Raw genomic sequence first — 576,716 nt, 5'->3', positions numbered from 1 at the left:
CTTGTCAAAGGCTTTTTCTGCATCTATTGAAATGATCAAGTGGTTTTTGTCTTTGCTTCTATTAATGTCCTGTGTTATATTTAATGATTTTCATATGTTGAACCAACCTTGCATTCTGGGATGAAGCCTATTTAGTCACAGTGAATGATCTTTCTGATATGTTGTTGGATTCTGTTTGCCATAAATTCATGGAGGATTTTTGCATCAATATTCATTAAGGAGATTGACCTATAGTTCTCTTTTTTGGATGTGCCCTTGTCCAGTTTTGGGATGAGTGTAATACTGGCTTCATAGAATGCATTTGGCAGTGGTTCTTCCCTTTCTAATTCATAGAAACATTTAAGGAGTGTTGGTATTAGATCCTCTTTAAAGGTTTGGTAGAATTCAGTGGAGAATATATCAGGTCCTGAACTTTTCTTTTTAAGGAGACTTTTTATTTCTGCTTCAGTTTCATTAAGTTTTATAAATCTGTTTTGTTGGTTAATATCCTCTTGGTTCAGTTTTGGATGGTCATAAGTATCTAAAAATTTGTCAATCTCTTCAAGATTTTCCAATTTATTTGAATATAGATTCTCAAAGTAGTCCCTGATGATCTCCTGGATTTCCTTGTTGTTTGTTTTTTTTCTCCCCTTTTTTGTTTCTGAATTTACTAATCTGGATCTTTTCCCTCCTCATTTTAGTCAGATTTACCAGGGAGTTGTCAATTTTGTTTATTTTCACAAAGAACCAGCTTTTTATTTCATAGATTCTTTGTTTTCTTTGTTGTTGTTGTTTTTTTTGGTCTCTATTTCATTAACTTCAGTCCTTATTCTTATTATTTATCTATTTCTGCTTGTTTGGGGTTTTGCTTTTTCTTGTTTTTCTAGGAGTTTGAGTTGTAGCATTGGGTCATTTATTTGAGTTCTTTCTGTCTTTTTAACATACACACTAATGGCTATAAACTTTCCTCTTAGGACTGCTTTGCTGTGTCTCGTATATTCTGATAGGTTGTGTTTTCATTTTCATTAAATTCAAGGAAATTTTTTATTTCCTCTCTTATTATTTCTATGACCCACTTTTCATTGAGCAATGTGTTGTTCAGCCTCCATTGTTTGCATATTTTCTGCTACTGCTTTTGTTTTTGAGTTCTAGTTTTATTGAATTGCAATCAGAGAGTATGCAGGGGGTTATTTCATTTTCTTATATTTGTTGAGGCTTGCTTTGTGCACCAAGATGTGGTCTATTTTAGAGAAAGTTTCATGGGCTTCTGAGAAGAACTTCTATTGTGCTGTTGCAGGATGAAATATTTTCAGACATTAGTTTAGGTCCATTTGATCTATGTGGTCTTTTCATTCTAAAATTTCTTTGTTGAGTTTTTGTCTGAATGACCTATCTGTTGGTAATAGAGGAGTATTGAGTCTCCCACTACCACTGTGTTGGAGTTCATATGTGCTTTTAAGTCATTTGGTATATGTTTGATGAAGTCTAGTCCACTGACTTTGGGTGCATATAGGTAGATAATTGTTATTTCCTTTTGATATATTTCCCCTTTTGTTTGTATTAAGTGACCTTCTTTGTCTCATTTGACTGATGTAAGTTTGAAGTCTACTTTGTCTGATATCTGTATTGCTACTCCTGCCTGTTTTAGGGGGCCATTAGCTTTGTAAATCTTCTTTCAGCCTTTCACATTAAGCCAGTGTTTATTTCAGTCAGTAAGGTTGGTCTCTTCTAAACAGCAGATTGTCAGATCTTCATTTTTAATCCACTTTCCCAAATGGTGTCTTTTGAAAGGGAGTTGAGTCCACTGACATTCATTGTTAATATTAACAGGTATGTGGTGATTCCTGCCACTTAGTTGTTTTTGTTGTTTAAGGATTTGATTGTGGGCAGCCAAATCAATGCTACTCTCTGATTACTTGTCTTTTCTTCACTTTCACTTTAATACTTCCCATCCTTTCATAGTTTTTTTTGCTTTTATCTTCTGTGTTCAGAATTCCTTGTAAAATCTTCTGTAATGGTGGCTTGGTGGTCATATATTGTTCTTGTTTCTGTTTATCATGGAAAATTTTTATTCCTCCATCAATTTTGAATGAAAGTTTTGCTGGGTAGAGTATCCTAGGGCTGAAATTATTTACTTTAGTGTGTGAAATACCTCACTTTATGCCCTTCTTACTTTTAAGATTTCCATTGAGAAGTCTGCTGTTACTTTGATGGGTTCACCTTTATACTTTTTTTTCTCTCTTACTGCCTTCAATATTCTTTCTCTGTTCTCTGTGCTTGTTGTTTTAATGATAATATGCTGTGGGGAGGTTCTATTTTGGTCAAGTCTGGTTAGTGTCCTGGAGGCTTCCTGTACCTGAATTGGCAAATCTTTCTTGAGATTCAGGAAATTTTCTGTTATAATTTTATTGAATATATTGCATATCCCTTTGGCTTATACCTTTTCTCCTTCTTCAGTGCCCATGATTCTCAGGTTTGGTCTTTTGATAGGGTCACTGAGTTCTTGCACATATTCCTTTTACAGCTCTTGAGTTAGTTGACTATGAGTTCTTCTGTTTTTATTTTAATTTCTATTTTATCTTCAAGCTCTGAGATTCTGTCTTCAACTTGTTCTAGTCTGCTGGAGTAGCCTTCCACCATGTCTTTTGTTTGACTACGGGGGCTTTTTATTTCCAGGATTTCTGTTTGATTATTTTTTCTGAGGTTTTCTCTATCTTTGTTCTACTCCTCTTTCATATCTTGTGTTATCCTCTTTATTTCATATATCTCTTTTTGTTTAGTCTCCTTCATTTCATTTCAGTATTTATTGAAGTCCTCTCTGAGTTCATTCAATTGTTTCCATGTGTTCTCGAGTTTTTTATTTGTAGCGTATTAAAATTTTTTGAGTGCATCTTATACTTTCTTGTCAACTGTGTCTTGCAACTATTCTGTGAGTTTCTCAGTGATCTCTTCCACTATTTCTGCTTTGAGAGATTTTTTTGTGGGCATCACTGGTCTCATTAGTGATATTTATTGGTGTTTTGTTAAGGTCAGGATCTGGTTACCCATTTTTTCATTTCCCACTAAATTCTGTACTGAATATTTTTTAAGGAGTGTAATTTCCTTCCCTTCTTCTCCAATTGGTGCTATGCAACTAATTGGTTGGCTAGTTGGTTGTTTTTATTGCCTATTTTCTTTCCTTTGATTTCATTTTTGTATTGTGACTTAGTTGTTAGCTAGGTTGATGTGCTGTTTCTGTCCCTTGTATGGAGGTGCAAATTAGCAATAACAATTTCACAGGTTCATTCCAGACCAGGTGTTTATATATCATATAGAAACCCTTTGGTGATAATATCTATAAACAGTGGGAGTTGAGGGGGGGGCATAATTGTTGTTTGGCTAGAGATAGAAACTCAGATTATTGGTAAAGGTGGTGCTAAAGGGGGGAAAGTGGGAGTGGGGGAAGAACTGTGGAAGCTGCTGTGTTTTGTGGCCCTTGTGTGTTTTTGGTGTATTTCTGATGTTATAGTGGAGGGTGCTTGTGTCAAGGATTGCAAGGGGCTGGGTGTGTGTATAGTTGGTACAGTAAACTAGTCAGCAGGTGTTCAGTGTGTAGAAGGGAGGGATAGTGTGTTGACAGGTTGGGGAAGGATAGGAGGAGGAGGCAAAGACAAGGGTTGAGAGTGGATGAAAAGGGGCAAAAAGAGTAGTTGGGAGGGAGAACAATGGATTATAGTGCAAGAAAAGGAGGGAAAGTGAAGGCGGTAAGAATAGGGATAAGAAAATAGTGATGGTCAATTTAATACAAAAAAAAAAAACAAGTACAACAACAACAAAAAGTTCACTCTGCTCAGTAAATATTCTAGATTTATTCCTTTCACATCCAATCCCAGTATTGGTGCTTGGTATTCTGGGCTTTGTGGGGAAGGGTGCTGCTCCTCTTATAGGACAGCTTGCCAGGGAGAGGTGGAGGGGATTTTTTTCTGCTTTAATTGGTCTTATGGGCTGTCTGTTACAAGCAGGAGCTCGGAAGTTGTATCACCAAGTGACTGGCTTTTGAGCAATATTTGGTTCCTTCTGTCCACAAGGCAGGTTGCAATTAGGATCTGAGGTAACTCACTGCCAGTTCGTGCAAGGTGGTCAGATCTGATGTTTTGCCAGATGGCAACTGCATTGCTCTACTACTGAAATTCTGTCTGGTCAGCTCCACCCCAGGAAGGTGGAGCAATTCAGTTTTGAGTACCTCCTTCAGTCCCTCCCAACTAGACCTACTTTGGGACATTGGCTTGTCTCTCCATCCCTGCTCTCAGTCTTTGTGCCTCACTCCACCTCTTCTTGTTGCTAGTTTGACTCCTCTGGAAGTTGGCTTCTCACCCACCCCGCTGTCAGTCTTTGTTACTTGTCCCACCTTAATTCAGTCAGAGTTTGGCTTGTTGCACCACCCCCACTGTAAGTGTTAGATTACAATTCACTGTTCAGGCATTTCAGTTTTGTTGTGGGGAGGCAATCTGCCCAGGAACTGCACTGGATTATGTTCCATGTGGGTGGGTACAAGAGTCACGTGTGGTTAGTGTTGCTCACATGTTATGGTTGTAGGTTTATGCAGGCAGCTTTGTAACCAGCCAATGGGGAGAAATGGCCTGCCACTTTTCTTAAGGCAGACACTTACTGGAACTGGGTTCAGCATAGCAGGACATTGATAGGCTTTCCTTGAGTTAGGGGTCCAGTATGGCAGAGAGTTCAGTTCTGATTGGTGCTCTATCTTCTGCTTATTGAGGAAAAAAGAAAGAAAGAAGAAAAGGGAGAAACAGCAAGGGGACTTTTTTTTTTCCGGTGGCAGACAAGCCCTTATGGACTGTGCCACCCAGGGTTTTTCCCAGCTGTTAGGTGCAATTAAAAGCTGTTTTAAGGGTCAGTCCTTGCATTTTATGTGCAACTAATGTGTTGGCAGTTATTATTTTGGCTGGAAAGAATCAGAATTACCAAAGTGTAGCTCCCACATCTTGAGTTGATTTCTGGAGTCACAAAGCTCAGGAATCCTTATTCCTTACCCTAATTGCCATCTTGGATCTCCGGTGATCTGGTGATGCACTTTCTATTCTCTTTTTTCTTTTTTTGACGGTACTAGGGTTTAAACTCAGGACCTCACACTTGCTAGCAGGTGGTGTTACCACTTGAGCTGCTGCACCAGCACAGGTCCCATATTACTAATTGTAAAGTACTATTTCAATGTGGTTTTTATTTGAAATTTCAAGTGATGAATGATGCTGAACATCTTTTCATATGCTTATCAGCCATTTGTTTATATTCTTTAGAGAAACGTCTACTCAAGAGCTTTACCCATTTTTAAGTTTGATTGTGTGTCTTTTTATTGTTTCTTTGTGGAATTTCTTTACATATTCTTTATATTAAACCCTTAACAGAGATAAGATTTGTAGATATTTTTCCTTATTCTGTAGGCTATCTTTGAAATTATTATATCATTCATTAACAAATGTTTCATTTTTGATGATGCCCAAGTCACCGATTTTTTTTTCCTTTTTACTCTTTTATGTTGCATTCAAGAAATCAATGATAAATCTAGGGTCAAGAACATCTTACCCATGTGTCCTCTTGTAACATTTTTATGGTTTAAATTCATATATTTCAGTCACTGACATATGCTACTTGATCTTGTACCTTAGTGTCAGACCGGAGGCCAACTTCATATTTTTTGCACATGAATTTCCACTTGTTCCAGTACTATTTATTGAAGTAAGTATGCTTTCCCCCATTGAATAAACTTCTCAACATTGTCAAAAATCAATGCCCATACATGTACTTTTATCTGGACTCTTAAGTCTGTATCATTTGTCTATATCTCTATACTTCAGCCAGTAACACACTAAAATGATTACTTTGGCTTAGTAATAAAATTTGAATTTTCAAAAGTGTGAGTCCTCCTCCATTCTTCTTTTTCAATACTATTTTAGTTACTAAGTACCCTTGCAATTCAATAGGAATTTTTATTGACTGTTATATTTCTGAAAACAGGTCATTAGGATTTTGGTAGCAATCGCATTACATCTATAGATTTCTTTGAAAAGTATTAAATTTAACAATGGTAACTCTTACAATCCATGAAAATGTAAACCCTACCCACTTCTATATATCTTTCTGAGTTCAGCAATTCAGTCATTTCAAGGAATAAGTCTATACTTTTGGTTAAATTTATTTCTGGATACTTTATTTAGTTAGATGGACTTTTTAAAGATTATTTTCTATCACTGTGTATTATTGCAATTGACTTCTGTTTGATTATCTTAAATCCTCCCACCTCACTATGTTTCTTAGCTAATAGCTTCATTATTTTTTTAAGATTTTTTATAATTTCATATCATAAGAGAATATAGGTTGTTTTCTTCCTTTCTGATTTTGAATCCTTTTATGTGTCTTGCTCCACTGTTCTGGGAAAAACTTCTTGTACAATTTGAACAGAGATGGTGAAAGAAGAATATCTGCCTCATATATGATATTTTTGGGAATGTTTTCAGCCTTTCATTTTGGAGCATGATATTAGTTGTAAGTTTATATTTGTAAATGTTCTTTATAACTTAAGGATGTTCACTTCTATTCCTAGGCTTCTGAGTAGTCTTATCATGAAAAAATGTAAAATCTTAGCAAATGCTTATTCTGAATTATAGAATGTATCATGCTTTTCCCTTCATTACAGTTTATTGTGCTGATTGATTTTCATATGCTGAAGTACTTCAACACTATGGGAATTCATCTAAACTATGATTCAAAGTTATTTTTATATGTTTCTGGATTTGGCATCTTAGCATTTTTGTGTATTGTTTCATGTATGATCAAGATGGATATTGGTCTATAGTTTTATATCTTTGATTTTTTTCTAACTTTGTGTTGTGTAATGCAAGCTTCACAGAAAGAATTAGGAAGTGTTTCCTAGATATTTACCCAAACAAAATTAAAACCTAAGTTCAAATATAAAAACTCCAGGGAAATGTACAAGATCAGTTTTATTCATAATCATCAAAAGTGGAACACAGCATAAATTTACAACTAAGAAATGGAAAAAAATATGTATAGGGGTTAATACTTTTGAACAAAAAAGATACCATACAACTGACATGGAAAACAATGCTGATGGACTTCAAATACATTCTCCTAAATGAAAGGTGCCAGAACCAAAGACTACATATTCTAAGATTTTAGGTAAGGACATTCTTGTGAAAATAAAAATATATGAAAGAACAGATAACTTCTGCTAGAGCAGTGAGAAAGGATACAGTTGGTCATAGGATAGAGAAAATGTATTCTGAGTAATTACAGTAGTGTTTAGATTAATATACACTCACCAAATTTTTACCTATGCACTAAGAAGTAGTAGTTTTTTAAACTGTAGATTAAAAAACAAGAGATACAAATACAATTGTGTACACTAAAATATCAAACTCATTCCCACAGGAAATTTAATTGCTTCATCCATTGGAAAGTGGAATGAGGTTCTGTAGATTCCCTCATGGTCGGATATCTCAAGAGAGCTCTGAGTATTCATAATTCCACACTGGTTTTCATTACATGAATTAGTTTCTGAAGTCCAACAAAGTTCTAGGTGACTTTATTTTAGAGGAAGTGGATGGTATGCTGAACCTCTATGGTCCTCATACATTTGTCTGAATGTTGATATTTGTTAGAATATTCTGGTCTTCTTCCAAACTAAAGATGTACTATGAGTCTGCAGCCATCATCAAGAAAAATACCCCACAGTTAAAATTATGTTAAGTAATTTTATAATAATAACCACTTACCACACTGTTTTGCAGACTTTCCTTTATTTGCTTTTTACAAACATAATTCTGTGGATTGTGCTGGAGAGGTAATTTTAAAATCTTTATTTTACAAGTAGGAGAAAATGAGTGCTCCAAAGACATAGAAAGAATGCATAATAGATTTAGTGACTAAATGGATATTACAGACATTTCTTCCATGCTTTCCTGACTCAGAGAACTAAAAATCTTTTGACAAATACCTGTAAGAGAGCTGCTCCAATAATGCATTATTCCATGGGAGAATTTCTGGTTCCAAACTTGCTATACAGGATTATCTATCATTTGTTCTCAAGGAGCAAGGTAAGCTTCTATTCAATATAAAAGTTTTAATGGAAAGTATAATTCATGCAAATGAATGGAATTGCTAGACCTTCTTTGAGTTATATTTCAGGATAGAAATTGAAGTTTTGAACATTTTTCAAAATACTAAAGTGAACCTGGAGTATAAATATTGAAATTCCAACAGGAAACAGCTTTGTGATATTTATAAAACATCTTCTTGATGCTTTTTAAAATATTAACCAAAAAAATATAGGTGATGCTCTGATTCAGTAGACTATGATTTCTGTTTGTCCACAATCTTTTGCTTCTCATTGGAAATTAAAAAACAGTAAAGTAACAGAAAGTGAAATGACCCTTCTTTTTGTTTTTGGTTTTTGTTTTCTTTTGTTTAGTTTTTGAAGCAGTGTCTCACTGTGTCACCCAGATTGGCCTCAAGCTCATAATCCTCCTGCCTCTGCCTTCTGAGTGCTGGAATTACATCTAAACACCCAACTCATAGCACTTCTTTAAACTACAGAAACCTAATGAATTTACAAGATATTACCTGTATTTTAACATTTCCCCTGAATCTCATGGTCTTAAGCTTATTGGAACATCTACAAATATTGACAATGGTGTGGCTAAAAGTACAGGCTTTTGGTTAGAATTAAACTGGGTTTAAGTATTGAATCTTTAATCTTCCTCAATCTCCCTTTGGAATTGTAGCATATCACTTAATTTCAAAAATTGTAAGTTTCCTTAATGGTAGACAAGAAAAAATAATAGTGCCTTCCTTTAAACACACAGGCAACAAACATACACACACTCACACACACAGTGACACATGTACTTACTTATATGTAAAGCTCCTATCATATGTTGTAAAGCATATATGCTAAACGTGCTATTATGTGAAGGTGGACAAGAGTAAATCCCTCATGGGCTAGATTTGTAAAGTGAAGTTGCAAAAATAAAAGGAATACAATAAGAGTGAATATTAATTACCAAAGGACTGATATGCAAACAATTTAAAATTGGATGCCTTGATTTAAAATGCACCAAATTAAAATAAAGATATTTAAAATACTGGTCCTACATTTCCACAGATTCAAGTAAAAGAATTTTAAAGATGGAGTTGTCCACCAAAGCAGAGCTGCAAGCTAAAGGTCACCCACAACAGTGAAATTTCTACCTTCAAAATCTGTTATTCAACTGTGGAGTGATAGCAATGAGAAAAAGAACACTCCTTCAACTCAAACTAAAATGTAGACTTCCAGAAAGAAATCAAACAAAAAAAAATAATTCATATGGAATGACCAGAGACGTCAACCTGGCAGACATACCATGAACAGAAAGTATGAATTATTGGGGAGGGGGAGGCATGAAATCTCAATGGCATTAGTGTCAGGTAATGAAAAAAAGTAAAAAGGGGATGAGTAGTCAAGACTTCAAACCTTATCCACACCTGAAGCACCATGTGTTGCCACCCACACTTCTCAAACCACACAAAGCCATAATTCCATCCTCATAATTATATTCACAATAACATAGCTAACAATCATCCAGGTGTGCTAAATATATAGCATTTTACACTTTTTAAGGTAGTGTCTCATGTACTACTCACATTGATACATTGTGGTAGGATCACCAATATTTTGATTCCACAGATAAAGAACATATGGTTCAGAAAAGTTAAGTCAGGACCATTATTCTTTAGCTATAAATGGAGGACTGACATGCATCTCTTCCCAGAGCCCAAGCTCTGATCTTCATGCTGTGCCTTCCCTGATTAGAACTCCTTCTGCAGGTCATGTAAGACTGTCCTGCCCCAATCATCTCATCACATCCCTTCCCAGATATTTCTCACTTAATTCACTGTGAAACTGAAGACACTGAGTTTAGAATGATGGAGAAAATGAATAATTGTAAATTGACTTACATTCAATTTGATTTACATTTCATTTAAACTATTGAACTCAATTGGTAACCATTGTATCTAGGACCAAATCTTGACTTTCCAATTAATACATCTGTAAATATGACTAAATTACTCAACCTCCAGTGCCTCACAATCCAAATAAAAGTTATAGCTACTCAGTTTCATGAATTTGCTGAGAAATTAAGCAATGTAGATTTAAAAGTCTCTTTGAGCAATTCTGACACATTAGCAATAAGAAAGTCTATGAATTTACTAGCCTAAGAAAAGATGAACAGTTTGATTTATTAATTCCAGAACTGTCATGCAAGATAATTTATTAACTTTTCAAAATATTGGTTTACAACTATATAAAAACTTTTAAATGTGGTAATCATCCATTAAGATCCCTCATCTAACACTTTGAGTTCTGTAGTTAATACAACAAATTCTGTTTTAGTTCATAATTTATTTAAGATAATTTTGAAAAATGTATTATTATTGTAATAACACAGCGCACATAATACATAAACATTTCAGTTTTACCACAATCTCTGCAATGAGCCCTTTCTTTTACTTCTCTTTGCTACAGGGCATCTCCTGATTCTCAAGTAACATTGATGGAGAACAGGACAGAAGTGACAGAGTTCATCCTGCTGGGACTAACCAATGTCCCAGAACTACAAATCCCCCTCCTTATCATAATCACTCTTATCTACTTCATCAATGTGGTTGGGAACCTGGGGATGATCTTGCTGATTCTCTTGGACTCTCATCTCCACACTCCCATGTACTTTTTCCTTGGTAACCTGTCTCTGGTAGATTTTTGTTACTCTTCAGCTGTCACTCCCACAGTCATGGCTGGGCTCCTTACAGGAAATAAGGTCATTTCCTATAATGCATGTGCTGCTCAAGCATTCTTTTTTGGAGGCTTTGCCAGTGTGGAAAATTTGCTGTTGGCCTCAATGGCCTATGACCGCTATGCAGCAGTGTGCAAGCCCCTGCATTACACCACCACCATGACCACAAGAGTGTGTGTATGGCTGACTGTAGGTTGCTATGTTGGAGGCTTCCTGAATGCCTCATTTCACACTGGAGAAACATTTAGTCTCTCTTTCTGTTTGTTCAATGTGATCCATCACTTTTTCTGTGATGTCCCAGCAGTCATGGCTCTCTCTTGCTCTGACAGACATGTTAATGAGCTGATTCTTGTTTATGTAGCCAGTTTCAATATCTTTTTCGCCCTCCTGGTTATCTTGACATCCTATCTATTCATATTTTTCACTCTCCTAAAGAGGCGCTCAGCTACAGGATACCAGAAAGCTTTGTCCACCTGTGCTTCTCACTTCACTGCAGTCTCCATTTTTATGGGACAATCATCTTCATGTACATACAACCCAGCTCCAGTCATTCCATGGACACAGACAAAATTGCAGCTGTGTTCTACACTATGGTCATCCCCATGTTCAACCCTGTAGTTTACAGCCTGAGAAATAAGGAGGTCAAGAGTGCATTCAAAAAGGTTGTTGTTTGCAGCACCATTTATTAAGAGACCAATATAGGTTCTTAGCCCTTCTCTCAAAAATCCTTTGTCCATATGCATGTGGATTGATTTATGGGTCCTTTACTCTGTTCCATTGGTCTCTATGTTGTTTGTTGTATGTTTGTATGTTTGTTGGTCGATTGCTTGGTTTCTTGCAATACTATAACCATTACTACTTTGGTTACTAACACTTTGTTATAGGTTTCTAAATCAAGTATTATGTCTTCAGCTTTAGTCTTCTCTTCCTGACCCCACCCTTAGATTCCTATCTTGTGTTAGCTATAACTTTTTTGTGTTACTTTTTTCTTTAGTCGAATAACTGTTTTAAGAAAAATTCACATTTTAAATGAAAGATTGTGCTCACATTGTTGCTTTATTTTGTTAAGACATAGAATTAAAGCATCTTAAATAAATCAATATTTGTCTTGACTGAATTTTTTGTAGAGTCTACATTTTCATGTTACACTTTTCAAAATGATAAGATAGAGTACAATCAAAAATAAAGGAAAACAAGGGAGTTTCAAATGTATTTTTATATAATTTCCAATTTTCACATTATTTTAAAGAAAAACCTAAAATACCAATAACATTCTACATTTTTTTCTCTCTGCAAATGCTCTGGAATGGTTAAAGTTGCTTGTTCATTCTTAATTCAGTTGAATCACATCATCACTTGTCACTTGCGTAGGCTTTTGCCTCACTCCATTCACAGTGGTCTCACTGTTTCTCCATGACTCTATGCATGCTTCCACTGCAGAGCACTTGTGTTGAGGATTCTGCATGGAAGTTCCCCTCGCTCCACTCAGGTCTCTGCTTAAACAAATACTAATCCACCATGGAAGCCTTCCCATAACACCTCTGTAAAGTGACCACCTTCTCTTCCCCATTCACACTGCCCCTTCCCTTCATAATTCTTGTCAACACTCCCTACTGTACCTCTATTTTACACTCATTTATCTGTTATCCCAACTAGAATTTAAACTGCATGACAGCAGTGATTATTTCTGTTTTGTTCGCGTGCTTCTGCTCTGCACCTAAATTGAAATCTGTTTCTTTGGAGGTTCTCTGTAATTATTTGTTAAGTGAATAAATAAAATTAAGATTTAAGTCCAATTGTACTGATATACTGAATCTTTGATTAATTGCCATTTATAATGAATTGGTGGTTATAATGTCTTCTAGACAGACATGTAGTACTTTTCAAGGTGTACAGCTCACATTCTGCTTTGCTAAATTATTTTTATCTATATTCTCAGTCAGTGCTTACACTTCCTGCTTTTAGACACAGTGATTTCCTGGAGATCACATTATCAAATGAATCATCTAATAATATCTACTTTGAAATGATGTCTCATTAAGTGACAAAAAAGCATTTTAAAAAGTGCTGTTTAGTAAATCAAGTAAAGAAATTAAACATGAAATTATGCAAGTATTAATATGTGATCCTGCTTAGAAAATTACTTCCTGTGTATGAATCACATAATTAAATGAAATTATTCTTAATGCCCACCTAAAATATAAACATCTGTCAGTAATAAATACATATTCAATGAGCTCATTTTTTTAAATTTCTTTTATTCATATGTGCATACAATATTTGGGTCATTAACACAAAATTTTATGCTTTTAATTTTTTGTGTGTATCTCTGGGGCTTGAACTCAGGGCCTGCACCTTGAGAAATTCCACCAGCCTTTTTTTGGTGATAGGTGTTTTGAGAGGGGGTCTCACTGACTATTTGCCAGGGCTGACTTCAAACCACAGTCCTCCTGATCTCTGCCTCCTGAGTAGCTAGGATTACAAGCATGAGCTACTGATGCCAAGGTAGTTTTTATCTACATGCTGTATATGCAAAAATAACCCACAAGGTGCTTTGCTCAAAATGTCTTTTTCTGTCTTTATGCAATTAGATGCTTCCATATCTCAGTGTTTGTACAATTGGGGTTAAATGCACTGAGATGTTCCTTCTAGTGTTTGTGGACAATGTAGCATAACACAGATATTCACATCCATCTTTGTGGTGATATTTCCCCTGTTAGAGTCATTTCTAATTATTTTCATTATACTTGTTTTAGATTTGTAGAAAAATTTCAAAGATAGTACAAAATGTTCCCACATAACTCTGTGACAGTCAGAATAACTACCCACAGAAAGACTCGTCCTAATCCCAGGAATCTGTAGATGTTACCTTGTATGGAATACAAAAGAAAATATCAATGTGATTAAGATAAATATTAAAGACTGGAGAATTATCACTAGCTATCTGTACAGTCCTTGTTATTGTAATATCAACATCTGAGAGAAATATAGAGATGAATCTCTTTATTTGGAAATACAACAAAAAAAACCAGAATTGCAATTCAGGACACATGCATATACTAGAATGGCCTGGAGTGTGTCAAGAGAACAAAGGAAATATTTGTGTTTCACTAGGAAAGAGAAAAGCTATATACAGTGTTGTGAAAGAAAACGTGTTGATGCCAGCAATTACTAGGTAAAACCTGTACTCAACAGCCAGCTGTTTTATTGAATTTGACTTGTGATACAGTGTGTCAGGCAAGTGTTCTGTAAGTGACTAGCTATGCTTGTACTGATGGCTGTCCTTGCAATCATTCCTGTTGATTGCCTTCCCTGGTTCCATGTGGCCAGAGTTTGACACGGGTGACTCTATTTTGAATCTGAAATTTCCATATTTCCTTTTTTTTGGTCAAGAACTTTCTCTGAAAGTCTTGCTGATCAACTATCCTGTGGTTATTCTAGAATTTCTCCTAGGTGCTGAGACAGGCCTGACCTGGTGTGTGTGGTACCTCATTGGAGAGAAACGATTCATGTTGAGATCAGCATCAAAACCCTTTTAGCCACATTTGAACATTGAACAAGGTTTGCAGTGACTGCCTCTTAGGCAAAAACTTACTAGAAGTCCATTGTTAAGTTCAATTTTGCCAGTTCCATGGGTGCTAGTTATCATTGAAGTGCTGGACAGGCATTATTTTATTAAGAATATTGTTCCTGCAGAAGTTGGACAAGTATTTAATGGAAAAAGTGCAACTTTTATTGAGGGAAGAGTGGAAGGCAATATTAGAGTTTGAACTCAGAGCCTCATGCTTTTTAGGCAGGCACTACTACTTGAGTCATACCCTCACACCTATTTTGCTCTGGTTATTTTTCAGATAGAGTACCATATTTTTGCCCAGGCTGGCTGCAGATCATGATCCTTCTACCTATACCCCCCATTTAGCTGGGAATACAGGTGTGTACCACCATGCTCAGGTTATTTGTTCAGATGGGGTCTTGCTAACTTTTTTTCCTAGACTACTTTAAACCACAATCCTTCAATCTCCACCACCTGACTGGCTGAGATTATAGGCAAGACAATCACTCATGGCAAGCAGAACATTTAAAGGAATCAATACAATGGAAAACCAACAGGAACATAAATCTAGTTTACACAATAGTTGTGTAAACTAAAGCTAAGGGATCAAAAGTGAAGAAATGAGTGACAAAACATGAAAATATACATTGACAACTACTTTATAGAGTCTTTTGATTGATGGGATAAATATTAGACTAGACAAAACTAAATTTAGAATTCACTTATAGAAGTTAGAGCAAAGAGATAGAAAACACAAAAGATAATTTGAGAGGGGCAGGATAGAGTGATATTAGAAAAATGGTGTAGTAGGAAGGCTCAGTCAGTGTGGTCCCTCATGGAAACACCAATTTAACAATGATATAATATACACCAACGAAAGTTGATAAAATTCTGAATCTAGTTCAGTAATTACAGAAACCCAGACCAGCACAAAGCTAAGAACAGCCATATTGAGGTAAGCAAAAATAGCAGCCAATTCACATTAGTCACACCAGCCCTTCTCCCCTCTGTCAAAGCTCAGTATCAAATAAAAATGCATCAGAGGACAAATTCCCTCTCAGAGGCAGCGGTCTGTGGAAGGTGCATTGAACCTCCTGGTTTTTCAGCATGCTGAAATTTCAGTCTAACCTCATTCAGGGTACTTATGAAACTAGCACATGGAACCCTGGAATGCAACAGATGCAAATAAATTATTTGATATCCCACATCAACAGAAAGAAAAATAAAAATCATATGATCATTTCAATAGATGTAAAAAAGGCATTTGATAAAATTATGCATCGTTTCATGACTATAAAAAATAGCACTCAACGAATTAGATTTGGAAGGAATGTGTTTCAACAATATATAGGCCAAATATAAAAAACCAACAAATAACATCTTATCCACCATAACATCACACTTATTTGTGGTTGTCATTCTAGTTATAATTTGGAGCTATCATCATTGTGACATTAAATTGTGTTGCATAAATTCATCAGTTTTTCCCTTTCTGAAGCCCTCCACAGTCACCAACAGCATCTAGAATATCTTATGGGAGCTTATCTATATAAATTAGTGAAAATAAGACTAGGTACTAAATGAGAAAATTCTGAAATCACAGTGTTATGAGCATAAAAGTTTTCTTACCCACATATCATTCAATAATTTGTTTAATGGAACTTGTGCAATGATTTAGTGACCCAGTTTCTTTCTATTTAGGTGTTTTATCATTCCTCATTGCCTGCATCTCTCTCTGTAAAGGATGACAAAGAAAGGGAGCAAAAAAAAAAAAAAAGGAACAACCATATGGCGATTTGATGTGGTAGATTTGGAAGTGGCACATATGACTCCTCATATTTCATTGATAAAAAGATAATCACCTGGCCATAATGAAGTACATGAAGAGTAAGAAATTGAGACTAAGTTTATTCCTAGGAATAAAAAGAAAATAGTTTCGAAAACAACTAACCAGTCTTCACCGCTGTATTGCTTAAGATTGTCAAATGCCCATTTTATACAAACTCACACAGGGAGAACATAGTACCCACCTCCACTAGGGAGACAACCTATTTCCCAACTAAATAATCTAGAAGGTCGATGTCCAGGCTATCAAAGAGTTAGATCACTCTCTCCATTCAGTCCAGATAAGGCTCACTATGGTCTAGTAACTTATGAATGAAAAAGAACACTTAGCTCACTATTTATCCACATCTATTACATAGTGTTAGACAAGAATAAAAATAATTAGAAAACAACTCCCTTTCACAAAAGACAGTAATGGAAAACACCTAATCCAGTTTTGAAATCTTGCTTAACTGACATTTAGAAGGCCCTCCTCAAATGAAATATATTTCTTTATGAGACTTTGTTTGCCATTGCTTTTCTTGGATCATGGTATAATTTCCTAAATGTTTTTTGTCCATTATTCTCTTTTATGAATTTTTATTAGCATATAATTATATTTACAATGTATCTTAATTAGATTCAACCTCTCTATCATTGTCTCTCATTCCCCCTCCCCCAATTTTAGAATGCAAAATACATCCACCATATTCACCCTCTCATTATATTTTACCCCCACAATGGTACCCACCTCTGAACAGGGCCTGTTTTATCTTCCTGTCCATTATTTATTAAATGTATATTAATAGTTCAAGGGGGGTTCATCTTGGTATTTTCATGCATGTATATATTCTACTTTAATCAGATTAACCCCCTCTGTTACTTACTTTTTCCCTATTCCCTTGCTCCCTTATTTTTCAAAAGCTTTCAGTGCATTACATTATATTATCTTCATACACAAAGGCTATGTTTCAATATTTTTCACCCTCTAACATTCTCCTTCCCTCTCATGCCTCCCCATATTCCCACTAATACAATTGTGTACCTTCTTTCTCATATATGAGATATAATCTATATTATATAATATATGTACACATATGTATACTAGATTATATGTGCATTAATGTGTACAATTATCTTATAGGTCTAGTTTCCATATATGAGGGAAAATGTGAACTTTAATCCTTCGAACCTGGCTTACTTCACTTAGCATAATGTTCTCCAGTTCCATTCCATGTACCTGCAAACAACATAATTTCATTTTTCTTTGTGGCTGAATATTCCATTATGTATATATACCACATTTCTTAATCCATTGAACTGGACTGTTTCCAAAGCTTATTTTGGGCTGTTTTAAAGGCATTATTCTTGATTGTCATTTCTGCAGTATATCAAAGACAAAACTATGCCCAATGCAAAATTAACAAAGGCAATATATTCACAAACTTTCAGCAAGGGAGACCATCTCCCATCACTTCCCATCATTAGTTCACAGACCTTAGAAAAGAGAGTAAGTTTATTTTGTAAAATGAATAATTACTAAATCAGTGACTCATTGGTAAGTGTTTTATTAAGATGAGATTTTGGAGCCAGGTGTCAGTGGCTCACACCTGTAATCCTAGCTGGTCAGGAGGCAGAGATCAGGAGGACTGCGGTTCAAGGCCAGCCTGGGCAAATAATTCACCAGATCCTATCTTGATAAACCTAACAAAAAGCACTGGTGGAGTGGTTCAAGGTGTAGGTCCTGAGTTCAAGCCCCAGTACTGCAAAAAAAAAAAATGTGATTTTGGAAAGTGAAAAGATTATCTCATCAGTCTTCAGTTTCACTGTCAGTCCTTGACCAACTCTACAGTGACAAACAAACTCTGAAGAACTTCAGAAAGAATTTTTCAGTGTTCAGGGCACAGAGTTTTTTGATTCAGTCAATTTCCTGGAACAAACTGGAGTCTCTTTCAAGAGAATATGGAAGTTATCCTCTCCTGGTGTGTGCAGTTTTACAGCTTACTTTCACCCATGTAATATGAAATTTCTGAAATTATTTTATCAGTAAAAGGATTTTTAAATCAAGGCTCATAATTTTTTGAGAGGAACAACCTATAAAAACCTGGAGGTTTCTCAGATTCCTAAGATGAGTCCCATATGTTAATCGCTTCACCTAAAATTCTTCCTATTTATGTCTTTCTAGCAATGATTTATGCATTCAATTTATAACCTCTAATGGTATTTAAGGCAATACTGGCAGAATTAGATACAGGTTGCTGGTAACACACCACTCAAAATGACAACATAAAGTAATAGCTGATTATTTATTATATGTGGATACTAGAACAGAAACTGGACATTGTTGATAAACTGGTGAAATCTGAATAAAAATTATTTAGTAGTCATGCACTAATGTTGTAATTATTGAAAAATGTACACTATATCAATGTGATAGTGTTATGAGAAGTAGAATATACAGAACATGTTTTCAAAAGGCAACTGTTAGATGAGACTAAGGGAAGAGGAAAAGAATGATAGAGAATGAATAATATTAGATATGTTCCTACATCTATGTAGGAACAAGACACAATGAAATGCACTGAAGACTGTTGAGCAATACAGGGTAGGCGGAAAAGGGTGAGGAAGAATAATAGAGGGGTTAGACTGGTTAAAGTATAATATAATTACAGAAAAAATACCAAGACAAAACCCCACTGAACAATGAACAGGCACTTAAATGATGAAAGACAGGAATGTAAAACAGATCATGCTAAGAAGAGGGCAATAGCAGGAGCGGGAGAGTAAATAAAGAGGGTAAAGGAGGGTGAGTATGATTAATGTACTTTCTATATGTGTATGAATATGGAACATTGAAGTCTGTCAAAGTCATTTTAAGAAGGGGAGTGGGAGAAAAGAGAGAATAATGGAGGGGCTGAACCAAACCTGGGTATAATATATGTAGGTATGGACATGTAACAATGAAACCCCTATTATATACTAATAAAAACATTTTTTAAAATAATACTGTCTTTTCAGAGTTGGTCAATGCAACTAATCCTTCAAATGAAAACAAACATTATAAATACTGAAAAAAAAATGGGAGAGGCATACAAACTTTTATAGTACCAACTAACATTTCTGAAAATTTAGCCTTGTTCCAAAATGCAAAAATTTAAATAATTTGAAAGAAAAATTATTCCATTAAGGAAACACATCACTTTTCCCATAGATTGGGAGCAAAATGAAATATTTGTATTACACCCACTCCTCCATAACCCTCTTAGGATATTCAAGCACAATTTTACACATCTTGAGACACTGAGTGCTTATAATTTTATAGTTCTTGAGTAAGTCACTTGCTAATGTAGTTAATATTTATAGAAAATTCCTATGAGAAAGACACTCTTGAGTACTGGGGGCAGAGCAAGAACAAATCAGGTTAAGCTACTGCTCTCAGGGGGTTTCCGTTCAATGTGAGGAATATAGAGGAACAAATGAACAAAAAAATCCAAAAGATCTTAATATTGATAAGTACCATGAAGAATAAAGGAAGCTGAGGAAAGAAAGTCCATGTGTGGTATTTCACAAAGGAGCTCATGGATGCTTCAAAGATCTACTTCCTCAGGAGGTATCATTTTAGCAGCAAACTAAGGGGAATGAGAACGTTATTTCAGACAGAGGCAACAGCAAGTAGATTCTGAGATAAGGGCATGCTTGGAATCATCCAGCAATAGCGAAAAGTTAGTGTGACTTCAATGGGGTGAATGGGTAGGAAAGTAACAAGAGATTATATGCTTCACCTAAAATATTATTTAATGAGTGACATTAATCATTTCAAAGCATTCACTGGCAAAAATGAACAGAGCTGTTATTTTCAGTGAGGTGTTTTTTGTTTTGTTTTGTTTTTATCAAATGTGAAGGGGTGAAAGTCATAAGCTTAAGATTAAAAATGACTTAATTATCTTTCCTCTTCTGTCTAATATGAACAGTTACTTTTTTAAAATTGTCATGCAAACATACTTTTCTTACCAAATAACTTAGTGATAAGTGAAACATTTCCTATTTAGATACTAATCATCTATACTGATAAAATGTATAAATAATAAGCATATACTTTATTCAGACTTCATTTAAAATGATGATGATTTTCTGATTTTGATGCTTATGTCTATTCCTCAACTAAAAATGTAAGTAATATCTCATGCAATTTTGTTTTAAATGTCTCACATGGTCACTAACATTTGAGTTATGGAAGAGATTTCACAGAAATGAAATAACATTTTATGGATGTACTCATTAAAGTACTAAACTCACAGACAGTTTTGCCTTTTGAACAACTTTCTTAAATGCACTCTTAACCTCCTTGTTCCTCAGGCCATAGACCACAGGGTTCAGCATGGGGATAGCCACAGTGTAGAACACAGACATGAATTTGTCTGTGTCCATGGAGTGACTGGAACTTAGCTTTAAGTACATGATGATGACAGTCCCATAGAACATGGAAACTGCAATGAGGTGAGAAGCACAGGTAGATAAAGCCTTCTGGTATCCCTCACCTGAGTGCATCTTCAAAAGAGTGATAAATATGAACAGGTAGGAAATTAAGATAATGAGAAGTGCAAAAACAATGTGAAAGCTTGACATAAGAATAAGAATGAGTTCATTTGTGTGTTTATCAGAGGATGCCAGAATCCTGACTGCTGGAATATCACAGAAGAAGTGATGGACCACATTGGACATACAGAAAGAGAGGGAGAATATGTCTCCAGTTTGCACAGAAGCATTAAAAAATCCAAAGACATAGGAGCCTATGGCCAGATGAGTGCATGTACTTTTTGTCATTATGGTAGAGTAGTGTAAAGGTTTACACACTGCTGTGTATCGATCATATGCCATTGAAGCCAAGAGGTAACTGTCCACAGTGGCAAACAACACAAAAAAGAACATCTGAGTAGCGCATGCATTGTAGGAAATTACATCGTTTCCTATAACAAACCCAGCTATAACCTTGGGAGTGACTGTTGAGGAGGAACAAAAGTCTACCAAAGATAAGTTACTAAGGAAAAAGTACATGGGAGTGTGGAGACGAGAGTCCAACAGAATCAGCATGATCATTCCTAGGTTCCCAGTCACCGTGATGAAGTAGATAAATGTGAACACTATAAAGAGAGGAACCTGTAATACTCGAACATTGGTTAGTCCTAGTAGAATGAATTCACTTACTTCTGTATTGTTCTTCATGGATGTTAGTTTAGATTCACAAGATGTTCTATGGCAAAGAAACAAAAATATATAAACATTATTTTACTATGGCAATAATTTGTTCCATATTATCTAGATCTAAAGCATTGGAATGACAACACAATTTAGTGAATGACTTATCCAAGCACTGTTCAGCAAGGAAAGTCTTCATTGATTATCTTTTTAACTTTTTAATTTTATATATGAGTAAACTGAATTGCATGAAGTAATAATGAGCTGTCCAAGGTCACATGCCTGCAATGAATTCTTCTCCCAAATAAGATACTTGGGTCTACTGATAACTTTCCCTTCTATAATGTGCGCATGCTAGACACATTATACACATATATGCATTTAGTCCTTTGACCCCATAAAATTACTCACTATATCCATCTATCTATAAAGTAACAGTTACACAGATTTTGAGTAATTTCTTCTTATTTATATAGGTATTATTGATAGAACAAAGTCTTAGCTAAGTTAACAATGGTTTCAACCCCTTGACATTGATGAATTTGAATTGATTTAAAGTTCATTAAATTTGCATTTAATCATTGTATCCAGTGTACAAAACTTGAAAACTGCACAGTAGAGTAACTCACAAATATATGCATAGTAGACCATATCAGATACTATTAGAAGCAGGTACAGCCAACAAAGGCAATTCTGAAGAGAAGAAATAATGTTGGATATAAAATTTGGTTTCTGGAAAGAGATGTGTTAACATTCATGTATCATCTCTACCATTTACTACTTGAAAGATATTAGTCTCAATCTAACTTCCTTCAATCTTACTTTATCCATCAGTAAAGCAAAGATGGAGCTGGACCTATCTCAAGGGGTTCTTGTAAGAGTTAAAAGACATAATGAATTAAAGCACAGCTCACTGTTGTGTTAATCCAAAACCTGATAAGTGATAGTTGTAGTATTATTATTAGAATGGAATGAAATCCCTATGTTGGATTAGGAGAGGCAGTAGACAGTACACAAGGCTCCAAGGTATGAGAGAGTTTTGAAAACAGGTAACCTTACCCTTTGGTTTACCTTTCCTATACATTATGTCCTTTAGGATATTTTGTTTCTCTAATATTTTTCAATCAGTTTTTCCTCTCTCATATGTGTGGCTATGTCAGCCATTCTGGATGAGCAAGTCAGGATTTTGAGTCCTATTGAGTTAATTTCTTCCTTGAAATCCACATTTTAGTTTGTGTTTGAAGGTTTCTATTCTTTGATTCGTCCTTATTGTCATTGCTATCATTATCTAGCTGCATCACAGCTAGGTAATGATATTCATGTTTCCCAGGTAAGTATGAAAATAATATATAGTAGGTAAATTATGTATAGAGTTAGAGATTATTGAAGCTGAGAAATCTTCATGGATAATTCCAAGACCTGTTTGATATGAGTAAGAGTGGTGCATAAAGAGGTAATAACTTGCCAAGATAACATATTTGGAATTAACTTGCCTCCCAAATCAGATTTCCTAGGTTCAAACCCAGCCTTATGATTAGCACTTTCTTGCCAATTTGTCCCAGAAAGGGAGAGAAAGAAAGGGAAGGAAATGAAAAAAAAGAAATGAAGGAAGTCACATGCATATATATGCTACTTCATTTATAGTTAACAAAATGGAGAATTCAAGTAGCTATGTGACTTCCTCACATTCCACATTTAGTATGACATCCAGTCAAGATTTAAATACATGTCCAATCAATCCTAATAACTGTGCTTTTTGTCATTGCATTATCAGAATTTCTAAATGAACAAGTAATAGAAGGGTGAGACTGTGAGGAAATGAAAGTGAAAATGGATTTCAGTTTCATGATGACCCTTCTGCAGTCTGAAGAATTGCCATTTCACTGTTTTGGTGAACTGCCCCCTCAGTGACAGGTTAAAACATGTAAACAATATGAATTTACCACCTACTCAACCCAAGTGTCATCTTATACTAAGTTTTTGTTCATCCTTGTAAGAAAAGCAACATACCATTTCATGAATGTCCCTCCACATTTGGATAATTTAATGAATTTTTGTATTTGAATTCTAGAGCCCTTTTGATGTTTTAGAAAAAAGTTTGAACAGCCACATCCAAGCTTAAAAACTCATAGAAGATGCAGCTGATCCACTGTTTCTGCACCAATTATATTTTTCACTGATTTTTTTGACTATGGTAACTTACCTTACTCCTTAAAAAGAAGGAAAAGACAATCTTGAGTTGTAAGTCTGGTACCAGAAATTCATCATTTGGAGAATATGTGAATAATTTTAGATAAACTCTTCCTCAGGTATTCATCAAAATGATCCAAGTTCCTGAAGCATCAAGAAATGGAGATACGGTCAGTAACATGGAGCCAGAATGCCTTACATTGATTTGTGCATTTACCATGTTTGGCCAGGCTCAGTTTCCATATTTATGGAATAGAAATAATAAAATTCTTTCCCGCAAAAAGATATTTCATGGAATTGTATCTAGCAAATGACAGGGATGGTGTATTTTAAACACTAAAATGTGTTAGCATTCATTTAAATAAATTTGTGGCCAAAGGGCCCAGCTCACACTCTGGTCCCTTAGAAATAATGTCATATAAGTCTATGTCCCACCTACCACAACCAACACACCTAGTCTCACCTGTAGTACTATCATATGAAGTCATACTGGTATTATAGATCTTAATATCTAGGAATCTGGTGAAAATTGTACAGACAGCAGTCTCAGGGGAAAAGATTCCCTTTGAGGGCAATCATTTCTCTTCATCCCACATATGTACTGAAGAAGCAATTAAATTGTGCCCAGGAAAATAGTTTGATATGGTTAGTATCACATAGATGCTTTTTGGTACTTGCTGAACTTTTTCCTTCCTCTATTTTTAAATTAAACTGTCATTTACATACATGACTAATTGATTTAATCAATTTATGTTTGTTGTGATTATTTATATTTGTAAAATATTTCTAAAAACTCATTTTTCTGTCTGCCACAATTTTTTCTGCTTTCCATTTTTACTCTTTAGTTTATATAACTAAATGATCGAAATTTTAGCTGACTAATAAACAATATCCCTGTTTTCCCATCTTGAAATGGATAGAAGACACGGACCAACAAATATTCCACATTTCTCATGTTTTAGGAAGTGTCACTGTGAAGCATGTCCCCTATACTTTTCTTGTGGTAGCAAGGTTCCTGGTAAGACTGAGTCCCATGTGGCCTACATATATAGTCTACTCACTAGTGGAAAACTGAATTTTTGTCTTTCTCTCCCCTGATTCCCTTTCCAATTACTTTATCAATTTCTTTCTGCTATCATCTCCCAAATAAAATATGTGAATTTAAATCACTAACTTGGGGACTGCTTCTGGGAAACCTATCCTAATATACATTCAGTAATTATAGGTCTCTATTTTAAACAAGTAGATCCTAAACCATTAACCTTACCAAGTAAACAGAGCATCACAGGACACAAAACACCCTTGCTGTATATAAGACACACCAAACCAGAAGAAGAAAAACTGAGACCCAAAATTCACTCTATCCCTATTCTTCTTCCAAATTCTCAAACCAGATAAATTACATCTCCTCCCTCTGCTGAAACACTTCCACTGTACTTCTGCACCTGTGTTATAAACTAACTTTTGTTTTTTGTATATCTTGTAATGTTGGATTTTGCAAATTCACTCAAATGATATCTTCTTTTGAAGATATCATTTCACTATCTGTGTAGACTTCCATCTTACTCTGATGAGAAGACTGTTGTTATTACTTTCTATTTTTCCTTCCCCAGTATGTAAAATATTTGTCCTTGCTTTTCCACTTCCAAAGCAACAGAATCCAATACAATTTTTAACTGTATTCTCTTAGAAATTTGTGTGGCTCTTCAAACAGAGGACATTATAAACTTCTGTGTTTGGTAAATTCTTACATGTTACCCATATGAACACTTATTTCCTCATGTTCTCTCTCTTTATTATTGTGCTTGTACAACAGTATAGGGGGGTTCTTAATGTATTCTCCTGTCTTCTAAAACATTTGGTCAGAAAGTATTCATTGTTTTAACTTCTGTAAGAACACTTCAGATGAGATTAATCCCCTTAATAAGTTCTAAAGTGTATGGTACACTATCATTAACTAGATAAAATGTTATTCAGCAAATCTGTAGGAGTTATTCATCTTGAATAACTGAAACTTTCTACCCATTAAACAGCTACTTATTTTCCTCTTTCCCTATATCTGGCAATAACCATTCTACTCTGTTTCTATGATTTTGACTATTTTCTATTGGGGGAGGGGCATAGTGGGGTTTTGAGCTTAGAACCTTGTACTTGCTAGGCAGGTGCTCTACCACTTGAGCCATGTTCCCAGTCCTTTTTTGCTTTAGTTATTTTTCAAGTATAGTCTAACCTCTATCCCCTTGATCTCCACTTACCATGTAGGTCCATGTAGGTGGGGTACAGGTGTAAGCCACTGTATTCAGCCTGATTTTGACTTTTAAAAGTCACAGAATTAACTAAGGTCTGAGTTTTCTTGTTTTTATTTGTTTGCTATCTCAGCATAGGGATTTGAATTCAGGGCCTGACATTTGTGAAAGAAGCACTCTTCCACTTGAGTACACCCAAAGCCTTTTTTTGCTTTAGTTAGTTTTCATGTAGGGTCTCACATTTGTATTGCAATCCTACTTAAGCCTCCCACATAGCTCAGATCACAGGCATGCACCACCACACCTAGATTGTTTGTTAAGGTGGAGTCTTGCTAATGTTTATTTCCCCTTAGCTACCCTCAAATTGCAGTCCTCCCAATGTCCACTTTCTGAGTAGCTGGGATTATAGATTATTTTGGTTTGGAATTTTTTGTATTTTGCTTCCACCCTTCTATGATATAAGGATATCTACATGGTGCCAACTTAAGGAATGGGATCTCACCAGAGACCAAACCCACTGGCATCCTAATTGCCAGCCCTGTAAGAAATAAACTTCTACAATTTATAAATTACCCACTCTCAGGTATTTTGTTATATCACAGATGGCCTAGGATATTAGGTCTTCTTGAATTTCAATAATATTTTGTAATTCTAGTGTACAAGTCTCACATCAACTTGTCTAAATTTATTCTTGAGTGTCCTATCCATCTGTATGTTACTGTTAACTTTTATTTGCTGCTATTATACCCTATAACTTTTCTGGCTTTGTTTATTATCTCTAGAATTTTTGTATGTGTATCATGTCATATATGTGTAAGTACAGTTGTACTTCCTTTCCATTTTGAATACCTTTCATTTCTTTTTTACTGCCTAACCTCTCTGGATCAAATTCTCAGTAAAATTTTCAATAGAAGTACAGAAAGTGCCATCCTCTTCTAGTTCCTGGAACAAGGACCTGTTCAAACCCAGGGAGGTTCCCAAAAGCATAACTTCAACCTGGGGTGCTAAATTTGTATCACAGGGTACCATATTAGTGTCACCCATGTCTGGCAAATTTGTAACATCATCACAGAAAAGAATTTAAGGATGGGTTTCTAATTAGAGAAAAAGTTTATAGAAGTTTTATTTAGCAAAGCAAGAAAGCAAAGTGCATCCCCATTGGCTGGAGATGTGGGCATGCCAGAAGCAAGCCAAATCCTTTGTGTAAGGCATGTTTGTAAGACTCAAGTCAGTCTAGGGGTCTAGAGGTCCCTATCTCTGTGCATGCTTCTTCATTGCAACCATATGGCATGTTAATCATTTGCTGTGACTATCTCCTTTAATTGTGTTTTAGCTTCTTGTAACAGATAAGTTTGGATTTCCCAGAAACCAAGTCTCCTTAATTGATATAGATGATACATGTTTGAGAATCTACCAGGTGCTTTCTTTTAGAAGATATTTATTTAGGACATAAAAGCACATTATTAGTAGGTTTTTTTTTCCTTTAACAAGGTCTCCTTTTAGTTCAAGGATGTGTTTTGCCAGATGTTTTCCTTGAGGTACTCACCCAGGGCATGCTTATCCAGAACTCTGGGCAAATCATTAGCGCAAAGTTAAGAACATAGCTGGCTGCTATAGCCTAAAAGGGAATGAGATTCCTCAAGTTACCTATTAATATAGGATTTATTCTTAGCTCCTGGTGTGTGGTTCCTATGCTTTAACGTCCTTAATTCAGCCTGCCTCATTTTTATAAACCTAAGAATAAATATTTCAAATTGTACCTCAATAAAAATATTATGAAGAAAAAAGTTGAAGTTGAATCATTTCTTCATACCACATAAAAATATTAACCCAAAATATAGTTCTGATTGTGACATCTACACCTGTAATACTCTGGGGAGTCTTTGGCACAAACACATGATGGTGCACATCTAAATGGCTGATAAGCACTTGAAGAGATGCTTCAATATCATTAGCCATTAGGGAAATGCAAATGAAAACCATAATTACCTATCATTTCAGACACTTCAGGATTGCTAAAATAAAAAGGAAAGATAATAGCAATAACAAGAGATAAGGACCCTAATACATTGCCACTGAGAATTTAAAATGGTGCAGCTGCTTTGGAAAACAGTATGGCAGCTCAACAAAAATTTAAATATACCTCAACACAAGGGTTTGAAAAAAAAATTTTTTTTTAAATTTAAGTATAGAGTTACCATCTTAGTCCATTTAAGCTTCTATAACAAAACACCACAAATTAGGTAATTCATAAAGAACAGAAATTTATTTCTCAAGTTCTAGAGGCTTTCTGCTTGTACCCTCCAGAGTGGCAGCCTGAACTGCACTTGCGCCCACCTGAACCACTGCAGAGGAAGAGTGCTCTGCTGGATTCAGGAAGCAGAGATCCAGAGTTGCACTGGGCTCCTCTCTTTCAACAGTTCTTCCCTTAGGATCCCAGTACATTGGGCCTCTAATGGGAGGAGCATCCTGAAGATCTCTGAAATGTCTTTGGGCTCATTCTCCCATTTTCTTGATGAATAGCACCGTCTGACGTCCTTCTGTCCATACTGATTTTACCAAAAGTTTTCTTGGCCATATTCTTGGTTTTCTGTTCTACATACTCTTTCTTGTTTTTTACATGGACAGATGGAATTTTCCAAAACTTTGCATTCTGCTATTATAAATTATGACTTTATATAATTTTCCTCTTTTCAAATTTTACCGTAAGATGTTAAAAGAAATCACACAGCACCCAGAATGTTTTGCTGCTTAACGATTTCTTCCATAAAGTATGCTAGCTCATCATTCTTAAGTTCTGTGTTTATAAAGAATTAGGACACAGACACAATTCAGCTAAATTCTTTGCCACTTAATAAGAATGGCCTTTTCTCTGGTTTTCATTACCTTGTTCCTGTTTCCATTAGAGACCTCACCAGAATAGTGTTTACTGCCCATATTACTACCAACATTCTAGTCATGACCACTGTAGTCATACCTGAGGAGACAGAGATTTTTCCAATAGATATTTTTCTTCTTCCAAACCTCATCAAAATTGCCTTTAATGATCCATCTATGTCAATAAGAGCTTTTTCCACCATTCACTTCAAAATGGTTCCACCTTTACCACTACCCAGATCAGAACTGCCTCTACATTTTTAGGTATTTGTTATAGCAACACCCCACTACTCTGGTTCCAATTTCTTTCATAGTATATTTATGCTACTACAACAGTATACTTAGACTGGATAATTTATAAAGAACAAAAATGTATTTCTCACAGTTCTGAAGGCTACAAGTTCATAGCACAGTCATTCAGTGTCTGATGATGTTCTTCTTGCTTCATCTTCATGTGGCAGAAGACAGAAACAAAAAGGGATGAACCCTGTGTACTCACATGGCAGAAAAAGCCGACCCAGTCCTGCAAATCTGTTTTATAGCAATATTATTATTTCTGAGGGCAGAGTTACCATCACCTTGACAGCTCCCATTAGGCCCCATTTCCCAGCACTCCAGCTTTTGTGTTTAAGTTTTCAACATGTGGATTTTAGAGGACACACTCAGACCATGGCATTTTGTGTATAACTCAACAATTCAATTCAGAAGTATGTACCCAACATAAATAAAAACATGCCCACACATGCATTAATCCACAAATGGTATAATGTAAAGTGGTCAAAAGTAGAAAAAACCCAAATGTTTTGCAACTGATGGATGGATAAATAGAATATGGTATAGTCTCATTATCCAATATTCTTCATCAATAAAAAGGATAAAGATCTGAAAGCATGGCTCAAGTGGTAGAGCACCCCCTCAGCAACTGTAAAGCCCTAAATTAAACCCCAATATCACCAAAACAAAAATGGAATAAAGTGCTGATACATGTTCTGAATGAATGGACTTTAAAAATGTTATTCAAACTGAACAAACCCAGTCACAAATTACCACATATTGCATAATTCTATTCATACAAGGTATCCAAACTAAGAATATATAGAGAAACAGAAGGCAAATGAATGCTCCTAGGGTTGAGGTGGGAGGAGAAGGAAATGGAAATCACTGGGTTTCTTTTTCTGGTGTGTTCTTAAGCTGTGTAATAGTTGCATAGCTCTGAATATATATACCTTAAGATGGTGAATTTTATGATCTAATTACATTACAATAAGAGTTTTATTTAAGAAAAGGAAGAAATGAATGATAAGAGGACCAATAATTTTTACCATGTTAAAAAGATACACAGACAACAAAACATACACAGTTTATAAGTAGGATACGTTAGGTCTCACTGCAAAAATTAATAAACACAAAAGCTCAATGGTTTAATGTATCAATGATTTATTTCTTATTTCTGTTACTATGTGTACATCAAAAGTTGCCTAGGAAAGTGGAAGTCCCTTTCCACATGTTCATTCAAATGAAGTGTTCAAGGAAGATTTCATCATCTGAGCTCCTCCCTCTGAAATGTGAATTTTCACCTACCCTTGCAGGAGGACAGACAAAAGATTTTTTGTGCACAACAACATACTTCAACTCTGAAATAACACATAATTCTTCTCCAGTTCATTTTGTAGAACTCCATACCTCTACTAATTTCAAGGTTTCAGAGAAATACAGTAACTAGGTGTGATATTTGAACACTACTAATATTGTCTACAGGCTGTATCAAATTTAGTTGATGAAAAAGTAGTAATACTTAAATTTATTTATCTTTTAGTATGTACTAAGTCATCTCACTTCATACTTATGATTCTTCTCTGAGAGACATACACTATGAATGTACTTTTCTTTACAAATAATGTACTGAAGTTTGGACAGACTAATTAGCAGCAAAGGTCACAGGTGATAGAAGTTGAAGGTAGTCACGTGACCATATGGCTCAAACTTAAAATAACTATACCTGACTTTATTGATAAAAGACAGAAAATTCATCCCTGGGGTTTAAAATCAGAGTGTAGTATGCAGAGGGGAAAAAAAGAAATGGATCTATTCCCTTAAATAAATAAAAAAGAATGAACTTATTCCTCCTACCTAACTGTAACATTATTGCACAGTCAGATGATTATAGCTAAAAAAAAACCATTGCATATTTTAAGTAATTAGAAGAGAGGATTTTGAATGTTATCACAACAAAAATGATAAATGTTTGAGAGGAGAAATATGTTAATTATCCAGATTTGCACAATGATCATTACACAACATAAGCATGTAGCAAAATATCACATCATACCCCATAAGTATGTATAATTATTATGTATTAAAAGATTTTTTTACAAAAATGAGAAAAATATCCCAAGACCAGCTCTATAGTGATAAGAAAAATGGGTATTTTCTCAAAAGAAATAGAAGGAAAACAAAACAAAAAAAAATACCAGGAAAAACCTCTAGACCTTTGAGACAAAACTACATTTGACAAAGCTCGTGCGAGGTCTGAAACACCTCAGACAGAGATTTAGGAGAGGATTGTCTTTTTGTCACCTTCCCTGGCTATGGCGCAGCTGATGGGATAACGGTAGATTCTTTCTCAAAGCTTCTACTCCCTCATGTCTTCTTTAGTACTCTGAGCCCAAACATAAACACTATCCTCTGTTCTTTCCCTGGAGGTCAAGCTGGAGGAGCCAATGTGGAATCAGGAGCCTCCAGAGACAGCTGATCACACGGCCCTGCTTCCCCAGGGACTTGTGTGCAAAGGCTGCTGTCTCTGCCTTGATATTTGAAAGAACACAGCCTGGATTCTGTTCCACAACCTACAGCTCCACCAGTTAGGGAGGAGATTCTCCAGCAAGATATTTTCCAGGATGTGGATTTTGAACCAATGGTCTGGACGGGAAGGTTTTCCATATACCCTCTTCGTACCCTCATTTGTCTGTTCCTAGAACAACAGTAAGTATTGCAAAAATGGGCAACCATAACCAGAATTATAAAGTGCAATAGTATGTGCAGTCATTTTTATTTTATAAATGAAAAATAAAGCCCAGCAAGGTTACCAGTCACATTACAGACACTCTGTTATTAGTCATCTCCTCACTCTTGGTCCACTGCTCTATCCACTCCACCATGCTGCTCTGTGGCATCTAGATATCCATGTTCTTTAGCATCAGATCCACTGCATAAATCACTGGAGTGGTGGTTAAGCTCAAAAGGGAAGGCACTCTCCTAATTTTGTGTATTTAGACTATACTAGAGGATTGGCAGTGCAAAGACAGCAGCTCCCTATTTGAATTTCAGAGCTTAAAGTACTTTCCACATTCACATGGCCATATCAAATGATGCACCATTTTTTTTAGAAACATGAAAATTTGGACACTGAATATTGTTAACTGAAATTTCCACAGTAGCCAAGAAGAAATAAGAAAGGCTATGGGTACTAATGGCTCTGATCGCTTGATTTTAAAATGTTATTATTTTAGTTTTCATAGAGCATTCACATTCATCACCACATAAGAGCAGGATACTTTGTGAAGAAGGTAGAAAATGATTTTCATCTTGGTTATCCTTAAAGATAACTCTAACCACAGCAGCACATTCAGCTGTCACCAAGCCACCACTGGAGGTAAGTCCAACCAGATGCACTATGAAATATGACTTCATTGAGGGCACAGAGTCGATAGGGGAGAACAAAAGTAAACCTTCTTCCCCTACTCTCCCTCCCCACAAGTAAAGTAAATACATGGGTCATGGAATACATCAGCCTATATGAAAGACTAAACGTGTAACATGAGGAGAAAGCAACTAAAGGTTTGCTTTAACATTTTGAACAACTGTTCCTTTAGTTTTTCAGGTACTAAAAGATATGATGATGTCATCAAGAATGTTCATAGATCATGCAGTTTTGTATAGGGTCCAGTGTTTAAAGGGAAGCATCCAATTAAGGACTATCACAAATTCAAGGGAAGAGCATAACTGTACCTATAGCAGGAACCCAAGTCATTTCATATCTTTGGCCATAAAAAAGGTAGCAAGGGTCCATCAAAGGTAGGAGATGCATGTGACAAGTTTTGTCATCATCATACACTAAAGCATGGCCACATGTTCCTGAACTATGTGTTCTGCTGATGGAGCTTTCTGTATATATTTTAGACAAGGGTGATTTTACAATACTGCAAGCTGTGCAAAAGAGTCCTATGTGGTTTAGTGTAATAAAGGATGTCATAAACCAGCCAAAGTGAATTGAGCCTCAGAGTCACAATATGCACATCTTACGGCAATGGTGGTCAGCAGAGAAGTTCCAGTGTCCATCTGTACCACTTACAGATGAATGACCTCACTCATCCCATGTCCCCCACCAGAATCCAGTCCAGCCTCTTTCACAAACTCCTGCACTGGACAGGAAGATGATATATGAGCAAAGGCGCTGGTTACACTTTGAATCTCATGGTGATGTTCAACTAGCATCAATATTTTTCTTCTTGTCATAGGTACCTGCCATGGTAATTCCCAAATGACTTTGATGGAGAATATTTCAGAGGTGACTGAATTTTTTCTTGTGGGGTTAACAGATGCCCTAGAGCTACAGGTCCCTTTATTTATAATCTTCACTGTCATTTACTTCATCACTCTTGTTGGGAACCTTGGGATAATTGTGTTGATTCTGTTGGACTCCCATCTCCACACTCCCATGTACTTTTTCCTCAGTAACCTCTCCCTGGTGGACTGTGTTTATGCCTCGGCTGTCACTCCTAATGTAATGGTGGGGTTTCTCATGGGAGATAAGACCATATCTTACAATGCATGTGCCACCCAGATGTTCTTCTTTGCAGCCTTTGCCACTATTGAAGGTTTCCTCCTGGCCTCAATGGCCTTTGACCGCCATGCAGCTGTGTGCAAGCCCCTGCATTACACCACCACCATGACAAGTACTGTGTGTGTCCTACTAGGTGCAGGTTCCTACGTCACTGGACTTGTGCAATCTTCCATCCATGTTGCCTTAACTTTCCAACTCTCTTTCTGTCATTCCAATGTGATTAATCACTTTTTCTGTGACATTCCCCCACTGCTAGCTATTTCTTGCTCTGATATCTACACTAATGAGATTGCGCTCTTCCTGTTGGCAGCATTCAATGTTTTTTCCACACTGTTAGTTATCTTGAACTCTTATGTGTTTATTTTTGTTGCTATCCTGAGGATGCGTTCAGCTGAAGGACAGAAGAAGGCCTTCTCCACCTGCACATCCCACCTCACCACTGTTTCCATATTCTATGGAGCAATCATTTTCATGTATTTACAGCCAGGTTCTAGTCATTCCATGGACACAGACAAAATGGCATCTGTGTTTTATAGTATGATCATCCCCATGCTAAATCCCCTGGTCTACAGCTTGAGGAATAAAGAGGTCAAGAGTTCATTCAAGAAGGTCATTGGAAAAATGAATTCTTCATTGCCTTGAACTTGTGATACTCCTACTTTAGCCTCCCTGGTGTTGGAATTATATTCATGCACGTCCATGACTTTTAATAAAAATGACAATGAATTTATAAATTTGTCCATGAATTACAAATTGCTGGCAAACCATGTGAAATTTTCATTGTAGCTTTAATGTCTAGGAATATTTAAAATTAAAATTATTCCTTGTCTTCAGTTTCTGTAAGCAGTTCCATCATACATGAGACCTCTTCTAGTTATACTTTGGGAATATGACAAGTAATAGGAAATTTTGACTGTTTTATCAGAAATAAGATGCCCTGCCACTTTAAGATCATGATTAGAATCCTAGATATCATAGGACCTCACATTACACAGCAATATTGGTGTAAAGTACATCTAAGGTAAACCTCATGTGTATAATGATGCCAGAGTTAAATTTTCAACTCTTAAAATTCAATATGATGCAATGATTCTTGTATACAGTGTACAGCTATAATCATCAAACATTAGTGCTCCTAGGAATCACCTTGAGAGATTAACAAAATGCAAAATCTCAGCATGACATTGAAGATAATCTTCTTTCATATATTTGTGGTGAAACATAGAAATCTATTGTATGATTCCTCATTATTCACAGCTTTCTCAGATCTTAAGCTTAAAAAGTTCCTGTGACAAGTTTGAGTAATGAGGGAGAGAATATAATTAAAACCAATTTAGTCCCTGAATTTCAGAGGCTAAAGACAGATTCACTAGCCAGGTGAATCCCAGCACTTAGGACGCAAAGGAAGAAGGATCAAGGATCCAAGGCCACCCTTGACTACATTGTTAGAACTTCTCTTAAAAAAAAAACAGTTCAGAGAATAAGAACTCATACAAATATATATATTTTTTCATACTTTACTTAAGCTCTAGATAGCAGTTTGGCCAAGTCTAACATGACTGTTGGATAGCAGCATCTCATGATAAATATGCTTCTACAGTGTTTTTGTTTGTTTATTTGTTTCTTTGTTTCTTTGTTTTTCTGAGTCAGTTCTAGCCCAACCTTGCCTTGAACTTGTGATACTCCTACTTTAGCCTCCCTGGTGTTGGAATTATATTTGTGCACTTCCATGACTTTTAATAAAAATGATAATGAATTTATAAAACTGTAAATTTTCATCTGGATTATTTCTGGAAGCTCTAAGGGGAGTAAAATAAGCTCAATCTCTTCCAAACTACTAACTGTAGCTGACTTCTAACTAGACACTGAACTCAAGATCAACAGTGAGGGGAAATCCTTTCAGGTGGACTTCAGAGGAATGAACTAATACTGTTGGTCACTGAGATGGGTTCATTCAAGCACAATCAAAACCCTAGCTAATATGGAGTTTTCTAAAAGTTAAAAAAATGATATCTGGAACTGGCATCTAATGGGAATTGTACACTTGTGAGGGTGAGCATCAACTTAGATATCAGCCCTCTCTTCCTCTACCAGGACTGGACTTTTAGAGGAATCATTAAATGGTTATTCAATTAAATAAATTTAAATTATTAAATAATTAAATGTATTAGCAAGAAAGTGTGTGGCCAGATAATTTAATGAACGAGTGATTTGAGTGAGACAAAGCAGAACTGACATCAAACAATGAATCAGCACCAAACCAGATCCCTAAAGGCTGATCACAGGATTCAAGAGCTATTTTTTCTAAGTCTGTAGAGTTAGGACATCTCTTGGGTCACCCCACAATAATCATTCTTTCCTTATCCCATTGAAGTACAAACCATGTACCTTTTCAATAACTAAGCCCAAAACATGTGTCTCGGGTCATAGTCCTCCAGAATCCTGCAGGTTTCTGGACCATGATGGAACTCAGAAAATGAAAACTAATCAGTTTGAATCAAAACAATCATGATAATAAAGATCAGGATGCCCAATCCTTGCAGGAAAACTTCTGCTGGTGAAAATGGAGTAGAATTAAATGGCCACACTCTTCTATCTGTATTAGCTTGATAGCCAGAAAGGTAAGTTGAAGGATGGAACATGGCATGCATGTAAGGCACTTGCTGTGAGCCAGATGTGCCCGATGCTGGCAATGGAAGCTGTTATTCTTCAGAGAGACCTCACAAATGGGTTATCGCTCCTTTCAAAGCCAGATCACAGAACAAGGTACTATGCACTGAGGAAATTTCCCTAGACAAATATTTAGAAAAGATATATCTAGCTGCCATAAGAAAATTGTTTCATCCCCTGTACAACTAATATATGGTAATAAAAAGATACGAAAAAAGAAAATTATTTCATTTTCCACTCTAAGAACATCACTTTTAATTGTACTAACACAATAATTAGGCCTAGAAGTTCCCAATATGAGACAATCCAGGTTAAACTTATTCGAGTTCCACTGTGCCTCAGGTACCCTGTTTCCACAATGTGCACGTTATTGTTAGTGTGGCCCCAATGTGATAGCACATTTTAAGTATTTTATCCCCTGCACTGAAGTAAGTGTAAAGTATGTTTATAACACCTTCAACAAAAGTAATAGAAAATAGGTCTGCCCTTCTCTTACTGCAGACCTGCCACACCTTTTTTTCTCCATTTCTTCATGTTATTGAATTTTTCAAGATGGGCCCCAGACAGGTCCACACCTATTCAGTTATGGACACCTTTCTGGAGGTCAAGGACTTTATGAAGAAAATTGAGTAAGGACATATTTCCATGTCTGACTTCATTACACTAATCAGTTGAGTTCTGTTTAACATTGTGAGCTCAGCCACAAAATTATCTTGCTCTTCCTTACTTGGAATATCCAGGAAGACTGTCATTATCTTCTCATCAACAGTGCTAAAGTACAAATAAAAAATGAACTTCAGGAGATTCCAAAATGGTGACTAAAGGGAGGAAGCAGAAAGTGTGCTTCCCAAAGTAAAATCTTGGAGAGATGCTGGAGATACACCTTGCAGGAAAACCACCAAGAAGAGGCAAAACTCCAACACCTCCACACCCCCAGCCCACTCATAGCTTCCCCACTCCATGTTAAATGCAGAAACCAAGAGGGCTCCTGCACCACCAGACACCAGCTCCTACCCTGCCTGGGAGACCACCAGGTGAGCAAATAAGTGGCACAAGGTACTCCCTGGGACAAATCAGCATAGCCCCCTGGACAGACTGACCCCTGCCCAGGGGAAAAAAAAAACAAATAATAAAAACCGAATAATAAACAAGCAGCTGAAAAAAAAGACACATAACAAAGAGGGCGGGGAACCCAGAGTTCTGGAGAGTGGGGTAGGGGTTCTCCCTCATTGAACTGTAAATAAACAAGCTGGCCAGAGAAAGCAGGAGTGGTGGCAACTACCCAGAAACCTTGCAGTGGGAAAGCTTCTAACAGTGGCTGTGTGAGGAAAGCTCCACCAGAGAGCAGGGAAGGGGCTCTTCTCCATGTGAACTGTAAATAAACAAGCAGGCCAGAGAAGGTGGGTGTGGCACCACCTCCCCCCCCGTGTGCTTGGAGAGGAGAAAGCTGTAACAGCGGCTAAAGTCTGGCACCCTCCACTGGAGAGTGGAGGAGGGGCACATCCCCACGCGAACTCTAAATGAAAAGGACGGCAATTGCAACAGGTTGGGACGGCTGTATACTGAACTCGCCTGTGGGGCTAGGTGAGTGTAAAGTTCATTCCTGACATTTGCAATAAATAAACCCTGCAGCAGCAGCTGGCTGAGAGTAGGTGGCAGGTGAGCAGCAGCCTCACATGGACATTCACAAAGCTGTGTTCAGACTTCATTTTTCTCCCTTTGATGAGACTGAAACTGTATTGCATTTGAACTTGAGATTTTTTTTCTGTTTCCCCTTTGATGAGACAACAACAGAACTACTACTCAGACACCAAAACCAAAACTGGATACTGAAGTACAAGCATCAAACTATTAAGACTGAAACTTTATTGATTCAAACTTGGGAAACTATTTATTTATTTATTCTTTCGTTTTTCCTTTCATTTTTATTATTATTACTATTTTTTAATCCTGTTTCTGTGTTTCTAAGGCCTGTTTAGCTCACTGTTGATCAGTACACTATCTCTCCCTGTTTATTTCTTCAGCTCTGTTTTTTGTTTTGGTTTTTCCCTTTTTCTTTACCTTCTTTGCTTTCCCTCTCCTCTCATCCTTCCAATCTAGATATCACCATTGTTACTATTATAAGCTAGACAACACAGAATTACACACAGTACAGGGACAGTAACAATAGCAAGAACAATGATGGGAAGACAGAAAAAAGAGGGAAACCAATTTCCCCCTAACAATAAATTAGTACAGGAGCCAGAGGGAAATGAAGAAAACAGATGCCCAGATCCAGACTCCAACAAAATGAAGATAAATTATGCCAAAGAACCCAATGAAGACACAAGAACACTCTGAAAGAAGAAATCCTGCAAGTAATCAATAAGAATTTTATAGAGATGATACTGGATATGGTTAAACAAATTGTACAGGAGACACTCAAGAAATTCCAAGACAATAAAAATAGAGAATTTAAGAAAGCACAAGAACAAATAAAAGAAACTATAGAAGCAGTGTATAAACACCAAAGTGAAACAAAGAACAAGATAAATCAACTCAGGATGAAAATAGACAATACTAAAGATGAAGTGACTCAGGATATGGAAAACCTCAGAAAACAGAAATGCAAAACAAAATGGAAGGCCAATCCAGCAGAACAGAACAAGCAGAAGACAGAATCTCAGAACTCGAAGATGAAATGGTAATTAAAGGAAAAACTGAAGAACTATCAGTTAAACAACACAAGACCAGTGAAAAGAAAATGCAAGAATTTACTGACTCCATCAAAAGACCAAACCTGAGAATCATGGGCACTGAAGAAGGAGAAGAGGTGCAAGCAAAAGGAATGTGTAATATATTCAACAAAATAATAACAGAAAATTTCCCAATCTAAAGAAAACCATGCCAATACAGGTACAGGATGCCTCCAGAACACCAAACAGACCTGACCAAAATAGAACTACCCCATGACATATTATCATAAAAACAACAAGTACAGAGAATAGAGAAAGAATATTGATGGCTGTAAGAGAGAAAAAACGAATAACATACAAAGTTAAACCCATCAAAATCACAGCAGACTTCTCAACAGAAACATTAAAAGCAAGAGCTTGGGCTGAGGTCTTCTGGGCACTGAATGAAAATAACTTCAACTCTAGGATACTCTACCCAGCAAAACTACCATTCAAAATAGATGGAGCCATAAAAGTCTTCCATGATAAGCAGAAACTAAAACAATATGTGATCACAAAGCCACCACTGCAAAAATTTTCAAGGGATTCTGCACACAGAAAGTGAAACCCAACATAACCATGAAAAGGCAGGGACTACCAAACTTCAGGAAAAGAAAAAGCAAGAAAGTAGAAAGTAACATTGATTTAGCTACACACAATCAAACCCTCAAACAACTAAGACAACTAAATGACAGGAATCACCACATACCTATCGTACTAACACTTAACGGACTTAACTCCCTCATCAAAAGGCACTGCTTGACAAACTGGATTAAAAAGATTAAAAAAGATCCAACAATTTGTTGATTACAGGAGACCAAATTCATCGATAGAAATAAGCATAGGCTTAGGATGAAAGGCTGGAAAAAAATTTACCAAGCCAATGACACCCAAAAACAGGCAGGAGTAGCAATACTTATCTCTGACAAAGTAGACTTCAAACCTACATTGATCAAATGAGATAAAGGAGGACATTACATACTAATAAAAGGGGAAATAGACCAAAAGGAAATAACAATTATCAACTATATGCACCCAATGTCAATGCATCCAATTTCATCAAACATACCCTGAAGGACCTAAAAGCATATATTAACTCCAACACAGTGGTCGTGGGAGACTTTAACACCCTATTATCATCAATAGATAGGTCATCCAAATAAAAAATCAATAAAGAAATCCTAGATCTAATGGACCTACTTGATGTCTACAGAACATTTCATCCAACTTCTACACAATATACATTCTTCTCAGCAGCCCATGGAACCATCTCCAAAAAGATCATATTAGGGCACAAAGCAAGCCTCAGCAAATATAAGAAAGTAGAAATTATACCATGCATTCTATCTGATCACAATGCAATAAAACTAGAACTCAACAACAAAAGTAAAGACAAAAAACATTCAAAAACCTGGAAACTGAATAACTCATTGCTTAATGAACAATGGGTCATTGATGAAATAAAAGAGGAAATTTAAAAGTTCCTGGAAGTCAATGACAATGAAAACACAACCTACTGGAACCTATGGGACACAGCAAAGGCAGTCCTGAGAGGAAAGTTTATAGCCATGAGTGCATATATTAAAAGGAAAGAAAGATCTCAAATCAATGACTTAATGATACATTTCAAACACCTAGAAAAACAAGAACAAGCAAATCCCAAAAACAAATAGCAGAGAAATGATAAAAGTAAGAGCTGAAATCAATGAAATAGAAACCAAAAAAAATCAAAAAGAATTAATGGTCTATACCTTAAAGACCCAAAAAACTCTACTGAAAACTTCTAGACATCATCAACAGCTATAGCAAGGTAGCAGAATATAAAATCAACATAGAAAAATCATTATCACTTATATACACTAAACTAAGAAAGAATATATGAAAGCAATTCCATTTACAATAGCCTCAAAAAAATCAAATACCTAGGAATAAACTTAACAAAGGATGTGAATGACCTCTACAAGGAAAACTATAAACTCCTGAAGAAAGAGATTGAGGAAGACTATAGAAAGTAGAGAGGTCTCCCATGGTCATGAATTGGTATAACAACATAGTAAAAATGGCTATACTCCCAAAAGCAATCTACATGTTTAATGCAATTCCCATAAAAATGACATTCATCAAAGACATTGAAAAATCTACCATTAAATTTATTTGTAAACACAAGAGACTGCAAATAGCCAAAGCAATACTCAGTCAAAAGAACAACGCTGGAGGTATCACAATACCTGACTTCAAACTATATTGCAAAACAATAGCAATAAAAACAGCATGGTACTTGCACAAAAACAGACATGAAGACCAGTAGAACAGAATAGAGGACCCAGATATGAAGCCACACAACTATAACCAACTTGTCTTTGACAAAGGCACTAAAAATATACAATGGAGAAAAGACAGCCTCTTCAACAAAAACTGCTGGGAAAACTGGTTAGCAGTCTGCAGAAAACTGAAACTAGATCCATGTTTATCACCCTATACCATTATTATCTCAAAATGGACCAGACCCCAAACTCTAAAGTCGGTACAGGAAAGAGTAGGAAATACTTTGGAACTAATAGGTATAGGCAAGGACTTTCTCAGTGGAACCCCAGCAGCTCAGAAACTAAGAGATAGCATAGATAAATGGGACTTCATAAAACTAAAGAGCTTCTGCTCAACAAAAGAAATGGTCTCTAAACTGAAGAGACCACCCACAGAGTGGGAGAAAATATTTGCCAGCTACACATCAGACAAAGGACTAATAACCAGAATATATAGGGAACTTAAAAAACTAAACTCTCCCAAAATTAATGAACCAATAAAGAAATGGGCAAGTGAACTAAACAGAACTTTCTCAAAGAAGAAATTCAAGTGGTCAAAAAACACATGAAAAAATGCTCACCATCTCTAGCAATAAAGGAAATGCAAATTAAAACCACACTAAGATTCCACCTCACCCCTGTTAAAATAGCCATCATTACAAACATCAAACAACAGGTGTTGGTGAGGATGTGGGGGAAAAGGAACCCTTATACACTGCTGGTGGGAATGCAAGCTAGTGCAACTACTCTGGAAAAAAAATTTGGAGACTTCTTAAAAATCTAAACATAGACCTGCCATATGATCCAGCAATACCATTCTTGGGGATATACCCAAAGAATGCGACACAGGTTACTCCAGAGGCATCTGCACACCCATGTTTATTGCAGCACTATTCACAATAGCCAAGTTATGGAAACAGCCAAGATGCCCCACTATTGATGAATAAAGAAAATGTGGTATTTATGCACATTGGAATACTACTCAGCCGTGAAGAAGAATGAAATCTTATCACTTGCAGGTAAATGAATGGAACTGGAGAACATAACCCTGAGGGAATTTAGCCAGGTCCAGAAGACCAAAAATCATATGTTCTCCTTCATATGCGACCTTTGATCCAGAGCAAACACAACAAGGGGATTGGTCTTTTATCACATGATGAGGTGAGAGCACACAAGGGAGGTATGAGGATAGGCAAGAAACCCAAAAAAAAAAAAAGATAGCCTTTGATGTCCTCAATGCAAAGGAACTAATACAGAAATTTTAAAGCAACAGAAGCCAATAGGAGAAGGGGACCAGGAACTAGAGTAAAGGTTAGTTCGAGAAGAATTAATTTATGTACAGGAAAGCAATGCAAGTAAACTCCCTATACAGCTATCCTTATCTTAACTAGCAAAAACCCTTGGTCTTTCCTATTATTGCATATACTCTCTCTTCAACAAAATTAGAGATAAGGGCAAAATAGTTTCTGCCTGGTAATGACAGGGTGGGGGAGAGAGGGATTTTAAAAAAGAAAGTTCGTAAAACTTCAGGGCAAATAATTTTAAAATAAGGTACACAAAAATTTATGCCATGCAGTAATCTCTTCATTGTCTGTGATACTTGATGATTGCAATATTATCTTTTTAGGTGCCTACTTGCCATATGTATGTAAAAAATAATGCATACATGACAGAAGTACAACAGAATCATCCATACACTTAACTTCTCCTAAATGTATTACTTTATCAACAGGTCTATGACAGTTCTGTAAGTACTGACATGTACAATCAGTGTTAAAAGTATTGAGAGACATTAAGACAAAAATAACCATTGTTAAAAATAAATAATATGCAATAGTTCTTCCTAACTACAAAATAAGGCAGGTTGATGATCCTAACAAAAATTTTAAATTAACAATCTAGTTGGCTGTTAGTCACACAGTTTACAGATAGAATAAATAAACCTGGTTTTTAGTGGCAAAAAAAAACCCAACTTCAAATAATAATGAGATTGGTGATGTTCTCTGATATCATCATTCTGTTGAATATTTAGAACTGATCCAAGGCAATCTTCTGTTTGGTATTTCAGTCTTTTCCATAAGGGTTTAATTAAATTCCATCAGTAAGTTATCCATTAAGCATCTGAAAATAGGGGCTTGTGGAGTAACTCAAGTGGTAGAGTGCCTACCTAACAAGTGTGAAGCCCTGAGTTCAAATCACAGTAGCACCAAAAAAAGCATCTGAAAATAGAGGTGAAAAATCTGCTTTCACTACTCTAAACATATAGAAATTATATACCATGTATTTTTTTAAAACACATACCTTGGCTCAAAAATACATTTACAAATATCTGTGATCCAGAAAGTACAAGAAACCACACAGTGAATGAAATATGAGCTGTGATCTACTGAGTTCTGGCAATAGACTAAACTGTTGAGCCCTTGATAGCCACAACCATGGGGAAGCAGGGAGCACCAGAGATACCCTATGTTTGATTCCTTTCCAAGACTAAATTAAGTCTGAATAAGATTAAAGGTAAATTAAATTTCTGAATATCCACTTGATTTATCTCCATAATCAGTCCTCATGCTGGTAGTAAAAGAGAGAAATTTAGTCATTCATTTGACAACAAAACAGGACCAAACCCCTGCTAAAACTCTAATTCACTAATATAGTACCTGTGAGTATCAGAAATTTCAGCCATCAAAACTGCAAAAACCAATTGACAGAGAAGACTTACCCAATAAAGATAAAATGAAGAATACAATGAGATGAGCACTCAAATATATAACAATAGCTCACATATAGGGGAATCTTATCCATAAACTATAACCAAGAGATGCAATAAACAGAATAATTCATGCCTGAGAGAAGATAGATATCGTATGCAAAGGGAAAAGAAATCATGGTGCAATATGCAACTTTCAAACAAATATTCTTAAACATTCAGATGTTATGGATAAATAAAATAAGATTAAAACAGAGCAAGAAACAAATGGAAGAAAAATAAATGGTTATTAATCAACACAGGAAATACAAAAAGGACATAAAGTAGAAGTGCTGAAATGAAGTATATAGTATTAAAATTATTATATGGGTGGAATAAATATTAACCTATGTAGAACTGAATTCAGAATTAATGTATAGATGTAAGAACTTTTTAAAAATATTGCCTAACAATGAAAGAAATGAAACTGTGGAAGACAATTTAAGAAACAGGCAAGATAGATTACAAAACTCCAACAAAGACCTAATAGGAATTTCAGAAACAAGTACCAGAAAATAGTAGAAAATAAATGTTAAAATTAAAAATGAAAAGGAGTTGGTAAATTGAAGAAATATGTAATATCTCTGTTTGAAAGTTCACATCAATTTCAGAGATACAGTTTTAAATCAGTATTTGACTATATCATTATGAACCCAGGAAAAATTTTTAAATGCCAACAGAGAAATATACAAAGTAACTATAATCAGACTGACCGCATACTTAGGAAAAATTATAGAAGTTAGCAGACATTGGATTCATGTCTTTCAAAGGCTAAGGAAAATCAAATGCAAATCCAGATTTCTATACCCAGATAAACTAGCATTCCAATGTATTGATAAAATGAAGGCATCTTCAGATATGCAAAGGTTGAGTGGTAATTTATTACATAATAGAGGCTGAAGTACAGAGAATGCATTTCAGCAAGGGTGAAGATAGGGCAGTTTATCTGATTGAGAAGTTGAGAAGAGGGATTGAAACATTTTTGGTTCATGTATTTCTGTCTTTCTGTCTTTCTCTTCCTCCTTTCCTCCCTCCCTTCCTCTCTCTCTCTCTCTCTCTCTCTCTCTCTCTCTCTCTCTCTCTCTCTCTCTCTCTCTCCCCCCCCCCGCCGCCCCCATCCCTGTCTTCATCACAGATGCATTTTGCTATCTTTTTTATGTGGGAGGGATAATGAAGGAGTAGCAGCTTCTGTAAAATGGCTGACAGCCATTTAAGAACAGAAATTAAAACAACTTCAGCAAACTTCAAATAATACCTTAAAAAGCATTTATCCAAAATTAGGGCCAGTACAGCCTTTGAACATGCCTCAAGTTGCAAGGAATAATACTTTGCTGGTATTAGTTGGCCTTGCATGTTACTAGATAGTTCCTGCATACATAAAGGTATAGCAATATTGAAAAGTGGTACTTAATAATTACTTCCATTCACTTCCAAACAGTATCTCTAATGCAGTCATTAGCTAGTGTATCAACAACTGCATATATTATTTTTAATCTTGACAAAATGAAAACCATATGAAGCATGAATGTTTATAAGCTAAACATTAAATTTCTGCTTCTGTCAGCTTTTTAATTGGGCTGGGGGTAGGATGCTGTTGATATTTGATTGGTTTTAAAATTATTTCTTTATATTTTATATGTAAAAGTTGCTTGAGTTTTGATGGTTTTCTTGCTACCTTAGCCAGTCTATCTCTGCAAATAATTCAATACAGTTTTTAGCACCTCACCATCAATTGTGGCCACAAAGTTGAACGCTGCATATGAGGAATCATATTTCTGTTCAAAACTACCATAAACTAACTCTTAGTCATGATTCCGTAGGGTCACACACATTGCTATTTGCTTACTACTTGTGTTTGTCAGCTTTCTGTCCCTATAAAAAGTCTGAATAACAAACTTACAAAGAGAAAAGGTTAAGACAGCATAATAAAACCCACAAAATACTGTTTGAAAGGGTTAATAGGGAAAAGGGAATATAATAGAGAGAATGAACTTGGCCATGCAACAATGAAATTTTCTCAGTGAATGTCCCCTGGAGGTATCAGAGTATTATTGGTTGGCCCTGTTTCTTTTGGCCTGTGATACAGCAGCACATCATGGTGGGAGTGCATGGTGAAGGAAATCCACTCACCACAGGGCTGGGAAGTGAAAGAGAAAAAAGAAGAGACAGTGATCCATTATCCCTCTCAAGACCACACCCCCAGTGTCTCCAGGACTTCCCACTAGGCCTCACCTTTTGAAGTTCCACCACCACCCAGCACCTTGCCAAGGACCAATCTTTTTATTTATTTTTATTATCATATCATGTTGTACTGGGAGTACATTGTGACATTTGCAAAAGTGCTTACATTATATTTTAATTAAACTCATCCCCTCCATTGTTCTTCTTTATCCCCCCTTATCCCCTCTTAGAATAGTTTCAATAGGTCTCATTTTTCCATTTTCATACATGAATACATACTATTTCTACAATATTCACCTTCTACCCTTTCCTTATATCCCCCCTTGTCCCACTGGTACCAACCCCCAGACAGGACCTGTTTTACCTTCTTTTCAATTTTTTTAAAAGACAATTTTATTTGTTTAAAGTAGCTATAAAGAAAGTTTCATTATGACCTTTCCATGTATATATGCACTGTACCCTGAATTCATTCATTCCCTCCATTTTTCTCCCTTCTACAAGGCCAAGTTTTTGCCACATAAACCTTTAAGGGACACATAAGATACAAATAAAAGCAGTACTATGAAGCATTCAGAAAATACATATTTTTCCAGCAAAAATATTCAGTGATTTATTCTTGCCACTGGCAAATTATACTTAAAAAATAAACTTATGCTCCTTTCCAGAAAATTTAGAGTTTTAACTTTTACTTGAATTTTTATGCATGGTGTGTGGTAGGTTCAAGGTCTAATTTCTCTTAAGTGAATATTCCACTGCTCTCACACTGCTATGGTTTGCTCATGGTGGAATGTATTTCCTAGTGTGAAATTATTATATCTGTGGAAATGTAATCTGAATTAGTGTTTAGAAACCAGTCCTTTTAGAATTGATAAGAAGGTCATTAGGATGTAGTCCCCATGATTGAATACTGGTGGTTTTATAGGAAGAGGGAAAGAAGCCAGATGGACACACAGACACATGCATGCTCCCTAAATTTTACCCTATAATTCTCTATGCCATTAGGACACTGCCAGCAAGGCCTTCATCACCAAATGTTAACTCTTGAACCTCCAGAACGGTGGGATAAATAAACCCCATTTTTATAATTCACACAGTCTACATACAGTATTATGTTATGGCAACAGAAAATAGACTCATATGCACACTATATGTGATGACTTGTGTTTCCTCATTGCATGGATTTGTCCTTTTGGTTATGAATTAACTGGTCATATACGTGTTACTCCATTATCTGGACTCCTTCTTCTGTTCCTTTGATCTATTTATCTTAATAATACCTCCCCTCTTGATTACAGAAGCTTCATGGTAAGTCTTGAAATCAGGTTGGATAAATCCTCCAATGTTGTTCTTCTCAAGTCTGTGTGGCTAGCATAAGCTTTTTGTATTTCCATATATATTTTAGAATCAGATAGCAAATTTCCAAAGAAACAAACAAACAAAAACCATGATGGAGGAGTATAGGGGAGCAAGAAGAGATGAGATCCTATTAAAAGCTAGGCATAGCACAAGGCACATTACCTACATTTTTAATAATTTCATACTAATTCTACAAGTTCATAGCTGGGATAACTGAAGTATGTCAGTTTACTTATTGAGCAAGTAAGATCAGAGAGGTGGCTTATGGGAGAGCCAGAATTCAAATGCAGGAAGAAGGAAATGCAAGGGGAAAAAAAGTCTGGGCTTTTTTTTCATAGGAGGAATTAACTCAAGAATCTTTCCCAGCAGTCAATGTCCTTAGGGGTACAATGTAAAGCAAGAGACAACTTCTGAAGCTTCTCAAATCACTCTTCATCAAAAATTGCCTCGTTTTCCTCTAAGTAAACATGCATAGATTGGGTATTCATTTCATTTCAGAAGCTACAGCAGAATGTTTCCAACTCATCTGACTTTTTGTGTGCAGATCTTTGTAGCATCTTGACTAAGTTGCAAAGCAATTGATCATTTTTTTGAAAGCAAAATCCAGGGACTTAGGTGCATAATAATTAATCTTGCTGAGTTGAGCTTTTAATTTTTCCCTGAACTGTATAGCCTTCTGTTTCCTTTATTGTTTCACTTTTTAAAAATGTAAAAGTATTTGCATGAAAAGATCACAGTAAAACCCCTTGTACAATTAGTGTACACTAGTAAAAGAGTGAAAAAGCAAATTGTAAAAAACAAAAAAAAGAATATAATGCTTTAAAGGGTAGGTGGTGGATAAGAAAGAAAATAGAAGAGGTGACTTTCATAAAAGTAAATTATTTGCACATATGGAAATATCACAATGAAACATCTTTGTACAACTAATGTAAGCTAAAAATTTAAAGCATAACTAAAGCAAAAAAGGGGATAGGGGTCTGGCTCAGGTGGTAGCGTGTCTGCCTAGCAGGCCTAAGGTCCTAAGTTCAAACCCCAATACCTCTAAAAGAAGAAGAAATATCACATTATGAAGTATACCTGTGATAGCTACCACCATTGAAAATATATTGGTGATTTTATTATTTTTGTACCAAATTTATGCAATATTTTAGAGCCATTTGTTCATTTTAAATGCTTTTATTAGTATATGATAGCTATACAGTGGGTATCGTTGTGACATTTCTATATGTACATATATTGTACCCTGGTTTGTTTCATCCCTTCTATTATTCTCCCTCTTCCCCCCCTTCTCTTCTTAAAATGACTTCAGCAGGTTTCAATGTTGCATATTCATACATGTGTAAAAAGTGCATCAGTCATATTCATCCTCCTTTACCTTCTTTATTCAGCTCCCTTCAACTTTTATCCTCTGTTTAACATGACGTATTTTATATTTCTGTCCTTCATTGTTTAAGTGTCTGGTCATTGTTCAGTGTGTTTTTGTTTTGATATTTTTACCTGTAAATATATTGTCCTTTAATCAGTCTAACCTCCTCTGTTACTCTTCCTTACCCTTTTCCCCTACCCAGTATTTGTATTGTTCAACCATTTTTGGTGTGTTTCAGCGTATCTTGTTTCTACACAGATGTGATATATTTCACAATATTATTAACTTTCTATCATTCTTTTCTTCTTTTCCTCCTCCTTTAGTCTAACAGTCCAACTTTTGGAAACATGATACAGGTATATGGATGTACATATATTTGTATTTGGGTCTGTCTTCCACATATGAGAGAAAACGTACAACCTTTGTCTTTCTAAACCTGGCTTACTTCATGGAACATGATGTTTTCCAGTTTCATCCACTTACCTGCAAATGACAAAATGTCATTGTTTTTTATTGCTGAATCCATTTATCAGTTGTAGGACATCTTGGCTGTTACGAATGATGCTGCAGTAAACATGGGTGTGCAAGTGTCTTTATTATATCCTGATTTATATTCTTTTGGATATATGCCTATGAGTAGTATCCTGAATCATAAGGTAATTTTATTTCTATTTTTTTTAATATCAGAAGAACTTTATTGGAAGTAGATGATGCAGCACAAGAAGGTGGTATAATGGAGGGACGTCTTCTGGACTGACCCACAGGGCTGATGCCACACCAGTCAGCAACGGGTGGGGTCATCTAGAACAGAGGCAGGTGGGCTGGTCTGAACGTCATCTGAAGAAACAGTTGCAGCTGAAGTGACATCTCGAGGCTACACAGGGTGTTTAGAGTGACTGGGACTACTTCAGAGTCTCCTAGAGCAAATCCAGTAAGTATGACACACCATGACAGCTGTGGCAGTCCTGTGGCTGGGCATCCATGAGGAAAAGTCATGGATATCATGATGACATCTAAAGGTAGTAGTGATGATAAGATTGTTTGACACCTGAGCTATGAAAATGATGGATCAAAGCTGTAAATACCACAGGACCTTCAGAAGGTGCAACAATCTTATTGTTCACCGTCCTGTAAGACTTGGGAACTAAGTCAAAAGTTCAGCCATTCTAAATCCAGGAATAGTAGTGGTTCTCTGCCTTACCTGAGGCAATTATTGGGACCTTGCATCCTTCCAGCTGGTACCAGGCACAAGGGAGGGGTCTGAGAGTTGTCAGTCATGACTGCCAAAACTTCCTATATTTATTTAGGCACTGCCCACAGTACCAAAACTCCAAAGCTTCCTTTTCTTGCAGTTTGTCTCTATTTGCAGATGCAAAGTCCAATAATTGTGATTACCAACACTGTTAGAACTACTGACAAAACTATGAGTAATATGTAGAACAAGAGATAGCAGGGCTCAGCAATTTGCCTCTTGTAGCAGCATGTCCTGGGTGGTATAATAAATCTCCTTTCTCTGTCCTTCACCATTACTTTCTCTTTATTTGGTGTATAAGAGTCAGTGGCTAGATCTGACATGTGTAATCCTGCTATGGACAGTTGCTCTTCCTTTTTCTGATTCAGGACTGGGTTCCAGACAGAAAAGGTCACATTCTTCTCAGAAGGATCCTGAGTAGCAGCAGTGCAGTTACCTGGAGCAGGCCACTTTTGTTTTGGGTCTGAGACTCGGACACAGATGGAATTTCCTCCCATCCTAGAGTTGATCCACTGGACTTTCAGCTAAGGGAACCAGTCCTCTGATTTGCACTCCAGTAGGATTTCACTGGGCTTGGTGTCCTCAACATGGAAGTGAGGATTTGAGTCTAAAACTACCACTTTCATCTCAATCAGTGTATCATTGTGGAAGAAGCCATATTGGAACCCACAGCGATACAATCCATTGTCAGAGGATCAGACATTGAGGATCTACCAGTCTACAATCACTTTATAAATAGCATCTCTTACAAGCTTTCTCCTCCATACTTTCTGCCAGAATGGTCTCCCCTGTCCTTGTACAGGTGTACCACCAGGGAAGACATGGAGTAGGACCAGCTTATCTGCACACACTTAGCACTGTGACTAGGTGATAAGAAGCAGTGTGACTGCTTAGCCTCCCAACATAGCCACCACAGGTTCATTGAACCCCTGGATTTGGAATGCTCCTGCAACTAACAAGGGCAGCTGGAGACAGAAGTAGAGTGCAAGGAAGCTGCCATGATAAGGTGCAGAGACTTGATGCTTCTTTGGTGACCAGGCAGGGTGACTCCAGAAATATGTGCTGGTGACACAGGAGAAAAGGCTTGCCAGCTCTCAACCACACTTTGAGTGATGTTCTTATTTTTATTTTTTTTGAGGCACATCCATATTGCTTTCCATAGTGGTTATATTAATTTGCATTCTCACCAACGGTGCATACCAAACTCTAGTTATCTTCCTAGGCAGTACCTAAATAGAGAATTTTCCTTGGGAATGGAGTGCTTCCTGTCCATTCTCTAATGTGAATGATGATGTTGCCTTTTTCTGTATCACAGAAGAGTAGTGAAATGGGGAAGCAGAACATATTGAGCTGCTAACAAGTGATGTCTTCTCAATGTCATTGATTTTTTTGCTTGAATGATTTATGAAGTTCCGAACTATTGATTTTTTCCATACTCACCCATAATACAAACATCAATAAAATCTGATTCTAGCATTAAACATTTGGACTTTTGGATATTCTTATAAGGCTCAAAAAATTTCAGTTTGTAGCCTGAGTCTGATTCACTGATAGGTTTTGTTTGGCCAATACAGTGTTTTATTTTTGTTATTGTTGCTTTTTGTTTTCTTGTTTTTCAAAGAATATAAATGTTTTCAAAAAATTACATGAATATCAAGTCTTCACGCCCCTTCATAACCCATTTAATGCTAGCCTTCCTAGTGCATCACCCTGCTTACACATTGAAGCAATTTGGGTTAGAACTCTTAAACTGGACATAGTGCTTCAGGCCTATAATCCCAGCACTAGAGAGGCAGTAGCAGGAGGATCATGAATTCAAAACCATCCTGGACAATATTGCAATTCTTCTTTTAAAAAAGTTAGAACTCCTGACAGTACTCTCACATTGACTTTGATAATTAATAACAGGCAGTTTCATATTTTATGAGCCTGACCTAAGGAGAGTCCCAGTGACAGGCCCTCAATCCAGAAAATGACAAAGCATCCAATATACTCTTAATTCTCAATAGTGTTATGTTGTTAGCAAAGGCTAAGGAAAGGTTTTTAACAATATAGATCTTTACTTGAAACTCACCATACAAAGCATTGCTTCAAAATATGCAGATATCCTCTGAGTACTAGAAATAGATTTAGCATCCAAAATTCTTGTTAATTAAGAATTCTCACACTAATTAGTAATGTTACACTAGTTTTACTAGTTAGTTTTATCCTTTAGAAAAAATTAAATCCTCTTTTTAAGGAGTTATTGAAATCAATGTGACTTTCTTCTAAAAAAGTAGACAGTCTCTACTCTATCACTTTTCCCCTCTCTTTGAACTGATTTTTCCCCACATGGGAAATTTCATGATTGGTTTCTTGTCACCTTTCAACTCAACTGTCATCTCTTCAAAGATGTTTTTGAAGACCCTTGTCCTCTATTCATTCTGTACCTTGTTACTTTATCATATTTTCTTCAGGGAACTTGCCACTATTTGAAAACATCTCATTTACTTATTTCACATATTCACAGTCTGCTTCATCATCTTCAAGGTAAGATTCACAAAGGCAGGAATTTTGTCTTTCTTACTCATTTTTTGTTGCCTGAAGTTAGATAGAAGTTAGAATTGTGATGGGTACATCATATTGCATATGTATTTTTAAATCAGTTGATAACTGCATAATTATCACCAAAGATTATTATCACATCTCAAAGAGGACAGATCAATAAGGAGAAGAAAATTGTAATGGGGTAAAGAACTTTTAATTTACAAATTTTTAATATGACAAGATAATATCTAAGTAGAAATGTGATCCCTACAAAATAAAGACCATAATAAGGGAGTTACTTTAAAAGTAATGGAGGGAGTAGGCTGGGCATGGTGTTGCATACTTGTAATCTCCCAAGCATAAGAAATGCAGAAGATGGGAGGATATTGTGATATGAGGCCATCCCTGGAGCACTAAAACAAGAAACCCTATCCAAAAATAACTGAAGCAAAACAGGGCTAAGGGCATGACTTAAGTGGTAGATTGCCTGCCTAGCAAGCATGAGGCCCTGAATTCAAACCACTATACAGCCAAAAAAACAAAAAGTAACAGGGGAAAGTTAAATTTAAAAGCCTGACAAATACTCCCATCAAATTGATCTTTGCTCCCCACCTCCCATATTCAGATTCAGCATTTCACTACTTCCAGTATTGCCACTACCTCCTACTACTCAAAACCACATATACAAGTTCTGTCAATGACATTCTACAAACAGTTGCCCCTTAGCCACCCTTGAGGTATCATGTGTATACTTGAGATACACTGCCTTAGGGAAGACATCCATCCCAACAATTTAAGTTCAAGGCCCCAGAGCTCTGGCATGTAGTAGTGAAGTAAAAACTAAGAAATGCCATGTTCCCTTGACCTTATGAGCTCCTTCACCTGTGAGAAGAAGCTTACCAGAGTACAGGCTTTTTGCACAGGCTCTACTGCATCACTACGTGATAACGCACTCAGCCTCTCTTGTACTTTCTCACCATTCCTTCCAGATTTCAAATATTTTCTCAGCACCAGCACAGTTACACCGGCCTCCTTTCCGAAAGCCATCTTGATATTAGCTGCCTGCCCACGCGGATTCTAATTACCCTGCATTTTCTCTCAATCATCTGTGCTTGTCAAATGCTTTATAATTGGCTCTTGCTTCAGATTACTTCCCTAACCATAAATTTTACTGAAAATATAACCCTCCCTTTTATCATTGAGTTTGCCCAATGAAGCTAAACCACCTACAAATTACTTGACATTCTTCTGATCTCTGAAAGAGAGAACTGAAATCTGGTCATGGACTCTCCTACTCTGACAGGAATTTCAGATAAAATATTGGTTAGCCAAAGCACATGATTAATTATCTTTTGCTGGTGCAAGAGAATAGTTAGACCATCTCCATCTCAACTGTCCTAATCTAGTCCACCATTGGTTTTCGTCTGAATTATTGCAGTTACCTCTAATCATTCGCCGTCTCCAAATTTGATGCCTTATGATCCATTAACCCATTAAAATCTGACATCCCATGACTAGAAGAGAATTTATGATTTCCCAAGATATGTTACTTCCACAAGTTTCCTTCTGCTCACCATGTATCTCTCCACTTCTATTGTCTACATAATATATGTAATGAAATTATTAAAGAAGAAAATTACCTATCATTTCCAAACATTGAGTTAGGAAGTAATGCCCACGGAGCGTCATGGTGGTCCTGTTTGTCTACAGATGGTTATTCTTTCCCTTTTAAGTTCTTTTATTACACATTGTAAAAATAAACATAGCACAAAATACTCACAGGCATTGCCATTAGCATCATCAACATCTTTCCCAGATTAATAAGAAGTAAACTCCTCCACTTAGGTGCAATGCTATTAAACTTTGGAATGTCATTTCTGTACATTCAGAGATCAAGGTCCACTTTAACATCATTCTGACAATGGGCAGTTACTAATGCCCTAAAGTACAATAATGGGTATAAAGAACACAAAACAAGGACAAGAAAAACTAATAAGCCAGAATAGGAATTTTCTATTAGTAACCCTTCATTAATAAGATAGCCATGAAAATGTTCCACTCAGATCCAATCTGCAGGAGTCATAATTGATGCATTTCCCCAGCTGCTGAGCTGAATCTACCATTGTTTGTGCCACAGTCCCTCTAGCCACACACTCTCAGCCAATGATTGATTGCAAGTGTTAGAAATATGTAGACAAACTCATTCCTGAAAGATGCATCTTTGGAGACTTTATCTGAGGACACACCACCAGCCCTGTAGCAACCCTCTTTGAACTATGGTGTACTCTAAGATTCTGCCTATCCAACCCTCTCTCCTAACCCACCTCTTCTATAACACACAGAACCTCACTGCAGTCCAACAGCTGCCTCCTCTTATTTCCTCCCCTTCTCTGTCACAGATTTTTGCCCTAATGTCTTTTACATGATATCTGTTTCTTAAAGTGTCCTCCAATTCAATTCACTTAATGATAAGGAACTGGGAGCTCTTATCAGATCTTGTATTGTTTCATATTTTATTATCTGTAATAAAATAAAGTAATTCCATCAAAATATGCAAAGCCTCTATTAGGATATAAATTCAATAATATCTAGTTAGACCTTTTACTCAACAAAATTATTCAATAAGTTACCTTTTCAGCCATGCATACACACACACACATACACGTGCATACATACATATACAAAACCTGTTCCATATATGTAAAAATAGATTTAGATATAGCTATGGATGGTCTATATATAAGTGAATAGATATATAGATGATACACATGAAATTACAGATCTATACACAAAGAGAAGTGAAATAGCTATACAGCACAAAAAGTATCAACAGAAAATTTATATGGAAAGCCTACATAATAAGCATAATTTATGTAGGTACACTGGAGGGTTCATTTGAATAATTTAATTCTTTTTATTAATTCACCTGATGCTTTTTTTATAAATGTTCCTTTGTGCCATGTAGATATGGGATACATACATGGATACAGACATGAATATGTCCAGGCTGTCCTTGTAAAGTATTTAATTGAATTATTTGACTTGGGTATGCAATTCCTGCAGTAGGGATAGGGATTTGGGCCATGGAGAACCTTTTTTTTTTTTCTAATTTTATTATTCATATGTGCATACAAGGCTTGGGTCATTTCTCCACCCTGCCCCCACCCCCTCCCTTACCACCCACTCCGCCCCCTCCCTCTTCCCCCTACCCCCTCAATACCCAGCAGAAACTATTTTGCCCTTATTTCTAATTTTGTTGTAGAGAGAGTATAAGCAATAATAGGAAGGAACAAGGGTTTTTGCTGGTTGAGATAAGGATAGCTATACAGGGCATTGACACACATTGATTTCCTGTGCATGTGTGTTACCTTCTAGGTTAATTCTTTTTGATCTAACCTTTTCTCTAGTTCCTGGTCCCCTTTTCCTATTGGACTCAGTTGCTTTTAAGGTATCTGCTTTAGTTTCTCTGTGTTAAGGGCAGCAAATGCTAGCTAGTTTTTTAGGTGTCTTACCTATCCTCACCCCTCCCTTGTGTGCTCTCGCTTTTATCATATGCTCAAAGTCCAATCCCCTTGTTGTGTTTGCCCTTGATCTAATGTCCACATATGAGGGAGAACATATGATTTTTGGTCTTTTGGGCCAGGCTAACCTCACTCAGAATGATGTTCTCCAATTCCATCCATTTACCAGCGAATGATAACATTTCGTTCTTCTTCGTGGCTGCATAAAATTCCATTGTGTATAGATACCACATTTTCTTAATCCATTCGTCAGTGCTGGGGCATCTTGGCTGTTTCCATAACTTGGCTATCTGTGTCACAGTCTTTTGGGTATATCCCCAAGAGTGGTATTGCTGGATCAAATGGTAGATCAATGTCTAGCTTTTTAAGTAGCCTCCAAATTTTTTTCCAGAGTGGTTGTACTAGTTTACATTCCCACCAACAGTGTAAGAGGGTTCCTTTTTCCCCGCATCCTCGCATGGAGAACCTTTATGAAGTACCTAAAATAAATTAACATAATGAATGAGCACAAGTCTTAGTGCAAACCTGACTTCCTGTAAAGCAGGACAACTGGAAAAGCTGTTGGCTGACTTCTTGCAGCAAAATCACTGGCAGTATATGGGAAAACTGCTCCCCCAAGGTCCCATAGTTAATAATACCCTATCTGAACCTCTGCAAAGAGGTAAAAAACAAACATCCTTTGACTCTTAACTCTATGTAAATCAAAGTTTGCACATCAAGCACTTGTAAATCAAATCTTTTTATATTGACCTGCATCAAGATACCAAAGGTTGTTTATCTCCATTTTTACTGATCTTCCTGGAAAGTTGTGGGTAATCCTTAGGTTTCAGCTGCTTAGGTCACATCCCCACTGGCCTTCTGTAAAACCTTTCTCTGTGAAATCCCTGTTTTTGCTTTGTATGTCAGTAAACTAGGGCACAAACATTCCTGAGATGATAGCATTTTCAGGAATTCCATAAGACTGTCTGCACTGATAATTATTAACCCCACGCACATTGTGCAACTTATTCAATCTTTTTGTTTTTAAGTTTGATCTTTAAAAAGTACAGCTGTCTTAAAGAAAATTAACCCAGTAGAATCAAATTTTTTCACCCAAATTCCCTTTGGGATTAATTAAATCCAGTCCCTGTAAATCAGGAGAAAAAGTAGAACTATTGCCACAACAAATTATATATTACATTAAATATTCATTCCATCACTACAAGATTTCTGAATAGTTGCTTCATAAAATGTGGGACATGAGGAAGACTCACATCATAATATGTGAGCAGCATTTTGTGTATGTGTGTGTGTTAGGTTGGATATGTCACTTTCCTTCATCTATTTCTCTACATGTTTCTCCCCCTGAAAGATGACTGAAGAATGTGAAAATTTGTGAGATTGGAGGCAACAGTTCTAATTGCACACATGTAACCATACATGTAGCAATATGTGAAACGTAGGCAAACCTAGACCAAGGTTACCCCAAAGCATTTTCACTTTTTATTACATTGTGACCTAATTTTTTGCATGCACATGTATGCATGAGTGCAAGTGGTAATTTGTGCATCTCTGTGTGATGTGTAGCATGAAAGAACCAATGGATGACTTGATGGTAAAAAGCTGAAGAAGAGTCTCCCTGGTATAACATAATTTCCCATTTTAATACATACATATTGTTATGAGCTACATTGTGTCCCCTAAAAATTTCACATGTGTAAGTACACACACCCCCGCAGTATCCTAAAATGTGACTGTTTGAAGACAGAGTCATTGAAAAGATTTATTAGCTAAAATAAGATCATTAGGGTGACTTTAACCCAATATGACTGATTTCCTTCTAAGAAAATGTGATTAGGATCCAGGCATGCACAGAAGACTAACCATGGAAGACATAGGGAGAAGACAGTTGTCCCTATGCCAAAGATAGAGGCCTCAGAACAATCAACCCTGCCAATACTTTGATTTCAGATTTCTATCCTCCTGAGTTGTGATGAAATAAATTTCTATTATTGTCACCCAGTCTGTGATACTTTTATGAGAGCCCTGGCAAAATAATACATACATACATATGTACATACATACACACAGATAATAATATGTATACATATACATATGTATATATAATATATATTATATATAAGTCATATATAATAATATATATGTACACATATATATATGCATATATATGTGTATGTATATATGACTTGTATATAGGCATATGTAGTACCTATATATTTTCATAGTCATCAATCCTCTGCCCTAACCACCCACACCCAGTGTCATCTTCTTTCATAGCATAAATTCTATGATCATTCACCTGCCCCCTTTTTCTCCCAAGCAAGGATCCACACAGACAACTTGCTCCTGAAGAAAATTTCCATACAAATCAAAGTTAATCTTTGTTATTAAGATTGGAGGGTGGGATGAAAAATTGTTCATATCTCTTTAGAATTTGTCAGGAAAATGGATGCTCTGATTCAAGATTACCATTCCTAAATCAATGGGTCTGACTACCATAGATGGATGGTAAAACATGAAAACATACAGACAAGTCAACCACAATTCTGTGTTCACCTACAACTTCCTCATGCTTATCTTGAGTTGAAAGATTCATTCCTATAGACTTCCAGACCTAATTCTTATGTAATTCACTCAGTCGTTCAACAGTTTTGAGAATCTTCTATGTCTATACCAATGTTCTCAGGTTGGGACAACTTTGACTCCAGAAGAACACTTAGCAATATCTAGTAATATTCTTTTTTTTTTGTTTGTTATTTGACTTAAATACTTATAGTCCTATATTTACATATAGGGTTAGTCCGGTGGCTGTGGTTTGAATGTCCCCTCCAAACTCATGTGGAAATTTAGTTGTTATAGTCTTTTTTTTTTTCATTTTTCTTTTATTATTCATATGTGCATACAAGGCTTGGTTCATTTCTCCCCCCTGCCCCCACCCCCTCCCTTACCACCCACTCCACCCCCTCCCGCTCCCCCCCCTCAATACCCAGCGGAAACTATTTTGCCCTAGTAATATTCTTGATTATCACAACCACAGAGAAGAGATTGATGTAATCCAGTGAGCAGAAGCCCAGATGCTGTAACACATCCCACAGCAAACAGAACAACATTCCCCTGAAACAAATACTATCTTACCCAAAACGTCAGTGGTGTCCAGGTCTGAAAATCCTACCCAAGATTTTTGTCACACATACAATATTCATGAAAGTGAAGAAAAACTAGACTTGGCCATTGCCGTCATTAAACTTACACACCACCAGGGAAAATAAAGATAAACAAATATCACATAAATACATGTAAAACTGCAGATGTGATGGTTGCAATAAGTGAAATAGTGTGTGAGATTTCAAGAGGAACATTCCAAAAAGTACATCTGACCTGGACAAGCCCAAGATCAGGGAAATCTTCCCTGAGGACGTTGTAATGAAATTGGGACAAAGGATAAGTAGGAGCTTCTTACATAAAGAAAAAGGTAAAAGGTATTCCAAGCACAGTGAATAGCAGAAGCTAATGGTGGGAGAAAGCATGGTGGGGACTTAAAGAAAGACAGGATCCTTGGATAAGAGACAGAGGAGAAGCTAGAAGTTAGGAGGGGTTAAACTTTTTTCAGCTTTGTAAATCATATTGTGACTTATCTTTGTAATCCATGCTAGATTTTACTTTTACTAAAAAGTAACTAAAGGCAATGTGGCTACATGAAGCTTGATACAGAGGAAGGAGAATATGCTGTAGAACAAGGCAAACTTCATGTTGTTTACTTGCTGCATCTATTCTTAGGTAAATTACTCAAAATCTCTTCATCTTTTACTTTTAAATTTTACCTGTAAAGAAAAAATAACTCTCACTTTGCAGAGTTCATGTGAGGATTAAATGATTATAAGTGGGATACCAATGATGCATTCTTCCTTAACATTGGCAGTGGGTAGAATATAGTGGGGCAGTGAAAGAATCTGTCATTGTAATTATTATAAAGCTTGGAATGTAGTAGACAATGCATTTTACTTCCTACCTCTCTCACCCTTTCTCTCCTCCTTTGTTGGTACTTAAGATAATTTCAAAAGCCTCTGAACATCTCAGATATCACAATCATGTCTGCTACACATACACACATACCCCACCACCCACCACTACCACCACCACCGCCACCAACAACCACCACCCACCACCACCAAAGAACTACACTGATCACACTAAGTCTATTCAGAGGAACTGCCTTTGAATAAATGGGATACACATAATCCAGGATAGCCTTGAACTCTCAATCTTCTTGTCTCTGCTTTCCAAGTGATGAAATTACAAGTACTACCATGTCAGCTCATATAAACATTTATATATACATGACCAGCAACATTTTTCAAAGGAATTAAGCTAATTTGCTAAGACCTGTAAGAGTGTCTCATCTCAGAGAGAATTAAACAAAGAAAGATGCCATGGAAAAGGGTGAAATGTGAGATCTGTACTAACTGGAGCACTATTAACAATATAGTGCTCTGATAAGCCCCCTTGGAAGAGAGACAAAATATAACACATGGTCTTGTTTCTCCAGGGCAACAATAATTTGGGACTAGAGATGAACCCACCATGACTATATGCTATGCATAAACTCTCTGAAAGAGGAGGCTCAAATGACCTTGATTGGGGAACTTCATATTGCTCTGGAAATTATATGAGTCACTGAGAATGTTGCTACAGAATTTCATGTTGGTCTTTACATTGGCAAGCTCACTGCAGAATATCCATGCATCAGGGGGTCCCAAGAGGAAGGACGGTATTTAGTTTGGACTAATTATCTGGTAATGGGAGGAGATTGGCAATCACTAAGTCACCTTCTTCTGGGAGATGGAACTTATGAGGCAAGACCCTAGGTGACAAAGCAAATCATTCCTTCCATAGCTTTTGTTGAGGAGGGTGCACAAAGGCTCAGTCCCAAAGTCCCCAAGATCATTGTCCTCCCTTCTTGATTCAACATTGTAGTCAGACATCACTTTTGTGGTCCTGTCTTTTTCATATCACTGAGGAGTCTGATTAATTATATCCACATTGAAGGTAGGAGAAAATCTTTTTCTACATTGAGGATTTGCAATGTTCCTGATTTTCATCCTGTTAATGCTGTTTAAAAAAGTGACTGGTAGCTTTATGAGTAAAGGATTTCAGAACTAGTTCAGCCCATGATTCATACTGTCTACCTGAATTCATTTGGAAATCTGATAATTCTGACTAAAATGTTAGCAAATAAAATAAGTCATATAAATGTTAAGGATTGATTAATGTAAATTTGGATAAGTTTAAGGGTTAATAAAACCCTATCCTCATATGGTACTTCATATACTCTTCATAATATGAAGCAGATATATTGATGTTTACATACAGATACAAAGAAATAAAGGTAGAAAGCATTTATTACACTACTTAATAGGTTTATACATCAAACCATCAGAGCCCCATTAGGTAATTATTATTTTTTACATCTTTTTAACATGAAGAAACAGAAGTTTATGTAAGGTGATCTGCCCAGAGGATTATGCTACTAATAGTAGACAGAGAATCTAGCTCCGGTCTGCTTAATGATAAACCCACTATCTTTTTTTTTTTTTTTACATAATACTTTACAGACACTTAGTGGTTCTAGCCTAAACTGTCTGGGTTTTCAGAATAATAGAGAAAATCCTTTTTATGGTCTTCTTGCCCACTGAGGCTGGGCTGTCTGGAGAGGTGAGAGGGAGGATGAGAGTGTGATATGGGATGCAACCCGAATGCATTGAGATCTGGGAGTCTTCTGGGGGTGATGCTGAAGTTCTCTTATCTTACTTCTGTCCTATACATCATATTCAGTAACAACTTAGAGAAGCAAGTGGATGATATGTTACTGGAATTTTCACTCTCTTAGAACCATGAACTCTACCATGTCATCTGTCTAAAAATTGTAATGTAACCATTCTTGTAACCTATCCCAAGAGCACACTTTTTAGGAAGATACTTAAAATGAAAGCATTTCTAGAGCTCAAATTATGACTCAAAATGAAATCATGTCATGTGAGAAATAGCATAAGGAGACTGGAAAGAAAACTGTGAACTATAGGATAAGAGCCTTTAATATCTGAAGTGTTTCAAGTAGAAATGGCCACATTTTTGACAACAGAATGAATATGTAGAAGTCTCCAGAAGTAGGTTTCAGCTGATTACTGGAGAAAACGTTCAAAGAATTACATCTTTCAACACTGAAGCAATAGAGCCAGGAGTATTGGGAATCTCTGATTGAATGTGTCCTGATGTCTAGATACTGCCTTGAAGATTCAATTATGTGATAGGGGACTGAGCCAGCCAACTTCTGAGGTCCCTTCTAGAATTAAGGATGCACCCACGATACCTCCATGTAAATATTTTATTATAGACATCAGAGAGCACCATTATGATGATATGATTTTGATAGCTATCAATAGAATTCTCAGAAGTTATCATTATGATGTGGACTCTAAAGCCCTTCATCACCAGGCAGGTGGTAGACTAGCTGGATTTTTTTCCACAGTGCAACTCCCCCAAATGTTAATTGGAAGTTGTTTTCCATAAAACCTTCTAAATAAGTAATTTGATTTTGAGATAATCTTAAAAGTAAAAAATGGCTTGTAATTATTGAGTGTCTGAAATTTACACATTTGGCTTAATGATACAGAAAGATAAAAATATAAATAAAGCAGGATGATTGCCTTTGAACTTACAAATAATAATGATAGTTGTATTTTCCTGGGTTGCTATTACTGTGGATTAGTAATTGCAACAGATATATTATGTTACCATCACACTTAAATTCACAATAAGTTTTTGAAATGAGTGTAATTATTATCCCCATTTTTCACATAAAAAAACCCAAGACTCAGAAATTATGTGTTGCCTAACCTCACAGTCAGGAGATGGAATTATTCACTCCACATCATTTAATATCAAAGTTTATTTCATATTGATATGCTACCCTTCCTCTAGATCTAATAGTAAATGTGCGCTGTGCTAAGTACCATTATAAATAATTTAAAAGATTATTGAAGTTCAGAAGAGGAAAAGAAATAAATGAAACAGAGACCACATGTTAGCTATCAGAAAAACATCAAACAGTCACGTATGTCCTAGGTGTCCTTAACATTTGTGACATCTTATAATCAAATTTGTTCCTGTATTTTGACACGGAGGTAGGTTTATGTAAGTGATTTTTACTGGATATGGTGTTTCTAGATTGAGATTTCTCTTCAAACTTCATAGTGAAAAACAGGAAATACTAAAATTTGGCAAATTATGTTAATATATTACCTTTTTTTCCTGCTTCCTAAAATATGAGTTGGTCTGCTAAAACAAGTGAAATGGATGTCTTTTTTGTGTTTTATCTGTTCATTAAAAGGTTTTCATAGAATTAAGTGGCTCCCCTCAGATTTCACATTAGCTCCTTGCCAGGGAAGAGAAATACAAAGAGAGGCAGTGAATGATCTTTCACATCGATACCCAAACTCACAGAAAGAGTTCTTGGATCTCCAACAGTTTTTCAATCATGTTTTCTCATCTGTCTAAGAACCAGGAGGAAATCTGTGATAAAACAATTCTTCTTTCTCTTGCTATACCTATCCTGATTGGATATGGTTAGAGAAACCAAGAATATGAAGGACTTTGGTTTCTATGGTTTATTCCAGGCACTGTAAAGCTTAGATTTATGTTATATAGCTCTTTGTCCCATGGGCATCCACATTTCACACTTAACACCTCAGGAGGAATTGCAATACATAAATGAACAGATGAAATATGTAAATACATTAATAAATGAATGAGTGTCTTCCCCCAAACCTAAATGACTCCTGGCCCCCCCAAACTCCTTGATGCTTTCTTGTGAATTTACCATAAGAATATAATTTTCATTCTACTACTCATGAACATAGCTCCTGAATTCCACCCACTTTCTCTGCCACTTTTGCTTAAGTCTCTCATGTTAATTGGCTCAACTTTGGCAGTTAGAAATTGAAGTGTAGCAATGTATGTAGAAAGACTTCATAAAAGTTGAATAAAAAGGGGAAAAAACACTAGTTTTTTTCTTATTGTTTCTGACCCCAGTTTTTATTAGACAGATGAGTGTATATATAACCAGGACAGTAATGTATCAACAGTCTGATTGTTCCTATTGTGCTTGTCACTCTCAAAAGAGAACAGCTGGTAGCTCAATGACCTGGGAGAATAACTCAGTGTTGATGGAGTTTGTGTTCCTGGCCTATCCCTCATGCTTAGAACTGCGTATCTTGTCCTTTGTTGGAATCAGCCTGATTTATTCATTTATCACCACTGGGAATTTCCTCATTGTGAAGTCCATCCAGACAGACGCTCGTCTACACACGCCCATGTACTATTTCTTGGGCAGCCTCTCAGGAGTAGAGATATGCTACACGGCTGTGGTGGTGCCCCATATGCTGGCCAACACCTTACAGTCAGAGAAGACAATCACCCTCCTGGGCTGTGCTGCTCAGATGGTTTTCCTCATTGGGCTTGGCAGTGCTGATTGCTTCCTCTTGGCTGCCATGGCCTATGACCGATACGTTGCCATTTGTCAGCCCTTGCAGTACCCTCTTATCATGACTCTGACTCTTTGTGTCTGCCTGGTTGTGGCATCTATGGCCGTTGGCTTGTTCCTATCTTCACAACTGGTAGCCTTCATCTTCTCTCTGCCATTCTGCCGTGCTCAGGGTATTGAGCACTTTTTTTGTGATGTGCCACCTGTCCTGCCTCTGGTGTGTGCCAACAGCCACATCCATGAGCAGTCAGTACTGGTGGCAGCCACCCTAGCCATTGCTGTGCCTTTCTTCCTCATTGCCACCTCCTATGCCTTCATAGTGTTTGCAGTGCTCAAGGTCCCCTCAGCAGCTGGCCGCCGCAGGGCCTTCTCCACCTGCACCTCTCACCTCACTGTGGTGCTGCTTCAGTATGGCTGCTGTGCCTTCATGTACCTGCGTCCCAGTTCCAGCTACCGCCCCAAGCAAGATCAGCTCATCTCACTGGTGTACACACTGGGAACCCCACTGCTAAACCCCCTCATCTACTCACTGAGAAACAGTGAGATGAAAGCAGTCATAGGGAAAGTTTTAACCAAGAATTGCCTGTACCAGAAAAGCTAGAATGAAGGCCAATTAACAGGATTTGGCTCCAACCAATGCAAATTCCTTATGCAACTTGGAATTAAATCTATACAAGGATGAATATAGAATTTTTAAATCTGTTGAAATCACCATAAGTAAGAGACTAAGACAGAAAGGAAATAGAGGGCATGAACCAATTTGAGTTATTCATACATACAGACATGGAAATGTCACAAGGAAACTCCCTACAGAGCTACCTTAAACAAACAAAAGTAACTTTTTTTCAAAAACAGAGAACAAGAGGGTAAAACAGGTCTTGTCTAGAAGTTAGTATCAGTGGAGGGGATATAAGGAAAGGGTATAGGAGGTAACATGGTGGGAATATTATGTACACGTGTACACAGATGCAATAATGAGAAGTGTTGAAACTAGTCCTGGAATTGGGGGGAGAAGGGGAATAATGGAGGGATTGAATTTAACTAAAATATATTCTGAGCACTTTTGTACCCCCAATACAACAATAATATAATAAAAAAGAAAAAGAAATAAAATAAATAAAAGGGAAAAGAAGGCAAGGTGTTGTCAGAAACCAGTGAGCGCTACATATTTTGGGGAAAAACCACTGGGACAGAAGGCAGCTTTAGGAAAACAAGCAGCTATGAACAGGACTATAGCCACAGAAGGAAAGAGTAAAGATGTAAATACCACAACCTCTTTCTGCTTAAAACCGTCATCTCTTGCCCTTTCTCCTATTGGCAAAGGAACCAGGGATATTGGTGATTCTGTCCACCAAAGTCACATTCTTAGGCCACAGGGCATGGCAGAGAAGAACCCTGAGAGTTACTGACAAACAAAACAATCAGACAAAATTGTTGATTATAGTATTATATGTAAAAATAAAAATATGCTAAAAATCCATTTTCCCCATAATAAAGTGTTGGTTAAACAATTTCTGTATGAAAGAATATGATTCAGGCTTAAATTTATGTTTTTAATGTTAGTTATTAGTAATAACTATATATATATAAACTATATATATAAGATAATACATATGAATGAAATATATATGTATATAAATGTACATATTTTCTACAAATCTTTTTAAAATATATGTTCTTATAGAAGTAGAAGAGCTTCTCAGCAGAAGGATCCAGAAAGTGCAACCAATATCTGCAGATAACTATGGATTAGGATATAAGTCCCAGAAAGCACATTGAGATGTAATAAACACATATTCTCTGCTTCCAGATAAGAGGATGCTGACAATATGCCCAGATTGATTACAATGTGACTCTATTTCACTTGCTTTCTTAATGAAATTATTGTGATCTAAAAACAGGGCTGATTGTAATTACACCATCATGGATTTTGAGCCTGGATTATGACTTTCATCATGCTCATTTAGTTCATGATACCACATATGTTTTATTATAATGTTCCATGTGCTTTTAAAAGAATGTGTATCCTGTACATGATGAGGGAAATCAATAAAGTTGAGCTAACTAATAGTATGGCTTTAATTATTCAGTATCTTTGCATATTTTTGTCTACTTGTGCTATCAATGGACTAATGGAAGTGGGTTAAAACCCAGAGCTGTGATGATGGATTTGTCCATCTCTTGCAACAATTTTCCTAATTTTTGTGTATTTTGAAGAATTTTTACTTCTTATTAGAAGTAAAAGTGCTTGGCAATGAACTAGTTGTCTTGTCATTAAGCAACACTCTTTTGTTATTGCTTGCCTTATCCCTAATTCTTTTCTATGATTAGTATTCTCATGACATATTATTTTTTCTTTGATTTCTACCTTATATCTCCATATATAAGATGTACTTCTTATAAAGAGAATAGAGTTTATCCTTTCCCTAATCCAGAATGGAGTATATAAATACCATTTTTCCATGTTGTTTATTGATTCCTCTTCTTTGTTGTTTGGTTCCTCTCTTTCAACCTCATTCTGGATTTTTAGAGCATTGTTAACTCCCCTATTGTCTTGTATATGTGTCTTCTGAACTGTACTTTGTGGTTACATTCTTGTCATAGCCCATTATAAATCATGGCAATGCCACTACAGTAAACGTATACAAAGCTTTCAAAAGTGTGATTCTATTTAAATTTCTTCCATATTTTTTTCTTATTGTATCATATTTTGTTTATACATTTCACCATAGATGGTCACTTTGTTTTAAACAGCTAATAGTTTTTAAATTTTTTGTCATTTTTGTGGTTTGAACGCAGGGCCTTGCACTTGTGCAACAGGTGGTCTACCACTTGAACCACGCCACCAGCTCAGTGTTTTAAATTTTTTAAATAGTTTCCTATATTTTTTTAACTTTATGAATTTTTCCACTGGTTATACAAGTCTAGGAATGCTCTTTGTCCCTTACTCTTTTGAAAGATGTTGTTCCACTGTCTTTAGGTTCCCATTATTTCTGATGAGAACTCACTTATTTTCTTGGTTTTTCCCTAGACAAATTTGAAACATTTTTCTATCTTTACTTTCCAGCCATATCACTCTGATGAACCTAAGTAAATTAGGAGGCTCTTTGTATTTAATAACACATCTAAAATGCAAAACAAATTCACCCTATTCTAACATCCTCAAAAGTCTCACCCCATTTCAAATCTGAAATCCCATTTATGTATGATCAGCGTAAATATTTCAATCTCATTACCTAAATCATGTACATCAAAGTCTAGGACTGACTCTGGGCAAGAACTACCCTGGGGCAAGTTCTTTTCTAAGAACCTGCAAAACTATAAAATAAGGTATCTTTTCCCAAAATACAATGGTGGACAGGCTTAGGATAGTGGTTATAGATATTCCTGCTCCAAAAAATAAAGAAAGAAAAAGTGGAAGGGGAAAAAATGGTCCTAAGACATTTAGAAATCAAACAAGGTAAGCCCCATTAGTTTTCAAGACCTGAGAATATTCTCCTGTTGGGAATATCTCCATACTCTGGACCTGTGGAGCTTTGCTTTCTGGGCCCAGCATTATACCCTTGGGCCAGGTATGATGGCCCACACCTGGATTTACACCCCCTGGATTTGGAGGTAGAAGCAGGAAGCTCATGATTTTGAGGCCAGCCTAGGCAAAGGTAATAAGATGCTACCCCAAAACTAAAATACAAGCAAAGGGGCTGGGGGTGTGGTTCAAGCTGGAGAGCCCTTACCTGGCATAAGTGAAACTCTAGCTTAAACACCCGATACCACCAAAGCAACCAAACAACAACAAAAAAATTCCACCCTCAGCACCCTCAGTAGTCCAAGGAGCCATTGTGCAGCCCCCTGACTATGCCTCCAGAGTCATTCTCCCTCTTTTCATAAAGGACACCATATGTTTTCATTGGAGTAGTTTTACAAGACTGCACATCACCTGCTTGCAGAATTTGTGGTAGTCTAACAGCCTTCATTCATTTCCTTTTTCCTCTGTCCCTTTCAGTACACACTATCAAACCTTCTGCTGATTTTACTTTCTCAAAAATCTTATGGAGCCAGGCACCAGTGGCTCACACCTGTAATCCTAGCTAATCAGGAAACTCACAATTCAAACCCAGCTCGGGCAAATAGTTTGTGAGAGCCTTTCTATTTTTTTTTTTGGGGGGGGGTAGGGATTTATTTTTTTATTCATATGTGCATACAAGGCTTGGGTCATTTCTCCCCCGCCCCCACCCCCTCCCTTACCACCCACTCCGCCCCCTCCCTTTCCCCCCCACCCCCCCAATACCCAGCAGATACTATTTTGCCCTTATTTCTAATTTTGTTGTAGAGAGAGTATAAGCAATAATAGGAAGAAACAAGGGTTACTGCTGGTTGAGATAAGGATAGCTATACAGGGCATTGACTCACATTGATTTCCTGTGCATGGGTGTTACCTTCTAGGTTAATTCTTTTTGATCTAACCTTTTCTCTAGTTCCTGTTCCCCTTTTCCTATTGGCCTCAGTTGCTTTTAAGGTATCTGCTTTAGTTTCTCTGCGTTAAGGGCAACAAATGCTAGCTAATTTTTTAGGTGTCTTACTTATCCTCACCCCTCCCTTGTGTGCTTGTGAGAGCCTTTCTAGAAAACCCTTCAGAAAAAAAGGCTGGTAGAGTGGCTCAAGGTGTAGGCCCTGAGTTCAAACCCTAGTACCACAAAAAACAAAACAACAAGAATAAAAAAAACCCTTATGATGGGTTTCTCATGTATTTCTTAGGGATTTACTCCTTTGACAGGAAAATCCTACACTTGTCTTTCCTGGATAATCCCATCTCTATTTCTAGCTTCCATTGAGATGGTGAAGGGTCTCCATGAGTCACACAACTTAATGTCTTTAAGGAACACTCTATGTGAATGGATGTTCTGATAATTTGATTTTTTCCAAAACACTAGCAAAATATTGTCAAGCCACATTGCTGACTTTCTCTCCAGTATGCTAATTTCCTGACTGTATGTCCCAATTTTAGTTCCTTTTAGAACCTGAATAGGCTGAGAATTTCCCAAATTATGAAATCCTGGCTCCTTTTGACTTAACATTTCTTCCAAGATTTTAAAACAGCAGTCTTGGGCAAACTACCTCACCCTACCTGACGTCATAATATGGCCCTTTGATATACCAGGTTAATGTTGGAGAGTCACATGTTAGACTCCTACTTTGGTCAGCTCTGGGTTTTATTTTATACTCTCTTTATCTCACTTTCTGTGAGTACCCATTTTCTAGAAAGTAACAGTAATTTTCATGCCTATTTGCCTCACTGTATACCTGTTTTCCCTTCAATAATATCCTGGTAATAGTTTGATATCTAGTCAATTCCTGGGGCTTCTAAGAAGATAATTCTTACATCTTTTTAAATATTCTTTTTCACCTAGCATTTTAAATTATACTTAACCTTCAAGTTGCATACATCCTCTTATTAATGGCATTCTAGTGACAATCATCCCTTGTTATGCATATAATTAAATAAACAGTTTCATGGAGGTTTACAGTTAGCCAATAAACATGCTTTATGGAATAGCATGGTCTTTGACCAGCTTATTCATCCTGACTCTAGCTCTTTATGTCTGTGTGATTAAGGAAAATCACATAAACTCTCTGTGCTTTAGTTTCATTTGTAATCAAATGGTGATTGCAAGCCACCTGTCTGATAGGGTCATTTAAAGATTAAATAATGCATGTGTAATTGCCAGTATCATTGTTGTATAGGGTGTGAACAGGGAAGATGGAAAAAAGATGTTGTGCCGGTAGGGTTGTGGATGATTTCTTCAGGCATTTTCTCAGCATTTATAAATCTACCTCTAAGAAATTTTTTTCTGAGCTCATTACATGGCTTTCAGTTCTACACCAAATTAAGTCTTGAAGATTTTAAGGGCAACAATGAAAATGTAAACTTACCTGAGAAAATTAATACTCTCTCAGATTTTACAAAATTGGAAGTCATTTAAGAGAGGGAAGGGAATATGATCAAAGTACATTGCATGAATGTATGAAAAGGTTATAAAGAGGAACTGATACAGAAACCTTAAAGCAACAGTGGTCAACATGAGAAGGGGCTCAGGAACCACTGTAAAGATCAGTTATAGATGAATCAACTTGGGTTGTAACACATTTGTACATGAAAGCAATGCTAGGAATCTCTCTGTATAGCTACCCTTAATAAAACATTTGTACATGAAAGCAATGCTAGGAATCTCTCTGTATAGCTACCCTTAACTCAACTAACAAAAATGCTTTGTCTTTCTTATTATGCTTATGTCTTCTCTTCAACAAAATTAGAGATAAGGGCAGAACAGGTTCTGCCTGGAAGCAAGGGATGCTGGGGAGGGACAGGGTGGAGGGGAGAGAGTGGGGACAAGGTGCAGGGGGAGAAATGACCCAAACAATGTATGCACATGTGAATAAATGAATAGAAAAAAGAAAAAAAATTGTAAGAAAGTTAAAAAGTGGGAATCGGAAAGGGGAGAAAAAAGAATAATAAAGGGAGTGAATATGACAAACACATTATGTGCGTGTATGGAGACATCACAATGAAAAAGCCCCTCACTTCATATAACTAATATATACTAATAAAAAGAGAAAAGGATGGTTTTTTTATTCCCATTTTATCTTTAATAGTATGCTTTGAGATAGGAGATATTATTTTGTTTGCTGATATTTTTAGTACGAATGTATAAAATAACTTTGAAAGAAATATTCCACTATTTTACCCCAAAACACATCAAAATGGTTTATAAAATATGTACACTAAAGATAACATAGATGTAGTTTAAAATATTTTTAAAACTATGCTAAGATATTCATAGTCATGAAGTAGTGAAAATTCCTGACTGTTAGTGGAAGCTCTGAGATCTGCAGGCAAGCAGGGATTTCCATGCCAGTGACCTATAGTGACTCATATATCAGTTAGTTGTTAATGAAGAGCAAATTGTTCCAGAAGGTGGTGGTTTAAACTACAGGCACTCATTATTTCCCATAGCTCTGTGGTTTGGCTCAGCTCAATACGTGATTCCTCCATATTTTCCAAGGTCACGGACACACTTCTTTCAGCTGGGAACTTGACTGAAGCTCAAGTATCTACCACGGATTCATTCATCCGACTTGGGTGCTGCCTGGGTCTCTTTCTTGCCCCATTGTATTATGGCAATATTACTGTGGACCCCAGTAATACTGGTTAAGACAATAATAAAACAAGTTCAAAAGGCAAAATCCTCATATTATATGGGCAAAAAGATTATAATTGCAAAGTATTTTTTGAAATCCATTGCCACAGGCTAGGTACGTCTGCCTCTTAGAGAGGCAGAATTCAGGAGGATCATGGTTTGAGGCCAGCCATGACAAAAATTTAGCAAGATCCCCTCTCAACAAATAAGCTGGGTGTGGTGGCACATGACTGTCATCCCAGCTAGTTGAGAGGCATAGGTAGGAGGATTTCAGTCTGAGGCAAGCCTATGCAGAAGAGTGAAACTCTATCTGAAAAAAATAACTAAAGAAAAAAAGGGCTAGAAGCATGGTTCAAGTGGTAGAGCACCTGCCTAGTAAGTGCAAGGCTGAGTTCAAGCCCCAGTACTGCCAAAAAAAAAAAAATCCATTGCAACAGAAGACTCTCAATATTTCACACACACAAAAAAAATAGAAGCAATGAAAGATAACAATGTAAAAGTGTGAAAAGAAGCTTAAGAAAGTAAGATTACAAAATACAATAAATTTTACTAACATAAAGGACAAAATAACATCTGTATAACAAGAATAGGAGTTTGTGAAACAAAAACTGCAATTATTAATTTGAAGTATGGAAAAAGACAAATGAAAAAACAATGCAACAAAAAGTATCCAATTGCATTTTTAACATTCTTAATATAAACATTTAACAAAGCAACTTGAAATGAGAATCAGCAAATTGAAACTGAGCTTCAAGAATCACACAGAATACAACCAAAGACATAGGGAAATGGAACTACAAGAGATCTTAAGAAAAAAAGAAAGTTAACAAACTGTTCAAATAACCATTTACTACAAATGCTGTGCACATCTAAAGTATAGGCATTGTTCTAGACCCTAAAGATACTGTGGCAAAAAATGAACAAGTCCAACAAAAAGAAAACAAAATGAATAACATTTAATAATAAAATGTCAGTTGCTAGTATAAGATGCAAAAAAAAAGAGACAAAGTAATAGGGACGGAAGACAAAAGCAGTGTTATTTTACATAGAGTTACATGGGAAGCCTTCTTGAATAAGGCGACACTGAGCAGAAACTTGGAAATAGTGCAAAAGCAAAGCATCATCAGAAGAAATCTCAGCAGAGCAAAAAGCAAGTGCAATTCTCTTAAGGTCAAAGTGTCCTTGATGTGATCAATGCTGTCTGACCTTGACTTTGTGGAAGAGGAAGAAGATGAGAAAGAGGAGAACGATGATGGTTCCATGTCAGATAGTGATGGCGATTGAGATTATTAATGATGTGGATAATGTGGATGGTGATGATGTGGAAGAAGATGATGGTGATGACATAATGTTGGTCTCATGGAAACCGATGATGATAATGTTGATGTGAAGATGGGTGATCATGGTAGTGATGACGATGATGAACGATGATACTAGCTGACACCTGTTGATAGCTTACATGGTTTGATTAATTTTTACCCTTACCAAACCGTTAAGAGGGGGCTACCACTATAATCCCCAATTTATAGACAAGGAAACAGATGCACATAGAGGTTAGAGAAGTATCCAAGGTAACAAAACTAGCCAGAGGCATAGCCAGAGATTGAACCCAGGCAATGTAGCACTGGAGCTTATGTACTTAGTCACATCACTGCTCTGCTGCCTTTCATGGAAAGCAATAAGGCTGTGTTGTTTGAGGCTCCAAGTGAAAGGGAGAGCAGCAGGTGGTGTGTAGGGGACTGAGTCAGAAGTTTCAGAAAGTTAAGAACATGGAGGGATTTATAGACCATATTAATGTCTTTGATTTTATTCAAAGTAAATTGCAAAGCCACTGAAAGGATTTGAGCAGATGAGTAGCATTATCAGGCTTGAATTTTTTATGAATCACTCTCTGCAGAATAGAAAGTGTACATTTTTAGAGGAAATGATTCAAAGTTCTTTTAGGTATCTGTTGTAGAGGTCTACTTAAGTAATCATATTTTGGGTATATTTTAAAGATAAATTCAGTGTAGTTTTATACTGATTGAAAGTGGTGTAAAAATTCAAGGGAGTCATCAAGGATGACTGCAAATTTTTTGGTCTAAGTAAGTGGATTAATGAGATGTAATTTACAAAAATGAGAAATCCTATGAGAAGATGAAATGTAGTAGAGAAAAACAATGATTATATTTTTCATACATTGAATTTGAAATATCATTTTGGCTATCTAGATCAGGATTTCAAAAATATTGTGCTTACAGACAAATTTAGAAATCGTCAGTGTATACATGCTACTTAAACCTTCCTCTATAGTTAGCAACATTGTACTGTATTTGGAATTCCTATTATATCAGTAGATTGTAGCAACTCTTGCCACAATTGAGGGGAGGAAAATTATGTGAAATAATGTATTATGTTAATTTACCACATATATATATGTATATATATCCCATAGCATTGTGTTGTATATCTCCCTCTTTCATTTCTCCTTGGCTGGATCTTCATTTTCATCCTGACAGCCACAGTCACAGCACAGGAGTTCAGTCTTCTACAAGCTGATAGCCAGTTGTTGAAGAGGCCATCTTTTCTCCAGTGCATATTTTTGTATCCTTTGTTAAATATCAGATGTGTGGTTTTATTTCTGGGTCTTCTATTCTGTTCCATTGGTCTTCATATTTGCTTTTGTGCCAGTATCATGCTGCTTTATGAGTGATAAAGAGTATTGAAGTATGCTAGTGCAATATATGTGTGTATCTACACACACACACACACATATATATATGCGTATATATATATATATATATATATATATATATGAGATTCACCAAACAGTATTTCAAAAGTGGGAAGAGATGAGAATGGGGAATGGGAATATATTGGAAGGTATGAACTTGTTCAAAGTGCACTGCATGCATGTTTGAAATTATTACAATGAAATACCCTCATATTAGTAATTTATACTGATTCAAAAATATAATAAAATTTTAAATAATTTTAAAAGTAAATTTATAAAATTATTTTAAAAGAGGAACTGAAAAGATAAAAAGTAATACATATATACATGGAAACAGCACAAGGAGACTCCCTTGTAGCTATCTTTATCTCAAACCAGCAAAAACACCATGTTTCTTTTTTAATCTTTTGTGGTTTTTATTCTACAAAATCAGAGAGGGTAGAGAGAGGGAGGTGGCTGGGAAAGGGGCACAAGGATGAATATGGTACAAATAATGTATACACATGTATATAAATGCAAAACTGATACCTGTTGAAACTGTTTCAACAGTGGAGGATGTGAATTCATATATGATATATTTGATACATTGTAAGAGCTTTTGTAAATGCTATGATGTACCCCACCCAGCACAACAATAATAAACAAATTAGTAATAATACAAGGGTGAATTTGAACAAAGTACATCATTATATGCATGTTTGTAATGTCATAATGAAATTCACTTTTACCATTAATATAGTCTAATGAAAAAGAATCACATAGTAAAAAAAGAATTTTAAAAGCCTGAAATAGCCTTCCAAAGCACTTCAGTTCTTCTTGTACTCACAACCAGCATGGACTCTGAATTGGCCATTGCCGTGAATATAAAGGGTAAACTGTGTTCATTCACAGCAGTTTTAGATTTGGGTGGGGGACCTCGTCCCTGGCTGCCTTGTCCTCTCCCAGATTATAGACTACCTATTGCTTCAGAGAGGCCTTTCCTGAACACCTTGCTCTAGAAGTCACCTCTACCTGTCCTGGATATCATACCACTCTCTCATTCTTGCCCTCCCAGTGTTATCACTTTGTCCTACCTTTGCTTTCTTCTAACACACTCTTGAATGTGCTTACTCTTGTTTATTGCATATTATCTGTCTTCCTTCTTCCAAGAATATGAAGTCTAGGGGAAAAGAATCTCATTTTCTACACAGTTATTTTCCAGGCCTTGACAGCATGACCTGGCTTGTAGTAAGAATTCAATAAAACTTTGCTACATATTGGATAAAGATGTATTATCAATAATGGATTTGGATTGTACCATAATATTGCTTTTCCTAAGGGTGTTCTTTTCACTCTATTTTACCTCAATCACAAATTTCTAAGAAGTATCTTTTCTCCTGAGTATCTGCATACAAAGGACACTTCCCCATTGTAGCTGAATGTGGCTGAAAATTAATGGCAACAGTGAAAAGATACATGATTTTATAAGATTTCTATAAGAGAACTGGAGGGAGTAGAAATTAGAAAGAAAAGGTATAAGTACTAGAAAAATATCAGCAAAGAAAAAGTTGATCAAGAAACACAAATAAGTAGGAAATGAAAACATGAAACCAAAGGTCAGAAAGAATAATTATGGAAAAATCCTTTATAAATTTTCTTCTCAAGAAAAAGTCATAATTCAGGGCTGGCAGAGTAACACAAGTGGTAGAGCACCTGCCTAGCAAGTGTGAGACCCTGAATTCAAACCTCAGTATTAAAAAGAAAAGAAGAAAAAGTCATAATTCGTGGCATTTTGGAGGTGAAGAAACCTATGGAGTCTATATATAGACTTCAAAAATGAAGAAGACCATGTAAGATTTCTACCAGCCTGAGGTCAACAGTTACCACAGGGCAAAGCCATGACTTCATCCCCATCTCCAGATGCCTGGGCTAGTGCTGGGTTAGTGGGTTACTCTGTGCTTCATGAGCTCAAGCTGATATGAATAACTGCCTTAGGTAACTGTCACCAGGGATCCTTTCTGAAGCATAAAATCGGTGAGTCCCTGTTAGGTGTAAGAAAGGAGTGAGGACACCTGCCTAGAATCTCCAGGTAGCAATTATCTACAGTGACCAAACAGGTTTGCCGCATAAAGCTTACCTTAGTTGATGAAATTTTCTTCAAATATTTTTTGTAGTTGGATTCAACTTAAGAGGGACCACTGGGGACCTATTAATTTTTAAGATATTTCATAAAGGATACTAGGCAATGTGATTATATCAGGCAAAACTGGACTCTCAGTTTGCTGAGGAGAACATAGGTCTTCTCAGTCAGGATTTAGATTTGTATTTTTCCATAATATTGCTTTTCCTAAGGGCATCCTTCTCACTCTACTTCACCCCAATCACAGATTTCTAAGAAGTATTTAAGACACTTCATTTCTTTGATTTAATTTTTATTTTCATTCTAAGAATAATAATAATACTCTCATTTCTATAATGCTTTATATTTGGAAGAGACCTAAATTTCAATATTGAACTGTGGCCAGCAAACAAATTATTAAGGTAGGTGTGCCTATCCACTTTATAGAAACAGAGAATTGTCCAACATCTCATATCTAGCAAGTATAAGGCCAGATGAAATTCAGGTCTTCTGACTTTCTTTCAATGTTCTTTCTACAAGACTATCTTAAAGAGTATGGCATGAAACACTTTTTCAAGCAAATTTAAAAAATAAGGCATTCAGTGGTTCTATGTAAAATTATATGCTCCATGGTGAAAATGTTTTACACAAAATGAAGATGATTGCCTTATATTATGACATGACAAAACTTTAATATGATAATAAGCATTGTGAATCTCTGAGGGAAAAAAGTGTGAATGTTTTCAAATTGATGCAAAAATTTTCATTTCTGAGGCATGATGTGGAATTTCTGCCCTAAGGAACACAGTTTAGGAATTAGTTTCTCAAAGAATGTTTAAATTATTTACTTGCCATTTGTGCTGTCCTTTAAGGCTAATGTTGCCAATCATGCCTTTTAATGCTCCTAAATCCACAAACATAGTTTAGCCCAAGACTTGAGATAATAGCAGGTACTTGATTAATGTTTGATGGCTTGGTTTACTTATTGATATAATGCAATAGTTGAGGGGAAGGGAGGAGGTTTTCTGAAAGTTTTACTGTGTGTGAATAGCCATTTTAGTTTATTCCATGCTTTTTAGGAAAAGCATATTGGTATAGAATGATTGTCAAAATTGGGTATTCAGCATGCTAATTGATGTTTAAAATCCTTTGAAGATTGCTAGGTTGTCAAAATAGCCAAAAAGGATAGATTTTTGGGCTCCAGTAAACTATGAAAACTATACATTTTATTTAAAATTTTGCCACATTAATTGTCACATTCTCTAAGATACAGTTTAATCTTGTTATTAATGAAAATATAATGTAAAGAAATTGAATAACTTGTTTAGTATAAGGTATATGGATACTGAGTTAATAGAAGGAACACTTGTCACTAGAGTTGAGAGGGATGATGACCAAGGAAAGGTGACACTTGAACTGAACTCTGAAGAACTAGGCTGTAACTAGAAATTAGAGGAGCAGACTGTCCAAAGCAGAAACCATAGATGATGTAAACTCCCCACAGCAAGAGAGATCGTGGCAAAGAATTGAATGCAGTGCAGCAGAACTAGAACAGAGACTGCAATAAACAGAATGAGAAAAGAAGGCCTCATTAACGCAGCTTTCTGATAATCCTCGCAATACAGGATAATCCCAGTAATATCCTTTCCAAATAAAAATCTAAGATTGTGGAGATTTGTAACTTTGTTCATGGTTCTGAAACCAGTGAATGGAAGATCCAGAACTCACATTCCTGTTAAGAGATCAAATGTATCCTAAAAGTATAATGAACTTGAGCATGGCTAGTGGTCATTGCCATTAAAAGACATAATCTGTGACAAAGATGTTTTGAAGAGTCCTCAGTTTATTCAATAAAGGATGGTGCTTCCCTCATCTGTGTGCACAGCATGCTTCTGACCTTTGGCTCAGGCTTGTTTCAGAATCATACAAATGTATCCTTCCCGACTGGCTGCTGGCACTCTTATACCTACATTGCGTAACTTTCGATGTAAATGGAAGTTATTTATTGAAGGCATGCATGTGGGCCCCACTCTCTGATAACTAATCCAGTAAATTGTGAACTTTGGCCTTAGTAAAGCCATTAGCAGTAAATGCTTTTGGATAAAATTTAACCTCTGGAGACCTCCGTTCTTAACATGTACAATATGAAAAGATAGGACCAGATGTCTCTTACATTCATTTGTACTTTCTAGATATAGAGACTCAATTATAAGTATACTGGTTTTTCTTTTTTTTAAACACACATTTAATCTATGACTGGGCTTTTCCATGGTTTGAGGGCTTCCTTATATCTTCCCAAGAGTTTTGTTTTTATGTGGTGTTTACACATTGGCAGTTCTGCATATATCACATATTGCAGTGCTGCCATCAGCCTCTGAGGGAAAACCACTACTTAGATGAGTTCATTTCCCAGCATCACGAAACTCATTGGTTCAGAAAGTACACCAACAGTTTAAATGCTGTGCTTCCCATTATCCGTTGCTAATCTGCATCCATCTAATCCAAGTTCTCATTTATTTGCACGTAGCAAAAAATATAAGCAAATAACCATTGGACAGAGAAAAGTTCCAGTCTATGTAGTGGTAAGGTAATTACAGTGTAATTGGGCTGCAGTAGACATTGAATATTGGCTTTGAAAGCGAGATTAAAGGACATGAGATTGAACTACAAATTCAACTTAGTTCAAATAAAATCAATTATGGTAGAGATAGAGAAGTGAAGCAGATAGACATTCTTGGCCTTGAGGTTCTTAAATAGCACGTTAATTGAAATGCTTAGCAAACTGGCATTTCCAGGAGTTCAGTGTTTTAAACATCAGCTCCTCAAAGCAGCAATGCACCAGAAATCAAGTGCATTCTTTGCATAGTGAATGGCAAGTTTGGAAGACTCTCAGAAAGCAGCTTTGGGGAGAGTGATAGAATATTGAGAATAATAAATGCAGCCTATGGAACTTTATGGGCAATTAGGTAAAAAAGCAATAAATTATCAATGTTTCACACCTTATAATAAGATGCTGCCAATAAGAATTTTAAAACTTTTTTATAACAAGTTCTTATGGACATGAAATACAGAGTTGGCCTGGAGCTCATTTACCTTAAGAACTTTTAGAGAAAATAAGCCTCTCATACACTGGCCAGATAAACATGTTGAAATGATTAGATATTCTGCTTGTGCTGATGCACAGAGCACTGCAATATGAGTAGACAAAGGAGTTGAATTTGAATGACAAAACCAATTGCTGAAGTTGAGAATCTCAACAAAAGGGAGTTTCAAAGAGATTATACCAGACAATCAGGTACATCTTAACTGATGAACCTATACCAATGATGGTATTTATTCCTACATTTCCATAAAGCTGGGGAAAACTATATTGCTACTGCACAATAATGTTAGCCTCATCAACTTCTATTTTGATCAAATCACATACTGCGAAGTGTAATCCCTTAGCTTGATCATTGTGTTTCATCTCACTATATTTCAAATGTTTTGCTATTCAGAAAAAAAGGCTAATGCATTATCCAAGTGTCAATATGTTGCACAACTGATACACTAAGAAAAGAATTCCCAAAGAGCTCCAGAAATGGTTTAAATGGAGCAAAATCATTTTTAAAAGACTTTGAAAGTGGCCACTGCAAAGGAAAACACTAATTTGTAAATACCAATTCTGATTCATGTGGACTTTTTAAGGCTATAGCTGTATTCTGAATATATGTGCTATATTTCCTTGCCAGTTTCTCTCAATGACTTGTTTGGCAGACATCAAGCTCACAATACCATGTCTTTCTTGATCTACTGATCACATATGTTTTGCACAAGATTTTGACTTTTCCCACTAGGTGCCATGTTGCTTCTTGGGTATTCATCTCTTAATAAGGAAGAAGTCTTTTTTTTAAGTTTTTCTGAGTCAAGTTCTACCATATCATAATTACAATTATTTTACTTGACTCTGTCTTCTGCTTTGTTTTATTCTTCTTCCTTTTTCTCTTTTATTCTTTTTCTCACTACTCAAGGTTTAGCAGAGCAACTACATGGCCAGAGAGGATGCAACTCATGAGAAACCTCACTCTCCATCCAGCCAAGAGAAGAACTAACAAGTAAGTATCCAAGAGAGTGCACCACATAAGAAAAGAAGCAGAAGGGCAGATGCATTTATTCGGCAGACTCCTATTAGCCTCAGTAACGTTATACATTTCAAACATTTAATGTTTCCTTAAATGTTTTCATTATAAATCTCCATATTCACATCACCAATCATACAATAGGGAACCAATTATGTCACATAACAGCGTCATTGTGAAAACTTAATGAGCAAGTAAGAACACGGACTGGGCTTCACACTCAGATCTAAGTGACTACAAAATCCACACAATGTATATGTGTGTGTATGTATATCCAACACTATATTATTCTTGGCTTCTAATATTTTGTTGAAATACCAAACAATTTAAGTCATTTTGTAACTGCAACATGTGTATGTTCATTGTAAAAAGTATAAATGCAGATAAGCATAAGCCATAAATAAAGATTAAAATCCTGCTAATCTAACAATACCCATTGTCAATATATTGAGGTATGTTCTTTTATTTTCATTAATCGATACAATTTTTTGGTGGTTCTTGGTGGGTTGAACACAGAGCCTCATACTTCCTAGGTAAGTGTTCTTCCCCTTGAGTCATTCTGCCAGCCCTTTTTGCATTGGCTATTTTTGAAATAGGATCTCATTTTATGCCCTAGCTGGACTGGACCAGAATCCTACTATCTGTGCCTATGGTATAACTGGGAAGACAGATTTGTGCCACCACACTCAGCCATTTGTTGTAATAGGTTTGGTGAACTTTTCTGCCCAAGCTGGCCTCAAATCATGATTCTCTTTATCTATGCTTCCTGAGTAGCTAGAATTACAGGCTTGAGCCACAGCACCTAGATAAATACTGTTTAAATGGAGTCATAATACAATTCTGTCTTACAATCTGCTTTTTCATGTGTCTTCTCAATCTTGCTAAATATTTTCTATGATGCCATTTTTTAAAGCTTTCACAGTGTTACATTATATGAGTAGGCCACAATTAATAAGCATTTTCCTATTGTTGATACTTAGGTTGATAAAATTATGCACCATTACAAAGCAAACTGACCAATATTCCTATCAACAATTTTATGCACATAGTTTATAAGAATAAATTCTTGAAAGCAATATTGCTGAATTGAACTGTATGCATTTCTTCAAGTCTTTCATTACACATTGTACTAAATTGCACTACACAAATTTTTATAGCAATTTATACTTCCACTAGGATGTTTGGGTAGTTACCTGTCCTTAAAACAGTAATAATACCAAGAATTATCTTTTTTCCACTACTGTCAGTTTTTAAACAGAAAGTGCTATCCCCTTTGTTTAAATATTTATTTTAATACTAATTAAATTGAGTTTTTATATATCTGTTTGCTTTTAAATGTTTCTTTTTTTTGAATTTTCATTATTTGTTTTCCTAATGATGAGGGTTTTTTGCTGCTTTTTGAAAGTTCATTTCTTATTCAACTTGCTTGATATGTTTTTCAACCACAGAATTTTTAGATTTTTATTCTGCCAAACTATCAATATTTTTATACACTTTGCTCTTTGATCACTTGATGATAAATGTTTACCTGCAGATCTGAAAAATCATCATGTTTACTCTTTTAGTTTTCTTTCACTTTTCAAAATATTTGAATATTAGGTCCCTGAGAAGTAAATTTTGATACCAATCATTAGTGAGATAACTACAAAAATGATGATCTTAGAGTCATAATGCCAAGTTAGAAAATTGATCGCTTATAATTGACTTGAGGTAGTAATTCTAGTTAATGTACATTGAATGTATGCTCTGTGCCAGGATGGTTCTAACTGTTCACAGAATAACTTGTTCAAGTCTCACAATGACCTGAAGAGGGAAGTACTTGTATTTTAAGTCCCATTTTACAGACAGCGAAACTGATAAACATAGTAGATGCAGACAATATAATAATTAAATTAGTGCCTGACTACTACATTTAAATTCCCATTGCAACACATGATAGTGTGAACTTAACTGCTTAGCCTCAATTTCTTCATTTGTAAAGCAAATATAAGAGCCCCTTAGTGAGGGCCATTGTGAAGTGAGTTGATGATTATACAGGGCATAGAATAATGTCTGACACAAAAAGTAAAACAGAGCAATGAGCTCTGTCATTCACTATTACAGAGTCAATAAGCAATGAAATTTTGAGTTTTTCCACCCAGGCACAGCTTTGCAAAGCTTAGTAGTTTTATTTAAATCTCCCTATGTGTTATTTTTTAGTTTTATTTCATTTTTAATTTACATACAATAATTTCACATGTTATGTGGCACAGAGTGATGTTTCACTATATATATGTTTGTTATTAAGTTTATTTGCTGGTGTTTTATATATTATTTATTCAGTCATTCATTTTGAATATCTAGGGGATAAGGATATTTTTGAAATGGCATTACTGATTTTAAAAAGAAAAAAGCCAGGTATGGTGGCACACACCTATAATTGCAGTATACTTGTGTACTTGGGTGGCTAAGGCAGAAAGACCATGAGTTCAAGGCCAGCATGGGCTACATAGGAAGACTAAGAGAGAGAAAGAAAGCACTGATGGCTCATACCTGTAATCCCATATACTCAGGAGGCGGTGATCAGGAGGATCCCTTGAAGCCAGCCAGAGAAAATAGTTAGCAAGATCCTATCTCAAAAAAAGAAAATCACAAAAAAGGGTGGATGGCTCAGGGTGTAGGCCCTAAGTTCAAACCTCAGTCTGGAGAAAGGGAGAGAGACAAAGAGAGAGACAGAGAGAGAGAGAGAGAGAGAGAGAGAAGGAGAAGAAGAAGGAAGGAGGGAAGGGAGGGAGGAAGGAAGAAAGGAAGGAAGGAAGGAAGTCCTGTTTTCCAAAGCATAAATTACATACTTACCATTTTAACTTAAATTTACAAATGGACATTTATTCAACCTTTAATTAATTTAATGCCAAGGGATTTACTTTGATTTTTTTTTATTTTACCTGCAGTCAATGCCTTTCTTGCATGCATAATGTATCAATTTAACATGGAGTGAAAAAATCTCACTCATATCAAATATAAAATTATACAAACTTTACTCATATTTCCCTCCTAGCCTTTTGTAGGGATCTGGTCACACTGTAATCCATAGTGAATTTTAGCAATTTATAACTATCAAGTATTCTCAAGCATTCAAGTTGTTAGTTTTATACTTTTGTACTCACAACATCTTAATAGATTTTGTAATGTTTAATAAAATTACATTATCACAAAAAAGGGATGCAGATTGTATAAACAGGGAAATCCAGCTGAATTGTGGGCATACAACCCAGGAATGTTTAGGTAAGGGAATGCTTAGCCACTCTGGAGAGCAAGCTGCAGGTCTCTGTGTTCAGTGTGTCCTGGGCAACGTGCAGTGTGCAGTGCAGAGCAGATGAGGAATGCTGGTTTATCTGGCACATTGGTTAAATGAGGATTAATTAAGTGACTCTCCACCACATTTCACTTGAGACTGATCACCCCAGTGAATATTTTATTGATCTTAATTTTTCATTTGATACTGCTGTATTTTAGTTAGACAAGAGTCTCTTTTTTCTGTATCTTTGCATTGGTTAGGTCATAAAACACAAAAAAGCTGTGCTATGCTGGCCATTCCATTTCACTAAATTTTCTGTTGATTAGATTTTTTTTCTTATTTGAATGTGATTTATTGTCTCTAACAGAACATAAGCCCCATTTAAACTTTATTTTGATTAGTAAAACGGTTGCTTTTCTGAGCTTATTTAAACTGTTTTATGTTGCATAATTACATTTTCTGCCTTTTGCTTGTGTATTCTATTTGTTTCTTAAAACCATCTGATTATTTAGAGAGAATATGCTGGTATAACTAAATAAATAGTATAACTATTTATGATTATTCATAATGTATTCCTTAGTCACTCTAAATGAAATATCTCTTGAATCTTACTTTACATTGATTGAGGACATTATTATAATTTTATTTCTCCTATTCCTCCATGTCAGTTTCCCAATTATATTAATTGTGGTTTTAAATATTCATGGTTATGTTACTCATGATTATTTTGCTTTTGCAGTTTATATTAGGTACACTTTCAAGAATTATTCTTTTTCACTTTCACATTATTTGCATTATCCATTTAATTCTAAATATACATCTTATTACATGATTACTCAAAGTCTATTATTTTACATTCTAACTTCCCAATCGAGAAGTTATATGTTCTGATTAATCACCCAGCAACTCAGTATCTTTCTTGTGGAGTTGTTTTTTTAATTGTACTTAGTTTATTTTCCCAGGTCCTTGTCAATCTGAGAAATTCTTTCTGTTGCTTTAGACACAAATCACTAGGGCCAGGTGTAGAATTCTTTAACAACTTTTTTCTTTAAACTCTTAGATATTGTTCTATTGTCTCTTAGATCTCTTTATTTAAAAAATAAAGTTAAAATTCAACCTAAAAGTTTGTAACTTATAGATAATTTATAGATATTTTTCTACCTCCAGATCCTTACAAAACTCTGCTCATTCTCCAGATGGTTCTAATGCATAATTTGATCTCGCTATTGCACTTTTAGGTTTGGTTTTTATTACTGTCACTTCTTATCTCGGGGAATTCCACTTTCATTTTAACCTGATTCTGTTCTGTTCCTTTTCATGAAAATCTGTCAGCATTCAGAAGTTTAGATTCTCAGTTGGAAATTTAGAGAAAAGTTTCAAATAAGGGAAAATATACGAAGAGTGTATGTCAGAAAGGATTGGAATAAAGATGTTTATTTATTTTTATATGGAGTCAAAACAATTGGATGCAAAGTAACAACTTGTAGTCTATCTATGACGTGGGGATTACTCCAAAGCAATAGAAAAAACAGAGCAGCAAGAAAAACCTTTGCAGACATAAAGGTGAAGCCAGGTACAATAAAGTACATACTTCTCATTACATATAGAAATTGAAACATTGTTAAATTAACTTGCAATGATAAAAGTCAAAAGAGTGTTAACATTTCAGATGCACAAAGACTAAGTCCTATATATGCTTCCCACAAGAACACTCTTAGGTTATTGGAATTGCTTTTTTTCCTTTCATTTATTTGAATTCGGGGTCTTCTGCATGCTAAGCAAGTCTGCACCACTTTAGCCATACCCTCAGCTCTTTTTGCTTGGTTATTTTGAAATAGGGTCTCACATTTATGCTGGCTGGCCTGGACAGCTGTTCTTTGACTTATGCTTCCCATGTGGCTGGGATAACAGGCTTGCCCCCACACCCAGCTGTTTTTAGTTAAAATGGAATCTCACAAGCTTTTTGTTGGAAGTGGTCTCCAATTGTGATCTTCAATCTTCACCTCCTGAGTAACTAGGATTGCAGGCATTAGTTTGTTATATTTCTTAATCTTGGTAGAGTTTCTTCCGATATATTTACTTTGGAAAATTTAATCAAGCTATATACTTCAGTTTGTTAGCTTCTCAATATGCATGTTATATTTTTTATAAGATCGTATACCAAAAAATGTAAACAATTAATCCATTTTTCTAATTATAAAAATATGACTACTATATCTATGTAGGTTTTTTCACATATAAGCCAAATGTTAACTCTTGTCAATTGGATTTAAAATACCAATTAAAAAAAAAAGTTTCACCAAGAGCATCTACATGTTTTGTCACAAGAACCTTGTCTTCAGGTGAGTATCTACCTGATTCATGTAGCTTTTCAGGGAAGAATATGCCAGATATTTAATTGTGAATTTAGGCCCAAGCACTACAGTTGGAAAATGAATACCAAATAGGTCATTCCAATCAAAACTTAACTTTGACAACCCTGCTCTTACACAGGCCATGAAGGATCTCAGTCAATGAGGGCTCACCCTTCCTGTTTCTTTTCACAGGAGACATGTTGGATTGGAACCCTATGCTCAACCAATCCCACCCCACTGTGTTTGTGTTCCGCATATTCACAGCTGTCCCTGAGTTCCAGGTGCTCCTCTTCCTCCTCTTCTTCCTCCTCTACTTGATGATCCTTTGTGGCAACACTGCCATCATCTGGGTGGTGTGCACACACCGCTCCCTCCGCACACCAATGTATTTCTTTCTGTCCCATCTGTCTTTCCTGGAAATCTGCTACACCTCTGTTGTGGTGCCCTTGATGCTTTCCAACATTTTGGGGACCCAGAAGCCCATTCCACTGGCAGGTTGTGGGGCTCAAATGTTCTTCTTTGTCACCCTTGGCAGCACTGACTGTTTTCTCTTGGCAGTCATGGCCTATGATCGATACGTGGCCATCTGCCACCCGCTGCACTACAGCCTCATCATGACCCAGAAGCTGTGTGTCCAGATGGTCGTGGGCTCCGTGGGGCTGGCCGTCTTCCTCTCCCTGCAGCTCACAGCCTTGATCTTCATGCTGCCCTTCTGTGGGCACCGCCAGGAAATCAACCACTTTCTGTGCGACGTGCCCCCAGTCCTGCGCCTGGCCTGTGCGGACATCCGTGTGCACCAGGCCATCCTCTATGTTGTGGGCATCCTGGTGCTGACCGTCCCCTTCCTGCTTATCTGTGTCTCCTACGTGTTCATTGCCTCCGCCATCCTGCGCATCAGTTCTGCAGAGGGTCGTCAAAGAGCCTTCTCCACCTGTTCTTCTCACCTCATCGTGGTCTTGCTCCAGTATGGCTGTTGCAGCCTGGTCTACTTGAGGCCCCGGTCTAGCACCTCGGAGGACGAGGACCGCCAAATCGCCCTGGTCTACACCTTTGTCACTCCCTTACTCAACCCTTTGATTTACACTCTTAGGAACAAGGATGTCAAAGGTGCTCTGAGGAATGCTATCATCAATAAAGCAGCCTCTGACACCCATTGAAGGCTTAACGGTGGGGAGCAAGGCCTTGGATGGTTGTTTGTCCATTAAGTCAATGAAGTGTGGGCAAAGAGGGTTTAAAAACATAATTTCCCAAACTTCCCATTTGATGTTTCTTTTTTCCCACATGTGCTTCATGCTCACCATCTACCTTCACCTTCTTGAAATGCTTTGAGTAAGTTTTAAAATTTGATCCAAACTTCCAATACAGGAACCACTTAGCTCTACCTTGAAGATTTTCAGCTCTCATGTGGCAGTTGCTCTGTTAGGCACCTCTCACACCTTTGTGAATAAAGGTTGGCACCTGTAGACCTTGAGCAGCCTCCTGAGGAGGCAGTGATACTAATTTATCCTGTGAATAAGGAAAATTTTAAAAGGTATATATTTACTCAATGAAATCCGTTTTCTTGTGCCCAGTACGAACATATGGTAAACAATAGCTTTTTAATACATTGATATCCGTCATTACATACATTCCAACCGATTGCCTTCATTTTCTTTCATTCTGCCATTCAGAGGAGGGAGTAGGAATTTGCTTCCATTGACTGAGCACCTGCCATGTGCCAGCGAGGCCGGTGCATCCAGAACTACCTGTGGTCGCTGCCCTCATCACCAGCATGAACCATCAGTGCTGCTGATTCTTACAAAGCGTTTACTCTCACTTTCCTCTCCGCCTCCCATGCTTTCGGGGTGACTGCTGCTGTGAGACTCAGCCAGCAGGTGGAGCTACTGTTCCTCCTCCCTTAGGACGTTCTGCTGCAAGACACATCTTCAGGTATCTGAGCCTCAGTTCCAGACAAACCATCAAGCAGAATCTCCTTCTTTCTGGTGTTCACACAGACGCTATGCTGCTGAGCCTTCTCATGTTCACAGCCAGGGGACACTTCCTACCAGGAATCACCTCCCCCAGCACAGCTAGGGAAAGTGCTGTGTCCAGCCCAAAAATCTAACTTTAGTTAACCACAAAGGGAACAGGTGGCAATATCTGCCCTGGGTATTAAAACTGGCCTTTAAAAATGACATAACCTTTCTGAACGCTGTATGAATCAGTACACCAAAGGTCTTGAAAAGTTTCTGTTCTTTGATTCCATAATTTACTGCTGTATTCTAAAAATAGCACCTCAGAAAATTAACAAAACAAAATGGAAAATACAAGGCTGTATCTTAAATGCATGAGGTGAAAACGGATTAAGAACTAATTTCCAACAATTTTGGATACATAAATACAGCAGGCTTAAAGCATATTTTAAATAGTATTTAATAATTACTGACAACTAGCCAGGCACCGGTGGCTCACGCCTGTTACCCTAGCTACTCAGGAGGCAGAGATCACGAGGATCACATTCAAAGCAGCCCAGGGAAATAGTTTGCAAGACCCTATCTTGAAAATACCAAACACAAAAAAGGGCTGGTGGAGTGGATCAAGGTGAAAGCCCTGAGTTCAAGTCCCAGGACCGCAAAATAATAATAATAATAATAATTAATAATTACCAGCAACTTTTGTCATTATACTTGTAAGTGACAAAATCAGGATTCAAATTTGTATTTCCAATAGAGCCCAATTTTGTTTGCTTTTTGGTATATTGAGGATGGAACCCAGGGCCTCAAACATGCTAGGCAAGTGCTCTACCACTGAGCACTTGAGCCTCAGCACTAGGAGCCCTATTTAAATACATATATATATATATTCACATGTAATGAAATTTTGTCACTTGCAGGTAAGTGTGGATGGAAATGGAGAACATCATCTTAGGTAAAATTAGCCAGGATCAGAAAGTCAAAGGCTGCATGTTTTCTCTCATATGTGGAATGTAGACCCAATACTTTCTTATTTTATTTTTTTTATTGTTGTGCTGGGTGGGGGTACATTGTGGCATTTATAAAAGTTCCTATAATATATCAACTATATCATACTTGAATTCATCCCTCCATCATTCTCCTTTATCTTTCTCTCTCCTCATTCCTGGAATAGTTTCAACAGGTCTCATTTTTCATTTACATATGTATGTATACAGTATTTGCACTATATTCACTCTCCCACACCCTTTCCCTACCTCCTCCCCCTCCCACTGGTACCACCCCCCCAACAGCACTTGTTCTGCCCTCCTGTTTACCAATTTGTAAATGAAAATAAATGATATTTTTATTTGTTTATGATAGCTATACAGGGAGTTTCCTTGTGACATTTTCATGTATATATGTATCATAACCTTAACTGGCTCATCTCCTCTATTTTTCTTCTTTGTACCTTAGTCCCCTTCTTATGGTGATAAAAGTTCTTTATTTGTTCTTGTATAGGAACTAGATCAACCATATTCACCTTCTTAACTTCCCTTTTTTATCCTCTCTCCCATTAGTGACCGCCCCTTAGCATGACCTGTTTTTCATACTATTGCTGTATTTGTATTGGGTCTATATTCCACATAGAAAGAAAACATGTGGCCTTTGGCCTTCTGAACTTGGCTAACTTCATTTAAGATGATGTTCTCCAGTTCCATACATTTACCTGCAAATGACAAAATTTCAGTCTTCTTTGTGGCTGAATAAAATTACATTGTGTATAAATACCACATTTTCTTAATCTATTCATCAGTAGTGGGGCATCTTGTCTATTTCCAAAGCTTAGCTTTGTGAATAATGCTGCAATAAACATGGGTGTGCACATGCCTTTATTGTAATCTGACTTGCATATCTTCAGGTATAACCCTAGGAGTGGTAATATTGGAATTATACAAGAATAAGCACAGAATTTTTAAACCTGTTGAAATCACCATAAGAAGGGGACTAAGGTAGAAAAGAGAAAAATAGATGGAATTAACCAATTAGGGTTATAATACATTTATACATGGAAATGTCACATTGAAACTCCCTGTATACTATCTGTAACAAACAAAAATGTCTTCTTTCAAATACAGAGAACAGGAAGGTAACACAGGTCCTATCTGAGGATTGGTACTAGTGGGAATGGGGAACACATTTGGAAAGGGTGTAAGAGAATGAATATGGTGGAAATATGTACTCATGTATGAAAATGGAAAAATGAGACCTGTTGAAACTGTTCCAGGAAAGGGGAAAGAGGTATAAAGGAGAATGGCAGAAGGGGTGAATTCAACTATGATATATTATAAGAACTCTAGTAATGTCACAATGTACCCCAGCACAACAATTAAAAAAAGAAACTTGAAAAAAGTAAAAAATAAATAAATAAAAATATTCACATATAATGACATAAAAATATAGCAAAAAGTTAACAGTTTTTTTTCTGTGATATGTATGACTATGGATTCTTAAATTTTTTCTTTATTTATTAGTACATTTTTCAAGTTTTCTTAAGATTGTGTTCTTATAATCAGATAAGTGAAAATTTCTAAAAAAAATAAAGTCGGAGGTTCATGTAGATTTATGTGGCTCATAAACTTCCCACCGTCACAGCTCCAACTCACTTTTTGTATTTTCTTCTAGTTTAGAACTTTGTCTTTTGGTTCCTTCTTTTTTCCCTTAGAACTTCTTTTCATGAAATTTAATTTTTTAAGATGATTTCACATGGGGCTAAAGAGAAGAACTAGAAGTGTTACTTACTCAGGGGACATTCACAGATTAAACAGCATATTAAAAATGCTTGCCTCCAAGTAAATGATGGAGGAGAATAAAACCCCCTGGGTGACAGGCCGAGTCACAGCAGAATGTAAGGAATCAATGATTTGTAGACCTTGTGTCAGGCATTGTCCTCAGTGCCAGCAAAAGAGAAGTTTGCAACTGTATTTCTGTGCCTCTTTCCATTCCTGATTGAATGTTCCAAGTCATACAAAAAAATTAACTTGGAAGAGGGTAAAACATTACTACACTGAAAAGAAGACCCTGAGGGCTTGTTGATCCTTTCAACTTGAATTAGGGTCCTCCATCTATCTTCCTGTACAAATTGAAGGGAAACACAGTGAATTCATCCTTTTCTTTTTCTATTTTTTCCTTTTTTCTTTAATTTACTTTTTAATTAATGTTAAAATTCATATATATTAATGTTGCACAACATGGTGTTTTGAAATAGCTATTCATTGTTCAATGGCCAAATCAACTACTTAACATATGAATTACTTCAGGTACTAGTTTTTGTTGAAAACACTTAAGATCTATTTTCTTTGCAATTTTTGAATATACAATATAGTGTTATTAACTGTAGTCACCATGATTTACAGAACACCTATAGAACTTATTGCTCCTGTCTAACTGAAATGTTGCATCCTTTGACCAACCTCTTCCCAATCCTGCTACATGACAGTCTCTGTAATCATTTTACTCACTATGAGTAAAGCGTTTATATGAATTTAATGGTTTTACACTCACATATGTGAGAGCCTGTGGTATTTTTCCTTCTGTGTCTTGCTTATTTCTTATAACATAATATTATCCAATTTCATTAATATGATTCCAAAAGGTAGTATTTACTTGTTTTTAAGGCTGAGTAGCATCCCACTGTGTATGTACGGCACATTTTATTTATTAGTTCATCTCTTTGTGGATGCTTAGGTTAATTTTGCATCTTGGCTATTGTGAATAATGGTCCAATGAACATGGGAAAGCTTCTCCTTAATGAAAAATTATTCTCTTCTTGTGAGAGTTCCATGGAAATTATTATTTTCTGCAATTGGGGCATTGGAATATCACCATATCATGAATCACATCATGGGGCAGAAATATATTGCCTGTGAGCAAACAATGGTCCCTTCATAACGAAGTAGCCTCTAGATAGCACAAATAGAAGACAGAATATGCAAAGCCACTTTAGCTTTCCTCCACTGCTTTCGAAATTCTATTTCTTTTCATTCACTCCCTTCATGCAACCTTTTGTGCATGTGAGCCTGTATTTAGTATAGCTTGCCTTACACAAAAATACTCACCCAGTATGTAATCTTACTCTACTTATGTCATCTCTCCTTGGTATTTTATTAAAATGTTTTTTATCAGACAATATAATTGATTCATTATATGTCCCTACTAGTAAACAATAACCACTGTGAAGACAGAGTACATGACATAAATGTCATTGGTTTGTGTGACAGTGAATGTACACATCTCTTCTGGCAGTTTAATGGGTGGATACCACCACAGGCCAGTCACAGTGGTGGGAATAGTGTTCCTATGTGAGAATTCCCTCTCAGCTTTTCTCAAAAAACATTGTTGTTCCAAAATCCAAATTCTGAGAAAAAGTGATTTAAAAATCAGGAAAATCAAAAATGTTTTAGAAGTTCCCTTCAAGAATTAAAGTGTAATAATCAATACAGAGGCATTTCTGACTCAGAGCAATCTGCTCACATTAAGGGCAAAGCAACAACAAGAAGTTAACTCATAAGTACAATGAGTAGTGGTCTAGCTGACCTTTGTGGAGCTGGTCAGCTCTGGGTTCTTCAACTGTATTCATGGAGTTACCTTAAGCTATATAACTTATGGGTGACTAGGAAGATTCACATATAGAACTGGTAAATGAAAATCCAAACATGGTCTCTCCACCTGGCCCTTGCTCACAACGTCCACCTGCTCTGTATCTCCCCACCTTTATTGACCATATCCACTCTGCTGGCCCCATCTGCCATTGGCACCTGTAAACTTGCACTTCTTGCTCACATCTTATATCTGCAAGTCAACTGTGAATTTCTGGAGGATAGAACCAGAATGCCAGCCCTCCTCATACTGCCGAGGCCAGAATAGGATACACACAGAAATCTCACTGATGTTTCATTATTAATCATTTGGCAAATCAAATGCAATCTGAAGCTGGCTTGGGAGATTTTTCAAAGTCCTCTTTAGATAGTCTTGTTAGAGCAGATAAAATAAATATTGTAATGTGGTTTATAGTTTAATGCAGTTGACAAGAGGATATTTCTAAAGAGCAAGTCATACACTCAAGAGTATTTCAACTTGGATTTTTTAATTCCAGTTGATTTCAATTATACCTGAGTGATACAGGCTGAGATAAGAAACAAGATAATTACTCTGGCAGTTCTTCTTGTTTGAAATAATGGAAGTTTACAAATTGGTAAACTTTATTGAAAATTATTGGTTCATATATGTTTCTTTAAAATATGTATGTTTCACTGGGCATGGTGGTACACATCTGCAATCCCAGCTACTGGAGAAGTAGAGATAGGGAGGATCATAGTTCTAGGTAGACCAGGCAAGAAGTTAGTGAGACCCCATCTCAATCAAAAAGTTGGGTGCAATGTATCATGTCTATAACCCCAGCTATATGGAAGCCATAAGTACAAAGATCACAATCTACGGCAAGCCCTGGGCAAAAACACTAGCCCCTACCTGAAAAATAACTAAAAAATAAAAGTACCGGGGACATGGCTTAAGCTTTAGTTTGGTACCACGAAAGAAAGAGAGAGAGAGAGGAGAGAGAGACACACACACATGGAGGGAGGAAGGGAGGGAGAAAGAAAGACAGAGAGAAAGAGAGGGAGTGGAGAGAGAGAAAGAAAGGAAGGAGAGAGAGGGAGATAGAAAGGAAAGAAGAAAGAAAGAAAGAAAGAAAGAAGGAAGGAAGGAAGGAAAGAAAGAAAGACAAGAGAGGAGGGGAAGAATGAAAGAAAGGAAAGAGGGAGAGAGAGAAAAGGGGAGGGAAGGAGGGAGGGAAGAAGGGAAAGAAAAGAAAAAACATTAATGTATCATTCAAGTGTGAATGTATCGCAACTGATATATTTAGAAAATAACTCCAAAGTAGCTCCAGAAATGGTTTGAATGAGGCAAAATCACTACAGTCAATCAAAAGCCTTGGAAAGTGACCATTGTAAAGAAAACCACTCCAGAGTACATTGTAAGTATATATGGGAATGTCACAATGAAATCCCCTGTACAGCTATTATATATTAGCAAAAACATTTCTAAAAAGATTGCCACACTTACATTTTTCCATCTTGAGTAATAAAGATAAAAGAACAGTAATAAACACTGTTCAATTTTTTTTCATTTTAATACATGCAAAAAAAGAAAAGCACAATTTGTAACTATATTCTGATTTATGTGGGATTTTTCTATCTTAAATATATGTACTATTTCTCCCTGCTAGTCAACCTCAATGACTTGTCTCATCAGACATCAGGCTCCCAATACCACAGAATCAATTTTTTGTCAAGGGATATTGTTATGTGGCCAGGCTGGCCTCAAACTAATGATTTTCCTACTTCAGCTTCCCAAATGCAGGGATTATAAGTACATGCCACCTAGCCAGGCTAAGTACACAGAACCACTTTAAAAAGCTTTCCCAAGTCAAGTTCTATCTTGTTTGGTTTTGATGCTATATAACTACAATTATTTTACTGGAATCACCCTTCTATTTTGTGTTATTCTTTTTCCCTTTCTTTTATACTTTTTTTCTTATTATTCAATATTTAGGGAGGAAACTGCATGGTATGGGAAGATGCAGCCCTGGAGAAACCTCATTCTCCACTCCAGAAAAATAATAACTAAAGTTCAAATATCCAAGAGGTACATAATGGTGAGAGAGAAGCAGAAGGGTCAGTGCATTCACTCGACAGACCCCTGTTAGCTTCAGTAACATTACATATTTCAAACATTTAATCTTTATAAATTTTTACAAACCTCTACATTCACCTCACCAATCACACACTGGAACCAAGCAATATCATATAACATGAATAGTGTGAAAAGTGAAGTCACAAGTGAGGAACCTGAGGTTCAGAACGTATCTAACTGACTTAACAATCCTTGTCTTCAAAACTCAACTGTCCCCCCTTTCTAATCCTTTGCTGTTTGGTATAAAGAATAAAGGAAGATTTTTAAGTCATTCTATGGCACAGGCCATAAACAGAAAGATCTGCAACCCCATCTACCCAGCAATGTCAACTGTTAATACCTTCAGGTAAATTCCTTATTTTTATGGATATAATTGTTTTAATGAGGTTCTAATATAATGCTGTCTTGCAATCTACTTTTTCAAGGGTCTCTCAATCTTGTTAAATATTTTCTTACAATGTAAATTTTTAATTATTCACAGCATTGCATCCCATGAATAGGCCACAGTGAATAAGCATTATTCTACTGCAGGTATGTAGGTGACAATTTTGCATCATCATGATGCAAACTGTGACAAACACCCCTGTGAACAATTTAATTCACATAGTGAGTTTATAAAAATAAACTCCTGAAAGCAATATTGCTGAAATGAACTGTATGCATTTCTTCAAGTCTTTCATTACTCATTACGAAATTGCACTACACAAGTATTTTCTGCAATTTATACTTCCACTAGGATATTTGGGAATGTACCCATCCTTGCAACAGTAACAACACCAAGAATTAGGTTTTTTCCATTACCATCAGTTTGTAAAGAGTAAGTACTATCCCACTTTGTGTAGTTTTATATTCACTTGATTACTAATAAAATTTGTAAATATTTGTTTGCTTTTGCATATTTCTTTTTTGAATTTTCATTATTTTTTTTCCAATGGAAGACTTATTTTCTGCTAAATTTTAGAAGTTTATTTGCTATTCAATTTGCTTATCATATTTTTCACCCATAGAATTTTTAGATTTCTATCATTTCAAAATATAAATGTTTTTATGGACTCTACCCTTTGATAACTTGGTGACAAGTGTTTCTACATCCTGAGGTCTAAAAATTTTTTTCGTCTGTATTACCTTTTAATTTTCTTTCACTTTTCAAAATGTTTAATATTAAGTCCCTGAGAAATAAATTCAAGTGTAAGCATTAGAGAATTGTCATAAATGATCACTCCATCATCCTAATGCCATGTTAGGAAATTGATCCTTTGGAATTGACTTGAAATTAGTAATGGTAGTTGAGGTCCATTGAATGTGTTCTCTGTGCCAGGACTGTTCTGAGTACTTTCACAGAATAACTCATTCAAATCTCACAACAAACTGAAGAAGAAAGTGCTTGTACTTCCTGTTCCATTTTACAGATAATATAACTGATGCACATAATAGAAACCACATAGTAAATTTAGGACAGAAGTCTCTAGCACTAGTCCTATCTACATTTAAATTCCCATTGCAACACATGCTAGTGTGATCTTGCACATATTACTTAACTTCTCTGAGCCTCAATTTTCTCGTCTGTAAAATATATATAAGAGCCCCTTACAGAGGGCCATTATGAAGTTAGTTAATAAATGTGCAGTGCATAGGATAATGTCTGGCACCAAACATGGACTAGAAATGAGCTATTATTAGTGATCCTCTTTGTTCTATTGTGCCTGGTATCTGATGCTCTATGAATCCCATCTTGATTGATGATACAATATATTTTAAGCATTTAATTATTTGTGATATTTCTCAGATATCTCTTGTAATATCAGCTTTGCTCCCTGCAGCTCCCATTTTTCTTAATATTCTTTCATCTTTTCACTGACAGCTCTTCTAGGAATTTTGATAGCAATTGCATAGAATTCATACATTATTCAGTTAACAATAAAGTACTGATTTTTTTCCTTCCAGGAACACAAGTACAAAGCTTAGTAATTTTATTCAAAGAGCCTTACTTATTTTTTAAATTTTAGTTTAAACTGACATGTACCAATTGTCCATGTTTATGCAATACAGGGTGATGTTTCCAATACATTTATATTTTATTTAAGTTTATCCACTGACATGTTATTATTCATTCTTCTTTTCATTTTGTCTGCTTTTAGGCAAAGGACTTATTCTAACTGTATCCCTGATTTAATAAGAAAAAGTTAAAAAAAAAAAGAAAATCCCTTGATCCAAAGCCTAACAATTTTACCTTAACTTAAATCATACAAACGGCATTTATTCATCAACCTTAGACTGGGATTTACTTTGATTTTATGTTATCTGAAATCTAAGCCTTTTGTGCATGCATCCTGTATCAATTTGATATGGAGTGAAAAATCATATTCTTGGCAGATATGATTATAAAGCTACAAAAACTTTTCCCACTTTCTCTCCTGGCCTTGTGTAGCAGTCTGGTCACACTGTAATCCACAACAATTTTTAACAACTTTCAATTATCAAGTATTTCTCAAGCATTCAGTTGTTAATTTTCATTAAATACATTTGTATCACAACATCTTACTAGATTTTGTAATAATAAGATTACATTATTACAAAAAAAGAATGCAGATGATATAACGAGACCTGAGAGAAATCCAGCAGAGTTACGGGCATATAACACAAGAGTGTGTATGATGCAGGAACACCCAGTCATGCTGGAGAGAACGCTACAGGTCTCTGTGCTCAGTGTGTCCTGGGCAAGATGCTGGCAGTGTGCTGTCCATGCATGGCAGATGAGGAAGGCTGGTTGACCTGACACATTGGTTAAGTGAAGATCAGCAAAGAGGCTCTCTACCACATTTCATTTGGACTGATCACCCCAATAAGATTCTTACTGATTCTAGTTTTTTCAATTGATTCTACTATGTTTTCAGTTAGACAAGTATTCTGTATCTTTTATCCAGCTCATTGCATTGGTTAGAACATAAAACATATGCTAAACAAAAGCTATGCTAACCAGTGCATGTCACTACATTTGTCTTCAGTAGGAATGTTTTTTTCTGACGTGAATGTTTTATCTTTAGCAGAACATAAGCTGCATTTAAATTTGTTTTTATCAGTGAAGTAGCTATTTTTCTCAGCTTATTTTAACCTATTTTGTTCTTGCATGCTTGCTCACATTTTCTTTTATTTTCAGTCTTTTGGTCTCGGTATTCTATTTTTTGGGGGGACATAGTTGGGACTAGGGTTTGAACTCAGGGCTTTGTGCTTGCACAACAGGAGCTCTACCACTTGGGCCTCACCTCCTGTCCATTTTGTTCTCTTTACTTTGGAGATGGGGTCTCATGAACTATTTTCATGGTCTGGCTTCAAACTGAGATCCTCACAATCTCAGTGTCCCAAGTACCTAGGTCTGTGGGCATGAGCCACCAGCACTAACAATTTTGGAAAAGTCATCTGACTATTTAGAATGAAGATGCTCGGTTTTACAGTATTTAAAGTTACTCTGAAATATGTTTGGGTAGATATTTCTTTACTTGGCCATTCTAAAGAAAATATCTCTTGAATCTTTTTATAGAGATTGAGGACATTGGCATACTTTTCATTTCTCCTATCCCCCACTGTCAGTTTCCCAATTATACAAATTGTGATTTTAAATATGCATAATTATTTTATTTTTTTTTTTGAAATTTACATTATTACAAGAATTATTCTTGGTGATTCTTTTTTATTAGGAAAAGTTTTAATTAAGATATATTAATTATGGGGGGAGCGGAGATTCATAGTGACAGTTCCAATTAGGCTTATGTTGTACTTTGGTCAGATCACCCATCCTTTCTCCCCAACAACCCTTTCCCCACCCCACTTTAAAGCAATCACCAGAGATTTCTTTGTTCTATTTCATATAAGTACATGAAGTCCATCTACCATACACCCTCACCTTCATCTCTTTCATTCACCCTTCTCCCTCCCACTAGTGCCCCTCCACACACACTATACCTATTTTTCTGATCAAGCACCCAACAACCCAGGGTCTTGTGAAGGGATTGTTTTATTTATATTTATGATATTATATATTTCCTAAGCCCTCATCAATCACAGAAAACCTTTCTGCTGCTTTAGAACACAAATCACTAAGGCCAGGTATAGAATTTTTTAACAACAATTTCTTTTTCTTTAAGCTATCCAATATTGTTCTATTGTTTCTGTTAGGTTTTTCCTATTAAAAATAAACCTGTAATCCAACCTGAAAGTGCTTAATTTATATATTTCCATTCTCAGATCCTTATAAAACTCTTGGTAGTTCTAATGTATAATTTAATCCTGCTACTGAATTTTTAGTATCCTTACTGCCACTTCTTTTTTTTCTTTTATTATTCATATGTGCATACAAGGCTTGGGTCATTTCTCCCCCCTGCCCCCACCCCCTCCCTTACCACCCACTCCGCCCCCTCCCTCTCCCGCCTACCCCCTCAATACCCAGCAGAAACTATTTTGCCCTTATTTCTAATTTTGTTGTAGAGAGAGTATAAGCAATAATAGGAAGGAACAAGGGTTTTTGTTGGTTGAGATAAGGACAGCTATACAGGGCATTGACTCACATTGATTTCCTGTGCGTGGGTGTTACCTTCTAGGTTAATTCTTTTTGATCTAACCTTTTCTCTAGTTCCTGGTCCCCTTTTCCTATTGGCCTCAGTTGTTTTTAAGGTATCTGCTTTAGTTTCTCTGTGTTAAGGGCAGCAAATGCTAGCTAGTTTTTTAGGTGTCTTACCTATCCTCACCCCTCCCTTGTGTGCTCTCGCTTTTATCATGTGCTCAAAGTCCAATCCCCTTGTTGTGTTTGCCCTTGATCTAATGTCCACATATGAGGGAGAACATACGATTTTTGGTCTTTTGGGCCAGGCTAACCTCACTCAGAATGATGTTCTCCAATTCCATCCATTTACCAGCGAATGATAACATTTCGTTCTTCTTCATGGCTGCATAAAATTCCATTGTGTATAGATACCACATTTTCTTAATCCATTCATCAGTGCTGGGGCATTTTGGCTGTTTCCATAACTTGGCTATTGTGAATAGTGCTGTAATAAACGGGTGTGCAGGTGCCTCTGGAGTAACCTGTGTCACAGTCTTTTGGGTATATCCCCAAGAGTGGTATTGCTGGATCAAATGGTAGATCAATGTCTAGCTTCTTATTTTGGGGAGCTACACTTTAATTCTAACCTGACTGTTCAATTCTCTTTCATGCTAATCTGACCAAGTACAAAAGTCTGGGTTCCTACTTGGAAATTTAGATAAAATTTTCAAATAAGAAGAAATACATTAAGAATACATATCAGTGGTGGTGGAGTGGCTCAAGTGCTAGAAACTTGCCTAGCAAGCATGAAGCCTTGAGTTCAAACCCCAGTACCACCAAAAAAAAGAAAAACCCTAGTTCCACCAAAAAAAAAGAAAAAGAAAAGAATACATACCCAAAAGGATTAGAATAAAAAAATGTTACATCAGTTTTATATAGAGTCAAAACAATTGGATATAAAGTGAATACCTCATGAATAAATTATAGTATAGCGATAAAGTGGGGTATTACAGAACAAAGGAAACAAAGTATTTCTTTCCACACAAAGCAGCAAGAATAACCTTTGTAGACATGATGTTGAAGCAAGGGACGATACAATACATACCTTAATATTTCATATGCACATTGCAATATTGTTAAACTAACTTTCAGTGATAAAAGTCAAATGTATGGCTAGTTTCATGAGGGATAAAGACTGAGAAGAGATACGAAGTACAATTTTACATTATTGTGATTACTCTATTTCTTAGCCTTGATAGTGGTAATACTTGTGTATTTATTGCACAATAATATAAACAAATCAAGGTGAATACTTAGGATCTGTGAACTCTTCTGCATGTATGCTACATTTCAATAAAAACACTTAACAAAAAACATAAACAATTCACCAATTTATTTAATGTAGGAATAGGTACCATTATTTGTAAGTTTTCTTTACATGAAAGCAAAGTGCTACCTCTTGTCCATTGGATTTAAGACACCAAAATGAAAAAAAGACATTTCACCAACAGCATCTACATGTTTTGTCACAAGAACCTTGTCTTCAGGTGAGTATCCACCCCATTCATGAACTTTTCAGGGAAGAATATGCCAGATATTTAATTGTGAATTTAGGCCCAAGCACTACAGTTGGAAAATGAATACCAAATAGGTCATTCCAATCAAAACTTAACTTTGACAACCCTGCTCTTACACAGGCCATGAAGGATCTCAGTCAATGAGGGCTCACCCTTCCTGTTTCTTTTCACAGGAGACATGTTGGATTGGAACCCTATGCTCAACCAATCCCACCCCACTGTGTTTGTGTTCTGTGTGTTCACAGCTGTCCCTGAGTTCCAGGTGCTCCTCTTCCTCCTCTTCTTCCTCCTCTACCTGATGATCCTTTGTGGCAACACTGCCATCATCTGGGTGGTGTGCACACACCGCTCCCTCCGCACACCAATGTATTTCTTTCTGTCCCATCTGTCTTTCCTGGAAATCTGCTACACCTCTGTTGTGGTGCCCTTGATGCTTTCCAACATTTTGGGGACCCAGAAGCCCATTCCACTGGCAGGTTGTGGGGCTCAAATGTTCTTCTTTGTCACCCTTGGCAGCACTGACTGTTTTCTCTTGGCAGTCATGGCCTATGATCGATACGTGGCCATCTGCCACCCGCTGCACTACAGCCTCATCATGACCCAGAAGCTGTGTGTCCAGATGGTCGTGGGCTCCGTGGGGCTGGCCGTCTTCCTCTCCCTGCAGCTCACAGCCTTGATCTTCATGCTGCCCTTCTGTGGGCACCGCCAGGAAATCAACCACTTTCTGTGCGACGTGCCCCCAGTCCTGCGCCTGGCCTGTGCGGACATCCGTGTGCACCAGGCCATCCTCTATGTTGTGGGCATCCTGGTGCTGACCGTCCCCTTCCTGCTTATCTGTGTCTCCTACGTGTTCATTGCCTCCGCCATCCTGCGCATCAGTTCTGCAGAGGGTCGTCAAAGAGCCTTCTCCACCTGTTCTTCTCACCTCATCGTGGTCTTGCTCCAGTATGGCTGTTGCAGCCTGGTCTACTTGAGGCCCCGGTCTAGCACCTCGGAGGACGAGGACCGCCAAATCGCCCTGGTCTACACCTTTGTCACTCCCTTACTCAACCCTTTGATTTACACTCTTAGGAACAAGGATGTCAAAGGTGCTCTGAGGAATGCTATCATCAATAAAGCAGCCTCTGACACCCATTGAAGGCTTAACGGTGGGGAGCAAGGCCTTGGATGGTTGGTTGACAGCAAAATTACTGTTTATTGAAAAAAAGAAAGAAGAAGAAGAAGCTGAAGGGATTTCTCTATTAAACCTTAAAGAAATAATATGAACAAGTGAAAACTTAAAGTAACAGAAGAAAGAAAATTAATGAAACAAACTATAGAAAAGGGATAAAGGATAGAGAAACTCAACAAAAATCCAAAGACAATTGTGTACTTTCCTGTACCTGGCGTCAACTTCATGTCTGAAAAGGTTATTTTTGCTGCTTTGTGTGACACTACTCTGTCATTCCATTGCTTTATAGTACCTTACTTTATAATGATACTAAAAATTGTTCATGAAGTGGTCACTTTACATTCAGTTGTTTTGACTCCATATAAAGCTAGGCAAACATTTTTATTCAGTCCTTTGTGACACTCTTCATCTTCTTCTTTGAAATTTTTCTCCAAATTTCCAATCAGAAACCTAAACTTTTGAACTCATAAATTATTAAAAGATTTGAAATAATCTCTTTGATGATGGGATTTCCAGGAAATCATTTTTTCTAAAGGTGAGAATGTAGAAAAAAGCTAGCACTGTCTCTTGAAATGCACTGAATACTGATCTAGTGGTCATTATTATGCATGATTCACTCTTCTAACAGTGAGTCAAAGGTTCAATATATTGGTGCAAGTAAACCCAAAGCTCAATTATTTCATTTATTCATTTAACAGATAGTGATTGTGAATCAATTTCTGTGAAACAGACGTCTATTTAGGTACCCACAACTATGTTTGAACAAAGTGGGTAAGGTCACTTCTCTTGTGGAGTTTACATTCCATTTGGGAAAGATAAATCAGAAACAAGAGACAAATAAATAGTAGGTAAAGGTTAGTAAGAACTATGAAGAATATAGGTTGAAAAGACAGTTTAGGTTATGAATGAAGATGACTACTTTATAAATGTGAACAAGGAAAGACTTCATGAAAGGGTAACATTTGAGCAAATACCTGAATGGAGTAAGAACATTTCTCAAACGGAACAAGAGTATAATTGGAGTTGTAAGGAAATCAGTAAAAAAGAAGAGGAGTAAACAACTGTGAAAGTGACAAGAATGTAACTCAGGTAAAGAAAAATAGTGAAAGATCAACATTAACAATACCAAAACATTTGCTGAAAAGAAGGTGTTCATTATTGCTTTCTCAGTATAATTTATAAGCAGTTTGCATGTTTGTAGTAATATGTAACTATAAAAATTATTTATTTTGTACTATACTTTATCATTTAAAAAATTAAAATAAGAACATTCTCATTGCATGAAATTTTTAATCAGATATTATAAATTAATATAAGATCCCAGACTTATAATAGGAGGGGGAAGAGCAAAGGGAGATGGTTATGGGGTGTGAATATGATTGAAGTACTCTATATATGTGTATGAAAATAGAATAATAAAATCCCATCAAGGAGCTTGTCACGTCAAGCACACAATTTTTGCCTAGAATTGATGTCTCACAAAATGGCAAGTGACACATCAAATGGGAACTATTTAATAAAGCACAAAAGAAATTAAATATTAAACCAATTGTTTCATATTTATATTTTAATTACTTCATACATACGAATTAAACAAAAATTTCCGTGTAGTATATACACAAGACATTATTTGTTAGCAGTAAGCATGAGTTGCAGTTGATATGCTAGTGTAATGCAGCGTATCCATGCTTTTAATTTTGATCCTCAGCCAGCTCAATAATACACAAACCTAAGCATTGAATGTGGCTCCATGTGTAATTTCTCAGCAGTCTACAAAGGAGGATTTAACATCCTTGACTGTGCATGTGTAAGGTGCTCATTATGGTACTTGCGAAGTAGTGTAACATAACATTAATATTTGCTTCCAAATTTATGATGAAATTTCTCCTGTTGGAAGTTTTCACAATTGTTTTTCTGGTTATTTAGTTTCAAAATTGTTCTCAATTGATAGAAAATTTTCAAAATAGTTCACAGAGAGATTGACATATCACATCTTGCAGTATCACTAGTGTCCCTCAAAAGAGTCATGTGTTGACTTCTGAAATCTTTTAATATCTCTCCATCTTGCACAGAAGGACTATACAGATATGGCTGGCAAGGTGAAGGATTTTAAGAATGAAATGTAGTGAAGATTATCCATACATGCCCTAAAGGCAATCCCATGTGTCCTTATAAAAGGGAAATAGGAAGATATAACCAGACACAAAAGAGCAGTAACTTCACAAATATAACCAGATACGAAACCTTTAATTAATAGCATATTTAATTTATTTTATGATTCACTAAGTGGTACCCATCTGATTAGAGTAATCCTCTCAGGATAGCAAGTAAAAGGCAATGAGCATAGTTGGAGTTGTGAAGAAATTGCTAGAAGACCAGTGACTATGGAGTGAAGTAAAAGGCAATAGGGAGTATAAATCATCTAATGTCTAATGGTCAGCATTTGCAGAAAGAAAAGGTATACCACTATGGGATGCTCAGGGAACTTTTATATAGTAGTAATATATGAATGTAGTAGAAATTCTTTTCCTCCACTTATCTGGTAGTTTGGCTATTTTAACTCTTTGAAAATTAAATCATGAACATGTCAGCAGTTTAAATATCTCAGGGAAACAGAAATATTAATTCATATTAATATGAGACAAAAGAGGAGTAATTTCACTAATAGGTGACAGATTTATATATCTCTTATTAAAATGTACAAAGAAGAATCACGTATTTTCATTTAATAGCATATCATGTTTTTCCTCAGATTAGGACTGTTAGAATAGCAGGAAATGAAATATTAAATAGTACAAAAAAAGTACACTCAAAAACCAAAGGTAAATGTCGAATTATGATTCTTAAAAATTCTTCTATTAGTCTGGGTTATCTAGCGAAACGGAATCAATAGGACGTGTATAGCTTTATTGTGGGGATCAATTCATGATTGCAGTAGCCAAGAAGACCCACGATGTGCTTTCTGCAAGATGAAGAACCTACAAGGCAGGTAATGTAGTTCATTCTGTGTCCAAAGACCTGAGAATTAAGGAGTCAAGTGTGATTAGTGAACATCTTGGAGACCAAGGACCTGAGAGCTAGCAACTCTGACATCAAGAGAAAGAGAGAGATAGATATTTCAGTCACAGAAGAGGAAGGAAGATCGACCCTTTCCATGCCTTTGCTCTATTCAAGTGAGCCTTCAAGTGAGGGAAGACCTTCTTTAGTAAGACTACAGGTTCAAATTGAAAACTCTTTTGGAAACAACTTCACAGACACACACATAAAAATGTTCTGCTACCTACAGGGTATCCCTTAATCCAGTCAAATTAATACATAAAAATAACTACCACAAGCAGCTAAAATGCATTTCCTTCCAGCAAGTCTACCACATTCATTTGTATATCCGCCCTTGTGTGCACTTCTGTGCATGAACTTTTTATATACTTGCTTACATACATTGCACTGAATATGATGGAAAATGATTGAATAGTTAAACAGACTCAAACATAGCATAGATATTCTTAGTCATATATTATGTCTGGACAGAATGTTACTTTTTTACCCATCAAGAAATATTACTGCAGAAAAAGTATCATTACAGAATGTAGAATTCAGTGTGGGCTTTAAAATATGACTCAGTACAGGGAACACATTGGAAAAAGTATTACTGTGCATCCAAAAAGTTAAAAAAGAACATGAAGATTATTTTGCTTTAAATCAGAGAACAGGAGAGCAAAACGGGTCTAGGGGGTTGATAACAGTGGGAGGGGAGGATGTGGGGAAAATGTATAGGAGTGTGAATATAGTGCAAATATGGTATACGCATATATGTAAATGGAAAGTGAAACCTGTTGAAACTATTCCACAAACGGAGGTGGGGGGATAAAGGAAAATGATGAAGGGGGTGAATTCAACTATGATATATTTGATATATTTGAAGAACTTTTGTAAATATTGCAGTGCACCCCCAGCACAACAATAAAAAAAAGTTTAAGATTATTTTGCCTTGAAAACAATCTTTGTGAAAGCATTCTTGACCTTCTTGTTCCTGAGGCTGTAGACCACAGGGTTCAGCATGGGGATGACCATAGTATAAAACACAGATGACATTTTGTCAGTGTCCATGGAATGACTGGAGCTGGGCTGTAAGTACATGAAGATAACAGTTCCATAGAAATGGAGACTGCAGTGAAGTGGGAGGCACAGGTTGATACAGCCTTCCTATGTCCTGCACCTGAGTACATCTTTAGGACATTTATAAAAATAATCATATAAGATATTAAGATTACTAACAGAGCAAAAAAGATAGTGAAGCTGGCTAAATAAATAAGAACCAAATCATTAACATATCTATCTGAGTAAGAAACAAACATGACTGCTGGAATATCACAGAAAAAATGATGGACCACATTGGACTTACAGAAGGAGAGACTGAATGCATTCCCCGTGTAGATGGAGGCACTCAGGAAACCACAGACATAGCAGCCCACGATCAGACGCTCACACACACTTGTTGTCATGGTGATGGTGTAATGTAGGGGTTTACACACTGCTGCATAGCGGTCATAGGCCATTGAAGCCAAGAGGTAATTTTCTACTGTAGCAAAAGCTGAGAAAAAGAACATCTGAGCAACACAAGAATTGTATGTCATGACTTTGTCTCCTATAAGGAGTCCAGCTATGACCTTTGGAGTGATAGCTGAAGAGTAACAAAAATCCACAGAGACAAGTTACTAAGGAAAAAATACATGGAAGTGTGGAGACGAGAGTCCAGGACAGTCAATAGGATCAACCCCAGGTTCCCAATCAGAGTGATGATGTAAATGAGGAGGAAGGTAACAAAGAGGGGAATCTGTAGGTCTAGGTCACTGGTTAGTCCCAGCAAGATGAACTGTGTCACTTCCGTCCTGTTCTTCATCAGTGCTACCTGAGAATCTGTAGGTGTTCTACAGACCTTAGAAAAAAGGAACATGGTCATAAATAAATTGGATAAAAATTAGAAAGTAAAAGCACAATTTGTGTTTTTTCTTTTTAGTAACAACTTTTCCTTTGAGATTCTCCAGAAAAATTTTAAGCTTGATAACCAAATTTGGTGCATTAGCTATAAACAGTGTTGAATCTTCAGACCCTTAATGGATCATTTAACTGATTTAAAAATTTTATATATTTGAAGTGAGATGTAGGAAACATAGTAACTTCATGAAAATGACTTGTGTAGTTGAATCTGTCTGCCAGTTCATTTCTCCTGAGCTCAGTAAACTCTGACACTTTCAAGTTGCTCACCTGCCAAGAGCAGCTGTAGACAAGTCTGATGTGAATTCACTGCCTCTTCTCAATAATATTATGAGTTTGGTTAGTTGTTTTATTCATTTTACCATGAAGTACAAGACATTGAGTAATTTATTCACATTCACATGACATTAATTCCATTCTCTGTCCTGGATTCACACCACCCTTTAATCCATGCTGAGTTGTGCCTAAGACTAATGGTCTCAAATGGATTTAAATGAAATTGATTTTAATGCAATTTATGATGAATAATTACCTGGTTTTGTTTAATCTCAGTATTTGGGGTATCATAGTGAACTGAGTGATGGATTAGGCGGTAATTTCATCTTGTTTGCCATATGCTTGCCTCTCATTAAAGCTAAAACAAACAAGCAAACAGAAACTTCAAACCACGAAATTATCCTTCTTTCAAACACTCCAGAGTCCTAAATGAACTAACAAACTCTGAATTGCATTTCAACCTTTCAACTCCCACTCCCATTTTTATTAATACCAGCATATCTATACCTTCTGGCAATTATGTGGCCAAAAATATAAATGTTTGATTAGGTTATAAAAGGGTTTTATTCTTGAATCACCATATCACACTCTATGCATAGTAGATGTGGTACAGTAGCAGGTGTGTAGGGAGTATTTTCAGCCTGCAGAGGCAATTCCAAATTCAGGCATATCATCAGATACAGCTGACATAGAGCTTTGGTTTCTGGTAGAAAAGTGCACCAGACATCCCATTTATCACATAACATAACCACTGTTCACTAACCTACAGCCTGAACATCATCTTTGCAGCTGCAAAATAAAAGTAGTAATGAGACCTGCTTGGAGCTTCATTGTGAGAAATAAACAAGATAAAACATAACAGATAATAAAGCGCTGGTGGTAAGCAGAGCCTGATGAGTGTTAGTTATGTTTTGTTAGGATAGGATGATGATCTTCATGCTGGCTGATGAACATAAAGTATGGATGCTGGCAGCAGGGCTTCAGTCTTCAATATTCTCTTCTCCCCGAGATTGTCTCTGCTCTCCCACATCTCTTATTTTGTTCTGACTCCAAGCATATGATTTCTGTTCCTGTAATTCTAATGTGGACCATTCTTCTGAAAAATTTCTTCCTTAAAATCTATAAACTAGTTTGCATTAAATAGTCCGTTGTTCTTAAATCTCATTCTTTCTCCCATTACTGTCATGCCATAGCTAAACCACAAAAACCAAAAGTTTAAACTTCCCAATTTGTGTGCCAGCTTTAGTTCTCAAATCTGTTATGGTAGTAAGTTCCATGTTGTAAAATACTTTATGTGAAATATGTTCGTGTATACTACCCTTATTTAAATTTTCTTTCTTTTGCTCTTCCTTTGTCCCTTTCTTCCTTTCTTTTCCTTACTTCCTTCTTTTTTCTTTCCTTCTTTCTTCCTTTCTCTGTTTCCTTCTTCATTCTTTCCTTTCTTCCTTCCTTCTCTCTTTCTTTCCTGAAATCTTTGGAAGGCTATCCACCCTAAACTAACTACTATTCCCTACAATGGTTCTCCTGTTCCTTTGGCAACTTCTATTTATAAGTTTGCGACTTGAAAATATTACAGTTGCCAAATTAAACACACAAGGTCACTTTTAGCATATATTATGTTCTATTGACAATGGTAAAGAAAACATACAGAAATGAGTGCTTGTTTATGGTAGGTAGAATTATTATTCTTACTTTATCAGCAAAGAAACTGAGGATTTGAGAAATTATTTGATCCTGTAAATTGATACAGCTAGCTTAAAAAAGACAAGATTCAAGAGTTAAAGCCACCTTCGAAGAATAAGCAAGAGATAATGGTGACAGGGTTGAAATGCAATTCAGAGAATGTTAATTCATTGAGGACCCTTTTTCAATTTGAAGAAGGATCATTTTGTTGTTTGGGTTTTTGTTTGCTTGTGCTTGGCTTTTTAACATCCAATATACAGTGAACACAATAAAATCACTTAACCAGTCAAAGCCTCACATATATAATTTTACTAACATTTTTTGGAAAGAAGTGCGATTTATTATATGAATCACTAAAGTCCTTGTGATTGACTTTTTCACATCTATACCTCAGACTCAGCTCAGCACTTTAGAAATATTTTTAAATATTTCTTTCTATTTTCAAATAACTCATAGTAGATATCTGTAGCCCATTTCTTTTGCATGAATTACTTCTTACTAAAATGTTTACCATTTTTCTAGTAGAGAAAGAATGTTCAATTCAGAATAGTCAGTCTGAAACACTAAAATAAGTAATGGTCAAAAGGTCCTATTTCTGGCCAGATGCATTATCTCATGCCTGCAATCCCAGCTACATGGGGAGGTGGAGATCAGGAGGATTGCAACTTGAGGCCAGTATGGGATAAAAAAGTTAGCAAGGCCATATCTCAATCAATATGCTGGTCATGGTGGTATAAAACTGTATCCCAGCTACCCAGAAAGTCATAGGTAGGAGGGTCACAGTCTGACACTGCACCTGAATAATAACTAAAAAGCCAAAAACGGGTTGACATGTGGTTCAAGTAGTAGAATGCTTGCCTAGTGAATGCAAGTCCATGAGTTCAAACCTCAATACAGCTAAAAATTCAAACAAAATAAAAAACATTTTAAAAGTTCCCAATTTCTACAAGGCAGAGAACATGAAAGAAAGGACATCAGTGTGGATCAGATTCTGAATCTACCATGAATTCCTCCTTTGCCCTGAAGAATCACTTACCTCCTTGCTATAAGAAAAAAAATAACATTATTTCTCTATCATAATTCACAGATTGTGTCTGTAAATGACAAATGAGAAAGGTCTATAAAGTATCTTGTGTAGTGGTTATTATTTAAAAGTCCATGAATGTGATTTTTATCTTTGAGTGTTTTGAAATTGAAGGCACATAGCTAACCTCAGGTCAGAAGAGGTCTGTATGTACTAACAAAGATTATCACTCAGATAATAAAGGATGTTCAATGGTGCAAGGCATACAGTGTATTCCTTCTAAAACAGCTTCATTTAAGTTGTATTAGTATTTCAGAGGCTAGCATGTGGAGATCTGGAGAGAATTAAAGAGACTTGCAGAGGTCTAGAGAGTTCCCCATGAGAATACCTAACACTCCTCTTCCTGCTTTCCTAGGGAAGAAACAATTAAGCTGCCTGTAGGGATCACGCTGGTGACTAGGTTTTAAAAATTAAATGTATTTTTATTGATAAATTGAAAGTATGAAAATTGTCATTATTAATGAGGTACCATGGATGCTTCTATACAGGTATGTATTATATAATGTTCAAGTCTGGTTAAACATGTTTATCTCCTAACACTTTTACTATTTTAATGGTAAGCCACTCAAAACCCATGGTTCAAGTAACCCTCACTGTGCAACAGCACAACACAGTTTCTTGCTTCTACCTAACTTTAACTTTGTACCCATTCATCATCCTTTCCCCATCTGTCCATCCTCCTACTCTCAACCAACTTCTGGTAACCACCATTCTCCTTTCAACTTGCATGATTCAAAATGTTAAGATTCCACGAGTGAAATCATTTACTAATTGTCTTTACATCCTTTATATTTCACTTAACATGAAATCTGTACTTCCATTCAGATTTAATTGGTATCTATTAGTGAATAGTATGCCATGTTGTAGATATACCATGTTTTCTTTATCTAGTATCAGTTGGTGGTCACTTGGGTTCTTTTCATTTCTTAGCTCTAATGAATAGTGCCACAAGAGTTATGAAGTACAGATGTCTCTTTCACTCACTGACATCATTTCCTGTGGATTTATACTCAACAGTGGAATTGATGGACCTTGAGGCAGTTCTATTTTTAATTTTTTGAGGCACCTCCATACCATTTTTCATAGCAGCTATATTAATCTATAATCCCACCAACAGTTTGTAAATGTTACCTTTGCTCCACACTTTTGTCAGCAGTAGTTATTTTTCATCATTTTAAGAAAGCCATTCGTTGTGGTTTTGATTTGCGTTTCCCTGATGAGTAGTGATACCATACATTTTTTTCCTATACACCTGGGCTATTTTTAGACTTCTTTTGAGGAAAGTCTATTCAGGTCTATTGGTCATTGTTTAATTAGATTTGGGTTTTTTGTTTTGTTTTGTTTTTCTATTTAGTTTTTGGAGTTGCTTTTATATTCTGGATATCACTACCATTTCAGGTATAAGAGTTTTCAGTGTTTTCTCTTTTTCTGAAGATTTCTATTAATTCTGTGGATTGTTTGCCATGTAGAAGCTTTCTAGTTTGATTATACTCCCATTTGTCTGTTTTTTTTTAATTTGTTTCCTGTGATTTGGTGATCATCTCTAAAAAAAAAAAAAATCTTTGCCCATGGCACTGTTCTGAACCAGTTCCCCTGTGTTTTCTTTAGTAGTTTCAAAGTTTCCAACTTACATTGAAGTCTTTTAGATGATTTTAGATGATTTTGAACTGTTGAGATGTGGGGATCTACTTCCAATCTTCTGTTTGTGAATATCTCACTGTCCCAACGCTATTTATTGACATGACTGTCCTTTCTCCAGTGTGTATCCTCAGCAACTTTGTCAAAACTTAATTGGCTGTACACATGTGGATTTACCCCTAGGCTCTCTATTTTGTTGCCCTCCTGCACGTGTCTGAATTTGTGCCAATACCATGCTGTTCTGATTACTGTACTTTTAAAGTATAGTTTGAAGTCAGGTAGTGTAATACCTCCTGCTTTATTCTTTTGTTCAGGGTGGCTTTGAATATTTAGATTTTTTTTAGTTCCATAAAGATTTTAGGTTTCTTGGGACCCAGGCAAGATGGTGGTATCCACCCTTTTGACTCCATGAGTGAGAAGAGTTTGGTAACACAGGAGAAAGATTCTGAAGAGAGAAAGAGAAGAAAAGCATCAGGACCCACAAAGAAGGTAGCAGGAAGGCAGAAAACCACTGAGAAACTGAGCCAGCAGTAAAAAAGCTTGAGTTCCAAGCCCATTCTTAGCTTCCTGGGAGGAGTAAGGAAAACTGAAGACACCCATTTAAAGATAAAATAAATGGCCCAGATGACAGATCAACAATTCCAGTGGCAAGATAAATCCATATTGCATGCCCCAATCCCAGTGCAGAGATTTGTACGACAGGGACTTCTCTGTCATGGAAGACCAGCCTTGGCACAAAAAGACATTCAGTAACCCCACCTTCCCTTGGAGAACAAGTGTCATCTTGAAAGAGGATCTGTTTTTTGAAACTGAGATACTCTGAAGGCCTGAAAACAAGAAACACTCACTGCTCAGGGAGTCTCGGTATACCCTGCCACAGAGTCTGTGCAACAGCAGTTTAGCAATCTGGTGATTGTACTCAACACAGCCATGGCTCAGGAAGTCAGTAGGTAGCAGCTCAAGTCCAAGCTTTTCTTGTTGGAGGTCCCACCTTCCCTAGTCAGGAGTGATTCCCATCCCCTGAGGCTAGGGAGGCAAGAAAGTTTCAAGCTTATGGCTAGCAAAATTTTTATCCTTCTTAGTCTGCATTCTGACTGTGATTATAGACTGATGGGCGGACCTGAATCTTGCTCTCCAGACCTAAGGCAAACAGTTGGACAGGCCCTGAAAGCATGGAGGCATGCCCCTAGAAACTGCTTTCTGGTGGGTATGTTGATAGGACTAAGGACCCAAAACCATATTCTCTAAATCAGAAAACTACAGCCTCCTTGTTGTAGGCCAATGTTGAGAGTTCTTGCCTTCATGGCCAAAGAATTGGCTCGTGAGGCAGCAGACTGACTTGTGAGACAACAAGATCAGCACAAAAAGTAGGATTTATTAGATAAAGAAAGAGCTGCAGCTAGAGAAGTGCAGTGGAGCCCAGAAACCTGTGGCTCCCTGCTCAGGTGAACACTGGGGCTTTTTATGGACACTTTAACTCTGTGTTAGGGTAAGGGTTAGGTGGGTTTTTTCCACTGGCCATGAGCTCTCTTCAATGAGCTGGTCTGTTTGACCCTTACTAGGGGGAAACAACCCTGAGAACATCTTATCTATCAGCCCCATGACAGATTTATGAGGCCATGTAACTCTTCCTCAGGGTTCAGAGATCATCATGCTCTCCATGGGGGATGGGATACTGACTCACTCATCTGTCCATTAGGTTCCCAGACACAGAATCCTCCTCCTCAAAGAGATAGGGTCTGTCAGTACTGAGACCAGCAGACGGGTGATTAGGTTCCTCAGTCTTCCCCCAACCAAGGCAGAATTAGTGCTCTGCTGTTCACTACTCTCTGTTGCTCTCAGTAGTCACTCTGAGTCTTGGATATTTGATGTCCCTGGGGAAAACTCAAAATTATGAACAATCTTATCAAATGTATTTTATAAATCCAAATTCTAAATATCAAGGAAATTTCATTTAAATTTTGTGATGGTGATTCTAAAGTTTATTTAGATGATAAACTTGCATAGCAAGAACCAAATTAATTTTTGGAAGTGATACTGGGGTTTGAACTCAGGGCCTTATGCTTGCTATGCAGGAACTCTACCCTTGAACTACACCTCCAACACCTTTTACTTTATTTATTTGCTGAATAGGGTCTCACATTTTTGCCAGGATGGCCTCAACCATGATCTTGCTAAATAGCAAGATCCTACCTAGCTAAAATGACAGGTGATAACACCACACCCAGCTTATTGGTTGAGATGGAATCTCACTAACTTTTTGACCTGGCTTTCCTCAAAGTATGATCCTCCCATTCTCTACCTCCCAAGTAGCTGAGTTTACAAGTGTGAGCCACAACCTAGTCAAATTAATCTTTAAATGGGTTAAAAGTATGTTTGCTAGGCTGACTCACAGTAAGGTTTATTGCAAGCTGAATGGTATTGGGAAAGAACTGAAAATTGTAAAAAGGAACAAAGATATAGTCTAATTAAAACTACATATGGAAATTTAGTATTTGATCAAAATTACAGTTTCTATCAATCAAAGAAAAAAGAATCAATTATTCACTAAATGACATTGAGTTCAAAGTGAATTTAGTATCTCAATAAATACATTGTTATAAAACTACTGTAAGAAATCAGAAAAGGAAACTATCATTACCTCAGGATGGTGATGATGGTATCCATCTCCATCATTCCATGCATGAGACATACCTAATAACCACAATGAGTGACAGGGAGGGGCCATTTCTCAATCTACATTCAATGACCAATTTGTGCAGTTGGGGCTTCCTATTCCTGAAACCCTGAACCAGAGTGAGTCTAAACTGTGATATAAGACATTCATAAGCAATTAACACAACCATAATCCAGCAAGATCAGGGCTATAAGAAGTCACATACTTCATGGGAAAAGTCTGAGTCCCAAAGACAAGCAACTCAGGTCAGCAAAGCATACTCTTGTGTGCTTGTTGTGAACAGTGACCTTGAAGTAATGTGTTGTATTCCATTGCTTTGCTAAGTATGAAGAAACATGAAATGATTGATGGAAAAGGAGGTGAAGAATATCAATCAGAACCTCAGGGACTGCTACAAAAGTGAAGACTGTCTATAGCCTGTATGGCTAATATTCTTGTCTTATCATTCCAGATTAAGACTGACTTTGAAGGAACCTCTAGACCAAGCACCCTCAATGTAGGATGGTATTATCCCAAAATTAATTCCAGGGGTGGGGAAATCTTAGATAATATAATAATGTGTGACTCTCCAAAGATCAGCCATATTTGACAAAATCATATTTCAAAGTATTTAATTTCTTGGGGTAGAAAGAATGAATAAAATTTCTCTAAAGACTCCCTAAGGGAGTGTCTGGTCAATAATTAATAAAAGATTAAAAAACACTTCTCCAGACTAACTGGGTATGCATTTCCCTACTCAGAGTGTTTTCATTCTCATGGGAAAATACAGTTGCCATAGTGTTGTATAGAATCTAGAAGCAAGGAGAGTACATGATCAGATCTGAGTAGCAAAGAGGTGGACAAATAGGCTGGGCAAAGTGGCTCATGCTTGTCATCTCCCTACTTGGGAGACAGAGATAGGCGGATCAAAGTTCAAGGCCAGCTGAGGGGAAAAAATGTTAGCAAGCTCTGTGTGTGATGGCTCACATCTATAATTCCAAGTTTGTGGGAGGCATAAGTAGAAGTATCACAGTTTGAGACAAGCTCAGGAAAAAGTGTGAGACACTGTCTGGAAAATAACTAAAGGTAAAAAGGCTAGAGGCATGCTCAGGTGGTAGGGCACTTGCCCAGTAAATACAAAGTCTTGAGTATAAAACCCCAGTACCACCAAAAAACAAACAAAAAAACCCAAGTAGGTTACAATTGCACACAACCTTATACCACCTCTTTCTTTTGAATGACATCATCCACCTCTCAAATTCTGCTACCTTTTCCCAAATTCTCTGAGTTATCTGACATTGAGCCTATGTGCCAACCCATACAAAAGTTCTGGACTCAGAGTAATAGCAATATTATGGAGCATGTATCTAAACTTCTTTTGTGGCCATCAAGGAGACAGATGCAACTTGGAAATTCAAGAAAGTTCCCAGGGTAAAACATGGGTGATGGAAAAGAAGAGATGAAAGGACAGAGAAAATAAATATAACTTCCTTTCTTCCTTCAGAGGCTTGCTCCCAGGTGTGACTTATCCTTCCATGGTAAACACATGCTAAGTGAGCATCTCTGATGAGCAAACTTCTCTGACTCTTGTATGCTTGTTATGAACAATGACATTGAAGGAATGTGTGGTATTGCATTGCTTTGCTTTTTATGTAATACTCAGTTTTGTATATTCCTTGTCCTAACTGCCTTAAAGTTTCCCCTTACAAACAAAATATCAACTCTTAAATTCTTGCTACAGACTTATAAGAAGTGACTCAAAAGATGATAATGATGATGATGATGATAGATGATAGATAGATAGATGATAGATAGATAGATAGATAGATAGATAGATAGATAGATAGATAGGATACCTTGTCTTTTCTTCTACATTTTCTCATTATTTTAAATGCTAGTCATGAATACATGTTGTTGAACACGTGTCATGCATGCAGTAAAACCATGCTTTGGATTTCTTCTTGTGAGGAGGGGAATAAATGTTGTTGGTTTTGTTGAGAAATAGAACTGCACCAAGTTATAAGGCATGTGCAAACATTAGAAGTAGGAAAATACTAATTTTGGCTTTGTCTTTGCCTATGTAATCTTCCTTATTTTTGTCCATTTCAGAGTCTATTTTTCTAAGCTTCCCAGAATATTTGAACCCACTTCATATCATTCTAGTGTTTTATTTTTTAATATTATATAGATATATAATTATATTTCTTTCCTTTTCTTTTAAGAAGTGAATCATTGGGATCCAGTCTCCTTCTAATACTAACGTCTATTCATTGGTGCAGAAACCATTGTCTGTCTCCTCACACTAGACATGGCATCTCTTTGGAGTCATAATCACTGGCAGAGGAATTCAACTCAATTCTCTAAGTATTTGCCAAGTGTTCTCTCCTAAGCATTAGCAGGAAACAGTAAGACTTTCAAAATGTTTCTGTCTCACTGAAAACATAAGACACACACAGCAGACAATTCACTCGCTCTGAACAGCAATACCAATTAAGTTATAAGTAGGAAATGATGAGTGGAATGAGAACATAAAGACAAAACAAAGAAGCAGAAATGTCTGTCTATTCCCCATTTACCTCAAGACTGAGATGTGAAAATTACTGTTTGTCTTGAGAAAAACACTTCAGGGATATCACCCCTAAGGACTTGGGAAGAGATAAATGTCCCACATGAGCCTAACACCACAACTCCATTAACTCTGGTGCTAAGAAGAAGAGTACAGTTCTGAGAAGCACAGGAGAGCAGTTCTCAGTCCCTACCTACTACCCTGGTAAGTAGCAACTCCAATAACTTCCTGAATTTTTGCTGTCATTCAGACCCTTTTAGAATTTAACACTGGTCCTAACTAGCTAGGCAGCCACATAAGGACTCAGAACAATTTGAGCAAAACTGTTGGTAATGGGGAGAGGTAGAAGAGGAAAGTAAGATTAGAGACTGACACTCAATCAGTGTCAGTAACCACAGATTAGTAACCACAGAACCCCTTCAGACTGGTCTGTACCTTAGGTGCAGATTCCTGCCAGTTCTTTATCTCACTTCCATATTGTCTTGGAGTCTTCCTTCTATATATGTTTCTCTCTCTCTCTCTCTCTCTCTCTCTCTCTCTCTCTCTCATTCATAAACCAAGTTTCCCAAAAGCAAAAAAACCTTAGAGCTTCTGCTCAATCCCTCTTGCCCTTCAAGTTTCCAGAATTCCAGATATGGAAGTTTACTCTTGAATAAAATAAACTTTGAGAGACAGTGACTTGGGAAACAGGAGAATAGAGAGACAAGAAAAAGAGAGAGCTGCTATCAGAAGAGCAGAAAGACAAGAATCAATATCTCTTGGTTCTCAAGTTGATAGTCCTGCCAGTAAGCCACAAGGAATGAGATGTTACTCTCATCTCCTTTCCCTGTTCCTAGGTGACACCTTGTGTTCCTATAGCTTTCCGATCACTTAGGATTTTATAGAACAGTTTTACATTGGTACTGAAGACCCATTTCTAGGTATTAAAAAATCAAGCTCAGGCTGATTTAAAACTTTGATTTCACACCCAATCCAAAGCATTTGTCCTCTCTCTGTGTAGCTCAGATCTCATTGCAGCTTGGGGCTGTACAGGTAAAGACAGGGGGTTCTGTTCCTCCCTGTTCATTAACCTTGAATCCCCCAACTCACCGTTGTCATCATCATTGTTTCTTTTGTTCTTGTCTTGGTCTTCCTTTGTACAAGAGAGAGATCAGAGTGGGAAAAAAGTCTTCAAGTCTGTAGCCATAAAGCGCTAACAGTTAGTGACTTATATGTGTCAGGCATACTTTCCCATGAGGCCACATTTGGGTTCTTCAGAGGCCCCATTTCAGAGACTGCCTAATTGTGTTGTTCCCTGACAAAGACATTGGATTTTCTCCTTAGCTCTCAAAGATACCTCTTACATTAGAGAGTTACCCCCATGGTTTCTTACTGCCACAGTCTTCTCCACCCAGGGAGGCTGTTTCTTGGTTGGAGTTGCAAAAAGGTGGTTTGAGATGAACAACCTCCTGAAGCATTTACTTGTTCTCTAGAAAATTCATATATTCCTTCTCTGCCATGGGTGAGAATGAAGGGTTTCCATAGCTGTCATCTTTTCCTTTACCCCTGCTGTGATTTACTGACCCAATGATCCTCCCAACTTTAGAAGGGAAAGGCAAATACAAATCTTTGTATGTGTCCTCTGAATTTTCTTGGATAACCTAACAAAGTAATATTCAATCTGTAAGAGAAGTTCTTTTGCAAAGGATCATCCATACAATAGTATTATCCCTAATCCTCTGTTGTTTCTACTTCCCCAAACCCTTCAAATCTCTATCTTCTTACATTTAAATAATGAAGATGGAGACAGTCTTGGGACCAGTTTGTTCATTTTTAAGTAATTCCTGCACGGATATCCAGCATCCTTAGAGTCTGGGGTCCATGTCATCTGTGGTCCTCATTTTGGGGGATCTAAACAACAATTAAAGCCAATTATGAAAACCACATTCTGAACTCTTAGAGTTTAATACATGTTCATAAAGAAGTATCTATCCTGTCCTTTGTTTTGCTCTTAAGGCATTTCCTGAGTCTCTGCACTGCTGAGAAAATTCATTATTAAGTAGTCCTTCTACTTAGTAAGTGAAAGGAACTTCATTTTCCCTTAGTGTAGAGGAAGTGCCTCTCTGAAATGGCTGCAGCTGAGTGATATTGTTTTGACTTTTCTTCTGGGGATATAAAGACTTTGTCTTTCTTAAGATTAACAGAAATATGCATCAAGGAAACCAAACCATCTCTGAATTCATCCTCCTGGGACTCTCCAACCAGGCTGAGAAGCAAGAATTCATCTTCGTGCTTTTTCTGTGTATGTACCTGGTCACTGTGGTTGGGAATGGTCTCATCATTCTAGCCATTGGCTTGGATTCGAATCTTCACACTCCCATGTATTTCTTCCTTGCTAACCTATCCTTTGCTGATATTACCTCCACTTCAACCTCAGTCCCCAAAATGCTGACGAATATTCAGTTCAAGAGTCAATCCATCTCCTATGATAGCTGTATCACACAAATGTACTTTTCCATTGTGTTTGTTGTCCTTGACAATTTCCTCTTGGGGGTCATGGCCTATGACCGCTTTGTGGCTATCTGCCACCCTCTGAGCTATGCAACTGTCATGTACCCCAAACTCTGTGTTTTTTTCACAGTCATCCCATGGTTCCTCAGTAATACTGTTGCCCTGACACACACCCTTCTACTTATTCAACTGGTCTTCTGTGACAGAAACACTCTCCCACACTTCTTCTGTGACTTGGCCTCTCTCATCAAACTGTCCTGTTCAGATGCAATGATCAATGAGTTGGTATTATTTATTGTGGGCATATCAGTTATCATCTTGCCCTTTGCCCTCATACTCTTCTCCTACATCTGCATCATCAGGGCTGTCCTGAGAATCTCATCTACAGAGGGGAAGTGGAAAGCCTTCTCCACCTGTGGCAGTCACCTGACAGTTGTATTGCTCTTCTATAGCACCATTGTAGGGGTTTACTTTTTCCCCTCCTCAACTCACCCTGAGGACACAGATAAGATTGGTGCAGTACTATTCACTGTGGTGACACCCATGTTGAACCCCTTCATCTATAGTCTGAGGAACAAGGATATGAAAGGTGCTCTGAGAAAGCTCATCGAAAAACAAAGGCTCTTCCTTTTGATGCCATGAGCATCTGAATTCCTTTGATCTGCATAACCAGATGGACAATTTGGCCCTGAGTTTGTGGCATTGCTACAAATGTTCACATTTTGATGAAATTTCAGATATCAGAAGTTGCTCTGAGGGGTTGGTGCTTTTCCATGTATTTCTGTTCTTAGAAATAAAACTCTTAACTCCTATGGTAAGTCACAATGGTAAAACACATCTTCATTAGGATCAAGGTTAATACAAACTTTCTTGTAGATTGTTTATGACATAAACAATAACAGCTGCCAGTGCCTACAAAGTAGCTTTCACAGCTTTGAAGACAGTTATTATTAATCCTTTATTCCATTTATATTTATCTAGGTCAGCTTTTCCCAAAGTTTGTTTTGCCAAGGTTCTTTTCAGTGAAATGTTTAATAGTTGCAAAAATGAATACTCCTACTTTCAAATAATTTTGGGCAATTCTGAGCTAAATAAAGCAAAATTCTATTAACTACATGACTTCTTAAATCATTTAGTAAAATGTAAATCTCTAAAAAGGTAATACGGTATGCAGCATTTGTCAAAGCTAAACTTAATCACACAGAACCTAATTTTTCTCAGAGTGGTTCATGGAATGAGTGCTATACAGATACTTTTTGGTAAACATGATTCCAGGTGACTTCAATTACTTCAAAGGAAAGTCACAGAAGTGTGTCTATAGAAGATAAAGTCCTGACTCTGTCCCTAAACAGCCTTGAAAACCTTAAGCATGTTATCACACTTCTGGAGCTTATTTTCACACTTACAAAATGAGGTCATTGGCCTAGATTACTTGTTTCCAACTAAGAGTAGCATCAGAATTCTCTGGGAAGATTTTTTTCAAAATTCACATCCTCTGACTTTACAGTGTCTTTTCTGCTTTCCCAGCAACAGTGATCAAGGGTCCAGGTAGTAATAAAATTCATAAAATAGACCCAAGTCAATCTTACTAAACTTTGAGAAAGGGTACAAGACAGCTACACAGCACACACAGTGAAAATACAGTGGAGTGTTCTTGACTCCTGGGCATGTCTCAATCATTTTCTTTTTTGGTGGGACTGGAGTGTGATTCCAGAGCTTTGTGCTTGCAAAGTAGGCACTTACCACTTGAGCCATTTCTCTAGTCCAATTTTCTCTGGTTATTTTGGAGATGGGGTCTCACCAACTATTGGCCTGGCCTGGCATTAAACCGTGATCCTCCCAATCTCACCCTCCCAAGTAACGAAGATTACAGGCATGAGCCACTGGTGCCAGACCTAGGCATGCCTTTTAAATATTCCTTTCATTGTGCACTTGGGTGTATATGGTCGAGAGAGAACACTGAGTAGCCGCCCTGGGCCACATCAAGTCAGAGGCATTTCAGCTCTGGCTTTCTTTAATCATTATGCTTCATTGCCATCTCAGGTGTGTGACTAGCACCGAGTTGCTGGTGCCAGTGCATCTTGGCAAACATAGGTCACTCATAGATTGTGGAGATTAGTTGCAAGGAGGCTTGGACCAAAGTTCAAACCCTTAGCTTTCTGTGAGGCTGAAAAATGCTATAAACCAGATTTTACTTCTATCCTCCCAAGCCCCACCCAAGATCTAATGACTCAACGTCTCAAATGAAAGAATCAGGCACTTGTGTTTTGAAAATATGTAGAGTTTCACCCAGAAGATTTTGATTAAATTGGTCTGTAGCTCTGTTGACCAGTGCTGGTCCTCCATTACCTCTAGTTTATAGGTTCCACAAGAGGCTGGAAGATTCAGCTCCATCTAGAGTGAGCTATTTCTGGCTGATTTGGCCAGAAATAGACTGTGTAGGAATGGGAATTTAAGCTGAGGAAGTGAATTAGAATTAAGATTAAGATATAGAAGACCACTGATTAAGAAACAGAGTTAGAAAATTTTATGGAGACCTTGACAAATCTTCACAAGAAGAAAGACATTAATCTGTCTGCCTAGGTGTTTACATTTCCCTGACCCATTCTCAAAGTTGTGATTTTCAACAAGTTTTTATTGAGAACCTTCTATTTCCCAGTCTCTGAGACTGGCCCTGGGAATAAAAGAATGGAGAGGGAGTGAATATGATCAAAGATCTTAGTCTGCATGTATGAAAATATAATATGAAACCCACTAAAATTGCAAAGAAAAAAAAGGGGCTGGAATAGGGGAGATAAAAAAAAGAGTAGTGGGAGTGGGAAGATGACTTTGATCAAGGTACATTGTATTCATGTATGGAAACATCCTAATGAACCTCTTTGGACAATTAACATGCTAATATTCAAAGAAAAGAATTAATGATCACAATAATTGAAAAAAGAGTATTATATAACTCATAGTTCATGACCTCAAAGCACATCCAATCAAAAAAGAGAAAATAAAAATAATACAACATAGTTTTTAAGAATCAATAAGTAAAGGCAATGTTTGGCCAGTTACTATTGCCATTAATTAAGGAAATAGAGATTTTGTGTAAAGTGCAGTCCAACTGGATTTTATGCTATTCTTTGTCTTTTGTGTTAGCCATGCCTGAGAAAACCCAATTTGTGGTTTTATCAATAAATCAAGATAATTCTGCCATCTAGTTATAATTAACACAAATGTAAGAGGAGTGTCTAGAAAGACAAAAACATCTGTATATTTGGTAGCAATGACTTATAAAAACTAATATATAAAATGCCAACAAGTATTCATGTATTTGTCCACTAAGCAAAAAAATTCTTGAGTATATAATGAGACTCAGAAGGAAAAAAAGCAGTGCATTTCTTTCTTGTCTCTTACTTCATGGTACATAAGACACACAGTGACCATATAAGTAAACAATGAGTACAACAGAAGTCTTAGGAAGGCCTGTGATGGAAGGTAAAGCAGGGTTAGGATGCAGATAATAACACTGGATGGGATGACTATTTTAGGTAAGGAGGTTCAGAAGCTGGGCCTGTGCGTCTCTTAGGTATTGAAACAGAGAACTGAATAAAACAAAGTAGAGAACCAGGAAAAGATCTAGAGGTACATTTCAAGAAAATAGAAGAGTGGGTTCAGGTTTGGCATGCCCAAGGAATAGGAAGTAGGTAGGACTAGAACACAGTGAGTAAGGAGAAGGCAGTAGAAAAGCCATGCAGGTAGTTAGGAACCCACCCAGGTTGAGTCTTTTAGACCATGGCAAAGGATATTGTTTTATTTAAGTAGATAAAATACTTAAAGTCATGAGACTTAATGAAATTACCTGAGGAGTGACTACAGAGACAGAGCAAGACAAAGTCCTGGGAGACCCTAATATTTAACAACAGAATAAAGTGGCACCCAGGAACACAAAGGAAGAAAATGAAAATTTTTTCTGTGAGAAAGGAAAGATCAACAGCTTCAAATACTGCAGGACTCAAACTATGACTCCTGATCTACTAACATCCCTAGCCATCTCACAAGCAGTCCTGCATTGAACTCAAAATGAACTGACTCCTTCAAAATAGGTTTATTTCTAAGAAAATACAGACATCTCAAATTTCTTCTTTGCTTTTTTCCTCCTTCCACATGCTCATGTTTCTGTGCCTCTCTATTCTCCTTTACATGGAGGATTTTAAATGATGCAGAAGATCAACTTCAGTCAGGAGGAATTGGGACATGCCTATAATCCCAGCATGCTAAAGACTGAAGCAAGAGGGCATGAGTTTGTGGACTGCATAGTGAGACCCTGGGTCAGAAATAAAAAACAAACTTAAAGTTCACAATTACGTGTTATATATTTTAATGAGTCACTAAAGAGAGAAGCTGAAAGTTTCCAAACACAGTTATGATAAGGAGAGACAAGTATTAGTTACCTTGAGTTTATCAGTATGTACTGTACATGTTTATTGAAATACCTGCTGTACTCCATAAATATGTACAATTATTATACGTTAATCCAAAATTTTTAATAAATAAAATAAAATCACAATTAAGCTTTAGGTAATACCATATATGACTTTTCTAACCACCCAAGAATGATGAGAAATATCTTCTGCACAAAAATAAAACTATATAATTATCTCAGTAGGACAGAAAACCTTGTGTTAAACTCAAAAATCCATTCCTAATTAAAAAAAAATTAAAACAAGCTGAGCGTTCAAAAGGACCTCTTAACCTGATAAAGGGCATCCATGAAAAATATTCACACTGAATAGTGAAAAACAGAATGGTTTCCCCTAAGATCAAGACTAAGACAGGAATTTACACACTCCCCACATCTTTTCAACATTTTAATTTCAATGAAAATTCCAATAGACATATGTTTATAAAAATTGACAAACTTAAAATTCATGGAAGTTGAAAGGGCCTAGATTAACTGAAATGATTGTAATAATGGATGGAATCAAAGGACCAATAGTAACTGATGCCTAGACATTAGAATTCAAAACAGTGTGATATTGTTCCAAAAATAGTCAAGCAGATCATCAGCAGTGACTAGAAGCCAGGTGTGGTAGCACACATCTGTAATCCTAGCTACTTGGCATGCTGAGATAGGAAGATCTAAAGTTTGAGGCCAGTCTGAGCAACATGAGACCCTGTCTAAAAAAGATGCAGAAAAACAAGTACCATATTTTTTCTCTCAGATGTGGAAGCTGAAAATATTGACCTTAAAATAGAAGAGGGGCTATTAGGGAAGGAAAAAAATAGGGATAGTAAGGAAGAGGAAGAGATGAGAGGGCAAGAGAGAGCAAAAAGGAAGAATGGACATGATGAAAACAAGATGTACTCATGTATGGAAATGTCACAGTAAACCCATTAAATTATACAATTAATATGCCTTATTAATTACAATAAAAAGCAAAGGAACCACAAACATAAACATGTTATATAGTTTGATGTCTATACACACTTAAATTATTTTATAATAAAAATTGGTACTGGTGATAGTTTATTCTCTAAAAGAACTGAAAAGAGAGTTCAGAAATAAGTCCACACATACATGGACAATTGATTTTTGAAAAATGTGCAAATGTAACTCGTGGAAGTCATCACACTATGCATCCTTAATATATACAGCTTTATTTGTCAATTAAATATATTTACATCAAAAATGTTTTTTTTTCTTTCTGAGTCTGGTTTATTTCACTTAACATGATGATCTCCAGTTCCATCCATTTTCCTGCAAACAACATAATTTCATTCTTCTTTGTGACCAAATAATACTCCATTGCATATATAGACACTGCATTTTCTTTATTCATTCATCAGTTGGTGGGCACTTAGGGTAATTCCCCAGCTTGGCTGTTGTGAATAGTGCTGTAGTAAACATAGTTGTGTAGATATATCTGTTGTATTCTGACTTACATTCCTGCAGATATCTGCCCAGAAGTGGTATAGTGGGATCATACGTAGTTCCATTTTTAGGTTTTTTTTTTTCAAAAATGTTTTAAATGAGCAAAATAAACATTTCTACAAAGAAGATTCACAAATGGTTAATAGGCTCTTGAAAAGATGCTTAACATCACTAATAATCAGGGAGATACAAATCAAAACCACCAACAGATATCATTTTACACCTGTTAGGATGGTCAGTTAAGAAAAAAAAGGGAAAGATAATGCATGTTTATGACAATGTGGAGAAATTAGAAGTCTTGTACATTTTTCGTAATGTAGGATGACATACTTTGCAGATGTAGTATGACAGTTCCTCAAAAAATTGAAATTAGAATTACTCATCTGACCCAAAAATTCAACTCTTGGGTATATATTCAAAGGAATTAAGTCAAGATCTTAAAGAGATATCTGCACTGTGTATGTATTGCAACATTCTCCACAATACCCAAGATGCAAAAATAACCTAAATGCCCACAAACATATAAACGGATAAAGAAAATAAAGTATTGTGCATACCATAGAATACTAGTCAACCTTAAATTTAAAAAAAGAAGAACATTTTGTCATATGCAACAATATGAATGAACCTTGAGACCATTATGCAAAGTGAAACACACCAGTCATAGAAAAATGAATACTACATGATTTCATTTATATAAAGTATCTAAATTGTCAAATTCATAGAAGCAAAAAAAGTAGAATGATGGCTGCTGGGAGATTGAGGTCAGGAAAAATAGAACTGTTGCCCACTATGTATAGTTTTACTTATGCAACACAAATAAATTCTAGAGACCTGTTGCGATACATTCTGCTTATCGTTAACAACACTGTAACATGTTCCTAAAAAATTTGCTAAGAGGTACAGCTTACATTATCTGTTCTTACTACTGTTTAAAAAGCAAAGTCTATCAAGAAGAATTAATTTAGAATGTAACACATATGTACAGGAAAGCAGTAAGAGCAAACTCCCTGTATAGCTATCCTTACCTCAACTAGCAAAAACCCTTGGTCCTTCCTATTATTGCTTATACTCTCTCTTCAACAAAATTAGAGATAAGGGCAAAATAGTTTCTGCCTGGTAGTGAGGGGGTAGGAGGGGAGAGGGAGAGGGTGGGGAGAAAGGGAGTTGCCAGGGGGAAGGGGAGAGAGATGACCCAAACATTGTATGCACATATGAATAAAAGAAATTAAAAAAAAACTTCATCCTTTCTCTGTCCTCCCTCATCTCTCCTTCAGGAAAACCAACTGTCAGCAGGATCAATTTATGTTTCCTCTCTCCCTCCCTTTTTCCTTCTTTCTTTTCTTTCTTCTTTCTCTCCCCTTTCTCCTTCTTTCTTTTAATTATGAATATATTCCATTTACATAATCATAAATAAAATTAAACAAAAAATAAAAATAAAAAAAAAAGTCTAGCCAAGCCAAGTGTTAGAGAGAAGTTGGAATAACTGGAATTCTCATGCACTGCTACCATGTTTGGTGGGAATGCTAAGTAATGCAACTACTTTGGAAAACAGTTCTGCAGTTTGCTAAAATGTTGAACATTAACAACATTAAATATATTAAATACATCTGTATATATACACTGAATATACATATATATAAATTAAATTGTGTGTGTGTGTGTGTGTGTGTGTGTGTGTGTGTGTGTGTAGCAGGAGGGCAGGGAAGGAGAAGAGAGATTTCATGAGTACTGCATTAAAACAAAGGAAAACTGGAGTTGGGGAATGTAACCTAGAAACCAGAGAAAGGTCACCTTACCCCAGAGATTAAAACAGCCAATGAAATAACATGTGATTGTGTATAGAACAAGCTTTACCCCCCCATTTCTGTAACCTCCAAGTGGAATGTAAGGAAAGCTTCCTTTGTTCTCAGGACTCAACCTTTGGACTCAAGTCCACTGAGTTGCTGCCAGCTTGCTTAATAAACTTGTTTCCCAAATCTTTGGTGTCTTCTCAGTCTCTGTCTGAGCCTTCCTGCAACACTTCTGGGGGCCCACCCAGGATTAGAAGAGTGGTGTTTTCATCTCTTTGCTAACAGCTCAGTGTCCCCAGACCACTATGTGGGCTGCCACTGCCAGGCACCACTGGACCATGTTGATCCAGGGGAGGGAGCCTCTCTCCCAGTGAGCTAAGGAGGTGAGTTCCAGTTGCACAAAGGAATCTAGAAAGGCTCAGGAACCAACCTGGAAACCCTGCTCATCAAACTGGTAAGAACACATGTTCAAATTCAGACCTGCCTCAAGAGGCAGCAGGGGGGTCTGATCAATTCTCAAAGGTAGTCTAGTAACCACATTTTGGGGGTGTCTTTCAGGTTCAGGGAGCAGAGTGGAAGTACTGTGCTGTGTGAGAGTGTGTGAAAGTGCAAGCCTGAGATATAGCCTGGTTATGAAGTGAGTGTGGAGTCCCTATCCATGTGTCCATAGTGAGATCATATGGTCAAGGGTAAGCCCTAACAGGGCCTCTGGTCTGGGCTTATACTGACTCACAATGGCCAAGAGATGCCTAAATCCCTGCAAGGGGAGTGGCTGGAGATGGACAAAGTGAATGGTATTATTTGTTTTCCCCTGTGTGCTGGAGAAGAGGACCCCTTACCTCCTCTCCATGCCCTCATCCCTTCCATCTTTGTCTCTGTCTAGATGTCTGGCAAACAGTAGGAACAGGAGGAGGTCAGAGTAAGAACACCCCCCCCCCAGAACTTTAAGATGGAATTTAATGGAGATTACAGGGTCAAGTTGACTCCTGGCAAGCTTAGGACTTTCTGTGAAATAGACCAGCCTACTTTTGGTGTAGGATGGCCCTCAGAGGAGTCATTAGATAAGATCTTGGTCTGAAATATCCAGATGAGTCCTTATATTGACTGCTGGCAAGATCCAGTCCCCTGTCAACCCACATGGTTAAAGACCCACCTAGAGAAAGCATGCAGGGTTATGGTAGCCAGGGCAACAGCAGCTTCCAAGAATAGGAAAAAAATGTAAAAAGCCAGAAAAACCCATATTAGTGGGAGTGGGAGACCCTGAGGAGTCCCCATCCCCTTATGTGTCACTGTACAGACTAAAAAATTTCTTTTAGCAAAACCCTTTTATGAAGCCACAAATCAGGGAGAATCATGGTAGGGGGAGAGGAGCAAGAAAAGTCCTTTAAAAAATTTAAAGAGGAGGATCCAAAATGGTGACTGTGATGCAGACACAGGCAGTGTGAGCTCCATGAATCAGAGATCTTGCTGAGACACTGGAGCCATGCTTGGCAGAGGTGAAGCACCAGGGAAAGTTGAAAGGTTGTTGCCCTGAACCCCTAGCCCATGGAAGGCTTCTCCATACCATGAAACACTGAGAGAACAGGTGGGCTGCCACCCCCACACCACCCCTGCCACCAGCCACCAGCTACCAGCTGGCACACCCTGGACAAACTGATCACCCCTGCAAAAAAAAAAAACTGAATAAACAACAGAACTGAAAACCAGTGCACAGTGGAGGGGGTGGGGGTTGCTGAAAGCACAATGGAGAAGTGGGGAGGAGCAAGGAGCTGAACTCACTCAAACCATCAGTAAACAAAAGGCAGGAGGGCCACCAGCAGGTGGGTGACAGGCCACTGCCTGAAGTAGGGAAGGAGTGAAGGCAGCAGACTACAGGGCTCAGACCCTGAGCACACACTGTCAGATGACTCTGCAACTTTGAGGAACAAACAGTGAACATAACAACATGCTGATAGTGGCAGCCGGCTGATGGAACACTGATGCTGCCCTTGCCCCAGGGAAAGAGGGTGAGGCAAAGAAACAAGCCCCTAGTAAACAAGTACAGAGATAAGCCAACTCCAAAGCAGGACAACTAGTAGACTGCAGAGCTGCCACACCTCACTGGGAGAAACTGACCAAGGAGCAGCTGCTGAAAGACAGAAGTAAAAAAAAAAAAAAAAACACTACCCACAGGTCAACCCTTGGCAAGATTAAGACAGAGCTGCTGCTTAAATACCAACACCAGGACTGGATACTGAAGGAGTAACACCAGAACTTAAACTAAGACTGAAATTCAATTGATCCTGAACCTGGAGTATTTGTTTGTTTGTTTCTTTTTTATTTGCTCATCTCTCCCTGTTGATTTCATTGGATTTTTTTATTTATTTGTTTTTGGGAGTTTTTTATTGTTTTTGTTTTTGGTTTGGTTTGGTTTGGGTTTTTTTTGCATTTTTGTTTTATTACTGTGAATTAGTTAATACTAAATTACACCCAAATCAGGCACAGAAACAGTAAACACACAATTAGCTAAAAATCCAATACAGCCACAAAACAAAGTTAAACCAAGGGAAAGAAAACAGGTGACTGAAAACACCAACTAGCCTGTCAAGAACAGTTACACAATACCATCAGGAATGATAGGAAGAAGAAAAAAGGATGGAAACCATTCTCCCCCCAAAAATAATTTAATACAGGATTCAGAAGGAAATGAAGAAAAGGGATACCCAGGACCTCACTCTAACAAAACAAAGATAAATGATGCGAAGACACCCAATGATGTCCACAAGACTTCCTTACAGAAGATATCCTGCAAATAATAAAGAATTTCATGGAGATGTTACTACACATGGTCAACCAAAACGTACAGGAGACACTCAAGAAATTCCAAGACAACAAAAATAAAGACTATGAGGAAACACAAAAACAAATAAATGAAATCATAGGAAACCTAAATGAACACTAGAGTGAAACCGAAAACACCATAAATAGAGAGATAAATGAATTAAGGAAGAAAATTGACAATATTAAAGAGGAAGTGACCCATGATATGGAAATCCTCAGAAAAAAGAATGAGACAGAAATACAAAACACAATAGAACGCCACTCCAGCAGACTAGAAGAGCAGAAGACAGAATCTCGGAACTTGAAGATGAAATGGTAACTAAAGGAAAAAATTAAGAACTATTAGTCAGACAACTCAAGACCTGTGAAAGGAATATGCAAGAACTCACTGACTCCATAGACCAAATCTGAGAATCATGGGCATTGAAGAACAAGAAAAGGTGCAAGCAAAAGGAATTAGTAATATATTCAACAAAACAATAACAGAAATTTTCCCAAATCTAGAGAAAACTATGCCCATTCAAGTACAGGAAGCCTCCAGGACACCAAACAGACTTGACCAAAATAGAACTTCCCCATGACATATTATCATTAAAACAACAAACACAGAGTATAGAGAAAGAATATTGAAGGCTGTAAGAGAGAAAAAACAAATAACATACAAAGGTAAACTCATCAAAATTGCAGCAGATTTCTCAACAGAAATATTAAAAGCAAGAAGAGCATGGAATGAGGTATTCAAGGCACTGAATGAAAATAACATCAACCCTAGGATACTCTACCCAGCAAAACTATCATTCAAATAGACAGAGCAATAAAAGTCTTCCATGATAAGCAGAAACTAAGACAATATATGACCACCAAGACACCACTACAAAAGATTCTTCAAGGAATTCTGCACACAGAAAATTAAAGCAAACAAAACCATGAAAGGACAGGTATTACAAAACCACAGAAGAGAAGGCAAGAAAGGTGAGAGTAACATTGATCCACCTGCAAACAAACCCTTAAACAACAAAAACAACTAATTGACAGGAATCACCACATACCTCTCAATACTAACACTGAATGCTCACAGACTTAACTCTCCCATCAAAAGACAGTGTTGGGAAAACTGGATTAAAAAGAAAGATCCAACAATCTGTTGCTTACAGAAGACCTATCTCATTGACAGAAACAAGCACTGGCTTAGGGTAAAAGGCTGGAAAAAGATTTACCAAACCAATGACTCCCTAAAACAGGCAGGAGTAGCAATACTTATCTCAGACAAAGCAGACATCAAACTTACATTGATCAAACAAGATAAAGAAGGACACTTAATACTAACAAAAGGGGAAATACACCAAAAGGAAATAACAACTATCAACCTATATGCACCCAACATCAATGCACCCAGTTTCATCAATCATACTCTGAAGGACCTAAAAACATATATAAACTCCAACACAGTGATAGTGGGAGACTTTAATACCCACTTGTCACCAATAGATAGGTCATCCACACAAAAAATCAACAAAGAAATTCTAGAACTAAATCACACCATAGATCAAATGGACATTGCCGATGTCTACGGAATATTTCATCCAACTTTTGCACAGTATACATTCTTCTCAGCAGCCCATGGAACCTTGTCCAAAATCAATCATATCTTAGGGCACAAAACAAGCCTCAGGAAATATATGAAAATAGAAATAATCCCATGCACTCTATCTGATCATAATGTATGAAAACTAGAATTCAACAACAAAAACAATGGTAAAAAACATGCAAACAATTGGAAGCTGAAGAACACATTCCTCAATGATCAATGAGTCATTAAAAAAAAAATACACAACCTACCAGAACCTATGTGACCCAGCAAAGGGAGTCCTGAGAGGAAAGTTTATAGCCATGAGTGCATATATTAAAAGGACAGAAAGATCTTAAATCTATGACCTAATGCTACATCTCAAATTCCTAGAAAAACAAGAACAAGCAAAACTCAAAATAAGGGATTCCAAGATGGTGGCTAGAAGGAGGAAGCAGAAAGCGAGCCTCCTATGGTGAAATCTTGGAGAGACGCTGGAGACACACTTTGCAGGCATAATCATTGAAAAGAGGCATAACTTTGACCCCTCCACACCTCCAGCCGGTGCAGAGAATCTCCACTTCATGTTAAACGGAGAAACGAGGAGGGCCCCCGGGCCGCCAGTCGCCAGCGCCCAGATGGCTTGAGAAGAGGCGGACCAGCTTACTGTCAATTAGTACACTAACGCTCCCTGTTTATACCTTTGAAACTTACTTGTCTGAAATCTTGTTCTGCTTTCGCCCTCTTGTCTGTGTATTTGTTTTCCCCTTTTCTTTAACTTCTTGCTTTCCATCCCAGCTCACCCTTCCATTCTAAATATTACCATTGTTATTATTACAAGCTAGAAAATACTTAATTGCACACAGTACAGGGATAGTAGCAACACCAAAGACAATGACGGGAAGACAGAAAAAAACAGGGAAACCAGTTTCCCCACAGCAAAAAATTAGTACAGGAACCAGAGGGGAATGAAGACAACAGAAACTCAGATCCAGACTCCAACAAAATGAAGATAAACTATGCCAAAGGACCCAATGAAGCCCACAAGAATAATTTAAAAGAAGACATACTACAAGTACTCAATGAGAATTTTATAGAGATGATACTAGATAGGGTCAACCAAAATGTACAGGAGACACTCAAGAAATTCCAAGACAACAAAAATAGAGAATTTGAAGAAGCAAAAGAAGAAATAAAGGAAACCATAGAAGCACTGTATAAACACCAAAGTGAAAGAAAGAACACAATGAATAAATGGATAAATGAACTCAGGACAAAAATAGACAACATTAAAGAGGAAAACAGCCAGGATACGGAAAACCTCAGAAAAAAGAACAAAACAGAACTGCAAAACAAAACAGAAGGCCAATCCAGCAGAATAACACAAACAGAAAACAGAATCTCAGAACTTGAAGATGAAATGGTAATTTAAGGAAAAACTGAAAACTATTAATTAAATAATGCAAGACCTGTGAAAAGAAAATGCAAGAACTCACTGACTCCATCAAAAGACCAAACTTGAGAATCATGGGCATCAAAGAAGGAGAAGAGGTACAAGCAAAGGGAATGCATAATATATTTAACAAAATAATAATGGAAAATTTCCCAAACCTAGAGAAAGATATTCCCATACAGATGTAAGAGGCCTCCAGGACACCAAACAGACCAGATCAAAATAGAAATACTCCACAACATATCATCACTAAAACAACAAGTTCAGAAACTAAGGAAAGAATATTGAAGGCTGTAAGAGAGAAAAAACAAGTAACATACAAAGGTAAACCCATCAAAATCACAGCAGAATTCTCAACAGAAACATTAAAAGCAAGAAGAGCATGGGGTGAGATCTTCCAGGCACTGAATGAAAATAACTTCAACCCCAGGATACTCTACCCAGAAAAACTATCATTCAAAATAGATGGAGCAATAAAAGTCTTCCATGATAAGCAGAAACTAAAACAATATGTGACCACAAAGCCACCACTACAAAAGATTCTGCAAGGGATTCTGCACACAGAAAGTGACACCCAACTTAAACATGAAAAAGCAGGCAGCACCAAACCACAGGAAAAGAAAAAGCAGGACAGTAGAGAGTAATCAAACTTAGGTACACACAATCAAACCTTCAAACAACTAAGACAACTAAATGACAGGAATCGCCACATACCTATCAGTACTAACACTTAATGTTAATGGACTTAATTCACCCATCAAAAGGCACCGCTTGATGAAATGGATTAAAAAGGAAGATCCAACAATTTGTTGCTTACAGGAGACCCATTTCACCGATAGAAATAAGCATAGGCTTAGGATGAAAGGCTGGAAGATTTACCAAGCCAATGGCCTCCGAAAACAGGCAGGAGTAGCAATACTTATCTCTGACAAAGTAGACTTCAAACCTACATTGATCAAACGAGATAAAGAAGGACATTCCATACTAATAAAATGGGAAATAGACCAAAAGGAAATAATAATCATCAATCTGTATGCACCCAATGTCAACGCACCCAATTTCATCAAACATACCCTGAAAGACATAAAAGCATATATAAATGCCAACACAGTGGTTGTGGGAGACTTTAACACCCCATTATCATCAACAGGTAGGTCATCCAAACAAAAAATCAATAAAGATAACCAAGATCTAAAATATACAATAGATCAAATGGACCTAGTTGATGTCTACAGAACATTTCATCCAACCTCTACACAATATACATACTTCTCAGCAGCCCATGGAACCTTCTCCAAAATAGATCATATCCTAGGGCACAAAGCAAGTGTCAGCAAATATAAGAAAATAGAAATTATACTGTGCATATTATCTGATCACAATGCAGTAAAAGTAGAACTCAACAACAAAAGTAAAGACAAAAAACATGCAAACAGCTGGAAACTAAATAACTCATTACTTAAAGAACAATGGATCATCGATAAAATAAAAGAGGAAATTAAAAAGTTCCCGGAAGTCAATGAAAATGAAAACACAACCTACCGGAAATTATGGGACACAGCTAAGGCAGTCCTGAGAGGAAAGTTTATAGCCATGAGTGCATATATTAAAAAGACTGAAAGATCCCAAATCAATGACCTAATGATACATCTCAAACTCCTAGAAAAACAAGAACAAGCAAATCCCAAAACAAATAGAAGGAGAGAAATAATAAAAATAAGAGCTGAAATCAATGAAATAGAAACCAAAAAAACCATCCAAAGAATTAATGAAACAAAAAGTTGGTTCTTTGAAAAAATAAACAAGATCAATAGACCCCTGGCACACCTGACTAAAATGAGGAGAGAAAAAACCCAAATTAGTAGAATCAGGAAGGCAAAAGGGGAGATAACAAAAAACACCATGGAAGTCCAGGAAATCATCAGAGACTACTTTGAGAACCTATATTCAAATAAATTTGAAAATCTAAAAGAAATGGACAGATTTCTAAATACATGTGATCATCCAAAACTGAACCAAGAGGAAATTAATCACCTGAATAGACCTCTAACACAAAATGAAATTGAAGCAGCAACCAAGAGTCTCCCCAAAAAGAAAAATCCAGGACCTGATGGATTCTCTGCTGAATTCTATCAGACCTTTAAAGAAGAACTTATACCAACCCTCCTTAAACTGTTCTATGAAAAAGAAAGGGAAGGAAAACTGCCTAACACATTTTATGAAGCCAGTATTATACTAATTCCAAAACCAGGCAAAGACACCTCCAAAAAGGAGAACTATAGTCCAATCTCCTTAATGAACATTGATGCAAAAATCCTCAACAAAATAATGGCAACCCGAATTAAACAACACATCAAAAAGATTATTCACCACGACCAAGTAGGCTTCATCCCAGGGATGCAGGGGTGGTTCAACATATGAAAATCAATAAATGTAATAAACCACATTAACAGAAGCAAAGACAAAAACCACTTGATCATCTCAATAGATGCAGAAAAAGCCTTTGCTAAGATCCAACATCATTTCATGATAAAAGCTCTAAGAAAACTAGGAATAGAAGGAAAGTTCCTCAACATTATAAAAGCTATATATGACAAACCTACAGCCAGCATTATACTTAATGGAGAAAAACTGAAACCATTCCCTCTAAAATCAGGAACCAGACAAGGATGCCCACTATCTCCACTCCTACTCAACATAGTACTGGAATTCCTAGCCAGAGCAATTAGGCAAGAAGAAGGAATAAAAAGAATACAAATAGGTAAAGAAACTGTCAAAATATCCCTTTTTGCAGTTGATATGATCCTATACCTTAAAGACCAAAAAAACTCTACTCAGAAGCTTCTAGACATCATCAATAGCTACAGCAAGGTAGCAGGATATAAAATCAACATAGAAAAATCATTAGCATTTCTATACACTAACAATGAGCAAACTGAAAAAGAATGTATGAAAACAATCCCATTTACAATAGCCTCAAAAAAAATCAAATACCTAGGTGTAAACCTAACAAAAGATGTGAAAGACCTCTACAAGGAAAACTATACACTTCTGAAGAAAGAGATTGAGGAAGACTATAGAAAGTGGAGAGATCTCCCATGCTCATGGATTGGTAGAATCAACATAGCAAAAATGTCGATATTCCCAAAAGTAATCTACATGTTTAATGCAATTCCCATCAAAATTCCAATGACATTCATTAAAGAGATTGAAAAATCTTTTGTTAAATTTATATGGAAACACAAGAGGCCATGAATAGCCAAGGCAATACTCAGTCAAAAGAACAATGCAGGAGGTATCACAATACCTGACTTCAAACTATATTACAAAGCAATAACAATAAAAACAGCATGGTACTGGCACAAAAACAGACATGAAGACCAGTGGAACAGAATAGAGGACCCAGATATGAAGCCACTCAACTATAACCAACTTATCTTTGACAAAGGAGCTAAAAATATACGATTAGCAGCCTCTTCAACAAAAACTGCTGGGAAAACTGGTTAGCAGTCTGCAAAAAACTGAAACTAGATCCACGTATATCACCCTATACCAAGATTAACTCAAAATGGAGCAAGGATCTTAATATCAGACCCCAAACTCTTAAGTTGATACAGGAAAGAGTAGTAAATACTCTGGAGTTAGTAGGTATAGGTAAGAACTTTCTCAATGAAACCCCAGCAGCACAGCAACTAAGAGATAGCATAGATAAATGGGACCTCATAAAGCTAAAAAGCTTCTGTGCATCAAAAGAAATGGTCTCTAAACTGAAGAGAACACCCACAGAGTGGGAGAAAATATTTGCCAACTATAAATCAGACAAAGGCCTGATAACCAGAATATATAGGGAACTTAAAAAACTAAATTCTCCCAAAACTAATGAACCAATAAAGAAATGGGCAAGTGAACTAAACAGAACTTTCTCAAAAGAAGAAATTCAAATGGCCAGAAAACAACATGAAAAAATGCTCACCATCTCTAGCAATAAAGGAAATGCAAATCAAAACCATGCTAAGATTCCACCTCACCCCTGTTAGAATAGCCATCATTAGCAACACCAGCAACAACAGGTATTGGCAAGGATGCGGGGAAAAAGGAACCCTCTTACACTGTTGGTGGGAATGTAGACTAGTACAACCACTCTGGAAAAAAATTTGGAGGCTACTTAAAAAGCTAGACATCGATCTACCATTTGATCCAGTAATACCACTCTTGGGGATATACCCAAAAGACTGTGACACAGGTTACTCCAGAGGCACCTGCACACCCATGTTTATTGAGGCACTATTCACAATAGCCAAGTTATGGAAACAGCCAAGATGCCCCACCACTGACGGATTAAGAAAATGTGCATTGAATTTTATGCATCCATGAAGAAGAATGAAATGTTATCATTCGCTGGTAAATGAATGTAATTGGAGAACATCATTCTGAGTGAGGTTAGCCTGGCCCAAAAGACCAAAAATCATATGTTCTCCCTCATATGTGGACATTAGATCAAGCGCAAACACAACAATGGGATTGGACTATGAGCACATGATAAAAGCAAAAGCACACAAGGGAGGGGTGAGGATAGGTAAGACACCTAAAAAATTAGCTAGCATTTGTTGCCCTTAAGGCAGAGAAACTAAAGCAGATACCTTAAAAGCAACTGAGGCCAATAGGAAAAGGGGACCAGGAACTAGAGAAAAGGTTAGATCAAAAAGAATTAACCTAGAAGGAAATCAATGTGAGCCAATGCCCTGTATAGCTATCCTTATCTCAACCAGCAAAAACCCTTGTTCCTTCCTATTATTGCTTATACTCTCTCTACAACAAAATTAGAAATAAGGGCAAAATAGTTTCTGCTGGGTATTGAGGGGGTGGGGGGGAGAGGGAGAGGGCAGAGTGGATGGTAAGGGAGGCAGTGGGGGCAGGGGGGAGAAATTACCCAAGCCTTGTATGCACATATGAATAATAAAATTTAAAAAAAATAAATAAATAAGGGCTAAAATCAATAAAATAGAAACAAATAAACAAAAAAAAATACAAAGAAACAATGAAACAAAAAGCTGATTCTTTGAAAAAATAAATAAGATTGACAGACCCCTGGCAAACTTAACTAAAATAAGGAGAGAAAAAAGCCCAAATCAGTAAAATCAGAAATGCAAAAGGGAAGATAGCAACAAATACACAGAAATCCAGGAAATCATCAGAGACTACTTTCAGAACCTATATTCTAATAAATTAAAAAATCTTAAAGAAATGGACAGATTTCTAGATATTTATGACTATCAAAAATTGAACCAACAGGATATTAATCACCTGAATAGATCTAAAACACAAAATGAAATTGAAGCAGCAATAAATAGTCTCTCAAAAAAGAAAAGTCCCTGATGGATTCTCTGTTGAATTCCATCAGATGTTTAAAAAAGAACTAATACCAGCCCTCCTTAAACTGTTCCACAAAATAGAAGGGAAGAAACACTGCCTAACTTATTTTATGAAGCCAGTATTACACTCATCCCAAAACTAGACAAAGACACTTCCAAAAAAGAAAACTATAGGCCAATCTCCTTAATGACCATCAATGCAAAAGTCCTCAATAAAATAATGGAAAACCAAATCCAACAACATATCAGAAAGATCATTCACCACAACCAAGTCAGCTTCATCCAAGGGATGCAGGGGTGGTTCAACATACACAACTCTGTGAATGTAATACAGCACATTAATAGAAGCAAAGACAAAAAACACTTGATTATCTCAATAGATGCAGAAAAAGCCTTTGATAAGATCCAACACCATTTCATGATGAAAGCCCTATGAAAACTAGGAATAGAAGGAATGTACCTCAACATTATAAAAGCTATATATGATAAACCTACAGCCAGCATTATACTTAATGGTGAAAAACTGAAACCATTCCCTGTAAAATCAGGAATGAGATAAGGATGACCACTATCCCCACTCCTATTCAACATAGTACTGGAATTCCTAGCCAGAGCAATTAGGCAAGAAGAGGGAATAAAAGGAACACAAATAGGTAAAGAAACTGTCAAAATATCCCTATTTGCAGATGATATGATCCTATACCTTAAAGACCAAAAAAAACTGTTCTCAAAAGCTTCTAGACACCATCAACAAATATAGCAAGGTAGCAGAATATAAAATCAACATAGAAAAATCATTAGCATTCTTATACACTAATAATGAACAAACAAGAAAGAATATATGAAAACAATTCCATTTACAATAGCCTCAAAAAAATCAAATACCTAAGAGTAAACTTAACAAAGGATGTGAATGACCTCTACAAGGAAAACTATAAACTCCTGAACGAAGAGATTGAGGAAGACTACAGAAGGTGGGGAGATCTTCCACGCTCATGGATTGGTAGACTCAACATAGTACAAATGGCTCTACTACCAAAAGCAATCTACATGTTTAATGCAATTCCCATCAAAATCCAAATGACATTCAGCACAGAGATTAAAAAATCTACACTAAAGTTCATGTGGAAACACAAGAGTTATGGCAATACTCAGCAAAAACAGCAATGCTGGTGGTATCACAATAACCGACTTCAAACTATATTACAAAGCAATAGCAATAAAAACAGCATGGTACTGGCACAAAAACAGACATGAAGACCAGTGGAACAGAATAGAGGACCCGGTTATGAATCCACATAGCTTTACCCACCTGTTTTTGACAAAGGTGCCAAAAATATATAATGGAGAAAAGACAGCCTATTCAACAAATGTTACTGGGAAAAGTCGTTATCCATCGGCAACAAACTGAAACTAGATCCATGTTTATCACTCTGTACCAGTATCAACTCAAAATGGATCAAGGACCCTAATATCAGGCCCAAAACTGTAAAGTTAGTACAAGAAAAAGCAGGGAATACTCTGGAAGTAATAGGTATAGGCAAAGACTTCCTCAGTAAAACCCCAGCAGCCCAGCAACTAAGAAAAAGGATGGTCAAATGGGACTTCATAAAATTAAAAAGCTTCTGCACAACAACTGAAATGGTCTCTAAACTGAAGAGACCACACACAAAGTGGGAGAAAATATTTGCCAGCTACACATCAGACAAAGGACTGATAACCAGAATATATAGGGAACTTATAAAACTAAATTCTCCCAAAATTAATGAACCAATAAAGAAATGGGCAACTGAACTAAACAGAACCTTCTCAAAAGAAGAAATTCAAATAGCCAAAAAACACATGAAAAAATGCTTACCATCTCTAGCCATAAAGGAAATGCAAATTAAAACCACACTAAGATTCCACCTCACCCCTGTTAAAATAGCTATCACCAAAAACACCACTAACAACAGGTGTTGGCAAGGATGTGGAGAAAAAGGAACTCTTGTACACTGCTGGTGGGAATGCATGCTGGTGCAACCACTCTGGAAAAAAATATGGAGGCTTCTTAAAAATCTAAACATAGATCTGCCATATGATCCAGCAATCCCACTCTTGGGGATATACCCAAAGGAATGTGACTCAGGTTACTTCAGAGACAACTGCACACCCTTGCAACACTATTCACAATAGCCAAGTTATGGAAACAACCAAGATGCCCCACTACTGATGAGTGGATTAAGAAAATGTGGTATTTATACACAATGGAATTTTATTCAGCTGTGAAGAAGAATGAAATCTTATCATTTGCAGGTAAATGGATGGAACTGGTGAATATCATTCTGAGTGAGGTTAGCCAGGCTCAGAAAACCAAAAATCATATGTCCTCCCTCATATGCGGACTTCAGATCTAGGGCAAATACAGCAATGTTGTTGGACTTGGGTCACACACTAAGGGGAGAGCACAGACAGGAGGTATGGGGGATAGGTAGGAAACCCAAAATATGAAAGCATTTGATGCCCCCACTGCAGAGGAACTAATACAGAAACCTTAAACGACAGAGGTCAATATGAGAAGGGGATCAGGAACTAGTGAAAAGGTCAGGTAGAGATGAATCAACTTGGGTTGTAACACATTTGTACATGAAAGCAACACTAGGAATCTCTCTATATAGCTATCCTTATCTCAACTAGCAAAAATGCTTTGTCTTCCTTATTATGCTTATGTCTTAGAGATAAGGGCAGAACAGGTTCTACCTGGAAGCAAGGGGGGTGAGAGGGACAGTGGGGGGCAGGGGACAGGGGGAAGGAATAGCCCAAACAATGTATGCACATGTGAATATATGAATATAAAAAAAATTAAAAGGACATTCACAAATGTCCCTGCTCTGGGCCTGCCAGATGTGTTCAAGCCCTTCTTCCTATATATACATGATTGACTTGGGACAGCTGTAGGAGTCTTGACCCAGCTGCTAGGTTCTTTGCACTGTCTGGTGGCCTATTTATCAAAGTAACTTGATGCAGATTTCTGAGCCAGGCCACCCTGCCTGGGTGCCTTGGAAGCTAATGCCATCTTGGTTGCTGAAGCTGACCAACATACTTTGGGACAGAAACTCACAGTCTGAGTTCTCCACTCTGTTTTGACTCTCATGAAATATAAAGAAAATTATTGGCTAACAAACTCCCGAATGGTCAAATATCAAAGCATGTTATGTGAAAACCTGTATGTCCAGTTAGAGGTTGTTAAGACTCTAAACCCAACCACCCTCTTTTGGGTTGATCCAGGCCCACCAGACAATGATTGTTTGGAGATTATGGATGAAGTTTTCTCCAGCCAGCCAGGCTTGACCCACCAGCCCATTAGTCATCCAGATGTTGAGTATTTTACATATGGCAAAAACTTTGTCCAGGAGAGCACAGATTTTGCTGGATATACAGACACTAGATATGCCTTCACTACCTTTCATTTCCATGGATCCCTATATAAGAGCGGGGGGCTCATTAACTTGGAAGGAAAAAGTGTTAGATATGGACAAAAAATTCTAAAATTACTAAAAACTGTATGGGCCTCTGAATGAGTAGTGGTCATGCACTGCTGAGGGCACCAGAAGGGGAGGCAACAGCTGTTCCAGGAAATTGAAAGGCTGATAGGGAAGCCAAGCAAACAGCCCTCACAGGAGGACAAACCTTGGTCTCACTGGCAGCTGCCTTGTTCCTATGTCCCTTATCTAAATGGGACCCATGGTATACTTCACAAGAACAGGCTTGGTTTGAGACTGAAGGAGGAAATTTTCTACTGGACAGATGGTGGAAGTTTGCTGATGGTCATATTGCCATACCTGAGTCACTGGCTCCCACATTTGTCAAGCAGTTCCATGAAGGAGCTCACTCAAGGCAGACAGCACTTGAGACTACCTTGGCCCAGCATTTTTATGTCCCCAAGCTCTCCAGCATCAGTAAAACAGTATGTGAAAGGTGCAATCTGTGTGCCAGAAACAATCCCTGACAAGGGCCAGGATGTACATATTTGCTGGTATTTGTCTACACCGTCTCAGGATGGATGGAATCCTTCCCCACACAGACTGAGAAAGCCCTAGAAGTGGCCAAGTGCCTGTTAAAGGAAATCATTCCTCAATTCGAAATACCTGTGTCTCTTGGGTCAAACAATGGGCCAGCCTTTGTGGCTGAGGTGATACAGTTAAAGAGATTAAAAAACTTAAAAGCTACACACAGCCTACTGCCCCCAGAGTTTAGAAAAGAAATAAAACATATAAACAGGACTGTAAAATTACAGTTGAAAACACTATGCCAGGAGACCCATCTAAAATGGGATCAATTACCACCTGTAGCCTTGGTCAGAATTAGGTCTAGCCCCACTAAATGGACTGGTCTCTATGTTTTGAAATTCTTTTGGGGCATCCACCCCCTTTAGTCAAGGACCTGCAAGAGGACCTTAAGGAAATAGGTGACCTTACCCTGAAACAATAGATACAGGCCCTTGCATTGACTCTCAAAAATCAATGACTGGGTAAGAGAGAGACTCCCCATTAGCCTAACAACTCCCACACACCCTTATAAATCAGGAGATGCTGTTTGAGTAAAGGAATAAAATGTTCAACTACTAAATCCCCACTGGAGAGACCCTTTTGTTGTTGTTTTGTCCACCCACACCGCAGTTAAAATAACAAAGATAGTTCCCTGGAATCACCACACCCAAGTGAAGCCAGCTTCCCTTGAATGAGAGTGCATTCCTTACCCATCCTCACCATACACCTATGCCCTTCCCTGATAGGACTCTGTTTTACAGGAGACAACAGGAGATCATGGATGATAAGATGTGAGCCTACTCTAGTCAGTCTGGAAGCTGACTAGTCTATGCATGGCAGAAGCTTGAGAAGTTGCCCATCTCAACTTTGAGGTGGAGTCCATATTCTTCTTGCTGCTTTCTACCTGGGGACTCCTGAGCAGGGAGTGCTGTTACCAAAACTCTGGTTTTCCACACTCATTACTCCTGTGTAGGCACCATTGTTGGGTCATGCACCCACAGCCATACCACCTACTCAGTGTGCTTTCATGATGGTCAGTATATCTGTTTTAACCCATCCATCACCCTTGGGAGCAATGGCTAGAGGTCCAAAGCTTCACCAGCACTTGAAAGCTTGTTAACCACACCCAGGTTAATGACCCCAACAGACTGGTGTCCATATACTTTGATGTGTGAGCCACAATAGCTAAAAACACAGGGCCTTCGGGCAACTGTGGGGGGCTAGCCCGGGAAATGACCTACAGGTAAATGACAAGCATATATGCCCAAAAGATGACAGTGGAACATTTGGTTGTGCGTCCTATGAACAACTCTACTGGCCTTATTGGGGTTATAAAAGGTCGGCAACTTGCTTAAAGGAGAGGTCCATACCTCACATGGAATTGCTGCTCTTTTACAAAAAGAGGAAGCAACTTCCAACTATATTCTTGGTGCCTGTAACCCTGTAAATTTCACTATTTTCAATCTCAATGAAATAAGCTAAATGTTGGGGAAAAGTTTAACATTTTAATCTATGAAAAGGAAACAGACCATGGTACTTTGCTGCATTTTCAACTCATCATGATTACTCATGAGAGCTCCTCATGCCAGGTCTTTCACTCCTTTTACAAGGAGATACAAAGTGAGTTTCCCATCTCAGTTACAACCAAAAACCTGTTCCTCTCACTAGCTGAGTCCATAACACAAACTCTAAATATAACTTTGTGTTATGTTTATGGAGGAACAAATATGAGAAACCATTGGCCATGGGAGACAAAAAATCTAATCCCACAAGAGTCCTTTAATGAAACCACTCTCCCTAACATTGAGGAGAGCATTTGGCTCCTAAAAACCTCTATTATTGGGAATTACTGTATATCCCATCCTAAAGGCCAATTTTGATCTGCTTGGAACAAAAGTTTTACAATGACGCTACTCAGGAGACTCAATGATGGGGAGCTCCCAATCACATGGAGCCCCAACCTCACCTGCTGGCTAACTTCGCTGAGTTAACAATAGCCTGAAATAATCTCAGTCTGAGTAGCTGCTGTTTACAGATTAATGACAAGATAAAAAAGCTTGCCCATGTCCCTGTGCAGACCTGAAAGGGATGGAGCCCCAATGATCCATTCTAGGACTAGTTCTCAACCCTAGGTGGGTTCAAGACCTTAATAGGGATAATGTCTCTTGTCTTAGAAACATGCTTACTATTACCCTGCCTAATCTCTTGGTACTGCATTCTTGATCAAGATGATGCTCTTTGACCCAGAAGTGGGTCTGAGCATCAAAGAGGGGAATGTGGCTGGAAGAGGAGTAAGGGGGGGAAGGAGGAAGAGATCAATGAGTGCTATAGTGAAACAAAGGAAAACTAAAATTAGGGAATGCTACCTGGAGGCCAGAGAAGGGTCACCTCATCCCAGAGGTTGAAACAGCCAATGCAATAACATGTGATTTTGTATGGAACAAGCAGTAACGCCCCCATTTCTGTAACCTGCTCTAAATGGTATATAAGGAAGCCCCCTTTGTTCTCGTGGCTCGGCCTTTGGACTCAAGTCCGCTGAGTCACTGCCAGTTGCTTAATAAACTTGCTTCCCGAAGCCCTCTCAGTCTCTGTCTGAGCCGTCCTGCAACATACACATTAACTATACCTATATATACACTAATGTGCAATAAATATATTTATATATCTTTTGAGTTCATATTTATGCAAGAGAACTGAAAGTATATATCCACAAATGTTCATACAGCATTATAATAGCTCAAAACTAGAAACAACCCAAATGCTCATAAACAGATATAGGAATAAAAACCTAATATACACATGCATATAATAATATTCAGCAATAAGGAGTGAATTATTCATATGTTCAATCATGTTAATGATACTTAAAATAATTACGCTATGAAAAGAGCACATTATTTCATTTATATAAAATTTATATGAAATTCAAGTTAATGTATCAGGATAGAAATTTCATGGGGTATGGAGGGGGAGTGGTGGGAAAGGACACATGGAGAAAGAAGAGTGGAGTATAGGGAAGTTTTGGGAGTGATATATGTGTTTATTATTGACTATGGTAATAGCATCATGAGTGTATTCATATGTCAGAACTTAAACTGTGTGCTTTAAATATGTATAGTTTATTAGATCCAAATTAAATCTCAATAAAGCCATTTTTAAAGTCTTAGCAAATCAGAAAGAGTTTCAGACACATCCTTTGTGTAATATGATGATGAGGTAGATAGAACAAAAGTAATGAATTATATGTGTGATATACAATTTAACATTTTAAATGCAATTAAATAGTAAGAAATAGCAATGATCATTATTTGGAAAGTAATACTGAATTCCTTAAGTGGTTACTTAAGATTGAAAAAGAAGACTTGAAGGACAGGCTGATGTCCACCTAGTGGCACTGTTGAAATCACTGATGATTCTAATCAGAAGATTTTGGTCCTTGCACTCTGACAAAGAAGAATCCAAGCAGGACACATGGGTGCAGTGAGGGAAATAATGAAGTTTTATTATAGGAAAGGGGAGAGGGGATTACAGGTGACATCTCTGCCAAGTGGAGTGGAGGCGCTGTGTGAAGGAAAAAAGGGGAATTTTTTAGGTCAGTTTTATAGCATCCTTAACTTGGAGGTGGGAAGAAGACACACATCATTCCCAGTCTCCAATGGCCTTTGGGAGAGGGGAGGATCTGGGCAGACTCATGCATATACCTATACTAATTCTCAGGTACCCTAAGTCCTTGTGGGAGGAAATCTCCACTCTAATTTAACCTAACAAAGGATTTCCAATTGGAATGGAGCTCTGTGGGCTCAGAGGGGATGGGTAAAAGAGGGCTGAACAAGGTGCTCTAAACTAGGCCGTATGTTTTTTTTTAAGTCCAGTCTAGTCTGCTTCGGCACTGAACTGATTAGCTATTTATTAGAGGAAACTTTACCCAAGAGGGATTCTGGAAGGGCTTTGGAAGGCAATAGTTCATCTGTGCAAATCCTGCTTTTTCAAGGGAGCTAAAAATTTCCCTAGATCATCCTAACTGACTTACACAAGAACCAAGGTAATTTCCATGAAGTCTGCATTTATGTCAGTCCCTAACATCCATCTACCTCAGTCCATGTCAACCAAACATTGAGAACAAGAATGCAACTGAAACCCAATGCCTCTGAAGACAACTGAAAAAAATATGAGGCCTCAGAGAAAGGAAGGGAACAGAGTGCAGAAAGGCAGATAGCTGTTAAGAGTAGGCACTCTGGATTAAGAGAAACCTGAACTCAGAAACTTCCTCATCTGCCACTTTCTTGCTACACAACTTGAGCAAGTCACGTAACTTCTCTGGGTCTTAATCTATTAGGGTTTGGGGGAATTCTTTTGCTAAGTAAAGTCTGAACAATTTTTTTTGTTATAGTTGTTAAGATGAATAAAATAAATGATTCATTTAAAGCTCTTAGCACAATGCCTTGAATATGGTTAAGAGTGCATTCACTTAAGAATTAAGTTTTTAAAATTATTAATGAATTCTCCACTTCTGGAAGTGTCTGCACCTAATGCTGATCTGGACGTAAGAGGGACAAAGGAGAGACCGTCCCAGACAGGTCTGAACTAAAGAATTTACCAGTCAACTATGGGTCCCTCTGCCCATGACTACTCATTGATTTCGGAAGCCTGGATGGTCATTACAATAACACGTATTGATGGTGATAGAAGTTTCTAAGCATCTTCCCATTCTCTATGTGTCCCAACTTGTTGGTGACTAAAGGATACATATAAAGCCTTGCCCAGAGTAAGTGTTCAGTAGGTATTGGTTCGCAAATGAGAAGCAGTTTGAAGGTAGTGGCTAATCTGAAGCCATACAACTAAGAAGTAACAAACTGGATACATTGGTGCCCAATTCTGAGAATTTTCTACAACACCAAGACATCTAATACCCACTACAGAAGCTGATGTGTTCAGGTAACATTTGTATAGCAGATAATATTTGAAAAATGGTCACCAGGATGCACTCTGTGAAGGTGCTTCATCCCACCTAGCTCTTTTTAGGTGAGTTATGCAAATATATAAGCAAAAGTTGATGTACAGGGCTTAGGATGTAGATCAAGTGGTACAGTGCCTGCCTAAGAAGTGAAAGGCCCTGAGTTCAAGCCCCAGTACTGCTGAAAAAAAAGATTAGTTCACTTTTAGCAAAAAAAAATAAAAAAAATTTCACAAATTAAGCTTATATGTAACTCTAAACTCTGGGCCACCAATGCAATTATTTTCCCTATTTCTTTTCCTACACCTGCCCACCTTACTCTTTTCTAAAACACTTGGTATGTGTCCTTTATGTGAAAGTTCTTAGAGTTTGAAAGCTACTGTTTAATCCGCAAAACTCACTTTCTCAGGCACAACTACACACACACACAGAGTCACATTATAAAACAGTAGCATTTATAGGCTATAAAACGAATGTGTTGACTGCCTTCTACCTCACATATTGGACTTTGGCTTTTTCTCCACCAAATAAAAGGAAGAACGAGAAGTACCATAACAATAAATTCCAGTTAGTGATTTAGAGTAGGCAGTAGATCACAGCTAGAGACAGTAGGGATGGCAATTAAGAGGTCAAGCTGGAAATGGGTTGAAACCCACTCTTCTACTTGCCTCCTGACCTTGGAAAAATTAATCAGCTTCTCTAAGCCTCAAGTGTCTCATCCTCTTATAAAACAGGAATACTAATAGAATATGCTTCATAGGGATATTCTGCAAATTAAATAAGATAATTCCTGTAGCAAACTTATTGTAATTCCTGAAAAGTAATAATGCCTAACAAATTTTAGTTGCTGTTTATTAATATTACTGCTACAATTTTCACTATTATCATTCAAAAACAACAGAATAAGAAGACAAAAATAATAAATGATGAGAATAAAAAAATAACGATGAGACTTTGAAAAACCACTTTGAATCAAAACAGGAGTTGCATTTGTAGACAGCGTCATGATTTTTGCAAATATCCGTACTTTACTCATCAAGGTGTTGTGCCAGAGAAGGTACTGGATCCAGCAGACACCAGTCAATGAGGCAGACATGGTCCCTAACCATTCATGCATTAGATCCTCAAAAATATAGTCCTGTAAAGTAGGTAAATCCACCTGGCAATTAAGAAATTAAGGACTGAGGAAGTTGAAAATTAAAGGTAAAACTTGGAACCTAGGAATAATTCATCCATTCAACAAATAGCTGTTGAGTGCTTTTTATGTGCTAGCTGCTTTGCCAGGCACTGGATATGAAACAGTGTTTTAACTCAAGTCATCTACTTTCCAGATGGTGAGACAATATCAAACACATAAAGCATCTATCATGTCAGCAGAAAACAAATATACAGAGTTAAGTCACAAAGTGGAGGTGGAAACTTTGGGTCCAAATTTAAGTAAGTCTAGGAAAGCCTTCTCACAAAGGTTATATTTGAGAAATACACAAAGAATGGAGAAGCTAAGGATTGATATCTTTTACAAGGGTCCATCTATGGCTTTCTAGAAACCTTTGATGTGCTCAGGGATTTCATAACCGCTTCCTTCACCTCCTTATTCCTCAGGCTATAGATGAGTGGGTTGAGCATTGGAGTCACCACTGTGTAGAGCACAGACGCCACTTGGTCCCCCTCTGATGACTGGCCTGAATTATTCCTCAGGTACATGAAGATGAGGGTGCCGAAGAAGAGAGCAACAGCAGTAAGGTGAGAGGCACAAGTAGAGAAGGTCTTGGTCCGGCCTCCAGCAGAATGAATCTGCATGATGGCCACAATGATAAACAGGTAGGACACCAAGATCACCAAGATGCAAACAGGCATGACAAAAATGGCAAAGACAATAATCACCACTTCCTGAGTGTAGCTGTCCCCACAAGTGAGTTTTAACAGAGGAGGGAGGTCACAGAAAATGAAGTCGATCTCATTGTTTCCACAGAAAGACAGAGTGAAGGCTGTTACTGTTCGAACAAAGGCACTGAAGAAACCAGCAAAATAAGCCCCAGCTACTAAGCCCAATTGGGTCTTCTCTGTCATGATGGAGACATAAAGCAAAGGATTGCACACGGCCACATAGCGGTCATAGGCCATGATTGCCAAGAGGTAGCAGTCAATGGAAGCAAATAAGGTGAAGAGGAAGAACTGAGCTGCACAGCGAACTTGGGAGATAACTGTGCCATGTTCCCACAGTACAGCCAGCATCTGAGGGATGATGACAGAGGAGTAGCAGACATCCACGAAGGAAAGGTGGCTGAGGAAGAAATACATCGGGGTGTGGAGGCAGTGATTTTTGCAGATCAGAATGATGATTCCTGCATTCCCCAGAAGAGTGGTAAAATAGAAACTCAGAAATAGTAGGAATAGAGGAAGCCCCCATTCAGGATGTTCAGTGAATGTAGTAAGGAAGAACTCAGTAACTAAAGTGTAATTCCTCATAGCCATCCATCTAACAGTTCACCTGGGAGGAATAAGATAAGAGCCAGCACACAAAATCCCTTAAGAAAAGTTCATTTCAAGTAAAAAAAAAAGCATAAATTGAGTTTCTGACATACAGTCACTCAACTTGAACAAACATTGCACTCTAAGAAACATCTAGGCAATTATAGAACCCACTACAGCATAAGATAAAAAAGTAATGAGTGCTCCCATCAAGCTAAGAATAGAAAGCAAGTGATTCTCTGGCTTACAAATCAGACTTGTATTTACAACTGTGTTCCCAATCAGCTGGTTGATATTACAAAAGGTACTTAACCTCTCTGAACCTCAATTTCTTCCTCTGCCAAAAGGAGACTATAATATCTTCCCTGCTTATAAGATAATGCATACATTAAAACAGATGCAAAAGTACATTGGAAAGCCAAAAACACTCCACATATATTTGGTGACTATTTAAATTTTTAAGTGAATGCTTTAAGGAAGAAAATTTTATATTCTATAAACAAAAGAGCATGAACCAAAAAAAATCCATTATCAATCACAAATGGAATCTGCTTGTAGAAATATTGCTATTCTCAGTCTAACAACATGAATGTTTAACAAACAGCTGTTATCCTAATTAAAACTGGCTTCCTTATTAAGGCTCCATGTAAATGTGTGCATATATAAACACACTAACATTGACTTTGGAACCAAAGGAGCAAGCATAACCTCCTTTAGGCAGCGGGCAAAACTCTATAAACATTATTTGGTTATTCTCAAAGCCCTTTGTAAAGGCAGTAGTTTGGTAATAAACAAAATCCAAAATGAAAAATAGAAGGAAGCAGAAATATTTCTGTAGTCTGGTGGTCGAGTACTGTTGGAGGACTCTGGAGTAATAGATTTGGTGGTCCTCAAGAGAGTTCTAGAACAAGGCTGTAAAGAAGTGCTTTGATCATGTTTGAGTACTTAGTGCCACAGCAGCCAGGCCAATGCTGAGCTTACTTATTACAGATAATAAGCAAGGAAAACAGATTAGAACTGCAAGCAGAGCCGAGCTGTCCTTACCCGAATTACACTTTGCTACTGCCTTCCTCTTTAGTTTGGTATTTCTTCTGACTATGACCTGCCAATCCAGAGGACACCTGGGTTCTAGTTCACTTACACCACATGTATGACCAGGGGTGAGTCACCTCTCCTCTCCAGGCTTAATTACCTTGCCTTTATTCTATATCTATAAAGAACAATGCAGCATGTGACCATAATAATGTCAGCCTGGTTAAGATGGAGTCATTTCCAGTTCCTTTATGGTTTATACTTCTTTCTCTCTTTCCTCTTACCCTTAATAAAGCAAAATATCCCTGACACTAGACATCTGGGATGTGTCTCAGATTCATCCCAGGATAGCAGGGTTGGGGGATTTGCCTCTCTCCCTAAGCTTCTGATCCAGCCCTAGACACTGTTGATGGTTCCTCTTATATTCACCATTCCAGCACTGCACTATAATTTGTTCCTGAGGTGACTCTCCAGGGGAAGGTGATTATGTGATTTCCTAACAAGTGCCTAATGTATTTGAAAATTTCTCTTTAATTTCAAATTCCCCATCTTCACCCCGTTCTTCATTACCCCTCAGAAGAGTGTGACGGAGCTGGCTGCTAGTCTTGCCTTCCTGCAGCATTGTACAAAACATAATATATTTCTGTGAAGTTTTCTTATACCTCACTTGGGAATTTTATCAGGGGGTTTCCACAATGCCACCCTAGCCATCTATGACCTGATCCTGCAAAAGAAGCTGTTTTGTAAGTACATACTTTTGCTCCCCTGCACCAAAACGTACTGAAATAGGCAGAAGCAGAGAATGGTGCAGGTGTACAGTTGTTAGACGAAATACTGGAGAGACAGATGTGAGCAAGTTGTGAACAAACTTCTACAAGGAAAACCGAAAAATTAGTGGTGGTGACCAGAATCAGTGCATGAGAATTCCCTGGAGTACTTGTGTGAAATGTGGATAAGAACACACTATCTCCATGGATTTTGATGCAATACATCTGTCACCAAGAGTGCCATTCTAGGAATTCCTAACACATTTAATCCCCAAAACTTGTATCTAGACACAGTGCCTGGAGAAGCATTCACAAGAAATCTAGCTCTGCTTGAATCTCTGTGTATGGTGCCATGAGCTAAAGAAGAATAATAAATATATGTTCTTGAAGAGCATGATTGCTCCAAGAGTCACAAATACGTTCCTTCCTCACAGGAGAAGTAAGACAGTCAGGGTAAGTTTAATGTTTCCCTGACTTATAAATAATTTTTAAAACCTAGATATGGAGAGGACCACAAAGCTTCCTTGTGGCAAAACAATGACTTGAAACAGATCAGTGCTCTAAGCCTATCCAGAAGATACACAAGATGAGAGAACTCCAGGGAAGTGGTTCTCAAACTTCATTGCAAATAAAAATACCCTGGGGAACTGTAAGATCCCAAGGCCCAGATTAACAAATAAATTACAATGTCTGAATTAGGAGCCAAACAGCAGTATTTTTTATACCCCAGATGATCATGAGGTACAGCAAGATTTGCGAACTACTGACAGGAAACTCCTGCTCATCCCCAGATGTCTTAGGTAGATGTTTTGGGGAGAAAATAGTTCTCAGAATGTTTGGGGACCACTTCATGCTGTATTCCTTATATAGAAATATAACAGCATATTAAAAGATTTATAAATTAAAAATATGTATAAAGTCCTATAATTAAGAAACATCAACTTTAATCTCCACTTCCTAAAAAGTATTTAACAACAAACCCTCTTTTACATTAGCATCCTATGAACTACAGTGATTCAAGAAGGAGGTTCCTTAGGCAGTATAACTCTAAAGAAGCCCAGTAATTGTCCAAATTATAAATGGGAAAACAGTAATTATCCCAAGAAAAACATCTTCTGATGACAACTCAGGATCTGACTACTTTATGCCTCTGTGATGTCCCCAAGAGCAATCATCCCTATTGGGAAATGAATTGGGATGGAGTCTAAGGTGAAAACATCTTCTGGAAGGATTTCTCAGAAAGTATAGAAAGATACCACCTGCCCTTAAAGAAAGACTTTCCCTTCACGGGTCCCTGGAGATCTTCCTCATAAACAATACTGATTACCCACTACCTCACCAGGTGAAATCAGCTACAGAGATCATTGAAACTCTGCATTCAGGGAGTATTTAATTAGGTTAAATGAATTTAACCTATTTAACTATGTTGTTAAATTTTTCTATAATATATATGTAAAACAAATCATACTCCATAAATATATATAATAATTATCTGTCAGTTAAATTTGTAATGGTTTTAAGTGCTTAAAAGAGTGTAGGAATTATTATAAGGATGATTCAGGTCATCCTGAGGCCAGCTCCAGTAAAGAACCAAAAGGAACCTCAAAGACTACTGATTATATTTTCATATGTTATTTGTAATAAGGACCTACAAAACTAAAATAAAAGTTTAGGTATTTTTCCCTAAGAGCTTTTTCCCTGATACCCAGCTTTGGAAGGGACATCCAATAGAATAATAATATCAAAGACTATTTCAGCTGCTTACTGTATACATGCCAGTTCACTTTGGAGGACTTATCCAGCTGCAAAAGTTCTCTCTCAATTCATCATCGGTAATCATGCCTTACATTACCTATTCTAGAATTGCAAGTTTTATAAGTTGTCAAAAGATGCTAGAACTAAAGGAGATATTGGAGGTCAAATGACCCAGGCTTTCCAATTCATAGGCAAGTAGGTTGAGCCTTCCAAATAGGAATATGATTAATGGTTGAATGAGTTAATTTGATTATCAGTCCACGATTTTTTAAGGCCAAACTGGTTAACTTGCAATGTACCCAGTGAGCCCTTATTGATCATAAATACAGAAGAAGTCCCAAATAAAAAGACAACCAGATAATCAAGATCACTTTAACCTGATTCTACAACGATCTGCTTTCCCTATTCTCCAAACCCTTTCAGAGGTGTTTAGTCCTGAGATATGTTACTTCCTTGGCTTTCCTTGTAAGGTTCTTCAAAGTACTCTAAGAGTCTTCATATCTGAATTTTACAGAATTATGGAGTCAGAAGAAACTTAGATCTCCAGTTCAACTGTTCACTTTTCAGATATGGAGAAGAAGATCCTGAAGATGGAGTGACTTTCAGTCCTTGGGTTTCTTAATGAGAACTTTAGAGCAAATGACAGAAACCCAGTACACAGCATGGCTTGAACAGAGAGACAAATTCAATAGAAGATTCTCAACACCACAGGATGATGACAAGAAATACAGCTAAGCTTCAGGGACAACTGAGATCAGCAACTCCCATGAGGCTATTAATTTCTCTATTGTCCATTGTCTCTCAATTTTAAATTTACTCTCTTCTTATACCCAATTCTTCGACAAAGTAGGAAAAAATCCCACTAGGTAGTTCCACATTTCATCTGTCTATACTTTTCTACCACCAAGGAGATAAAACTCAGTTATTCTGGTTAAAACAAAAAGTCTAAAGATCTCAAGAGTCTGATGATCAAGAGATAAGGAAGTCAGTTGCCAATCAGTACAGACAGGAAATAGTATGCACAGGGAGATGGGATTCTTCATGTGAGCTAGAGCTAAAAGAAAGGAACATTTCCCAAATAAGGAGATGATGTGGGCTGCAGGAGTGGCTCAAATAGTAAGAGTGCCTGCCTAGCAAAAATGCAGCCCTGAGTTCAGACCCTAGTGCTGCCAAAAAAAGAAGAAGAAGAAGAAGAAAGGGAAAAAGTGATGATGTTCTGGGAACATAAAAGAATAGATCTTCTCCACAAGAAAGTAAAGAGAATCACAGAAATTTTCCCTGTTGACATGTCTCTGAGCATCGCCTAGAGGTAAAAGCTAAGCGATAATTGCGGGAGGCAACAGAGGGTACAGTTGAATGGTCACCCACTGGTGCTTGAACAAGTCATGTTTACATCATGACTGCCATCAGCAAAGCATTGGAAAGAACATTGAATTTGATGATTTCCTTAATCTTTATCCTTGACCTCCCAGGGAGAATATAAACTATGGGAACTTTGTCTCTGACCACTCCTTCTCCGCGCTCTCCATTTCCGTAGTTAATTGCCTGATTCTCAAGGGCTTGCTCTCAGCTGGTGCAACCACTCTGGAAAAAATTTTGGAGACTTCTTAAAATTCTAAACATAGACCTGTCATATGATCCAGCAATCCCACTCCTGGGGATATACCCAAAGGAATGTGACACAGGTTACTCCAGAGGCACCTGCACACCCATGTTTATTGCAGCGCTACTCACAATAGCCAAGTTATGGAAACAACCAAAATGCCCCACTACTGATGAATGGATCAAGAAAATGTGGTATTTATACACAATGGAATTTTACTCAGCCATGAAGAAAAATGAAATCTTATCATTCACAAATAAATGGATGGAACTAGAGAACATCATTCTGAGCGGGGTTAGCTCGTATGTTTTCCCTCATATGTGGTCTTTAGATCTAAGGCAAATACAGCCTTAGGACTTGTGTTATATGACAAGTTGAGAACATATACCAGAGGTACGGGGTTAGATAGAAAACCCAAAACATAAAAGCATTTGATGTCCCCACTCCAGAGGAATTAATACCGAAACCTTAAAGTGACAGAGGTCAACACAAGAAGGGGATCAGGAACCAGTGTAAAGATCAGTTAGAGATAAATCAACCTGGATTGTAACACATGTGTACATGAAAGCAATGCTAGGAGTCTCTCTATATAGCTGTCCTTATCTCAACTAGCATAAACGCTTTGTCTTTCTTATTATTGCTTATTTCTACTCTTTAAGGGAACTGGAGAAAAGCACTGAACAGGTTCTGCCTGGAAGGGAGGGGGGGGAGGAAAAGAGGGTGGGGGTGGGGGCAGAGGGAGAAATGACCCCAACAATGTATGCACATGTGAATAAATGAAAAAATTTAAAAAATCAAGTGCTTGCTCTCTATAATGACCTGTGCTTGGAGAATGTTCTGAGACAGTGTCCTTTTGAAGTAAGTGGCTGGAAGTGCTTAATGTGAGGTCCCTAATGAAAAAATTAAATATCAACATTGTTAAATGCCAAATAGTGGTCTAGGGTTATAGCTCAGTAATAGGGCACTTGCTGAGTATGAACAAGGTGCCGGATTCTATCCCTAGCACTAGGGGAAAACAGTCCAAATAGATAGATGGAATAGCAACACAGAGAAATCCTGAATTTCTCTCATTCAACACTGTGCTTTATTTTGCAGATGGAAAAGTCAAAATATAGAAATATGCCACTGGTTGGTAGCAGTTATCACGTGGCATTCTTTCTATCATATCCTACATTCTCCAGGAAAGATCAAGCAGACCAACTTCATGAAAAGAAATTAGGAAAAAAGAAAGAATGGGGGTAGGGGGAAAGAAAGAAAGGAGACTTAAAGAACCAAGCTTCATGTTGGCAGCTAGGAAATCATTCCCTGTTGCTTAAATCTTCTGCAACATGAAGTAATATCTGCTAAACATATGAATAGGCTTGGAATACCATCACCACAATTGGAGTATATCAAATATCTAAATTTTCTTGTGTTCTTTTGGGTGCTTTCTTTTTGTTGACTTTTTTTAGGCTTTTTTTCTTTTTTTGCTTGTTATCAGGTATTTGGTTGTTGAGTTTTTTGGTGACATGAATACTTAACATGAGATCTTTCTTCTTAATATATTTGAAAATATAAACTTCCAAGTGATTAACTATTGGTTCTATGTTGTATAGCAGGTCTCTTGACTTTACCTTGTCGAGCTATAACTTTATAAACACTGAACAATTACCCCAGCTCTTTCTCACCTAAGCCCAGGGAACCACAATTCTATGTTCTGCTTCTATAGTTTGTCTATTTTAGATACTTCATATAAGTGGAATTATGCAGTATGTGTCTTATTGTAACTGGTTTATTTCACTTAGCATAATATCCTCAAGGTTTATCTATGGTTTCACAAATGGCAGGATCTCATTCTTTAGTAAGGTAGAACAAAAGTCTCTTGTAATACGTATGTCACTTTTTATTTATTTATTTATTTATTTTATGCAGGTCAATGGACCTGGGTTCTTTCCACCTATGGATATTTTGAGTAATGCTGCAATGAATGTGGGGTGCACATAATCTCTTTGAGATGCTAATTTCAAGTTTTTTAATATATACCTCAGAGGTGGCATTGCTGGATCATCTTGTGAACCTATTTTTAATTCAAAAGCAAGATTTGAATGATTTCTCAGGAACCATGTATTTTGTATTAAAGCAAGACTTTTGGAATTAAAATACCAACAAAAACAAATACACGTTCTTTATTTGGATAAGTTCAATACAATTTACAACCAGAAGAAAGAAAATGTTAATACCCATTTGCAACCAGGTAACCCCCCATCACCAACTACTCTTAAGTTTTTCTAACTGAACTTTTTCTTCTCTTTCATACATAAATGGAATGCACTGTTTATAGAGTAAAACCTATTACAACTTGAGTTTTCATGGCCAAGTCTTTTAAATCTTTTCATGTAGCCCTTTCTCCTTTTTTTTTTCTTTTGGTCTAAATCTGGCAGTTTTTTATTAGCATATATTGTGACATTTACATATATGCTTACAATGTATCTTACTTAATTAGACTCACCCCCTCCATCATTCTCCTTTATCCTCTTCCCCCTTTTTAGAATAATTTTAAAGAGGTTTCATTGTTTCCTTTTCATACATGCATACAAAGTACAGACCTTCCTTCTTGAATAAGTCTTTACATTCCTGCTTAGAATTTAATCAGAGGAGACATTAAATTGTGTTGGTTTATTTTGGACCTAAATTCATTCTCTTGGTGTTCCCTTTCCATTCACCATGTGCTCCCTGCTTTGTGATGATTCTAAGCCAGTGAATAACTCCTCAGTGCACAGCTTTTATTCACATACATCCAATATTATCTTTTACAATTGGAAGAGAATTTCATACAACTAAGTCAATATATCCAACTCCACCACCTGTAACACAGTTGACACATGAACTATATATCAATCATTTCCTTTAGTGCAGCTATCCATTTTCAGCCTGAGTTTTAATACTCAGACAAAACACTATTAAAAGGATAAAATATTTCTTATTAACATTATAACACAAACCTTAAAATATCTTGTCTTCTAGAATAAATATATCGTCTTTGAAGATTTAGATCTGTTTTGTTTTACTACGTCATCTCAAATTGAATATACTTTGGCACTGTGCACTCTGACTCATCCATGGTTCATAAATTTACTTCATCAAATTTGAGATATTGTTACTAGAATTCCATGTGTGACACAGCAATTTTGCCTGACTGACTTTGGTATCATTCTGTTTGTTAGAGATTATCATCCCCTACTTCCCAGAATTGTGTGCATTGTTCATATACCTGGGATCTTTTTTATTTGTTATTCCAAGGGATAGGGAAAGAAGGAGTTTGAGTTTTAGAAGAAGGATTTTAGAAAATGAAGAGATAAGACCTTTTCCCTTTGCATGCCATGGGCTTAACTGCAGCTTGGCACCTGTAGTTACATAAATAAAGATTAAGATCCAATTTTCTTCAGGAGGCTTTGGATGCAGGCTAATGTGTTGCAGGGCACAGGGACTCGGGATAGGTTGGGATAGTCGCCTATCACCCGTGCATACAATGCAGCCATGATCTTCCTCCACACACACTAAAGATTAAGAACACAGAGTCAACACCCATGATACAAAGACTAGAAATGCCATTTGGATCACAACTTCACCAAGAGAATTCTCAGGCATGCAATTGGACAAGTGGGAGCTGAAACAGGTGGGATAAAAGAAAAAACGGCATATTTCCAACAGGAAAAACAATAGACAAAATGTTATGGTAGGTGCTGTTTAGAGTTTTGTGTAAGGCAGTCCTGGGAACCACTGCCAGAATCTGAGGAATCCTGTCACCAGGGTCAGTTTCATTAATTAGGCCATCAAACTATCATAATTTTATCATTAAAAATAAATGAAATCTAGTTATTGAATCTGCATTGATGACATAATTCTAACATGCATAATGATGACAGGTACTTGTGGAGCGCAGACTACATAAACACAGATGTATCAAACTGTGGGTTTGAGTTTGGCAAACTCAGAAACCCCAAACCTCAGAATGGAGCAACCATAGTTATGAATTGCACACCTGAATTGGCACAGCCTCAGTTGCAGAAGTGGGCAAGATGCAGTACAACTGTTTTTCCCTAAGATGTTTATGTTCAGGGAGAAGCGGTCACAGGCTCCTCTTGTTCCGAGAATTACAAGGTCACACCCCCTCCCCCAAGAACTTCCTTTCCACTGGAGGTGGAGGGGGCTGGTGTGTCTCCATCGGAGCGCCCAGTCTACCTGACCCCAGCTTCATGCATGTTTGGTCTTTTTTTTTTTAATTTTTATTGTTTTATTATTCATATGTGCATACAATGCTTGGGTCATTTCTCGCCCCTGCCCCCACCCCCTCCCTTACCACCCACTCCGCCCCCTCCCTCTCCCCCGCTTTTATCTGTTGTCTTTTTCTGTATCTCCTGTTACCCTCAGTTAGGTTTACAGGACAAGCTTGTGCAGGACATGAGAGTAATAATGCTAATGACTGCAACTCACTTAAAAATGAATCAAAATATAAAATGTGTTAATGTATGAATTGATAGATTGATTAATTAACAGATACATTATACCTGGGTTAAGTAAAATTGCAAAATATTAACAATTTTCATTTTCAACTAAATACTGAGTATATGGTGATGAAAATTTTCATAGATAATTTTGCAAAAAATACAATTGTTTCCTTTAATCACAGACCAATAAGGCACTTCCTATATGGATTTCACAAGGTATAATTTCAGATCTTTTTGTTATATATCCCAGTATTCATGGTTCTGACTGAAATCATTTCTCCTGCTGCCTCTTCCTTTATTCCTTCTTCCACAAAAGTTCTAGGCATTTTTTATACCATGTATTACAATGTATTCAATTAGACATTGGACATAATATAAACAATAAGGACCCATATTGCTGGCACTACAGAGCCAGGGGTAAATGGTTAGGAAAGCTTGACTCTATTGAGAATTTTCCTCAGAGCTTCCTTCACTTCCTTGTTCCTCAAACTATAGATGAGGGGATTCAACATGGGGATCACTGTTGTGTAGAACACAGATACCACACGATCTCTTTCTGAGGACTGGCCAGAGTTATCTCTCAGGTACATGAAGATCAGGGTACCAAAGAAGAGTGACACTGTGGTGATGTGGGAGGCACAGGTAGAGAAGGTCTTAGCTCTGCCTCCAGCTGAAGGGATCCTCATTATGGCCACAATGATAAACAGGTAGGACACCAAGATCACCACCATGCAAGCAGGGATGACAAAAACGGCAAACACGATAATCACCACTTCCTGAGTGAAGCTGTCCCCACACACTATCTTTAAAAGAGGAGGGAGGTCACAGAAAATGAAGTCAACCACATTGTTCCCACAAAAAGAGAGTGTGAATGCTGTGACAGTCCTCACCAAGGCACTGAAGAGACCAGCAACATAAGCCCCAGCCACAAAACCTTGACGGGCCTTCTGTGTCATCATGGTGACATAAAGCAGTGGTTGGCACACAGCCACATATCGGTCATAAGCCATAATGGCCAGGAGGTAGCAGTCAATGGCACCAAAGAAGGTGAACAGGAAGAACTGAGCAGCACAGCGTGTGTAGGATAAAGTTGCCCCGTGCTCCAACAGCACGGCCATTGTCTGAGGAACAGTGACAGAGGAGTAGCAGATGTCCATGAAAGACAGGTGCCTCAGAAGAAAGTACATCGGGCTGTGGAGCTGGTGATCCATGTGGATCAGAATGATCATTCCCAAGTTCCCCAATAAAGTGATGAGATAGGTAAGTAAAAACAAGAGGAAAAGAGGGAGTGCCAGTTCAGAATAGTCAGTGAATGCAATAAGGAGGAATTCTGTCACTAAGGTGAGGTTTGTCTCTGCCATGAAGCCAGTGGTACGTATGAGGACTAGGATGAGAAGCAAGTTAGGAAGTTGGAAATGGTATTTACATGTATTTATAGTTTACAATTATTGGTCATATACTATAGACAAAATAAACCAAGTACTATGTGGGACTTCAAAGATGACTAAACTTTACCCCTGACATCAAGGGGGTCATCTTAATGTTAAGAAAAATATACCGGTTATCTATTCCAGAATAAGAGTATGCATTCTCCCATCTCTATTGCTAAGTTGCTGTGTGAGTCCTGTGGGTCAGATAACCACTGTGAGAAAAAAACTTCACTTTGACTTCAATAGGGGCTCGTACCTGGCCTCAGCTAACCATGTGACTATACACATTTAGACACCATCCCTAATTTTCCATAACCATAACCCTTTCTTTATATCCAGTCCTTTTTGCCTCAATCTGGATTAAAGCAACTGCCATGAAATTATTTTTCCCATCCTCAGATTTGTTTCTTGCCAATTTTTGCTCTTTTAATTGACATATCCACTAACATCTGCATATTTCTAAGACCTCAATTTGATTACATCTCATCCCCCTATTAAAAACACTGCCAGGGTAACCCATCATGGACAGGATATTGCTGAGATTCCTAGCTATGTTGGGAATGCCCTCCATAAGATCTTTTCTGCTGACTTCTTCATGCCCTTTTCTTATTTCCCAAACTTCGCAGCCATGGTCACACCTAACCCTCCCACAATCTCTCCAGCCAAACTGAATTATTGGCAGATTCTCTAATACTCCACATTCCCTCACATCTCTGTGCTTTGGCAAGAAAACCCTTTCTGTGCATTCCAAGTTTCCCTCTTATTCTTGTACTACCCTCAAAACTCAGCACAGATTGTAATTTTTACAAGAAGCCTTTCTTGACTCTTCCTTCTTCAGTCAATATATGGGCCCTCAGAGCTCAGCTTACAGTAATCAATAATGTTATCAGATATGAAGCACCTTGCAAAGAGCACACTACTGTACACATATTCAAGTGACTATTTTTATTTTGTAAATGCTTAAAAAGAAAGTATTAAAAACTCACTAAAATTGAAAAAATCATGAAGGCTATATGTCATTCTTTTGTGTTTATATTTCTCTCCTTAACTTAACAATGTACTTACTTAAGTGCTATTGGAATTATACCCTCTTAGTTTATTTTAAGCAAAAATGGGTTATATTGTCAATAATAGAAAACAAATAGATAACCACTTTTAAATATGATATGTATTCATTCATCTAATCCTCAAACCATTTTAGGAGGAAGGAACTTTTCTTATTTTTGCTCTACAAATAAGGACTGAGACAGAAAGAGTTTAAGTAACATACCAAAGATTGCACAACTAGCAAATGATGGAACCGTCATTAGGAACAAAGCTTCACACAAAAGCATTGCTTACCTTGTAACAGGATTTCACATGTTTCCCACAGGTGTTCCAACAGCCCCTACTCAGGCAGTGCCCAAAAGTAAGTCAGCAAAACAAATGAGAACACTGCAGTCAATTAACATTTGAAGGCTAATGGAGGATTTTGAGCTAAAGGCTAAAATGTTCTTTGGCAGAGTCTCAGTGCAAAGGATAGAGAAGACATTGATCATTTTTAAAATATAAGAATAAGCCAGCATTGGTTGCACTGTCCTATTGGGGAAATTAAGTCTGATGATATAAATTGGGTATGAACCAAGAGAACTATATCAGTTTTGTCACCTGAATTCCATTTCAGCTTTACCTGGCTGGTCCTCTTCTCTCTTTGTCCAATGTTTCCTTAGTCTCTTCTTCTGCTTGTAGAAGCATTTTAAGGTTGTAAAGGGACAGGACTACACTGGGCAGCACTCTGAACTGTTCCTGTTTTCCTCCCACATCTGCTCAACTATGATGTTGGGCCAGTCTTTTGGAGACCCAGTGTTCTTCTCCCTTCACATAGTGTACATACACACACACACACACACACACACACACACCGTGGGGATCAATGTGGATGCAACAATGCTTTAACTGCCTGTCACTTCCTATACAGTGACCCTCAAGATCCTTTAAGCCAATTCTGTTCTGTCAAGGACTCTTCTCTTCCTCTTTGTTTCCATGATCTGCTAAATCTGGTTAGGATACATCCTAACCCCTTGTTTTTGTTCAATTCCAGGCTAAGACAACAGAGATTGGAGAACAGCCTCTTCTTGTTGACTTGCAACTCCAATACAAATCCCTTGAAAAGAAGACACTAATAGTTGCTACAAAAGGTCTGAGGTCCCCAGGCAATAACTAAAGTAGTCTCTAAGGAGAGACAACTATTGCTTTTGTGAATTTCTAGCAAAGCACTTGGTATGTCTCACACAGGAAGAGAGAAGACTTTCCTCCCAGTCTCAGCTCCCAAAGCCCTAACACACACCCACTAACTGGAGTCAAAAGAATTGAATCCAAATTTTATATGGTCCTTTGAGGAATTAGACATGTCCAGATTAATTTCTCCAATCAAAACAATGTCATAAATTATGCCAGCTGTCACCCTCATCATTGCACTTATATTCTGATGTAACAGTCTTTGATCCACATTATCTGGGAGGGCACATTGAGTATCTTGCCAGAGACCTCAAGGAGAGGTTTTGTACCTTCTCTTTGCCCTCACTGGGAGTCAGATATTTCATTCAGTCTCTCCCTTCTTTATTTCCTTAGATACAAATGAAATCATAGAGAAAACAAAAGCCTGAGATGATGCCCAATGAAGAATTTGGCAAGTCCTTCTTGTTGCTATTGTCTTTGCCAGCTCTCTGCATCTCTAACACTATATGATATTTTTAACCCAAATTCATAGGCATTTTGTTAAATTGAACTTCAACAAGTCTCAATTCAAAAAGGTAGATGAAAAAGAACAGATAATAATTCTCTTTGACAATTATGAGAACCAAGAGAAAATGGGACCATTCATTCATCACTGTGCTATGAATTTGAAATAAAAAGCAAGAAATACAAAATTAAACAAAAAAAACACACAAGCTAATAGATGAGCTAATGATCATCCTACATAGTGACAAGTACCAAAGTCTTAAGCAAAATATGAGTAATGTCCCAAAGGCATTCAGTGTGGAGCAAGATTATTTACAGGTATTAAAGATCAGGATCAGAAGTCTTCCCAAAGCAGAGCTTTGAATCAGTTTGGACAAAACTCTCTTCAGAGAAAGGCATCACCATGACCAAACACATATGGACAGGATAGCCCAGAAACTATTCTTGAGATAAAGAGTCACACTTTGGTGGTAGCACAGGCTGGTGCAGTTTGAGCATCCCTTTTCCAAAATGGTTGAGGTCAGAAGTATTTAATATTTTAGGTGTTTTCAGATTTTGAAATTTTTACATATACGTAATGAGATACCTTGGGGATTGGAACGAAGACTAAGCATGAAATTCATGTATGTTTTATGTACACCTCAGCCACTCAGCCTAATGGTAATTTTATACAATATGTTTGATGAAATTAGGCTTTGACTGTGATCTGCCACATGAGGTCAGTGTGGAATTTTCCACTTGTTGCTCATGTAAGTGCTCAAACTTTTTTCATATTTTGGATTTCAAATTTTCAGATGATGGTTGTTCATCCTGTATGAGTTGAGTGTTGTCTATGAGTCACTGACTTAAGAGAATAAGACAAGGTAGCACCCAAAACCTCAATAAACAAGATAAATAACATTTAACGGAATATTTTGAAAAATCAAAACTATGCAAAAATCTGTCATGAAGAAAACATGAAAACTTTAAATAAATATATCACAGTGTTGCTGATTTTACTTTTGCCTCTGTCCTCAATATGGCTCCACAATACATGGTACTGGGAGTTTTGCTAGAAATGGAAAAGTAACACTAAGGCACTTACAGCAGACAGGCTGAACAAGTACCTTTCAATCATCTTGGGATTCCCCATTATTCAATTATTCTCTATGTAAAAATAGAAAGAAAGAAAATGCAAGAAGTTCAACTTAGAAAGATCTAATCCTTGCAGACTATCTATCATTAGCCTTTTCTAAGGACTCTCTTTGTCCTCATGAAAGCCCTGTAGGATTGAGAGAAAGAATGTACTGAGTAAACAAAGGCACAGAGAGAGGCCCAAGACCTCAGGAAAACTAAAAGAGATTCCAGAAAATACACAGTCCATGAACATTTGTGTGAACTAATGTTTGAACTAACATCTCATCTCTGCTCCTTTCTTTCCTTTGGGCAAAGTCTAGAACCCACCCCAAAATTTCTGAGGACACCCAAGGGCTCCCTATTATATTTGCTTGGCTCTTCTTGATCCTGCTTCCACTAACACATTGTTTATACTCATACCCACTTTCCTTGTTTACACACCCTTCATTTTACCACATCATACCAAGTGAGAAGCATGACCTGTTTTCTTTATCCTTCATTCTCTAATGCAAAATAAATACAGTGTTTCTATGGACAACAGAATTTTAATGAACATATTATAAGAAATTCCAGATATTTATAGTAATGCACAGAATGGAGTGAGGACTAGAATTGAATAACTGATATACTACAATTCCATCCAGACATTTCCATCCCAAGCAATTTGTCAGTGGCTCCTCACCACCTTCAGCCTGGCTACTGACAGGAAGCATCTGCTCATCCTCAGATGTCTTAGGTATATGTTTGGGGGAGAAAAAAAAATAGGTTTACTATTCTCAGAAAGTTTGATAACCACTTTATGCTACATTCATCACATGGAAATCATATTGAATAGCATCATATTAAGATATATATAAAATCTTATAATTAAAAGCCTCATCAACTTTATCTAACCCACTATTTCCCTAAAGTATTTAACCACAAACCCTCTTTTGCATTAGTATCCTACAGAACTAGAGGGCTAACTGAAAGATGTTCCTTAGGCGGTATAACTTTAAAAAGGCTCAGAAATTGTTCAAATGGCAAACAGAAAAAGCAGTAATTATTCTAAGAAACAACATTGCCTGGTGATTCATCTCAGGATCTAAGATCCTCTAAGTCTCTGTGAGATTGTTGCCCCCTAAGAGCAATCACTCCTACTGGGAAATAAATTGGGAAGGAGCCTGGGGAAACAACATCCTTCCAGAAAAATCTCTCAGGAGTTATAGAAGATACCACCTTGCCCTTAAAGAAAGACTTTCCCTTCAGTCATGAAATCAGTCCCATCACTGAGACCCTGAAGTTCTACCTCATAAAGAACACGGACTATCCACTACTCCACCAGGTTAAATCAGTTATGAAAGCCATTAGAACCCTACTTTCTGGAAGTATTTAATTGAGTTAAATGAATTTAACCTACTTAACTAGGTTGATTGAACCATTCTGCAATGTATATGCAGATCAAATCATAACCTATAAATATATACAATTATTTGTCAATTAAATTTTAATGTTTTTAAATGTTTAAAGCACTGTAACAACAATTATTAGGACAATTCAGTAACCCGGTGACCAATTCCAGAAAAATACCAAAAGGAACCTCGAAGACTACTAGTCATATTTTCATATATTGTAGTATTAAGGCCTTCAAAACAAAAATAAAAGAAGTGTAGATATTTTTCCCTAAGACCTTTTTTTCTCTGAGACCAAACTTTGGAAGGGAAATCCAACAGAATAGTAATAGCAAAGACTACTTTAGCTGTTTACTATATACATGCCAGTTCATTCCTCTAAAACAGCACATAGGTCAATATTGATTGTGGATGGACTGATTGAATGTAATCAATGCAATGATCTTATCTATAACTTAGGTACTATCTTAAGGAGATTAAAAACTTCAAGCACTGAGTTAGTTGGAACCTCAATATTCCCACAATAAGAGACAGACCTATAGTTTAAACTCAGTAGTGGCTCCAATATATACACTTCCAAGATCTATGGCGCACCACAAGCAAGAAAATCTCTGAACTCTACATTTGAACATAGTTGAGAGGTTCTTCTTTCTATGTTTTTATTTTCCTTCTATCCTTTTAGAAATAGAAAATTGGATTAGCGATGACACCTAAATTGTAGGGTGAGCAGATCATAGCAGGAAATTCTTGGGACATGTGGCCAGGCTCCTGCTCTTTCTAAAAAGTATCACCCATAGGGTTGAGGTAATTCCTACATGTGAATGAATGTGGACTATTGATAGATGTTGAAGTCATTTAAGAAAAAGAGTGTGGGAAGAAGAAAAATGGAAGGAACAAACCAAACTAGAGTGTGATATATGTATATATCAAAATAGTGCCCTGTATAACTATCACATACTGATAAAAAATTTCCTTAAATAAGAAGTATCAACCAAGCCACTGACAACGAGGTAGACTCAGGTTCACCTTACTCACATGTGGTCTCCTTAGCTGACTGGACAAGGACAAGACTCTATTTGAGTTGGTTGCAAGAAATAACCCTCTGTTCTTTCAAAATGTCTTTTCTCGAACTACTAGAAGTAAGTTCCTTGGAGCCAAGAAGTTGTGGCTTATGACACACAGGAGAGACCTGTAGTGTTGTAGTCTCTGACCTGAAGATTCCTAAATTCTATTTGTTCCACATGAAAGAATCCAGGCAAAACATGTGGATATAGTTAGGGAGGTAATAGAGTTTCATACAGGTAAGAAGAAGGCATCACAAAAAAGCAATGGTGGTCCCACCTGGCCCGTCTGGCCATATGGGCCAGGTGGGATGGAGAACCAGGAAAAAGAGAATGGGCTCTGTGTTGCAAGGCATTACAAACTACTGATAACCTGTGAGTAGGGAAAGATTTGGGTGATTCAGGCAGGTTAGGCTAGGTTGATTTACAGTTACTCTGTGCATGTACTTAAGTTAGCGCTTAGGTATTTTTAATTACATGCGTCGGGTATGATCAATCATACTTTCAGCAAAGGGGGTTTACCTGAGAGAAAATGTAGGGTGGAAAACATACATGTTATCTATTCCAGGATAAGAGTGTGCATTCTCCCATTTCTATTGCTAAATTGCTGTGTGAGTCCTGTGGGTCAGATAACCACTGTAAACCAAAACTTCCCTTTAGCTCCAATAGGAACTGGTGCCTGGCTCCAGCTGACCATGTGGTTATCCACCTCAGAACTCCATCCTTTTTTCTCCATGACCACAGTCTTGCCCTCACTTCTAGCCTTCTTTGTCTCCATCTGGATTAAAGCAGCAGCCATGAAACTGTTTTACCTGCCCTCAGATTTGTTTCTTTCCAATTTTTCCTCTTTAATTGAAATACCAATTAAAGTCTTGATATTTCTAAGACTTCAATTTGATTACATCTCATTTGCCTTTTAAAAACCCTGCCATGGCTGGGTGCTGGTGGTTCACACCTATAATTCCAGCTGCTTTGAAAGCTAACATCTGGAGTATCACAGTTCAAGGCTTGCCCAGGCATATGATTTGTAAAACCTCATCTCCAAAACAACCAGAATAAAATGGACTGCAAGAGTGGCTCAAGCAGTAGAGTGCCTGCTTTGCAGGAAGAGTTTCTTGACTCTACCTTCTCCAGTCAGTGTATGTGTACAGAGCCCAGCATATAAGAAGGAATGACGTTATCAAATGGAAGATGATGTCCCTTCAAAGGGAACACTTCTGAACATGTGCTCAATGACTATTTTTATTTTTTAAGTGTGTAAAAGAAAAAAATGCACCAAGTATTAAAAACTCACTAAAATTGATGAAAAGAATCATAAAAGACATACATCATACTTGAGTTTATATTTCACTCCTTAACTGTTGTTTTAAGTACACTCTATTTGTTTACCAAAAGTGGATTTTATAAGAAATATATTGTCAATAATAGAAAACAAACAGGTAACCATTTTTCTGCATGACATATATCACCTCATTTATTCATATAACAGTTTCAGGAGAAAGATACTTTTCTTATCCTTGTTTACAAGTAAGGACTGAGACAGAAAGAGTTTAAGTAACAGGCACAAGATTGCATAGCTAGTAAATGGTGGAACCGTCATTAGGAACAAAGCTTCACACAAAAGCACTGCTTACCTTGTAACAGGATTTCACATGTTTCCCACAGGTCTTCCAACAGCCCCTACTCAGGCAGTGCCCAAAAGTAAGCCAACACCACAAATGAGAACACCACAGTCAACTAACATCTAAAGGCTTATGGAGGATTTTGAGCTAAAGGACAGAATGTCCTTGGTAGTGTCTCAGTCGTTTTCCTTCCCTACCTGCTTGGTTATGATTTTAGGCCAGTCTCTTGGAGCCTCTGTGTTCTTCCTCCCACACAGTATGCACACACATAAGTGCATGCACGCACACAGTATGGATCAATGTGGACTCAATAATGCCTTAGCCTGTCATTTCCTGTGTAGTGATCCTCAAGATATTTCTAGCCAGTTCTGCTCTGTCAAGGACTCTCTTTTCTTCCTCATTGTTTCCATGATCTGCTAAGTCTGGTTAGGATACATTCTTCAGCCTGGGTTTTGTTCAATTCTAGGCTAAGACAGCAGAGATTGGGGAACAGCCTCTTCCTGTTCATTCCCAGCTCCATTACAAATTCCTTGAAGAGAAGGCACTCATAGTTGCTGCCAAAGCTCTGAGTTCTCCAGGCAATAGCTAAAGTAATCTCTAAGGAGAGGCAACTATTGCTCATGTGAAATATCCTAACTAGGCACCTGGTGTCTCTCATGCGGGAAAAAGGAAGACTTCCCTCTCTGTATAAGCTCCCAAAGCCCTAACACACAAAAACTGAGTAGAATCAAAAGAATTAAATCCATATTTTGCATGGTAGTTGTTTCTGGCTTGATTTCTCTAATCAAAACATCATAAATTATGTCAGCAGCCACCCACATCAGTATAGCTATATTCTGACATAACACTCTTTGATCCACATTATCTGGGAGCACCCACTGAGTACCAAGCCAGAGACCTCAAGGAGAGTCTTTGCCCCTTCTCTTTGCCCTCTCTGGGTCAGATATTTCATTCAGTCTCTTATTTATTTCCTCAGCTGTAAATGAAACCATAGAAAAAACAAAAGCCTGAGATGATGCCCAGAGGAAAATTCGGCTGTGGTCTTTGCCAGCTCTCTGCGTCTCTGACACTACAGGATATTTTTAACCCAAATTCATAGGCATTTTATTAAATTGAATTTCAACAAGTCAATTCAGTAAGGAAATAATGTAGATGAAAAAGAACAGAACAATTATTCTCTTTTACAATTATGAGAACCAAGAGAAAATGGGACCATGTAGCTCATTCATTCCTCACTGAGCTAAGAATTCTAAATAAAGAGGAAGAGATACAAAATGAAACAAAAAATAGCACACAATGCCTGTCAATAAGAAATGTACAAACTAATAGATAGGATAATTATCACCCTATATGGTGACAAGTACCAAACTTTTTAGCAAAATGTGAGTAATGTCTCAAGGGCATTCAGTGTAGGGTAAGATTACTTACAGAAGGTATAGATTAGGATCAGAGAGTCTTCCCAGAGCAGAGAACTTTGAGTCAATTTGGGTAGAGGAGAGGATGGGAGAGTGATGGAAAAAACCCTCAGGAAAAGGGATTAGCATGACAAAATGCATACGGACAAGATAACCCAGGAACCATTCTTAGGACAAAGAATCACACTTTGGTGACAGCACAGAGTGGTGCAGTTTGGGTATCCCTCTTCCAAAATGCTTGGGACCAGAAGTGTTTCAGATTTTAGATGTTTTCAGATTTTGGAATATTTACATATACATAATGAGCTATCTTTGGGGTAGGACCCAAAGCTAAGCATGAAATTCATGTATGTTTTACATACACCGTAACCACATAACCCAATGGTAATTCTATACAATATGTTTAGTGCACTTTGGTATTGACTGTGGTCTCCCACATGAGGTCAGTGTGGAATTTTCCACTTGTTGCTCGTGCAGGTGTTCAAAATGTTTCATACTTTGGATTTCAAATTTTCAGATTACGGCTGCTCACCTGAATCAGGTGAGTCAAGTCCAGGACTAGTGTGATGTCTGTGAAGCACTGACTCAAGAGAGCAAGATAAGGCAGCACCAAAAACCTCAATAAACAAGATAAATAATATTTAGTGGAATATTTTTTAAAAAATCAAATCAATGCAAGAAACTCTATCCTGAAGAAAACATGAAACCTTTGTTATAGCACAGTATTGCTGATTTTCCTTTTGCTTCGGTCCTCAATATGGCTTCACAATGCACTGGTGCTAGTGAGATAGGTTAGGAAATAGGCAAAGAAGCCTTGGGACATTCACACTCTGTGAGGCTTTTCCTAGGGCATTTCAGGCCAAACTCCTCTCTCAACACAATGCTATCCTTAACATTTGAAAATTTCTTTTCAGTTATAAACCCTTTGCAGTTGTAGCATATGAATCCTTGGGGAAATTCTGCCCCCCTTACCTTCAGTAAAATCACACCTCGTACATGTAATTAAAATACCTGAGCATGCTGAGTGCTCTGTTGTATGACAAGAACTTGTCAATCAGACTTGTCAATCACCCGCGCCCATCTTCCAAAGACTGCCCAGATTTTCCCACCGTTTGCCCTTTCAGTTTCCTGAGGAGGACCCACCACTACTTTTTCTTGCAATGATTTCCTTTCTGCTTCAATAAGCTTTACTGTCACTTTCATTGCATTTTCATGTCTTCCCTGAATCTTCTCTTGTGGGACACAAGTGCCTAGGAGTGTTCTGACCACAGTCTTCAGAGTCCCCACATCTGGTAACACTAGGGGATATGCTTGAGATGGGAGGATACCAAGGAGTTTCCAGCTGACAGATTTAACAAGTGCCTTTCAATTATCTTGAGATTACCCATTCCTTTCCTATTCTCTATGTAAAAAAAAAAAAAAGAGAGAGAGAGAAAATGCAAGAAGATCAACTTAATAAGAGCTAATCCTTACAGAGTGCCTTTAGCCATTTCTAAGAATTCTCTCTGTCCATCCTCACAAAAGCTCTGTGGAATTGAGAGAAAGAATGTACTGAGTAAACAGAAGCACAGAGAGGGGCCCAAAACCTCAGGAAAATGCAAGAGATTCCAGAGAATACACAGACCATGGATATTTGTACAAATATCTCTGCTTCCTTTGTACCTTTGGGCAGTATAAAGTCTAGAACCCTCCTGAAAAATTCTGAGGACATTCAAGTGCTCACTATTTTATTCACTTGATTTTTATTTTTCTTCCTTTCACTAACATATTATTTATACCTGTGCCCACTTCCCATGGCTACTCACCTTTCCTTTTACCATATCACACCAAATTTGGAGCGTGACCTCTTTTCTTTAACCTTCATTCTCCAAAGCCAAATTAACACAGTGCTTGTATGGTCAACAGAATTTTAAAGAACATGGTATAAAAAATTTTGGAGATTTACAGTAATACACAGAATGGAGTGTGGACTAAAATTGAATAGTTGATATGCTGCAATTTCCCCCCAGACATTTCCATCACAAGGAGTTTGTCGATGGATGCGCCTTACCACCTTCAGCCTGAATAATACCATATAACCCCATCTCTTTCACTACTTCACTACTGAAATACTCTTTTCCTTATATTTCTGTTCACTAGGTTATAAAATCTTCCAAATCTCTATCCTGTTACATCATTCTTTATATATTGTTATGCATGATAATCTAAATCTTTAAAGTCTAAATAGTTCCCATTTAGAGCACACGCAAAAAGAAAAAAAAACGGAGTGAGAAGATGCCCTGAATTATGATAGCCTTTGCATTTCAAAGGTATTTTCTTCAACAAAAGGAAATTCTCTGTTTAATAGTGGAAAATCAGGGCAAATAGACTAGCATTTTTTAATATACCAAATAATGGTTCAATGCTCAAAGAAGTCTGGTAAACTATATTAAATGAAGTTATAAAACTATCGTTATAGAGACTTTATTTTTTAATAGTTTTGTTTACTAGTATATATTTGTTGTACAGAGGGGATTAATTGTCACATTTATATTCATACTTACAATATATCTTAATTAGATGCAACTCCTTTATCTTTCTCCCACATCCCCTTCCCCCTTCTTTGAACAGTTTCATCAGGTTTCATTATTTTATTTTCATACTTATATTCACCCTCTATTACTTCCTCTATCGTCCTGCTCCCTTATTATTCAACAGCTTTCAGTGCATTTTGTTATACTGTCTTCATACACAGATACAATGCATTTCAATATTACTCTCTATCATTCTCTTTTCCTATCCTGACTCCCCACAGTCCATTCAGACAGACACACTATTACAAATGTGTTCTAGATAGATGATTGGTACATAGATGGATAGATAGATAGATTGATAGCCAGATAATCTGTGTGTATAAGATCACATATGTATTTAGTATGACAATATGCCTTATAACTCACAGAATATTTGAGCATCAGTCCTTCTTTGGTTACTGTAGTGTAACAAACACCCACAAATTCTGTTGTACATAATGATGAGCATGTATTCTCACACTCACAGATCTCATGGTAAACTAGGATTTAGCTAATTTAGGCTGAATTTGACTACTCTTACAAGTGGCAGCATAGTTCCTCACCTAATTCTTGTGTCTCTTATTGTCTTTACATCAGCAAACTATTCAAGCATGTTTTTCTAACAATAGCAGAAGTGACAATAGGCAAAGCCCATAACAAGACACATTTCAAGTCTTCATTTACATCAGATCTACTAATATTCCATCAGCCAAATAAGTCATATGGTCCAGCTCAGCATCCTTGAGTAGGGGATTTTATTCTACTCAAAGTGGTAAAAGAGTGGAATGAATATTTTCTGAACAATAATCCAGTACTCCCTATTGTTCATAAATGCCCATATCCTGCCCTTTCACAAACAAATCATATGCAAAATGCATCACCAACTTAAACATCCTAAGCACCCCACCATATGCTTCAACAAATTACATCATAAAGATAAAGGTCAAGGATCTTGTGATCTCTGTCAGGTCCAGGTGTAGATCCCCTTGAGGTAAAGAATTATGAACTAAAAAGATAAGTTATATGTCTTCTGACAAACCCCCCAAATGTATTGGTGAAACATTCTCATTAGAAAGGGGAAAGAAGAGCAAACACAATGGTACTCATTGGTCCATGGCAATTCTGAAATACTGGTAAAGGATTTTTATGCCTTCCTTACCTGGGGTGGAAAATATGCCTTGTTAAGTTATGAATCCACTACCTTAGGAAGGAGGCAAGAAGGATTTACCAGATCAGTATCCCTGTGGCTCTTAGAAAATAGCATGACCATGATATTATGACCCGAAAGTATGCAAACAGCTTCCATGTTTGACTTCTGTCTTCCAATTGGCAATGTTTAGTCACTTAGGATTTACCAGAAAGAAAGCATTGTGTGTGTTGGGTAAGGCTAGGATTTGAATCTGGCCTTCATCATTCTAGCTGTGCTGGAATGTTGATCTTTGGGACTCCAGCTATGCAATCTGGAGAAATATCAAAATCTCTCAATACTTAACTACTTTATCTAAAAATTGTGAAATATAATGCCAATCTTAAAAAGTTATGGAGAAAATAAAGTAAATCCACTCTTCACAAAGGTATCCTGATCCTCACTAATCAGAGAGGGCACTTCCCACACTACTTTCCAAATTCAACCTTTCTGCCTAGTTCCTGGTCTGAATCTGTGTATATCCAACAACATTGTTGAGTTCACACCAACTTGGTATTTTAAGACAGCAACAAAACCTTCTAACTGAGCTTGAATGTAGAATCCACTAATAATAATTTATGTGATAACCACAGAAATAGCCAGCATCCCTGAGTGTCTGTTATGTTTCAGGCACTATGCTAAGCATTTCACATATAACTTCTTGTTTAACAATAAAATTATTAGTCATTCACACTAAATGTGACATGCTAATCATCTAAGGAAAGTCCTCATAGATAATAAAACATTCTTTGTTTGCACAACACCATTATGCAATTGTCTCCTCATCTTCTTCCTATCCCATTTTGCTCATCTCTAGGTCAACATTAATGTTACTACTGATGTCAGCCTCCCCTGTTATTGGCATTACATAATTTAATTGCAAATCTTTGTACCATCTTTCTCTCTATTAAATTAGGGGAATTTCTTTGCTGATATTATGCCTTTGTCTTTCACTGCCTTCCCTGGTGCTGGGCCTGATGGGGAACTCTTTGTTGAAAAATTCCCTACCTCTGGGGGCCTTGCTGCATGCCTAGTATGCTCTGAACACTTTCAAATGATAATGAGAGCCCAGATGGTTAGTACAACAGAGGAGGTTGTTGATGAGCATTTTGTAGAGCTGTGAAGATAATTAGAACAACTTGGCTTTATTAAAAGCTTTCCTCAGGGCCTCATTCACTTCCTTGCTGCTCTGGTTATAAAACTGGAAAGTTCAACCTGGGGCTCACCAACATGTAGAACCTGGTCACAACCTTTTCCCTTAGCAGGGTCTTGCCTAAATCATTGCATACATGAATTAAAGCTGGAGTCTCAAAGATCAACACAACTGCTGTTCTGAATAAGTAAGATCAAGAACTCTTACCCCACAGGCTTAACTTGCAGAGGTATAGATGGCCTTGCTAATGAACAGGATCACAGCAAGTTAGGTCAAGATCATACAGAGAACAAAGACAAGAATCAGCATCTGCCAGAAGAAGCTATCTCCCAGCTCAGTGTCAGCAGCAATGGAGGTCACAGAACATAAAATCAATTTATGAGGACCAAAAAGAGAATGAGATTCTTAGCATTGATTCCACGCACATGTTTATTACAACCCAAATTGGTTCATCTCTACCAGACCTCTTCACTACTTCTTGGTCACCTTCCCATAGTGACCTCAGTTAGTTTAAGATTGCTATATTAGCTCTTCTACAGTGGGCACATCAAACTTTCAAGTTTTGGGTTTCCTACCTTTCCCTATTCCTCCTATATGTGTCCTCCCCTTAACATGTGATCCATGTCCAATAACATTACTGCAATTGTTTTAGGTCTATAATCTGCATATGAGGGAGAACATATGATTTTTGGCTTTCTGAGCCTGGCTAACTTCACTTAAGATGATGTTCTCCAGTTCCATTCATTTACTTGCAAATGATAAGATTTCATTCTTCTTCATGGCTAAGTAAAATTCCATTGTGTCTAAATACCACATTTTCTTAATCCATTCAGTAGTGGGGCATCTTGGCTGTTTCCATAACTTGGCTATTGTGAATAGCACTGCAATAAACATAGTTGTGCAGGCTGCCTTTGGAATAACCTGAGTCACATTCCTTTGGGTATATCCCTAGGAGTGGCATTGCAGGATCATATGGCAGATCTGTGTTTAGTTTTTTTGAGGAGCCTCCATATTGTTTTCCAAAGTGATTATACCAGCTTACATTCCCACCAGGAGTGTATGAGGATTCCTTTTTCCCAACATCCTCATCAGCATATGTTGTTGGTGTTGTTCTTGATGCTACCCATTCTCTTGTATAGCTATCTTTATCTCAAGCAAGCAAAGATGCTATGTCTTTCTTATTATCTCTTATGTTTCCCTTCAACAAAATTAAAGGAGGTGAGGGAGCAAGGGGAAGAGATGGCCCAAACAATGTATAAACATATGAATAAATGAATAAACAATGAAAAGAAAATGAGAAGGTATACTATACTAAAAGACGTAGTTATCCAACTCTCTGATATATCATGGACTAAAGGAATCAATCACAACTCTAAATAAAATTTTAATACATTAAAGAAGCAATTGTCTTGATATAAAAATTTATAATTACAAGACAGACTATGCTGAAATGTAAAAGGTTTTCTTTGGAATTCCCCAAAATGAATCTATTAATGTAAAGAGCATTCCTGGAAGACAGAAAGAAGAGACTTTGTATCATGAGCATAAAATTTTTACTATGATAGAGACATTTTCTGACTTAAATAAAATGTAATTAATATAGACAAGAGGAGATAATCAGTGGGAATTCTGAATAGATTCTAGCTGTTGTCTAAATCCTTAAGAAGGGGCCAATGCCCCAATACCCCCCAACCCTGGATGATTTCCACATGGGGTCAGGAAATGACATGAGTCCCCATCCCATTTTTCAAAGCATCTGAAAGAGAAGATACTTATGCTTCACTCCCTAGGTCAATGACAAACCTTCCAGCAATGGTTGATTGTTGATCGAGGTGTCCAGACAAACAGACCAAGACAAGTTACAGAATCCTGACATCTCTGTATAGAAATTCACTGAGTTGGACAGTCAAAAGAGCATTAGGGCCATACAAAGAGAATATAAAGTACTTATCCCTTAAGAGAGAAGCCATGGCTTAACCACACACAGCAGCAGCATAACACATGGCTATAAGCACAGAGACAGTGCAAACAGAGGGAATCAATTGTGTTAAATAGTCTACCTCCAATGCCAAGGTGTACATAAAACTTATGGGAATTTATATCATTTCCAGGGGAAAGAAGGGAATAAAAGGAGAAAGAATTTGAAACTGAGTTTAAATCCTGAACAGGCTATATTTAAAGCTAAAAGTAACTGGGTTGCCTTGAATTGGAAAGGATTTCCTTTTATTCCTTCAATGGGAAAAAAAGATTGAGTTCACTTAAAATTTTGAGACATTTTAAGAAGTTATTTTTGTTGCACACCTTTATTGAGACTAAATAATAAACCTGTTACACTCTCCAGAAGGTAAAACAGAATTGCCACGAAGAGGGGAATGAGAATTATGAAAACAGCTAAGAAACACAAAAGACAGAGGTTGCTAAAATTAAAGACAAAACAGAAAGAAATTTCCTTGAGCTTAAAAAATAAATTTTAAGCCTTCAGACCCAAAGAACTCACCAAGACCCTGACACCAGTATTGAAAAAAAGACACACTTCCAGATGCAAGAATAGAATATATTACAAATTTCTATGACTATATTATAAATTTCCAAAGGGAGAAAATAAGATAAGTGATCTATAAGAAGAGAAAAAGACAGACATCAACTGTACTGCATCTACTGTACTGAATGCTGAAAGCTAAAAGAAAGAAAAGTATCTATAAAGATAGGAGAAAATGATTTTATGTCTAGAATTCAATACCCAACCAATTTATTCAAATATGAGTTAATCATATAAGATACATTCTCTGATTATAATATAGAAAGCAGTGCACCTACTGAAATTGTAAACGTTTTTAGAAATAACTGACCTTAATAAGTATATATTAAAGCCTGTGAATTGCAATAACAACAGCAAAAGAGAAAAACTACATTTGTAAATATATCTTTATTTTATACCAATGTTTTTTGGGTATGGGTACCAGTGGGAGGTGAGAGGACACAAGGAAAGGGAGAATGAGGGTGAATATGGTGGATGTATTTGTATTCATATATGAAAACAGAAGAACGAAACCTGTAGAAATTGTTCTAAGAAGGGGGGAAGGGAGGGAGAGGGAGAGCAATAGATGGGGTAAATCTAACTAAGATATATTATAAGGATATAAGTATCACAATGTATCCCCCATATAACTATTATATGCTAAGTTTTGAAAAACTCACATTTAAAAAATTAGTGAAATATATTACAAGCCAATAACAATATTCACACATATCAAAAAGAAGCTAGAAGAAGTTTTTAAAAGTCTTAAGTAGAATGCAATAATGCATGAGAAAAAAATCAAATGGCAGTGATAAACCAAAGAGCTGGCTCTTTGAAATTATCACTATAATAAGCAAACATTGTCAGCCCAAGGAGAAAAGGAGACATAAAGCAAAACAAGTAACTGGCACTAGGACTAAAAAATGAGAAAAAGAGTTTGTAGAGGTAATTTTATACTCTGAGAAAGAATGCTTCAAATATAGCAGATCAACAAAAAATTAAATATGACCCAAGTCTATGTATAATATAGGTGAAACCCAAATGATCATGTTGGACAAAAGGCTAGAAATTTGAACCTTATGAATGTCCAGGCACCACCAGGTGAGAATTTTTAAAATAATCACAAATAAATTATATGCTACTACAAAGGCATAGATGTGTACTAAAAATATGAAAATATACATGGGAATATTAACACCTAAATCAGGATAGTGATTTTTTTCTGGAGGAAGAGAAGGGAATGGGGTCAGATATGGGTGCACCTGCTCAAGTGTTCATCACGTAGGTCTCTGTATTTCTTGTGGGATTAAAATATTTTGTAGCAAAAATTATAACAGAATATTCTACATAATCATGCAATAATTGAAAATCTAAATGTCATACTTCACTAATTAGGAAAATAGTATAATTATGAAACTAAAACAAAATAAATACAACATTAAATACATTATCTGAGTTGAAAAGTAGTTAAAGCCCTATCAACGACATCAGAATATTATGTTTTTTACTGGTAGTCTTTGGAACCTGTAAGGAATAGATAACTCTTGTGATATAAGAACATTTCTTTTTTTTAACCTTTTTTTAATTCAATTATTCATATGTGCATACATTGGGCCATTTCTCCCTCTTGCCCCCCATCCCTACCCCTTCACTTCCTGTTCTGTCCTTTTCTCCAATTGTGCTGAAGAGTAGACATAAGCAATAATAAGAAAGACATAGTGTTTTTGCTAGTTGAGATAAGGATAGCTATACAGACAGATTCCTAGCATTGCTTCCATACACATGTGTATTTCAACCAGAATTGATTCATCTCTACCTGACCTCGTCACTACTTCCTAGTTACCTTCCCATATTGACTTCTGCCATTTTTTTTCATTTTTCTTTTATTATTCATATGTGCATACAAGGCTTGGGTCATTTCTCCCCCCTGCCCCCACCCCCTCCCTTACCACCCACTCCCCCCCTCCCTCTCCCCCCCCAATACCCAGCAGAAACTATTTTGCCCTTATCTCTAATTTTGTTGTAGAGAGAGTATAAGCAATAATAGGAAGGAACAAGGGTTTTTGCTGGTTGAGATAAGGATAGCTATACAGAGCATTGACTCACATTGATTTCCTGTGCGTGGGTGTTACCTTCTAGGTTAATTCTTTTTGATCTCACCTTTTCCCTAGTACCTGTTCCCCTTTTCCTATTGGCCTCAGTTGCTTTAATGTATCTGCTTTAGTTTCTCTGCATTAAGGGCAACAAATGCTAGCTAGTTTTTTAGGTGTCTTACCTATCCTCACCCCTCCTTTGTGTGCTCTCGCTTTTATCATGTGCTCATAGTCCAATCCCCTTGTTGTGTTTGCCCTTAAGCTAATGTCCACATATGAGGGAGAACATACGATTTTTGGTCTTTTGGGCCAGGCTAACCTCACTCAGAATGATGTTCTCCAATTCCATCCATTTACCAGCGAATGATAACATTTCGTTCTTCTTCATGGCTGCATAAAATTCCATTGTGTATACATACCACATTTTCTTGATCCATTCGTCAGTAGTGGGGCATCTTGGCTGTTTCCATAACTTGGGTATTATGAATAGTGCTGCAATAGACATGGATGTGCAGGTGCCTCTGGAGTAACCTGTGTCACAGTCTTTTGGGTATATCCCCAAGAGTGGTATTGCTAGATCAAATGGTAGATCGATGTCTAGCTTTTTAAGTAGCCTCCAAATTTTTTTCCAGAGTGGTTGTACTAGTCTACATTCCCACCAACAGTGTAAGAGGGTTTCTTTTTCCCCGCATCCTCACCAACACCTGTTGTTGGTGGTGTTTTTGATGATGGCTATTCTAACAGGGGTGAGGAGCCATCTTAGTGTTGTTTTGATTTGCATTTCCTTTATGGCTAGAGATGGTAAACATTTTTTCATGTGTTCTTTATATTTCTTCTTTTGAGAAAGTTCTGTTTAGTTCAGTTGCCCATTTCTTTATTGGTTCATTGATTTTAGGAGAGTTTAGTTTTTTGAGTTCCCTGAATATTCTGGTGATCAGTCCTTTGTCTGATGTATAGCTGGCAAATATTTTCTCCCACCCTGCGGCTGGTCTCTTCCATTTAGAGACCATTCCTTTTGTTGTACAGAAGCTTTTTAATTTTATGAATTCCCATTTGTCTATTCTTTCTCTTAGTTGTTGGGCTGCTGGGGTTCTATTGAGGAAGTCTTTGCCTATACCTATTGCTTCCAGAGTATTCCCTGCTCTTTCCTGTACTAACTTCAGAGTTTCAGGTCTGATATTAAGATTCTTGATCCATTTTGAGTTGATACTAGTACAGGGTGATAAACATGGATCTAGGTTCAGTGTTTTGCAGGCAGATAGCCACTTTTCCCAGAAACATTTGTTGAAGACACTGTCTTTTCAAAAATAAGGTGGGTATAACTGTGTGGATTCATATCCAGGTCCTCTATTCACTTCCATTGGTCTTCATGTCTGTTTTTGTGCCAGTACCATGCAGTTTTTATTGCTATTGCTTTGTAATATAGTTTGAAGTCAGGAATTGAGATACCATCAGCATTGCTCTTTTTGCTCAGTATTGCCTTGGCTATTCATGGTCTATTGTGTTTTCAAATAAACTTAAGGGTAGATTTTTCAATCTCTGTGATGAATGTCATTGGGATTTTGATGGCAATTGCACTGAACATGTAGATTGCTTTTGGTAGTATAGCCATTTTTACTATGTTGAGTCTACCAATCCATGATCACAGGAGATCTTCTACCTTCTGTAGTCTTCCTTGATCTCTTTCTTTGTAGTTCTTCTTGTAGAGGTCATTCACATCCTTTGTTAAGTTTACTCCTAGGTATTTGATTATTCTATTTTTTTAGGCTATTATAAATGGAATTGTTTACATATATTCTTTCTCAATTTGTTCATTGTTGTTGTATAAAAAAGCTAATGATTTTTGTAAATTGATTTTGTATCCTGGCACCTTGCTGTAGCTGTTTATGGTGTCTAGGAAGTTCTGGGTAGAGTTTTTAGGGTCTTTAAAATATAGGATCATGTAATCTGCAAATAAGGATACTTTGAGTTTCTTTACCTATTTGTATTCCTTTTATTTCTCCTTCTTGCCTAATTGGTCTGGCTAGGAATTCCAGGACTATGTTGAATAAGAGTGGAGATAGTGGGCACCCTTGTCTCATTCCTGATTTTAGGGGAAATGGTTTCAGTTTTTCTCCTAAGTATGATGTTGGCTATAGGTTTGTAATATATAACTTTTACAATGTTGAAGTACATTCCTTTTATTCCTAGCTTTCTTAGAGCTTTTATCGTGAAGTGGTGTTGAATCTTGTCGAAGGCTTTTTCTGCATCTATTGAGATGATCAAGTGGTTTTTGTCTTTCCTTCTATTAATGTGCTGTATTACATTTATAGATTTGCATATGTTAAACCACCCCTGCATCCCTGGGATGAAGCTGACTTGGTCGTGGTGAATGATCTTTCTGATGTGCTGTTGGATTTGGTTTGCCATTATTTTATTGAAGACTTTTGCACTGATGTTCATTAAGGAGACTGGCCTATACTTCTCCTTTTTGTAGGTATCTTTGGTTTTGGAATGAGTGTAATACTGGATTCATAAAATGAGTTATACAGTTTTCCTTCCCTTTCTATTTCATGGAACAGTTTGAGGAGGGTTTGTATTAGTTCTTCTTTAAAGGTCTGATAGAATTCAGCACAGAATCCATCAGGTCCTGCACTTTTCTTTTTTGGGAGACTCTTTATTGCTGCTTCAACTTCATTTAATGTTATAGATCTATTCAGGTGATTAATATCCTATTGGTTCAATTTTTGATGGTCATAAGTATCTAGAAATCTGTCCATTTCTTCAAGATTTTCAAATTTATTAGAATATAGGTTCTCAAAGTAGTGACTGATGATTTCCTGGATTTCCATGGTGTTTATTTTTATCTTCTCTTTTGCATTTCTGATTCTACTGATTTGGATTTTTTCTCTCCTCATTTTAGTCTTGTTTTCCAGGGGTCTTTCAATCTTGTTTATTTTTTCAAAGAACCAGCTCTTTGTTTCATTGATTCCTGGTATGGTTTTTTTGTTGTTGTTGTTTCTTTCTTTGTTTCTATTTCATTAATTTTGACCTTTATTTTTATTATTTCTCTCATTCTGCTTGTTTTGGGTTTTGCTTATTCTTGTTTTTCTCGGAGTTTGAGATGTAGCATTAGGTCATTGATTTGAGATCTTCCTGTCCTTTTAATATACTCACTCATGGCTATAAACTTTCCTCTTAAGACTGCCTTTGCTGTGTCCCATAGGTTCTGGTAAGTTGTGTTTTCATTTTCATGAACTTCCAGGAACCTTTATTTATTTTTTTTTCATTTTTCTTTTATTATTCATATGTGCATACAAGGCTTGGTTCATTTCTCCCCCCTGCCCCCACCCCCTCCCTTACCACCCACTCCACCCCCTCCCGCTCCCCCCCCTCAATACCCAGCAGAAACTATTTTGCCCTTATCTCTAATTTTGTTGTAGAGAGAGTATAAGCAATAATAGGAAGGAACAAGGGGTTTTGCTGGTTGAGATAAGGATAGCTATACAGAGCATTGACTCACATTGATTTCCTGTGCGTGGGTGTTACCTTCTAGGTTAATTCTTTTTGATCTAACCTTTTCTCTAGTTCCTGGTCCCCTTTTCCTATTGGCCTCAGTTGCTTTAAGGTATCTGCTTTAGTTTCTCTGCGTTAAGGGCAACAAATGCTAGCTAGTTTTTTAGGTGTCTTACCTATCCTCACCCCTTACTTGTGTGCTCTCACTTTTATCATGTGCTCATAGTCCAATCCCCTTGTTGTGTTTGCCCTTGATCTAATGTCCACATATGAGGGAGAACATATGATTTTTGGTCTTTTGAGCCAGGCTAACCTCACTCAGAATGATGTTCTCCAATTCCATCCATTTACCAGCGAATGATAACATTTCGTTCTTCTTCATGGCTGCATAAAATTCCATTGTGTATAGATACCACATTTTCTTAATCCATTCATCAGTGGTGGGGCATCTTGGCTGTTTCCATAACTTGGCTATTGTGAATAGTGCCGCAATAAACATGGATGTGCAGGTGCCTCTGGAGTAACAGTCTTTTGGGTATATCCCCAAGAGTGGTATTGCTGGATCAAATGGTAGATCGATGTCTAGCTTTTTAAGTAGCCTCCAAATTTTTTTCCAGAGTGGTTGTACTAGTCTACATTCCCACCAACAGTGTAAGAGGGTTCCTTTTTCCCCGCATCCTCGCCAACACCTGTTGTTGGTGGTGTTGCTGATGATGGCTATTCTAACAGGGGTGAGGTGGAATCTTAGTGTGGTTTTAATTTGCATTTCCTTTATTGCTAGAGATGGTGAGCATTTTTTCATGTGTTTTCTGGCCATTTGAATTTCTTCTTTTGAGAAAGTTCTGTTTAGTTCACATGCCCATTTCTTTATTGGTTCATTAGTTTTGGGAGAATTTAGTTTTTTAAGTTCCCTGCATATTCTGGTTATCAGTCCTTTGTCTGATGTATAATTGGCAAATATTTTCTCCCACTCTGTGGGTGTTCTCTTCAGTTTAGAGACCATTTCTTTTGATGAACAGAAGCTTTTTAGTTTTATGAGGTCCCATTTATCTATGCTATCTCTTAGTTGCTGTGCTGCTGGGGTTTCATTGAGAAAGTTCTTACCTATACCTACTAACTCCAGAGTATTTCCTATTCTTTCTTGTATCAACTTAAGAGTTTGGGGTCTGATATTAAGATCCTTGATCCATTTTGAGTTAATCTTGGTATAGGGTGATATACGTGGATCTAGTTTCAGTTTTTTGCAGACTGCTAACCAGTTTTCCCAGCAGTTTTTGTTGAAGAGGCTGCTATTTCTCCGTCGTATATTTTTAGCTCCTTTGTCAAAGATAAGTTGCTCATAGTTGTGTGGCTTCATATCTGGATTCTCTATTCTGTTCCACTGGTCTTCATGTCTGTTTTTGCCAGGAACCTTTAAATTTCTTCTATTATTTCATCAATGACCCATTGATCACTGAGCAATGTGTTGTTCTGCTTCCAATTGTCTGCATGGTTTCTACTGTTGTTTTTGTTGTTGAGTTCTAGTTTTAATGCATTGTGATCAGATAGAATGCATGGGATTATTTCTATTTTCTTATATTTGCTGAGGCTTGCTTTGTGCCCTAAGATATGATCAGTTTTGGAGAAGGTTCCATGAGCTGCTGAGAAGAATGTATATTGAGTAGAAGTTGGTTGAAATATTCTATAGACATCAGCTATGTCCATTTGATATATGGTGTGCTTTACTGCTAGAATTTCTTTATATTCATTTTTTGTTTGGATTACCAATCAATTGGTGATAGGGGAGTATTAAGTGCTCCCTCTATTAATGTGTTGGAGTCTATATATGCTTTTAGGTCCTTCAGAGTATCTTTGGTGAAATTGGGTACACTGACATTGGTGCTTATAGGTTGATAATTGTTATTTCCTTTTGGTGTATTTCTCCTTTTATTAGTATGGCGTGTCCTTCTTTATCTCATTTGATCAATGTAAGTTTGAAGTCTACTTTGTCCAAGATAAGTATTTCTACTCCTGCCTGTTTTGGGGGGCAATGGGTTTGGTAAATCTTCTTCCAGCCTTTCACCCTTAGCCAGTGCTTGCTTCTGTCAATGAGATGGGTCTCCTGTAAATGACAGATTGCTGGATCTTCCTTTTTAATCCAATTTGCCAAATGGAGTCTTTTGATGGGGGATTTAAGTCCATTAACATTCAGTATAAATATTATAGGTATGTGGTGATTCCTGTCATTTAGTTTTTTTTGTTGTTTGAGAGTTTGATTGTGTATAGCTGAATTAATGTAATCTCTGATTCCTTGTCTTTTCTTCTCCTATGGTTTGGTGTTGCCTGTCCTTTCACGGTTTCATATTCTTTCATTTTCTGTGTGCAGAATTCTTTGAAGAATCTTATGTAGTGGTGGCTTGGTGATCATATTTTGTTTTAGTTTCTGTTTATCATGGAAGATTTTTATTGCTCCATCTAATTTGAATGATAGTTTTGCTGGGTAGAGTGTCCTAGGGTTGAAGTTATTTTCATTCCATGCCCAGAATACCTCACTGCATGCCCTTCTTGCTTTTAAGGTTTCTGTTGAGAAATCTGCTGTGATTTTGATGGGTCTACCTTTGTATGGTATTTGTTTTTTCTCTCTTCAAGTTTTCAATATTCTTTCTCCATTCTCTGTGCTTGTTGTTTTAATGATAATATGTCATGGGGTAGTTCTATTTTGGTCAAGTCTGTTTGGTGTCTTGGAGGCTTCCTGTACTTGAGTGGGCATAGCATTGTCTAGATTTGGGAACTTTTCTGTCATTATTTTGTTTGAATATATTATGAATCCCTTTTGCTTGCACCTCTTCTCCTTCATCAATGCCCATGATTCTCAGATTTGATCTTTTGATGGAGTCAATGAGTTCTTGCATATTCCTTTCTCAGGTCTTGAGTTGTCTGACTAATAGTTCTTCAGCTTTTCCTTTATTTTCCATTTTATCTTCAAGTTCTGAGATTCTGTCTTCTGCTTGTTCTAGTCTGCTGGAGTGGCCTTCTCTTGTGCTCTGTATAGTAGCATTAAAAAGAAATAGGTGAAAATTATTTTCCTTAATATTTTATTTAGCACTATAAACATATAAGACATATAATAAAAATTAAAATATTTTACATTCTTTTCTTCCTTGTGTTAAATCATTAAAATTCAGTTTTTATGTTAGGAATGAATTCTGACTAGTCACATATCACTGTCAGAATAGATGGCATGGCTTCAGTCTATGTGGGTTTTAATTTTAAAGGTTTTTCTTACATAAAAAGACTTAGTGATAGCCCTGATTAGATTGTGTTGACTTTTTTAGTCACTTCTCTGGTTTTTGACACTGAAATGTTTAATTTTCTAATTCATCCAAATCTTTAACATTTCATTTTATTTTTCTAACCTATTGCATTAGTTAGGACCTCCAAGGCAATGTGAAATTATCACTGTGAGGACTAGCTGTTTTGCTCCATACATGCTGTTAATGGAAATGTCTTCTTTATTTTGTCATTCATTGTGGTATTGTTTTCTGAGTCTGGAATCCATCATTTCTTATCAACATAAGGAAGTCTACTTTTACTCTTAATTTTTGGGGCTTGTTATTATTTCATCTTTTATAAAGTAAGATATAAGTGTTCAATTTTATCAAGTGCTTTTTTGGCATATACCACAAAGGGCATATTACTTTCTCTTTTAATATGTGAAAATATTCACATTAATAGACATCCTAATGTTGTATTCTTTGAATGAGTTGCAGATTTATGCCTTCACCCCAATAGATTCAATTTGTTAATTTTTGTTCCAACAATCCTTGTAACTGAATATAAAAGTGAGATTGAAAAAAGTTTTATTTTTATATTAGCATAGATTTATAATATAAAGAGGTTTCATTGTGGCAATTCAGTACATCGATATAGTTGTACTTTAAGTAAATTTACCCCCTCCATTGTATTCCCATTTACTCTTCCCTCATTCCCTCCATTTTCAAACAGTTTGGTGGATTATATTATGTTGTCTTCAAATATCTATCTCTATATATATATAGATGTATATATAATGCATAAAAGTGAGATTTTTGTATGATTTTATTTTGGTATGTATGCTATCTATGTCTGGTTTTGATATTAACATTGTTCAATCACATTGTGTTCTCAGAAATGTTCACATATCATGAGGAGAGGATCCAAGATGGTGACTAGGGTGCAGAAGCAGACAGTGTGAGCTCCATAAATCAAAAATTCTGCTGAGATGCTGGAGCCACACTTGGAGGAAATAAAGCACTAAGAAGAATAAAAACTTCGACAACCTGAACCCTTAGCCCGTACAAAGCTTCTCCATGCCACATTACACTAAGAAAACAGGAGGGCTCCCATGCTGCCAGACACCAGCTCCAAACTTCCTTAGGAGACATTTGGCATACCAGGCACCCCTGGGATAAACCAGCATAGCCCCTTGGCAGACTGACACCCCTGCAAAAAAAGAAAAAAACTGAATAAACAAGGAACTGAAAATTAACACACAGCAGAGGGGGCGGGGTGCTGTAAGTGCACCTGAGATGTGGGGAGTGGCAAGGAGCTGATCTCTGCATGAATTTTCAGTAAACAAAGGCTGGAAAGGCAGAAGGGCCAACAGCAGGCCTGTGATAATCCGCTGCCTGAAATAGGGAAGGTAGTGGTCCACAAAATCATCTCCTGAGCCAGTGGAGACATCCAAAGTCAAATGACACTGCAAAATTGAAAAACAATCAGCAAACCATCACAACACCCTGAAAGCAAGGGGCTGGCTGACAGATCACTGACCTTGCCCCAGAAAAAGGAAGCGAGGCAAAGAAACAAGCCCCCAGTAAACCAACATAGCAAAAACCCACTCCAAAACAGGATGGCTGGTGGGCTACAGAGCAGATCTCCAGAACCTGAGGCCAAGCCACACCTCACTGAGGGAGGAGCTGACTAAGGAGCTGCTGCTGAAGGACAGAAGAAAAGCTGGCAAGACTCCCAACCACCTGGCGAGACTAAGACAGAGCTTCTGCTTAAATACCAACACCAGGGCTGGATGCTGAAGGAGTAACACCAGAACTACTAAGACTGAAATTGAACCTGGGATTTTTTCATTTGTTTGTTTTGTCTCTTGCTTGTTTTTTTGTGTTGGTTTGTTCATCTCTCCCTGTTGATTTCTTTGTTTTGTTTTGTTAGTTTTACTATTGTGAGTTAGTTAACAGTAAATTACAACCAGACCAGGGACAGAAATAGCATACATACACTAAGCTAAAAACCCCATACACCCACAAAACAAAATTAAAGCAAGGGAAAGAAAACAGGTGACTGAAACCACAAATAGCCTATCAAGAACATAGTTACACAGTATCAAGTGGAGCTATAGGAAGACAAAAAGGGATGGAAACCATTCTCCCCACCCCCCAAATACTTCAGAGGGTACTCAGTTCCAGACTCCAACAAAATGAAGATAAATGATGTCAAGGCACCCAATGATGACCACAAGAACAGACTCAAGGAAGAAATCCTGCAAGTAATCACTGAGAATTTCATGGAGATGTTACTAGACATGGTCAACCAAAATGTACAAGAGGCACTCAAGAAATTCCAAGACACCAAAAATAAAGAATATGAGAAGACACAGAAACAAATAAATGAACTCACAGAAGCCCTAAATAAACACCAAGGTGAAACAGAGAACACTATAGAGAGAGAAATGAATTGAACACAAAAAAAATAATTTTCATCTATTTCTTTTTAATGCTACTATAAGAAAATTTTATTTTTAACTTTTAATTATCATATTATTGTTGTACTGGAGTGTATATCATGATATTTACAAAAGTGTTTACAATATATCTTAGTTAAATTCACCCCCTCCATCATTCTCTCTTATCTCCCCCTTTCCCCATTCCTAGAATAGTTCCAAAAGATCTCATTTTTCCATTTTTACACATGAATACATAACAAGAAACTTGTATTTTGGTTCACATTACATTTAGAAGTGTAATGGACAGTACTGGATAGATAACAGAGTGGAAAAAAATTAATTCATAACAATAGCAAAAGCTATGATTACTACTTAAGAATCATAATAAATAATGCCCTACCTTATGTAAAGAAAATATAAACACTGATTGAATGACCAAATATAAATAGGGGCAAATACAATGTTGTTGGATATGAAGAATAAATTTTGTAAAAATAAATATTATAGCTTTCTCTCTCTCCCTCTCTCTCTCTCCTCTCCTCTCCTCTCCTCTCCCTGCTTATTGACTGTCATGGTCTGAGCTGCCTTGATCTGCCATGTTTTCCCTGTCATGATGGACTGGAACCTCCGAAACCTAAGATAAAATAAATCTTTCTTCCATTAAAAATATATTATAAAAATATTAGTTATCATAGAATAAAATCTATTTTAATCCAAATACCTATTAGTTTATTTTTGGTGGTTCTGGGGTTTGAAATCAGGGCTCTGCATTTTCAAGGCAGGCACTTTACCTTTTGAGCCACACTCCCAGCCCTTTTTGCTGTGTTATCTTAGAGATAGTGTATCACTTTTTTCCCAGACCAGCCAGGACTATAATCCTTCTATTTAAGCTTCTCACTGTCACTGGGTTGACAGGTGCACACCACCACACCCACTACTGATTGAGATGAGGTCTTGCAAACTCAATTTTATGCCTGGGCTGCCATAGAAACAGGATCCTCCCAATCTCAGTCTCTCAAGTAGCTAGGATTACAGGCATGAGCCACTAGCACCCAGTTCCAGTTAACTTCTTGTTCATGTTGTTTATTTGTGTTATGATGTTGGTATTGATGACCCCAATCAAGTGCCATCCTTTAGTGAACACTTTGTAATGTGACTCCAACTCTACCTTTGAAGAGATCACCCAAGGAGTTACTGTTTTGTCTTGTTTTTGTTTTACCTCTCCCAGTGGGACACAAGTAAAGGAATGGTGTGCCATATCTGAGGCTAGGCATCAGGAGACCTTGCACACATCTATTTTGATTCTTGGATCCTTGCCACTGGTAAGTGAATGGTATGGGCTATGTTATTGGAGAAGGGGATATCACATGGAGAAAAGTCTGGTTGCCCTAACCAAGGGGTACAAATTACAAGGACATCCATCATTGTAAAATGAAATAACAAGTTGCAAAAAATGATGTAAATTATGATGCAATTTTTGTTTAGGAAAAAAAAAGGTAAACAGGGTTTAATGAGGACTCAGAACATGGCTCAGTAGTAGAGCTAACTGTGCCAAGTTCCAGGTTTGGTCCCTAACCTTGCAAAAAAATATTTTTTAAATAAGTTTTGATGAGCATAAAAAAATTCATACAGAGCTAACAGTGTTCCTGAGTGACAAGATTAAAAGTTAGGGCAAAAAAGGAGTCAAGTTCCCTTTTTTATTTATATATTTATGTATCACTTATGTTTATTACTACAAAAAATACATTATTTTGGTAATGAGAAATCCAATTAAAACTTTAAAGAGACTAAGTACTTCATAGGAATTCATAAAATGCTGACAAAAATATTTGAGAATCCTGGACTGGGCAGGAAATGCATTTAACCATATCTCATCTATTAGGATAAATAATGATAATCTTTTTATTGTTGTCATTATTATCATGCTAATCCAAGGAGGAATGTTGTTGATTCACCATCTCTGCCAGTATGTTGAAAGACTTTACACAAGCAAATTTTAAATACAGAGAAATCTGGGTAGTGTTTCATAATTTTCTTGTGCTGAACAAACAACAGAATCTCTGTCTTCAAACTTGTCCCTCCAGAGGTGCATAATTTTATAAATGTCAAATCTTCAGATGAAGAAATTTCCTACAAGATGTACTCACTGAGGGAATTTCCTTAAAGTATTACTTACTCTGGTATTGGAGGTCAAGGAACACATTTTAATCTCTTCTTGGCACTGCTGAAGATACCTGCTCCCTCAATCAACAAATACTCATTTGCTGTCCATCAGGTGCCAGTAGGGAATGGGAAATGCAGGAAGAAGCAGTATTCAAGACTTATGTGGTCCTTTCCCTATCAAAGTGTTTAAAGTCAACTGGGAAAACAGACATCAAACAAGTCACAATAAGTGGTTTGTTTATTTCAAAAGGAGCAGAGAAGGAGGTACAGGAGCAAACATCAACAGTCTTTTTTGGGGGAATCAAAGAAAAGCTCAATAATATCTGCAAAATCTATTGGAAGTCCTGACAAGGGAAGAGACTGTTACCTATGCATCCCCTTCATGATATGAAGAGCTGAAGGAGTCATGAAGCCACAGGAGGGAATATATTAAGAGCAAGGATAATTTTCAACAAAACTGTGGGTTTAAAAAAAGCACCATTTGTCCTCCATTGCAAGGCCCTTAAACATATGTTAGGGGCCAGGAACTTTGATAAGTGTGACTAACAAGCCAGAGTGCCTTCCCTCTTTTCTCACTTATTCCACACTATTTCCTGGATACTTACTATCTAGTAAGGACTGTTTTAGACCCTAAGGACACAGCAGTGAGTGCTGCCCTCATGAACTTACATTTTTGTGGTAACAAAAACTAAAACACAAAAGGAAAACATGTATCAGATAGTGATAAGGGCCATACAAAAAATGATGTTGGGGAGGTTGTCTGTAATTGTAAATAGGGTAATCAGAGAAGACCTCATTAGAAGGTGATGTGTGAGCAAATATTCGGAGGAATCAAGAGAGCAAGTTATACAGCTATCTGGGGGAAATGACAATTCTAGTCCAGGAAATAGCAAGTGAGGTCCTGGCATGAGATCACAACTGGTATGTTCAAGGAACAGCAAGTTCAGAATAGCAGAAAAAACTATCTTATAATACAATGTTACAAGTGGTGACTCTTGAAGGTTTTACTAATCAATTAAGGGAAGCTGTGACAGGATTCTAGTGCTGGGCTTCAAAGGGAATATTTTTAATTTTATAGAACTAAATGTTTAAGGAAATGTTTACTATCCAGATTGATCATTACACATATGCATGCATGTATCAAATTATCACAAAGTATCCTATAAATAACATTTTTAAGAGAATCTGGCAACAAGGTCAATTTTAAATAGAGCCATTGTCCACATGACATATAAGAAAATTTGACTTAGCCGCAATGGGATGGTTTAGTCAAAGTGAACTTGATCAGTTTCCTCACCTAAAATCAACTTTGCCTTTCCCTGAATAGTGTCTTTCTTTCCTTGTTCCTTGTTCTTCTCTGCTCAAGACCTCCTGGTCGTCCACTAGTGGTAATCTCAGGGTAGATATTGAACACCTAGGTCTTCATTCTTACCCCTGCACCATCCCCAACACCATCCTTGACTGGCTGTGAGGTTACAGGAAATGTCTTCGTCTCTGACCTTCCACTCTCACATCTGTTTTTTTTTTTTAATTAAACACCCCCTTAAAAATATGTAGATTATTTAGCACTTAAAGACAGGAGACTGGACAGATTTAATGTTATGATTCTATTTTCTTCACTTTTCTTCTCTTTTCCCTTTCCATAAAGTCCCACATGTCCTCTCACATGCAAGCAAAGGCAGGGGTGACCATGGGCTTATGACTCCAGCAGAAGACTCCTAGAATGTGATGCCCAAGCCTCATGATATTCAGTCAGTGGCTGACCTGCGTCTCCAAGGAGAGGCTAATGCTGGTATTGGGGTCCCTTACATGCAAGTGTTATAATGTGGAGTAGAGAAAATTTATCTTCTGTGTCCATTTCTTAAAGCCATACACCCTGTTGGGCCATCACTAAGATAGTTTAGGGAGCCTGAATTCCTTAATTTCTTGTTCCGTGAGGACCCTTTATCTTCCAGGGTCTGGTTTCCTCACTCATAATGTCATGAATCATGGACTGTTACCCTCACCACCTGCAACCTGGGAGAATAACGCTTTGTAAACACAGGGCTCCCCCCACCCTTCACCCAGAGATTGCATAATAGGCACCTATTCATCTAGGGAAAGATAAGGCCACTGTAGCAGCCAGTGTGCCCTCCCTGGAGTCAGGTGCTTCATCAAGTTATTCCCCTTATACTTGAACACAAGAGAAACCCTAGGGAAAAAATAAGTAGGACAAGTGAATTGCCCAGAAAAGCAATTGGCATACTCTGCAGGTTAGTGTGACCTTTGCCAGCTCTCTGCAGCAGAAACATTGTGGCAATTATTCTTAGCATCAGATGTACAAGCATTTTTTATGAGTCTCAAAATGTCTAGGCAAAAAAAAAGAACAAGGTCAGGAAGAAATGCCTTTGAGAAATGAAGGACCAGGAAAGGGACTGGTGGGATCCATCTGCACATTTGGTCACATTGTCATTTTTCATTATGGAAGGTGCTTTAGAAGTCAGGGATGAAATTTACAGAAAGAGAGAGAGAGAGAGAGGGAGGGAGAGGGAGAGGGAGAGAGGGAGATGCACATAGATATGTCCTGCCTTCAAGAATTTTATAGACTACCATGAGAAGTAAGCCAAGTATACAGTCATTTCCATGGGAGGATAGACACATGAGAGATAATGTCTAAGGAAGAAGCATTTGGCCTGAGCCTTGACACCTGTCAAACTTCTTATTCTCCTTGCTCTGTCTTATTTCTTTGCCTAGAAATTATGACCTTCTAAATGGATGGAACTGAGAACACCATTCTGAGTGAGGTTAGCCAGGCTCAGAAGACCAAAACTCTTATGTTCTCCCTGATATGTGGACTTTAGATCTAGGACAAATACAGCAATGCTGTAGGACTTGGGTCACATGACAAGGGGAGAGTACATACAGGAGGTGTGGGAATAGGTAGGAAACCCAAAACAGGAAAGTATTTGATGTCCCCACTGCAGAGGAGCTAATACAGACACCTTAAAGCGACAGAGGTCAATATGAGAAGGGAATCAGGAACTAGTGAAGAGATCAGTTAGAAATGAATGAACTTGGGATGTAACACATTTGTACATGAAAGCAATGCTAGGAATCTCTCTGTATAGCTATCCTTATCTCAACTAGCAAAAATGCTTTCTCTTCCTTATTATGCTTATGTCTTCTCTTCAACAAAATTAGAGATAAGGGCAGAACAGGTTCTGCTTGGAAGCAAGGGGGAGAAGAAGGGAGCAAGGTACAGGGGTGGGGCAGGGGGGAGGAATGGCCCAAACAATGAATGCAAATGTGAATAAATGAATAAAAAATTTTTAAAGAAATTCTCATCTCCTAAAATAACACATAATTTACTTGTATATCTATTGTCCACCCCCCTCACTATCACACAGCTCTGACCAAGGCAGCACTCTCACTTGTCTACTCCATTCCTCTTCCTAGAGAAAACACACAGAAAAAGAAAAAGTGATACACTTTTATATTTGCAGAGTATCTTTGACCTTTCAGGAAAAAAATTGGCACTCATTTTATCATCAGATAAAGAACAAAGATTATAAAACACTCCCTATTCTGCAGAAGCAGGAACACAGACATTGGGGACAGAAGGTAGAAGGTCACCCAAGGTCATTCTCCTACCTCCCACCAAACTTACAGAGATGCTATTAGAAATTTCCCTTCCATATAAAAAGTGCCCAATATACAGAAATTATTATTTCAATTTTCTTATATTTCTTATGAAACAGATATAAGTTTCATTCTTAGTACCACCGGCTGGCACTGTGAACAGTGTTCTGCTTGCTTTGCCTTTTCTGCTCCTTACAGCACCAGAAAATAAAATCAGCCTTCACTTAGTGCCTTAGCTTTCCCAAAGATCTAAGAAAGTCTTTTCCAACTACCATAGTGTATCACAGAGAAGTTCATTAATGCAAGACTCTCTCTCATACCTTGTTCTGAAACAATTTTAATCACAAGTATTTACTAACAACATCCTTAGTACAGTTGCAGGTTATACAGCCTGAATTTCAACACCATGACAATCCATTATTAGAGTAATACTCTTTCTTTGTTTCATTACATAAAATACATTCAAACAAAACACAGCATTTCTAAAAGATGAAAGGTGGTTTTCTCAGAAAACTTTAGAACATTTTTACTTATTATGTCTTCTTATTACTAGTAACTGTTAAAAATAGTGGCATGTCAGCACATTACACAGCTACAAAGAGGGTTAGAACAATTTTTAGGAGCCATTCTCAAGGACTCCTTTATTTTCTCGCTTCTCCAGGTATGAAAGGTCCCACGTAGATATGGCAAGAGTAAACCATTTAATCACTTTAACCATCAGTATGATCAAGTTGTTGATTAGCACCATGAGGTAGAGCTATGCATATACCCTGAGCAACTGAGATAGAACTCTGGGTGTTTAAAAAGCTCCCAGCAGCACATTGGTGCTGCTACTGAGAGAAATTATGAAGAATGTGGATATGCTGAGCTCAAGGTTAGACACTTATTGAACACTGTCTCTAGGAACTAAGGCAAGAAAGATAGGATCCCTGCTATCACAGAGTTTATAAAACAGGCAATTATAACAGTATGGTAAAGTAATGATGGAGAAGTATAGGGTGCCATGGGAATCGATGAGCTTGCTAGGAAAAAGCATGTTAAATAAGAAAAAAATAGATGTATAACATGGAATCATTTCAAAATTGAAACTGATCTCAAATCTCTTCTTTTGTTGTTGCTTGTGCCTATATTTTCTTTCCTCCAATTTAAAGTTCATGTAGGTTTATTTGCTGAGTTCAGATGATGAATGTAAATTTCTGTGAAAAATGTAGACTACCTAGTTTGGTTGATTTAGTATATTGTTCACAATTAAAGTTTTAATAGGATGAAAAAAAAAGAAAAAGCTCCCAGCAACACTATTCAAGGAGCTATGAGGTTGTTGTTGCCTTTCAGAGAAATAAGAAGGTTCTGATTAACTGTGTACATTGGTTGGGATTCTTCACTTACAAGTACAAAAGGCAGCTCAAACAAGTTTACATGAAACAAAATTAAATTTATTATAAGGATATGTGTATCTAGAACAAAAGTCGGGATTATAATTACAATTAGGGTTAGGAAGGTCTGAATATTGTGGGAACCTGACAGTACAACTCTCTCTCTCCTCTCTCTCTCTGCCTTCCATTCACTCTGCCTTGAGGAATAAATAAGTCCTCAATATCTAAGTTCAGGTGTTTTTGGCTAAGTCACAATATAATTTTTTTGTAGCTACCTTTATTTCTTTTTTATTTTATTCATATGTGCATAAAATATTTGGGTCATTTCTCCCCCTCTTCCCTCCAACCCCCTCCCTCTCCCCCCCACCCCCTTGACACCCTCGATACCCAGCAGAAACTATTTTGCCCTTATCTCTAATTTTGTTGAAGAGAGAATATAAGCAATAATAGGAAGGAACAAGGGTTTTTGCTAGTTGAGATAAGGATAGCTATACAGGGAGTTGACTCACATTAATTTCCTGTGCATGTGTGTTACCTTCTAGGTTAATTCTTCTCGAACTAACCTTTTCTCTAGTTCCTGGTCCCCTTCTCCTATTGGTCTCACTTGCTTTAAAGTATCTGGTTTAGTTTCTCTGCATTGAGGGCAACAAATGCTATCCAGTTTTTTAGGTGTCTTACCCATCCTCATACCTCCCTTGTGTGCTCTCGCTTTATCATGTGATCAAGTCCAATCCCCTTGTTGTGTTTACCCTTGATCTAATGTCCGCATATGAGGGAGAACATATGATTTTTGGTCTTTTGGACCAGGCTAACCTCACTCAGAATGATGTTCTCCAATTCCATTCATTTCCTAGCGAATGATAACATTTTGTTCTTCTTCATGGCTGCATAAAATTCCATTGTGTATAGATACCACATTTTCTTGATCCATTTGCCAGTAGTGGGGCATCTTGGCTGTTTCCATAATTTGGATATTGTGAATAGTGCTGCAATAAACATGGGTATGCAGGTGCCTCTGGAGTAACTTGTGTCACAGTCTTTTGGGTATATCCCCAAGAGTGGTATTGCTGGATCAAATGGTAGATCGATGTCCAGCTTTTTAAGTAGCCTCCAAATTTTTTTCCAGAGTGGTTGTACTAGTCTACATTCCCACCAACAGTGTAAGAGGGTTCCTTTTTCCCCATATCCTCGCCAACACCTGTTGTTAGTGGTGTTGCTAATGATGGCTATTCTAACAGGGGTGAGGTGGAATCTTAGTGTGGTTTTAATTTGCATTTCCTTTGTTGCTAGAGATGGTGAGCATTTCTTCATGTGTTTTTTGACCATTTGAATTTCTTCTTTTGAGAAAGTTCTGTTTAGTTCACTTGCCCATTTCTTTATTTGCTCATTAGCTTTGGGAGAATTTAGTTTTTTAAGTTCCCTATATATTCTGGTTATCAGTCCTTTGTCTGATGTGTAGCTGGCAAATATTTTCTCCCACTCTGTGGGTGTTCTCTTCGGTTTAGAGACCATTTCTTTTGTTGAGCAGAAGCTTTTTAGTTTTATGAAGTCCCATTTATCGATGCTATCTCTTAGTTGCTGTGCTGCTGGGTTCCATTGAGAAAGTTCTTCCCTATACCTACTAACTCCAGAGTATTTCCTACTCTTTCCTGTATCAACTTTAGAGTTTGGGGTCTGATATTAAGATCCTTGATCCATTTTGAGTTAATCTTGGCATAGGGTGATATACATGGATTAGTTTCAGTTTTTTGCAGACTGCTAACCAGTTTTCCCAGCAGGTTTTGTTGAAGAGGCTGCTATTTCTCCGTCGTATATTTTTAGCTCCTTTGTCAAAGACAAGCTGGTTATAGCTGTGTAGCTTCATATCTGGGTCCTCTATTCTGTTCCACTGGTCCTCATGTCTGTTTTTGTGCCAGTACCATGCTGTTTTTATTGTTATTGCTTTGTAATATAGTTGGAAGTCAGGTATTGTGATACCTCCAGCCTCCAGCATTGTTCTTTTGACTGAGTATTGCCTTGGCTATTCGTGGCCTCTTGTGTTTCCATATAAATTTAACAGTAGATTTTTCAATCTCTTTAATGAATGTCATTGGAATTTTGATGGGAATTGCATTAAACATGGAGATTAGTTTTGGGAGTATAGACATTTTTACTGTGGTGATTTTACCAATCCATGAGTATGGGAGATCTCTCCACTTTCTATAGTCTTCCTCAATCTCTTTCTTCAGAAGTGTATAGTTTTCCTTGTAGAGGTCATTCACATCCTTTGTTAGGTTTACATGTAGGTATTTGATTTTTTTGAGGCTATTGTAAATGGATTGTTTTCATATATTCTTTCTCAGTTTGTTCATTGTTAGTGTATAGAAATGCTAATGATTTTTTATGTTGATTTTATATCCTGCTACCTTGCTATAGCTATTGATGGTGTCTAGGTGCTTTTGAGTAGAGTTTTTTGGATCTTTAAGGTATAGGATCATGTCATCTGCAAATAGGGATATTTTGACAGTTTCTTTACCTATTTGTATTCCTTTTATTCCTTCTTCTTGCCTAATTGCTCTGGCTAGGAATTCCAGTACTATGTTGAATAGGAGTGGAGATAGTGGGCATCCTTGTCTAGTTCCTGATTTTAGAGGGAATGGTTTCAGTTTTTCTCCATTAAGTATAATGCTGGCTGTAGGTTTGTCATATATAGCTTTTATAATGTTGAGGTACTTTCCTTCTATTCCTAGTTTTTGTAGAGCTTTTATCATGAAATGGTGTTGGGTCTTGTCAAAGGCTTTTTCTGCATCTATTGAGATGATCAAGTGGTTTTTGTCTTTGCTTCTGTTAATGTGGTTTATTACCTTTATTGATTTTCCTATGTTGAACCACCCCTGCATTCCTGGGATGAAGCATACTTGGTCGTGGTGAATAATCTTTTTGGTGTGTTTTTGAATTCTGTTTGCCATTATTTTATTGAGGATTTTTGCATCAATATGTGTTCATTAAGGAGATTGGTCTATAGTTCTCCTTTTTGGAGGTGTCTTTGCCTGGTTTTGGGATAAGTGTAATACTGGCTTCATAAAATGTGTTAGGCAGTTTTCCTTCCCTTTCTATTTTGTGGAACAGTTTAAGGAGGGTTGGTATCAGTTCTTCTTTAAAGGTCTGATAGAATTCAGCAGAGAATCCATCAGGTCCTGGACTTTTCTTTTTGGAGAGACTCTTGATTGCTGCTTCAATTTCATTTTGTGTTATAGATCTATTCAGGTGATTAATTTCCTCTTGGTTCAGTTTTAGATGATCATATGTATCTAGAAATTTGTCCATTTCTTTAAGATTTTTTAATTTATTTGAATATAGGTTCTCGAAGTAGTCTCTGATGATTTTCTGGACTTCCATGGTGTTTGTTGTTATCTCCCTTTTGCATTCCTGATTCTACTAATTTGGGTTTTTTCTCTCCTCATTTTTAGTCAGGTTTGCCAGAGGTCTGTCGAACATTTTTATTTTTTCATAGAACCAACTTTTTGTTTCATTAATTCTTTGTATGGTTTTTTTCGTTTCCAGTTCATTGATTTCAGCTCTTATTTTTATTATTTCTCTCCTATTTGTTTTAGGAGGTGCTTGTTTTTGTTTTTCTAGGAGTTTGAGATGTAGCATTAGGTCATTGATTTGAGATCTTTCAGTCCTTTTAATATATGCACTCATGGCTATAAACTTTCCTCTCAGGACTGCCTTTGCTGTGTCCCATAGGTTCCGGTAGGTTGTGTTTTCATTTTCATTGACTTCAGGAAGTTTTTAATTTCCTCTTTTATTTCATCATGACCCACTGTTCATTAAGCAATGATTTATTCAGTTTCCAGCTGTTTGCATGTTTTTTGTCTTTACTTTTGTTGAGTTCTAGTTTTATTGGATTGTGATCAGATAGAATGCATGGTATAATTTCTATTTTCTTATATTTGCTGAGGCTTGCTTTGTGCCCTAGGATATGATCTATTTTGGAGAAGGTTCCATGGGCTGCTGAGAAGAATGTATATTTTGTAGAAGTTGGATGAAATGTTCTGTAGATATAAAGTAGGTCCATTTGATCTATTGTATATTTTAGATCTAGGATTTCTTTATTGATTTTTTGTTTGGATGACCTATCTATTGATGATAATGGGGTGTTATAGTCTCCCACAACCACAGTGTTGAAGTTAATATATGCTTTTAGGTCCTTCAGGGTATGTTTGATGAAATTGGGTGCATTGACATTGGGTGCATATAGGTTGATAATATTATTTCCTTTTGGTCTATTTCCCCTTTTATTAGTATGGAATGTCCTTCTTTATCTCGTTTGATCAATGTAGGTTTGAAGTCTACTTTGTCAGAGATAAGTATTGCTACTCCTGCCTGTTTTTGGAGGCCATTGGCTTGGTAAATCTTCTTCCAGCCTTTCATCCTAAGCCAATGCTTATTTCTGTCAGTGAGATGGGTCTCCTGTAAGCAACAAATTGTTGGATCTTCCTTTTTAATCCATTTCATCAAACTGTGCCTTTCAATGGGGGAATTAAGTCCATTAACTTTAAGTGTTAGTACTGATTTGTATGTGGTGATTCCTGTCATTTAGTTGTCTTAGTTGTTTGAAGGTTTGATTGTGTGTACCTAAGTTGAGGTTACTCTCTACTTTCTTGCTTTTTCTTTTCCTGTAGTTTGGTGCTGCCTGCCCTTTCATGGTTATGTTGGGTTTCACTTTCTGTGTGCAGAATCCCTTGAAGAATCTTTTGTAGTGGTGGCTTTGTGGTCACATGTTGTTTTAGCTTCTGCTTATCACGGAAGACTTTTATTGCTCCATATATTTTGAATGATAGTTTTTCTGGGTAGAGTATCCTGGGCTTGAAGTTATTTTCATTCAGTGCCCAGAAGATCTCACCCCAATCTCTTCTTGCTTTTAATGTTTCTGTTGAGAAGTCTTCTGTGATTTTGATGGGTTTACCTTTGCATGTTATTTGGTTTTTCTCTCTTACAGCCTTCAATATTCTTTCCTTAGTTTCTGTACTTGTTGTTCTAATGATGATATGCCCTGAGGTAGTTCTATTTTGATCTGATCTGTTTGGTGTTCTGGAGGCCTCTTGCATCTGAATAGGAATATCTTTCTCTAGATTTGGGAAATTTCTGTTATTATTTTGTTGAATATATTACGCATTCCCTTCGCTTGCACTTCTTCTCCTTCTTCGATGCCCATGATTCTCAAGTTTGGTCTTTTGATGGAGTTGGTGAGTTCTTGCATTTCCTTTTCACAGGTCTTGAGTTGTTTAATTAATAGTTCTTTGGTTTTTCCTTTAATTACCATTTCATCTTCGAGTTCTGAGATTCTGTCTTCTGTTTGTTCTATTCTGCTGGATTGTACTTACCATTTTGTTTTGCAATTCTGTTTTGTTCTTTTTTCTGAGGTTTTTCATGTCCTGAGTCATTTCCTCTTTAATGTTGTCTATTTTTGTCCTGAGTTCATTTATCTGTTTATTAATCATGTTCTCTGTTTCACTTTGGTGTTTATATAGTGCTTCTATGGTTTCCTTTATTTCTTCTTTTGCTTTTTCAAATTCTCTGTTTTTGTTGTCTTGGAATTTCTTAAGTGTCTCCTGTACATTTTGGTTGACCCTATCCAGTATCATCGCTATAAAATTCTCATTGAGTACCTGTAGTATGTCTTCTTTTAGATTGTTCTTGTGGGCTTCATTAGGTTCTTTGGCATAGTTTATCTTCATTTTGTTGGAGTCTGGATCTGAGTATCTGTTTTTTTCATTTCCCTCTGATTCCTGTACTAATTTTTTGCTGTCAGGAAACTGGTTTCCCTGTTTTTTCTGTCTTCCCATCATTGCCCTTGGTGTTATTATTGTCCCTGTACTGTGTGCCATTAAGTATTTTCTAGCTAGTAATAATAACAATGGTGATATTTAGAATGGAAGGGTGAGAGGAGATGGAAAGCAAAGAAGTTAAAGAAAAAGGGAAAAACAAATAAACAAACAAGTAGAAAAAACAAAGAAAAACAAACAAGCAAAAGTTTCAAAGATATAACCAGGGAGAAATAGTGTACTAATCAACAGTAAGCTGAACAGGCATTAGAGAGACAGAGAGAGTGTTGAAAATAAATATAAAAATAAAAAAATAAATAATAAATAAATGAAATTTAAAAAATCTCCAAGTTCAAATGCAATAAAGTTTCAGTCTTAATAATTTTGGTGTTAGTTCCTCAGCCTCCAATCCTGGAGATGCTGTCTCAGAAGTAGTTTCTGTCATTGTCTCATCAAAGGGGAAAAAAACAAAAACAAAAACAAAAAAAACCCACAAAGTGTCCCAAGTTCAAATGCCATACAGTTTCAGTAAGTTCTTCAGCATGCAGGTGTAGTTCGTTTGTTGTCTCATCAAAGGTAGAGAGAGAGAGAAAAAAAAAAAGTCTGGAGACAGTTCTGTTAATGGCTTTCTGAGGCTGTGGCTCACCAGCCCACTGCTGTCAGCCTGCTGTTGCTGGAGGCTTTATTTATGCAGATCTCAGGAGTGAGCTTAACACTCACCTGGCCCCTCAGGCTTTGTTTACTTAGAATTCTCCTAGGCGAGACCACCACTGCTACAATCTTTCCCCTTTCCAAGCACACTGGGGGAGGTGACACTGCACCCGCGTTCTCGGGCCTGCGTGTTTATTTATAGTTCACATAGGACGTGGGCCTACCCCCCCCCCTCCTGTGGAGTTTTCCTCCTACTGCCACTTTTACAAGCTTTCCCACTCCTGGTTGCTGGGTGTGTGCCACTGCTCCTGCCTTCTCCAGCCGGCTTGTTATGAGGGATTTCTCCTCTTCCCCTCTTCAGAGCTCAGGGCACCCCGCCCTCTTTGCTACATGTCTTTTTGTTGTTATTGCTTGTTATTCAGGTTTTTTTCTTTTTTCCCTGGGTGGGGGTCGGTCTGTCCAGGGGGCTATGCTGATCTGGCCCAGGGTTGTCTGTGGGAGTACAGTGTGCCACTTAGCTCACCTTGTGGTCCATGTCTTCCCAAGCCGTCTGGGCTCTTGAGTCTGGCGGTGACATGGGAGCCCTCCTGGTTTCTCCGTTTAACATGAAGTGGAGATGCTATGCGTGGGCTGGAGGTGTGGAGAAGTCAAAGTTTTTCCTCTTCTTGGTGGTTTTTCCTGTAAGGTATATTTGCAGCATCTCTCCAAGATTTTACTTTAGGAGGCATGCTTTCTGCTTCCTCCCTCTAGCTGCCATCTTGGAACCCCCACATATATAATTCTTAACTCAATCTGCTTCTAAATTCCAAGGAAATGACTAATTGGCTTAACCTGAGTTAAGTGAAACTTGTGGTTCAATACACTTGTGACCATGAGGTCATCATCACATATTACAAAATGACTACAAGAGAGTCTATTGATTCCATCATTATTGCACAATGTTCAAGAAATAAGAAAAAAGCCAGTTTGGATGAAGTAGAGGGTGTCAAGTAAAGCTATCTCAAACAATATATTCAAAGGATATCTCCTGATTTCATTTTTTAAAAAATGTTTTGCTCACTCTGATCAAAATCCTTGGAGTCACTCTCCTCTTCTCTTTCTCCTCTTATATACTATTCAATCTAAAGCTATTCATTGCTATACAATAAATTATTCCCAAATTTTGTTGCTTAACATAGCAATAATCATTTGCTATTGTTCACGGGTTCTTTGATTCAGGAATTCAGATAGGACAATAGTGAAACCTTACCTATCATATCCAAGGGCTGGGGGCTGAATTAACTGGGGGATGATTCATTCACATGTCTAGAACTTGATGCTGGCTGCAGCTGAGGAACTAGTGGGGCCATTGACAATAACGCTCTACACATGGCCTCTTCATGTAGTCTAGGCTTCCTCACAAAATGTCAGACAAAAGCCATGTTTTATGGACAACTATCCCAAGCAAAAGTGAGAGCCAGGCAGAAGCCATTTTGCCTTTCATGACCTAAGAGCATCACTTCTGCCACATTTTGCATTTTTTATTTTGTTTTCTTGTTGACAGTGCCCCACTCAGGCTGGCCTTGAGCTTGCTATTTAACCACCTCCAAATGTTCCACATTCTATTGGTTGATGTAGTTACTAAGATGGGCTTGGTTTTAAGAGGAAGGTTCATGCACTCCTCACCACTTGATGGAGGCATATATCAATATCATATTGCAAGAAGAGACTGTAGGAGTATATAACTTGGAATGGCTACCTTTAAAATTTAAAGTTAGCTACACTATCCATCTGTAAATCCTACTAAAACTGCATCCAGAAAAATCTCTAACCTGAGATTTTAGGTTAGAGCTCAGTTGCTACCAGCTAGACCAGGTGATTAACAATTTATTTTAAAGTATAGAAATTATCTGAAAATACTTTTTGTCTCTCTCTCACTTTAATTTGCCTTTTTTCAATTCTTTATATCAAAGTCAAAAAAAATCTTTCCCCATTTCACTCCCTTCATCACTATCAGAATAAAATCCAAGGTCCATGAAGTCCTTCTTAAATTGGCTTATGGCTGGCTGCCTACAATAAGAAGATCTATTACAGCACACTGTGGGGGAGTTGGACCTGTTAAAGATTTCTCAGTTCTTCTAAATTATCACCAGTCTAGTGATGGATCTTTTAATATGAGTCTCTATAATATCAGCCTGGTGGTTTCTGTATTTTTCCATGTAGGAAGTCCTAGATAAGAATCTGCTTCTATGTTGTTGCCCTCCACCAAAGGTTTTAAGTAGCAACTGACACTATAATACTCAGATATTTAGCCAAGATCCACGATGTCTCCATCCTGAAAGCAGACAATCTGAGTCCCAGGTAATAATAGGAGATAGTATACCAATACCTTTGCCATCACATCTCAGGAATAGTTTCTCATCTTACGATGGAAGAGTCTCCTTTGTCCCCATCATTGTCTCAGATGACAACACATTTGTTCTCTGAATTTCTGATTTTGCAGCTATTACATCTGATACTTCTGGGTTTTATAGTAGTTATGCTATTTGGAACAAGTATCAAAAACCAACTACAGTGAATTTAAGATATTTTAAAAGGACTTGTTATAGGGACTGGGGATCATCACACAGAACCTATTGACTCAAGAAACACTACTCCTAAAGAGCTATGAGGAACCCAAGGATGTTCCTTCTCCATCTCTCATCTCTTCTCTCAGATTTATTTTTCATATGCCTAAAGAATTATTTCTCTGAAACTTAGCCCACACAGCAGAACACAGCCAGTCATGACCCTCAATCATACACAGCACAATCTATCTTCTTAGAAAGACCAGTTTTTCATAGTTCTGATTCCAAATTCCTACACAAAGGTTCCATGTAAGCCCAACATGAGTCAGGTATCCTTCTCTGTTCCAGGAATCTATCACCAAGAATATGGGGCAATCTTGGTTATTAACTGTACATTTCTGTCCCTTTATCTGTGGTGTATGCATTGCTACCAATAAGTGGTATTCAAGAGAAATGTGGTGGGCCTTGGCAGCCTCTGCAAAGATGTGTGGACCAGCGAAGACTTGGACTGTTAATGCAACAGACATGACTTGGAGCTGATACCCCTCCAAGCATGGTCTACCTCTCTTAAAAATTCTCCTGTAAAATATATAAAGTGTAGTAAAACTAGTCAACCATGTTAATGTTGTTTGACTCAGAACTCATATGATTATAGAGTGGACAGTCTAAACAACAGTGTGACTGGTTAGAGGACTCATTCTTTCTCTGAAGAATTTCAACCAAGAAACACAGATACTATGGTCATTTTTGTGGCAAGAATATCAGTTGATTACCTAATATATTTGAAAAATGGTAGTCATATTTAGATCCCACATAAACAGAGGACATTAGTCCAAAGAAGTATAGAAAAAGAATCATCCCTGGGGATGGTTGGGAGAGAAAAGGAAAACTTGTTCCAGAAAAAACTGACTGAGGGATAATCAGAATTTCTGCAAATGGGAAAAGGAAAAGCTATCATTTATTGAAATGTGGTTATTGTTTTATCCAGGTCTGAAGAAACAAGGTACATATAAATGAAGTGTCTTGGAAGATGGATAACATCAAAAGGGAACTTTCAGAACTTACACAACCTAGCTGTTCAAGTTAGCATACTTTCATTTTAAATCTTCTAATAAAACTGCTTTTTCTTAAAACAGAAAAAGAAAGAAATAAAAAGAATCAGAGTGAAGGAGAGATGAGTCAGAATACAACACCTTTGAGAAATGAGTAGCCTGAGTCCAGTTCCCATGATAACTAGCTGCATTTCAGCTCCTTTCGTCTATTTTATCTTGACAATAAAGTCCCCCACTTTTATTGTGGTAACTTCAGTAGATTTATATTTTCCACAACCAACAATCCCTGACTAAGAGAACCTGAGAGGGTATCAGATGGAGAGTGAAGCCTGCAGAATGGGAGAACATCTTGTTAGCCATTTAGCTGATGCGCTTAGTAGAGTATCAACTCATGCATCTACTTGCTCTTACCTGCTTCTTGGGTTTTCAGAAAATGAAGTTCCCTGAGTTCTTTAAAAACCTACAACCTGTTTTTGTAAGTCTCATTGGGAAAGGACCTGCCAGTGAAAAGCCACTAGACATTAAAACAGAAATACACAGTAAATTTTGGAAAGGATGGGCTTTCTCACCTGGGTGGCAGATCCCAAGTGGAACTCCATGCCTGACAATTGGATTAAGCAAATGCAACTCCATGATTTCCCTACCTTCCTCCTTCTCTTCCTTCCTGTCTTTATTTTTTATGTCTTTTCCTTCCTTTCTTCCTTTCTCTCAACCATTATTTTTGTTACTAAAGGATAAGGGCTCGATCATGGCCAAAAGAGATAAATCAACTACCCATGTAGAGTTTACATCCAGTTGGTGAAATATACAGAAATTAAATATTAAAAAGTCACTTTAAAAAGTAAAATTATAATTCTGTTAAGAGCCACAAAGGAGAGAAAAGAAGAGGTTCATATAACACCATCACAGAATTCCTGGGAAGTTTGCTGAAGCAAGCTGAGAATCAATGCTGGAAAAGTAACTCTTGATAAGAAAGCAAATAAAGCAGAATGCAGAATGGCTAGCCTGAGCAGGCCCTGGACTAGAATTAGCCAAGGCCATGTACTTAAGTAGCTAGAAAGAGCCATTAGGGCCGGTGCTTAGCTAAGGAGAGTATGATACAAGACAAGCACAGCTGTTGGTTAGGGATGGCTTATATAGTTCCTTGCAGGTTCAGAGTTTTGGTCTTCACCTTAAGAACAACTGAAACCGCATATCCTCAATGCATAAGGTTGACACAAAGTTTTAGGGAATATGTCTTATCCTACAAGGAAGCTCAAACTTTCTTCTTCTCCAGAATCCATACTTCTTATTTCTCATGAGCTGATGGTTTACTAAGCTATTCAGAAATGGAAGCTGCAAAGTGCTGGCTGTAAGTCTATTAAAGGGCTTTACTATCTAAGAAATATATATGCATATTTTGAGAGAGAAAGAGATGGGGGAAGAGAGAGAAAGAGAAATACACACACACAGAGGAAATTTTGGATAATTTTCCTTGCTTCTAAAATATCTTCTATTATAAGTTGTTCCATTTGTCAAGTAATGTATTTATTACATGAAATATATTTTTAATCCATATTTCCATAGGTAAAGTATCTATAATACAGCAGAGGTGCTGGGTTTTTTTAAATATCAAAAAATATCACTTACCAAGAGGACCAATCTGAATTAAGGGAAAGACTGAATTACAGAATTCCTATTTTATTAACTATATATGAGTTCATGATTTGAACTAACTGCTAACAAAGTAATTTTGAAGAGATTTCCTGTCCTTTGTTAATGGACGAACATAAAATGTCTACCATTCAATGTTGAGTCATCATAGACTTTTTCATGGTACTACTTCATGTGCATCAGTCTTTTCCCTCTGTACTGAGCTTGAAGACAGGATTATGTCTTTTATTTGTTTTCATTTCTGAGCTCTACAAATAAAGAGTAGGTATCAATCTATCCAAGGAAGAAAGGCAAAACTTTTCTGTAAGCTACAGTTATAAATGCTAAAAAAAAAATTCCTCTGCTGTGAGTAAAAAATAATAATTTGCCACAACGAATCATAGTCTTGTGTTTCCTTGCGTCTGAGTTGATGTTCTGTCACCTTACAACATCCCTGGAAAGCAAGTGATGATATTCCCCCCATCCCACAGTTGAGGAAATGGGCTCAGAATGCTGTGCGGCTTGTCCAAGATCTCACAGAATGATGGGGGCAGGATTCAAACCCTCATCTATCTGACTTCTCGTCAATACCACTATCATGAGGCCCAGAGTGATGACACAATCTTGAATCTTTCATAGGCAGCAGGGCGAGTACCAGCATGAGATAAGTGAGGCACAAAACTTAAGAAAGCATTCACTCTCAGGTGCTGACCTGATACTTACCCACCCTGATAGTGAGTAACTGCTGTGGCACACAATCTTCATGGGATCTGGGATGGTTCATTTTACCTGTGAATTTGGCTAGGCGATGGTTCCATTATTTGGTCAAAATCCAGTTGCTATGGAGGGTTTTTTTTGAGTTGTGATCAACATTCAAATCAGATGAATTTGAGTAAAGCAGAGTGCCCATATGTAAATGGGCACATTCAATCAGTTGAAAGCCCTAAAAGACAGGCTTCTAAAAAAATAAATATCTGCCTCCAGATTAACTTCAGACTGAAGACTACATCTTTTCTCCCTATATCTGCAGCCTGTTCAATAGATTTCAGAAGGTCAACCTTCACAATTAGGTGAACCAGTTTCTTAAAAGAATTCTCTCCAGATAAATAACTTATGGAAATGCATTTAGATGTGTATCTATGATGTATATGGGGAGAGATAAATGTATAGCAATAAACACAGTTCCTATCTTTTTTTTTTTTGAGAACCTTGACTAATACAGGACCTTAAAACCACTATCTTCTAAGTAACTTAAATCAGGCAATTAAAAAGCCTTCCTGATAGAAGAGTCCAGCATAGTGGGAGGTAAATCTCTTAATGGCTAAGATTGAAGCTCTGGAAACAGACTTCCAACATTCAATCCTTGCTCTGCTGATGGCTGTGTGTGCAACTTTCTTAACTTCCCTGTGCCTCTGCTTCCTCATTCATAAATGGGGGCCAATATTTACCCCAAAGGACAGTTGTGAAAACTACTTGGAAGCGTGTGTATAAAAAGCCCAGGATAATGCCTGGGCCAATGTATATTAGCATGCTAGGGCTCCAATAACAGACAACAACCAACCTAGTGGCTTAACTGAAGTCTGAAACCAAAGTGGATTAGTTCCCTCTGTCTCTCTGTCCAAATTTTCCCTTTTTGCAAGGACACTAGTCATACTGGATTAGGAATAACACTAATGACCTTATTTTTAAATTGATTGTTCTTTAAAGATCCTGTCTCTAAATAAAGTCACTGAGATACTAGAAGTTAGATTTCAGCAATAAGGTTTTTGTTGTTGTTGTTGTTGTTGTTGTACTATTTTGTTTTGGTTTTTTCAGGGAAGACCACAATTTGGCCAATAACATAGGAATTGTAATTATCCTGGATTCGCCTGCACAGCAATTTCCTTGTTGCCTGTGGTAGGTTGAGCTTTTCCAGGATCAAACCCCATGACAGTTTTGGAAGCAAATAGTTTACTTAGGAACTTATTACTGGGGACTGCAAACAAGAGGCTTAAATCTTAGAGTCCCAACCAGGTTCAATCACTTGCCCACATCAGGATTTAAGATATATATGTAATGGATTTATTCATCTTTTGTCCAGAAGCCATTTGCACTGTCTACCTTCTACATAGCTATGTTACAATTTATAGGAAGGACAGAGCAAAGCCAGATTATATGCATATTGCGTAAGTAGATTCAGCTGCCCCTGCCAAGGAGTGACATCCTCTTTGCACCAGGCACCAGGGCTTGTAGGAATAATTTGGCTTCTGTTCTCAGCATGGAATGGAGAAATAGCTTAAAAGACCAGACAGGACAAAAACAAATTTTAAGAATTTTTAAATGTCTAATTTTAATAGGGCTGCATTCCAAGGTGACTTCATGAGGTACAGGGAGAAAAGTGGGAAATGTTTGTGGGCAGCTTTCTGTGTATTGTGAACTATGGTTCAGAGTCATTGGGACTTCTGGGAAATAGCATGGAGCCCATCTTGGAATTCACCCACATGTCCTGACTCTCCTTGTTAAGGGTCTACTCTAATTACCTTAACGCTCATCCTGCCAAGCTAGATGACTGGTATTTACAGTGGAAGTCTCACAGATGTTGGTAGCAGGGAAGATTGTCAGTGCTATGGAGGTATGAAAGGGCTTTAACAGTATCTACTGTGTTGCTGTGCCCAGTTGTTGGGCACACAAGGCATGGAGTTGTGACCTCATACTAGATGGATGCTAGGCAGTGGATCTGCCCTCAAAGCAAGAATTCCTTCTTAGGAAGGAAAGCCTAATCCCTTTAGCTATGTATTCAGCTACCCCTAATCATGATTAAAATGATGCAAGGAAATCAAGAAGTGTTGGGATGTGACAACAATTGCCATTCCTTTCCAACTCTGTTTCATCACAGAAAACACATCCACAGTATTGATTTTCATTGATAAGCCAGAATACTCTACTTTGCTAGTGAATGATGCAGTCTGCAGAGGACACTTTGTTTCCAGGCCACTAACTGTGCTGACAGTAAGTGCTTAAATTCATACTGTCCTTTTCTGAACAATCTAGCTCAAAATTTCTCTCTCTCCCCTCCCTCCCATTTTTCTTCCCTCTTTCCCTACCTCCCAATTGCCATTTTAAATACTTCTCCTTGTGAGATTGCTTATGTGCCTTCCCCTTACTGTATTATTGCCAGAAATTAATATTTATTGGCATAAAATGAGAGCTTGTACAGAGCAGCCTAATTCCAGAGACACTCTTCCTTCCATCGAATCCTGATTTTTCCTCTATACAATCTGCTCTTTTCATATGCTGAGTCATATTCTAGTGATTTAGTGACACTATTAATAATCCCTCACATTTATATAGCTCAGGAGATCAGACAGCTAAGGTTAGAAAAGTTTGAAAGGTCACCTGGTCCAGAAACTGCTACTTTCTATGTACAATTCCCCTTTGATCTGAGCCAGAGGTTGCAAACTGGTGGACCAGCTGTCAGATACATTTTTCTTTGTTTGATTTTAAAAATGAAGGCATTCCCACTTTTGAAATTCAATAGCAAACTTCTCAACATTATAAAAGCTATATATGACAAACCTACAGCCAGCATTATACTTAACAGAAAAACTGAAACCATTCTCTTTAAAATCAGGAACCAGACAAGGATGCCCACTATCTCCACTCCTACTCAACATAGTACCAGAATTCGTAGCCAGAGCAATTAGGCAAGAAGAAGGAATAAAAGGAATACAAATAGGTAAAGAAACTGTCAAAATATCCCTTTTTGCAGTTGATATGATCCTATACCTTAAAGACCAAAAAAACTCTACTCAGAAGCTTCTAGACATCATCAATAGCTACAGCAAGGTAGCAGGATACAAAATCAACATAGAAAAATCATTAGCATTTCTATACACTAACAATGAGCAAACTGAAAAAGAATGTATGAAAACAATAGCCTCAAAAAAATCAAATACATAGGTGTAAACCTAACAAAAGATGTGAAAGACCTCTACAAGGAAAACTATACAATTCTGAAGAAAGAGATTGAGGAAGACTATAGAAAGTGGAGAGATCTCCCATGCTCATGGATTGGTAGAATCAACATAGTAAAAATGTCGATACTCCCAAAAGTAATCTACATGCTTAATGCAATTCCCATCAAAATCCCAATGACATTCATTAAAGAGATTGAAAAATCTACTGTGAAATTTATATGGAAACACAAGAGGCCATGAATAGCCAAGGCAATACTCAGTCAAAAGAACAATGCAGGAGGTATCACAATACCTGACTTCAAACTATATTACAAAGCAATAACAATAAAAACAGTATGGTACTGGCACAAAAACAGACATGAAGACCAGTGGAACAGAATAGAGGACCCAGATATAAAGCCACACAACTATAACCAACTTATCTTTGACAAAGGAGCTAAAAATATACGATTAGCAGCCTCTTCAACAAAAACTGCTGGGAAAACTGTTTAGCAGTCTGCAAAAAACTGAAACTAGATCCACGTATATCACCCTATACCAAGATTAACTCAAAATGGATCAAGGATCTTAATATCAGACCCCAAACTCTTAAGTTGATACAGGAAAGAGTAGTAAATACTCTGGAGTTAGTAGGTATAGGTAAGAACTTTCTCAATGAAACCCCAGCAGCACAGCAACTAAGAGATAGCATAGATAAATGGGACCTCATAAAGCTAAAAAGCTTCTGTGCATCAAAAGAAATGGTCTCTAAACTGAACAGAACACCCACAGAGTGGGAGAAAATATTTGCCAACTATACATCAGACAAAGGACTGATAACCAGAATATATAGGGAACTTAAAAAACTAAATTCTTCCAAAACTAATGAACCAATAAAGAAATGGGCAAGTGAACTAAACAGAACTTTCTCAAAAGCAGAAATTCAAATGGCCAGAAAACACATGAAAAAATGCTCACCATCTCTAGCAATAAAGGAAATGCTAATCAAAACCACACTAAGATTCCACCTCACCCCTGTTAGAATAGCCGTCATCAGCAACACCACCAACAACACGTGTTGGCGAGGATGTGGGGAAAAAGGAACCCTCTTACACTGTTGGTGGGAATGTAGACTAGTACAACCACTCTGGAAAAAAATTTGGAGGCTACTTAAAAAGCTAGACATCGATCTACCATTTGATCCAGTAATACCACTCTTGGGGATATACCCAAAAGACTGTGACACAGGTTACTCCAGAGGTACCTGCACACCCATGTTTATTGTGGCACTATTCACAATAGCCAAGTTATGGAAACAGCCAAGATGTCCCACCACTGACGAATGGATTAAGAAAATGTGGTATCTATACACAATGGAATTTTATGCAGCCATGAAGAAGAACGAAATGTTATCATTCTCTGGTAAATGGATGGAATTGGAGAACATCATTCTGAGTGAGGTTAGCCTGGCCCAAAAGACCAAAAATCGTATGTTCTCCCTCATATGTGGACATTAGATCAAGGGCAAACACAACAAGGGGATTGGACTATGAGCACATGATAAAAGTGAGAGCACACAAGTAAGGGGTGAGGATAGGTAAGACACCTAAAAAACTAGCTAGCATTTGTTGCCCTTAACGCAGAGAAACTAAAGCAGGTACCTTAAAAGCAACTGGGGCCAATAGGAAAAGGGGAACAGGTACTAGAGAAAAGGTTAGATCAAAAAGAATTAACCTAGAAGGTAACACCCACACACAGGAAATCAATGTGAGTCAATGCCCTGTATAGCTATCCTTATCTCAACCAGCAAAAACCCTTGTTCCTTCCTATTATTGCTTATACTCTCTCTACAACAAAATTAGAAATAAGGGCAAAATAGTTTCTGCTGGGTATTGAGGTGGGGAGAGGGAGGGAGCGGAGTGGGTGGTAAGGGAGGGGGTGGGGGCAGGGGGGAGAAATGAACCAAGCCTTGTATGCACATATGAATAATAAAAGAAAAAGGAAAAAAATAATAAATTACGTTAACACCTTTCTTGATTTAAAAAAAAAAGGTTAAAAAACTTGAATCTATTGGGTAAACCAGTTCATATTAAAGAGGGTTATTTACCAAAAAAAAAAAATTTTTTTAACAGAACAGTCTTCTTGCAACACGTGCTAATACTTGGTTCGCGATCAGGGGCAGTTCTACTGTAAAAGACTCTTGATCCCCGACTGTCCTTTTGGATTATCTTTAGCCACATAGCTCAGTTACTTAGATCCTAAGGTTTGAATCTTCTATGCTTCTACCACAACCCCAAAGAATCCCTCAAGTCTAGGCTTAAGCACTCCCGGGAACAGGAAGGGAACTTGCCATCTCCAGAGAACCCATTCTCTCCTTGAACAGTTCATTCCAGAGCTCTCCCTTGCACGCAGAGCTGAGCGTACATTTCCTTCACACTAGACAAAGAAGCAGGCTCCCTGACTGCTCACTGCAAAGTGAGCATCCTCAGCACCTGGTCTGACTTGGTGTCTGGCCTGGTCTTCTTGGTTTTTATTTTCTAGATATGATCTACTCTTTTATTCCCTTTAGAGTATAAAATCCAGAAATGAAGTTTTATTCCTTATAGATTCAGCTAATTTCTCTATCTTCTAGAATTGTTTCATGTACTGAAATGTATGATTAGTACAATTGTGTTTTATTTCATGTACTAATTAAAGAAGAACTCACTACACATCCACCAGGCAGGCACTGTGCCAGGTGCAGCACCAATTGGCAGGAGCAAAAGCTCAGTGCTTGTTCTCCTGAGGCCCAGGCACCAATGGGACAGTATCACCAAGCAATCTCACAAGAAATGAAAACTTTCACAGGTATGTATGTGAAATAAATTCTGAGGTGAATTCAAGATGTTAGATATAAAAAAATAAGATTGTAGCAAACCTAAAATAAAATAGAATGAATAATTTGATCATCTTAGAAAGAAGACTTCAAATTGCAACATGAAGCCTAAAAGCCAGAAAGAGAAAAATCGGATAAATTTAACTACATCAAATTTTAACATTTTGGTGACTAAAAACTGAACAGACAAACTTGGAAGATATTTGCAATACAAATGACAAAGGATTGATTTCCCTAATACACAAATTACCCTTATAAACCAATCAACAAAGCACATGAAAAATGTACAAAAGAAATATAAATGATGCAAACACATGAGACAATTTTGAGCCTCATTAATAATCAAATAAACACAAAATTAATATAATGAGATACTTTCCAAGTGAATATTGGCCCTATTATTTTAAAACTGATGTTCTCAATGCTATTAGAGGACAGTGAAACTGGCACTTTCATTCACTACATTGAAACAGCTCTTTTGCAGGGAATTCAGCAATTGGCTAGCTTTAAATTGTTCTAATTCTGCAATTTTAATTGTTAATATACCTCATACTTTCATACAACTAATCTCCCAGTTACATAATGGCTTCCAGAGTAGCACCTGTTCAACTCCGTCTCTAATTCCCGGAACTCAGGACCACTCTTCTCTTGGTCTGAGTGTTTTTCTACACGACTTGTCTCTGTGGTCTCACATCTCCTAGGAAATGCAGTGATGGTTGTTAACTGAGCAGTGTCTATTCCAAGATGCAGTCTGAATCATTTAGGAGTGTCTTTCTATACCACCTTTCTTACCTATAGTAGATGGTGATTCTAAAAAGAAAAGAAACTGAAGAAATCAAGTAATGGCAAAACCAAGGTCATGTTGATACCTGGGGTAGTTTGGTATAAAGTAGAGAAAAAGAAACTAGACATTAATTCACTGGCTACATCATCTACAAGTGTCTTTGCACAGCAAGGATTGGTTGTTACTCATGGTAATAAAGATATAATACTCACTAGATTGGTAATCTCTAGCATTTTTAGATCACACCTCTTACCCCATAAGCCACTAGCAGAAGAGTTTACAGCATTTTTATAATGAAAACACTACCTAGGAGAAGAGCTACTCTTCAAACTGTCTTTTGCTTTCCTGAAGATTTGGATTTACCTTCTTTGAGAGGCTCCCCTCCTTTGGATAAACTGCAAAGGTGAATGCTGTAACAAAACTTCTCAAAACAATGTTCCTTAATTTAACAATTTGTATTTATTTATAGTGTACGTAGAGCATGATGTTCTGAAGTATGTATGTATAGTGGAATGATTGAGCTAATTAACATATTCATTACCTCAGCTACTTTTCTTGTGGTGACAACACCTAAAACTGCAATTTTCAATTATAAAACATATTGTTAACTATATTAGCCATGTCACACAATAGGTATCTTCAACTTACTCCTCCAGACTAAATGAAATTCTGTATCACTTGACCAACATATCCTCAGCACCACACTACCAAAAACCACTGCTTTACTTACTGTTTCTGTGTTCAGCTTTTTTGAACTCCATGTATGAGAGATGATTTGATATTTGTCTCTCTATGCCAGTCTTATTTCATTTAATGTAATGTTCTCCAAGTTAGGATTCATTTGGTCCTAAATGACAGGATTTCCTTCTTTTGTATTGCTGACTGGCAGTACAGTGTAGGAGAAGGGGGCATTTTATGCTCTTTGGCAAAAAATAGCCAACAATATATGTAAAAGAAGAAGAGTGGGTTCAAAGGTGTGTTGAGAGCCCTTTCCTCATAATCCTGTAACTTTTTACACCACATCTCCTCTCTTTGTATGAAGGAGCACAGCAACATTTAGTTGACTGACTTTTTCAATAAATGATACTAGAAAAACTGGACATCTGCATGCAAAAGAATGAAATTGGACCTTCCTTTACACAATGTACAAAAATTAACTCAAAATCATTCAAAAACCTAAATATAAGGTCTAAATTTACAAAACTCTTAGAAGAAAACAGGAGAAAAAGCTTCATGATATTGGATTTGAGAATGATTTTTTAATATAAACATCAAAAAAAAAAAACCAGGAAACAAAAGTAAAAACAGACAAACTGAACTTCATTAAAATCAGTTACTTTAGTGTACCATAGCATGCTATCAACAGAGAAAAAGTCAACCCAGAGAATAAGTAAAAATCTTTTCTAATCACTTATTATAAAAGGGGGTATCATCCAGCATGTAAAACAACTTGTATAACTCAACACACACAAAAAATTTAAATGTGCAAACAAATTGAATCGACATTTCTCCAAAGAAAATATACAAATAGCCAAAGATCACATGAAAAATGTTCAGTATCAATAGTGATTAGAGAAATTCAGAGTCCTCAATGGGCTGTCACCTCATCTATATTAAGATATTTAGAAAAATAAGAGCAAGTCAATTCCAAAATTAGTAGAAGAAAAGAAATAATAAAGATCAGAGCTGAAATTAATGAAATGGAAAATAAAGGAACAATACAAAACAATCAATGGAGCAAAGAATTTTCCCTTTGAAAGGGTAAATAAGATTGACAAACCCTTACCCAAACAAACATAAAGAGAGAATATACTAATTTTAAAAATTAGAGGCAAAAAGGTGGTATTACAGCAGATACCATGGAGCTCCAGAGGATCATTAAGGAATAATCTGAAAAATCATTGTCTAATAAAACCTAGAAGAATGGGTTAATTTTTAGACACATGTGATCCATTAAAATTGAACCAATAGTATATAAAATTGTTATATTAAAATCTGTTACATGAAAATTTAACAGATCAATAATGAGCAATGAGATTGAAGCAGTAATTAAAAAGCCCCTGAAGGGCAGAAGAAAGGAGTTAAGGATGTAAGAGAGGGGATGAACTTGTTCAGAGTACACTGTATACATCTATGGAATTATCACAATGAAATCCCTTGGACTATGAATATAAGCTAATTTAAAACTAAGAAAAAATTAAATATATATGTATATATAATAAAATTTTTAAAAGTCTGTGAACAAAGAAAAGGCCAGGAATGGACAGATTCACTGCTGATCTCTAAGCAGACCTTTAATGAAAAACTGACATCAATGATCCTCACAGTATCCCACAAAACAAACAGGGAAAGAATACTTCCAAACTCATTGTATGAAGTGTTACTCTGATACAAAACTAGATAAAGACACAATTAAAAAGAAGATTATATACCAAATCAAGATGAACATAGGCAAAAAATAACCTATAAAAATTTGCAAACAGAATTCAACAACACATTTAAGGATCATATACCATAATCCAGTTGATTTCATCCCAGGGATGTAAGTATGGTTCAACACACACAAATAAATAAATATAACACAATACATAAATAAAAATCAAGGACAAATATTACACAATCATCTCAATAGATGCAGAAAAACTTTGACAAAATCTAACATTGCTTCATGATTTAAAAATACTGAAGATGCTAGGAATAAAAGGAACATACCTCAACATAATAAAGCCAACATTATAATGAATAGGGGAAACTGAAACTATTACACTAAAATGAAGAATAAGACAAGGGTGTCCACTCTCTCTATCTCTCTTAATCAGCAATGTCCTTGAAATCTTAGCCAGAGCACTAAGTCAAGGGAAAGAAATAAAAGGGATAAAAATAGAAGAGGAAGACATTAAATTATCTCTATTTGTGAATGACATGATCCTATACTGAAAAGGCCTAAAAGACTCTACCACAAAATTCTTAGATCTGATAAACACTCTCAGTAAGGTAGCAGGATACAAAATCAACATACAAAAGTCAGTAGCTTTTCTATACACCAATAACAAATATGATGAGAAAGGTATCAAGAAAACAATCCCTCATAATAGCCTCAAAAATGAAAAAAAAACTAGGAATAAACCTAAGAAAAATGAAGGACCTCTATAATTAAAACTATAAAACACTGAAGAAAGAAGTTTCTGTAGACCCCATGGTGGATCTACAGAATTAATACTGTGAGAATGGCTATACTACTAAAAGCAATCTGAAGATTCAGTGCAATCCCCAAAAGACTCCAATGAAATTCTTCACAGAAATAAAAACAGCAATACTAAAATTCTTATGGAAGCACTAAAGACCTTGAGTAGCCAAATCAATTCTGAGCAAAAACAACAAAGCTGGAAGTATCACAATCCTGGACTTTAAATTACACTGCAGAACTAGAGTAACAAAAGCAACATGATACTGGCACAAAAACAGACATATAGACCTATGGAGTAGGACAGAAAATCTGAAAGTAACCATGCAGCTAGACAAAGTGTGAAAAAAAAGCAGCCTCTTCCACAAATGGTGCTGGGAAAATTGGATATCCATGTGTAGAACACTAAAACTAGATCCCTATCTCTCATGTTATGCAAAATCAATTCAAAATGAATCAAGGATCTTAATATAAAAGATGAAGCATTGAAATTACAAGAGGAAAATATAGAAAAAATACTTCAAGATATAGGCAGAAGCAACAGCTATAAAACCTGGGCAAACAATAAAAACATAAGAATTCACAAATGATATTACATCAAATGAAAAGGCTTCTGCATAGCAAATGAAAAAATTAGCAGAATGAAGAGACATGCTATAAAATGAGAGAAAAATCTTTGCCAACTATTCATCTGACAAGTATTAATATCCACAAAATATAAAAAACTCAAAAACTTTAAATACCAAAATATCAAATAATCAATCAAAATGGATACATTAATTGAACGGAGAGCTATCCAAAAGAAAAAATGCAAATAACTAAAACATTGTATGAAAATGTTCAACATCCTAACCCATAAAGGAAATGCAAATCAAAACAACATTGAAATCCCATCTCACCCTTGTCAAAATGGCTACCATGAAGAAAACAAACAGCAACAAAAGCTGGCAAGGATGTGGGGGATTTAGGACCCTGTTGGCAGAGATGTAAATTAATCCAGCTTCTACAGAAATCAGTATGGAGGTTCCTCAGAAAGTTAAAAATGCAGACACAGGAAGGGTTTCCTCCTCCTGCCAAGGCCTGAGGGTGCTGGAGAAGTGGAGGGGGTAGGACGCAGCACATGTGCCCAGGCACCTTCCCTGACAGGCACCAATGTCAGCAGCCTGCAGAAGCAATCATCCCAAACTCCTAACATTTCTCTGATGAAGAAGATAAATGACTGACATTGTGTTGAAAGTATTCTGGTGTTGGTCCTCCCTGAATTTGAAGAACTATAGAGAAAGGGTACTGGGTGACTGTAGCGGTCTTAATAAGGCTACCAGTGTGGTGGAAAGTTTCTCTTAATTCATATTAAAGTATTTTAACAGCAATAACAATTCACACTATGGGGACTGGATTACTCAATTTTTACAATTTATGGTGGTCTCTTAGGGGCCAATGTGGCAAACTTTATAAATCCAGACTGAATTTCTCTCCCTGCATCATGTAGATACAGGAACCAGGCACATAACTGTTGTGCACACTGAATACATAGTTTTAATTACTGATTTCTGATTCACATACACTCAGTCCTTTTGTGTTGTTGTTTAAAAGAAATCCCGAGTAACAAAAAGATTGCTAATGAATTGTTCATATTCTATATCCAGGTCTTATTCTTGTTTACCATGAACGTTTTCGTGTAATTCTCTTTCGGTTGTTAATTAAGATAATTTGTATTGTCGGGGTTTCTTCACTCTCTGCAAGTTGCCCTTCTTTTCAGAAAGGGAACAAACCCTACAAGTCCTAAGAACACTCTTTCCAGTTGATTGTGGATTATTTGAGGACAGAGTAGTCAATATTTGGTACAGTTCTGGTGTCTTTCTAAAGTTTAAGGATATTTTTTCCATGTCACATTCAGAAAATAACTTTTGTTTTACATTTTTGAGCTTGCTTCTTGTGTGTATGAAATTAATACTATAGCCCTCTCCCAAAGGATTCAAATGTTCTCTGGTTAGCTGTTCACTATCATTTCTTTTCTTTCCAAGGACATGAAAAGCCCATTCTCTTGGTATCATTAGTAGCCTGCTTAGTTTTAAATGAAATCACTTTCATGTCTGCTTGGTTTTTACTTGGGTCAACACCTAGTGTGGCTAACTCTACTATTAAAGGATGACCTCCTAATGCACTCAATTATGACAATGATGGCATTTTTATAGCTTGTGCAACTTTATTCTCAATATTTGAAAAGACATCTGAAAGAGAAATGCAGCTGGAACCCTTTTCCATACCTTCCATGTGATATATTTCTTCACAGAATCATACATTATCTTCTTACTTTAGTAATCAATGTGTCCTTCTGAGGCTGATGGCTGTCATAGTGGATCCTCCTCAGAAATTACTACACTTATTTTCTGGGTTTTTTGTCTGTGTTGTATTGTGCATGAACTTCTTCTTTCTCTTGGTAAACTTTAACATTACAATCATGTGCTCCAAAAATGGAAGAAATCAGAAGAAAACCAACTAAACTGTATTCCCAAATAAATGTGAATTTTTGCTAAGTATAAATGGAATTATAGTAAAGGAAATGTGGAAAAGTCATTGTTGTCTTCACAAAATAAATGTATATGGGAACCAAAAGAGGTTTTTATCTTCTAAGTATTGCCTGGCCAAAGCATATTGTAGTTTTTATTAATATTCATGGATAGTCAAATGGTATGGTAAGAGAAAAATGTCTTTAAACCCAGTACTTACTTAGGAAATGTATAAGTTATGCTTTAAAGAAAAATTTCAAATATAGTGAACTTAATGGGAAAACTAAGCTCCTTCTTTTTAAAGCTAACCCCTAATTTTGGTATTCAAATTTAGCTTTCTTTGCAATTTAGCATGCAGATAATGTGTATTTCATTGTTTAGAAGTTATAGCTCAGGGAATTAAATTTTTGATAATCTTTTTAATTAATGAGAGGGTAAATTTAAGCTGCTTGAAGTGCTTGAAGTTTGAATATGTTTTACAACACATGTAGATTTGAATTTTAACAAAGCAAATAGAGTAGAGTAAATTGTGTTCTTATTTATTTCCAAGAATGCAGATTTACTTGAATTCATTTTAAAAATCTGCTTTCCTGTATTTATGTCTAAATTTGAAATCTAAGTAGTCTGAAGTCTTTTTAATTAATCATAATCACTGGTTCTAAACTTCTAGAATCTTCTGTGTAAGTTAAACTGCCATGCAAAGGATTTCTTCCTTCTGTTCCTTTTTGTTAAGATTTGGTTCAAGGTGATTGATCACTGGCACAGTCATTGATTCAAATCATGCTTCATGCTAAATTTGTCCCATTAATATAGAATCACTCCATATTAGCAGAAGCTCATTTTTACTACAATATTCAATTGGTAAAAATCATGCATTATATCTATGTTGTACTTCCTCATATAAAGGTATTTCCTTTAGGCTCTGATAAAAATAAAATAGTCATTTTACCATTAAAAAACTAAACTAGAATTTCCACATCATTCAACTATACCTCTCCTGGTATATACCTGAAGGAATCCAAATCAGCATACAACAGAGATACCTGCGCACAAATGTGTATTGCTGCACTGCTCACAATGGCCAAGTTATGAAATCAGCCTAGGGCACCCATCAACAGATAAATGAATAATGAAAATGTGGCGTAAAAGAGTTTTACTCAGCCATTAAGAAGAATGACATTATTTCATTTTTAGGAAAATGAAAGCAAATGGAGATCATCTTTTTAAATAAAATAAGCCAGCCTCACAAAGGTAAATGTTATGTTTTCTCTCATATGTGGAATCTTGGAGCAGGGAGGACATGAAAGCAAAAGGCATATGGAAGGGGAAAAGCAGGAAGGGTCTAAGAAAGGGTGATATATGGGTTAATATGACCCATTTGTACCCATATCAAAGTACATTATATAGGTATATGTAAATGTCATTATGAAACCCCTTATTTTGTGCAATTAATATATGCCAATAAAAATTTAAATACAAATTAATTGTCAACAAGAATGTGAAAAAACTGAATTGCTTATATATTGCAAAAGGGTTCAGCTGCTGAGAAAAACACTAGGAGATCCCCTCAAAAAGTGAAGCAGAGATATGCCATAGGATCTCACAATCCCACTTTTAAGTGTATGCCCAAAAGAATGGAAAACAGGGATTTGAACAGATGTTTGTATAACAATGTTTATAATAGCATTACCCACAATAGCCAAAAGTGGAAACTATTCAAGTACCCACCAACAGATGAATGAATAAGCAAAATGTAGTATGTGCAGACAATGTCATACTATTCACTCATAAAAGCAATAGGGTTCTTGATGCATGCTATAACATGGAAGAACCTTGAAAACATTAGGCAAGGTGAAATATTCCAGACACAGAAGGACAAATATTTCATGATTCCATTTATATGAGACATCTCAAATAGGTAAATTCACAGAAACAGAAAGTAGAATAGTGGTTACCAGAGACTGACGGGAGAGGGTCATGGAGAGTTACTTAATGAGTAAAGAGTTTCAGTTTGCTATGATGAAATGGTTCTGGAGATGGGAAGTGGTCAGAGTTGCACAACACGGTAAATGTAACTAATGCCACTGAATTGTATATTTATGTGGTTAAAATGGTAAATTTAATGCTATGTATATTTCACCACAACATAAACATTTTTAAGAAACAAGGGGAAAGTTAATTGCCAACTACACTCCAAGTCCTAAACTCTGCACTGGTAATGCAGTTAGGAACAAGATTAACAAAGTCCCTACCCACACAGAGTTTACTACTAATGCAAGGAAGCAAACAAGTAAATTAATTTAAAACTGAAATTTTGTATGGTGATGGTTTATGCACAAAAGTAAGTGATATAAGGAGAGTAGTCAGGAACTGGAGGTACAGCGGGAGTATTATTTTAGATGCAATGCCCAGAGATCTCTTTCAATCGGCAACATCTGAGCAGTTACCTGAATGATGAGGAACAGCCACTTAAAGGTATGTGAGAAGAGTTCTCCAGACAGGGAAAACACAAACACAAAGGCTACAAGATAGGGATGAGATTAATAGCCATGAGCAGTGGGATGCTATGGATAGAACCAGGAATGAACAGGTGATGAGCAAAAACCAGCTCATGTGGGCCTAACAGGCTATAATAAAGAGTTTGTGTTTTAATTCACAAGTAATAGGAAATCATTAAAGTATTTAAGCAGGAAAGTGGTCTGGTCTCCATCAACATTTTTAGATCACTTTGGCTACTAAAAACCACTATGGAGTGCTGATGAGGTAAATGGAGGACAGGGACATGGTTAGTGGTAGATGCCCCAAACTCCATCCTCTGGGCATAAACAAATGAGGTAGAGATAGTTTTATGCCATGACTGGTTCATTGAGCAAATTAGAATCCAGAATTGAATTACAGTGATTAAATCATCTGTCTGCTTGACAATAGTTTCCCTTTGAGCACTGAACCTTCTTGCAAAGTTGATTCTAGTCATATGGGTGAAGCTAAAGTTAACTGTTTTCCACTTCAGGATCAAGAACACTAGCAACTTCTTTTTTTTTTTTTTACATTTTTCTTTTATTATTCATATGTGCATACAAGGCTTGGTTCATTTCTCCCCCCTGCCCCCACCCCCTCCCTTACCACCCACTCCACCCCCTCCCTCTCCCCCCCCTCAATACCCAGCAGAAACTATTTTGCCCTTATTTCTAATTTTGTTGTAGAGAGAGTATAAGCAGTAATAGGAAGGAACAAGGGTTTTTGCTGGTTGAGATAAGGATAGCTATACAGGGCATTGACTCACATTGATTTCCTGTGCGTGGGTGTTACCTTCTAGGTTAATTCTTTTTGATCTAACCTTTTCTCTAGTTCCTGGTCCCCTTTTCCTATTGGCCTCAGTTGCTTTAAGGTATCTGCTTTAGTTTCTCTGAGTTAAGGGCAACAAATGCTAGCTAATTTTTTAGGTGTCTTACCTATCCTCACCCCTCCCTTGTGTGCTCTCGCTTTTATCATGTGCTCATAGTCCAATCCCCTTGTTGTGTTTGCCCTTGATCTAATGTCCACATATGAGGGAGAACATACGATTTTTGGTCTTTTGGGCCAGGCTAACCTCACTCAGAATGATGTTCTCCAATTCCATCCATTTACCAGCGAATGATAACATTTCATTCTTCTTCATGGCTGCATAAAATTCCATTGTGTATAGATACCACATTTTCTTAATCCATTCGTCAGTGGTGGGGCATCTTGGCTGTTTCCATAACTTGACATGAAGACCAGTGGAACAGAATAGAGGATCCAGATATGAAGCCACACAACTATAAGCAACTTATCTTTGACAAAGGAGCTAAAAATATACGATGGAGAAACAGCAGCCTCTTCAACAAAAACTGCTGGGAAAACTGGTTAGCAGTCTGCAAAAAACTGAAACTAGATCCATGTATATCACCCTATACCAAGATTAACTCAAAATGGATCAAGGATCTTAATATCAGACCCCAAACTCTTAAGTTGATACAAGAAAGAGTAGGAAATACTCTGGAGTTAGTAGGTATAGGTAAGAACTTTCTCAATGAAACCCCAGCAGCACAGCAACTAAGAGATAGCATCGATAAATGGGACCTCATAAAACTAAAAAGCTTCTGTTCATCAAAAGAAATGGTCTCTAAACTGAAGAGAACACCCACAGAGTGGGAGAAAATATTTGCCAACTATACATCAGACAAAGGACTGATAAGCAGAATATACAGGGAACTTAAAAAACTAAATTCTCCCAAAACTAATGAACCAATAAAGAAATGGGCATGTGAACTAAACAGAACTTTCTCAAAACAAGAAATTCAAATGGCCAGAAAACACATGAAAAAATGCTCACCATCTCTAGCAATAAAGGAAATGCAAATTAAAACCACGCTAAGATTCCACCTCACCCCTGTTAGAATAGCCATCATCAGCAACACCACCAACAACAGGTGTTGGCGAGGATGCGGGAAAAAGGAACCCTCTTACACTGTTGGTGGGAATGTAGACTAGTACAACCACTCTGGAAAAAAATTTGGAGGCTACTTAAAAAGCTGGACATCGATCTACCATTTGATCCAGCAATACCACTCTTGGGGATATACCCAAAAGACTGTTACTCCAGAGGCACCTGCACTAGCAACTTCTGATCAAAACAGTCTCTAGGACTTTCCCCACCACCACCAAGTATTTGCCCATATTTCTCCAACCTCATAACGACCAGTCAGTCAACCAACACCAGCTTTCTGGGGGTTGCAATGAATTTGGGCTATTTTCTCATCTGATCTAGAGTTACTGAAGTTCAGAGTACAATCCAAGTTACAAGAAATACAACTTGTAGTGCTTACCTAAGGAACACATAAGACTATTGGGTGGATCCTGGGAGGAGACTGAAGATCCTTGGGAAGAAAAATCGTGCTAGGTGAATGACTTTTTACTACAGGTAGCATTTTCAACCCATCTTGTCAGGAATTTATATGTGTGTCATCACCCAGAAACAATAATACTTTGATACCTTGAGATATATTTTGCAACATCATGAAGCTCTGTCTTCCCAAGAAAAAAGTCCAGGAGCACTGATATTTAATTAAAGGATGCCAAATATTTTGTGGGCTTCATTATATTCTTCACACTTTGGAGTAAGTAGCGGGCTTCATTTGAATGTCACTCTGGTGGTCGTTCTACTGGATCTAGGACAGTCACCTGTCCACATTCACTTAAAGATACATCAATTGCTAGAGTAGGCACAGGTTGCCTACTTGCATAAAAACTTATAGTAGATATATTTAGTTTGATCTGATCAGGATAAGTTGCTTATAAGTACAAGTCTTTGCATCTCTGATGACCCTTCTCCAGAACCTAGCTTGGGACAAGAGTGTTCTAATAGCAACAATTTTTCAGCAATGAATCAAGAGATGGAAGTTTTGCGACTATGTATGATTTTATTATTTTCAAATGCTATGTGCTATATACTATTATAAATGCCTTATAAGCATTAATTGATTTAGTCCTCATTAATAATCCCACACAGTAAATGCTGTTATTGTGCTCTATAGCAGAAGGAACTAAGGTACAAAGAAGCTAAGTTATTTGTCCAACATCACACAACTAAGTCAGAGGTAGAGTCAGGTCTTTAGTCCTGTCCATTTGACTCTTCATGTCTTGTACAATGATTCCCTGAAGATCGGGCCTCTCTCTTGACACTCATTCCCTTATCTGTAAAGGTCACAGTAGCCTGGTATATACTTTTTAAGTGTGTATTATTTCATCATCACAAAAACTTGGAGAAGATGTAGCTTCATTTTATATTTGAGGAAACGTTTTACATTTGAGGCTCGGAGAGTTTAAGAAACTAGTTCAAGTAAAAATAGTTAGAACATGGAGGAGCCAGAAGGATTTGATCCACGTCTGTTTGACTCCACTCAAACACTCTGCCTTGCTGCCTTCTTTCAAAGATCTCTTCAAAGGCTAATTTTGCATAAGCCAATGCATTCATTCATCAAACATATATTCTGACCCTTCTGTGTACCAGGTACTAAGGGGGTGTTTTAGGAAACATAGGATGAATTAGACTACACGCTTCCATCAAGAACAATATTATTTGCACATGTCTCATCTAATAGTATGCTGACAGAATGAAATACAAAATAGTAGTAGCTCAGTACCAGGCAGGGGTCCAGTCCAGTTTGATGAAGCTAGGAGAAAGGAGTGTCATTATGGTTTGGGAATTAGGGAGTTCAGTCCTGAGAGTGGTACTCCATAAGATCCATTTCAATGTTTCTCACTTGACATGATGCCTGCCAAGCATTTGTCCTTGTATGTTCTTTTCAGGGCAAGAACAATGATATAGCACTTGGGAAAGAAGAAGCCGAACATGAGGCCTGCTCCTGATGCCAAGATGGCAAAGACCTCCACAGCCACTGTGCCTTTGCCATGGGCACTCATGTGGGCAGGTATGAAGGAAACCCAGACACAGGAGCAGACCAACATGCTGACAGTGATATGTTTTGCTTCATTGAAGGTGTCAGGCAGCCAGCGGGCAGGGATGGCCACCAGCAAGCTGCTAGACCTAGGAAACCCAAGTAGCCCAGCATGGCATAGAACAGTTCCAAGGAGCCCCCATCACACTTGACAGTGCTCGTGGACCCAGGCTCTGTAGAGTTCATAGGCCGTGGGGGCCATATGGTCACCCAGAGTACACACAAGATTACCTGGGCCAGGGAACAGACACCGGGGATGATGCTAGGAAGGACTGGCCCTGTCCACTTCCTGATCCAGGTGTCTGGCCATGTGGCATGGAACACAGCCACCACCACGATGGCCTTGGCTAGCACAGTGGAGACACAGACTGTGAAGGTGATGCCAAAGGCTGCCTGGCGCACAGCACAGGTGAAAGGGCCTGGGTGGCCAATGAACATGAAGGGTCAGAGGAAACAGAGTGCCAAGGAGGACAGCAGCAGGTAGCTGAGCTGGCGGTTATTGGCTCTGACAATGGGGGTGTGGTGGTGCCAGATGAAGATGCCCAAGATGGCCAGGGCAAGGAGGAAGAGCAAGGTTGTGCAGACAGCCAACACTGTGCCAAGGGGCTTGTGGTAGGACAAGAAGTCAAGGGTTTTGAGGATGCACTGGTTTTTCTCCAGTTGGGCCACTGGTCCCCAAGACACTTCTGACATGTCTCACTATTTGAGAAAAGAAACTGGGTCAGAGAACAGAGCAGGGAAACTCCTGAAGACTTTCCCAGGGCTGAGTAGTTATGCAACTTGTGATGGTTTTTCTGACACTTTCAGAATTGTTAAGTCTCATTGTAATGGACCGTCCTGATTGCCTGATGTCCGCAGATTCAGGGCCAAGGACACAGATGGCAGAAATCCTGATGGCAGCTGCTTACTATGCATCAGACCATCATGAAATAACTTTGAGCAGTCTACAGAGGCTCTAAGTCCTATGTGGGCTTCATCCCTTTGAATTGAACAACCATTGTGACAGTGTCATAATTTATAGCCATAGCTAATTAAGTATACATTTATTCATCTGGTAACTCATTTAATTTAAGGAATGCTTATTGAGCCTTTACTATGTGCCTGGGTTCCCATCTCTTTTTTTTTTATATAAAGGCAGCTGTGTCTAAATCAGTCCAGTAGCCACTTTTCAAAGTTGCATTTCATAGTGATTTTCAGTAGATTTTGTTACTGGAGCCCGGAACAGTTGTATATTCCCATTTGACTTCTAGCCTTGACTATTATATATTTATACTACTAGATACTTTGGTTCCATGTTCCCCTAATCTTTTTTCTTTTTGCAGTACTGGGATTTGAACTGAGGGCCTGTAACCTGCCCACTCCCCCAGGCATTTTTGTGAAGGGATTTTTTTTTTTTTTTTTTGTGATAGGGGCTCATGAATTATTTGCCTGGACTGGCTTTGAACTGTGATCCTCCTGATCTCTGCCTCCTGAGTAGCTGAGATTACAGATGTGTGCCTGACCCCCTAATCTTTAAGAGTAGGGATTTCTCCTATTTATCATTTCCTTCACCCTCTCTTTAGCATCTGATGGCTCCTCCTGAGATCATTCAGTGACTCCTTTTTCTTTAAAAAGACAGAGTATTCCCAAAGTCTCTACCTTCCAGGGAGAGTTTCCAGCATGAGCATAGACTTTGTCCAAACCTGTGCCTTCAACAAGTACCTGGATTCTGAACCTAGTCTTTCTATTCCAATCACTCTCCTTTTCAGAACATTCATTGCTCTTTTATGTTCATCATTTGAACATTGACTTATCCTTCTGTGCATAAGTCAATGAATGGATCCCCATTTCCTACAGAGTAGAGACCTGGCAAGGAAAGCCCTCTATGACCATTCCTCTTGCTTTCTACACATCGCCCATCATAGTCCACAGTCAGGTTTCTCTCTGCTCCTTATTGCTTTTATACCTTGAATCTTTACTAACCTTGCCTTGGCCTTGTCTATCCTTATCATACTTCATTGCTTTTGATCTTTATTTTTTGTTTAAGGACCATGTCACTTGCCACCCCCTGCAGTGAAAAGTCTCCCTACATACCCTTCATAAGGGTGATTGTGGCTCAATGTTTGAACTTTTATTGAAACCTATTGACTTCTCTTTATATTCTAGTTTCTTTATTAAGAAACAAAATCTGTGCTTGGAGTGGGGATAGAATATAATTCTTCTTTAATATATCATGAGCTATAGGAGTCCTGGGACTGTGCCTGATTGTTGCTACTACACTTGTACCCAACACAGGAGGTGTGTACAGTAGGTGCCTGTTGATACCTGTTGAATGAATGACATCTTAGTAAAATAAGAGATTTATTTTTCAACACGTATGGAATATCTACCACCTGCCAGATGCTAAACTAGGTACATTTTAACAAATATGGACAAATTCATAGCTGACGAAAGAAAGAATGAATGTAAAATACATATATATAACATACTTTGATCATTTTCCCCTTTATTATTCTTTCTTTTTCAAACAATTTTTAACGCATTTCATTATTCTATTTTCATACTACTTCATTGCCTTTTTACATATTCTAGACATATATGGATATTATACTTGCTCAGAAAAGTGAGTGTTTAACCATGCCTAGATGAGCTGGAGAAAACTACAGAGAGCATGACATGGCAGTTTAGATGTAACTAAATGAGAATATTCTCATCTGGTGACATTAGGTGCTTCTGGGTCTGGGAAAGGACTAATGGGGTTTCACGGGTTATTTCCATTGTTTAAAAAAAGTTCAAAATCAATTGTATATCTATAGACAAAGCCAGAACAGTAGCTGCAAAGCCAGAATAATAGCAACTTCATATAACACATTGTCTATCTTAGGGTACACATGAATAGGCAATTCTGTATTACTTACTTTCCTGTTTTCTCTTCAGTGATCTTTGTTGTTAGCAAGCTTCTTTATTTTGACAGCCAAGGAGCAACCGTGGTTCTTTCATATTCTGAAGAGCCTCAGAGTTGTGAAAGTCAATAGTCCACTCCTTTTGACTAAGTCAGGTCAATAAAATAAAAACTGCTGGGGGCTTGGGATGCATGTGCTGCTCTCAGCAACCATTTTTTTTGTTGTTGTTTTTTAGTGAACCCAGGGTCTGGAACTTGCTGAGTACTCTACCATTTGACCCGTGCCACCAGCCCTTTCCCTTTTAAGTTTAGTTTTATTTTGTTTTGTTTGTTTTTTTCACATATGGCCTCACACTTTTCCCCAGGCCGGCCTTGAACTGTGCTCCTCCTATCCCACCTCCTAATTGTCCTCCTGTCCATGTAATTTATCACTCATTTATCAATAGCTCTTTTCTGGTAGGTGCTCTGAGGTTAAAATGTCCAACGCCTTTATGTCCTTCCTGGTCTGGGAGTACACTGATTTTCTTAACAGCAAATTTTATCAACATCTCCTCATCTTTGGTGAAGTGGACATTACATGTGTGATGGAGCACCTGAGAGAGGGACAGGAGGCAGAAGGACAGATACTGGTGAGAAGCAGAGCCAGTCAGGGGCGCTTCCTCCTCTTACTGATTGGTTTTCCATATTTATGTTGGTGGTGCTTGAAGGGAACCACCTTACCACTGCACGTTATCAAAAAGTGTTCTGTTTTCTTGTGCTTCGAGTTTGTGTTAATCTATGGAAGATAGGGAAATGAGGTCAAGTAAAAGAATTATGGAAGCATTAGGTCTTTCTGTAGATATATTCACAAATAGGCTGATCTATGATAAGAACCTATCGAATTTTCCACCATCTACCATACAAATTATGTCATATCCTTCCTTGTGCCAGACATGATTTGTACCTAAGTCACAAAAACTCTGTCCCTTCAAAGCACAAAGCTTTGACTGTTACAGAGTTTATTTTACTTTATTTATTTCATTTTATTTATTTTGTGGTCTTGGGATAAAATCCAGGGTCTTGAATATGGTAGGCCCTACCAATGAGTTTGATCCACACTCCCAAAAAATGTTTTTAAATTAAGGGAAGAGCTGAACCAAAGAATATGTATGCCATGTATCCCAAACTACATAGCAGGGAATTTCAGGTTAAGTGACTATCAAGGCACTGCCATCATTACCTTCTGGAAATGGTTTAAATGGTAGAAGAGGGAGTTCTGGGGACCTAATGTACAGCATGGTTGCTAAGGTTAATATACTTTACTGTTTACTTAAAATTTGATAAGAAAGCAGATTTTTAACTATCCTCAATTCACCCTCATTACAAATGTTGACTATGGGTGGTGATAGATGTCTTAATTAGTTTGATTGTGGTAATCATTACACAATGTATATGTATATCAAATCATGTCCTACAATTGAATATGTTCAATATTAATTGTTAATTATACTTCAATAAAGCTGAGAAATGTATTAAAAATGGAGAAACAAGCAGCGTACCTTTAGGAAGCTCACCAGTGACATTACAGTGGGTGCTTCTGGATCTCTGAAACCCTTGGAGAATGTCAGATGGATTTTGATTGTGTGGTTAGGTAAAGAGGTTGCAATTTTTTTCCAGAAACTAAAGAAGGCCTTTGAAATTCTTCATAATACTGCTCCCACTTACCTTTCTAGCATTTTATTCTACTGTCTACCCTGTACTTGGGACCAACTGGAGCATCATCCTACACATGGCTCAAGCCATTTCCCCCACTACTGTTGCTAGTATGTATGATTATTTATTACTCTTTCCATCTGGAATGTCAATATCTTGAGGGAAAGCACACATTTTGCATATTTTCTATTCTCATTTCTCCAAGATGTATGGACATTGCTTAGTAAATGCTTGTGAGAAAAAAAATACTACTTGAATTAGGCCATGAGAAACCAGTAAGACTACAGGAAGGAATGTGAGCCAATCACTTGCTGGGACAGAGAGTTATATCTAGAGTACTGAGGGCTCCTGGAATTCTTCAATATAGACACATGGTGTGGAGCACAGACTCTAAAGCCAGGTGTGATTCCTGACTCCCCTTTAAACCAGAGGTGTGAACTTCAACATCCTGTTCTACTTTTTGAGTTTCTTCTATGTATAAAGAGGATTCACCCAATGGAGTCACCCTGAAGATTAAAGGTATCAATACATAGAAGGTGTTAGAATTATTTTTTGCATAGACAAACACTCATCAAGGTCTGTTACTATTCTTAAGAACACACACTAGATAATTACTGATCAAATAGCCTAAAATTCATCTTAAAGAAGCTGTGCATAGTTTGAAGACAGTTGCTGTAGCTTGAATATGTGTCTTCCAAAATGCATGTGGAAACTTCATTGTGGGAGTATTAGGAAAGAGGGGCCTTTTAGGGAGCAACTAAGTCATGAAAGGATTCATGTACTATAACAAGGCTGGAGAGAACTAGCTAGGACTCCCTTTACCTTTCTGCCTTCAGCAATGTGAAGCAGCAAGAAGGGCTCCACCAGACACTGAATGCTGGCACATTGATCTTACATTGTTAGTCTTCTGCACTGTGGAAATAAATTTGTTTCATTTATAAATTATCTAGGCTTTACTATTTCCTGAGCAACAGAGATGAAGACAACCTTCTTTTGTTTTAGAAGGATTGTTCTTCCTTTATTACTTTATTACTTGCAGTGGTGAGCAACCTTCTTTTGTTTTAGAAGGATTGTTCTTCCTTTATTACTTTATTACTTGCAGTGGTGAGCAACAAGATCTCTTGGAAAAGAATCCAGTATCTTTCATGTCAGCTAATTTTCATGTTGTAAATATTGCCACTATGGCCAGTTTCAGGCTACCAATGTTTTAGTAAACAACTTGCATAATTCCTGAAAAGTTAACAATGACCTCTGGTTGTCTGTGAGGGCCAGTTCTGCCTTACAGATCTAGATTGCTGCTATCTTTTATGAGCTGTTTTATGAATGTTATGAAGAAGCAGCTGTCACCATCTCCCTCCCTCTGCTGGAGATTGTCTAGTCTATAGGTTGATAAACTACTACCTGCAGGCCAATCCTAATCTGTCACCTGTTTTTCTGTGGCTTGTAAGTCAATAATGGTTTTTCCATTTTTAAGTAGTTCCAAAAAATAAAAGAAGTATATTTTGTAACAAATGGCAAATGTGAAATTCAAAGTGCAGTGTCTATAAAAACTATGTATTGGAATACAGCCATGGCTATGCTTATAAGTGTAGGGACCACCTATAGATGTTTTCATGCTACACAGCAAAGTTGAATAATCATGATAGAGTTCATGTTGTTTGAAAATTCTAAAATGTTTGCCATCTGGCCATTTACCAAGAAAGTTTAGCAACCCCCTGATGTAACCCATTAGTTGCTATTTCGAAGGAAATGTCTTTCTCTTAAATCAAATTTTATGCTAAATAATAATACATTAGGCAGAAAAATAGAGCACTCTGATTGATGCAGGCGGTGATAGGGTCCTGATTCCCATCTCATAGCCTCCCACTGCCTGAAGAACTGTCCCAAAGTTGTGACAGTTAAGATCCCTCTAGGGCCATCATGCTTCAAGAAGCATCCTGTAAAAGCAGCTGATTTCTACAACCTTCTGAAAGCTTCTATAGCTATACAATTCAAGACCCTGTCCACTTCAAGTGACCAAAATACCCACTGTCCAGACAGACAACAGATTTGTCTTTACTCACACAGCAGGCTGATGATAAGCCACAGACCCAGATTCACCTTTTCTGGCTGCAAACCCAGTGCTTTTTTCTTGAAGCTGTTAGCTGAGACCTTTGCCCTCCCAAACATGCTTCGCCTCTATTGAAGACTGTTCCAGCTTTCTCTCTCAGACTATAGGGAGAATGACCTCCTGCCCCCATTGCAGAGCAGCAGATGAAGAGCAAGAGCTGGGGCTGGATTTCATGCCATACATTGCAGATTTACCATTATCTTAACTGTCTGGTTAATTCCTTCCTACAGTGGATCTCATGTTGTTTTGTTTCATGTCAACACTGGCATGTAGTTGCCTAACCATCAGTACAACTAAACTCTCTTGGCTCTGCCTCCCATTTCTGTGATCTCCCTTCTTGAGTTGCACCACCTGATCTCTAAGACCCTTTTTGGTTCTCACATCATCACCATTATCATCAACAGCATCACACACCTGGAGAAAGTTGTAACCAATAACATGCACTCCTCACCTGCCAGTGTTTACATGCATGAGCTCTTATTTCCATAACCCTCAATGAAAATATTATACTCATGCTACAGAGGAGAAAGCTGCAGCTCAGCAAAACAAAGTGACAAGGCCTCACAGAAATGTCATTTGGGGATATGAGCCCAAATTACTTTGGCTCTAAACTCAATACTCCTTTTGCCAGGTCACTCTGTCTCTCTACTCACTTGAGCCTCACTGAAAGCTTGAATGGAAGGCGTTGGGTGTGGGATCTTTGCTGCTCACCTGCCAAGGCCTGCATCCTGCACATTGGTCTGTGCGACTCCCAGGAAGAGTCCCTCTCTTGGAGAGCAGGACATCAGGTTCTGGTAAGCAACCAACAAGGTTGCTGACTGTTAGATACACATGGTAAGTAGTAGTCAGATCAGCAAGTTTGAGGACAGACAGGCAGTGGTCATGTTCTCCAGCTCTGTGGAGATGTGAGCCTCTGCCCTGGAACTTTGGGTAGAAGCCACTGTTCCTGGCCACCTGCATCCCTGAAGCATCCCATAGCTTTGTTACCAGACGATTGCCTAGGTACAAGGTGGGACAAAGCACCAAGAGGAAATCCTCAAAGCCAGGCATTATTCCTGTGGATATGGCCAAGGAGAAACTGCCTTTCACCAAGTTGTGTACCATGGGACCCAACACTGATGGACTGTAGAAGAAAGAGATGGAAAAGATCCATGTCCTCCTCATCACATGGCCCTGAAGGACCTCAGCAGAGAGTCTGAAGTGAAAGTGGTAGCAGTCACAGATGATAACCTTGGCAAAGGGGTTGGAGGTGATGACTCTGGCTGTGCTATTGATGCTGCCATTCAGACTGCTGATTTTCTTTGAGAAGGCCACACATCCACCCTGGTCCCCAGTCTGCTTCTGCAGATCCAGCCACTCAAAGTTGCCATTGTCAGAACTCACCAGGCCTACCCAGGTCAAATTTAAGTGACTCAAGGTTTTGGCCAGGACCCAGAGCTGGTGGGCACCAATAGGCACTGTGTGGAGGAAAGACAATAGCTGGAACTGGTCTGAGAACTGCCACTGGTTAGATCTATGGATGATCTGGGGAAGGGTATGGGATTCTCATTCTTGTCCAGGACATCCTCATTCACTCTGAGTTAGTAAGTGGTATCCGTTCTTGATATTGATTTGGGGCAGTTGTAGGAAGTCAAATTGATACACATAATTTCTGGGTGAGGACTGTTTCCTAAAATTATGATCTTCCTCCTGTTTCCCCAGGCAAATATGAGCTTTTTTAAGTTGGAAATTAGGTTTTACTCATGTTACTGTTAAGAGCTGGCCTGCAGCTATTATTCAGAAATCATCTGTTAAGTGTGTCTGAACTGAGATAATTGTGGAGCTACAAAACAGAGCCTGCAATAAAGAGAACCTCATTCCCGAATCAATCAAGAGGCTTTATTTACCCTTCCATTGGCACAATTAACCACAGAATGGCGGTTAGTGCTCCAATCTCACAGAGTCATGGAACTAGAGAAGGTCCTGGTAGGCAAGGTAGTAGTGTGGGGAGGATGGTTTGGGGAAAAACACAAATCAGGTCCTTGGAGTGGGACCTAAAAGCAGCCTGTATGCAGCTAGGGGGACTCAACTGATCTCATGAACTTTAATTTTCTGAATTAAAAAAATTAAGACCCAACAAAAGTTATTTTCTTTCACACCATTGACATTTTTCATGTAAATGAAAAACTGGAAAAAGTGATACTTCTCACCCATGCATGAGACTTTTGATTTAGAAGGTACCGTACTGTAATCCAACATCTCAACTTGCAACACCGAGGCTGAGTTTTCTAAGTTCTGAGGTAGACCTTTCGAGAGCAGTGTGAGTTCATATTTGGTTCTCCTCCAGATGTATGAACACTGTGAGGATAGGGCTGTAGCCCCATATGTGCTCAGGGTGTGTGCAGCTGTGACACAGTGTTCTGCACCATGAGTAATAGTGTGCTCATTAGAAATTTGGAAATAATAATGAGTACACAAATAAGCAGGAGTTTTATGTAGGTGAGGTTTCATCCAGTCCTTTTTTCTATATGTTCTTCTACCTCTTGAATCGGTTGCCTGTGCTTCAATCCCAAACTATTTCTTAATAGCTATTCAATATTTTCTCTTTGAATTTCCACTTTGAGTTTTTTTTCTTCTTTTTCTATAAGATTTCTTTTTTAAAGGTGGGATCTAATTATCCATCCACGGCTGCCTCAAACTCTCTATGTCATCCAGGTTTGCCTTTGACTAAAGATTCTCCTGCCTCTGCCTCCTGTTGCTGAAATAATAGGCATGAAATATCATGGTCAACAAGTCTTATCATCTATGTAATAGGAAGAAAAATACTGTTTACCTTACAGAATTGCTGCAATGATTAAATGAGATTAAAAATGAACATGGTAACAATACCAGCAAATACAAACCTAACATTTACTATAAATCAGACATTTTTATAATTTTACATGAATTAACTTATTTAATCTTAGGAGTTGTAATACATGCAAAATATTGAAAAAACAGCTTCTACTAATAATAAATATCCAAGCAATGGTTTATGTAGCTATTATTAAGTCCCTCTCTCAATATTATAGAAGAAAGAAATCATGTGATAAACTCATTTTTACTAGAGTATGAATTACTGACAGATTTATATAGAGATCACTCCTCCCAGAGAGTGAAGTGTTTTGATTGTGGCATTTGAAGCTTCAGTGGAATCTGGATTGGAAAGGATTTAATGTTTTGGGGGAGGTGAGCTTTAAAGATTTACAATTAGGCAATTAGGCACTTTTGTTTTTAGGTATGTGAGGAGAAATACAGTTTCTCTACCTGGGAAATGATTTAATAAACCTTGCTTCCATGCCTGAAAGGTCTAATGTATTGAAGATCAAATAGCACTAAAGTTTAATCAAATGTTTCATACAAACTTGTTGTTTGTAACTTTCCAAATTCCTGAGAAGGGTAGAGAGGAGAAATGAGACCTTCCTATCATAGCTAAGTTTTAGATGCTATCATCAGACCTCAGATTGTGAACTATTGGAGAATGAGGCTCCCCCAGGAATCATTGATACTCTGAGTCCCAAGCAGTTTGCCAAATCAATAGAATAATTATAGCTATTGACCCAAGTTTGACTTTGGGGAAGTGACATTTCCCCTTTGAGCTACAAGTTAGTGTGTGTGTGTGTGTGTGTGTGTGTGTGACTTTAAAAAAGATAGGGGCTTTTTATTATTATTCTGTTTCATGTTTATTGGAAAAATATATCCACTCTTTAAAGATGCTGGTGACATCACATTGACATGTGCCCCTCCCATGTCATTTTTTTGTCATTTACTTTTAGACCAGCAAAACATCCTCATGAATCAGCATCAGGCTGTGGACCAGCTTAAGGAACTGCCAGCCAGTCCAACACCCACCTCTTACATTTTATAAGGGGAAATATCCAGACCAAAGGAAGTGATCATTAAAGGTCATAACCGCTGATGTTTCACAATGAAGCACCATCTCATTGCAAACTGAACCAGAACACAGGTGGTCCTGGAATCACGAGGTTTTAACATAGGAATTTTTTTTACAATACGTGAAAGCCATGGCATTGGCTGGAAATCCCACTTCAGATTTTGAATTTTGACCTTTCCTAGGGTAGTGATGCTCCCTTGTGATTCTGGGCAGCATCCCATTGCAGGTCCCAGTCATCCATGTGAACACAAGAGTAAACACAGAGTCCACAGTGTACCATGTTGTTAAGCTGGGAGATTCAAGTAGTTAGAAGTATTATCTGAACTTTCAGCTTACCTTAGTTTTGACTTATCATGGGTTTATTGGGACATAATCAGAAGTTCTAAGTGACTCATACTCTTTCCAGTATATCCCTAGGAGTGGTATTGCCGGATTCTATGGCAGACCTATTTTTAGATTTTTAAGAAGTCTCCATACTGTTTTCCATAGTAGGTGTACTACCTTACATTCCCACCAGCAGTGTATGAGGGTTTCTTTCTCCCCAATCCTGCCCAACATTTGCTGTTGTTTGTGTTCTTATTGGTAGCTATTCTAACAGGAGTGAGGTGGAATCTTAACGTGGTTTGGATTTGCATTTCCTTTATGGCCAGGGAAGGTGAGCATTTTTTCATGTGTTTTTTAGCCATTGGGACTTCTTCCTTTTAAAAGGCTCTGTTCAGTTCATTTGCCCATTTCTTCATTGGGTCATTGATTTTGGGAGGAATTTAGTTTTTTGAGCTTGCTGTATATTCTGGTTATCAGTCCCTTGTCTGATATATTGCTGGCAAAGATTCTCTCCTATTCTGTGGTAGCCTCTGCAATTTAGAAAACATTTCTTTTGTTGTGCAGAGGCTTTTTAATTTCATGTAGTTCCATTTGTTGATCCTTTCTCTTAGTTACTGAGTCATTTGAGTTCTACTGAGGAAGTCTTTGCCTATGCCTATGGCTTCCAGTGTATTCCCTACTTTTTTCTGTATAACTTCAAATTTCAGATCTTAAGAAAGGAGCTAAGGTGAAATGAAGAAAATAAGAGGAGATAAACCAAGTGGTTATAATACATATAGACACAAAAATATCACAAGGAAACTCCCTGTGTAGCTACCTTTATCTTGAACAGGAGGACGGAACAGGTCCTGCCCAGGGTTGGGGGGACCAGTGGAAGGGAACAAGGTGACAAGGAAAGGAGGTAGGAAAGTGAATACAGTGCAAAAAATGTGTATACATGATGTATGTAAATTCAAAAATGACATCTGCTGAAAGTATTCCAGGAAGCAGGGGAAAGGAGGACAAAAGAGAGTGGTGGAGGGGATGAATTCAAGTGTGATCTATTTGATACATTGTAAGAACCTTTGTAAATGCCACAATGTACTCCCACCCAGCACAATAAAGGAAAAAACATAAAATACCAACTAAAAAAATTTGTGGGTGGAGGAACATCTATAGTCTATATTTGAAGAGTTTTCCTCTTCCCAGGTAAATCTCTTACCTGAGGGACTCTGTACAAGGAAAGCAACTCAGCCACGGGCTCTGACTCTGGCGAGGTCATCCCTACAACCACTCCCAGGAGCAGTTGCTGGGGGCCACAGCCCAAGTTGGGGGTGGGTAGAAGCTGGTTAGACAGCAGAGCCAGGGTGCTCCTCAGGGCCTGGGTGCCTGAGATGCAGGAGTCATAGATCTGCAGTCCTACAGTGATGTTGGGCAGGAAGGCTGGGTCTTCCTTTGCTTCAGACACAGCAAAAAGGATGCCCAGGGCATTCCGGAAAAAGTGAGCATTGAATCTTAGAGTGTTAGGACAGATCCGTTGCATTCTGAAGAACTACACTAAACAGGCCAGGGACTCTCTTCTTGGAAGGAACCAGAGAGAGAATGTGAGATTGAATTGAGATGTAAATTTGCTTAAAGAAAGAAGCCTTGGGGGAACTGGGGATTTCAGGAAAGACAGACACACACAGGTAGATGGATATAGAGAAAGGTTTCAGTTCCCAGAAATGAACAAGGAGACACACAAAGTAACTGGTATGCAGACATACACATTCCAACTCTCAATTGTTCAGAGAGAGGCTGATGAAAATATAGACTCAAATACAGCACTGGTATATAAACTAGTATAAAAGCTGGTATATAAACCTAACAGTGGGTATGGAACAAATGTGAACAGAAATCACAGAGATTGGGAAACAGTGATCCATGAGCAGAAACAAACAGAGACAGACACTCAAGTGTTTATGGGATAAACACATGGTTAAATTGGAAAAACACATGTGGAGACTCATGGCCTTATATACAGGCAGACAAATGGGCACAGGCATAGGCAAGCAGGCACCTGCATAGAAAAACAGCCACAGACACAAGCACAGAGCAAAGTCAATGCAAGAGAAACCTGAGAACGTCTTTGACAAAGATTCAGGAAGGAAGAAGTAAAACAAACAAGGGGCAGGGTATCATAGGGCTGTAGCTGAATTCTTCTTGACATCATTCTGGACAGAGCTGCAGGCTCATATCCCAGTATCTTCTTTGATGCTGACTAAGCCTTGGAAAAAGTTCAAATATTTGTGAGACTGACTTCCTTTTCATTATGACTGCACTTTTAGATGCATCTCATCACAGCTGTAGATGTCATGAGTCTGAAATCATCTCCAAACCTCAGGGTGGCGATCTCTGTCCTGCATGAAAATAAGGAATGTTAGCATTGTGCAGAGAGACATTGAGATCCAGAGAGAAAAAGCGACTTGCCTTTTGTTATTCACTAGAGCAGAGTCTCTGATACCTGAGAAAGACTTCAAGGGAACCCACAAAGGAAGGGGCTAGCCTGGTCCAGGATCACTCTGCCAGGGGTCCCTAGAAAGTGGGCAGCAAGTCTAGAGTCCCCAGCTCCCTTCAGTGTTAGGAAGACTGGTTCCCACAGCTTTCTGTTTCTTGTTCACTCTTACCTTCCCCAGGGATAAAGAACATGACCTACTATTGGTGTAGTGGCTGCCCTGGGGGCTGCAAGAAATTGAATTTTGTCTCATCCATCAGAGCATGTAAGGGGGTCACAATCTCAATGAGCACTTCTCTTTCAGTGGAGAAAATGTCTGATGATCTGAAAGTTGGTACGTAGCTGGAGGCCCAGTCTGGATTTTTCATGGCACTGCTGAGAGCAGGACCACAAGGACCACTGAAAAGGAAATGAGGACTTTCCTTCTTCGTAAGTGTGTCACTAAGGGTCTTCTGTTGTTAGAGCATCTGGGCCTGCTTCCTCCAGTAGTCTGTATGAATACTTTCTGGGGCTTCCAGGAGTCCTCAAAAAGAAGGGGAATGAGTATGGCTGAGCTCCTAGTCCATGCCCTACATGACTGAGATAACCTCTGACCCTGGTCCCCAGCAATTCCTATCCTTACCTCTTGCATCCTTCTAACTACTAACTTTCCTTTCCATACAAGGTGCCTGTCAGAGACAGTCACACAGTATGAAATTAGAGGGTAGGTTATTCCCTTTAATACTTCTTTTCTTCTGGAATCCTCCTACAGGCCTGTGTTTATGAAGGAGTCAGACTTCTCTGCTCCTGGCCCTCATGGGCCTACTTGCAGTTTATAATCTTCAAAGCCAGAATTAATCCAGTGATGTAGAGGAGAGGCCTGAGCTCCCCTGAAAGAGCCTGAAAAATTAAGCCAGGTAAGCAGCTTTTCTGAGACTATGGTCACAAGCACTTTCCCTTGTCCAGCAGGCACCAGTGGCAACATATCTGCATCACATCCACAGTGGAGCCTGGAAAAGGGGATGGATCACCCTAGAGTTCAACTTTAATCTGTTTTTTGCCTGAATTTTTTCTCCAGGTTAGATTCAAATTCTCTGACTGATCCTAAGCAAGTCTCCTGCTCTTCCTTGGGCCTCAGTTTCACAGATGGTTCTTAAACTCAATTTCAACATGAAAACCTTTCATAGCACATGGGACAGTATGAATCCAAATGTTGGTCTCTGAGACAACATAGCCATGGTTCTAGAAAAGACTTTTTTTCTTTAGAGACAAGAAGCTGAAGTACAAAGAGATAGATTTATTTCCAGGTCACACAAGCTACGAATGGAACCCAAGTCTCATGGGTCCGCCTCAGACCCGCCCTCAGATGCTTGCTGATCTTGGGGAAACAGCATGGGGCATCATCAAGAGCCACCTGTTGCCTTGACATGAGGTCACTAATGCATTTGAATTGGTGAGTGCTGAAAGATTTCTCCACATGGATTAAAACACATAACATAGAGTCTACTTTCTTAATAAACCTTTGTCAGTACTGGTATTGATCTCAGGGCCTCACACTTGCTATGCACTTGGGCCATACCCTAGTCATTTTGCTTTTAGTGTGTTTTTCACATTGGTGCTTACACATTTTCCCTGGCCAATCTTAGACCATGATCCTCCTCTCTCTGCTTCTGAAGTAGCTAGGGTTATAGGTGTTTGCCACTATGCCTGGCTCTCTTGATAGATTTTTAAACACATAGCATCATATTGTTAACTATAGGCACTGTATTTGACAGCAGTTCTCTATAAATTATTTACCTAGTACAACTAAAACTTTATATATATTGAACAATGACTCCCCATTTCTTTTTCCCCCTATCTTCTGGCAATTACCAGACTATTTTCCGCTTCTATAAGTCAATATCTTAGCTATCCCATATAAGAGGAGTCAAAGTATTTGTTCTATTATGACTAACTTTTTCACTTATCTTGATTTCCAAGCCTATCAATACTGTAGAAAATGGTAGGACTTCCTTCTTTTTTAGAGATGGACCAATATCTGTTGTATATAGATTCATATATATATATATATATATATATATATATGTATAATATCACACATTATCTATTCATCTGTTGATGGATATTTTCATTGTTTCCTTGTCTTAGCTATTGTGAGTAATGCTGCAATTAAACCTAAAAATACAAATACCTCTTTGAGATCCTGATTTCAATTCTTTTTTTTTTTGTCTCTTTATTCATATATTCATATGTGCATACATTGTTTGGGTCATTTCTCCCACCTGCTCTCACCCCCTTCTTCTCCCCCCCATGCCTCTCGCTTCCAGGCAAAACCTGTTCTGCCCTTTTCTCCAATTTTGTTGAAGAGAACACATAAGCAATAATAAGAAAGACATAGAGTTTTTGCTAGTTGAGATAAGGATAACTATATGAAGAGATTCCTAGCATTGCTTCCATGCACAAGTGTATTACAACCCAAATTGATTCATCTCTACCTGACCTCTTCACTTTTTCCCAGTCACATTCCCACATTGACCTCTGTTATTTTAAGGTTACTGTATTAGCTCCTCTACAGCGGGGACATCAAACATTTTCAACTTTTGAGTTTCCTATCTATTCCCATTACTCCCGTATGTGCTCTCCCCTTATCATGTGACCCAAGTCCAACAACATTACTGCCTTTGTCCTAGATCTGAAGTCTGAATATGAGGGAGAACATACGATTTTTGGTCTTCTGAGCCTGGCTAACCTCGCTCAGGATGATGTTCTCCAGTTCCATACATTTACTTGTGAATGATAAGATTTCATTCTACTTCATGGCTGAGTAAAATTCCATTGCGTATAGATACCACTTTTCTTAATCTGTTCATCAGTACTGGGGCATCTTGGCTGTTTCCATAAATTGGCTATTGTGAATAGTGCTGCAATAAACATGGGTGTGCAGGTGCCTCTGGAGTAACCTGAGTCCCATTCCTTTGTGTATATTCCTAAGAGGTGGATTGCTGGATCATATGGCAGATCAATGTTTAGTTTTTTTAAGAAGCCTCCGTATTGTTTTCCAGAGTGGTTGCACTAGCTTGCATTCCCACCAGCAGCGTATGAAGGTTCCTTTTTCCCCACATCCTTGCCAACACCTATTGTTAGTGGTGTTTTTGATGATAGCTATTCTAACAGGGGTGAAGTGGAATGTTAGTATGGTTTTGATTTCCATTTCCTTTATGGCCAGAGATGGTAAGCACTTTTTCATGTATTTTTTTTTTTTTTTTGGTCATTTGAATTTCTTCTTTTGAGAAAGTCCTGTTTAGTTCAGTTGCCCATTTTTTATTGCTTCATTGACTTTGGGACAGTTTAGTTTTTTGAGTTCTCTGTATATTCTGGTTAACAGTACTTTGTCTGATATAGAGCTAGCAAATGTTTTCTCCCACTCTATGGGTAGTCTTTTCAGTTTAGAGACCATTTCTTTTTCTTGTGCAGAAGCTTTTCAATTTTATATACTCCTATTTGTCCATCCTTTCTCTTAGTTGCTGAGCTGCTGGGGTTCTATTGAGGAAGTCCTTACCTATACCTATTGCTTCCAGAGTATTCCGTGCTCCTTCCTGTACTAACTTCAGAGTTTCTAGTCTGGTATTAAGGTCCTTGATCCATTTTTAGTTGATATTAATACAGGGTGATAAACACGGATGTAGATTCAGTGTTTTGCAGGCAGATAGCCACTTTTCCCAACATTTTTTGAAGAGGCTACCTTTTCTCCATCGTATGTTTTGGTGCCTTTGTCAAAAATAAGGTAGGCAACAACTATAACCAACTTATCTTTGACAAAGACGCTAAAAATATACGATGGAGAAAAGACAGCCTCTTCAACAAAAACTGCTGGGAAAACTGGTTAGCAGTCTGCAAAAAACTGAAACTAGATCCATGTTTATCACCCTATACCAATATTAACTCAAAATGGATCAAGGATCTTAATATCAGACCCCAAACTCTAAAGTTGATACAGCAAAGAGTAGGAAATACTTTGGAACTAATAGGTATAGGCAAACACTTTCTCAGGGGAACCCCAGCAGCTCAGCAACTAAGAGATAGCATAGATAAATAAGACTTCAGAAAACTAAAAGCTTCGGCTCAACAAAAGAAATGGTCTCTAAACTGAAGAAACCACCCACAGAGTGGGAGAAAATATTTGCCAGCTACACATCAGACAAAGGACTGATAACCAGAATATATAGGGAACTTAAAAAACTAAATTCTCCCAAAATTAATGAACCAATAAAGAAATGGGCAAGTGAACTAAACAGAACTTTCTCAAAAGAAGAAATTCAAATGGCCAAAAACACATGAAAAAATGCTCACCATCATATCAATAAAGGATATGCAAATTAAAACCACACTAACATTCCACCTCACCCCTGTTAGAATAGCCATTATTTTTTTTTCATTTTTCTTTTATTATTCATATGTGCATACAAGGCTTGGGTCATTTCTCCCCCCTGCCCCCACCCCCTCCCTTACCACCCACTCCGCCCCCTCCCTCGCCCCCCCCCAATACCAGCAGAAACTATTTTGCCCTTATTTCTAATTTTGTTGTAGAGAGAGTATAAGCAATAATAGGAAGGAACAAGGGTTTTTGCTGGTTGAGATAAGGATAGCTATACAGGGCATTGACTCACATTGATTTCCTGTGCATGGGTGTTACCTTCTAGGTTAATTCTTTTTGATCTAACCTTTTCTCTAGTTCCTGGTCCTCTTTTCCTATTGGCCTCAGTTGCTTTAAGGTATCTGCTTTAGTTTCTCTGCGTTAAGGGCAACAAATGCTAGCTAATTTTTTAGGTGTCTTACCTATCCTCACCCCTCCCTTGTGTGCTCTCGCTTTTATCATGTGCTCATAGTCCAATCCCCTTGTTGTGTTTGCCCTTGATCTAATGTCCACATATGAGGGAGAACATACGATTTTTGGTTTTTTGAGCCAGGCTAACCTCACTCAGAATGATGTTCTCCAATTCCATCCATTTACCAGAGAATGATAACATTTCGTTCTTCTTCATGGCTGCATAAAATTCCATTGTGTATAGATACCACATTTTCTTAATCCATTCGCCAGTGGTAGGGCATCTTGGCTGTTTCCATAACTTGGCTATTGTGAATAGTGCTGCAATAAACATGGATGTACAGGTGCCTCTGGAGTAACAGTCTTTTGGGTATATCCCCAAGAGTGGTATGGCTGGATCAAATGGTAGACCGATGTCCAGCTTTTTAAGTAGCCTCCAAATTTTTTTCCAGAGTGGTTGTACTAGTCTACATTCCCACCAACAGTGTAAGAGGGTTCCTTTTTCCCCACATCCTCGCCAACACCTGTTGTTGGTGGTGTTGCTGATGATGGCTATTCTAACAGGGGTGAGGTGGAATCTTAGCGTGGTTTTAATTTGCATTTCCTTTATTGCTAGAGATGGTGAGCATTTTTTCATGTGTTTTCTGGCCATTTGAATTTCTTCTTTTGAGAAAGTTCTGTTTAGTTCACGTGCCCATTTCTTTATTGGTTCATTAGTTTTGGGAGAATTTAGTTTTTTAAGTTCCCTGTATATTCTGCTTATCAGTCCTTTGTCTGATGTATAGTTGGCAAATATTTTGTCCCACTCTGTGGGTGTTCTCTTCAGTTTAGAGACCATTTCTTTTGATGAACAGAAGCTTTTTAGTTTTATGAGGTCCCATTTATCTATGCTATCTTTTAGTTGCTGTGCTGCTGGGGTTTCATTGAGAAAGTTCTTACCTATACCTACTAACTCCAGAGTATTTCCTACTCTTTCTTGTATCAACTTAAGAGTTTGGGGTCTGATATTAAGATCCTTGATCCATTTTGAGTTAATCTTGGTGTAGGGTGATATACATGGATCTAGTTTCAGTTTTTTGCAGACTGCTAACCAGTTTTCCCAGCAGTTTTTGTTGAAGAGGCTGCTATTTCTCCATCGTATATTTTTAGCTCCTTTGTCAAAGATAAGTTGCTCATAGTTGTGTGGCTTCATATCTGGATCCTCTATTCTGTTCCACTGGTCTTCATGTCTGTTTTTGTGCCAGTACCATGCTGTTTTTATTGTTATTGCTTTGTAATATAGTTTGAAGTCAGGTATTGTGATACCTCCTGCATTGTTCTTTTGACTGAGTATTGCCTTGGCTTAGAATAGCCATTATTAGCAACACCATTAACAACAGGTATTGGCGAGGATGCGGGAATAAAGGAACCCTTTTACACTGCTGATGGGAATGCAAACTAGTACAACCATTCTGGAAAAATTTTGGAGGCTTCTTAAAAATCTAAACATAGATCTACCATATGATCCAGCAATACCACTCTTGGGGATATACCCAAAAGAATGTGACACAGGTTACTCCAGAGGCACTTGCACACCCACGTTTATTGCAGCACTATTCACAATAGCCAAGTTATGGAAACAGCCAAGATGCCCCACTACTGACGAATGGATTAAGAAAATGTGGTATCTATACACAATGGAATTTTATGCAGCCATGAAGAAGAATGAAATGTTATCATTCGCTGGTAAATGGATGGAACTGGAGAACATCATTCTGAAAGAGGTTAACCTGGCCCAAAAGACCAAAAATCATATGTTTTTCCCTCATATGTGGACATTAAATCAAGGGCCCTCCCCCCTTCTCCAGTGCACTTTCAGCAACTCCATCTCTCTGCTGTGTGCTAGTTTTCAGTTCCTTGTTTATTATTCAGTTTTTGGGGTTTGTTTGGGTTTTTTTGCCTGGAGGGGGGTCAGTCTGTCCAGGGGGCTATGCTGGTTTATCCTAGGGGTGGCTGGGGGAATACTGCACAAAGCCTGGCACTCACCTGTTGGTCTGCCAAATGTCTCCCCAGCAGGTTTGGAGCCAGCATCTGGAGACACGGCAGCCCTCCTCTTTTCTCAATGTAACGTGGGGTGGAGAAGCTTTCTATGGGCTAGGCGGTTCAGGGTGTTGAAATTTTGATTCTTCTTGGTGCTTTATTTCTGCCAAGTGTGGCTCCAGTGTCTCAGAAAGGTTTTGGAGTCACAGAGCTCACGCTGTCTGCTTCTGCGCCCTAGTCGCCATCTTGGGTCCTGATTTCAATTGTTTTTGGATATCTACCCTGGAGTGGGAAGTCTGGATCATATGGTTATGTTTTCAATTTTTTAAGGAAACGCCATATTGTTTTTTGTAGTGACTTTACCATTTTACATTCCCACCAATAGCATCCAAGGCTTCCAATTTCTCTGTATGTCTGAATATTTTCTGAAATTTCTTTTGCTGTTGATTTCTAGTTTTATTCCATTGCAGTCTGATAAGATATAGGAGGTTGTTTCAATTTTCTCTTATTTAGGATTTGCCTAATGTCCTAAAGCATGATCTGTTTTGGAGAAAGTTCCGCAGGTTGCTGAGGGACTGTGCATTCTGCAGCTGTTAGGTGGAATTGTCTGTAGGTGTCTCTTAAGTTCGTTTGATCTGTTATCATTCTATTCATAAGCTTCCTGTTAACTTTTTGTCTGGATGACCTGTCTATTGGTAATCGTGTGGTATAAAGTCACCCACTATTATTGTGTTGTGGTCTATCTATGCTTTTATGTCCAGTAGCGTTTGTTTTATGAAACTAAATATGCCAACATTCAGTACATACATGTTTACAATTGTTATCTCCTCTTGAAGGATTGTTCACTTTATCAATATGAAATGACCTTCTTTGTCACTTCTAATTTTTTTTGGTTTGAAATTTGCTGTCTCAGAGATGAGTATCACTACTCCTGCTTGCTTTGGGTTCCATTTCCTCAATCCTTTCACTTTAAGCCTGTGTTTGTCTTAACTGGTGAGGTGCATTTCTCATAGCAACAAATAGTTGGATCTTATTTTCTAATCCAACCCACTTCTTTTTTGATGAGACTGGGGTTTGAACTCAGGGCTTCATGTTTGCAAAGCAAGCCACACCTCTAGTCCATTTTGCTCTGGTTTTTTGGAGATTGGTTTTCTCAAACTATTTGCCTGGGCTGGCCTCAAACCACAATCCTCCCAATCTCAGCCTCCCATGAGGCTAGGATTACAGACATGAGCCACTGGTACCCAACCCAGTCTGTATCTTTTGATTAGAGAATTGAGAGCCTTACTGTTCACAGTTGTTATTGAAAGGTGTGTAGCAATTTGTCATTTTGTTGTTTTTGTAATGCTGATTCTTTCCTGATCCTCATTTGTTGAGTTACTCATCTAATGAGGTTTATTCTTTCCCATATTTCCATGGTTCCACTGATCTTCCTCTTCTCTGTGTAGGACTCCTTTAAGTAACTTCTTTAGTACTGGCCTACAATCATGAATTTCTTTAGTTTTTGTTTATCATGAAAGGTTTTTCATTTCTTTTTAATTTTTCCTTGAATTATCAAGGATAGGTTTCCTGGATTCAGTAATCCAGATTGGCAGTGATTTTCTTTCAGGGCTTGAAATACATCATTCCATCCCCTTGTTGCCTTTAGATTTTCTGTTGAGAAATACACCCTTATTCTTGTGGATTTGCTTTTACATGTGAGTTGATTCTTCTCACTTGCAACTTTTAATATTCTTTCCTGTTCTGTATACTTAATGCTTTAACTATGCAAAATGCCTTGGAGAGGCTCTTGTCTTATCTGTTTAGTCTGTTTTGAGTCCTAAAAGCTGTCTCTCAAGAATTGTGAATTTTTCTGCTGTTATTTTATTACATTTGTTTCCATGCCTTTAGCTTATACCTCTTCTTCTTTTTCTTTGCCGGTGATTCATAGGTTTTGTCTTTTAATGTTATTCCAGTGGTCTTGAATGTTCCATTACTTCTTTTTCATTATCTTTATCCAAATGTTTTAATTCCTATACCTTGTCTTCAAGTCCCAGTATTTTGTCTTCAACTTGATCCAGTCTGTTGCCAAGACTTTCAGCTGAGTTTTTATTTTGCTTATTTATATTTTCATTTCCACAATTTCAATTTAATGTTTTAGAATTCATTTATCTTTACTGAATTATTCTTTCATAGTGTTCACAGTCTTCCTTGTTTCATCCAGCTATTTATTTGTTTTCTCTTGGAATTCATTCAGCATTTATTCATGACCTCTACTTTTGTTGAACAGTCTCAAAATCATTCACTTTTATATCTTGCATGTGATTCTGCTATATTTATCACCCCTTCTAAATTACAAGCTTCTCAAAGTCAGTTACCTTATCTTAATGGTCTCTAGTACCCATTAGAGTATCTGGAACATAGTAAAAACTCAATAAATGTTGGATCAAATTAATTATTAGAGATTACATTCACTCTGGAAAGGAAATAATCACTGCCTAGTTCTCTGTTCCAGTGCCTCTACTATAGGAAATTGTAAGATTAATATCTGTTTTCCATTTAACACATTTTTAAATATATTATTAGTTGCTATAGTATTTACTTGCTTATTATGTTCAGTTTCTCATGTGTCTCCTCCACGAGGATCAAAAAGCCACATGGGCAGTGATTTTTGTCTATTTCTTAATTGACATAGCTCTAAAACTGCTGGAAAAATGCCCAGTATATAGCATACCATTGATAAAGAATAAATTTATTGAACTTATTAATTAATAAAATATTCTAGGTCCTGTCTTTAGTGAATCTACAAAGTTTTTCTACAATAACTTTTTGGGGAGTTTTAAAACCCAAAGAAAAAATTTAACAAGAGCAGAATTAAAAAAGAATCCACACAGTTATTCCATCACAAGAATAAAATGCTCTTTATTGATGTTGCTGTCATTTTTTGTGTGTTTGCCCTGTTATATTTTTAATAAGGACAAAGTTATGTTGAGAAAAAGAAACAGACACAATGTTCTTTTCAACTATTTTCAGAAAACTTCATGACTTTTGAAGAAGAGATAAGTGGAAAAATAGCTGAGATTTTCTTTCCCAGTAGGATTAAAAGGATGAATTGTATAATGTCCATGAAGCATCTTGATCTCCACAAGTGACTTCACAGACCCACTACAGGGAAGCAAGCAGCCTACTTTCTTTTCAGCTTCTGTGAGCTGTCCCCATCTCCAGTGGTTCATCCTCCTAAACATACTGCATCTAAGAGTCAGGAGATAATGTTATTTGAGATGGGAATTCAACATCAGGCAAAATGAAATTCAGAATTTAGAGCTAACTTAACTTCTCTGAACTCCTTCACCAGTAAAATCTTTTAACCAAAATGCTTCATTCACTTTCTCCCCTCTGCTTCCATTGCTACCAAAAAAAAAAAAAAAAAAAAGTTATGGGAGATCCATGAGGAATGGGGGTCATGAGGCTTGAGCAGGTCTGCTCTGGTGGTCATTTACATATGGCTATGACAGTATTTTTCCTTCCCTGTAGGTTAAACAAGTAGGATTTAAGCAAAGGGAAGAGGGGAAGAAATCTGAAAAGTATTTCTATCTGACCTATATTGAGCCTCATGACATGCTTTTATCTATAATATTGTTACTCTCCAGACCATATTCATACCCATTTACAAAAGTAAATATATAAATACATACTTCTCCCAGAGACCTAGGATCATGTGTTATATGGACGATACTCTATAATTTTCCCTACACCCCTGACCTTATGCTAACAACTAGTTAATTTGACTTTACACCTACACTCACTCATTCAAATTAATAAATGAAAACTAGAAATCCACAATTAAAATATTAAGTTGTTCTAAGTGATTACAAGAATAAAATGTTTTAACCTCTTGGTGTACTGAGATAAACAAGTTAGTTCAGAGTTTGAGAGTCTGATATAATTATTTTCCCAATATAGCTTTTAGGTAGACTGAGATTAAAATATTATAACTTAAAATTTATAATTTCAAAGCTCAGTTTCTGAAGATGAGAACTTAAAACAGAACACAATTACAAGATTACTGACTGGATTCTACTTCTAAAAGATTACACATACAGTCCATTTTAAGAATAAGATCTTTATTTTTTTTAAGAATGAGAACTTTAAATTAGAAAAAGGAACACTGAACACAGAACTTAACACAAATAAGGTAATTCATAAATGTTTTCATTCCTTTATTAATATATGTAATTGACAAAGCAGCACAAATACCATTCCCTCCCAGTGCTTTCTACATTAATCAGAAACTAGTCACCAAAAAACACTAAAATTTAATTTCTTAATCCACTTGGTGCACACCTGAGACAATTATAAAGAAACTCAAAATTGTACATGTATCAAAGATAATTTATTTCTAAACAGTATAATAATTTACTGTATTTCTTTTTTGTTCCACTTTCCAAATTTTAAAAAAATTAATTACCTGGGTATTGGTTTTATATCTGTCTATGCCCTAGGTTCTAATCTCTATGCAGGAGGACCCATGTCTATCTTATTTACTACTCTATTCTGAATCTAATATCCTGCTTTATTCATAGTAGATAGTATATAAAAATTTGCTGAATTGGTTAGAAGATTGTGAGGTCTTCCTGGAGATGTTTCCCAAGTAATATTTCTAGCAGATATGGAGGTCCTTAAAATGTGACACTCAGATTCATAGTTCTCTGTCTTTTGACAGTAAAGTAAAACGTCCTAGAAAATATGAAAGTAGATGGTGGTTTCCACAGCTGGGAAAAATAGCTGAAGTTAATTAAATCAGATGCCCATGAGAAATGCTGCAGAAATAATGTTTCTGACCTTTAGTAATCAAGAAATAGTACAAAGTTATATATGTGATTCAGTTCCGCTTTACATTAAGATCAAATTTTTCCTAATAATTAATGTAAATCATTATATCCATCCTTTATTCTACAATGTCTTAGTCTTCTATGACAGATTGGGAAGTAAGCTAATATATTTTAGTTAAATATTTAACAGATTACATCTCCTTTTCTTCTTCTGTTTAGCTGCTTGCATTTTTCCATGACAGGTGTTTAAATTGGATATGACTAAATTAAGAAGAATTTCTTTGGTCAAGGTTGATCTCCATCCCACCATCCGCAAAGAAATTTCACAAAGAATTTGAATGCCCTTATGAAATAAGAAGTGAACTATTGTTTATTTCATTGTTCAAAAATGAGCTTTATAGAAACAAGTGCAAGTAGTTGAGCAAACATTGAATGATACTGACACAGGTAAGAAAAATAGATCTTATATTCTATAACATGTTGTTATTTATTAAGTTTTTAGCATTCCATCTCTTTTGATCTGGACTAAAGATCTCTTGACCTTTACTTCTGGCAAGGTAGATATTTTTCTGAAGAGAAAAGTGAGGCAGAACATTTCTGGCTCAAAGTCATAGATGTAATAAAATTCTGAAACCAAAAAAAAAAAAACTCTGGAACCCAAATTTACATTTTTCTGCTTCAGTATCTCTTTATAATTGTGTGACCTGATTAACGTGTTAAGGGGACAACAAAAGCTTAAATAATGATTCAAAAGAACTTCTGGATTGAGGGGTTTCAAGTCTCACTCTGCATGGGAAACCCTCATTCTTTTGGAGACTCTCTTTAGAGCCTCCTTCACTTCCTTGTTTCTCAGGCTGTAGATCATTGGGTTTAACATGGGGATGACCACAGTGTACAATACAGACACAACCTTGTCTTCCCAGAGGGATTTTCCCATGTTACCTTTCAGGTACATGAATATGAGTGTTCCAAAGAAAAGAGCCACAGCAGTCATGTGAGAAGCACAGGTAGAGAAGGTCTTGGCTTTGCCACCTGCTTTATGAATCTTCAGAATAGCATGAATGATGAATAGATAGGATATAAGAATTACTGAAATGCTGGTTGTGATGACCAAGAAAGCTAAAAGGAAAATTACCTGTTCCTGTACCCCCATCTCACTACAGGCAAGTTTCAGCAAGGGTGGGAGGTCACAAAAGAAGAAGTCTATTTGGTTGGACTTACAGAAGGATGTAGAGAAGGTACAACCAGTGTGAACCACAGTATTCACCATGGCACCAGCATATGCTGCAGCTACCAGCCCCAGGCGAATCTGTGTTGTCATGGTCGTGACATAGAGGAGGGGATTACACACAGCCACATAGCGGTCATAGGCCATCACAGCTAAAAGGAAACATTCAGTGCTAGCATAGAGTGTAAAAAAGAAGAACTGGGTGGCACAGCGCTCATAGGTGATAACCATCTTATTAGTTCCCAAGGTCTCAAGCAGCTGAGGGACAACAACAGAAGAGTAGCAAATATCCAGGAAGGAAAGGTGGCTGAGGAAGAAGTACATGGGAGTCTGGAGCTGAGGGTCACTCTGAATTAGCAAGATCATGCCCAGGTTTCCCCCCATGGTGACAAGATAAAAGATCAAAAACACAAAGAAAACACCCATCTGAAGTTCTGCCTGAAGTTGGAACCCTATCAGAATAAATTCTGTCACCTTGGTGCCATTCTCTGCCATGAAGCCACGTTTACCTGCAGAAATAAAATTATAAGGCCTCATTGAAGATAAACTAAAGTGACACGGTTTGGTTGCTTGTTGCTGTATAAAATAATGATTGTTTAGATTTATAAAGCACTTTACATTTTTCACAAATTTAATTTCACTTGATCCCTCAGAAATCCTTACAAGTACATATTGTTAATCCCGTCTTTTACAAAAGAATATAAGGGGAAAAGAAAAGAAATGATTTACCTCTTCCACACGATTTCATAGTTAATAAATAGGCAAAGCCAGGACTAGAACTCAGTTCCTTGGGTGCCCCCAAGCCTCTGCAGATCTCACATTGGAAATACATGTCAGTTTCATATGGAGCTAGAGAATTCTTTGTTGGAGAACCCTTAGTGTTGTAGTGTTAAGGTTCAGGCTTTGAAATCAGACATAAGTTTAAATCCCTTCAGAGATTAAGCAAGTTAATTCACCTTTCTGAACCTCAGCCTTCTTAGTTTAATGGGATGACAACACCAAAGTAAAGGACATAATTTGCATATGTGCATAGCACATGATCTCACACACTTAGAATTGTTTTTCTAAATGTGGTGTGTAGACACAGTGAAATACTATTCAACCATAAAAAGCAAAGGAGTCCTGTTATTTGTGACAATGTTGATGAACATGAAGAATATTATTTAAAATTAAATTATCCAGGCACAGTGAGACTGCTTGTGGCTATGGATGATTTTGTTCTTTGCTTCATGTGTTTGTTTCCTGTAATGCACATGTTAACTTAATAAAGGTTATTTTAAAAACCTGAAAAAAAAAAAAGAGAACAAACACTCTCACTCACATGTGCAATCTAAGAAAATTGAATTCAGATTAGCAGGGAGTAGAATGGTGGCTATCTGAAGAAGGAATGGGAGGATTAGGAGACATTGGTCAAAGGACACAAAGTTTCAGTAAGTTTAAGAAATCTGTTGTATAACATGGTGACTGTGATTAATAGCAATGAACTATATACTTGAAAATTTCTGAGAGTAGATTTTAAGCGTTCTCATCACAAAAATAGGTGAGCTAATACATATGTTAATTAGCTTTAGTTAGCCATTCGTATACATAATTCAAAGTACCATGTTACACACCATAATTACACACAATTTTATTTATTAATTTAAATATAAAGAATGGAGTAAATCATAGAGGAGGTTAATCTGATAACAATACGATATATAGATATGTGAAATACCAAGGTGAAACCTCCTTGAACAACCAATTTACACTTAAAAAAATGAAGGACAGGAAGTGTCTGGGGATGAGTTTCAGTGGGAGGAGAAAGAGTAGAAAGAGAGTGTGAGGAAATGGGAATATGGTCAATGTACTTTGTATACGTGTATGAAAATTGAACATCAAAATTGTTCTAAGAAAGGGGAAGAGGCAAAGTGAAGAAGGGGTGTATCTAATTAAAATACATTGTAAGCACATATATAAATGTCACAATGAAACCTCCTGTACAACTAATATGTATGTGCTAATAAAAAAAGACTGTAAAAAAAAAGTAAGAGTCTCAGATTCACAGTAATTAACCGTGAAAGGTTAATTACCCTGACCAAAATGGCTGGACAATATCGACACATCCTCAGATACCCCCTGCTGTTTAAAAACAAGCCAGCCACAATAGCAATGCAGACTCTTAGATGTATGCAGGGCAGAGAAGCAGAGATGCCTACAAGACACAGTCTTATTCGCAATTCTCCCACAGAGGCTTACATCCAGCCTAATTTTTATTCTCCATCTTCAGAAAAGAAAGGTATTCTCAACTAGAAAAAAAAATCTGAAACATGAGAAGAATTCAAGGAGTATTAAAGAAAAATACAATCAAAGAATACATCACAGGGCAAAATTAATAAAATTAACAAAAAATAGTTATTAATTAATTAATAATGATAAAGCCATACAAATATTTTTTCTAAGTTCTGTGGTAACGGGAGCAACATGCTCCTGGCTACATTCTAAAATCTTATTACCTCCTTGTCCATAGACCCCTGGAGTTCCAACATCAACTCTATCCTTCTTTGGGAGTAGCTTTTGATGTGCATATAAGCACAGTGGACTTAGATACTAGACAGAGAGCCATAAAAAGCAAATGCTGTTAGAACCTCTACAGTCTTTTCCATGCCTGGTCACTTCTTCCTCTCCATTCTTGCCAAGAAGCATGGCCTTGTTTCCAAGTTCTCCTCTTACTCCCAAGGACCTGTCCCATTTTTTAAATGCCAGATCATTATCTGGCATAATCAGTGAGACACATGAATCAACCCATTCCGGAATTAGCTTGCAAAGCTCATTAAGGGACAAAGCCATCAAATTGAATTTAGAATTCTAATACAGAGGGGGTTCTTGCCAGGTATTAGGACAATCCTGTCTCTGTGCCTTTGAATGCTATTAATTTGGAGTATTGAAAATATGGAATATAGACTTCAAAGGTGATCTACTTGTCCTCTTTTCCACCCTTGAAACAAAATCTAAATTTGAGAAAGATCTCATAAGACTTCAGATAAATGATAAAGTAGAACTTTGATCAAATTTTGGCAAAAGCTTATCTAATGATGGAACAAAAGTCAGCATCTAGTGACCCCCCCCCATGGATTCTTGATCATATGTAGGTTGCTTCCTTATTCTTAGGGCCAAATCTTATCTTGATCATCTCTCAAAATAATATTTATTGTGTTCTTAATAGTTTGTGCAAATCATCCTGACCAAAGGGAAAAAAGAGTCCATGTATTTATTCAGTAATAATCTACTAAGAACTCACCATTTAGGTTACTCCAGAGGCACCTGCACACCCATGTTTATTGCGGCACTATTCACAATAGCCAAGTTATGGAAACAGCCAAGATGCCCCACCACCAATGAATGGATTAAGAAAATGTGGTATCTATACACAACGGAATTTTATGCAGCCATGAAGAAGAACGAAATGTTATCATTCGCTGGTAAATGGATGGAATTGGAGAACATCATTCTGAGTGAGGTTAGCCTGGCCCAAAAGACCAAAAATCATATGTTCTCCCTCATATGTGGACATTAGATCAAGGGCAAACACAACAAGGGGATTGGACTTTGAGCACATGATAAAAGTGAGAGCACACAAGGGAGGGGTGAGGATAGGTAAGACACCTAAAAACTTAGCTAGCATTTGTTGCCTTTAATGCAGAGAAACTAAAACAGATACCTTAAAAGCAACTGAGGCCAATAGGAAAAGGGGACCAGGAACTACAGGAAAGGTTAGATCAAAAAGAATTAACCTAGAAGGAAACACACATGCACAGGAAATTAATGTGAGTCAATGCCCTGTATAGCTATCCTTATCTCAACCAGCAAAAACCCTTGTTCCTTCCTATTATTGCTTATACTCTCTCTACAACAAAATTAGAAATAAGGGCAAAATAGTTTCTGCTGGGTACTGAGGAGGTGGGAGGGAGAGGGAGGGGGCAGAGTGGGTGGTAAGGGAGGGGGTGGGGGCAGGGGGGAGAAATGACCCAAGCCTTGTAAGCACATATGAATAATAAAATAAGAAAAAAAAGAAGAACTCACCATTTATCAGGTAGTCTTTAGACACTTGAGGCAAACAGACAAGATCCCTATCCCCATGAAGTTGTCACACTAGAAAGACCATGCATACACAATACATGCTTTAAAAAGAAGAAACAAATTCTTACCATGATAGAAGATGATTAAGTGCTATAGAAAAATGCTACAAAGTGTGCGAAATTAGGAATATCAAAGCAAAGAGAAGAGTGTTAAATAGGACCATCATAAATGGTCCTATGGGCGTTTTAGCCCATTGAAAAATGCAACATTTGGGCAAAATGTTGGGGAACAGGTAACTACTCATATATATTTACACATGTCATTTACCCAAATTAATTTTTAAATGGCATAAAACACCAACAATAGCCTACCCTGCTACCATTACAAACTATGTGGAGGTGTTCAAGCCCCTTTGAGGCAATTTTGTTTACAAGTGTTTTCTGCCTAGTAGCAGAACTATCCATATCATACTTCATGAATAATGCCATCATGTGCCTGGGATCACCCAGGGTAGAGGTAAGACTAGAATCCCAGAAATATAGCATAGGAACTGGGTGTTGAACTCAGAGCTTGTTTCAAATTCTGACTCAGTAATTTCTGTTTGTGTTTCCTTGAACTGATTACTTGACCTCTAAAGTCTCTGTTTTGACATCTAGGCAACAATAATAGTATTGCTGAACTGTGAGAAGTAAAAGCTATAGTCGATGGAAACACATACTACAACTAATATAGAGCAAAAACCTGATATATAAAATTATCACAAAAAAGTGATTTTTCAGTCATTCAGAAATGAGGCTCAAAATGATTCAGCCATTTTCCCAAGGCCACAGAACTAAATAGCACCAGGTCTTCTTGCTCCAAATTCACTGTGCTTTCTACAAATTTAGACTGTGACTTACCACTTCAGCTCAGGAAGTTGGTGTTCCCCAGCTTCAGGCAGCCACAGGTTAAGAAGACCTACTTTATTCCACCACTGTCCTGAGGGACACTTGAGATCTCCCCTGACAAGGAAGATATTTTGTAGGGGAACAGGGTAACATGGTGGGAAAATGCCAACTGATCATGATGTGCCAGAGAGAACATGTGGTAGGAAGGCTAGCCAACGGCATTTAGAAGCTTGAATTCAAGCCCAAATTCTACCACTAAGTCGAGTATTGTCCATCACTGAGCCTGTGTCCTCATACAATACAACAGCACTGAAGAACCTGAAATGTTGAACTTTTTTCTATACCATGATGTCTCTTACCTCCTCTTAAAAGTCCAATGAGGAGAGAAAGAGCCAGGCACCAGTGGCTCATGCCTATAATCCTAGCTACTCAGGAGGCAGAGATCAGGAGGATTGAGTTTCAAATAGTTCCCAAGACCCAATCTCAAAAATATCAAACACAAAAAAGGGCTGGCAGAGTGGTTCAGGCGATGTAGCACCTGCCTAGCAAATGTGAAGCCCTGAATTCAAATCACAATATCAAAAAGAAAAAGAAATATCTATTAAAAATGTTAAATAAAATGTGTAAGAGGCCATTGTTTGGACTGAGATCCTGCACTGGACCAAAAAGACTATATCAAAGTTGGGTCACTCATTCTAAGTTCCTTCATGATCAGGCTAAAACTAAGTTGTTTATCTGAACTTCTGAGAAATCAGGAGACAGAGACATCTCTCCAGACAGGCCAGTTTTAACAAACATGATAAAGAAGACCCCACCACCACCATTTTTCCTTTATAAGGAAAGTAGCTTTGTAATAACCAATCTGATTTTCATTCTGTTTCTGCTTTTTTTTTTCCTGTTCTTTTGTTCCTTCTTTCCCTTCTCTTTCCTTTCATTTTTCCCCTTCCTTCTTTCTTTTTTTTTTTTTTTTTTTTTTTTGTTTTGAGGCAAGGTCTCACTATATATCTCAGGCTGGTCTTGAATTTATAATCCTCCTGCCTAAGCCTTCTGAGTATTAGTATTACAGACATATGCCACCACACCAGATGCTCAGCCCTTTTCTGTCTATAAAATCAATCTCCTCTGATCAACACTTTGAATAGAATGAAGTGTTTCACAATTCTAGAATCACAAATAAAAGTCAACTAGATATTTAAGTTTGTAATAATTTTATCTTTCAATTATAATAAAAATGGCTGACATTAAGAGAGTACTCATTATGTGTTAAATACCATTCTAGTTATTTCATATAAACTGCCTCATATACTTCATACAATATCCCCAAGCAGGACATTTTCTTATTACCCCTATTTGTAGACTGGCAAGCAAGGATTTGCAGAGATTAAATAACATGCTTTAGATAAACCACTAAGCAGGCTTTTGAATCATGGTGTCTCAGACTCTCCTGCTCCCAACCACTAGCCCATTGTTCATGGTTATGGTAATAATGAGAGTTACCACATAGTAACACTTTTTTATTCCAAGAATTTTTCTAGGGGCTTTAAATACATTACCCTTTTATGTTTTGGCAAGGAGTAAACTAATAATATTTATTAAATAAAAATTTTTGACAAGTGACTAATTCTGAGTTGGAAACACTACATGTGTTCTTCTTGTCACATCACCTTTCTTTGCATGTCTTGTCTGAAGGAACAGGAGGGTAGAAGAGATGCTCATAGACACCAAAAGAATAAACTCTTAATGAAGAGTCTTCACTCCCAGGGACCATCTCCTCTAGCACAGATTTAAGTTGCAAGACAGAAGTCACTTGAACCAACTTTGCTCTGGCCCTGCATTGCCATCTGCCTACAGATATTCTCCCTTTGCCCAAATCTCACTCCTCATTTTTAATTTATTTTATCTTGCTTCATGTGTATTTTTATAAACCACTTTAAATCTCTTTTGGAAAGAAGTATTAATGAATAAATAAATACAAAATGCAATTGCCCGTTTGCTGGATGCCAGGATAATCAGAATAATTAGCTCTCTCAACATCAGGCCAACAATAACAGTGCCGCCAGAGGACTCTGCCAAATGGGTTCTGGAAAGACAATGCGCAAACAGTGGTTCAACCTAAACCAGACTGATCTGTATAGACATGATGGAAAAAGGCAGATGCTCAGGGGAGAAAATGGAAAAGCTTGGGGAGAAATCCAGATCTAGGTTACTACAGCCAGCCCCTGAAACCTTAAATCAAAATCCCAAGGTAATTACCAGAGCCTCCATTTTTAAACAGAGGCCAGCATGAAGAAGGATAGAAAGACAGGTTCCTAACTCACCTTAATCTGATCATTCTGAGTATATCAACCATGTCCATTGCAACTATTTTGCAATGGGCAAATTAAATTTTTAAATAAAACCAAGATTTCCCAGGGATTGCTGATCTTCAGCAGAGCTACAAAATGTGGTTCTCTCCAAGAACTATTACCTTCCCATATGATGCACTGACTAAATTCCTAAAGCAATCCAGAATGATTTGTAATTCTAAATAGAACACCCAGTTGACTTTCTAATAATTAAAATTAGGCAAAACTCCATGAAATACCCAGGTGGGAAGAAGAACTATGAATGTATATGGCCTCAGAGGAAAAATTTGGTCCCAGGCAATTCAGGTAAACTAAATTGCTAGGAAAATACAACTGGAACACTGAAGCATCAATTTCCTGGTTGTGAAGCATGCAATGTATTTGGAATTCTGGCTTTTAGGGATAAACCAGAAGAAAGTGAATCCTTAATGCCATCCTAAACCCATCACCCTTCACCATATTGAACAGCATTAGCACTTAACATTCTCAGCTACTTATTATTGAATTGTTAGTCAGGCACAAAAACACTTCATTTATGGTGGCCTTCCAATGGTAGACCTCTGCAATGGAAGGTTACCCTTCCTCCACATTAGTTATGTCTGCCCAAGGCTCACAGCCTCATTTTTATATCAACCAATGGTAATACAACTAGGACTTATAATCCTCACACATTTCAAAGCTAAAGGAGAAAGACATCAAGATTGTCACTCTTTGAGATTATTGATGATCCCCTGAATGTCCACCAATCCTCAGAAAACTAATCAGGGGCAGGGAGAGTTAGAAGAGAGAAAATTCCAGCAGATTTTAATAGGCTTCATCTGTCATCTTAGAATAGAGAAAGCCCTAGACTGAGAACCAACAGGCTATTATGGATCAAACAAGAAAATGCATAGCAAAATGATTCTAAAAGTAAAAAGTTCGCATTTGCAAGGGATTTCTGTAAGTGCCCAGAGATCAGCTTTATGACAGCATAAACTGTGAGAAATATATAGCCATGGATCTGAAGAGTATTTATATAGCTCAGCAAAACTAATCCACTTAGATCCTTCAAGTCAGATTTAAAGCTATTTTTAAATGGTGAGGCATAAAAGTTGTGTGATATGCCCAAAGTTATGTAGCCAGTGCTCTCAGCTGGAATTATGCAACAAAAATTTATAAAAGCTCTGCCTGTTGACTCTGTGCCAGACAGTATGCTATGTAATGGGGAAATGGTGATATATAGAGAGAGCTAAACAGACATGGGTAGTGATGATGTTTCCTACAATCAAACAGGCATCGTCTGCCTGTTCTAACCTAAAGGAGAAACAGAACGAGGTACAACATTCTGTGACTGCCATTCAATGTGACAGGACAATCTTGACTACTCAGGATGTTTAAATGACAAAAAGAATATGGCAGCTCCTTCTGCCATAACTTGAAGTGGCTCAAGCTAGGGATGAAAATAGTCACCATTCAAGAGTTCCTTGTTTCCCTCAGAAATACATTTGGGGAAAGAAAAAAAAAACTTTAGTTGACCATTTTAAAGTTGAATAAAAATGCATAAAGACATAGGAAAATACTTTCTGGCCATATATTTTCTCTGAAAAGAGCAGAAAACCATAGCCAGCATGGTGTCAAGGAACCAGAATCTTTAAAGTCCTATCACAGTAAGGTCAAATCCCAGCCAGTCAGCTTTCTGTTCTTTATGGTGGCTATGATATATCCAACCCATAGGAGATTTGTGAGGACAAAACACATATCGTGTGGTCAACAAAGGCTGGCTCTATTGCACACAAGAGAATTTCCTCTTCCCAACAAGTAAAAATTACTTATAACCCCTCATGTTAAAACATTGTACACCCATTGTCTCATGTAAACCATTTTCAGATGAAGAAAGTGGGACACACAGAAGTCAACTGACATGTCCAAGAATCACACAGTAAGGAAGGAAAGCAGTCAGAACTTGGACCTAGACCCTTTCCATACCATGAAACTACTCTCCAAGGTGCCATAGAGATATTCATGCCCTTCCTGGCTATGGAGGGAGAGACACATACAAAGTTGTAATCTTGAGATTTCTTTTTCCTATGTGATCCTGCAATAAGCTTCTGAATGGCATATATCCTCGAATCTCTTACATTTACCCTTCCCCAAGTCCTGCTCACTCTCGCCCATCTGCTCCCCAGACTAAGTGTGCAGCAGAATCTTGAAATTTAAAGGAGTCTCTGAAATAATGGTTCTACCCCCTGCCTTCAGACAGATGAAGTAGCTTTGTTCCCAGCCTACAGAAGCCCCAAGATAGGGAGGGTCTTGGTTGATTATTTTTAATAATCAACCAAGGAATGGTTGAGGTGAGTAGAGCCCAGGTCTCCTCCAGCCTGAGATGCCTAGGCTGTTCTCTTTAGCACCACTTTTCTGACCTCTGAGCTACTAAGCTCTCTGCTTCTCAGAAAGTGGTAGGAACAGATGAACTGCCCTTCTTTCAAGGCTGGGTTGGGAGGGAAGAGGTATTGTGGAAATGCGAATTCTTAGACAGAACAAGCCTTACAAAGCATGGATATGGTCATCAGCCCACCTTAGCTCTGACGTGGGCTTTTTCACCCCCTAACCTCCTTAGAGCTTCTCTCAAAGTCAGCATCTAGCTGGCCAGTTCCAGTTCCAAAATGAGAAGCTTCAATTCTTCATTCCTTAGAGGTGGCTCAGCCAAGCACAGAAAGCAGCTTTAGGAGCTATAGGAATCTAGGATTTTCCTGCAACAAAGCAGAAACCCCTTCTCCATCATCATGGCTAGCTGATATCTGATCTGATAGTATGATGCTTTCTAATCAGTCACATTTATGGGACCTGAACAATTCTGAGGGTGGAGAAATTACTCTCCCACTAAGGAACTTGTTCTGTTTTGGAGCCTACCTGGAGCTTTGTAATTTCAATGCTAAATCATTCCAAATTCATGCCAAAATTTACAAGTTTCTCAGAAATTTAACAAGAATCTCTAAATAGCTTCCCTACCTTTCCATGTGATCTCACCTATGCTGCCTACTCTGATACTAAACACAATAACTAAAGCAGGTATGAGAGCATGGTCAGTCCCATGTTATACCTGAGGCCAAGAGGTGCTCAAAGATGTTAAGTGTCTTGCATTACTTCAAGACAGAAGTGAAGGTAATAAGTCCAAGTACATTGTACTCCCCAGAAAATCACATTTAGTTTTGACCTTCCCTTATATAAAGAAACAAAAAGAAAACCCTTTTTAAAGTGAAAGGAAACCAACATTTGGCTACAAGGACATTTCCAATCCAGACTATAGTTCATTTTCTCTCTGATCTATTACAGCCACCCTCACCTTCAGCTGGACCAAAAGGTCCTTTCTCAGTCCAGAAGTCTGGAAAAATGTGAACAGAATGTGGTGCTTAAGTGGGGTTTGGTGGGGCCAGAGAAAGAGGTACCTTCAGCACCTGTAGCTCACAAGACCCAACATCCTGTTAGTAGGTATGGGATCTTGGCCCTCTCCTGGGGTAGATCCTTCATCCCAGGAAGAAAATTAGAAGAAGGAGGCAAGGGGATTGCCATTGACTGGAGTCTCTAATTAGGCCCTAAGCTTTTAATTAGACTTCTCCAACTTCCAGAGGAAAGACAGCATCAGAAAACCCTTTATCCTGTCTGGCAACCACCACCATAATACAACCTCATCTTAGATAGGAGGGAGGTATTTCTGCTCTATGAGGAGTTATTATCAACCTAAAATTACCTTTTCTGACAAGTCTCATTTATGAGACACAAGTGAAATAAGTGACTGTATGAAGTCACAGTCACTTGTTTATTCATTCATTCAGCTAATATTTAGTTGGCTGTACCTAAAGAACTCAGAGCAGTTCTTTAGGAACACCATATTAATTTTGTTGGTGTTTAACCCATTGAATACTCACAAAATTGCATGAGGTAGTTGCTGTATTATTTTATCCCACCAATAATTAAACTGAGAGTCAGTAAGGTGAAATAACCACACACATAGTAAAGATTTCATGTGGAACTCTCAAAGTTCTTGAGTACAGGAAAGACCCCCACAAAACATTTGTACAGAAAGCACTATGACATAATATTGTAAACATTATAATGCTTTAAATTTCTATATGTGTATATACACACAACTATATATAAACATATAGTTGGCCTTCTGTATTTGCAGGTTCTACATCCATGGATTCAACCAACCTTAGGTAGAAAGTGGTTTTAAAAATTGATCTTTATGAACAAATGCAGATTTTTAGTGCTAAAAAGCACCATATGGCAGCTAGTTGCATAGATTTAAATTGTGTAAAGTGTTATAAATTATTTAGAGATGATTCACAGTGTATGGAAGGATATACACAGGTTATATGCAAATACTATATCATTTCATATAGGGGACTTGAACAGGTGTAGACTGGCACCTAGAGCCAACCCCTGAGGGATAGCTAGATAGATGATTAATAGATAGATAGATAGATAACGTATAGATATAGAAGTATGGATAGATATAAGTACGTATGTATATAAAATCTTGACATACAGGGAATTGTAACATATTTCACTTACCTAGAAGGTAACACCCACGCACAGGAAATCAATGTGAGTCAATGCCCTGTATAGCTATCCTTATCTCAACCAGCAAAAACCCTTGTTCCTTCCTATTATTGCTGATACTCTCTCTACAACAAAATTAGAAATAAGGGCAAAATAGTTTCTGCTGGGTATTGGGGGGGGAGAGGGAGGGGGCGGAGTGGGTGGTAAGGGAGGGGGTGGGGGCAGTGGGGAGAAATGAACCAATCCTTGTATGCACATATGAATAATAAAAGAAAAATGAAATAAATAAATAAATAAATAAATTACTGAATCAAAAGAAAACAAAAAAAAAAAAGAAAATCTATCAATAAAGATATCTATATTTCTTTTTTGTTTTGTGCTGGGTGTGGATACATTGTAGCATTTACAAAGGTTCTTACAATGTATCAGATATATCATACTTGAATTCACCCACTCCACTGCTCTCCTTCACCTCCCCTCCCCCAATTCCCGGAACAGTTTCAACAGGTACCATTTTTGCATTTACATACATGTGTATACATTATTTGCACTGTATTCATCCTCTTACCTCTTTCCCCGCCACCTCAGGTGCCAACCCACCACCCCTACCCCAGGCAGATCTGTTCCACCCTCCTGTTCTTTGATTTTGTAGAAGAGATACCTATATTTCTTTTTTTCACATGTGATGGAGAACATTTTTGTCCCCACTCACTGTTTTTCTACATCTATCATCAATACCTACCACCTCTTCTTCCTTTATGGTGGGTTCCCATAGGCTCACTCCCCACCCGGAATTGTTAAGGAGACATTATATCACTGAAACTCTGTTGTGGTCTGACTTTTAATCCTTTATCTCAGGGGAAATTCACAAGCTTCTTCATAGTGACCTGTCTCAAATCCAACCATGCAGCATTCAAGAGCTAAAAGCAAATGTGGGTGTGTGTGTTGGGAGATGCCTATGGTATTTGAACCCCAGGATCCACACATTCAAACTATGCTAGCATTATCTAGTTTGGTCACTTTGATATTTCCCATTTCTATTAAAAATAACATTATCATTACCATAGATCTTTGTAGACATTACAGATTACTTCCTTGGGATAATTTCCTAGCAGAAGAACTCTGGGGGGAGTGTAGCCTTGTTTTTAAAGACCTTCATACAACTTAATAGACTGCCTTCAATATACTTCTCAGAACACCACACTATATGAAGGGGTTCTGTGTTCCAAAACCCCTGTCAATAACAGATATTGTACTAATCTTTTAAATATTTGGTGGTTACAAAGTCAAAAAGATATCTCATGGCTCCATACAATTTTTTACTTTTTATCATGTTAACATTTTTCACCTATTAGCTAGCCATTTTTATTTCTTCTTTTTCAAATTCAGAATTCATAACCTTTGCCCATTTTCTTTTTAAGTTAATTTATTTTAATTGGTATAATGATTGTCCATATTTATGTATGCAGTGTGATATTTTTCATTTTCCTTTTTTTTTTATTTTTTTTATTTTATTATTCATATGTGCATACAAGGCTTGGTTCATTTCTCCCTCCTGCCCCCACCCCCTCCCTTACCACCCACTCCACCCCCTCCCTCTCCCCCCCCACCCCCTCAATACCCAGCAGAAACTATTTTTCTAATAAGGTGTTTGACTTGTCTGATTGATTATAGAAACATTAAGGATCTGCCTTTTTATTTGTTTGACAAATATTTATTGAGAGTCTAGATGATGTCAGTAACTATTTTAGACTATATTTTGGAGATATAGCAGTGAACAAGGAAACCAAAATATTTATTCTCATGGAATTTATATTCTAGCAGACAGAGACAGAGAAAAAGGAATCTTTATACACCATTGGTGGGAATGTAAATTAGTGCAGCCACCATGGAAATCAGTATGGAGGTACCACAAAAAATAAAAAATAGAACTATAACATGATCCAGCTATACCACTCTTGGCCATATATCTGAAAGAAATGTAAATCAACATACAGTAGAGATACCTGAACACCCATGTACATTGCAGCACTATTCACAATAACCAAAATACAGAATCAGCTTAAGTGTCTAACAGCCAATGAATGAATTTTAAAAAGTGTGGTTCATATACACAACAGAGTATTGGTCAGCTGTGAAGAAGAATTAAATTGTGTTATTTGTAGGAAAATGGTTGGAACTGGAGATCATCATATTGAGAGAGATAAGCCAAGCTCAGAAAGAAAAATGTCACATGTAGATGTTTTCATCATATGCAAAATTTAGACATAATAAAATAATAATAAGACATGACTGTGAAAGAGGGACTACAGGTAAACCAGTGGAATGTGGTAGGGGAAAAGGGAGGGTAATGGGGAGGTAAGTACAACTGAATTACATTATTCAAATATATGAAAATTGCATAATGAAACCCTCTAAAAACCATTTAAAAGGGGAAAGAAGGAGGTGGGCTTAAGAAAGAGTAATAGAGGGGTGAATTTGATCGTAGTACATTAGATGCATGTGTGGAACCCCTTTATATGATATTTGTTAGGATGACAAAAAATTAGTAAGTAAAAAAGAGAAGATGAGGTCATAGAAGAGAAGCAATTCCTGGAGGTCAAATTGTCTCTCCAATGTGGTATTTACAGATACCTGCAGGGAAAAAAGGCACAAATGTGCCTTCTTATGAGAAGAACATTTCATTTCAGACAGAAGACATAATAAGTGCAAAGATCCTGAGGCAGAAATAAGCTGGGAATCTCAAGAAATAGAAAGCTAGTAAGAGATGAAAAATGAGGTAGGCAGGGGGCAGATCACATGTGATCACATAGACCACAGTAAGAAATCAGACTTGATTCTCAGTGCGATGGGAAGCCAACACAAGTTTTTCACAAGGAAGTTACAATATCCAATACAGGTTTTAAACAATTTCTCTGGATTCTATGAAGAAAACAGGTTACAGAGATCCAAGAGTAAAAGCAGAGGGACACTGGGAGACTGTTGGAGAGGGGGTACTGAGATGAGGAGCCCTGGGACAGGGAGTACCAATGTTCTACCTACACACACACACACACACACACACACACACACACACACACACGTGCAAACGCACACGCACAGATTAGAACTGCACTGCCTGGCCCTGGTTGAATGGGGCAGGCATTGTGGTGACCAGCACCATAAGGTAGTAAGTGTGCCTAGGACCCTGAGCTATTCTGACAAACAGACCTATGGAGAACATGTACCAAGAGCGAGAAATACATCCTTGTTGCCGTAAGCAAATGAGATTTTTATATTATTTACCTCTGTAGTGCAACCTAGGAAAATCCAACTACTAAAACCTAGTGTCATGGGAGAGGAAGAGAAATAAATGAATTTAGGATGGTGGGAGGTAAAGTCAACAGAGTAAGCCCTTGAGGTGTGTGAGAAATATCTTTTTGTTATATTATTTGCCTTTCATTCTTTTTGGCAGTATTGGGAATTGAACTCAGGGCCTAATACTTACTCAGTAGGCACTCTACCACTTGAACCAAACCCCCAGTCCTTTTTTGCTTTAGTTATTTTTGGATAGGTTCTCTCACTTTCTGCCCTGGAGCTGGCCTCAGATCACAATCCTCCTTACTATGCCTTCCAAATAGCTGAGATGTCAGGTTGCACCACTGTGCCCAACTTTCTTGTTGAGATGGGTGTCTTGCTAACTTTTTGCCAGTGCTGGCTTCAAATTGTGAACCTCCCAATCTCCACCTCCCAAGAAGCTGGGATTGCAGGCGAGAGATGCCATACCTACCTATCTTTCATATTTTTATGTAGTATTTTGGCATATGAAATTTTTAACATTTTATACTGACAAATGCATATAACTTTTATCATGTCTTTTGTATTTTCACTTTTAAAAACATTTTCCCACCAAGACATGACAAAAGGGAAAAGATTCACCTATATTTTCCACATAACACTAAATGCATCCGAATTTTTTATGTAAACTGTGTGATACAGTTCAAATTTCTCATCCCAGATAGTTAAGTGATCATTCCACCATCAGAGATTCAATAAATGCTTCCTTCTCCACCATCATGACATACCAGCTTCTCACACATACTTTGATATGTTTGCAAGCTTTATGATTTGTTCTATTGATATATCTCCAATTCTTTTACAAACATTGTTTGATTCATTGTAACTCCATTGTAAGCTTTTATGTCAGGCAGATTTACTTCTCTTTCCCCATTATTTTTATTTTTCCAATTTCCCTTGGCTGTATTCACCCACTTGCTCTTCCTATTGTATATTTCCTATTGAATTTTTCCTGATAGTGTATCTTTTTTTAATAAATCTCCACAAAAAGATTATGAGAGTCATACCCTTTTTATAATGCCTGGTGATACTCATTCTGATAGTTTGGTGTACATTCTTCTAGCTATTCCAATGGCTATATAAATATATAAAACAATTAAAACCTCAGAGTTGGCATTAAAATGCTTTTCAGTTGAAATGGTTAGAAAATCCAATAAAGCTGACTTACAAAATAAGAAATGAAATTTATCAACTCATGTAATTAAAAACATTTGATCCAGATGGCTGAAAGCATGATTTGTTCCAGGAATCCAAATTTTCTCATCAGACCACCTCTCTTAACTTCCCATCAGGTGTACTTCCTGTGGGGCATCAGAAGCCTCAAGTACAAATACTTGACAGTTGCTCCTAATCTTTAAGTATCCCAGTTGCCATATCTGTCTCATATTAACTGCTATGAGCACATATCTGCATCTTTCCCTGAGGAATTACCCTCAGCTAAAGGATCCGCTTTTCCTAGGAATGCCTAGAAAATCACATCTCCACCTGTTGGGGTGGTTCATAGTCAATGAAAGACTGACATGATCTGCAAAAAAACTAATCCCTTGCCAAGAGGCAGATCTAGGCCCATGGTATAAGGATATCCCAGAGTTTTCCTAAGAGTCATATCAAAGCTACACTTCAGCTGAAATGACATCTTGGTTAGCCCTGTTCTCCTTCATTTATTTACTCCCTTACAGGTTTCTTCTATGAACATTCCCTCAGGAAATATTTTCCCAAATTCCATACCATTGAGGGACTAAGACAACGCTTTCCAAAAGTCCAAATAGAAGTTCTGTAATGATATCAATAATAATTATGTAATACATTAAAGTGCTCCAGATTCCCCTAATCTGTCACAAAAAGAAATGAGGAGTAATAGATATTTTACAAGAACCTACTTCTACAAGTTCCATGATAACAGTGAATGGAATATTTTCGTTACTACATATTCTCCCTCATTTTCCCCCACTCTGGCTCAGCCTCTACTACTTTGTACACACCCCAGGAAATATTCGAAAATAGTACACATACCCTTATCCCACAATTATTTCAAAAGATATTTAATTATAGGAAACAACAATATTATCAGCATGCACTGGAACACAGTTCCCTGTGCTTTCAGGAGTCCTGATCTGTGGCTGTCTCCCTTCATTATAATATGTTCTTACATCATCTGCCATCTGCAATTGCAGAAACTACCCTGGCTAGGCTGAATGATTGCTAATTATCAAAGAGTGTATCCCAGCTGTGTTACTTAGAAGCCAGTGAGGCACACAGCCTCTTTGAGATCCCTTCTACAAGAACCTATAATAATGAGCAGATGAAAGAAAACAAGTCAGAGTGTTATTTTAATGAAGTAAGACACAAATTGTTGGCAGAAAGGAAGGACACACCAGGGATCCCCAGTCTAGCTGAGGAAGTAAGACTAACCACTAAGGAATCATTATAAGCAAGGTAAGAAAAGTGGAATACAGGGCTGAATTATGTGGCTCTAACAGAGATTGTGGATTTCAGAGACAAGAAAGAGATAGGAGCTAGAACAGAGAAAGCTGACCATAGAAACCCTCAAAATGGATCTTTAAAGGAAGTGAGCTAACAAGCTACTCACTGCAGATGCAAAAAAAACATGTTCAGACTATGCCAGATTCATTCCCTCCTGAGCCAATAATCACTCTTGCTGACAATGCATCTGGGGTTCAGCCCCTGAGATGAAACTTGAGATCAGGACTAAGAATGAGTGCAGTGTAACTAGGTAAGTGTAAAGAGTCTTTTACCAAAAGTCCACAGATCTGAGTGCCAGTCCTTACACTAACACGAAGTTCAGGACAGCAGAACATGAGGGCCAGTGACAAAAACAACCAAGTTCATTCCCCACAGAAACTCAGTTGAGCTTTTAAAATAACAAGTCTTAGGAGTTGCCATGAAATAATAGGTTTGCTTTCATTCTCCGACATGTGTGGTGAAGATGAGATAATGAGCCTTTTCTGAAGTGCCTTCCCCCTGGCAGACCTGGCTTTTCCCAGGAGCCCTGGGGGCTGTCCCAGTTGCTCATTCCTGACCCAGGGAAAACAAAGAGCCCACTGCATAGCTCCCACAGAACCATTCCCTCATGCATATTAAATACCGGCCGGTTTCCTTAGTAAGGAGAAAATCTAAAACTAGCCAACTACATTCATCTATCTGAAAAATCTTAGGGGCTTACTACAAAATGTTTTATCAATCTTATATTAGGTTTGAATTCAAACCCAAGATGAGTCCACCTGGACTATTTCACCAGGTATTTAAGACATATCTATTCCCTGGAAACCCTGGGAGATACTGGCCCTAAAGTAAGGTCCATGCAGTACAGGGAAGGTGTACTGGGAAGAAAATGTGGCCTTTTCTGTGGGAATTATTATCTCAAGGTACTGTGACCAGCCTGGGATTTTGGCTCTCACATAAAATGCACAAGTAAGACTGGATCAAATTTTTTTTAAACTTACAGCTTTAATTTGGGGGTTTTTCCTTACAGTACATAAAAATATTTGAACATATAGATAGTTTTATAAGGTGACTGGTAGTAGGCTAAGAGATTAGACAGGATATTTCCCAATAAATTAATATATTTGCTCTACTGATGCTAGGAGGGAGACAACATATGTGTTATAGCTCTGTATTTGGAATAAAGTCATTGGATTACACTCCAGTAATATGAACTTGAACAATTTATTTAGCTACTCTAACTCCTATTCTCCTCCTGAACAAAATTACATCATTTTATAGAGTCATAAGATTGTATAAGATAATGTATGCCAAATGTAAAATCATTATTGGCACAGAGTAGATGTTCAAATAATGTCTACCAGTGTTTAGGGAAGCAATGCAGCCAATTAGTTCAAATGTGGTCAGTTGAAAAATGGGAGAATTTAAATATCTTTTCCTTTTAGCTGTAAAAATTCAAGTAAAATATGTAATATTTCTAATCCTTAATTTCCTCATTTGTAAAATAAACATAAATATTCCTATCCCCTAATGTTAATTTCAAGTTGAAAGGAAATAATACATTTAAAGCATTTAACATGCACCTAACTCAGAGCAAACGTTCAGTAAATGTGTAATAATATTTTGAGTCATTGATTTCATTAAAGTAAGGAAAGTTAACTTTTTGAGTTCCTTCACTATCTCTGAGGGATTCAACCTTTAGAAGAAAGAAAGAGTTTGAGCTTAGTCACAAGTTAAAGTAGGAAGTTTAGGAACCATCACTTCTCTGATGGGCTCTCCTTAGATATTGTTTCTCTTTTCCTATGCCACCCAGAGTTATCATATTTTCTATGTTGCATAGTATAATCAAAGCACGATTCAGGTAATAATGACAACCCATCTTGAGTCTTTCCTAAAATGCAAAAAGCAAAATGGAAACCTTTGCTTTCCGTTTTGCAATCTGTTCTAGGTCCAGGGAGGCTGTTGCTTCCTTATCCTCTGGGCTTCAACCAAGCTGTTGTAGCTCCAAACCTCCTCTTACGTAACATCATACAAAACTGGGCATCACCAGCCTGATTCTGGTGGTTTTCCTTCTGTAAAACATCTTGGAAATATCTTGGAAAAAACCCTTCTGATAAGTAAGCTAACTCTACCACATTCTATAAAAATCCATTCTAATTTCTCAAAAAAAATATTTCTGGGGAAAATTGAGTCTCTACCTAGATAAGAAATTTTCTCAAACACATACCAAAAAGAGATAGGTTCAACTAAGTCTGTCTTCACCCATAAATAAGGAAGGAAAAGAAACAATATGGCTATTAAAATAAACCTCTAAAATCAATCTTAATCCTCCTCACATATGAATTATGTTAGAGAGGCGCTTTGATTTGAAAAGTTTGAGAGCTGGGGACATGGTAGAGTATCTTGCCTAACCAGCATGAAACCCTGAGTTCAAACCCCAGTACCATAAAAAAAAAAAAAAAAAAAACACAGTTTGAGGCTTAGATCTGTAAAAGAGCAATTCTCATCCCAAACTCATACCAAGATGATGTGGTAGAAAGAGCTCAGTGTTTGGAGTTAGAAAGTAGTGGGTTCAGATGTTAATTATGTTCCATTCTAGGTGGGTAGGGAGCTGGGCAGTTTCCCTAAATGCTCTAAGCTTCACTTTGTTCATCTATATGATGGGCATGTCTTTCACCAACTTGCAGTACTGGAGGAAGGATGTGTGTGGCTGCATCTGAACCCCAACAATCTTCCACTAAGTCTCTGGTCAGATGCTTTGAAGAATTTAGTCCTTTGTTGGAAGGAACACCCACAAACTAACCCTGAGATAGACAGGAAATGGACTTTGACAGTTTTAGATGCTGAAAAAGGAGCTGAAATTAGACAAATTCCTTCATGGTTTGAAAGTGAGAAGGGTCTAAGTAACTGCAAAGAGGTTTCTTTGATTCCACAAGTTACGAAGATGCAGTAAAATGTAGTAAATCAAACAAAACAAAATTATAGCAAGGAGCACAGAATTTGCCAGCAACCAATTCTTCCTTCTCCTCTCAATAAGCTTAGACAAATTAATCTGCAAGAGGTTTAAATTGCTCCTTGGTAAAAATAGATAATAACAACTCCTTAAAGGGTTATTTTCTGAACTAAATAAGATAATATATGCAAAGTACTCAAAATCTGTATCAGAATGGATAAGTTAAATATGCTATGAGCATACCAAGGAAGATCATAATAAAATCACAAATCATAAACTAGAGTACCCTACAGTACATAGACAAATCACAAAAAATATGGTCAGCGTGGAAAAACAAATAAAATGGGATTTGTATCACAACACTGCAAATGTAAATGTTAAAGTACACCCAAACAACTATATATTTAAATATGTACATATTAATAGATGAATATGGAAGGATATATATTTTGGATACACTAGAGTGAGTACCCATGAGGATAGGGGAAGGAAAGGGATTGGGATAGCAGAGAAAACAATCAAATGCCATGATCAGTGATGATTATTATCAGGAACTGAGAATTTACAATGCAAAGCCCCATAATATTATGCTTAAGTAACTACAGCTCATTTGAATAGTGCCTGTCTGCTTTTTATGTACTCAGTAATTACTAGCTAAAATATGTGTCTCCAATCCTTTGTTGCTATAGCAAATAGATTTTCTGGTTGTGCAGATGGAAAGGAATTTCTTAGTAATGTAATTTTGATATTCATAGATTTGGTTAGAGATTCAGGGAATCTGAATTAACAAATTCCAACTTAAGGAAAAGCCATGGGCCGGTGGCTTACACTCATAATCCTAGCTACTTGTGAGGCTGAATGCAGGAGGATTTGCCCAGGCAGGAAGTTTGTGAGATCTGATTTCAACCATAGCTAGGAACAGTGGCACGTGCCGCTCATCCTAAGGTATACAAGAGGCTGAGATCAGAAGGCTCGCAGTTCCAGACACAGCCTGAGCAAAAAAGTTTGTGAGGCCTCATCTCAGTGGATGAGTGGGGTGGTGACATGCACCATCCCAGCAATGTCAGGAAGCATGAAATGTAAGAATCACAGTCCAGGCTGGCCTGGGCCAAAAGCAAGACCCTATATCCAAATTGATGGGAACAAAAGGGCTGGAAGTATGGCTAAAACGGGAGAGTCCTGCCTAACAAGCACAAAGCCCTGAATTCAAACCCCAGTACCACAGAAAAAGAAAAAAAAAACAAGAAGCCAGGCAAAAGGTTCAAGGGGAGAAGTATAATAATGGAATGTGGAGTCTTGGAGTGTGGACCCTTGCTCCTCAACAAGAGAGGTCAACACATGGTTTTAAGTCTGGTCTCAGTTTCTCATCCACAAATAATAGATTAATGTCACTTGTCCAACAGAATTGCTACAGGAATCTATAAAATTCAGAAATCTATTATATTCAGAATGTTCTAGAAAAGTAGAGATGCCTTTGAAGAAAGGAGATATGGATGTGGACTTCCAGGCAAAAGCTTCCCTTAAGTGTTGGGCACTTTGAATAGGATCCCAGATGCACCTGGGAAATGGTCACTGGCAAGCATATGTTACAATGATGTGACTCCGTTCTATGCCATATGACAACAGGAAATTTTATGAAATGCAGAAATTGTCATGACTCAAATGTAAAACAAACTAAATGTAATTATTTTTAGCAATTTGTTAAAATACCAAAATAAGATCACTTGATTTCAAAGGTTTCTACTAGAAGCAACAGAAATATAACAACATATCTTTCTCTACATCTCTAATTACACTAGTTAGTCATTTAGTGTATTTCATGTATGCAATCATCATACTGAAACATAGTTACTATTTTTATAAACAATCCATAGACAAAATACAAAAGACTTAACTAAAAGATAGGCATTGTTATGTGAAGGGAATAAAAGAATGACTTTTTTAATGAGATGTTGAAACTATTTCAGGAAAGGGGGAAAGATATAGAAGAATGATGGAGGGGATGAATTCAACTGTGATATATTATAAGAACATTGTAAAAGTCACAGTGTACCCTCAGTACAACAATAATATAATAAAAAAAGAAAAACAGACTTTTTAAGGGGTAGGAAAGCAAAGAAAAAAACAAATAGGGGAATGATTTTGAATCTTGCTTAGTGAGAGTTCAAACTTATTCAATTATTAAAATATATGTATATATACTTATAGATATGAAGAGAGAGATACAGAGAGAAAAACAAAAATATTATTTAAGAGATACGGACAGCAATGCAACAAAGTACATGCAAGTGAATGGGTTATCTTTCAGAAGAGGAAATGGATGGTAATAAAGCAAAAACAATAGTAACTAACATTATTTACCTCTTTGTGTATGTTGAGCACTTCTATATACCTATTACAAGGTATTAAATGATGTAATAGTCAAAAGAACCCTATGATACAGGCATACTCTTTCAACATTATGAATAAGAAATAGAGGCACAAAAGGTTCAAAAACTTGCTCAAAGTTACACAACTAACAGACCAAAAGAGCACAAATTTGAACATATTTATAATCAAGGTGTTACAAATGGTGTAAATTTTTATAATGCAATATGTTGAAGATGATGGAGTGGTAAAGACTAAAGCAGAGAGAACAACTTTTACTTATTAATTATTAATACTTATTAATTACTATACAACTAGGCAATTTTTACTGTCTGCAAAAATAATCATATAGTAATAAGAAAAATATCATTGTATACTGTAAGGGAATAATCAACGACAAGAAAAGGTTGATTACCTTCCAATTTTGGAAAGAGTTTCATAAAAAGAAGAAATTAAATTCATGTGAGTGTCTGGAAGTGATGAACCTAAGTTCAGTGTGTAGAAGTTACTGAGAGAAAGCACACAAGTCCAAAAAGAGAAGTGACAAGGGAAACTCTACATTTATGGAGGCTTATACTGACAAATGACCACATGATCAGTATGCCATAGAGGAGGCGCCAGTCTGAGATGAGATTGGAGCCTGTTTTCTTGGTTCCTTCAAAACTTGAGATCACATGTCTCTTATCTTCACAGAAATTTCTAAAATATAAACAAGAATTAATTCATACCAGAAACACCAGCTCAAGGCTCAGCTCCATAAATTCAGGAAATGCCCAAGGACAATCACCCTTGTTCAGAATTGCTAAAAAAGAAGGAGAAAAACCCTGTAAATAGATCCAGATTTGCAAACAATTTCTACCATAGAAAAAAAGAATCCATCCTTTAATTCTGGCTTTTTTTTTAACCTCATTCTCATCCCCCCCTCTTCATGGTGTTTCTCAGTTCTTTCCTTGTCATTTTCATGAAGAACTGGGGGGTGATTATTCTCATCCAAGTGGATGTCCAAGTCCACACCACAATGTACTTCTTCTTGAGCCATCTCTCCTTCTTAGATGCCTGTTAAACCTCAGTCATCACCCCTCAGATCCTGGCCACAATGTCCTCCAGTAAAACAGTCATTTCCAAAGCCACTGTGCTGCCCAGTTCATCTTCTTCTTCACCATCTGTGCAGGTACAGAGTTTTTCCTGCTGGCTGTGATGGCCTATAACTGCTATGCTGCTGTTAGTGACCCACTGCTCTACACTGTGATCATGAGTCCCAAAATCTGCTGGATTTTGGTGGTGAGAGCCTAGTCTGTGAGATTCTGCATACCACAAGCACCTTCTCCCTCTCTGCGAGGATAATAAAATCAACTTCTTCTTCTTCTGTGACCTCCCACCCCTGCTGATGCTTGCCTGCACTGACACAATGAACACTGAGATTTTCATTGTCTTCTTTGCAAACTTTGTTATCTTGGCCAAGACCTTGGTCATCCTGATTTCCTATCTGTTCATCATCAAGATGGTATTGAGAATGAAATCTTCATGTGGCAGGGCCAAGACTTTTTCCACATGTGTCTTCCACCTCACTGCTGTGGCCTTTTTCTTTGGGACCCTCACCTTCATGTATAGATGGAGTGGTTCAGGTAAATCCCTCGAAGAAGACAAGGTTGTGTCTGTCTTCTACACAGTGGTCATCCCCATGCTGAACCCTCTCTGATCTACAGCCTGAGAAACAAGGATGTGAAAGCTGCCTTCAGAAAGGTCACTGGTAGATTCCAGGTGTCCTAGGGTATGTAGATCTGAGAGAGTCATCTCTCAATGTTTTCCCTACATCAATACATTCTAATAGGCACCAGCACTATGGCATACTGTATCCATGCACAGAAAGAAGACAGACAAGTACCACCAGGCATATGATAAGAGCTACAATATGGTGAACTTTGTATCCAACAGTTCTATAGTACTTTTCCCTTATCACCATCTCCCACATTCAGTCTATTCCTTGGCACTCAGCTGTCTCCTGCTGTTCTCTGATGTCATCACTTATAGAATCTGAGGGCCAAAGGTTTTAAGTTACTTCACCTGATCCCAAGGCCTGCCACCTTTACCTCTTGTCTTTGCTGTAATCAACATTATAATGTTCTCTGTGTCAAAGATTACATCTGAGGATCCCTATGAATTGAGCTAATTGACCATTTTTTCCATTTAAATATGTGGCTACCTCAATTACCATTGAGTGTCGTATATTACATGCTTCCCCTTTCACCAGTACAGTATCTCCCTTCTTACTCAGGCCAGAAAAAGAGAACTTATAAGTTGCCTGGCCAATTGATAAGTCACTAGATTTGCAGTTCCTGCTTGAATTACGTAGCTATCATCAAGATGAACTAAGCTACCATAGTTTTGGAAAGGTCCCATATAGGCCCACTTCTAGGTTCTGAAGGATGCATTTCTTCTCCCCTCACTTTACTGCCTACCTCACTAGCAGCTCTCATTTACCAAACATCCTGTTTCTCAGTTTAACAATGACAGGTATAGACAGCTGAACCGTACATTGCCTTCCCTACAAAGAGGTGATTCGAGGGAAATTAACCATAACTTCTCCTACAAGACTCTTGAGAGCAGTCTTTGTTTCCTTCATTGCTAAGTCAAAAGTCTATATCAGATGAACTCTCAGTAATGGCTTTTAGATGAATTGTGTTACTTGTATGATCCTTTGAGTTTAATGGCAATATTTTAGTGCAAATGGGGAATATATGGTTAAATCTAAAACTTCCACTTTGCAATTTAGAAATCATTTCCTCATGTTTCATAGAATATTCAGAGTACACAGCAATAGACAAAGCATAGAGTCAGGATGAATCTAAGTCTTGATTTTGCCACTCATTCCTTATGAGACTTAAGTGAATTATTTAATTTCTCAGGACTAAAAAACCATAACAATTTCTAATACAAAAGACAATGCAAAAAGTGAATAAGATTATGAATTCAAAATCTCCTAGCATAAATCATGCATTCAATATAGATTGTTTTCCTTCTTTTCCTTAATGTCTGATGTTTAATCTGGTCCCTTGCCAAAAATGAAAAAAGCTCATGAACCACAGGTGATGAAATGCAATGGGCTGAGGGAGAAATTTTACTCAATTCTTTGCACCAAGATATAAAACCCTTGCATGTTTAACTGGGTGTGCATTTATTTGCATCTCACATAGTCAAAGACAGTTAAATGATGTCTTTTTTATTGAATATATTATTTTACAGATAAGAAAATGGTGGATTAGAAGCACCCAGTACTTTCTTGAGCCTCCAGGAATCTGAAACAATACATTGGGTTCATGACTACAGGCAGAGTTGGGTGGGCAACAGTAAACAGTAGACAAACCAACAGAAATAAATAAATATTGAACTTTAGATTTATTATTGTAGCAAAGGACTCAAACATAAAGCACTGTAAAATGGGAAGGAAGAGGGAGAATCCCTGCAATAGTGCTTCAAGTAAAGAAGAAAATAAAAGCCTCCTTGTGAGGCTGTCCCACAAGCATATAAGCTAGCACTCTGAAAAAACACGTTTAATGTTTAAGGCTGAAGTTGTGCATCCTATGCAGCAGGCGGAGGACAGGGAGTGAGCCCCCAAGTTACTTACTGGTACATCTCAGGAGGGACCTTACAAATAAACCTCTCAACAGGGGAGAACAGAAAAGCCTGCACTGTTTTATCTCCAAAGCCCCCTCATTGGCTAAGCAAGCAATCACCACAGAGAATCAGTATGGACACAGGTAACTCACTGCAACTTAAACTTAGACTTAGGAAAACAGACAGAACTACTTGGACAGGAAGTGCTAACCACCTTCCAGGAATCATGACATTCAGCAGAGGAGAAACACTAGCTGTACTATGCCTCAGAGAGGAACTGCAAACCACACTATGCCAGACAGGGAAACCACTGACAAACACATAGGGAGTGGGCTCATCCCTAACTCCTGGGGCCTCTCTGAAGGGACTCAACCTAAAAATAGCACTTTCTGGTCTAACCTGTTGGACTTCAAACAGCCCAGGAAATAGGAGCAAGAATTGACAGATGGGATTGAATCAAATTTAAAAATTTCTGCATGATTAAAAACACTTTTACCAAAATAAACAGACTAGTTACAGAATGGGAGGAAATCTTCACCAGTTATTAAGTGAATAAATGAGTAATATCCAGAATATACAAAGAGCACAAAAAAAATAAATAATAAAGGAATAAATGGTCAAATCAACTGAACATACAGTTCTCAGAAGAATACAAATGGTTAATAAATACATGAAGAAATGTTCAGCATCCTTAGACATAAAAGAAATGAAAATCAAAACTACACTAATATTCTATCTCAACCTACTCAGAATGGCTCTCACCAAGAAAACAAATAGCAACAAATGCAGGTGAGAATGTGGAGAAAAAGGAACCCTCATACACTATGGGATGAGCGTAAACTAGTGCAACCACTGTGGAAATCAGTATGGAAATTCTTCAAAAATCCATAATCACACTCACCTTACGACTCTGCTATACCACTCTTGGGCATATATACAAAGGAATATAAATTGGTCTACAAGACAGAGACCTACTTACTCATATTTACTGCAGCTCTGTTCACAACACAGAAACTGTAGAATCAGCCAAAAGCCCAACAACCAAACAGTGATAAAGAAAATTAGATGATAAATAGAGAAAGACAGAGAAACATACTGTGGAGTATTACTCAGCTATAGAGAAAAATCAAATGATGTCATTTGCAAGAAAATAGAGCTGGAGATCAATATGTTAAGCAAGATAAACCAAGCTCAAAAAACGAAATACATTGTTTTCACTCATTTGTGAAACTTAGACCTAAAATATTGATGATTATTATGACAATAATCATTGGATGTGAATGTAAAAGGACTGCCTAAGGTGGGTGGAAATCAGCTGAAGGAAGGAGGGTGAAAAAAAGATACTGAAGGGTGAAGAGAACCAAAGTACATTTCAGCATAATGAAAGTGACAAACGCTGCTTGAAAAAGGGGAGAGGAGGAAGGAAGAGGGGGATATGGGAGTACGATAGAGGGGTGAACTTGTTCAAAGTACATTTTATATATCTATGGAATTATCACAAAGACGCCTCCTCATATTGTTAATGTATGCTAATTCAAAAATAAAATATTTTTTAAAGAGTAGGGAAAAAAGCAAGATGGTCGATAGCTGACAGACCCTGGGACCTTGAACCGCACGATTTTAAACAATTACTCCAGATTTCTGTGGCAGCAAGGATAGGGTAATACTGCTTTTCTCTGCCAACTGAGACAGCACCAACACAGAGAGGCCACATAATGTTTTTGACTGACCCTTAAACTAACTTTTTAAAGAGCATAACAGCCCAGTGCAGGGTCAGACAGCTGCTGCAGGCCCACCTGTCTGCCAGCTGGGAACGGCTGACAGCAGGGTCAGAGAGACCAGCCAATTCATCACTTTTTTTTTTTCTTTTTCTCTCTTAATTCCCTCCCATCTGAGTCAGTAAAGCTACAACAAAATGCAGAGAACAGCAGAGACCTGCAAGCATCTGGGATTACCTGGATGCGCCATAAAACATGTGGACACAGAACCTCTGACTGCCACTGACCTGCACAGATCTCTCTGTCTTAGTGTGTCTGCAACCTTAATAATGCAACAATAAGGAAACACAGAGAACCACAGAACGGAGCTGCTGCAAGCATCTGGGAAGACTGGGACCTGCCAAACATAAGCAGACAAAAAAACCTCTATCTGCTGCCTGCCTTCTCTGCCCTGTAGCTGACCTGTTTTCAACCAAGCAAATTTGCTAACCCACCAGGTGAGCTCAACACACTGTTTAGGAGGCAACCTCATATTCTAAAACAGTTGGGGAGCCGATTACCCCCCTCTGGACAAAACTGGTGGCCAAACACACAGAGGGAATATTTCCCCTCTGCCTGGCCAGGAGGGGTAGAAAAGCAGAGCTGAAAAAGTGTGTGGGTGAGGCAATTCAGCAGCTGCTATGGGGAAAGCCAGGCACTGCACCACCTTGGAGAAACTGGGAGCAAGCTGAAACTGACAGTCTCACCAAGAGAAAAGTTCATTTCTATCTCACAGGTTTGCCCTGTGAGTGGAAGGGTCAATCATTCACCAACCCCTCATGGGACTTCTGAGAATATGCTTGCTCTAGAGGCCCCACTGCACTAAGGAAGCCCGGGATCAAACACCCAGAGCTGAGCGCACCAAAAGCTGTCTGACAGGGAAGAGCAACACTCATTGCCATGCAACCCAACATAGCAACCTTAAGAAAGGATGGTTTTGGTCAAAGCCCATATAGAAAAACTAAAGGCATCACCACCTCAACCAGAGCAGAGGAAAGAGCCCTGAACATTCATTGAGCTTATTGGGCTTTACTTTTATTTTATTTTTTTGTATTTTTTTTATTTTTAATTTTAACTTTTATTCTCTTCATTTTTTCTTCCATCTTATTGTTACCTAACTCCCTTCTCCATTCTGTCTTAATACTAACTCACTCAGCCATCTATTGCCCCACTTTCTGTACCCCAATTTTTCCTTTCTCATCCCTTTCTATCTTCTGCTCCTTTTCCCCCTCCTCACTTTCCTCTCCTCTCCTTCCCTCTCCCCTCACTACCTTGACCTCCTCAAAATACACCACCCACTGAATAGTCTATTATACCAACTTTACACATTACCCCATCCTGTCTATCCCTCAGCAACCCTGACAATAGCACTCTCTTCTACAGAACTACAGAACTATATGTCAACACACACAAGGGGCTTAGTACCCTAGAAATCCCATGCCTCACACCCCTCCCCCTCACCCCATCTCTCCTCTTGCCCCTTGCTCCAGTGCCAGTTCTTTCAATATCTAAGTATCCACCTCTACCCAAACAATCATTATCCCCCTAATCTCCACGGCTTATAGATAATATCACTATGGGTCTCACTGCATATTTTGTAAATAACTGGTCCAGTATTGAATCAGTGAATTTGTTATTATTAATTTGTACCACCTAGTCAGGGAACAGAAATAGCACATCAACTTAGCTAATGACTAAGCCAGTCATAGCACAGTAATTGAGTCAAGGGGAAGATAACAGGTGATTAAAATCCCCAATTAGTCACTCAACAACACAGGAACACAGCACATCATAGAAGCATGGGGAGAAGGAGGCCAGGAAATCCTACCCCCAAAAAGACCAATTCAATAGAGAATTTAGTGGGAAATGAAGAAAATGAATACTCAGTTCCTGACTAACAGAACAATGACAAATATCACCAATGAGCTCCATGACACCCACAAAAACACCTCAAAGAGGAAATTACAGAAGAGATTACAGAGACACTCATAGAGAAGCTACAAGACACAGTTAACCAGAAAGTACAAGATGTACTCAAGATAGATCAAGACGCTACAAACAAAAAACTTGAGAAGACACAGAAACAACTAAATGAACTCAGAGAGGACTTTGACAAACTCCAAAGTGAAACAAAGGAGACAATTTTAAAAAAGAGTTATATGAAATAAAGAAGACAGCACAAGATATGAAGGAAGAATTTGACAAAGATATGGAAAACCTCAGAATAAAAGAATCAAACAGAAACCCTGGAAATAAAAATTTCCTTAATGCAAATAAAAAAATACAGGAGAAACCCACTCTAGCAGACTAGAACAAGTGGAAGAAAGAATCTCAGTACTTTAAGACAAAATAGATATTAAAGAGAAAACAGAGGAACTCATAGACAAAAGACTCAAAAGCTGCAAAAGGAATATGCAAGAACACAGTGATTCCATCAAAAGACCAAACATGTAAATCAAGGGCATGGAAGAAGAAGAAAAGGTGCAAGCCAAAGGAATACATAATATATTCAACAAAATAACAGAAAATTTTGCAGATTTTAAGAAAGAGTTGTCCAGTCAGGTACAGGAAGCCAAAGAGTCTTAACCAAAAAAAAAAAACAAAAACCTCTCCATAGCATATTATTGTTAAAACAACTAACGCAGAGAACAGAGAAAGAACAGCAAAGGCTTGTAGGAGAGAAAAAAACAAATAACATATAAGATAAACCCATCAAAATAACAACAGACTTCTCAACCAAAACCTTAAAAGAAATGTTTTGGAGTGAGGTATTTCGAGCACTGAAAGAAAACAATTTCAGTCTTAAGATATTCTATCCAGCAACACTATCATTCAAAATTGATGGAGGAATAAAATCTCCATCAATTGATGGAGGAATAAAATCTTCCACAATAAACAGAAACAAAAACCAAGCCACCACACAGAAGATTCAGAAAGGAATCCTACACACAGAAAATGAAAACAAACATAATGACAAAAGGACAGGAAGTATTAAATCTCAGGCAAGCACTCAGTAGCACTGATTCAGCTGCACACACTCAAATCCTTAAACAATAAAGCAACTAAATGAATCACCACATACCTTTCAGTACTAACACTAAATGTTAATGGACTCAACTCCCCTTCAAAAGATACCATTTGGCAAACTGGACTAAAAAGGAAGACCTGACAGTCTGTTATTTACAAAAGACCCACCTTGTTGACCGAAACAAACATTGGCTTAGGGTGGAAGGCTGGAAGAAGATTTACCAAGCTAATGGTCCCAAAAAACAGGTAGAAGTAGCAATACTTATATCAGACAAAGTAGACTTCAAACTTACATTAGTCAAATGAGACAAAGAAATCACTTCATGCTAATAAAAGGGACAATACATCAAAAGGAAATAACAATTATAAAGCTATATGCACCCAAAAGTTGTCAGTGCAAACAACTTCATCAAACATACACTAAAGGACTTAAAAGCACATACAGACACCATCACAGTGGTAGTGGGAGACTTTAATACCCCTCTATCCACCAATAGATAGGTCAACCAGACAAAAAATCAACAAAGAAATCCTAGAACTAAAGGACACCATAGATCAAATGGGCCTAACTGATGTCTAAAGAATATTTTCACTGCAACAGCACAATATACATTCTTCTCAGCAGCCCATGGAACATTCTCCAAAACAGACCATATCTTAGGACACAAAAATATTTCAATGTAAGAAAATTGAAATAACTTCTTGCATACTATTTGATAACAATGCAATAAAACTAGAACTCAACAACAAAAGCAGCAGCAGGAAATACTCAAACAATTAGAGGCTGAACAACACATTGCTTGATGATCAGTGGGTCATAGAAGAAATAAGAGAGGAAATCAAAAAGTTCCTGGAATTTAATGAAAATGAAAACAACCTATCAGAATCTATGGGATACAGCAAAGGCAATCCTAACAGGAAAGTTTATAGCCATGAGAGTGTATATTAAAACCACAGAGAGATCTCAAATTAATAACACAATGCTACATCTCAAACTTCTAGAAAAACAAGAACAAGCTGAACCCACAAGTAGAAGAGAAATAATAAAAAATAAGTGCCCAAATTAACAAAATAGAGACCAAAACAAATATGAAGAATCAACAAAACAAAAAGCTGCTTTTTTGAAAAAATAAACAAGATTGACAGACCCTTGGCAAATCTGACTATAATGAGGAGGGAAAAGACCCAAATTAGTAAAATCACAAATGAAAAAGGAGAGATAACAACAAGCACAAAGGAAATCCAGGGCATTATCAGGGACTACTTTGAGAACCTATAAATTGGAAATCTAGAAGAAATGGACAAACTTCTAGATACATATGGCCATCCAAAACTGAACCAAGAGGGTATTAATAACTGAAACATCTATAACATACAATGAAACTGACGCAGCAATAAAGAGTCTCTCCAAAGAAATGACCCAAACAATGTATGCATGTGTGAATAAATGAACAAAAAATAAATATATTAATTAATTAATTTTAAAAAGAGTCTCCCCAAAAAGCAAAGTCCAAGGCTTGATGGATTCTCCACTGAATTCTACCAGACCTTTAATGAAGAACTAATACCAATACTCCTTAAACTTTTCCATGAAATAGAAAGGGATGGAACACTGCCTAACTCATTCTATGAAGCCAGTATCACACTCATCTCAAAACCAGACAAGGACACATCTGAAAAATAGAGGTACAGGACAATCTCCTTTAAATATTGATGCAAAAATCCTCAACCAAATAATGGCAAACAGAATCCAACAACGTATCAGAAAGATCATTCACCATGACCAAGTTGGCTTCATCCAAGGGATGCAAGGGTGGTTCAACATATGCAAATTAAATGTAATACAGCACATTAATAAAAGCAAAGACAAAAATCACATGATCGTTTTAATAGATGCAGAAAACTCATTTGACAAAATTCAATGTCTATTCATGATAAAAGCTCTGATGAAACTAGAAATAGAAGGAATGTACCTTAACATAATAAAGGCTGCATATGGCAAACCTATAGCCAACATCATACTTAATGGGGAAAAATTGAAACCATTTCCCCTAAAGTCAAGAATGAGTCAAGGGTACCCACCCTCCCCACTCATATTCAACATAGTCTTGAAATTCCTAGCCAGAGCAATTAGGCAAGAAGAAGAAATAAAAGGAATACAAATAGGTAAAGAAGAAGTCAAACTATCCCTATTAGAAGATGCATGTTCTTATATCAAAAAGACCTAAAAAACTCTACCCAAAAACTTCTAGACACCATAAACAGCTTCAGCAAAGTAGCAAGATACAAAATCAACTTACAAAAGTCAGTATCCTTTCCATATACCAATAATGAACAGACTGAGAAAGAACATAGGAAAACAATTCCATTTAAAATAGCCTCAAAAAAAATCAAATACCTAGGAATAACCTTAACAACCAATATAAAGGTCCTCTACAAAGAAAACTGCAAACCATTGAAGAAAGCAACTAAAGAAGTTTACAGAAGGTGGAAAGATCTCCCATGCTCATGGATTGGCAGAATCAACATTGTGAAAATGGCTATACTACCAAAAACAATCTATATGTTTGATGCAATTCCTATCAAAATCCCAATGACATTCACCACAGATATTGAAAAATCAACCCTAACGTTCATTTGGAAACACAAAAGATAGCAAATAGCCCAGGAAATACTGAGCAAAAAGAGCAACACTGGAGGTATCATAATACCATACCAATAAAAACAGCATGGTACTGGCACAAAAATAGATATAAAGACCAGTGGGACAGAATAGAGGACTCAGATATGAAGTCCAATAAATTTTTGACAAAGGTGCCAAAAGCATACAATGGAGAAAAGACAGCCTCTTCAACAAATGTTGCTGGGAAAACTGTATATCTGCCTGTGGAAAATTAAAGCTGGATCCATGTTTGTTGATACAAGTATCAACTCAAAGTGGATTAAGGACAAATTGATGTCCTCAATATTAATCAACTAATGACCTTGATATTAATCAAACCTGAAAACCTTGAAGCTAGTACAGGGAAAAGCAGGGAATACCTTGGAAGCAGTAAGCATAGTCAAGGACTTCCTCAGTAAAACACAAGTGGCTCAGCAACTAAGGGAAAGGATCAACAAATGGGTCTACATGAAATTAAATAACAAAATACATGGTCTCTAAATTGAAGAGGCCACCCACAGAATGAGAAAAAAAAAATCTTTGCTAGCTATACATCAGACAAGAGACTGATAACCAGACTATACAGCAAGCTCAAAAAACTAAACTCCCTCAAAATCAATGAACCAATAAAGAAATGGACAACTGAACTGAACAGCACTTTTTCAAAAGAAGAAGTCCAAAAAACATGTGAAAAAATGCTCACCATCCCTAGGGCAAGGGAAGGAAACCTAAAACTTGAATGAGGTTGACGTGCTTACTGTACAGGAAGTGAATATAGAAATTTTAAACTGGCCGTGGCCACCATGGGTAGCAGACCTGGGAGGAGTGAAGAGGACTGGAAGAGGTGAATCAATTGGAGCTGTAATACACATATGCATGGGAACAACACAAGGGAACTCCTTGTGTAGCTATTTTTATCTCAAACTAGCAAAACATCACATTTCTCATTTTATCTTTTATGTGTTTTCTTCTCAAAATCGGAGAACAGGAAGGCAGAATAGGTTCTGCCTGGGGGAGGAAGGATTAGTTGGCACCAGTGGGAGGGAGGAGGTGGCAGGGGGAAAAGGGTAGGAGGATGAATATGTTGCAAAAACACACGTACGCAAATGCAAAAATGATACCCACTGAAACTGTTCCAGGAATCAGGGGAGGGGGAATGAGGGAGAGATAGGGAGGGAAGGAATTCAAGTATGACATATTTGATACATTGTAAGAACCTTTGTAAATGCTACAATGCAAAGGAAAAAAATAAAGATTAGGATAAATACTAATGAAATGGAGACTACAAAAATACAAAGAATCAATGAAACAAAAAGTTTGTTCTAAATAAGATTGATAAACTCTTGGGCAACTAAACAAAAGGAGGGAGAAGACACAGACCTATAAAATTAGAGTGAAAAGGGGTATATCACAACTAATATCAACAAAATCCAGAGAGTCATTCAGGATTACTTCAAAAATTCATATTCTAATACACCAGAAAATCTAAAAGAATAGGATAAATATCTAGATGCATTCTATAACAAACATTGAGATTTAAGCAGTAATAGTCTCACAATGAAGAAGAGCTAGGACAGGATGGATTCACTGTTAAATGCTACCAGACTCAAAGAACTAACACCAACACTCCTCAAATTATTCCATGAAATAAAAGGGAAGAAATGTTGTCAAACCCATTCTATGAAGCCAATATTACCTGATACCAAAACCAGATGAAAATAACAGAAAAAAAATTACATACCAATTTCTTTGATCAACATAGATGCAAATGTCTTCAATAAAATACTTGCAACTTGAACTCAATAACACATTAAAAAGATCATACACTGAGCTGGAGTTATGGCTTAAGAGGTAGAGTACCTGCCAAGCAAGGATGAAGCCCTGAGCCCAAACCCCAGTACTAGCACAAAAAAAAAATCATATACCATGTTCAAGATGGTTTCTTTGTAGGGATATAAGAATGGTTTAACATACTTAAATCAATAAATATAACGCAGCACATACACAAAATCAAGGACAAAAATCACATGATCATCACAACAGATGGAGAAAAAGCCTTTCACATCCTTTCATGATAAATGCTCTGAAGAAACTAGGAAAAGCAGGAACATGCTGCAAAATAATGGAGGCTATCTATGACAAACCTATAGTCCACATCATACCAAACAGGGAAAAACTGATCCAGCAATACCACTCTTAGGGAGATACCCGAAAGAATGCAACTTAGGTTATTCCAAAGGCACCTGCACACCCACCCATGTTTATAACAGCACTATTCACAATAACCAAGCCATGGAAACAGCCAAGATGTACCACTACCAATGAATGGATTAAGAAAATGCAGTATGTATACACAATGGAATTTTATTCAGCCACAATGAAGAACGAAATTTTGTCATTCACAAGTAAATGGATGGAACTGGAGAACACCATCTTAAGTGAAGTTAGTCAAGTTCAGAAGGCCAAAAGCCACATGTTCTCCCTCATATGCAGATTATAGAAACAAATGAGTAATATTATTGGACATGGGTGACACACTAAGGGGAGAATACACACGGAAGGAATAGTGGAAGGGAAGGAAACCTAAAACTTGGATGTGGTTGATGTGCTCACTGTAGAGGAGTGAATATAGTAATCTTAAACTGGCAGAGGCCACTGTAGGAAGGGGATCAGGAAGTAGTGAAGAGGTCTGGTAGAGATGAATCATTGTGGTTTGTAATACACATGTGCATCAGAGCAACACTTGGAATATCTCTGTGTAGCTATCTTTATCTTAAACTAGCAAAATGCTATGTCCTCCTTATTTTCTCTTATGTTCTCCTTCAACAAAATCAAAGAACAACAGGGTAGAACAGGTTTGGCAGGGGGGTGGGGGGGGGTGGGAAGCCCAAACAATATATACACATCTGAGTAAATGCAAAAATGATAAAAGAAAAAAATATAAAAACAAGATAAAATACCAAATATCAAATTCAACTGAAAAAAAAGGGAAAACTGAAACCATTTTCTGTAAAATCAGGAAGGAGACAAGGTTACCCACTCCTCTAGTATAGTACTGGAATTTCTAGCCAAAGCAATAAGGCAAAACAAGAAATAAACAAGATTCAAATAGGCAATACAAAAGTCAAATTATCTCTATTTGCAAATGATATTGTCCTATATTTAAAATACCCTAAAGATTACATTTTAGAAACTCCTACACCTGAATTATACCTTCAGCAAAGTAGTAGGGTATAAAATTAACATACAAAAATCAACAGCTTTCCTTTATACTAACAATGAACTGGCTGAGAAAGAAATAAGGAAAACAATTTCATTCACAATAGCCACAAAAAACTCCTAGGAATAAATCTAATTAAAGATGTGAAAGACTAATAGTAGAGGGGGAAATCTAAGTATGATATATTTGATACATTATAAGAACTTTTGTAAAACTATGGAGCACAACAACAAAGAAAAGAATTTAGAGAGGTAGTAGATGGAATATAAAGGAAACAATGTTAGCCATGAGTTGATAATTATTGACCTGAGTGACAGAAAAACAGGCTTAATATATTATTCTGTTAATTTTGTAGACATAATATTCTCTGCAACAAAAAGTTTTTTAAACCCCAAAAAAGAAGAAAAAAAAAGATGTGAAAGACTTCCACAATAAAACTATAAAATTTTGAAACAAGAATCTAAAGAAGACACCAGAAGATGGAACGACTCCTATGCTCATGGATCGGAAGAATTAATATTGTGAAAATGACTATACTACTGAAAGCAATGTACAGATTCAATGCAATTCCCATCAAAATTACAATAGCATTCTTTGCAGAAATAGAAAAATCAATCTTAAAAATCTATAAGAGCTATATTAATTGCTATGCTATTTCTTTCTGTTAACTGTTATTGTGAGAAAAACAACTTTTCCCCACTGTTATAATTGATGACTTAATTTTGAACAAAACTGTGTTGAGACCATGAAATAAAGAAAGAGGTAAATTAACTAAACATGATTCTCAGAAGTACAAATGGGTAATGAACACATGAAGAAATGTTCAATGTCCTTAACCATAAAGGAAATGAAACCAAAATTACACCGAAGTGCCATCTGACCTCAGTCACAATGGCTATCATCAAGTCAGGATGCTGGAGAAAAGGAACACACATACAGTGTAGTAGAGGATGTAAACTACTACAATCACTGTAGAAATCAGTACAGAGGTGCACCAAAAATGTAAAAATATACCTTCCTTAAAAGCCTGCTATACCACTCTTGAGCATATATCTGATGGCGTGTAAATCAACATATAAGAGAGATACCCATATACCATGTTTATCACAGGATTATTCTCAAGAGCTAAGTGGTAGAATAAGCCTAGATGCCCAACTACCAATAAATGGATAAAGAAAAATTGGTATATTAAACAATGGGATGTTACTCTGCCACAAAGAAGAATAAAATCATACTATTTTCAGGAAAATTGATGAAATTGGAGATCATTATATTAAGTGAAATAAGCCAAGCTTGAAAAGCCAAATATTTCATGCTTTCACTCACATACAGAATCTATATATAAAAAGACAAAAAAATAACAATAACAAAGAGACTTGAATACAAAAGAAAACACTGTCGGGGGAGGTTCAATAGAAGCAGTAGGGGACAAGAAGAGGGTACTGGGGGTGAAGAGGATTATAGAATGTTACATAAGTGTGTGTAAATACGTGAGCTAGCATAAAGAAACTCACCAAATATTGTTTTTAAGAAGAAGGGACAAGGGAGGGGTCTAAGGGAATATAATAGAGGGAGTTAATCTCTCAAAATACATTATATGTGTATATTGAACCTTCACATGAAACCCCTGTACCATTAGTGAATAGTAAATTTGAGAAAGAACAGAACATCAAATGCTGGCAAGGATGCTGGGAAGTAAACTAGTCCATCTACTATGAAAATCAGTATGGAGGTTCCTCAAAAATCTGAACATGAAGCTACCATATGATCCTGCTATACCATTCCTTGGGATAAACACAAAGGAATCAGTCAGCATAAAATGGAGATACCTGCACTATCCTGTTTATTGTAACATTATTCACAAAAGTGAGGTCATGGAATCAGCCTAGTTTCTTATCACTGCAAGACTGAATAAAGAAAATGTGGCATATATACACAATGGAGTATTATTCCGCCATAAGGAAGAATGAAATTATGTCATTGGTAGGAAAATGGATGCGACTGGAGATCACCATGTCAAGTGAAATAATACGATATCAGAAGGAAATATCATGTGTATTTCTTTCATGTGTTGAGTCTACATTTTTAAAAAATTATGAAAGCAGATGAGGGACTATTAAGAGCATGATACCAGCAGAAAGTGGGCAGAGGACAAGAGAGGATATGGAGGGTGAATATGATCAAATAAATAGTATGCAAATATGATACTTCATAATAAAACACACTATTTTACACAACTAAGTAAAAAAGAGAACAAAAAAAAATACACACTATCCAAGAATGAACAGTCTAGCTGAGCAGATAGAAAAACCTCTAAGGAATCAGGATGAACAAGGTAAGGCAAGTGGAATTTAGGAAAAACTGTAGGTTCTAAAAAGACTTGCAGTTTGCAGAGACAGGGAAGAGATAAGAGTTAGAACATAGAAAACAGGCTACAGAAATCCTGGAAAGGGATCTTTATGAGAGAGGAGCTAACAAGCTTCAGGGTGTAGATGCAAATCAAGTGTGTTTAGACCACTCCAGACTCATTCCCTCCTGGGCAATAATCACTGTTCTTATGAAATTCTGAGCTGATAATACAGCTGGGTTTCAGCCCCTAAGACAAAATTTGACATCAGGACTAAGGATGGGTGCAGTGTAAAGAGAACTTCACCAAAAGTCCTCAGATCTGAGTGCCAGTCCTGACACTAACACTAAGTTCAGGACAGCAGAACATGAGGGCCAGTGACAAAAACAGCCAAGTTCATTCCTCACAGAAGTCAGTTGAGCTTTGAGAATAAAAAGCTTAGGAGTTGCCAAGAAATCCCAGAAGGTTTGCTTTCATCTTCCAACATGTGTGGTGAAGATGAGATAATGAGCCTATTCTGAAGTGCCTTCCCCCTGGCAGGCCTGGCTTTTCCCAGGAGCCCTGGGGGCTGTCCCAAATGCTCATTCCTGACCCAGGAAAAACCTTTGAGCCCACTGCATAGACTCCACAGAACCACTCCTTAAAGCATTTTAAATGCCCACTGGTTTGCTTAGTAAGAAGAAAACCTAAAATTGGTCAGCTACATTCATCTATCTGAACAATCTTAGGGACTTTCTACAAAATGGTTTTTCAACCTTATATTAAGTTTGAATCAAACCCAAGACGAATCCCATGGACTATTACTCCAGATAATTAAATATATCTATTACCCTGGAAACTCTGGGACATACTGGCTCTGAAGCAAGGTCCACACAAACTAGGAAAGGTGAACTCTGCAGAAAACCTTTGAGATCAGAACTTGTCATGTCTTGGTACTGTACCCAGCCTGGGATATCAGCTCTTATATGAAATATCCAAGTAAGACTCTATCAATTCTTGGAAACCTACACCCTTAATTTCTTTGAACTTACCTGTCACTAACATGTAAATAGTTTTATGTTTGGGGATTGAAACAAAACTAAAGGTTTTGGACAAGAGATTTCCAGTAAATTATTGTGTTTCCTGTGTTTATACTGGGAAAAGGACTAACTACATGTATTAGACCTCTGAATTTGGAATAAACTAGACCTGGATTAGATTTCAGAATTTTTCAATGACTAGTTACATGGCCATGAACAAATTACTTAATTATTCAGTGTTAGTCTTTTCCAGGACAAAATAATACCTATTTCATAGTGTCATAAGGATTTTATAAGACAATATGCAGAATGTATAAATTTATGATTGGCAGAGCAAGTGTTTAAAAAATTCCTGTGAATATTTGGAAAAGCAACACAGACTATTAGTTCAACTTTGGTCAGGGTACAAACAAAGAGTCTAAATATCTTTTCTTTTTATCTGTGAAACTGTAGGCAAAATACTTAACATGTCTGTTTCCTCCTCTGTAGAAAAAAGAAAATATTCCTATATCCTAATAATATTGTCAAGTTGAAAGAAAAAATACTTTTAAAGTGTTGAGCATCTACCTGACTCAAAGCAAGACCTCGGTAATTGTATAATAATATTTTGAGAAATTTATTCCAGAAAGGCGAGAAAAGTTAACTTTTTGAGCTATTTCACTGTCCCCAGGGGATACCACCAGCCTAGTTCTGAATTTATTCCCTCTATAAAATATCTTCAAAATTACACTTCTGGAAAATAAGTCTATTTTACCACATTAGGTTAAAGAAATTCATTCTACATTTTCAAAAATCATTGTTATTTTCTCACTTTATTCTTGAGAAAATTGAGGCTAAGCAATTTTTCAAAGGCATACCAAAGAGAAATACAGTATAATTAAGTCTACCTTAACCCACAAAGAAGTTTTGTGAGACAAGGAGAGGAAGTGGGGGGGGGCGAGGAAGAGAGGAAGAACCTTGAACCACAAAATAGTTTCCAAAGTTAATGTCTTCTTCCATTTAAGCATTTTCTTACTGTCTTATAGAGGTGCTTTGGTTTGGAAAGTTTGGAGATTATATCTGTAGAAAGGGTAATTCTCTTTTTTTAATAGTAAAATGTGATGTTTAAGTGACTATAAATAATTTGAGATAGTGCCTTCATGTTTTATAGACTCAATAATTGCTACCTAGAAGTTGTGCATATTTCTAATAGTATAAATATTAAGAAAATCTTCTCAATAGCCTTATTTAATTTAAAGCTCAAAGCATCAAAATCATGTGTTGTGAGAGACAGAAAGAATTTATTGACCATATATCTAGCTTCAATGAAGCCCAAAGTAAGGAAGCAAAGTTTTCAAGTTTTTTCATTTAGTACCTGTCATACAGATGTCAACAATGGAACCTGAACAATACCGAGAGGGTCTTCTAAACAGCCTAACTCATCCTTGGCCCCTATTGCTGCAGTGGAGCAGAGGGAACAGCCCTAAAATACCAAATTTTATTTGATATGTCAATGGCTCTATCCATTAGTGACCTGATTAGAGCCAGAGGAGGACCTGGACTCAAGTGCAGTTTCCACGAGCCATTCCAAGAGAGTGTGTACTGCTGTGTCTCAATTCATGTAATCAATAAAGCTATCGTGATTTTATAGATGCTAGGGCATCTCCTCCTGGTAGGTTTCAGTGGAATTAGACTTTAGGCATGACAGAAATAGAAGCTTCTTATGGAAGCCAGAGGACCTGTTGCTATTCCCAGGTCTTAAAACAACTAATTATTTGGCTTTTGATCAAGTCATTAACTTGTAGGTTTCATTTAGCTCAGCACCAAATTAATAAGAATACCAATCATATCACAGGGTATGGAGGCAAGCAAAGGTGTTAATGCATATACAAATTATGAATGAATGTATAAAGATGACTAAGCAGTTTTTATTATTATGGATTTTATCAAAATGTCAATCCCACGTTGCTATAGCAAATAAAATTCCTAGTTTTGCTGGTGGAAAAAAAATTCTTAACAGTTGAATTTTTTTATTTATATGTGCATACAATGTTTGGGTCATTTCTCCCAACAGTTGAATTTATGCACAGAATTGGCTATAGATTTAATGACTCTAAATTAGCAAATTACAACCTATAGAGTAGTTGTTTCCGTAGTGTAGTGGTTATCACGTTCGCCTCACACAGAACCTATAGAGATTAAGAATATGGCATTAGGAGGCCAACCAAATGGTTCAAGAGAAGCAGTGTAGGATAATGGAGACTTGAATGTTGACTCTGGCTCTTCTACAAGTGAGATTAACAGATAATTTGACATGTCTGGTCTTTGGTTCTCATCTACAAATAAGACTAATGTCACCTGTCCAGTAGGTTTGTTGCAAAATATTGTGTGAGAAAGGTTCTAGAAAGAATACGTCCCTTTTAAGGAAGGAGATGTGTGTGTAGCCTTCCATGGAAAAGTTCCCAAGGGTCACATGGGAGTCCTGGATGCTGGACACACTTGGAAACAGTTCCTTGGCAAGCATATGGTATCACTATGTGACTCAGCTCTATGCTGTAAAACAACAGGAAACTAGAAAATACAAAATGGCTATGACTCAAATATAATATTTTGAGCACTAGTAAGGTATAAGAAAAGATAATTTTTTCACTTGATGTTTGAAAGCTTCTCCTAGAAGCAATAGAAGTTTAGAAACATATGTTCCTCTACATCTCCAGTTACACTAATTAGTCTTTTAGTGTCAGGCATGTATGCAATCATATTGGAGAAACAACACTTACTATTTTCATAATCAACTCATAGACAAGGTAAAGAAAAATTAACCAAAAAAAAAAAAAAACAGCATCATTGCATGAATGGAGTAAGAGATGTGTTTTCAAAAATAGGGTGAAAAGGAGGGAAGGAAAAGCAATAGGAGAGTGATTTCTTTATCTTCATTAGTGAAAGTCCAAATTTACTCAATTACTAGGATAAAGATACATATGCAGACAGACAGACAGACATGCAGAGAGAAAAACAAATATGTTATTAAAGAGATAACAGAGCATTATAGCAAAGTACATGTGACGGAGATCCATTATATTTCAAAACAGTAAGCCAACACATACTATCTAAAATGATGATAACTGCAAAAATAATAATAGCTAACATTATTTAACTCGCTATATGCTTGGTACTGCTCAACACCTATTACAGGCATTGAATTATTTAATACTAAAAATTCATTATGATGCAAGCATAATCTTCTTATATTATTCATAAGAAATTAAGGCACTAAGTGATAGACAACTTGCCCAAAGCCACATAACTAACAGATAGCAAGACCAGGAGTTTGAACGTATTTAAAATCATTATGTTTAAAACAGTGAATAAGATTTAAGCACAGTATGTAGATGATGGCCTCAAGACTGGAGTGATGACAACTAAAATGGAGAGAAAACCTTTTACTTATTAATTAATACTATCTGGCTAGGAAATTTTTTACTGCTTGCCTGGACAATCATATAATGATAAGAAAAAGATATATATATATATCTTTTTATATATATATAATATATAATATATAAATAAGATATATAATATATATATATTAAGTGAATTGTCAACATGAAGAGCAGAATTCATCATCTCCCAACTACTGAAAGGTCTCAGTGAGAAAAAAGGATTAAATTTGTGTAAGTGTCTGGAAAGTGCTAAGACTGAAATCAGTGTGCAGAAAGTAGAAAGAGAATCTAAGTCTAAAAGTGAGTTATCAGGAATAACTATCCACAGATGGAGGATCACATTGCAGCTACATGATCACACAGTGAGCATGCAAAAAAGGAGACTAAACCCCACATAGGATTGGAATAGATGTTCTCTTGGTCCATTCCAAACTTGAGTATCTCATATCTCTTATATTCACAGAAATTTCCAAAATGTAAGGAAAAAATATTTTGAATCACAAACAACAGCTCAAGGCTACACTCCAAAAAATACAGGAAATACCCAAGGACAATCAGTCAGCTTCAGGATTTCTGAGAAAACAAGCTCTACAAGTAAGCCAAGAATTACAAATTTAACTTCTACCATAGAGAAAAGATTCTGTTCTTCAATTCTGGGATTTTGTTTGCTTCATTTTCATCCTCAGACCTATAGTTCATACCAAATCCATGGCTAAGAATAACCTCACCACAGTAATGGAGTTCATTCTCATAGGTTTTACTGACCACCCAAAGTGGGAGATTCCCCTCTTCATGGTGTTTCTTTGTCTCTACCTTGTCACTCTTCTGGGGAATTTGGGGATGATTTTTCTCATTCAAGTGGATGTTCAACTCCACACCCCAATGTACTTCTTCCTGAGTCACCTCTCCCTATTGGATGCCTGTTACAGTTCAGTCATCACCCCTCAGATTCTGGCCACATTGGTCTCAAGCAAACTAGTCATCTCCTATGGCCAATGTGCTGCTCAGTTCTTCTTCTTCACCATCTGTGCAAGTACAGAGTGTTTCCTCCTGGCTGTGATGGCCTATGACCGCTATGTTGCTATTAGTGACCCACTGCTCTACACTGTGGCTATGAATCCTAGAATCTGTTGGAGTTTGGTGGTGGGAGCCTATGTCTTTGGTGCTTCTGGAGCCATCCTGCGTACCACATGCACCTTCTGTCTCTCCTTTTGTGAGGACAATAAAATCAACTTCTTCTTCTGTGACGTCCCACCCCTCCTAAAACTTGCCTGCAATGACACAACAAATGCTGAAATTATCATTGTTTTCTTTGCCAACATTGTGATTTTGGTCAATGCCTTGGTCATCCTGATTTCCTATCTACTCATCATCAAGACCATTTTGCGGATAAAGTTTTCAGGTGGCAGGGCCAAGACATTTTCCACATGTGGTTCCCACCTCACTGCTGTGGGACTTTTCTATGGGACCCTCACCTTCATGTATATAAGGAGTGGTTCAGGCAAATCCCTGGAGGAAGACAAGGTTGTGTCTGTCTTCTACACAGTGGTCATCCCCATGCTAAACCCTCTGATCTACAGCCTGAGAAACAAGGATGTGAACGCTGCCTTCAGAAAGGTCACTGGCAGATTCCAGGTGTCCCAGAGTATGTAGACGGAGTGAGTAATCTCCTCTTAGTCTATTTATTTCCATATCAATATTATTCTAACAGGTACCAGCACTATATGCATCCTGTATCCATGTACAGAGAGAAGACAGACAAGTGCCACCAGGCATATGACAAGAACTACAATGTGGTGAATTTTGCACCCAGCAACTTTATAGTACTTCCCACATTCAGTCCATTCCTTGACACTCAGCAGTCTCCTGCTGCTCTCTGATGTCATCACTTAGAGATTCTGAGATCCAAGATATCTGGAGTTATTTCACCTGACCCCAAGGCTTGCCACCCTTTCCCTCTTGACTTTACTACCAACAACATTACCGTGTTCTCTGTGTCAAAGTTTACATCTGAGGACTTCATAAATTGTACTAATTTTACTAAATGTTTCCATATATATATATGAATAGTCCCCTCAGTCAACATTGGATAATGTATAATACAGGACTCCCCATTTCATTTGAGTTTCTTCCTGTTTAGAGTGTCTTCTTTTTTTCTTCAGCCCAGAATAAGAGAACTTGCAAATTGCCTGCCAATTCACAAATGAGTGGATAACACATATGTTATCCCGATATGTGTTTTTTGCTGGTACTGGGATTTGGACTCAAGACCTTATACTTGCTAAGCAGGTACTCTACCACTTGAGCCTTGCCCTAGCCCTTACACTGATATCTTTAAGATGAGCAAGTCCATCTTACTTTTAGAAAGGTCTCCTCATAGGGCCAACTCTAATTTCTGAAAGACACAATGCATTGCTTCTCCCTTTATCCTATTCATACCTCATGAGCAGCTCTTACTTGCCAAAAGTCTTGTTTCTAAGGATAACAGTGTCAGAGAGCATAGAGAGATGTAGATAGCTGAACCACATATTACCTTCTCTAGCAAAGATGTGATCAGAGGGAAAGTAACCATAATGCCTGTACCAGACTGCAAAACAACTGGGAGCAGAGTCTCTGTTTCCTTCATTGCTAAGTCCAAAGTCTTCATGAGATGATCTCTCAGTAATTGCTGTTGGAAGAATCTTTGTGTTATGTGCATGGTTCCATGTGATTTTAATGGTAACACTTTCAGGCAAATGGGGAAGACATTATTAAATATAAAACTCCCACTTTTCATTTAAGAAAACATTTCCTCACCCTCTTACACTGTTGGTGGGAATGTAGACTAGTACAACCACTCTGGAAAAAAATTTGGAGGCTACTTAAAAAGCTAGACATGGATCTACCATTTGATCCAGCAATACCACTCTTGGGGATATACCCAAAAGACTGTGACACAAGTTACTCCAGAGGCACCTGCACACCCATGTTTATTGCGGCACTATTCACAATAGCCAAGTTATGGAAACAGCCAAGATGCCCCAGCACTGACCAATGGATTAAGAAAATGTGGTATCTATACACAATGGAATTTTATGCAGCCATGAAGAAGAATGAAATGTTATCATTCGCTGGTAAATGGATGGAATTGGAGAACATCATTCTGAGTGAGGTTAGCCTGGCCCAAAAGACCAAAAATCGTATGTTCTCCCTCATATGTGGACATTAGATCAAGGGCAAACACAACAAGGGGATTGGACTATGAGCACATGATAAAAGCGAGAGCACACAAGGAAGGGGTGAGGATAGGTAAGACACCTAAAAAACTAGCTAGCATTTGTTGCCCTTAACGCAGAGAAACTAAAGCAGATACCTTAAAGCAACTGAGGCCAATAGGAAAAGGGGAACAGGTACTAGAGAAAAGGTTAGATCAAAAAGAATTAACCTAGAAGGTAACACCCACGCACAGGAAATCAATGTGAGTCAATGCCCTGTATAGCTATCCTTATCTCAACCAGCAAAAACCCTTGTTCCTTCCTATTATTGCTTATACTCTCTCTACAACAAAATTAGAAATAAGGGCAAAATAGTTTCTGCTGGGTATTGAGCGGGGGGAGAGGGAGGGGGCGGAGTGGGTGGTAAGGGAGGGGGTGGGGGCAGGGGGGAGAAATGACCCAAGCCTTGTATGCACATATGAATAATAAAAGAAAAATGAAAAAAAGAAAACATTTCCTCATTGTTCACAGAGTATTCAGAGTATATGACAGTAAATAAGGCATGGAGTCAGGCTGAAATTGAACTACTGATTTTGCCATTAATTCCTTATGAAAGTTTGAGTAAATTATTTAATATCTTATTCTAAAATAACTATATCAATACCTAATTCAACAAATATTGTAGATTGAGGAGAGAGAATATGGCAAATCAGAGACAGCACTATTCTGTGTCTCCATGACACTGAAACAAAGCACCAAGTGAGTGGCTGCATGGAGAGGTAGATTATGTGAAAAGGTAAGAGAGTGGAACAGTAAACAGTAGAGAGTAGAGGAATCCAGAAGTATTGAACTTTTGTCACAAAAGAAACCAAAGACCCTAATACAGAGAACTCAACGAAACAGTAGATAAGGCAGATAATCCCCTCCAAAGGAGCTCCAAGTGAAAAAGAAAGGGAAAGTCTCTTTGGGAAATCCCATAGTACATGGGCTGGCACTCTGAAAAAAACAATATTTGGAACTAGAGCTCTGCATTCCACACAGCAACTAGATGCTGGAGATTGGGCCTCTGCCCCTCCTAAACACTCACTGGGGCCATGGGAGGGAGTCATTTTAAAAGAGACCATACTAATAGTCATATCACCTAAGAAGCAAAGCAGACCATGCATTTCTTCATCTCCAAACCTCCAAGGCCTCACCCCCTCCATTGGCTAAGCAAGTAATCACCTTAAGAATCAGTGTGGACCTAGAAACTGGTCATGTCTTTAACTCAGATTTAGGAACAAAGAATTACTTCCAGAGGATGTCCAAACAAACAACTGCTTCCAGGGGATGTCTAAGCCATGAGCTGTGAACCACAACACCACAAACAGGAACTTGCATACCTGCCACACTGTAAAGGGGATGTGTGGGCTGTACCCTATCACACACTGTGTTCCAGACTACCCTGCAGAGGGAACTCAAGGCATCGCCATGCCATGGAAAGGAACCACAGACCATGACACATCAGACAGGGGAGCCAAAGGCTATGCGAGGCCACAGAAAAAAAAATCCATAGGGAACACATCAGGGAATGCAGACTGAAAACAGATGGCCAGAGGCTGGAGGAAAACTGCTGCTGCTGTGATGGGACTCAGCTGCAAACAGCATTTACTGGTCTAACACATTTGGACCTTAAAGAGAAAAAACAGCTTGCCCAATCACAAAGTAAACTGCAAAAGACAAACCTGAGGGGAGGGGAAATCCAACCTCTTCTCATTGCCAAGGAAGAAATATTGATTTGTGATTTTGTTGTTGTCATTGTGGTTTCTATTTAGGGAGCTTTTCTTTACTGTTTTGCTTTTCTCTGTGCTTATTTTATTATGCTCTCTCAATAGTCTCTCTTTTCTTTCTTTCTTTTTTGATGGTCTTAGGGTTTGAACTCAGAGTCTCCCACTTGCTAGTGTGGTAGAATGCCTACTCTACTACTTGAGCCATGCCTCTAGCCCTTTTGCTTCAGTTATTTTTTTATACAAATAGGTAAAGAAGTAGTTAAACTCTCCTTATTCACAGATGACATGATCTTATACCTTAAAGTCCAAAAAAACACCACCCAAAACCTCTTAGGCACCGTAAACGGCTTCAGCAAAGTAGCAAGATACAAAATTGACTTACAAAAAATCAATAGCCTTTCTATATACCAACAATGAACAGACTGAGAAAGAATATAGGGAAAAAATTCCATTTACAATACCCTTAAAAAAAATCAAATACCTAGGAATAAACTTCACAAAGGATATAAATGACCTCTACAAGGAAAACTACAAACTATTGAAGAAGATCAAAGAAGATTAAAGAAGATGGAAAAATCTGCCTTTGAAGAGGAAGATAGCCTTGAAACAGGGTTGTAAAACATGGTAAGCTGCCAGAGATGTAAAGCATGAGAAATTGCCCATTAAAGCCATGCAAAAAGTTCAGGACTGAGATAAAGGGCACCATGCAGAGATAAATACTCATTGTTGCCTTCCTTTGTCTCCACTTGTAAATAAACTTTCTAAAGCAAGTCTCCCCTGCTGACCTTATCTGAACAACCTTAGATCTCGAACACACTACTAGCCCCAATTAACCTAAACAACCTTATGTCTCTACCTCAATATTAGGTCTCTAACTCAACCTTAGGTCTCTAACTCACTGCTAGCCCCAATTAACCTGAGCACATTCTTGTAACTTGATGTCCTGCACTGCCTTTTAAATATACTGTGAATCCTTTGTTCAGGGCTCAGCATGGTATACATCTGAACCCACTGGCATAAAATCTGTCCTTGGTTTCTCGTCTATCAAGATTCCCTCAACACCATGCTCATGGATTGGCAGAATCAGCATAGTAAAAATGGCTATACTACCAAAAACAATCCACATGTTCAATGCGTGTTTTTCTTATTATCTTTTACAGTTTTTCTTCTACAAAATCAGAGAACAAGAGGGCAGAACAGGTTCTGCCCAAAGGTGGGGGAGGTGGCCCAAATAATGTACACACATGTAAGTAAATGCAAAAACAAAAAAAAAAATTAATTATACTATGAAAAAAAAAGGACACCAATGCCCCTCAAACTGTTCCATAGAATAAAAAAGGTAGGAATGCTACCAAACTAGTTATCTAGTTATATAAAGAAAGTATTAGTCTATCAAAACAGGACAGGGACATAAGTAAACAAAGAAACTATAGACCAATTTCCTTAATGAACATAGATGTAAAAATTCTCAATAAAATACTTGCAAGACAAATTCAAAACCACTTGGTCATACACCATGATCAAGTTGGCTCATTCCAGGGATATAAGAATGGTTCAACATATACAAATGAATAACTATAACATAGCATATAAATAAAACCAAGTCCAAAAAGAATATGATCATCTCAATAGATGCAGAAAAGTCTTTGAGAAAATTCAACATCCCTTCATTGTCAAAAGCCCTGAAGAGCTTAGGAATCAAGGGAATGTGTCTCAATATAATAAAGGCCATAAACAACAAATCTGCAGCCAACATTGTACTAAATGAGGAAAATATTTCCTCTGAAATCAGGAATGAGACAAGGATGTCTACTCGCTCTGCTTTTTTTTTTTTTTTGATACAGTGATTGAATTCTTAGCCAGAGCACTAAGACAAGACACAGGAATGCAAGGATTATGAAATGAAAGGGAGAGGTCTAATTACCTGATTTGCAAGTGAACTTATACTTTAAAAACCTTACATACTCCACTAGAAGACTTGTGGTTATTGTAAATACTTAAGGTAAAACATCAGGATACAAAACTAACATACAAAAATCAGTAACATTCTATATACAAATATTGAATATGCTGGAATGAAAATCAACCCATTCAAAGTAATGAAATACCTAGAAATGAACCTAACCACTGTGGTGAATGACCTCTGCTATAAAAACTATAAATCTGAAGAAAGAAAATTGAAGAAGGCATTAGAAGATAGATGGCCTCCAATGTTCATGGACTGGCAAAATTAATATTGTGAAAATCATTATATTACTTAAGTCAGTCTACAGATTTAATATAATACCACCTAAATCCAATGACATTTTTCACAGAATTAGAAAAAACTCTAAACTTTTATTGGAAGCTCATATAGCTCCAAATAACCAAAGCAATTCTGAGCAAAGACAGCAATGCTGGAGACATCATAATACCTGACTACACAGATACACTAACAAAAACACAATGGTAGTGACAAGAAACCATGCAAATAGATCAATGGAACAGAATAGAGGACTCACAGATAATCCCATAGAGCTAAAATTTGATGCTTGACAAAAGTGCTAAAGTCATGCACTGGAGAAAAGACAGCCTCTTCAACAAATGGTTTTGGGAAAATTGGATATTCACATGTAGAAGACTGAAAGTCTTCTCTCACCCTGTGCAAAAATAAACTCAAAATGAATCAAAGATCTTAAGATAAGACCTGAAAACTTGAAACTACTACATGGAAAATAACTAAAGACATAGACATAGGTAATAACTTCCTGAATAGAATTCTAATAGCTCAAGAAATTGGAACAAGAATTGACAAATGAGATTTCATCATATAAAAAGCTTTTGAACACCTAGAAAACAATTACCAGAGTGAGGAGATACCTACAGAATGGGAGAAAATATTTGGCACCTATTCACCTGACAGAAGTTTAATATTCAGCGTGAGTGAAAAACTCAAAAAATTAGTTACTAATTAGTTATTAGTTACTAATAATCTAATCAATAAATAGGCAAATAAAGATAAAAGATCATTCTCAGAACAGGTACAATTATCAATAAATACAAAAAATGTACAAAATCCTTACCCATGAAGGAACTCAAACTACAATGAGAATCTATCTTCCCCCAATTAGAACGGTTATCATCAAGAATATAAAGAACAGATGCTGATGGGGGAGGGGAAAAGGGAACACTTGTGGATGTAAGTGTAAATTAGTTCAGCCACTGTGGAAATCAGTATGGACGTTCTGCAAAAAAATGTAAAATGGAACTACCATACATTCCTGCTATACAACTCCTTATGCACTCAGAGGAATCAAAGTCAACATACAGTAGAAATGCCTGCGTGCTCATGATTAATATTCATGATAGCTAAGTCAGGAAATCACCCTAGAAGCCCATGAACAGAATAAATAAAGAAAATGTGGTACATATACACAATGGGGTATTATTAAGTCATAAAGAACAATGAAATTAGGTTATTTGCATGAGACTGGATGGCACTAGTGATGATAACATCAAGTGAAATAAGACAGACTCCATTTTTTTCTCATGTGAAAAATATTTATTTTGGGGGGCAGTGTTTGAATTTGAACTCAGGGCTTCATTCTTGGTTGGCAGACACTGTACCACTTGAGCCATTCCTTCAGCCTTTTCTGCTCTAGTCATTTTTTAAATAGGATCTAACTTTTTCCCTGAGACAGCGTGAACTGTGATCCTCCTATTTTATGTTTACTACTGTAGCTGGGATAAAGGGTGCACACAATCACGTCCAGCTTTTTCTATTAAGATGGGGTCTCTCAGTCTCCCAGGTATCTAGGATTAGAGGATGAGCCTCCATAACCAGAAAAATATCTATATTTTAAAAATAAAAGAAAACAGAAGAGGTGCAATTTGGAGATGGAAGGGATCAATGGGAAGGGGGGGCAAAAGAAGTTGATGGGGGAGGTAAATATGATAAAAGAACATAGTATACAAGTATGAAAAATGTCACAATGAAGCCCATTATTTTGAACAATTAGTAAAATAATGAAATAAAAGGATAGAAGTGATACCTAGGAATACATAGTCTGGCTAAAGAAATGAGAGTAACCACTGAGGGATCACGATGAACAATGTATTACAAGTGGAATTCAGGTTAAATTGTGTGATTCTAACAAAGAGAGGTGGCAGATTTCAAAACCAAGAAGGAGATGAGAGGTAGAACAGAGAACACTGACCACACAAACCCTGGGAAGGGACCTTTAACAAAGACGAGCTAACAACTACTCAGTATAGAAACAAATAATGTGTGGTTAGATCACTCCAAACTCATTCCCCACTGGGCAGTAATCACTGTTCTTATGAAATTCTGAGCTGATAATACAGCTGGGTTTCAGCCCCTAAGACAAAATTTGACATCAGGACTTAGAATGGGTGCAGTATAAAGGTAGACCTTCACCAAAAGTCCTCAGGTCTGAGTGCCAGTCCTGACACTACCACCGACTGACCAAGTGCAGAACAGCAGAACATGAGGGCCAGTGACAAAAACAGCCAAGTTCATTCCTCACAAAAGCTCCGTTGAACTTTGAGAATAACAAAAGCTTAGGAGTTTCCAAGAAATCCCAGAAGATTTGCTTTCATCCTCCAACATGTGTGGTGAAGATGAGATAATGAGCCTATTCTGAAGTGCCTTCTCCCTGGCAGGCCTGGCTTTTCCCAGGAGCCCTGGCGGCTGTCCCAGGTGCTGATTCAAGATCCAGGGAAAACTTTTGAGCCCACTGTATAGCTCCTACAGAATTTTCCCTTCAAGCATTTTAAATAACTGCTGTTTGCTTAGTAAGAAGAAAATCTAAAACTCGTCAGCTACATTCATCTATCTAAGCAAGTTCAGCTGCTTTCTGCAAAATGGCTAATCAACCTTATATTAACTTTGAATTCAAACCAAAGACAAATCCAACTGGATTATTCCATCAGGTAATTACACATATCTATTACCCTGGAAATCCTGAGAAGATACTGGCTCTGAAATAAAGTCCTTGCAATATAGGGAAAGTGAATTGGGCAGAGAATGTGGTCTTTTCCATCAGAATTGCCATCTCATGGTAACTTGACCAGCCTTGGATTTCAGGTCTTACATAAAATACACCAGTAAGACTTATAGCTTTAATTTGAGGAGCTTATGTGTCACTAGGTAAATGTTAGAATATGTAAATAGTTTTATGGAGTAGATGACAGTAGACTCAACAGCTTAGACAAAAGATTTATCAGTAAATTAATTTACTTCCTTTACTTATGATGGGAGGGAGAGAAAATATGTATTAGAGCTCTGGTTTTGTAGTGAGATAGACTTGGGTTAGAGTCCAGAGTTTTCACAGACTAGTCATGTCACCTCGAATTATTATTTAATTATTCTGACTTTTAGTCTCCTCCAGGCTAAAATAATACCTTTTTCATAGAGACATAAAGATTATACAAGATAATGTGTGCAGAATGTAAAATCATGTTTGACAAAGACTAGGTGTTTAAAAATGTTTATTGATGTTTAGAAAAAAACACTATTAGTTAAACTTGGGTCAGGACACAAGATAAAAATCTTAAGATTGTTTCTATCTGTCAAACTTCAGGCAAAATATTTATCATTTCTAAGCCTCAGTTTCCCCATCTATAAAATAATAATAAATATTTTTATCTCATAATGTTATTGTCAATTTAAAAGAAAATAATACCTTTAAAGTCCTTAGTATCTACCTGAAATAGAACTCAGTAAATGTATAATAATATTTGGAGACACTGCCTACAGTAATGTGAAAAAAGTTAACATCACTGTCCCCATGGAAGCCAACCATTGGAGGAAAAGGAAAAGTTGGAGATTAGGTTGTATAAGGCTTACGGACCATCTCTTCTCTGATGGAGTCTCTTTAATTAGAAGTCAGTTTCTCTCTCTCTTTCTCTCTCTCTATCTCTCTCTCTCTATCTCTCTCTCTCTCTCTCTCTTTCTCTCCTGCATTTCATAGACAAATCACAAAAATATAGAGGGTGTACACAGAGAAATAAAATGAGATTTGTATCACAATATTGTGCTTGTAAATTTAAAAGCACACAAGGCACTATATATTAAAATATGCACGTATTTCTAAATAAATGTAGAAGGATATTTATTTTGGCTATGCTATGGTTGATACCTATGAGGATAAGAGAGAAGATGGGGGGAAATGCAGGAGAAATAATCAAAAATAAAGAAAAGTCTTGCCTTGATCAATAATGACTACTATCAAGAACTAGGAAATATGATTCATTCAGTTGTGGGTGCAAGGTCTCATACTATCATGTTTAAGTAACTAAATCATTTGAGGCAGTGCCTGCCTATGTTAAATATCCAGTAATTGCTATTGAAAAGTGTCCCTGTGTCTAACAGTATAGATATTAGCAAATTCCTTTCAAGAACTTCATTCAGCCTCAGGATAAAGACACATAAACCATGGATGGTGAAAGTGGACTTTACAGATCATATATCTAGAGTCTCTGTTTTCAGAATAGGAAGTGAAGCCCAAGGAAGGGGAAGTAAACTTTGAATTTTACTTAGTCAGTATCTGTTATAGAGATTGCAATGAGCACTAAAAGGGCCTTCCAAATAGCCTAACTCATTCCTGGCCCCTGATGCTGCAGTAGGGGAGACAAAGAAGGCCATAATTGCCATGATATGTCAATGCCTCCCACTACAATGACCCCAGCTTAAAGCTGGAGGTGGCTCTGGATTTAAGAGCAGCCTCAGCCAGCCCTTCCATGAGAATGAGTGCTGCTTGTGTCTCAACTCATGTTGTTAATAAAGCTATCGTGATTTTATGGACGTCCAGGCATTTCTGAGGCTTCATTACAGGTTCAGAACTTCTTGTTGGAAGGTCCCAGTGGAATTAGACCTTACTCATGGAAACCAGAAGACCTGTGACTAGTCCCATGTTTTCAAACAAGTCTTTGACTTTAGAATGAGGCATTGACTTCTAGGTTTCATTTTTCACACCAAGAAAATAATGACACTATGACTAATGTCACTGAGTGCAGAGTCAAGTATGTTTATAGATATAAAAATGTATGAAAGAAAGTATAAAGAAGTATTGTGATGATTGAGAGGTTTTTATAACTATGGATTTTATCAAAATGTCAATCCATGTTGCTATAGCAAATAAAATTCACAGTTGTACCGATGGAAAAGAATTTCTTGAGAATAAAATATTGATATTCAAGGATCTTGTTAGAGATTCAAGGATTGAATTAGCAAAGTCCAGTTTCCAGAGGTTGGAAATGTGGAAGTAAAAGGCAGTCGAATGGTTTAAGAAGAGCAGTAGCAGATAATGGAATTGGAAGTTTTGGAGGTGGACTCTGAATTCATCACAAGTGAGATCAATGAGAGTTTTTCATGTCTGTTCTCAGATTCTTATCCACAAATAGGATTAATGTCACCTGTCAAGTAGGATTGCTGCCAGGAATATATAAAATGTTTTATGCAGAAGGTTCTAGAACAGAAGGGGTACCTTTCAAGAAGGGAGAGATGAATGTAGGCTTATATACAGAAACTCCCAAACATCACTTGGACATTGGGTATTTTCCTGGGGATTCTGGGTGCACTTGCAAAATGGTCAGTGGCATATGGTATTATGATGTAACACAGATCTGTGCCATATGGCAACAAGAGATTTTAGAAATGCAGAAATTGCCATGACTCAAATTTAGTTTCCTCTAACAAGCTAAATGTGGTCATTTTGAGCAATTGGTAAAATCCAAGAAAAAAATCATTCATTTCACCTGATATTTGAGTTTCTCCTAGAAGCAACAGAAATTTAGGGACATATCTTCCATTACATCCTCAATTGTACTAGTCTCTTAATATACAACATGTATTCAATCACAATAGAGAAACACCATTTACTATTTTCACAACCAACCCACAGAAAGCATACAGAAGATTTAAGTAGAAAAGCAAGTATTGTTGCATTGGTGAGTTAAAAACTGACTTTTTTTTAAATGAGGTGAAAATCACAAAAGAGAGAAAGGAGTAGTGATTTCTTTATCTTCTGTAGTGACAGCCAAATTTACTCAGTTAATTAATGAAGCAGAGATATATATGGATTAAACAGAGACTTATATAGAGACAGATAAATATATTATTTAAAGAAAAACTGAGAATGATATAGCAAATTACATGTGAGGGAATTGCATTATCTTTCAGAACAGGGAATCAATAGATACTATCTGAAATTGATAAAAATAAAAATAGCTAATATTATTTAGCTCTTTCTGTGTGCTGGACACTGATGTATAATGTTTACAGGTATTAAATTATTTAAAATTCAAACCAATCCTATACTCTTTCCATATTATAGATAAGATATTGAGGCACAAGAGGGTTAAACAAGTTGCCCAGAAAGTATCAAGACCACAAGTATAAAACTCTTTATAATAATTGTGATATAAGTATTAAAAAATTTAGGCAAGACAATTTTTACTGCCTACCTTAATAATCAGATAATAAGAAAACTTCATCAATAACTACTATAACAGAATACTCAACATAAATGCAGATGTATGACCTACCAAATGTTGGAAGGCTTCTCTGGGAAAAAAGAATTAAATTTATATTAATGTCTAGAAAGGGTAAACCTAAGGTCACTGTGTGGAAGGTATAGAGAGGGTTGAGACACAAAAAAAGAAAATAAGAGGAGGAACAATCCACAGACTGTTGGAGGCTCATCTGGCAACTAGACGACCACATGGTCAGTATGCAGTGGTGGACACAACAGTCCTAGATGAGGCTAGAATGGATGTTGTCTTGGTCCCCTTTGAAACTTCAGATCATGTATATCTTATCTTAACATATATACCATGAAATGTAAATCAGAAATAATTCAAATCAGAAATACCATCTCAAGTCTCAGCTCCTTACGTTTCAGAAAATGCCCAAGGACTATCAACCAGCATCAGGATTTTTGAGAAAAAAGCTCTATAAATAGACCCAGAATTACAAACTTAACTTCTACCACAGAGAAAAAGATTCTGTCCTTCATGTCTAGGATTGATTTTTTTACTTTATTCTCATCCTCTAGCCAACAGTCCACATCAAATCCATGACCAAGAATAACCTCACCACAGTAACTGAGTTCATTCTCATGGGCTTTACAGGCCAGCCAAAATGGGAGATGCTCCTCTTTATGGTGTTTCTCAGTTTCTACTTTATCACTCTCATGGGGAATTTGGGGATGATTTTTCTCATTCAAGTGGATGTCCAACTCCATACCCCAATGTACTTCTTCCTGAGTCACCTCTCCCTATTGGATGCCTGCTACAGCTCAGTCATCACCCCTCAGATTCTGGTCACACTGGTCTCAAGCAAAATAGTCATTTCCTATGGCCAATGTGCTGCTCAGTTCTTCTTCTTCACCATCTGTGCAGCTACAGAGTGTTTCCTGCTGGCTGTGATGGCCTATGACCGCTATGTTGCTATTAGTGACCCACTGCTCTACACTGTGGCTATGAATCCTAAACTTTGTTGGAATTTGGTGGTGGGAGCCTATGTCTTTGGTGTTTCTGGAGCCATCCTGCGTACCACATGCACCTTCTCTCTCTCCTTTTGTGAAGGCAATGAAATCAACTTCTTCTTCTGTGACCTCCCTCCCCTCCTGAAGCTTGCCTGCAGTGACACAACAAATGCTGAAATTATCATTGTCTTCTTCTCGAACTTTGTAATTTTGGCCAATGCCTTGGTCATCCTGACTTCATATCTGCTCATTATCATGACAATTTTGAGGATGAAGTCTTCAAGTGGCAGGTCCAAGACATTCTCCACATGTATCTCTCACCTAACTGCTGTAGGACTTTTCTATGGGACCCTCACCTTCATGTATATACGTAGCAGCTCAGGCAACTCCCTGGAGGAAGACAAGGTTGTGTCTGTCTTCTACACAGTGGTCATCCCCTTGCTAAACCCTCTAATCTATAGTCTGAGAAACAAGGATGTGAAAGCTGCCTTCAGAAAGGTCACTGGTAGAATCCAGGTGTCCCTGAGTGTGTACACTAAGTAAGCAATCTCTTCTTTTAGCCAATTTTGTTCCACTATCAACATATCTTAATTGTCACCAGCACTAGATGCTCAGAGAAAAGAAAAGTACCACCAGGCATATGAGAAGAAGCACAAACATAGCAAGCTTTCAATCCAGTAATTCTACGGCACATTCTTTTCACCATCTCCCACATTCAGCCCATTCTTTGACACTCAGCTATCTCCTGCTACTCTCTGATGTCATCACTTCTTAAAATATGAGGTCCAACAAGTTTTTAGTTACTTCACCTGACCCCAAGGCTTGCCAACCCTTTACCTCTTGTTTTCACTGCCATCAACATTACCCTGTTCTCTGTGTCAAAGATTACATCTGAGGATCGCTATGAATTGTGCTAATAGGGCATTTGTTTCCCTTTTAACATATAAATGACTAGTCACCTCAATTAGCACTGAGTGTTGTATTATAAAGGCCTCCCCCTTCACCACTGCAGTGTCTCCCCCCATAGAGTCTCTTGCTCAGAATAAAAGAATTTGCAAATTGCCTTGGCAATTGATAACTCACTGGATTTGTAGTTCCTGCTTGCATGTTATGTAGATACCTTTAAGATGAACTAAGCTACCATAGCTTTGGGAGGGTCTCATCTAGGGCCAACTCTAGCTTCTGAAGGATGTATTCTTCTCCCCTCACCCTATTGCCTACCTCATGAGCAGCTCGTCCTGTTTCTAGAGATAGCAATGTCAGAGAACACAGACAAAAATAGGAAGTTGTACTGCATAGTTCTTCTCTAGCAGAGATGTGATTCAGAGGGAAAGTAACCATAACTTACACCAGACTGAAAAACTTTGTCGCCTTCCTTTCAAAGTCCAAAATCTGTATCAAGTGACCTCTTAACAATTGCTTTGGAAGAATTTTTTGTGTTATGTGCATGGTCCCAGGTCCAGTGGGTCCTGAGGTCCTGAGTTTCATGGTAACACTATCAGGCAAATGGGGAAGACAAAGCTAAACATAAAATTTCCATTTTGCAATTAAGAAAACGTTTACTCATGTTTCAAATTTACACAGCAATAGACAAGGCATGGAGTCAGGATGGCATCTACATTCTGATTTTGCCACTAATTCCTTGTAAAACTTTTAGTAAATGATTTAACTTCTTGGGTCTAGATTAAAAATAACAATTCTAATTCAGGAGCTATTGCAAAAATTAAATAAGGAGATAAGCACAATGTCCCTCAGCATATATCAGTGGTTCAGTATAGATCATTCTCTTTCTTTCCCTTCCCCTCATTCTCTGATGTCAAATATGGATCCATGGCACAGTACCATAGCTATTGATAAAAGCACAAAAGAATATGAGCTAATGTTCATTAAGATAATGAGCTGAGGAAGAAAAATTACTCAATTCTTTGTACCAAGAAATAAAATATATTTGCATGCTTAACCTGGGGTATATTTATTTGCATATCACATATGCAAAAATAACCAAAGGATGTCTTTTCCATTTCATATATTGTATTGTGCCCATTGAACCTCATTACCACAGCTTCATTTTTTTGAGAGGGAAGCAGTCCTGGGGTTTTGAACTTGGGATCTGGTGCTTGCTAGGCAAGCACTCTCAACTTGAGCCATGCCCCAGCCCTTTTTACTTTTATTTTATTTTTTAGATAGGGTCTTTCTTTTGTGCCTGGGACCAGTCATAGACAACGATTCTCCATTTTCACCTCCCATGTAGCTGCAATTACAGGTATGTATAACCATATCTAGCTTGTTTGTTGACATGAGGTCCCGCTAACTTTATTACCTAGACTGGCCTAGAGCCACAATTCTCCCATTTCTGCCTCTTGCATAGCTGCAATTACTTGTGTGTACCATCATGCCCAGCTCTCTCAGCTTGATGTCTTGAGAAGGTAATCATCCTTGTCACTACATACAAATAAACATTTTGTTTAAATGACCTATTACACAACCTGCTGCTGACTGATTCAGAAATAACTTCCTGACACATATTGGGCTAATAAAAATTTTCTTTGGGTGTTATGAAGCTGAATATGGAAAAGAGATTTATAATAGGAAACCAAGTTGATCAAGGTAAAGAATATCCAAATGCCTACTAGACTCACGAAGAGATGCTTAATTTTATTAGTCAAGAAAATGCACATTTAAAACTACAATACACTCACTAGATTAGAAAAAATATTTTTAGAAAGTATGGTGCCATACATGGACAAGAATATGACAAGTGGATCATATATAGTGGTTTGACTATATTACAAAACACTTTGACATTATCCTCAAAAATCAAGGACACACATAGCCAGATGCCCAGCTATCCCAGTGACCTAGCTGTACATGAGCGCCAGAAAATGTACACACATTTTCATAAAGCATTATTATAATAGCACAAAGCTCAAAATGTTTGCCTTCAGTTTTTCATTCTTCTGGCCTTGAGTGTGAATATAATGGCTGGAACTCTGGCAATCATTGTGAAATATAAGATGATCTTAAAGATGAAAGCAATGCATATATGGCAGCAGAGCAGAAAAACAAAGCTAAGATCCTAGTGATATTTTTAATCCACTATATGAACTCTGCATTGCCTATCTCCAGGCTTACTTCATGTGAGAAAAATATTTACCTTATTAAATAAAATGAGAGAGAGAGAGAGTAATATGAGAGAATATTGTTATGAATATATAGAGATGAAAAAACTTTCAAATTAAACCAATGTATAATTATAACCACTGAACAAATATAACAGCAAGGGGAGACTGGGAAGGGGGAAGCCTTCCTAGCAGTTTCTACAGAGAAAAAATATCCTATTTATCAAGATCTGATATGACTGCCTAGGTATTTGTTTTATAACTTTTTAATTATAACCTACTCATTTTTATGTACTTTTTTATAGACATATATTAAAAACAAACATTCAAGAAACTATCTGAGCCCCCTGATCACTCTAAACTAGGATATAAGGCTGAGTTGTGGGTTTCATGCCCACATCAGACATTAGCACATTTACCTGCCTTCTTTTCTTGACAGCAATATAGTGAGCTTCACGGCTTATCCTCAGTAGCAACTTTTCTCTGCTCTGTTGTTATTAGTAATTTTCTACCAAAAAGTACTATTTCTTTTCACTGATTTTTCCCAATGGATAAATAAAATGCATATGTTTGTTGTCTTCACCATGATATTTGGATATATGCTTACATTGAGAACTGCCAAGTCATATGCATGAGTTCACAAACATCTCTTTTTATTTAGAATCTACTCTCTTAGCAATTTGCAAGTTTCAATTATCAAAGCAGTTGTTTCTCACACTTATCCCAGAAAATATTCTGAAAAACAAGTGGTTAAACTGAAGACTCACATAGTACAGAGTGAAGAAGTGAGCCATGCATAGTGCAGTAACAAGTAATGAACTGCAAGCAGTTCAGTCAGGTTTCCTACAAGGTGGTCAGACTCAAATTGGGTCAAGAAAGAAGCAGAATCCTTGAGCAAACTAAAACAATGGATGAAACCAACCTTTTCAAACCATCGTAGCTGGATAGCCTCCTGACTGAAACCACTCTTCACCACCACTCTAATCATTCCACACAACCTCCAGTTACCAGCTGAGAAGTTGTGTGACTTCAGGTGAGACCCCTGGGTCTGCATCTTAATTTGGAATGGATCAAAGGGGATCTGGATTTTCTCTCACAATTTCTCTCCATCACTGAAGGAAGTGGAATGAAGGTGACAATGCTCATTAACTGAATTACACACAGACGAAGAATGGTAAATGATGCCAATCAAGGTCTTCCACTAACTGTCTGAGACTGTTAATCCCCAGACCCTTTGCATGCTTGCCTATAAGAAGAAAGAGAAGGCCATAATAGCCTGGCAGTGAGCTCTAACTGAAGGGAGCTAGCTTGCCCCAGAAATTGAAAGCCCTATATCACTCATTAATGTGCAATTTGCAAGCAAGTGTGAACTCATATAACCTCCCAGAAAAGGCAGATAAATCAAAAGGGAGAATTATATAGAAAAGAAAGAGTCTCTCTGTCTTTCATTTATCTTTACCATTTTTTACACAAGCATCATTTTAATAGATATCTACAAGATATCTAATAGATATTTACAAGATGATGAAACCACCAAAGGATTCAATTGGATCAATAAATTCCTTGATACAATACTGATCAAAGAAAAGCTATTGAAAGAAACAAGAGAAATTTTCCAACTTGCTTACAAAGGCAACCTCATTAAAATTATATCACACCTCTCAGCAGAAACTTTAAAAGCCAGGAGAACATGGAATGTTATATTTTCAGGCATGAGAGTAAATAACTACCAACCAAGATTACTATGTCCAGCAGAATTATCATTTAAAACTGATGGAGAAATAAATACCTTCCAAGATAACCACAAACTAGAGCAATTCATAACAAATAAACCAGAATTTCAAAAGATACTTAAAGGAATCCTACATACAGATGAGGAAGAAAGTCACAACATGAGAATTTAGGAAAGAATAAATTACACATGAGGAATAGAAGAGCACATAAAAATTGGAACAAATCAAATGTTCAACTCAGTGAACTCATAAAATGAAAACTAGAGAAAGAAAACAAAGAACAGAACTTGAATCAATCAGAAAAAAATCACAATGATCAGAAAGTACTTCTCAATTATAGCCCTAAATGGTAATTGTCTTAACTCTACAATCAAAAAAAGCAGACAAGCTGATTGGATAAAACACAAGATCTAACTGAGTGTTGTCTACGAGTAACATACCTCATAGGCAAAGTCAAACCCAGATTGAAAGTGGAAGGATGCAAAATGATATACCAATCAAGTGAAAGTAGAAAGCAAACAGAAGTAGCTATACTCAGACTGACAAAGCAGACTTCAAATCAAAATTAGTCTGAAGAGATAAAGAAGATCATTATATATTAAGAAAAGAATCAATCCATCAAGAATGTGTAATAAAGAGCTAGCCAATTTCATTGATTTCCATGAACCAGAAATAAAATCTCAGGTATATGATGACAAAGACAGTCAGGCAAGTTAGTAAGCCAGGTAGGGCACCAGTAAAAGATGAGAGACAGTAAATACAGAAAATTTTAGATCTATAAAAGAAACAAAGTGAAAACTTTGCTTGGGTAGAGCCCAGAACCACCTCCTGGAAGCAGGACTGAAACTGCTCCCTCCTTTGACTATACCAGCCCAGGTTGTTGATTTGGTTTGGTTTCAGTTTTGTTTCTATCAGGGGCCATCCACAGTCACCCTGTGATCAGGGAAACTGCACAAAGGACTAAGCACAGGGCATCAAGCCTTGCCCCAGCCACCAAACAGAAACCATCCGGCAACTGTGATCCTCCACCTGGGACAGAGGTAGGTGCTGGAGGAGAGCACAAGCTCAACAGATTTCACTATAATTGACTTCAGCCCTAATAGCAGCACCCAGCATAGCATGTACATGTGAATACAACTGCCCATGAGAGACAGGCAGAAGCTCCCATACCTAGCTCTCCTCTGAAGGGTGGGTGAAGATACTCAATTGAGCCCCCAAACTGAAACAAAGGACTAATGCAGAAAGGAGCAAGGCAGGCATGGAAGACTGCGTGCCGAGAAGACTTCCTCCTAGCTGGCTGCAGCCCTGAAGGCACCACCCAGACCAGTGTGTATATGTAACTGCCCATGAGCAACAGAGGCTCCCACACCTAGCTCTGGTCTGGAAGGTGGTTGAAGCTACTTAGCAAGCATCCCCAGCCCAAGACAAGTGCAGACATGCAAGCCCAGCAGATTTCACTATGACTGGCTGCAGTCCTGAAAGTACTACTCAGTCAAGTATGTATACATGAATACAACCGCTCACAAGGGACAGAAAATACCACACTGCACTGGTAGTTTCCCTGTTAGAGCAAGGTGTGGACTTAGAGAGCAAAAGAGCACCTCCTGACCCACTAGCAGCACTCAGGGACCCCTTCATTCACCCCAACTCCTACTTCATGGATCTGCCCCTACCAAATCTCAGCAGAATAGACCAACACCTAGGAATTGCTACTAATCCACAGGACTTGCCCCACCTCCCCTTGCTCCAACAGCTACCCTTCGTCCAGAACCTTAACCAGCCAAAGAACAGCACACTCAGGCTGCACCAAGAGGAGAATCCTAGTCAGTACAAAAAGGGACACATGAGTAAACACAACAGGGAAACTGCAGACAGGAAGGTGAGATCCAGAGATTGAAAGAGCATCCACTGTACTCATAGAGCCTAGCAGACATATACTCATCTCCTCAACAAGGAATAAATACTGATTTTTATTTTTTCTATTTCTCTTTATAATTCTTTCTCTTGGTGGCTTATTCTACCTCCTTTTCTGTATAAATCTTAAATTTTCTATTCCTTTGCAATATTAGCCCATAACAGCATCCTTCTCCAAAATAATTGAACTAAATTCCTGTGAAGGACTGAAGGACGGACTGCGGGAGGTCCCAAAAGGCGATAAATGGTCAAGACACTTCTCCTCCCTAGGAAATGCCTGTTTGCATCTGAAAGGCACCTCCACCCTCAGGCAATGCAAACTAGGCTATAAAACCCACTCCCCACCATTACCCACGGGATCACCGGTTTCCAGGTCCCCCTGCATTCTCCAATATGCAGTCTTTCTCTTCTCTTTTCTCCAACTAAATTCTCTACAAATAAAATCTTTCCGACCTCTGCTGTTAGAGTCTGTCTGTGCTTTCACTCTCAAAGCAGGCTCAAGAACCCTGAGCATCTGAAATTCCTGCGCATGTCATCCATGCATCATATTTGGTGACCACAAAGGGACCAGCCTTCACCTGAGGTCGGTATAGGTTGTGCCAAACTGGGAAAGACTGCCTAGGAATGTGACCGTGAGTGTCCGGCACTCCGGTGGAGTCTGTTTTCCAGGAGAGACCCCCCACCACGGCCTAGCTACGGTGGAACTCTCAGGTCGACCTTCTCTCTCTCTGTCTTGTTAAGGAGGGTTTCTTCCTTGGGAAACTGAGAAAAAGGTCTGAGCCCACTACGGCTGTATGGCAGGCAATCTGAGGAAACTCAGAGGCTGGGCAGGGGTTTGTACTGCACTGCCAATGCTACATGGGCAGAACTCGACTTCAGTGTACCAAGGCTTTTTCTTTTTTCCTCTCCTTAAATGCTAATACTCTCTTTTAGGATCTGACCAGCTTAAGGGGAGGTCCGAAAACAGCCAGTGAAAAGGAAAGTTTGTCTTCAAGCCACAAAAGGTGTTCTGGCCGGGGCACTCCCCGGTGTCACCCAAAGGCTGGAGACGCAACTTTTTGACCCGCCCTGAGGCCCCAAAGGTGGCTAAGTCTTGGACCTCCCCAGCCATGTCTGTGGAAAACAGACAATCAGATCTCTCATGCTTTCTTCATGGTTTCCATGGCCCAAGAGTGGAGGTCACCTCTTGCATCCAGTGCTCCAGTACTGCCTTTGGCAGGATCGACCTGGACAGCAGGGATGATCAATAATTTCTCATGCGTTGAGCCTGGAAACTCTCTTTTTCCCCAACCCTCAGCCTCTCCTTCCCCTTTCCCAGGCAGCTCAGGATGTGTGTCCCCCTCCCCACCTTTGCTGTAAATAGCAGTGAGCTTCTTCAGGGAGTTTGGGAAAAATCCCTACAGGCATCAGAAAGTGCTAATCTCCAATTTAGGTTTAACTGTCTTTGTCAAACATCAGATTAACTGGTTAAACAGGTTCCACAGCCTGCCCTCAAGGAAAGAAAAAAAAAAACAGTTAAAAGGCAAAAAACTTCAGGTCTCCGTTTTTTGCCCCTTACCAGAGCAAAAGCCTCAGATGCTCTCTCTCCTTTCATAGAAAGCATATATGCCTCACAGGATATATAGGGGAACAAAAGTCTACTTCATCAAGAGTCCCCATCCATGCCTCTAAATGGGTCCTCCTTCTGGCCATGCAAGCCCTCTTGGTTACTTTGATAGAGTTATTTTTAATTACAAGCATTCAGGTGATAGAGGAGAACTAGGCCTACCTGGGTCGCAGGGCAAACAGACAAGTCAAAATAGATGAGAGATTGATCATCTCAGGGGGGTGGGTGAAACTGAGATATCTATCTGTAAATCCTCCACGACTCTACCCATGAGTGGCAGTGGAAGGAGCAAGGGAGAGCGGGACGCCCTCTCCCACTAGAGTTTCTCCTTATCTGGGGACACTTAGATAAAAGGAGAAACCTCTGTTAAGGTGACCAATTTTCCCTTGTTTCCCTTTTTAGATGGGAAATCAAGCCTCAAGGATCCAGGAAGGATCCCCCCTTGCCTGCTTATTAAAACATTGGAAAGATCTTGATCCAGAAAGTCTTCAGCAAAAGTGACTCAAGTTTTACTGCACCCAAGCTTGGCCACAGTATCCTCTGGGAGATGAGGAAAGATGGCCAGAAGGAGGGAGCATTAATTATAATACCATTCTTCAATTAGATATGTTCTGTAAAAAGGAGGGAAAATGGACCGAAGTTCCATACGTTCAATTGTTCTTTTTCCTAAGAGACCACCCAAAATGGCTAAACAAATGCTGGCTAGATACCCAGACCATGGTAACCCTTTGCAAAAAGCCCCCAAACTCCCTTGAGCAAAAAAACCCATCTAATGCTCCATCAGCTCCCCCTCTTCCCCCTTACCCAGCCACCTCACACACTAGACACTGTCCCACAGGACTCTACCCCTCCAGTTAATTCCTGGAGGGGACAGAGCTCATGTTCCTTTTAGAGTGAGTGAACTTAAAGAAATACAAAAGGATTTAGGAAATTACACAGAAAATCCAGATCAGTACATCCAGGCATTTAGAGAAGTCAGCCAAAACTTTAAACTGAGCTGGAAAGATGTAATGCTATTGCTATCTCAGACCCTCACTTCTCTGGAGAAACAGCAGGTTCTAGATCAGGCAGTCACAGCTGGAGACAATTATTACTTAGATAAAAGCGGCCCTACAGGCCTGTCTCCTACTGGGCCTTCACAGGAGGAGGAGGGGGAGGGAGAAGAAAGACAAAGACATTGGATACCTAGAAGGGAGCCTCAATTCCCAATTCCAACAGGAGATCAGGCAGTGCCTAGGTGTGACCCTAAGTGGGACCCTGAAAATGACAAGGATGAATGGAGTCGTAATCATTTCATCCACTGCATTCTTAAAGGACTAAGAACAGCCAAGGTAAAACCTCTTAATTACTCCCAAGTCACAGCTGTACAGCAAGGACCCTTAGAAACTCCAGTAGCTCTCCTATAGAGACTTAAGGATGCTTTACAAAAGCATACCAATATTATACCAGAGTCACAGAAAGAGGAAATTGTCCTAAAAGATAAATTTCTAACACAGTCAACACCAGATATCTGTAAAAAGCTTCAGAAATTGGTGGCTGAAGGGAGCAGAGATCTGGACCAATTGGTCCGTGTAGCCACATCTGTATACTATAACAGGGACTTAGAAAAAGAAAGGAAGGACCTGGAAAGGGAAAAGAGAAAGGATAAGTGACAGGAGGCTCTGATCACAGAGCTCAGAGGCTCCTCCTGGACAAAGTCCAAACCCAAGGACATGCTTTAAATGTGGACAGGCAGGCCATTTTAGGAGGGAGTGCCCCCGGAGAAAGCTACCTCCGGGACCCTGCCCCATTTGTCGGGCAAAACATTGGAAGGCACATTGTCCCCAGTTCCCAGGGGAACTGAGGTCAGAGCCTCCCACCCAATGACGGGTCCCGGGGCCTCCCATACAGGCTTCTGTAACCACTGTAAAAGCAGAAGAGCCCCAAATTAAACACAAGGTCAGCCTCCTTATTGATACTGGAGCCAGCATCTCAGCTATTCCTTTCTCTCCCGGACCCAGGTCCTCCAAGAAAATTACTGTTCGAGGCATATCAGGCCAGCCTCTAGAACGTTATTTCACTCAGCCTTTAGCCTGCTCCTGGGGAGATTTCCATTTCTGTCACTCCTTTTTAATTGTCCCAGAAACCCCTACTCCTCTGCTAGGGCAAAACCTTCTATCCAAGGGGGTACAGCTTCTTTTACCCCCAGGAAAGTACTTTTGCTTGCCCCTAATAGAGGAACAAGTAGACCCCACAGTGTGGATGGATGGACACACTGTGGGATGGGCACAAACAGCTGCCCCAGTCCTAATTCATCTTGAGGACCCCTCCTGGTTTCCCCATCAAAAACAATATCCTTTAAAGCCAGAAGTTAAGGAGGGGCTAATTCCCATAATCAAAGACTTAAAGAGACAGGGACTGCTAATAGAATGCTCCAGCCCATATAATACTCCTATTCTTGGTATCAGGAAGGGACCTAATAAATGGAGGCTAGTCCAGGATCTCTGCCTGATCAACAAAGCAGTAGTGCCTCTCCTGTAGTTCCAAATCCCTATATGCTTTTAGCCCAAATACCTCAGGGTACTACTTACTACTCTGTCCTGGATTTAAAAGATGCCTTCTTTTGCATTCCCTTACACCCTAAAAGTCAACCTATCTTTGCCTTTGAGGACTCCACAAGAAAGTCTGGGCAGGTCACTTGGGGACTGTCCTCCCCCAGGGATTCAGAGACAGCCCCCACCTCTTTGGGTTAGCTCTAACCCAAGACTTGGCAGAATGGCAATACCCATAAGCTACTCTGCTACAATATGTAGATGACCTCCTGCTCTGTGGACCAAATGAGCTTGTCATTTCATGAGCCACTGAGTCCTTACTAAACTTCTTAGCAGATAGAGGTTATAAGATCTCTAAAGAAAAAGCCCAATTGTGTCAGTCTAGGGTTACGAATTTAGGTCTTGTCCTGGAGAAAGAAATGAGATCTCTAGGAGAAGACAGAATCCATCCAATCCTGATGTTTCCTCTACCTAAAACTCTAAAACAATTGAGGGCCTTTTTGGGGGTCACAGGATACTGTAGAATTTGGATCCTGGGATATGCAGACCTAGCCAGGCCTTTATACTACACAGCCCTTTATTGAGGGCGATGACAAGTCAGAAAATCCATTCCACAGGTTAAAAAAGGCTCTTATGACAGCTCCTGCCCTGGGTCTCCCAATACAAGACAAGTTTCAATTATATGTCTATGAAAAGGGAGGACTGGCCTTGGGCATGGTGACTCAACTCCGGGGCATCACTCCCCAGCCAGTAGGTTACTTAAAAAAGAGTTAGATCAGGTAGCCAAGGGATAGCCAGGATGCCTCAGAGCAATGCTACAGTAAGCCTTCTAGTGCTTGAAGCTCAGAAACTTATCCTAAACCGCCCCCTAACGGTTTATACCCCACACGACCTAGGGGGAATTTTAAACTCAAAAGGAGAACTTTGGCTATCTGACAGCTGTCTACTTAAATATCAGGCCCAGCTTCTGGGAGGAACAGAAATAACTTTAAGGACCTGTCAGAGCCTAAATCCTACATCCCTTTTACCAGAGGCAGAGGGAAATCCTGAGCACTCGTGTGAGGAGGTACTTATGGAAAATTATGCTGCCTGACCTGACTTAACTGATCAGCCCTTAAAAAACCCAGATCTAGAATTATATACTGATGGCAGTTCCTTTGTCAAGAATGGTATCAGACATACAGAGTTTACAGTTGTGACAGAATTTGGCACCCTCAAATCAGGTCCTCTTCCTCCTAATACAAGTGCTCAATTGGCAGAATTAGTGGCCCTAACAGAAGCCCTAAGACTGTCAAAAGAACAGAGAGTCAACATCTATACAGATTCTAAGTATGCCTTCCTGATCCTGCATGCTCATGCAGCCATCTGGAAGAAAAGAGAAATGCTAACTACAACAGGAACAGCTTTCCATAGGGATAAAAGGGAGGTTACTTTAATAGTTTTAGAGATAACTGCATTAGTTGCAGCCCTTGCTGGAATCAGCTATGGGGTGATTGCCAATCATGTAACTGCAAAAAAAACCTAACCAAAGTGGTAGAGGACACCTCAGACCAGGTAGGCCTTGCCATTAAGGACATGCAAAGGTCTTTGTCATCTCTTGCCTGTATGGACCAACACCTGGTCCTAGATTTTCTTTTGGCCAAGCAAGGGAGGGTATATGCCATCGCCAATACCTCCTTGTTGCACATACATAAACACTTCAGGCATTGTACAGGAACATGCAGACTACATTCTCCAACAGGCTAAATGGCTCCGGGAGCAATCTCTTGAAACTCAGGTTTCTACTCAGGTATGGGACCAAATAAAATCCTGGCTCCCCTCCAGGACTTGGTTCCTATCCTTTCTGGGGCCTATAGTTGCCCTTGTCCTCTTGCTTGTGTTTGGGCCTTGCATTTTAAACTTACTTGTCAAGTTTGTTTCTTCTCGCCTAGAATCCATCAAACTACAAATGCCTCTGGTGGAGATGAAAATGACCTACTACCGCAGTCCCCTTGACAACCCCTCTCGTGGTCAGCCCTGACACTGAGGGCCCCTTCATCGCCCCCTGTCAGCAGGAAGCAGTTACTGAACAGACTTCTTCATCCCTATCCCTAACAGCAGTTAGGGTGACCATTGAGAGCGGGGAATGAAGGACTGAAGGATGGCCTGCGGGAGGTCCCAAAAGGCGATAAATGGTCAAGGAGACACTTCTCCTCCCTAGGAAATGCCTGTTTGCATCTGAAAGGCATCTCCACCCTCAGGCAATCCAAACTAGGCTATAAAACCCACTCCCCACCCTAACCCATGGGATCACCAGTTTCCGGGTCCCCCTGCATTCTCCAATATGCAGTCTTTCTCTTCTCTCCAACTAAATTCTCTACAAATAAAATCTTTCCGACCTCTGCTGTTAGAGTCTGTCTGTGCTTTCACTCTCAGAGCAGGCTCAAAAACCCTGAGCATCTGAAATTCCTGCGCATGTCATCCGTGCATCACCTGCACACTATTATTTTGCTTACCTTCAGCCCACACACTTTACTTTTCTTCTTCTTGACTTCTTCCCTCACTCCCCCCTTACTTTTACTACTTCATTTTTTAACTACTCAGCAAGCTTTTTCTAACTCTCTTCCATATGATATGAGAAGGCTAGTGCCTCTCATATACAACACGATTGGTGGTATAGAGGATGCTGCCAATTTTTTTACTTTATGTAAATATCTAGTCTGGTATTGGACTGGTCAATTTGTTATCATTGAATTATACTCCTAGGCCAGTGGCAAGAAATGGCACAACAACCTTACTCTTCCCAGAACACAAAGAATAATTTATTTGAAAGATTTTGGGTGATTAAAACCTCCAGCCAATGACTTGATTTCAGGTGAGTAAATATCAATGCAGAAACACAAGAAATATGAAACAGCTACAGGGATAGAAAACATATTCAACAAGGTAATAGCATAAGACTTCCCAAATCTCGAGAAAGAGATGTCCATCCAGGTACAGAAGGTATTTTAGGACTCCAAACAGACAAGACCAAAATAGAATATCCCCACACTATATTACAGCTAAAACATTAAGTAGAGAAAAACAAGCAAATAATATTGAAATCTGGAAGGGAGAAGGGCCAAGTCACCTATAAAAAGGAGACCCACAAAAATAAAAGCAAGTTTCACAGCAGAAACCTTAAAAGCAAAGAGGGCATACAATGATGTATTTCAACCTCTGAAAGAAAATAACTGCCAACTTAGATTACTCTACACAACAAATCTATCATTCATAATTAAAGGAGAAATAAAAACCTTCCATGATAAACAAAAACAATTTATGACTTCTACACCAGCATTGCAGAAGATACCCAGAGGAAGATAAACCCAACCATAAAAACAAGGGAAAGAATAAATCTCACCAGTTGAGTAGATTAGCAAATGAGGAGATGGGAAGAATCAAATACTACCAAAAAATGGCAGCAATCACTACAGATCTTTCAATAGTAACTCTGAATGCTAACGGTCTCGATTCTCCAATCAAAAGACACAGACTGATAGATTGTATTCAAAAACACCTTGCTGACAAAGACAAACACAAGCTTAAAGTGAAAGAATGGAAAAGTTTTTCCAAGTAAATGCAGCCCAAAACAAGCAGAAGTAGCCAGACTCACATTTGACAAAGCAGAATTCAAACCAAAATTAAGTCAGAAGAAACAAAAAAAACTCACTTCATATTGATCAAGGGAGCCTCAGGAGGATCTAATTATTGTAAACACATATGCACTAAATGCCAGCACATCCAATTTCATAAAGGAAACACTACTAGATATAAAAAGTCAGATAAAGCTGGCAGAGTGTTTCAAGTGGTAGGGAGCCTGCCTAGCAAGCACAAGACCCTGCGTTCTAACCCCAGTACAACCAAAATTATTTTTTTTTCATTTTTCTTTTATTATTCATATGTGCATACAAGGCTTGGTTCATTTCTCCCCCCTGCCCCCACCCCCTCCCTTACCACCCACTCCCCCTCTCTCCCCCTCAATACCCAGCAGAAACTATTTTGCCCTTATTTCTAATTTTGTTGTAGAGAGAGTATAAGCAATAATAGGAAGGAACAAGGGTTTTTGCTGGTTGAGATAAGGATAGCTATACAGGGCATTGACTCGCATTGATTTCCTGTGCGTGGGTGTTACCTTCTAGGTTAATTCTTTTTGATCTCACCTTTTCTCTAGTACCTGTTCCCCTTTTCCTATTGGCCTCAGTTGCTTTAAGGTATCTGCTTTAGTTTCTCTGTGTTAAGGGCAACAAATGCTAGCTAATTTTTTAGGTGTTTTACCTATCCTCACCCCTCCCTTGTGTGCTCTCGCTTTTATCATGTGCTCATAGTCCAATCCCCTTGTTGTGTTTGCCCTTGATCTAATGTCCACATATGAGGGAGAACATAAGATTTTTGGTCTTTCGAGCCAGGCTAACCTCACTCAGAATTATGTTCTCCAATTCCATCCATTTACCAGTGAATGATAACATTTCATTCTTCTTCATGGCTGCATAAAATTCCATTGTGAATAGATACCACATTTTCTTAATCCATTCGTCAGTGGTGGGGCATCTTGGCTGTTTCCATAACTTGGCTATTGTGAGTAGTGCCGCAATAAACATGGATGTGCAGGTGCCTCTGGAGTAACAGTCTTTTGGGTATATCCCCAAGAGTGGTATTGCTGGATCAAATGGTAGATCGATGTCCAGCTTTTTAAGTAGCCTCCAAATTTTTTTCCAGAGTGACAACCAAAAATTTTTAAGAGTCAGATACACACCCAAAACAATAATAGTTTATATACCCTTTTCTCACCAATAAATAGGTCATTCAGATCAAAATAGTCAACAAGGAAACTTTAGAATTAACTGACACTCTAGGTCAAATGCACTTAATAGACTTCTACAAAATATTCCACCCAAAAGCTTTAGACTACACATTCTTCTCAGTAGCCCATGGAACTTTCTCCAAAATATATCATATTTGAGGACATAAATCAAGTCTTAATAAGTACAAGAAAATTGAAATAATTTCCTGTAATTTATCAGACCACAATGGTGTAAAACAAGACCTCAATATCAACAGAAACTACAGAAAATATTCTAACACATGGACACTGAACAATTCACTTTTGAACAATCAGTGGGCCATTCAAGAAAGAAGGAAGGGAGTTTTTTAAAAATCCTTACAGCAAATTTATGGGAATGAAAACACAATTTGTAAGAACCTCTGGGACACAGCAAAGGCAGTGCAAAAAAGAGTGTTTATAGCCATGAGTACTTACATTAAAAAATCAAAGAAATTTTAAATAAATAACTAACAATGCATTTCAAGCTCCTAAAATAAAGCAAGAACAACCAAATCTAAAGATACAACCAGGTGCCAGTGCTTCATGCTTGTAATCCTAGCTACTTGGGAAGCTGAAATAGAAAGATAATGGTTCAAGGCCAGCCTGGTGAAAACGTCACAAGATATATATCCTGAGCAGTGTAAATCAAAATACAAGAGCAATATCTGCATACCCATGTTTATGGCAGTTCTCTTCACCATAACCAAACTGTGGAATCAGCCAGGGTGACTGACCAACAACTGAGTTATGGGATAAAAATGCAATTTGCAGGGAAATGAATGGCACTGAAAATCATCGTGCTGAGCAAGATAATCCAAATATCATATGTTCTCACTCATTTGTGGAATCTAAACCTAAGATGATGATGATGCTTCACACATGTGTATGGGAGACCGTCTGGTGGGATCTGCTGGAGCGGAGAGGTGAAAGGAAAGGACACTGAGGGTGAAGAGGATCAAAGTACGCTACATATTTACATATGAAGACAGCATAATGAAACCCACCAAATTCTGTTTGAAAGAGGGGAAGGGTAAATGGAAATATAATGGAGGGGTGAGCATGTTCCAGGTGAACTGTATGTTATATCTGAAATTATCACCATGAAATTCCCTGGTATTATTAGTGCATGCTAATTCAAAAATAAAATAAAATAAAATTATACTCCAGCGCCACAGTACCAAAACCACTATGGTACTGACCCAAAAACATCTATAGAGTATCAATATCACTCAAAATCTACAGAATACACAATTTCTCAGTGGCCCACAGAATTATTTCCAAAATATATCACAATTTAAGCCATAAAGCAAGTCTTAACAAATACAAAAAATTAAAATAATTCCATTTATCTTAGTAGATCATAATGAAGTAAAATTAGAATATAATAGCAAAAGAAATTATAGAAAATATACAAATTTATGGAGATTGAACAACACACTTGAGTGAACATGAGGTTACTCAAAAAATTCAGGGAAGAAATTTTAAAATACCTGGAATTGAATGAAAATGAAAACACAAGTAGCCAAGATCTTTGAGAGGCATCAAAGGTAATGCTATGAGGAAAGCTTATAGAATGAATGTCTACATTAAATATCAGCGAGCTCAAATAATAACGTAGTGAAGGACCTCAGGCCCTTAGATAAACAGAAAGAAACAAAACCCAAAAACATTGTATGGAAAGAAATAGTCACGATCAGGGCAGAAATTAATGGAATGGACACCAACGTAGCAATACAAAAAAATCAATGAAACAAAAAAATTGGAAGCAAGGGTGGTGGGGGAGAGAGAAAAGGGGCGGGGGAGGGACGGGGGGGAGAAATGTCCCAAACAATGTATGCACATATGAATAAATAAAAAATAAATTTAAAAAATTGATTATTCAAAAAGATGAACAAGATTGACAAACCCTTAAGCCAACTAAACAAAAGAAAGAGGAAAAAGACCAAAATTAATAAAACTAGAGATGAAAAAACACTTCAAATACCAATGAAATACAGGGGATTATTAAGCAGTACTTCAAAACCTTATATTTTAATAAAGTGGAAAAATCAAGACGAAATGGAAAAATTCTAGATGCATATCACTTACCTACATTGATCCAAAAGGATATAAATGAATTAAATATATATGAGCAATGAGAATGACACAGCAATAAAGAGCTTCCCAAAAACCTAGAACTAGGAATAGATGTATTCACTGCTGAATTCTACCAGTCCTTTGAAGAACTAACATCAATACTCCCCAAATCATTCCATAAAATAGAAAATTACCAAATTCATTCTGCAAAGCCAGTACTGTTGACACCATAACTAGGTAGGAACATGACAAAAAGAAGAGGAAAATTACAGACTTATTTCCTAGATGAACATAGACACAAAAATTCTCAACAAACTACTTGTAAACTGAATTCAATAAGACATTAAAAAGATTATATAACATGGTTAAAGAACTTTATACACAAGTATGAAAACAGAACAATGAAATCTGTTGATATTGTTTTATAAAAGGGGAGGAGTGTAGTGGAGTAATGACAGAGGTTGTGAATTTAATCAGAGTACATTGTATGCATGTTTGGAAATATCACAATGAAATCCCTTTGTACTAATATATTATAATAATAAAATTTAAAGATCATACACCATGATCAATCTGGTTTTATTCAAGAGAAACAGGATGGTTCAATATACACAAATCAATTAATGCAATACAGCACATACACAGAATAGAAGAAAAAGTCATATGATAATCTCAGTAGGTGCCAAGAAGTTCTAATATCCCTTCATGGCAAAAACCCTGATGAAATTAGCAATAGAAGGAATGTACCTCAATATAATTAAGAGTATACAAAGCAAAGTAAGTATTAACAAAACAGTATTTTGGGGGCAGGTAGGAGGCTACACATCTGTAATCACAGCTACTTGAGCCACAAAGAGAGGATGATAGTGGTTCAAGGTCAACCTGGACAAAAGTTAGTGAGAATCTATGTCAACAAAAAAGCTGAGCATGGTGGCACACAACTCAATAGACAGAGCTAGGAATATTGGAATCACAGGCTGACCTAGTCAAAAGCATGAGACCATCTCTAAAAACAAAAAACCAAACCAAAATGCATTGGAGGCATAACTCAAGTGATGGAGCAAAGGCAAGACCCTAAGCTCAAACCCCAGTACTGCCAAAAAAGATTGACAGAGAGAGAGAGAGAGAGAGAGAGAGAGAGAGAGAGAATTGAAGTTCACACTGGCTATCATCATGAAAGGAAAGAAAACAAAGATGTGTTAGTGTAAATGTAAATTAGTCCAGTGACTATGAAAATAGGTATAGAGGTTCCTGAAAAAACTAAAATTGTGATCCTTCTATATCACTTCTGGGTATAAATCTGAAAGAACCAAAGTCAGCATACAGTGAAGATGGCTACACACTCATGCTTTTTGCAGCACTCTTCACCATAGCAAACTCATGAAATCAGCCTAGGTTCCCATCAGCACATGAGCGGATAAGGAAAATGGGGTTTACATGCACACGGCATATTATTCAGTCATAAAGAAAAACAAAATTATGTGACTTGCAAGAGAATGGATAGAAATAAAGAAATCCATGTTAAGTGAAGTAAGCTAGATTCAAAAAGACAAACATTATGTGCTTTCTCCCGTATCTGGAAGCTAGATGTTCTGAAGAATACATGGAAGCACAAGAGGACTGTTTTGATAAATGAGAATTGGAGCAGTGTTGGACAGAGAGGGACAACTGAGGGTTATAAGGGGAGAATAAGATTGAAGTACATAGTATTCAATTATGAAATTATAAGAAAAATCCTTGTCTGTATAATTAATTTTAAGAAGAATCAGGAAAAGAGTACTATTCAGGAATCCACACTCTGAGCAGACAGATCTAACCACTAAGGAGTCATTATGAGCAAGATAAGACAAGCAGAATTCAGGACAAGTCGTATTGCTCTAATAAGGAGATCATGGGTTTCAAAGACAGGGAAGAGAAGAGAGCTTGAGCAGAGGAAGCTGACCATAGAAACCCTGGAAATGGATCTTTAAGGGAGGTGAGCCAACAAGCTACTCACTGCAGATAAAGAGTGTTTAGAACACCCCAGACTCATTCCCTCCTGAGTCGATAATCACTCTTTCTCAAAAATTCTGAGCTGATAATATAGCTGGGTTTCAGCCCCTGAGATGATATTTGACATCAGGACTAAGAAAGGGTGCAGAGTAAAGAGACCTTTACCAAAAGTCCTCAGATGTGAGTGCCAGTCCTGACACTACCACTGACTAAGTGCAGGACAGCAGAACATGAGGGCCAGTGACAAAAACAACCAAGTTCATTCCCCACAGAAGCTCAGTTGAACTTTGAAAATAACAAGGCTTAGGAGTTTCCAAGAAATCCCAGAAGGTTTGCTTTCATCCTCCAACATGTGTGAAGATGAGATAATGAGTCTATTCTGAAGTGCCTTCTCCCTGGCAGGCCTGGCTTTTCCCAGGAGCCTGGGGGGCTGTCCCAGGTGCTGATTCAATATCTAGGGAAAATCTTTGAGCCCCCTGCATAGACTCCACAGATCCATCCTCTAAGGAATTTTAAATACCCACTGGTTTGCTTGGTAAGAAGAAAACCTAAAATTGGTCAGCTACATTCATCTATCTGAGCAATCTTAAGTGTGTTTCACAAAATGGTTTATCAATCTTATATTAAGTTTAAATTCAAACCCAACTTGAATCCAATGGACTATTCCACCAGATAATTAAGACATATCTATTACACCGGAAGCCCTGGGAAGATACTGGCTCTGAAGTAAAGTCCACATGAACCAGAGAAGATTAACTGGGCAGAAAATCTGACCTTTGTCATCAGAACATGTCATCTTATCAACCATCTCCAGCCTAGTATTTCAGCTCTTATATGAAAAAGACAAGTAAGACTGGATCAAATTTTTATAAGTCAACAGCCTTAATTTCATTAGACTAATGTGTCACTAGATATATGACAAGACATGTAAATAGTTTCATGAGGGGATGAGGCTGGACTGTAGAGTTTAGACAAAGATATTCCTGTAAATTACTATACTTTCTATATTTATGCTGATAAGAGGACTGACTGTATCTGTTGACTTTAGAAGACAATATTGTTTAGTTAGACTGTAAATGTTTTTCATGGACTAGTACTGTGACCATGGACAAATTACTTAACTATTAATTCTTAGTCTTTTACAGGACAAAATAATACCTATTTCATAGGGTCATAAGGATAATGTATACAGAATATAACATGTGACTGCCACAGAGCAGGTATTCAATAAATAGTTACCAATGCTTAAAAAAGCAAAACAGCCTGTTAGTTAGACTGAGGTCAAGGCACCAAAACAGAATCAATATATATTTTTCCCTTACATCTGTGAAACCTCAGGCAAAATACATATAACACATATAAGCCTCAGTTTCCTTGTCTGTAAAATAAATACAAACGTTTCTATCTCAAGATAGAAAGTAAGTAATGTCAAGTTGAAAGTAAATAATGCCTTTAAAGTACTTAACGATGTATGACTTGAGCAAGACCTCAGTAAATGTGTAGTAATATTTAAGATACTGACTCAAGTAAGGTAAGAAAAATTAACTTTGTTGAGTTCCTTCACTACCCCCAAAGGACTCAGCCTTTGGAAGAAAGAGAAGATGGGGATGAAAAAAGGTTGCAAGTTAACGTAAGTAGGATGTTTAGAGACCATCTTGCCTCAGAATTCTTTCTAGATAAAAAGTCTCCCTTTTCCCATGCCCCCCGCCCAGAGATCTCACATTCTTCTATGTTGCATATTAAAACATTACAGATAATAACGTCAATCCATAAGTGCCTCAAGGGTTTCTTAAAATGTTCACTGGCCATAAACATTCATTTTCCCTTTTGTAAGTTGTTCTGAATTCAGGGAGGCTATTTATTCCCTCTATTCTAGGCACTAGCCAAGCCAATGGAAACCCAAATCCCTTAAATAACATCACAGAAGACTCTGTATCACAAGCCTGGTAGTGAAACTTTTCTTTGTATAAAATACCTTGGAAAATACCCTTCTAGGAAAAAGCAAACTTAGTGAATTAGGTAAAAATCCATTCTAAGTTTTCAAAAAATAATTATTGTATTCTCATTATATTTGGGGGGAAATTGAGGCTATAATTGGCTGAACAAATTTCCCAACGTCATAGAACAGAGACATATGGAACAAAGAAGGAAGGAAGAAGAGGAGAAGGATGAGAAAGAGGAGAAAAACAGGCCACAAAAAACTCCAAAATCAATCTTGATCCTCTTCTCCCATAGAAGTTAATTTAGACAGATGAATTAATTTTTAAACTTTGGGGCTTCAGTCTGCAGAAAAAACTACTTATCTTCTCCTACAGGGCAATGAGATGTAGTAGAAAGAGTTCAGAGTCTGGAGTTAGAAAGTTCTGGGTCCAAATGTTGACTCTGTTTTATTCTAGGTGTGCAGGGAGTTGGGCAACTTCCTGAACTACTCTGGGTTTTATTTTGTTTTCCATATACTGGTCATGCCTACTGTCAGCTGGCGGGACTATAAGAAAGGTTAGGGCTAATATGAGCCGGGGCTGGGATGCGTGTAGCACAAGCATAGTGTGGCTACACCTGTACCCTTCTGGATTCACTTGGAAATGGTCAGTGGCATATGGTATTATGATGTGATGCATATCTATACCAGATACAATCAAGAGATTTTAGAAATGCAGAAATTTACATGGCTCAAATATAAAGCAAACTAAGTATAATTATTTTGAACACTGGTAGAGTATGAGAAAAAATCCTTCATTTCACTTGATGATTGAGTTTCTTCTAGAAGCAACAGGAGTTTAGGGACATACATTTCACTGCATCTTCAGTTACACTTGTTGGACATTTAGTATATGGCATGTAAGCAACCAACATAGTGAGACACCGCTTTCTATTTTTATAATCAACCCATAGTCATAGTACAGAAGATTTAGCTTACAGGGCAGGTATTGTTACATGAATCAGGTACAAGATTCATTTTATTTTTAAAAAAGGTAGAAAGGTAGAAAAGAAGGAATAGGAGACTGACTTTGTTATCTTCTTCAGTGAGGACAGAATTTAGTCAGCTATTGAAACAAAGATACAGATTTAGACACACTTATAAAGATATAAATATATAGAGACTAACAAGTGTTTTTTAAAGAGACACAGAAAGCAATACAGTGAAATTCATCATCTCTCAGAACAGGGACTCAATATATACTGTCTGAAATTGATGATAGTAATAGCAAAAATATTAATAGCTAACATTATTTTAACTCTTTCCATATGCTGGGCACTGCTCAACACCCCTTATAAGAATTAAATCATTTAATATTAAAAATACACCATGAAACAATAATACTTTTTCCACAGCATGCATAATAATTGAGGCACCAAGGGATAGATAAGGATCATCTTTAAATGGCTGAAAGGCATTCATAAGTAGAAAGGATTAAATTGACATAATAGCCAGGTGCTGGTAGCTCATACCTGTAATCCTAGCTACTCAGAAGGCAGATATCAGGAGGATCCTATTTTGAAACCTACCCAGGCAAATAGTTTGTGAGACCTTATCTTGAAAAAAGAATCCCTTCATAAAAAAAAAAAAAAAAAAGAACTAGTGGAGTGGTTCAAGGTGTTGGCACTGAGTTCAAACCCCAGTACCACAAAATAAACAAATAAATAAATAAATTGATGTGACAGTCTGGAAAATGTAAAGTTGAGGACAGAGTGGAAGAGAATCCAGGTGCACAAAATAAATTATTGGAAGTAACCGTCCACAGATGAAAGCCGACATTGCAACTACATGACCAAGTGGTAGGTATACAGCAGAGGAGACTCCAGTCCCAGTGGAGTTTGGGATAAATGTCCTCTTGGTCCCTTCCAACCTGAGAATCATGTGTCTCTTATCTTCATAGAAATTTCAAAATGCAAGCCACAATTAACTTGAATCAGAAATACCAGTTCAAGGCTCAGCTCTATAAATTCAGGAAACACCCAAGGACAATCAGCCAGCCTCGGAACTTCTGAAAATCAAGCTCAATAAGTACTACCAGAATTGCAAATAACTTCTACCAGAGAGAAAAAGATTCTGTCCTTCAATTGTGGGATTTTTTTTAAATTTATTCTTGTTATTAGACCAATAGTCCACATTGAATCAATGGCCAAGAATAACCTCACCACAGTAACTGAGTTCATTCTCATGGGTTTTACAGGCCAACCAAAGTGGGAGATTCTCCTCTTCATGGTGTTTCTTTGTCTCTACCTTGTCACTCTCATGGGGAATTTGGGGATGATTATTCTCATCCAAGTGGATATCCAACTCCATACCCCAATGTACTTCTTCCTGGGTCACCTCTCTCTATTAGATGCCTGTTATAGCTCAGTCATCACCCCTCAGATCCTGGCCACACTGGTCACAGGCAAAACAGTCATCTCCTTTGGCCACTGTGCTGCACAGTTCTTCTTCTTCACCATCTGTGCAGGTACAGAGTGTTTCCTGCTGGCTGTGATGGCCTATGACCGCTATGTTGCTATTAGTGACCCACTGCTCTACAGTGTGTCCATGAATCCTAGAATCTGCAGGAGTTTGGTGGTGGGAGCCTATGTCTGTGGGGTTTCTGGGGCCATCTTGCGTACCACATGCACCTTCTCCCTCTCTTTCTGTGAAGACAACAAAATCAACTTCTTCTTCTGTGACTCCCCACCACTGCTGAAACTTGCCTGCAGTGACACAACAAACACTGAGATCATTGTTGTCTTCTTTGCGAACATTGTGATTTTGGCCAATGCCTTGGTCATCCTGATTTCCTATCTACTCATCATCAAGACCATTTTATGGATAAAGTCTTCAGGTGGCAGGACCAAGACATTTTCCACATGTGGTTCCCACCTCACTGCTGTAGGGCTTTTCTATGGGACCCTCACCTTCATGTATATAAGGAGTGGTTCAGGTAAATCCCTGGAGGAAGATAAAGTTGTGTCTGTCTTCTACACAGTGGTCATCCCCATGCTGAACCCTCTGATCTACAGCCTGAGAAACAAGGATGTGAAAGCTGCCTTCAGAAAAGTCACTGGTAGAATCCAGGAATCCCAGAATGATCTCTTCTCTTAGTCAATTTTGTTCCATTGTTAATATATCTTAAAAGACACCAGCACTACATGTACAAACAGAAGACAGACAGACACCACCAGACACATGACAAGAACTACAAAGTGATGATCCTGGTAACCAGCAATTATATAGAACTTTGCACTTATCACCATTTTCCACATTCAGTCTATTTCTTAGTATTCCACTGTCTCCTACTGTTCTCTGATGTCATCACTTATAGAATGTAAGGTCCAAGACATCTTGAGTAACTTCACCTAACCCCAAGGCTTGCCATACTTTACCTCTTGTCATTGCTGCCATCAACATTACTGCATTTTCTGTGTCAAATCTTACAAGTGATCCAGGAGCCAGTGGCTCTCACCTATAAATCTAGCTACATAAGAAGCTAGATCAAGAGATCACAGTTCAAAAACAGCTTGGGCAAATAGTTTGCAAGACCGCACCTTCAAAATAGCCAGATCAAAATGGACTAGAGTTGTGACTCAAGCAACAGAGTACCTACTTTTCAAGCATGAAGCTCTGAGTTTAACCCCAGTCTTACCAAAAAAGAAAAAAAAAGATTACAATTGATGATCCCTTTTGTGCTGGCCTTTTTGTTTCCTTTTCAAAATAGAAGTGAGTGGTTACTTCAATTAGCATCAAGCACTGTATAGCACAAGTCTCCCCTTTAGAGTATCTTCCTTCTTTCTCAGGCCACAATAAGAGAACTTTCAAATTGCCTTGACAGTTGATAACTCACTTACTTTGCAGTTCTTGCATTCATGTTTTGCATAGATGTTCAAGGTGAGATAAGTCACCTTACCTTTGGGAAGGTTTTATCTAAGGCCAATTCTAGCTTCTAAAGGATGCATTGCTTCTCCCCTCACTTTATTGCCTACTTCATGAGCAGTTCTCACTTACTAAATATCCTATATCTAGAGATAGTAATGTCAAAGAACACACACAGATACAGTCAGTTGAACCACATAGTACTTTCTATAGCAAAGATGTGATCAGAGGAGAAAGTAATCATAACTCTTGCACCAGACTGCAAAACACTTGAGGGCAGAGTCTTCATTACCTTTATTTCTAAGTCCTAAGTCTATATCAGATGACTTCTCAGTAATTGCTTTTGGAATAATTATTGTGTTACATAGTCCTATATGACTGTCATGTTAACACTTTCAGTTGAATAGGGAAGACACTGTTAAATATAAAACTACCAATTTACAACTACTATGAAGAGCAGTATGGAAATTCCTCAAAAAACTAAGAATAGATCTGCCATATGATTCAGCAGTACCACCCCTAGGCATACATCTGAAAGAACATAAATCAAGAGACAATAGGAGACACTTGTACACCCATGTTTACTGCAGCAGTATTCACAATAGCCGTGCTCTGGAAACAACACATATACCCTACAAGTGATAAATGGAGTAAAGAAAAATGTGGTACATAAACACAGTGGAGTATTACTCAGCCATAAGGAAAAATGAAATTATGTTTTTTGCAGGTAAATGGACAGAACTGAAGATCATCATATTAAATGAAGTAAGCCAGGCTCAGAAGGACAAATGAGCCATGTTCTCCTCAAATGTAAAAGCTAGACCTAAAATGTAAATATATACCTAATATATTATATATATATATGAATATGGTCAGTGTACTTTGGATATATGTATGAAAATAGAACAATAAGACCTGTTGAAATTATTCTAAGAAGGGGAAAAGGGGATGATGGAGAATGATGGAGGAGTTAAATCTAATTAAGATACATTTTTAAGGACACATGTAAATGTCACAATGAATCCCCTGAATACAACTAACGTGTGCTAATAAAAATGTTAAAAAGAAAAGAAATATAACTTGAAAAATATTGGGGATTGGGGGGAAGGCTATGGCAGATCAGTGACACACAGCGCTCTTCTGCATCTCCATGAATCTGAAACAAAAGAATAGGTGCATGGCTCCAGGCAGATGCGGGTGATGTCAAAATGCAAAGAAGAGACACAGTAGACAGCAAAGGAATCTGGAAATATTGAACTTTATATTTATAAAAGAAACCAAAGGGCCTACTTTAGATAGCTAGGCAAAAAAGTAGCTCCTTCAATGGAGCTAAAAGAAAAAAAAAATATGAAAGCCTCCATGAGAGACCCCAAAAGTGCACACATTGTCTCCACAGAAGTAAATTTGAGGACTGGAGTTCTGCAGACAGACACTGGAGATGTGGATTCTGCACTTCCTAAACATTCACTGGTGTCATGGAGGAGTCATCTTAGTACAGGTCATACACACAAACCTGTCACCTGGGAGAGCAGAAGACCCTGAATTTTTATATCTCCAAAACCTAAACCTCACCCCTTCCAAAGGCTAAGCAACCACCCCGATGATCAGTGTAGACAGAGTCTGGTTGTGATTTTGGCCTCAGTTTCACGGACACAGAAGTACTTTCATGGGCTATCCAAGTGACAAACCATAAACCACAGCAGTGCAGAGCAGACCTTCAATACCTACACATGGAAAGGGGGTGTGAGATTTGTGCAGGGCATGCAGAGGAACTGTGCATCAGGTTGCTTTGCAGAGGGAACCCACTTGCTGTGGAGAAGAACCATGGACCATGGCACACCAGAGAGTGGAGACACAGGCCATGAAAACCATGGGTGAACGCACGAGGGAATGCAGCCCAAACCCTGACAGCCAGAGACTGGAGGAAAAAAACCGCTTATCTGTAACTTCTCCATCTACAAATTAAACTGGAAAAAGCAAACTTGGGAGATGTAGTCAGCCAACCTCTTATCTTTCAAGGAAGAAATATTGACTGGAGATGTTGCTGTTGTTATTGTTGTTATTTTGTTTTGTTTTTCTTATTTTTGACTCTTTTGTCTTTTTTTATAATAATTTTGTTGTTCTCTCAATATTTCTATTTTTACTTTTTATTAGTAGTATATTATATTTGTACAGGGAGTTCATTGTGACAGTTACATCATGTATAGTTACAGTACATCTTAATTAAATTCACCCCCTCCACTTTCTCCTTTATCCCCTATCACCCCCTTCTTAGAACAATTTCAACAGGTTTCATTTTTCTATTTTCATACATGAATGCAAAATACGTCTACCTTATTTGCCCTCCTTCACTGATTCCTTATGCCCTCCCACTGTTATCCACCCCTAGACAAGACCTGTTTTACCTTCCTGTTCTTTATTTATTAAAAAAGAACATTTTTGTTAGTTATGATAGTTATACAGGGGGCTTGGTGTGACATTTCCATATATACATGTATTGTTATGCCCTGTTATGCCCTGAATTGGTTCATCCCCTCCATTATTCTCCCTTCTACTCCATTCCCTTTCTTAAGGTGACTTTAACAGGTTTCAATATTCCAGATTCATACTTGTATAGAAAATACATCAACCATATTCACCCTCCTTTTCCCTCTTCATTTACCCTCCCCTCCCACTAATTTCTTCTCGTTAACATGACCTGTTTAACGTTCTTGTACCTCATCGTTTAGGTGTCTGTTTGTTGTTCAATGTGAATTTTGCCTTGGTATTTTATCTGCAAATATCTCATTCTTACATCAGTGCAGCCCCCCTCCACTACTCTTCTGCACCCTTTTCCACTATCCTGAGTTGTTCAACAGTTTTCACTGTGTTTCAATGTGCCTTGTTCCTATGCAGAGGTCATGTATTTCATTATTTTTAACTCTATTAATATTATTCCTTCTGCCTTTATTCTGCATATTTCTTTCTTTCATCTTACTTCTCTCTTTTTTCTTTCCCATCCCCTTGCTCTTTTTTTTATTGTTATGTTGGTTGAGGGTACATTGTGGCATTTACCCCCTTGCTCTTTATCAATTAATTAATTGTTAGTAGTTATTGCCTTAACAATTTTTAAATTCCCAGATTATCCTATAACTATCCTCTTTCCTTTTTTTTTTTTTGAAAGTACTGCAGATTGAACTCAGTGCCTTAACTTACTAGGCAAGCATTCTATCACTTGAGCCACACCCCTAAGTCCTTTTTCTTTTAATTTTTCAGATATTGTCATGCACTTTTGCCCAGGATGGCCTCAAATCACAATCCTCCTACCTCCACCTCCCAGGTAGCTGGGATTACAGGCATGTACCACAACACCTGGCTTGTGTGTAGGTAAGGACTCGCTAAGTTTTCCCCAGGGCTGGCCTCAAACCATTATCCTATTGTCTCAGCCTCCTGACTAGCTGGGATTAGAGGCATGCAGTCTCACTATCATACCAGACCCCCTCCCCTTTCCTTTCTTTACTAGCGCTATTGGAATTTAGTTGATGTTTCTGAGTGTTGTGTTTTTTTTAATCACACTTAAATATCTGCTGATATCTGGTTGGTTTGTGGATTTTTTTTGGTGGTACTGGGTTTTGAACCCAAGATCTCTTGCTTGTAAAGCAGGTACTCTACCAATTGAGCCATGTCCCAGCCCTCTTTTACTTTAGTTATTTTTCAGGTAGGGTGTTGCACTTTTGCCTAAGATTGGTCTCAGACTGAGGTTCTCCTATCTGCAGTCTTCCACATGCTGGAACCACAGGCATGCACCACTACACCCAGCTCATTGATTTAGATGGTTTCTCACTAACTTTTTTCCGGGGCTGGCCTCAAACCATAGTCCTCCCAATATCTGCCTCCAAAGTAGCTGAGATTACAGGCATGTGCCACCATGCCTGGCATGTGAATTGTTTTTGATACAGATATCTGCTTTCTCTCTGAGTGGTAGTTGTGATCATAACTTTAAGAAAAAGCTATCAGAACAAAGTTCAAAAATGAAGGTGATATCCATCCCAACATATATGAAAATTGCAACATAAAAACATAAGAATTATGAAAAACCAAGGCAATATGATTCTTCCAAAAGCTCATAATTCCCCATAACTGAATCCAAAGATACTGAAATGGCTGAAATACCATACAAAGAAATAGGTAATGAAGTAAGGAAGTCAATTCAAGATTTGCATAAGAAACTCTGCAACATGGATGAGAAATTCAGCAAGGAAATTGAGATTCTAGTGGGGGAAGTGGTGAAATGATGAAAGTGAAGACTCAATAAATCAAATAAAGCTGGCAGAGTGGCTCAGGTGGTAGAGTGCCTGCCTAGCAAGCATGAGGCCCTGAGTTCAAACCCAAGTACCACCCAAATAAATAAATAAATCAAACAAAAACACAATAGATAGCACCACCAATAGAATAGGTCAATCAGACAAAAGAATTATCAGCGATTATAGACAAAGTCAAGTAAATATTACATGCAGACAGCAATAAGTGAAAAAATACAAGTACTACAACAAATTTCAAGACCTCTGGGAAATGATCAAAGAATCAAACCTAAGATTCCATGGGATAGAATAAGGACCTCAGACACAAAATGAAGGCATAAAACCTATTTAATGAAATTCTAGCAGAATATTCCCAAATCTAGGGAAGGAGATGAACATTCAAGAAGATGAGACATTATGAACCCAAAACAGACACAAACATAAAGAACCTCTCCACATCATGTAATAGTTTAAATGTGAAGACTGTAGAACTCTGTGTGTGTGTGTGTGTGTGTATGTGTGTGTGTGTGCCTGTATAGAAAGAGAGAGAGAGAGGGAAACAGATGCAATTAATTAGCAACAGCAGATTCATCAGAATTACTTCAGACTTCTTGACAGAAACCCTAAATTCCAGGAAAGTGGGGAATGACATATTTCAAACCCTGACACTAAACAACTGCCAAGACTACTACATCCAGCAAAGTTCATAACAACTAAGCCAAGATACTGGAAATAATCCTACACAGAGATGAGGAAGAAGATAATAAACAGGAGAGCTCAATAATGAATAAATTTATTAAGGAATACATGAACATATGAGAATTAGGAAAGAATCAAACATATCCAAGTCAGTAAACCAGGAAACTCTAAAGAAGATAAAGAAGAAATAAAAGAACAGAGAGTAGCCAAATCAACCAGAAAAAGAAGCAACATCACAGGAATCAGCAAATAATAATAGAGCTAAATATAAATGGTCTTCACTCTCTAGTCAAAACTACAGACTGACTGATTGGATTAAAAAACAAAATCCAATTGTTTGTTGTCTCTGAGAAACACATTCAAAGGCAAAAACACAGAAAAACTGAAAGAAAAAAGATGGAAAATGATATACTATTCAAGTGAATGCTAAATGAAAGCAAAAGCAGCTATATCCATATCTGACAAATTTAATTTCAAGCCAAAGTTAATCAGAAGAGATAAGGAAGGTCATTACACATTAATAAAGGGAAGAATCTATCAAAACATATAGTCCTTAGGCTAGAGAAAGTTTGGTTCAAGTGATAGAGTGCCTGCCTAGCAAGTGGGAGGCCCTGAGTTCAAATCCCAGTACTGTCAAAAAAAAGTCTTTGCTTCTTTGTTTGGTCTTCATTTTCAAAGATTCCTGTGTCAAATAAACCTTTAAAAAAGATATAATCCTTGTAAATACATATGCATCAAATTTCATAAAAGAAATACTACTGGATATAAAGAGACAGATAGAACCAGATACAATAATAGTGGGTTTCTTCAATACCCCACACTCATCAATAGATAGGTCATCCAGAGTTTTAAAAATCCATAAAGAAATAGCAAACTTAAATTGCACCATAGGTCAATGGAGTTAACAGAAATCTACAGAGTATTTCATTCAACTACTGTGGAATACACATTCTTCTCAGCACTCCATGAACTTTCTCCAAAGTTGTTCATATTTTACATCATAAAACAAGTAATCAAGAACTTGAAAAAATGAAATAATTTCTTGTATCTTAACAGATCATAATGGAATAAAATTAGATATCAATACCAAGAAAAGCTATATAAACATGTGTACATTGAACAAAACATTTTTGAATGATCACTGAGTCTTTGAAAAATGAGACAGGAAATTGAAATGTTCTAGAGTTAAGTGAAAATGAAACCCAATTTAACAGAACCTTTGGGATGCAGCAAAAGCAGTGAAAAGAGGAAAATTTATAACACTGGGAGCCTACATTTTTAAAAATGACAGAGATCTCAAAGAAATAACCTAGCAAAGCTTCCCTAGGTCTTAGAAAAAAGAAGGGTAATACAAACAAAAAAATGAGTAGACAGGAAGAGATAATAAAAATAACAATGGAGATTAATAAAATGAACACTAAAGGAATAATACAAAGAATCAATTAAACATTGGTTCTATGAATAAATAAAGAAGATTGACAAATCCTTAGCCAAACTAGCCAAAAGAAACAGAGACCAAAATTAATATCAGAGGTGAAGGGTGATGTTACAGCAGATAACAATAAAACTCAGAGGATAATTAGAGATTTTGGAAACTTATATCCCAATAAATTGGAAAATTTGAAAGAAAGGGATAACTTTTTAGACACATATGATCTACCAACATTGAATCAAGAGGACAAAAACAATACATTGATCAATAAGACTGAAGCAGCAATAGTGATCCAACAAAGAAAAATTTAGGACCAGACATATTCTTTGCTGAATTCTACCACACTTTGAATGCTCCACAAAGTATTCCATAAAGTAAAAATGGAAGGAAAATTATCAAACTCATTCTGCAAAACAAGTATTACCCTGATATGTAAACAGAAGAATATAAGGAAAAAACTAAAGTCAATTTTCTTGGTGATGACAGATGCAAAAATTCACAACAAACAATTCAGCGATACTTGATCACATACTATGATCAAGTTGGTTTCATTCTGGGGTGCAAGGATATTTTAACATACACAAATCAATCAATTTAAATGAGAACAATGGTGGGGGCGAACCTAACCAAAGTACATTGAAAGCATACATGGAAATGTCACAATGAAATCCCCTGTACAATTAATACATGCTAATAAAAAGGTTTTTAAAAAGAATAATATGAGGAAGCATCTAATGCAAGCTGCTTTTCCTGGAAAAAGCCAATGGCAGTCTTCTCAATGGTATGTATAATATTAAAAATATAAATAAAATAATTGACCTTTAAAAGATTTGGCATATAAATAGTAAATATATGAATCTAATACACTACATAAATAGAACCAAGGGCATGCAGAAAAGCCATTCACAAAATTAACATTTCTTCATGATAAAAGCCTATAAAAACTAGGACTAGAAGGAACATACCTCAACATAATGAAGACTATATATAATAAATCTACAACCAACATTATACTAAATGGGGAAAAATTGAGAGCATTTCCTCTAAAAACAAGAATGAAAGAAGGGTGTCCATTCTCTCCACACTTATTCAATATAGTTCTTGAGCTATTAACCACAGCAATAAGGCAAGAAATCAGTATAAGGGATATGAATAGGAAAGGAAGATGTTAAACTATTCTTATTTGCAAATTATATGATCCTATACTTAAAAGACTCTAAACACTCCACTAGCATACTTTAGGATCTAATAAACACTTTCAGCAAAATATTAGCATACAAAATCAACACAAAATTATCAGTAGCTTTCTATATACCAATAACAAACATGCTGAGAAAGAAATCAGAAACAAACAGCATTCTATATCAAAATCACATCAAAAACAAAAAGAAATACCTAGGAATGAGCTTAACCAAGGAGATGAAAAGCCTCTACAACTAAAACTACAAAACCCTGAATAAGAAGCTCAAAAGCATTAGAAGATAGAAAAACCTTCCATGTCATGGATAGGCAAACTTAATACTGTGGAAATTACTATATCACTGAAAGCAATCTATAGATTCAACGTGATCCCCATTAAAGTTCAATGACATTCTTCACAGAACTAGAAAAAAATCCTAAAATTCATATAGAATTACAAATTACCAAACCAATCCTAAGGAAAGATAGCAATGGCAAAAATATAACAACACCTGATTACGCTACAGTTATACTATAATTACAATACTAATTATATTACAGAGCTATACTAATAAAAACAACACAGTAGTGGTTGAAAAACATATAAGCAGACCAATGGAATGGTATAGAGGATTCAGAAATAAGTCTACACAGCTATAGTCATTTGATTCTTAACAAAAATACCAAAAATATACAGTGAATAAGAAGTCTCTTCACCTTAAAAGCAACTGAGGCCAATAGGAAAAGGGGGCCAAGAACTAGAGAAAAGGTGAGATCAAAAAGAATAAACCTAGAAGGTAACACCCACGCACAGGAAATTAATGTGAGTTAACTCACTGTATAGCTATCCTTATCTCAACCAGCAAAAACCCTTGTTCCTTCCTATTATTGCTTATACTCTCTCTACAACAAAATTAGAAATAAGGGCAAAATAGTTTCTGCTGGGTATTGAGGGGTGGGGGGAGAGGGAGGGGATGGAGTGGGTGGTAAGGGAGGGGGTGGGGGCAGGGGGGAGAAATGACCCAAGCCTTGTATGCACATATGAATAATAAAAGAAAAAAAAACACATAGTAAAGTCCAAAAGTCATTAAAAAAAAAGTCTCTTTAACACATAGTCCTGAGAAAACTAGATATCCTCATCCCTCACCTCCCTATCTTTCACCCTGTAAAAAATTAATCCTAAATGGATAAAAGACCTTAATGTAAGACCTGATACAAGAAGACATAAGGAATTGAATACATAGAGATAGGCAATGACTTTTTGAAATGGACTCCAATGGCTCAAAAATTAATAGCAAAATTAACAAGTGAAATTGCATAAAATTAAAAAGCTTCTACACACCTAGGAAATAATTACCTGAGTGAAGAGGCATCCTCCAGAATGGGAGAGATCCTTTTCAACTACTCATCTGATAGAGGATCAATAGCCAGAATATGTGAGCAACTCAAAAAATTTAACATCATCAGAATACACTACACATTTATGAAATTTTCATAATGCAACTCCCTTGTACTATTAATGATAAAAATTTAAAGATAAAATTTTAAGAAATACAGCACAATGCTTCATTCTAATAAAAAACTGTGGTTGATAGATCTTGATTGTACCTTGCAGCATTTTCCTTTAAAAAAAAATTGAACACCAAAAGAACAAGTAATCCAAGAATTCAAAATATCATTCTCAAAACAGATACAAATGACCAATAAATACACAAAAATTGTTCAAAATTCTTACACATAAAGGAAATGCAAATCAAACTGTAATGAGATCCAATTTCACCCCAGTTAGAAAGGCTATTATCATAAACAGAAAGAAGAGCTGCTTTACCTGGCAAGATGGCAAATTATTAACAAGCAGTACTTCCCTGAGTCTCCATGACTCTGAAATAAAACTTCAGGTACAGGGTTACAAGGAGAGTTGGGAAAATTAATGCACTAAAAAATAAGGTGCCAATATAGGGACAGATAGAAGCTAGAGAGATCAATCTCTAACTAAATCTCTACAAGTGCAAATCTGACAGAGGCACAAGAGCACAGAACTGGACCTACTCCATCCTGAACCCCTCCCTGCCCAAGTTTTGTTGTTCCCCCCCACCCCATCCAGACCTGAAGCTTCCTACCAGAGCCATTCACGAGGGCCACTCTATAAATAAACCAGCTTCTAAAGGTGTGGGGTGAAAGCGCTCAACCTAGGGTCTCCATCCTAAAGAGAGGCAGTAAAAAAGCTGGCTAGCTAGCTAGAGCTTAGCATCCAGGTCTCTATCCCAATACAAGGTGGGTACAGAAGTGAACTGGCCAGCTAGCTAGAACCCATTGCCTACTGATCAACACAGCAGTGTACACATATATACAAGTGGATGGAGCTATTCACCACTCACTCTCCAAATGAAACATTAAACTGATGGCCTAGGTGGAAAGGGGACACACCAGGACAGCCATTAGAGTCTCTGATCAGGGAAAAGCATAGGCTCCTACAGTGGCAGAGTGCTTTCTAACCTACTACCTGTGCTCAGAGACCCCACTGTCAACCTTATCATGCCTGGACCTGTCCCCCTCACTCCATCAGCTGCCCTAACCCAGACACACCACACACACACACACACACACACACACACGTTACTCTTAGGCAATCCAGGACCCTGAAGGAGCATGTGAGTAAATACAATAGGAAAACTGCATACAAAAACCTGAGAGCTAGAGATCGGAAGGGAAGATGTCTACTCTTCTCCTCAACAAGGAAGAAATCCTGGCTTTTTAAAAAGTTTTATTAAGTTTTAATTTGTTTATCTCTTTTATATTGCCATTTTTTCATTTCTCTTTTTTTTTTCCTTCACTTGTCCTATCTTTTGTTTATAAACCATTCTACTGGTAGGTTATTCTACCTCCTTTGTATATTATTATTAACTTTTCTATCCTTCTTCAATCACTGACAATAGCACCTTTCTCCACAACAATTGAACTGTGTCTTTATATACTAGGATCTTGTTTACCTGCAGCCCTCCACTCCTCCTATTTTTACTACCTAAGTTTTAACTCATATGCAGACAAGTTTTATTTTTCTAAACCCTACTGAACCATACAGAAATGCCAGTCCCCCTTATTTACAATGTGACCAGGTATAAATAATGCCACCAAAGTATTCTACTTCATGCAAATATCTGCTTTGGTATTGAATTGTCAATTTGTTATTGCTAAATTATACCCCCAGACCAGTCATCAGAAATGATACAAAAACCTATCCAATAACCAGTCCTGCCAGAACATAAAAATTAACTCAAGAGAATGACTTTAGATGACTAAAACCCAACAAACTAATTGACTATTTTGAGAAACTCTCAAAATAGAGGCATAAGGAAAAGGCAAGGGAATATGCATCCTCAAAAAGTCAACAATCATGCACAAAGACCTAATGGATACTGAGGGGGACAAAATTTCATTTTCTGAGCTCAAATTGTTAAAGAAACTCAAGGGAAAGATCTGAAGGCAAGCTCCCTCCCCTGGCCAGGCCCAGTTGCACAGATGTGCTCCCTCGCCCGGCCAGGCTATGGTTTCACATATGTGCTAATGTAGTATGCTATAACCTTGTGCTAGTGTGGTAAGTTGTAACCTTGTGCTAGTATGATATGTTGTAACCTCCTAGCAAGAGGCTAACTGCCACGTCTGCTTTTGTCCTTCCCATTTGCTTGCTTCCACATTCTGAGGAATAAAAACCCCATAGCCCTGACCTACAGGGCCAGTGCCATTTTTGGAGAGATCTAGGTGCTGGCCCACTAGTGTAATAAATCTTCCTTTCCTCCAACCACCTGGGTTTGAGTCTTGTTCTCACTGGTCTGATATTCTTCCAGCAACATTCCTGGAGGCCCCAATGAGATCAGACTGCTGAGCCCCATTGGGTAACGGGTCCCTATTCCTTGGCTCTGCAGCCTGCAGGGGTCCCTGGAACTGGGAAGTGCACACCCCCAATGTGATTCCAAGGTCTCCTTCCAGACAACTGAAGGAAGCTACGGAGCCATAGACCAGGCCCTTGGACTGGTGGAGTGAAATGGAGATCTGTGCTGAATGTCCAGACCAGGTAGGAAGCCCGGGGGTAGTCAGTGGAAGGAGCCAGTATGGACTGATCCCCCACAGGGGACTGGCTGAACCCTGAAGAGTATCCAGGGTAATGTATCCGCTTCCTCTGTGACCAGTATGATTCTGGTCAAATGGGACTAGAGCAGGCCAGGATTTTAGGGGAAAATAAATAGGAGCTGATTGTTTTAAACTCTGAGTGAATGGTGTATAAGTGAGCAGCTTGACTCACTTCCATTTAAAGCACAAATTTTTGGCTCCATGGCTGGGCACCTCTAAGGTCCCCTAAAGCTACGGAGTCTGAATGGGCTCGATCTGTGACTTCACAGTGGTTGGCATACAGTCTATGGTGGGATTGGATTAGCATCTCATCGTAAGTCATCCTGTCAGGCTGAACCCACTATGGCCAAGCCACACCCAACCCCATCACCTGGGGTTGTGACCAACGAGCACCTGTGTGGCCTCTCACTGAGAGGTGCCCCCTTCCCTCTGTCCTGCAACACTGATAATCACCAGGCACATATAAAATGGGTTCCTCTGGGTCAAAGCACCTTAAGGTGCTCCAGACCATGCTTGCTAACTTTAGGGATGACTTCTTGGGTGACTATGGAGTCCAGATGAAGCCAGCAAAGCTCCAAACCTTTTGTGAGGTAGAATGGCCCACCTTCAGTGTAGCATGGCCCACAGAGGCCACACTGGACCCAGCCATTATCGCCCATGTGAGAGACATAGTCATTGGGGATCCAGGTCATCCAGACAAGTTTCCTTATATTGTCTCCTGGTACATCCTGGTCACCTGCCCACCTGATTGGTTATGTTTTCATGTACCCCAACACAGCCATTCTGGTTAATGGAAAAGTAAAAGAAAAGAAATTTGAGGTCCACCATACCTCGGAACCTGAGGTGCCAGACCCACCATCATATGTTCCTCTGGTGTGCCCATGCCCCAGCCTCCCAAAGACTTGAGTCCAACTCAGAGGACCCCAACGGAAAGGAGGAGGCATTGGAGCTGAACCCCTGGCCATGTCATCCAATGGCTCCCTCATTATACCCCCCTTTGCCTTTGATGGCCCCGGAGAAAGATACAAGCCACTGGGGAAGGTTACTGAACTCTGGGAGGCTAACAAGCAGGAACTCCAGATGAGGCACTATGTCCCCTGCACCAGGCTCCAGGGCTGCGATTACCTGAGGCAAATGGGTCATACATGGCCAGACTCATGCAATACGTGTACCAGCCCTTCACTACCACTGACATCCTGAACTGGCAGCAGCACACCCCAGCATACTTGAAACACAGGCTGTAATAGAGCTCTTGACCAACATCATGCACAGACACCAACCCAACTGGGATGATTGCTGTCAGCTCATGTTTACTCTCTTCATATCTGATGAGTGCCAGCAAGTATACCAAGCAGCCAGAGCATGGCTAGTTACCCAAGCTCCTCTGCAGACTGCAAATCCAGAGCAACAGGCAGATGAGAGGATGCCAGACACCAGACTGGACTGGGATCCAAACACTCCTGCTGGCCTCCAATCCATCCAGTGTATGAGACAAGCCATCCTGGAGGGAGGCTGCCAGGGGCACAAGGAGTAACTAACCTTGCCAGTGTCAGTGAAGTCACACAGAAGCCTGATGAGCTGCCTAGCCAATTCTATGACTGGTTATGCAATGCTTATCATCGTATACTCCATTTGACCATGAAGCCTCTGAGAACTGGTCTATGATCAACATCACCTTTGTCCAAAAGTTTGCCTCTGATGTTCGCCGAAAGCTACAAAAGATGGAGGGCTTCACAGGTGCCAATATTGACCAACTCGTTAGTATAGCAGCCCAGGTAGTAGCAAACTGAGAGGAGATGGCCAAAAGAGAGAAAGAAAAATATCTGGAAAAAAAGGCAAAGATCCAGGCTATGGCTTTCAAGGAGGGAGACAGGAAGACCAGAGACCGGAAGGGAGGCCCCAACAGAGAGAATGGAGAAACCCTCTGGGAAAAAACCAGTGCACCTACTGTAAGAAGGAGGGACATTGGAAAAATGAATGCCCTAACAAGCAAAAAAAGGAAAAAGAAAGAGTTATAGTGGCTGCCACCAAATCCAAGGAAGCCTGCAACCTAGAGACAAACACAGCCTGGGGAGATGAGTCTGACTGAGGGTGACTGGGCTCCCTTTTGATTGGCCCTCAGGAGCCCATGGTCAAGACTGACAATGAGGCCCACTAAATAGTCTTCATTCTGGACACTGAGGCAGCCATTTCTGCCATGACCACACCAACTGGTCTGCTCACCATGGACTCAATCACCATTATAGGGACCACCGGAAACACCAAGAAGTACCGGTTCTGCAAACCCCAAGAATGCATTGTTGACAGACACCATGTCAAGCACCAGTTTCTGTATGTTCCAGAAGCCCCAGGCCCCCTTCTGGGAAGAGACTTACTTTCTAAACCAGGCACCATAGTATCTATGGATCTGAGACTGCCTGACTTGAGCGCCTTGCCAGTGCTGACCTTGGAGGTCAATCTTGAAGAAGAGTGGGGCAAACATATCCCCAGGGACAATAAACCCATCAGTCCCCAACCATTCCTAGATCATCTCATGAAGCAATTCCTGGGCATTTGGGACAAGGACAGGAGAATTGGGCTGGCAACAGGACATCCCCCAATATTGGTCACTGTCAAACCAGGAGCTAACCTGGTGCATCAAAGACAATATCCAATACCTCTAGAGCCTGGAAGGGAATTGCACCACACATTCAACACCTACGGGACCAGGGAATCCTGAGGGAGGTACAATCAGCCTGGAACACTCCTTTACTCCCTGTCAAAAAGCCAGGGTCCAGTGGTTATTGAACAGCTCAAGACCTGCACTGGGTGAATGAGGCAACAGAGACTATTCATCCTGTTGTCCTCAACCCACACACTCTGCTGAGTTTGATTCCTCCTACCACTAGGGCATTCACATGTCTGGACCTTAAGGATGACTTCTTCTGCCTGCAACTGGTAGAAGCTAGGCAGCCCCTGTTTGCATTCGAATGGGAGGACCCTGGCACTGGAGCAAAAGGACAATTAACCTGGACTAGGTCTCCACAGGGCTTCAAAAAATCCCCCACTATCTTTGGGGAGGCCTTGGCCAGAGACCTTGAAAATTGCCAACTGAAATATGGCACTATCCTCCAGAACGTAGATGACATACTCTTAGCAGCCCCCACCCTGGAGACCTGCAAAAATGGAACAGAAGAACTACTCCAATTCTTACAGGAAGCAGGATACAAAGTCTTACAAAAAAAAGCACAAATCTGTCTAAAGGAGGTCATGTACTTGGGATATCACCTGAGCCAAGGGAAAAGAAGGCTGGGAACTGGGAGAAAAGAAGTGACCCACCAGTACCCATGCAGAGACAGCTCTGGGAGTTTCTGGGCACCTCAGGCTTCTGCTGCCTATGGATCCCTGGATTCTCAAACACTGCTGGGCAGCACTAAAGGGGAACCCCATAGGACCATTGCAATGGGGTCCTGACCAAGAGGACTCATTCCAAAAACTTAAATGACACCTAGGTGAGGCACCAGCCCTGGATCTCCTGAACATCACTCACCCTTTCCACCTCTATGTCCATGAGAAGGGAGGCCAAGGAACTGGCCAGTAGCCTTCCTGTCCAAGAAATTAGACCCTGTGGCCTCAGGTTGGCCCCCATGCCTCTGGACATTGGCAGCAGCGGTCCTCTTAATACAAGAAGCAGATAAACTGACTCTGGGACAGCACATCACACTCCAGGTCCCCCACCAAGTGACTTCTCTGATCAATGACACTTCCAGTCTATGGATGACTGGGGAAAGAGTGTCCACATATCAGGCTTTATTGGGTGAGAACCCACAGGTGCAAGTTGAAGCAGTGAGGACTCTCAATCCCACCACATATTTTCCAGAAGAGGTAGGAGAACCTCTCCACTCCTACGAGGAGATTCTAGACAAAGTCTTTTCTTTCTGGCCCGACCTCACAGACACTGCCATTCCCAACACCAACTTGGAGCTCTTCACTGATGGAAGCCGGAACCTACAAGAGGAGGATACGGGACCAGGTATTCAGTGACTACCATCACATAAGTAGTGGAACATGGATGGCTGCCAGACCTCTGGTCAGTTCAAAGGGCAAAGTTATACGCCCTCAACAGGGCCATCACCCTAGCAGATGGAAAGAGAGCCAACATTTACACTAACTCGCATTACACCTTTGCCACCTTGCATATTCATGGACCCATTTACAAAGAGAGAGGCCTATTGACATCCAGAGGTAAAGAGATCAAAAACAGTCAACAAATCTTAAAATTGTTAAAGGCAGTCTGGAAGCCCAGCGCCATTACCATAATTCACTGTCCAGCCCATACCAACTGACCAGACAAGATCAGCCAAGGAAACAGACTGGTGGACAAGATAGCAAAAGAAGCGTCCCTCTCAGAAGAAGTACAAAAGGAAGGCACTACTCCAGCCAAAGTATGTTTCACCCTTCCTGTCCTCCCAGACTGACCAGAGTACAGCCCACAAGAGAGAAAACAGGCCCATGAAACAGGGGTTAAAGAGAACTCAGAAGGCTGGTTCACAACCCTGGAGGGAAGGATCCTAACACCAGAAAGGACAGCCCACACCTGGTAAGGCTGGCACACTACATCACCCATTTGGGCAAAACCTCCTTACAAAGACTATTACACAAATACCTGGTCATTCCCTGATTGGCAACTTTAACTTAGTCGGTCAGCAAGGCTTGCCTGTGCAGCACCCAACATAACCCAGGACAGGGACCCAAGCCCCCACTGCTCTCTTAGAAGAAGGGGGTTGACCCATTCCAACACTTAGAGATGGACTTCACTGAGATCCAACTGAGTAAAACTTATCAGTACCTCCTGGTGGTGGTCTGCACCTTCATGGGCTGGGAAGAGGCATATCCCACCAACATGGAAAAGGCCACAGAGGTGTCAAGAGTGCTAGCCAAGGAAATTAATCCTCAGTTCAGGATACCTAGCAGCATTAGGTCAGACAACAGGCCTGCCTTCATCAGCCAGGTGGTCAAAGGCATATCTTTTGCAGTCAGGCTGACCTGGGATTTGCACACCCAGTATCACGCCCAATCATCAGGTCAAGTGGAAAGGATGAACAGGACTATCAAGACAGCACCAGCAAAACAATGTCAAGAGACAGGGCTAGAGGGATTCCAAGATGGCAGCTAAAAGGAGGAAGCAGAAAGCAAGCCTCCTATAGTGAAATCTTGGAGAGACGCTGGAGACACTTTGCAGGCATAATCACTGAGAAGAGGCATAACTTTGACCCCTCCACACCTCCAGCCGGCACAGAGAATCTCCACTTCATGTTAAATGGAGAAACCAGGAGGGCCCCCTTGCTGCCAGTCGCCCGTGCCCAGACGGCTTGGGAAGACGCAGACCAGGTGAGCTTCGCAGTACCACGGTACTCCCACAGACAAGCCTGGGCCAGAGCAGCATAACCCCCCAGACAGACTGACCTCCACCCGGGGAAAAAAAGAGAAACTGAGTAATAAGCAATAAGAACAATAAAGACACCCGGGAAAGAGGGTGGGGTGCCCTGAGCGCCAAAGATTGGGGGAAGGGAACCCTTCCCGGGACTGTAAATAAACAAGCTGGGCAGGCCAGAGAGGCTCTGGCGGGAGTGGGGGCACACGCCCAGCAAGCGGGAGTAGGGGCACACGCCCAGCAAGCAGGAGTGGGAAAGCTTGTGAGAGTGGCAGAGGGAGGAAAAGTCCACAGGAGAGGAGGGAAGACCCACTTCCCACATGAACTGTAAACAAATATGGTGGCTGGCAGGAGCAGCAGCACCACCCAGTAATCAGGAGCAGGAAAGCTTGTGAAAGTGGAGGTGGGAGGAAAACTCCACAGGAGATGGGGGAAGACCCACCTCCCACATGAATTGTAAATAAACACTCAGGCCTGACAACGCAGATGCAGTGTCACCTTTCCCAGTGTGCTTGGAAAGGGGAAAGCTTGTAGCAGAGGCTCCCGCACAGGAGAACTCTGAGCAAACAAAGCCTGCAGGGCCAGGTGAGTGCTAAGCTCACCCCAGAGATCTGCATAAATAATGCTGCCAGCAACAGCAGGCTGACAGCAGCGGGCAGGCAAGCCACAGCTGCAGATTCCATTCTCAGAACTGTCTCCAGACTCTTTTTTTTCTTTTTCTCCCTACCCTTGATAAGAGAACAACTGAATTACACCTGCATGCTGAAAAACTTACTGAAACTGTATTGCATTAAAACTTGGGACACTTGGTGGGGTTTGTGTGTGTGTGTGTGTGTGTGTGTGTGTGTGTGTGTGCGTGTGTGTAGTTTTGTTCTACTTTATGCATCCCCTTTAATGAGACAACTACAGAACAACATCTGAGGCACCATCTCCAGGATTGGAGACTGAGACAGACACCCAAATTATTAAGACTGAAACTTCATTGCATTTGAACTTGGAGGGTGTTTGGTTTTTTGGTTTTTTTATTTTTTTTTTAATTTTCTATTTTTCATTTTATTTTACTTCATTTTTATATATAAATATTTCTTTCATTTACTTATTCTTTATTTTTATTCTTATCTTTTTTTTTATTTTTGATTTTCAATCCTTTCTCTGTCTCTCTAATGTCTTGTTCAGCTTACTGTCAATTAGTACACTAACACTCCCTGTTTATACCTTTGAAACTTTCTTGTCTGATACCTTGTTCTGTTTTCTCCTTCTTGTCTGTGTATTTGTTTGTCCCTATTCTTTAACTTCTTGCTTTCCATCCCAGCTCACCCTTCCATACTAAATATTACCATTGTTATTATTACAAGCTAGAAAATACTTAATTGCACACAGTACAGGGACAGTAACAACACCAAAGACAATGATGGGAAGACAGAAAAAACAGGGAAACCAGTTTCCCCACAGCAAAAAATTAGTACAGGAACCAGAGGGGAATGAAGAAAACAGATACTCAGATCCAGACTCCAACAAAATGAAGATAAACTATGCCAAAGGACCAAATGAAGCCCACAAGAATAATTTAAAAGAAGACATACTAAAGGTACTCAATGAGAATTTTATAGAGATGATACTGGATAGGGGCAACCAAAATGTACAGGAGACACTCAAGAAATTCCAAGACAACAAAAATAGAGAATTTGAAAAAGCAAAAGAAGAAATAAAGGAAACCATAGAAGCACTGTATAAACACCAAAGTGAAACAGAGAACACGATGAATAAACAGATAAATGAACTCAGGACAAAAATAGACAACATTAAAAAGGAAACCACCCAGGATATGGAAAACCTCAGAAAAAAGAACGAAATAGAACTGCAAAACAAAACGGAAGGCCAATCCAGCAGAATAGAACAAACAGAAGACAGAATCTCAGAACTTGAAGATGAAATGGTAATTAAAGGAAAAACCCAAGAACTATTAATTAAACAACTCAAGACCTGTGAAAAGAAAATGCAAGAACTCACCGACTCCATCAAAAGACCAAACTTGAGAATCATGGGCATCGAAGAAGGAGAAGAGGTGCAAGCGAAGGGAATGCGTAATATATTCAACAAAATAATAATGGAAAATTTCCCAAATCTAGAGAAAGATATTCCCATACAGATGCAAGAGGCCTCCAGGACACCAAACAGACCAGATCAAAATAGAACTACCCCACGACATATCATCATTAAAACAACAAGTTCAGAAACTAAGAAAAGAATATTGAAGGCTGTAAGAGAGAAAAAACAAGTAACATACAAAGGTAAACCCATCAAAATCACAGCAGACTTCTCAACAGAAACATTAAAAGCAAGAAGAGCATGGGGTGAGATCTTCTGGGCACTAAATGAAAATAACTTCAAACCCAGGATACTCTACCCAGAAAAACTATCATTCAAAATAGATGGAGCAATAAAAGTCTTCCATGATAAGCAGAAACTAAAACAATATGTGACCACAAAGCCACCACTACAAAAGATTCTGCAAGGGATTCTGCACACAGAAAGTGACACCCAACTTAACCATGAAAAGACAGGCAGCACCAAACCACAGGAAAAGAAAAAGCAAGACAGTAGAGAGTAACCTCAACTTAGGTACACACAGTCAAACCTTCAAACAACTAAGACAACTAAATCACAGGAATCACAACGTAACTATCAGTACTAACACTTAATGGACTTAATTCATCCATCAAAAGGCACCACTTGATGAAATGGATTAAAAAGGAAGATCCAACAATTTGTTGCTTACAGGAGACCCATCTCACTGACAGAAATAAGCATAGGCTTAGGATGAAAGGCTGGAAGAAGATTTACCAAGCCAATGGCCCCCGAAAACAGGCAGGAGTAGCAATACTTATCTCTGACAAAGTAGACTTCAAACCTACATTGATCAAATGAGATAAAGAAGGACATTCCATACTAATAAAAGGGGAAATAGACCAAAAGGAAATAATAATTATCAACCTGTATGCACCCAATGTCAATGCACCCAATTTCATCAAACATACCCTGAAAGACATAAAAGTATATATAAACGCCAACACAGTGGTTGTGAGAGACTTTAACACCCCATTATCATCAATAGATAGGTCATCCAAACAAAAAATCAATAAAGAAATCCAAGATCTAAAATATGCAATACATCAAATGGACCTAGTTGATGTCTACAGAACATTTCATCCAACCTCTACACAATATACATTCTTCTCAGCAGCCCATGGAACCTTCTCCAAAATAGATCATATCCTAGGGCACAAAGCAAGTCTCAGCAAATATAAGAAAATAGAAATTATACTGTGCATACTATCTGACCACAATGCAGTAAAAGTAGAACTCAACAACAAAAGTAAAGACAAAAAACATGCAAACAGCTGAAAACTAAATAATTCATTACTTAATGAAGAATGGATCATCAATGAAATAAAAGAGGAAATTAAAAAGTTCCTGGAAGTCAATGAAAATGAAAACACAACCTACCAGAACCTATGGGACACAGCTAAGGCAGTCCTGAGAGGAAAGTTTATAGCCATGAGTGCATATACTAAAAAGTCTGAAAGATCCCAAATCAATGACCTAATGATACATCTCAAACTCCTAGAAAAACAAGAACAAGCAAATCCCAAAACAAACACAAGGAGAGAAATAATAAAAATAAGAGCTGAAATCAACGAAATAGAAACCAAAAAAACCATACAAAGAATTAATGAAACAAAAAGTTGGTTCTTTGAAAAAATAAACAAGATCGATAGACCCCTGGCACCCCTGACTAAAATGAGAAGAGAAAAAACCCAAACTAGTAGAATCAGGAACGCAAAAGGGGAGATAACAACAAACACCATGGAAGTCCAGGAAATCATCAGAGACTACTTCGAGAACCTATATTCAAATAAATTTGAAAATCTTAAAGAAATGAACAGATTTCTAGATACATATGATCATCCAAAACTGAACCAAGAGGAAATTAATCACCTGAATAGACCTATAACACAAAATGAAATTGAAGCAGCAGTCAAGAGTATCCCCAAAAAGAAAAGTCCAGGACCTGATGGATTCTCTGCTGAATTCTATCAGACCTTTAAAGAAGAACTGATACCAAACCAACCCTCCTTAAACTGTTCCACGAAATAGAAAGGGAAGGAAAACTGCCAAACACATTTTATGAAGACAGTATTACACTTATCCTAAAACCAGGCAAAGACACCTCCAAAAAGGCCAATCTCCTTAATGAACATTGATGCAAAAATCCTCAACAAAATAATGGCAAACTGAATTCAACAACACATCAAAAAGATTGTTCACCACAACCAAGTAGGCTTCATCCCAGGGATGCAGGGGTGGTTCAACATATGAAAATCAATAAACGTAATAAACCACATTAACAGAAGCAAAGACAAAAACCACTTGATCATCTCAATAGATGCAGAAAAAGCCTTTGATAAGATCCAACACCATTTCATGATAAAAGCTCTAAGAAAACTAGGAATAGAAGGAAAGTACCTCAACATTATGAAAGCTATATATGACAAACCTACAGCCAGCATTATACTTAACAGAGAAAAACTGAAAACATTCCCTCTAAAATCAGGAACCAGACAAGGATGCCCACTATCCCCATTCCTATTCCACATAGTACTGGAAACCCTAGCCAGAGCAATTAAGCAAGAAGAAGGAATAAAAGGAATACAAATAGGTAAAGAAACTGTCAAAATATCCCTATTTGCAGATGACATGATCCTATACCTTGAAGACCCAAAAAACTCTACTCAGAAGCTTCTATACATCATCAATAGCTAGAGCAAGGTAGCAGGATATAAAATCAACATAGAAAAGTCATTAGCATTTCTATACACTAACAATGAGCAAACTGAAAAAGAATGTATGAAAACAATTCCATTTACAATAGCCTCAAAAAAAATCAAATACCTAGGTGTAAACCTAACAAAAGATGCAAAAGACCTCTACAAGGAAAACTATACACTACTGAGGAAAGAGATTGAGGAAGACTATAGAAAGTGGAGAGATCTCCCATGCTCATGGATTGGTAGAATCAACATAGTAAAAATGTCGATACTCCCCAAAGTAATCTACATGTTTAATGCAATTCCCATCAAAATTCCAATGACATTCATTAAAGAGATTGAAAAATCTACTGTTAAATTTATATGGAAACACAAGAGGCCACGAATATCAAGGCAATACTCAGTCAAAAGAACAATGCTGGAGGCTGGAGGTATCACAATACCTGAATTCAAACTATATTACACAGCAATAACAATAAAAACAGCATGGTACTGGCACAAAAACAGACATGAAGACCAGTGGAACAGAATAGAGGACCCAGATATGAAGCCACACAACTATAACCAACTTGTCTTTGACAAAGGAGCTAAAAATATACGACGGAGAAATAGCAGCCTCTTCAACAAAAACTGCTGGGAAAACTGATTAGCAGTCTGCAAAAAACTGAAACTAGATCCATGTATATCACCCTATACCAAGATTAACTCAAAACGGATCAAGAATCTTAATATCAGACCACGAACTCTAAAGTTGATACAGGAAAGAGCAGGAAATACTCTGGAGTTAGTAGGTATAGGTAAGAACTTTCTCAACGAAACCCCAGCAGCACAGCAACTAAGAGATAACATAGATAAATGGGACCTCATAAAGCTAAAAAGCTTCTGTTCATCAAAAGAAATGGTCTCTAAACTGAAGAGAACACCCACAGAGTGGGACAAAATATTTGCCAACTATACATCAGACAAAGGACTGATAACCAGAATATATAGGGAACTTAAAAAACTAAATTCTCCCAAAACTAATGAACAATAAAGAAATGGGCAAGTGAACTAAACAGAACTTTCTCAAAAGAAGAAATTCAAATGGCCAGAAAACACATGAAAAAATGCTCACTATCTCTAGCAATAAAGGAAATGCAAATTAAAACCACGCTAAGATTCCACCTCACCCCTGTTAGAATAGCCATCATCAGCAACACCACCAACAACAGGTGTTGGCGAGGATGCGGGGAAAAAGGAACCCTCTTACACTGTTGGTGGGAATGTAAACTAGTACAACCACTCTGGAAAAAAATTTGGAGGCTACTTAAAAAGCTAAACATCGATCTACCATATGATCCAGCAATACCACTCTTGGGGATATACCCAAAAGACTGTGACACAGGTTACTCCAGAGGCACCTGCACACCCATGTTTATTGCGGCACTATTTGCAATAGCCAAGTTATGGAAACAGCCAAGATGTCCCACCACCGACGAATGGATTAAGAAAATGTGGTATCTATACACAATGGAATTTTATGCAGCCATGAAGAAGAACGAAATGTTATCATTCGCTGGTAAATGGATGGAATTGGAGAACATCATTCTGAGTGAGGTTAGCCTGGCCCAAAAGACCAAAAATCGTATGTTCTCCCTCATATGTGGACATTATATCAAGGGCAAACACAACAATGGGATTGGACTTTGAGCATATGATAAAAGCGAGAGCATACAAGGGAAGGGTGAGGATAGGTAAAACACCTAAAAAATTAGCTAGCATTTGTTGCCCTTAACACAGAGAAACTAAAGCAGATACCTTAAAAGCAACTGAGGCCAATAGAAAAAGGGGACCAGGAACTAGAGAAAAGGTGAAATCAAAAAGAATTAACCTAGAAGGTAACACACACACACAGAAAATTAATGTGAGTCAATGCCCTGTATAGCTATCCTTATCTCAAACAGCAAAAACCCTTGTTCCTTCCTATTATGGTTTGTACTCTCTCTACAACAAAATTAGAAATAAGGGCAAAATAGTTTCTGCTGGGTATTGGGGGGTTGGGGGGAGAGAGAGGGGGCAGGGTGGGTGGTAAGGGAGGGGGTGGAGGCAGGGGGGAGAAATGACCCAAGCCTTGTATGCACATAGGAATAATAAAATAATAAATAAATAAATAAATAAATAAAAAGAGACAGGTCTACCCTGGCCAGATGTGTTACCCTTGGCACTGTTCAAAATTAGGTGTACACCTAAAACATACGGTCTCTCTCCCTTTGAGGTCATGTATGGATGGCCGCCACCACTAATACCTGGACAGGCTGGAGACCTTCAGGAGTAAGGACAGATAAGCCTCCACAAGTTCCTAAAAGGCTTGGTGCATGCTTCCAGAGAGATTGCCCGGCACCTAGGACACCCAGAGCTGGCCCCTGTGACCCTTGGGCCTTTGCACCCATGGAGCCTGGGGGACTGGGTTTGGGTCAAAACCCCAATTAGAGGGAGTCTGGACCCCCTATGGGAGGGACCTTACCAAGTTCTTCTAACCACTCCTTCAGCCCTTAAGGTTGCAGGACTGAAACCATGGATTCACCACACACACGCCAAGTCAACAGAGGATCCAGGCTAGGAGTGGAAATTCCCAGCCACCCCAGACCAGTCGTTGAAGCTGACCTTGACCCAAGGGAGTGCCAATGAGGTCCCAGACAGACCTACTGATTCTACTAACAGCTGTAATAATAATAAATGACTCACAAATTCAGATCCAGCTGGGTTCTCCCATAAACTGATATGGGAGTTCAAACTTTCGGAAGGACAAGAGGGAACTATATTAATTAACTGCACCATCTGTGCTTTGTCAGGCCCTTGTCTTGTCTCCTTTAGGTATTGCCCAGGCCTGGAGGCCAGCAGATGGGTCCAACTGGGGCCCTCTACCCTGACTTGCTCTGGCCCATCCAGAGATCACCTATCCAATTTGTATGGCCAAGTACTGCAGAACTGGGATGACTGTGGGGGGCCTTCATGGTCCTTTCTACAACAGTGGTCATGTGTCAATTTTGCCTCTCCAGGGGCTTGGAAAGGGCCCCCCTACTAAGGCCAGGGTGTCAGTATTCAGAGGCTATCTTCAAACCTCTTCAACATGAACAAGCAGTCTAAGGCACAGGGAGCAGGAAAGGGAGATCTCTTCCAATTAACAATAGATGAATCACAACAGTGGGGAACTAGGGTCTTCAGGCTGGGAGGATTCCTTGAAAATCATTGGGGAGACCCTGCAGTCTTAAAGATCCTTAGGCTTGAGATTAAAGCAGCAAACATCTCTCTCCAGTTAGTAAAGTTAACTCCTTAGACCCCCGGGCACAGGGGCAAATCCTCCCTCCCTCCTCGGATGGGACTGATCGGCCCCCATTACCTCGACACCCCTCTCATTAAAATGATAGCTTTGGCAAACAGCAGCCACCAGCTAGTACAATGAGCAGACCCTGAACTAGGCAGAGACTGTTGGATTTGCCTGAGGGCCAGCCAAGTGTCATATGCCAGAGTGGGCCTGACTAACACATCGGGATACATGAGTTGGGACTAGACAACTCAATCCAAAACAACAATATCTGTCTCACAGACCCAGCTATCCAAATAATTGGAGAAACTAAACGCTTTGGTAACAAAAAGAATTGTATCAATCTGGTAAAAGGAGCCAAACCACCTAATGGGACTTACTTTACCTGTCAGGATGAGATTCATACCTGTTACCTGGGCTAGAGGGCTTGTGCCCTGGTTTTCTTAGTCCCAGACCTGGACAGACTTCCCGGGACTGAAGTTGCTCGATACCTAAGCCAACAAGCTGATGGCCAGACCTGTTTCTGACAGGACTCCATCCTCCTCCAGGTACTTCTGGCAGGAGCAATGGCCACAAGAGCTAACACTATTGGCCTCCAACAAGTCCATCACAGTCAGCTGTCTGAACAAATACATGAGGATTTAGGATTAATACAACAGAGCATTGTCACCCTACAGAATCAGCTGGACTCACTGGCAGCCATAGTTTTATAGAATTGCAGAGGCTTAGACCTCATTACTGCAGAAAAAGGAGGAATTTGCATGTTTTTAGGGGAAGAATGTTGCTTCTATGCAAACCAGTCAGGGATAGTGAGAGAAAATGCACGCCAATTACTGGAGAGAATCAAGTCAAATGAAACATTTTGGAATACAGAATGGAAGAGTTGGGCCCCATGGGTAGCCCCCCTGGTGGGCCCACTTACTGTGCTCCTTATGCTATTACTCTCAGGGTCTTCTGTGATAAACCTCCTCACCAGGTTCATTCGCAACCGGATGAACATCATGAGATTACAATTAGTGAGATAATATCAAAGACTGCCCCTTGATGATCCCCAGAAATGGTCACAAGGGATTATGAAGAGTAAGAGGAAGGAATGATAAAGAAACCCAGGGAAAGATCTGATGGCAAGTTCCCTCCCCTGGCCAGCCCCCGTTTCACAGATGTGCTAATGTGGTATGCTGTAACTTTGTGCTAGTGTGGTAAGTTGTAACCTTGTGCTAGTGTGGTAAGTTGTAACCTTGTGCGAGCGAGAGGCTAACTGCTACATCTGCTTTTGTCCTTCCCACTTGCTTGCTTCCAAATTCTGAGGCATAAAAACCCCACAGTCCTGAGCTACAGGACCAATGCCATTTTTGGAGAGATCCAGGTGCTGGCCCACTAGTGTAATAAATCTTCCTTTCCTCCAACCACCTGGGTTTGAGTCTTGTTCTCACTAGTCCGACATTCTTTCCACAACAAAACAAATGATAATAATAACAATTAAAGAGATGCAAAAAGACATGCAAAAACAAATCAATGAAATCAAAGAGAATATGAATAAACAGCTAACTGAATTCAATGAAAATGCAAAGAAACAACTAATTAACTTGAAGAGGATGCAAACAGCTGAATGAACTCAAGGAAGATACAAATAAACAGCTAAAAGAAATAAGAAAACAATACAAGACATGAACGTGGCATCAATAAAGACATAGAAAGCCTCAAAAAAATTGAAGCTCTGGAAATGGAAAGTTCCTAAGTCAAATAAAAAATTCAGTTGAAAGTCTCTCCAGCAGACTAGAAAAAGTGGAAGACAATTAAAGAACTTGAAGGCAAAATAGATATGAGAAAAACATATGGATACATAGAAAAAAGAATGAAGAAATATGAATGTAATATGTAAGAACTCAGCAATCCATTATAAAACCAAACTCACAAATTATGAGAGTTGAAGAGGGAGAAGAGGTCCAAGCTAAAAGCATAGGAAGCATATTCAACAAAATAATAGCAGAAAAGTTCTTAAATGTTGAAAAAGACATGCATATGCCGGTATAAGGGTCCTCAAGCACGCCAAACACATATGACCAAAATAGAACCTCTCCATGGCATATTATAATTAAAACATTAAATACAGAGAACAAGGAAAGAATATTGAAAGCTGCAAGGGAGAAGAAACAAGTCACCAATAATGGCAAACCATCAGAATAACAGATTTTTCAACAGACCTTAAAAGCAAGGAGGGCATGGAATGAGGTATTTCAAGTGCTGAAAGAAAATAGCTGCAAACTGTAATTCTTTACACAGCAAAGTTTCATTCAAAATTGAATGAGAAATAAAAACCTTCCATAATAAACAGAAACTAAAGCAATTTAGAACCACTAAGCTGGCACTCCAGAAGAAAGTCAAAGGAATCCTACAGTGATAAACATGATCTCATAGCCATGAGGGAATAAATAAATCTCACAAGTGAATAGATAAACAAATGAAAAGTGGCATAGAATCAAACACTAAAAAAACAAGAACCAAATAGCAGGTATTGTCACATATCTTTCAATATTAATCTGAGTGTTAATGGTCTCAATTACCCAATCAAAACATACAGATGGCAAGCTAGATTAAAAAGCAAGACCTGACTATGTGTTGCTTACAAGAAATGCATCTTGGTTACAAAAACAAGAATCATCTTAGGGTGAAAGGGTGGAAAAATATTTTCCAAGCAAATGGACCCCCAAAATAGGCAGGAGTAGATATACTTATATCTGATAAAGAAGGAGGAGAGAGATGAGGGAGAATGGTGGCAGGAAAGAATCTAAGCAAGGTACAATGAAAGCATATATGGAAATGTCACAATGAAACCCCCTGTATAATTAACATATACAAATAAAATGTTTAAAGTAAAAAAGATATTTACAACAGAAAAAAATGGAGGATGGGACTGGAAAACATGTCCTATTAGGGGGTGGATACTAGTGACAGGTTGAAGGGTAAACAGAGAGGGTGAAGGAGGGCAAATGTGGCTGATGTACTTTGTATATCTGTATGAAAATAGAATAATAAAACCTGTTGAAATTGTTCTAAGAAGGGGGTAGAGGCATGAGGAAGAATGATGGAGGACGTGAATCTAACCACTGTAAGGATACATGGAAATGTCACAATGAAACCCCCCTGTACAACCTATATATGCTAATAGTATGAAGAAGAAGGAGGAGAAGGGTGAGGAGGAGGTGGGGAGTGCTGGGAGTATAGTTCAAGGTTCAAGTGGTAGAGCAAGTGTAAGACCCTTAGTTCAGATCCCAGTACCTCAAAAAATGCTAATGAAGATAAATGGAAGAGTATTACATTCAAAATTCTGTTGTGAATCAAAATTAGTCCAGCCACTATAGAAATCAATATGCAGGTTCCACAACAAACTAAAAATGGAAACATCACAGAATCCTGCTGTACCACTCTTGGGTACTCAAAAGACTCAAAGTAAACATGTAGAGATGCCAACACACTTACGTTTATTGCAGCACTATTCACAATAGCCAAGTCATGAAACCACCCAACATGATCATGAATATAAGAATGGGAACATCAAGTGTGGTATATAAAGAGTATTATTACTCCATAAAGAAAAACAAAATTAAATCATTTGCAGGAAAATGGATAGCACTGGAGAACACTGTGTTAAATAAAATAAACCAGACCTAGATTCTAATATGCATAATCTATATTTTAAAAAAGACAAAAAGAAACTACAAGGGGGACTAACTAGGGAAATAGTGGGACAAGGAAGGAGGACAAGAGAGGTTGATTGAGCATAAATATGATCAGTACACAATTATGCAAATATGAAAAATCATAAGGGAAACATTATTTTGTATAATTAATAAAATAAAAACATTAGAGATTTTTTTAAATGACTGTTCAGGAATCCACAGTCTGGCTTAGCAGATGAGACTAACCACTAAGGAATCACGTTGTAAACAATGTATGACAATTGGAATTTGAGACAAATTGTGTGACTCAACCAAGAGGTTGCAGAGACAGGGAAGAGATGAGAGCTAGAACAGAGGAAGCTGACCATAGAAACACTGGAAATGGATCTTTAAGGGAGGTGAGCCAACAAGCTACTCACTGCAGATGAAAATAAAGAGTGTTTAGAACACCCTAGACTCATTCCTTCATGAGCCAATAATCCCTCTTTCTTAGGAAATTCTGAGCTGACATACAGCAGGGTTTCAGCCCCTGACGTGAAATGTGACATCAGGACTAAGGATGGGTGCGGTGTAAAGAGATCTTGGCTAAAAGTCCTCAGATCTGAGTGCCAGTCCTGACACTACAACTGACTGAGTGCAGGACAGCAGAACATGAGGGCCAGTGACAAAAACAGCCAAGTTCATTCCCTATAGAACCTTAGTTAAGCTTTGAGAATAACAAGGCTTGGGAGTTGCCATGAAATCCCAGAAGGTTTGCTTTCATCCTCCAACATGTGTGAGGATGAGATAATGATCCTCTTCTGAAGTGCCTTCTCCCTGGCAGGCCTGCTTTTCCCAGGAGCCCTGGCGGCTGTCCCAGGTGCTCATTCCTGACCCAGGGAAAACCTTTGAGCCCCCTGCATAGCTCCCACAGAACCATTCCCTCATGCATTTTAAATATCCACTGATTTGCTTGATAAGAAGAAAACATAAAACTGGTAAGCTATATTCATTTATCAGAGCATTCTCAGCTGCTTTCTACAAAAATGGTTAATCGACCTTATATTAAGTTTGAATTCAAACCCAAGATGAAACCAACTGGATTATTCCACCAGGTAACTAAGACTTATCTATTTACCCTGGAAACCCTGAAATACTGGCTCTGAAGTAAGGTCTCAGCAAGAGATGGAAGATAAACTGGGCAGAGAATCTGGGCTTTGCCATCAAAATTGTCACCTCATGGCACCATGACCAGTCTGGGATTTCAGCTTTTACATGAAATACACCAGTATGAATTGACCAATTTTTTTTAACTTACAGCTTTAGTTTGGGTGGCTTGTGTGTCACTGGGTAAATTTTAAAACACAAAAAATAATTTCGGGGGGAGTTAAAACTAGATTGCATAGACAATAGATTTCCTCTTCAATTAATTTATTTCCTGTATTAATGCCAAGGGGACAAAATATATATTAGGGTTTTCCAGATTTTTCACCAAGTAGTCATGTGACCTAGAACAAGTAACTAAATTATTTGACTCTTAGTCTCCTCCAAGACAAAATAATACCTATTCCATAGTGTCACAGAGACTGTATAAGATAATGCAAGCTGATTGGCACAGAATAGATGTTCAAAAATGTCTGCCAGCATTTGGAAAAACCACAGAGCCTATTAGTCTCAACTGGAGACATTGGACCAAGACAGAGTCTAAACATTTTTTCTCTTTAGTTGTGAATCCTCGAGGAAAATATGTCATATTTCTAAGCCTGTTTCTTCATCTGTAAAATAAAGGTAAATATTGCTATCTCATAATGTTATTGTCAAGTAGGAAGGAAATACCTTTATATTTCTTAGCATCTATTTGACTTTAGCAAGAAGTCAGTAAATGTATAATAATATTTTCAGACACTGTTTTCTGTAGGGTAAAAAATAAATTAACTCTGTTGAGCTCCATCAGTGTTCCCAAGGATGTCAACTTTTGGGAGAAAAAGAAGGAATAGTTAGAGATTAGGTTTCAAGTGAAAGTAAGTCTTAGGGTTAGGGACTATCCATTTTCTGAATAGGTTCTTCCTAAATAATAAGTCTTTCCTTTTCTTATGTCTCCCCAGAGATTTCATGTTCTTTCATTATATATTATAATCAAAAGATGTTGCAGGTATAATCAATCCATAAGAATCTCTAGGCTTTCCTAAACTGTTCACTTGCTAATCCCAGCTACTTCAGAAGCGGAGACAGAAGAATCATGGTTGGAGGCCAGGCCAGGCAAAATTAGCAAGATCCTATCTGAAAAACAAACTAAAAGCATAAAGTAGTGGCCCACAACCCAAGTGGTACAGCACTTGCCTAGCAACCACAAGATCCTGAATTCAATCCCTAGCACCACAAAAAAAATAAAATAAAATGAAAATGAAAAGTTCACTAGCCATAAACCTTTGTTCTCCCTTTGTATGTCGTCTAGATTCAGGTAGACTGTTTGCTACCTCTACTCTGGCCTCCATCCAACCTAACGTTACTCTGTGCCCCTTCTTAAATAACACCATACAAAACTGGATGTCGCAGCCTGGTTCTGAAATAATTCCTTCTGTAAAATATCTTGGATATTATCCGTTTGGTAAATAAGTAGCGTCTACCACATTAAGCAAAAATCCATTCTAAATTTTCAAACAAAAATTATTATTATGTTCTCATTTTATTCTTAGGAAATTTAAGACTCTAATTGGCTAAGCAATTTTCCAAAGACAGCCAAAAGAGAGAAACAATACAGTTATCTCTTAACTCATGATAAAGGAAGGAGAAAAAACTTGAGCCACAAAGAGTTCCAAAATCAGTCTTAATTCTTTTTTCCAATGGAAGTTGAGTGTTTCCTTACTGATCACAGAAACATGGTTTAATTTGAAGTTTAGGGCTTGGGTCTCCAGAAAGAGTGATTATATTCCTTAACAAGGCAATGTGATGTGGTAAAAAGAGTTCAGAGTGTGGAGTTAGAAAGCCCTAGGTGCAGATATTAATGCTACACTCTAGGTGTGCAGCAAGATTCACAAATTCCTTAGCTTCTTTAGACTTTACCTTGCTCATCCATGTAATGATCATGTCTATTGCCGATGTGCAGGACTGCAGGAAAGACAAGAACTACTATGAGGCAGGGCTGAGATGTACATGGCACAAAAACAGTATGGCTGCATCTGCACCCCAACAATTTGCCACCAAGTCTTGAGTCAGATGCTATGAAGAATTTCATCCTTCATCAGAGGGAAGTCCATCAAAATGGACTTTGGAAATTTCAGAAGTAGATTATGAGAAAGGAACTAAAATTAGCCACTTTCCTTCATAGACTAAAGTGAGAGGATCTGATTAACTACAAGGAAATTTCTTTGATTCCACAAATCATGAAGATGCAGTAAAATGTAGCAAATTAACAAAACAAGTTCACAGCAAAGAGCACAGAATTTATCAACACCCAATTCTTCTTTCACCACTGTTTCCACTGACAAATTAATCTGCAAGAGATTTAAATTGCTCTTTGTAAAAATAGATAATAATTAATAACAATTCCTCCAAAGGTTATTTTCAGGACTAAATAAGACAATGTATGCAAAGTACTCCGGATCATTAACAGACTGGATAAGTTAAATAGGCTATAAAAATACCAAAGAGAACTATACTAAAATCACAAATAACAAACTAGAGTTGCCTTCATTACATAGACAAAATACAGTGAGTGTGCAAAAAGAAATAAAATGGGATTTGTATGATCATAAATTGTAAAATTTATCTTTTCTTTTTTTTCTCTTTTTGAATTCATTTATTCATATGTGCACACATTGTTTGGGCCATTTCTCCCCCCTGCCCCACAACTCTTCCCCTCCCATGCTCCCAGGCAGAGCCTATTCTGCCCTCTTCTCCAATTCTGTTGAAGAGAAGACATAAGCAATAATAAGAAAGACATAGCGTTTTTGCTAGTTTGAGATAAAAAAAGCTATACAGAGAGATTCCTAGCATTGCTTCCATGCACAAGTGTATTACAACCTGAATGGATTCAGCTCTAGCAGACCTCTTCACTACTTCCCGGTCACCTTCCCATAGTGACCTCTGTCGTTTTAAGGTTACTGTATTAGGTCCTCTGCAGTGGGCACATCAAATACTTTCAAGTTTTGGTTTCCTATCTTTCCCTATTCCTCCTGTATATGTCCTCCCCTTAGCATGTGGCCCATGTCTAATAATATTACTGTATTTGTTTTAGATCTTAAGTCCGCATATGAGAGAGAACGTATATATACGATTTTTGGCTTTCTGAGCCTGGCTAACTTCACTCAAGATGATGTTCTTCACACAAGGGAGGTATGAGGATAGGTAAGACACCCAAAAAACTAGATAGCATTTGTTGCCCTCAATGCAGAGAAACTAAAGCAAATACTTTAAAGCAGCTGAGGCCAATAGGAGAAGGGGACCAGGACTAGAAAAAAGGTTAGTTCGAGAAAAATTAACTTAGAAGGTAACACACATGCACAGGAAATCAATATGAGTATACTCCCTGTATAGCTATCCTTGTCTCAAGTAGTAAAAACCCTTGGTCCTTCCTATTATTGCTTATACTCTCTCTTCAACAAAATTAGAGACAAGGGCAGAATAGTTTCTGCCTGGTAACAAGGGGTAAGGGGTGGGGTGGTAAGGGAGGGAGCAAGGCGGGGGTAAGGCAGGGGGCAGGGGGAAGGGAGGAGAAATGACCCAAACAATGTATGCACATATAAATAAAATAAAAATTAAAAAAAAATATGATGTTCTCCAGTTCCATCCATTTACTTGCAAATGATAACATTTTATTCTTCTTCATGTCTGAGTAAAATTCCATTATGTATAAAAACCACATTTTCTTAATCCATTCGTCAATAGTGGGGCATCTTGACTGTTTTCATAGGCTTTTGTGACTAGCACTAAGTAAACATGGGTGTACACGTGCTTATGGAGTAACCTGAGTCGCATTCCTTTGGGTATGTCCCTAGGAGTGGAATTGCTGGCTGGGTCATATGGCAGATCTATGTTTAATTTTTTTAAGAAAACTTCATATTGTTTTCCAGAGTGGTTGTACTATTCACCACATCCTTGCCAACACCTGTTGGTGGTGGTGTTTTTAATGATAGCTATTCCAACAGGGGTGAGGTGGAATCTCAGTGTGGTTTTGATTTGCATTTCCTTTATGACTAGAGATGGTGAGCATTTTTTCATGTGTTTTTTGGCCATTTTGAATTTCTTCTTTTGAGAAACTTCTGTTTAGTTCAGTTGCTCATTTCTTTATTGGTTCATTGATTTGGGGGAAGTTTAGTTTTTTGAGCTTCCTGCATATTTTGGTTATCAGTCCTTCGTCTGATGTATAGCTAGCAAATATTTTCTCTTACTCTGTGGATAGTCTCTTCAGTTTAGAGACCATTTATTTTCTTGTGCAAAAGCTTTTCAGTTTTATTGAAGTCCCATTTGTCCATCCTTTCTCTTAGTTGCTGAGCTGCTGGTGTTCTATTGAGGAAGTCCTTGCTTATACCTATTGTTTTCAGATTATTCCCTGCTCTTTTCTGTACTAGCTTCAGAGTTTTGGGTCTGATATTAAGGTCCTTGATCCATTTTGAGTTGATACTAGTACAGGGTGATAAATATGAATCTAGTTTCAGTTTCTTGCAGACGGATAACCACTTTTCCCAGCAACATTTGTTGAAGAGGCTGTCTTTTCTCCATCGTATGTTTTTGGTGCCTTTGTCAAAAATAAGGTGGGCATAGCTGTGTGGATTCATATCCGGGTCCTCTATTCTGTTCCACTGTTCTTCATATCTGTTTTTGTGTGAGTACCATGCTGTTTTTACAATGTATATAAAATTTAAAACACAACAAACTGCATTATCTTTTTAAATATTTCTATATTTGTAAATAAATATGAAATGATATATAGTTTTACTACAATAGATTGGAAACCCATGAGAATAGGAGAAAGAAGGAAATAGAAGAAATAACCAAAAAAATTAAAGACGAGCCTTGCCTTATCTATGATGGTTGCTATCAGGATGCAAGGCCCCATAATATCATATTTAAGTAACTATAAATCATTTGAGACAGTGTCTGCATGTTTTATATACACTGTAATTGCTAGCTAAAAGTATGCCTGTGTCTAATAGTATAGATATTAGGAAATTCCTTTCAAAAGCTTCATTCAGCCCAATGACAAAGACATATAAACCATGGATTGTAAGAGACAGAAGTACTTTATGGGTCATATACTTAGCTTCATTGTTTTTTAGAACTGTAAGTGAAGCCCAAAGAAAGAAGCAAATTTTTTAAGTTTACTCAGTTAGTATCTGTCATAGAGATGGCAACCATGGATCCTGACAAACACCAAGAGGGCCTTCCGAAGAAGCTAACTCATCACTGGCCCCTGCTTCTACAGTAGGGTGGAGGGATCAGCCATAGAAGGCATGTTTGGTGTAATATGTCAATGCCTCCCACTCTAGTGACCTCCTAATTAGAGCTGGAGGGGGGTCTGAACTCAAGAGCAGCTCCTGCGGTCCTTCTGTGAGAGTGTGTGCTGCTTATATCTCAACCCAAGTAATTCATAGAGCTGTCATGATTTTATGGATGTCCAGGTTTGCATGGGGCCTCAGCACAGGTTAAGAACCTCATGCTGGTAGGTCTCAGTGTCATTATATCTTAGGTATGAGGGAAATACAACAAGGTTCTCATGGAATCAGAGGACCTGATGCTGTTCCCAGGTCTTCAAACGACTAATCATTTGGGTTGTGATCAAGTCATTAACCTTTAGGTATAACTTACCTCAGTACCAAAATAATACATTATCAATCATGTCACAGGATGTAGAGGCAAGTTCAGATGTTAATGGACATAAAAATATATGAAATAAAGTATAAAAGGTTATTATGATGAACAAGTAGTTTTTATTACTATGGATTTTTATCAAAATAACAATCCCATGTTCCTACAGCAAACAACATTTCTAATTGTGCTGATGGAAAAGAATTTCTTAATAATCTAATTTTGATGTTCATGGATTTGGTTATGGATTCAAAGACTCTGTATTTAAAAATTCCAGCCTGAGATTTTATGTGCTATTAAAAGGTCAGGCAAATGGCTGAAGGGAAGCAGTATAAGATAAAGAAATCAGGAGTCTTGGACATGAATCCTGGCTCCACCAAAAGATAGTTTTACATGTATGATTGAAGTTTCCCACAAATAACACTAATATCACATGTGTAGTGGGATTGCTGCTAGGAATCTGTAAAATATTACATGTAGAAGTTCTAGAACAGAAGAGATGCCATGCAAAAAAGGAGATATGAATGTGGGCTTCCATGCAGAAGCTCCCAAGGGTCACTGGGACAATTCGCATTTTCGTAGGGATCCTGGAGGCACCTGGGAAGTGGTCAGTGGCAAGCACAAAGTATTATGGTATAACTCAGATCTGTGCCATATGGCAATAAGAAATTCTAGGAAATGTAAAAAATTGCCATGACTCAAATATAAAACAAACTGAATATAGTTATTTCCAGCAAAGCACAAGAAAAGATCATTTCACTTGATATTTGAAGCAACAGAAGTTTAGAAACATATCTTCCACTAATCTCCAATTACACTAGTTAGTCTTTTAGTGCATTGCATATATGAACTATCATAGAAACACCACTTACAGCTTTCATAACCAATTAATAGACAAAATATAGATGATTTAACTGTAAGAGAAATCATTTTTATATAAATGGGAAAAAAGATTGAAGTTTTTTAACAGTGTGAGGAGATGGAATAATGAATGATGTGATTTCCTCATCTCAGAGTCCAAATTTACTGTCAATTATTGAAACAAAAATATATACACATATATGTGTATATACAGAGAGAGACAGAGATAAGTATATCACCTAAAAAGATGTAGATAGCAATAAATTAATGTAAGGAATGTGCATAGTAGATTCTATCTAAAACTGATGATAATCACAAAATCAGTAATAGCTACCTTTATTTAGCTCTTTGTGTGTCAGGCCCTGTTCTACAACCCCTTTACAGATATAAGCCAATATAATACTCAAATTAATGCTATGATACATGATACTCTTTCTATGTTGTGCATAGGATATTAAGGGACAGAGGGGTTAGGTAACTTGACCAAAGTCAAATACTTAAAAAGTGGAAATCTCCTAAGTTTAAACATCTTGTTTATAATAGTGTTTAAAATAATGGAAAACATTTTAAACATAATGGTGTTCAAATGGTGAGTGCAGAGAAAATCTTTTTAATTACTAATACTATCTAACTCAGCAATTTTTGTCTGCCTACATGAATAATTGTGTAATAAGAAAAATATATCATTATGTTAAGGGAATAGTCAATATGTGAAGCAGATTACAACTGCTGAAAGGTTTTCATGACAAGGGATTAAAATGGTTACAAGGATGTAAAAAGGTTAAAAATAAGGTCAACGTGTAGAAGGTACAGAGAAACAGAACCAGTCCCCCAAAAGAGAATAAACAAGAAGCACAGTCTGCAGATGGAGGCTCATAGTGTTTACCAATGGTAGGTGTGCAGTAGAGAAGATTCCAGTCTCAGATGGAGCTGGAATTGTTGTCTTGGTCTCTTCAGCAACTAAGAATCATGTGTCTCTTACCTTCACAGAAATTTCCAAAATAAACTAGAATTAATTTGAATGAAAAACACCAACTCAAGGCTAAGCTCCACAAAGTTTAGGAAAATCAGCCAGCTTCAGGATTTCTGAGAAAACAAGCTCTATAAATAGACCCAGAATTACAAACTTAACTTCTATCATAGAGAAAAAGATTCTGTCCTTCATTTCTGGGATTTTTTTTTACTTCATTCTCATCTCCAGAATAATTGTCCACATTGAATACATGGCCAAGAATAACCTCACCACAGTAACTAAGTTCATTCTCATAGGTTTTACTGACCACCCAAAGTGGGAGATTCCCCTCTTCATGGTGTTTCTTTGTCTCTACCTTGTCACTCTTCTGGGGAATTTGGGGATGATTTTTCTCATCCAAGTGGATGTTCAACTCCACACCCCAATGTACTTCTTCCTGAGCCACCTCTCCCTATTGGACGCCTGCTACAGCTCAGTCATCACCCCTCAGATTCTGGCCACACTGGTCTCAAGCAAAACAGTCATCTCCTATGGCCAATGTGCTGCTCAGTTCTTCTTCTTCACCGTCTGTGCAGGTACAGAGTGTTTCCTGCTGGCCGTGATGGCCTATGACCGCTATGCTGCTATTAGTGACCCACTGCTCTACACTGTGGCTATGAAATCTAGAATCTGCTGGAGTTTGGTGGTGGGAGCCTATGTCTGTGGTGTTTCTGGAGCCATCCTGCGTACCACATGCACCTTCTCTCTCTCCATCTGTGAGGACAAGATCAATTTCTTCTTCTGTGATCTCCCTCCCCTCCTGAAGCTTGCCTGCAGTGACACAACAAATGCTGAAATTATCATTGTCTTCTTCTCCAACTTTGTGATTTTGGCCAATGCCTTGGTCATCCTGATTTCCTACCTGCTCATCATCAAGATGATTTTGAGGATGAAGTCTTCAGGTGGCAGGGCCAAGACATTTTCCACATGTATCTCTCACCTCATTGCTGTGGCCCTTTTATTTGGGACCCTCACCTTCATGTATATACATAGTGGTTCAGGCAAATCCCTGGAGGAAGACAAGGTTGTGTCTGTCTTCTACACAGTGGTCATCCCCATGCTAAACCCTCTGATCTACAGCCTGAGAAACAAGGATGTGAAAGCTGCCTTCAGAAAGGTCACTGGTAGATTCCAGGTGTCCCAGAGTATGTAGGTCTGAGAGTCATCTCTTCTCTTAGTCGTCTTTTTTTCCCCATATCAATATATCTTAATAAGCACCAGCACTATATGCATCCTGTATCCATGCACACAGAGAAGACATACGAGTGCCATCAAGCATGTGACAAGAACTATAGTGTGGTGAACATGATGTCCAGCAATTCTATAGTACTTTCTTCTTATTGCCATCTCCCACATTCGGTTCATTCCTTGGCACTCAGCTGTCTCCTGCTGCAATCTGATGTCATCACTTATAAAATCTGAGGTCCAAAAGGTTTTAAGTTACTTCTCCTGACCCCAAGGCTTGCCACCCTTTACCTCTTGTTTTCACTGCCATCAACGTTACCCTATTCTCCGTGTCAAAGATTACATCTGAGGATCCCTATGAATTGTGTTAATAGGGCGTTTGTTCCCCTTGTAGCATACAAATGCTAGTCACCTCAATTGGTATTGAGTATTGTATTACACAGGGCTCCCCTTCACCAGTGTAGTGCCTTCTCCCATAGGGTGTCCTCCTTCTTGCTCAGGCCAGAATAAGAGAATTTGAAAACTGCCTTGGCAATTGATAACTCTGATTTTGTAGTTCTTCTTGAATGCTATATGGATATCTTCAATATGAGCTAAGCCACCATACCTTTGGGAAGGTCTCATCTAGAGCCAAGTGTAGCTTCTTGAAGGATGCATTGTTCTCCCCTCACTCTATTGCCACCTTGTGAGCAGCTCTCACTTACCAATATCCTGTGTCTAGGGATGGTCATTGCTATACACAGATATAGACACATGTTACCTGCCCTAGCACAGATGTGATCAGAGGGGAACTAACCATAACTCCTGTGCCAAATTGCAAAACCTTCAGAGAAGAGTCTTAGTTTCCTTCATTCTTAAATCCAAGGTCTACAACATATGACCTCTCAGTAATTGCTTTTGAAAGAATTTTTGTGTTACGTACGTGATCCCATGTGAGTTCCATGGTAACACTTTCAGGAAAATGGGGAAGACACGGATAAATATAAAACTTCTAATTTGCAATTAAGAAAACTTTTCTTCATGTTCACAGAAGTACTCAGAGTACATAGCAGTAGACAAAGCAGGGAGTCAGGCTAGAATTAAAATCCTAATTTTGCCACAAATGCCTTGTGAGACTGAATACATGATTTGATTTCTCAGGGTTAAAATAAGTGAAGTTAAATTCAATAAATACTGAAGACTGAAAAGAAGAATATGGCAAAATAGAGACAGCCAGCCCTTTTCTGTATTTCCACAAAATCTAAAAAAAAAAATTAAGTGTGTGGCTTCAGGGAGAGATAGATGATGTGGAATTGCAATGAAGAGAAGCAGTAAGCAGTAGGTAGTTAGAGAATAGGACATTCCAAAAATATTGAGCTTTGTATTTATAAAAGAAACAAAAGACCCTAATATAGAGAGTTAAGAAAAACAGTAGGGAAGACAGAGAATCCCCCCAATGGGACTGAAAAAACAAAAGAAAAGAAACACCTCCATAGAAGACCCTATGGGCACATGAGTTTGCACTCTGCAAAAATAAAGACAGAGGCTTATAGTTCCACATCCCACATAGCAAAAAGATGCTGGAGATAGGGCTCCTGCACTTCACTGTGAGACTTGGAGTAAGTGTTCAATAAGTCTTAACAAATACCAAAAAATTGAAATATTTCTTATAACTTAGCAGATCTTAGTGGAATAAAATTATAAATTAATAGCAAGAGAAACTATTGAACAATAGACTTGAATTATCAATGGATCATTAAAGAATTCAGGGAGGATTTTTTTTTAATTCCTAGCATTAAATTAAAATAAAACCATAACTTATGAGAATCTGTGGGATGTTGTTATAACAGAGATTTATATAGCTGTAAGTGCCTTTGTTAAAAAGTCAGGAAAATCTCAAATAAATAGCTTAATGATATACCTTATGGTAAGAAAAAACAAAATCTAAACTCAGTACATGAAAAGAAATAATAAAGACCAAGGGTGAAATTAATGGGATGGAGACTAAAAGAATCACTTAAATAAGAGTTGGTCTATGAAATGATGAACAAGGTTAGCAAACTCTTAGGTAAACTAACCAAAAGAAAGAGAGTGAAGACACAAATTAATAAAAATTACAGACAAAAAGGGAATATCACATTAAATACCAATTAAATCTCAAGGATAATTAGGGGATAGTTTTAAAACTTATATTCCAATACATTGGAAAATCTAGAAGAAATTGATAAATTTCTAGACACATATGACCCACCAAAATTGAACCAACAGGATATAAACAAGTTAAAGAGATCTAGAAAGAGCAATGAGATTGATGCATCAATAATCTCCCAACAAAGAAAAGTAGACCAGCAGATTCACTCCTCACTCTACCAGACCTTTAAAGAACTAACACCTGTGCTCCTCAAACTGCTCCATAAAACAGAAAGGGAAAAAACTAGATCTATGAAGTCAGTATTACCATGATACCAAAATAAGACAAGAACATGAGAAAAGAAAAATTATAGACCAATTTCCTGGGTGGACATTGTTTCAAAAATTCTCAATAAAATATTTGCAAATCAAATTCAACACAACTTGATCATACACCATGATCAAGTTGGTTTCATTCCAAGGATGATGGAATGAAAGAATGGTTCAGCATATACAAATTAATAAACGTAATCAGCAAATCAGTAAACATATGAATAGAACAAGGGACAAAAAAAATCACCTGATTGCTCAATAGATGCTAGAAAAGAAAAAACTTTCACAAAGTCAACATCCCTTCATAATCAAAGCCCTAAAGACACTAGGAATAGATGGGACATACCTCAACATAATAAAGGCTATCTATGACAAACATAGCCAATATTGTACTAAATGGGGGGAAATTGAAAGGATTCCCTCTAAAATCAAGAACTAGACAAGGATTTTCACACTCCCTGCTGTTATTTAACATAGTACTTGAGTTCTTAGAGCAATAAGGCAAGAGAAAGAAATAAAAGGAGTATTAATAGGAAAGGAAGAAGTCAAATAATCCCTATATGCAGACAGTATGATCCTATATGTAAAAGACCCTAAAGACTCCACCAGAAGAGTCTAGAACTGATAAACACATTCAGCAAAGTAGCAGGATGCAAAATCAATAAACAAATACCAGTAGCTTTTCTATACACCAAAAATGAATATGCTAAGAAAGAAACCAGGACATCAAGCAACTCACAATAGCCTCCAAAAATTAAAAGGCTCATGTACCAGCTGAAATGATTGTTTTCAGAGGTTTTAAGACAGGAAGTGATAGAAGAAATGGGCTTTATCAGGACACAATGTATGTGTATATGTATATAGTGAAACCCCTGTATACAACTAACATATGCTAATAAAAATGGGGAAAAATGCCCAAAAAAAAGAGTGGTAAGAGTAATGCTTGGAATCCAGCCAGAACCGCTCAGTGTCCATAGTTGAGGAAAAGGGAGAGGTATGTGACAGAATTCAAGTGCAGTGATTGCTTAAACCAAAAAAAAAAAGTCTCACACCTTGAGGATTTAAGCAGCTTTGGACCTCCAAGAAACAGTACTCAGGGTAGGAGAGCCATATTCCAGGTGGCACCGGGTCCACATAAGCAGCATAAGTGGTAATGAAGTGCCTAACTGCAGACATCTGCACCCTGCAGGAATCCATAGCCCAGAGAAGATAGGTCCAGGAGTCCTATTTTCATTCACATACAAAACATCCTGGAGATCCTCCCAGATGTCAATGTGGAAGGATGACACAGGACCACAATGTCTTCTCTGAAACTTCCAGGGGCAATATGGACCATGCAACCAGGGTATTATCTTCAGATGAGGTTTAGACCTTTCAATGTGTGATTTGGGCACATTCAGGCAATAGTAACAAGCCAACCCCTGTGGGGGTGGGGGCTCTTCAAAGTAACCTCTGCACAACCACAGAGCAACTGTACTGTCAGCCCTAGGCAGAGACAGCCTCTGGCTGGCCTGGCAGAAAAGCTCCCTTTCCCTCTTTCTGAGCCTGAAGCTCCTCTCCTATGAAATAAGGGGACTGGACACACTATCTACGCTGGTGTGGGCAGAACGTTGTGTAGGACAATTTATGTTCATGGGTCCTAAATTCTGATTCTACACTTTTCCTATGCTTTGATTCATCCTTTAAGCCCATCAGTGTCCAGTCACTACCTCTAAATTTCTTCCATTGCCCCCATCAGACTGCAACCTTGAGCACCTCAGAGAGCTGCTATTTACACTAATATGCAATTGTTCTTGGATTTCCAGTCTTGAAATAATCATCCCTTATTTTTCCTACAACTGGCAAAGATCTTTTGATTAGCCAATTATCACATTTACACTGTACAGTGATAATGACCCCCTGATGCTGCCTTCTGAGGCTCTGACACTGACATTCCTTTTACCTGCCCCCAGGAGATCACCTGGACCTTTCTGGAACCATGACTGTGTTTGTCTCAGAGACCATTATTTCTATCCACACTGTATTGTGTGTTATGGAAGAATTTTGCCGTTGAAATCAAGTCTGGGAACCCTATTGAATTCAATATTTCCCTAACACAAAAGAGGAAAGTGAGGCCCAAGATCATTCAGAGAATTCACAGCTGAACTGGGAGTAGAATTCTGGACAAAAACAGATTAAAGCTATCTGGAGGCTATCCCTCTTCTTTTCCAGGCTCCTGTGGATATGAGGCAGATATATTGCCCAGGGAGAGGGCCTGGGGCCTCAGATGCAGAAAAGTTACTTGCCTGGCTTGTTTTTTCAGCCTCTCTCAGGAGACCTCAGGCCTCTCCTCTGCTTCACTGGATTAATTCTGACTTTGAAGATTATAGACTGTGAGAAGGCCCATGAAGCCTAGGAGCAGAGAAGTCCGACTTCTTCATAAACACAGGCTGTAGGAGGGTTCCCCAGAAGAAGTATTGAAGGGAAGAGCTCACCTCCCAGTCCCATACCATGTGGCTGGCTCTGCCATGCACCTCAACTGAAAAGTAAGGAAAGTTAGTTGGTGGAATGCAAGAGGTAAGGATGGGAGTTGCTGGAAACCAGGGCCAAGAAGGAGGTCTCAGTCATGCAGGGCACAGGCTAGGAGCTCAGCTGTACTCACTTCCTTTCTTTTTGAGGACTCCTGGAAACCCCAGCAAGAGTGCCTACAGCCACGTGGAAGAAGCAGGCCCACACGCTTTGACAAGAGAGGACTCTCAGCGACACATCTACAAGGACAGACAGTCCACATCCCTTTTCAGCGGTCCTTGTGGTCCTGCTTTCAGCAGTGGCAATGCAAAACCCTGTCTGGGCCCCTGGTTACCTGCCAACTTTCAGAGCATCAGACATCTTCTCCACTGAAGAAGATGTGCTCATTGGAGCTATAACCCCCTTGCATGCCTTGATGGATGAGACAGAGTTCAAATTCCAGCAGCCCCCAAAGCAGCCACAATGCCAACAGTAAGTCATGTTCTTTATCCTTGGGGAGAATGATTGGGCAAGAATGAGCAAGGGATAGAGGGCTTTAGGGACGAGCCTTCTGACACTTCAGGGAGCTGGGTATTCTAGACTTGGTGCCCACCTTCTAGAGAGATCCTGGACCACCCCCTACCCTTTGTGGGTTCCCTTGGAGTCTTTCTCAGGTATCAGAAACTCTGTTCTAGGGAATAACAAAAAGCAAGTCACTTTTTCTCTCTGGATCTCAATGTCCCTCTGCACAATGCTAACATTCCTTATTTTCTTGGAGAGCAGAGATCAGACTCATGACAACTACAGCTATGATGAGATGCATCTATCTATAGGTGCAGTCGTGGTATACAGGAAGTCAGTCCCAGGCTCACACTTGTCAGCCTCTCTCACCATAAGTCCAGCTCTCACAAATATCTGAACTGTCTCCAAGCCTTAGTCAGCTTCAAAGTAGATAACAGTTTATGAGCCTGAAGATCCTATACAAAATGATGCCAGGGGAAATGCACCCAGAGCCCTGTGACACCCTGCCCTTTATCTGTCTTACTTCTTCCTGCCTGAATCTTTGTCAAAAGGCACTTTCCAGTGTCTTTTGCATCAACTCTGGCATGTGTTTGTGTCTGTGGTTGTTTTCCTATGCAGGTATCTGTATGACTATACCTGTACACAACTGTCTGCCTGTATATAAAGCTACAAATGTCCACATATGTCTGTACCATTTGCCAGGTCTTTTCTTTTTTTGACAGTACTAGGGTTTTGAACTCAGGCTTCAAGCTTGCTAGGCAAGAGGTGTTTCATTTGAACCACATCTTCAATACCCTTTTTGTTCTGGGTATTTTGGAGATAGGGTCTCACTTTTTGCCCAGGCTGGCCTGGACTATGATCCTCCAGTTTTATGCTTCTTACTGTCTCTGGGATGACAAGAGCAGGGTGACATGCCCAATTTCTTTTTCCACTGAGATGGGTCCTTGCTAGCTGTTTGCCTGAGCTGACCTGGAACCACAGTCTTCCTAATCTCAGCCTCCCAACTAGCTAGGATTACAGACATGAGCCATCAGCACCTGGTGCCATCCACTATATCTTTATCTGATTCACACCCAAGTGCCTGTATCTGTGTGTGTCCAGGTGTTTTTCTGTTCACATCTGTTCCATACCCACTGTCAGGTGTCTATCTGTGTTTATAGATGAGTGTCATATTTGTGCCTATGTTTCTGACAACCTCTCTGTGGACAACTGAGAGTCGGTATGTGTATATCTGCATACCAGACACTTTGTGTGTCTCCTTGTTCATTTCTGGAAACTGAAACCTTTCTCTATATCCATCTACCTGTGTGTGTGTGTCTTTCCTGAAATCCCCAGTTCCGCTAAGGCTTCTTTCTTTAAGCAAATGTACATCTCAATCTCACATTCTCTCTCTGGTTCCTTCCAAGAAGAGACTCCCTGGCCTGTTTTGAATGGCTTTTTAGAATGCAACTGACTCATCCTAACACTGTATGACCTTTACTGTCTCTAAGGTTCAAAGTTCACCTTTTCCGGAATGCCCTGGGCATCCTTTTTGCTGTGTCTGAGGCAAAGGAAGACCCAGCCTTCCTGCCCAACATCACTGTAGGACTGCAGATCTATGACTCCTGCATCTCAGGCACCCAGGCTCTGAGGAGCACCCTGATCCTGCAGTCTAACCAGCTTCGACCCACCCCCAACTTTGGCTGTGGCCCCCAGGAACTGCTCCTGGGAGTGGTTGTAGGGATGACCTCGCCAGAATCAGAGCCCATGGCTGAGCTGCTCTCCCTGTATAGAGTCCCTCAGATAAGAGATTTACCTGGGAAGAGGAAAACTCTTAAATATAGATGTTCCTCCACTTACAAATTTTGATTATGTCCCAATAAACTCATGGAAACTATGGTAAGTTGGAGTTAATGCACCTAACCTACTGAACCTCCTAGCTTAGCAGCATGATGTATATATATATATATTCTCTCTGTGGTTACCCTCATGATCAACATTTGAATTATAATTTCTACCAATGCTATGGCCTATTGTAAAGTCAAAAAATCCTATGTTAAAATATAAATCAGGAACCTTCTGTGCAATGTACAGTGTACAATGAGAGGTGCTAATTTGTAGAACCCCATGGGTTATGACCTTGAAAAGGTAACTTCCCTTGTCTGAAAATATCTCCTTCTATAAAATAGGAAGTGGGTATTGGACTGGCTGGCAGTTCCCTGATGCTAGTCCACAGTTTGATGTTGATACATGAGGATGTGTCTCTGGTCTGCAGCCAAGTGACAAAAATGACCTGCAGGGAACATGTCAACATGAGGTCAACAGTCATCCTTAAAGAGGGAGTATTTTCCCAAAAAATTTGAGCATAATAATATTGGGCAAACTTGGACCAAACTCCCCTAACTATTCTAATGATTGCCAAACACTTTGGGACTCAAAGAATCTGATCCCTGCAGGCCCTTCCTTCTCCAACTGCTCACAATTTGAGGTCTGATGATAGCAGCTAACACCTATAAACCAGGATAGGATGGTCTCATCCCTCCTCTCTACCACTCTCAGAATTTGGAAAGTTGTACAAGCAGCAAGTCATTCTGCTGGATTTCTTGTGTTGTCTATGAGACAACTTGCTTAGACTTGAATGTTATTTGATCTTCAATACACCAAATCTTTAGGAAGGAAAGCAATGTTTATCAAACCATTTCTGAGGTATTTCTTCTTGCATGCCTAAAACAAAGGTATCTAAATGCCTAATTGTCATCTTTAAAAATCACCTCCCCAAAAACATTAGTACCTTCCCATCCAGATTCCATTGAAGCTTCAGATGCCACAATTGAAAGATCTAATTAGATGAAAACACTTTACTGTATGGGAGAAGTGATGTATAAAATTGAGTCATTCATACACTAAAAAAGAATTTACCACAGGCTTGCTTTTTTCTGCAAAATTGACAGAAAGGGACTTAATAATAGCTATGTCAACCATTCACTGGATATTTGCTATTAAAAGAAGCTTTTTTTAGATATTTTGCAAGTATTAAATTTCTTAAGATTGGACTGGAAATGTAGTTTAACTGGTAGAGCACCTACCTAGCAACACAAAGCCCAGTACTGCTAAAAAAAAATCTTAAAATTAAATAAGTTACTGCATGTAAAAATTATTAAATCACCTGATTTATAGTAAAAGGGATATCTATATTTGCTGCTACTGTTATCTCATTTTTATTATCTCATTTAATCATTACAGCAACTCTGTAAGGTAGGCACTATTTTAATCCCAATGGCATAGGTAATGAAATAAGACTTGCTGAGCATGGTGGTTCACACCTATAATCTCAGCATTCAGGAGGCAAAGGCAGGAGAATCTCAAGTTCAGGGCTGGCTCAGACTACAAAGCAAATTCGAGGCAGCCTTGGCTGTATATTAGACCCCATCTTTTAAAATGAAATCACACAGAAAAAGAAAAAAAAAAAAACAAGAACTTGAAGCTCAAAGAGGAAACGTCACTTATCCAAAGTCAAGTACCTATTAAGAAGTAGTTTGGGATTGAAACTCAAGCTACTGATTCAAGGTAGAAGCAGGTACAGAAGCAAAGGGGATGAAACCTCACCTACATAAAACTCCTGCCTATTTTTGTATTCATCAATTTCAGATTTTTACTGAGCACACCACTATTCCAGGTATAGAGCACTGTGACACCACCACCTGTACCCTGAGCACATATGGGGCTACAGCCCTGTCCTAAGAGCACTCACTCACCTAGAGGAGAACCAAGTCTGAACTCACACAGCTCTCAAAACGTCTGTTTCAGGAGAACTCAGCTGGAAAACTCAGCCTCAAGGTTGCAAGTTGGAATGCTGGATTACAGTGATGGCACCTTCTAAGTCAAAATTCTCATGCTTGGCTGGCAAGGATTGAGATTGCTTTTTCCAGCTTTTCACTTATAGGAAAAGTCTTCAAAGATTTGAAAATAAATCACTTTTATGGAATATTAATTGCTTGAACTCAAAAAGTGCATAAGATCAGTTGAGTCCCCATAGTTACATACAGACTGCTTTGAGGTTCCACTCCAAGAACCTGGGTGGTGTTTCCCTAAACCCATCCTCCTCACACTGCTACCCTGCCCACCAGGGCCTCCTCCAGTCCACTGCCCTCATGAAATCGGGATTGTAACTACCACTCTGAAGTTAAGTATGCCAATGAGAAGGTAAATGAAGCCTCCTGATTAGCTCAGCAACAAAGTGTAGTTTATACGGACTGCTTTGTAGCTCCACAAATGTCTCAGGACACCAATTTCAAAGATGACTTTTTAGGTGGTGGTACTGGGGTTTTGAACTGGGCCTTGTGCTTTCCCAGGAGACATTTTATCACTTGAGCCACACCCTCAATCCTTGCTGCTTCAGGTATTTTTTGAATAGGGTGTTGAATTTATGCCCAGCCAGACTGAACCACAATTGTGTTTATGCTTCTCACATAGCTGGGAAGACAGGCACATACTACCATGTCCAGGTTTTATTGGTTGAGATAGGGTCTCAAGAAGTTTTTGCCAAGGCTGGCCTTGAACCACAATCCTCCCAGACTCCCCCTCACAAGTAGCTAGAATGACAAGTATAAGCTATCATGTCTAGTTTAACAGATTCTGTTCAGGCTAGATCTTACACTAACATGAGTAAGACCCAGCTACCAACCTCAAAATGCTCGTAGCTGCTTGGCCACCAGCAGGAAGATGATGTCATAGTTTCAGGAAATAAGTCATCACCCAGAAATGATCAGTATCAATTGGACTGGTTGCAACTCCTCCAAGTCAGTGTCAGACCAGACACCACTGACCAACTCAGAATGAGAAAACTAACTTCCAATGCCACCAACATTGTGTTGACTGATTAGTGCATACTGTGCTTGAAGGAAAGCCTCCATCTGTGCCCAGATGGCATATCCAAATGAGAAATTTTCGTGTGCTTGTGTGAGACAGAGTCTCACCATTAACCCAAGCTGGCCTAAACTCGAATTTCTCCTGCCTCAGCCTTCTGAGTGTTGGGACTTGAGGCATGTATCATAACACCCAGTTCAAACAAGATCTTTTTTTTCTTTTTTTATTACATTCATATGTGCATACAATGTTTGGGTCATTTCTCCCCCCTTCCCCCTACCCCTTTCCTTTCCTCCCCCAACCCCTCGCTACCAGGCAGAAACTATTTTGCCCTTATCTCTAGTTTTGTTGAAAAGAGAGTATAAGCAATAATAGGAAGGACCAAGGGTTTTTGCTAGTTGAGATAAGGATAGCTATACAGGGAGTTGACTTGCATTGCTTTCCTGTACGTGTGTGTTACCTTCTAAGTTAATTCTTCTTGAACTAACCTTTTCTCTAGTTCCTGGTCCCCTTCTCCGATTGGCCTCAGTTGCTTTAAAGTATCTGCTTTAGTTTCTCTGTGTTGAGGGCAATAAATACTATCTAATCAAACAAGATCTTGATGAGGGGCTACTTCCAAAGGAGTGGGAAGAGTGAAAGGTGAAGGACAGCCTCAATGGGAAGCCGGTTCTGGCCATGGCAGTGGCAGCAGGGGCTATGGGCTTTCAAAAAGAAGACAGGAACTGCCATCCCTGGTGGAACCCAGGAATGAATACCCCACCCTCACTCTCCCCACACTCAAGTGTCCTATCACTCCTCTCCAGAAGAAAAAGGACGGCAAAGTTGATAGAGATCAGCCTTTTGGGACCCAGAGCACCAAGAAGGCTGGATAATTCATCTACACAGGCAAGTAAAGGACATAGCACACTTCTTAGAGTAACATAACCCTTCACAATTACTCCATTGCTGACATATTTTGATATTATATATAACAGCAAAATGTTATATATAACATTTTATATAATGTTATATTAGTATATATATTGTATATGTTATACATTATATACATTATATATATATACATCTTATATAATCTATTTATTGTTCATCATTGCTTTCTATTAATAAACAAGACATGCAAGTAACAGAAATAATACATATAGAACAAATTTATCTACATTAGTAGAAGATATTTCTACATATATTCTCTATTATTACAGGTTAATATTAATTATGCTTTTTGTCCTTTCCTGAATTTTCCTAATTTGATTTATCTTTTAATTTATTCTTTTCATTCTGCTCTATTGAAAATCTATCTTATTTCTATTCTTCTAATTGATTACTCAAGTTTTGAATTGAGTCTTTAACTCTCATATTCAAAATTTATGTAATAGAAAGAAAAAATATTTATCACATCTGCACTTCTCTGCTTACCTATCCCCTAAGATATGTCCTTTCTCATTGCATTTCTGCTTAAGAAAGAGAGTTGACTCCTCAGGCCACAGGCTTGAGAAGGACCTGGACATAGCATCCATCAAAGGCCAATGATAAATTAATTAAAATAAAATGCAGAAAGTGGATGACCAAAGCAAGTTCCAGGCTGGTAAGGACATGTGTGAATCTTGAATGAGGATGGTCTGGCCAGGAATGAGCATCCCACTCCCTTCTCCAGATCAGCCATGGATCTCAGCACTGCCAGTTCTCAGACCGGTTCCAGTTCCCATCCTTCCTTTGCACGGTACCCAGCAGTGCTCACCTGCCCTTGGTTCTGGCCAAACTCTTGAGTCATTTCAACTGGACCTGGGTGGGTCTGGTGGGCTCTGACAATGACAACTTTGAGTGGCTGGATCATCAGCTACAGAAGCAGATTGAGAACAAGGGTGGCTGTGTGGCCTTCTCAAAAAAGATCAGCAGTCTAGATGGCAGCATCAACAGCACAGCCAAAGTCATTGCCTCCAATCCCTCTGCCAAGGTTATCATCTGTGACTGCTACCACTTTCACTTCAGACTTCTGGCTGAGGCCCTTCAGGACAATGCAACAGGGAAGATATGGGTCTTTTCTACCTCCTTCTTCTTTAGCCCATCTGTGTTGGGTCCCAGGGCCCACAGCTTGGTGAAAGGCAGCTTGAACCTGGCCATACCCTCAGGAACAATGCCTGACTTTGAGAACTTTCTCTTGGCGCTTCGCCCATCCTCATACCCGGGCAACAGTCTGATGAGGAAACTGTGGGAGGACCTGCAGGGATGCAGATGGCCAGGAATAGTGGCTTCCACCCAAAGTGCCAGGACAGAGGTTCACACTTGCACAGGGTTGGAGAACATAAGCACTGTTCACCTGCCTGTCCTCAATCTTAAGGATATGACTGCCACTTACCGAGCGTACCTAGCAACCAAAGCCCTCTTGTTTGCCTACCAGAATCTGATATCCTGCACTCCAGGAAAAGGACCATTCTTGTAAGGTACATATGCCACTGTATGGGATGCCAGGCCTTGGCAGGTGAGTAGTCCCTATCCATCCCAGCTTGATCTGAGACTCAGATGGGCAGAGAAGCAGTGTGGCCTAGTGAAAGGAGTATTGAATTTAGAGCCAAAGTGACTTGGGCTCAAATCCCAAAATGACATTTCTGTGGGGCCTTGTCCCTTCACTCCCCTGAGCTATAGCTTTCTCCTCTGTAGCATTAGTATAATATTTACATTTTCCAGTGATGGAAATAAGAGTTCATGCATATAAGCACTGGCAGATGAGTGCATGTTATTGGTTACAGCTTTCTCCAGGTGGTATAATACTGTTGATGATAATGGTGATGAGGAAAGAACTGAAAGGGGTCTTAAAGATCAGCTGGTCCAACTCAAGAAGGGAGATCACAGAAATGGGAGGCAGAGCCAAGAGAGAGTTTAGTTATCCTGATGTCCAGGCAACTAAATGCCAGTGCTGACCTGAAACAAAACAACATGAGATCCACTGTAGGAAGGAATTAACCAGACAGTTAAGATAATGGTAAATCTGCAATGTAGGGCATGAAATCCAGCCCCAGCTCTTGCTCTTCACCTGCTGCTCTGCAATAGAATAGGTCATTCTCCCTATTGTTTGAGAGGGAAAGCTGGAACAGTCTTCAATAGAGATGAAGCATGTTTGGGAGGGCAAAGGTCTCAGCTAACAGCTTCAAGAAAAAGGCACTGGGTTTGCAGCCAGAAAAGCTGGATCTGGGTCCATGACAAACCTGTCATCTCTCTGAATGCTGGGTATTTTGGTCAAATGAACTGGGCAGGATCTTAAATTTTATAGCCATGGAAACTTTCAGACAATTGGTATAGATCAGCAATTTTTACAGGATAGTCCTTGAAGCATGAGGTTATACAAGGATCTTAAATGCCACAGTTATAGGACAGTTCTTCAGGCAGTGGGAGGCTATGAGATGGGACTCTGGACCCCATCACTGCCTTCATCCATCAGAGTGCTCTATTTTTCTGTCTAGTATATTGCTATTCAGCATAAAATTTGATTTGAAAAAAGAGAGACCCTGGGCTAGATCAAGGATCTCCAAATTTTCTTGGTAAGTAGCCAGATAGCAAATGCTTTATGATTTTCAGAAGATATGATCTTTATCATAAGTATTCAACTCTCCTGCATAGCATGAAAGCAGCTATAGGTAATCAATAAACTAATAAGCCAGTAAAACTTTATTCATGGACACTGCAATTTAATTTAATGTTTAACACATGTGATAAAAATATACTTGTTTTATTATTGGAACTATTTGAAAAGGTAAAAGTCATTATTGACTTACAAGCCACAGAAAAACAGATGACAGATGAGGATTTGTGTATAGGCAGTAGTTCGCCAACCCATGGACTAAGTGTTCCACAACAGTGGGAGAGAGATGTTGAAAGCTGCCTCATTGTAACATTCACAAAACACCTTTGGAAGACACCAGGAGTCTAGATCTTTAGACAGAACTGGTCCCATGAACAACAGGAAGAATTAGCAATGTCTCAGAAATCAGTGCAATTTGTTTATGAAAGCATTGGTAGCCTGAAACTGGCCATAGTGGGACTCTCCACACCATGGAAATTAGCAAACAGTAAAAATCCTGGCTTGCTTTCCAAGAGAGGATGTTGCTAAACATTAAGCAGCACACCACCGCAAATAAACAATAAGACAATAAAAGTAGGAGAAAAATCCTTCTAATACCAAAAGAAGATTGTCTTCATCTCTGTTGCTCTAAAAAAATAGTAAAGACTAGATAATTTATAAGTAAAACATTTATTTCCTGCATTACATGAGACTAACCATCTAAGACCAACACATTGGCATTCAGTGTCTGGTGGAGTCGTTCTTGATGCTTCACATTGCTGAAGGCAGAAGGGCAAATGAAGGCCTAGCTAGTTCCCTCCAGCCCTGTTATAATACATCAGTCTTCTCATAAGGACAGAACTCTTATGACTTAGTCAATTCCTAAAAGGCATTCCCTTTCTAATACTCTCACAGTGAAGTTTCCATTATTTTAGAAGACACACATTCAAGCCATAGCAATTGTCTTCAAACTATCAGAACCTTCTTTAAGATGAGTTTTAGGTTATTTCATCAGTAATTGTATAGTGTGGGTTCTTAAAGACTTAAAACTAGCAATAGCTAACACTCAATGTGTGCTTATATATGCAAATAATAATTATAAGCAACTTATATGTATTAATACCTTTAATCTTCAGGATGGACCTTATGAGGTGGGTCCCCTTTGTACATTCAAGAAAATTGAGATTTAAAACAGGATATTCAAGATCATACTTTTTATTTGGGGAGTTGGGGGTGGAGTCAAGAATCACTCCTGGCTCCAGAGTCTTGGCTCCATACCACCTGTCCATACTGAAGAACTCCAAGAATCCCCAGCCCTCTAGATACAGTTCTGCCCACAAGTGATTTGTTCAAATTCCCTTCTATGATCCTACTGGATTCTCATGGCCTAATTCAACTAATATATTATTTATTTCATAAGATTTTACTAAGCAATGTCCATGCACCTTGGAGAAATAATGATAAGAAATATGCAAAATATATGCTTGTCCTCAAGGTGTTGACACCCAGGCGGAAAGGCTAATAAGTAATCATACATACTAGCAACAGTGGTAGGGGATATGGCTTTAGCTATGTGTAGAACAATGCTCCAGTTGGACCAAAGCATGAGGTAGACAGTAGAATAAATAGTTAGGAAAGTGAGTGGGAGCACTATTATGAAGAAGTTCAAAGACCTGCCTTAGTCCAAGTTTCCAGTAAAGATCACAACCTCTTTACCTAACCACACAATCAAAGTCCATCCCACCTTCTCTGAGGGTGTTCAGAGATCCAGGAGCACCCCCTCTAATGTCACTGGTGTGCTTTCTGAAGGTACCGTGCCTATTCTCTTTTTTCTCTTCATTTCCTAGTTTTATTGAGATGTAATTAACAATAAATATTGCATTACTCAAGTATAACACAATGATTTGATAGATATATCAAATGTGTCAAATGTGTATATATACACATTGTGAAGTGATTACCACAATCAAACTAATTAAGAGGTCCATCACTACTCAAAGTTACCATTTGTATGTTGAGGGTAATTTGAAGACAGTTAAAATTTGCTCTCATCAAATTTTAAGTAAACAGTAGAGTATATTAACTATAGCAACTAGACTGTACATTAGATCCCCAGATCTAATGTTGGGGAATAGGGGAAATTGAAAGATGTTGATTCAAAACTCCTTCTTCTATTATTTAAACTGTTCCCAAAAGGAAACGATGAGAATACTCTGATAGTCACATAATCTGAAGTTCCCCAGCTATGAAGTTTGGGATACATAGAAAACATACTCCTTGTCCAGATCTGCCCTTAATCAAAAAATATTCTGCTAGAGTGGGGACACAGCTCAGTGGTAGAGCCCTTGCCTAGCATTCTCAAAGCCCTGGATCCTATCCCTACCACCACAAAATAAAAAATTAATGAAATAATAAAATAAATTCTGTACCAGCTGCACTGCTCTGTGCTTTGAAGGAAGGAATGAGTTTTTGAGTCCTAGGTACTGATCATATCTGGCACAAAGGATACTACATAATTTGTATGGTAGATGGTGGGAAAATGGATAGGTTCTGTTCATAGACTAGCCTATCTGTGAATGTATGAAGGGAAGACTCAATTCTTCACATTTCCTTTACCTTAACTTTCACTTCCCTACCCTCCATAGATTAACACAAACTTGGAACTTGAGAAAACAGTTCTTTTCCATAAAATGAAATGATGAGATAAGGTAGCTCCATCCAAGCACCAGCAAACACACAGACGATAGAACCATCTAGCAAAAGGAGGAAGTGACCTTGACTAGCTAACTCCTCACCAGTGTCTGTTCTGCCTTCTGTCCCTGTCTCAGGTACTTCAGTACACAAAGAACGTCCACTTCACAACCAAAGCCCAGGAAGAGGTTTTCTTTACCAAAGATGGAGAGCTATTAACAAGAATTAATGTCAAAAACATCAATGTCCATCCAGACCAGAGAGGACAAAAAAATGTTGGGTATTTTGACTTCAGAGCACCTCCTGGAAAAGAGCTATTGATAAATGAAGGAGCAATTACCTGGACAGGAGGACACTTAAAGGTGAGAGCTTGGCGTACCACATGCATTCCAAGCTCCCAGCAGTATTTGTTATATGTTCCTGATTTGATCAAAAGAGGTAGATTATTGACCTACTCAACTCAGACTTTTCAGAAATGAATCTTCTCAAAAACACTCCCTGGTTCCCAGAAAAGAAACTTGGTACAGATAATCATCAATAAGCAAATAGGAAGGTAGATTACACTGAATTGCCTATCATGCTTACCCTGAGAAAGCCAGTGTGTATACCTGGAGTTGCTACTGTTGTACCTTTGCAGCCTTTTGCTAAAAATTGACAATCAATGCTGAGCTTTCTTTAAACAACCCAGGAAATCCTAATAGTCCTTTCCCAGACCCCTAAGCAACTTAGATCACCAGGTGGGGGAAGTCTCATTTAGTCATGGTTACATCTCAAAGATCATGTTATCTCTTTGAATTCATCCAGGCAGAATTACTCCTTTCTTTGAGCAACTATTACATCTTCCACATAAGAATGAAACATTAGTACATCATCCATGACATTTTCTATTCCTATTCTCAGTTACTTCAAGATATTTCTTCTAGTCTCCCTTCAGTCCACATGTCTTTTTTCCATTCTCATTTCTATCATGCCTAAAGTCCAAATTCCTCCACACTGGAAGGAGGAAGCACAATTGCTGGTAAGCCAGGGAGCAGAGAAGAGTTCCAAGGAAGAATCATCAACATTATTACACAGACGGAGCCCTAGATGATGAAGCCCTCAATCAGTTCAGCCAGTGCTGTCTCAGGTACCTTGCAGCTTAGTTAGGTACTCATCTTCCCTTTCATTTCCCCTTCCCCACACCACAGAATCCTTTCATCAGGACTTCCCACGAAAACTCAATTGAAGCATAGTCTATTATCTCAGTGGTTCTCCACTGGGGATACATTTGCCCCTCAAGAGACAGTGGCAGTTTCTAGAAATTTTGGGGGTGTCACAAATTGGGGAGTGCTAATAGATAGATGCCTGAGATGATGTTAAACATCCCACAATTCATGGGACAGCACTCTTAACAAAGAATTTTACAGCAGCAATATCAGCAGTGCTAAGGCTGAGGAACCCTGAACTCTAGAAATCGCTGAATGGTGACACAAACTTAGAATCCCAGCAATGGAAGGCTAAAGCAAAAGGAATTTATGTTTAATGCTAGCCTGGGCTAAAGACCCTATAGGAAAGGAAAGAAAGGGAACAAAGAGAAGGGAAGGGAAGAGAAGGAAGATAAAAAAGAAAGAAAAAGAAATCTCTGTGGGTACTGAAACTTAGCTAGCCTTTGCAGGTTTTGTTTCTGATTCACTGTGGATGGCTCAGTTTAGGGTTTGGGGAGGGGATGACCCCCTTAAAATAGAAACAGAGATTTGTTGAGCCCAGAATAAGTGACAAACTCCCCAATTAATACTTCAGAATATTTTTCCATCTCATGAGTGTTTGGGGGACATTCACAACATATTATATGTGCTTCATTTGCATCATCTCATTAATCTTCACATTATATTCAAAATCAATATTACCACTGACCCATCTTATCAATAAGAAAACTAAGGTTTAGCAAGGGGAAGCCCCACTGGGTCACCCACTTCATAAGTGGCAAAAGCAAAATTTTATTCCAAGCACATCTGCAGCTCAAACTTCTTTGATTTCCCCACCAGACTGTGAAATTATTAAGAGCTCATTCTAGTTCTGTGTCCCTAAAATCTTGTATACAACACAAAATAAGTTAATAATTATTTGATGAAGATACAGGGGCAAAGAGAAAAAGAAAGAGAGGGAAAGGGAAAATGAGGTAAAGGATTTAATTTAAAAAGGAAGGAGTGAAAAAAGGGAAGAGAAGGAGGAAGAACCCAGTAAGGGACACTGACAAGTCTAAATCCATAAAACCTGATGACAGATACTGCTCAGTCTCCACTGAAGTCTTCCAGCCCTCTCTCCCTTCCTCACTTTGAAAAATGAAAAATGAAAAATGTCCTGTGGGAACAAGGAAGTACACCATCTATGAGAAGTCAAAATGCTACTACAATTGCCTTCCCTGCCCCCCTGGTGAAATCACTGTATCACCAAGTAAGGAGGGAGGCTGGCCTGTGACCAGTGGGGTGGTGGGAGGGTCTTCAGATAGAAGCCCATGTTCACTTTAAGGGAAGAAGCCTTCAATGAAAAAAAGTTCAGGGAAGCAGAGATCAAAAAGATGATGTCATTGTGCTCTTCCCACATGCTGCTCTACAACCATTTAAATCATTACACCCATTCTTTCTTTCATCTACCACAAGTCTATCCAAATCTGATACCTAGTTTAATATTTGGCATGTGGCAGGCATTCCATATGTGTTGAAAAATAAATCCTTCTAGTGACAATCTGTATTTTACTAAGATTTTATTCATTAACAGATAGCAACTGGCACCAACTGTATACTTCCTCTGTGTTGGGTGCAAAAGTAGCAACTACAAGTCAGACACAGTCCCAGGACTCCAAGAGCTCATGCTGTTTTAAAGGAGAAGGATATTCTTCCCCCACTCCAAGCACAGGTCTTGTTTCTCAATAAAGAAACTAGAATTTAAATAGAAGTGAATATGCTGTAATAAAAGTTCAAGCACTGAACGACAAGAACATAGTGGAGCAATTAATTCTTATGAATGGTGTGTAAGGAGACTTCTCATTGCAGGGGGTGTTATATAATATGGTCCTTAAACACAAATAGAGATAAAAAGCAATGAAGCATGATAAAGATAGACCAGGCTAAGGAGAAATTAGTGAAAATTCAAGGTATAAAAGCAATAAGGAGCCAAGAGAAACCTGACTGTGGACTGTGATAGGAGATATGTAGGAAGCAAGGGGAATGGTCACAAGGGGCCTTCCTTGCTTGGTCTCTACTCTTTAGGAAATGGGGAGTCACTTACTGACTTACACACAGAAACATTAAGCATTTCAATGTACAATTGGTGGACATAAGATAACAATGAACGTTCTGAAAAGCAGCATGATTGGAGCAGGAAGACCAGGTTCAGAATCCAGGTACTTGCTGAAGCCACAGATTTATTTGGACAAAGACTTTTCTCACACTGAAAGCTCTCCCCCCAAAGTGGAGACTTTGGGAATACTCTGCGCTTTTAAAGAAAAAGAAGCCGCTGAATGATCTGAGGAGGAGCCACAGATACTGAAGAGAGGGTGAGGGAAATGGTAAATAGGAGAAATCCCTAGACTTAAAGATTAGAGGGATATGGAACCAAAGTGTCAGAAGCATAAAGATGTAACAGTCAAGGCTAGAGGTCAAATGGGAATATATGACCATTCAGGGCTCTAGTCTGAAAATCACTATGAAATCCAACTCTGAAGAGTTGCTACTGGAGTGATTTAGACATGGATTCCTTCGTATAAAAAAGGGAGATGGAATACTTGGCTATAAAGGAAATGCAAATCAAAACCACACTAAGATTCCACCTCACTTCTGTTAAAATAGCTACCATCAAGAACACCAACAACAACAAATGTTGACAGGATATGGGGAAAAGGAACCCTCATATGCTGCTGGTGGGAATGTAAACTAGTACAACCACTATGGAAAAGCGTATGGACACTCCTTTTAAAACTAGAACTAGATCTGCCATACGATCTTGCAATTCCACTCCTAGGAATATACCCGAAGGAATGTGAGTCAGGTTACAACAAAAGCACATGTATGCCCATGTTTATTGCAGCACTATACATAATAGCTAAGCTATGGAAACAGCCAAGATGCCCCCACTACTGACAAACGGATTAAGAAAATGTGATATTTATACACAAAGGAATTTTACTCAGCCACAAAGAACAAAATTTTATCATTTGCAGATAAATGGATGGCATTGGAGAATATTATCTTAAGTGAAGTTAGCCAGGCTCAGAAGGTCAAAAACCACATGTTTTCCCTCATATGTGGATTGTAAACCTAAAACAAATGCAGCAATATTATGGAATGTGGGTCACACTAAGGAGAGGCTGTACAAGGGAGGACAGCGCAAAGTAAGGAAACCAAAAACTTGAATGAGGTTGATGTGCTCATTGTACAGGAATGAATATAGAAATTTTAAACTGGCTGGGGCTACCATGGGGAGCAGACTAGGGAGGAGTGAAAGGGACTAGAAGAGGTGAATCAACTGGAGCTATAATACACATATGCTTGGGAACAACACGAGAAAACTCCCTGCGTAGCTATCTTTATCTCAAACTAGCAAAAGACGTAGGAGGATGAACATGGTGCAAACAATGTACACACACGTATGTAAATGCAAAAATGACACCTGCTGAAACTGTTCTGGAAATCAGCGGAGTAGGGATGGAGGAGAGACATGAAGGGGAAAACTCAAGTATGACATATTTGATACATTGAAAGAACCTTTGTAAATGCTACAATGTACCCACACCCAGCACAACAATAAAAAAAAAAAGGGAGGTGGAGCCCATGTACATAGTAAGTGCTCAATAAACATTCCTAAAATTAAATGTTAATGAATATATAAATGCATAAATTAATAGCTATGGTTATGAATTATCACACTGTCACAATGGTTGTTCAATCCAAAGGATGAAGCCCACATAGGACTTAGAGCTTCTGTAGGCTGCTCAATGTGATTTCATGATGGTCTGATGCATAGTAAGCAGCTGCCATCAGGATTTCTGCCATCTGTGTCCTTGGCCTGAATCTGAGGAAGGGCCACTGCAATGAGATTGAATAACTGGAAAAACCATCAAAAGTCATATAAATGCTCAACCCTGGAAATTCTCCAGGAGCTTCTCTGCTATGATCTCTGACCCAGTTTCTTCTCCTTTCAGATAGTACAGTGTGTCAGAAGTGTCTTGGGGACCAGTGGCCCAACATGGCAAAAAGCCAGTGCATCCCCAAAACCCTTGACTTCTTGTCCTACCACAAGCCCCTTGGCACAGTGTTGGCTGTCTGCACAACCTTGCTCTTCCTCCTTGCCCTGGCCATCTTGGGCATCTTCGTCTGGCACCACCACACCCCCATTGTCAGAGCCAATAACCGCCAGCTCAGCTACCTGCTGCTGTCCTCCTTGGCACTGTTTCCTCTGCCCCTTCATGTTCATTGGCCACCCAGGCCCTTTCACATGTGCTGTGCACCAGGCAGCCTTTGGCATCACCTTCACAGTCTGTGTCTCCACTGTGCTAGCCAAGACCATCGTGGTGGTGGCTGCGTTCCATGCCACATGGCCAGACACCTGGATCAGGAAGTGGACGGGGCCAGTCCTTCCTAGCATCATCCCCGGTGTCTGTTCCCTGGCCCAGGTAATCTTGTGTGTACTCTGGGTGACCATATGGCCCCCATGGCCTATGAACTCTACAGAGCCTGGGTCCATGAGCACTGTCAAGTGTGATGGGGGCTCCTTGGAACTGTTCTATGCCATGCTGGGCTACTTGGGTTTCCTAGGTCTAGTCAGCTTGCTGGTGGCCATCCCTGCCCGCTGGCTGCCTGACACTTCAATGAAGCAAAGCATATCACTGTCAGCATGTTGGTCTGCTCTTGCGTCTGAGTGTCCTTCATACCTGCCCACATGAGTGCCCAAGGCAAAGGCACAGTGGCTGTGGAGGTCTTTGCCATCTTGGCATCAGGAGCAGGCCTCATGTTCTGCTTCTTCTTTCCCAAGTGCTATATCATTGTTCTTGCCCTGAAAAGAACATACAAGGACAAATGCTTGGCAGGCATCATGTCAAGTGAGAAACATTGAAATGGATCTTATGGAGTTGTTTCTCCCATCCAGAATGACACTCCTTCCTCTGAGCCCATCTCACTGGACCAGACCACTGCCTGGCACTGAGCTGCTTCTTGTATCTCATTCTGTCAGGGGAAAATGAGATGTGCAAATAAAAATGTCCTTGACAAGAACTTGTAGTCCAATTCATCCTACATCCACCTAAGCACTCACTCAGAGCCTGGTATACAGAAGGGATAGAATATGTATTGATGAATGAATCAATCAATTTATACAAAGTTAGCATTAAAAGAATCTTTGAGAGGAAGCAACAAGGTGAAATGATGGAGTGTAGTCAAACAGATTTGGCTCAAATCCTTCTGGCTTCTAGTTATATTAATTTTAGTTATATTACTTGACATGTTTCTTAAACTCTCTGAGCCTCAAATATAAAATATTTCTTCCAAGGCTGGGTGTGGTGGATCAAGTCTGTGATTCTAGCTATTCGGGAGGTAGAGATCAGGAGCATGGGGGTTCAAGGCCAATCAGGGTAAAATGTTTAAGAGACTCCATCTCAACCAATGACTGGGCACAATAGCATACATCTGTCATCCCAACTACATAGGGATGCACAAATAGGAAAAGCAGTCAGCCAGGGCATAAAGAGAGACCTTATCTCAAAAATAACCACCATTAAAAGGGTTGGTGGAGTGGCTCAAGTGGGGCAACACCTGCCTAACAAGCATGAGGTTCTAAATTCAACTCCCAGGACTGCCAAAAAAAAGTATCCTCAAATATAAATGAGACTAAACCTTCCTCTCCAAGTTTTTGTGACAATGAAATGAAAAAATGTGTAAATTTCCTCAGTTCACTAAACACTTAATAAGTAGACACTTAGAGACATCCAGCCTACTCTGACCTCTACAGATAAGAGAACAAGTGCCAACTTTCAGGACATCGTTGTATAGGCATTAAGAGTCAGATGGATAAGGCTTAAGCCCTGACTCTGACACTTACTTAGTTGTGTGATATCGTACAAGTAACTTATCTTCTCTGTATCTCAGTTCCTCACTCTATAGGACATTGATAGCACCCAATTCATGGAATTACCAATAAAAAGTAAATGAATTAATAGTTATGAAGCATTCATAACAGTACCTGTTACACAGTAAGCACTGAAAAAGCATTTGCTAAAGATTTTAATAAAATTGTACATAGTTGCAAAATCTCCATCTCTTGATTCATTGCTGAATAAATGAAACTTGTAGGAGACCCTTGCACTGAGCTAAGACCCTGGGGAGAGAACTTCAGAGACGCCAAAGAAGAATTGTGCTTATAAGCAAAGAACTTATGATTCAGCATTTACAATCTAACCTGATCAGAGTAGACTAAACATATCTATTATGAAATTTTCTATAAGTAAACAATCTGGACATACTCTGGCCATCTGCGGAGTGACAACCAGGGTAAAGTGCAAACGAAGCCCCTCACTTCCTCAAGAGTGTAGGGATTCTAATGAAGCCCACACCATATTTAGCATCAATTAATTGCATGACAGTGCTCCTGGACTGCTTTCTTGGGGAGACAAAGCTTCATGGTATTGTACAATATGTCTCAAAATATCAAGGTATCCATATTTCTTTGTGATGAAATTCATTTAAATTCCTACCAAAATAGGTTGAAACTCTCACAATGATGTTACTGGAACCAGTGAAAATGAAGCCACCAGAGAACATAGGGAAATCAATAAAGAGGACTGAATTTAGAAGATCAAAGCTATTGCATCCCACAGCAGAAGTTAGTGTCCAAGAAAAATGCCTTAGAGATTGACTACTAACACCTTGACATGTGAAAATCAGAAAGCAGAAGACTAAGACCAAAAGATTCTGAGAAATGAAATGGAAATCCCAGCACACACATAAGGGAGCAGAACACTGAACTACAGAAGAAAGCTCAGATGGGCCTTAGTGAAGTAGACCTATTTCAAAGCTTTTGACTCAGGCAGGCTATGAAATGCTACAAAGTTCATATTTCAGAGTGGAGACCCAATGATTGCCAAAAAAGTCCCAAGTCAAAGAATCTTCCCAAGTTGTTAGTTTTAACTAACAATTAAGTCAATATCCTACTATCCAAAGGGGCAAAACAAGATAAGCATTACTTTTTATTTAATTCCAGCCTAATAGATCTTGTGTATATAAAATTACTCTGTGACAATCTCTGGATATCAATGACGTAGTGTCTATATTAGGTCAGAACTTCACATGCCTCTGTTTCACTCTATGAATAGATATACCTCTCAGAAAAGCTATTTAATTTTCAGAAATTTTCTATTTACAAAAATATGGGTTCTCCTCTCATAATTTCAATATTATCTTTATTAAAGACTGATCTGAAATTAATAGTGGCTTTAAAACCATAATCTGGCAATACCTCCACCTCCTAGATTATGGTAGGTAAATATGTTTTTTAAGAGAATGGTTATTTTACTTTTGTAATGCAAATAATCACATTCACAAAAGGTGGGGAGTTCCAGTTTAGTTTTCTGTATCATGGTTCATTAAAGTGAGATCACTATAGCATCCTTCCTAAGAGTATGCTTCAGAATTTTTACCATTTTATGTAATTTACCTCAAAAATACAGACTTATTCTTCAAGTTTCTCAAAATGATAAACTTTATTGACTTTCCTGTAGAGTTATTCTTACAGTAGTTCTCAAAATCTAGAAAATAGTCCTTGAGTTTAAATATGAATTCATTCTGCTACTATAAATGAAAATTTTGTAACCCAAAATGTTTTGCTTTATTTCCATCAGTCAGAAATCTAAAACTCTAATTCACTTTGTATTCATACCTACTCAAATATCAACGTATATACTCCAAATGACAATTCCAAATGTCTTTAGGAAAGCAGCTGTCTACATGTAGAGAACTACTTGAATTATAATTGTCTTTTTAAGCCTTTCTTTGAGAGAGTTGACATTGCCATGGAGATCTCAAATCAATTTCCAACACCATCTGATGTAAAGGTAGGATCCACCTATATTTCAAATAAGAGAGTGTAAATATCAAAAAGGCTAAGTACAGAAACCACATGGAAATTCAGCTCTGATTCTGGGGATTTAGTCTGTGGTAGAAACTTCTGGCTGAGCATCTGGCTGCCCAACTATTTTTACCACCATCATTGTTAGCTGTGACATATGGCTCACTTCTCACCAAAGATGACGAAAGTGATCATTGCTGCATTGGGTCAAGAAAACTGAAGCTGCAGCTGCTAGAAGTGTCTCCTAAGTGCTCTGTCCTTACCCTCTTGCCCAGCATTGACCTGTAAATAACCACATGGCTCTAGGCTCTAGGTTAGAGATTGGCAAACAATCTCTCACAACTACTCAACTCTGCTGTTATAGCACAAATGCCTCCTTACCGGTCATTGTAGCAAGATAAATGGGTGTCCCTGTGTCCTCATAAAACTTTATTTAAATTGTGTAAAAGTTTTGCTATGAAGTATTATTGTTCTTTTTAGTTTTTATTTAACCACTTAAAAGTATAAAAATCATTCTTCTCTCACAAGCCATTAAAAAATAAGTCGTCAAGTGGATTTTGCAAACACCCTAAGGGATGGAGTGTTGTCCCTATAAAATGGAAGGAACCTGGATTCTTGGATTTCTGTTGAGCAGAGTTACCCATCAACTTGGAACTCACCTTGTACTCTTGCTGGAAAGAGCCTATTTTTTAAATTACAGTATAGTTAAGTTTCTCTTGTTATATCAGCTCAGCAATTCCAGGCCAGCCTGGGTTACATAGCAAGACCCTGTCTCCAAAAAAACAAATAGGTGTTGGTAGTCTAGTGCCACATACCAATCTCTAGCATCTCCAGGAAATAGACCAGGAGCAGCTGGAGACCTACTCTTTGAAGTAGGTGATGGTGGAAAGGCACTGACGTTTCAGTGGCAAATAAACATAAACACACTTTTTAAAAATAGAAATCTTAGAAAGTGGAACAGAGGAAGAAAAAGACCACTCCATTGGGCATGGTGTCCAGTGTGAGTGTAGAAAACACACAGCTGCAGAGAGAAGAGTCTAAAGCAAAAAAACAAAGAGTGAGAGCCTCAGAAAACTCACAAACAGAATCCTATTTTAAAAAAATAAACAGAAAATTTACAGAGTAGAACAAGGAGACAGAGAGAGTGCTTCAGGGAGCAGACCAGCAGAACTGGCAGAGAGAAGGGGCAGAGAAGAAGAAAAGGATGAGAGACCCAGGAAGCATGACTAAAACTGGACTCAATATCAAGCAAATCTATAGTCTAACCGGGCATGCATCCTGGAGTCCACATAGTAAAAGGCACTGGGAAAGTTCTCCATTCTTCCTGGCGTCAGTCATGGCACAGTGGCAGGAAGTTCCTTCAAGAGTACTCTATCTGAGTTTGCAGCTTTAGAAATCCAGGTAGTTCTCCTACCTGTCTCTGGGAATCCACAGTGAGTGGCAGGTGCTTATCCACCTCTCTGGGAATCCACAGTGAGTGGCAGGTGCTTATCCACCAGGTGCTAGCCTGCAGAGTTGGTCTAGCTACAGGTGAAAGACTGAGTCAGAGACTTGGAGAGCTCCACATGGTGGCAAACTGGTTGGAGTCACAGAAGGGAGTGGAAACCACTTCCCAACTGGTCTGTCAAGTAGGAAAGCAGCTACCAGAGCTCTGGGAAGGGGAAGGAGCAGTGGCAAGTGATTGATTAGTGCAGGAGCTAAGTTTCAGAAAGTCAGAGACCTGGAGGGGGAACATCCATCTTTCCATCAAGGCACTGGTCTCTGCACCCCCATCAGACTTCTCTGACCCTGGACCAGACATATGAAGGCTCCAGACTGTGTTGTCACTGGGTGGCATGCAGCCAAAGTGGCCAGAGAAAGAAATGCCAGTCAGCATATGTCAATTGTGTGCTGCCTACACAATTGATACCCTTCCAAGACTGGAAGCCTGTCCTCCTTTTTTGTTGTTGGTTTTTTTCTTTCCAATTTCCCTCTTTTTTTTTTTTCTTTTCTTTCCTCTGATTGCTTGCTTTTCTATAGAGACATATAATTTTTATTCTGTTTTTTATGTGGTTTGTTTTTTGTTTTTATGCTTTCCTTATATTACTTCTCCACTTAATATCTAATTTCTTTAACCTATTTTACCCTGTCCTGTTTTCTTATTGCTATGGTAGCAGGTGTTATTTTTTGGCTTGAGTTTGGGGTTTGAGGGGTTTTTGTTTTTTGCTTTTTGTTTTGGGGGGTATGTTTGCTTGCTTGTGTTTGTTTGTTTGTTCTTAGATGTTGCTCTCACCACAGAGCCACTGACCTTGTGGTCTCCCTTCCTCAGCCTCCCAAGTGCTGAGATTGTAGATGTGAGCCACCACACTCAGATTCTAATATTAAATTTTTAATCCTTTCCTCTTACTCTCTCTCTTTTCTTCCTTACCCATTTTTATTCTCTTTCTGTCTTTAATTAGGTCATTTATTTCTTCATCTTTCTCATCTTTCCTCTACCCATAATCCCTCTTCATTTTCCTTGCTTTTTGGTTGTTTATATATTTGCTGGGTACTTTTCCTTTTTCTCCTTTGACTTTTTCTTTATTCTAGAACTATTTGCTAGTATTATTCCTCCTATTTTCTTTCCATTCCTACCCTAATAAGGGTAGCTAATAAGCTCATATCTTCTTAGTTCATGCAGTATTATCTTTGCTCCTTTATTCCTCTGATAGTATTGGAGGTGTAGTGGTAAATATTTTTAATTGGTTATTACTGTATTTCCATAGCAGTATTGCTATCAATTGTGGTTGTCTCTGCGGCTCGTTTACTCCTCTGAGTAGTACTATGGACCAGGCCAAGTGCCTTGAGCACATTAGGTGAATGTTTGGCTACTGAGCTACACCACAGTCCAATTATGAGAAACTGCACCTCAACCCAGCCAAAACCTAATCCTGCACAAACATTGCAAAAACTTCATTGAAAGACTATAGTGATTAAAACCTGCAACCAATGACTTGGCATCAAATGTGCAAATTCCAATGAAGAAACATGAAAAATAGGAAAAAATAAGACAACATGACTCCTCAAACAGTTAATTTCACAGTCATGGACTCTAATGATAGTGAAGTAGATGAAATTCCAGACAAAGAATTCAAAAGAATGACAAAAAAATCAAAGGGGACACAAATAAACACCTAAATGAATTCAAAGACAATACAAATAAGCACTGAATGGAATAAGGAAGACAATCCAAAATATGAAAGAGGAATTTAATAGCAATATATATCTGAAAAGCAATCAAGTTGAAATTTTGGAAATAAAAAGCTCAGTAAATGAATCTTTAAAAAAGAAAAAAATCAGTTGAAAGCCTCACCAGTAAATTAAACCAAGTGGAAGGCAGAATATTAGGGCTTAAAGACAAGGTAGACAAATTAGGATATTTGAACAGTAATAAAGAAAAGATAAAGTACAAAAAGAACATAAGAAATCTCTGGGACACCATAAGACGACTAAACCTAAATCATGGGCAGGCATTTAAGAAGTAGAAGTTAAAGGCATATAATAAAATTATACCAGAATTTTTCCCAAATCTTGGGACAAAGATAGACCTCCAGATACAGGACAGGACAAAAGAGGTCAAAGAAATTAGATATTAAATGGAGAAGTAATATGAAAGAAGCATAAAAGCAAAGCAAAGAAATATAAATTGTATAAAAATAAAATAGAAATTTATTTGTAAATATTCAATCCAATCAGTCTGATTTAGAAAGTCTCTATAGAAAAACAGGGGAAAATACAATAAAAGTAAATATCCAAAGCAGGGAACCTGAAAATCCCCCACCTGTCTCTTTACTGCCCCTTCCAAGACTTAGGGAAAAAGGCCCTGCACAGGGCTCCTTTCACCTCCTTGTTCCGAAGACTATAGATAAGAGGGTTGAGCATTGGTGTGACAATGGAGTAGAAGACAGATACCACCTTGTTGAAGTTGATGGAGGAGGCCACCCTGGTCCTGACATACATAAAGAAAAGTGTGCCATAAAACAGGCTCACCACAGTGAGATGAGCTGCACAGGTGGAGAAGGCCTTCCGACGCTCAGCAGCTGAACAAATATGCATCAGTGTCCAGAGAATGTTTCCATAGGATACAGCAATGATTGTAGAGGAGGCCAAGAGCACAGCCAGAGACACCAGGAAATCTGTAGTCTCCTTCAGGGTTACATCAGAGCAGGATAAAGCTAGCAGAGGTGAGGCATCACAGAAGAAGTGGTCAACAATGTTGGGGCCACAAAATGTCAGCTGAGACATGAGGTAGATGGGCAAAATGGGTGTGAGGAACCCTATCAGCCAACATGCAGCTGCCAGACGGATGCAGGTGTCCCAGGACACCAAGGACCCATAGTGAAGAGGCATACAAATGGCCACATAACGGTCATAGGCCATGGCGGCCAGTAAGAAACACTCTGTTGCCCCTAGAAAGGTAAAGATGAAAAGCTGGGACAGGCAGCCAGCATAGGATATATTCTTGCCCTTATCTACCCCAATAAAACCAGCCAGCATCTTGGGCACCGTAACTGAAGTGTACCAGATTTCAAGGCAGGACAAGTGTGTCAGGAAGAAATACATGAGTCTTCGTAGGCAGTGGTCCAAGCCCACCACTAAGATGATGGCCAAGTTCTCTGCCAAAGTGAACAGGTACATGATGAAAAAGAGTGTGAAGAAAAGGAGGCGGGCTTCATGAACCCCCGCAAAGCCTGCCATGACAAACTCTGTAACCTGGGTCCAGTTTTGCATATATGTCTGCATATTTGGGAGTGAGAATTCAGTAAACTCATAGCCTCATAGTTAATGAAGCTCAAAGGGAACCTTAGAGGATGTTGGACTAAAATACTTTCCACTGAAAAATAGGGAAGTGAAGTCAAGACACTATCTGTGCCCACAAACAATTTAACATATGTGATGGGTACAAGAATATAGACAGTTTCAATACAAAATGAAAAGTGCTGGGTAGGAATAAAAGGATATTTTGGTAGAAAATAGCTGGAGAGCTCAAACAGTCTTGAGAAATCTTCCTGAAGGAGAACTAAACTTGAACCTGAAAGAGAAGTATAAAATAGTAAGATGAAAGGTAAAGAAGTAGAGAGGATATTTTGAGTATAAAATCCCAGACACCAAAGAGGACATTGTGGATAGGAAAAACTTCAAGTAGATACAGTTTGCCAAAGAAGAGTGTGGCTTCCTGAATAAGCATCCCTGACATGAAATGTAAGAGAACCTAATAGAGGTATGAAATTTTAAGCTACGTAATCCATGGAAAGCCTTTAGCATCATGTATGGGTCAATAAATATTAGGGGATGGCCTAATCCAAGGAAATGTCAATAGGCCTAGGGAGTGACTATAGCTATTAAGACATAGAATCAACAGATTGAATTTGAATGCAAGCTAGATAATTCCTGTTCTTAAAAACAGATAATAAATAAGAGGCAGAAAGCAATGAATTCCTACCTTAAGATTGAGTGAGAAAATGTATCTCCATTACTATGGCATTTTAAAACACAGCCCAAAATTCTTACACTTCACATTGAAAAGTAGACACAATAGTCATTCCCCTTGAATCTGGGCTCTGTGACTGACAACAGAAGGTGATGCTCTGACAGTTTCCAAGACCTTAAGAAACTGCAAATTTCCACTTTCTGCTTCTTGAAAGCCAGTCATGACAGTGTGAGGAAACCCAAGCCGCTTGTGGAAAGGCTCAGGTGGAGAAGGACTAAGCTCCCAGCCTTCAACCCTGGCCAAGTGCCCACTGACAGCCACCACCAACACACCAGCCCAGGTGAATAAGCAATCTGAGAAATTGATCCTCCAGCCCCCAGTTGAGATAACCAAGCTGACACCATTCTTTCCTCTGAGCCCTCCCCAAATCACAAATTTATAACTAAGTAATTGACTGTTGCTACTTTAAGCCACTGGGTTTCAGAGTGACATTGTAAGCAGTCACAAATGGTTAAAACAATTGTGTATGAGCTCTGTAACCTTGGGCAAATTATTCACTATTCTGATCCTTTGAAGGAAAAAAAATAATGTTCTACATATGGTCACAAATGGCCTCAACTAGAATATGAACCAAAGTCTAAAGCACTTTCCCTTTCTTGTATAAATAATTAAGCAAGTTCCTTCTGGTTCAACATCCCATGATTTCCTGGCAAAGAAATCATGTAGGGATACAAACCCAGAAATGAGCACAGCCAAAGTCGTCAGGTTCCTGTTGTATCTTCTCCACACCTGTCCATGCTCCAACACCCGACAGGGGCAGACTGTAAACATGGCTTCCCGGCTGAATACACTGCATTGCAGTCCTATGAGTCTCTGCCTTTTGTTGGCCCCTTGAAATTTCAGAACACAATTCCTTCCCATTTTCTCTTCTTTGCAATCTGGCCACCTCAGGTCAGCACTCACCCTCTCTATGTCCTTTCCTGACAGAGACACTTCCTACACACCAACATTGCAGAAGCCTGGCCTGACTGCTGTGCTACAGACAGGTGTTGTAGCAAAGTTCTCAGGAACGTTCATTATCCTCACAATCATGAAGAGTGTAAGATTCAGAGTCACATAGATCTCAGGTTATGCCCTGGATCTGTAGTGCACTAGCCTGTCTTATCTGTGAATTATTACTGTTATTTCTAGATCTTACCCATCCTTCCAGCTGTGAGTCAAGTTTGTTAGTCCCATCTTCATTTAGAAGTCTTTAGCCCTTCCCTCATTCCTGCAAACTTGTATGCAAGTCAGGCCACCCAATGCACAGAGCACTTGCTCTGTACCAGGAGCCTTGGTGGATGCTGGAGAAGATTCTGGCACAGAGAAGATGCCCTCCAGCATTCTTTATATTACTTCCACTTCTCTGATCCATGGCTCAGAGAGAGATGCACAAGCCTGTGGTTTTTGTATCAGGTGCAGATTAGTTACACTGAAAGAACATGCTTTCATTACTCAAAAGCTGAAGGACAGGGAAAGAAGTGAGATGTTTCAGAAAGCAAGAGAGAGAGAGAGAAAAAAAAATAAAAGCACAAAGATTCATGCTTCCCCTTATTCCGTGTGGAGTTATTGCTAGAACACAGCTGCCTGGCCAGGGACTACATTTTCACCCCCTTGGATTCAGTCAATGATGCATTTCATCTGTGGCTGGCATTTTTAAGAAGCAGGTGTACCTTCTCCACTAACTCTTTCCTGTCATGGAGCCAAAAGATTGAAAGAGCCTGATTCCCTGAAGAAAACAGCTCACATCCTCGTGGATCAGAGATCATCAAATTTTTTCTAAAGAGGGTCAGATTATAAATTGTTTAAGCTTTATGAACCACAGGTGGTCTCTGCCACACATTCTTTTTTTGTGAGGGTTTTTTGTTTTTTGCAATGCTTTAAAAATGTTTTTTTAAAAAGCGTTCTTAGTTCATGCACCTTACAAAAATAGGGTGCTACCTGAATTTAGGCCACAGGCTAATCCTTGTCCCACACTGGACATGAACAAAACATCATTGCACTGTTCGGCTACAGTCAGTCTACTTGGTGGACACACACACACCACCTCTGCCACAACCAAACAGCCAGACTGTCCTCAAGTCATCTGTTGTCTGTCTGCAGAGCTGTAATGACAAGATAACAGGTAGCCAGGAAGGTACAGATTGCACACATGTGGGCGATTGTGGCTGCTAAGCCATGTTCCATGACTGACTCTCCCACCCTAACATCTAACTAACAAACATAAGAGACCTTTCTTGGATTCCAGATTGAAAGCCAACTAAATGATGCCAAGAATGAACTTGAATCTCCACCAGCTCTTCCCCCACTAACAGATACTCGATTGCATCTTAAAAGACTCAAGGGATGAGCTCAAGTAGTAGAGTGGATTGAGTTAATATATTGAGAAAACCATTCTAAAAGTTTAATGGGTAAAATAACCGGATGAATGCTCCATTACTTCATTTACTAAGATTCAGTCATGCACAGCTAAACAACAGGGTGTGTTCTGAGAAATTCATCATCAAACGATTCCCACATTGAGGGGATGTCACCGCATATATTTACACCACAAAGATGACTGAACCATCACTAAGTCAGACAAGCTCATAGTACTACTGTCATACACACAGCCTGTCATTGCCCAAAATGAACTTATGTGGTGCAGTCCGTGTATTAATTCACTTCCAGTCATTAAAAAGGAGCATCTTGCAAGGCCTGGTGACCCATGCTTGTAATCCCAGCTATTTTAGCAAGCTGAGGCAAGAAGTTCTTCAGTTCAAGGTTTCAAGGCCAGCCTGAGCAATTTCGCAAGACTCTGACTAAAAATTTTAAAAAAAATTGGAACCAGGCATGGTGGTGAGGGCCTGTAATCCCAGCTACTCCAGAGGTAGAAGTCAGAAAGATTGTAGTTTGAAGCCATCCCGGGAGGAAAGTTAGCGAGACCCCAGCTCAACAAGCTGGGTGTTGTAGTTCATTCCTGTAATCCCACCTATGTGGTGTGTGTGGGTAGGAGGCTCACAATCCAAGACCAGCCTGAGCAAAAAGCACAAGACTCTATCTGAAAAATAGATAAAGCAACAAGGTCTGGGCCATGGCTCAAGTGGTAAAGTGCTTGCCTAGCAAACACAAGGCCCTGAATTCAAACCACAGTACTCAAGGCTCTAGGTTCAATCCTCAGTACTGGAAGGGAAAGAGAGAGAGAGAGAGAATGAGAGAGAAAAAGAATATCACATAAGTATCTAATTCTTGGCAAATTTTGGAATCTCCATCATTTGAAAACAACAATTTGCTAATGTGGTTCATGCTCACCTCCAGCCTGCCACTTCCTCCCTCAAGCATTCGCTCTGCGTGTCAGGCATTATACCTGCGTCAGGCTGCTGACACATAACAAGTTTCCAGCTTTGCCCTTTAAGAGCCCTTCATCTTTCAGGTGACATTCAGAAGGAGTCAAGTCTCACAACAAAGATTTAATGAATTCATTATTATATATCTGAGAAAACAAACAAGGATACAATTAATTTGGCCTAGAAGGAAAACAGGACAGGAGAGACCAAGAAACAAATTTCCCAATTAAATCACAGTGCGGGTAGTGGAGACCAGGGAGAAGGCAAAGCCAAGCGCATCGGGATAGAATGAGGCATTCCAGCAAGCCAGGGAAGACAGGTGCGAACATCGCTAATATTCCCAGATGATGGACTGTGAGAAGAGGTTGTAAGGCCCATGGGAAGGCAGGAGACACCATGGTCAGGGTCACATTCAGGCATTGGACTAGCCAGTCTCAGCTTTTCCACCTCATAACTGAAATGAAATGAAAGAAACCTAGATGAAGGGCAATGCCTACTGCAACAGAATTAATTTCTGATGGAATTATTTAAATCACTACAGACAGTTTAGTGAGGCAACTTTTTCTTTCTTTTGGTTGGGGGGGGCAGTACTGGGATTTGAACTTGGACTTCACACTTGCTAGACAGGCACTCTACTGCTTGAGCCACACCTCTAGCCCTTTGCTCTGGTTGTCTTGGAGATAGGGTCTCCTATTTGCCCAGGATAGCCTGGGCTGCAAGCCTCCTATTTTATACCTCCTACAGTAGCTGGGATGACAAGCACCTGCCACCACACCCAGCTTTTTTCTATTGAGATGGGGTCTTGTTAAGTTTTTTGCCTGAATTAGTCTGGAGCCATGACCCTCCCCATCTCAGTCTCCCATGTAACTGAGATGACAGGCACATGCTACCAGGTGCAGCTATTGGTTGAGATGGGTGGGATCTGCCCAACTTTTTGCCCACAGTGGCCTCAAACTGTGATCCTCCCAATCTCAGCCTCCCTTGTAGCTAGGATTACATACATGAGCCACCAGTGCCAGATTTTAATGAGGAACACCCTAAACCAGAGTTTCAGGGTGGGCTGTCTATCACCACACAGCATTCAAATCCTACTTCACCCTACCCTCACCTCCTCCAGCCATGTGTTGGTAGGAAGGCAAGCTTCTCTCCAAAACAGAAGAGAGCATATGTTGAAATCCCTTCCATAGGCCAGAATCTGCTGTTCTTACATGATTTTATTTAATCCTCACACAACATTATGATCCAGTGATCTGTCCCAGAGAGAATGTATTACTTGTCCTGGTTGTCATGCAACTGAAAAAATTGAGTCTTGGAGATAGAAAATAACCTGCAAAGATCAAAAAACTCACACATGATAGAGATGGGATCCAAACTCTGAGTTGTCCAACAAGAAAACTGTGCTCTCCTGGCATTCCATGCCACATCCCTCTGCCATTTCATTTCACCAAATGGCATGCTTCAACCCTGGCTGCCATTCCTGGCTGTGAGGTTAATTTCTCTGCACTCAGAGCCCTGCTGGAGGAATTCCCTGCAGGCCCAGCAACCTGCAGGAAGCCCAGCGAGGTTCCCAGGCCTATTAACACCATCAGCTTCCTCTTTAAGGTTGAGAGAACTTTATCGAACATGTGTCATGCAGGGAATAAGTGACCAAAGGCAGAGGAGTCATAAAATAATCACTAAACAAGGAGTGAGGCTAGGAACTTGGCCCAATTTATGTCCTGAAAAGATGGTGCTCCCTTGGCTAAGATTTTTTCCTAACAAATATGGAAAACCAATTTGGGGCTCATGCAGGGAAATTAAAACTTAGTTCCTGTAGCTATTTGATTGTGTGGCTACGTGACAAGCCTGGTAAGGAAGACTGGACTACTTCCTGTTTCGGTTCTTTCCGCCGGGCCTCTGGCATACTTGTTCCCAAAGGTGAAAGGAATTAGAAAATGAGATGACTAAGATCCAGGCAATTATTTCAGAAAATAACCATCAACCAAGGTGAACAAGCAAAGGTGGGTGAGTGGATGCCATGAGATAGACAGAGGTGCCTGTTCTTCGATTGCCTTTGCCCTGCATGTCTGATTCCCTGCTCCCACTGCAAACAGACATCTCATTTTTGGCATTGTGAATGATCCCGTATGTTAACAGCACTTCTCTGGAATCAGGACAGCACAGTTTGACCCTGGCTTCATCAGGTACTAGCAATCACTTGAGGAAAGGGATTTAATCTGCCTGAGCCTCAGTGTCTTCATCTTCAAATCAGGAGATTAAATGTACACTGTAAGGAAGGATGGTTTAAACATGGGAGGAAACAGTATTAAGTGAAGTTTCAGGGCCTTTGCTATTATTATCCCCTCTGCCATCTTTGTGTGACTTCCTCTTGTACTTCCTTCAATTCTCTCCACAAGGTCACCTAAACAGAAAAGCCCTTTCTGACCACCTATCTAAAAATATAGCTCCCATAACTCTCCGAGTCTCTTCTCAAATTGGTATTTTTGGTCACAGTCTCATTTTCATCTGCAAGATACTTATCCCTGTTTTTTAACCAATTATTGAATTTATTTCACTTAATCCACATTACAAAACCAATTAAATTCAAAGTAGTTAAGTGACTTCAAAACATTAACATAGCTAGTAAGTGGTACAGTTAGCCTTCAAAATCCAATAAGTTACATTAAATCGCCACAAATTCTGTACTTACTAAAGGAGAATTAGAATGACAGGCATACTTAAAACATGGACTGTACAGTGTGAACCAAAGATCAGGTGCAAAATATTTTTGAAACTTTAAAAATACTCTATATAGCTTAGTGGTAGAGCATTTGCCCAGCCTTTGCAAGGCCTGATCTCTAGCACTGGGGCAAAGAGAAAGAAACATTCAATGTAAAAAAAATATATTATTTTTAACTATGGTTCAGTTCTAGTATTTCCATAAAAGAAAATCATGACTGGCCATATTGAAAGGCTTACCTAGAAGCTATGATGGTACGTAATGATTACAAATACTTCTCTCAGTGAAATATAAATGTGAAAAAAGGATATTTATTTCTTTTTTGTTTGATTATTCTCTCTCTCTCTCTCACACACACACAGGTACATGTACACATATACACTTGCACACACACAAAAGGAGTTCCTTAAAGATAGTGCCTGCATATAGCATAAGGAAATCCACTGAAAGCTATTGAATAATAGGGAAGAAAGGCTATAGAGAAAGAGTAAGTAATAAAGGGGGTCAATCTGATTAAAATACTGGATAGATAGATATCTGTGTGTGAAATACCATGGCAAAACCCCATTCAACATTCCATATATACATTTTTTAAAATGAAGGACAGGAAAGTAAAACAGGTCCTGTCCAGAGGTGGATACCAGTGGAAGGGGGAAGGGTAAAGAAGGGCAAATACGATTGATGTACTTTATATATGTGCATGAAAATAGAGCAATGAAACCTACTGAAACTGTTCCAAGAAGTGGGGGAGAAGGGAGGAGGGAGAATGATAGAGATACACTGTAAGCACATATGTAAATGTCACAATAAACCCCCACCTACACAGCTAATATATTTTAATAAAAATGTAAGAAAAAATTATAAAATAGTGCCTTTGTTTTTTTGTTCATCACTGTGCTGCAAATGCCAAAAAGAGTCACTAAAATGTAGTCTACATGAAATAAATATGTTGATAAATAAAAGAATGGATGCTCCTACTGACTCAAAGAACTTAGTTCCTTTCCACTTTCAGCTACCTATTTTCAAGGAAATGGCAAGAAAAAGAAGCCCACCAATACCTATAGAAGAGTGATCTAATTTGGGTGTCCAATCTGCCACTTAGCTCCAAGACTGATGACACCTGCGAGGATGATACCTCGTGTATTCATGGCAACCTACTGTCACTGACATTGAGTGGGAGGAAAATTAAATTGATTTTTACATACAATTTATTTTACTTACTAAACTTAATTTTAAATTTACTGGGAAATTTAGCTGCTGTTGAACTCAGGCCCACCAAGTCCTACATTCTGCAGTTGCCTGGTAGCTGGGAAAAGAACCTAATTTATGGGGCTCCCATGAACCATGAAGAGTCTACCTTAGAATACAATACAATCCAACCCCAGAGCCCACCATCTTTCTACAACTAACCTCTCTTCCACAGGAGTGGCATTCCTAAAACCAAATTTAATCAATTAACTAAAAGCTCCTCTCATTATTCTGGTGATTTCAATACTGAACAACTGTGGTATCTTCCTCCAAGATACACACATGGCCTTCCCATGATGGGAACAAACAGGAAATGGAAGCTTAGGAAAAGAAATGGAAGTTCTCTCTAGTCATACATGCAGCAGACCCCAAACCCATGTCAGAGAGCCCACTGTAGCAGAAAGTAACCAAGGTGGGATGCCTTCTTCTAATCTCTAGATGGGAATAAGAATACCTGTTCATTCTGCCCCCAGTATATTCTGTAACCCAGTGAGATGGCGGGTGTGCAGGTTCTTTGAAATCATTGATGGTACTTCCCTGTAAGAAACCCCTACTTTTCTTACTCTGAGAAAGGTTGTGAAATTGCACTGGCATAGCAAGCACATTGATTTTGCTTAGACTGAAGGTTTATTTGAGGTGGCCTGAAGGAGGCAGCACAGATGAAAAGGAAATAAAAACCCACACACATCCCTTAGCACCCTTACTCAATGTAAGCTTAAATAAAATCAGTTAAATTCTGTGTGCCTCAGTTTCCTCACACCTGAAAAAAATGGATTGATATTTTAAAACATGAGTACTCTGTAAGAGAGCTTTATTTTAAAAAATGAGATAAACAAATGAGAAAACTGAAGAAAGCATTGGATTATAGTGAATTCAGGGACCGTTACTTTAGATCTAGTTCGTTGGTAACACTCTTTCCACACACCACCTCCTCCATGTTCTTTGGATATATGTTTGTTAGCTTCCAAACTGGTATACACCAGAAACTAAATAGCCTGTATCCGGGTGTGCAAAGGCCTCAACAGGAAACAACTCACCTGCCCCTTCCTACTTCTCCTAGTCTCTTTCTTCTCTAGTAGAACACAAACACCAAGCTCAGAATCTTGGAGCTGGTGGCAATAGCAGATTATTGGATTTCATTCTGTAACTGGGACCCCACAATGGATCACAGCTTCTCTAGACCAAAAGGAGAAGACAGAGATCCATCATTGGCTGAGCCAGAAAGTGATGGAACAAAGGTTATCACTGGCTATAAAATGTCTCATACTCCACATATGAATCTATAACCCCCAGGAGTGACCCATGGGATCCGGTCTCCATGGGGGTGTGAAGCTCTCAGTCAACAAAGGAAAGAAGATAATAAATCATGGAAAACTCTTCCCTGGAGGGTATGCAAAAGCTATAGGGGAATCCTAATTTTATAGACAATCAAAACAAATACTTCAGAGTGGTGGATGAGAGGCCATCCAAGGAAAATTCCATGCCAGCTGGACATTGCTCTAGGCCTCCAGAGCACTTGATGATTATCTACAAGCTGGGTAGTCTTTGCTCTGAAACATGACATTACTTCACTATAAAGTAAAAAGAACATCAAGGGTGGAAAGCATCCACTGTCTTTAGTTATACATGGCAAGCCAAGCCAAAGCTAACAGAGCTCAAAGGCCTTGAAGATGATGTATCCTAAACACATAGTACCATTTTCCTTGACTTCATGACTTGTATCCAGCCTTCATGGTTCCGGTACAGATATCTTGTCTTCCCTGCTAAATGATAAAGCTCTTTTACAATGTGTCATATTTTGCTACACTCCCAAAGAGCCTAGTGTAGTGTTTCTCAGAGTAAAACATCACAGACTTGGATTTGAATCCCACAGAAGCTTCTTCATGGATGTACCACCTTTAGCAAGTCAATCCCTCTGAGCTAATTTTCTCATCTCTAAAATTAGGAAAATACTACTACCTAGAAAAGATGTGGTTAGAGACAAATGAGGTAACAAAGATGAAGAGTTCATACACATATCTCCCAACAGTCGTTACGTGATCGCTGCGATGAAACTGCGGGCTGCTCTGCAGGAAGGATGTTGAACAATGTCAAGTCTATGTTTCTACCAATGCACAAGCCTCCCTTCAGTTCTCACTCGATTTGGCAGTGACTTTTACTCTGAAGTGAAACCCTTTCTGTTCTGACATTTGAGACTGATCAAAAGCCACTAAAAAGAACACCATGCCAGCAAACCCAGGGCATTCAGAGGGAAACAGGAAACAGGTAAACTCCACATTACTGCTCTCAAACCCAGGCCCCACTGGCTCCGGACTTTCGCCTCCTCTCCTTTCACCTTCTGGAACACTCTTCGCTCCTATTCTTTCAGTAATACTCTGCCTTTGTATTGTAAACAAGTCTAGTCCTAAATGGCTTCTTAGGTTTTGCCTCTCTGTGTCCCAGTTTTTTTTTGACCACAAAAGTCAAGACATTGAGCAATAAAAGAATTCTTCTCTGTGAGCAAAGTGATAAAAGAGGCCTTGAGTGGTCATATTCCTACTATTTTTCTCTTGCTTAGGGAATCCAGTATCCCAGCCAGAAACCAGGACACATAGAGGAGCAGCAGAACCAGTTCTCACAGAAAAAAAACACACACAGACAAAAATGTGAAAATCCCAGGGCTTCCACCATTCCTCAAAGAAGGGATTTGGAATTGCTACTTATGCTTATAAGTTTTATATGTTGTGATGATGAAGTATACAAAATTACATATAGTTCCCATTCTATAGTAAAAGCTTAATTATCTCAAAATGATGTTTTTGAGCCTTGACAATGTCAAGGTACAGTATTTTTTCAGGTAGTTTTGGTGTTTGTTGTTGCTGTTATTTTATTTTTCTTTTTTGGCAGTACTGGGGCTTGACTCAGGCCCTCGCACTTGCTAGGCAGACACTCTTGCACTTGAGCCATGCTCCCAGCCCCAGTATTCTTTTTAATTATATTTTTACCTTAAAATAATTCAAAATAATGTTCAAGAAGTACAGTAATATAATGAAAACTTTATACTTACAATACAGCTTTAACAATTTATGAACCTTTGCAACATTTATTTATTAAAACCATGATATACAGATAGATAAATAGATAATATATAGATAGATAGATAGATAGATAGATAGATAGATAGATGATAGAAGATAGATCAATAGGTAGACAGATAGATAGATAGACAGATAGATAGATAAATAGATGATAGATAGAGATAGATTGGTAGACAGATAGGTAGATGATAGATTAAAAAGAAAGTATAGCTGTACCCTCTGTTAATCTATTTTCAATCCCATGACTCTCCTCAGAATTAACCAATATCATAAATCCAGTATTTATCATGTTCATATAAGGTCAGACTATTTGCTATTCATGAACATTGTATTTTGTTTTCCATATCTTTAAAATGTACAACTTTATGTTACTATTTCCATCTCTAGTTCATACATTTGAATTTCTACATGCATTTTATTGTACATGTTCTTATTCACCCTTTCTGGTGAGCATGTAAGTTGTTTCTAAGTGTTTTGCAGTTCTGACTAACAAAGAATCATCTCATAAATATCTTGTACACATCTAGAAGCCCATCTAGGGGAATGGTTCTCAAATATACTCCTCAACAGCAGGAGTACCTGAGAACATGTTAACCGTGAAAATCCCCACTCCTTCCACAGACCTACTGTGTAAGCCTGCTCCCCATCACTGTAACAAATACTGAAATAATCAACTGACAGAGTTCATCTTGGCTTGTACTTCCGGAGGATGCAGTCTATACTCAATTGACCCAGTTATTTTAGACCTGTGGCAAGGAAACACATAATACTGAGAGTGTGTGGTGGAACACAATCACTCACCTCACAGACTAGAAAGCAAAGAGTGAGGCAGAGCTGAGATCCCACAATTCTCTTCAATAACACACCCTCAGTAACTTAAAAATTTCCCAATAGACCACATCTCTTAAAGTTCTACCACTTCCCAATAGTGCCAAAGGGACCAAACCCTTAACATACGGGACTTTGGAACTTTCCATATGCAAACTATAACATCTGCTGAACTAGAAACATTGGAAGTAGAGTGTGCTTCAACAAGCTCTCAGAGTCAAGCTGAAGTTTGAGAACTTTTGTTCTAGATTTTATACCTCAGTCAGTATCTCCATCACTAAACAATGCTGAATTATTCTCCAAAATGATTACCCCCATTATCTTCCCACCATCAGTGTTTGAGAGTTACCATGTTTCTCACACAAAACCCATATCATGTTGTAGCAGGGAGGAGGTTCAAAAGAAAACAGACTAGTCCTGTGTCCTGAGAAAGTAGCAGGGAGGTAGGGATGGCATAGCAGAGAGGTAAAACCTAAGAAATCTGAACATGAGGAAGGTCATGTAGCACCAGGGAAGGGAAAGTCATGTAGCACTAGGATAAAGTAACCAATAAAATTAAATACTAAACCATATATGGATTAGATCTTGCTTTTTGCTTCTGTAACCTGCTTGCAAGGGTATATAAGGTGAGAACTCCTTTGTTCTTGGGGCTCAGCCTTTGGACATGAGTCTGCTGAGACTGTGCTGGTACAATAAAACATTTCCTGCTAATTGCCTCAAGAGTCCCATATCTCAGCTAGCAAACTCCCACAAAATTTCTTGGGAGCTCATCTGCATTACGGAAATGGTGAGTTATCACCTCCCTTGTCACTGGGGTGCCTCCCCCCAGACCCCTAGGAGGAGATCCCACCAGGTGCCAATGAACAGCTTGATCTGGAGGGGGATTCATCCTCCTGGCAATTCAGGGTGAGGGCCTCAGATGCACAACAGAGCCACGTGAGGCACAGGAACCAGCAAAGGGAGGGAGAACTGCTCATTAGACTGGTAAGAATTCGAGTTCAAATTCAGGCCTGCCCCAGGAGGCAGAAGGGGAGATTGATCACCTCCCAATGAGACACCCTAGTAACCACCTTTTTGGAGGTGAAACCGTGTCTCTCAGGTTCCGGGAGTGAGGTGGAAGTACTGTGCTGTGTGAGAGTATATGAAAATGCGAGCTGAGACACAGCCCAGCTGCAAAGTGAGTGAGAAGTTCCCTCTCCCTCTGTGTCTGTCTGGCAGTCTAGTAATGGGAAATGGGTGGAAATCAGAGTAATAACACTCCCTTGGAGTGTACAATTAATAACTTTAAAAAGGGATTTAATGGAGACTACAGAGTTAAGTTAACTCCTAACAAGCTAAAGTTTCTTTGTGAAGTAAATTGGCCTGCTTTTGGTGTAGGATGACTCCCGGAAGGGTCATTAGATAAAACTGTGATTAAGAAAGTTTACAGAGTAATTGTAAAAAAAAAAAAAAACTAATACCCAGGAGAATGGAAAAAACCAAGAGGCTAAAACTGGTCTTCAAAAGCCAGACTCTGTTGTTTATTTAAATTCAGGTAGCAATTTAATGGGCATCCTGAAGGAGGAATGAGGCTCAGCACTAACTGAGATCTTACAAAATTAGCACATGAAGGATGGACTTGCACTGATTCATAAGATCTGGTCTGACTTGAAAGAAAAGGAATGGTGCAGAAGGGTTGTAAATGTAGAGAGGGAGAAATGGAAACAAAATTAGGATAAAGTCTTCATGGATGAATTGAGAAGAGAGAGAGAGAAAATAAAATGTCATGAAATGTTTAAAGACAGAATAGGATGAAAGGTTTAATACACTCCTTCAGTTGAGTTTTTATATCTTGAAAATAAAAAATAAGTAGAAAACAATTTAGGATTATTAAAATATGCCAGAAATACTGAACTTGCTGGCACTTTTACTCCCAGCATACTTTTGGAGCATAAACAGGGAGAACCTACCTAAAAGGGTAAAAAGAAAAAGAGCAACTTTGATGGTTGCTGGTAAAAAAAAAAAAAATGTTACAAAAGGTTGTTGCAGTAAGCTTGGTCTGTTATTGAGACAATCATGAGATGCTTATGTTTCCCTTGCTAATGGCTGGTCAGATTATGCATACATCTAATGGTGTGCTCACAGTGTGTATGTATGTGTAAGCATCTTCAAAATGGTTCTTAAACTGCTACTATAAGGTTAATATGATACTCAAGGCAACAAAAAAGCAGAGTATTTGTTTTAAAGATCTCTATTATAAACTGCTTAGGCTTTTCACACGTAAATATGTAAACATCTTGAGAACAGTTCTTATTATAGAGTCAATGTAAAAATTATTACTCTGTTCTGTTGGTACTTTTTAAGAAAACATGTTTTCAAATTTATTTCAATCAGGTCTCACTAGGATGCAGGCATTCAGGGGTTACACTCTGGCTCAGACCAGAGGAGAAAAAAAAGAAGAAGAAAAGGGGGGCCACAGCAGGAATCTTGGAATTTGGATAATTAAAAAAATGACCTTCGCATGTTTCATTCTGTCATAAATACAATCTGGAATTTAATTCTCTCTTATAGTACTGGGGTCTATTAACAAATGGGCTTTCTATTAATTGTTTTTATGCAAAAAATAATTTTAAGGTTACTTGCTTTCTGGTTTTTTTCTATACAAATATAAGGTTTTAAGTTAAAAGGCTTCATAAATTAATTTCAAAAAGTAACATGAGTTGAAGATATGATTTTTTTAAATAAAAGTATAAAAAATACTTTTAAAAAAAGATAAAGACAAGCTTCCCCAGGGGATACAAAATAAATTGTCATAAAGGTTCAGAGTAATTTGTCATAAAAAGATGGAGCTTATAGATGCTTATGTAAGTAATTAAGTTGACTAAAATCTAAGAGTTACATTAAGGGTTTTGTAAGGTCAAAATTTAATGTACTGATGTTAAATTAAAAACCTAATTCTCTAAGCTCATAACAACAAGGCTATCTTTAAAATATTGTATTGTTCTTCGTAACTTTATTTACAAAATATTGTCTTAAAATGGTTTTTGTTCTGTCAAGATAACTGTCAGGAAATTTTTGGTGCAACAGGTTAACCCACAAATTTGTCAAGACAACGAGAGTTTATTAAAATACAAAAAAAAAAAAGGCAGCTGAGCACAGGCAATACTGTTGCACTGATATAAGTATTATGACAAATTTACTTATGTAAAGCCAAAGCACACCTTCCAGATAGGATTAAAAAAAACTCAAAAAGGAACATTATACTAGCAGTCAAGACCTCCAGTTTCTATTGGACTCAACACAGTGGAGTTATCATTTGCTGGTAAATGGATGGAATTGGAGAACATCATTCTGAGTGAGGTTAGCCTGGCCCAAAAGACCAAAAATCATATGTTCTCCCTCATATGAGGACATTAGATCAAGGGCAAACACAACAAGGGGATTGGACTTTGATCACATAATAAAGCAAGAGCACACAAGGAAGGTACGAGGACAGGTAAGACACCTAAAATACTAGATAGCATTTGTTGCCCTCAATGCAGAGAAACTGAAGCAGATACTTTAAAGCAACTGAGGCCAATAGGAGAAGGGGACCAGGAACTACAGAAAAGGTTAGTCCAAGAAGAATTAACTTAGAAGGTAACACACATGCACAGGAAATCAATGCGAGTCAACTCCCTGTATAGCTACCCTTATCTTAACTAGCAAAAACCCTTGGTCCATCCTATTATTGCTTATGCTCTCTCTTCAACAAAATTAGAGACAAGGGCAAAATAGTTTCTGTTGGGTAGTGAGGGGGTGGGGGAAAGGGGGGAGAAATGACCCAAACATTGTATACACATATGACTAAAATAAAAATCAAAAAAAATAAATAAATAAGTAGGAACCAAAAAAAACCACAGTGGAGATGTTAGTCCTACTCCTTCCACATGGCTGGTGGAGGGAATTTCTGGCCTGGGATGCCCAGATTGGGCCTGTTATTTTAGGGGGGCTCCATTGACTACAGGTTGGTGGGATCCTGCTGTGTGTCATGAGCCATGTGTTAATGTCAACAATTTGGGATGTGATACCTGATCAACATCTGAGCCATGATTCTTGGCCACTATGTTTCCTAACTCCACACTTAGCGCCCATAAATATTTACCTGTGTTCTCTGGTGATTTTTGTCGGGGTTTTGACTACTAAGGTAAGTGAGTCATGTTCATGTAAGAGTTGGTTTATTTTGGGGTTAACAATGAGGACAGCCATGTTAGGACTAGACTCCCTCCCCCTTGCAGATCGCTTATGTTTATCTCCCTGGATAGATGCCAAGGATAGTTGGGCAGACAGTGACCTAACTACAACTTATCCTTCTTGGTTGCCCAGCAACAATGTCCCTTAGTAACCTTCCTGGTACTTTTCCACTAGCCCCCTATGTCTAGCCCAAGCCTGTGTATGGCAGTGGGCTCTAGCTCTCTTGCTGGGGTCTCCCTCCACAGGGCTCCTGCCTAAACAATAAACCCTGTACTGGTGTTTGAGCCATCTCTCCGCCTCTTCCATGCCTCTTATTTTCTAACAGTGTATATAAAACTTTCTAGATAACCTCATGGTTAAACAACTGTTGTCTTGGGTGATTCTAATACAGTTGGTACCCTATATGTGTCTATGACTGGGCAATTTGAGTTTACTAAGACTGTTCTTTCCCCCTACAACTGGTAAAAATCTAAGGTTTTACTTCAAGAGCAACAATTAAACTAGTATGTATATATAACCTCTATAGAGCTGTGATTCTGTTTCTAATTCCTGTATATTAAATATATTTGTTTTTCAAGTATATCAAGCCTTCTAAAATAAAAAATTTAGATAAACACAGTAACAAAAAGTTAGTGGTACTGATATACTGTTCTGTTAGTTGCTAAATTGTCCATCAGAATTTTAACCATGACTCCTAAGTTTTTGTCATTATAGTTCTGATCCTTCTGGGGCATTTGCAATCAAGTCCATAAAAAATTACTCTAATAACTACTTATGTGTCAACCAGATTAGCTTTTTAGACATCTGCTTTTGTTAGATTTTATTTTGTATTGTCCTTGTCTAGAAGCCTACTGCCTAAGAGTCACTCCTTCTAAGCCTCTTTGTTGCTTAAATTTGGCCAAAAGTGTCTAGTTGGCACTGATCTGTTTGTTAGTCCCACCCCCGACCCCCACCCCACATGGGACCAAAACCAACCAAACAAACAAAATCCAGGTAAGAACAAATCCTGATGATAACCAATCAAGAAAGATCTTCAGTCACAACCGTACAACCCTGAACACACCAGAGCTCATCTGATCTCGAAAGCTAAGCAGGGTTGGCCTGATTAGTAGTTGGATGGAAGACAGATCTTTAGAAGAGACTGCTCAGAGACAAGCAGTTTGGAGACAAATGGGGGAATGCCATTAAACTTCAAATGGAGTCACTGGTGCCAGACCTCTCAAAAATGACCAAGGCTGAGAGGATTGAGGAAATGATTCTGATACATGTGTGGCTATCTGGCATTAAAGCCCTTCCAGACACAAACTCATATTTTTAGACACGTCTTCTACTAAAATAGAGACAAAATAACTATTTTTACTGGCTCTAAACATGTCCTTTAATACTTAAAGACGGCGGTTTTAACTTTTTTAAACAACAAGTTTTCTTGGACATATATACTAACTGTATATTGTTGCCAAGGTAATTCTACTCCATTAAAAAAAAATACTGTCTGAATAAAAAATAAATAAAATGTTCAACCATTAAAACCCCATTGGAGGGGCCCTTCTGCTGTTATCTTGTCTACTACTCCCACTGCAGTTAAAGTAGCAGTGATTGCTCCTTGGATCCACCACAGTCAAGTCAAGCCAGCTTCTCTTGAGTGGGAGTGCCTCCCTGATCCAGCTTCACCATGCAGGATCACCATCTGGACCTGAGCACCCTCCCTCAGCAGGACTCTGCTTCCCAGGAAACAACAGGACAAGAACGAAGGGACGACAGCCCTGCTCTAGTCACCACCGGGAATCTGACTAGTCAACCCACAGCAGAAGCTTGAGGGGTCAACTCTTCAACAGGACAAACAGGCTGTTTTGCACACCAGTTATTTCACTGTAATCCGTTGTCACCCCTTGTCTGTATCTGTTGCTGCAATTCTCACCCTAGTCTTCTCCATAGGCTCAGCAGAAACTATGCTCACTGACTGATCTCACAGTAAAAGGTTTTTATTTGCTCTCTTCTATCTCTTTTGAGCAGGATGCATAATTACTCTTTATGGTTACTGATCTGGTTTAACAAAGGACAAAATATGCAGTCCTCCTTCACAAGGGGAAAGCTGCCCGTAACTGCTTCCATGCACATGTGACCCTGTAAATTTCACTGTACTTAAGCCCATCTGATTAAACACAGGGAAAAGTAATTAGTATGAAAATAGATAAAAAGGGTCTTGACCCTGAGAGTCTGATACACCTCAAATTAGTCTGTTACCCATGAGAGCTCCTCATACCAAGGTTTTCACTCCTTTTATAAGGAAATAAAAAGTGAATTTTCCATCTCTGCCAAAGCTAAAAACTTGTTCCTCTCACTGGCTGAGGCTGTAGCCCAGACACTAAATGTCACTTCATGCTATGTTTGGCGGGGGCACCAATATGGGAGACCACAGGGCTTGGGAAAAAGATGACAAATGTAATGATGTTATGAAAATACAAACTCCTAAATTAACATGATGCTATTTGACCCTACGTGAGTCCGAGCATCAAAGAGGGGAATAATGTAACAGGGAGGAGAACCAAAAGAAAACAGACTAGGCCTGAGTCTGAGAAAGTAGCAGGGAAGTAGGGATGGCATAGCAGAGAGATAAAACCTGAGAAATCTGAACATGAGGAAGGTCACATAGCACCAGGGAGGGGAAAGTCACATAGCACTGGATAAAGTAGCCAATAAAATTAAATATAACCATATATGGATTAGACCTTGCTTTTTGTTTCTGTAACCTGCTTGCAAGGGTATATAAGGTGAGACCCCTTTGTTCTTAGAGCTCAGCCTTTGGACACGAGTCTGCTGAGACTGCTTGTACAATAAAACATTGCTTCCTGCTAATTGCCTCAAGAGTCCCATATCTCAGCTAGCAAACTCCCAAAACAATGTAATGCCAACCTGTTACAATTTTGGTCATCTATAGGTTAGTTGTGGGGTTAGTCAGATATGTGTCACTGTGACAAAATACCTGAGAGAAATCAACTTAAAGGAAGAAAGACTTATTTTGGCTCATGATTTCAGAGGATTCAATGTCAAGGTCACCTTGCTCCATTGCTTTGGGGCCCAAGGTGAGGCAGAACATCATAGCAGGGAGCATGTGGAAGAGCAAAGCTGCTCACCTCATGAAAGCCAGGAAGCACAGAGAGAAAAAGAGAGGAAGGAAAGGGTCCATGGACAAAATATACCCTGTAAAGCCACACCTCCAGTGACCTGCTTCATCCAATTACACCCACCTCCTAAAGCTCCAACAGCTCCCAATAGCCCATTAAAATATAAATAAATCAATAGCTAATCCATTGATGAAGTTAGAGCACTCACTAGACATGATTTGTCCCAAAGTACCACCTCTGAACACTGCTGCACCAGGGTTCATGTCTTCAATACATGACTCTTCATGGAACATTTTAGATTCAAACCAAAACAGGTATCTTATCAAATGTTTATCAACTGCAAGGACTTCCTCTTCTGTGATTTGCTTTCTTTCACTTTTTTACTGCGTAGCTTTTAATTATTTTTTAATGATTTATAAAATTCTTTGTATGTGCTAAACAGTAAAACTTTGTTATATATTCAATATTTTCCCAACCATTTAGCTTTGTTTATGTTGTTGTCTGTTTGTTTTTCATGTAGCAGATTTAAGTTTAGACAGTGGAACGTACCTCTTTCTTTATATGCTTTGTGTTTTTGGACCTTAACTAAACTGCATTGCAAAAAATGGTTAGATTTTGATTTTTTTATTCCTGTGTCTTTCATCCCATTGGACTTGAATTTTGTGTATAGCGTGAAGTAGAAATTTAATTTTAGGATATTTTTTCATATTGATAACATCCTTCCCTATTACTTGATAATGTCACCTCAGTCATCTATCCAGGAGGGATATTCCAAATATTTAATATCATGGGTGTCAAGAAAGCTTTATTCTTAATATTACTTATCTGTGTATCTTTTCTTTATTCCTTGATTAATCTTAAGAGAGATTTGCTTATTTTGCTATTTTCCTTTTTTGTTGTTGTTTTGTTTTGTTTCTTCAAAGAACAAACTTTTGGTTTTCTGTCTTTCTAATCCTCTATTTCATTAATATTTGCTCTTATATTTATTATTTCTCTCCTTCTACCTTCTTGGATTACATATTGTTCCTTTTAAGGTGTTTTTAGTTAAATACAAAGCATTTCTTTTCATTTGTCTTGTTTATAATAAATGCAATTAGGCTACATATTTACCTCAAAGTATTAGTCAATACTTTGAGTTTATCAGCACATTTTTCTTTATAGTATACTTTGTATTGGTGAATCTGTCTGCAGGAACTACAAGAGGCATAGAGGAAAAGAAAAAGAAAATGAAAAATTATTGAAACAGCCCATCTTTATATGAATATAATATAATGTACTGTAAGCTATTGAATATTAGGGCAGCATGGTAAATAGAGAAAAAGTAAGTAGTGTGGTGGGGGGTATAATGTGATTAAAACACAATATATACAGGCCTGAAGTACTAAGGTGAAACTATCTTGGAACATCAATATACACTAAAAAAAAAATGAAGGTCAGGGGGTAAAATAGATCTTTTTCAGGGTTGGGTACCAGTTTTAGATGGGTGGGCACAAGGAAAGGGTGAATGAGGGTAAATATGGTGAATGTATTTTATATTCATATATGAAAATAGACGAATGAAACCTGTTGAAATTGTTCTAAGAAGGGGGGCAAGCGGAAAGAAGGAGAACAACAGAAAAACAGAAAGGGTAAATTTAACTAAGACATATCATAAGTGCATATGTAAATATCACAATATACCCCCCTGTGCAACTATTATATGCCAATAAAAATTTTTTTAAAAGAAAAAATAATAATTCTGTATTAACTGACATGTGTACATTATTTTGAATTGTGAGGTTTTATATGTAGAATATATTCCTTCAAGTAAAACTATTGTAGGCTTATAATTTTATGAGTAAAAATGAAGATATCTAGATTTGTTTATAATTGTCTGCATTTGACTTACATCCTAGAAAAAATTATTTCTATTTTATTTTATTTTTGAACTGGGAGTACATGAACTGGGAGTTTCTTTTCAAAATTCAAAAGAAACTAGTGGGAAGAGGAGGACAAATGAAGAGGGTAAAGGAGGGTAAGTATGGTCGATATATTTTCTATACATATATGAATATGGAACATAGAAACCTGTTGAAGTTATTTTTCAGAAGGGGAATGGGGTAAGAGGGAGAATAATGAAGGGAATGAAGCAAACCAGGGTATAATATATGTAAATATGGAAATGTCACAACAAAACCCCCTGTATAACTATCACAGACTAATAAAAATGTTTAAAACATATATATAGGTTAGCTAGATGTGGAATTGTAGATTGGAAATTCTTTCTTTTTAGAATTTAACAGGCATTTGCTCCATTGTCTTCTGTGTTCTGGTTGAGATACTGAAACCATTCTGATTGCTGCTCCTTTGAGTCTCTCTCTTCTCTCTCTGTCTCTCTCTGTCTCTCTTCCTCCTCCTCCTCATCTTCCTCCACCACACTGCACACACCCTCTGTCTTTACTTTCATATTCAGTTGTCCTGTTGAGCAGCTTTGAAGGGTCTGGCAAGGGCAGTGCAAGGAATGGTCCTGCAGTCACTGGGCTGCGGCAGATTCAGGCTCAGTCAAGGGGGAAGCTTGACTCAGCTCCTCATCTCATCCTTCTCCTCAGCCTGGACTGGATGAGAACCATTGCTCTTTCAGCATTTGGCAGCAAGTCTCTTTCCACGAGGGCAAAGGATGAGACAGGAGCACCACCCTCGCCCTGGGCTTCATCTGTGAAACCACCTTTGCTTCTTCATCTCACAGAGAAAACATTTGATTCATTCACCAACACTGCAAGATTCTGAGTCTAAACGCAACAGGTCTGCCCACCCCTTCAGCCCCAACCACTGTTTGGGTTTCTGTGTCCTCCTAGACCTGCAGAAACAGGTGTATTATATTTGAGCCTGACAATGCCTTCTTTTGGTTTATCCAGTATTGCTTCAGGAGGAAAAGAGGGTTCTTGAAGCATGAACTTACTACTCCATCATGTCCTTGCTGCCAGTAAATGTCCAAGTTCAAGAGTCGGATTGCATAAGCCTCAACTGTGGTCAAATTCTGATGTCCAACATGGATGGCCACACCAGTCATCAGTAACACGAATACAACTGTAGTCAGGCTTGATTTTGTCTCCATTTCTTGCATCTTACTGAAGTAACCCCATGCATATAAGAAGCAGTCAAGATTAACTATCAGCATGTTGGTACAGCACTTGTCTAGCATGGGCAAGGCCCTGCATTAAATCCTCAGATATAATCTGATCGTTGATATTCATAATCTGAAGAGTAAAAGAGTGGAATTGAATGAAATTGAAATAAGGATTTGGAGTTGATTCATTATAGAAAACACCATTCCTCAGACACAAGACCACAGACACTCACAGGGTAGTACTAAGAGTTAAATGAGTGGTGTGTCTAAGGCACTTGTTAAACTGTCTAGCATGTATTCAGCCTATTAGGATGCACCTGGTACTCACTACAAAAGGGCCAGAGGATTCAGTAGGTACAGAGGTCTTTAGAGGATCAACAGGAAAAGAGAAACAAAAGGGAAGAGGAAATGGGGGGGAGGGGGAGATTAAAAACAGAGAAAGATTGATTATCACCAACGAAATGAAGTTCCTTTCTCTTCCAGCAACCTTCACTCTGCACACAATAAGACCAAATAAACCTAGAGAAGCTACAAAGAGGAGAGCATAGCTCCAATCTTAGATTCTCTGGGCGGTGTTAGAAGATTCCATGCAGGTTGGGACTTGTCTGTGTTGTCCATAGTTTTATGCCTAGCACATAGCAAACATTTAATAATTGTTGAATGAATGAATAGATCAAAGATACTCAACAGAAGTGATATAGCATATCCCAATGCTGGTATCCATGAGAATAAGTGTACATTGTGGATACAAGGAGGTAGGAAACCAGCAAAGGGGATATCCTCTTAGTGTACAGGATTCAGTGCAACTTCAGTGCAAAAGGGAAGAAACAAACAAATGCGTGGTTTGAGTCTACCCTTGCCAGACCCTTCAAAGCTGCTCCCTCCAGGCCAGAGTAGGCACATTTGGGGACATATCTTTACAACTTGGAAATGGCAATGTCTGAATCATAAAGCAGTTCACCCCGTGGAAGTTCACAGATGCAGGAAGCATCTCTCATTAAATGTTTGTGGGTATATGTGTGTGTGCAACATAATATTCTAAGTCAATTAAACAGGTTAATTCAATTGTATAGTAAGTGTTGACCCAAATTTCAGGCATTTCCAGAAGTTCTAGGGAAAAGAACATAACAACCAGGAACAGCTCTTAAAACCAGTTGAGAGGGTATTCTGAAACAAACTGCACAAAGTACTATTGGGCTATCTGCATAATTCACAGGTACTCAGAATGTAGCTTGTTTTCCCAGGTTCTTTAAAGATGAGTATCTGAGATGATGAATACCACTTACTATGCATGTGCCACTGGGGACATTACTTCACCCACCCTGGTACTCATATTCCTTATTTCTATAAAATGAGGCCATGTCTACCTGTACTATTTTGGTTGCAAATAACAGAAAACTCAAGCTCACTCAATCAAAAATTTTCATTTATGTGCTAGTATAAAGAATGCTAGGGTTGTGAACAAGGCTCTCAGGGTCAATTTTTTTCCTGCCCCTCCATTCGGTCCACATCTCTGTTGGCTTCCCTATCAGTAAGCCCCCTCCACTTGGTGGAAGGGTGACTACCCTGTCCACATCCTCATTTGTATAAGGCCATTGGAAAGAGCACAACTCTCCCATGGTATAGTGGGAAATGACACCTCACTGACTCTAAAGGGGTCAGGTATCCTGCCCTAAGCCAGCACTGTGGCCAGAGGGATGTAATGTTTTAGTTCTCTTGTCTGATTTGCATGTGCAACCTGAGCCAGGAAAGTTAAGTGAGGCAATTCGGGTTAGGCGAGGTTACCTCATATTCTAGCATTACATACTTTGTTTCACTCTGATATCATCCTCTTCCTTTCCTTCCTCCTGTCCTAAACATTCTTCCTGCACAGGTGCCAAAATTCGTAAGAATTCCTGTCCCTGACTAGAGAAAAGGTTAGATCAAAAAGAATTAACCTAGAAGGCAACACACAAGTACAGGAAATTAATGTGAGTCAACTCCCTGTATAGCTATCCTTATCTCAACCAGGAACACTTGTTCCTACCTATTATTGCCTATACTCTCTCTTCAACAAAATTAGAGATAAGGGCAAAATAGTTTATGCTGGGTATTGAGGGAGTGGGGGGGAGAGGGAGGGGGCGGAGTGGGTGGTAAGGGAGGGGGTGGGGGCAGGGGGGAGAAATGACCCAAGGCTTGTATGCACATATGGATAATAAAACAATTTAAAAAAAAAATTCCTGTCCCTTTTCCATCCCTTCTCATACCCTACCCCCACCCCTCCAAGATTCTCACACTTCCATTGAAAAGCTCCACCCTACCTGGATATCTGTCTCTACCTGACTCCTGTATTTACTCCACACATGGCCAGTAGATGATGAGGGTAGGTGCTTTAAGAACGTGTCTAGGAGCCAGGCAGCTGTAGCACACGCCTGTAATTCTAGCCACTTGGGAGGCTGAGGTCAGGAGAATCAAGGCCAGTCCAGGCAAACAGTTCATGAAATCCCATCTCAACCTGAACAGGAAGATCGCCTCAAAGCAGGTTATGGAACACAAGAAATTACTAGTTAAGCCATAAAATGAGTCCAGGGCCAAGATGAAAGGCCCCACGCGGAGATAACCACCCATTCCCGCCTTTCTTTGTCTCCTTTGGTAAGTAGACTTTCCAAAACAGGCCACCCTGTTGCTCCTACCTAAACAACCCTAACCCTAGTGTGAGCCCACCTATTAGCAACCAGCACATTTCCTGTAACCTGATCCCCTGCAGGGCCCTTTAAGAATCCTGTAATTTCATTGCAGGGGAGCCCAGAATTTTGAGTACAAGCTCATCTGGGACTGCTGGCATAAAAGAGAATAAAATAAAAATCTGAGTTCTCCTACTTCTTTGAGTTTCGCTTGTTTTCTCTTCTGACAATCTTTTCACAACAAACCAAGAGCTGGGTAGAGTGGCATATGCCTGTCATCTCAAAATACATAGCAGACTTAAATCAGGAGGATCACAGTTCCAGGTCTGCCAGGCAAGAAAGGTTGTGAGACTCTATCTCAATGGAAAAAAAAACTGGGAGTGGTGGCACACTGTAATCCCAGTGACAGGAGGAAGTGTAAAATAAGAGGATCTTGGTCTAGGCTGGCCTGGACAAAAAGCACCCTGTCTTCAAAATAACCAGAGCAAAAACGCTGGAGGCATGGCTCAAGTGGTAGAGCACCTGCCTGGCAAGTGCAAAGCACTGAGTTCAAATCCCAGTACACCAAAAAAAAAAAAAAGAAAAGAAAAGCATGCCTCAACCCCTTCAGTTGTTTCACCATGTCTTTCTTCTGCTCTCCTCTCTGCCCTGAGAAGATGCCTGCTGTTTTGAATGGATGCATTCTTTGGAGGTTGAAGATTAGAAAATTTGCCATTCCCTGTGTTTTTCCAGCAATCTTTTTTTTAATTGTTGTGCTGGGTGAGAGTACATTGTGGCATTTACAAAAGATCTTATAATACATCAAATATGTCATACTTGAATTCACCCCTTCCATCATACTTCTTTATCCCACCCTCCCCCCATTCCTGGAATAGTTTCAACAGGTACCATGTTTCCATTTACATACATGTGTACACAGTATTTGCACCATATTCACTCTCCCACACCCTTTCCCCACCTTGTCCCCTCCCACTGGTACCAACCCCCCACCGCAGGGCCTGTTCTGCCTTCCTGTTCTCCATTTTGTAAAAGAGAAAAAAAATGACATTTTTGTTTGTTTAAGATAGCTACACAGGGAGTTTCCTTGGGATATTTTCACATATATATGTATTATAACTCAAATTGCTTCATCTCCTCTATTTTTTAGCCCCTTCTTATGGTGATTTCAACAGGTTTAAAAATCCTATAGTCATTCTTATATAGACTCCTTATTGTACCTGTCCTTCTGCCTCATCTCCACTTAGATGATTTTATCTAATCCTAATCACCTCCCAAGGCCCCACCACTCAACATCATGGTCAGATGAAGTTTCCCTTCTCTCAATTGCTCACAATGGGGATTAAACACATGAAACTTCAAGGAATGCATTCAAACCATTTCCAAACCTTAGACACCAATTGTGTTTTTGTAACTTCAGAGACTTGTCTGAAATGGGAGGGAGAAAGGCAGAATCAGGAAGAACTTCATAAAGAAAGTAGCAACTAGAATGTCTTGAAGGAAGGTAAACATTGTGCCTTATCTTTATTTAAAAGAAAATAATAATTACAATCAGAATTCATAGAGTAATAATGTCGCCATTTTGTGAATCGGCAGCCAAAATGGCAGCCCCACCCTTGAACAGAAATTCCCATGCTCCAAGACAAGCTCCGCCCCTACTGGAGACTCCCACACATGTGCTAACTTCCTTAACCTCCCTCTTCTATAAAAGCCACACCTGGCCCAGAGTCAGCGCTGCGCCATCTTTCCCTGGCCAGCCTGGCAGTTTGGGCCTGCCATTAAACTTTGCTCTGGATGTGAGACTTTTCTCATGAGCTTTCTTTGTGAGTGGTGATTTTCCTAACATTTTGGTGTGTGATTGAATCAGGGTGCACTTCCAGTGCTGACCTTGCTCTCCCGGCCCCTTCCCATCCTGCTCTCTCTCTCTCTCTCTCTCTCTCTCTCTCTCTCTCTCTGTCTCTCCAAACTCCCATTCCCTTCCTCCAGGATCTGAGCTGCTTTGCCAGAACCCCTGATCCTAGAAAACACCACTCCCTCACAGCTCACAGGGAATTTCCTCTGCCCCAATGCACCTCCAATTGCCATCCACCACTGGCCAATCTTCCCTCAAGGTCCTCTCTCAGTGAGTCCTCCTCGCACTCAGAGCCATGATCTCTTTCTCATTTCCTCAAAACATAGCACTAGGTCTTGGCTCACTCTCATCCCTGGGGACCGGGTCCCCTAGGACTGTGGGCCCCCATGGTGGAGACATCCCCCCTGGGTGCTCCACATCTACTCTCTCCTGAGGAACCAATATTTCGGGGATGCATGTCATATCCTTTCCTCAGTTCAGTCTTCACTGTGGAGATTGGACCATCCAAAGTCCCTCAGACTCCCCATTGGGATGTCTCCTGGCCAACCTTGGGCCCCTTCATCTAACACCTGATCTTAAGCCACAAAAGTTCATTTTTCTCTGTAATCAGGCCTGGCCCCAATACCCATTAGACAATGCCTCCAAATGGCCACTTAATGGCACTTTCAATCCCAATATTTTAAGGCATTTATACAATCTCTGTGAGCATGCTGGTAAATAGAAGGAAATACCCTGTGCCCAATCCTTTTCCTATCTCTGCACCAAACCTTCCCTCTGTACTTCCTGTTCCCCTGCACAGGTTCTATTAGCCTCTAAACCAGCTTCTAAATGAACAAAATCCTCTCCCAAACCTCCTCCTTCCCCATGTAAGCTGACTTCTTGCGCTGCTCACACTGCCTTTCTCTTGCTATCTTCCTGAGGGACCGTCCCATCATGGTGTCAAGCCACTCCTTTCCAGCTCTGGCCTCAAGGCAATTCCAGCTCTGGGAGAGCTCATGCTCCCTCCCTGTGGGCTGAGACCAAGCCCGGGGTTTATTCAGGTACACCTCAGGCTATGTTGGGGGATTCCTGTTTGATTATGGCATCTGATGACTGCTTCTCTTTTCCCCCCTGTCTAATGCCCCTTTTTTTCCTGAGACAGTGAGCGGAGAGTGGAGGTTTCATGTTGCTGAAAGTGTTCAAGTACCAGTCAATGGGAGTGACCTAGAGGCACAGGTGATGGCTAATCCCTCAGGCAGGCGTGTGTCCTGCCTCCAGGCTCTGCCTTCCCCTCCCTTACCTAAGGTGTCAGGACACCCTTTCTGCTCCCCCCCTGGTCTCACTGCATGTCCTTTGTACCTGTTTGCCTTCCCCTCCCTGGGCTTACTGGGGCCCTGCCTCCCATGAAAAACTTGTAGCATGTTACCTTATGGCTTAAGTTATTCCAACTAGTTTGCCAGGCCTCTCAGTCTAAAGTAACTTTAAATCAGCTGCTAGGCACCCAGTGAGGCAAAAGTGCTTACAAAAAAACTTCAGCTGCCACGCTAACGCCCTAACTCTGCCCCTACAAGAGAGGAGAGAAAGCAAATAGGCGCACTTGTGCACAGCAGGAATGCCTGCCATAGCTAAGAGAATCCATAGGCCAACCCAACACACATCCTAGGCCTCCAGCTGCACATGGCGGTGGCTGCAGCCTGCCACCACTTTCCCTAGAATAAATGCGCTCAGAGTATACAGGAAGGGGGGAGTGGCAACAGGCCACAGGATCAAGCCTAGACAGTCAGGCTCGCTTGTCCCAGGTGTGTGTGGAGGGTGTTGGTGCCTTGTGCACACCCTGTTCCTAGCCCCACCTCACACCTTGGGGCACTGGACCCAACCCTTGTAAGCCAATTGTTAGCTCAAGGTTATAGTCCCAGAAATAGCAAAGTGGATGTTACTGTGGTCTCTAAACTTCTCATTTACAATTTTCTATACTTTCGGCCTCAGCATAAATTTTTTCCCTCCAAATATTAACACTAGTTGTCCCGTATGGTACTGTTATTGGCCCGGGATGTCCTCTGAATGCCCTTCTCTAACTTTACAGGTGATTTATTCCTTTGTTAAAAAGGTAGCCTTTATTAAAGAGGCTGCCTGCTGTTAGATAAAAGACAGGATCCTAGCATTTTGTTCTTTCTTGATGGGACCTGCTCCTTCAAGTCTTCTGGCTGGGAGATGTTGGAAGCTTTGTACTGAGGCCTGGCCTCAGTATGCCTTGGGTGACCAAGAAAAGTGGCCTTCACAGAGTTCCTTAAATTACAATACCATACTCCAATTAGACCTTTTCTATAAAAGGGAAAAAAGTGAACTGAGGTCCCCTATACAAATTTTCTTTCATCTCTGAGACAAGTCAGATTGGCTCCATAATTGCTATTTAGATACTCAAACTCTGATCATTTTTTGTAAGCCACATATAAACACCCTCTTCCCTACCTTCTAAGCCATCCCAATATTCAGAACCTCCTAATGGGTGCTTCCCCCTTCAATAGGTAATGGTAGGAAGAGGGCAAGTCTATGTCCCCTTCCAGCTATCAGATCTAAGGGAAATTAAAAAACATCTAGACAGCTGTACTGATGCCCAGACAAATACATTCAAGCCTTTATCTCTGTGATCCAAACCTTTCAATTGACATTAAAGGATATAATGCTTCTACTAGACCAGACTCTTTCCTCATTAGAAAACCAATGGGTTCTGGCCCAGGCTGCTCAGGTTGGAAATGATTACCATTTACAATGAGCCCCAATACTAGTGGCACCTAGAAATGTGGGGATAAATGTGTCTATACCTACAGGGGCACAGGCAGTCCCCTTAACAGATCCACACTAAAAGGGGCTGGTGATATGGCTCAAGTACTAGAGTGCCACTTTGCAGACATAAAGTCCTGAGTTCAAGTCCCAGTACAGCCAAAGGAAAAATAAGTAAACAAATATTTGGGGATAAGGACATAGATGAGTGGGAGAGTGTCTGCCCAGCATGTGCAAGGCCCTGAGTTCAACTCCCCAGCATTGCCAAATCAAAAAAAAATGGTAAGGAAGATAAGTAGCATTAATGTCACTTCAGCCATCTCATAGTGGAAGAAAGTAGTCTAACCTAGACCAGATCCCTCATTCTTCAAGCGAGGAAACTGAGGCCCAGAACGGTTCAGAGACCTGCTCTCCAGAGTATCAGGTGTCAATGTGAAATAACAACTTTGCTTTACAGCAACGTCCTGAAGAAAATCCCCTTACCTTTCTGTAGCATCTTAAGGATGCTATCAGAATGCACACCACAGTGGACCCAGAGTCACAAGTGAGAGAGGTTCTCCTCAAAGATAAATTTCTGACTCAGTCAGCCCCAGATATTCATAAAAAACTCAAAGTCTGTGCCTAGGAAAAAGTCATTGAACCAAGTAATACAACTAGCCATTTCCATATGTATAGCTACGTCTGTATGCCTGGGACCTTACTAACAAAAAGAAAGATAAGAGATATTATAACCTCATTGCTGCTCTCAGAGAGGGCCCCACCCAACTGGGGCCTGTATCCTGAACTTGCTACTATGGTAGACAGGAGGGGCACTTCTGCAGAGAATGCTTAAGGGGGACAGCCCAGGAGACAGCCCCGCCCCCAACCAGGACCCTGCCTTCTCTGCAAAGACTGGAAGTCTAAGTGCCCCCACCTCCAGATGGAAGGTGAGGTGCCACCTCCTATGGATTGATGGGGCCCGGCCCCCTGTCCACACTCCACTTCTTGGCATCAATGTTGAGGAGCCTCGTGGGAGCCGTAATAGCAGAAAAGCAAAAGGTTATTTTCCTCCTAGACAGTGGAGCTCATTTCTCTGTCTACCTTTCTCTCCCAGTCCTCAGTCCAATGACACAAGTTATCATTCAGGGCAAATCTGGCCAGCCCCTAGAGTGCTATTTTGCCCAGCTTCTGGCCTGCTCTTTGGGAGACCTCCTCTGCTGTCACTCTTTCCTCATAGTTCCTGAAACTCCAATGTCTCTGCTACGATGGGATTTACTATCTCAATTAAAAGCTCAAATTCTCCTCCCCCCAGGCAGCTATCTCTGCTGCCCTCTCCTTTAGGAACAAATAGATTCCACAGTGTGGACTGATGGGATGAGTGTAGGGGGAGCCAGGACAGCCCTATTCAAATAAAACTCAAAAATCCCTCACAGTTTTCACACCCAAAACAATATCCCCTCAAGCCTGAGGGACTATGAGGCCTTAAGCCTATCATAAATTCCTTAAAACAACAAGGACTTCTAATTATTTACTTCAGCCCCTATAATAAATTTAAAAATCTTATAAAAGTTAATTTTAAAATACAAGTTACAAAGTAAACAACTGGAAAGGATATAGATAGGTAGCAAATGTATTTTTTGAGAAGTTAAAGAAAAAAGGAATTTTTTTTTGATGAGAAAGGATTTTGTAAAGAAGGGTTTGTCCCAAAGATTATTTCAAATATGGAGAGGAGGGATAAGGACAAACCATCAAAGGGTTTAGTATGTTACATGAAGGTCTGAGTAAGTTTTAACAGTGTATAATAAAAAGCTTTGGTGTGTGATAAAGTTAAAGTTGAGTATAATCTAAGAGTTGCCTAAAAGATTTTTAGGGTCATATCAAACTAAAATCAAATCCTCTACGTCTATAAAATAACAAGGTTATCTTAATATTGTTCTGCTCTGAGTAACATCTACAAAAAAAATCACAGAGAAAGATTTTATCAAAGAAACTATTTGTGTTTTCTGCTGATCTTGTCAAGTTTTAAATACTACTAAATCAGAGTTCATTTACATATTTGCTTATGTGTCTAAAATGACCACCTTGTAACAGTGTTGTGTTTATACTTTATCTAAATATGGTACAAACATTTACAAAGTTAAAAGTGTCAATTTATATAAAATAATGAGCTAAAGTTTTTTTTATCCAAGAGTATTACATTTAAATCCTGACAGCTCCTGCCTCCCACAGGTCACCTACCTAGGTGTGACCTTAAAGGGACAGACTCACTCCCTGAGTCATGAGTGAATCAACCCAATCTTCCTTTTCCCTCTCCCCCATACCAAAAAGCAGCTTAGAGCTTTCTTGGGAGTTACAGGATTTTGCAGAATTTAGATCCCTAGACATGCAGTCCCTTAGCAGACAACTTTTATGCTCCTTCTAATAAACTTGCCTCTAACAGACCCTGCTCCTCTATTTACCTTATCTTAACCTTGTCAGGAAACTTCTCAGAGAGCATGCAGACCAGATCCTGCCCCACCCTATAACAATTTCTGTTAAACCAGGGGATCTTGTTCTCCTGAAGGATCTTCTACACTTTCCATTGGGACTTCAGTGGACCAGCCCTCATCTGGTCATTCTCACAATACCCACTGCTCTCAAGCTCAATGGGTTCCCCCAGAGGCGGCATGTCTCAAGGAACAGTTAGAAAAAAAGAGAAGGGAGTTGGAGAACTCTTGGAATCCTCTAGGGAACAACATTTCACAGTGGTTCTCCTGGCTAATGCCCTTCTTAATGCCTCTGTTTCTTGCTCTTCTATTCTTAAGCTTCCTCCCTTGTATCATACGACACATCTGCTATTGCTAATCAAAAGTTTAAGGAGTTGTACCTCCAGGGATATCAACCTCTCCAAAACCATCTGGAGGACTGCTGTGAGGGCCCCTGCCAGGACGCCACAGGAGTCTGAGGAGCTCACCCCATACAATTCCCACTGCCAGCAGGAAGTAGCTAAGAGGCCAACATTTCACCCCAATTCCCAATCCTCAGCCCCTACCCCCATCATTATTAAAGAAAAAATGGGGGAATGATAGAGTAATAATGTCGTCATTTTGTGAATCGGCAGCCAAAATGGCAGCCCCACACTTGAACAGAAATTCCCATGCTCCAAGACAAGCTCCGCCCCTACTGGAGACTCCCACACATGTGCTAACTTCCTTAACCTCCCTCTTCTATAAAAGCCACGCCTGGCCCAGAGTCTGTGATGTGCCATCTTTCACCAGCCAACCTGGCAGTTCAGACCTGCCATTAAACTTTGCTCTTGGACATGAGACTTTTCTCGTGAGCTTTCTTTGTGAGTGGTGTTTCTCCTAACAAGAATAAGTCTAGGTTCGAACCCTAGATACATGTCTTACTGTTAAATGCAGAGACTTCTAATTGCACCCCAACATCTAGCATAGTGCCTGTCAGATAATAGGTGTTCTTCAACAGTATGTGGAATAAATGTTACTAAGTGGAGCATATTACTATATCTTGTCTGACGAGTAGCCTGAGCACATATCCTTTCTGCACTTCAGTTTTTTTCATTTTTAAAAGACAGTTCGTTAGTTGCACTTCTCACCATGCAATTATGTTAATATCATAATCAGCACAGAGTGAAACTCATTAGAGTACTCTCTCATCGGAGTTGTTGCCATTAAACAACAAATATTCAATCAGAATATTTACTAGTCCTTACTAATACTCAGCACCCTGAAATCAGAGGGAATAGTTGTGTAAAATGACAAAAAGGACCCAAATTGAACCTCGTGGACTTCCAGAGCATGAGGTGTTAATTGTTGTAGCACTTGTCATTTGATCATAACTGTGGAAGTCGAGAGAGGGCAGCAAAGAGCTATGGGGCTAGAAGGAATGTAGAGCTCTTAAGAAAATGAGCTGTCATCTCTGATAGGGTCTACCTGCAGGAATGCAGGGCATGGCCTGGAAAGTAGCCAGGAGTCAGGCATATAGCCTCTCTGGTCTGTTTCCCAATTTCAAAAAATGAGGACAATTAAACCTAGGTCTCAAGGTTGTCATAAAGATGTTTTTAATTAGAAGAATTGCTGAGTTCTGCAACAGTCCCTCTGGGCAGAAATAGAGCCCGCACATACCCTAACTCAGAAGCAGGAGGCAAGAGAGATGACTTTGGGATTATACAAACAAAAGTGGCTTAAATAATAAGCCATATGTCAGAAGCAAAATACAGATACAATTTCATGGTGGTACGTATTTTCCTTTTGACTCTCAGACACAGGAAACCTGAAAAGTGACTTACTCAAAGACCATGCATCTCACTCACTAAATCCCATTTATTTTCTTCCCTCCTGAGCACAAGGAAGACTGTCTCAGCCAATAAAATGTGGGAGATGTCTGACACTTCCAGTGAAAAGCCCAGCGTGAACCTCCAGTTTCTCTCCTCCTCTGCCATGGAGCAAAAGCATCAGTGAACCCAAGTCCCTATTCCAACCTGCTCTGAATGCTTAACATGAGTGAGAAATACAACTTTGTCTTGTTCAGACAGATTTGGGGTCTATTATCACCTATATTGCAGCATAGCTGAAGCTATCCTGATACAGAATCAGAAAAAAAGAAAAAGAAAAACTTTTAAAAGGAAGAATGTATGGCAATACTGATGTAATATGATAGAACTTGTGACCAAAAAGATACCAAACTTCGCAATACCAATTTATATCAGTTAAAGATACACTGCATTAAGATGATAAGTCATGATATCTTTTACACTTAAATGCATGACTTCAAATTTTTATACAAAGAAAATCTGTTAAAAACTAAGGATAAAAATAATATCCTCAGTAAAGAAGTCATGTAGAATTCAATAAAGAGATTTGATCAGAGAAATGACACAGTCTGACTGTGGTTTTAAAAAGAGTCACATTGATTAGCCAGACTGGTGGCACACACCTGTAATACCAACTCTTTGAGAGTCAGAGATAGAAGGATCTCCAGTCAGGCTTTCATTTCATTTTTCATTCCATTTCTAGCTTGGGCAAAAGGTTAGCAAGACCATTCTCAAAAAATAAGCCAGGCAAGGAGGCACATGCCTGTGGTCCCAGCTACTCCAGAGGTGGAGGTAGGAAGATCATGGTTCAAGGCTAGCCTGGGGAAAATCCCAAGACTTTGTCTGAAAAGCAAATTAAAAGCAAAAAGGATGGGAGCATTTCTCAAGTAGTAGAGTGCTTACCTACCAAGCACAAGGCACTGAGTTCAAACCCCAGTACCAGAAAAAAAAATCACTCCGCCTATTGGAATGTTTTTAAATAGATTTCTAAGAAGCAAAAGCAAGTGCAGAAAGACCGGTTAAGTGGCTATTGCAATAATCCAGGTGGGAAACCACAGTGGCTTAGACTAGAGGTAATGACAAGTAGCCAGGACCTGGACAAGTTTAGAAAGTGCAACAACAGAGGTTTCGCTGCTGATGGGATGTGGGGCTTAAGGAAAGGAAGAGACACAAGGACAATGCCAAGGTTTTTCTGGTTTTGGTTTTGGTTTTTTCTTTTAGAATATTCATTATACGGGGGGAGGGGAGGGGCATTCACAGTGACAATTCAATACCAAGGTTTAGTGTGAACCACAAGAAGGATTGGAATAGCCTCTAACTCATGGGGGAAAGGTCTGGGAAGAGCTAGCTGGTTTGCTAGGAGAAGAACAGCAGTTTGATTTTGAGTCTAAGAAAGATTTCCTTTCTGACATTCATGGGAGAGATCTGGATTGGAGATAGAAATTTGGAAGTCATCAGTTTATTGATCATATTTAAGGCCATGAGTCTGCCGAATGGACCTACAAGCAGCTGTCCAAGAACTACTGAGACTAGGGGTAGCAGGAGAATAGGGGAACCTCACAAGAGAGACAGAAAAGGGGCAGCCAAAGGTCAGAAGAAAACTAGAAGGTGCTGAGTAGGTGTCAAGTGAATAAAGTATCCTGAAGAATTCAACACCCTTCACAGTGTCAAATGCTGTCAATTCATTAAGTAAGATAAAAACTGAATTTACCACTGGATTTAGTAACAAAGAGGCCAATAAAGATCTTGAAAATAGTCAATTTAGTGCAGTAGTGGGAGTGGGCTTATCAGAGTGGGTTCAAACAGAATAGGAGGAAAAGAACTAGAGACAAAGAGTATGAACAACTATTTAAAGAAATGTGTCTGTTGACTGATGTGGAAAAAAAGGCAATAGCTGTAAGGGGAAAAGGTTTAAAGAAAAAAGCAATTGTGTTATTTTTCCACTTAGGAGAAAGACCTAATATGTATGTGGTATTTGCATGTCTATTTATCCTCAGATATACAGTGTGCAACTCTTGGTTCCCAGACCTCTTCCCTCAGAGTGAGAAAACATGATAAGTGCATGACTGTTTCAAAGAAGACACCGCACCCCACATGACTAAACCCCAACAGTGCAACCGCCTCCAAGCCATTCCTGTTACCACCACACCACGAGGCCAACTGATCCCAACAGTGGTATGTATAAGACCACTACCCCATCGCCCTGGTGATTTTTTATTATTTTTAATATCAAAAGACTTCATTGTGCAGTTTATAAAAGAAAAAGGTCCACACCTCTTTAAGCCAGACCCTACACCCTCTCCATCACTTTTAAAATACACCCCTTATTTCTTCTCTTGTTTACAGTCATATTTCTAACCATATGCTTACAGTTTTTTATATGGTTTTTTTAAGATTTTAACTTCAGGAAAACAAATATTTAACTCATATATCACACATATGTCCCTTTATCCCTTCTCAATCATTCTCAATGAAGTTATATCAAGATTTTGATATCAGTGTCAAAATATCCAATGTTTGCATTCTTACCCAGAAAAATGTAACTCACAATTGAGTCACTTGGTTTGTTATGATCATGTATCTTTTTTTAATTACTTTTTGGTTTTCCTGAATTAATAATTGCCTTACTTTCTCATTTGCTTAGCTTTCTATGTTCCTATAGTTAGTATCTGTTTAAACAATCCCAAATTATTTCTGAACAAAACTAAAACTACATCTTCATCTAAATATACCAAGTAATCAATTCACTCAGCGTAAGTCTCAGAGACACACCTCCAGGGCCCTTCTCTCTGGACGAGTTGCCTTCTTGGCATAACTCTCAAGATGGGAATTTCTTTCTCTTCTCTCCTCTTTGAATTCTTTTTCTTGTGTCCAAGATCTTCTTTCCTGGTTTATTCTGTAATTTTGCCACTTTCTTTGTAGCTTCCAGAGACAGGATGCCCAAGAGGTACACTTTTACCACCTGACACATCTGAACCATTCTTTAAGCCACATTATCTTAATAATTTCACTCATTATAGAAATCACCCTCTCTCAGTCTTACAACGTCAGCATCCCTGTCTTCTGGCTTCCAGTGCTGCTGGTGAGAAATGCAATGCCACTCAGAAGATCATCTTTCATTTGTGGTCTCCTTTTACTCTGTAGAAGCCCTGTAGGCTCATCTATCCTTTGTAATCTGAAATTTTACCATTGTGTGCCTTGAGATGATTCCATTGTCATTTATATTCGCAACCGATGAAGCCCCAACTTCTAGAAAGTCATCTTTTTGGTCAGTAAATTCTGATAATCTTTTCCCCTCAATTTTCTAGTTTTTCTACCTGGAATTCCTGTTTGATGTTAAAACTCCTTGCCTGATTCTCTAATTTCCTTATTTTCTTTATTATCTTACATCATTTTATTCTTAATTTTGAGGATGTTTTCTTAATTTTATTTTACAAATCTGTTGAATTTTTTTTTTTTTTTTTTGGTACTGGGGTTTGAACTCAGGGCCTCACACTTGGTAGGCAGGCACCCTACCACTTGAGCCACACTGCCAGCCCTCCGGTTCAGCTTTTAAATTTTCTTAACGTACTACTCATGCTCCGATGTCTTTTCTGCTCTTTAATGCCCTTTTTTTCATAGTGCCTTGTTCTTGATGATGAGTGCAGTTTTTATCATTCAATCAACAATATTTCACCAAACACCAGTGGCTTACACCTATAATCCTAGCTACTTGGGAGGCTGAGATCCAGAGGGTAGCAGTTCAAGGCCAGTCAGGGCAAACGGTTTGCAAGACCCCATTTCCAAAACAATCAGAACAAAATGGACTGAAGGTGTGGCTCAAGTGGTAGAGTGCCTGCTTTGCAAGCATGAAGCCCTGAGTTCAAACCCCAGTCCACCCAAAAAAAAAAAAAAATCAACATTTGTTGATCTGATCACCTTATTGTGCCAGACATGAGTGGTAAAAAAAGAATGAGCAAGACGAAGTCCCCACCATCATACAACTTATATTCAGAAGTGACAGAGTGCAACAAATAACTGAGGCTAATAAATAACTAATACCAGATATTTCAAGATGTAATAGTTCCAGAAAAAAAGTTTTTTGAACAAGGAATGAAAATAGGAGGTTGTGGGAAGCAGTGTAGAATATCAAGTCTCCTCTCCCCTCTCAGATGCTATGAGGTTTCTGTCTTTTCTCTGTACTGCTTCCTCTAAGTAACTCTTCTATTTGTTGGCTGTGATTTTGTCTTTCATTCTGGTTACTTTCCCTAAAAAAATGAGCTGTCCACTCATTTTTAAGAACTAGACACAGCTTAGATGCCTGGCAAGGCAAGGGCTTCTTGGCTGTAGGCATCAGCAAAGGGTAATTAAGTGGGGTGCTAACCTTTAGGGGTACAGGACATCAGTAACCCTCTGCCCTTAAGAGAGTCTGCATTCTCCCCAGGAAGGACTTCACACTCCTGCCTGGCAGCCATGGAGTTTGTAAGCATTCTGGGAGCCAAATGCGGAAAAACAGCCTAAAACCTTTCTTTTGCATTTTCTTTAATCCTTATTTTCACTCTTCATCTGACTACTGCCCTCAACTATGCCTGGTATCTCCAAGTCTAAAGCCCTTTTTTCTCTTCTGCAGAGAAAAAACTTGCCTGCACTTATTTGTAGGGGCCACATAAGGAATCTGGGGTACAATCATTGTTCATTTGGACTTTGCAATACTGGGGTTTTACCTCAGGGCTTCATGCTTGCTAGGTAGACTCTCTACCACTTGAGTCACTCCACCAGTCCTTCATTTGGACTTTGAATTGTCTTCTTGTTTTTTGCTCCAACCTACCCAACTCTCCAGTCCCTGAGTCTTTTGGAAATTCTCCTTACCCTCTGTAAGGACTTAAGGGTCATCTTTCTTCCTTTTTCAACTGCTCTGCTCTCCTCTTGGGTTCTTTTCATCCTTATGGATTCATACCTGTTTTGTTTTTCTTCCATTTGCTAACATTTTGTAGAGCTGTGGAATGTAACACATATAAGATCATATGCTCAATTCCCCATATTTAACCAGGATAACTCCCTTGTGGCAGCTACTTCTAATTGGTGCTGATAAAATAAAAATAACAATTCTGAATCATTGTGAGTTTTCTCCTGGGCAAAACAGGAAAAATCTGATCCAACACAGAGAGATGTGGCCTTGTGGAATGGGGTCTTCAGCTTAACTGTTAAAATTAACTCAGAGAATCCTGGCATAGTGATACATATCTATAATCCCAGCACTGGGGAAGTGAAGGCTGGAGGGCCATGAGCTCATGGTCAACATGGGCTATATAATAAGTTCAAGACTAGTTAGGGATACCTAGCAAGATCCTGTCACACAAAAAAAAGAAAAACATGAAAAATAACTCAGAGATAATTAGTCTAAGCCTTGAGGGTTTCGTCACATACTATTAAACATCACGCTGGCTTCCAGGCATGTGACCTGTGCAATTGCTCAGAAAAGTTTAAGGTTTCAAGGTCACCACCTCAAAATTCTTAATAATTTTTAAACAAGAGCCCCACAAGTTGCAGAGCTAGTTTTGAGTTTACATGAGTTACAGACACCCTGGAAAGACAATCTCACCAACCAAAGAAGGGCAAGAGGCATAAAGTTCAGGAGGAAAGCAGATTGCCTGGTTTAAACAATGCATTATTTTGTCAGTTCAGGATTAACAAGAAGTGGAGCTCAGCGTTGAAACTCTAAGTCCATTTTTGGTTTGTTAGTTTGGGGGTTTTTTGTAAACTTTGTGGTCAATGTTAGATTCATTAGGTTGGATGCAAATGAGACCTCTGAGTCACTGGCAGCAAGCAGTCACAAGTTCCCTGCCAGGCTGTTTCTCTGCTGATTCCCATCGGTTTCTGAGAAACAGTTGCTCTGGTTTCTTTTTCTGTGGCCCTGACCTTGCTATCTTGCAATCTCTCACATCCTCCAGGCTCAGACTTTTGCGTGGGCAAGTTTGCATGTACATACCTAAGGCCCAGCTGAAGTTTTCTATATTGCTACTCGATATCCATTTCTCTTTCTTCCTTACTTACAGAAAAGAAATATTTTTGTAAGTATGTCAATAATGTACCAAGCTGAAAGTTATCTGTCCCAGCTTCTCTTACAGGTCACCCTGAGTCATGACCAATTCAGCTCAAGTGGAAGGAAGTTGGCTATGGATTTACCAGGACTGTTTTGTTTATTTGATAAAGGGTTGTTCTTTCTTTTACATCTTGTCCTCCTTTCTGTTGCCTGGAGCACTCAAGTGATAGCTGCAGGTGCAATAAGCCACTCAGCAAACATTCAGTGAATGAATATTTGATATGTGCCAGGCATTGTTCTAAGCCATGGAGCTAGAGCAATAACAAAACCAGTATCCTTGCCCTAGTGTAGTAGCTGACCATGTGAAGAAAAGCAATGACACCTCAGCTTGACCTCTGAGCAGTTGAATCAAAGACAGGAACTTACTTGAGAAAAACAAAATCCTGTTGAATAAAATCAAGCTGAACACAGTCCTAAATAACATATTCTGTCTTGCTTCTTTAACTACAGGTAAGTTCCTTATATCTGAGACGTCGGGAGAACACCTGGATGATATGAAAGTTTACCAACATCAGCGCTCTTGGCATTTTGAGCCTGTCGTTCTTTGTTGGGGGGCTGTGTGTCCACTGCAGGATGTTTAGCAGCTTCCCTGACCTCTGTCCACTTCATGAAGTTTGTAGCATCCCTGTACCTCAAGACATGGCCATCAAAAATGTCTCTCACACAGAGGAAAGACCATGAGAACACAAAGGGAGAAGACCACCATTTGCAAGCCACGGAAAGAGATGTCAGAATGAAACCAGCCCTGCTGACACTTGATCTTGGACTTCTGGCCTCCAGACCTGTGCAGAAATTTCTACTGTTTAAGTTATTCAGTCTGTGATACTCTGTCATGGCAGCCCTACCTAGCTAATATATCCCTAAGAATTCCATAAGAGCAGAAATTATGTTTCATAACTTTGCCTAAAGCATTTAAGGAATGAGAATGAAACCAATATTTGTTAAGTACGTACCATATGTCAGGTACTTTGCCATATAATCTGACTTAATTTCCCAAGGGATACTATGAAATACAGATATTATTATGCCCATTCTATAGCTAAGGAAATTGGGGCTGAAAAGACACTAATAACTTAACCAGAAGTCTTCAAAAGGATTCCAGAACATTTTCTGTGTCACAAAATTAAAAAGAAAAGAAAAAAAAATGTCTCCAGACATTGCCAGGAGTTTCCTAGTGGCCAAATAGTTAAGAATTTCTCTGGCTGAGGTGTATGGATGGTGGTGGAGGCAGAACTGAGACAAACAATGAAAGTTAACCCAAATTCAGGGTATTTAGAAACAACTAATTACCTCCTCCATCATGTAAAGAATCCAATGTAATTAACCTACAACCTCGAGGTAACTAGGTGGCCCTCCAGTTGTTACAGCTGTCCAAGAACTCAGGGCCACTTGGTCACTGCTGCTGACAATCCAAACACTTAGCACTAGCAAGTCAGTCTTGATTAAGACAAATGCTATTTCTCCAAAGACCTCCTCACCAATTTTCTACTCTTCCATCATCCAGATCCTTGACTGTCAGAGCCTGTCTTAGTCTGTTTAGGCTGCTGTGACAAAACACCTTAGGCTGAGAAGCTTATAAACAGCAGAATTTTATTTCTTACAGTTCTTAAGGCTGGTAAGTCCAAGATCAGGATGCTAGCATGGGCTGATTCTCCTCTGGCTCACAGACTGCGAATTTTTTGTTGTGCCTTACATGGTAGAAGGGACATGACACAACTTGCTGGATCTCTTTCATAAGAGCCCTAATCTCATTCATGAGAACTTTGCTCTCAAGACCTAACCACCTCTAAAACACCCACTTCCTAAAACCATCATCTTGGGGATTAGAGTTTCACATATGCATTGAAGGAAGATTCAGACCACACCAGAGCACAATTGCAAGTCAGGTGTTATTTCTTTTAAAACAGAATACAAGTTACTTGCTGAAAGAGACATGGATTTCCACCACAATCCTAGCCAATAAAATTGTCCCATGTCTTGTAGGAAACCTGCTGAGTTTTAACAGCCAAGAGGCAGAGCCAGCAACTTAGAGCTTTGCCCCCTGGGGATCCTTTCTCCTGGCCCAGCACTAATCAAGCCCCATGGCCTTTCAGCTCTTCAGATCACCCAGTAAATAGATCAATCGGATGCTAAATTTTATTCACAGTGATTTACTAGAAACTGTGTCACAATGAGTAGTGTTGTGTGTGCAAATAAGATCACTTCTTTCTCCCCCTTAGCACTGGCTACTTGGCATAAGAAACATTACAAACAGCTTTAATTTGAGGAATTAGAGTTTAAAGTATGCAAAATATCTAAACTACCAAAGGGGTGATTGATCCAGCCTAGGAAAATCAATGAGTGCTAGACCCCTGGGTGAAAGTGATGGGCACAGGTTATTCACAGTCTCAGAGTAGCACTCCACAGATTGCTTTTGAATTACAAAGAGAAAAAGAAACCTAATGTGATGAAATCTGGCAGACACCAATCTAACCAAATAATCAAATTAATACCACCAGGAATGGGACAAATTGGCATATCTTTGTCTTCACGATAAAAACAACATATTATCTACTTAATATTCTTACTCAAAATGCTTAGAGAGACATTTACATTATAGAGCATTATACAAATCCACTGGTCTGGACTATTCAAACTTTCATTGTCCCAAAAGAAAAGAAAAATCTAGATTAAAACTAAATAGAAGGCTGGCGATATGGCTCAGTGGCAGAGTGCTTGCGCAGCATTCGTGTGGCCCTGAGTTCAATCCGCAGTACTGAAGAGGAAAAACAAACAAAAGACTAAGTAGTGAACCAAATGCAGTGAATAATTCTTGATTGAATCCTAGATTTAAAATCAATACATAGAAAGGGCATTGTTAGACCAACTGAGGGAAGTTGATTTCAATATAGACTACATATTAGGTAATACATCGAAGTTAAATCTCTTGAACACGATAATGTAATTACAGCTGTGTTTGAGAATGTCTTGTTTCTCAGCAGATTGTATTTAAGAGTAAGGCATCAAAATGTTCCAACATACTTTCAAGGAGTTTAGAAAAAGATATAAATGCATAAGCCCATACATCCATCAACAAACGAATGGATGTGGAAAATACATAAAATAAAATATTACATACCTTTAAAAAGAGAAAAAGCTTGTCACATACTAAAACATGTGTGAGGATATTAAGCTAAGTAAAACATGCCATTGACAAAAAAAACCAACAGATATTACATGAGGTGTCTAAAGTAGTCAAAATCGGAAACAGACAGTGGGTGAGCAGGGCTGGTGAGAAGAGAATTAATTGTCTGACGCTTCATGAAAGTAGAGTTCCAGTTTTGCACAACGAAGTTCTAGAGATCTGTTGTGCAGTAACATGAATATGCTTAACTCTATGAAGCTGCACACTTTTCAATGGTTAAGATGAGCCAGGTGTGGTGGCACATGTCCCCTGGTATCCCACTCTGTGGAGACTGAAGCAGAAGGATCACAAGTTTGAGGCCAGCCTGGGCTACATAGCAAGACCCTGCCTCCACAAAACAAAACCGACAACAACAAAAGGCTAAGATGATAAATTTGGCATAAAATGTTTATAACCATAATTTTTTAAATAAACGTTTTTAAAAATATGCATAAATATTTGCAGCATATATACTATATACATATTCCTTATTAAGAAAGAAAGAAAAATAAGCAAACAACTATGAAAGAAATAACAATATGACCAGATGTGGTAGTTCACAGCTATAATTTCAGTCACTTAGGAGGCAGAGATCAGGAGGACCCAGGTTCGAAGGCAGCCCAGGCAGAAAAGAAGTTTGTGGCACCACATCTCAACAAACAAGCTAGGGGTGGGAATACACAACTATAATCCCAGCTTCATAGGAGACATAGGTAGGATGATCAAGATGTGAGGCCTGCCCTAGGCAGAAACACAAGACCCTATCAAAAACTAACCAAAGCAAAAAAGGACCACGAGAATGACAAGTGACACAGTGTCTGCCTACCAAATACCTGGTCAAAGTTCAAAACCCCAGCAACAACAAACAGCAGCGAACGGAATGTTAACAATGTTGAATCTACACAAAGGAATGTGAGTGTTCCTTATGTTATCTTTTTGGTTTTTCTGAAAAAGAAGGGGGAGTGAGGATCTGTGATTTAGAACATGTAGCAGAGCTGTGGCCATTCTTTGATTCTAGAATGTCTTTGAATTAAGGCAATGATCTGCATGAAGGGAGGGTGCTTGGGCTGAGGTCACATGGGCCCGTGTCTTTCAACTTTGTGGAAGAGCCTGCCAATCCCACTGTGAGCAAGACTTTCGTTCCAGTGCGGGTCAGTGCACCTGATGATGGAGATAGAGCCCTCTTCCAAACTCCTGACAGCTGTCTGTGCCTGCAAGCCAAGAAATGGCTGTACAGCTGCTGGCATCTGGTGTAGCACTTGCTCTAATACCAATACCCTGCCAGCGTTGAGGCTGTGTGGGTGGAGATGTATCATGCCCACACCCACACCTGCTTTTAACACCATGCCCCAAAAATAATCCGACACTCACGTCATGTCCGTGGGCAACAACAGGACATCAACTGTGGAATGTGGGTCTCTCGAATCCAGAGAGGCATACAATGATGTAATGCAGGGTCAGAGGAGCAAGCTGCCGAACAGCATTTCAGAAGGATACCGTGTCTGTAGAAAGAAAGAAAAGAAGAAAGGGAAAGGGAGGCAGGAGAGAGGAGAAGAAGAGAAGGAAATGGAGAGGAAGGGAGGGGAGGGGAATTTCTGTGTGTGTATTTTTATTATGTAAACACATGCAAAAAATCTGAAAAGCTATGCATCAAACTTTTAACGGTGATTATTCTTAAAGTGTATTTGAGGGTCACTTTTTTCCTACTGTTTTCTTACAGATTATATAAATTTCCCAAATTAAACTATCATAATTTAAATTTTAAGAAGAAAAACTAAAACAAAAGACTCTTTAGGGGAGGGGCTCTCCCCTTGAAGGAAAAGCACTGCTGCTATCACTTTGAAGCAATTTAAGCAAAGTAAAGTCTAGTTCAGAGGTCAGAAAACTACAGTGGGCGAGTCTTGTAGTGGCTGTCCCCTGTTTCTGTGAAGTTATATTGGAACACAGCCACCTCCACTGTGCTATACAGTTCTATTTGTAGGCTCACAGAGCCTACAAATGTTTATTATCTGGTCCTTCAACAAAAGAAATTTGCTGATCCCTGTTCTAGATTCATATTACATTACAACACTCACTCAGAAACTCAAAGTTTGAGAGGTAGGGAAGAAAGTAAATTGTAATTTTTTTTTTTTTATGAATGCTAAAACTCTGAGTTGGCAAATATCACCTCATCATAAAGCCCTTCCCATTCACTCACTGTTGGTAGCCCCTAACCCAGTCCTGGCTGTCATTTTTTGTCAATTTTCTTCAAAGAATTTCTCACCCTCAGCTACTTTCTTCTTTGTTTACATTTGCTAATGAACCTCATTATAATCTTAGAGACATGGCCATAGGCATCTTCTCAGTTGTGCCTTTTACTACATCCCTAGAGCAGAAGACACTGCCTGGTACATTGTGAATGATCTATAACACTGATGGATGGATGGATGGATGGAGAGATGGATGGGTGGATGGATAGGTGGAGAGATGAGTGGATGGGTAGTAGATGGATGGATGGACAGATGGATGGGTGGATGGATAAGTGGAGAGATGAGTGGATGGGTGATGAATGTATGGATGGATAAATGATGGATAGATCTGCAATTCTCTGACAAATTTTTCATATCAGGGTAATGAGAAAGAAAGGCACAGTCAATAACAACAGGAATCAGACTTCAAGGGTAAATAAAAAGAGCAGTCTATGGAAATAGCTTACATATGAACTAAAATGCTTAGTGATTATGTACACATGACTATTTTGCAGTTGAATTCAAAGCTAATGTGGAGAAGACTGTCTACTAGGAGAACAAATTACAATAAATTGCAGCAGTGCCAGTGGTGGGGCAAGGAGCTTTATGAAGATTTACTTGTCTAAGGCAGGTCCTAAAGGTCTTCACTTGAAAAGAAAAGTGGTAAGCCATGGGAATTCACCTTACTGGGATCTGAGAATAGTGACTAGGAAGTGGCCAAGGGTCCAAGCTACAAATATTCTCCTTTCTCCTGACCTTTGCATGATAAATCTAGGAACCAACAAACCCTGAAGCCCAGCCCCCTCCCCTCAACACAAACAGTGCACAAAAGGAAGTAAACTAAGAAACAGAGTCCAAGAGAATTCTGTCCATTGGAACCCCAGTCCTGGCAAGATGGGAAAATGCCAAAAGGGGCTCTTTTCCTTGCCTCATTCATCTCTCCAAGGACAAAATGAATTATCAGAAGCTTGATTACCAAGTACTTGTGACTTCTATCAACTCTAGACTCTATCTTCTGTCTGAAGGAACTTCCAAGTTTATTTGCAGGACAGAGGGATAGATGGGATGATGAGAGACCCAAGACCTTGAAGGAGATTACATCATTTTGTTTTAAGAACACAGAGAAAAGAGATAAAGGAAATGTGAAACTTTTCTTCCCTTTGGAAAGAAAGCATATATGTCTCATGGGAATTTTTGTAAGGTTTTGCCATAAATCAAAACTATCTTCACAGGATACACAGAGCTTTTCAGTCTCCCCAAGAACTGTTCAGTGAAGTTGTCATTATTCATTAATCCTTTGTTGCATTTGGATTTGCTTTTTTGGGGAAGTGATAACAAAGTTACTGCCTCAAGGTGGGTGTAGGGTCAAGAACAGAGATTACTCATGGTGCCCAGTCACATCTGAGTTACAAGAATAGCCTATTGTATTCTGCAGCCTGAGAGTTCTTATCTCTGCCTAAATGGAGTACAGAAAAATGTGCAACCTTGAAATACAGAGACCCATTCACTTTTGTAGGTGAAACCAAAAAAACCTTGCACTGTTCTAGAAACAAATTAACTCCCAGTTGGCTAGCAGATACCAAAGGAAGACAACAACCCATTCAAAGGTAAATTAATTCATTATACAAATAACCAAACTTGAATACCGAAACCAGTGCAAACTTACACATCCATTTCAAATTTCTCCAAGCTTTGCACAATATGCCCCATTCTCTCAGTTGAACAGTCAAATTGTCTACAACAACCTGCATCTAGAATCCTAGAATCCTGTATTTTTTTCATTAATCCTTTCACTGCAGCTCCTTCCCCAGGCAGATAAATTATATCTGCTTAGTTTTACCCTCAATGAGAAAATAGAAACATTAGACACCAAAATTTAAAGTTTGCAATGTTAAAAGAATCCAATTTAGATTCTTTCAGAATCCAACTTTTATCATCTCTAGGTCTCTGCTTTTTCCTGCAGCCTCAATATCTCTCAGTTATAGCATTTTCCCATGGGTACTGTGGTATTTTTATATCTCAATTACCAATATGAACCTACAGGAAAATAAAATGTGCAGATGTACCTCGGAGCCTGCCACAAAAACAAATACAGAGATTTACCTATTCCCTCAGAGCCTGCATTCCCTAATCTTTGTTTCCAGTCAGATTTAGTAGGCTTCATTTCAGGGTTTTATATGGGTTCAGACCAACCTTTGCTAGGATTTGATCCAATTTTTCAGTCGTCACCTTTGTCTCCATCTGAGTCACATGGTCCTTAAGGCTTCCTTTGTTGTTAGAGTTGAGGTGAGTGGACTGGGAGGTAGAAAGAGAGCATTACATGACAGCTGAAAACAATTCAGACATACAAAGAGGGTGCAAAGTAAATGTGTCATATTTAATATTTCAGATGGGGAAAGGTGCTATTAAAAATGGGGCAAGGGAAGATAGGGAGTCAGTTGCTGATATTTAAGTAAGATCATGAAAGTTCTCTGTAATAAGATGACAGATGAGCAGAAATCTGGGATTTGACAAGGAAGCTGGAGTAGCTGGAGAAGACCACCAAAGGGGAGATACAAGAAACCCTGTGAGATAGGCCCAGAAGGAGATCAAATAAGGCTATATGAGCTGGGTGAGCTGGGTGAGCTGGGCTTATTGGAGGGTTCTACACACAGGACTTTTGCTTTGTTTCTCATGGCCTCACAAACCATTTCTCCTCCCCACACACTCCACTACCCTACCTTAAATTTTCTTTTTTTTTTTTAATTACTCTCATTTCATCAGAATATACCACCCACCAGCCTTCCTATGACTGTCATCTGCAGCCCTACATCTCTGCCATCTTGTAAAGATTGTACCTCCTACCTCAAGACTGCTTTTTCAGTGATTCTGATTATCCTGTAACTCAGAGGCTCTCAACACTGACTGACATTAGAATCACTGAGGAGCAGAAAAGACAAGGGATGTAGTATGACATTGAGAATAGTCTCATGACCAATCCTTCCTATATCCAGAAGTTTCAGTTCCTGACTTGTTTCTTATATCCATCTTTTCTTCAGCTATAATGGTTTTCTTCATTGCTATAATGGTTCCATAGATATTGACACTGTCAATAACAGTCTCTCAATAATGTCAAATTTAAGTCTTCTACTCTCCAGCCAACATTTCCCATCTTTCTAGCTTACTGTCTCTAGAACCCCAACTCTAGTAACTACCTGGACTTGATGGTTACTGATCCAACCACCTGGCAAGGTCTCTCAATCCCATGGCCTCACTCCCCTCTTTCCCCATCTTAGCACATTACCATCACCCCTTGCTCATACTCCTTTCATATATCCTTGACTACCTCATCCCATTACCACTTCTTTCTTTCCCTGGAAATTATCAAAACAGATTAATGAGCCAGTCTTCCAGGACCACTTATCATTTCCCAAAGAATTAGATTCTTCATTCTTCCCTCCATGACTCCATCAGTCTGCTACATACAACCCAAAGAATAATCAAATGGTTTCCTTTGCCCTAGATTCAGAACATTTTCACCCACGACTCTATTTCCTCTACTCAATGCCATGAGACCTAAATTTCCAGTGCGACTTGCTGATTCAAGACGCTATCCTGTTAAGGACATAAGCCTAATAGTATCCAAAGGCTATTTATTCGTTTGGTCAAACTGATACAAGCTTATGGCACCACTGAAAAACAGGAAATTTTTAAACATTGCTAAAAACACCAGGTTGCTGCTGGCCAACTCCCAGTCCCACCATGTTCCAAAAGATGCAGAATAAGCTCAATGCTTAGAGATACTGTTTCCTAACATTACCAAAGGGTCACAGCTACTACAGCGATTTCAGATGCATGGAGAAGTAATCTCAGATTCATCCCTAATATACAGTTACCTGCCCTTGCCTCCCTCTCATCTATGATAACTTCCTGCCAAATAAACTCAGAATGTTGACCTGGATCCACATGTTGCACTTGGTGCTCCTCACACACACCTAGGGTTTCTCCCCACTATGTAGGAATGAAGTCCATGTGAACTTTACTTCAGTATCTCTAAAATCTAAAGACTAAAGCTAACAAAGAAAGAACAAGAGCAGTCCTAGAGTTCATCAAGAATTTGGGTTCACCATGATTATAATTGTGGAATTTCTCTGTGGAACTCAGGGAAGGAGGGAAAGGAAAAGAGAATGATAGCGCATCAGTAATATCATAAAACATAACATCTGTGAAGGTACAGGATGTGAAGTATAAGGATGTATACTGAAAGCTATTTAAAAATGGGGGAGATGTACCCCTGTTAAAATAGCCATCATCAAAAACACCAACAACAACATGTGGTGGCGAGGATGTGGGGGAAAAGAAACCCTAGTCCACTGCTGGTGGGAATGCAAGCTGATGCAACCACTCTGGAAAAAAATTTGGAGACTCCTTAAAAATCTAAACCTAGACCTGCCATATGATCCAAGAATCCCATTCCTGGGGATATACCCAAAGGAATGCAACACAGGTTACTCCAGAGGCACCTGCACACCCACATTTATTGCAGCACTATTCACAATTCCCAAGTTATGAAAACAACCAAGATGCCCCACTATTGATGAATGGATCAAGAAAATGTGGTACTTGTACACAATGGAATTTTACTCAGCCATGAAGAAGAATGAAATCTTATCATTTGCAGGTAAATGGATGGAACTGGACAACATCATTCTGAGTGAGGTTAGCCAGGCTCAGAAGACCAAAAATCGTATGTTCTCTCTCATATGAAGACTTTAGATCTAGGGCAAATGCAGCAATGTGGTTGGACTTGGATCACATGACAAGGGGAGTGGAGAATATATACAGGAGATATAGGAATAGGTAGAAAACCCAAAGCATGAAAATGTTTGATGTCCCCACTCCAGAGGAACTAATTCAGAAACCTTAAAGTGACAGAGGTTATCATGAGAACGGGATCAGGAACCAGTGTAAAAATCAGTTAGAGATTAATCAACATGGGTCATAACACATGTGTACACACGAACGCAGTGCTAGGAATATTTCTGTATAGCTCTCCTTAACTCAACTAGCAAAAACACTTTGTCTTCCTTATTAGGTTTATGTCTTTTCTTCAACAAAATTAGTGATAAGGGCAGAACGGAGACTTGCCTGAAACTGAGTGAGGGAGGGAGGGCGGTGAGGGTGGGAGAGGGGGCCGGGGGGAGAAATGACCCAAACAATGCATGCACATGTGAATAAATGAATAATTTTTAATAAATAAATAAAAATGGGGGAGATGGGAATAAAAGGGATAAGGGAGAGTAATAGAAGGCATTAAGTGGACCAAAGTAAAACACACCCACAGCAGGGACACATTAAGAAACCTCTTTGAACATCAACTTAAATATTAATAGCAAAAGACAGGACTATAAGATAGGTACAGTGTGTGCAGATGGTACTTATGTACCATAGGGTTAGGGTGAATGAAGGAGATTAAGGTGAAGGTAAATGATTGATGGACTTCATATACTTATATGAAATAGAACAGAGAAACTACTTGCAATTGCTTTAAGTGGGGTGAAGAGGGGGCTGAGGGGGAGAGATGGCAGGGGTGATCTAACTAATGTACAATATAAGCCTATTTGGAATTCTCAAAATAAAACTCCCCTGCACAATGACTATATCCTAATAAAAAATTTTTTTAAAAAGAATTTGGGTTCACATGAAAACCTGTCTACAAAGAAAACTGTGGACCCAGAAGTGTTGTCAAGTGAGAATTTTCAAACATTTAAGACAAAAATAAATGGGACTATATCCAAACTCTTTAATAAGGCCATCATAACCTGAATCCATAATATCATGAAAGCATATAAGAAAAGAAAAATCATAGGTCAGTCTCTCTCATGAAAATAGATGTAAAAAATCCTATGCAAAATAGTTGACTGACCTCTCACCATTGGTCTACAACTCTTCACAGAAAGAGACAGGAGGCCACACTCAGTGGCTCATGCCTGTAATCCCAGCTACCCAGAGGCAGAGATTGGGAGGATCATGGCCATTATGGTACATGCTTATAATCCCAGTTATGTGGGAAGCATAGGTAGGATGATTATGGTTCAGGACAATCCAGGCAAAAACACGAGACCCTGTCCAAAAAATAACTAAAGCAAAAAGGGCTGGTTCAAGTGATAGAGAACTATTCTAGCAAGTGCAAGTTCCTAAATTCAAACCTCAGTGAGAGAAAGAAAGAAGAAAGGAAGGAAGGAAAGAAGGAAGGAAGGAAGAAAGGAAGGAAGGAAGGAAGGGGAAGATTGAGATGGGAGGACTGTGGTTCGAAGCCAGCCTGGGCAAAAAAGGTTGTGAGATCCCATTTCAACCAATGGCTGGGAACAGTGGTGCACTCCTGTCATCCCAGCTAATTAGGGAAGTACAAATAGGAGAATCACAGTGTAGAACAGCAAGGCAAGACCTTTTCTCAAAAATAACCAACACAAAAAGGGTTGGTGGAGAGATGCAAGTGGTAGAGCACCTGCATAGCAAGTGTGAGGCCCTAAGTTCATCCCCCACTACTGCCAAAAAAGGGCACAAATATAGAAGGAGGTAAAGAATTGGTCTACTTTGAGTTCTTGTCTTTATACTTGAAAGATTATTATATATACCTAAGATGTCATGAAGTGAGAGAGAAGACAACTGTCAGAGTAGGTTGAGGAGGAATTTAGAAGAAAAAAGAAGCCATTTCATGTCTGTCAGCTGTTTGGTTATTTTGTAAAATGTCAGGAAGCCACTGTGTGTCGGTTATTATGCAGTAGAAAGTGCTCATGACTGGAGTGCTTGAGGAAGATGAGCAGAATATTAGAACCTGGATAGGATGGTCAGCATCCACAGAACACACCAGACTCCAACCCTTCAAGCAGACTTGTGGATCTCTGCAGAGTAAATGCATCCACTGCCTTCTCTGAGTCCTTTAAAAACCTCTCTACACCAGGTTCCAGTCCCATGTACTCAAGTCTAAAGATAGGGTTTTTTTCACACAAGTCGCCCACCTAACAATTCTTTGTTTTGCGTAGTAGAAAACTAAAGGTCCCCCAATTGCATAAGAGAAGAGCCAATTCCTTACATCTTCATCTTGGCATGGCCTCCTCACTATAGTCCATTCTTACTGGTTCTTATAGTCCTTATGTCTTGCCCTAGATAACCCAAACACAGAGAAAGAAGCAGGCTTCTCAAATTCAGAACAGAGAATTTAGTAGAGTATGAGAAGACACTGACATGCCAAGCCCTAGGCTACAAGCAAATGAAAAAATTAAAGTAGAATCCAAACAACAAGCCCACAGAGAAACACCTGGGCAGCCACCACAGAATGTCACACAAACAAACCTGGTGCAGAAACTAAAACTCACTTCTGATCTCCTCTTCCCAGCTATATCCTCCATGTGATTCAGGGGCCAAACTGCCTCATCCCAGGCACCCCCTCCCCCAAGTGAAACCTGAGAAGAATCTGACACTGTTCATCAGATGGGGATCAATAGACTTGCCAGGTGAGAAATTACCTCGGTACAACATTGGGCAACTGGTGCATCATCCAGGCGTTTACTGAGAGAAAGGTTTATGGGTCAAATCAAGATGCTCAAATCAAATGATTTATTAAATTAATAGCCAAAAAAGCAAGGAGAAAAGAAACAAATTTAGGCAACAGTGCAAGCAAGATACAAGAACCACATTATCTCAGTCCTGTCATACGCAATATTTGTGTGTCTCCTTTTCTTATTTTCTCACTCTTGCTCTCACTCTCTCTTGCTCTGTCACATCAGCCTTCCTACTGATTTGAGAATACTGAGTTGAGGATAACAAAGAGTGCCAGGAGCCAACAGATGTTCCATCAGAGGGATGCAGAAACAAGTATGCTTGGTCAATAGCTTTTGCTTACCAGTGACTTGCGAAGCTCATCAAGTCTTTTATCTGTACATCTTAGGCAGAGAACAAACGTTACCACAAATGGGCATCACCCAAGAGTGCCCAGGTAAGATTTCCTGAATGCTGATTGCTTCATGAAGATAGTGCTTCTTGTGCATCAGAAATGAGATGCTTCCTGGTCTCTTTATGTTCATAAATAAATATTCATAGCACATATTCTCTACTTCCTCTATCCCAAGCTCTTTGGCTCTATACTTAGTTTCTCTTGTTTTCTATAAAGATTATTCTTAAATAACACAAGCAACTATTACAGGCCCCATTGTCAGAATGATTTTCAGCCTGGTTCTCAAGACAGAGAAAGCAAAGAGATATCACATATCAGGACCACTCAGGCATGACTCAGATGCCTGTGATCAAATAGAAACAAACAGAACTGAAGCCACAGCAACTCAGAGGGAGAAGGAGAGAAGACACCTAAGATGGCAGAGATAGACTCAGGACCAGCTGCAATTTTAAAAAGGGCTGGACACACAGGAAAGCATCTGAAACCTGTGATAATGACAAGTGACATTTGGGACAAACTACCGGTATCATTGGTGTGCTCCATCTGCAAAGTATGAGGCATGAACGAGGTCCTCTGAGGCTGTGAAATGTACTGAGAGGCAGATGGAAAAAATGAAGATGAGCACAAGCACAGAGTTCTCCGAAAGAAAAGTGACAATGGGGAACCAGGCTGCAGCCAGCCATTTGGACTCACCAACAGGCTCTGATTCCTAAACAAACAGGAGCCCAGTCCTGCAGAAGACTTGAGTCTGGAGACAAATAGTGAAGTGCAGTGCAGGAAGCACATCAAAGTGGTGAGGCTATGGTACAGAGCGTGAGGTTGAATCTGCTTACGCCTCACCTAAAAACAATTTTGGATTATTTCCCTAGACTAGACCAAAATTATCAAGTAGTTCTAAAATGACTGAACCCTTAGAGTCTGGGAGCTGTGGAAGGAAGCAAAAAACAAAGTCTAGAAGTACCTGACTTTGGCCTTACTGTGCCAATGAGCAGATAGGACCTTGGACTAGTCATACCACTTCCTAGAGTCTCAATTTTCCCCTCCATAAAATGGAGACCATAGGTCTCTAAGTAGACCTCAGGGGTTTGTGCAAACATAAAATAAAGTAACATACATGCAAGCTATTGCTGAATATACAAATTTTATTATTAAACTTGCCAGTGATTCGCTACGTGTCTTAGTCCATTTTGTGTTTGTTGCTAAAACAAAATACCTGAGGTTGGATAAGTTATAAAGAAAAAAAGTTCAAGGACTGGGAACATTGCTCAAGTGGTAGATGGTTTGCCTAGCAAGTGAAAGGCCCTGAGTTCAAACTCCAGTACCATAAAAATAACTAACTAAATAAATAAATCTTATTTATCTCACAATTCTGGAGACAGGAACATCTGAGATCAAGTAGTTGCATTTGGTGAGGGCTTCATGCTGTGTCTTGGTACCATAGATGCTATGTCATGCTGCATCATTATGGGAACACATGCAAGAGTTGCAGGCATGACCTGGTTTTATATCAACCATTCTCACAGAAATCCAGTCCCCAGAGACCCAACTCACTCCCAAAAGATATAACCTAGTCTCTGAAAAAAGACATTAATAATCCATGCATGTGTATTCCTTGCAACCCAATCACCTACCATGCCCCACCTTTCGACTGCCACATTGAGTAATTAAGCCTCAACAGGAGTTATGGCAGGGACCAACCTCATCTAAACCATAGCCCTGTGTGATCTGAAGACCATGAGAGCCACTGGGTCTTGGGTTTCTCGTCTGAGAAAGGAGAAGATCACTAACAGCCTCTGCTATTAATGAGGGGAAACATTTTTTTCTCAAGCCCTCATGAAGATGATATTGTATAAGCACATTATGATGGGGTTTCTGTGCAATTCTTCCTCTCTGTACTCTCACTTGCTTAGGGACTCAGCAAATGAAGAAGATCAACTCTCTAGAAGGGAGCCCCAGATGTTCTCAGGCCCAGAAACAGCTCCAACCATCTCCAGGCATCACTCCCTGTTTATCCTGGCCTGCCAGTCATTGGCTTCCTGCTCAGCCCTTGGAACATTCCAAAGTGAGCTAATTCTCACAGTGCCAGGTGGAAAGGTCAGATAACAGAGCATCCAGAAGCCTTCCCAGGGAAGAAAGATCCAAGGATCTTCCAGGAACATCTGAGGGCACCTACCCCTGGATTTGGTCCAATATCCAATACCCCAGGGAAAGAACGCCACTCCCAGGGGTCTCTGAGAGCTGGAATTGGAGAGCATACCATCCCTGCTCCACAGGTCAGTGTGCTCACAGATTAGCACCTTCTGAAAGGTCTGTTTTTCTGTGCTTCTCTTTTTCCCTGTACCCTCATGTCTCCTGTTTAGAAATTATAACAAGCACTGGATACTTACTCTGCACCAAACACACTGACAAGTTCTCAAGAGCATCGTCTCATTGAATTCTCATAGCTACCCCAAGGAGAGAGAATATTATTCCCACTTTGCAGAAGACAAAACTGAACAAGGTTAAATAACTTACTCTGTGTCACAAAACTAGTAAGGTCTGGCCCTGGAATTTCCACATCTCGTAGATACCATGCCTCATGCTTTCAACTATTAGGCAATAATGCACCCCCAGAAACAAGCCATCAGTCCAAGAGCCAACAGTGGATGGAAGAAATCCTTTTCAAAAGGCAATGAGACTATTCACAGTAGCCAAGTCATGGAATAAGCCTAGGTGCCCATCAACAGATGAATGGATAAAGAAAGTGTGGAATACGGAAACAATGGAGTATTATTCAGTAATTAAAAAAATGAAATCATGTCATTTACAAGAAATTGTATGGAACTGGAGATTATTCTGTTAAGTGAAATAAGCCAGACTTAGAAAGCCAGACTTATGTTTTCTCTCATATGTGAACCTAGCGGAAAGTAGAAGGGAGACTATGAGGGAAACAAAGGGGATTGGAGGAGAGAAAGTGGAGTAGGTGAAGGTAATGGAGCTCATTATTTTGTACAATTCGTGTACTTTAATAAAAAATTACAAGAAAAAAGGCAATATAGGGGTGCAGAACCCCTCAGCTTTTCCTCTGTTTCAAAACATTCCATTGTTCATCATTACTCCCTGGAGCTGGGTTCTCAGGAGCAAGCTCTCAGTCTGCAAATCCTCCCTGACCTTGGGCCCCTGACATTCCATCAGGCAACGCACTTCATTTAAGCACAAGTCCAGTGCTTCTCTTCCATTCACTTATATAAACCTATCTCTCTGGTTTTTTTTTTTTGGAGACACTGTCTCACTATGTAGCTTAAACTGGCCTTGAACTCACAACCTTCCTGCCTCAGTCTCCTGAGTGCTGGGATTACAATAATGTACCACCACTCCACACCTTAAAGAGATTTTTTAACAACAACAACAAAAAAAAAGCTTGTTAGATCAACTGCTACTTGCTGTTCTTCAAGCACAACATGAACTCAAAAATCCTATAAGGACAGTGACCTGTCATCTGTGCAAAGGAAGGGACACTCATGGTCAGGATTCTCTTTTACAGCCTTGTGTCCAGACTACAAGGACAGTGTCTACTTCTCCAGGGCTTTCTCTTCCTCAGCCTTCAGGATCCTCCCCTCAGAGCCCTTTTAAGTTTCAGATATCCAAACTAAATATGCAATCACTTTCAGGATCAGCCCTACCACAGGAAGTCCCAACTGTGGGACTCGAGCAGGTCCTTCTATGACCAGCGACCACAAGACTCCAGTCTGTATTCCTCCCCAAAGGCATGTAACTACCACCTGCACTAATCCCTCCCAGACTAAACTGCTAGCTGACCAGTCTCAAACTTTCAGGTGAGTAGGATCAGCTACAGATCTTGTTAAAAATGAATTCCTAATGCAGTAGGTCTGGGGCAGAATCAGATTCTGTATTTTTGTTTGTTTTGTTTTTGTTTTTGAGTCAGAGTCGAGTCACACTGAGCTACTGTGGTAGCTCAGGCTAGTATCAAACTCCATATCCCTCTGCCTCAGCCTCCCAAGGGCTGGGATTACAGACATATACCACCACACTGGCTCCAGATTCTTTATTTCTAAGGAGTACTCAGTGATGTTGGTGCTGCTGGTGTACAGACCACACTTCAGTAATAAGGTGATAAAGATCACCTAGGGAGAGATAGAGAAAAGGTGACTGAACGAGAGAGAGGAAAGGAAGCAAAAGATAGAAAGTAGGAGGGAGGAAGAGAGAGAGGGAAGGAGAGAAGAAGGAAGAAAAAAACAGGCAGGTTCCTCTGCCAATCACTTATCTGCTCCCCAAAAAGAAAACATTGAAAGGTACAGTAAGCCTAAGAGCTGTTTGCATAAAAGACAAGTTGGAGGTTGCACACAAAGATTTTTTTTAATTGGGCCATCATTTATTGTGATGTTGCAGATATTAGAAGACTCTATAAATGAAACATGCTTTTTTAAGTGAGCAAATATTTTTTATTGAATGTCCTCATGGCCCTATATTCCAAACTGCTTTAATCCGACATTGCTTTATGATACGTGCTGTTTTGGTGGTAATTGCAGAAAAGTGGCAACAATATAAATGTCCTTCATTAGGGTACTGTTTAAGTGTGACATTCATAAAATGCAACCTGGTGCAGCTTTGGAGGGAAATACAGTCAGGATTTAATTAACGACATGGAAAGATCTCCAAGATACATCATTAAATTTAAAAAGTAAAGTGCAGAACAATGTATGTTGTTTGCTACATTTGTACATATTGATGCTATTGAGTCTTTTCAAAGGGAGAAGAGAATATATATGTATATATAAGTAGCAATGACTATAAGCAATGACTAACCATGGAAAGATAGAAAAGAAATGGGGAGCTTCTAAGGAAGAAAGATGAGCAGTTGGAGTATCACAGGTTGAAGAAGATCAGAAGGATTTATTTCACTGTAGTGCCATTTGAATTCTATTCCATAGAAAGCTTCCCACTCAAGGAAGCAAGCACTAAAATTGAAAGATAATTTCCTTGTTCTTCTTTCTGTGCTTCCAGCCACCCAAAACTTCAATGAAATTGATTCATTCAACAAATGTTTTTGAGTACCCACTTAGTGAGTCTCCAGCAGAATTAATTATTGGAACAGGAATCAGAGTAGCACCACCTCATGTTGTTGCAGGGGAAGCCTGAAGGGTGTGTGTTTAGAGTCTGGAAGTTCTATGGGGTCCTAATTTCCTGTGAGGCAGGCAAGAGACCTGCCACTGCCACTAGGGGAAGGAACTGGCAAACAGGGTTCACTGCAACTCAAAGAAATTCTACCTAGATGGGTCAAGGGTAGTCCACTGGAGAATGAGTAAAAGGTAAGAGCCTAGGATCTTTCTGCACATGAGTCACTGAACTAAAATTGGTGACCAGCAATTTAGGATGGAAGAACAATTACTTTTTTTTTCTTTGAGACAGGGTATTGCTATGTAGCCCAGGCTGCTTTTGAACCCTCAATCTTCCTGCCTCAGCCTTCTGAGTGCTGGGATTATAGTCATGTATAATGGCACCCAGCTCAAGAACAATTACTTCTAAAATCCTTTCTTATAAGGAGCCATACTCTGCCTAAGACATATTCACTTCCAGTAATTTCTGGTGTGACATCTGACTAGCTGACTGAATTACTGAATTTGACTGCACTTCCCTAGATGTGATAGTTTGCCTCTTGGTTCTCATTAAGTATTTTCTCTAGGTTGTGTCATTTATTTTCTTTCCTAGACTATTATCCTTACCCAGTGAAGAGGAGATTATGCCCATATGGTTCAAATCTCAAACCATCCATTTGTGACTTTAAGCAGGTTACTTCACTTCACAAACAAAGCCGCAATGTGGGAAGTCCCTGACCCAGGGGATAGCACAGAGCAGAAGCTCAACAAATATTTGTTTCCTCTGTCAAACTCTTTCTTCTTCAGGTGACAATCACCCAGAATTATCATAACCACATCATCATTTTCAGAGCACTTCTTCATCTTCCCAGTCACCTGAATCCCAGAGGCCCTGCCAAGAGTTGTCTTCTTCACAAACTTGGGACTTGGTTTTCTTGAATGACTTGCCCAGGATTACATCACAAACCACAGAACTGGAACTATACTCCCATCCCCAAGCCCCAGAGAACTCACCTCTTCATTCCATGGCTCCATGTTTCTCCCCTCACTCAATAAATTCAAATCCACAAGAATATGAGCTCCTATAATGCACCATGAAACAAGTAACTTTTTAATATTCTGGTCTCTTGGGCATGGAAAGGAATATCCAAAGCCATTTGCCAACTGGTTATAATATTTTATAAGTTATAAACTTAGAACTTTTTTCTTAGACCATTCAATGCCATTTTCAAATATCATTAAGTTTAATTATAGATCTACTAAGGTTTGTGTTAAATTTTAAAAAATCACAATTCTTTAATTAATGTTTCTTTAGCCCAAAAATATAACAGATTAAACTCTATCCAAATAATTTAAGCACTATGTACAATCAAGTTATCTTAATTCAAAGTAAGGTCAAAAAAATCAAAGGGAAAAATTCTTCTAAATATTTAAACACTATTTACAAATTTAATTAATTAAATTCTCTTAAAATTTTTATACTACAATCACAAATTTAATGTACATGGTTTCTCAAGCCCCTTTAGAGACCACCATGAGCACTTTAACTCTTGAAAATCTACTAAATTAAAATGTACACATTTAATAAGTCAAATATATATCTGCATTTTAGCAGTTAAATCAAACATAAACTTAGTTAATTGAATTTAATCATCCTGAGTACTTCAAGTCAAATTAAGCAGTTACTCTTAAACGTTTCAAACACCTTAATTAGCATGCATATTCAAATGATGTATTTGGATTCATATTAAATAGTATGAGTATGACAAAAAATGTGGGCATCTGAATCAGTAGATCTGACACAGAATTACACATTCATCTGAAAAGAACCAACCCAAGGTTTCCACAGCATCTGATATTATAGATTGATAGCTTTAATCTTTTTGACCGAAGATTTAGGGTTTCATGGATTTGGACCCAGAATTCTGGACTAGTGGAGGGGATCATGGGGGCCTCTCCAAAGGATTCAGCTCATCCTGCAGGTGAGCAAGCTGGACCCCCTCCTATAGCCAGGTTCTGCTGCTATGACACTACAGGCCTGGGTTTCAGCTGATACTGAGCTTCATAGCCCAAAAAGTTGTTTCATGTTCTACTTTTACCAATTCTCATCACAACCAGTCTCCAATTTTGTCACTGATTTGGGCAAGTGGAAATCAGAACTACCTATCTGAGTAGTAATTGTCCTCTTTGCTACTAGATTTGCTTTGAAAAGATTATCTTCATTCAACAACTTTACTGAAGGCTTGCTGTGTGCCCAGTCACATAGACACAACAATCAACAAAATAGACAAAGTGCCTTCTTTCATGGTCCTTGCATCCTATTGTCAGGACAGAGATTATAAGCAAAATTAGTGAGTTGTGTGTGAATATCGTGTGTTAGAAGAAGACAAGTGCTATTTAAGAGAGGAAAAAAGCAGACAAGGGACAATGAGTACTGAGGTAGGAAAGGGTTTTATTTTAGGTAAAATGGTTAAGCAGGACTTCACAAACAGTTGATATTTGAGTCAAAGCTTAAATGAGAACAAAGAAAAGGTGATGGGATTAACAGGAGCAAGGATGTTCTAAAGATAGTGAACAGTACACAAGTCTGGAATCACACTTAGCGTGTCCTAAGGCAAGCAAGGAGATATGTGTGCTAAAGCAGAGGAAGCAAGTGTGAGAACAGGAGGAAGACTGGACAGGGAAGTAAAGGAGAATAGCAGGGTAGTGGTCAACTCAGTAGAGGAAGGGCTTGGGAGGGCCCGGGAGGATCTGACTTTTTCTTATTTGTTAACAGAATCACTCTATTTTCTCTGCTCATAACAGGGAAGTGGGACACCAGTTAAGAGCAATGGCAAAGGACTAGAGGTCTCACTCAAGTGGTACAGCACCTGTCTAGCAAGCACAAGGTCCTGAGTTCAAACGCCAGTGTACCAAAAAAAACAGCCATTGCAATAACCTAAGCAAGATATGATGGTATCTCTCAGAAAATAAAAAGTCAACATCTACGTTGAAGGTAGAGCCAATATAACTTGCTGAGAGATTTAATTAAGAGAAAAGAAAAACAGGGTCAAAATGTCTAAAAAACATTGACCAAAACAACTGAAAGGACTGAGTTGTCATTACCTGGTTGAGGAAGACTTTCTTATCTAATTGATAAGTCATTTATATTCCCTCATTGAAACCAGATGCTGTGAGAGATAATAGGGCACAAATTATTGAAATATGAAGTAACTTTCCTCTTACTAGGAGTAAGAAAATCCAATAGGAAAGATGGAAGGGCATTTTTTTAATGTCAAATACAGTGTCATTAATTCAACTAAAGGAGTATCCATGAAGTTTAGGGGGGAAAGAAAGGGAGTCAAGTTCTAGTTTAGGTTTATAGAAGGCTAACCACGTAGCACAAGTTATAGAGTGCCTGTCTAGCAAGCATGAGGCCTGAGTTCAAACCCCAGTACTAAAAAAAAAGAGAGAAAGAAATAGGTTTGGAAAGACCAAAAGACATTCCAAGAAGAAGGTATAGAATATGAAAAGGAATAAACCAAAGTGTGATTGTAAGAGACATTTTTTTCAGAATTGCTAGAGGGTAAACTGAGAACAAAGTGTCATGGAGGTGTGTCTCTAATCTGGTAGATTAGAGAATTTAGACTTTCAAGATAGTTAAAACATGGAAGCAAGCCAAGTGGCCATCAATGGATAAATGGAAAGCAAAATGTGGTATAGACATGTATGGAACATTATTCGGTCTTTAAAAGGAAGGGAATTCTGATGTATGCTACAATATAGATGAATCTTGAAGACATTGTGTTAAGTGAAATAAACCTGTAACAAATGGACAAAACTGTGTGGTTCCACTTATATGTGGTCCCTAGAATTGTCAAAATCATAGAGACAGAAAGTAGAGTGGTTGCTAGGGACTAGTTAGGTGGTATGGAGGGAAAATGGAGAGTAGTTATTTCATGGGTACAAAGCTCCACTTTTACAAGACAAAAAGTGTTTACACATGATGAATGTATTTAATATTTCTGAGTTATGTGTTTAAAAATGGTTATGAGCTGGGGATGTGACTCAGTGTTAGAGCACTTGCCTAGCAATCCCCAGACCCTGGGGTTCACTCTCCAATACCAAAAAAAAAAAATTTATATGTATTCACCACATACATTTTTTTCAAAATTGGGAGAAAAAAATAAGAATTTATATATTATCCTACGTGGGACACTTAGGCATGAGTGTGGCATGATAGAATTAATATGAAATTTAGGGAGCACAATTCTAGCAACAGAACCCTGGAAGGGGAAAATAAAACCTGCTTTCTTCTCAGAAATAGTTCTGGATTCTGTCTTCCTCCTTTCTTAAGAATCCCAACTATAGAAAAGACCATTGAATGCCAAACAGCAAACATGACATATTTTGACCAGATCACACTTCCCTGTAAGGCTCTACATGGTATATTACAATTCTGAAGACAAGACTGTTTTGGTTTGAGCCTGAAATGTCCCGCATAAGCTCATGTGTTAAAGGCTTTGTTCTCAACTGAGGAGCTTCTAGGAAGTGGTTGAATTATGATGGCTCTCACCTTATCAGTGCTTTAATCATTGGTGGAGTCATACTTTGATGACATTTTACTAGGAGGTGGTACAAACAAGGAAGTGGTACCTAGCTGAAGGAGGTAGGTGACTGGAGGCATGCCCTGGAAGGGTATATCTTGTCCCTGGCTCCTCATCTCTTTCTCTTTGTTTCCTGTTTACCATGAGGTAAGCAGATCTGCTCCACCATGTCCTCTCTGCCATGATGCTCTGCCTCACTACAGGCCCAGAAATAACAAACCCAAGTGGCCATATACGGAAACCGTAAGCCACAATAAACATTCTCTTTTTTTAATAGTTTCTCTCACATATTTTGACACAGAGATGGACAAGTCACTAATACACATTGGAGAAATGGTCCAAATGGAGGTTGAGCACAGGAAAGGACATTAATTGACTTTGTGGAAAAGAATGAAACCACCCATAAAGAGATGTCTACTAGCATTAGCCGGGGCCTAGAATGTGGTCTACAGGGGTAGTGAGCTGCCATTTTTACATCAATGGTCAATATATACAAAGTCAAATGCTGACATGTAATCAAACTGTCTTTGTATCTTTCAACAAAACCTTCATTTATTGCAACAGAAATCAATCTTAATAATTTAAAAGTGGGGGCCAGGGGAGGAGGGAGATTTATGGTGAAACTCAGATCTCAAACTGAGGTTAAAAATCTTTTTGAGACAAATAAAATTGTTTTGAGTCACAATTCATGTGTAGTAGAATCCCCTTTCCCTGAAGATCTGTGAGGGGAGTCTGAGGTATCAGGATGTTGTTGATATGGTTTAAGTGTGTCCCCTGAGGGTTCGTGGACTGGAAGCATGGGCCTTAGTGTAGCAATGTTAAGAAGTGCTGGGATTTTAGGAGGTGGGACCTAGTGAAAGGTAGAAGGTCTTTGGAGTCATTGTCCTCCAAAGGGATTAATATAGCACTTGTGGGATCCCAGTGACTTCCCATAAAAGTGAGATGCTATAAAAATAGCAAGTCTTGCCCCTCCCTCATCGTTTTTGTCTTATCATGCGATCTCTCCCTCTCTCATATGTCCCACCATGTTACCATCCACCATATTGTGATGCAGCCAAAGAGATCCTCAAAAGAGGCGGAACAAATGGAGCTTCTCAATCTTTCAGCATCTAATGCTGTGAATTAAATAAACCTCTTTTCTTTATAAAGTATCTGGCCTCAGGTATTTTGTTATAGCTACAAAAAAACAGACTTATGCACAGAGGATGGGATAGCAATAGTTTGTGTTTTATCTGATTATCTCTAACTCCAATTTCCTAAGTCCTCCGATTTGCTTCAGGTTATGAATCCTCTAGCAAAGGGGTGGGGCAGGGTGGTGGTGGAAGCACATAGGGCTAAGAATACAGATGGTATGAACAATGGAAAAATAAGACTTGACTGACATAGGCCCTAGTGGGGAGGAATGAAGAGGGTGTAGGCAGGTTGGATTGAACTTGCACAACTGGGTCTGAGCCTTATGAAGAACATAAAGAACCAATTGAAGCTCCATCAGACAAAACCTCCACCTTCATGTGTTCATAGATGTCAAAATGAAGCAATATTTTCTTTAAAAATCAAATAATCCATATGTGAACCTATTAATCAATGCTTCAGGATAATACAGGAATTATGTCCTGGCCTTATTTATAGATTTGGACTAATTTTTCTTAACATAGTAAAAATATAGCAGGTTCCAGGCAGTCCTCTGCCACCATCACCACCCCAAAACTCCATCAGCACCTCAGGAATTTAGAGACTGAAATATTTTCAAAAAAAAAGGTCATTTTTTTAATAGAAACTTTTCCTTTGAATAATAAATTCCCTTAGAGCCAAAAAGATACAGAGAACTAAAGAACAAAGAAGAGGGATCAGACTTCTAGTCAGTCTCTCTCTCTCTCTCTCTCTCTATCTCTATCTCTATCTCTCACTTTCTGGAGTTTTTTGTTTGTTTGTTTTTATTGTCGTGTTAAAGTGCTGGGGATAAAACCCAGGGCCTTGCACATGCTACGCAAGTGCTTTACCACTGAGTTACATCCCTATTCCCCCTCCCTCTTGTTTGAGACAAGAAAATTGTTTTGTTTTGTCTTGTTTTGTTTTCTCCCAGTGCTGAGGATTAAACCTAGGGCCTTGCACATGACAGTCTACCACTGAACTATATCCCTAGCTCTTCTCCTCCCTCTTCTTCCAAAGTTACAACCATTCAATCGTAACTGCTCTACTCTGATTATCTTACTAAATCCTAATTATCTTCCAGAAGCCCTATTTCTAAACACTGTTAAGCTTGTAGGGTTAAGTTTCTATCTTCTTAGTGTCTCCTATGGGAATTAAACTTCACCACACTGACTTTGGGGTCACACTGAAGCCAACCCAAATGATAGCACTTACCAGGCATCATCTCCAGGGACAACTTGGAGCTTCCACTCATCAACTCTCAACTCTATCCCTAGAGTAACCACATCCTACTGACTCATGGGAAGTAAAGGACACAGGATGGAAAGAGCCAAATGTGGGTGAGAAAGGGACCTCCCTTGGAGAAAGAATCCCAAGACAATCTGAGGACATCTCCAACTAGATCTGGTCAAAAGCAGCTAGCAGCACAGGGAGGAACCAACAATCTCCAAGAGATTCCTGGCCAAAGAGTGGTCACCCTGTTTCCTCCACAGGTCAAGTCCACTGATCCCTCCCTGTAGAATGTCATGGATCTAGTTTCATCCTGACTCTCTCCAGGGCCTCAGAGGAATTGGCAACCAGCTGAGCTAGATGAAAAGCAAACTCATAGGCAGTGTGTGAATAAACTCTATAAAGATGGATTTACTCCATGAACGGGGGACCTGTCACTCTCAAAGTCCCATTCTTCTACTCTAAGATGCCTATCAAGTATGATATTTGCCATCATTCTAGGAGGCTAAGGCCTCAAGGCCAGAGTAATTATTACTGAGAAAACTCTGTGCCCAAAAATCTGTGAAGTGCTGCCAGATAAATGACACCTCTGAGATACAACCTCAAGGTCTAAACACAGTGGCTTCTCTCCAGTGTTATTTTTGCATCCAACAGCATAATTTGCTGTTCTACTTGCCCATGCTTTTAAGCTCAAAACTACAATTCTTTGTGAAAATGACCCAAATGTCTCTATGCATGCACAAAGTGACCATAAACAAAAGCTGTGAGCAAGGATGACGGGCTCCTGAATTGTGCCCTACAAAGAGCAAACTAAAAAGGAAAGTCAGAGAATAACTAGGATCTTTGGGCAGACTGTGATTCTTCAGATTTTTTTCTCAGGAGTTGCTATTCTGACATCTCTACCTTCATGACTATCCTTCTTCTGACTTCCCCAGTCACTACAGTTGTGCTCAGACATTCTGCCCAAAGGTAAGTCCTTGCCCTGGCAACCCCAGTGCCAGTCTCCACAGCAGAGCTCCTTGGAGAAGCCATTCTCCAGCTTCTAGCATCTCTTTCTGCCAACTACAGGTTTTCACTCAGGGCTCACCACACCCTATGGTTCAATCTAATTCACACATTAGCTCAAGACTCTCCATCTACTGGATATCTATGCCTCCCTCTCACTTTCAATCATGGGGCTGAGAACTACTTGCATGCAAAAGGCAAGAGAATTCAGAGATGAGTTCAAGCTGCTTTTTTATTCTCCGGCCAGAGCAGAAATCACTGCTCCTGTTGGCTGGGCATGATGTTGAACACCTGAAATCCCAGCACTCAGGAGACTAAGGCACTAGGATTGAGAGTTCTAGGCCAGCCTGGGCTACATGGTAAGACCCTGTCTCAAAAAAAAGTTGTCCCCACACTTCAAGAAAAAGTATCTTACTTTAGAAGCTAGATGGATCTTGCTAACATCTTTTCTGCAAAGCCCAAGTTTCTCAGCCTCATGATAAACTCCTGTTTCTTCCCAGGGTCCTGTCCTCTGTGCTACATTAATCTTAGACTACAGGTTCCAGGATGATTAAAACCTTGTGAAAGTACTAAAGCTGAGCTAATATTGTGCCACTTGGGGACATTTCCAAATATGTGCATGCCAAACTAGTGTGTATGGATTGTTTCCAAAGTACCCATTCTGCCCATACAAGGACAGTATTAGAAATGGTGTTCACCAAGCTGGTTGTGGTAGTCATGCCTGTACTCCTGGCATTTGGGAGACTGAGGTGGGACAATTAGGATTTCAAGGTCAGCCTGAGCTACATAATGAGATCCTGTCAAGAAAAGAAGAAAGAAGAAGGATGGCGACTAGGGTGCAGAAGCAGACAGCATGAGCTCTGTGACTCAAAAACCTTGCAGAGATGCTGGAGCCACACTTGGCAGAAATAAAGCACCAAGGAAAATCAAAACTTTGTCACCCTGAATCCCTAGCCTGTGGAAAGCTTCTCCACACCATGTTACACTGAGAAAACAGGTGGGCTGCCACACCGCCAGACGCCAACTCCACACCTGCTTGGGAGACATTCAGCAGACCAAACAGGTGAGTACCTAGTGTCATGCTGTATTCCCCCAGCAACCCCCAGGATAAACCAGCATAGCCCCCTGAGAAGACTGACCCCTTCCCCCCACAAAAAAAACCCTGAACAATAAACAACGAATTGAAAACTAGCACATAGCAGAGGGGGCAGGAACTCTGAAAGCGCACCAGAGAAGCAGGGAAGAGCAAGGAGCTGATCTCCATGCAAACTCTCAGTAAACAAAAGCTGGAAAAGCAGAAGGGCTGACAGTGGACAGGTGATAAGCCATTCCTGAAGTAGTGGTACAAAAAGTTCATCTCCTGAGCCAGTGAGCAACATCCAAAGTCAAATGACACTGCAAAACTGAAAAACAATCAGCAAACTATCACAACACACTGACAGCAGGATGCCAGCTGACAGATCACTGACCTTGCCCTAGAGAAAGGCAAAGAGTCAAAGAAACAAGCCCCCAGTAAACAAGTACAGAAAATAGCCATCTCCAAAGCAGGACAGTTGGTGGACTACAGAGATGATCTCCTGACACTGAGGACAGCATGCAAACTTAAACTGCCACACTTCACCAAGGGAGGAGCTGACCAAGCAGCTGCCACCAAAAGACAGAAGAAAAAAACACTACCCACAAGCCAACCACCTGGTGAGCTTCTGCTTAAATACCAACACCAGGACCAGATGCTGGAGGAGTAACACAGGAACTTAAACTAAGACTGAAATTCTATTGTTGCTGAACCTGGAATTTGTTTGTTTGTTTGTTTTGTTTCTCATTCGTTTGTTCATCTCTCCCATTAATTCCTTTGGTTTTTGTTTTGTTTTGTTTTGTTTTTGTTAGTTGTATTATTGTGGGTTTTCTGTTTTTACTTTTACTCCTACTATCCATTTTTTTCTTTTTTTCTTTTCTGTTTCTATACTATCAACTAAACCATCATCATCCCCTTATCCCTATTCTCACCCCATTCACTCTCCATCCTTCTTCTATGCTAAAACCCATTGCTCCCCATCCCACAACTTATTCTGCCCCCTCTCAACCACTCTCTTCCCCCAGCCCTCACCTTCCGCTCCCATTCTCCCCTAACCTGTCACCAGACTACCTCTTACTCCTTCACACTCATTACCCACTCAACAACCTACTATACCAACTTTACACAACCCCAAACCCTTGTAATCCTTAACAAAAACACCCTCTTCTACAACAGAAATATACCAAAACACACACAAGGACCACAAAAACAGCAGCCCCAACACTGCTTTCCCCACTCACCCACCCCACTTCCCATCTCCACCTGTAGCGCCACCCTATCCAACTCCCCAAATTTCTATATCTACCATTACAAATGTTAACCTCCTAACTCCCACTGCTTATAGATATTACCACCAGGGGATTTCTAATAACACATAAACTACTGGTTGGGTATTAAACCTGTGAATTAGTTAATACTAAATTACACCCAGACAAGGTACAGAAATAACATACACACACTTAGCTAAAAACCCAGTACAGCCACAAAACAAAATTAAATCAAGGGAAAGAAAACAGGTGACTGAAACCACCAACTAGCCTATCAAAAACATAGTTGCACAATACCAAGTGGAGTGATGGGAAGAAGAAAAAGGGAGGGAAACCATTCCCCCACAAAAAATAATTTAATACAGGATTCAGAAGGAAATGAAGAAAATGGATACCCAGTTCCAGACTCCAACAAAACAAAGATAAATGACACCAAGGAACCCAGTGATGTCCACAAGAACACTCTGAAGGAAGAAATCCTGCAAGTAATCACTGAGAATTTCATGGAGATACTAGACATGGTTAACCAAAATGTACAAGATGCACCCAAGAAATTTCAAGATACCAAAAATAAAGAACATGAGAAGACACAGAAACAAATACATGAACTCAAAGGAGTCCTAAATAAACACCAAAGTGAAACAGAAACACTATAAATAGAGAGATAAATGAATTAAAGACAAAAATTGACAATATTAAAGATGAGGTGACCCATGATATGGAAAATCTCAGAAAAAAAGAATGAAACAGAAACACAAAACACAGTGGAAGACCACTCCAGCAGACTAGAACAAGTGGAAGGCAGAAACTCACAACTTAAAGATAAAATGGAAACTAAAGGAAAAACTGAAGAGCTATTAGTCAAACAACTCAAGTCCTGTGAAAGGAATATGCAAGAACTCACCAATTCCATCAAAAGACCAAACATGAGAACCATGGACATTGAAGAAGGAGAAGAGGTGCAAGCAAAAGGAATTCATAACATATTCTATAAAATAATAACAGAAAATTTCCCAAATCTAGAGAAAGTTATACCCATCCAGGTACAGGGAGCCTCCAGGACACCAAACACACTTGACCAAAATAGAACTTCCCTGAAACATATTATCATTAAACAACAAGCACAGGGAATAGAGAAAGAATATTGAAGGCTGTAAGAGAAAAAATATACCATGCAATGGTAAACCCATCAAAATCACAGCAGATTTCTCAACGGAAACCTTAAAAGCAAGAAGGGCATGGAGTGAGGTATTCTGGGCACTGAATGAAAACAATTTCAATCCTAGGATATTCTACCCAGCAAAACTATCATTCAAAATAGGTGGAGCAATAAAAGTCTTCCACAATAAACAGAAGCTAAAATAATATATGACCACCAAGACACCACTACAAAAGATTCTTCAAGAAATTCTGCATACAGAAAATGAAAGAAAACAAAACCATGAGAGGACAGGCAGCACCAAACCACAGGAGAAGGAGAGACAAGGAATCAGACAGTAACATTAACTCAGTTGCACACAATCAAACCCTTAAACAACAAAAACAACTAAATGACAGGAATCACCACATACCTATCAATATTAACACTGAATGTGAACAAACTTAACTCCCCCATCAAAAGACACCATCTGGCAAACTGGATTAAAAAGGAAGATCCAACAATCTCTTGTTTACAGGAGATCCATCTCATTGACAGAAACAAGCACTTAGGGTGAAAGGCTGGAAGAAGATTAACCAAGCCAATGGCCCCTGAAAACAGGCAGGAGTAGCAATATTTGTCTCGGACAAAGTAGACTTCAAACTTACATTGATCAAACGAGATAAAGAAGGACATTCCATACTAATAAAAGGAGAAATACACCAAAAGAAAATAACAATTATCAGCCTATATGCACCCAACGTTGGTGCACCCAATTTCAACAAACATACTCTGACGGACCTAAAAGTACATATAGACTCCAACACAGTGGTAGTGGATACTTTAATATGCCCCCTTCACAAATAGATAGGTTATCCAAACAAAAAATCAACAAAGAAATTCTAGAACTATATCACACCATAGATCAAATGGACCTAGCTGATGTCTACAGAATATTTCATCAACTTCTGCACAATATACACTCTTCTCAGCAGCACATGGAACCTTCTCCAAAATTGATCATATCTTAGGGCACAAAGCAAGCTTCAGCAAAGATAAGAAAATAGAAAAAAAAAACACATGAAAAAATGCTCACCATCTCTGGCCATAAGGAAAATGCAAATCAAAACCACACTAAGATTCCATCTCACTCCTCTTAGAATAGCTATCATCAAAAACACCACTAACAACATGTGCTGGCAAGGATGTGGGGAAAAAAAGGACCCTCGTATACTGCTGGTGGGAATGCAAGCTAGTTCAATCACTCTGGAAAACAATATGAAGGCTTCTTAAAACACTAAACATAGATCTGCCATATGATCCAGCAACACCACTCCTAAGGATATATCCAAAGGAATGTGACTCAGGTTAATCCAGAGGTACCTGCACACCTAGGTTTATTGCAGCACTATTCAGAATAGCCAAGTTATGGAAACAACCAAGATGCCTCACTACTGACGAATAGAAAATGTGGTATTTATATACAATGGAATTTTTCTCAGCCATGAAGAAGAATGAAATCGTACCATTCACAAGTAAATGGATGGAACTGGAGAACAACCTGAGCAAGGTTAGCCAGGCTCAGAAGACCAAAAATCGTATGTTCTCCCTCATATGCGGACTTAGATCTAGGGCCAAGGCAGTAATGTTGTTGGACTTGGGTCACATGCTAAGGGGAGAGCACACACAGGAGGAATGGAGATAGGTAGGAAACCCAAAACTGGAAAGTGTTTGATGTCCCCACTGCAGAGGAGCTAATACAGTAACCTTAAAATAACAGAGGTCAATATGGGAAGGTGACCAGGAAGCAGTGAAAAGGTCAGGTAGAGATGAATCAATTCGGGTTGTAATACACGTGTGCATGGAAGCAATGCTAGGAATCTTTCCATATAGCTGTCGTTATCTCAAACTAGCAAAAACTCTATGTCTTTCTTATTATTGCTTATGTCTTCTCTTCAACAGAATTGGAGAAGCAGACAGAACAGGTTCTGTCTGGAAGCGAGGCGGGGGGTGAGGGATGGGGGAGAAATGGCCCAAGCAACGTATGCACATATGAATATATGAATAAAGAAGAAAAAGGAGGAGGAGGAGGAAGAGGAGCAGGTGGAGGAGTGGATGAGGAGAAAGAGGAAGAAGATGGAGGAGTAGGAGGAAGAGGAAGAATGAGGAGGAAGAGGAGGAGAAGAAAAAGCAGTGGTGCTTACCTTACTGTCATCCTCTGAGGGGCACTAAAGGGTAGGAACAGAGAGCTCTTTGCCTTTTCCTCTCTGATCAGATAGAACTAGGACATTATTCAGCTCTGCATTTGAATTCCTACCTAAATTATAACTAACATGTCATCTTTTCACAAATATTCCAACCATTCCCATGAGGCACAAACTTCTAATGTCCCCATTTTTAAGATAAGGAAACTGAAGTATGTGAAGGTGAAACTTTGGGTAACTTGCCTGGGATTGCATAATTAATAAGTGAAATAACCAGAATTGAAACTCAGACTCTGGGCTTTCTAGGCTTAACAACTATGCTAAATTATCTTCATTATTTAGGAAGTCTTGTGAACTCCTAAAGAAGAGTTTCCAAAGATCCCTCTTCATTCCGTCCTTCTCTAAATGCACACACTGCTCATCCCACGGGAGAGAGAGCGATCTGTTTTCCTTCTTCTTGATTCTGGACTGGTCTTGTTACCAGGGTTGGAAGATTTAGCAAATGAATTTAAAGAATATCCAGTTAAATTTGAATCTCATACTTAACACAGAATAACATTTTAGTATGATTATACCCCAAATATTGTGAGAGACATTTATACCAAAAATTATTCATTGTTTATCTGAAATTCATATTTAACTAGGCATCATGTATTTCATCTGGCAACTCCACTTATGACTTGCAGAAGTGAGAGAATTGTCAGAAATAACAAATTGGTATAGTTTTAAGATAAAAATGTTTTATGAAGAAGACATAACCAAAATAACCCCTAATTAACCATCTTGAATTTAGAGCCAAAACTTTGGAGGGTCCTTTGTGGCGTCTCCTTGGAGCGTGGTTTGTATGCTCATGTGGTCTTGTCTAGTGTCAGGTTTCCCATCTGCCGCAGGGAAGCAATGTGTCCTTGAGGTTCAGGACATGAGATTTTGAGACGGCCAGACCTAGGGCTGGATTCCTGCTCTGTCACTTAAAGCTATACAACCTCAGTCTTCCCACCTGAGAAATGCTTGTCAATATTAATTACTTTATAAAGGGAGTTGTGAGGATTAGAAGAGATTAGTGTAAACAAGTACTTAAAATAATGCCAGGACTTTAACTGGTGCTCACCACATATTAACTCTTGCTAATAGTCATCCTTACACCAAAGAATTTCTCCAAACTGTATTATTGTATTTTTTTATCCCCCTTGTTATTTCTATATAAATCAGAATGTTTAGTGAAGCCATAAATCTCATGACAACAAGGGTGACAGAATCTACAAAGGAACCAGAGTTCTCCATGAAGAAAGCCTTCTGTTCCTGGAGGAGCACAGTGAGGTGTCTGGACTTTCTCAGTCTCTAGTTCTGCCATGCTAGTCCCTCATTTCCTATTCCCCATGCCCAGTGGTCACTGAGAAATCACATGTCCCCAAAAACAAACCATATCTATTGGGTAACTATACTACCCCCAGAGGCCACTCAATTATGCTCCCCAAATTCCCTATTTCTCTTTCACCATGAACCACAAATGCTAAGACATAAAAATGTAGTTACATGAAAAATAACAGGAAACAGAAACTACGTGGGTTATGGAATCAGACAGTAGTGATGTCTAAATCTGATTTTAAGCTGATATGCAAATCTGTCATAATTTATAAATAAGAAAGTGGTATGAATATTAAAAATTTATACATAAAAACCTTGCATACAGAACAGTTTATAGAAGATGCTCACTATACCCAGTTTCCCCATTTTCCCAACATTATGCATTCTAGGATACTAAAAAGAAAATGACTGATGATCTCAGTAATGTGCTCCAACAGAATGACATCTTTGTTTTTCTCTTCTGGGTCCCTACCTTCCTCTCACCCCAGGCTCCAACCAGTCTGAGGAAGGCTGGGGCCATCCTCTTCCTTTGTTCTGCTTACCATCTTAACCATTCCTGTTTTCCTATTGTCCATGAAAGCCCAAAGAAAAACTCTCTCCACCCATGCCTTTCATCTTAACATCATCTCCCTCTTCTATGGCACCATAATGTTCACATATGCTCAGCCAAGCTCTCACAAGCTCAAGGAAATGGGGAAAATCCTGCAGCAGAGTAGACATAGTAGACATATTCAGATGCTGAGAGCAGAGGGATGACCTTAAATGAAGGACAAGTTGGGGCAAATACCAGGAGAAGAAGGATAAGACTCCAAAGCCTAAGACAGGAAATCAGCATCATGAGTGAAGTGAGGATCATACAAGAAACTAGAACAACAGGTGGTGCCGTTGGTGGCAGCACAAACATTGGATTCCTCATCCTAGAGGGTTTGGAAGGGCTGATGAAGTGGCCCAGGTGGTAGAGTGCCTGCCTAGAGGGTTCGTGAGGAAGGCAAGCAGGTGTTTCCAGATTCTTCCAGACTCCTGCTTATGCACAAAGTTTGTTTGGAGTCGAGGTTCTTTAGAAGACTCCTCTCATATTCTGGTACCTGACATTGACCTCTCTGCCACATTTATATTGCCCCAAAATGAGAGACAGTGATCAAAAATAGCACTTCTGAGACTGAAGTGGCATAAGTTATTCTCCAACACTTGTTCCCATCACCAGATCTTGGTTCTTTATTCTGTTTTAACTTGTTTTATGAGTTCTCAACTCTCAAGAACACACAGACACAAGCATATTTGTCACTGACACAGTGCTGAATTATTCCTACAGAGTTATATTCCTATAGACTGTACTCACCACTGTTACCTGTGTATCTCACCTCCCCAACTAAATTATAGGCTCCCCATGCAAGAATCAAATCTCAGGCCTAGCACATTGATGATCAATTAATCAGTGATTAAGGAATATTTATTTACATATATTTTACCTCTTTCTCTTTGGATTTTTGGGCTGTGGTTAGCAGGTGACAAAACAATGATAAATGGTTGTTTTTCTTCTATATGGCTGAGGACTTTAATCAAAGACTACTACTCTTCAATGAAGGTGCTTTCCCAGTAATGATAATTGACTTATTTATTGACTATGTTACATGACAGACATCTCACGAAGCATATTGTGCACACTACTTCATTTAACACTCACGAGAATTCTATGAGTAGAGAATGCTTATCTCACATACCAGAAAAGGAGGAATCTAGGAAATTAACATGTCTAAGATATTACCTAGTTGTAATTGGTAGAGCCAGGTCCAGATAATTCCAAAGCTTATGCTCCTGGAGCCTAAAATCTCCTGAGGTGTTGCAGTGAATTATGTAACAAGTTCATAGTTCTACTGCCACCAAAAAATCCAAAAAGCTGCTCCCATATTTTCTGCAAGGGTTTAACTTTATGTTAATTCCATAAAGTCTTAACACCCACCAGGAGTTTTTAGCCCCTACAGAGTACTTGATGGGTAATTCAGAACAGGAAAAAAAAATGGGATAGAAAGGGCAGAAAAAATTAGAAAATGAAAGAGCTCCTTGTGCCACTGCCTTGGCCTTAGTCTTTTGCCACCAAAGAAAGTCCCAATTCCCCAAACCAGTTACTTCTCTGTTGATCTCTTCCTGTCTCCTTTCTTATAATGTTAGCATGGAGTTTTCTTTGGGAGTACCTATACATAATGAGGCCACTTCCTCTCCCAAGATAAGTCTGCCAGCAATTGAGTGTGGTGGTACCTTCCCATAATCCTAGCATTCAGAAAGTTGAGGCAGGAAGATCAAAACTCTGAGGTGAACTTGGTCTGAATAGTGAGTTCCAGGCCAGCCTGGGCTACATGTAAGACCCTGTCTCAAAAAACTTTTTTTAATTTAATTTTTATTATCATATTATTGTTGCACTTGGTGCATATTGTGACATTTACACAAGTTTATAATACATAATTTTTTAAGTGAACAAGCAGTGGTTCAATGGTGAATGAAAATTTTTTGCCTAGGAGCCAGGCACCAGTGGCTCACACCTGTAATCTTAGCTACTTTGGAGGATGACATTGGAAGGATCATAGTTTGAGGTCAGCCCAGACAAATAGTTCATGAGGTCCCATCTCAACCAATAGCTAGGTATGGTAGCAAGTGCCTATGATTCCAGGTACACAGGAAGCTGAGACTTCCCCCTCCCCCCATCTCAACAGAAAAAAAGCTGGGCATGGTGGCACACTCTTGCCATTCCAGGTATTGTAGGAAGCATAAATAGGAGGATTGCAGTCTAGGATGGCTTGGGCAAAAAGTGAGACCCTAGCTCCAAAATAACCAGAGTAAAAAAGAGCTGAGGCTGAAGGTGTGGTTTAAGCAATAGAGTGCCTGGCTGGCAAGTGTGAAGTCCTGAGTTCAAACCCCAATACCACCAGAAAAAAAATCGTATCTAGGAAAAGTGATGTTGCTTAAGGAAGCCAACTTTAATGTCTCTCCCAAAAATCACAGAAAGATCTGTTGCCCTAAACCTCAATTTTTCCATATACAAAGTGAGGATAGTCAGAAAAGATGATCTTATAGGAGATCTTCCACTCTTGACAGTCACATTTAACCCAAAGTCTTTTGGCAGCACCAATGACCTATATACCGATAAGGTAAACACCATAGAGGCAATCGTAAGAAAGAACACCATCTTTCTGGAACCTAAGTGCTTGCTTGGGTAACACATATACTAAAATTAGAATAATGCAAAAAAGATTAGTATGGCCCTTGCACAAGGAAGATTTACAAATTCATGAAGTATTTTTATTTCAGTAAAAGAGATAGAGACAGTGAGAAAACTGAAATTGAAATTTGATAATTTTATTAAGTCAAATGAAAACTTAACTGAAAGCTTCACCAAAAGACTAGAACAAATGGAAGACAATGTCAGGTATTGATGACAAGGTAGATAAATTAAAACATTCAGAATGTAATAAAGAAAAAAATAAGAAAATATGAAAAAGAAACATGTAAGACTTCCAGGACACCATGAAATGAACAAACTTATGAGTCATGGGCATAGAATAAGGAGAAGTGGTACAGTAAAGGCACAGAAAATACATCCAATAAAATAATAGTAGAAGAGTTCCCAAAACTTAAGAAAGAGAGGGACATCCAAGTACAAAAGGATTTTTAGAACCCCAAACAGACATGACCAGATGAATCCACACACAACATAGTATAGTTAAAATATTAAGTGTACAGAACAAATAAAGAATATCGAAGCCTGTTGTGATGGCTCAGGCCTATACGCCTAGTAGTTTAAGAGGCTGAGATCAGAAGGATCTCAGTTTGAGGCTAGCCTGAGCAAAAAAGTTCACAAGACCCCATTTCAACCAATAAAAAGCTGGACATGGGGGGCAAGTGCCAATCATTCCAGTTATGTGGGAAGCATAAATGGAAAGGATTGCAGCCTGGTCCAGTCAGGGTGAAAACTTTATAACCTATTTCAAAAAGTACCTAAGGTAAAAATGGTTGGGGATGTGGCTCAAGTGGTAGATCACCTGCCCAGCAAGTGTAAGGCCCTGAGTTATAAAAAAAAAGAATATTGAAAGCTGTAAGAGTCACACATAACCAAGTCACATATAACCTATCAGAATAACAGCAGACTTCTCAGCAAAAACTATAAATATACTTTAAGCCTTGAAAGAAAATAACCATCAGCCTAGATTATTACTGTGTACAGCAAAGTCAACTTTCAAAATCAAAGGAGAAATAAAGACCTTCCATGATAAACAAAAACTAAAGGAATTCTTGATCACTAAGCCAGATACTTAGAGGAATTCTACACACAGAGGAAAATAAACACAACAAGATTACAAGAAAGAATAAACATCACTAAAAGAATGGATAAGAATATGCTGGTCTTTATCTCAGTTCTGGTTCTCCAAGATGGCCTGAAGAAGTCCTTATTGCTTAAAGGGACCATCTGGGTCCCTTCACATGATTGCTCCTTCTTGGGGGGTTATCTCATCATGGAGTGATCTGTCTGTGAAACTGTGCTACTCATGGTTTCCAAGGTAACTGTAGGTTTAGAACAATGTCTGAAGGACTTTCAGGAGCCTTTTGGGGGGTATGGAACAAGACTGTAAAAGGTGACAAGAAGATGCCTCATTTATTCTTTGGGCCTTCAGCCTTGCAGAGGGACAAAATAGGCAAGGTAACACCAATTTTTAGAGAGATACTCATTGAGTGTGTCTGACCCACAGTTTTAGGACAAGGGACACAGATGCAAAATAAAGGCAGGAATTCAGGCTTTCATCCTGCTTTTAGTTACCTGTGGGCTCAAATGAAGAGTCAGTGCTTTTTAGCAAAAGCAGTTTGTTTTGTTCTTGCTGTTGCTTTTGTTGTATTTTTTGCTTTGGGTTTGGTTTTGGGTTTTTTGTTTGTTTGTTTGTTTTTGTTTTGTTTCATTTTTTTGAGATAGGGTCTCTCTTGTAGCCCAGGCTGGCCTTGAACTCATATCCTGCTTGAGGCTCCCTAGTTGCTGGGATTATAGCCATGTACCACTATGCCTAGATAGCAAAAAGCAGTTTCTAAGTACCTTTTATAAAAGTAAAAGAGGGACTTTAGGGAATAGAAATATGACAGTTGGAGGAGGGAGGAATGAGTGGAGGTAATGGAGGGGGATGTAAATACGATCAAAGTACCTTATATACACATATGAAAATGTCATAATGAATCCTCTGATTTTGTACAATTAATACACATTAATTTTTAAATGCATCCTTCAGAGAAAAAAAAAAAAGGAGGAGGGAGTCAACAAAAGGTATTCACAGGGCTTTGGGGTCTGCACCCAAGTGGTTTGAGGTGGATTTTTCAAGCTAGGAAAGAGTTCAAGATCAGACAGTTTGTGACATGACTGTGTAGCAATGGCAGACCCAAGGATACAAGGACCTGGAAGCAAGTCTTAGTAAGTAAGCTATTGTTTGTTTGGGCAAATTGCTTGTCCAGATGAGTCATCTATTTTCCTGATAAGAGAGCTGAAAAAGTAGCTTACATGAACGCCATGAAGTAAACAGCAAAGTTATTTATTAGTTTATAGCCTTTCTCCCTTAGCCTGAATTTCCTGGAACAATCAGTTAAGCCAGGTAAGCCTTAGTCTTAGTCCCAGTAGTTAAGTGATGTGGATATAGATGATCTCAATTCTCACACTCAACTTATTTTTAAAAATCTTCTGTAAGAGGCTGTCCTGTTCCCATGGAAACAGAACTTCAATTTCTCTCACCAATGACACTATGTTTGTGCTATAAAGCTACATATTTCTCCCACCCCACTACACAGAGACAATTGATAGAAATTGTTTCAGCCGGGGAAGAGTTTATTGTCACACATAGAAAGTCTATCCATATCCTGGATGGTTGATGAATCATCAGCCTTCCCCCAAGAGGATCCAGAACATCAGTGGAACTGGAACCACAGTACAATACCATGGCAGTAGTGGGTAATTTTAGGGAATTTTTCCTATTCAGAAAGACCAGCCCTCAAATTTCCCTGCTGTATACAACTTTTCAGAAGTATCTTCCCCTTCTTGAGCCCCTTTGTTTAGTCTCAAACATCTTAAGCTAGATATTCCCATGAGTTCTTTCAACTCTTGCTTTCTGGGATTCTTTAACTTGGCTCAGTTTACTATATATCTACCCTTTATCCAAAAAAAAAAAAAGATTTTGTGGAAGTACTGCCATTGCCCTGCTGAAAGAAAAGACATTTTGATTTTTTTTTTTTTCACCTTTATGAGAGTACAAATCATGACAGTTTGACATGGACACTTCAGAAAAGAAAAGAAAAAAACAGATGCAAAGATGGTAGAAGACACCTATTTGTCTGCTTATGAAATGGAAGATTTGTGTAGGACCAAAAGCCTCCACTCATCCTTGCTGACTGAGGTATACAGCCAGAGGGAAGGAGGGTGGGCATTCTGGGTTCTTGTCTCACAATACAGAAAAATGAATTTCACAGACAATGAAGGGTGAGCATAGAGGTAGGAATGTTTATTAAGCAATAGAATGAAAGCTGCAATAGGAAAGGAGGTACCTGGGTTGCCAATGACTGGAATATTGACAGGATTTTATTCACCAGAGTAAGCCCTTACCCAATTTCATTTGCTAACTAGGTATTGAACTAATGCAGGTTTATCGGTTCCTTTTATGGTCATGTCCTGAGTGAACAATGAGGTTTGGAGGGGTCGGTTCTCACACTCCAGAAATAGTCCTCAAACTCTTCCTCTCACCCCTTGCCTCCCCTTCTGCAAAGGTGAGCCTTAGGTCTTCTTGTTTTGCTGCTCCATTCTGGAATACTTGTTTGTTTTATGGTGAAACAGGTGTGAAAAACATTCTGTGACTAACTTTCTTTGTTTTATTGTGTGATTCTCAATTAGTTGTTGGACCTTTTCCTTATCTACCTGGCTTGTTCCTCACTCCTAATCTCTCACTTATACATGCTTCACATAGTTTTTCCTTCAAAAGCATAGCCTCTAACACACCACAGCGCAAAATATTCAGGCTAGAACGTATCACAATGCCATAAACACATAGCAGGTTACTGTCTTCCCTGTTAAGAAGACACACCTGTTCAAATTCAAAGAATATACTCAGACACATGGAGTACAGTGAAAGTGAGACTTTCATGGCAACCTTACAAGGTTGGGTGCCTGACAAGCAGCCACCGGAAGCTGTTACAATAAGCATCATTTGGTCTAAAGTGCAAAGCACCATGGGGTTTACATTCTTTTCTCAAACATCACCTAATTTCTGTTGGGTTATTTAAAATATGCCTCTTGTGATTGGTCAAATTTTAGAGGCAGGTGGTTATCTGCCTTTGGGGCATGAAGGTCTCTACATGACCTGTGCTTTCTGGTATGTAACCCATTCCCTCACTCTATCATGATTTACCCTAGTTTAAGTTCCTTTATCAGTTGCCCCTACACCAACATCCCCAAGCTGATACTCAAGTAAGCAGCTAAGGTTAAATGCTTTGAAAATGGACCACCACTGACTTTATTTTTTAACACTGCCTACCACCAAATAAGACTGCATAGCCCTTTGGTACTGCATCTTTCTACTTTCTGGAGGATCCTGCCAGCTGCTCTAACTGGAAGAATACAAATATCTCACTTCTAAGAGAGCTTTTCATGAAAAATTTTCTGGTCAGTGTACCTGGGGGTGGAGAAATTATGAACACATGTGTTCTCTCCTTGTGTTTGCTTATTAATAAGTAAGTTCATTGGCAGAACCTGTAAGGTGGGAAGACTACGATCCAGATTTTCTTTCATTGCAACATATCACCTGTCAATCAGATTTACAAGAAAATGGTCATATAGAACCTGCCACTAACAAGGAGAATCATACTGGTTTGTTTTTTTTTTAAGTTCTTATTATCCCTTATGTTTTTCTCTTCAACAAAGTCAGTCAACAAGAAAGCAGAACAGGTTCTGCCCAGAAGCAGGTGGGGTGTGGGGGTTGGGGAGGAGAGGTGGCCCAAATAATGTATACATATGTAGGTAAATGTAAAAATGATAAAACAAAAAAATTTTTTTAAGTATATTGCATGCAAAAAAAAATAAAGGAGATATTTTTGAGGACGATGTATCTAGCAACTTCTGCAGGTTGAAATGCACTGGGGAAGGTCAGAAGACAAGGCACTGCTTCCCCCCTAGAGTGAGATTCAGCGAATCTCTCCCAAGTGAATAATTCCCCTTCTACTTGTAGGAAATCTGGGCAATTCGGTACCTCTACTGCTGAGATTCTCCTCAGAAGTCTAGGGAGTGAGCTTCTTTTACACAAACAAGTCATTTACCTAACAAGGTCCTTTGTTTTGCATGGTGATTTCCCCTAAGATTGTGAAAACCCAAAGTGCCGAACCCCCCAAGGAGGGAGCAATCACTTCCTTCCTGCCTAAGAAATGCAGTCTCTTCTGTATCACTTTCTCACTTGGCCCTCCAGGCCAGAGTCTCATCTCAGAAGGCAACTGTCAGGGAGTTATTAGTAACAGTGAAAAGGTGGAATTACCTTATTGCCAACCAATGGGGACCAGTTAATACACACACACACACTAAAGTAATACATGAGTCCTTATAATATGATGATGTGGACTATTATTTTTTGAAATGGGAGAATGTTCAATGACTTCTTGCTGAGTGGGAAGGTAAATGACAGAATAATTTGCATAGTATGGTTCTGTTTATGGAAAATTATAATCATGAGCACACTGAGAGCTTTATATAACAAAGAATACTCATCAACTCCCATTTTCTGTAATAGTGGGATTTCAGATGAATCTTTATGATTCTTTTCCATGTTGCTTTAATTTTTTTTTTACAACTACTATGTGTTGTTTTTACAAAGACAATAAAGATATTTGGGGAAGTGGGGAATAATTCTTTTAATGGAGACATATATATTTTCAATATCATTAAGTGAATACATTCACTCAACAATTTTATATACCTACCTATATATGTATATATGTATGTGTGTATATACAACAAACCCTGTATAAATGTGGGTACCACATCCATGAATTGAACCAACCAAGGATCAAAAACACTAGGGGAGAACCCTCTTACACTGCTGGTGGGAATGTAAACTAGTACAACCACTCTGGAAAAAAATTTGGAGGCTACTTAAAAAGCTAAACATTGATCTCCCATTTGATCCAGCAATACCACTCTTGGGGATATACCCAAAAGACTGTGACACAGGTTACTCCAGAGGCACCTGCACACCCATGTTTATTGCGGCACTATTCACAATAGCCAAGTTATGGAAACAGCCAAGATGCCCCACCACCGACGAATGGATTAAGAAAATGTGGTATCTATACACAATGGAATTTTATGCAGCCATGAAGAAGAACGAAATGTTATCATTCACTGGTAAATGGATGGACTTGGAGAACATCATTCTGAGTGAGGTTAGCCTGGCCCAAAAGACCAAAAATCATATGTTCTCCCTCATATGTGGACATTAGATCAAGGGCAAACACAACAAGGGGATTGGACTATGAGCACAAGATAAAAGCGAGAGCACACAAGGAAGGGGTGAGGATAGGTAAGACACCTAAAAAACTAGCTAGCATTTGTTGCCCTCAACAAAGAGAAACTAAAGCAGATACATTAAAGCAATTGAGGCCAATAGGAGAAGGGGACCAGGAACTAGAGAAAAGGTTAGTTTGAGAAGAATTAACTTAGAAGGTAACACACATGTACAGGAAATCAATGTGAGTCAACTCCCTGTATAGCTATCCTTATCTCAACTAGCAAAAACCTTTGTTCCTTTCTATTATGGCTTATACTCTCTCTTCAACAAAATTAGAGATAAGGGCAGAATAGTTTCTGCCTGGTAGCGAGGGGTAAGGGGGGTAAGGGAGAGAGCCACAGGGGTGGGGGGGAAGGGGGGAGAAACAACCCAAACATTGTATGAACATATGAATAAAATAAAAATTAAAAAAAAAAAAGAAAGCTGGTCACAGATAAATTTTTTAAAAAGAAAGAGAAACACCCCCTAAGAAGTCTCCAACAACAAAGCTAAGGATGGATGGTCTGGCCAACCACAGGTAAGTGGGCTAAGGGGTGGAATCTCATCACCAATAGAGATTCATACTCCCTCAATTTTCCTTTTTCATAAGTTACACTCAAGGTTCCGCAAAATTGATCAGCAGCCTCAGAATCCAGGTGAGTGGGGAGAAAACAGAGCTCAGAAGCAGTGCACAGTAAATTTGAAATAAATTTCCTTGAGATTTTGTCCTGAGACCTACCTCTTGTATTTAATAACTTACACTCTCCCTGGCACATACTAAGCTCTTTTAGCTTCAACTTCCATCTCTATTTTAACACCAGACACTTGGAGTTCACCCTGACCCTGCTTTCCTTATGCTGGCATCTTTGACCCATCACCGAATCTTGACATCTCTCAAATCCATTTGTCCTAATTATCTCCATCACCCCCCACTCTAGTTTAACTAATGAATCTCTCCTAAATGACTTCATTTCCCCATTCATTGACCCTCATCCACAATGCATTAGAATAATCTTGACAAAAAAATACATAATACATATACATATATTTATATAAAATGCAAATACATATATGTACATATACATATGATATACAACCATCATATCACATTTAATAGTATCTCATAAGACAACAAATTCCTTGTCATGGTCTGGGTTACTATATAATAGTGTAGGCTCTAGAACCTGACTACCTAAATTCAAATCCCAACTCTGCCATTTACTAATTGTGTCTTTTGACAAGTTATTTAACTTCCTATTGCCTCAATTTTCTCATATGTAAAATAGAGATACTAATAGTACCTCCCAAACAACTGTCCAGAAGATTAAATAAAATTAAAGGTATCTAAGACTGTGCCTGTCACACACAAGTACTCAACAAATCTATAAAATATTGCCTACCTGCTAGATTCATCTTACATCACATCCCTTCTCTCTTTGCCTTTTCTTAGCATCTCTTCCTCATCAACATCCATCAGACCTTAGGGCCTTTGTATAAGTTGTTCATACTTTTCCCTCATAATGTGTCTCTCTGTCTCCTCTCTAACTTCCCTCAAATTCAGTTTTTAGAGCTTAGCCTGACCATGTCACCATCCTGCTTAAAACCCAAGGGTTGGCATTGCTCAAGTGGTAGAGTGCCTGCCTGGCAAGTGTGAGGCCCTGAATTCAAATCCTAGTGTTAGCAGTGGAGATTGGAGTCTGTGATCAGAAGACTTCCAAATTTTTTGTATCCCACCAGGAAAAATCCATGGCAGGACATGTGGGTGTAAATGGAGTTTATTAAAAGTTAGGGAAGGGAAATACAAAAGGGAGTGTGGTGGGGCCCAGGTGGAATCTGGAGGCAGAGAGCATGCTTCTCTTTTCCAGGTGCTTTTAAAACTTTTGCTGACTTACGGGAAGGGAGGAACCAGGTGATTTTCATTCAATAAACAATGAATGGGGAGGGGCATGGGTAGCCCCCTGGGCCAGGTGAGGGTGGCCCAAACAGTCCCTGGGCAAGGCATGGGCAACCTACACACACATACAATATTAAGTTAAGTTACATATTTTCTACAAGTCCTGAACTTTCCCTAATTCTAGCCTGCCTTACTGGTACTGACAAATAATAATAATAATAATAATAATAACGATAATCCTCACTGGGTACTAACGACTCTGTTGTCCAGACCAGTGCTACAAAGGCTGGACAATGACCAGGGCTGGTTTTAAAATGTGTACTTATTTATTTATTTATTTAGAAAGAAATAGTTACTAGACTACCCTGGTGGTCTGAAAACTCTGGTTTCTTCTAGTCACTAAAGTTTTTTCTATCAAGAGGAAAATTATTTATGAAGGCCACTAAGACTATACACTACTAATAACTGCATTTAATACACAAATATAAAGGAACACAAGGCATGATCTATAGTAGTGAATTCCTTTTTGTGTCCAAGGAAAGAGCAGAGAAGTCAGAGAGAGAACTGGAACCACCTGTGTCTCTATAATACATCCATGAGAACAGGGAGGGGATCTTCAAAAATTTATAGGGACTCTTCCATCTTGAGAGGGCTTTCAGTTCAGAAAAGTTCCTTCTCCTGGCTTTGATAAACCCTCTCTCTGTGTGTCAGGACACTTCAATATTCAGCCCAAATGCATTCTATGGCAGCCCCTGTCCAAAATCTCAGCTGGGAAACTGTTCTCCTATTCTTTCAACCAGGATTATTACTAGGTATCCGAGTCCTCCAAGGCTCCACTATGCCCCAGTGTTTCAACTTCCTCATCCCTTAAATCCAACTCTATCAGTTTGCTAGAGAACTATGGAACCCAGTTCATGAAATCACTGCAGAGAGGATGAGTGAAATGCCTCTGCCTGCTTCTTCCTTATTTTCTTCCTGCTGAAGCAGCTAAGGACAATAAATAGCATCCTTCCCCATGCAAATTCTGAACAAATTAAGACAGAAGATGTAGAACCAAGGCAGATAGGGAGCAAAAATTACTGATTACTGATAAAACTTGGTGATGCGGAATGTGATTCGTACCTATGGCCAAGTGGTCTTAAAACTGAGCCCCAGAATTGAACAGACCTAATGACCCAGTTTTAAGATCTACACTAGAGAGAAGCCAGAATAAGGCAGAACCTATGTGTCAGATGAATAAAAGAGGCAGAGTAAAACTAAATACACTCAACCCCTTATCCCAAGCCCATTGATCACATAAGACACTCCTCCAAGAGAGGAGAGAGGGGCAAGAGTGTCTCACAGTAGATATCCCTTGGAAAATATCATGAGTGAAAAAACATTCCCTCTTTTGCTCTCCACACCAAGAGGCAAGGAGTTGTCAATAAGAGGCTAATGAGTGTTATTTCTAAAACCTGGGGTGCCCTAAAAGACATTCTGCCTCATTCCTCCTGTGTTCTCAGCCTCACTCAGACCAATGGAATTCCAAACATTTAACAACCATTACGCTGGGTACCAGCCAATCAGAGCAGATGCTCAAACAATCAGAACAGACCCTGGCAGCTATGCTCTACAGAGCTTACCCTTTGCCTTGGTTATTTGAAAACCTAGATGATAAGGATCCAGAGAGTGGAATACTTAATTAGCATGACACCTGAGAAAAGTGTCATGAATGTGATAGACCTCCTTGGAAGCCTTTGAGGGCAATCATATGGTTAGAGATCTCATTTCCAATTCTACCTTGAGAACTAGGTCTTTCACTGGACCCCAAAGCACAACACTAGCATATGCCACTGCCTTCCCATTGTCTCTAGATGAAACACAATCCCTTGGTTCTTTGTCATGGTTTTGTCCTGCTGAGGCTTTCATATTTACTGTAGCTGCCTGTTCTCCTAGACAGATATTCTTAGTATTAAATAACAGTCTTTGTTTTATTTTAGTTTTTCACTTTTTTCACCATAGATTTTTAGCTCTATCAATAGAGAGAAATTAGTAAAGCCCATCTTCTTTTATTTGAATTACTTTCTTCTTCTTTTTAATTTGTTTGAGACAGGGCCCCACTGAGTCTCTCAGTCTGACCTCAAAGTTATGGCCTCAAGGTATTCTTCCACTTCAACTTCCTGTGTAATTAAAACTATGACGAGGGACACCCCCAGCTTAAGACCCTTCTAACAACTACTCAGGAGGTCTCCATTGAGCAGGACAACTCTATGCAGGCATGTTACCACTTGAGTCACTCCACCAGATCAGTTCTACTTCTGCTGGGTATGTTCGCTTCCTATGTCTGCTTAACAAAGTACCACAAACTGGCATCTTAAAACAAGAGACATTTATCTCTCACAATTCCTGAGGTCAGAAGTCTGAAATCAAGGTGTTGTCAAAACCATGCTCTCTGCTGTCTCTAGTTGTGGATCCTCCCTTAACTCTTACAGCTTCCAGAAGTCCCAGGCATTCCTTGGCTTGTGGCAGCCTAACTCCAATCTCTGCCTCCATCATCGTATGACTGTCTTCCTTCAGAGTCTGTATTTACACATGGCATTCTCCTCCCTGTATCTCTGTTTTCTTTTCTTGATTACTATCTGCAAAGACCCTATTTCCAAATAAGATATGTGGAGTTAGGACAACCACAAATGTTTGGGAGATGCAATTAGGCCTGCATACTGGGAGAAATGACTGAGTCACTTTGCATTCTGATGACACAAGGCATCTGATTTCCTGTGTCTCTGGCCTCAGGGACATTGTTGGAGTTTTTCTTCAAAATATGGGCCAAATTGAACCTTCCATTTATTCCCTCTCTCACTACTGATATAACTGGAAACTTCCCCATATAACTGGAAATTTGAAGACAGAAAATGATTCTAACTAATACTACACATACAATACTAGAATAGCCTGAGTTTTAATTCCATTTTCCTTACGTACTAGTTCTTCAACCTTGGGCACATTGATAATCTCACTTAAAATAAATGGATATAATATTTAAATCAGAAGGTACTGTGACATTTAAGTAGCTGTTAAGGGAATTAGTTAACACATGGTTCACAGGAGTTATCTGATTCATGCTAGTTTCCTCTCCCCACTTCCACTGACACTATCCATTCTGGGGACATTGAAAGGATTTGCACACTGACCCTTGGTTTGACCCTAAGTTGCAAGTGTGTCTTATTTTATCTCCCTGCAGTGCTCGCCATGATGGAAAACTGCATCCAGGTCACTCAGTTCCTCCCTCTGGGACTCACAGAGTAGGATGGGCTTTGTGCTCTTCCTACTCATCTACTCAGCCACCCTCATGGGCAACCTGAGCATGATCACCCTGACCCAAGAGAGCCCACAGTTCCACACACCCATGTACTTCTTCCTGAGTGTCCTCTCCTTCATAAAATCCTCCTTTCCCATGGTGAAAAGCCCTAGCCTGCTGGAAAGCTTCCTCATCTCAGGCCAGACCATCTCCTTTGTAGGCTATACAGTCCAGATGGCCCTCATGACTCTCCATGGTACTACAGAGTGTCTGTTCCTGACTATCATGGCCTCTGACCAATTCCCTGCCATCTGCCACCCTTTCCTCTACCATAGCACTATGTACCAACATCTTTGTGTCCTCCTGGTGGGGGCCACCAATACTGCTTCTGTTGCAAGTTCTGTTTTACTGACTGGGTATATCTGCAAACTGATGTGGCCCCAACATCATTGATCACTATTTTTGTGACACCTGACTATGCTCCATCTTGCCTGTGCAGACACTACTGAAGGTGAAATCATTGTCTTCTCATCTTCTGCTTCACTTTTCATTTTTACCATCACCATAATCCTGGTCTCCCACATCTATATCCCAGTGACCAGCTGCAGAATGCATTCCTTGGTGGTCCAGAGCAAAGTGTTCTCCACCTGTGCCTCCCATCTTACCATCATCTGACTCTTCTACGTCACCATCACTTCCATGTGTGCTCAGCCGAGATCTCCTAATTCCATAGAACAAAACAAGGCTGAGTCTGTTTCCTACACTAGTGTTCATCGCAGAAACTTCTGACTTACAGCCTAAGGAATAAAGATGTGAAAACTGCCTTTAAAAGGAGGTGCTCTGGCAAGTTGCCTGCCTAACCAAGAGTAACATTCTATCCAAAGTAATAACATGGTGGCCCCTGCATAAAACATGGATAAAATTAAAACTTAGGTGGGGTAAAATATGTGTCAGCACTATTTTAAATACTTTGCATATGTCAACCCATTCACTCTTCAACTGTATGAAATGGGGACTGTTATTATCTGAAGGGAATCTGAGACTTGCCCAAGGTCACACAGCTGATAAAAAGTCAGAGCCAGAATTTGATTCTAGGCAGCCTGGTTTCAGAGACCATATTCCCAACCAGTTCACTATCTTACCTCTTTATGATGACTACATCTCACCAATGGTCTGTTTTCCTTAAGTTCCAGATAAATCATAAGGAAAGACTGGACCATGGATTTATAAAGGGACTGTGGAGTTTGGAGCTGGAGCACTTGGGTTCACGTTGCCTTTGAGTGACTCATTCTTAATGTCTGTGTGATGCTGAGTTGGTAACTTGACCCCCTTCATCCTCCCAAGTGGAAACCATCCAGTGACATCATGTCAAGTGGTTATTGTAAGCCTTCTGTGAAGGGTGAAAGGGGCTTAGTGGGGTCTAACCCAGACAGCTATTCACATGCTATTGGTTTCCTATCTTCAGTGGGGAAACTATTTTATAGGATCAATTTTTCTTTTTGTGGGACTGGGATGTGAACTCAGGGCTTCATATTTGCAAAGTCTATAGCTTGAGACAGACCTCCAATCCATTTTTCTCTGGCTCTTTTGAGGATGAGATCTCATGAACTATTTTCCTGAGCTGGCCTTGAACTGCAGTCCTTCCAATCTCAGCCTCCCAAGGAGCTATGATTATAGGCATGAACCACTGGCACCCAACATAGTATCAATATTTTTGTACATCAATGTTATATAAGAATAAGACATCTCATATAGCTAGGTATTAAATATAGTTCACTGAACCATGAGAAAGTCCTTCCTTCTCCTGTTCTGTTTTTATAACTCCTCTGATTATGTCAAGTTAAAGTCTCTGCTTGGTACTAGTCTGATTTTAAACTTTCCCAGATTCAATCTCACTTTTTAAACAGAGAGAGCAAAGATTCCCAAAAGGGGTTACATTTAAGAAAAGACTGTAATGATCACAACAGATTTTAGAGACTGACAACAGGAATGGGGATAAGTCGTTCTCTAGGTGTCCTGAATTATGATGGGATCATATCTTTTTAAAAGTCTGGAAGAAGTTTGGGACTAGTATGAAGGCCCCATAAAGGCAATAGAGATCCAGGCCCCTCCTACCTTTCTGCCCCCAGCATCTTCAGTGCACAATGTCTTCTACAGGCTGAATTGTGTCTCCCAACCCCACTGCCAAGTTCATATGTTGAAGCTCTAACGCTGAGTGCCTCAGAATGTGATGGTATGTGGACATAGGGCTTTGAAGAGGTAATTAAACCAAAATGAGGCAATCAGGGTGAGCCCTAGGCCAAGCTGACTAGAAGAGGAAATTTGAACATGAAAAGATGCCAGAAATGTGTACACACAGGAAAGGTTATATAAGGACATGGTGAGAAGGTGTCCATCTGTAAACTAAAGAAAGAGTCCTCAGAAGAAACAAACCCTGACAACAGCTTAGTCCTGGACTTACAGCCTCCAGAATAGTGATGAAATTTCTGATGTTTAAGCACATGATAAAAGCGAGAGCACACAAGGGAGGGGAGAGGATAGGTAAGACACCTAAAAAACTAGCTAGCATTTGTTGCCCTTAATGCAGAGAACTAAAGCAGATACCTTAAAGCAACTGAGGCCAATAGGAAAAGGGGAACAGATACTAGAGAAAAGGTTAGATCAAAAAGAATTAACCTAGAAGGTAATACCCATGCACAGGAAATCAATGTGAGTCAATGCCCTGTATAGCTATCCTTATCTCAACCAGCAAAAACCCTTGTTCCTTCCTATTATTGCTTATACTCTCTCTACAACAAAATTAGAGATAAGGGCAAAATAGTTTCTGCTGGGTATTGAGGCGGGGGGAGCGGGAGGGGGTGGAGTGGGTGGTAAGGGAGGGGGTGGGGGCAGGGGGGAGAAATGAACCAAGTCTTGTATGCACATATGAATAATAAAAGAAAAATGAAAAAAAAAATAAAATAAAATAAAATAAAAATAAGCCATGCAGTCTATGGCATTTTGTCATGGCAACCCTAGCAAACTAATGCAGCTTCCTCACTCAAGGCTGACTCTTGGTCCAATATGGCTGCTGAAACCCTCATCATCAATTCAATGTTTAAAGAAGAAAGCTGAGGCTGGTGGAGTGGCCCAAGCAGTAGAGCCCCTGCCTAGTAAGCACGAGGCCCTGATTTCAAACCTCAGAACCGCCAAAAAAGAAAAAGATGAGAGCTGAAAGAATGAGAAAAATTGCCAGCTATCTTTCCCTTTAGGTAGCACTCTCAGTAACAGTCAGTACCAGTCATTTGCCTCTCATTAACCAGAACTTAGTCATGGGAGAGTCACATGTCTACAAGGGAGGCTAGGAAAGTATCAGCTGGGCTTATTGCCACCTTGACTGACTTGAGATTCTGTTGTTAAGGAGAACGGATTCTGGATAGGCATCTAGCAGTCTTGGCCACATCTGCCTTACTACCACTGCCTAGAGCAGAGGGTGGAGGGAACTGAAGGCTCACTAGCGACACTCACTACACAGTCTACTGACAGATTGGATGTGGTCAGCATACCAAGCTTAAACTTCTTAGCCAATACAACAAATTCCATGAGATCACGCCTTAATCATTTGAGCTGCTATAACAACATACTTAAGTTGGGTGGCTCATACACAACAGAAAGTTATTTCTCAGAGTTCCATAGGAGTCCAACATAAAGACCCCAGCAGATTTTTCAATGTCTAGTGAGGACCACATTCTAGTTCTTAGGTTGGGCCTTCTCGCTGTGCCCTCGTAAGGTAATAGCAGAAATGGGCTCTCAGGAGTCTCCTTTATGAGGGTGCTAATCCCATTCATAAAGTCTCTGCCCTTGACCTGATCACCTTCCAAAGACCCCATCTTTGAGGGGTCACATATGAATCGAGGAAGACACAAACATTCTGACTTTGGCAGGTTACATTTTAAAACTCCATATTCCCAATTTCTCTGGGAAACAACAATGAAAAGGATCACTCCATCGGCCTGACTTAGCAGAGCCATAATCATCAGACTGTAGTTTCCCGTCAACCAGGCTCTTCCCACCACTCTTCATGGGGGTCTATTGTCTTTTTCAGCATGAACTGAGTTTTTCCTTACAGTAGTGAAATTTTATTATATTTATGTTTTAAGCAAAGGTAAAAAAAACCAGACAGGGACCCAGAGGGCCACATGTTTCAGAACAAACAGCCAGTGCATAGAACAATTTCTGGCAAACATTCTCAATAAATGCTTTTTTTCTTTTTTGGCAGTACCAAGGTTTGAACTCAGGGCCTCATACTTACTAAACAGGCTCTCTACCAGTTGAGCCACTCCACCAACCCTTTTTTGTGTTGAGTAGTTTCAAGATAAGATCTCACAGAAAGGGTCTCATGAGAAAAGCTCTCTGTTACTTTAGTTCCAGCACTTCTGGGGAACTTCTGACTCCCACAGGTAGAATTCTTCTTTCCTTCCTCTGGGCTCTGGTTTTTCTTTGTTAAAGAAAAAAATTTTAAACTATCAGAAACCAAATGTGAAATACTGGAAGAATTTTTGTTGTTGTTATTACTTCCAGGGAAGAACATGTAGAACAGAGTCCAGGAAAGCTTTGTATCTAAGGGTGCAGGAGGAGATAGGGTTGTTTCCTGAAGCCAGAAGACCATCAATTGTCTCTTTCCCATTTTAAGATTTTTTTTTAAAAAGGTCTCTACGTGTTACCTGCTCTTAACACTTGGGTTTTAATGAGACAAGATCTGGTGTGGTTCATTGTGGCCTTCTGTGCACACCTGTGCTGCCCAGTTCAGGGTAGCGACATGTGTAAAGTACCTGAGTCAGGATGGAGTCACCCCACTGGCAGTGTGCCGAGAACCACACAGACCAGGCCAGTCAAGCAGAATTCTTATCTCCACCCTAGTTTGTACCACACTGCGCCATGGTGTCAGTTTCACTTTTCTGTCCCATGAGCCATGAGCTCCTGGAGTGTCTGTGTATTTGTTAATCTTGTGTCTCAGTCACACAGCCCCTGGCCAGAGTGGTCAGTTAGTGCTCGGCATTTGACTCAATGAGGTAATGCAATAAAGGGCCTGCCATAATCCCTGGCACAGAATAGGAAATTATAGTTCTTGCCATAGGAGCATATAAGGCCAAATAGTGGGGTAGGAAGTACAGCTCAGTGTGGTAGAGCACTTACCTAGCAGGACTAGGGCCCTGGGTTCAATCCCCAGCACCACCAAGAAAGAAAGGAAAGAAAGAGAGAGAGAGAGAAGATGGAAGAAAGAAAAAAAGAAAAGAAAGGAGGGAAGGAGGGAGGAAGGAAAGAAAGGCAGAAGGGAGGAAAGTAAGAAAAAAGGAAGGGAGGGAAGATAGGAGGGAGGGAGGGAGGGAAGGAAGAAAGAAGAAGAGACTGAAAGTGTGGCTTAGGCAGTGGAGTGCCTGCTTTATAAGTTGAAGCCCTGAGCTAAAACCCCAGTCCCACCAAAAGAAAAAAGAAAAGGAAACCATGGTCAGAACTCTTTCTCTCATGATCAGGGAGCAATGCCTTTAGATAAAGCCCAACAGAAGTTCTACAAAGTTCCAAGGCCACATCTTTCCTGTAAGGACTTGAAACCTCCTAAGCAGCAAGCTGTGCTCATGAGCTTTTCTCCCATAGACAGCAATCTGGAAATACCCACCTTCTTGTACCCAACAGTATGGGCAGAGGCAGTGGACAACAGTTCAGAGTCCTATTTAATTATAGATTTTACTGTTGCCTTCATTAATGGAGCAGGGGCAGAGCTGGGAAATTATAGATAGCACCAAGATATAGACAAAATCTGTGTGATCCAGAGCACAGGTTTTCCCACAGCTCTGGGAGACCCTGGTCATTCTCTGAACCTTGGCTCTGATACCACTGAGTCTTCCTTAAAGTTCATTCACGATCATTTTAAGTGTGGGGGGTTTGTGACCCATTTAAATTATAAACTCCTTGAGGGCAGGGAGTGTGGCTTACAGAGCTAGAGTTTGGAATTAGCCCTCTAAATCTGGCTGGAAATTGATTGACTAGATCTGTCCAAACACCAATAGTTCTGCTTCCCCAGAGACCTGGATTTCTGCATGAAATTCAGAGGCAAGGTCATAGTTTTTAAACCCTATCAGCTTCCATGTTCAGAGCTGGACACCTGTTCAAAAAGTGCAGTAGAGTGGGTCTAATCAGGAACTCCTAGTGAGCACAGGACAACTGCAGAGGGAGGTAGAAACAGACAAAAAGTAGATAGGCAAGGTAAGAATGGGGAAATAACCACTGCCTTCTGGGATCAATCCCCTGTCCAGGAGGGAGAGGTCTCCACCTGAGGCTTTGGGCATGTGATTCACTCCTAAGAAGGAGCACTTCTTTTCTTTCCACCAGGATGAGTTCAGGCAGGCTCAGAAGTGCAGGGGAAGGGCCATGAGTCACTGATGAAGAACCATGGATAGGACTGGGAAACAGGTCTCTCCTGTTGTATCAGCATCCAGGGTCTCCCTCTTGACCCTTGTCCAGGGTTATCAAAGGCCCAAGGCATTGACAATATTGACATTTGCGGCTAGATGCTTCCCTGTTGTGAGAGCTGTCCTCTGCATCCTAGAATATTCAGTAATATACAAAGCCTCCTACCCCAGAGGCCAGTAGCAAACCCCATCCAGTTGTGGCAGTCAAAGAAGTCTTCTAACACTGCCAAACATCCCCTGAGGACAGGGAAGAATGGGCCTGAGTGAGACCACTGGCCTTGGCAGTCTGGCTTGTTCCCCTTCTGTCCTGATGCAGAACATGCAATGGGGCCTCAGCTTCATCTCTGCTATAGCTGCCTTCTCCAAGAAATCCCTTAAGATTATCCATCATGTAAGGGCTTTATTGATGCCTCTTTTAGGACAGTGAGCAAGAACCAGTAAGTACAATCATGGAGAAGTAAAAAGTCCCCAGAGTTTAGAGAGGGAAAGTGGCCAGAGTCCCATCTTACAGTAATTCAAAGTCCACGTGGACTGAGGCAGCACCACCCAACAGATACATAATATAAAATACAAATATGGGCCACATATGTTAATTTTAAGTTTTCTCATTAGCTACATTAGGTCAGTCTTGGATACATAGAGAGACTCTGTCTCAAAAAAAAATTTTTTAAAAAACAGGTGAAATCAATTTTGACAAGATTTTATTTAATCCAATATATTCAAAAATAGTCAACATATAATCAATATTTTAAAATGAGTAGTAAAGTATTCTACATTCTTTTTTTCTGTACCCAATCTTCAACATCCAAAGTCTATCTTCCATTTGCAACTTATCACAATTTAGACTAGCCACATTTCTAGTGCGCCATAGCTGTGTGGGATGAGCAAATACCATAATGGACAGTATGGGACTAAAGATTTTCTTACAGAGTGGAGGTCACCAATGGCTTCCAGAGGCCAAGACTAGTTACACAGAGCAACCTAGTCTCCAACTACATGCAGTCCAACCTTTAGTATCCCCAGTGGAATTGGTTCCAGCACCACCACCTTCCCCCATGGAGAGGGGGAGTCCCTTATATAAAACAGCATAGTGTTTGCAGATAACCTACTTACAGTCTCCCACACACTTTAATCTCTACATTACTTAAAATACCTAATGCAATACAACATAAAGAGTAATTATACTGTATTGTTTAGGGAATAATGACAAGGGAAAAAAGTCTGAACATGTTCAGGACAGACGCATTTTTCTCCTTAATATTTTCCATTTGCATCTGGTTATAACTGCAGCTATAGAGTCCATGAATATGGAGGGCCAACTGTGCTTATATCTCAGAAAACAAGATCCCCATTTCAAGTGCCCCCTGTCCCACCCAAGCAATGCCCTCTCATGGGCAGATAAACAAAGCAGCCTGCAGGTGGTCTTTCTTTTCTGAGACTTGAATGCAACCATTCTACTCCACACCCCTTGTCAGGAAGAAAGCTTTAAATATCCAGGTTGTACCTGAACCTAACCCCACCCTACACAAAGACTGTCTCCTGGGACACAGGTGCCTCCACCCAGCCACTACACACCCTGCTCCTTCCCCTGAAGCTGAGTTGGCTCAATATTTGCCTAATGCAATCCTGAGGGTGCACCAGTCCCTGTGGACCTGCTTGTTTGTGCACCACGATCAGTCCCCCAACCTCTACTTTCTGGTAGACAAATAAGGTGCTCAGAAGTGATAAACCCCCAAAGCTTGTTGACGTATCCCTTAGTTAAGGGACCAGAACTGAGATTAGGGCCCTTGATGAAGATTTACAGCCTCTGGTTATGTATGGGATTTTCCCCTTTCCAAGGGTTACTTTTCTGCCAAACACCTTTTTCCCTCATCTGATAGGATGTATATCCTGAAATCAACTCATCCTGGCTGAAGCAAAGACCCTGCAAGGGCTCAGATGGAAAAAGATAGAACCTGCTGAGGCTGGAACCAGCTGAAGGGAAGAAATTCCAAAATTTTCCAATTCTTTTCTCACTGGTTATCTTTCCAGATAATCATTTTACAGCTTTAAGAAATATATCCTGAGACTTCTAGTACGTGATGTCCGGAATATAGTAGGGTCTCAATAAATATGTGTATGAATTTGTTGATTGTGATAAATACAGCCTGTACCTTGAATGGAAGGAGGCCTCTGAGAAATCTCCATGTTTGAAGCTCAGGAAGGAATGACCCCAAACCTGCAGTTTTCTGGTCCCTCAATCCTGTGACCACTTAGGGCTGGCTAGACAATCAGATTTATGACCCCAGAAGTCAGTTCAGCCTTCTGCCTGCACTCCAGTCTTCCCTCCCTATTTGATATCAAACCCCCAAACTCCAACTGTGAAGACATATCCACTCCCTGCACCTTAAGACCACTACTACAAGTTGCACTTACGTTTCTGGTTTTTAGGATCCTCTTTAGTTCCAGATCTTAGGGTTTTCTTTCTTAAGTTTTAAGCTCATGCATATCTTTCAAATTACTTTGTTACTCTTTTTCTGCATTTCTGTGTTTGAGATAAGGAGTTCTTATTTCTGCTAAGTCTCCCATAACTGGATGAAAGTACCAGGCTGATGTACTAATGTAAACCTAATCATCTAAATTCCCTCCTCCTAGCTGGGTATGGCAGGGCACATCTGTAGCCTAGCACTCAGGAGGCTGAGGTTGGAGTATCACTGGAGCCTTTGAGTTTGAGGCCAATCTAGGCAAGACAGCAAAAATCCATCTTAAAAATAAATAAAAATAAAATACTTAGATTCTCTACTCCAAATCCATCAGTGAGTCCCCATTTCCTTCAGGGTAGAGCTCAAGGAGCGTAGCCTGACATGAAAGATCCCTCACAACGTGGCCCAGGTTGTTGTCTTGGAGTGCTTCTCAGGGAATCCCATCCTCACATCCTTTACTTCACAAGTCACTAAACTATTTGCTGTCACCCAAAAATCAGCCATGATCTCCAACACCTCCAAGCATTTAAATGCACTACCTATCTGCCTGAAACTTTCTTTGCCCCCTCATTCCCACTCATCCTTCATACTTCACAAGAGAACTCATTTCCTGCAAGTGTTCCCTGAGTCTATCCTGCAAGTCTAAGTCAATGCCCCACATTCGCTTTTGTGTTCTCTTATCTGCCCAGTCTCCTCTCAAGTTTAGTATTATTGTGTATCATCATATAATTTCTTTTCATTTTTCAGCTTCTCATAGAAAAAAACACTTTGTTCACCAAGTGAAGTCTCCAACAATCACTTTGTTCAGCAACACCCCATCCAGAGACAAATTATCCATGAAGATAGTAAAACAAAGGCTTCAAGGTGCCTTGTTTGCCTAGATTCTTCCTAAGCCCTGAGAAGGTCATAGATATGTGTTCATATAGTCACATTTTTTTGTGAAATTTTAAAAACAAGTTATTTCAACCACGATTGGTTAAACAAACCATTGTATCTTTCTACCTTGGTTTCCCCTCCAGAAGCTTTAAAGTGTAGTGCAGCCAAGGGGAGGTTTAGGTGGAGATATACTGGGGTTTATTCTGTATATTTATGTGGTTTTTAGATGATTTGTGTTTAGTTAAGTTACTGGTAGTCAACCCAGTGGAGAACATTGGCATCACCCACTGTACTGACTCACCCATCATCACACATGAAAGTGCAAAGCCAGAGTTCAACTCACTGCCCTCACATGGCCTGCAGCACCAGATGCATGTGGGTAGGAAGAGAAAACAAGATTGAAATGTACAGTCAGAAGATAGTCTGTGATACTTTAAAGCGACTGAGGCCAATAGGAAAAGGGGACCAGGAACTAGAGAAAAGGTTAATTCAAGAAGAATTAATTTAGAAGATAACACACATGTACAGGAAATCAATGCGAGTCAACTCCCTGTATTGCTATCCTTATCTCAACTAGCAAAAACCCTTGGTCCTTCCTATTATTGCTTATACTCTCTCTTCAACAAAATTAGAGATAAGGGCAAAATAGTTTCTGTCTGGAAGTGAGGGGTTGGGGGGTGGGGTAAGGGAGGGGGCGGTGACCCAAATATTGTATGCACATATGAATAAAATTTTAAAAAATAAAAAAATAAAAACAAAGACAGTCTGTGGAAATATCTTCCAGCCATCAGAACTAATACACATGATTACACAGGTTTCTTGTTTTACTTTACATCTTTGGTTTTCATCAACTGTAGAGCACTTTAATTGTTGTGATTTATTTTCTCACTCATTCCAAGTGATCATTTCTGTGGACAGTCTCATTCTCCTTTTCTTAAAAAAGGCCCCAACAGGTAGAACCTTCAAGCTCCACAAAAACCTGGATTTGTTCCTGACTCTTCTCCCTTACCACAGCTGATCCAAGGTAGACCCCATATTCTTTCACTCAGGAGTTTGTATTCCATTCAGAAACTGGGATTTTTGTGTGGCTAGAACACTAATATATAAACCTAGGAGCTGTAAGATGACCATGACTGTGTGTAGGGGTGAACTACTAGAGGAAAACAGTGGGCAGAGTAAGCAGAGAGTTCACTCTACTTCTAGACACTCATTACTGCCTTTCTCTTCCCATAGAGTCTTGTTCAGTTCTATATTGCTGAATAACAAGATACCCTAAAATTTAGCAGGTTAAAATAAGCATCTATTACCTCATAGCTAGTGTGAGTTGGAAATCTGGGAGCAACTTAGCTGAGAGGTTCTGCTCAGAGTTTCTCATGAGGTTGCAGACAAGGTGCCACCCCAAGGCTCCACTAAGGACGAAGGAGCTGTTTTTGACATGGCTCATTCACACAGTTGTTAGCAGGACACCTCAGTTCTCTGCCAAGTGCAACTTGCCACAGATCTGCTTCAGTGATCTCATGACTTAGCAGCTGGCTTCCCCTGGAGAGAGTGAACCACAAGAAAAAAATAAGAGAGAAAGCCACAGGCTTTTTGTGACTGAAATGGGTAGACTGTGTCTTCTCAAAAATGTATATATTGAATCCTTAACCTCTAGTACCTCAAAGTGTGACTCTTTGGAGATAAGGTCTATAAAGAGGTAATCAAGTTAAAATTAGGTCATGAGGGTGGACCTAATCCAGTATGACTGATATCCTTATAAAAATGGAAATTTAGACACAAAGACAGACATGCACACAGGGAGAACACCATATTAAGATGGAGGCAGACTGACACTTCTATAAACCAAGGAATATCAAAGATAACCATCAAACCACCTAACTCTAGGAAGAGGTATGGAATGGATTCTTTCACAGCCCTCAGAAGAAACCAAGCCTGCCAACTCCTTGGCCTCAAATTTCTCACCTCCAGAACTGTAAGACAATGAATCTCTGTGGTGGCACAGCAGCCAAGTGTCAGCAGTCCCACATCATCACTTTTTTATTTGTGAAAATGAGTCACTAAGTCTAGCCCATGCTCAAAGGGAGGGAATCCACCTCTTAAAAGAAAGACTACGAGAATTTATGGACACAGTTTAAAATCTCCGCTAGGTTCATGAGATATCTCTGAAACCTTATGATAAATTATCTTCTTTTATTTAAGTTGATTCTATCTGGATTCCTTAGTTTTGCATTCAAAAGTCTATATTAAGAATATATTTATGTTGGCAGAGTGACTCAAGTGGTAGAGTGCCTGCCTAGCAAATGTGAGACCCTGAGTTCAAACCTCCATAACCCCCTCAAAAAAAAGAATAATTTAAGTTGTACTCTTCTCAAAAAGGTTTTTGAGTATAAATTTTATAACTCTGCCTCTTCAGAAACTAACCTAGGGCTGGAAATGTTCATTTAAAAATGAATCTTTCAGTGACTCAAGTGGTAGAGCACCTAGCTGGCAACTGTAAGGCCCAAACCCCAAAAAATAATAACAAATCAACAAAATAAAATAAAAATGAATCATTCAGCTAGACATGCTGAGGCACACCTCTGATCCAAGCACTCAGGAGGAAGAGGCAGGAAGAACTCCAATTTGAGACCATCTTGGGCTACAGAGTGAGACCTTTTCACAAAACAAAACAAAAAAGAAGAAACAAAAACCCTAGAAATGAAGCCCTGAGTTCCATCCCCAACACCACAAGGAAGAAAAAAAAGACCTTCTTGTGCCTGGTGTGGTGGTACACACCTGTAATCCCAGCACTCAGGATGGTGAGGTAGGAGGATAATGAATTAGACCATAGCAAGTTCCAGGTCAGTCTGGTAATAGTGGGACCCTACCTCAAAAAACAACAAAACAGCATCATTCCATTAATTGTGCTAGAAATAACAGCACGATCCACTTAATACAGCATTTTAGACTTCACCTAACACTTTTCCAGTAAATACCTACTCCAGAAACCTGTGGGCAAGATTAACTGAAAGAATGGTTACAAAGTTTCCAAAAGCGTGAAATGTCATTATTTTCTCTAGAGGTGATTCATTCAGTGCATGATGGATACTTGACTTTTATTTCCTGACTCAAGGGTATCAAGGGTTTCATGTATTTGGCATTAACTTATGAAGGATCTACTACGAACATACCTCTTGATGAACTAAGTGCTAGAGGTGATGAGTAAGAAAACCTCTGCCCTTGGGGAGTGTAAATCTTGCACTAAAATCCTTACCAGACTGTGTATCCCAAGTTGGAGTTTAAAAAAAAATTGTATAGCTGTCCCTGGCTGTCCCTGTCTGCCTCTCCAACCAGGGCCTTGCTTATTCGCGAGCACCCTCGTTTTCTGGGCACTGGATGGCACACGGAGGCCAAGAGCCCCTGCCTTTCAGGAGTGACTGTCTTAGCAGGAAGCATGTGGTCAGAGAAACACAGTTGTCTGAAGTTTAATTTTAACGTTCTGCAAATACTTTTTCCCCTTTCATGCTGCAGGGGATTTGGGCCAAAGACTGTGAGTGGGTGATGTGGAAGAGAGAAATGGAAAACTAAAAATGACAACAAGGGAAGCAATGGTACTTCTCACTTGAGAAATAACTGAGAAGACACTCCTGGGGGTTGGTGTGGGGGTGTATGCAAATGATATGTAAATTGATATCCTTGGCCAGCTCAGTTATTGCAGCCCCTTTATTTTAGATTCCTGGGTGTGGGTCATTGGGAATACTCTCCTAGCGTCTACTGTGAGAAATTATTGACTGCTAATCTCACTCACCCTATTTGACCATTGGGGAAGCATTTTCCCACTCTGGTCCTTTGTATTTCCTTTTACACTTCAGAGTTGGATGCATAATCTTTAAAGTTTCTTCCACCTTTTTCAAACATTCTTGGTACAGGGGGTAAGAGTTTCCTTTGCCCTCAGTATTTTCAAGAAACTAATCCCAGAATTGGAACTCTTAGAAAGCCCAAATCATGGTGAAGACATGGAACAGGGAAAATAGGAAAATAAAGTTGTAGTATAAAAGATAAGAGAGAGTAGAAAATAGAGACACACCTAGCACAAAACTGTAGGGAACTCTCCCCAACTTCCTATAATCCACAGAAATAAAGAGCCATAGGTCATCTGTGTCTCCCAACTCTGAGTTCAAACTGTAGTATCACCACCAAAAGAGAAAAATCCTTAAATCTAGAAAATGCCTATTGGTTTTCCAGGCATGGTGGTGCATCCTGTAATTCAAGCTACTCAGGAAGCAGAGATTGGAAAATTTGTGGTTCAAGGCCAGCCTAGGCAGAAAGTTAGCAAGACCTTGTCTCAACAAAATAAGCTGGGCATGATGGTTCACACCTACAACCCAGCTATGTGGGAGGTGTAGGTAAGCAATAATAGACTTGCCTGGACAAAAAAAAGAAAATATATGTATATATGAGACCCTATCTGAAAAATAACTAAAACAAAAAAGAGTTGGGGGCCTAGTTCAAGTGAGAGAGCATTTTGCCTAGGAATCCCTGGGTTTAAACCTTGGTACTACCCCCAATTTTTTTTTTTTTTTTTAGTTTTTGAAGGGAGAAAATTCCATCCAATTTATTTTCTCTGTAACTAGTAAAGTCTCCAGTACTAGAGGAGTCCCAGCAGAGTTTTGATGTCCTCCTAGTAAGGATATTGAAAAAGTTGAAACACACATCAGCCAATGCTTTTTGGAGTGGTCTTTGATGCCCCTTCCAGCCCCACAATCCCACATTTCCATGAAAGTTTTATCAAATTAGATTGAAATGAATTCCCTGAAACTCAAGTTTTTTAGGTCTCTCAACCTTTAGTCTAAATTTGGAAACCCTCTGCACCAGCTCCAACCAATGTTCAGTCATTCCTCCCATCTCCAATCCCCTATCATCCTTTTGTGCTTAATCTGGAAAAAAAAAATAACAACCTGTCAGATTCTTTGGTCCTGTGCCCTTCCTGAGACAGTATTAATCAATTTTCAATTCACTTTTTGGCTCTTCATTTTCCCCAAAGTCATTTCCTTCTATTGTTCAGCTAATTAATAGACACTATGCACCACTGTGGATCCTGATGTGCCTGGAACTCTGTGGACTACAGAATATGCAAACACTTTGGTCCTTCCTTCCAAGATGCCTATTGCTTGTCTGGAAAGAGAAAACTACCACTTTCAAAAGGAGTTTATAACAAAGATGCATGTCCAATGTGAAAACATTGTAGGGTTTCAGGAGAAAGAAATGCTGCTTTCAATTAGGGTAGCGTGGAGGAGGGGAAGTTTGACATTTAAATAGGGGAAAGATAACTATTGACTGAGATGCAAAAGGGCATCATGAGTTTGAGGAACAACAAGGCAGGAATTAAAGCAAGGACTTACATGTAAGGGTCTGAATGGATGGAGCACAGGGCAATCCACACCAAGAGCCATGGAAATAAGGCTGAAGGATTTCTAACACAGAGAGAGGCATCTATAATCATGATTCTGAAAGCTGTCATCCACAGCATCTTCAGTCCTGGAGGCTGTGATCCAACCACAGTAACACTGGTGGCTATTTATGATTGAGGGAGAAAATGCTGTGAAGTCATCAGCCCTCAAAAGCTCATTTCAGCTTCTTCCCACACTCAGCACCATCCTAGGAATGAAGCATGTGCTGGCAGCCATGGGCATCATTTGCACAAAGGTCAGCCAGCTGGAAGAGAAGATGGGGTAGGATGTAGGTGGAAGGTTGAGGTGATAGACTGTGAGAAGGGTGGGAAAGAAGAGGCGTGCCTGAGATACAGTCATTAAGAGGTAAAGACATGTGTAGACAAAGTTATTTGCAACTTGCTGTCTTCAGAATTGCACCATTTCAGCACCCTTTGTTACTAGACAGCACCACCCTCCCCACCCACTCCCACCCCCACAGGCTTTGCTTTTCCTTTGGACCCTCTCAGTCTGTGTGGGATAAACTGTTCCCATACTCAGCACCTTTTCTCTTCTTGCAACTGCCCATCTCCACAGCCATCTACCAAGCTTCAGCAGTGCTCAAATGGATTACTGTAACCTCCTGGGAAATGCTAACAATTAGCAACCCCAGAAAAATCTAGTTTACTAAAATGGAATCAAGCAGATTACTCTTTTTTTTTTTTTTTTGTCTTTGTTTTTTGCAGTTTTAGTGAATCTAAATTGCAATCCATAGTCAATAGAAGATTTATTCACTGGGAACTCACTGGGTACCAGGTATTACACTAATACACATACCATAAGTGTGCTATTTAATTTGGTTCTCCCAACATTCTTTGTAAGGCAGAGATCTTCTCCATTTTACAAATGGAGAACCCAGGAGTCACAGACAGTATAGGATTCATCCAAAGCTACTCCACTGATATTATCACAACCAAATTTTACACCTGGTTTAAATGATTTACAAGACCATGTTAGTGTGGATAAGAGAATTTTAGGTGAAACTTAAGTTAACAAGTATATTTAAAAAGTTACATATTTCTTTTAACATGCATTAAAACACAATTTACATAAATCCATGCATTGTAGAGATATTATTTCTTAAGGTAGGACTGGATTTACTTTAAGTGAGATTTCAATATTAATTAAATACTACAAGTAACATGTAAATTTGGCAAAGTAATGACCAACTTCTATACTACTATACTTTGTATACTTTCTATACATTGAGTGATATTTCTGGGAGCCAATCCAATCCCTAATCTTGTAAATGCCAGTGAGCTTGTGATTTCCCTGTAAAATGCATAGTCAACAAAAACACACTGAAATGCAAATGATAGGGGCTTGTCTAAATTAATTCTCTAAAAAAAAATGACTATAAAAAAGAAAAAGAAAGAGAGAGAGAGAGAGAGACAAAGGAAGGAGGAAGGAAGGAAGGAAAGAAGGAAAGAAAGAGAGAGAGAAAGAAAATGACTCCAAACACCAGTGGGGCAAGTGCAGATGGTTCAAATTCATATCTCAGCAAAATTGCGTGTTTATCTCTGATGAATCTTTAAAGTCATGGAACTGTGTATGTTAATTTGGTGAGCTCCTAGAGTCCTCTGTAATCTTGGTTATAGCAATGTCTCCAACCAGGGATATTGGAACCCCTAGCAATCCACGAATATAGTCAGAAAGATATCTTAGAACTATTATATTTTCAAAAGCTGATGAAAGTAACACTTTGCAAAGCAGCATGAACTAATTTAATCATGATGTGGCTTTTAGTTAGAATAACAAACTTTGTGTAGTTACTCTAATTTTTATGTTTATTCAAAGTCTGGTAGTTAGTCTTTGATTTATAAGAACTGAAACTGCATTAAATTAATAAATGTGTTTTGGGGGATGGTCACAGTGTTTCAACATATGGAATTTATAAACATGGAGTAGTACTTTGTGGTGAAAGGCAGAGAACTGTTCTTGTAAGTAATATAAGTTTGGGGCTGGTGGAGTGGCTTAAGTGGTAGAGTACCTGCCTAGAAAGTGTGAGGCCATGAGTTCAAACCCTGGTACTGCCTAAAAAACAAAAAAATAATACCAGTTTTAATCTGTTAATATCTTATTTTGTGCTGTATTTTTCTCTAGCAAAACTTTTTTTTGCTGTTCATTTTCTTTTTTTCCTTTATTGTCATGCTTGGTGGGGATACAATGTGGCATTTACAAAAGTTCTTACAAGTATCAAATATATCATACTTGAATCCCCCTTTCCCCATTGCTGGAATAGTTTCAACAAGCATCATTTGTGCATTTACTTAAATACATAGCAAGAACTTTTTTGAATATAAAAAACAGAAAACTATTCAAGTTATACTCAAATGCAGAGGAGGTGTACTGCAAAGAAGAGGACTCTTGCAGATGCTAAGCACATCAGATTTCATGAGACCTGGATCCAGCTGGTATCTGGGAAGTAGGGATGGAGCCTTCATGCCCCTCTGTCTTGCTGGAGATTAATTGCCTCTAATCTCTTCTCTGTTTTGTGTGGCCTTCCCTGTATCTTCTCTTCAGTGGGACTTTCTGCCTCTTTATGGCTTCTGCTCCCTACTAATTTAGTTTATACATGACTCTGGTTGCCATAGTGCCAGTTCCCAGCCTAATTTAAATGGAATCTGAGATTATCCTCCACAACCACATTTATTCCCAGATGCCTGGGAAAGACCATCTTCAACATGCTCATCTGTGGTCTAGTAAGCCATGCTCAGAGAGAGGTGCACCACATAGTATAAATATGGAAGCTAACCATCCCCAAAGTGAAATAAGAACGTAGTTCTCAGAGAAAGGGACTGTGGATAGGCAGGTGCCCCAACAAATATCCTCTACATGCTTTTAAATTTCCAAAACAGAGAATTCCAAGATGGCGGCTAGAGGTAGGAAGCAGAAAGCGACCCTCCTATAGTGAAATCTTGCAGAGACGCAGGAGACACACTTTGCAAGCATAATCACTGAGAAAAGGCATAACTTTGACCCCTCCACATCTCCAGCCGGTGCAGAGAATCTCCACTTCACGTTAAACGGAGAAACGAGGAGGGCCCCTGGGGCCGCCAGTGGCCGGCACCCATATGGCTTGGGAAGACGCGGACCAGGTGAGCTTCGCGGTACCGCGCCCCACAGACAAGCCTGCGCCAGAGCAGCATAGCCCCCTGGACAGACTGACCTCCACCCGGGAAAAAAAAAGAGAAACTGAGTAATAAGCAATAAGAACAGTTAAGACACGCTGGAAAGAGGGTGGGGTGCCCTGAGCACTGAAGATTGGGGGAAGGGAATCCTTCCCGGGACTGTAAATAAACAAGCCAGGCAGGCCAGAGAGCCTCTGGCGGGAGCGGGGTGCATGCCCAGCAACCAGGAGCGGGGAAGCTCATGAGAGGAGGGAAGACCCACTTCCCACGTGAACTGTAAAACATGGCGGCTGGCAGGAGCAGCAGCACCGCCCAGTAATCAGGAGCAGGAAAACTGCTGAAAGTGGCAGTGGGAGGAAAACTTCAGAGGAGAAGGGGGAAGACCCACCTCCCACATGAACTGTAAATAAACGTGCAGGCCTGACAACACGGGGGCAGTGTCACCTTTCCCAGTGCTTGGAAAGGGGAAAGCCTGTATCAGAGGCTCCCGCACAGGAGAACTCTGAGCAAACAAAGCCTGTGGGACCAGGTGAGTGCTAGCTCACCCCAGAGATCTGCATAAATAACACCGCCAGCTACAGGCTGAGAGCAGCAGGCAGGCAGGCCACAGTTGCAGATACCACTCTCAGAACTGTCTCCAGACACTTTTTTTTCTTTTTCTCCCTACCTTTGATGAGAGAACAACCGAATTACACCTGCAAGCCGAAAAACTTACTGAAACTGTATTGCATTTGAACTGGGGACACTTGGTGGGGCTTTTGTGTGTGTGTGTGTGTGTGTGTGTGTGTGTGTGAGTGTGTAGTTTTGTTCTACTTTATGCATCCCCTTTGATGAGACAACTACAGAACAACATCTGAGGCACCAACTCCAGGACTGGAGATTGAGATGGCCACCCAAATTATTAAGACTGAAACTGCATTGCATATAAACTTGGAAGTTTTTTGGTTTTTTTTTTTTTAATTTTCTATTTTCCATTTTATTTTAATTCATTTTTATATATAGATATTACTTTCATTTACTTATTTTTTTTATCTTTGATTTTCAATCCTCTCTCTGTCTCTCTAATGTCTGTTCAGCTTACTGTCGATTAGTACACTAAAACTCCCTGTTTATACCTTTGAAACTCTCTTGTCTGATACCTTGTTCTGCTTTCTCCCTCTTGTCTGTATATTTGTTTTCCCCTTTTCTTTAACTTCTTGCTTTCCATCTCAGCTCACTCTTCCATTCTCAATATTACCATTGTTATTATTACAAGCTAGAAAATACTTAATTACACACAGTACAGGGACAGTAACAACACCAAGGACAATGACGGGAAGACAGAAAAAACAGGGAAACCAGTTTCCCCACAGCAAAAAATTAGTACAGGAACCAGAGGGGAATGAAGAGAACGGAAACTCAGATCCAGACTCCAACAAAATGAAGATAAACTATGCCAAAGGACCCAATGAAGCCCACAAGAATAATTGAAAAGAAGACATACTACAAGTACTCAATGAGAATTTTATAGAGATGATACTGGATAGGGTCAACAAAAATGTACCGGAAACACTCAAGAAATTCCAAGACAATAAAAATAGAGAATTTGAAAAAGCAAAAGAAGAAATAAAGGAAACCATAGAAGCACTGTATAAACACCAAAGTGAAAGAGAGAACACAATGAATAAATGGATAAATGAACTCAGTACAAAAATAGACAACAATAAAGAAGAAAACTGCCAGGATATGGAAAACCTCAGAAAAAAGAATGAAACAGAACTGCAAAACAAAACAGAAGGCCAATCCAGCAGAATAGAACAAACAGAAGACAGAATCTCAGAACTTGAAGATGAAATGGTAATTAAAGGAAAAACTGAAGAACTATTAATTAAACAACTCAAGACCTGTGAAAAGAAAATGCAAGAACTCACTGACTCCATCAAAAGACCAAACTTGAGAATCATGGGCATCGAAGAAGGAGAAGAGGTGCAAGCGAAGGGAATGCGTAATATATTCAACAAAATAATAATGGAAAATTTCCCAAATCTAGAGAAAGATATTCCCATACAAATGCAAGAGGCCTCCAGGACACCAAACAGACCAGATCAAAATAGAACTACTCCACGACATATCATCATTAAAACAAGTTCAGAAACTAAGGAAAGAATATTGAAGGCTGTAAGAGAGAAAAAACAAGTAACATACAAAGGTAAACCCATCAAAATCACAGCAGACTTCTCAACAGAAACATTAAAAGCAAGAAGAGCATGGGGTGAGATCTTCCGGGCACTGAATGAAAATAACTTCAACCCCAGGATACTCTACCCAGCAAAGCTATCATTCAAAATAGATGGAGCAATAAAAGTCTTCCATGATAAGCAGAAACTAAAACAATATGTGACCACAAAGCCACCATTACAAAAGATTCTGCAAGGGATCCTGCACACAGAAAGTGACACCCAACATAACCATGAAAAGGCAGGCAGCACCAAACCACAGGATAAAAAAAAGCAAGACAGTAGAGAGTAACATCAAGTTAGGTACACACAATCAAACCTTCAAACAACTAAGACAACTAAATGACAGGAATCACCACATACCTATCAGTACTAACACTTAATGTTAATGGACTTAATTCACCCATCAAAAGACACCACTTGACAAAATGGATTAAAAAAGAAGATCCAACAATTTGTTGCTTACAGGAGACTCATCTCACCGACAGAAATAAGCATATGCTTAGGATGAAAGGCTGGAAGAAGATTTACCAAGCCAATGGCCCCTGAAAACAAACAGGAGTAGCAATACTTATCTCTGACAAAGTAGACTTCAAACCTACATTGATCAAACAAGATAAAGAAGGACATTCCATACTAATAAAAGGGGAAATAGACCAAAAGGAAATAATAATCATCAATCTGTACGTACCCAATTTCATCAAACATACCCTGAAAGACCTAAAAGCATATATAAACGCCAACACAGTGGTTCTGGGAGACTTTAACACTCCATTATCATCAATAGATAGGTCATCCAAACAAAAACTCAATAAAGAAATCCAAGATCTAAAATATGCAATAGATCAAGTGGACCTAGTTGATGTCTACAGAACATTTCATCCAACCTCTACACAATATACATTCTTCTCAGCAGCCCATGGAACCTTCTCCAAAATAGATCATATCCTAGGGCACAAAGCAAGCCTCAGCAAATATAAGAAAATAGAAATAATACTGTGCATACTATCTGACCACAATGCAGTAAAAGTAGAACTCAACAACAAAAGTAAAGACAAAAAACATGCAAACAGCTGGAAACTAAATAACTCATTACTTAATGAAGAGTGGATCATCGAAGCAATAAAAGAGGAAATTAAAAAGTTCCTGGAAGTCAATGAAAATGAAAACACAACCTACCGGAACCTATGGGACACAGCTAAGGCAGTCTTGAGAGGAAAGTTTATAGCCATGAGTGCATATATTAAAAAAATTGAAAGATCCCAAATCAATGACCTAATGATACATCTCAAACTCCTAGAAAAACAAGAACAAGCAAATCCCAAAACAAATAGAAGGAGAGAAATAATAAAAATAAGAGCTGAAATCAACGAAATACAAACCAAAAAAACCATACAAAGAATTAATGAAACAAAAAGTTGGTTCTTTGAAAAAATAAACAAGATCAATAGACCCTGGGCAAACCTGACTAAAATGAGAAGAGAAAAAACCCAAACTAGTAGAATCAGAAATGCAAAAGTGGAGATAACAACAAACACCATGGAAGTCCAGGAAATCATCAGAGACTACTTTGAGAACCTATATTCAAATAAATTTGAAAATCTAAAAGAAATGGACAGATTTCTAGATACATATGATCATCCAAAAGTGAACCAAGAGGAAATTAATCACCTGAATAGACCTATAACACAAAATGAAATTGAAGCAGCAGTCAAGAGTATCCCCAAAAAGAAAAGTCCAGGACCTGATGGATTCTCTGCTGAATGCTATCAGACCTTTAAAGAAGAACTGATACCAACCCTCCTTAAACTGTTCCACAAAATAGAAAGGGAAGGAAAACTGCCTAACATATTTTATGAAGCCAGTATTACACTTATCCCAAAACCAGGCAAAGACACCTCCAAAAAGGAGAACTATAGGCCAATCTCCTTAATGAACATTGATGCAAAAATCCTCAACAAAATAATAGCAAACCGAATTCAGCAACACATCAAAAAGATTATTCACCACGACCAAGTAGGCTTCATCCCAGGGATGCAGGGGTGGTTCAACATATGAAAATCAATAAACGTAATAAACCACATTAACAGAAGCAAAGACAAAAACCACTTGATCATCTCAATAGATGCAGAAAAAGCCTTTGATAAGATCCAACATCATTTCATGATAAAAGCTCTAAGAAAACTAGGAATAGAAGGAAAGTTCCTCAACATTATAAAAGCTATATATGACAAACCTACAGCCAGCATTATACTTAATGGAGAAAAACTGAAACCATTCCCTCTAAAATCAGGAACCAGACAAGGATGCCCACTATCTCCACTCCTATTCAACATAGTACTGGAATTCCTAGCCAGAGCAATTAGGCAAGAAAAAGGAATAAAAGGAATACTAACAGGTAAAGAAACTGTCAAAATATCCCTATTTGCAGATGACATGATCCTATACATTAAAGACCAAAAAAACTCTACTCAGAAGCTTCTAGACATCATCAATAGCTATAGCAAGGTAGCAGGATATAAAATCAACATAGAAAAATCATTAGCATTTCTATACACTAACAATGAGCAAACTGAAAAAGAATGTATGAAAACAATTCCATTTACAATAGCCTTAAACAAAATCAAATACCTAGGTGTAAACCTAACAAAAGAGGTGAAAGACCTCTACAAGGAAAACTATACACTTCTGAAGAAAGAGATTGAGGAAGACTATAGAAAGTGGAGAGCTCTCCCATGCTCATGGATTGGTAGAATCAACATAGTAAAAATGTCGATACTCCCAAAAGTAATCTACATGTTTAAGGCAATTCCCATCAAAATTCCAATGACATTCATTAAAGAGATTGAAAAATCTACTGTGAAATTTATATGGAAACACAAGAGGCCACGAATAGCCAAGGCAATACTCAGTCAAAAGAACAATGCAGGAGGTATCACAATACCTGACTTCAAACTATATTACAAAGCAATAACAATAAAAACAGCATGGTACTGGCACAAAAACAGACATGAAGACCAGTGGAACAGAATAGAGGATCCAGATATGAAGCCACACAACTATAGCCAACTTATCTTTGACAAAGGAGCTAAAAATATACGATGGAGAAATAGCAGCCTCTTCAACAAAAACTGCTGGGAAAACTGGTTAGCAGTCTGCAAAAAACTGAAACTAGATCCATGTATATCACTCTATACCAAGATTAACTCAAAATGGATCAAGGATCTTAATATCAGACCCCAAATTCTTAAGTTGATACAAGAAAGAGTAGGAAATACTCTGGAGTTAGTAGGTATAGGTAAGAACTTTCTCAATGAAACCCCAGCAGCACAGCAACTAAGAGATAGCATAGATAAATGGGACCTCATAAAACTAAAAAGCTTCTGTTCATCAAAAGAAATGGTCTCTAAACTGAAGAGAACACCCACAGAGTGGGAGAAAATATTTGCCAACTATACATCAGACAAAGGACTGATAACCAGAATATACAGGGAACTTAAAAAACTAAATTCTCCCCAAACTAATGAACCAATAAAGAAATGGGCACGTGAACTAAACAGAACTTTCTCAAAAGAAGAAATTCAAATGGCCAGAAAACACATAAAAAAAATGCTCACCACCTCTAGCAATAAAGGAAATGCAAATTAAAACCACGCTAAGATTCCACCTCACCCCTGTTAGAATAGCCATCATCAGCAACACCACCAACAACAGGTGTTGGCGAGGATGTGGGGAAAAAGGAACCCTCTTACACTGTTGGTGGGAATGTAGACTAGTACAACCACTCTGGAAAAAAATTTGGAGGCTACTTAAAAACCTGGACATCGATCTACCATTTGATCCAGCAATACCACTCTTGGGGAAATACCCAAAAGACTGTTACTCCAGAGGCACCTGCACATCCATGTTTATTGCGGCACTATTCACAATAGCCAAGTTATGGAAACAGCCAAGATGCCCCACCACTGACGAATGGATTAAGAAAATGTGGTATCTATACACAATGGAATTTTATGCAGCCATGAAGAAGAACGAAATGTTATCATTCGCTGGTAAATGGATGGAATTGGAGAACATCATTCTGAGTGAGGTTAGCCTGGCTCAAAAAACGAAAAATCGTATGTTCTCCCTCATATGTGGACATTAGATCAAGGGCAAACACAACAAGGGGATTGGACTTTGAGCACATGATAAAAGCGAGAGCACACAAGGGAGGGGTGAGGATAGGTAAGATACCTAAAAAACTAGCTAGCATTTGTTGCCCTTAACGCAGAGAAACTAAAGCAGATACCTTAAAGCAACTGAGGCCAATAGGAAAAGGGGAACAGGTACTAGAGAAAAGGTTAGATCAAAAAGAATTAACCTAGAAGGTAACACCCACGCACAGGAAATCAATGTGAGTCAATGCGCTGTATAGCTATCCTTATCTCAACCAGCAAAACCCCTTGTTACTTCCTATTATTGCTTGTACTCTCTCTACAACAAAATTAGAAATAAGGGCAAAATAGTTTCTGCTGGGTATTGAGGGGGAGAGGGAGGGGGTGGAGTGGGTGGTAAGGGAGGGGGTGGGGGCAGGGGGGAGAAATGAACCAAGCCTTGTATGCACATATGAATAATAAAAGAAAAATGAAAAAAAAAATAAATAAATAAAGTTCTAGGAGAAACAAAAATAAATAAGTAAATAAATAAATTTGTTTTTCACTGTTCTGGAAACTGGGAAGACCAAGTCAAGATACTGGTATCAGGTGAGGGCCTTTTTTGCTGCATCATAATGTGACTGAGTGCATAATGTGGCAAGAGAGAGGAAGCCTGTTAGCTCAGGTCCCTGTTTCTCTTTTTACAAAGACACTAATCCTATCATGGGGACCCCAGCCTCAGGACTTCATCCAAACCTAATTTCCTCAAGAAGGCCAACCTGCAAATATCATCACATATGAATCAGGAAATTAGATTTCCAACACAAGAACTTTCAAGGGACACATCAAAACCAAAGCAGATATTTATTGAGATTCTGTAATGAGCAGGTACAATGAGCTCTGTAAGTACTACAGACTAGTTAGGAGAGAAATGTAAATGAAAAGTATATAATTATTGACATATTATGTGTGCCCCCCAACAAAAAGCAAAAGGAGACTAAATAAGTCAATTACTCTCTATCCCCGTCACCTTTTGTTAGAGATGATCATGTGATCTACATCTGCCTAATGAGCTCTAGGAGAAATCAGCTAGCTGGCTTCTAAGCTTCTGAAAAAGATACTTAAGAAAAGTGTAGCACCAAACTTCATATTAAACAAAGAATGTTTATAGCTAAGGCACTTGCTTTCAGTTTGCTGTTGCTTTTAGCTGGATGAGTATAATACACTCATCTAAACAACAACAAAAAAAATCTCCATTTAATTCAGCAGGGTTTTGACTTGTAGGTCTCTACTAAGAACTAAGCCCTATTTTCTTCCCACCTTCCATTGAATTTTCCATCCTCTCACTTATCCTCTTTCTTCTAGCTTTACTCCTTGAGAAATATTGATCATTTCTCTCCTTTATTTTACATTCAGTGGATTCATAGGAAAATATCAGCTTGATTAATTCTATTCCAAAATAAGCCAGATGTGGTGATGCATACCTGTCTCTTAGCACTAGGAAGGCAGAGGCAGGAGGATTGAGAGTTTGGGACCAGTGTGGGCTACATACCAAAACCCTGTCAGAAAAAGTGGGGTGGGGAAGGAGAAAGAGAGAAATATATTCATGGTTTACAAATCTTATCTTGTATAACTCTTTGTAACTTCATTTTGGAGTGAACACTTTATTGCCATTTTGTAAAGGGACAAATTCAGACTAGTTGACTTAACTAAGGTCATACAATTTATAAAAGTGAGTAAGCCAGATTGTCTTAACCTGTTTAATTACAAAAGCCATGCTCTTTCCACTTTGCTGGGCTCTCTCTTGCCTGCCTTCTCTTCTATGTAAATTGGTTCCTTTGGGCTTCTGCTGTTTAAACAATCAGTACAACCCACATATGCACCCCCATTTCTATCAGTATCTGTGTTCCTCACAGTAAGCATGTGGGTTATCAGTATCCATGGGGAGACAATCATTACATTGCACAGACATTGAAAACTCATCCTTGTCTCAGAAACCCACAAGATTTGTTTCTTGTTTGCTTTGGTATCATGTTTTTCTTGGGCTAACTCTAAGATAAATTGGATCTTTCTAAATACTCATCCAGTGATGGCAGTGAAATAGCCCAAGCTGAGAAAGGCTGGTACAATTAAAAATGACAGGAAGTTGGTAGTGTTCCCTATGTAATAGAAGAAAGTTGGTCATACAACTATGTCCTCAGATCCTGAATTCAGAAAGCAACACAAGTCAAAAAAGGAAGATGATGAAGATGAAGGAAATGAGAGAGAAGAAGAGGAAAAAACAGGCAGCAAATATGATTATCTGAACATCTGCTATGTGCTTCAGTAGTTGCTTTTACAGATAGGATATTTTTGAACTCTTACAAGCCTAGAAGTCAAGTACCATTTCTCTCTCTCTCTCTCTCTCTCTCTCTCTCTCTCTCTCTATTTTCAGAACTTTTTCATCCTCCCAAACGAAGATCAATACCCATTAAACTATAATTCTCCCTTCTCCTCTCCCCTTCCCCAGTATCTGGTGATTATTTTTCTACTTTCTGTATCTATGAATTTTCCTATTCTAGGTTATCTTGTAGTGGAATCATACAATAATTATCCTTTTATTTCTGGCTTATTCACTTATAAAGTTTTCAACTTTCATCCATGTTGTAGTATAGTCTATTGTATTATATATCACATTTTACTTAACCATTCATTTGTCAATGAACTTTTGGGTTCATTCACCTTTTGGTTACTGTGAATAAGGCCACTACAAATATTAGTGCGCAAGTGTCTGTTTAAACCGCCCCCCTCATGTTATGGGACTAATTGTATCCCTCTCAAAATCCATACACTGAAGTTCTAATTCCCGGTGCTTCAAAATGTTATTGTATTTAAAGATGGGAACTTTAAAGAAGTAATTAAGGTGGGTGCTGGTGGCTCACACCTGTAATCCTAGCTACTCAGGAGGCAGAGATCAGGAGGATCATGGTTCAAAGCCAGCCCAGGCAAAAAGTTCACAAGACCTTCTCAAAAAAAAAACCTTCACCAAAAAAAGGGTTTGTGGAGTGGCTCAAGGTGTAGGCCCTGAGTTCAAGCCCCAGTACTGCAAAAAAAAGTAGTAATTAAGGTAAAATGAGGTCATTAGGGTAGGCTGTAATCCAATATAATCGATGTCTTTATAAGGAGAGGAGTAGACTAGGACACACACAAGAGGGACCATGTGAAGACACGGGGATAAAAAGGTCATCTACAAGCCAAGGAGAGACATTAGAAGAAACAACCCTGTCACTTCTTGATCTTGAACTCCTAACCTCCAGAACTTTGAGGAAATAAATCTGTATTGTCTAAGTCACCCAGTTTGCGGTCATTTGTTATGGCATATCTAACAAACTAATGCATCCTACTTTCAGTTGGGGGAGGAGGGATACCTAGAAGTGGAATTCCTCTGTCACATGGCAATTAATTCTATATTTAATTTTTTGAGAAGTCACCAACTATTTTCTATAGCAGCTGCATCATTTTATACTCCCCCTCAACAATGTGCCAAGTTTCCCAATTCTCCACATCATTGCCAACACTTACTGTTTTCCTTTAAAATCTATATAGCCAAGCTGGAGGTATGGTTCAAGCAGCAGAGCATCTGCTTCACAAGACAAAGCCCTGAGTTCAAATCTCAGTACCACCAAAAAAATAAAATAAAATAGCCTTTCTAATGGGTATAAAGGGGTGTCTCTCCTTTTAGTCATCAAATAAAGGAACAGGAATGTAGCTCAGTGGTAGAGTGCTTGCCTAGCATGCATAAAGTCCTGGATCTGATCCACAGAACTGAAAAAAAAAAGTAAATGTCTATTTGAGGCATGTGGTGACACACATCTGTAATCCCAGCACTTGAGAGGCTAAGGCAGGAGTATAGGCCAGCCCAGGCTACATAGTGAGTTCAAAGCCAACCTAGGCTACACAGTAAGTTCAAGCCAGCCTAGGCTGCATTGCAAGACTGTTTCAGAAAATATAAACAAGTAAGATGTTAAATAAGATGTGATTACTCAGTCAGACCCAAGTACAAATTCCTGATTCTGTCTACATATATAGTATCTATCACTCTTCTCTTTAAAAGAAAAGACTTGCCTTCTGTAAGCTATGACTGTGCCTATCTTGGCATCAGTTAGGATTTGCATCTATTCCCTCCAAAACAAAAGAGAACAATTTGGTAATTTCAATTTGAGGTAATCAACCTAAAAAGACTTTCAGACACATGTACGAGGAAACACATCCAAGGATACTGTAATAATGAAACTCTGCCCAAGGCAATCTACAGGTTCAATGCAATCCCTATCAAAATGACAATGACACAAATGGAGGGGAATCCTAAAATCTGTATGGAAACACAAAAGATCCCACGTAGCCAATATCTGAGAGAAAAATAAGAGCTATATGTATCACACTACCTGGCTTCAAATATACTACAAAGCTATAGGAACCAAAACAGCATGGTACCGCCATAAAAATAGATACACAGACCAATGAACACAATCAAAAGGTAAAAATAAATCCATACATTAATAGCAAACTGATTTTCAACAAAGATGCCAAGAATTCACAGTCAGGAGAAGACAGTCTGTTCAATAAATAATAATGGAAAAACCAGATATCCACATACAGAAGAATGAAGTTAGTCCTCTATCTCTCACCATACACAAAAATAAACTCAAAAGGATTTAAAGACTTAAATGTAAGACCTAAAACTATAGACTTATTAGAAGAAAACAGAAGGGAATAGCCCCAAGACATTAGTCTGGATGGTGATTTTTTCTGTTTTTTGGATATGACTTCACAGACAAAAAAACAAAAATAGATTTTTTGTTAGAAGGAAGTTAAGAAGGTGAATATGGTTGATGTACTTTCTTTACAAAAATGAATACAGGATTTTTAAACCTGCTGAAATCACAATAAGAAGAGGACTCAGGCAGAAAGGAGAAAAATAGAGGGAACGAAACAATTTGAGTTATAGTACATATATACATGGAAATGTTGCACTGAAACTCCTGTATAGCTACCTTATGCAAATAAAATCATCTTTTTTCAAAAACAGAGAGCAGGAAGGTAAAACAGGTCATCTCTGAGGTTTGGAACCAGTGGGAGGGAGGAAGATATAAGGAAATGGCATGGGAGGGTGAATGTAGTAGAAATATTATATACTCATGTGTGAAAATGAAAAAGTGAGACATGTTGAAACTATTCCAGGAATGCTGGGGTGGGGGGGATAAAGGAGAATGGTGGAGGGGGTGAATTCAACTATAATATAGTATTAGAACATTGGTTCATTTTTTAAAAAATAAAAACAAACAAATAGGATTGCATTGAATTAAAAAGCTTCTGCAAAGGAAAGAATCAACTTCCAGAACAGGAGAAAATATTTGCAAACTATACATCTGATAAGGAGTTAATCTCCAAAATAAAAAAGGAACTCAAATAACACAATAGCAAGACAACATTTAATCCAATTAAAAGTGACCAAAGACCTAAACAAACTTCTTAAAAGAAGACATACAAATGGCCAATAAGTATATCTTAAAATGCCCTATATCACTAATCACCAGGGAAATGCAAAGCAAAACCACAATGAGATATCACTTCACTCCCACTAGAATGATAGTGATGGGGAGGTATTTATCAAAAAGACAAAAGCTAAGTGTTGGAGAGAATGTGGAGAAAAAGAACAGTTATATGTTCTTTCTTGGTGGGAATGTAAATTACTAGTCATTATCAAAAACAGTATGGAGGTAACTCAAAATATTAGACTTAGCTAGAACTGCCATATGACCCATCAGTCCCACTATTGGGTATGTAGTCAAAGGAAATGAAACCAGTATGTTAAGGAGACATCTGCACCCCAGGTTTTCACAACACTATTCACAATAGTCAATATGTGGAATCAACCTAAGTATCCATCAAAAGATGAATGAATAAAGAAAAATTATATATTTATATATGACAGCATACTATTCAGCCATAAAAATAATGAAATTCTGTTGTATGCAACAACATGGGTGAATGAGGACAATGGATATTCCATTAGGTGAAATAAACCAGGTATAGAAAGACAAATACCACATGCTATAACTCACATGTGGAATATAAAAAAGTTGATCTCATAGGGAATAAATGGTGGTTACCACCCATCAGTAGAGGCAAGAGGGAGATATTTGTCAGAACATACGTAATTACAGGCTGATAGAGGAATAAGTTCAAGAGATCTATTATACAACATTGTGACTACAGCTAATGAAGATATATTAATTTTTGAAAAATGCAAAGAATCAATGTTAGGAGTTCTCACCACAAAAATGATAACTATGCAAATAATGCATTGTCAGCTAGCTAGATTTAATCATTCTGCAATGCATATATACTTCAAAATAAAATATCGTGCATGATAAATGTATGTAATGTTATCTGTCAATTTTTTTTAATTGAAAAAGACACTCTGGAAACAATTTATATGTTTGCCAATAAAGAAACAAGTAAATTATATATATATATATATATATATATATATATATATATATATATATATATATATATAAAATACAATAGAAACCTACACAGTAAAACTATAGTGAAAATGAGTGAAACATAAGTATATTAGCATCCTGGAGTGTTTTCCAAAATACTGTAACATGGAGGGTAAAGCAGCAAATTGCAACGTAGTATGTATGCTCTAGGATTAAATCACCCTTCTGCCACTTTCTAGCTGTATAAATTTAGGAATTTGCTAAACTTCTCTGTGCATCGTTTTTCTAATCTGTAAAATGAGAATGATAGTAGTGCCTAATATTGGTGTTGATGAATTAAATGAACTTAGAAAATATAAAACCTTTAGCACAGTGCTTGTCACGAGTAAATGTGTGAGAGCTAGGGTGTGGCTCAAGTGGTAGAGTAGCTCCCTAGTAAGAGCAAGATCCTGAGTTCAAACCCCAGTACCACTAAAGATTTTTTCTAAAAATATTTATTTTAAAAATGAAAAAAGAAAGAAATGGTCACTGTTATTTATAAATTTGCATATGCTAGAAAAATATAGAAATACAGACTTGCTAAAAAATTATTTCAATTTGGAAATAATGGGGAAAAAATGACATGACTTTTCAATGTCATTTGGGGGACACTGTTCAATACGCCCATCCAAGGATTATTTAGGGGAATGTACCTGGCTTGACTCACTGTTTACTTTTGGTTAAAGTCTCAGATAGGGCTGGTGGAGTGGCTCAAGTGTTAGAACTCCTGCTTAGCAAGTTCAAATCACCCTTCTGCCACTTTCTAGCTGTATAAACTTAGGAATTTGCTAAACTTCTCTGTGCATCGTTTTTCTAATCTGTTCAAATCTCAGTGCTGCCAAAAAACATTAAAGTCTCAGATTTATAGAAGTTATGTATTGACTTAATTTACAGATTTTTGTTCAGTAGCAATACAAATAATCTCTGAGTTAGACAAAAGATAGCTCTAAAGCATACAATTTTTGGCCATAAAGGACAAGAACCATTTGTGTATCCAATCCAGCAATCTCAATCTAACTTTCCTGTATTAACTTTTCTACAAATACCCATTACCTCAAATGGTTTTTTAATCAGACTTAACACTTATCAGTGTTTTACTCACTGATTAATTTAATACACTCTTTGATACATGTTTCTTTTATATTGTACGAGAGTAATAGTTTTAATTGTTTTGAAAAACTATAACCCCTGATTAAGTACAGTGTTATAGGCTAAATAGACTAGACAGTGATCGGGGAAAAAAAACACATATAAGAATACATTTGTTGGGCTGAGGTGTTGTTCAAGTGGTAGAGAGCCTATCCAACAAGCATGAGAACCTGAGTTCAAACCCCAGCAACACAAAAATATATATTTATTTTATATTGAAAGAATTGTTATTAAAATTTCCTCTGTTATAGTAGTATTCTCCAATGTACTATCATACCTAAGCCATTAGCCACCTTTTTCTTTCTTTTTTTTGTGGTACTGGAATTTGAATTCAGGACCTTGTACTTTCTAGACAAGCCCTCTGTCACTTGAGCCATGCCTCCAAGTAAAGAAGCCATCATCTTATACCTTAACTTGTAACTTTAAAAAATAATTGCCCACACTATCAAACTTTATATTTAATAGTTTAAAACATATATGTAAACTGGGTGAGGTGCTACACACCTGTAATCCCAGCACTTGGTAGGTAGAGGCAGGAGGATCCCAAGTTCCAGGCTAGCCTGGGCTACATAGTGAGATCCTGTCTCACTATAAAAAAATTATGCTTTCACAAACTAAAGGATATAAGTGAAATTTATGATACTAGTTGTCTCTAGGGAAGGACAAGTTATGAGATGGGAATACAATATGTGAGGCTTTCAATGACCTAGAGTGCATTGTTTCTCTGATTTAAAAACATATCTGAACTATATATAACAAATTATTTACATGTACTAAGTGAAAGTGGAGGATATATGGGTGTTTATTATATTAATCTTTGTGCTTTCAGTATTTTCAAAAATATTCCCAAAAAGTAAACCAGTAAAGTACTGCAGACTTTCATTAGAGCAAGACAGAAAGCTCTGTGCATTCACTTATCTGAAATTATTGACCAAGCACCATTTGAGAGAACGACAGGATTCCTGGAAACCTTAAGTATAAAGAATTGAAAGAACATTTGATTCTTCTGTTATTGTTATTATTATTATTATTATTATTATTATTATTGAAAGTTCCAAATATAGGCTGGAGGTAAAGCTCAGTGGTAGAGCATTTGCCTAGCATGTGCAAGGCTCTGCCTTGGATCCCCAGCACTGGAAAAAAAAAAAAGTTTAAAATACACACAAAAACAATGTGATAAATTAAATCCCATATACCTGTCACCCAGCCTTAGGAATTATCAACTTACAACCAATTCTTGCTTTACTTGTCACTCCTCACATTTCCCAATTTTTTTTTTTTTTTTTAGTACTGGAGGGCTTCTCCGTTACAAAGCACGCACTCTACCACTTAAGCCACACCTCCTGTATTTTTTTATTTTAATGTTGCCGTCTCTGTTTGCCAGTACCCTAGGCATGTTCATGGTCTTTCCCTCAAACAACCCATCCCTGACTCAGGCTCCCCTGCAACCATGATTCACAAAACCATAACCACTCTTCGTCCAGTAGCCTCAGCTGAGCCCAGTGTGACACAGTCTGGGGACAGCAGTGTCAGCTGACACATGGATAGGAAGGAAACCATCCACCCACCAGCAAAGCACAGAGAAGATGAAAAGGAGGGGAGAAAGGCCAATTGGGAGATAATCAGTGTGTGTCTTCACTCCTGGTAACAAATCCCTTGATTCTTCCTTATGCCCATTGGCATTTCCTGTGCTTAGAAGATAGTTTCATTTCTGAAAAGACCATTTTTTTAAATTGCTGATATAAGTAAACTATTCTTTCCATTAATAAGCCCCTAGTGCCTCCTCAGATGATTCCCTAGTGGCCAAAGTCAGCAAAGTATCCTAAGAGGGTCAAACCCCAGAATCCCTACCTGAGTATGTCCCCGGGTCCACTCAGTTCTCCACCACTGCTGGGACACAGCCTTTAAAAACAATGATGAAAGGTTATGACAAGTAAAGGAACTTACCACTAGCCTTCACCCTAATCACACTCAGCTCCTCACCTGTCTCTGAGCTGAGAGACCCCAATTTGTTTGATCAGTATCAGGGCCCACAGCAGGCCCTTGATGCCCAATGGAAAGGGTTCCCTGGGTCATTTAAGTGTCCCCCAGGTTCCTACAAGTTCCCAAGGGATAAGATGACTCTTCATCTATACTTCAGAATCCAAAGAGGAAGAGAAAGGCTTCTACCTGTTCTTGCTGAGCCTTTCTACTGGCAAGAAAGGAACCACAGGCTCCAAGTTTAGGGGAGCCTAATCTCTATGTACATCAAGATCAAAACAAATACCAAAATCTAAGGGAATGATCTCTTTTTTCCTCAGGTCTGAACCTTTCAAGACTCTAGTAGAGATTTGGGGGGTGTATTCCTGGACCTCCCCAGAGATAACCACCAGGGATCAAGAGTGGATGGAGATGGCATTATAAACTCTGGGTAGGACCAGGATGTGCCTGTAGCTTCAACCCTGTGTGCCACATTCTGTTTTGCCTGAGTTGTGTGTCTTGTCATCAGGTCTGGATGTATGGTCAACCCAGAAACAACTCTAGGCAGGAGAACCTAAAAGATACAGGCTGGAGTGAAAGTGAGTCCCAGAATCACCCCATGTGACTGGGCTGAGAGGATCCTATGTACCCCTGGAGGTGTATCAGGCTAGGAAGCACCATCTGCTAAGGTTAGTATTTGTATATTAGAAATTCTAATTTCTGCCAGAGATGATTCAGAAAGCTGAGGTTGCCTGCTTTCTTCTCCTTCCTCTGCCCTAAAAATCCAAACCCAGCCTTCCCATCCTCTGTCAGCCTTTATGCATTTCCTGAAATTCCATGGTGTTCTGAGAAATTTCTTCCAGCTCCCTATTCACTATGTGTTCGCAGTACAACTTGCAATGGGATGGAAGTTAATATATGTCAAGTATGTAGAAATTAAAGCATATCAAGTGCCTACCTTTTCTTACTAGAAGGCATTCCAGCTCTATATTGACACATACTATCTTTCAGTCTTCTCAAAAACTGAAAAATAAAGGCTCAGAGAGGTTCAGTAACCCTACCAAGTTTCCAGCTTATTTCCAATGTATCTTTTGCCTGGTATGTTTAGTGAGGAGATTAACTCCCACTTCCAAGCCATTGCACTTCCCCATCTTCTCCACCTCACCAGATCTTCTTCATTCTTCAAGTTCCAGCCACATGCCTCCCTTCTGGCCCTGAAGCCTTCCCAGATCATTCCATGCTTGAATCACACTCAGTCAATGGGTTCCTACTACAGAGTGGGCACCTACCAACTCCAGTTTGTTTTGTGGGATCCAGTTTGTTTCTCAACAAAATTGTTAAGAGCCTAAATGCCTACAGCCATGTCTTATGCAATTTTGGACAGTAGTTGTTTAAATACTTTGAACAATTGTAATTGTTTAAATACTTTTGAACAACTGCAATTGCTCAAATTCTTTTGACTTACAGTAGTTGTTCAAATACTTGTTTACTTGATATAAAACTTAAAACAGTCTCTACCTTCAGAAGCTGTACTGTGAAAGGGAAGCAAAACAACCCAGTGGGGGAAAAGAAAAACTTAGAAATAATTTTGAACTATACCTGAATGAACAGAAAATAGCTACTAGGTTACAAAAAAAAAAAAAAAAAAGAATTCAGTTGGGTAAGGGAAGTCTGACTAGAAGGGCTAAGGGATGGCTTGGCAGGATTTATGGAAAAAAATCTAAAGGTGCGTTGCAGCTGAGAACCTCCAAGTACAATGTAAGGCTGTTGGCCAGTGGCACAAGTGAGAATCAATTCATGTGTGCCTCTGAAGGAATCAAATGGCCCCTGAGAGCCAGGATGGGTGCAATGGAGGATTAGGATTAGGAGGGAACACAGTCCTGTACCTTCAGAACACAGTGGGAGAGAGAAACTGGAAGGGAGGGCAAAAAGACAGAAAGAGAGGGAGAAATCCTTTTCCCTCTTCTGAAAAGAATTGCATGCTTCTCACCCATCTTGAATCTTCCTGGAAGTCATTCACCAACATACAAAACTTCCACGATACACACAAAGATATATTTGAGTAGTTGTTGAAAAAGTAAATTCCCTTAGTAACACACTATAAAATCCTTTTAAGTCAGATGGAAATTTCCCAACAAGAGAGGGAGAATCTTTTCAAACTAATAGATGATAAAGTATTAAAAATAATTTTTGATGGCATATCATTTTGTGATGTTCATTGAATGTTCATTGAACTACTAAAGAATTCAATGAATTGCATGTCATTACTAGAACGAAATTCCTTATATCCTCATTTATTCATTTATGTTAACAAGGTTTCTTAGAACTATTTCACGTACAAATATTTGCCAGGGATTACTGCTGTGAGTGGTCAAGACGCTTAGATAGATCCTTGGGAGCTAGACACAGCATCATAAAATTATCTGTTACAATCAGGTATAGAGTATCTTTTCCTGTACCCAACTTCAATGGATTCTTTTTGTGTTCCTGGGGCACACAAAGATCGACACCCAGGAAGGAGGCTCAAGGAGGATGCACTACTGCCAGACAGCTAGAACCAGGTACAACCTCAAAACTCTTTCATTCCAAACCTTGACTTCAATGATGAGGAATCAAAGGCCCAGAAAGCGAAGTTTCCAAATAACAGTGAATAAGTAACAGAAATGGTAGTAGAAAGCAGCTTCATTCTGTCAACCCAGTGCCCTTCTGATAGTTTCTATAAGAACAGATAGAAAAAGGTGAGACTGTTCTTCCATGCTCTTCTACACAATGACATGATGCGTCTTCCTTGTCTACAATATAAACCTGTTTAACATGGATGAAGAGGTTGGTGAGGTTCTCCTAGGACTAATTTTGAAAATGTAACCCAAACCACACAAGAGGAAGGAATAGGGAGTACAAAAGAGAATGGAAAGTTGGGGTGGGGGGAGGAAAGGCCTCTAGGCATTCCAAGTCCTTGCATGGATTAAAATCTTGGGGAAAATGAAGCAAGCACTGAAATACCATTTTCCAAGCTGATGGTCTTCCTACATGATAGTCAACTCAATGGATTCATCAAAAATAAGAAGGTTATGCTAGACAGGAGGGGGTGCCCTGAAGGATGTTTAAATCAAAGATGGAACGAATATTAATACATGCTACAGTATGGATGAAACTTGAAAACATTTAGGTAAATGAAAGAAGCCAGACAAAAATGCTGTATGAGTCCATTAATATGAAATTTACAAAATAGGCAAATCCATAGAGACAGAAAATAAATTAATGGTTGTCAGAGCTGAGGGAAGGGGAAAGTGAGGAGTGACTACTAGTGGTATAGTTTTCTTTTGGGGGTTGTTGAAAATATTCAGGAATGAAATAGGATGGTTGCACAATCTTGTTAGTCAGGTGCTCTTACCTCTTGAGCCACTCTACCAGTCCATACAACCTTGTGAATATACTAACAACCACTGAATTATACTTTATTATTTTGGCAGAACTGGAGTTTGAACTCAGGACCTTCTGCTTATTAGGCAAATGCTCTAAAACTTGAACCATAACTCCAGTCCTTTAATTGTACACTTTAAAATGGTGGTTTTTATAGTATCTAGATTATATCTTAATTTTTAAAGAAAAAAACAATGAAATAACTATCAAATTGTTATAAACATATTGTATAGGAAGAGGCATGAGAGATTGGGGAAGATGCCTCATGTTTATTGATCACCTTCTGTGTCCTAAGCATTCAGATATTTTAAACTCATTTACTCATTTAGAACATACAGCAACCCTGAAAAGTAGGAATATTTTCTTGATTTCACAAATGAAGAAATGAAGATTCATAGATATAGCTTAACCAAAGATACATGACTAGTTTATGCCAGTCACAATTAAGACTCAGATCTAAGGACCAGGCACAGTGGCTAACACCTATTATCACAGCTACTCAGGAGAGAATGATCAGGAAGATTGAGGGTCAATGTTAGTCAGTGCAAAAAGTAAGACCCCCTCCATCTCAACCAGTAAGCACAAAGGAGGCATCATTAGGAGGATTTGGTCCAGGTCAGCCCAGGCAAAAATGAAAGGACTATTTGAAAAATAACTAAAAGCAAAAAGGGCTGGAGGCATGGCTCATGTGGTGTGTGCCTCCCTTATCTAGTTCAAAAAATAAAAAGACTAAGGTCTATTTGGCATCACAGCTCATACTCAAGAAATGTTGTTTCAATATTGTCTATGCATACAAATATATTCTGAACATGTATGCAAAAGTGGGACTGGTAGAGGAGACCAAGGGAGGAAGAAAAGAAGGAAAGAAAGATCGTGAATAATAATTACATACAACACATCTGTGTAGGAACAAGGCACAAGTAAACATACAGAAAAACTGCTAGCCAACACAGCACAGAGAGAAAAGGATATGGAAGTGCAGTGGAGAACATAAGCACAATGCATGTACAGGCATAATACCAAGGCAAAAATCCCACCAAACAATGAACAAACATGTAAACAAGGAACAAGAAAGAAAAACAGTTCATGCTAAAAGGAGGTCACTAACAGGAAGGGGAAGGAAGTAAAGAAGGTGAATATTGTTGATGTACCTTTTCTATAAGAATGAATATAAAATATTTAAGCCTGTTGAAATGACCATAAGAGGGGAACTAAGGTAAAAAGGAGAAAAATGGAGGGATGAACCAATTCAGGATATAATTTATATATACATGGAAATGCCCTAATGAAAATCCCTGTGTAGCTATCTTAAACAAACAAAAATGTCTTTTTGCAAAACAAGGACAGGAAGGTAAAACAGGTACCAGTAGGAGCAGTGAAGATACAGGATAGAGGTAAGGGAGGGTGAATATAGTGGAAATAGTATGTAGTCATGTATGAGAGTAGAAAACTGAGACCTGTTGAAACTATTCTAAGAAAGAGTGAGGAGGGATAAAGGAGAATGATGGAGGGGGTGAATATTACTAGAATATATTGTAAGCACTTTTACAAATGTCACAATGTACTCCCAGTACAACAATAATAGGATTATAAAATTTTTTTAAAGGAAAATGCCAAAAAAACAAAAGAAATGCTGTTTTACAGGTATTTTCCAGGAGTGAGTTCCAGCGGGAGGAGGGTGAGCAAAAGGAAAGAGTGAATATGGTGGATGTATTTTGTATTCATTTGTGAAGAATAGAAGAATGAAACCTGTTAAAATTATTCCAAGAAGGGGGGAGGGGGGAGAAGGAAGAATGATGAAAAGGGTAAATCTAATAAGATATATTATAAGCACATATGTAAATATAACAATATATCCTTTGTGTAACTATTACATGCTAATAATAATTTTAAAACAAATGCTGTTTGAGCGATTATCAATTGTTACCTCTGCAGATGACACCTGGAGAACTAGCCCTCACTAGTGGCAACCTTACCCAAGTTACCAAGTTCATCTTGCTGGGATTCTCCAGTTACCCAGACCTCCAGGAGCTTCTCTTTGGAGCCTTCTTGCTCATCTATGCCATGACAGTAGTGGGCAACCTGGGAATGATGACACTCATCTTCACTGACTCCCGTCTCCATAGCCCCATGTATTTCTTTCTCAGTGTCCTCTCTTTTCTTGATATCTGTTATTCTTCTGTGGTCACACCCAAGCTTCTGACCAACTTACTGGCCTCTGACAAGTCCATCTCTGTCAAGGGGTGTGTGGTCCAGCTGGCCTTCTTTGTGGTGCATGTGACAGCTGAGAGTTTCCTCCTGGCCTCCATGGCCTATGACCGCTTCATGGCCATCTGCCGACCCCTCCATTATGGTTCTGTCATGACCAAGGAGACCTGTCTCCAGCTGGTGGCTGCTTCCTATGCATTTGGTGAAGTTAATTCTGCTATCCAGACTGGGAATGTCTTTGCCCTGCCTTTCTGTGGGCCCAACCAGGTAACACACTACTTCTGTGACATCCCACCCCTGCTCCATCTGGCTTGTGCCAACACAACCACAGCAAAAGTGGTCCTCTATACCTTCTCTGCCTTGGTTACCCTTCTGCCTGCCACAGTCATCCTCACCTCTTACAGCTTGGTCTTGGTAGCCATTGGGAGGATGCGCTCGGCTGCAGGGCGGGAGAAGGCACTCTCCACATGTGCCTCCCACTTCCTGGCCATTGCCATTTTCTATGGCACCGTGGTTTTCACCTATGTCCAGCCCCATGGATCTACTAGTGACACCAATGGCCAAGTAGTGTCCATCTTCTACACCATAATAATTCCAATGCTCAATCCCTTCATCTATAGCCTCCGCAACAAGGAGGTCAAAGATGCCCTGCAGAGGAAGCTCCAAGTAAACATCTTTCCCTGCTGAGTCTTGCAAGGTTGTCTGTTAGAAAGAGGAAGACAAAGCATCTTCTAAGTCACATTATGAATTGACCTAACCAAAATCAACCCTGGTTTTGAGGTGATGAAACAAGGGAGAACAGAAATACCATCTGTTCTGTAGAGTGTTACAATGTACAAAGCATCTTAGTATCCATTATAGCATATCAAATCTTTGCCACAATATTGTTAGCAGCTATTGTTACAATGATCCCACTTTAGAAATAAAGGCTACATGACTCCAAAAAATAAGTTAATGAACTAAATTCATTGAGAATATGTATTCAATGACAGGGATTCTACACTAAAACCAGGGATATTTCAATTACACCAAAGCCACAGGTTAAGTCTTTATTGGCATCTTGCCATAACTTCTTGCTGTACTGGGGTTTGAACTCAGGGCCTCATGCTTGCTAGGCAGGTACTTCATCACTTAAGCCACTCCATCAACCCTTTCTGAGGTTGGGTATTTTTTGAGATAGGGTCTTGCAGACCATTTGCCCAGGGCTGGCTTCAAACCACAATCCTCCCGAACTCTGCCTCCTGAGTAACTAGGATTACAGGCATGAGCCACCAGCACCATAACTTCTGAGAAACAACGGATAAGGGACAACACAATCATTTCTATTTTGCCTCTGATTTAAAGAAGTGGGAGTGGGCAACAAATGACTCAGTTTCTTCTCTTCCAGCTCTTCCTGTTCCAAAAAGAAAGATTACCAGGGTAAAGATATTCTTTTATCTTATCGCAAATGAATTTTGCTGAGCTGTCTTATTAAAACCTCATACATCTATTTTCTAGCAAGATGTATGTGCATATCTCAAAATTCTCAAGGGTGTAGGGGTGTGGGGGTGTGTGTATGATGTTTGGGCAGTTACAGCATTATATAAGATACTGTGCCTGGGGAGATGATTCAACACTTTTATTTATATTTAGCCTGAGTATCTTTAAATATATATGTGATATGATATGCTTAAGTGTGAGAATCACACAAGTGAAGCTCAACTCAAAGACCTAACCAAAGGTTGAACACTGGATTGAAAAGCATACCCTTACACTAATGCAAAGTCCAAACTGAACTGATTTGGTTGCAGACTATTTTTTGATTACTACAAAGTCTTTTTTTCAGATCTATCTTAAGGAAATTATTCTAGATAGAGAAACTTAGTAAACAAACAGGCCTATCACAGCATTGTGTATTAAAACAAAAAACTGGAAATAACCCCAATGTTCAAGAAAGAAAATTGATTAAGTGATTTATCCCCTAAAGGGATTATAATGCAACTATTAAAAGTCATGTTTAAAGAGACTATGCGAGAACATGAAAAACAGTAGACCAGACCATACAGATGCAACTGCAACCATGTAATAAAAATGAGTAACAGAAAAACTCACAGAAGGGTAAATAAAGTTATATTAGAGTGGCAGCACAATGGGAAAAATACTTTTTATTTTTCTCAAAAATTTTTCATGCTGGACTGTAGTTCAGGGGCAGAGCACTTGCCTAGCATGAACAAGGCCCTGGGTTTGATCCTCAGCACCACAAAATAAAAAAAAAACTAAAATAAATTTCCAAAACTTTTTTATTGATACATTATTCTAAAATTGAATAATTTTTTAAATCCTTTCAAGAAACTGGGTGTGAAAATTTCTCACTTTCATTCAGCAAATGTTTACTAAGTTCCTCTTCAGTTCCACATTTCTTTAATGTAAAAACTCCATTCTTAGCACATGCCTGCAATTGGAGTCAGAACTGGAACATTATGATAAAGAGATTTAGTAAAATTAATCTGATTTATTCATCTACAATTAAGGTGCAAAACAATGTGGTAGGTCCTACACAATTAACAGTCAGAACAAGTGTCAGGCAGAAAGTAACAAACCCCAAAATGTCAGTAACTTAATGACACGAAAGTTTTCATGTGTGGTAATTTCCGACACATCGGGTCCAGCCCAGGGAAGCTTTATACATTCCATGATGTGGTCTCTGGTCCCTGTTCATTTTGCAATGCTACCATCTCGACCTATGCCCCCTGAGATAAGATCTTAATGCTGAAGGAAATGGTCAAGGTCATGAAGAATGCCTTTTAAGGACCTAGCCTGAAGCTGCTTCACATCACTTCCTGTCTTACCTAAAACAGTCTATGGCTTCAACAGTAAGGGAGAATGGAAAGTGTCATCTCTTTTGCTCTGGCAGAGGAAAATGAAATTTAGTAAATGTGCACATTTATCACTAACCAATTCAACAGCTGGTTAACACCATCATTCTATAAGGGGTTGTAAAATACCGATGGAACAAATGAGAAGTAAAGTCCTGGTTAATTTATATTTCATAATAATTGAGATGGACTGTTTCCTTTAATAGAAATTTCAAAATACTCATTGCATGGACTGACATTTCTCTGTTGAACATCTTTTGAATTGCACACTCAAGTTGTATGGTGCCACTACAAACAGTAAAACTAAATGAGACCAGCTTAGACAGTTGTCTAAAGTTGGAGCTCATAGTGAGGCAGGCTAGAGTTAGGGAAAGTTGGGACTTATAAAACATATACATGACTTAATATTGTATGTGTACATAGGTTGCCCAGGGATGGCTCGGATCACCCTCACCTGACCTGGGAACCACCCATGCTCCTCCCCACTCACTGATAATTGGATGGGAATCACCTGGTTCCTCCCTTCCCATAGGTTATCATAAGGTTTAAAAGCACCTGGAGAAGAGAAGCACGCTCTCTCAGCCAGCAGATTCCACCTGGGCCACCATGCTCCCTTTTGTGTTTCCCTTCCCTAATAACTCCATTTACACCGTGTCCTGCCATGGGGCACAAAGAATTTGGAAGTCTTCTGATCACGGACTGCACCAGCACCGATAACACTAGTTACCTTGAATTTTAAAATTAAATAATGCATGGCATGGTTATATTTACTAAGAGTGATTTTATCTAATTTTAAACCCCATAATATATCATCTAAGAAATGATACACATGCAAGAAAATAAGAATCCATAAAACAGGGAGGCATTTTGAAAACACGAAAATCAGAAAAGAAATGCAAAATCATTCACATGACAGGGCTCTACCTGTCAGAAGTGTTCAGTTCACATACTCCCATGCCACATTCTTACCAACACTAGAATTACCTGATTTGTTGTTGCTGTTGCTAATTTGGTGGGTATAAAAATGTATCTTGGGATTTTAGAAGTTATTTCCCTAATTATCAAGGAAATTTTCATGTATTTATTAGAAAATAAGCCCTGCAAGTCTCTATTAGCTATGAGAAGTTGTATGAATTAAGATCTCACATTATGCCATGTACAGGTGGTACACACCTGTAATCCTAGGACTCAGGAGGCAGAAATCAAGAGGATCACTGTTTGATGCCAGCCCCAGGAAAATAGTTCCTGAGACCTATCTTGGAAAAACCCCATCACCAAAAAATATGCTGGCAGAGAGTGGCTTAAGCGATAAGAGCACCTGCCTAGCAAACGTGAGGCCCTGAGTTCAAACCCCAGTGCTGGTCTCAAACTCTCAGCACTGCTCTCTGCCTACTGCTCTCTGCCTCCTGCTCTCTGCCTCCTGAGTAGCTAAAATCACAGTCATGAGCCACCAGCACCCAGCCACCTGAGAGCTATTGAGTAGAGTCGAATCTGGGGCATTTTATCACAAAATGAGTTGTGTGTACATTTGAGTTTGAGAAGCACTGATCTACATTCATCAATCCAGCTCTAATTTTAAGACTGATCAAAGTATATAACTTTCAGTTTATCCCAGAGTTCATGATTTAGTCTGGGATAATATTTTTAGCAAAGGACAAAAAATGGCAAAGACCAAGAAGTGAGAAAATTATACTGAGCCCTCTTCCCTGATCCTCTCTCACCATTGTGTGGGAATTACATTAAAATGAGCATTGAAAGGAGACTCCAACAGAGTCACCATGCTGCCTGATGTGGGGATGGTATAACAGGACAGGGCAGCAGTGCCACCTGACTTTGCCTTTATAATAGTGAGAAGGGGTGTTACGGCAGGTTAACCCTGTGTATGACTGCAGCTTCCATTCCATGATGTGCTGTCATGCTGACAGATGGGGGCCTCTTACACAGAGGTGGGACTCTCCCCTAAGCAATGTAATGAAAAGAGACAGTTCATTTGAAAGCATAAATTCATAAGAAGTAGGTAGGGACTGGAGGTGTTACTTGAGTGGCAGAGTGCCTGCATTGCAAGTACAAAGCCCTGAGTTCAAACCCAAAAAAAAAAGAAACCTATTTGTGTTGATAGACATATGAGCTGGCAGAATGGCTCAAGTTGTAGTGTGTCTGCCTACCAAGCATGAGGCCCAGAGTTCAAACCCCAATACCACCAAAGAAAAAAAAAAAAGTAGGAAGTAGGTAGGTGTTGTACTTCTTGACTATCTATTTCCTCTGCTTCCAGCTGAGAAAACTGTGTTAAGTCACTGAATTTTGAGCTTTTGTAAAGGTTCACTTACCTTAACTAGAATGATAAAACTTTAGGATTTTTTTTTCACCAGCTGATATTGCCTTCTTCTTCCTCCCTGGCTGCCTCTCTGAAAGTTCCTGTCATCTCTTCCCTCATCACTACATCATTTGGAGATGCTCCCCCCAGTGACCTACCCTCCAAGAGCAATACTAGTCAATATGATATCTAAAAGTAAGATAAGTCAGTGGTCAGGAGCCTGAGGCAGGAGGATCATGAGTTCAAGGGATATATAGCAAGATTGCATCTCGAAAAATACATAAAAATAAAAACATAAAAGTAAGCTAAGTAAATGTCATTTTGATGATAACGTAGCCTTTCACACTAAAGGGAAATATCTTGCAATGTATATATTGTTATCCTCCTTTTACTGATGAAGAAAAGAGGATCTAGCAAGTTCTCAACTTGATTCATACATCTCACAGCTACTAAAGAGAAGCAGGACATGATTTTCTAATAAACATATGAAAATCATTTTTTTTTTTGGTGGTGGTACTGGGGTTTGAACTCAAGGTCTCATGCTTGTTCAGCAGGTGCTCTATCACTTGAGCCACTCAGCCAGCCTTTTTCTTCTGTTGGGCATTTTTGAGATAGGGTCTCAGGAACTATTTTGCCCAGGCCGACTTCAAACTACAATCTCCTCATATCTGCCTCCCCAGTAACTAGGATTACAAGCATGAGCCAACAACATCCAGCTAAAATCTTCTTGACAATTAGGGAAATAACAATTAAAATCCCAAGATATATATATATTTTTTTGGTACTGGGGTTTGAACTCAGGGCTTATACCTTCAGCCACTCCACCAGTCCTTTTTTGTGATGGGTTTTTTCGAGATAGGGTCCCACAAAGTATTTGCCCCAGCTGGCTTTAAACCATGATCCTCCTGACTAGCTATAATTACAGGTATGAGCCACCAGCACCCAACTTCAGTTACAGTTTTATACCCACCAAATCAGAAAAGAAAAATCATAGTTGAGCATGGTGGCATACACCTGTAATCATAGCTATTCGGGAAGTTGAGGCAGGAGGATCACGCAACCCAGGCAAATGTAATTTCAAGACCCTGTCTCAAAAACAAAATAAAAACAGAAGGACTAAGGCATAGTTCAAATGGTAGAGTGCTAGCCTAGCATGTATAAGACCTTGGATTCAATCCCCAGCACCTCAAAAAAACAGCTATTGCAACTGTTAGTAAGGATGTGAAAATGGCAGTGTGTAAATTGGACACTTTTCACAATAATTTGGCATCAAATTTTAAAAGGTATGTGTGTATACACACTATAATTCAACAGTTCTATCAGGAGGCATATAAACTAGAGAAATTCTTCCATGTTGTCATTGTGAAATATGTACCAGAAATGCTTATAGCAGCATTGTTTGTCACAGCAAAAAAGTGGAAGCAGCACAAATGTCCATCAACAACAGACATGAATAAGTGAAATAGGGAGCATTCATACCATGGAAATGGAACAGCAAAAGTAAAAGAACTACATACAGGTCTAAGCATTAACATGAATGTGTGTCAAAAACATAAGATTGAGTAGAATAAGCAAGTCCAAAAATCAAGAATGCCTACAGTATTATTTCATTTGCATAAAGTTTTAAAATAGGTAGTTTCTGCTTTACTCAACTCACAAAAATACCTGAAGGGTAGCACACCCAGAAAGGGCATGGAAGCTCTGTGACCCTTCCCACATGTTTTGCCCTTTGCATCTCTTCATCTGTATCCTTTGTATTCCAGCTGTAGCCTGAATCCTAAATTCACATTATTGTCTAAAGACTATACATACAGCTTCCACATAAGCTTTCTTTACTTGAATGCTATTCTCTCTCTTTTGGATAAATCATACTTAACATTTAGGTTTCAACTGAAATATTTCCACAGTGAAGCAATTCCTCACCCACACCCCTGCCCCCACACACACAGGCTCCCATTCTGAAGGAATCACCAGAAAGCATCTAACAGGGTCTGAAATTCCCAGAAGCCAGCACAGAACCATAGAATTTCCTTCTCAAGGAAAGCAGACACCATTGATAGGCCATAACCTTGGGAATTGTTCTTAAGTAAGGCATGCCCATTCTCAGAGATAACTAAGGGGACCTGGAACATCTAAAATCTTTGGGGATTCGGGGATGGGGGTATAGCTCAGTAGTAGAATATTTGCGTAGCATGTGTGTGACTCTGAGTTCCTGCTTTGGTTTGGGATCTTTTTTCCTTTGACAGTACTGAAATTTTAACTCAGAATTCTTATTCTTGCTAGGCAGGTGCTGTACCACTTAAGCCATGCCCCCCGTCATTTTTTTGCTTTAGTTATTTTTCAGATAGGGACTGGGGTTCCAGTATAGAATATTCTCCTACCTATGCCTCCCTCACAGCTAGGGCCACAGGCATGTACCACCATACCTGGTTTGTAAATATATGTGTGTGTGTATATATACATACATACATACATACATACATACATACATACATACATACAGTTATTTTGGTGGCACTGGGAATTGAACTAAGGGCCTCATGTTTGCTAGTGGTTTGGGGGAAAAATGTAAGCAAAACTAAACAATTATGATGTTTAGAAATGTATTCACAGATGGTAAAGCTATTTATAATAAAACAAATAGTGATTGACACAAAATTTTGAACAATGCTTACCTTTTATGGGGAGAAAGGAGGATAAAACTAGGAGTAGCACCTAGGAGACAACTTAGATGGTATACTTAGCATGGCTCTAAGGACCAGCAGCATCTGAAACTCCTGGGAACTTGTTAGAAATGCAGAATCTCAGCCAGATATGGTGGTGCACATCCAGCACTAGGGAGGGCAAAGCAGGAGGATTGTGAGCTCCAGGCCAGCCTGGGCTACATAGAAAGAGTCTGACTCAAAACAAAAAGCAGAATCTCAGGCTCTTCTGCAAACCTACTGAGTCAGAGTCTGCATTTTAACATGATCCTCAGGTGCTTCATAAGCATATTAAAAATAATGGTAAAGTTTTATTTCTAAGATAGAATGTTATACACATGGTTGTTTATTTAAGCAATATTTTTAAATACTGTTGGTTTTATACATTTCTGCATGAATAACATAGTTTATAACTTAATCATATTTTGAACAGTGTTAATAATGTTTTAAAATATTTTTAAAATATATTATCCTTATCTCAACCAGCAAAAACCCTTGTCCCTTCCTATTATTGCTTATACTCTCTCTACAACAAAATTAGAAATAAGGGCAAAATAGTTTCTGCTGGGTATAGGGGGGGAGGGGGCGGAGTGGGTGGTAAGGGAGGGGTGGGGGCAGGGGGGAGAAATGAACCAAGCCTTGTATGCACATATGAATAATAAAAAAATATATATATATATTAATGACAAAGATGAGGACCACAAAAATGACAGGTCTGTGCCCAAGCCAGAAGTTTAGTTATATAATCCAGTGATTCCACTACACCATGCCTTTTCCCCAAGGCAGTGAGTGAACTGATCCCAGTGAATTTATCCATTTCTCATGATCATGCTGCAACCGGATGGACCAAAGGTCATGATTAACTTATATGGGCTATTAGACACTTCGATGGCTTGACCATTTTTCTCTAAGTATTATAGGATAGGGGAGTAATATTTTGAATGATAATAGCTCCTATTCAGACAATTCCTGCCTTTGATAATATATACTGCTTTTCTTGGAAAATGTTTTAGAAAGCAGAATGGCTGAAATTCTAACTTTATACTTAGATGTTTTATGTGGTGGGATAGCAGAAAGGAAGGAAGGAAGGAGGTGAGGAAATTCAAATCAGAGAGCTAAAAAGAACATTATGGGATGGGGATGTAGCTCAGTGGTAGAGCACATACCCAGCATTCACAAAGCCCTAGGTTTGATCCTAGATCCAAAAAAGAAAAAAAATTATAAAGTTTCTAGCATGATATAAAGACTTAACTTGAGAGATTCCAAGGTGGCAGCTAGAGGGAGGAAGCAGAAAGCGTGCCTTCTAAAGTAAAATCTTGGAGAAACGCCTTACAGGAAAAACCACCGAGAAGAGGCAAAACTTTGACCCCTTCACACCACCAGCCTGCACGTAGCATTCCCACTCCAAGTTAAATGGAGAAACCAGGAGGGCTTCCGCACCACCACAGACATCAGCGCCCAGACGGCTTGGAAAGACACGGACCACAAGGTGAGCTAAGTGGCACGTTATACTCCCACAGACAACCCTGGGCCAGATCAGCATAGCCCCCTGGACAGACCAACCCTCACCCAGGGAAAAAAGAAAAAAAAAACTAAATAATAAGCAATAACAACAATAAAGACATGTAGCAAAGAGGGCGGGGTGCCATGAGCACTGAAGAGGGGGGAGGGAAAATCTCTCACAACAACCTGGCTGGAGAAGGCAGGAGCAGTGGCACACACCCAGCAACCAGGAGCAGGAAAGCTTGTAAAAGTGGTGGAGGGAGGAAAACTCCACAAGAAAGGGGGGAAGACCGACTTCCCATGTAAACTGTAAATAAACACGCAGACCCTAGAAAGCAGGTGCAGTGTCACCTCTCCCAGTGTGCTTGGAAACGGGAAAGCTTATAGCAGTGGCTCACACACAGGAGAACTCTAAGTAAACAAAGCTTGCAGACCAGGTAAGTGCTAAGCTCACCCCTGAGATCTGCATAAATAAAGCCTCCAGCAACAGCAGGTTGACAGCAGTGGGCAGGTGAGCCACAGCCTCAGATAGTCATTCACAGAACTGTCTCCAGACTTTTTTTTTCCTCCCTACCTTTGATGAGACAACAACCTAACTATACCTGCATGCTGAAAAACTTACTAAAACTGTATTGCATTTGAACTTGGTACACTTTCTGGTGTTTCTGTGTGTGTGTGTGTGTGTGTGTGTGTGTGTGTGTGTGTGTTGTTTGGTTTGGTTTGGTTTGGTTTGGTTTTTTTCCCCTTTGATGAGACAATGACAGAACTACTTCTGAGACACCATCTCCAGGATTGGAGGCTGAGGGACGAACACCAAAATTATTAAGACTGAAACTTTATTGCATTTGAACTTGGAGATTTTTTTTTCATTTATTTTTTTTTCAATCCTCTCTCTGTCTCTCTAATGCCTATTCAACTTACTGTTGATGAGTACACTATCTCTCCCTGGTTATATCTTTGAAACTTTTTTTTCTTTGTTTCTTTGTTTTGCTTTTGCCTACTTATTTGTTTATTTGTTTTTCCCTTTTTCTTTGACTTCTTTGCTTTCCATCTCCTCTCACCCTTCCATTCTAAATATCACCATTTTTATTATTACACGTTAGAAAATACTTAATTGCACACAGTACAGGGACAATAACAACAGAAAAAACAGGGAAAACAGTTTCCCCACAGTAAAAAATTAGTACGGCAACCAGAGGGAAATGAAGAAAACAGATACTCAGATCCAGACTCCAACAAAATGAAGATAAACTATGCCAAAGAACCCAATGAAGCCCACAAGAATAATCTAAAAGAAGAAATACTACAGGTAATCAATGAGAATTTTATGGAGATGATACTGGAGGTGGTAAACCAAAATGTACAGGAGACACTCAAGAAATTCCAAGATAACAAAAATAGAAAATTTGAAAAAGCACAAGAAGAAATAAAAGAAACCATAGGAGCACTGTATAAACACCAAAGTGAAACAAAGAACACGATTAATAAAGAGATAAATGAGCTCAGGACAAAAATAGACAACACTAAAGAGGGAATGACTCAGGATATGGAAAACCTCAGAAAAAAGAACAAAACAGAATTGCAAAACAAAACGGAAGGCCAATCCAGCAGAATAGAACAAACAGCAGAATCTCAGAACTCGAAGATGAAATGGTAATTAAAGGAAAAACTGAAGAACTATTAGTTAAACAACTCAAGACCTGTGAAAAGAAAATGCACGAACTCACTGACTCCATCAAAATACCAAACCTGAGAATCATGGGCATTGAAGAAGGAGAAGAGGTGCAAGCAAATGTAATGTGTAATATATTCAACAAAATAACAGAAAATTTCCCAAATCTAGAGAAATCTATTACCATACAGATGCAAGAGGCCTCCAGAACACCAAACAGACCAGACCAAAATAGATCAACCCCACGGCATATCATCATTAAAACAATGAATACAGAGACCCGAGAAAGAATATTGAAGGCTGTAAGAGAGAAAAAACAAATAATATACAAAGGTAAACCCATCAAAATCACAGGAGACTTCTCAACAGAAACATTAAAAGCAAGAAGAGATTAGGGTGAGATTTTCCAGGCACTGAATGAAAATAACTTCAACCCCAGGATACTCTACCCAGAAAAACTATCATTCAAAATAGATGGAGCAATAAAAGTCTTCCATGATAAGCAGAAACTAAAACAATATGTGACCACAAAGCCACCACTACAAAAGATTCTTCAAGGAATTCTGCACACAGAAAGTGAAACCCAACATAACCATGAAAGGGCAGGCAGCACCAAACTACGGGAAAAGAAAAAGCAAGAAAGTAGAGAATAACCTCAACTTAGGTACACAAAATCAAACCTTCAAACAACTAAGACAACTAAATGACAGGAATCACCACATACCTTTCAGTATGAACACTTAATGTTAATGGACTTAATTCCCCCATCAAAAGGCACCATTTGATGAAATGGATTAAAAAGGAAGATCCAACAATTTGTTGCTTACAGGAGACCCATCTCACCAACAGAAATAAGCATATGCTTAGGATGAAAGGCTGGAAGAAGATTTACCAAGGCAGTGGCCCATGAAAACAGGCAGGAGTAGCAATATTTACCTCTGGCAAAGTAGACTTCAAACCTACATTGATCAAATGAGATAAAGAAGGACATTCCATACTAATAAAAGGGGAAATATACCAAAAGGAAATAATAATTATCAACCTACATTCACCCACTGTCAACACACCCAATTTCATCAAACATACCCTGAAGGACCTAAAAGCATATATTAACTCCAACACAGTGGTTGTGGGAGACTTTAACACCCTATTATCATCAATAGATAGATCATCCAAACAAAAAATCAATAAAGAAATCCTAGATCTAAAATATACAATAGATCAAATGGACCTACTTGATGTCTACAGAACATTTCATCCAACTTCTACACAATATACATTCTTCTCAGAAACCCATGGAACCTTCTCCAAAATAGATCATATCCTAGGGCACAAAGCAAGCCTCAGCAAATATAAGAAAATAGAAATTATGCCATGCATTCTATCTGATCACAATGCAATAAAACTAGAACTCAACAACAAAAGTAAAGACAAAAAGCATGCAAACAGCTAGAAACTGAACAATTCATTGCTTAATGAACAATGGGTCATTGATGAAATAAAAGAGGAAATTAAAAAGTTCCTGGAAGTCAATGAAAATGAAAACATAACCTTCTGGAACCTATGGGACACAGCAAAGGCAGTCCTGAGAGGAAAGTTTATAGCCATGGGTGCATATATTAAAAAGACTGACAGACCCCAAATCAATGACCTAATGATACATCTCAAACTCCTAGAAAAACAAGAACAAGCAAATCCCAAAACAAATAGAAGGAGAGAAATAATAAAAATAAGAGCTGAAATCAACGAAATAGAAACCAAAAAAAACATACAAGGAATTAATGAAACAAAAAGTTGGTTCTTTGAAAAAATAAACAAGATCGACAGACCCCTGGCAAACCTGACTAAAATGAGGAGAGAAAAAACCCAAATTAATAGAGTCAGGAATGCAAAAGGGAGATAACAACAAACACCATTAAAGTCCAGGAAATCATCAGAGACTACCTCGATAAGCTATATTCAAATAAATTCAAAATTCTTAAAGAAATGGACAGATTTCTAGATACATATGATCATCCAAAACTGAACCAAGAGGATATTAATAAACTGACTAGATCTATAACACAAAATGAAATTGAAGCAGCAATCAAGAGTCTCCCCAAAAAGAAAAGTCCAGGACCTGATGGATTCTCTGCTGTATTCTACCAGACCTTTAAAGAACTGACACCAACCCTCCTTAAACTGTTCCACAAAATAAAAAGGGAAGGAAAACTGCCTAACACATTTTATGAAGCCAGTATTACACTTATCCCAAAACCAGGTAAAGACACCTCCAAAAAGGAGAACTATAGGCCAATCTCCTTAATGAACATTGATGCAAAATTCCTCAATAAAATAATGGCAAACCAAATTCAACAAAACATCAAAAAGATTATTCACCATGACCAAGTAGTCTTCATTCCAGGAATGCAGGGGTGGTTCAACATACAAAAATCAATAAATGTAATAAACCACATTAACAGAAGCAAAGACAAAAACTACTTGATCATCTCAACAGGTACAGAAAAAGCCTTTGACAAGATCCAACACCATTTCATGATAAAAGCTCTAAGAAAACTAGGAATAGAAGGAAAGTTCCTCAACATTATAAAAGCTATATATGACAAACCTACAGCCAGCATTATACTTAATGGAGAAAAACTGAAACCATTCTCTCTAAAATCAGGAACCAGACAAGGATGCCCACTATCTCCACTCCTATTCAACATACTACTGGAGTTCCTAACCAGAGCAATTAGGCAAGAAGAAGGAATAAAAGGAATACAAATAGGTAAAGAAACTGTCAAAATATCCCTATTTGCAGATGACATGATCCTATACCTCAAAAACCCAAAAAACTCTACTCAGAAGCTTCTAGACATCATCAATAGCTATAGCAAGGTAGCAGGATATAAAATCAACATAGAAAAATCATTAGCATTTCTATACACTAACAATGAGCAAACTGAAAAAGAATGTATGAAAACAATTCCATTTACAATAGCCTCAAAAAAAATCAAATACCTAGGTGTAAACCTAACAAAAGATGTGAAAGACCTCTACAAGGAAAACTATACACTTCTGAAGAAAGAGATTGAGGAAGACTATAGAAAGTGGAGAGATCTCCCATGCTCATGGATTGGTAGAATCAACATAGTAAAAATGTCGATACTCCCAAAAGTAATCTACATGTTTAAGGCAATTCCCATCAAAATTCCAATGACATTCATTGAAGAGATTGAAAATCTACTGTGAAATTTATATGGAAACACAGGAAGCCATGAATAGCCAAGGCAATACTCAGTCAAAAGAACAATGCAGGAGGTATCACAATACCTGACTTCAAACTATATTACAAAGCAATAACAATAAAAACAGCATGGTACTGGCACAAAAGCAGACATGAAGACCAGTGGAACAGAACAGAGGACCCAGATATGAAGCCACACAACTATAACCAACTTGTCTTTGACAAAGGAGCTAAAAATATACGATGGAGAAATAGCAGCCTCTTCAACAAAAACTGCTGGGAAAACTGGTTAGCAGTCTGCAAAAAACTGAAACTAGATCCATGTATATCACTCTATACCAAGATTAACTCAAAATGGATCAAGGATGTTAATATCAGACCACAAACTCTAAAGTTGATACAGGAAAGAGTAGGAAATACTCTGGAGTTAGTAGGTATAGGTAAGAACTTTCTCAACGAAACCCCAGCAACACAGCAACTAAGAGATAGCATAGATAAATGGGACCTCATAAAACTAAAAACCTTCTGTTCATCAAAAGAAATGGTCTCTAAACTGAAGAGAACACCCACAGAGTGGGAGAAAATATTTGCCAGCTATACATCAGACAAAAGACTGACAACCAGAATACATAGGGAACTTAAAAAACTAAATTCTCCCCAAACTAATGAACCAATAAAGAAATGGGCAAGTGAACTAAACAGAACTTTCTCAAAAGAAGAAATTCAAATGGCCAAAACACACATGAAAAAATGCTCACCATCTCTAGCAATAAAGGAAATGCAAATTAAAACCACACTAAGATTCCACCTCACCCCTGTTAGAATAGCCATCATCAGCAACACCACCAACAACAGGTGTTGGCGAGGATGTGGGGAAAAAGGAACCCTCTTACACTGTTATTGGGAATGTAAACTAGTACAACCACTCTGGAAAAAAATTTGGAGGCTACTTAAAAAGCTGGACATCGATCTACCATTTGATCCAGCAATACCACTCTTGGGGAAATACCCAAAAGACTGTTACTCCAGAGGCAACTGCACATCCATGTTTATTGTGGCACTATTCACAATAGCCAAGTTATGGAAACAGCCAAGATGCCCCACCACCGACGAATGGATTAAGAAAATGTGGTATCTATACACAATGGAATTTTATGCAGCCATGAAGAAGAACGAAATGTTATCATTCGCTGGTAAATGGATGGAATTGGAGAACATCATTCTGAGTGAGGTTAGCCTGGCTCAAAAAACCAAAAATCGTATGTTCTCCCTCATATGTGGACATTAGATCAAGGGCAAACACAACAAGGGGATTGGACTATGAGCACATGATAAAAGCAAGAGCACGCAAGGGAGGGGTGAGGATAGGTAAGACACCTAAAAAACTAGCTAGCATTTGTTGCCCTTAACGCAGAGAAACTAAAGCAGATACCTTAAAGCAACTGAGGCCAATAGGAAAAGGGGAACAGGTACTAGAGAAAAGGTTAGATCAAAAAGAATTAACCTAGAAGGTAACACCCACGCACAGGAAATCAATGTGAGTCAATGCCCTGTATAGCTATCCTTATCTCAACCAGCAAAAACCCTTGTTCCTTCCTATTATTGCCTATACTCTCTCTACAACAAAATTAGAAATAAGGGCAAAATAGTTTCTGCTGGGTATTGGGGGGGGGAAAGGGAGGGGGCGGAGTGGGTGGTAAGGGAGGGGGTGGGGGCAGGGGGAAGAAATGAACCAAGCCTTGTATGCACATATGAATAATAAAAGAAAAATGAAAAAAAGAAAATGTGGTATCTATACACAATGGAACTTTATGCAGCCATGAAGAAGAACAAAATGTTATCATTCGCTGGTAAATGGATGGAATTGGAGAACATCATTCTGAGTGAGGTTAGCCTGGCCCAAAAGACCAAAAATTGTATGTTCTCCCTCATATGTGGACATTAGATCAAGGGCAAACACAACAAGGGGATTGGACTTTGAGTACATGATAAAAGCGAGAGCACACAAGGGAGGGGTGAGGATAGGTAAGACACCTGAAAAATTAGTTAGCATTTGTTGCCCTTAACGCAGAGAAACTAAAGCAGATACCTTAAAAGCAACTGAGGCCAATAGGAAAAGGGGACCAGGAACTAGAGAAAAGGTGAGATCAAAAAGAATTAATCTAGAAGGTAACACACACGCATAGGAAATTAATGTGTGTCAACTCCCTGTATAGCTATCCTTATCTCAACCAGCAAAAACTCTTGTTCCTTTCTATTATGGCTTATACTCTCTCTCAACAAAATTAGAAATAAGGGCAAAATAGTTCCTGCCGGGTAAGCAAGAGGGGTTGGGGAGAGAGAGGAGATGGGTGGGGTAAGGGAGGGGGTGGGAGAAGGGGGGAGAAATGACCCAAACATTGCATGCACATATGAATAAAATAAATAAATAAATAAAAATAAAGTGACTGGAAATCTTTTCATTTGAATGTAAAAAAAAAAGATTTAATTTGATTTGATTTTACATTTCAATGTTATATACTATGTATGTGAACATTTAAACTCCTAAAAACAGATTACACTTTAAATGTTGACAATCAAATTTTATTTTCTGGTATAACCTGGCAACAAAATCCTTGTTCATCCAGTTTACTTGAAATAGTTGGTAGAAAAAATATTAATTTTAATTTTGGATAGAAAGATCTGCTAATAGTAACTATGCAAATGATAGAGTAGGAGATTGAAAATTTTGTAGAGAGAAAATTTAAGCATCAGGCTGCTCTCTACCTTGATTAAAGGAGTCTGTCACAAATTAAACTATTGTCAACAACTTGTAGATTGGGAATTTCCCTCTTCAAAGTGTTAGCTTTGCCAATTCTCATCCCATTTAGAATGGGTCTTAATCTAAGGCACCAAACTCACCTGTACAAGAGTGTGCCTTAAACTGGCTCAAGGCTGTAATCCTAGCTACTCAGAAGGCAGAGATGAGGAGGATCTGTTAGGACCCGGAATCCTATTCCCCCGAGAGACAGAGAGCCAGGCGTGAATGCAATCAACAAAGCAGAGTTTATTGGACTGGCTAGCCAGGGTCGAGCTCCCACACGGACACGCAGGACCGGTTAGGAAAGCAAGACCCTGAGCCTCTTAGGGGGAAATCTTATATAGACTGCAGTGGCGTGCATATTTTTGTTATCAACATTAGACAAGCAGGCAGAGCACATCCTGCACGTACTTCACATCTTGCTCGTACCTCACATCTTGCTCGTATCTCACATCTTGCTCGTATCTCACATCTTGCTCGTATCTCACATCTTGCATTCCTCACATTCTATATGCCCTAACTGAGCCCTGCCTCATTGCTTATCTTATCTACATGGGATGTTTGGTACTGGTTTCTCCAACAAGGGGGTTGGGGCCCGCTGAGACCTCATATTCCTTTCATTCCCCCCTTTCTTATGGCCTAAATTGAGGAATCATCCTCGAGAGGATGAAGAGCCTGATATTGTTGGCGGAGGACCAGAAGTTGGATAGTATTAATTCGACTTTTGACAAAAGTCATAAGTCGGTTTAGAATCCAGGGTCCTATGGTAACAAGCAGTAGGATGATTATTATTGGCCCTGCCAGTGCAGATAAAAGGGTAGCCAACCATGGGGACTGGTTAAACCAAGACTCGAACCAGCTTTCCCCTGCCTCTTTTTCTCGTTTTCTTTGTTCCAGGCTCTTTCGGAGTTTAGACATGGAGTCACGAACAACTCCGGTATGGTCAGCGTAAAAACAACATTCTTCCCCTAGAGCAACGCATAGTCCCCCTTTTTGGAGGAACAACAAGTCCAGACCTCGTCGGTTTTGAAGTACTACCTCAGACAGGGAAGTGAGGGATTTTTCTAGGTGGCTAATGGAGGTTTCTATTCTCTCTATATCTTCATCTATGGCTGCGCGCAGCGAAGACATCCCTTTATGTTGAGTAGCCAGGGAGGCTATGCCGGTCCCTGCCCCAGCCACCCCTAGGCTAAGTAGGGTAGCAATGGTTAGTGTAGAAATAGGCTCTCTCTTCTTTCTCTCACCTGTTCCTATATTCCAGTATGAATATAGACTTTCCTCCGAATGATAGAGGATGCGGGGCAGCACAACCACTATAACACAGAATTCTTTAGAGCTGTTAAACACCTTAGTTGATAGGCATGGGGTGAGTCCGGACCGCGAGCATAGCCACCACCCATTGTCCTTTGGAATTACCCATTTAATAGCATTTCCCCAGGTAGAACTGGCGTTAATAACAGTACATAAGTCCCGTCTGTTCTTTGGCACTTTTCCTAAGCAGGTTCCTTGGCCGTTTACCTGCTGTATGGTCAGACCTCTCTTACGGTCTCCCCAGGAACATTGACTAGGGTTTTCCTCAGATGAGGTATCGTGAGTGGTGTTTAGCCCTATTGCCTCATAGAATGGGGGCCTCACATCATAACATAACCAACAGGAGTTAGTCATGTTAGGGTTGGTGTGGTTTAACGTCAGGAAGGCAGCACCCACTAGCTCCCAGAGGGGGTCTTTAGATGCGGTCATGAGACTGGGCCTCACCAGGGGAGGGCTGGTTTCTGATGGTCTTGGAGTTGTAACATTAGCCCGAGCTATGGTTGAGGGAAGGTGGTGAGTTGTGGAAGGTTGGGGAGATGGCTTTACATTGGGCGGCCTAAGTACCTTATTGGGGCCTACTGCTGTGGACGGTGGCCCTATGGGCTCAATTTTTAATCTGACCACTATGGTCGAGCCAGCATGTCCACCATATTTATAAAATACAAGTCCCCATACCTTACCTTGTATCCACCCAGGGGTGTCCTTCTTGCCAGTTTCAGTGAAAGTGACCTTGATTCTATCTAGATCCGTGGGCTGGCATTTATGGGTGGGTATTGGAATTCTGTGCCCCCTTAATATCCCATTTACAAAGGCAAATTTGACTAGGTCTGATTTTGATATCCCCCATTTCCATTCACTATCATTGGATGTGACACATGCCCATGACCTACAGAAGGAGTATTGTATCCCCCCACATTCCTGGTTCTTTTTGTGGCCGGGGCAGGCATAAAACCCATAACGTCGGGCTGACTCCGGGGCAGTAGACTTGTAGGCAGGATTGATGTCTCTGAAGCAGAACTGAAGCTCCGGCCACCAAGTTCCTATGGGGGCAGTGCGAGTAGTCTCGTTGAGGGTGGTATGAGTCTCCCCATCGGTGAGTATCCAGGTTTGCTTATAGGGCTGGTGAGGGTTGGTTTCTGCGAGGCTCCCGCTCTGGGCATTGAGCAAGATCAGAGCGATCAGCCACCCCATCCGTGGCTGCTCCTGAAGGCTCTGCATGTTCCCGGGGCCACAAAAGCTTTAGCTTTAATGGGTTGTCTGGGTGCCGCCGTACAGTCCACTCCTTGACCCCTTCTTGTTTTTGATGATTGGCTCGACGCACGTGGGAGTGGTGGATCCAAGGTCCGATGCCATCAACCTTGAGGGCGGTAGGGGTAGTAAACAGTACAACATAAGGTCCTTTCCATCTAGGCTCTAGGGTTTTGGACTGATGCCTTTTAACCCATACCATGTCACCCGGGACTATGCCATGTTCCGGAGCCGGGTCCCTCTTAACAGCGTGGTATGCTTGAATTAAGGGCCAAATCCGTTGTTGCACTTTAGCTAAAGCCTGCAACATGGTCAGGTAATTTGGGGCCAGATCACCTAGTTCTGGGCTTAAGGTCCTCTGAATGATGGGGGGTGGAGCCCCATACAGGATCTCAAAGGGAGTTAGCCCATGGACATAGGGGGAGTTCCGGACTCGGAAGATGGCCAAGGGAAGGAGCGTCACCCAATCACCGCCAGTCTCCAGGGCCAATTTGGCTAAAGTCTCCTTTAGTGTCCTATTCATCCTTTCTACTTGCCCTGAGCTCTGGGGGTTATATTCACAATGTAGCTTCCAATTGGCCCCCATAGTCTGGGCTAGTCCCTGCAGGACCTTACTAACAAAAGCCGGACCGTTATCTGACCCAATTGCCTCGGGCACCCCATATCTGGGTATGATTTCCTCTAGCAAAGCCTTTGCCACTACCTGACTCGTCTCCTTCTTTGTAGGAAAAGCCTCCACCCAGCCTGAAAAGGTATCTATGAATACCAGCAAATATTTGTACCCAAACTTTCCCGGTTTTACCTCAGTAAAATCCACTTCCCAACTTCTTCCCGGAGCCCTCCCCCGTTCCCGAGTACCTGTATGGTGCCCCTCCCTTCGTCCTGGTTTCATGATTGTGCAGCTGGCACAATCTTCCACAATTTGGCGGACTGCTATGGTCTGGTTCGGAAATCGGAGCTGCGCAGATGTCAACAAGTCTAGTAATTTTCTCCGCCCCAAATGGGTGGACTTATGTAAGTTAGCCAACAGGAATCGTCCGAGTTTTTCAGGCAGAATTAACTTGCCTTCCAAGTCGCTTTTCCATCCGTCTTCCCCTTCTCTAAAGGGGGAGTGGGCTCTCATCCAAGTGAAATCCTCTGTGGAGTATTCTGGTCGGGGGGGTAGCGGAGGGAGCTCTGGGACCGGCACGTCTATCGCCGCAACCGTGGAAGGTTGCCCTGTCTCCATGGGAGGACTCACCATTGCTACTCTCTTTGCTTCTTGATCTGCTCTGTTGTTACCGACAGCTTCCGGCGTCTTGGCAGACTGGTGGCCTGGGACATACATCACTGCCACTGCCTTCGGTTTTTCCACTGCCATTAATAGACGCTGGACTTCGGCTAGGTTCTTTAGATGTTTTCCTTCTGCTGTGCGGAATCCTCTTTCGCGATAGATGGCCCCGTGGACATGGATGGTACCGAAAGCATAGCGGCTATCGGTGTAGATATTGACTCGCTTTCCTTTTGCCCTCTCCAGGGCCTCTGCCAAGGCAATTAATTCCGCTTTTTGGGCTGATGTTCCGGGTGGGAGGGCGCTGCTCCATACCGTATTTCCTTCTTGGTCGACTACAGCTGCCCCTGCCCTTCGGGCTCCATCTTGGAAAAAACTGCTTCCATCCGTGTACCAGTTTAATTTGCAGCCGGACAGGGGGGTATCCTTTAGGTCAGCCCGTACCTGTGTAACTTCGGAGAGGAATTCTTTGCAGTTATGGACAGGTGTCTGCAGTTCCGGGTTAGGCAACAAGGTGGCAGGGTTCAGGATTACGGGATCTGTGAATGTGATCCGAGGGGAATCCAACAAGAGCCCCTGGTAGTGGGTGAGCCTGGCATTCGTCATCCATTTCCCAGGGGGTTGTTTAAGGATTCCCTCCACCGGGTGAGGGGCCGTTACCCAGAGGGCCTGTCCAAAGGTTAGTTTATCGGCTTCTCTCACCAGCACGGCAATGGCCGCTATGATGCGGAGGCAGGGGGGCCATCCTGCCGCTACTGCGTCTAATTTCTTGGAAAAGTATGCCACTGGTCTCTTCCAGGGACCTAGCTGTTGGGTCAAGACTCCTTTGGCTACCCCCTTTTTCTCATCTACAAACAGAGTGAATGGTCTTGTAGGATCTGGCAAGGCTAAGGCAGGGGCCTGCAAAAGAGCGTCTTTTAGCTGATCAAAGGCCTGTTGTTCTCTCTCTCCCCAACTCCAATCTGGAGCTTCTTTGGTGGCCTCATATAGGGGTCTGGCTATTTCCGCAAATCCTGGAATCCAGAGTCTACAGAACCCCGCGGAGCCCAGGAATTCTCTCACCCCCCTAGTGGATGTTGGGGATGGGATAGCCAGAATAGTCTGTTTCATGGCATCAGTCAGCCACCTTGCCCCATCTGCAATCCGATAACCCAAATACGTCACTGACCTTTTACAGATGTGAGTTTTCTTGGCACTTGCCCGATACCCCAGCTCACCTAATTCCGTTAGCAGGTGTTCAGTAGCCTTGATGCACTCTTCTCGGGTTTCTGCCGCTAACAGTAAGTCATCAACATACTGTAATAGAGTGACTCGTGGGTGGCTCCGACGAAAAGGTTCCAGGTCCTGGCTCAGGGCCTCATTAAACAGGGTGGGAGAGTTTTTAAATCCTTGCGGCAGTCTGGTCCAAGTGAGCTGTCCGGATTGGCCCCCATCTTCTTGCCATTCGAAAGCAAATAGCGGCTGACTAATTTCTGACAATGGAATGCTGAAGAAAGCATCTTTCAAATCAAGGGTTGTATACCATACTTGCGAGGGGGGTAGGTGGCTGAGCAAGGTATAGGGATTTGGAACGGTGGGATGAATGTCCTCCGTCCGCTCGTTTACCTTTCGTAGGTCTTGCACAGGCCTATAGTCCCCGCTTCCCGGCTTTCGGACGGGGAGCAGAGGAGTATTCCAGGCAGACTGACAAGGTCGCAGTACTCCTTCCTTTATTAGCCTGTGGATATGAGGGGCTATGCCTCTTCGGGCCTCCTCAGGCATAGGATACTGTTTCACCCGAATGGGGAGAGCAGAAGCCTTCAATTGTATAACTACGGGCGGGAGGTGTTTGGCGAGGCCGGTTCCCGCAGTCTCCGCCCAGGCCGTGGGAAATCTTTTTACCCAATGAGTCATGTCCCCTCCTGGTTCCTGTTGACTCTCAAACAGACGATGCTCGTCAGCCAATGATAGGGACAAGACATGAATCGGGCTCCCTTCTCGATCAGTCACAATTATTCCATCTGGTTCAAAATGGATATGGGCCCCTATTTTGGTGAGTAGGTCCCGTCCGAGCAGGGGAGCGGGGCTCTCAGGGACGACCAAGAAGGAGTGTGTGACCTGGTGTTTTCCTAAGTTCACCTTTCTTTTGGTAGTCCATGTACATAACTGCGTACCGGTGGCCCCCTGAACAACACTTGTTCGTGCCTTGTTCAAAGGTCCATGTGCCTTGTTTAAAACCGAATATTGGGCGCCGGTATCCACCATGAACCCCATCGGCTTCCCCTCCACATGCATTGTTACCCAGGACTCGGGGAGGGGGTCTGAGCCCCGTCTCCTTCAGTCCTCTTCTCCGGCTAGTAGGACTCTGGCCTGCTCTACTGCTCGTTCCCTTTCCCTGTTTTCCCCCGGTCTCCTTCCAAACCCTCTTCTTCCCTTTAACTTAGGACATTCTCTCTTCCAATGCCCCGTTTCCTTACAGTAAAAACAGTGTTCCTTATCCGGGGTCCTGGCGTGGCCCCCTCCTCTGGGTTGGTCCCGGACACCCGCTAGGAAAATACGAGCCATTTCTCTCTGTTGCTTTCGGTTTTCCTTAGCCTGGAACTCCCGGTCCTCCTTTCTCAATTTCTCCTGGGCTTCCCTGTCTTCCTTTCTCTGTCTTTCCTCCCTTTCTTCTGGAGTTTCCCTAGCGGTAAAAACCTTTTCTGCTACCTGTAGCATTTCCCTTATAGTCATCTCCCCTAAGTTTTCCTGTTTATTGAGTTTTCTCCTAATGTCTGGGGCTGCCTGATTAATGAATGAGAGTACCACAGCAGACCGGTGGAGGTCCGCCTCAGGGTCAATCGGGGTGTACTGACGGTATGCCTCATAGAGGCGCTCTAAGAAACCGGCTGGGCTTTCGTTTTCCCCTTGAATGACTGCTTTTACTTTTGCAAAATTGGTGGGCCTTCTAGCGGCCGCTCGGAGACCGGCCATCAGAGTCTGGCGGTAGATCCGAAGACGCTCCCTACCTTCTGCGGTCCCGAAATCCCAATCAGGCCGGCGTAGGGGAAAAGCCTCGTCTATGGCCGGTTGGAGAGTTGTGGGTCTCCCATTATCCCCCAAGACATTCTTCCTCGCTTCGTTGAGGATGCGCTCTCGTTCCTCCGTCGTAAAAAGAGTATTGAGCAGCTGATGACAGTCATCCCAAGTGGGGCGGTGTGTATGCATGATGGACTCCAGGAGATCTATGAGACACTTGGGGTCTTCAGAAAAGGGCGGGTTCTGCGTCCTCCAGTTATATAGATCACTGGAGGAGAAGGGCCAGTACTGAAACTGTTGCCCTCCTCCCGGTCCCCCTTGGCCCACCATCCGGACTGGAAGTGTAGGGACAGTTTCCTCCCCCTGTGTTGATGAGGGGGGCCCGTCTTCCCCCTCCCTTTCCCGGATCCCTCGGGGGCGAAGTCTTCGACCCATTCCTCCTCCTGCTGCCAGTCCTGTTGAGGAGGATGAGGAAATTTCCTCCTCCGGGGCACTGGCTTGGCCAGGGGGAGTCATGTATGGAGGCGGCCGATCTTCCTCTGCCCCTGCGAGGGATGGGTAAAGGGGGGAACTCTCTGGTAAGACTGGAGATGGTGAAGGAGATGCCCTAATTTGAGGACCGGTCAAGGTGGGAAGAGGAAGTTTTTCCTCCTCCTTTATGACCAAGGCGGGCGTAACTGGGGTTTTAGCCCCGGGGGCCGAACTGGAGGGGTGGGTCAGAAAAACTGTTAACCAAGGGGGAGGGCTCCTCACCAGATCCTCCCAAACCAAAATGTAAGAAACTTGGTCTGGATGGCCTCGATTGTCTGGCTGAAAAATGACTGCTTTAACCTTAGTGATCAGGTCTAGGGAGAGGGAACCTTGAATGGGCCACCCGACTCCAAAGGTGGGCCACTCTGCAGAACAAAAGGTGTCAAACTTACCTTTCTTGATGACCAGACCCGCATTTAAGGCCCTTTCTTTAACTTCTGGAAAGTGAGAAAGGATCAGAGACTTTGGGGTTGTTTGTCCCTGTCCCATTGTGGAAGGAGACTCAAACACCAAGAGAGATAGAACAAAAAGGGTAAAGGCAACAATAATTCCACACACACACAACACTCTCCAGCACTCGCTCGGACCGGTCCTTCTCTCACACTGGTGCGCACCCCATTCAACCTCCTCACCGTCCAACTGGGATATCAGGCCGAAAGGCGTCCACTTGACGGGTGGTCGGTCGACTAGCTCAATTAGTTCTTCACCTGGCGCCAGGGTTCCTAAAATGCTCGAGCCCAAATGAGAGGAAAGCCTCTCCCAATAGGACCCTGTGGTCCTCCTTGCGAGATTCCCAGAATGAATCTCCCTGGGGATTGGCCGAATCCCCGCCGCGGCCCAAATGGAACACTCAAGTTCCTCCAAATGAGGGTCTGGGATCCCCTCCCAACGCCTAGGACTTGGGATCGCCCCTGCTTTCTCGCAGGCAGGTTCTGTCTCTCGAGAAAATGAAATCTCGGTGGAACCTCCAAATGTTAGGACCCGGAATCCTATTCCCCCGAGAGACAGAGAGCCAGGCGTGAATGCAATCAACAAAGCAGAGTTTATTGGACTGGCTAGCCAGGGTCGAGCTCCCACACGGACACGCAGGACCGGTTAGGAAAGCAAGACCCTGAGCCTCTTAGGGGGAAATCTTATATAGACTGCAGTGGCGTGCATATTTTTGTTATCAACATTAGACAAGCAGGCAGAGCACATCCTGCACGTACTTCACATCTTGCTCGTACCTCACATCTTGCTCGTATCTCACATCTTGCTCGTATCTCACATCTTGCTCGTATCTCACATCTTGCATTCCTCACATTCTATATGCCCTAACTGAGCCCTGCCTCATTGCTTATCTTATCTACATGGGATGTTTGGTACTGGTTTCTCCAACAAGGGGGTTGGGGCCCGCTGAGACCTCATATTCCTTTCAGATCATAGTTCAAAGCCAGCTACAGGCAAATAGTTCACAACACCCTATCTTGAAAAAAAAAAGCCTATCACAAAAAAGATAGTTGAGTATCTCAAGTGGTGGAGCACCTGCCTAGCAAGGGTGAGGCCCTGAGTTTATACCTCAATGCTATAAACACACACAAAAAAAAAATACATTTTTTTGGTCTCTCTCTCTCTTTCTCTCTCTGTCTCTCTGCAAGTTCTCTTTTTGAGCTCCTCATTTTCCAGATGACAAAAGCAAACTCCGTCAATTCAGGGCAATCTCAGTCAACTCATACATTCTTTCTCAAGGATTGTAAAGTACCAAGGAATAAGAATGGGGCAAACAGGGATCCTGCCTGGTGGTCAGGCCTCTACAGTAACAGCCTTATTCCCATTTGGACTCCAATTGACAGACCATGAGGATCACAGTCGTAACTCCACATTCCAAGAGGAATGCCTCTCTAGGCTCTCAACTATTCCTGCCCTCCCAGAGAGCATCTATCACCTTCCTCCACCCTCCCATGCTGCTCTGAGTCTGTAGGTAGGTTGGCTCAAGCTGTCTTTACCTGGCTCTGCTCTATAATCAGTTCCTCTCCTTGAGCCTTATATCCCAAGGAGTGCAGAAACTCCAACAAGTGAGCGGCAGGATTCCCCCCTAGGGATTCACCAGACTAAGCTTCCCTCTCCTCTAATTTTCTTCACAAGACAAAGACATTTTTACTAAGACGTTGAAAGTAAGGAAGGCACTGGAGAACTGACTTTGGTGGATCACATATTCTCATATGTTTGTGGTTAAGGCATGACTTTATGCACTGGGTTAGGCATGGTTCTAGCTTTTGAAGTTCAAAAACTTTTTAATCACAAAGGTTTTATCTCTGCCTTGAATTTCCAAAACATGTTTTAAACCTCAAAGGCCAGGGATTAACTTTTTTGGTATTTGCATTATGCTACAACAGCCCTACCTAGAGAATGGGTGCCAAGAGATAAAATTTGAATGAGAAAGGACCACTGAGTAAAAAAAAAAAAAAGTATTGTCAGAAAAAAAATCATATCATAAGAATATTCTACTATACATAATTATAAAGATCTACACATTTGCTCCATCGTTGCACCTTACTTACTTTTTAGCCAGAAACTCTGGCAATGTATTTATAACATTTTGTACATGTGCTTTAAGTTTTGTTGCTTTCCTTTATAATTGAACACAGTTGTCAGACATGCTTAAACTCAAAAAAGATCAAATTCACTGCTCTTGGCATAGTAAATGATATCTCCCTTTTCCCTCAAGTGTAAAACCATTAACATCAGCACATTATTTTCCCATTTTCTACTAACTTTTATAAATAAGGGCAAATATGCAATAAAATGTCAAGTAATTGCAAAAACATTACCATATTTAGATGGTAACACTACTGAAAAGAAAGTATTGGCTGGCAGACAGTAGTACCATAAGGTAACTTGATATAGCTATTTGTCTACTGAAATAGGAAAGTCAAAATTTAGTATAGAAAGGCAGTTTAGAGTGTTGATATATAATATCTGAAAATGTCGATTGTGTAAAAGTCAATGACTACTGACATTTTGATTTATATTTTGTTCACTCTCATCTGTACTTACGTCTTTGTTTCTTTGTTGTTTGTTTGTTTGGGGGATGCTGAGGATGGAACCCAGGGCCTTGCACATGCTAGGCAAGCACTTTATCACTGAGGTGTACCCCCAACCCTATTTACATCTCTTAAATACAATCATAACACCTTTATTTGTAAAATTTGTATTGAGATATAGTTCACAAATTCTACAACTTACCCAATTAAAGTGTACGATTCGGCAATTTTTAGTATATTTGTAAAGCTGTTGCACCCATCGCCACGATTAATTTTAGGACATGTTCATCATCCCAAAAAAAGAAACCCTATCCCTTTAGCCATCACCTACCAATCCTCTTGACAACCACTAGAATACTCTCTGTATCAATAGATTCATCTGTTCTGAACATGTCATACAAATGGAATCATGAAATATATTTTTGTGATTGGCCTCTTTGACTTAGCATGATGTTTTCAAGGTTCATTCCTGTGGTATCATGAATGAGTACTTCAGTCCTTTTAATAGCTAGATAATATTCCATTGTATGACTATATCACATTTTACTTACCCATTTATCAGTTAACAGACATTGGATTGTTTCCATATTTTCACTGTTGTGAATAATGTGGCATTGTAGTAAATTTTGAAATCAAATTGCCTAAGTCCTTCAACTTTGCTATTGTTTTTCAAGATTACTTTGGCTATTCTGGGTCCTTTGAACTTCCTTAAAAATATAAAATCTTCCTACTTAGGAACATGGGATGTCTTTCAATATTCAAATTGTCTTTTACTTCTTTGAACAATACTTTATAGCTTTCAGGGATTACCCTATGTACTTCCTTTGTTAAATTTATTCCATTTTATTCTTTTTGATACTACCATAAATCAGATTGCTACCCTTTTTTGTTGTTTTTATTTTTGTTTGTTTGTTTTTCTTTGCTTTCTGAGACAAGGTCCTTCTCTATATTCTAGGCTGGACTCAAACTTCAATCCTCCTGCCTCTGACACCCAAGTGCTGGGATTACAGTCATGTACTGCCACACCCAGTCAAATTGTTTTCTTATTTTCAGTTTCAAAATGGTCATTGCAGGCTGGGTGCTGGTGGCTCATGCTTATAATCCTAGCTACTCAGGAGGCAGAGATCAGGAGGATTGAGGTTTGAAGCCAGCCCAGGAAGATTGTTCACAAGACCCTATCTCAAAAAATACCCAACACAAAAAAAGGGTTGGCAGAGGGGCTCGAGTAGTTCAGCATCTGCCTAACAAGCATGAGGCCCTGAGTTCAACCCCAATACAGCCAAAAAAAGTAATGGTCATTTTAAGTAGAGAAATACAGCTGATTTCTAACCACTTTATTGATTCTGCTATGTTCTGTGGCCTGTGGCCTGGCTGAGTTAATTTGCTAGTTCTAACAGTTTTTGGTGGCTTCCTTTCTCTATAAGATCAGCTTGCCTGTGAATCTAGTTTTCCTTCCTCTTTCCAATCTAGATTCATTTTCTTTTATTCACTTATTTATTTTTTTCCTAACTGTACTGGATAGAAACTCCAGTATAATAGACACAGTAAGAGCAGAACTCTCTTCTTGTTTTTAGGGGAAAAGCATTTAGTCTTTTACTATCAAGTATGATATTCATAATGTTCACTGTGGGTTTTTTGTGTATGCACTTTATCGGGTAGAGAAAATTCTCTATTCCTAGTTTTTTAATTTTTTTTTTTGTGAATAAAGCGGGAGAGTTTATTGAGATAGAAAAGTAACAAAGAGTAGAGCTACTTGGAGGGGTTCCAAGAGAAGATGTCCTTGAGTGTTTTTTATCACAAAAAGCTATTATTGGATTTTTGAAAAAAAAAGTTTCTGTGCTTATTAGAATGATCATCTTTTGGGGGGGATGTCAATTCAGTCTTTTATTCCTGGGATAAGTTCAACTTGCTCATGGCATACAGTATTTTTTTTTAAGTTTTTTAGGTTTAAAAAAATTAATTGCTGAAAAGAGGAATGGAAGAGTTTATGGTTATTGTTGCTATTGTTCTTGTTTTTATTAAGACAGGGTCTTAACATGTGGCCCAGGCTGACTTCAAACTTGTTATCCTCCTGCTTCTGCCTCCCAAGTGCTGGGATCACAGGCACACACCACTAGGCTTGACTACAGTCTGTTTCACCTTGCTGGATTGTTTGCCAATAATTTGTTGAGGATTTGGGGATCTATATTTATAACAGATACTGTCTGTTGCTTTATTTTCTAGGTCTGTGTCTAGTTTTTATATCAAGGTAATCTCATAGAATGAGTTGAACAGTGGTCATCACTCTTATTTTCTGGAAGACTTTGTGTATATTCCTATTAATTCTTTTTTAAATACTTGGTAGAATTTACCAGAGAAACAAACTAGGCCTAGAATTTCCCTTATGGAAAATCCTTGTGGATTACTTGTTCAATCTCTTTACTTGATCAAGTAAATTCAAACTTTCTACTTCTTCAGTTAGTTTTAATAGTTTGCATGTTTCCAGGAATTTATTTCATCTAACTTATTGTCATATTATTGTTCATAGTATTAACATGTAATCCTTTTTTATTTCTACTAGGTCAGTAGAAATTCCTGATTTTATCAATTTGAGTCATCTCTTGTCAATCTAATTACAACATTTGTTAATGTTTGTAAGGAACCAACTTTTTGGATTGTTGACTTTTTTTCCTTTCTCTGCTTTATTAACGTCCACTGTGATCATTTTTATTTCCTTTCTTCTATTTGCTTTAGAATTGGCTTGCCCTCCTTTTTTCTTTGAGTGTCTTAAGGTAGAAGTTATGTGGAGGAGATCCAAAATGGCGGCTAGAGTAGGAAATCAGAAATCCTAAGCTCCCTAACCTCAGAAACCTCCTTGAAACATTGGAGCTACACTTAGGTGATTCTGATTGCTCCTATCAAAAATAATAACTGCCATAACATTGGATGCAGATAAAATTCAAACACTGACCCTTACTTAAATCAGCCATTAATTGCACCAAACAGCCATGAAAATTCCACAAGCAAGGCATGTCCAGCCTTCCAGCCCTGGGAAAAAAAGCCCCCCCAGCCATTTCTCACTCTCTCTCTCACTCTCTTTTTTTTTTTCCTTCTCCTAACAAGTAGAAAACAGAGCATCAATCAGAATCAAACTCTGTGACATCCTGGACCCCTAGATCATGGAAAGCCTCCCTACACCATGCTGCACTGAAAAAAGCAGGCCATTTCTCCCCACCAGCTGACTGCAAAGCTGCTTGCATGAAACAGCAGAAGAATAGGTGAGCATCACACACTACATGCAACTCTCCTACTCAGCCCTTGGAAAATAATCCAGCATAGCCACTGGGCAGACTGAGCCCCTACACACAGCAAAACTGAAAAACATAAAACAGTGAACTGTAATCTAACACCAACAGCAGAGGTGGGGGTGGAAGGCTGAACCTGCCCAGAGAATGGGGCGAGGCAAGGAGCCAAATTCTCAGTGCCGAACTGTCAGTGATCTAACATGCACATAAAGCAGCAAAGGCTGAGAGCGGGAGCAGGGCAACAAGGCAACCTCCCAAAGGAGCCACCTGCACTCAGCAGAGATCGGGAGAGACATAAAGGCTGAGAGTGGGGGTAGGACAACAAGCCAACCTTCCAAAACAGGGCAGGTGGTGGATCCAGAGCTGATCTCTGGAACAGAGGGCAGCATTCAAAACTGAATTACCCCACCTTGCTGGGGGAGGAGCTCACCAAGCAAAGCTGCAGCTGAAGGGCAACTCAGCTACTGCCTGGTGAAAACAGCTCTGACCACCCTGCATGAGCTGGCAGTCTTACCTCACCTCACAATTCTAACTAATCTCATTGACAGAAGGAACGAAATACTACTCACAAGCCAGTCACCTGATGAGATCAAATCAGAGCTTTCACTTGTACACCAATACCAGGATTGGACACCTAAGAAAAAACTCTAGAACTTTTACAGAAAGACTGAACTGTTTGTGGTTCCTGAACTGGGTTTTATTTATTGTGTTTCTTTTTTTTTTATTCCTGTATCATTAACTTCACCATCACTATTTTCTTATTCTTATTCTTACCATTTTCACTTTCCCTCCGTCTCCTGTGCTACAATCCATTGTTCTCCCTCCCAACTACTCTTTCTACCCCTTCTCATCCACTCTTTTCTCCATCTTCACTTCCCCCTCCTATCCTTCTCTACCCTGTCACCACACTACCCCTCCCTCCTACTCACTCACCACCCTCTGACCAGTCTAATGTACCAACTGTACACAACCCCAGCCCCCTGCAATCCCTGACACAAGCACCCTCCACTACAACAACAGAAATATACTCAAACACACACAAGGGCCACAAAACCCAGCAGTCTCCACACCTTTTTCCTTTATACTCCCTTTTCAGTACAACCTTTACCAATTCCCCAAAATCTATAACTAACCTAATAACCATCACCCACCCCAACTGCCACTGTTTATAGATATTATCACCAAGGGGTTTTCTATATAATATGTAAACAACTGGTCTGGCATTGAACCTGTGAATTTGTTATTGCTATAGTACACCTCCAGGCCAGGGACAGAAAAAGCACATCAGCCAACCTAACAACCAAGTCAGTCACAACACAAAAGTTAAATCAGGGAAAGAAATAAGGCAATCAAAACAATCAACTAGCCTATCAAAAACATAGTTGCACAGCACCAAGTGAAGCAATGGAAAGAAGAAGGGATGGAAATCACTCTCCTCAAAAAAACAATTCAATACAGGATTAAGTGGGAAATGAAGCAAATGGATACCCAGTTCCTGACCTCAACAAAATAATGATAAATGTCACTAAGGAGCCCAGTGACACCCACATAAAAATCCTCAAAGAAGAAATTTTGGAAGATATCACCAAGAAATTCATGGAGAAGATACTGGACATAGTAAACCAGAATGTACAAGATGCACTCAAGAAATTTCAAGACTCCAAAAATAAAGAACATAAGAAGACAGAAACAAATCAAGGAACTCAGAGAGGACTTCAACAAACACCAAAGTGAAACAACGGACACTATAAAAAAGGAGATATATGAATTAAAGTTCACAACAGAAAACATAAAAGAGGAGTTGAACAAAAATATGGAAAACCTCAGAAAAAAAGAATCAAACAGAAATCCTGGAAATAAAAAGTCACTTTAGTCAAACAAAAACACAGTGGAAGGCCACTCCAGCAGACTAGAATAAATGAAGACAGAATTTCAGACCTCAAAGATAAAATAGAAATTAAAGAAGAAATCCTAGTCCAACAACTTAAGAGCTGTGAAAGGAATATTCAAGAACTCAGTGACTCCATCATAAGACCAAACCTGAGAATCATGAGCATTGAAGAAAGAGAAGAGTTGCAAGCCAAAGGGATTTGTAATATATTCAATACAGTAATAACAGAAAATTTCCCAAATCTCAAGAAAGTTTTGCCCATTTGGGTATGAGAAACCTCCAGGACACCAAACAGACTTGACCAAAATAGAACATTCCCATGACATATTATCATTAATACAACAAGCACAGAGACCAGAAAAAGAATATTGAAGCTATAAGAGAGAAAAAGCAAATAATGTACAGGTAAACCCATCAAAATAACAGCAGATTTCTCAATGGAAACCTTAAAAGCAAGAAGGGCATGGAGTGAGGTATTTCGGGCACTGAATGAAAATAACTTCAGCCCTAGGATACTCTACCCAGCAAAACTATCATTCAAAATTGATGGAGCAGTAAAAATCTTCCACAATAAACAGAAACTAAAACAATACAAGACCACCAAGACACCACTACAGAAGATTCTACAAAGAATTCTGCACACAGAAGATGAAAGCAAAAAACACCACAAGAGAATGGGGAGTATCAAACCACAGGAAAAGACAAGACAAGTAACCAGAGAGTAGCCTTGATTCAATTGTACACAATCAAATCCTTAAACAACAAAAACAACTAAATGGCAGGAATCACCACATCCCTATCAATATTAACACTGAATGTCAATAGACTCAACTCCCCCATCAAAAGAACATTTGACAAGATAGATTAAAAAGGAAGATCTGACAATCTGTTGTTTACAAAGACCCATCTTATTGATAGAAATAAACACTGGCTTAGGGTGAAAAGCTGGAAGAACATTTACCAAGCCAATGGCCCCCCCAAAACAGGCAGGAGTAGCAATACTTATATCAGACAAAGTAGACTTCAAACCTACTTTGATCAAACAAGATAAAGAAGGACACTTTATACTAATAAAAGGGGCAATACATCAAAAGGAAATAACAATTATCAACCTGTATGCACCCAATTGGGTCAGTGTACCCAATTTCATCAAACATACACTAAAGGACTTAAAAGCACATGTAGACTCTAACACAGTGGTAGTAAGAGATTTTAATACCCCTCCATCACCAATAGATAAGTCATCCAAACAAAAAATCAACAAAAAAAGCCTAGAACTAAATGATACCATAAACCAAATGGACCTAATTGATGTCTAAAGAATACGTCATCTAACAAAACACAATATACATTCTTCTCAGCAGCCCATGGAACTTTCTCCAAAATAGATCATATTTTAGGACACAAAGCAAGCCTCAGCAAAAATAAGAAAACAGAAATAATTCCCTGCATTCTATATGATCACACTGCATTAAAACTAAAAATCAATAACAAAAACAACAGTCAAAAAAAATATGCAAATAATTGGAGGCTGAATAACACATTGCTCAATGATCAGTAGGTCATGGAAGAAATAAGAGAGGAGATCAGAAGTTTCCTGGAAGCTAATGAAAATGAAGACACTACATACCAGAACCTATGGGACATAGCAAAGGCAGTCCTAAGAGGAAAGTTTATAGCTATGAGTGCATATATTAAAAGGACACAAAGATCCCAAATAAATGACCTAATGCTACATCTCAAACACCTAGAAAAACAAGAACAAGCAAAATCCAAAACAAGCAGAAGGAGAGAAATAACAAAAATAAGGGCTGAAATTAATGACATAGAGACCAAAAAAACCATATAAAGAATCAATAAAACAAAAAGCCGGTTCTTTGAAAACAATAAGCAAGACTGACAAGCCCCTGGAAAATCTGACTAAAATGAAGAGGGAAAAGACCCAAATTAGTAAAATCAGAAATAAAAAAGGAAAGTTAACAGCAAGCATTAAGGAAATCCAGGGACTCATCAGAGACTACTTTGAGTAACTATATTCTAATAAATTTGAAAATCTTGAAGAAATGGACAAATTTCTAGATATTTATGACCATCCAAAAGTGAACCAAGAGGATATTAACCAACTAAGCAGATCTCTAACACATAATGAGATTGAAGCAGCAATAGTCTCCCAAAAAAGAAAAGTCCAGGAGCTGATGGATTCTCAGCTGAAATCTCCAGACCTTCAAAGAAGTACTAATACCAACACTCCTTAAACTTTTCCACAAAATAGAAAGGAAAGGAACACTGCTTAACTCATTCTATGAAGCCAGCATTACACTCATCTCAAAACTGGACAAGGACACATCCAAAAAGGAGAACTACAGGCCAATCTCCTTAATGAACCTGGGTGCAAAATCCTCAATAAAAAAATGGCAAACCAAATCCAACAACATATCAGAAAGATCATTCACCATGACCAAGTTGGCTTCATCCCAGGAATGCAGGGATGGTTCAATATTCACAAATCAATAAATGTATTACAGCACTTTAATAGAAGCAAAGACAAAAAAACACATGATCATCTCAATAGATGTAGAAAAAGTCTTTGATAAGATTCAACACCAGTTCATGATAAAAGCACTAAGAAAACTAGGAATAGAAGAAATGTACCTCAACATCATAAAGGCTAAATATGACAAACCTATAGCCAACATCATACTTAATGGGGATAAACTGAAAACATTTCCCCTAAAGTCAGGAATGAGACAAGGAAGTCTCGTTCTCTCCCAACTCCTGTTCAACATAGTCCTGGAATCCTAGCCAGAGCAATAAGGCAAGAAGAAGAAATAAAAGGAATACAAATTGGTAAAGAAAGAGTCAAAGTATCTCTATTTGCAGATGACATGATCCTAAACCTCAAAGACCCAAAAACTCCACCCAAAAACTCCTAGACACCATAAACAGCTTCAGCAATGTAGCAGGATAAAAAATCAACTTACAAAAATCAGTAGCCTTTCAACAATGAACAAATTGAGAAAGAATACAGGAACAATTCCATTTACAATAGCCTCAAAAAAAAATCAAATACCTAGGAATACATTTAACAAAGGATGTGAATGATCTCTATAAGGAGAACTACAAACCACTGAAGAAAGAGATTGAGGAAGATTACAGAAGATGGAAAGATCTCCTGTGCTCATGGATTGGCAGAATCAACATACTAAAAATGGCTATACTACCAAAAGCAATCTACATGTGCAACATACTTCCCATCAAAATCCCAATGACATTCATCACAGAGATTGAAAAATCTACCTAAAGTTCATTTGGAAACACAAAAGACTATGACTAGCCAAGGCAATACTCAGCAAAAAGAGCAATGCTGGAGGTATCACAATACCTGACTTCAAACTATACTACAGAGCCATAGCAATAAAAACAGCATGGTACTGGTGCAAAAACAGATATGAAGACCCATGGAACAGAATAGAGGACCCAGATATGAATACATGCAGCTACACCCACCTTCTTTTTGACAAAGGCGCCAAAAACATATGATGGAGAAAAGACAGCCTCTTCAACAAATGTTGCTGGGAAAGTGGTTATCAACCTGCAGAAAACTGAAACTAGAACCATGCCTGTCACACTGTACTAGTATCAACTCAAAGTGGATTAAGGACCTAATATCAGACCCGAAACCTACAGTTAGTACACGAAAGAGCAGGGAATACCCTGGAAACAATAGGTATAGGAAGACTTCCTCAGTCCAACTCCAACAGCCTAGCAACTAAGAAAAAGGATAGACAAATGGGAGTACATGAAATTAAAAAGCTTCTGCACAACAAAAGAAATGGTCTCTAAACTGAAGAGACTACCCACAGAGAGGGAGAAAATATTTTTTTTTCATTTTTCTTTTATTATTCATATGTGCATACAAGGCTTGGTTCACTGCTAGCTATACATCAGACAAAGGATTGATAACCAGAATATACTGGGAGCTTAAAAAACTAAACTTCCCAAATATTAATGAACCAATAAAGAAGTGGGCAACTGAACTAAACAGAACTTTTTTAAAGGAAGAAGTCCAAATGGCCAAAAAAAACACATGAAAAAATGCTCACCATTCCTGGCCATAAAGGAAATGCAAATCAAAACCACACTGAGATTCTACCTCACTCCTGTTAGAATAGCTACCTTCAAGAACACAAACAACAGCAAATGTTGGCAAGGATGCAGGGGAAAAAGGAACCCTCATACACTGCTGGTGAGAATGTAAGCTAGTACAACCACTTTAGAAAACAATATGGAGGTGTCATTAAAAACTAAACATAGATCTGCCATATGATCCAGCAATACCACTCCTAGGGATATACCCAAAGGAATATGACTCAAGTTACTCCAAAGGCACCTGCACACCCATATTTATTGCAGCATCATTCACAATAGCCAAGCTATGGAAACAGTCAAGATGCCCCACTACCGATGAATGGATTAAGAAAATGTAGTATTTATACACAATGGAATTTTACTCAGCCACAAAGAAGTATGAAATTTTGTCATTCACAAGTAAATGGATGGAAGTGGAAAACATCACCTTAAGTGAGGTTAGCCAGGTTCAGAAGGCCAAAAATCACGTGTTCTCCCTCATAAGTGAATTATAGACCCAAAACATATGCAGTAATATTATTGGACGTGGGTCACACACTAAGGGGAGAATGAACATGGGAGGAATAGGGAAAGGGAAGGAAACCTAAAACTTGAATGTGGTTGGTGTGCTTACTGTAGAGGAGCAAATAAAGGAATCTTAAACTGGCAGAGGCCACTACGGGAAGGGGACCAGGAAGTAGTGAAGAGTTTTGGCAGAGATGAACAAATGTGGGTTTCAATACACAAGTGCAAAGATAGCTGTATAGCTATCTTTATCTCAAACTAGCAAAAACCATATGTCTTTCTTATTCTCTCTTACATTTTCTCTTCAACAAAATTGGAGAAGAGGGCAGAACAGGTTCTAGGTGTGGGGGGTGGCTCAAACAATGTATACACATGTAAGTAGAGTAAAAAGGATAAAATAAAAAAAGAAAGAAAAACAGAAGGTAGAAGTTATATTCAACTCTGAATCAATCAGATCAATTCTGATTTTTTTTTTTTTTTTTGAGACAGGGTCTCACTATGTATAGCCCAGGCTAACCTCAAACTCACAATCCTCCTGCCTCAGCCTTCCAAGTGCTGAGGTCACAGAGTGCACCACTATGCCCAGCTCATTCTTCTTTTATTACAATATGTGTTTGTGGCTATAAATTTTCCCCTTAGCAATACTTTAGTTACAGCCCATGAATTTTATTATATCTTGTTTTCATTTTCATTTATGTTAATGTAATTTCTAGTTTCTCTTGATATTTCTTCCTTTACCCATTATACTATGCTAATTTTCATGTGTTTGTGAATTCCCCAAATTTCTTTTGGTTATTGCTTTCTAATTTCATTCCACTGTGGTTGGAGAACATACTTTCAATAGTGCCAGTCCTTTAAAATGCACTGGTCTAGCCATGTGTACTTGAAAAGAATTTCTATGTTCTTGATTTTGTTTATCTGTGTAAATGGATAAACTGTACTATATCCATACAATGAACTATTATTCAGCAATAAAAAGAAATGACCTTTCAAACTGTAAAAGGACATGATGGAACCTTAAATAAATATTACTAAATGAAGGAAACCAACAAAATGGCTGCATAAATGTGTGATTCCAATTATATTACATTCTGGAAAAGGCCTACTTACTTTATACCCACCAATTAAAACTCTCCATGGAGGACTGGAGGAGTGATTCAAGAAGTAGAGCACCTGCTTTGCAAGCACAAAGCCCTAAATTCAAACCCCAGTACCACCAGAAAAAAAAATTTTTTCCATGGAATATCTGTTCTGGACACCAATAAAGGCATTGGTCCACCTCTCTCTTCCTCCTAACTTCCCCTCTCCCTATCCTATCTTCTCCCTCTCCCTCCTCCTATCTTCTCGCTCTCCTTCCTTCCCCATGCCCTCTGTGTGTCTGTCTGTCTTCCAGGCATGACATATGCTCCCTCATACTGATAAATAATATAACCTTTATTTCCATCTTGTGTCTCTCCTAATCATTGATGAGGTGATCTCCATCTTAAAAATCTAAATTAGACAAGGCGCAGTGGCTCACATCTGTAATTTCAGCTACTGGGGAGGTGGAAACTGGGAGATTCAGAATTCAAGGCCAACCCAGGCAAAAATATTAGCAAGACCCTCCCCTCATCTCAAGCAATAAGCCAGGCCTACTGATGTATCCTGAGGTCCCAGCTATGTGAGAGGCCATGGGTAAGCAAATCACCATCCAGTTTGTCCTCAGGCCAAAAGCAAGACCCTATCTAAAAATTAACCTAAAACCAAAAAGGGCTAGCAAGATGGCTCAAGTAGCAGAGCACTTGCCTCACAAGTACAAAGCCCAGAGTTCAACACCTAGTGCCACTAGGAAAAAAAAAAAAATTCTAAAGCATGTCACTATACTTTTGTCAAAACCCATAGGATGTACCCACAAAATGAACCCTAACATAAACTATAGACCTCAATTACTACTTGCGTATCAATATTGGTTCACCAATTATACCACATGTGCTACAATACAAGATGTTAACAGTAAGGGAATTTACTATACTTCCACTAAATTTTCTGTAACTACCCTAAGAAAACTATTATTTTATCTTATTTCAGAGGCAGAATTTTACCATGCTGCCTATGTTTCCCAGGCTGGCCTCAAACTTGTGATGCTCCTGCCTTAGTCTCCCAGGGACCTGGAATCATAGACATATGCTACCACTCCCAGCCTGCTATTATTTTTGAAGTTTGCAAGCTCTTCCTAAAACTTAATGTTCAGCTGTTTTATGCTTTCCCTTTCTAAAATGTAACTCTTTAAATCTAAGTAAATGTCATATGTGCAGTATATGGTAAGGGGGAAATATATTCTTCTAGCTAACTCCATTATCCCAACACCATCTATTGATTTTTCTCTTTGATTTGTGATGCTTCATCAGTCTTATGTTCAGGAGGACCTATTCCTGTGCTAGTTCATTTCATGACTTGAATTGTAACTGATCTACTGTTCATTTTCCACTAAGTTTATCTTTATCCTTAGTTTTCTAGGTCTGTGATTTCTGTAATGAACCTTAAAACAACTATTTCCTTTCAGATTATATACTTTCAGAGCTGGTAAGAAATACTAAATACTACTCAAGTAGCTCATTTTATAGACGAACAAACTGGGGCACAGAGAGTAGATAGCCTTGATTGTGGTCATGCAGCTAGTTAAAGGAAGAAATGAGACTAGTACCAAAGTGTTTTTCACCTGTATCAGAAAATAATCTAAACTACCAATTTTTCTAACAGTAGCACATTTCAGGGAATATTATTCATATTTAATTAGGATGAGGAGAGGGAAAGCCAATGTGCAAATGCAGCTTGGGAGATCCAGAATGACAGGACCAAACACTGGAATCCTGTTTGCATAAGACCTGATGTGTCCTTGGAAAAAAACAATGATGAACATTGCTTTTGTTCTAAAGCAATGCTAAGGGGTACCTTGGGGTGACAGAGGCTCGATTTGAGGTAGAAGAGAGTTGAAAGACCTACAGGTCCTGCAATGCCTGCCTACAGCTGATGACACTGGTATGTCACTGTATGATGTTTGCAAAAATCCCAGCATAGTTTCTGGGGAATATATGCCAAATTCTTGAATGGAAGGAACTGTAAGAAATTCAGTGAGTGTGCTTGCCTACCATGCACAAAGACCCTGGGTTCAATTCCTAGCACTGCAATGCACCTAAGTACCTAGAAATTCAGAGTGAAGACAACCTTGAAGGGATGGAGGGGGAGGAGGAGAACTAACAGCTGAGAATCTATAGTTGGCAAACATGGACTTCTACTTACCACAAGAAGTAAATATTATTCCAATTTTGAGGCAGCAATAGCAGGGAAAAAATAACAGCAATAGACTTAGTAGTAAATGGGCCAGAGGGAAATGTCAATAGCCAAAACAGAACAAGAAGGAAGCAAGTCTCCAAAAAGTTTAGAATACTAATGGCAAACTGAGTTGGGGTTCAGAGTCCAAAATTCTGTCATAATTATTACTCAAGCCTATATAATCTCTGAGGGAATCTGACCCAGGATTGAAGAGCTATGCTTCTAGTAATAACAAAATAGACTCCCTTCTCAGGGAAAAGTTGTTTCCATTTGTCTTCTCCTTTCAATCCTATTTATTCACTCTCCGTTGTAATATCTTGCTTTATGTGAAACTCTTTTAATCATTTTTCATATGTAGTACAATTAATCATGTGTAAGACAGACATTCCCACTGATCTAACCATTCTGGAAAATGGTTTGGTACTATTTATCCAGCGCATTTAAAATGTTCA

The 576,716-nt window shown here is 38.7% G+C and overlaps 15 protein-coding genes, 1 long non-coding RNA gene, 1 other non-coding gene and 4 pseudogenes across 19 annotated transcripts; 14 read left to right on the top strand and 7 right to left on the bottom strand.

Moving 5' to 3' along the window:
• The first annotated feature begins 10,586 nt into the window (after window positions 1–10,586).
• LOC109679792 (olfactory receptor 5B2-like) lies at window positions 10,587–16,526 on the top strand (annotated as a pseudogene).
• Window positions 16,527–20,481: 3,955 nt separating this feature from the next.
• LOC109679791 (olfactory receptor 5B3-like) lies at window positions 20,482–21,426 on the bottom strand. Its single transcript, XM_020154867.2, has one exon. It carries the CDS (start codon window positions 21,424–21,426, stop codon window positions 20,482–20,484), a length of 945 nt encoding a protein of 314 aa, XP_020010456.1.
• An 11,826-nt stretch (window positions 21,427–33,252) lies between these two features.
• On the top strand, window positions 33,253–34,197 carry LOC109679790 (olfactory receptor 5B12-like). Its single transcript, XM_020154865.1, has one exon. It carries the CDS (start codon window positions 33,253–33,255, stop codon window positions 34,195–34,197), a length of 945 nt encoding a protein of 314 aa, XP_020010454.1.
• A 30,188-nt stretch (window positions 34,198–64,385) lies between these two features.
• Window positions 64,386–65,330, top strand: LOC109679789 (olfactory receptor 10W1-like). The gene has a single exon (XM_020154864.1). It carries the CDS (start codon window positions 64,386–64,388, stop codon window positions 65,328–65,330), a length of 945 nt encoding a protein of 314 aa, XP_020010453.1.
• A 21,352-nt stretch (window positions 65,331–86,682) lies between these two features.
• LOC109679788 (olfactory receptor 10Q1-like) lies at window positions 86,683–87,642 on the top strand. The gene has a single exon (XM_020154863.2). The coding sequence runs from the start codon at window positions 86,683–86,685 to the stop codon at window positions 87,640–87,642; it is 960 nt and encodes a 319-aa protein (XP_020010452.1).
• A 13,819-nt stretch (window positions 87,643–101,461) lies between these two features.
• LOC109679786 (olfactory receptor 10Q1-like) lies at window positions 101,462–102,421 on the top strand. The gene has a single exon (XM_020154862.1). The coding sequence runs from the start codon at window positions 101,462–101,464 to the stop codon at window positions 102,419–102,421; it is 960 nt and encodes a 319-aa protein (XP_020010451.1).
• Window positions 102,422–106,432: 4,011 nt separating this feature from the next.
• LOC109679782 (olfactory receptor 5B3-like) lies at window positions 106,433–107,354 on the bottom strand (annotated as a pseudogene).
• Window positions 107,355–119,524: 12,170 nt separating this feature from the next.
• On the top strand, window positions 119,525–120,484 carry LOC109679783 (olfactory receptor 1S1-like). Its single transcript, XM_020154859.2, has one exon. The coding sequence runs from the start codon at window positions 119,540–119,542 to the stop codon at window positions 120,482–120,484; it is 945 nt and encodes a 314-aa protein (XP_020010448.2). The 5' UTR covers window positions 119,525–119,539.
• Window positions 120,485–149,279: 28,795 nt separating this feature from the next.
• Window positions 149,280–150,224, bottom strand: LOC109679784 (olfactory receptor 9Q2-like). Its single transcript, XM_020154860.1, has one exon. It carries the CDS (start codon window positions 150,222–150,224, stop codon window positions 149,280–149,282), a length of 945 nt encoding a protein of 314 aa, XP_020010449.1.
• A 10,066-nt stretch (window positions 150,225–160,290) lies between these two features.
• On the bottom strand, window positions 160,291–161,226 carry LOC109679785 (olfactory receptor 9Q1-like). The gene has a single exon (XM_020154861.2). It carries the CDS (start codon window positions 161,224–161,226, stop codon window positions 160,291–160,293), a length of 936 nt encoding a protein of 311 aa, XP_020010450.1.
• Window positions 161,227–210,702: 49,476 nt separating this feature from the next.
• LOC141410425 (dolichyl pyrophosphate Man9GlcNAc2 alpha-1,3-glucosyltransferase-like) lies at window positions 210,703–221,439 on the top strand (annotated as a pseudogene).
• Window positions 221,440–251,035: 29,596 nt separating this feature from the next.
• On the bottom strand, window positions 251,036–497,878 carry LOC141421776 (uncharacterized). 3 transcript variants are annotated; one of them, XR_012446490.1, is made up of 4 exons: window positions 497,778–497,878; window positions 455,088–455,189; window positions 452,038–452,168; window positions 251,036–251,372 (listed from the first exon to the last, which is right to left on the bottom strand). It is a non-coding gene; the product is annotated as an uncharacterized lncRNA (long non-coding RNA). The 3 variants fall into 3 exon arrangements; XR_012446486.1 differs by lacking the exon at window positions 452,038–452,168 and adding an exon at window positions 277,861–277,934; XR_012446494.1 differs by lacking the exon at window positions 452,038–452,168.
• Window positions 253,653–255,692, bottom strand: LOC141421774 (olfactory receptor 9I1-like). Its single transcript, XM_074069509.1, has one exon. The coding sequence runs from the start codon at window positions 254,715–254,717 to the stop codon at window positions 253,734–253,736; it is 984 nt and encodes a 327-aa protein (XP_073925610.1). The 5' UTR covers window positions 254,718–255,692; the 3' UTR covers window positions 253,653–253,733.
• LOC109680241 (olfactory receptor 9I1-like) lies at window positions 278,055–278,902 on the top strand (annotated as a pseudogene).
• On the top strand, window positions 298,910–299,854 carry LOC109680244 (olfactory receptor 9I1-like). Its single transcript, XM_020155162.2, has one exon. It carries the CDS (start codon window positions 298,910–298,912, stop codon window positions 299,852–299,854), a length of 945 nt encoding a protein of 314 aa, XP_020010751.2.
• Window positions 312,242–313,222, top strand: LOC109680245 (olfactory receptor 9I1-like). The gene has a single exon (XM_020155163.2). It carries the CDS (start codon window positions 312,242–312,244, stop codon window positions 313,193–313,195), a length of 954 nt encoding a protein of 317 aa, XP_020010752.2. The 3' UTR covers window positions 313,196–313,222.
• On the top strand, window positions 336,587–337,600 carry LOC109680240 (olfactory receptor 9I1-like). Its single transcript, XM_020155159.2, has one exon. It carries the CDS (start codon window positions 336,587–336,589, stop codon window positions 337,538–337,540), a length of 954 nt encoding a protein of 317 aa, XP_020010748.1. The 3' UTR covers window positions 337,541–337,600.
• LOC109680243 (olfactory receptor 9I1-like) lies at window positions 376,123–377,064 on the top strand. Its single transcript, XM_020155161.2, has one exon. The coding sequence runs from the start codon at window positions 376,123–376,125 to the stop codon at window positions 377,062–377,064; it is 942 nt and encodes a 313-aa protein (XP_020010750.2).
• On the bottom strand, window positions 406,364–407,968 carry Or6q1 (olfactory receptor family 6 subfamily Q member 1). The gene has a single exon (XM_020155160.2). The coding sequence runs from the start codon at window positions 407,488–407,490 to the stop codon at window positions 406,537–406,539; it is 954 nt and encodes a 317-aa protein (XP_020010749.2). The 5' UTR covers window positions 407,491–407,968; the 3' UTR covers window positions 406,364–406,536.
• Window positions 484,143–484,249, top strand: LOC141416322 (U6 spliceosomal RNA). Its single transcript, XR_012441094.1, has one exon. It is a non-coding gene; the product is annotated as a U6 spliceosomal RNA (small nuclear RNA).
• Window positions 497,879–535,317: 37,439 nt separating the features above from the next.
• On the top strand, window positions 535,318–536,461 carry LOC141421770 (olfactory receptor 5J3-like). The gene has a single exon (XM_074069456.1). The coding sequence runs from the start codon at window positions 535,397–535,399 to the stop codon at window positions 536,354–536,356; it is 960 nt and encodes a 319-aa protein (XP_073925557.1). The 5' UTR covers window positions 535,318–535,396; the 3' UTR covers window positions 536,357–536,461.
• The last annotated feature ends 40,255 nt before the right edge of the window (window positions 536,462–576,716 follow it).

This window comes from Castor canadensis, chromosome 1 (genome assembly GCF_047511655.1).
Source record: "Castor canadensis chromosome 1, mCasCan1.hap1v2, whole genome shotgun sequence".
Classification (NCBI taxonomy): Eukaryota; Metazoa; Chordata; class Mammalia; order Rodentia; family Castoridae; genus Castor; species Castor canadensis.
Note: the sequence above shows the minus strand (reverse complement) of the source record. Positions and strands in the feature narration are given on the sequence as shown.

Bases quoted from the DNA above. Each gene is read 5' to 3' on its own strand.
- LOC109679791 (XM_020154867.2), bottom strand. From the start codon at position 21,426: ATGAAGAACAATACAGAAGTAAGTGAATTCATTCTACTAGGACTAACC.
- LOC109679790 (XM_020154865.1), top strand. From the start codon at position 33,253: ATGACTTTGATGGAGAATATTTCAGAGGTGACTGAATTTTTTCTTGTG.
- LOC109679789 (XM_020154864.1), top strand. From the start codon at position 64,386: ATGACCTGGGAGAATAACTCAGTGTTGATGGAGTTTGTGTTCCTGGCC.
- LOC109679788 (XM_020154863.2), top strand. From the start codon at position 86,683: ATGTTGGATTGGAACCCTATGCTCAACCAATCCCACCCCACTGTGTTT.
- LOC109679786 (XM_020154862.1), top strand. From the start codon at position 101,462: ATGTTGGATTGGAACCCTATGCTCAACCAATCCCACCCCACTGTGTTT.
- LOC109679783 (XM_020154859.2), top strand. From the start codon at position 119,540: ATGCATCAAGGAAACCAAACCATCTCTGAATTCATCCTCCTGGGACTC.
- LOC109679784 (XM_020154860.1), bottom strand. From the start codon at position 150,224: ATGGCTATGAGGAATTACACTTTAGTTACTGAGTTCTTCCTTACTACA.
- LOC109679785 (XM_020154861.2), bottom strand. From the start codon at position 161,226: ATGGCAGAGACAAACCTCACCTTAGTGACAGAATTCCTCCTTATTGCA.
- LOC141421774 (XM_074069509.1), bottom strand. From the start codon at position 254,717: ATGAGGCCTTATAATTTTATTTCTGCAGGTAAACGTGGCTTCATGGCA.
- LOC109680244 (XM_020155162.2), top strand. From the start codon at position 298,910: ATGGCTAAGAATAACCTCACCACAGTAATGGAGTTCATTCTCATAGGT.
- LOC109680245 (XM_020155163.2), top strand. From the start codon at position 312,242: ATGACCAAGAATAACCTCACCACAGTAACTGAGTTCATTCTCATGGGC.
- LOC109680240 (XM_020155159.2), top strand. From the start codon at position 336,587: ATGGCCAAGAATAACCTCACCACAGTAACTGAGTTCATTCTCATGGGT.
- LOC109680243 (XM_020155161.2), top strand. From the start codon at position 376,123: ATGGCCAAGAATAACCTCACCACAGTAACTAAGTTCATTCTCATAGGT.
- Or6q1 (XM_020155160.2), bottom strand. From the start codon at position 407,490: ATGCAGACATATATGCAAAACTGGACCCAGGTTACAGAGTTTGTCATG.
- LOC141421770 (XM_074069456.1), top strand. From the start codon at position 535,397: ATGACACCTGGAGAACTAGCCCTCACTAGTGGCAACCTTACCCAAGTT.